Genomic DNA, 576716 nt, shown 5'->3' on the forward strand with positions numbered 1-576716 from the left:
AGAGGATAGGAGATGAGGGATAAATTGACAAGCTGGGAGGTGATAGATGGAAAAGGTAATGGGCTGAAGAAGAAGGAACCTCCCTCCGGTTCACCTCCCTTTCTCTCATGATCCACTCTCCTCTACTATCAGATTCTATCTTTTTCGGTGCTTTACCTTTTCCACTAATCACATTCCAGCTTCGCACTTCACTCTCCCCTCCCCGTCACCTGGTTTCCCCTTCCCACTCCATCCCACCTTCCTATTCTGGCTTCTGTCCCCTTCCTTTCCAGTCCTGATGAAGGGTCTCGGCTCGAAACATCAACTTTTTACCCCTTCCTCCCCGCCCCCATAGAAGCTGCCTGACCTGCTGAGTTTTGTGTGTGTTCTGGATTTTCAGCATCTGCAGAATCTCTTGTATTTATGATTTTTGAACAACAGAACAAGTTCGAGGATCCAAACAGCTTCTTTCTTGTGGCCTTTTGTTCCACCACTTTCATATGTAAAATACAGTCGGTTTCTCTCAGCAGTAGAAATGGCTTTATTCTTTGAACTGCGTGGAATATAATCTAATACAATACAAGGGACCTACAAATCAAAATCAAAATCAATCACGCTTTCAGTGGTTATCTGCTAAAAGAACCAGAGAACAACCTGTGTTTATACAACCTCTACAGCATATTTGGGCATTTGGAAACTCACTCAGTACAAATATTGACTGGAGCTGAGGGCAACACGTTCATTGGATCAAGGAAGGAACTTCAAATGCAACTTTTTTTTTGTTGTTTTTCATCTGAACTTATAAAAGAACAGTCAGATCCAAACCTAGTCTCACTGTTCGCAGAGTGAGAGCCTCAGTGCACTATGAAACACCTTATCCTTTTCGCTTGGCTCTTGTTCACCTCTGAAGTACAAAGTCTTGAAATAATCGCAGGAGACTTTGCAGAACTGAATGTAAGTGTTAAAATGTTCAGATCTGATAACTAACACTGCTTGTCTACTTAAACTATGTACAAGCATGAGAGAAATGCATTGAAGTTTTGAACCGTTAGATCAAAGTTTGGTGACAGAGAAGAGGATTTTAATTCATGGGGAACACACACAAAATAACAGGTCAGGTAGCATGTAAGGAGAGGAATAAACAGGTGATGTTTCGAACTGAGACATTTCATCGGGCTCATGGCGAAGTGTCTTGGCCCAAAATGTCTACCACCTATTCTTCTCTGTAGATACTGCCTCACCTGCTGAGCTCCGACAGCAATTTGTGTGTCGCTATGAATTTCCAGCATCTGCAGAATCTCTTCTGTTTTTAATTCGTGGGGAGCAGACACAGTACTGGGAAAACAGGGATGGCCTTTATGTGTTTCAGAATGGGACCTTTATTGGTTCATATTGCTAGGACTGTATATACAGTTTTAAAATGTAGAATTTTGTAGTATTCAGATGAAGGGGACAGTTAGAAAATTAATAAGGCGATGAAAGTTAACAAGGTTAGAAAATAATGAGGCAATGTGTAAATCAAAAAGATGCTACAAGTCTGAAAGAAAACCTGAAAAATCTCTGGAGACAGCAGGTCGGGAAGCATATGAGAAAAGAGCTTCTGGTCTGAAATGTTAACACTTTGTGGTTCCATCGATGCTGACTGACCTGTGAGTGTTTCCAGCAGTTCGCAGAATGAGTAGATTAAGTGCAGAGTAGTGACATCGGTGACATCACGAAAACGTGTCAGGAAGGGACAGAACAAACTAACATGATAGTGATGGATTAGGCTTTAAATTCTTATTTTTTTTGTAATTTAACTTTCTTTACGCTTGCTTATACGTTTGAACAATTACTTGTTTTTCTGTTAATGTTCAGTGGATTTTCAGTAATTTGTAGTATAGTTGGCTTTGTTTTTTTTTAGTTTCTTTGGATAGATAGATAGATAGATACATTATTGATCCCAAGCAAAATTATAGTGTCACAGTAGCATTGCAAGGGCACAAATATACAAATATTAGAAGAGAAGTAATAAAGGATAAAAAATAAGTTACCTCAAACAGGCTAACAGGGGGGCGGGGGTGGTTGTCACTTCCCCGGCCATAGATTGACTCATTATAGAGCCTAATAGTCGAGGGTAAGAATGACTTCATATTGCGCTCTTTGGAACAGCACTGTTGTCTTAGTCTATTACTAAAAGTGCTCCTCTGTTCAGCCAAGGTGGCATGCAAAGGGTGAGAAACATTTTCCAGAATTGCCAGGATTTTCCTTAGGGTCCTTTTTTCTACCAGAGCCTCTAGTGTGACCATTTTGACTCCTATAACAGAGCCAGCCTTTTTAATCAGTTTATTGAGCCTGTTGGCATCACTCGTGTTGATGCCATTGCCCCAGTACACCACCACATAGGAGATTGTCTTGGCAACAACGGACAGTAGAGGCGATTCTGGCCCTTCTTATACACAGCCTCTGTGTTGGTGCTCCACTTAAGTCTGTCATCCAGGTGCACCCCCAGGTACTTGCGGCCTGTGTCACGCAAGCATAAATCAAATTGCTTCATAGGCTGTTCTCAACAAAAGTATTTTCTTATCTGTCTAGTCTGAACTAGTTTTCTGTATAAAGACACTCACAAGGCAAAAATATTTTTCTTCCTTTAGTTTTTTACTTGATCTTTCTTACTGATTGATTACTGTTATGTCTTTGTTATAAACACTTAAAATGGCTGTAGCCACAAGATTTATTTCTTGTTCCTGACTTCCAAAGAACCTCTAAACTGTATCATCTGCAGATCCAACAACAAAAGTACACAATACATTTAATCATAATCAGTGTGGGGAAAGATTATGGAAAGACAGTACTGAAGGATCAGATACTTTTCTTCTTCAGCATGGAAATGTCAAAACCAATAGGTATACGTTTAAGGTGAGAAGGGGGATGTTTAAAGGAGAAGTGTAGGACAAGCTTTTTTAGGCAAAGAATGCCAGGGAAAATAGTAAATGCAGATACAATAGTAATGTTTGAGCCATTTTGAAAAGCAGTTCAACAGGCAATCAGTGAAGATATAGACCATGTGCAGGCAAATGGGATCAGCTTAAACTAACATCATAGCACAGGCATGGCAGATTAGGGGGCCTACACCTATGCTGTACTGTTCCATGTTCTATATTATTTAAAGTTCGATAGCATAATTGAAATCAGAATCAGGTCTATTATCACTGTTTTATATAATGTGACATTTGCTGATTTGCAGCAGCAATATCGTGCAAAGACGTGAAGTTACTATAAATTGCAAAATAAATATAGTGAAAAAATAGGAACAACGAGATCATGTTCATGGGCTTATGAGCCATTCATAAATCTAATGGTGGAGGGGAAGAAGTTGTTCTTATGGGTCTTCAGGTTCCTGTACCTTCTCTCTTCTTCAATGAGGGTAACAAGAAGAGGGCTTGTCTTGGGTGGGCAAGGGTCCTTCATGAAGCAAATGGAAACAATCTATTAACCATTATGGATGTTAGTATTTCTCACCACTACAGTGAATGCTATAGAGAAAGTGCAGAGGAGATTTACAAGGATGTTGCCTGGACTGGAGGGCATACCTTATGAGAGTGTGGGTGTGTGGCCGGCAGCAGTGGTAGAAGTGGATACAATAGGGTCTTTTAAAAGCCTCTTAGACAGGTACATGGAGCTTAGAAAAATAGAGGGCTATGCACAAGGGAAATTCGGCAGTCTCTAGAGTAGGTTACATGATCAGCATAAAATTTTGGGCTGAAGGGCCTGTAATGTGCTGTAAGTTTCTATGTTCTATGTTCCATGTAGGGTTATAAGTGACCAATATCTACAGTTAATGTGGTGCTGAAGGAAACTAACATCAGTCTTGAAGAAGATCTCACCCCGAAGTGTCAACTGTTTACCCTTTTCCGTAGACCCTCCCTGACCTGTTGAGTTCTTCCAGCATTTTATGTGTGTTACATTAGTTAAAAATAGAATTGGAGAAAGTAATAGGACTGAAATTCAGTAAGTCATCTCCAGGTGACGCAACCTTTGAAAGAGACGTCTATGGAGTTACAAATAAACTAGGTGTCATCTCCCAAACTTTGATAGATTTTAGAACCTTTTCACGAACTGGAAGGTTGCAAATGCAACCACTGTGAGAAGAGCTAGGGTAATGTATCCAAGACTGCTGATGCTACATGGAGGGTAACTTGCATGAAGTATGCAAGAGCAGTACAGAGCAGTGCAGACCCTTCAGCCCACAATGTTGTACACTACTTTTACACTACCCAGTGTTCAATCTAACCCTTCCCTCCTACACAACACATAACCCTCCATTTTTCTTTCATTCATGTGCCTCTCTAAGAGTTGCTTAAATGTCCCTAATGTATTTGCCTGTACACTACCCCGGCAGTGCGTTCCATATGCACACCCACTATCTCTGTCATCTCCTGTAAACTTTTCTCCAATCACCTTTGCGACACAGACAAAATTCTGGTGGAATTCAGCAGGTCAGGCAGCATCTCTGGAGGGAAAAGTAACAGGCAGCGTTTCAGGCCAAGACCCTTCATCAGGGTGTTATTCCCCTCTGTAGATGTTGCCTGACCTGTTGAGTTCCTCCAGCACTTTGTGTGTGTTGCTCTGGATTTCCAAAATCTGCAGAATCTCTTGTGTTTATAATTTGCTCCTATCACCTTAAAACAAAATGTCCTGGGGTATTAGCCCTCGCTGCCCTGGAATAAAGGCGCTGGCTACTCATTTTATCTATGCCTATCACTTTGGTTGAAAAAGTAAAAGAGTAGAATTTATTTGATATATGTAGAAAGATCGAAACTTGTTATGTTCACAGGGGTCTGAGTGTCTTGGTATATGAATCAATGAAAGGTAATGTGCCAATACAGCAAATGATTAAAAGGGCGAATGGTATGTTTGTTTATTGCAAGAGGTTTTACATTCAAGAGTAATCTACGTTTAAATCTGACCCTAGTGAGACTGGATTGTGTACAAGTCTGGTCTCCACTTAAGGCTGCATGTATTTGCAATAGACAAAAGTACACACATTGGATTCTTGGACAGGTGGGGCTGGCTTGGGATTATCCTTTGAGAAGGCAAGTGCAACGTTAGCATTCGTTTTAAGAGGACTAGAATATAAAAGCAACGACATAATGCTGAGGGTTTATAAGGCATCGGTCTGACTGCACTTGGAGTATCATGAGTAGGATGTGCTGGCACTGGAGAGTATCCAGGGGAGGTTTACGAGAATTATCACAGGAATGAAAGGGTTAATGTATGAGGTGTGTTTGATGGCTCTGGGCCTGTACTCGCTGGAGTTTAGAAGAAAGGGGGGGAGGGGTGATGGAGAGGATGTTTCCGATAGCTAGGCTGTTATGCCCAGAGGGCACCGCCCCAGAATAGAAAGACAGCCCTTTCGATTAAAAGATAAGGAGGAACTTCTTTGGCCAGAGAGTGGTAAATATGTGGCTTTCATTGCTACAGGTGGCTGTGGAAGCCAAATCATTGGACATATTTAAAGTGGGGGTTGATAGTTGCTTAACTAGTAAGGGTGTCAAGGTTACAGACAGAAGACAGGAGAATGCAGTTGAGAGGGAAAATAAATCGGCCATGATCGAATGGCAGAGCAGACTCAATAGGACGAACGGTCTAATGCTGTTCCTGTATCTTATCGTTTAAAAGGTTAAGTAGACTGGACCAAGACTCCCTAATTTTTGAAATAATGGGAGGTGATCTGCTGAAGCATGCAATGTTTTGGACAGGTTGTTTATTTGAGGACAATATTTCCCATTGCTGGGGTGGCTAGAACCAAAGTTTAGTATCAAAATAAGAGATGGCCAAATTCCTGACAGATAAGAAGAAGTGTCTTACCTTTGGGGAGTGCATCTTTGGAATTCAGGGCTGTGGAGCATACATCTAAGAGTGTATTCCATCACTTGTGATGGGTACAGAAAAGTGGAGCTAAGGTAAATATCGACTGTGGTTATTTGAAATGAGGAGGAGCAAGGAGCAAAATGATCTCCCCCTGTTTTTATTTGTGATGTCCTTAAATGAACAAAGCAGATTTAACCCTTCAGAATTCCATGATCATTCAATAACACAGAATCTAGAATATAATCTGAAATTCATCTGGAATAAGATGCAATTAGTTTATCGTCATATACACTGCTGCGTTGAAGTTCCTTCCTTGTACGAAGCTCACAGAATAAACAGTAAGCATGTTAATAATAAATAGGACAGTGAGCACAAACAGCAGAATAGTGTGGAGGTTGTACTGCAGTCTGAAGTGGTATAAAAGGAATATGGAATAACAAAGAGCAGTGCAACTAAAAGTCCAAATATGTGTCAGCACCGCTGGGGATGCGAATGAGCTGATTGGTTCAGGAGTCTGATGGCAGTGGGAAAGGAATTTCTCTTAAGTCTGGTAATACTGAACCAATTTTGTAAAATTCCATTGACTTTGCTGAGATCTTCAAAGGAAGGAAATTTGACATTGTCACCTTATCAAGCCTGTATGTGTCTCCTGGCCCACTGCCACGTGGTCTGAAATGGCCCCACAGTTCTCTCAGGTGTCAAGAAGGCTCATTGTCATAACTTGCATGGCAATTGGTGACGTTGCCCACTCCACCTAAGGCTCTGAAGAGAGGAGCCAAGAGGAGGCAGCCGGGAATGACTCGATGTGTCACAATCTCAGCTCAGTAGAAGAAATCGCCTTGGAAACTGCTTAATCATCAGAAATGTTGGTCCAGTAACATAGTCAGATTAACTCCATACATGTAATGCCTGGAACTTTTCCAACAGACTCAATGAGCTGAATGGCCTAATTCTGCTCCTATGTCTTATGGTCTTATGACTTACGGAGATTCAATAGAAGCTTTCAAAAAGGAATTAGCCGATTATTTGAAGACAAAATAAATATGTTGGACCAGATCACGGGTGCAAAGTGTTGAAATTTGGGATGTCAAACTAGGGTAGGTTCATTGGTAAGCCGGCACGGTAGTTGGAATAACACTATTACAGTGGCAGTGACACAGGTTGAGCTCTGCTGCTGTCTGTAAGGAGTTTATATGTTCTCCCTGCGACTGTATGGGTTTCCTCTGAGTCCAAAGGTGTACGGGTTAGTAGGTTAATTGGTCCAGTGGATGGCATGATCTCATTGGGCTAGAAGAGCCTGTTAACATGCTGTATCTCTAAATAAATAAAAAGATTAGAATCATAGAGTAATACTGTATGGAAAAAGGCCCTTCAGATCAACTCATCCATGACAATCATGGTGCTAGCTTCTGTCTCGTCACATTTCCCTGCAATTTGCCCATATCCCTCTAAACCCCTCCTGCCCATGTACCTACCAAACTGACTTTTAAATATTGTTTTTGTACCTGCCTCAATCATTTTCCCTGCCAGCTCGTTCAGATTCATTTATTTGTCGCATGTACATCAAACCATCAAACGCGCAGTTGGCACTAACAATCCGAGGGTACGCTGGGGGCCAGCCTGCTAGTGATGCCACACATTCCAACGCCAACGTAGCAAGCTGACAGTGCTCGGCAGAATAACGCAGAACACAACAGCAACAAAAGAACAACAGCAAGACAAACCCCTTTCCTCCCAACTCCTGCCGCCCCCCCCCACACCTACCCACCCACATAAATACGTAGTTCTCTGTGTTCCATGTAAACATCGCCCTCCATATGAAGCCCTTGCCCCTCAGGTCTGTTTTACATCTTTCACCTTTCACATTAGACCTCTTATTTTTTATTCCCCATCCCTTAGCAAAAGGCTCTGGGCGTTCACCCTATCTATGCCCTTCATGACTTTAAACACCTCTGTAAGGTCATGCGCTATTCTCCTATGTTCTAAGAAATAAAGTCCTAGCCTCCCCACAAAGCTCAGATCCTCGAATTCTGGTAGTTCTCCATGCACCTTCTCTGCCCTCTTTCCAGTTTGATGTCTTTCCTATGACAGGGCCACCAAAACTGTATCCAATATTCCAAGTGCTGTACAACTGCAATGTAACATCCCAACTCCCACACTCAGGAGCCTGACTGATAAAGACCAGCATACTAAGAGCCTTCTTCACTACCCTGTCTGCCTGTAACACCACTTTCAGCAAACTCCTAGGTCCCTCTTATACTCCTAGGTACCTCTGATACACCGCCCCCCAGGGCCCAACCATTCACTCTTTAAATTCTACCCTAGTTTGACTTCCCAAATTTCAATACTTTGCACTTGTAGGATTGCTTATCAAAAAGTTAGAATGGACTCTATAGACTGTATGGACCCCTTCCACACTATGACCTGTGATTCCACATGCAGCAATTTAGCATTTAGTATTATATTTCCATTCAGTCACTGAAGTGCATGAAAACTCCTCCAAATATGAGTTTCCTTCTGTAGTAACCATCTTTATAGCCAGGGTTTCATTTCTATTTCCATTAAATGATGCTCAGGAGGTTTACAACAGGTTCAGTGAATTCAAAGGGTTAAGACCATAAGACGTGGGAGCAGAATTAAGCCATTCAATCCCATCGGGTCTGCTCCCCCATTCCTTCATGGCTGATTTATTAATCTTCTTAACCTTATACTCCTGCCTCCCTACAAGCTTTGATATCCTTACAAATTAAGAACCCATCAACCACCATCTTAAATATACCCAATAATTTGGCCTCCACAGCCATCTGTGGCAATGAATTCCATATATTCGTCACCCTCTGGCTAAAGAAATTCCTCCTCATTTCTGTTCTAAAGGGATGACCTTGTATTATGTGGCTGTGCCCTCTGGTGCTAGACTCACCCAATAGAGGAAACGTCCTCTCCAAATCCAATGTGCTCCCAAGATGAGGTTTTCGGTTCCAGGACATCTCAGATGTCCTCTTTCTTTAAGGATCGTGGTTTCCCTTCTGCTGTCATCAATGATGCCCCCACCCGCATCTCCTTCATTTCCCGCACTTCGGCCCTCACCCCATCCTCCCACCACCACAACAGGGACAGAGTTCCCCTTGTCATCACCTACCACCCCACCAGCCTCCGGATCCAGCACATTATCCTCCGCAACTTCCGCCACCTTCAACAGGACCCCACCACTAAGTACATCTTTCCCTCTCCACCCCTCTCCGCTTTCTGCAGGGATCGGTCCCTCCACGACTCCCTGATCCACACGTCCATCCCCACGGATCTCCCACTCGGCACTTATCCCTGTAAGCGCAAGTGCTACACCTGTCCCTACACCTCCTCTCTTGCCACCATTCAGGGCCTCAAACAGTCCTTCCAGGTGAGGCAACACTTCACTTCTGAGTCTGTTTGGGTCATCTATTGCATCCAGTGCTCCCGGTGCGGCCTCCTCTACATCGGTGAAACCCAACGCAGATTGGGGGACCGCTTCGTCGAGCACCTCTGCTCCATCCGCCACAACAGACAGGATCTCCCGGTAGCCACCCACATTCAGATATGTCCATACATGGCCTCCTCTACTGCCATGATGAGGCTAAAGTCAGATTGGAGGAGCAACACCTCATATACCGTCTAGGTAGTCTCCAGCCCCTTGGTATGAACATAGAATTCTCCAACTTCCGGTAATTCCCTCCCCCTCCCTTCCTCTATCCCTATGTCACCCTGCCCCCTCCCCCAGCTGCCTATCACCTCCCTCATGGTTCCGCCTCCTTCTACTACCCATTGTGTCTTCCCCTATTCCTTCTTCGTCTTTCCTGCCTATCACTTTCCTGCTTCCCCTCCCCCACCCCTTTATCTTTCCCCTTACTGGTTTTTCACCCGGAACCTACCAGCATTCTCCTTCCCACCCTCCCCCCACCTTCTTTATAGGGCCTCTGCCCCTTCCCTCTACAGTCCTGATGAAGGGTTCTGGCCCGAAACGTCGACTCATCATTTCCAGGGATGCTGCCCGACCTGCTGAGTTCCTGTGTGTTGCTTTGACCCCAGCATCTGCAGGGTATTTTGTGTTTACTCTCCAAATCCACTCTATCTAGGCCTTTCAATATTTGATAAGTTTCAATGAGAGCCTACGTCATTCTTCAAAACTCGAGGAAGTACAGGCCCAGAGCGCCTCATACATTAACTCTTTCATTCCTGAGACCATTCTCATAAACATTCTCTGTACCCCTTCCAATGCCAGTGTGTCCTTTCTTAGGTAAGGGGCCCAAAACTGCTCGCAATACTCCAAGTGCCATCTGATCAACATCTGATAAGGCTCAACATCCTCACTATTATATTCTAGTCCTCTTGAAATGAATGCGAATATTGCCATTTGGAGGAAGCTATTTGGCCCATGGTGTCTGTGCTGTTCAAAAAAATGTTCTCCAGAAGGCCTGGTGATCACATCAGATCTCAAGAGTTGCAAATTTAGCTTGCAGATTTTGGCAGAAGAGGTTGGTATTTCCTCATCATAGGCAAGAGAGGTCCTCATATACATGGCAAAGTCTGGATCAGTGTGCTGATGAGGTATCGTGGAAATATATCCTAGTGTCAGTTGAAGTCCATCCACCCTGTATTTTCCTGTGCTGTTGAGTTAATATAACTTCTTAATAACTAAAAACACATCTGTGTTGTTGCTTCATTTCAATAATAAATTTATTCTTTGCCAGGGCGTTGAAGTTCCCAGAGCTCAAAAGCATGAAGATGGCCCTCGTGTAAACAGAAACACATATGAAAAACGCCAGAAGGTACATCTAAATCTCATTAATCTTGTATCAGTACTCTGTGATAATGCTTTGTCCTCTTATTTACCTGGTGGAATGTAATCTGGTATCATTGAAACCAATCTATTCTCTGGAAGGATATTTTTAATATTTTTATTTTTTAAGTCTTTCAAAAAATGTTAAAATTGTGCTGTTGCTTCGCACATATACTAAAGCTCATTCCCGTCAAATATTGACTCATAATATTATAAGCAACATTACATTTCTTTCCATAACTTGTTATTAAATTGTCTGCAATGGATGTCTAGTTTTAACCTTCCTAACATTTCTCCGTGTACTTTTCAAGGCATGCACTCATTAAGATGTTTTTAAAAGTTGCATTGATAAAGACCTTTCAATGACTCTTGAGATATCCCAAAGCATTTCACAGCCACTGATATGGAAATGAAGTTAACTCACTGGTATGTTGGAGGTTAAGTTTCATTTGGCAAGTTCCCATCAGCATGAGTTAATGATCATCTTATTAGTGAAGCAGTCGGGCAACAAATAATTGGCCAGGGCTTTAAGGAGATCTCCCTTGCTCTTTTTTTTGGACTATTAACAAATATATATTTTATCTATTCTGTCATAAATTCATAGAGTACTACAGCACAGAAAGTGACCCTTCAGCCCATCTAGTGTGTGCCAGTTATTCCGCCTAGGCCCATCAATCCACACCTGGACAAAGGCCCTCCACAACCCTCCCATCCATGCATCCAAACTTCTCTTAAATACTGCCATTGAACCCGGATTCACATTTCTGCTGGCCCCCCATTCCACACTCCCCCCACCCTCTGAGTGAAGAAATTCCCTCTCAGGTTCCTTTAAAATATTTCACCCCTCATCCTTAACCCATAACCTCTAGTTCCAGACTTACCCAACCTCAGTGGAAGAAGCCTGCTTGTGGTTATACTATCTCTACCCCTCATAATTTCATGTACCTCTAAGATCTTACCTAATTCTCCAACACTTAAGGAAATGAAGTCCTTGTTTTGTTTTGCAACTCCAAAATGTAAAACTATTTCAAAGGAAAACAAAAGAGCCGAAAGATGCAAGTCTTAGTTCATTTTTTACTTCAAGTGAGGCGCGCACATATCATGTGGTGATGTGATAACAGATGCCATTTACGTACTTTTACACATAACCTGCAATGCATTATTTAAATGAACAAGAATGCTTAATCAAACTAAATATTTGCAACATTATTTAAATTTTACTGAAGTATTATTTACACAACACTTCTCCATGTTTAGCTATAAACTATAAGCTTAGCCATAAGCTCTAACTCAATATAAAATGCATCCCAACTATATACACAGTATACTGTGTAATACAACTACTCTACAGACATCCACAGCATAGTAAAATTTTTAATAGTCCCAATCAGGCGTAAAGATTTAATCACTGTGAAGGTCTTCTCACTCTTGTGGGATAACGTCTTTCCAGGAAAGGCGAGGGGGTGGGGGGGGGGGCTAACTGTGCTTGGCATGTGAGACTTGTGGCTGTGAAACAATCTCAGGTTCTGGAGCTGCCTCCATGGTGGTTGTAGAAGTTAACTCTGTGACTGCAAGAACTAGTTCTGACAGCTCTGGCCACCTTTCTTCTCTAACAATTACCTCTGCTTTCCTCAACTGATCGATGTGTCGTCTCCAGATGATATCAGACACAATCTTCACTGTGTAGGAGAGTTCTATCTTTAATCACGCCAATTACCCATTTTAGATCACCCCTGTAGTCCCTCACCAGAACTGCTTGTCCAGAAGTGAAACATTGAACCTCCTTGTTTGAGGAAACCTCAAAATGTGTCACCTGTTTGTCCTGCATACTCCTTCTAAGATTGGTTTGAAGAGATCCATGCATGAACCCAAGGGATGACTCAGGAACAGCATAGCTGATGAGTTGTTTGTTGTGGAGTGTGCTGAATTGCAATATGCATGGAGGAAATTGGCAAACTTCTGATTCAGTGTTAGTTTAGTGTGTTCTGCTGACATTGCTTGTAGTGCATTCTTCAGACTCTGGACAAACCTTTTCACCAGAGCATCCATAACTGGGTGGTACTATGCAGAGGTAATATGATTTACTCCATTCATTTTCATGAATGGCTGAAATTGTTCCATCACAAACTGCGGTCCATTGTCACTAACTAACTGTTCTGGAGCACCAGTCCTTGCAAAGAGGCTTCTCAACACGTCAACAATGTGTGAGTCTTTAGCGGAGGCAATTGGGAACACTTCTGGCCATTTTGTAGCTGCATCCATTACTATCAAAAAATTTGAGCCCATGAGTAGTCTGGCAAAATCCACATGAATCCTCTGCCAAGGTAATGCAGACCATTCCCAGGGATGGAAAAGCACTGCTGTTGGCATCTTGCATAGTGCATGGCAAGCTGCTCGGTCTGCCGATCTATCCCAAGCCATCTAACAAAGCTTCAAGCCAATGTTTCATTTTAACCATGCCAAGATGACCAGCATGTAGCTGCTCCAACACTGGCTCTCACCTTGGATGATACAACTTCCAATCCCCACATAAGGAAGCCTCCAACAAGGGCAAGTTCATCTCGGCCCTGGTAAAAATGGGTGAACTGGCGTTTCTGCTGCACATTCCAGTCACTTTGGGTGGGCATGTAGACCTGGGACAGTATGGGGCATTCTGTGGTTTCCCTTTGGATCACCTCTGCTGTGATAGGAAGATGTATGATTTGCATCGGGGTGAATATGTCAAGAGGAGTGTCCTCTTTTGTAAATTTTTCATGTATTTCCTTTTCCAAAGGTAAACAAGGCAATGCATCCACATTTCCATGCTTAGTCATCTTCTTTAATTCGATCTTGTAATTGTGTCCTCCAAGGAACAGAGCCCATCTCTGCACTTATGCTGCTGCTGTTAAGGACTAGCCTTAAGCTGATTGAAAATGGACACTAGTGGCTGATAATCCATAACAAGGATAAACTCCCTTCCATATAATTACAGGTTAAAGCATTTTAAACCCCAAACCAGACTCAAGGCCTGTCTGTCAATCTGTGCATAATCTTTCTCTGCAGCAGAAAGGAAACATGATGCAAAGGCTATAGAACATTCATTTCCATCGGTCATAATATGTGACAGGAAGCCGACAAGTTTCACTGGATGATGTGGATCATTATGTGTCAGTACAGTGTCTGACGTCACCATTTCTTTTAACTGTTAGAAAGCCATCTCACACTGCTTTGTCTATTGCCATTGATTCCCAATCGTAGTAATGTGTTCACAGTAATCATGTTTGGCGAGAACCTGTTATAATAATTGAAAAATCCAAAAAAGGACTGCGACTATGACATGTCCTTTGGCCTTAGGGCATCCACCACCACTTGAATTTTCTCAGGACACTTACGTAATACTTGTACGTCAATGGTGTGACCACAGTAAGTGATGCTTGTTCAACAAATTCATACTTGTGCCATACTCTGAGCCCATCACCTTCTGATCTGTTTAACACTGTCTTCAGATTTTGGAGATGTTCCTTGTCATCCTTATCAGTAACAATGATGCCATCCAGGCAACACTGAGCGCTCGGACAGCCTTACAGCACCTAGTCCATAGATTACTGCCAGAGTGCAAGTCCAGATGCTATTCCCCAAAAAAATCCTATTTTAGCGATAAAGCCCTTTGTGAGTGTTTATGGTGAGAAACACTCTGGACACTTCTTCCATTTCCACCTGTAGGTAGGCCTCAGTTAAGTCTAGTTTGCTGAAGTGTCTTCCTCCAGAAAGGATCTTAAAGATATCCTCCATCGTGGGCAGAGTTTATTGATCTACTTTCACCGCTGGGTTGATGGTGACCTTAAAATCACCACAGATCCTGACAGGTCCATTCTTCTTGGCTACTGAGGCCACGGGTGTTACCCATGGGCTGTACTCACCTTGAAAAGAATTCATTCAGCCTCCTTGGGATCTTGCTTACTGGGTAATTTATCACAGATGGTACAAGGAACTGGAGGGGCTTTGCAAAATCTGGGTGTGCCATTCTCATTTAGCACTATTTTACCTTTGATATATTTGAGTTTTCCTAAGCCATCCTTGAGCACTGCTGTGGCAATCATCCGGTACGTTTAAATTCGCTTTCAGTTGCCTTTATTGCAAGCCATGTGGAAAATGGTGGATGGATCTCCAGTCGGGTTGTCCCTGACTCTGCCAACACACCCCCACAATGCTGCCCTCCTATTTTTACCACGTACAAGCCCAGAGTGACTTATTAGTTGTTGTATTTCACTATTACAAAAGTCATTCCAACAGGAGTTATCTTTTCTTCAGTGTGTAAGTTCTTAATTGAATATCTGCAGGCTTCATTTTAGTATCTTTGAAATGCCATTCATTTTGTGGAATGACTGAACAGCCAAGCTATTGTGCAATTCCATTTTAATTAATTTGCCATTCACTTTTGGTGTAAGCCACATTCTTATCTATTATTAGTTTTCACATTATAAATCTCAAGGCTACCCATTCCCGTGTCACTTCCATCATTATCAATTTTTTTATCAACAGTATGCAGATTATTGCTCTTTGTGAAGCTATGACTTTTTTCTTTTTCTTTTCCCTCTGCAGTCTATTTGTTTTTGTCTGCTCAACATGCGCTTTGTATCCTACTGTGTTGCATTTTCTCACAAACAAGAGAAAATCTGCAGATGCTGGAAATTCAAGCAACACACGCAAAGTCCTGCTGAAGGGCTTTGGCCTGAAACATCGACTGTACTCTTTTCCATAGGTGCTGCCTGGCCTGCTGAGTTCCTCCATCATTTAGTGTGTGTTATATTTTCTGCAAGTTTCACCTTTAAATCTGCATTAGTCTGATGCATGTGAGCCCCTGCCACAATGGTAACGCAAGTTGTATGGCCAGGCAGATTGCTGTTTAGATGTTGAAATTTTGTTCACACTCACTTTCATTCCTGACTGCAACTCAATTGCATCTCAATCTGCTGTTTATTGACACAGCTATTTCAACTGCTGTTTTAAATGTAAGTTGTACTTCAGTGAGGAGCCTTTGTTAAATGTTTTCTTGTAAGATTCCACAAACTAAACAATCTGTTAGTGCATCACCTAACCCATCACTGAATTAATAATGCTCGGGCAATCTCTTCAGTTCAGCCATGTATGCTGAAATGGACTCCCCACCTTTTTGATTCCACTTATGAAACCTAAAGCAATCTGCAATCAACAATGGTTTCAATTCTAAATGTTCCTGCATTACTTTCACAATATCAGCAAAGCTCATTTCAGCCGGTTTGATTGGAGCAGTCAAACTTCTAAGCAAACTGTGTGCCCTTAAACCCAATGCACTCAGTAAAATTGGCTCTTGATTCTCATTGGCTATTTCATTTGCTTTAAAATACTGCTCAATCCATTCAGTCTAAAAAATTCGAGTTTTCTTTTGTGTAATGGAACGTGTCTATATTTCCAATGTAGCCAGCCATTTTTGTTTTTGATTAATGAATATTATCACCCAGTACTCTGTTTCTGAACCCATGAATTTGCCCATTTTCTGCCTTTTTAAACTCAACCATGTCTGTACTTTCTGAAGGACGTGTGCTGTGCTATGTTACTTTCCTTGATCATTTCTTGCTGTGCTTTTTTTTATAAGTTCAAATGTCTCGCTGCTCTTCAACAGGTAGGTAGTCATCATAGGTTCATTTTAAAAATACCTCATCACCACTGTTATGTTTTGTACTCCAAAATATTAAACTAATTCAAGAGGAAACGGGAGTACTGAGAGACGTGAGTCTTAGTTAATTTTTTTACTTTAAGTGAGTGCACACATATCATGTGGTGGTGTGTTGACGTATGCCATTAATGTGATTTTACAGATAACCCACAATACATTATTTAAAGAAACAAAAGTTCTTCGTCAAACAATATATTTACAATATTACTGAAATACTAAATACACAACAGTCCTAACCTACTCAGCCTTTCCCTCAAACACAGGTCCTTAAGTCCTAGTGACATCCTTGTAATTTGTGAGCATCAATGGCAAAGTTACCATTTGTTGTTCTCTCCTAACTGATCCTGAACTGATTGGTTCTTTGTCCTGTTTTAAAGAGAGTTAGGAGCAGGACTGATAATGAACTATTGCTTGTAAGTGCAAACAAATTAGTTTCCCTGGTGCTATCGTGGCGGCTATCTCAACTGTCATGTGACCGGCAACAATGAATATAGAATTGAAAATGAGTCAGGTTTTATAAAAACAATCCAACATTTATTAAACTCTGCTCAATATAAAAAAAATAAAGAAATGAAAATCTTAACCGGAAGTAAACTGTTATACGGCCATTTAACAAACTGTCACTCAGTACTAGTTCCTAAAGCGGTAAATGCGAAAACAGTTCTTAAAGCGGTAAATTTAAACACAGTTCTTAGAATGCTAAATTCGAAAGTCCAAGAGATTTATACAGTAAATTAGGAGAGACGTTCCTGAAGTAAAGAATTCCTCAAAGACACGACGTCATGCTAATCCCAGCCGGATCCTGCCTTGTCCGCAGGATTCACAACAACGGAAATAAAACGGTTTAAAGGCACTGACCTTTCCCTCTGGATACTAGCTACTGCACAGCCTTTTCTGCCACTTTTAGCAGAGGCTATCTCATGCAGATCACTCTTTCTTGAACTAATTCAATAATGGTCGATCCTTTCAATCGTCGAATGACTCCTTCAGGTTCCCGTCTTCACTCTCCAATACTACTGAAAAGGTACATCAACAAACCTGGCAGAAATTGGTTAAACTGCCGGTCCAGCACTTTTGTACGTTACAATAGAACATAAAACGCCGTTTTAAATCGAAACTGCGTCATAAGGCAAATATGCAGCAGAGCGGAGTCTCCGTCTAATGTCCTAACTGGAAAGCTAACTGCGTCACCCCAGGGGTCTCCTTTTAAACCTGTGGTGAACATGTCATCATGTGATCTCATACCAGCCGGAAAATTACATCTTGTGACCTCCGCAAGCCCATTACATCATCCTCATAAGACAGTCGCAAGATATCCATGAGGTATGTAACACAACACTTCACAGCAGTCAGTTGTAAAATCGGAGCTCAACTCCCACTGCTGTCTGAAAGGAGTTTGTACGTTTGTTTGTACGGCCACCTATGTTTCTTCTGAGTGTTCCCATTTCCTCCACATGCCAAAGACATACAGTTTTGTTACCTTGTTTATTATTAAACCCGCCGATAAGGGGGGTGCTGTTGTAGTCTGGCGTACTGACCTCTACCTTGCCGAGGCACAGCGACAACTCGCAGATACCTCCTCTTATTTACCCCTCGATCGTGACCCCACTAAGGAGCACCAGGCCATTGTCTCCCACACCAGCACCGACTTTATCCGCTCAGGGGATCTCCCATCCACTGCTACCAACCTTATAGTTCCCACACCCCGCACTTCCCATTTCTACCTCCTACCCAAGATCCACAAACCTGCCTGTCCTGACCGACCTATTGTCTCAGCTTGCTCCTGCCCCACCGAACTCATTTCTGCATACCTCGACACTGTTTTATCACCCCTTGTTCAATCCCTTCCGACCTATGTTCGTGACACTTCTCATGCTCTTAAACTTTTGGATGATTTTAAGTTCCCTGGCCCCCACCGCTTTATTTTCACCATGGATGTCCAGTCCTTATATACTTCCATCCCCCATTAGGAAGGTCTCAAAGCTCTACGCTTCTTTTTGGATTCCAGACCTAATCAGTTCCCCTCTACCACCACCCTGCTCCGTCTAGCGGAATTAGTCCTCACTCTTAATAATTTCTCCTTTGGCTCCTCCCACTTCCTCCAAACTAAAGGTGTAGCTATGGGCAACCGTATGGGTCCTAGCTATGCCTGCCTTTTTGTTGGGTTTGTGGAACAATCTATGTTCCATGCCTATTCTGGTATCTGTCCCCCACATTTCCTTCGCTACATCGACGACTACATTGGCGCTGCTTCCTGCACGCATGCAGAACTCGTTGACTTTATTAACTTTGCCTCCAACTTTCACCCTGCCCTCAAGTTTACCTGGTCCATTTACGACACCTCCCTCCCCTTTCTAGATCTTTCTGTCTCTGTCTCTGGAGACAGCTTATCCACTAATGTCTACTATAAGCCTACTGACTCTCACAGCTATCTGGACTATTCCTCTTCTCACCCTGTCTCTTGCAAAAACGCCATCCCCTTCTCGCAATTCCTCCGTCTCCGCCGCATCTGCTCTCAGGATGAGGCTTTTCATTCTAGGACGAGGGAGATGTCTTCCTTTTTTAAAGAAAGGGGCTTCCCTTCCTCCACTATCAACTCAGCTCTTAAACGCATCTCCCCATTTCACGTACATCTGCTCTCACTCCATCCTCCCGCCACCCCACTAGGAATAGCGTTCCCCTGGTCCTCACCTACCACCCCACCAGCCTCCGGGTCCAACATATTATTCTCCATAACTTCCGCCACCTCCAACGGGATCCCACCACTAAGCACATCTTTCCCTCCCCCCCTCTCTCCGCATTCCGCAGGGATCGCTCCCTACACAACTCCCTTGTCCATTTGTCCCCCCCATCCCTCCCCACTGATCTCCCTCCTGGCACTTATCCGTGTAAGCGGAACAAGTGCTACACATGCCCTTACACTTCCTCCCTTACCACCATTCAGGGCCCCAAACAGTCCTTCCAGGTGAGGTGACACTTCACCTGTGAGTCGGCTGGGGTGATATACTGCGTCCGGTGCTCCCGATGTGGCCTTTTATATATTGGCGAGACCCGACGCAGACTGGGAGACCGCTTTGCTGAACATCTACGCTCTGTCCGCCAGAGAAAGCAGGATCTTCCAGTGGCCACACATTTTAATTCCACATCCCATTCCCATTCTGACATGTCTATCCACGGCCTCCTCTACTGTAAAGATGAAACCACACTCAGGTTGGAGGAACAACACCTTATATTCCGTCTGGGTAGCCTCCAACCTTATGGCATGAACATCGACTTCTCTAACTTAAGCTAAGGCCCCACCTCCCCCTCGTACCCCATCTGTTACTTATTTTTATGCATACATTCTTTCTCTCACTCTCCTTTTTCTCCCTCTGTCCCTCTGAATATACCTCTTGCCCATCCTCTGGGTTCCCCCCCCTCCTTGTCTTTCTTCCCGGACCTCCTGTCCCATGATCCTCTCGTATCCCCTTTTGCCTATCACCTGTCCAGCTCTTGGCTCTATCCGTCCCCCTCCTGTCTTCTCCTATCATTTTGGATCTCCCCCTCCCCCTCCAACTTTCAAATCCCTTACTCACTCTTCCTTCAGTTAATCCTGACGAAGGGTCTCGGCCTGAAACGTCGACTGCACCTCTTCCTACAGTTGCTGCTTGGCCTGCTGCGTTCACCAGCAACTTTGATGTGTGTTGCAGTTTTGTTACCATGTTGCTACTGGAAGTGTGGCAACGCTGGCAGGCTGCCCAGCACAATCCTTGCTGATTTGATTTGACACAAAATGATTAATTTCACTGTATGTTTCAATGTACATGTGACAAATAGAGCTAATCTTTATTGTCTTTATAACAAGCTTCAATAGGTTATTCAATTGTATCCAAATGGATCCTATCCTCGCCGTATATGGAGAAGTTATTGGACGAGAAGAGGTTCACAAACTCAGGGGTCCAGCCACCAGATGACAACTTCCAGACTTCGGATCGACCCCTAAGCCTTGATTATTAGCGTCGATCCCAGGACCCACCAATCACCGAGCACTCAGTCCTGAGCTCCGGACTCACCAACGATGCCGAGTCGGACAAGAGTTAGGAAGAGTCGTTTCTCCTTGAAGAGAAAATGCCAGCTTTTATTCTCATCTTCCATCAGCATTTAGTTCTGATAAGGTCAGAGAGAGGACACAAATCTTTGGTGCCTTCGTGAAGAAGGAAAAGGATTGGTTTATGATTCAGTGGCTTTTTCCCTTGCACTGATATCCTGTACAATTCAGACTTTATGATGACACTAACTGCTGGTTGCCTTATTGAATGTGGAAAATGGCTTGGTGATGGACAGATAAAGAAAACAAAATCCAGTCAATGCCTACCAGAAATTTGACAGCTCTGAGCTGAAATAGAATATATCTCAGAGATAAAAACTTGAATATGAACTGAAATAATTTGAACAAAACTCTGTCAATAGCTCTGAGTGAATTAAATTGGATAATTTCTGACAGATGTCATTTCGCTGGTCTTAAATCATCCTCTCTGCAAACAAAATAGGCCAAACTTCACTGGAATGGAGACTCCCTAAGGCACCCATGGGTTAGAACGTTTTCTGAGCATTTTGGTTTTAATATAATTTTTTCCATAATTTGCTGGGACTTGAGTTGAGAGCAGAAGTTTAAGTGTTTCTGAGCATAGAGTGAGTGACAGGATCAGGGGTTTATCCTCTCAGCCAGAGGAGAGAGCGTCAATGGCAATCGAGAATGAATTTGAATCAAATATGCTCTAGAAAAATAGAGAAGAAAATAGCAAAGGTTTTAAATTTTTAAGGCTAGAGATTCTGCAGATGCTGGAAATCCAGAGCAACACATACAAAATGCTGAAGGAACTCAGCAGGTCGAGCAGCATTGATGGAGAGGTTTTGAGTGAGACCCTTCATTAGGACGGGAAGGGAAAGGGAAAGAAGTCAGAGTAAGGAGGTGGGGAGAGAGGAGGGAGAACAAGCTAGAGTGTAATGGGTGAAGCCAGGTGAGCGGAGGAGGGGGATGAAGTAAGAAGTTGGGAGGTGGGACGTGGGAAAGGTAAAGGGCTGGAGAAGTAGGAAGCTGATAGGAGTGGAGAGAGGACATGGGAGAAGGTGAAGGAAGAGGGGCACCAGGGGAGATGATAGACAGGTGAGGTGAAGAAGTAAGGGGGAGGTGTGAGAATGGGTATTGGAATAAGAGGGAAAGAGAGGAGTAAAAATTACTAGGTTGAAGTAATCAATGTTCATGTCATCAGGCTGGATACTACCCAGATGAAATATGAGGTTTTAGTTTGTAGCACTTCAAGTCTTTAGGAAGGTATAATGGCATCCGTTAGTCTCGCGAGGCCATGGATCTGCGCCTGGAAAGTCTTGCTTCAGTCCCTCCAGGGCGCAGGCCTGGGCAAGGTTGTATGGAAGACCGGCAGTTGCCCAAGCAGCAAGTCTCCCCTCTCCACACCATCGATGTTGTCCAAGGGAAGGGCAAGGGCCGATACAGCTTGGCACCAGTGTCGTCGCAGGAGTTGTCAGAGCAAGGTTGAAAGCAATGTCAGACTGCCTTAGGGACTCCAGCTCCGGATTTGTCCTCAGGGTTTACTCCCGAAGCCTTTCCCATGGGTGGGTATGACTGCAAGGCAGCGAAGGTTTGAAATCGGAGTTTTCCCTCTGTTAGATGGGCTGCCTTCCCAGGCTGATGAGCTCCATCTACCCAAAGCACTGGTTTTAAGGCGCCAGGACCCGCCTTCACCCCTTCTCCTGTCAGTAGAAACAGTTCCGCCGGGCTTAGAGGCTAAGCCACACAAGAAGGCCAGGAGTTGGACTTGGTTGTCAGAGGCTATTTGAGGCGCATGCCATGAGGAGCACTTTTAGGTAGTGGGAGTCTGTCCCCACTACCACTCCTCGGCTTGACAACCTTGGAACCAGAAGGTATAATATTGTTTGCTGAGAAGAGAATTGGCAACCTTCTCAACTTACACAAAACATCTCTAACTTTTGGTAGCCACTTGCCTCTTTTCCCCTTCCCCTCCTAATTTATTAATCTCTCCCATCTGGTAGCCCTCTTACTCCTTCTTTTCTCCTTGCCTGCCCTCATGATCTGCCCATCGCCACCCTCTGGTTCCCCACCCCATTCTCTTACTCAATTGTCCTCTCCTATCAGACTCCTTCCTCAGCCCTCTGTCTTACCAATCACCTTCCAGCTTCTCACATTAACCCCTCGCCCCACACTCACCAACCTTCCCTCTCACCTGATCTCACCTGTCACCTGCCAACTTATATACCTTCCCACCCTTCTCCTCCCTCCCCACCTTCTTATTCTGGCTTCTGCTCCCTTACTTTCCAGTCCTGATGAAGGGTCTCAGCCCAAAATGTTGACTATTTATTCCCCTCCGTAGATTCTGCCTGGCTTGCTGAGTTCCTGCAGCATTTTGTGTCTGTTACTCAAGATTTCCTGCATCTGCAGAATTCTTTGTGTTTAAGAATCTTCTGATTGAGATTGAAATGGCAACTGCTAAAAGGCTACTTACACTGTTAATTGGGTACTTATCATTTTTTGGCAAGTTTAACGGTCAATTAATGTGCCAATCCAGAAAATTTCTCAAAGCAACAGGGAATCTCAAGCCAAGGTGCTGCTGTGTGAATCAGTGTGACTTGAAATTGTTACAGATCTTCACATTGCACCATATAGCGATTGAATTTACTGATAGATCTGTTCATTTATTGAACACAAAGCAGGAGCAGCTGAATTTCACCTCGGGCCCACGCTGCAAATGGCTTGTGCAGTAAACTGATTTTATTTTTTCCAGGGATTAACTCAACACTGTCGCAGAATAAGATGGTGCTGCATTTTCCTTCTTGTAAACTGACTGAGGAATAAAACAGCTCAGTTTCATTCCAGTATATTACCAATGCTATGGTCTGGTAAGCAAGCCAAGGAATATACTTGAATACTTCAGGAACAGAATTCACTGATGGTAAAATGTGTGGCCAAGACCACTAAAACTCACCTTTTAGGTGTGCTTGCATGCAAATAATGTCTTCATTCATCGAATTAAATGAATCATAGCTTCCAAGAAGTCGCATTAAAAATCTCCCAGATATACATTATTCGTGAAAAACAAATCATAAAGTGCCATTTTTATATTTTCCAGTATTTATTCTTCACCAATTTATCATCCATGGTGGATTGTTTACCTTAGTTAAAGAGTGCTTGCATACAAATAATATCTTCATTTGCAGAATCAAATTTAAAGATTAGTTTTATTTGTTATACATATGTTCATTGAAACATACAATGAAATGCGTTGTTTACGTCAATGACCAACACTGCCTGGGGATATGCTGGGGGCAGCCCACAATCGTAGCCATGCTTCCAGTGGCAATAAAGCATGCCCACAACTTACTCACCTTAACCAGGCTGAGGGAGGAAACCCACTCGGTCACAGGGAGAACATACAAACTCCTTACAGACAGTAGGAATTGAACCTTGGTGCCTGGCACTGTAAAGTGTTATGTTAAACACTACACCATCGTACAGACCTTAATGTATCACAGAATCCACAAAGAATTATTTAATATCTCCTATACATACTGTACATTATTCATGAAGAACAAATTTAAAAAGTGTTATTTTTGATGTCTTTCATTATTTATTCTTCAACAATTTATCCTCCATGATGGATCATTTACCATAATTCAAATAAGTTCCAAGTGCTGAGGAGTGAAAATCACCCATCATCAGTCCTGGTTAATCCTATAGATGCTACCACCAAGAAAACTCATCAGCACTTTTACTTCCTCGGGAAGCTAAAGAAATTTGGCATGTCCCTTGTGATCCTCAACAATTTTTATCAATGCGCCATAGAAGACATACTATCTGGAAGCATCACTGTTTAGCGTGGCAACTGCTCTGTCATGACGACAAGAAACTGTAGAGAGTTGTGGACACAGCTCAGCACATCACAGGAACCAGCCTCCTCTCCATGGATTCTGTCTACACTTCTCAGTGCCTCATTAAAGCAGCCGACATAATCAAAGACTTCATCCACCCTGATCATTCTCTCTTCTTCCCTTTTCACATTAGGCAGAAGATTCTAAAGTCTGAAAGCACGTACCAACAGGCTTAAGAACAGCTTCTAGCCTGCTGTTGTATCTATTGAAGGATCTCCTAATATAATAAGATAGAATCTTGACCTCACAATCTGCCATGTTATAACCTTGCACCTTATTGCCTGCCTGCACTGCACTTTCTCTGTAATTGTTACACCCTCTTATTGTTTTCCCTTGTGCTATCTTGATGCACTGCTGTACTGAAATGACCTGTATGGGAGGCATGTAGGACAAGTTTTTCGCTGTATCTCAGTACGTGAGACAATAATAAGCCTATTCACCAAGTTAAAAATATTTTCTATTGTTCTCAGATTCCCTGAACATAAAGAAAATTTGTTTTGCTAATATTTCATCCTTGTATTTGGCAGAGAAGTGAAGATGGAGAAGATGAAGAGGAGGAGGTGAGATTTTTCTTCTCTCTTTTCCTATAGTGTTTTAAATTCCTGCTTGGTTTAACCATTACCTATCTACTGATTGTTGTGTTTACACGACCAGAGGGTTATTGACATCTGTGCTCTTACTAATGTTTTGCTTTTGTAAATAATTTATATGAATGAGTGTCACAAGTTTGCTGCTTTTTGGTGTATTGCTAAGTTGAAAGGTTGGTCAGGTTGTTTAGTGAAACTGCCTTGGTTTTCTCCCTGAAGATGGAAGTACAATTAATTATTTTCAACTTCAGTTTCTATCTTTTTGGGATCCTACTTTAACGGTGGAATTGCTGAAAGGATGAATGAATTTATGAATGGGAGAAATGAATCGGAATCAGGTTTATTATCAATAACATATGATGTGAAATTTGTTTTTTTGCAGCAGTACAGTACAATACATAAAAATACTATAAGTTACAATAAGAATAAAGGAAAAAAGGAAATAAAAAATGCCAAAAGTGAACATAATAGTGAGCTCATGGGCTCATTCAGAAGTCTAATGGCAAAAGGGGAAAGAAGCTGTTCATAAAACACTGATATGCTTCCTCAGGTTCCTGTAGCTCCTCTCTGATGGTAGTGACAAGAAAGGGGCCTGTCCGGGATGGTGAGGCCCTGAATGATTGACGCTATCTTCCTGAGGCATCGCCTTTTGAAGATGCCCCCAATGATGGGGAGGCTAGAGCCGACGATGAGGCTGGATAAGTTTGCAACCCTCAGCAACATTTTCCGATCCCGTGTATTTGCACCTCCAGACCAGACGGTGATGCAGCCAATCAGATTGTTCTCCATGGGTTACAGGAAGAAAGAATGTGTTACTGAAATGACATGGTGGATGAATGGATGAATGAAGTTGGAACCAAGCAGTGTAGGCAGTTAAGATTGGCGGATTATTTCCCCATTCTGGTTGTGTTAGATTGTTATTCTAATCTGAACTTCAGAGCAGGTTGTGAGACATCTTCACAAAGCATGTATCATCAACAAACTGCACTCTTTAATCCCTGACCTGAGTCATTTTCCCACAAATCCCAACGAACCAGGACAATTGAGAATATCCAATGGTACTTATTTGTCCAATTGTTTAAGTTTTTTTCCATGGGATCACGAGGGAATCAATAGAAATATATCAACTTGTCTCCTGTGGCCCAACCCCACCAACTCTCCATCCCCACTTACAAACTCCAGATGAATCTCCACTGCTTCCCAGCAACTTCCCTTCTGGAATGTTGGATTTGTGAGGTTCATGGGGTCTTGTTTTCCAAGTTGTCTAGTTTGTGTCTGCTGCAGAGAGGAAACTAAGTGGCTTTTGGGGTTTTCTGTGTGGTGATCCACAGATACATAAAGTCCAGGCCTCCCTCTCCTGTATCTCCAGTTGTACCGACTTGCTTAGTATGAAAAATGACACAGGTCATGAAATATTGAGAGTAGTTAGTGGTCAATGACGTTGGGTTATACAGATATCTACACCATCAGCTATGCAGAACAAGTTCAAATACCATTTCACTAACCTGTGATAATCACTCTCCTTTTCCCCTCCCCCCTTTTTAATTTCCACATTCTAGTGGCTCTTTCACAGCCTCTATTCTCCTCCCCCACCCTCATGACCTCCCTCTGGTTCCCCACCTCCTCCCATTTACTCCCTTGTCCTTTCCTATCAGATTTCTTCTTCCACAGCGCTTTACCTCTTCCACCTATCCCCTCCCAGCTTCTCCCATCATCCCCACCTCCCCCCCAGCCCCACACTCAGTTTCCTTGTCACCTGGTTTCACCTATTGCTTGCTAAGTTGTACTCCTCCCTACCTGCCTCATCTTCTTACTCTGGCCTCTGCCCCATTCCTTTCCAGTCCTGATGAAGGGTTTTGGCCTAAAATGATTATTCCCCTCCAAATGTGCTCCATGACTTGCTGAGCTCCAACAGCATTTTGTGTGTGTTGCTCAAGATTTCCAACGTCTACAGAATCTCTCGTGACAAACACAAACCCATGAGCTACAAAAGTCACAGAGATTTACAACTCAAAGCAGGCCTTTTGGCCCAATTCATCCAGGATGTCTTCCTCAGCTAGCCTGTGTTTGGCCCATATCTGTCTAAACATGTAGCTATCTAAATGTCTTTTAAACATCGCAATTGTACCCACCTCTACAACTTCCACTGGCACTCGTTCCATCTACCCACCACCCTCTGTATGGAAAAGGCTATCCTTCTGGCCCCTTATAAATCTTTCCCCTCTCATCTTAAATCTATGTCCTCTAGTTTCAGACAACCCTGCCCTGGGAAGAGGACTATATCCATTCACCCTAGCAACACACAAAAATTCTGGAGGAACTCAACAAGTCAGGCAGCATCTAAGAAGAGAGAAGGCCATTCCCCTTACCTATGCCCCTCTTGAATTTATAAATCTCTTTAAGGTTTCCCATCAATCTCCTACGCTCCAGTAAAACAAAAGTCTCATTGAAGCTATCCAACCGCTCCTTATAACTCATGTTCCTAAGTCCCAGGATTATCCCCATGAATCTTTTCTGCATCCTTTCCAGCTTGGTAACAGCTTTCCATAACTGGGTGACCAGAGCTACCCACAATACTCCATATAGTCTCATCAGAGATTTGTACAGTTAGCAAACAGGGAAATAACTCGCCAATGTTAATTGCCCACATTCTTGGTTTCTGCCAGATTCACCAATTCATTCATCAGTTGCATCCTGTCAATTATACATTCTCTCATCCATGCTTCTCGTAAACTATTTAACACTCCCATTCGTAAAATTATTCATCTGTTCACCACATCCAATACCTTCTGACCTCTGAGGCCTAAGTTCAACATGAGCTGGAAATCTCTTACCTTTGCTAAAAGAAATAAATTTGTGCCAAATAACTTTGGACTACTTCAACAAAACAAATTGTCTGGAAAGTAATGCAAATTGCCTTTTCCAAAAGTTCAAAGCCAAACGTTGTGGTGCCGCCAACATTGCGGCCTCCCTCCCAGATGAGCTCAATCAATTTTATACTCGGTTCGATGTCACTAACTCTGAGCCTCCGAGGAAAGCCACCGCTACAGCCTGCAACCTGGTCATCTCTGATGCCAAGGTACACAGATGTTTCCAACGAGTGGACAGTCGCAAGGCTGCGGGACCGGACGGCATCCCAGGGCGAGTACTTAGGATGTGAGCAGCACAACTGGTAGGTTTGTTTACTGACATTTTTAATCCCTCCCTCTCCCAGTGTAGAGTGCCTTCCTGCTTCAATTTATCCACCATTGTCCCTGTACCAAAAAAGACCAAGGTAACATGCCTGAAGGACTGGCGTCCTGCTGCACTCACCTCAATAATAAGCAAATGCTTTGAGAGGCTGGACAAGGATTAGATCTGCAGCATGCTACCACCCACACTGGACCCCCTACAACTTGCCTACTGACACAACCGATCGACAGATGAGGCAATGGCCACTGCTCTACATACTGTCCTTACACATCAGGAGAAGAAGGATGCTTATGTGAGAATGCTGTTCTTGGACTACAGTTCAGTATTCAACACCATAGTTCCATCCAGGCTCAACAAGAAGCTCAGAGATCTCGGCCTTGACCCTGCCTTGTGCAGCTGGATCCTGGACTTCCTGTAAGGTGGCCAGCAGGTTGTAAGAGTGGGCTCCCTCACCTCCAATCCTCTGACTCTCAATACAGGAGCCCCTCAGGGCTGCGTACTGAGTCCCCTCCTTTACTCCCTGTATACCCACAGCTCTAATCTGCTAATTAAATTTGCCGACAACACTACAGTGATTGCTTTATCTCAAGCAATAACGAGGTGGCTTACAGGGAAGAAGTCATCTCTCTGACACAGTGGTGTCAAGAAAACAACCTCCCCCTCAATGTTTCAAAAAGAAAAGAGCTGGTTGTGGATTACAGGAGGAATGGAGATGGGCTAACCCCTATTGATATCAATGGATCTGGTGTTGAGAAGGTAAACAGCTTCAAGTTCTTTGGCATCCACATTACCGAGGACCTCACGTGGTCTGTACACACCAGCTGTGTGGTGAAAAAGGCACAACAGCACCTCTTTCACCTCAGACAGTTGAGGAAGTTTGGTATGGGCCCCCAAATCCTAAGAACTTTCTACAGGGGCAAAATTGAGAGCATCCTGACTGGCTGCATCACTGCCTGCTATGGGAACTGTATCTCCCTTAATCGCAGGACTCTGCAGAGGGTGGTGCGGACAGTTTAGCGCATCTGTAGTTGTGAACTTCCCATGATTCAGGACATTTCCAAGGACAGGTGTGTATAAAAGGGCCAGTAGGATCATTGGGGACCCAAGCCATCCCAACCACAATCTATTCCAGCTGCTACCATCTGAGAAGCGGTACTACAGGATAAAACCAGGACCAACAGGCTCCGGGACAGCTTCTTCCACCAGGCCGTCAGACTGATGAACTCACACGGACTTGCGTGTACTCTATATTACATTGACTGTTCTGTTTATTATAAATTATTATAAATTACCATGATTGCTCATTGCACATTTAGATGAGACGTAACGTAAAGATTTTTACTCCTCATGTATGTGAAGGATGTAAGAAATAAAGTCAATTTAATTCTCTTCTGGAAAGTGCTGTAGGGCTATTAAAAACTTCACACCATCTTAAATTTTCTTCCCCCAGGCAGTTAATCTGATCAACCATTCTAGTTAGCCTCCACATCCATTGCCCCATCACTTCACAACACTGTAGTCACTTTAAACCACTTTTTATGCTGCTTACATTGTAAATGTATGCTTGCATTTATGTACAGTATTTGTGCACATTTTATTCATATCCATATTTAACCTCTAATTTTATTTTTATATAATTCTTTATTCTTTATTGGGGCAGCGCGGTAGCATTGTGGTTAGCACAACACTATACAGTACAGATGACCCCGGTTCAATTCCTGACTCCTCCTTTAAGGAGTTTGTACATTCTCCCTGTGACCACGTGCGTTTCCTCTGGGTGCTCCAGTTTCCTCCCATAGTCCAAAGATGTACCGGTTGGTAGGTTAATTGGTCATTGTTAATTGTCCGGTGATTAGGCCAGTGTTAAATTGGTGGGTTGCTGGGCTCAAAGAGCCAGAGGGGTCCGTTCCATGTTGTATCTCAAGAAATAAATAAATGTCGAAAGTTGTGTTTTGTTGCATGTCATCCCCTGACCAACACAAGACAGCAAATTCCTAATACAGTGCATGTAAACCTTTATAAAAGTTCATAATAATTTTATCACTGAGGTTCATCACCATCCAGGACATGTCCTCTTCTTGCTGCTACCTTCAGGTAGGGGGTTAAGGAGTTTAAAGACCCACATTCAGGAACAGCTTCGTCCCCCTCTATCTTCAGAATTCTGAATGGCCCATAAACACAGAAACCTGCCTACTAATCCTTTTTTTTTTCCACTATTTATTTATTTTATAATTTATTGTGATTTTTATGTCTTCGCATTGTGCTGCTGCTCCAAAACAACAAATTTCACATCAGGTAAGTCAGTGGCGTTCAGCTGGGTACTGATCTTGGTTTCCCCTCATTCTCTGCTGCTCCGCAGAAAAAGCAAACTGGGAATTTTATAAAGTATAGTTTAGAATTATTTTAATAGTGGGGTGGCACAGGAGCATAGCGGTTAGCGTAATGCTTTTAAGCTCAAGCAACTCAGGTGCAGATACCGCCTCTGTCTTTAAGGAGTTTGTATGTTCACCCCATGACCACGTGGGTAACCGTCAGATGCAGTGTGTTCCTTCCACATCCCAAAGATGGATTAGTAGGTTAATTGGTGAACGCAGCAGGCCAGGCAACATCTATAGGAAGAGGTACAGTCGACTGTACCTCTTCCTATAAATGCTGCCTGGCCTGCTGCGTTCACCAGCAATTTTTATGTGTGTTGCTTGAAATTCCAGCATCTGCAGATTTCCTCGTGTTTTAGTAGGTTAACTGGTCTTTTGGCTGTAAGTGGGCGGTTTGGGGTCATTGGACCAGATTGGTGGTTTATCCTGTTGTATCTCTAAAATAAATAAAGATAAAACCACACACTGGAAATTCATTCCTTACAGAAATACGACTGTGTTTATTAATCACTTTCATTTATTCAATAGGATCACGCCGATGACCAGGTCATTATTCAAAGCTACAAAGTTAAATCCGTCATCACTTCACGCTTTGCTGAAACAGTCTTTAGTACGAAGGTGCGTAACAAGGAATCGAGTGCACAGAATGTGGAGTTCAACTTAAAGATTCCCAAGGGAGCGTACATCACGAATTTCACAATGTGAGTCCTCAATGTAGAGAAACAGTTTATGGTTTGGATTCCTGGGACGGGAGCATCATTAGGAAGTGAAGAGTGACGTGTGATACACAATGGATATGCCTAATCTATCAGAGGTTATTGTTTCAGAGTAAGATCTCTTCATGATCTCACATGTGTTCATTCAGAGACATAGTGTGGTAACGGGCCCTTCTGGTCGACTAGCCTACACTGCCCAATTGACTAATAACCTACTAACCTGTACTTCTTTGGAATATGGAACAGTTGTTCCAAGTGAGGCAACACTTCACCTGCAAATCTGCTGAGGTCCTCTATAGTGTCCAGTGCTCCCAATATGGCCTCCTGTGCATTGGTGAGACCCGTCCTAAATTAAGGGGCTGCTTCGTTGAGTGCCTCCGCATCATCTGCCACATGGAATTTCCTGGTGGCCAAACATTTTAAAACTCAGAATCACATTCCCATTCCGACATGTCGGTCCATGGTCTCCTTTTGGACCATGATGAGACCACCCTCAAGGTGGTCGAGCAACACCTTATACTGTATTCCGTCTGGGTAGACTCCAACCCAAAGGCATGAATATCAATTTTTTCTTCCAATTTTAAAAAATCCCTCCCCCTTCCCTCTTCTTCTATTCCCTACTTTGGCCTCTTATTTATTCTCACCTGCCTGTTATTTTCCCCTGGGTCCCCTCCTCCTCCTCCTTCTCCTGTGGTCCACTCTCCTCTCCTATCAGATTCCTTTCTCTCTGGCCCTTTACATTTCCCACCCTCCTGGCTTTGCCTATTGCTTTCTAGCTCTCCTCCTTCCCTTCCCCCAACCATCTTATTCTGTCATCTTCCCCATACCTTTCCAGTTCTGAAGAAAGGTCTTGAGCCGAAATGTCGACTGTTTATTCATTTCCATGAATGCTGCCTGACCTACTAAGTTCTTCCAGGCATTTTGTGTGTGCTGTAAAGGATTTCTAGCACCTGCAGAATTTTTCATGTTTATAATCAATTAGGCAAATTGTTTATTTACACTGAAAGTGGTGGATGTCTGGAATGCATTGCCAGGGTGGTGGTAGAGGCAGATACAATAGAAGAGTGTAAGCAGTTGTTAGATGTACATTATATGCAGAAATGCAATGATATGGAGATTGTATGGGCATAAGGGTTGAGTTCAGTTAAGTATTTAATTATTAGTTTAATTAATTCTGCACAACATTATAGAAACCTGTAGAATATTCAACGGCCTAGATACAGTGGACACGGAAAGGATGTTTCCTATAATGATGGACTCTAGGACCAGAGGGCGCAACCTCAGAATGCAAGGACATCCCTTTAGAACAGAGATGAGGAGGAATTTCTATCACCAGAGGGTAGTGAATCTGTGGAATTGGAGGCTGTGGAGGTCAAGTCATTGGGTATATTTAAAGTAGAAGTTGGTAGGTTCTCGATGAGTAAGGGTGTTAAAGGTTATGGGAAGAAGGCCAGTTAATGGAGTAGAGACAGTTAATAATGGCAGAGTAGACTTGAATTGCTGAATGGCCAAATTCTGCTCCTATGCTTTATGGTCTTATGATCTTATGATGAGCCAATGAGCCTGTTCCTGTGTTGTACTGTTTGTTTCCTGCTCTATCTGAAAAAGAAATTAAACAAAAACAAAAGATCAAAGAAGCCATAGATTTGCCCAAGTTTCCCTTACACTACCAGGAAGGATTAATTCTCACTGAGCGTGTGTCTAAAATTAGTGATTAGTTGCCTTGAGACAGAAACCTGAAGATTAAATTGCATATGTAATATTATGTCATGAATCCTTAGAAAAATAACTCATTACTGAGAAAGTACAAAGGTTTCTGTGAAAAAAATTGGACTCTGGAATTTTTTGTTTTATCTGCCTATTTGCTCTTGTAAACATTCTCGCGGTTGTCCTTCAAGTTTGACTGTTCAAAATTTAACATTGTTAAATGCAAGTAGATTAGTAAAAACAAGAGAAAATTTGCAGATGCTGGAAATCTGAACAACACACACAAAATGCTGGAGGAGCTCAGTAGGCCAGGGAAAAGGATAGAGTCAACGTTTCGGACCGAAACCCTTTGACAGGACTAGAGAAAAAAGCTGAGGACTACGTCATTATTCAAAGCTACAAATTTAAATCCATCATCACTTCATGCTTTGCAGAAACAATCTTCTGTGTAGGTGAATAAAAACATACTTTTAAAGTGAAATTACACAATGAAAATTTTCTAGATGGATTCTGGAACAACTGTATTAACCCCATTCCTTCATCTTCTGCCTGGCTTCAAATCCTATTTTAACTGAACCTGCCCAGCGATAGAGAAAGCAGAAATTACAGAGTCCTGCAATTCTCTAACATCTTTAGCAATGTCAGGATGTTCCAGGGCACATTATAACTAACAAATTGCTGTTTGAAACTTTAGTCACCGGTCTAATGTCAGAAACAAGACAGCCACGTTACACACAGAAAGCTCCCACAATCAACAATGTAAAAAGAACATGAGGAAGAGAAACAGGATTCTGATTAGATTAGAGGGCATGTGCTAAACTTCCTCCCCCTCCGCCTGCTTAAGACCCCTCTCCATTCTTCCACTTCCTTTGTCTCTGTTGCATTTGTTCTGATAAAGAGATATTCCCCACAGAAATGTCTTCGTCATTCCTTAATGGGGACTTCCTCTTTATTCAACTGTGTCCTGGGCCACATGTCATCCAATTCCAGAATATCGGTACTCACTCCTTGTCCACCACAATATAGGGTTCCCCTGGTCCTTCCACAACACCAGACTCCATGTTCAATTGATGATCCCGCAAAATGTCTGCTAGCTTCAACAAGATTCCACCACTAGAAACATATTCCCCCCACTCCATATTCCAAAGGGATCAATCCCTTCACAACTCCCTGTCTCTTCCAACCACTCCACATCTTAAGGTATTTTCCGATCATCTGAATGAGATAGCAATACCAAAACCAATCCCAATGCCAAATGCCACACATTTTCCTCTGTTAACTATCACTCATTTCATGTCAGTATTTCATTCCTAATCCAATTTTGTTTGACGCGTTCATGTGGGACACCTTATCAAAGTCTTCCTGAATGGCCAGAAGCATGCTTTTATAGGAATGACATGATTAAACTGGAAAGAATGCAGAAAATAATTATTAAGGTGTTACCAGCACTAGAGGCTTGAGTAATAGGGAGAGGTTGCCCAGGATCAGTCTTTGTTCCTTGGAATAAAAAGAGATTAAATAAATCAGCATTTCAAACATCCATTGTATGAGAAAGTAACACAATCAAAACCCAAAGAACCTGCAAGATCTGATGAGGTATGTGTGATGTGAGCTTGTAGAGATGTTCAAAATTATGAGAGGCATAGATAAGGTGTGCATTAACAGTCCTTTTGCAGGGTAAGAGAGTCCAAAACCAGAGGACACAGAGTGAGAGTGGAAAGATTTAAAATGGACCTGAGGGCAAATTTTTTGTGAAGAAGGTGATGAGTATGTGGAACGAGCTGCCAGAGGAACTGGTTGAGGCAGGTACAATAAAATCATTTAAGAGGCACTTGGATGGGCCCATGGAGTGGTGGGGCTTAGAGGGATATCAGCTAAATGCTGAAAATTGTGACCAGCTGGGTTAGTACTAAGATCCGTATAGACTGATTGGGTCAAAAGGCCTGTATCCATACTGTACTGCTCTATGACACAATGACCACATCTACTTTTTTTCTACTTTTTACTCTGCTGGACAAAAGGTTCATTAAACATGATTTCATATTAATCCATGTTGACTCTGCCCATCCTAGAATTATTTTCTAGTTGTCCTACCATTGTTTCCTTAATAATAAATTGTACGTAATAATACATAACTATACCCTTACTACTAATGTCAGGCTAAAGTACAGGAGCAGGGAGGTACTACTGCAGTTGTACAAGGCCTTGGTGAGACCACACCTGGAGTATTGTGTGCAGTTTTGGTCCCCTAATTTCAGGAAAGACATTCTTGCCATAGAGGGAGTACAAAGAAGGTTCACCAGATTGATTCCTGGGATGGCAGGACTTTCATATGAAGAAAAACTGTATCGACTAGGCTTGTACTTGTTGGAATTTAGAAGATTGAGGGGGGATCTTATTGAAACATATAAAATCCTAAAGGGATTGGACAGGCTAGATGCAGGAAGATTGTTCCCGATGTTGGGGAAGTCCAGAACGAGGGGTCACAGTTTGAGGATAAAGGGGAAGCCTTTTAGGACCGAGATTAGGAAAAACTTCTTCACACAGAGAGTGGTGAATCTGTGGAATTCTCTGCCACAGGAAACAGTTGAGGCCAGCTCATTGGCTATATTTAAGAGGGAGTTAGGTATGGCCCTTGTGGCTAAGGGGATCAGAGGGTATGGGGGGAAGGCTGGTACAGGGTTCTGAGTTGGATGATCAGCCATGATCATACTGAATGGCGGTGCAGGCTCGAAGGGCCGAATGGCCTACTCCTGTACCTATTTTCTGTTTCTATGTTTCTATGTAAATGGTCTGTTGTTTCCTGTTTACTTTCTTCTCCCTTTCTTCAAGAGTCAGATTGCAGTTACTACCTTCCAATTGATAGGAAATATTCCCAATCTGCAGAATTTTGGAAGATAACAAACAGTCCATCTTTTATCTATATAACCAATTCTTTCAAACATTGACCTGCACATCGTCAGATCTTATACATTGCCTTGGTCTTGGGTCTTGCTTCTCTTTCACTCTAGATCATTCTTCTTCACTATTTCCGAGGTTCCGTGACTTATACAAATACGATATGCTTGAGTAATTTATCTGTTTCACTTTTTCACTATTCCCCAATGTAATTTCTCCAGTTTAAGTCTGTGACAGACCCAGATTAATTTATCCTAATTTTTTCCATTTTATGTATCAACAGAGGCCTTTTTGGTCCCTGGTACTGTACTCTAATTATTAGATTATCATTATATTCTAATTTCCTTCACCTTACAATTTTTGGTCCTTTTTTTCTGAAGTTTTCCAATTCTTCCTCTCTTTAGCAATATTATACACCCTTCCTATCATGTTCTGTGATCTCTGCCTTCTGTGGATTGCTACAGTTTGATCACCTTTTCATTTGGGTTTTGAGCCTTAAAGGGATATATATTGGTAAATTAGTTTGTTATTTTTACACCTTCAGCAAAAAACTTCATTTTGTCTGCCATCCATACAGATCAGTGCATTGAGTTAGTACAAGGGAAAACAAGAACAGGATGCAGAATAAAGTGTTGCAGATGCAGAGAAAGTGCAGTGCAGGTAGACAATAAGGTGCAAACTCTTGTCAAGGATGATTATGAGGTCAACGGACCACCTTATTATTCTGGAAACCATACAACAGTGGGATAGAAGCTGTCCTTGATCCTGGTAGTATGTGCTTGCAGAGTTTTATATTTTCTGCCTGATGGGAGTAGGGAGAAGAAAGAACGCCTGGGGTTGGTAGGTTTTTGATTATGTTGGCTACTTTAGCAAAATGCATAAATAAAGAAGTGTATTTGCTGTTACTGATTTTATAATTCAATAGGTTTCAATAGCTATCACTGGGTACACTTAATGTCAGAGAAATGAATACAATATACATCCTGAAATTCTTTTTCTTCACAAACATCCACGGAGACAGAGGAGTGCCCTAAAGAATGAATGGCAGTTAAACATTAGATCCCCAAAGCCCATAGCCCAATATTAGCTATTGTGTTATACATATAAATGCCATTTGCCAATCTGCCCTGACCACTCTACGCCTCATACTCTTGTAGTTTGCTTTGTTTAGATTTAACACTTTCAATCTTTATATAACATTCTATCAAACTATTATCAAATAATCTTACTAGTGATGTTGAATGTGGTGTGATTTGTTGCCATAGCACTAGCAATAACTCTCCATCTTCTTTTCAAAGTCATGTTTTCTCGTGCCATCAATGGTTTTGGTTTAATGCTCCCCTTGCACCTCTGACTTTGGAATTTTCTGCCCTGTATTCCTTCTACCAAATTGTATGACCATGCACTTCCCTGGACTATATTCCATCAGTCACTTCTTTGTCCATTCTCCCAATCTGTCCAAGTCCTTTGCAGACAGCCTGCTTCCTCAACACTAGCTGCCTCTCTACCTATCTTTGTATAATCCGCAAACTTAGCCACAACGCCATCAATATCTTCATCCAAGTAACTGACATATACCATGAAAAGAAGCAGTCCAGCACCAACCACTTAAGAATGTCACTATTCACAGGCAGACAACCAGAATAGTAGACAGCAGTCGATCCCAGGGGATCATGGGTTTGCACCTCTGGTGGACTGTGTCATCTCCAGGGCGCAAGACTGGGCGGGAAGATTTGAAGAACCGGCTGTTGCCCATGCAGCAGGTACCCCCTCTCCATGTCACTGAGGTAGTCCAAGGGAAGGGCAAGCACTAATGCAGCTTGGCACCAGTGTCGTCACAGAGGTTGCCAGAGTGAAGTTGTAAAGTAAATCAAACTGCCTTAGGGACGCTGGCTCCGGATTTCTTCCTTGGGTTTTACTCCTGAAGCCTTTCCCATGGGGGCGGGGTATGGCCTCAAGGCAGTGGAGGTTTAAAATCAGGGTTTTCCTTCTGCCGTCCAAGGATGATGAGCCCCATCTGCCCAAAGCAGCTGGTTTAGAAGGGCCAGTGGTCCACCTTTGCCCTTTCTCTTGTCAGTAGAAACAGTTCCACCAGGCCTAGTAGCTAAGCCACACATGAAGGCCAAGAGTTGGACTTGGTTGTCAGGGGCTGTTGTGTCGCACTTTATAGGTAGCTTATCCACACTACCACCACTGGCTATGACAACCTTATGAAACAGACAACCAGGAAAGGCCCTGTTTATTCGCAAACTTTGCCTCCTGGCAGTCAATCAATACGCTATCCATGCTGGCATCTTTCCTGTAATACCATGGGCTCATATCTTGTTCAGCAGCCTCATGTGTAGCACCTTGACAAAGGCCTTCTGAAAATTCAAATAAGCAACATCCACTGACTGTCCTTTGTCTATACCTGCCTGTTGTTTCCTCAAAGAATTCCAATAATTTGTCAGGCAAAATTTCCCCTTCAGGAAATCATACTGACTTTGGCTTATTTTTTTATGTACCTCCAAGTACCCCCAAACCTCATCCTTATTTATTTATTCATTCATTCATTTATTTATTTGTTTATATATTTATACGCATGGAATAGGCCTTTCTAGCCCTTCGAGCCATGCTGCCCAGCCATCCCCCAATTTAACTTTAGCCTAATCATAGGACAATTTACAATGACCAATTAACCTACCAACCAGTACGTCTTTGGACTGTGGGAGGAAACAGGAGCACCCAGAGGAAATCCACATGGTCACGGGGAGAACATACAAACTCCTAACAGTCAGTGTCAGGAATTGAATCTGGGTCACCAGTGCTGTAAAGCATTGTGCTAACCACAACGCTATAAACTCCAACATCTTTCCAACCACTGAATTCAGGTTAGCTGGCCTATAATTTACTTTCTTCTGCCTCCCTCCCTTCGTAAAGAGCAAAGTGACATTTATAATTTTCCAATCCTCCAGAATCTAGTGATTCTTGAAAGTTCATTACTAATGCCTCCACAGTTTCTTCAACTAACTCTTTTAGGACGCTGATCCAGGTGACCTCACCACCTTCAAACTTTTCAATTTCCCAAGCATCTTCTTAGTAACAGCAATGACACTCACTTCTGGCCCCTGACACTCTCTCATTTCTGACATGCTGTTAGTGTTTTCCACAGTGAAGACTGACACAAAATAATTATTAAGCTCTTTATTCCCCCTTTACCTCTCTAATATCTTTTTCCACGGTCCTACATCCATTCTCATCTTTTTTTTCACTCTTCATATATCTGAAAAAGAAATGTTGTAATCTCTTTTATATTATTGGCTAGCTTACCTTCACATTTCATCTTTTCTCTCTTTATAGCTTTTTAGTTGCCTTTTGTCAGTTTTTAAAACCCTCCCAATCCTCTACCTTCCCACAAAATTTTGCTATATTATATGGCCATCTTTTTTGCTTTTATGCTGTCTTTGACTTTTGTTGTCAGCAGCAGTTGCCTCATCCTCCCTTTAGAATACTTCTTCATCTCTGGGATTTACCTTTTCTGCACCTTCTAAATTGCTCCCAGAAACTCCAGCCATTGCCATTCTGCCGTCATCCCTGCTAGTGTCCTCTTCCAATCGGCTAGCTCCTCTCTCATGCCTCTATAATTCCCTTTACTTCACTAAATGCTGATACATCTGAGCTTAGCTTCTCCTTCTCAAATGGCAGGGTGAATTCTATCATATTATGATCACTACCTCTTATGTTATGTTAGTTCCTTTATGTTAAACTCTCCAGTCAAATCTGGGTCATTACATAACACCCAATCCAGAATTTCCTTTTCCCTAATAGGCTCAACCACAAGCTGCTCTAAAAAGCTATCTCATAGGCATTGTAGAAGTTTCCTCCCTTGGGATCTAGCACCAACCTGATTTTTCCAATGTACCTGCATATTGAAATCTGCTATGACTATCACAAAACTTGCGCTTTTTAAATGAATTTTCTATCCCCTATTGTAATTTGTAGCCAACATCCTGCCTATTGTTCAGAGGCCTTAATATAACTCCCATCAGGGTCTTTTTAATTTACTTGCAATTTCTTAACTCTACCCATAAGGAACCTACATTTTCCAATCCTTTGTCACCTCTTTTTATGGATTTGATTTCATTTTTTACAAACTGAACCACACTGCACTCTCTGCCTACCTGCCTGTCCTTTCAATACAATGTGTAACCTTGGATGTTAAGCTCCAAACTGTAATCTTCTTTCAGCCACAACTCAGCAATGCCCACAACATCATACCTGTCAATCTCTAACTGCACTATAAGATCATCTACCATTGATTGTCTAAAATTATCAAAGTAACGAAATTTACTTTGGTCTTTGAACTTTGAAATACAATGGACAAACTCTTATGAAAGACGTGACTCAACCTACATTTTCCATTGCCTCAGGAAAGCAGCCAGTCAGGCATTCTTCTGCTCCCTCCCATCAAACAAATGATACAAAAGCCTGAAATCACGTACCACCAGGCTAGGCTCAAGGACAGCTTCTATCGCATTGTTATCAGACTCCTAAAGAGATCTCATACTTTGAAAGATGAACTTTTGAATTTTTGATCTCCCAGTCTACCTCGTGGTGGCCCTTTTACTTTATCTGCACAACATTTTCTCTGTAACTTCAGCATCATACATTCTGTTTTCTTTTTATTTCCTCAGTGTGATTACATATGGCATGATCTGTCTGGATGGCATACAAAAAAACACTTTTCCCTGTTTATCAGCACATGTGACAATGATAAACCAATATCAATAAGATATTTAGGAGTAATTCTATGGTCTCAGAATAATGGGTGATTGTCAGAAATTGAGCAAGAGATCGCTGATTAAAGATTAAAGATGGGCTGTATTTGTCACATGTACATCAAAGCATACAGTGAAACACATTGTTTTGTATTAAATCAGACCAGCAAGGATTGTACTGGGCATCCTGCAAGTGTTGCCACACTTCTGGCACTAACATACCGTGCCCACAGCTCACTAACCCTGATCTATTGTCTTTGAAATGTGGAAGGAAACGGAAGACCTGGAGGAAGCCTTCACAGTCATGGGAAAACATACAAACTTCTACATCCAGCAGTGGGAATTGAACACTGAATTACTGCTGGCTCTGTAAAACATCACACTAACTGCCATATGACTGTGTCGTCACATCCACCTGAGATCTGTGGCTGCTCATTCACCGAAGTCATCCAAGGCTGACGTAATTAGATTATTGGATACGCGTTGAGCCAGCATACTTAGGAGTGTGATTTCTCATCCATTCACCTGTTCAAAGCCTTGCCACATTACCATTAATAAGGGGTTAAGCACCTTCTCAAAATGCTGCCATTCATGTACAGGGTATCGTTCTGACAAAGCTGATGCATAGCAGTTTGATACAAGGATCTAGTGCTTTCCTGGCGTATTTGACGAATAAACTTTTCTCAGGCTTCCAGCTGGGTACAGGTATCAACTTTAACCAGTGTTTCGATGACGCACTCTGCCATCTTCATCAGGAATGATGCCTAGGCATATCTAGTCAGGTGGTATACATACACCCGTCGTCCGTCCTTCCTGATTGGTTAGTCCTCGTCCGATCTAGTTTCTACTGTCCCAGTTTGTTTATGATCAAATTCCACATCTTACTTAGAGCGAGACCTTCAGCTTTGTTAAAATTCTTTTCCTCTAGTTTTATTTCAATGGCTTCCTTCACCAGGAAGTCCCAAAAGCCACTAGTGCGGCACAGTAGTTTTATGCCATCGAAGTCAATCCTATAGCCATTGTGGATGCAATGTTCTGCTACCGCTGAGTTCTCCAGGTAACCCAAACAGATACACCTTTTGTGCACTTTGATGCGGGTTTCCACTGTGCGTCCCATCTGGCCGATATACACTGCTCAACATTCACAGGGATCCCGTAAACGCCAGTCATGCTGAGTCCCAGGTCATCTTTGACCTGCATAAGCTGTGCCTTGAGCTTCTCTTTGGGTTTGTGGATGTATTAATCAATTACTTCTTCAGGATCTTGGTGCTCCTTCCAAAAACCATGGAAATATAGGAAAGTCAGGCGGCAGCAACGGATTCCTCCTCGTTGTTAGGTTTCCTGGTTTTTCCGTCAGCCCGTCTAAGGGTCCAATTGATTTCCTTCACCTTGCAGCCATTCTCTAGGAACGTAATGCATAATCATTTTATTTCCTGGTGGAGACTCTCCTGGTCTGAAATACTTTTTGCATGGTTAATCAAAGTGGAAAGAATTGCTGTACATTGGGAGGTGTGAAGGTGGCTGTTATTGTTGAGGTACAGGTCCATGTGAGTGGGTTTATGATAGATGCCATGTGCAAGGCTTCCTTCTGGTTTCTGTCGTATCAGAATGTCCAGGAACAGGAGGCAACTATTCTTCTCCATCTCCATGTTAAATTGAATGACTCAGCATGACTGGCGTTTACAGGATTCCCTGTGAATACGGAGCAGCATATATTGGCCAGATGGGACACATGGTGGAAACCCGCATCAAGGAGCACAGGTGGTGTATCGGTTTGGGTTTCCTGAAGAAATCTGTGGCAGTGGAACATTGCATTCGCAGTGACCATAGGATTGACTTCGATGGCACTAAACTACTGTGCCACGCCAATGAGTTTTGGGATCGCCTGGTGAAGGAAGCCATTGAAATAAAATTAAATATAAAGAATTTTAACAAAGTCAATGGTCTCACTCTAAGTAAGATGTGGAATTCAACTGTAAACAAGATGGGACAGCGGAAACCTGATTGGATAAGGACTAACCAATCCGGAGGGATGGATGACAGGGGTATAAATACCACTGGACTAGACATGCCAAGGCATTATCCCTGATGAAGATGGCAGAGTTTGTCATCAAAACATTGGTTAAAGTTGATACTTGTACCCAGGTGGAAGCCCAAGAAGAGTTTACTCATTTTGATACAACTTTAGAGCTTTGGTAGGCAACCTTTAGACACTAATTAAGAGTCAACCAGCAATATGCGAACCTAAAGTCACATATCGAGCAGACCAGGACATTTACTTCTTTGAGTAAACCAGCTGTGTTCCGCCCTTCAGGCAATCAATTTATGTTTTTTTCCAGGTGATTAAGCACATTTAGTTTTAGTTTGAAATGACCAGTTTCAGATTTATATTAGATCACTTCCTGTGCCATCAGGAAATAGGAAATAGGAAAGCACTTTGGCTGGCAGAAGGCCAGAGGTTTGTGTCAGGAGCTAATGAAGTTTCTGTCTAAGGCCGTCTTGTTGTTTCCCCAGCAGAAGCATTGCTTTTTCTCTCCAGATTCACTATTGAGTCTGCAATAAACTCAAGGAGCTAGGACGCTATATCCTGACTCTCATGTCAGTTTTGAATGGAGTTTGGCAGTTTGGCTGACTGTCTAGTTGATGCACAACACCTCAGCAAGGGCAGTACAGTGAAAAAGCAGAGATCAGGTTTTGCTACAGGTAAAACCTTATTACATCCGAAAGCTGCATTACAGAACAGGAACAAGGCAATAATGCTTCTGGGTGTTACTGAACATCTGCAGCAACAGCTAGTGCGGCAGCAAGAGCTTGCACCGAGGCAGAGGCAGCAAAACCATACACTTCATTTGCTAAGAAGGAGGCGAAGCTTAAGATGGGAAAAGCAGAACTGCAATTAGAAGAGGCAAAATCAGGCCGAACTAAGTGCACTTACCCTTCAACAAGAGGCAGCTGCAGCCACTGCACAGGGTGAGGCCTCAGAGGCAGCTGAAGAAATGGAGGGAGCAAAGAAGTTGGGAAGAGCCAGCAAAGCAGTTTAGAAAAGGACATTGTGGAATGTACAGGTGAATACGTAAAAACACAGCTTGAACTTCACACATCGCAGAACCAAGTAGCTTTTCCTAGCACGTCCCTAACTTCAGCATTTCCTGATGGCAACTTTATTGCATGGAGGTCTCCTTCAGGAGATGGCTAAAATCGACAACCCAACAGAAGCAGCAAGCCACCTGTTGCTGATGATACATTTATCGATATCCTCATACCTCTTCCCAAAAATTCCAATACAAAGGCCCACCACAGGGAGAATGAGCAGCAGACGGACACTAGGACAGATCGCCACTGAACACTACAGCCCAGTCAAATATTCCCCAGAACAAGGCAGCTTCCACCAGCCCGGAACCTGCAACAGAACACCTTGCACGATATCTGGCTCATCTTGACTTAGTGAGCACAAGCATTTACCAGTTTGATGACAAACTTGAGAGCTACAGAGCGTGGCAGCCATCATACAACAATGCCACTAGGGAGCGCAGCCTCACAGCGACAGAAGAGTTGGATCTACTGACAAATTAGCTGGGCAACGAATCCAGTGAGATTACTAGAGGACATGCTCAGTGCATGTAAGTAACCCTGTTGCAGCTCTAGAGAAGGCCTGGGAACGGCTTCAGGAGTGCTACACCACACCAGAAATTATTAAGAAGTCTCTATTACAGGATTTAGTAGATTTTTCTAGAATCTCTGCCAAGGGCCATGTCAAGTTATGGGAACTGGGAGACCTTCTTATGGAACTTCAGTGTGCAAGGATGAGGGGTACTTGCCAGATTTCACTTATCTGGTCACTGCCCATGGTGTTGGCCCATAATGGAGAAACTCCCCCATGGACTTCAGGAAAGCGGATATCCATTAGCTCAAGGTTCAAGGAAGAAAATTGTGGCCATTTTCCTCCATTTGATTACTTCGCCAGGTTCATCTGCCATAAGGCATGCAAAAGAAATAACTTGAGGTACACTGTTCCAAATAGCAGCAGTGCATCTGGGAAATCAGACAGATCTACCTTCAAGAATTGCAGCACAAAGAGCTCCATTTCTGTTATAAACCCAGACCACAATAACTCCCTCCTGGGGGTTTTGTTCTGCTTTTTTGGTCTCCTACGGACATACAACAAATGTTCTATTGTTTTTTCCTCCAAGGTGACCACAGGAATTATCTCACGTTTTTGTGGTACAGGGTCAATGAAATGATCAAGGATGTCATTGGCTATGGAGTGAAAGTCCACATTTCAGACAATTGATATAGGTTTTTTTTCCTGTGTGATTAAGCACATTCATCTTTTATTTTGAAATGAGCAATTTCAGATCTAAATTAAGTCCCTCCCTGCACAGTCAGGAAATATGAAGTAGGAAAGCACTTTGGCTGGCAGAAGGTCAGAAGTATATGTCAGGAGCTAATGAAGTAATGAATTAAATAAGTGGTGGAAAAGAGAACCAAAAAATTGTGAGGTAATGTACTTGGGCACATGGGAAGAAGCTGCTCGTAAAGTGTGGAGTGTGTGTCTTAAGCCTCCTGTACCTCCACCTTGATGGTAGCAATGAGAAAAGGGCAAGTCCTGGGTGATGGAGATACTTAATAATGGACACTGCTTTTTTGAGGAATCAGCTTTGAAGATGCTTGGGTGACTTGTGCCTATGATGGAGCTGGCTGAGTTTACAACTCTTTCCAACACTGTGCAGTAGGCCTTCCATACCAGACGGTGTTGCAACCAGTTAGCGTGCTCTTTATATTACACACCAGACGTGATGAAGAGTTTAGGAACAAAACCCTTTATTCCTTTCCATGAATCTTGCCTGACCTGTTGAGTTCCTCCAGTATTTTGTGTGTTACTCTGAATTATCAGCATCTGCAGAATCTCTTGTGTTTTTGTATTGCAATCATGAGGATTAATCGAAATGTTCTCTTGTCTTAAACAGGACTGTGAATGATATAACATTTGTCGGGTCCGTGCAGGAGAAGAATTTAGCCAGGCGACTTTATGAAGAAGCAAGAACTCAGGGAAAGGCTGCTGGGATTATTAGGTGAAGCTTTTCTCTTTCCCCTTACACACCTTGTTTAAGTCATGGATCAGTTCCTTGGTTAAGTGGTCAATGGGAGATCAAAAGGCTTGTGGTTCACAATTGGATAAGCAGTAGCATCATGCCTGACCGTAAGGCTTCTAAATCATGTTCTCAATATTATTTATTATTTACTTGCTTATTATTGTTTTCACTTATTTGGTTTTGGAATTGTACAGTTTGTCCTCTGATGCGCATTAGTTGTATGTTTGTCTTTGCGTGTGTGTGTGTGTTTAGTTTTTCATAGATTCTATTGAGTTTCTTTGTACCTTTGTACCTTTTGTGAATGCCTGCTAGAAAATCGATCTCAGCTCTCAAACTTTAAACTTTGAACATATATATATATATAAAAAATTGACTGATACACCATTCAACAATTTGTTGATTGTTTATGTGGTCAGGACATATGGCCGTGAGATGGAGCACTTTAAAGCTGATGTGAATGTCCCTGGAGGAAGCAAAATCAGTTTTGAGCTTTACTGCCAAGAGCTGCTACAGCGACGACTGGGATTTTATGAGCAAGTTATTGTTCTTCAACCAGGAAGCTTGGTGAGGCAGTTCCAGGTACATGAGAAAATTCAAGTTCAAATTTATTATCACTCAAACTTGTACCACTATATGAAGCATTGTTCCTCTGGACAAGGTACACAACACAGCACATATAACTCGCACACAATACATAAAGTAATATTACCCACAAATAAATTAACAAATAATAAAATATATTCCAGAAGATTTACATTTAGCATGAGGTGTGTTTAGGACAAAAGTTAAAAAGTAAGCAGTGAAACACTATATAAAAGTTGCTGGTGAATGCAGCAGGCCAGGCAGCATCTCTAGGAAGAGGTGCAGTCGACGTTTCAGGCCGAGACCCTTCGTCAGGAAACACTATGTCGCTTCATAAGTGATGAAACATGGGTGGTTGGTGGCAGGGAGTTCAGTAGACTCATGCCCTGGGATAGAAGCTGTTTCCAACCTTAACAGGTTTTGTCCTACTGAAACAATAGGAGGTCAAAGACGGATGGGAGGAATACTTGACAATGTTAAGGGCCCTGCATACACAGTGTTTCTGATAAATATCTGCTTTGTATATCTTACACTAACAGGGTGAAACCTATTATAGGCATTGTGGAAGTCATTCGATGTAGCTGTGGACAATATATAACCTTTCCTATATACCATAACCTTAGTTAAAAATAACTTAAAGTGATCCATAAACACAAGAGATTGTGCAATTGCTGGAAATCCAGGGACAAACACACAATATGGTGGAGAAACTCAGCAGGTCAGGCAGCATCTATGGGGAAGTCACCAGGACCGGACGGGGTGTACTCCAGGCTACTGTGGGAAGCTGAGCCTCTGGCAATGATCTTTGCTCATCAATGAGGACAGGAGACGTTCCAGAGGATTGGAGGGTGTGCATGTTGTTCCCTTTTTCCAGGAAGGGAGTAGAGATAGCCCAGGAAATTATAGGCCAGTGAGTCTTACTTCAGTGGTTGGTCGATTGATGGAGAAGATACTGAGAGGTAGGATTTTTGAACATTTGGAGAGGCATAATATGATTAGGAATAGTCAGCATGGCTTTGTCAAAGGCTGGTCGTGCCTTACGAGCCTGATTGAATTTTTTGAGGATGTGACTAAACTCACTGATGAAGGTAGAGCAGTAGATGTAGTGTATATGGATTTCAGCAAGGCATTTGACAAGATACCCCATGCAAGGCTTATTAAGAAAGTAAGGAGGCATGGGATCCAAGGAGACATTGCTTTGTGGATCCAGAACTGGCTTACCTACAGAAGGCAAAGAATGGTTGTAGATGGGTCATATTCTGCATGGAGGTCAGTGACCAGTGGTGTGCCTCAGGGATCTGTTCTGGGACCCCTACTCTTCATGATTTTTATAAATGACCTGGATGAGGAAGTGGAGGGATAGGTTAGTAAATTTGCTGATGACACAAAGTTTGGGGCTGTTGTGGATAGTGTAGAGGGCTGTCAGAAGTTATAGCAGGACATTGATAGGATGCAAAACTGGGCTAAAAAGTGGCAAATGGAGTTTAACCCAAATAAGTGTGAAGTGGTTCATTTTGGTAGGTCAAATATGATGGCAGAATATAGGATTAATGGTAAGACTCTTGGCAGTGTGGATAATCAGAGGGATCTTGGGATCCAAGTCCATAGGACGCTCAAAGCAGCTGCGCAGGTTGACTCCGTGGTTAAGAAGGCATACAATGCATTGGCCTTCATCAACCATGGGAATGAGTTTAAGAGCCGAGAGGTAACGTTGCAGCTACATAGGACCCTGGTCAGACCCCACTTGGAGTACTGTGCTCAATTCTGGTCACCTCACTACAGGAAGGACATCGAATCCATAGAAAGGGTGCAGAGGAGATTTACAAGGATGTTTCCTGGATTGGGGAGCATGCCTTATGAGAATAGGTTGAGTGAACTCGGCCTTTTCTCCTTGGAGCGACAGAGGATGAGAGGTGTCCTGATAGAAGTGTACAAGATAATGAGAGGCATTGATCATGTGGATAGTCAGAGGCTTTTTCCCGGGGCTGAAATGGCTAGCACGGGAGGGAAATAGTTTTAAGGTGCTTAGAAGTAGGTACAGAGGAGATGGCAGGGGTAAGTTTTTTACGCAGAGAGTGGTGAGTGCATGGAATGGGCTGCCAGCGGCGGCAGTGGAGGTGGAAATGATAAGGTCTTTTAAGAGACTCCTGGATGGCTACATGGAGCTTAGAGAAATAGAGGGCTATGGGTAAGGCTCGTTAGTTCTAAGGTAAGGACATGTTCGGCACAGCTTTGTGGGCCGAAGGGCCTGTATTGTGCTGTAGGTTTTCTACGTTTCTATGTTTCTATGAGAAGAATAAGCTGTTGACGTTTCATGCAGAGACCCTTCATCAGGATTGGAGGAAGGGAGAAGATGCCAGAATAAGAATCCAGGGTAGGGGGGGACAGGAGAAGGAGAACAAGCTGGAAGGTAATAGATGAAGGCAGGTGTGGGGGAAGGTGGGTGGGTGAGGGAGGGGGGAAAGAGTGAGAAGCTCAGAGGTGATAAGTGGAAAAGGTAATGGGCTGAAGAAGAAGGAATCTGATAGGAGAGGAGAGTGTGTTATGGGAGAAAGGGAAGGAGGGGGGCACCAGAGGGAGTTGATAGACAGGTGAGAAGAAGAGAAGGGTGAGAAGGAAAATGGAAAAAAGGGAAGGGAATAGTGGAGAAATTACCAAAGGTTATCTAAAGTGAACAGTTGACCAAGGTTTGAATATTTTGTGTCGCTTCCCACTACCGTGGGCTGTATGGTAGCATAAAGATTAGCATACCGCTTTACAGCAGCAGCCATCACCAATCGAGGTTCACTTCACATCACTGTCTGTAAGGACTTTGCTGGTTCTTCCCATAACCATGTTGTTTCATCCCACATTCCAAAGATTAGGGTTAGTAAATTGTGGGCATGCTACGTTGGCAACAGAAGCATGGTGACACTTGCGGGCATCTCCCAGCCCATCGTCGGACTGTGTGGGTCGTTGAAACAAAAGATGCATTTCACTCTATATTTCATGTATGTGATGAATCTTTAATCACTTGAATTCCAAAAAGAAGTTCATTCCCAAATCTAGCACCAGCCTCTTTAAAATATCAAGCATTATTCCATTCATATTTACAGATTTGCCCTCTTTAATTCAGCATTAATATCTCTGAATATATCTCCATTAATGTTGCATGATTATTGTACATTTCATCAGGTAATAAGCATAAAAATTATTGCTGTATATTTATACCAGGCCAGGCAGCTTATATGGAGAGAGAAAAAGTGTTAACAGTTCAGATTAAAAGGTAGTACCATAGCAACAGGTTTACTTTGCTTCACTTTTCCTGAGATGTTGACCAATTTTCTCCATAGATCAGTACTTTCAGTTTTATTTCTGATTTTCAATCACGTCTAGATTTTTTATGATCACATTAGGATTGCTGATTGCTGGTGGCAATGGAATGATTGGAATGATTTTTTAAATGCCTTCATTTGTTAAAGTAGTAAAGTGAGACACAGGTAGCTCAAGCTGTAAGGAAAGCACTGCAGACTGGACTTGGTGTCTTGAGCGTTTTTAATCATCCACAGCCCTCTCCTCTGAACTGACTGGGGGTAGAACCTGGTCCTCAAAGTTCTAAGGAATGGCACATCCACAGAAGTTTGGTGTAACCACAAGGCAAGGTTAAGGAAGGAACTAAGCCTAATTGAAGTGTTTCAATCAGGAATGTCCAATCCATTTTGTCCTATGAAGTGCCCACAATTTCTGGGCTAAATTAGTGGGACCAAAGGTCAAATGCACAAGTACATGTCTTTGGGGTGCAATGAAAACTTACTTGCAACAGCATCACAGGCACATAGCATCACATAAGCAGCATTCAAAAGAAAAGCAAAGCATAAACTATACACAATTTTTACAAAAATACACAGTTAGAACCTAAAAAATGTCTATTTGTGTGCAAAGCGATCAGAGTGGTCATAGTGTTACTAAGCTGCGGTGCTGATTAGGGTTTTGCGAGTTGGTTCAGGAACTGAACTACTGAGGGAAGTAACAGTTCTTGAACCTGGTGGTGTGGGACTTTTAGGCTTCTGTACCTCCTTCTCATACTCAAAATGTAGTGTCTAATAATATTTTATAATTTATCTGTCTACATTAAGCTGAAGCACCCTAGTTTTCCTTTAGACACAGGACATGTTCATAGCAAAGCATTTCAACCTCGTACCTGATCTCCGACTATACCCTAGCTTCACAACAGGGGATTCGTTAAGACCAGTAAATGCTAAGTTGACTTGTGCTTACTACCTGTTTGATGTTTGGTGCCTCTCAGAATTTGCAGACCTGTGCGAGTGCGTGTGTGCACACGAACTAACACTTTGTCAAGCAAGTTCGTTTTGATGAAGAAGGCTGCTAAAAAGCAGGGCCTTTGTAGAACACCGTGTGATTTCTTCATTCAATCAGATGATACTATCTCTGTCTTATATGACAGTGTTCCTAGTCTGTGAACCAGAGAGGCAAAAAAGATCTGTAAAGGAGATCTTAACATGTACATTTGACTATGATACTGCCCACATTTGGATTACTTGAGCATCTTTGGAAAAGATTTCATCTTTAAAGAGAGAGTAGAAAAGGATTTGATATCAATCAGTTAATCAATCATAGCTTTAAGGTCTGCAAATTGAAATGTTAGTTTAGCTTCTTTCTTCACAGATGCTGTTTCATCCATTTCATTCCTGTATTTATATCAGATCTCCAGAACTCACAGTACTTTTCTTAAAAACCTCATCTAAATTTCCCTTAGGTTGACGTCTACATTTTTGAGCCACAAGGTATTGCCTTCCTCGAAGCACATCATAAGCTCGGAGCACAGTTTGATGGACTCACCCATATAACGAAAGGAGAGAACAAGGTGAGCAGAGTTACAACTTTGACTGTGGTTTCCTGGGAAAGGAAAGGAAAGGAGAGGAAAGGAGAGGTACGTCGCATCCAGAATTTCTCCAGTTAGCGGACAATTTCCCTCCACGCTTCTCTGACGTAGAGGGGAATCACGTACGAGGCAAGTTACAGCAGTGATTTGCCATTGCCTTCTGCCGGGTGAGTTTCCAAAGAGATCACCAGCTCGTAACCCAGCACAGATGGAAAACGTGCAGGGGAGCCGGCTGGATTCGAACTCGGGACCTTTCGTCCCGAAGTCCAATGCTGATGCCACTACGCCACCAGCTGGGACTTTCCTGGGAGACCTTCAGGAATTTAGAAGGAGGAGAGAGGATTTTATAGAAACATAGCATTTTTAAAGGGATAGAGGCAGGAAACTTGTTTCCATCAGTAAGTAGAGGATATAGCCTCAAGGTTTGGGGGAATAGATTTTTTGGAACAAATTTAGGACAGAGATGATATTCCAAGAGAGTAAAAAAAACAGTGAAATTTGCTGCCCAGGGAAACAATAGAAACTATCTCATTCGATATATTTAAGGCACAATTAGAAAGATTTTTGTATGGCAAGGGAATTGAGTGTTGTGGGAAGAGGAAGATAGGTGGAGCTGAGTGCACAGCCAAATCAGCCATGATCTTATTGAATGGTGGAGCATGCTTGATGAGCCAGATGAACTACTCCTGTTCGTATTTCTTATGATTGTCTGTAGACCATCGCAGTGATTGTGACAGTTAGTAACATTTCATTATTCTGGTTCCTGGGCATCATTATTTCATAGGACCTCACTATAAAATCATATATCCTTCATTAGCAAAAAGGCTCAACAGAGGATGCACTTCTTGCGGCAGTTGGTAAAATTCCATCTTCCCTGGAGCACCCTGCTGCAATTCTACATTGCCATCATAGAGAGCATCCTCACATCAGCCACTACTGGCTGGTTTGGTGCAGCATCCTCTCACAATGTATGAAAATGACAGGAAACCGTCAGGTTATTGGCAGCAGTCTGCCATGACTGTGGGACTTGCAAGTGATCAGATCAAGGAAGTGGGGGTAAATCACCCCGCAAACTCCCTTTCCCAAAAGCTTCCTTCTGGAAAGCGCCACAGAGCTATTGAAACAAAAACCACGCCATCCTAAAAGTTTCTTCCCCCAGGTAGATAATTTGATCAATCATTCTATTTACCCCCCACCCCCCGTTGATCTATTAACCCTGTTACTACACTGCACTTTTTATAATGCTGTTTACACTGTAAATAGCATGGTGCTGCAGTTAGCATGATGTTATTACAGCTCAGGCCATTTTGGAGTCTGAAGTTCAACTCTGGTGCCATCCTGTATGGAGTCTCTGTATGTTCCCCTCATGGTATGCCTAGGTTTTTCCAGGGTGCTGCAGTTTCCTCCCACAGTCCAAAGCTGTACCGGGTACATTAACTGGTCACTGTAAATTGCCTCATGATTAGGCTAGGGTTAGTCGGAGTTGTGGGATTGCTGGGGCGATGTGGCTCGAAGGGCCGGAAGAGGCTTCTCTGTGCAGTATCGCTAATAAAAAAATAATAAAATAAATGATGAATACATGCTGGCATTTATGTACTTATACACATTTTATTCCATATGTGTACTTTAGCCACTAACTCTCAGGGTTCCTCCAGCACTTTGCATGTAAAGTTGGGAAGATGTTTAGCTGGGAGGTTTCGGGCGAAAGGGGTATAATGTAAGATGGGACAGTAGCAGCAGATGTTTTAATGAACTCACACTTGTGGAATCTATTAGCAAATTAGAGTTATTGCTTTATTAATTTTTGAATAACCATTATGTTGGAGGTGACTGTAGTTTAGCTTTCCGATGTTGGCTTATGTTTTTGTATAATCACCTAAATATATATATAATTGTACAGTGAATTTTCCAGTAATTACGGAACACCTGCCTTTGTATTTTTCTGAAAATTTATTTGTTTTAGTAGCAGGTGTCACATTACCTGAATGCAGCTATTTTACTGGTTAGCCGTTATCAATGGAATTTCTGTTAGCTCTTGCCTGGTATTAGAATTCTACAATTACTTTTTAGTCTTCTTTTTTTCTTTGTTCTCTTGGCACTCCTTTGCTCTTGGACCATTAGACCATAAAACATAGGAGCAGCATTAGGCCATTCAGCCTATTGAATCTGCTGTGCTACTCCACCATGGTTGATTTATTATCTATCTTAATCCGGTTCTCCTACCTTTTCTCCATAACCTTCGACACCCTTACGAATCAAGAACTTATCAACCCCCACTTTAAATATACCCATTAACTTGGTCTTCACGGCTGTCTGTGGCAAAGATTTCCACAGATTCACCACCCCCTGGCTGAAGAAATTCTTCCTCATCTCTGTTCTAAATTCACTGGATCAGCAAATTTGCTGATGATACAAAGATTGGTGGTGTAGTGGACAGTGAGGAAGGTTTTCAGAGCCTGCAGAGGGACTTGGACCAGCTGGAAAAATGGGCTGAAAAATGGCAGATGGAGCTTAATACAGACAAGTGTGAGGTATTGCACATTGGAAGGACAAACCAAGGTAGAACATACAGGGTTAATGGTAAGGTACTGAGGAGTGCAGTGGAACAGAGGGATCTGGGAATACAGATACAAAATTCCCTAAAAGTGGCGTCACAAGTAGATAGGGTCGTAAAGAGAGCTTTTGGTACATTGGCCTTTATTAATCAAGGTATTGAGTATAAGAGCTGGAATGTTATGATGAGGTTGTATAAGGCATTGGTGAGGCCGAATCTGGAGTATTGTGTTCAGTTTTGGTCACCAAATTACTGGAAGGATATAAATAAGGTTGAAAGAGTGCAGAGAAGGTTTACAAGGATGTTGCCAGGACTTGAGAAACTCAGTTACAGAGAAAGGTTGAATAGGTTAGGACTTTATTCCCTGGAGCGTAGAAGAATGAGGGGAAATTTGATAGAGGTATATAAAATTATGATGGGTATAGATAGAGTGAATGCAAGCAGGCTTTTTCCACTGAGGCAAGGGGAGAAAAAAAACAGAGGACATGGGTTAAGGGTGAGGGGGGGGAAAGTTTAAAGGGAACATTAGGGGGGGCTTCTTCACACAGAGAGTGGTGGGAGTATGGAATGAGCTGCCAGATGAGGTGGTAAATGTGGGTTCTTTTTTAACATTTAAGAATAAATTGGACAGATACATGGATGGGAGGTGTATGGAGGGATATGGTCCGTGTGCAGGTCAGTGGAACTAGGCAGAAAATGGTTCGGCACAGCCAAGAAGGGCCAAAAGGCCTGTTTCTGTGCTGTAGTTTCTATGGTTTCTATGGTTTCTAAAGGAATGTCCTTGTATTCTGAGGCTGTGCTCTCTAGTCCTAGATTCCCCCACTGCAGGAAACATCCTCTCCATGTCCACTAAAACCACATTGAGGTATTCTGTAAAGTCAGGAGTCCATTTTATCATACATAGTCATAGTCATACTTTATTGATCCCGGGGGAAATTGGTTTTCGTTACAGTTGCACCATAAATAATAAATAGTAATAGAGCTAGTAATAGTAATACTACTATTAGTAAATAGTAAATACTAATAGTCATGGAAATAATAAATAGTAATAGAATAGTAATAGAAAAATAGTAATAAATAGTTAAATAGTAATATGTAAATTATGCCAGTAAATTATGAAATAAGTCCAGGACCAGCCTATTGGCTCAGGGTGTCTGACCCTTCAAGGGAGGAGTTGTAAAGTTTGATGGCCACAGGCAGGAATGACTTCCTATGACACTCTGCGCTGCACCTCGGAGGAACGAGTCTCTGGCTGAATGTACTCCTGTGCCCACCCAGTACATTATGTAGTGGATGGGAGACATTGACCAAGATGGCATGCAACTTCGACAACATCCTCTTTTCAGACACCACCGTCAGAGAGTCCAGTTCCATCCCCACAACATCACTGCCCTTACGAATGAGTTTGTTGATTCTGTTGGTGTCTGCTACCCTCAGCCTGCTGCCCCAGCACACAACAGCAAACATGATAGCACTGGCCACCACAGACTCGTAGAACATCCTCAGCATCGTCCGGCAGATGTTAAAGGACATCAGTCTCCTCAGGAAATAGAGACGGCTCTGACCCTTCTTGTAGACAGCATCAGTGTTCTTAGACCAGTCCAGTTTATTGTCAATTTGTATCCCCAGGTATTTGTAATCCTCCACCATGTCTACACTGACCCCCTGGATGGAAACAGGGGTCACCGGTACCTTAGCTCTCCTCAGGTCTACCACCAGCTCCTTAGTCTTTTTCACATTAAGCTGCAGATAATTCTGCTCACACCATGTGACAAAGTTTCCTACCGTAGCCCTGTACTCAACCTCATCTCCCTTGCTGATGCATCCAACTATGGCAGAGTCATCCGAAAACTTCTGAAGATGACAAGACTCTGTGCAGTAGTTGAAGTCCGAGGTGTAAATGGTGAAGAGAAAGGGAGACAAGACAGTCCCCTGTGGAGCCCCAGTGCTGCTGATCACTCTGTCGGACACACAGTGTTGCAAGCACACGTACTGTGGTCTGCCAGTCAGGTAATGAAGAATCCATGATACCAGGGAAGCATCCACCTGCATCGCTGTCAGCTTCTCCCCCAGCAGAGCAGGGCGGATGGTGTTGAGCGCACTGGAGAAGTCAAAAAACATGACCCTCACAGTGCTTGCTGGCTTGTCCAGGTGGGCGTAGACACGGTTCAGCAGGGAGACGATGGCATCCTCAACTCCTAGTTGGGGCTGGTAGGCAAACTGGAGGGGATCTAAGTGTGGCCTGACAATAGGCCAGAGCAGCTTCAGAACAAGTCTCTCCAGGGTCTTCATGATGTGGGAGGTCAATGCCACCGGTCTGTAGTCATACTAGGGATCTGTACAATAATCTTAAGGTCTCATAGTAGTCTTAGGGTGAAAACCTTGTCTTCCATACTGTTCATGCAGATTAGAAAAGAATCATAAGCAACTGATTTTATGCCTTATTCTCGACTTCCAAAAAAACCTGAGGATTGCAGAAGTATCAGGATCCAACAACTACTTTTCCTTTGACATTTTTACTTTTAAAGGCACCCAGCCTTCCTTGTAAATTAAATGTTTAAAATTTTGTTAAGTTTTTTAATTGAAAATTACAATCTAAATTTGCATCAATCTAGTGCTTCAGAAAATTATTCCTGATTTGTCAATGCCATTGAAAATGGTTTATTTCAGCTTTTTCTCACATGGAACCAGTGCTTGAACTTCAGAAGTTCTTTGAATCATTTGTCCCAAATAGGATGAAAAAGATACTATATAAACACTAGGCATTCTTGTCTTTCTTCTTATAAATTGTCAAATGCCTGGGACCAGCCTGCCAAGAGGTTATCCTTTTGGATAACAGAGGAGAAGCTCCCGTTACAGTATCTGTCAAAGGCAGATAGGATCACAAAGTGATCATTGGCCTCCATAAATCAAAGTATTGAATACAGGATTTGGGATGTTATATTGAAGTTGTATAAGACATTGATGAGACCTAATCTGGAGTACTGTGTGCAGTTTTGATCACCTACCTACAGGAAAGATATCAATAAGATTGAAAGAGTACAGAGAAAATTTACTAGGTCGTTGCTGGGACTTGAGGACCTGAGTTATAGGGAAAGGCTGAATAGGTTAAGATTTTATTCCCAGGAGCATAGATGAGATTTGATTGAGGTATATAAAATTATGAGGGGTACAAATATGGCAAATGCAAGCAGGTTTTCTCCACTGAGCAACACTCACAACACACTGGAGGAACTCAGCAGGTCAGGCAGCATCCGTGGAAACGATCAGTCGACGTTTCGGGCCGGAACCCTTCGTCAGGACTGTAGGGGGAAGGGGCAGAGGCCCTATAAAGAAGGTGGGGGGAGGGTGGGAAGGAGAAGGCTGGTAGGTTCCAGGTGAGGAACCAGTAAGGGGAAAGGTAAAGGGGTGGGGGAGGAGAGGCAGGGAGGAGATAGGCAGGGAAGGTGAAGAAGGAATAGGGGAAAACACAATGGGTAGTAGAAGGAGGTGGAACCATGAGGGAGGTGATAGGCAGCTGGGGGAGGGAGCGGAGTGAAATAGGGATAGGGGAAGGGAGGGGGAGGGAATTACTGGAAGTTGGAGAATTCGATGTTCATACCAAGGGGCTGGAGACTACCTAGATGGTATATGAGGTGTTGCTCCTCCAACCTGAGTTTAGCCTCATCATGGCCGTAGAGGAGGCCATGTATGGACATATCTGAATGGGAGTGTGAAGCAGAGTTGAAGTGGGTGGCAACCGGGAGATCCTGTCTGTTGTGGCGGACGGAGCAGAGGTGCTAGACTTCCATCTGAGGCTAAACTCAGGTTGGAAGAGCAACACCTCATATACCGTCTAGGTAGTCTCCAGCCCCTTGGTATGAACATCGAATTCTCCAACTTCCGGTAATTCCCTCCCTCTCCCTTCCCCTATCCCTATTTCACTCTACCCATTCCCCCAGCTGCCTATTACCTCCCTCATAGTTCCGCATCCTTCTACTACCCATTGTGCTTTCCCCTATTCCTTCTTCACCTTTCCTGCCTATCACCTCCCTGCTTTCCCTGCCCCACCCCTTTATCTTTCCCCTTACTGGTTTTTCACCTGACACCTACCAGCCTTCTCCTTCCCACCCTCCCCCCACCTTCTTTACAGGGCCTCTGCCCCTTCCCTCTTCAGTCCTGACGAAGGGTTCCAGCCCAAAACGTTGACTGATCATTTCCACGGATGCTGCCCGACCTGCTGTGTTCCTCCAGCGTGTTGTGAGTGTTGCTTTGACCCCAGCATCTGCAGAGTATTTTGTGTTTATTTCTCCACTGAGGTTGGGTGAGACTAGAGTTAAAGGTCATAGGTTAAGAGTGAAAGATGAAGTCTTTAAGGGGAACATGAGGGGGAACTTCCTCACCCAGAGGGGGACGTGAGAGCCAGAGAAGTGATGAATGTGGGCTCGATTTCAACATTTAGGAGAAACTTGCATAGGAAATGTAAGGGATGGATATGGAGGGCTATGAGTCAGGTGCGGATGGATGGGACTAGACAAAATAATAGTTTGGCATAGACTAAATGGGCCAAAGTGCCTGTTTATGTGCTGTGGTGCTCTGTGACTCTATGAATCTATGATTCCTGATCTACAACCAAGCAACCAAGCATGCTGTTTTATTACCATTGAACACCAATGTTAGGAGTGGCATTCACAACCCATTTTGTTTCTACAGGCTCATCTGACCTTCAAGCCAACTGTGGACCAGCAGCGGAAATGCCCAGGCTGTCATGACACAGCCATTGATGGCAGCATTGTGGTGAAATACGATGTGAAACGGGAGCTCAATGGAGGAGCCCTTCAGGTTACTCTGTGTTTTGTACCCAACGCCTACAACCTTCTCAGTTAATTCTTCTTCTCTTTGAAGGGTTATTGTCTTTGTGCTAAAACACTGACTGAATTGTCCACTTTGCTCCAGATTTCGGATGGCTATTTTGTTCATTTCTTTGCTCCGGTCAATCTGCCACCTCTTCTGAAAAACATAATCTTTGTCATTGACGTCAGCGGCTCGATGTGGGGAATCAAAATGAAGCAGGTAAGTAACTGGTAAATGGTAATTGGTTTATTATTGTCACTGGTATCTGGACACAGTGAAAGGCTTTTGTTTGCACACCATCCAGACAGATCATTCCATACATAAGTACATCAAACAGTATTCAAGGAAAACAAGAAAGAGGTATTTAATAGGAACTTGAGGGGGACATTTTTTTACTGAAGGAATGTACAAAGCATGGTAATTGTATTAATCAATGTGAATGTAGGAGCTATGACTGACAGGTTTGCAGCTGACATAATAATGGAGAATAAATTAAAACAGAAAATGGAGTTATAGGGCATTACAGCACAGAAACAGGCCTTCAGCCCATCTAGTCCATGCCAGCCTGGTTTTCTGCATAACCCATCTAACTGCATCCAGATCTTAGCTCACTATATCCCTCCATGTACCAATCCAAACTTCTCTTAAATGTTATAATTAAACCCGATCTACCTCTTATACTGGCAGCTCATTCCACACTTGCACCACTCTCCGAATGAAGAAGTTCGCCCTCGAGTCTCCTTAAATATTTCTCCTTTCACCCTAAACGTATGACCTGTAGTTCCAGTCTCGCCCAACCTCAGTGAAAAACGTATTTATCCAATCAATAGCTCTCATAATTTTGTATATCTCCGTTAGGTCTCCCCTCATTCTCCGATACATCAGGGAATAAAATCCTAATGAATTTAACTTTGACCTATAACTCAGGTCCTCAGTCCCAGCAACATCCTTGTAAATGCTGAAACACTCAGCAAACTGCAGCTTTATAAAACTCTAATTAGGCTGTTTCTAGAGTACTGTATTCAGTTCCGGTCGCCCCATTAGAGGAAGGATATAGAGGCTTTGGAGAGGGTGCAGAAAAGGTGTATCAGGATTTTGCCTGGTCATTGGACAAACTTGGGTGGACTTCCCTAGAGCTTCAGAAGCTAAGAGAAGGTCTGATAGAAATTCATGAAATTATGAGAGGCACTGATAAACAGTTGGTATATTTTACCCAGGCTCAAAATGTCTAATGCTAGAGTTGACATTTTTCAGGTGATTGGGGAGGGGGGAGTTCAAAAGGGATGTGGGGCAAGTCGTTTTATGCAAGAGTTAGAAAAGCAGATGAATATACAGAGAATGGATTATATGCAGAGTCAGTTGGTTTAATTAGTATCATTAGCTTATTTAGTTTGGCACAACATCATAAGCCAAAAGATCTGTTGGTGTGCTGCACTCTTCTGTGTTCTAAGTAAGGCAGCATCTGTGAAGAAAGAAACAAGGTACTGTTTCAGATCATAGATGAACCTGTAAATATATTTCTTTTTCCACAGATGCTGCCTGACCTACTGTATTTGCTATAAACCTTTACAATGTTTTCTGTTCATTTTTTTTATTTCAGCATCTCCACTTTTAGAGATAATTTTCATTCAATGATTGGTAGTGCATTTGATAATAGGAAGGGCAGTTTACAGATGAAGACCAATATTGATTTAACGATAAAGATGGAGAGGGAATTGGCAAATGGAATATAACCCTGGAAATTGTGAGGCCTTGTTTTTTTTGGATGACTAATAAGCTGGAAAATATATAATAAATGCCAGAATCTTAAGAAAAATGGAATAACAAAAGGATTTTCATATCGCAGAAAGCTGCAGGTTAAGAACACATGTGGAATACATGTGCAGATCTGGTCACCTATTCTGAGCAAATATAGCAATGAGATTGAAAGAGTACAGAAAAAATTTACAAGGATGTTGCCGTGACTTGAGTTATTAGGGGAAGGTTGAACAGGTTATGAATTTATTCCCTGTAGTGAAGGAGAATGAGGGGAGATTTGATAGAAATACACAGAATTATGAGGGGTAAAGATGGGATTACTACAAACAGGCTTTGTGCCCTCAGAGACTAGAATTAGAGGTCATAGGTTAAGTGTGATAGGAAAAATATTAAAGGGGAGCCTGAAGAGGGACATCTTCACTCAGAGGGTAGTGTGTGTGTAAAATGAGTTGCCAGCAAAAGTGATGGATGTGGGTTTGATTGCAACACTTAAGAGAAGTTTGGACAAGTACATAGATGGGAGGGGTATGGAAGGCTATGGTCCAGGTGTGGGTCAATGTAACTAGGTAGAATAATGGTTCAGCATGGACTAGATGGGCCAAAAGCTCTCCTTCTGTACTGTAGTGCTCTATTATTGTATGACAAAGAATATAAGAGCAGGGAGATGTGGTACAACGATATAAATCATTAGTTAGGCTACAATCGGAGTACCAGTTGTCCCAGGATAATAAACAGGTTCTGTTCTTGTGGTTGTACTGAAATCTATTTTGTCCATGAGTCAGGAAATACACATCACTCAGTATGGGAATGATACCTCTATGTATTGTAATGAACAACATTAAAAGCATATCAGACTGATATGAAAGAACAATTACCAAAAGTAAAGAGAGTGGAGGAAACTAGTTCTGCCATTTGGAGGAACAACTGTCTTTAATAATATCATGGGACCTCATCAGCATATAGGAGTGTCTGCAAGTCAAGTGTTTCTTAAGCCAAGGGCAGCCTGTGCTATGTGCAGTTCTCACCACCACACCATAAGAAGAATACAATGGTATTGGAAAGGATAGAGAGAGGATTCACCTAGAGATATTGGAGAGAGTACAGAGAGGGTTCACTAGGAGGTAGTGGACTGAGTACAGAGAGGATTCATCAGGAGATATTGCAGAGGGTACAGAGAGGATTCACCAGGAGGTATTGGAGAGGGTACAGAGAGGATTCATCAGGACGTTTCCTGAGTCTTCCAGCTATGAGCAGAGACAGGATAGGCTGGTTTGTGTTCTTTGGAATAGAGGAGGCAAAATTATCAGGTAAACACGAGGAAATCTGCAGATGCTGGAAATTCAAGCAACACACATAAAAAATGCTGGTGAACGCAGCAGGCCAGGCAGCATCTATAAGAAGAGGTACAGTCGACATTTCGGGCTGAGACCCTTCATCAGGACTAACTGAAAGAAGAGATAGAAAGAGATTTGAAAGTGGGAGGGGGAGGGGGAGATCTGAAATAATAGGAAAAGTCAGGAGGGGGAGGGATGGAGCTAAGAGCTGGGAAGTTGATTGGCAAAAGGGATACGAGGCTGGAGAAGGGAGAGGATCATGAGATGGAAGGCCTAGGGAGAAAGAAAGGGGAGGGGAGCCCAGAGGATGGGCAAGGAGTTATAGTGAGAGGGACAGAGGGAGAAAAAAAGAGAGAAAAAATAATAATAAATAAGGGATGGGGTATGAACGGAAGTTAGAGAAGTCGATATTCATGCCATCAGGTTGGAGGCTACCCAGACGGAATATAAGGTGTTGTTCCTCCAACCTGAGTGTGGCTTCATCTTGACAGTAGAGGAGGCCGTGGATAGACATATCAGAATGGGAATGGGACGTGGAATTAAAATGTGTGGCCACTGGAAGATCCTGCTTTCTCTGGCAGACAGAGCGTGGGTGTTCAGGTGTACAGTTAGGATAAATAGAGGAAAAACATCCCCTTGGAGGGGTGTCTATGACCCGAAGGCATAGATTTAACAGAAGGGAGAGAAGATATAGAAGGGATTTGAGGAAGAATTATTTACCTTGATGATGTTTGAGGAGGTGGTGGAGGCAGGTAGTCTCACATTGAAAAAACATTTAGATGAGCATTTGACTTTGACTTTGATAGTAAGTTTACTTTGATAATAAATTCATGTTGGCTTTGACTTTGAGACAACGTCATATGCAAAGCTCCAGGCTGAGGGCTTGGAAAAGGAATTGGTATGGATAGGGTACTTGAGGGCCAGCAGTGGTGAAATGCCTTCCTCCATGAGTCTATGAGAACTGTGGGAATCTGAAGCCAATTACAATGCAAACTCTAATGTATTTTTGATGTATTCTTCATTTTTCACAATTAGACTGTTGAAGCCATGGCAACCATCCTGGATGATCTGCGTCCTCAGGACCAATTCACCATCATCGACTTCAACCACAACATCCGGTTTTGGAGTCAATACCTGGTTCCAGCCACACCTGTCCAGATTACAGAGGCCAAAAAATACATTGAGAATATCCAGCCCAATGGTGGTGGGTACCTCGAGGATGTGTACGGAAAGCACGGAGTGACTCACTGCTAGTCTCAGGATTCAACTTCAGCCAAAGGATATAGACCCAATCTGCTCTTAGAAAAGGGAAACTAAACATGCAGCATTTGCAAGATTTAGAAGACTAGAGTTTGAACTTGCTTTCCGTGCCACTAACAGGCATCACTAAAGTGGTCATTTAAAAATCATTGACAAATATGTGTATAATCTCAGGCACTTCGAGCAGTGAGGTTACCAAACTTGATTAACAGGAGAGTTATTTTATAGTCTCTTCTCCGCAATTGTTGCTGCTGGAACTATATACAGTCAATAACTGGACTCTCTGATGGTGGTGTCTGAAAAGAGGATGCTGTCTAAGTTGCATGCCACCTTGGACAATGTCTCCCATCCACTACATAATGTACTGGGTGGGCACAGGAGTACATTCAGCCAGAAACTCATTCCACCGAGATGCAACACAGAGCGTCATAGGAAGTCATTCCTGCCTGTGGCCATCAAACTTTACAACTCCTCCCTTGGAGGGCCAGACACCCTGAGCCAATAGGCTGGTTCTGGACTTATTTCCTGGCATAATTTACATACTACTATTTAATTATTTATGGTTTATTACTATTTAATTATTTATGGTGCAACTGTAACGAAAACCAATTTCCCCTGGGATCAATAAAGTATGATTATGACTAAATAAGCATATCAGAATCAGGTTTTTTATCACTGATAATGCGTATCTTGTGGAATTTGTTGCTTTGTGGCAGCAGTGCAGTGCAAGACATACAATTACCGTGTTACAAAAAATAAATAAATAGTGGAAAAGAGGAATAACAAAGTAGCTTTCATAGAGTCACTTTTTGCACTGTATTTATTTGTGTAACTTATGGTAACTTTTATGTTGCGTATTGTACTGCTGCTGCAAAACAACAAATTTCACTCCATATATCAGAAGTGACATGATGAGTTACAGAAAAAAGCTTGGTGAGCCCCTGACTGTCCACACTCAGAAACATTGGAACCTAATCTGTGAGCAATTCAGAAATGATATTAAGCAACTTAATAAAACGATAGATAGAATCAATTTAATAGTACCCCTACTGAACAGGCAGATGCTGCACTTTAATCTAGATAAGGAGATTGCTGTCATATTGAAAAACTATGATATGTTAACTGAAGCAAACAAAGCCACGTCAGAGATTATTGGAAAATCAACTGAGGAAAATAGTACAAAAAACACCTTATTGAATTGGATCAAACATTTGCTGAAATATAATCAGAGGAAGTAGTGAAAGCCAGTAATTTTAATGACCAGAATGTTAATTTATTCATTTAATTATTTTTTTGCAGCATAGGAGCACATTACTTGGAGAAGGCCGTTCACTCAGATTATGGCATATTTTTAGTTCAATGCCAGTTTATCCACAGCTTCTCCATGTCACATGATGCCTTTACCTGTCTAAGATCTACAAACCGCTGTCAATTTTAATCTTGTTACTTCAAATTATCGTTTTGAGCAGAAAGTGGATCACAGAAAGGTCAGCACAATATTGTGGGCCAAAGGGCCTGTACTGTGCTGTACGGCTCTAGGCTAAATCTATGTCAATGATAATAGACCTGATTCTGATATGTTTATTTATTGGCTGTATATAGATCCAACAGCTACACCGGTAGAGTAGAGATTATAACATATTTCTCCTGCTAACCATGTTTGGTAACCTCACCGTGAGATTAATTTACATGTAACTATTTTCTATCTATTCCCTATTTTAAGAGGAATTGTAAGACCATTAGACATAGGAGCAGAATTAGGCCATTTGGCTAATTGAGTATGCTCCGCCATTCGATCTTGACTGATCATTTTATCCCCTCCTCAGCTCCACTCCCCAGCCTTCTCCCCGTAACCTGTGATGCCGTGTCCAATCAAGAACCTATCAAGCTCTGCCTTAAACTTGCCCATCGACCTGGCCTCCACAGCTGCCTGTGGTAATAAACTCCACAAATTCACCACCCTCTGGCTAAAGAAATTTCTCCATAGCTCTGTTTTAAATGGACACCCCTCTATCCTGAGGCTGTGCCCTCTTGTCCTGGACTCCTCCACCATGGGAAACATCCTATCCACATTTGAAAAGTATGATCCTACTTAAACAGGGAGAACTTTTGAAATGCTGTTGGCCTCACTTTAAATTAGCTCTCCTTTGAAACAATAATCTGCTCTGACTCATATTCCACTACCACTTCCATCTCATTGGCTGAGATGATTTTGTCATTAAATATCAGTGTTTATCTTTCAGCTTTTCTACACCAGAAATCTCTGTCCATTTACATTTCTTTCTTTTTTAAAGATCTACAGATAATGACTCTATTCCAGCCCTTTATTCAAATAGCCATTATTCAATTGGGAACCCTGGAAATGATGATAACTACTCCAATTATGTAGGAACCACAACTGAATCTGCTCCTAAGCTCATCTTGTAGCTATACATACAAACCAATGGGAGCAAAATGCCAATTAATTCAGAAACCTGAGGCTTGTTATTCTTCTTTCAAAGAGCTGAGATCAGCTGATTGGACAGCAACACAGCTGAGCCCAAAATAACTTCTACTTACTGGATAACCCCACTGAATCATTCAGAGAGCATTTCTTGTTTATATTTTCCATATTATTGTCTCTAAAAGTGGTTTCCAATGTTTTTTTAAATAGCCGAATCATCTTTGGTATTGTTCATGGTGATTAGTTTGAAACATTATTCTATATAAGCAGATAGATTAAAAAGATCTCATTGTATTAATCTGCCACGAAGATAGATCTATGCATAATTTACCATGTTATGATGACAAAATCTAATTAATAGATTTAGAGGATTTTTTAACTGTTGACAACATTGCTGAGCACGGTATGTAGATGGCAGAAGATTCAAAGATGGTATTACCTTTGAATATCATAATCATATATTCTCTTGCTAGAGGTGGGGCTTTGTCTAATACATGTGTGGTGTAAATCTATTTGTATCACAGCCAGTGAAAGAAGGGAAAATAGGCTTTCAGACAATTAACTTAAAAGTAAAGAACTAATGCACCAATTAACCTGCAACTTACTCCACTGATAGTCATTTCAAGAGTTTTAAATATATGTTTTCTTTTATTTGAGTTGTTGACTGAGTAGTTGGGCAAATGGAGTTTATATCAGGCCAAAGTATCAAAAGGTAGATAATTAATAAGGTTCCCCATGGAAGGCTCATTTGGAAAATCAGGAGGCATTGTATCGGGAAAACTTGGCTATGTGGTTACAGAATTAGCTAGCCCACAGAAGGCAGAAGGTGGAAGCAGACGGAGTGTTTTCTGTCTGGATGTTGGTGGCCTATGTGAATCTCTTCTGGGATCCATGCTGTTTGTGATTTTGATAACTCGGATGAGGAATTGGAAGGGTGGGTTAGCAAGTTTCCAGATGAAATAAAGGTTGGTGGTGTTGTGTAGATTGTGTAGAAGGTTCTCGTAGCTGGGACATTGACAGAATGCAGAGCTGGACTGAGAAGTTCAATCCAGAAAAATGTGAAGTTAAACTCTTTGGAAAGTTGAACTTCAAGGCAGACTACATGGTTAATGGCAGGAATTCTTAGCAGTGTGAAGGAACAGAGGGAGGGATCTTGGGGCCCACATTCATAGATTCCTCAAAGGCGTAGGTATGTTCAAACATACAAGACCCAAAGGAGCAACACCCACTCAAAGTGCTGGAGGAACTCAGCAGGTCAGGCAGCATCGACAGAGAGGAATAAACAGTCAATGTTTTGGGCTGAGACCCTTCATCAGGGCTAGAAAGGAAAGAGGCAAAAGTCAGAATAAGAAGGTGGAGGGTAGGGAGGGATTACAAGTTGGTAGATGATAGGCAAGAGTAGGTGACAGGGAAGGTAGGTGGATGGGTGGGTGAGTGAGGAAAGGGGGATGATGTAAGCAGCTGGGAGGTGATACATGGAAGAGGTAAAGGGCTGACAAGAAAGAAATCTATTAGGACTGAGTCTAGGTGAGCACATGATTGATGTTTCAGAGAGCAGCAGGAAGTTTGACAGGGTAGACGTTGAGATGTTTCCACCAGTGAAAGAGTCAGGAACAAGGGAGGGAATATGGCCAGAAGATAAGAGACTGGCATTTAAAACTGAAGTATGTAGCAACTTCTTCTCTCGTAGGATGGTAAGTCTCTGGAATTCTCTGCCCCCGAGGGCGGTGGAGACCAGATCATCAGATATACTTAAGGGGAGGGGGGGTAGACAAGTATTAAGTAAATGAGGGTGATGAAAATCTGACAGAGAAGAGTTGTTGAGGCCAGCAGAGATCGTCCATTGAATAGTAGAGCAGGCTTTAGGGTCCAGGTAGCACACACCTGCACTTAGTTTCTTGTGTTCCTATTCACCAAACTTTTTTGTTTTAAATCAGGAACAAACATCAATGAAGCAATCCTCTCGGCCATTCAGATATTAACCCACGCTGATATCCATGGCCTGCTGGATCCGCGATCTGTATCACTCATCATTATGGTTTCAGATGGAGATCCCACTGTGGGTGAGTATACTTATTACACAAAAAATACCTAATAATCAAATTGAAAAGTGTCCAGAACACAGAAGCAAATACTTTGGCCCTAAATTCTTTAGCAGCTTTTATACACCACATCTTGTCTCATCTTATCCATAACAGGGCATGTGACAATAAGATTTAGGAATAGACTTCATCAAGTCTTCTCTGCCATTCAATCATTGTTTTCTTTTTAAACTCTATTCTGCCACTTTATCCCCATAACCTTTAGCCTTTCCAATTAAGAACCTATGAATCTTTGCCTTAAATACACCCAATGATTTGGCCTCCGTAGCCAGATATGGCAATGAATTCCACAGATTTACTACTTTCACTGCTTCCTGGCTAAAGAAATTCTTCCTCGTCTCAGTTTTAAAGGCACATCCCTTTATTCTGAGACTGTGCTCTCAGATCGTAGATTCAAAGGACATTTAGCTATCGAATAATGTATGCAGTATACACCCCTGAGATTTGTCTTCTCTATGGACAGCAGAAAACAAAGAAAACCATGGAACCCATTCAAAGAAAAAGATATCAAAAAAATTGTGCAAATGGCAAAAAGGAGCAAAGAACACAGAAAATAAAACACAAATGGAAACATCCTTTCCACGTCCACTCTATCTAGAACTTGTAGTATCCAGTAGGTTTAAATGACATCCCTCCTCATCCTTTGAATCCATTGAGTACAGAACCAGAGGCATCAAATGCTCCTCCTACATCAAGTGTTTCATTTCTATGAACATCCTCTGGACCCTCTCCAATGCCAGCACATCTTTTTTCAGATAAAAGGCCAAAAACTGCTCACAATACTCTAAATACAGTCTGACCAACGCCTTATAAAGCCTCAGCATTACATCCTTGCTTTTATATGTGGCCTGGGGAAAAGTACACACTCAGGACAACAAATACTTTTTTCAGGTTTTAATTCCTTTATCTATTTTAGAAGCTTAAGTGCCAGAAGAAGGTCGCAAAACAAAGTGAACGAATTTACAACCAGTTCTTGCCATTACTATCTTAGTTTAACTTTCGATCCACACCCTCGCGTATGGACAGAATTGCCTATGCAGTATAAAAATACCAGAACTAATACGGTACTAATACGGTAGTGGCAATTCTGAAGGAACACAATACAAACAATATTAGAATCTCCCCAACCCTGTATCTTATACATAGCAACGAATAATGTAAGCGAATACATCTCATCTAAGATGTCTACTACTTTTTAGTACACACGTGCTGAACTTCTGAACAGAGACTAAACATTCACGCTATGCGGTTATATGCACAATCAGTCCTGATACAATAAAGTTAGACAAAAGGTAGACCTTGGCACAACTTTTACAAGGTATTGCCTGGTAGTTAAATTACAGGAAGACTGACCTACTTGGCTGGTGAGGAACTTTGCATAAGCCACGCAATCCAGCGTCGATGCCTTTATTCGTGAAAATCTAAAGCATCCACATGTAAAGCATGTCAAATTACCGATATTCTCAATTCGCCAACAAGCATAAATGAATTCACATGGATATCGTCAATTAATGCTCACCTTTCCTCACCATGCCCAGACTCAGGGAGGAACTCAATTCCAATGCCCTAACAGCACCTTCAGCAGAAAGAAAATGGTCTCCCCATTATCCCGCACGTGCATAATGACGTCACCGTCTCCATTAAAGGCACAGACAACTATTCTAGCATTACTCGGATGGATGTCTAAGTACACTTTTAACGATACTGAATAAGATCCGACGGTCACCCAGTTACATATATTCTAATCCTTTTGAAACTAATATAACATTTACCTTCCTTACTACCCACTCAGTCTGCAAGTTAACCTTTAGCAACTTCTGAACGAGCAATTCCAAGTACCTTCACATCTCCAATATTTGAATTATCTCCTCCATTTAGAAAACCGTTTACAACTTTATTCTTCCTGCTAAAGCACATAACCTGACACCTCCCTAATTTGTCGCTTCCTTGCCCACCTTCCCAAACAGTACTTCTTGTGCAAGCATATACTTTTTGTTGGATATATGCTGGCGTAATTAATGCAACACTCCAGGAATGTGAGTGGGCCTGTGAAAACGTAAGAGGAGTAGGATGCAGACTCCAATCCTTTGTGCCTGTTCAGCCATTCTTCAAAACTATGCCTGACCTTCAACCTGACTGGCATTTTCCTGCACTCCCCCGAATTTAATGATCCACTTAATGTCCAGAATTTATCAATTTCTTTGTTAAATGGACTCAATGAGCGACCTCACATCATAGCCATCTGAGATAGCAAGTTCCAGTCTGCTGAGGGAAGAGCTTTTTCCTTCTTCTCCTTCTTCTTCAAAATGGCCCATGCTCCTATTCTAAGACTGTCACCCAGTCTCAGAAATATTCTCTCTCTCATTCACTCTCATTCTCTTTCAATCTCTCTCACTATCACTCTTAATCTCACTCTTTCTCTCTGTCTCTGCCTCTTTCTCTCTCTCTTTTCCTTTCTTCCTCTCACTCTTTCTTTCTCTCTCTCACTCCTCTCATTCACTGTCTCTCTCACTCTCTCACTCCCTCTCTCTTTCACCCTCTCTCTCACTCACTATCTCTCTCTCACTCACTCTCATGTTGAATGTCTATCAATAATATCAATCAACACAATAAACAGATTGGGTTTTTGTTGTATGGGCAGGGTTTGTAAATCACTTTCTACATTTGAACAAGAAACACAAAGTCTGGAGGAACTCAGTTACTCAGGCAGCATTTGTGGAGAGGAATAAACAGATGGCTTCAGGCCAAAAACCCTTCATCGGGACTCGATAGGTAGGAGGAAGAAGCCAGAATAAGAAGGTTGGTGGTGGGGAAGGAATACAAGCTGGCAGGTGAGAGGTGAAACCAGGTGAGGGGGAAGATGGATGGAGGAGGGGAGATGAAGTAAGAAGCTGAGATGTGATAGGTAGAAGAGGTAAAGGGCTGAAGAAGAAGGAATCTAATAGGAGGGGAGAGTAGACTGTCAGAGAATGGAAAAGAGGAGGGGAACCAAAAGAGGTGATTGCCAGATGAGGAGAAAAGAAGGGGTAAGGGGGAACCAGAATGGGGAATGGAAAAAGAGAGAATGGGGTGTGGGGGGAAATTACCTGAAAGTAGAGAAATCGTACTCACACTGTCAGGTTGGAGGTTACCCAGATGGAATATGAGGTGTTGCTCCTCCACCCTGAGAGTGGCCTCATTGTGGCAGTAAAGGAGAACATGGACTGAAGAGAAGTAGAATTAAAATGTGTGGCTACTGGGAAAGGCTCCCTTTTGTGATGGATGGAGCGAAAGGGCTTGATAAAGCAGTCCCTCAATCTACATTGGGTCTCACCAGAAGCATCAGATACAGTAAACAACTGCAAACACTGTCCCATTGAATGATATACTATTAAGCTGATGTGCTTGAGAGTCAGCAGGAAGTTTCACAGTGCAGTGCCCAATAGTCAGATTTATAATACATTCACAAAGTACAAAATCAGGCTCATTAAACATCTATCTAACTCTATCTATCATTAAACATCTATCTATTGCCCTCTGTCCCTCTCAGTATAACTCCTTGCCCATCCTCTGGGCTCCCCTCCCCCTTTCTTTCTCCCTAGGCCTCCCATCCCATGATCCTCTCCCCTCTCCAGTCTCCCTCTGTCCCTCCCACTTTCAAAGCTCTTACTAGCTCTTCCTTCAGTTAGTCCTGACAAAGGGTCTCGGCCCGAAACGTCGATTGTACCTCTTCCTATAGATGCTGCCTGGCCTGCTGCGTTCGCCAACATTTTTTATGTGTGTTGCTTATCTAACTTAATCCATTCTATTTTATTATTCTTCCTTCATTCCCATCAATTCCCTCCAGATTCTACCACTCACCTAAACACCAGAGGAAATTTACAGTGGCCAATTTACATATCAACCAACATATCTTAACTGGTGTGCCAGAGCACGTTGCTGAGGCAGTTACAATGACAATGTAAACAAACACTTGTACAGGTCCCTGAATAGGAAGGGTTAGGGGTATATGGGCCAAATGCCATCAGATAGGACTAGGGAGCTGCACCAAAAGGCCTGTTTCCATGCAGTCTTACTCAATGAAACCAGAGCAAGTCACAGGAAGAAAGTACAAACTCCACCCTTGGTCAGGATTGAACCTGAGTCACTGAAGATGTAAGCCTGCAATTGATTAGCTCGGTCCCCCTGTTGCCTCCAGAGATATTTTCCTTTACATTCACTACATAAAAAAATCGTGTGAGGTAGAACTATGTTTCTTTAATGTGAAGGTGAAATTAAACTGAGCACCATCCAGAAGAACGTCAGGAGACACATGCAAGAAAATTTCTCCCTCTTCTGCCTCGGAATTGGCTTTGACGTGGACTATGACTTCTTGGAGAGGATTGCCCTCGAAAACCGAGGGGAAGCTCGGCGCATCCAGGCAAATGTCAATGCATCCAGCCAACTGAAGGTAATAATCCTACTAATAACACTTCAGCTTTCTCTTCAGCTTCTCCGTTCCCTGTTGTGAGCCCAGTTAGAAAAATTACCTTGACTCTCACCCCTCTCCCTTCATGGACAGATGGTGAGAGGGGTGTGCATATTGCTTACTTTCTTGTGGGCAGTTCCATCCCTGATTGACCTCAAAATGAGATGCCCACTAGCCCACTTCAGAAAACAATTAAAAGTCAACCACTTTGAACGTGGACGCACTTATACACATACACTCAGTGGCCATTTTATTAAGTGCTTTCCTGTCAACTTAAACTGTCTGGCCATTCTCCTCTGACCTCTCTCATTAACAAGGCATTTTCACCCACAGATCTGCTGCTCACTGAACGTTGTTTTTGTTCAGTTTTTTGCACCAGTATCTATAATCTTTAGAGATTGTTCTGCCTGAAAAATCCCAGGAGATTAGCAGTTTCTGAGTTACTCAAACCATCCCGTCTGGCTCTAACAGTCATGCCATGGTCAAAGTCACTTGGATCACATTTCTTCCCAACTCTGATATCTGTTATGAACAACACTGAACCTCTTAACCATGTCTGCATGTTTTTAAGCATTGAGTTACTACCGCACAATTGGCTGATTAGATATTTGCATTAATGAGCAGGTGTACAGGTGTACCCAATAAAAAGGCCACTGAGAGTATTCCCCATTCCTGACAGACCTCGAACTGAACTGAGTTGCCTACTGGTCTGCTTCAGAAAACAAAAGTCAACCACTTTGTATGTAGACATATATTTATGCATAGGTTAAGGATGGCAAATAACCTTCTGTGAAAGCATTCAGGAGACCTGTGAGTTTACATGAATATCTATGGCTTCATAGTGACCATATCAGATTAAGGTTTTCTTTCCAGATTTGCTTAGTCAGCAATGGGATTCAAAATGTTTCAGATCAATGGTCCAGATCTTTGCTTATTAGTCCAATAACTGAATCACTCTGCTAACATAGTCCTCTTTAATGTAATAAATTATAAATTATATTCATTCCCCCTAATTAGATTCATAATATACAGCAGCACATGTTTTATTAATATAATTTTATTGGAGAAATTGATGAAAGGATTCATAAGTTTAACTCTCAAGATTTTGAGAAGAGGTGTGCACAAAATGCTTCAGGAAATCTGCAGGTCAGACAGCATCTATGGAGGGGAATAAACAGACTGATGAGTCCTGATGAAGGGTCTCAGCCTGAACCATCAACTGTTTATTCCCATCCATAGATGCTGCCTGACCTGCGGAGTTCCTGAAGCATTTTGTGTATTGCTCTGGATTTCCAACGTCTACAGAATCCTGTATGATTTTGAAGAGGGATGCAGGCAAGAATTGGGTTATTCGGACTTGCATGGACAAGAATTGGGTTATTTGGACTTGATTTCCATTGTTTCATTGGGGCAGAATGCCACACTCTACCATCTCCCCCTCGACAGTCAAAAGGCCAAACCCATTTATACCTGAACAGGTCTTATTGAGTCATGGAGTCATAGAGCACTATGGCACAGAAACAGGTCCTTTGGCCCATCTAGTCCATGCTAAACATTATTCTGCCTAGTCCTAATGACCTGCACCTGGACCATAGCTCTCCATTCCCTTCCCATCCATGTACTTATCCAAATTTCACTTAATTTTTGAAATCCAACCTGCATCTACCATTTCCACTGGCAGCTGGTTCCACACTCTCACCACCGTTTGCATGAAGAAATTCCCCTTCATATTCCCCTTAAACATAAGGGACCATTCAGTGGTATTATAAAAGTGGGATAGAGACTGTCCTTGAGCCTGATGATGTGTGCTTTTGTATCTTCTGCTTGGTGGGAGAGGGAGTGGGTGAGATCTTTGATGTTGACTGCCTCCATGGAGAGGAGGCTGGTTTTTGTGATGTACTGAGCAGCATCCACAACCCGCTGCAGTTTTTTTTACAGTCTCGGGTTGTGGATGGTTCCAAGGGGCACTCAGTAATCCACTTTTCCAATGGAAATATCACCTTGAAATCAGTGCTTCCAAAAAGCTGCCATTTGTCACAGAGTAATGAATTAACACCGCACGATAATACTGCACTCCAGTTTAGGTGCAAGTTATCTGGCTGTGATTCTCATTGTCAATGACAGGATTTCTATGAGGAGGTCGCCACTCCACTGTTGAGGCAGATTGAGATGCACTACGGTGGTGAAAACGTAACCGATGTGACACAAAAGACCTTTGACAAATACTTCAGTGGCTCTGAACTAATTATCGCAGGAAGACTGACAAACAAGGATCCTTCAATCTTACAAAGCCTGGTGACAGCAAACTCAGTAAGTATATTAAACAGTGTGTTGATCTTAATACAATGTCCGGTTGTTTGTGAAAAAAGATACACTTAATGAAACGAGTAATAATGTTGTATATGTTATAATAATTACTCATCAGTTCTTAAGTTCAAAACTCTTCCGTACCATTTAGCTGCAGTTACAATCAACCAGCACTAGGATCCTCTGACTGACGGACCACTGCTGTTTCTCTGGTAATTTCAAATACTCCCTTGTGTGGATGCATTAACTCGATAAAGGGGTCTGGATCAGGTATCTTCTAATCCATTTTACTAATCCGTCCACTGGGGCAAAATTTTACATACTCAGCCATTAGATTGCAAGCCATTACTTCCTACAAGGCAAAGCCCAATAGTATGAATGGCAGTGATGCTTCACGACCAGGAGAACTCAATGGCTTCTGTGCCCACTTTGAAAGGGTGAACACAAACACGGCTGTGAAGATCCCTGCTGCACCTGATGACCCTGTGATCTGTCTCAGAAGCTGATGTTAGGATGTATTTAAAGAGAGTGAACCCTCACAAGGCGGAAAGCCCCGACGGAATACCTGGTAAGGCTCTGGAAACCTGTGCCAGCCAACTGGCGGGAGTATTCAAGGGCATTTTCAACATCTCACTGCTACGAGCGGAAGTTCCCATTTACTTCAAAATGGCAACAATTATACCAGTGCCTAAGAAAAATAATGTGAGCTGCCTTAATGACTATCGCCCAGTGGCACTCACATCTGCAGTGATGAAATGCTTTGAGAGGTTGGTCATGACTAGACTGAACTTCTGCCTCAGCAAGGAGCTGGACCCATTGCAAGTTGCCTATCACCACAATAGGTCAACGGCAGATGCAATCTCAATTGCTCTCCACACGGCTTTAGACCACCTGGACAACACAAGCACATATGTCAGGATGCTGTTCATCGACTATAACTCAGCATTTAATACCATCATTCCCACGATCCTGATTGAGAAGTTACAGAACTCAGACATCTGTACCTCCTTCTGCAATTGGATCCTTGACTTCCTAACCGGAAGACCACAATCTGTGCAGATTGGTGATAGTATCTCCTCCTTGCTGACGATCAACACTGGTGCCCCTTAGGGGTGTGTGCTTAGCCCACTGCTCTACTCTCTCTATATTCATGACTGTGTGGCTAAGCATAGCCCAAATACCATCTATAAATTTGCTGATGATACAGCCATTGATGGTAGAATCTCAGGTGGTAACAAGAGGGCATAAAGGAGCAAGATATGCCAACTAGTGGAATGGTGTCGCAGGAGCAGTCTTGCACTCAATGTCAGTAAGATGAAAGAGCTGATTGTGCACTATAGGAAGGGCAAGACGAGGGAACATATACCAATCCTCATAGAGGGATCAGAAGTGGAGAGAGTGAGCAGTTTCAAGCTCCTGGGTGTCAAGATCTCTGAGGACCTAACCTGGTCCCAACATATCGATGCAGCTATAAAGAAGGCAAGACAGCGACTATACTTCATTAGGAGTTTGAAGAGAATTGGTATGTCAACAAAAACACTCAAAAACTTCTATAGATGTGCTGTGGAGAGCATTCTGACAGGCTGCATTACTTTCTGGCATGGGGTGGGGGGCTACTGCACAGGACCAAAAGAAGCTGCAGAGGGTCATAAATTTAGTGGGCTCTATCTTGGGTACAAAGTACGCAGGACATCTTCAAGGAGCAGAGTCTCAGAAAGGGAGCATCCATTATTAAGGACCTCCAGCACCCAGGCATGCCCTTTTCTTGCTGTTACCATCAGGTAGGAGGTACAGAAGCCTGAAGGCACACACTCAGCGATTCAGGAACAGCTTCTTCCCCTCTGCTATCTGATTCCTAAACAGACATTGAACTTGTGAACACTACCTCACTTTTTAAATATATATTATTTCTATTTTTGCATGATTTTTAATCTATTCAACATATGTATACTGTAATTGATTTACTTATTTTTTTTCTTCTATACCATGTATTGTGTTGAACTGCTGCTGCTAAGTTAACAAATTTCACAACACATGTTGGTGATAATAAACCTGATTCTGATTCTGACTGGACATGAATCGTAATCAGATCTGTTTCTATCATCTGCCTGTAGTTAGTGGAAGATGAAACTAAGTTCAGTAAGCGGGGCTCAATTGTCTTCATGATTATTTAATAGGAAAGGGGACAATGCTTGAGTATGCTCTCCATCGATCTTGAATTTGCCTTTGAATGGAGTTCATAATTCAAGAGTTTTGAGTGAATATAAGTTAAGACAACATGATCCAATCACTCCACTTAGCTGGTCAAGATAAAGGTTTAAAGATTCCTTTGTGTGGAGTTCCATGAAGATGTTTGTATTGCAGACATGTAAACCCACAAATAACAAATCAGTTTTGATTAAGGAAATATAGAATGAGAGGGGTTCACTAATTCTGAGTGCACTATAAACATAACCTATGGACTCACTTTCAAGGACTCTACAACTTGTTCTCAGTATTTATTGGCTGATTATTTATTTATTATTATGAAGATTTGTTTTTATTTGTATTTACATGGATTGTCTTCTTTTTCTCATTGGTTGCTTGCCAGTTCCTGTGTGCAGATTTTCACTGATTCTATTGTGTTTCATTGTTCTACTGTGAATGCCAGCAAGAAGATGAATCTCAGGCTTGTGTGTGCTAACGATGTACATACACTGATAATTTGAACTTTGAACTTTAAATGCATTGTGTGTTTCTAGTGGAATCCTGTTCCCCATCACTGACAATTTCCTTATCGCAAAGCAACTTCAGATGGATTTATGTGAAAACTAATTCATGGAAATTGGTAATTGAGATATAAATGTAAAAGATGATAAGAGGCATAAATAGCGTCGGTAGCCAGTGCCTTTTTCCCAGGGCAGAAATGGCTAATATAAGAGGACATTCTTCTAATTGGAGGAAAGTATAGGGGGACGTCAGAGGTAGGTTTTGTTAACACAGTGTGGTGGGTGCATTGAACACACTATCAGTGGTAGTAGTGGAGGCAGATACATTTGGGATATTTAAGAGACTCTTAGGTACTTGGCTGAAGAAAATTGGGGGGCTATGGGGAGAGAAGCGTTAAGTTGATTGTGGAATAAGTTAAAACATCAGCACAACATTGTGAGCTGAAGGGTTTGTACTGCGCCGTACTGTCCTATGAAATTGAAAGCAAATATTTAGACTTAGCAGTGTGCTGTCAGCTTGCTAGATCTGCTATTTGGAGTGCTTGCCTCTATTAGTCGAGGCGCTGAGTTCCAAAGTCCGGAAATTATGTTACAGCTTTATTATCTCTATCTGGGTGCATTTCAGTTCCAGTCTCTCCAATATAGGAAGGATGTCAAGGTTGTGGAGAGGGTGCAGAAGAGGTTTACTAGGATGCTGCCTGAATTAGGGGGCATATGCTATAATGAGAGGTTGCGTTCATGGAAGGGAATAAATAGTAGATGTTTCTGGCTGAGAGCTTTCATCAGGACTGGAATGGAAGGAGAATAAGAAGGTGAGGGGAGGGGAAGGAGTATAAACTGGCAGGTGATAAGTGAAGCCAGGCAAGAGGGAAGGTGTATGGGCGGGTTGGGGTTAATTTTGCAGGTCAGGCAGCATCTGTGGAGGGAAATGGATAGTCAATGTTTTAGGTCAAGACCCTTCATCAAGTTAACTGTCTATTTCCCTCCACAGATGCAACTTAATCAGCCGAGTTCCTCCAGATTGTTGTGTGCTTCTCCAGATTCACGCATATGCACTTTCTCCGATGTCTCCATGAGAATTTTATTTCAATCAGTGAAATTGCCTCTCATTATCCTAAACTTGAGTGGATCAGCCGGGTCTGCTTACTCTCAGGACAATTTTCGCACCAGTCAGTCTGGTGAACCTTTATTGCATGCTCTCTAACACAATGTCCCAGGTGAAACCTTACCAGAGCCCCACAGAATTCCAATTACCTTTAATCCCTTTAATCTTGAACTAAAATCCTCTTCAATAAACTGTTTGCCATCTATATTACATGCTGTAAAACATGTAGCTTCTGGTAATGAGTCTGGTAATACCCAGGTCTCTCTGAACAGCAACATGTTTCAGTTTCACATCATACAAAAAAAAGCCTCCAGGTTTATATTTTCTCTACTAAAGTTAACATAAATCAAAGTCAATGTAAATTTATTAACGAAGTACATATGTGTCATCATATACTAACTTGAGATTAACTACTAAAGTGATGACTTCACAAATATTTCTCAATGTATTCCACCAGCAACGCCCTGGCAACTTTACACAGCCAGTCTAAATCTCTCTGCGTCCTCCTGAGAACTCACACTTCCATCCAGTTTCATATAATCAGCACTGTTAGATCCAATACCCTCGTCTAAAGACATAGTTCACGAACGTCTGGGGTCCCAAAGCCTATCCCTATGGTACCACATCAGTCACAGCCTCTCGGAGCGAAAGAGATTCAATTATTCCTACTTCTTGATGTACAGAGGGATCTTGGGGTGCAAGTCCGTCGTTCCCTGAAAGTGGCATCCCAAGGGTAGAGGCTGGTAAAGAAGACGTCCAGCATCTTTGTCTTCAGCAGTTGGGGTGATGAATATAAAGATCAGGGAGTCATGAATAATACTTAGGTTAGGTCAAATTTGTAGTATTGCATGAAGTTCAGGCTGCCACATGGCAGGAAGGATGTTGGTGGTCTGGAGAAGGTGCAGAAGAGATCCACCAGGACATTGCCTGGACTAGAAAGGATTCACCATAAGGAGAGGTTAGACAAACCTGGGTTGTGTCTCTGGGGCATCAGAGGCTGAGAGCTGATCTGATACAAGTACTGCATGTAAGAGGAACACACACAAGGTGCTGGAGGAACTTACCAGCTCAGGCAGCGTCTATGAATAGAAACAAACTGTCCACATTTCAGGCCGAGACCCTTCATCAGAACTTTGAGACTTTCAGATCTTGACCCAAAACATAGACAGTTTATTCCTCTGCATAGATGCTGCCTGACCTGCTGAGTTGCTCCAGCATTTTCTATGTGTTCTTCAAGATTTACGGTATCTTCAAAATCTTTTGTGTTTACTTCAAGTTCAAGTTTATTGTTATTTAACATACACATGTATACAGCTACATAAGACATTCCTCCAGGTCTAAGGTGCAAAATACAGTATATACAGTACAGTAACACACAGCACATATAGTCACAAAACAATATTAGCACAAATCCCTGAGTGACATGGCCTGATTGATAATGCATGGGATGTTGTCCTCAGCCGCATTTTCACAAGAACAAGAACAATTTAAGAGGCATTTCGGCAGATGGTTGAACAGGCAGGTAATGGACGGATATAAACGGTGTACAGACAGACGTGCAGTTTAAAACAGCATCATGTTCGGCACAGACATGAAGAGCTGAAGGTCCTGTTCTTATGCTGTATTGTTGAGTGTTCTATTCTTGTTTTCTGCCCATCACCCATTCAATATGTTACCTCCAACCCAAAGCGACAAAAGGCCCAACCATTAGCCAGAACCGCCACTTACAGTATTCGTGCCCACACTGCTCCAGCATACATAGATCCCGGATTGGCCTCCAGAGCCATTTGAGGATGCACCAGTTGACAACGTTTAGGAGAACAACATACTCGACTCGAGTAATCGCGCTACTATCTATAATCCTAGGTGCCCTCATTTTATTGAATGACACTTTCCATGGCGCCTTATCAAATGCTTCCTATATTTCCATTGGTTTACCTTATCTATTCACAAAAAAAGTGGGGAATGAGATTGTTCAGGGAGTCAGCATAGGTTCGATGGGCTGAATAGCCTCCTTCACTGACGTGAGGACATATGGATCTTAACAGTCTAACCAAACAGGTTTCAATAGAAGGTTTCAGTGAAATTCAGAGAAAAAAAGACAGGAATTGAAATACTAGTAAGTCTAATAATAGGAAACAAAGGGTTAAGAAATACAATTAATCCTAATGGGATGAATGAGAGGTGGGTCTTAACAGCAGTGATCAGTCAACCCTACGGGGTGAATTCAATTTATAAATGCTTAATTGTGAATTGGAAGAGGATGCCAAGTTGATGATGAACAGCAGAATATTACTCTGAGACTGACTACAATCACTCAGTGTCCACCTTATTGGTACAGGTGTGGAAGCTGCCGTGGTCTTCTGCTGCTGTAGCCCATCCTCATCAAGGTTTGATGTGTTGTGTGGTCAGAGGTGTTCTTCTGTACACAGCTGTTGTAACACATAGTTATTAGTGCTGCTGTTACTTTCCATTCAGCTTGAACCAGTCTGTCCATTCTCCTCCGACTTCTCTTGTTAACAAGGTGTTTTTGCCCACAGAACTGCTGCTCACTGGGTGTCTTTTTTTTTGTTTTTAACACCATTCTCTGTAAACATTAAAAACTGCTGTGCATGAAAATCCCAGATGATCAGCAGTTTCTGAAATACTCAAACCACCCTGTCTGGCACCAATAATCATTCCATGGTCAAGGTCACTTAGATCACATTTCTTCCCCATTGTGATGTTTAGTCTGAACAACAACTGAACCTTTTGAACATGCCTGCATGCATTTATGTCCCTGCCCCGTGATTGGCTGATTAGATTTTGCATTAACAAGCAGCTGTACCCTCATAAAGAGGCCACTGAGTGTATTTGTCGCTGTTAAACTTACACCTAACAGAATGCCTGGGATCAACTTTTACCTCCACACCAATGGTGAGACTCTGTGTGTTGGCAGACTGCTGCACACTTAAGTATGGTTTTGCGTGGCGAGGAGGGAGTCCAGGTCCATGAAACAGCATGGCTCTTATCAATATCATTCAATATCACAAAGCGCATCCTCTTATCTAGAACAGAAAGGGCTGTGGGTGACCAAGAGTTCACAAGTTATTAAGGAAGAATAAACACAAGAAAAAAAATCAGAGATAAGTAACTACAGATACTAATAGATGCAAGTAAATTTGAAATAACATATGAGAATTAGGGAATACTCAGCAAATCAGGCAGCATCCATGGAGGGAGCTAATGAAAGCTGAACTGAAAATTTTAAAGCTGTAATGGATTTTAAGCCAATTATGTGGCAGGTAAAGAGGGGAGGAATGAGCAAAAGGTGTGAAAGGTGGAAACTAGAAGATCTGTGAAGGTGGAGACGGTAAAAGGCAACAAATGCAAAGAAAAGTGATAAGTAAAGGCACAGGTAGACAACAATAAGAAAGTTAACTGGTTTTGATAAGAAGCTCCTGCAGCTGACTGCTTACTTTTTAATTTCAGATTTATAGCCCTCACAATATTTAGCTTTAATCAAGAAGTTGGAAACAATAATCCCCAGCACAAAACACTAGTGGTCTTGTGCTTGATGTTCTTCCCGGGAAGCTGTAACACACCTGAGAATCGCTGCACAGTGTGTCACAGATTGTATGGAAATATCTTCATCTTGCTCCACGCCTAGTAATCACATGCTAAATGTCTAAATTCAAGCTATTTCTGTGTTTATGAAATTTCTTTTAATGGAGCTTCTTTCCAATTTAAAACAAATTAGTTTAATTTTTATCATTAGCTTTCCATTGTGTTGAAATAGAGGATTTCAGAGAATGAATACAGTGAACTGAATACATATTAAACGCAAAAATTACTTATTTTTATGCACACATTCTTTCTCTCACTCTCTTTTTTCTCCCTCTGTCCCTCTGAATATACCCCTTGCCCATCCTCTGGGTCCCCTCCCCCTTGTCTTTCTTCCCGGACCTCCTGTCCCATGATCCTCTCATATCCCCTTTTGCCAATCAACTGTCCAGCTCTTGGCTCCATCTCTCCCCCTCCTGCCCTCTCCTATCATTTTGGATCTCCCCCTCCCCCTCCAACTTTCAAATCCCTTACTCACTCTTCCTTCAGTTAGTCCTGACGAAGGGTCTCGGCCTGAAACGTCGACTGTACCTCTTCCTAGAGATGCTGCTTGGCCTGCTGCGTTCACCAGCAACTTTGATGTGTGTTGCTTGAATACATATTAAAGTGGGAATAGTCGAACTGACTGACATTCAATTCTAGATGCCTCTCTTCTGTCCCTTTTGCATGAAGCAAAGCTATAAATAAGTAGAATGGGCTCTTTCAGAGGATGGTTCACTTAGCAGTTAACTATTCAATGTAGCAGAGAAGAAGGAAATACCTCAGAATTTGTGCTCTGTGCCCACTAATAGGATGAACTAATAAACAAGGTTTTGGGCCTGCTCCAGGATTCAGATCTGAGGACTCAATTTTGGTTCAGAATGTTGTCGTTTGCTTCAATTATTTGCATGATTTGTGTTTTTTTTCTCTTTCTCTTGCACATTGGGTGTTGGTCTTCTATTTTTGTTTTCTTTAATTGGGTTTTTTTGGGTTTCTTGCTTTGTGGCTACCTGTGAGTAAGTAAGTCTAAACGTATCATTTATGCATTCTTTGATAATAAATGTGCTTTGAATCATAGAATCTTTGATATTCCACCCTCCCTCAGCTTGTCTAATTATATTAATAATTACCTTAACTGAAGTACAACTGATTCATTGAAATAAATCCAACACAGAACTGTACAGGCCCTTTGACCCACGATGTTGTGTCAATCTTTTATCTACTCTCAGATCGATCTGTCTCTTCCCTCCCACATAGTCCTTCCTCTCTTTTTCTATTACGCATGTGCCTTTCTAAGAGCTTCTTAAATGTCCCTAATATATCTGCCTCTAGCACCATCCCTGGAAGTGTATTCCACACACCCACTGCTCTCTGTGTAAAACAACATAGTGCTGACGTTCTCCCTGTGCATTCCTCCAAGCACCTTAAAACTTTGCTCCTTGCCTTAGCCATTTCTGCCCTTAGAAAAAGTCTCTGGCTGTCCACTTGATCAAATCCTCTTATCATCTTGTGCACCTCTAGCAGTTACCTCTGATCCTCCTCCGCTCCAAAGAGAAAAGCCCTGGCTTGCTCAACCTACCCTCACAAGAAATGCTCTGTAATCCAGGCAGCATCCTGGTACGTGTTCTCTGCACCCTTTCTAAAACTTCCACGTCCTTCCTGTACTGAAGGATATTCCAAGTGTGGCCTAACCAAGGTTTTATAGAGATGCAGCTCTTGAACTCAATCCCTCAAGCAAATGTTTGGTTTAATATTTGATTATAGACTTGATTAAATTAACTTAATCTGGGCAAGGGGCCCCAGAATGAAGTAAGATTCTTCAAATTTTCAGTGGTTTTAAAAGCATAATGAGACAACCTCTAAAACATCAGGAATGATTCAGTAACATGCTCTTGTGACCTCTTGTGGAATGGGATGGGAGCAGGACATGGGCCAATTCTGGAGAATAAGCCAAAGACAAGATTAACACACAATTCTATATTTTATGTATTCTCTTCTTTTTCAGGCAAACAGTGACCTACGTTTGGAGGTGGAGTCCCCAACAGATGAGCTTGACAAAATCCTGGCTAAACACCAATATGTTCTTCCTCATTTTACAAAGCAACTTTGGGCCTTCCTTACTATTCAACAGCTGCTTGCTGACAGGTTATCTCATAATTTTGGTTTCTACTTTTTGCTTCATTCTTCTCTCTGTCCATCTACTTCCTCTTCTCTTCTGAAACCATTTGTTATGCTGGGGCCCTGGCAGTGATGGTGGCAGGTTGGGACCTTGTCTTAGTACAATGCTGGGTTAGATGGGGGAAGGGGAAGACCATAGACATGGCCAATTTTGATTTGTCAGACATTCTGTGGAAAACAGTACCTGGATCAAGATGATAACAGGAGTGAGAAATTCCAACTAATTTATCTCACACAGAGTCAAAGTTGAGTTCATTGTCATATGTACAAGTACACGTATAACCAGGTGCAATGAAATAATTATTTGCAGCAGTATCGCAGGCACATAGAATCAGATAAGCAAATCACAAGGAAAACATACAATTTCATTTATTTTTAAACTTTATTTGGAGATACAGTTGGAACAGGCCTACAGGCCAAACAAACCACATGGTCAAGTTACCCACATATTTAAACCTATCCTAATCATAGGACAATTTACACTGACTAATTAACCTACTAATCCGTAGCTAGTCTTTGGGATGTGGGAGGAAACCAGAGCACCCTGAGGAAACCCATGCACTCACAGGAAGGCTATACAAACTCTTACAGAGGACGATAGAATTGAACTCTGAACTTCAGTTTGCGAAGAAAAAACATTTCAGAATGTATATTGTATACGTTTCTCTGACATTAAATTTGACCTTTGAACCTTTGAACCAATAACCCAAATTGCAATATTGTCACACTAACTGCTGTACTACAGTGATGCACCAATTAAACATAAATTATATACTTTTTTTTAACATGAAAGATCGTAATTAGAACAAAAACAACACCAAGTCTATTTTAGTGCAAAGAGATCACAGTGATGGTATAAGACCATAAGATCACACGACATTCAAGCAGAATTAGGCCATTTGGTCCATCAAGTCTATATAAACACAAGAGATTCTGCCGATGCTGGAAATCCTGAGCGATACACACAAATACTGGAGGTACTCAGCAGGTCAGGCAGCATCTACAGAGGGGAATAAACAAATTGATGTTTCAGGCTGAGACCCTTCATCAGGACAAAGCAACTTTTGGCCTACCTTACTGTTCACTGTTATCAGTATCTAACAATGTTAGTTTCTATAAACTGCGGTGATTAGGGTAGTTGAAGATAAGTAGACATTCTTGGATCTAGTGGTGTAGGACTTCAGACTTCTGTACCTCCTGCCCAACAGTAGGTATGAGCAGGTGGCACGACCCAAATGGTGGGGGTCTTTGATGATGGATATTGCCTTCTTGAGGCAGCATCTTCTGTAGATCATAACCAGTGATGTGGAGGGATGTCCCATGATGTGTTGTGATGAGTCCTCTACTATCTACAGCTTCTTACATAAGAGCATAAGAAATAGGAAAAGGTGTAGGCCATCTGGCCGATCAAGCCTGACCCACAACTCAATAATTGGTTTGGCCGTGGACTCATCTCCACCTACCTGCCTTTTCCCCATAACACTTAATACCCCTGCCATGCAAAAATCTATCTAATTGTGTCTTAAGTATGTGGTAGCCCCTACTGCTTCCCTGGGCTGAGGTGATTCTGGGCAGTACCAATTCACTACTCTCTGGGAAACCTCCAACTCTCTCACATCCTCGTCAACTCCCTTTTAGTTCTTTGTCACTTATCTGTGCTAAGGGGTACGTTACGGCAGCCAGTTATTCTACCAGCACATCAGGGAGAGAACATGCAAACTCCCCACAGTCAGCACCTGAAGTCAGGATCAAGCCCAGGTCCCAGAGGTGTGAGGTTGCAATACTGAACACCATCAGTCTCCTCTGCATTGGTGAGATGTGATGGAAATTGGGAGACCGCTTTGTCAAGCACCTTTGTTCTCTCTGTAACAAGCAGGCCACCATTTTATTTCCACTCCCCAGTTTCATTCCGACAAGTTGGTCTATGGCCCCCTCTACTGCCACTGTTAGGCCACTCTATGGTTGGAGGAGCAACACTTCATATTCCATCTGGGTAGCCTGATGGTATGAACATCGATTTCACTGATTTCTCCTCCCTCCCCATTCTCTCCATTTCCATTCCCCCATCTTGCCCCTTCTCTTTTCCTGACTTACCTATCACCTCCCTCTGGCTCTCCTCCTCTTTCCCTTCCTCCCCACTCTCCTCTTCTGTCAGATTCTTTCTTCTTCAGACCTTTATCTTTTCTATCTATCACCCAGTTTCTCACTTCATCACCCTCCCCACCCATGCACCTTCCCCCTCACCTAGTCTCACTTATCACCTTCCAGCTTATACTCCTTCCCACCTTCTTTTTTTGGCTTCTTCCCCCTTCCTTTCCAATTCTGATGAAGAGTCTCGGCCTGAAGCGTCAACCATAGATGCTGCCTGGTCTGCTGAGTTCCTCCTGTATTTTATCTGTGTTAGTCTGGATTTCCAGCATCTTTAGAATCTCTTGAATTTATCGTAGAGAGATAGATACTTTATTGATCCAAAAGGAAATTACAGTGTCACAGTAGCATTACAGGTACACAGATTTACTAATATACAGATGTTAGAAGAGAAGTAAGAAAGAGTAAAGAATAAGTTACCTCAGTCTAACGGGGGTGGGGGGGGGGGTCATCACTTCCCTGGCTATAGGTTGACTCATTATAGAGTCTAATGGCTGAAGGTAAGAATGACCTCATATGGCGCCCCTCGGAGCAGCACAATTGTCTTAGTCTAATTCTAAAAGTGCTCCTCTGTTCAGCCAAAGTGGCATGCAGAGGGTAAGGAACATTGAATTTTCCATAGGGTCCTCTATTCTATGGCATCACCCATGTTGATGCCATTGTCCTAGTACACCACTGCATAGAAGATTGTACTGGCAACAACAGACTGGTAGAACATGTGAAGGAACAGCCTGCAAACTCCAAAGGACCTCAGTCTCCTCAAGAAGTAAAGGCGACTCTGGCCCTCCTTTGTTGAAGCTCCACTCAAGTCTGTCATCCAGGTGCAGCCCCAGGTACTTGTAGGTCCTCACTGCATCCTCATCCTCGCCATCACTAGTAACAGGGAGTGATGCCGGCTTAGATGTCCTAAAGCCCTTCACTATCTCCTTTGTCTTACTGATGCTGAGCTGCAGATGATTCAGCTTGCACCATTTGACAAAGTCCTCCACCAGGGCTCTGTATTCATCCTCCCATCCTCCCCTCACACACCCAACTATTGCTGAGTCATCAGAGAGTTTCTGCAGATGACATGACTCAGTGTTGTATCTAAAGCCTGAGGTATACAGGGTAAACAGGAAGGGAACCAATACAGTCCCCTGTGGGGCCCCAGTGCTGCTCATAGCCATGTCTGACACACAGCTCTGAAGCCGCACAAACTGTGGTCTGCGAGTCAGGTAGTCCATTATCCAGAATACAATGGAGGTGTGAACCTGCATTGAGCGAAGCTTTTACCCCAGCAGTGTGGGCTGTATGGTATTGAAGGCACATGAGAAATCAAAAAACATGATCCTCACAGTGCTGTCCTGCTTATCCAAATAGGAGTAGGCTCAGTTCAGCAGGTAGATGACAGCATCGTCGACTCCAGTGTGCTCCTGGGAGTCAAACTGCAGTGGATCAAGTGCTAGCCTGACCAGGGGTCGAAGATGAGCCAGGCCCAGTCTCTCTACGGTCTTCATGATGTGTGAGGTCAGGGCCACTGGACGGCAGTCATTGAAACTTTTGGTTGGCCCTCCTTGGGTACTGCGACTACACATGATGTTTTCCACATGATAGGGACCCTTTCCTGGCTGAGATTCAGATTGAAAATGCACTGGAGAACTACGCACAGCCATTCAGAACACTTCTTCAGGGCCTTGCGGTTCACACCATCCAGTCCCAATGCTTTGCTATGTGTGAGTTTCCCCAGAGCCCTTCTCACCTGCTCAGTCATGATGAGCCAAAGATCGGTCCGGCAAGTTTTAAACAGATTGACTACTTAGTGACAATGCTGTGGTTAGTCAGTGGGAATCAGAATCGGAATCAGGTTTATTATCACTGATGCAGGACATGAAATTTGTTGTTTTGTGGCAGCAAGGTATAAAAATTATTATTATAAATTAAAATAAAAGAATAAATGAATAGTTCAAAAGGGGAATACAAAGTAATGTTTAGAAACCTGATAGCCAAGGAGAAGAAGCTGTTCCTAAAAAGTTGAGCATGTACTTTCAAGCTCCTGTACCTTAATGATGGATTCCGCCTTTATAAGGCACTACCTTTTGAAGATCTCCTCAATGGTGGGAAGGGTTGTGCCCATGATGGAACTGAATGAGCCCACCAATCTCTGCAGCCTCTTTACCGGGCTCTAATGCAACCAGTCAGAATGCTCTCCACCATACACCTCCAGAAATTAGCATGTCTTTAATGGATTGGGAATGTATTTTACAGCAAAGTTAATTAACGTGTGAGAAAAATGCGACATTTGTAGCATAGAAGGAACAAACTTCCATGAAATGCAGAATAACTCTTCTAGCCAGTAAGCAAAGCATAGTCATGATGTAATTATGTATATAAAAGCAACCTCAATCACATTCCTGTAATCTCTGAACTTGATTGACAGAGAGATTGCCCAATCATCTTCAGTGTGGCAGGATCTAGTGTTGTCTCTGTACATGCTCAATGCAAAATTCCTTGGCAGGCTTCTGATAGGTTAGTCAGCTTCAGTGGAGGAAGAAACAAAGTTTACACTAGGAACCCCAAAAGGAGCTCTTAACAGTACAAAATGATAAGAGGCATAGATAGAGTGGATAGCCAGAGACTTTTTCCCAGGATGGAAATTACTAATACAAGGGGGCACATTTTAAGGTGTTTGGAGGGAAGTATAGGGGGCCATGTCAGGGGCAGACCTTTTACACAGAGAGTAGTGGGTGCATGAAACACTCTGTTAGGCATGGTGGTAGAGACTGGTACATTAGGGGCATTTAAGAAACTCTTAGATATGCAGATGGATGATAGGAAAATGGACAGCTATGTAGGTGGGAAGATCTAGATTGATCTTAGAGTAGGTTCACAGGTTAGTGCAACATCATGAGCCAGCAGTTCTCAGCTGGAATTACTGCTCAAAGTTGCTTTCAAATGGTGGGTAGAGCATTAGGGGCTGGGGGAGACCTGAAAGAAGTTTATAAAATTATGAGAGGCATCGATAGGGTTGACAGTCAGAATCTCTTTCCCTTGGAGGAAATTTCAAGTACTAGAAGATATCCATTTAAGGTGAGGGGGCAAGTTTAAAAGAGATGTGGGATAGAGTATTTTTACAGAGAGTAGTGGGTGCCTGGAATGGGCTTCCAGGGGTAGAGGGGCTCCTGCACAGAATGAGAAAAGGCTGCAGAAGGTTGGAAACTGAACTTGCTCCATCAAGAGGTGCCTCAAAAAGGCAGTATCCATCACAAAGGAACCGCACCCCCCCCCCCCGGCCACCCAAGACGTTCCCTCTTTTCAATGCTACCACCAAGGAGGAGGTATGGGAGTCTGTAGACACACACTCAATGTTTCAGGAACTTATTCCCCTCCACTATCGGTTTTCTGAATGGAAAATGAACCAACCCATGAAAACTGCCTCACTTTTTTTTTGCTTTCTTTTTGCATTACTTATTTACATATATTTCATATTGTAATTTATAGTTTTCTTATGTATTGCTCCATACTGCTGCCACAAAACAACAAATTTCATGACATATGCTAGTGATATTAAAACTGATTTTGATTCAGACTGTCAGATAGACACATGAATATGTAGCAAATGTAAGATATGGATCATGTACAGGCAGAAGTTTAGTTTAAATTGGCATCACGGTTGGCACGTACATTGTGGGCTGAAGTGTCTGTTCCTTTGCTATACTGTTGTTCTATGTTCTATTTTTGTTTCTTGTTTTCTCTCCATTCCTGGATGGAAGTTTGTTATCCACAATCGCAGATGCTTTAGTTTTATTTAATAATGTTTTGCCTGACATTTTCTCAAATGTTTCCTGGCACCAAGTGCACCACATCCACTGCTTTCCCTTAGGTTCTATGATGGGACAGGATAGCAAAGTCTCTCTGATGGGGTAAGACATTACAGGGAGAGCCGGTGCAAGAATGGTTGTGGTCGGGGCCTTTCAAAGGATAAAACAAATGCCATATCCCTAGAGTCCTAGGGAAGAGGATCATTAGTGAGAGATGTAGCTTGCTTTAGTAGCCCCAGCAGCAGTTCAGATAAAGATGGACAGTGAACAAACTTCCAGTGAAGACTGGAAGTCCATAAAGTTTGATATGGTTCCACAATAAGTGCTAAATACAGATGTACACCAAAGTGTTGCAGATGTGATCATGGCAGGGAAGCCAAAAGTTTGGTTGCAGAATGTATGATGACGCTAGCGGGCTAACCCAGGCACACCATCCGGTGTGTTGGTTGCTAACACAAATGACGCATTTCACTGTATGTTTTGATGTACATGTGATAAAAATACTTGAATCTTAAATCAACATTACTACTGAATGCCCAATACTATCCATGCACGAGTGGACTATCATCAGGTAGACCGCCATTGATTTTTAACAATTAATTTTGAACATCAGATCTCCTGTATAAGACATTAAAATGATGCACAATGCAATCAGTTTTTCATACAATTATTTTTACAATAATGCCTCAGTCCCACATACACCACACCAGACTCTGTTGGCCGCAGCACTGGCCACGTCTGTGAATGTACTGTCCCCTTCCCAAGTGCCTTCCCCAAGCAGCATAGTCCAATACTGAACACAGATCATCTGTAATGAAAACTATTCCCTTCTTTTTCTTACCACACAGGGAATGTTGTCTGTACCCTTCTTTCTCTTTGTATTTCAGTCATTATTTCAGATTTTAAAGTTTTTATTGCGGTACCATTTATAATAACATATAACTAATATTATTTAGTACAAAAGTTCAAAGTTTTAGTTTGAAATAATACATTTGATATCAGAAACAAATATAACAAATGTACCAAGACTGGATTGTGCATTGCTAAATATCGTCGCAGTTTTTCATTTAGTTGGCCAGCTCTTCACTCCCAAGAAGATTAACTGAGCTCAAATTCTTCTTCATGATAGGGCACTGGCTCAATCCGGCATTCAGAAGAGGAACATTACAAGCAGAATTTTAGCCCTCGCTCTGATTCACCAATTTGTGACCCCAGTAACTTCAATGTTGGTGGAAAGCAAGGAGACTGGGCAAAGACTGTTGGCAGATTCTCCTAGGGACACCAGGAATGGATGCTGTACAGGTTGGTTAATTTTTACGGTTTAGTTAAAAAATACAATGCATTCATATGTTTAAGAAAGACCTTGCAAAAGAATAAAGCCTTATATTTTTATAACAACACACATAAAAGAGATTTCAAATCTCTTACTAGCTCTTCTTTCGGTTAGTCCTGACGAAGGGTCTCGGCCTGAAACATCGACTGTACCTCTTCCTAGAGATGCTGTCTGGCCTACTGCGTCCACCAGCAACTTTTTTGTGTGTTGCTTGAAATTCCAGCATCTGCAGATTTCCTAGTGTTTACTTTTTTTATAACATCTCTGATCATCTCTATGCAGCTAAAGAGGTACAAGCAAAGTTGTGGATAAACCCAGCAGATCGGGCAGCATCTGAGGAGGGAAATGGACTTTTTGGTCAAGATTCTTGGTCTGACCTGGCAGGAGAGCGGTGGAAATCATAGAGGGGATCCAGATGAAGAACTTCGGCCCAAGTCATCGTTTTCCCTACAACGATGCTGCGTGACCTGCTGAGTGCAATACTTTGTTTATCACTCCATATCCCAGCATCTACAGGCTCTTATGTCTCCAGTGATGGATTAGGGTATAGAACTACATTCTTTCATGTATTTTCTTGTAGGTTAACTTTGCTATGCTTGTTTGTATTTTTATGCAATCGCCCATATATTTGTAATTGTTCAACAATTACAGTACAGTTACTTCTGTACTTTTCTAGAAACTTCCTAGCTTTCAGTAGCAGATGTCTCACCACATGAATCTGGCTATCTTATAAGTTAATTATTACCAAAGGAATTTACTTTATCTACTTTACCTTATTATTGCCAAACAATTGATACTAGAGCATACAATCATCACAGCGATATTTCATTCTGCGCTTTGCGCTCCCTGGAGTACAAATCGATAGTAAATATTAAAAATTTAAATTATAAATCATAAATAGAAAATAGAAAAAGGAAGGTAAGGTAGTACAAAAAAACCGAGAGGCAGGTCCGGATATTTGGAGGGTACGGCCCAGATCTGGATCAGGATTCGTTCAGCAGTCTTATCACAGTTGGAAAGAAGCTGCTCCCAAATCTGGCTGTATGAGTCTTCAAGCTCCTGAGCCTTCTCCCGAGGGATGAAAAGTGTGTTGGCTGGGTGGGTCGTGTCCTTGATTATCCTGGCAGCACTGCTCCGACAACGTGTGGTGTAAAGTGAGTCCAAGAACGGAAGATTGGTTTGTGTGATGTGCTGGGCTGTATTCACGATCTTCTGCAGCTTCTTCCGGTCTTGGACAGGACAACTTACATACCAGGTCGTGATGCACCCTAGAAGAATGCTTTCTACAGTGCATCTATAAAAATTAGTGAGGGTTTTAGAGGACAGGCTAAATTTCTTTAGTTTTCTCAGGAAGTAAAGGTGCTGGTGGGCCTTCTTGGCAGTGAACTCTGCTTGGTTGGACCAAGTCAGGTCATTTGTGATATTGACCCTGAGGAACATAAAGCTTTTGACCTGTTCCACTTGCACACCACCAATGTAAATTGGGTCATGTGGTCAGTAATCCTTCTGAAGTCAACAACCAATTCCTTCGTCTTGCTGATGTTGAGGGATAGGTTATTGCTTTTGCACCATGCCACCAGGTTCTTAATTTCCTCTCTGTACTCAAACTCATCATTATCCAAGATAACGGCCTACAATAATGGTGTCATCAGCAAACCTATATATTGAGTTTGATGGAAACTTGGCTACACAATCATGGGTGTACAGTGAGTACAGCAGGGGGCTGAGTACACAGCCTTGTGGGGCACCAGTGCTCAGAGTGATTGTAGAGGAGAGCTTGTCCCCTATTTTTACAGCCTGGCTCCTGTCTGTGAGGAAGTTGAAGATCCAGCTGCAGATCTGAGTGCTAAGGCCCAGGTTCCGGATTTGCTGTTTTCTCTAGATTGTTATGAGACAACCATGAATAAGAGAAAATCTGCAGCTGCTGGAAATCCAAGCAACACACACACAAAATGCCGGAGGCACTCATCAAGCTAGGCAGCATCCATGGAAAAGAATACAGTTCACGTTCTGGGCTGGGATCCTTCATCAGGATGACAAGTCCTGCTGAAGAGTCTTGGCCAGAAATGTTGACCGTACTCTTTTCCACAGATGCTCCCTGGCCAGCTGAGTTCCTCCAGCATTTTGTTTGTGTTGCGTTGATGAGACAACCATGACTACTTTTTAATCTTGTCTTTCCTTCATTCTCTCAGCACTTCTTCTTGTTCTTATTTGCTCTTGTAACATGTAATAAAACGGCCATAAATAACAAGTTTTATTCCTCACTCTTAACTTCCAAAGAACCTTTGGATCGCAAAAGCATCAAGATACAACACCAACCATTAGAGTAATATTATTGTAGTGATGCAGTAAACACAACAGTCAATTAAAAATGCCAGACTAATTTCTTATACATAAACAATTACACAATCAATAACAAGTTATAAAATCACTCAGCAGTGGAACAGGATCTGGTCTCCATCCTGTGCGTGCTTATTATCAAGTACCCTTCTACAGTTTACTATCCCCATTTACCAACACTCAGCCTATGGTATTTTATGCTTTGTCAATTCTAATGCTCATCAGGATATTTCTTAAATATTGTGAGAATGTCTGGTTCAACCAACTTTTCAGGCACAGCATTCCAAATTCCAATCACCCTCTAGGTGAAAAATTCTTCCTCGTATCCTCCCTAAACTGGTTACTTCCTGCCTTAAATCTATGACCTCTAGTTATGGATAACTATGCTGTGGGGGAAAGTTTGCCCTGTCTGTCTCATTTATGCCTCTCTTAACTTTGTACACCTCAGTGAGCCTCTTCTCCAAGGAAAGCAAAACCATCTGAGAAACTCCCTGTGGGCAGCCTCTCGGTGAATCTCCTCTGCACGTTCTCCAAACCAATCGAGTTAGATGTCAACTTTAATTTTTGAAAAATCAAAGAAATTGATAGAGTGAATCCACTTACTCTTTTGTGCAGGGTTGGGGAATCAAAAACTAGGAGTTTAAGATGAGAGTGGAGATATTTAATTGGAACCTGAGGGGAAACTTCTTTCACTCAGAGAGTGGTCAGTATATGGAATGAGCTGCCAGGGGAGGTTTTGGAAGCAGATAATACGGTAAAATTTCAGAAGCATTTTGACTGACACATGGACAGGCAGGGAATGAAAGGAGACAGATCGTGTATACACAGGTGGAAATTTTAATTTAGCATCACGGTCGGCACAGACATTGTGGGCTTGTTCACGTGCCTTGCATTTCTCTGTGCAATTATATTGCATATTTCTCATAAGTGAACTTGGAGTTAATAAATGGTAACTGGGTAACTATCATAATGATTCACAGTTTCATGTAACAATGGAAAATTATAGGTGATTATCTCATGTCCTCATTTTCTTAATTATGTGATATTGAAAACTTTTAATTTTAACAATATGTTATATCCAGATACAGTTAAAGTATCATTATGTTATTTAGTAATGAACTACAAACTGAAAATTACTAATGTAGACAATTATATTAATTGGAACAGGTACTTTTCTCGAGAAATAATATTGTTCATGTTATTACAGAGAGAAAGAGCTTCCACCGTCACACTTAAGTGGAATTACAATGACTGATAATGCCCTGACTTGATATTCTCATTGTTGTAGGAACACCCATCATTGGGAAGAAGATACCATCCATTTCAATTCCAAAACCAAATGGTGTAATTCCTACAGCTGCCGCTCAAAAAGCACCTGAATTAATGATGTTGGACAGGACACCAGTGACCTCAGGTAGTACTCTTTCATGTTAAAAGAATCAGTCTTAATATCACTGGCATATGTCATGAAATCTGTTGTTTTGTGGTAGCAATACATTGCAATACATAATTTTAAAAATTAAAATGTATAAATTACAGTAAGTATATATATTTTTTAAAAATTAAATAAGTGGTGCAAAAAGAGGGAAAAAATAGTGAGGTAGTATTCCTGGGTTCAGCATCCATTCAAAAATCTCATGGTGGAGGTGCAGAAACTGTTCCTGAAATGTTGAGTGTTTTTTGGGGCTCCTGTACCTCCTCCATCATGGTACAATGAGAAGTAGGCTTGCACTGGGTGATGGGGGTCCTTAATGATGGATGCCACCTTTTCGAGGCATCACCTTTTGAAGACGTCCTTTATGCTGGGGAGGCTAGTGTCCATGATGGAGCTGGCTGAGTTTACAACTTTCATACCAGATGATGATGCAACCAGATAGAATACTCTTCAGTGAGGAGAAGATATTCTGTGTGATCTGCGAAGTCGCTGGTCTCCTGGTGAAGAAGTCAAGTATCCAGTTGCAGAGGGAGGGACAGAGGCCCAGGTTCTGGAGTGTGTTGATTAGAACTGAGTGTATGATTGTGTTGAACGCTGATCTGTAATCAATATCTTGTAGCCTGATATAGGTATTACTATTGTGCAGGTGATACAATGCTGAGTGAAATAATGTTACTTATTGTTGTCATTATCACATTGTTTCTTTGAAAACCAGAACTTAAAATGAGATGTTATTGTAGTGGATCGATCACAATGGTAGCATTCTACACCAAGGATCAACCAGGAAAATACACACTCAGTGGCCACTTTATTAGGTACACCTGTACATCTGCTCATTAATCCAAATATCTAATTAGCCAATCTTATGGCAGCAGCTCAATGCATAAAATCATGCTGACATGGTCAACAGGTTCGGTTGTTGTTCAGACCAAGCATTAGAATGGGGAAGAAAGGTGATCAAAGTGATTTTGATTGTGGAATGGTTGTTGGTGCCAGATGGGGTGGTTTGAATATCTCAGGAACTGCTAACCTCCTGGGATTTTCACACACATAAGTCTCCAGAGTTTACAGAGAATGGTGAGGAGAACAAAAAGATCCAGTGAGCAAAAATTCCTTGTTAGTGAGAGAGGTTAATGAAACTGGGTCAAGCTGATAGGAAGGTGGCAGTAACTCGAATAATCATGCATTACTAAAGTGGCCTGCAGAAGAGCATCTCTGAACACACAACACATCAAACCTTGGGTGGGCTACAACAGCAGAAGACCACGAGCATACACTCAGTGGCCACTTTACTAGGTACAGGAGACACCTAATAAAGAGGCCATTGCGTGTAAGATGCATAGCAGGTTCATTCAAACTCCAATGTGGCCACTAAGGGTATATTGGTAAAGTGGTTTATTATTGTCACATGAACTGAGATACAGTGGAAAACATTGTTTTGAATCAGAATCGTGTTTAATATCACTGGCATATCATGAAATCTGTTATTTTGAGGCAGCAGTGCATTTTAATAAATAATAATTAAAAACTATAAATTACAATAAGGAACACATATAAAAATTAAATTAAGTGGTGCAATAAGAGAGTAAAAATAGTGAGGTAGTTTAATGTCCATTCAGAAATCTGATGGTGGAGGGGAAGAAGCTGTCCCTAAAATATTGAGAGTGTTTCTTCAGCCTCCTGTACCTCTTCCTTGATGGTAGGAATGAGAAGAGGGCATGTCTTGGGTGATGGGGGTACTTAATAGTGGATGCCACCTGTTTGAGGCATCACCAGTTGAAGGTGCCCTAGACTATTGCTCATGATGCAGTCAGCTGATCTTACAACTTTTGACAGCGTTTTCTGATCCTTACCTTTCCACTGTTGATCCCTTGATGAGGACTGGTGTGTGTTCCCTTGACTCCCGCTTCCTTAAGTCCACAATCAAATTTTTGGACTTACCGATGTTGAGAGCAATGTTGTTGTTGTGACACCTCTCAACTAGCTGGTCTATTTCACTCCTCCACGCCACTTCATCACCATCTGAAACTCTGCCAACAAAAGCTGTGTCATCGGCAAACTCTTAGCTGCCATTTGAACTGTGCCTAGTCACACGGTCGTGGGTGCAGAGGGTGTAGAACAGTGGGCTAAGCTTCTTTGAGGGGCATCAATGCTGATTGTCAGCGAGGAGGAGATAATATTTCCAACTTGCATTGACCGTGGTCTCCCGATGAGGAAGTGATGGATCCAGTTGCAGAGGGAGGTAAGGAGCCCATATTTTGGAGCTTATTGATTAGTACTAAGGGTATGAAGGTGTTGAACACTGACCTGTAATCAATAAACAACAGCAGCCTGAAATAGATACTGCTATTGTCCATCATTGCATGCCATCGGTTATTATAATTACAGCACCAGCTCCGAGATTAGGGTTCAATTCCTGCCAGTGTCTGTAAGGAATTTGTATCTTCTCCCCATGGGTCTCCTCTGAGTGCTGCTGTTTCCTCCCACGTTCCAAAGATGCAGAGGTTAGGGTTAGTAAGTTGCGGGCATGCAATGTTACCACTAGAAGCATGCTGCCACTCGAAGGCTGCTTCCAGCACGTCCTCAGATGGTGTTGGTCTTTGACGCAAATGACACATTTCGCTGTATGTTTCAAATAAGGCTTTGTATGTTTATCTTTATCCATACAGATCATGAGGTAGTACAAGGGAAAATAATGCACTGTGCAGTGATTAATGGCTGGCTAGTTACCAGAATGCAGAATAATGTGTTATAGATTCAAAAGAATGTATGCACCTTTCCTGCTGATATTGGTACTGGTTTATTATTGTCACATGTACCAAGGTACAATGAAAAGCTTGTCTTGCATACTGTTCATACGGATCAGCTGATTACACAGTGTGTTGAGGTAGAACAATGCAATTACACCATTGTTGGCACTGTGGCAGTGTTGTAATTGATATGACGCTATTACGTCTCAGGGCTTCGGAATTCAGAGTTCATTTCCGGCATCTCCTTTAAGCAAATTTGTATGTTCTCCCTCCGAGCATGTGGGTTTCCTCCAGGTGCTCCAGTTTCCTCCCACACTCCAAAGGCGTACCGGTTTGTAGGTTAATTGGTCATTGCAAACTGTCCTGTGATTAGGCGAGGGTTAAGTTGGTGGGTTACTGGGCGGCGCAGCTCGTTGGGCAGAACGGCCTGTTCTGCGTGGTGTCTCTAAATAAAATAAATAAAGAATGCAGCATACAGGGGAAGTGCAGTGAGATAGACAAAAAGCTGAAGGGTAGATTGCGAGGTCAAGACTCCATCTTATCATACGGGGTAACTGTTTGATCAGTGCACAGTGCATTGAGGTGATGATGACTTGCGAAGGTCAGGAGGGGAAACTCCATCACTGTAGGACTTCTCTTCCCAGCTGTGCTGTGTAGGTTTATAGTGAGGATCGGTGCGCGTGGACCAACTCCACTCTTTAGGCCGGGGGACGTCCCCCAATACAGCGAGCCGCGATGACTGTGGCAACCACAAGGCTGTAGGTTGAGCATCAGAAATTCCCTTCTCCTAGACAGACTGCCTGGCAAAGCTAACGAGTCCTATCTATCCTTGTTTGGAATCGGAGTTTTCCTTCTCCTAGGCTGACTGCCAACCAAGGCTAATGAGCCCAGCCTGCCTACCCAGTCATACCGCTGGGCACTCAGTCACGCCATGACATAGCAAACTTAGTAAGAATAGGGATGCCACGTGAAGGCATTGCTATGGGTACAGTACTGTAGGAGAGGCCATATTCCTGTGACCTCCTGCATGGCAAGCCAAACAGTGATCACTACAGCTGGAAAGGAGAGGATATGGAAGACACTTCACCTTCCCTAACTGAGCAGGACGTCCAGCACAGGACTCAACCATCTCTGCATTGAGGTAGGACAAGGTAAAACTACAATGCAGAATAAAAGGCCCCAGTTACAGAGAAAGTGCAGTGCAGGTAGACAATAAGATGCAAGGTCATAATGAAGTAGAACTTAAGCTCAAAGCCATCTTTTCATATTAGAGGACCATTCAAAGGGCTTATAACAGTGGGATAGAAGCTGTCCCTAGCCTGGTGGTAAGTGCCTTCAGGTTTTCTTTTATCTTCTGTTCATAGCGAGAGGGGAGAAGAGAGAATGTCTGTGACGAGAATTGTCAGGAGAGTCCACGGAGGGGAGGGTGGTCTCTGTCCTGTAGGAGAGTCCAATTAATACTTAGAATTTATCCAAGGATTGGGATGTTTAACTGTATCTTAGGGGGAAATCTGTTCAATAATCATGACCATATTTTTCTCATTTAGTTGATAATGATCCTCACTTCATCATTCATCTGCCGAAAAGTAAACAAGTTGTTTGCTTCAATATCGATCCGCAGCCTGGAAAAATCCTGAGCCTGGTGTCAGATCCAATCAAAGGTAACAGAAAAACCACTCGACTTCTCTTCCAAAGCACTTATTATGTCAAAGTAATTATGTGCATTTGGTAATTATCTGTCCTCTGTATAAACTGTGTTTGATTATCCTGATTGAACTCTTTGATAAGACAACAACATTGATGAAGGAAATGCAGTGTCATCTTGCTAGTCCCATTCTCACAAGCAAGTGAGCAAAATTGATGCTTAGGGAGCTACAGGATCAGTAGCAGAATAGACAGAATACTAACTTAAATGAAGACACGTGAGAATTGTATAAGACTCTGGTGAGGCTTAATTTGGAATATTGTGTGCAGTTCTGGTTATCTACAAACGTTTGTACTTACAGGAAAGATATCAATAAGCTTGAAAGAATACAGAGGAAATTTACAAGTTGTATGGGACTTGAGGACCTGAGTTATAGGGAAAGTTTGAATAGGTTCGGACTTCATTCCCTGGAGTGTAGCAGAATGAGGGGATATTTGATAGAGCTACACAAAATTATGAGAGGTATAGACAGGGTAAATGCAAGCAGACCTTTTCTTCTGAGGTTCGGTGTGACTAGAACTAGAGGTCATGGGTTAAAGGTGAAAGGTGAAATATTTAAGGGAAACTGAGGGGTCCAGATGAGATGAAAGGTCTGTTTCTGTGCTCAACAACTGCTGGAATCTGGATCACGCACAAAAATCTGGAGGAGTTCAGAAGGTCAAGCAGCGTCTATGGAGGGAAGTGGACAGATGATGTTTCAGGATGAGACCCTTCAGTGCTGAAAGATAGAGGGGAGATAAGCCAATATTAAACAGTGGAGGGAAAGAGCTGAGCAAGACCGAGCATGCAATAGGTGGATATAGGTGAGGAAGGGGCTAGGTGGAATATGATAGGTAACTGAGAGAGAGGAGAGTGGGAGATGATCCAGAAGCTCGAAGGTGATAGGTGGAACTAACAACAGGCTGAAGATGAGAGAATCTACATGAAGTAGGGATTAACACACACTGGAGGGCCTCAACCGGTCAGGCATCATTTATGGAGGGAAATGAGCAGTCGGCGTTTCAGGATGAGACCCTTCAGCAGGACATGAAGAAAGAATCAGTAGTGATACTCTGGTGACTGGTAATTTCAAGGACTTTCTTTGTGCCGAACTGGTCAGTTTACCAGACTACTGGATAATACTCCTGTTGGTACCCCATCACACTTCTAATTCACATTTTCTAAGATGTTACACAGCCGCATTACAAACTTTCCAATGAACCAGCTGAGTTTAAAAGGAGTGTGGAGATTAAGGCCCCAGTGTATGAAGGAAATCCAGCAAATAGGCCTTTGGTGAGTTGAAAGGGAAACCTGGTGAGCCAGTTGGTAAATCATCAGGATTTCTGAATTATCTGAGCTCAGATGAAATGCCTCGACCCAAAATGTCAATAGGCCATTATATGGTGTAGGTTTGTGTTTGGGTTTTTGCCTGTGGGATGGTGTAAGTTTGTGTGTGGGTTTCTGCCTATGAGACAGTGCAAGATAGTGTGGTGGGTTTTTGCCTGTGAGATGGTGTGAGTTTGTGTGTAATTTTCTGCTTGTGACTCAGTGTAAGATTTTGTGTGCAGTTCAGCCTATAAGCCAGTGTAAGTTCATGTGTATCTATCAAACTAGGAAAAACTCACACACAGAGCTAAGACCTTTCGAAGTGTCTGTTAGGCAAGAGATAGGGGACAACCTCAAATTGCAGTTGCAAATTTCTGTGTTTAACAGTGAAAGTACAACCTCCAAAAATTCCTGCCTCATTTACTCCTCAATAAATGTGTGGTAATTTAATGGAAAATCTACAAAAATGTAAATAATTTAGATAGGAGTACTTAAAATGTGTAAAAAAAAGAGAAATGAGGCAAAGCAATATTGGAATGTGTCAACAGAACTAAATGATTATAGATGGTTCAATATCACCATCTACTGTTTGAGCAATGACATTACAACAAGAAAGTAGCTCTCCCCTCTTAAGGGATAATCCATCCATCCTGTTAAACAGATTATAGATCCACCATCACAGCCTCCAATCAAGATATTTACACAAAAACACTTTATTGATTTTGTTCCTTTTAACACACTCACGTTTTTTTTTGCACAGGCATTGCAATCAATGGTAAAGTCATCAGTGGAAAGAAAGCCAAAAATGGGAAGTTAAACACCTATTTTGGAATAATCAGGCTCCATTTTACCAAACTGGATCTAAGCTTTGAGATCAGCACAGAGAAGATTCTCCTGAAGGATGGGATTCAGAAAACTCTCCTTCGGTGGTCTGAGAATGCTATGTTGACTCATGCTAAGTAAGTCGTCTGGGAAGAGAAACTGAATTAATGTGTTTGTGTCATGTCCACATTGAAGACTTGAGATAATGGTTTTGTAAAAGGAAGGAAAGAATCAGAATCAGTTTTGTTATCACTCACATATGTCATGTAATGGGTTGTTCTACGGCAGCAGTTCGGTGCAATACATAAAATATGCAATAAATTCTAATAAGGAATAAATATTTATTTAACAAAGCTACATCAGTAGTGCAAAAAAAAGCAAAAATGGTGAGGTAATGTTCATGGACCATTCAGAAATCTGATGTTGGAGGGGAAGAAGCTGTTCCTAAAACTTTGAATGTGTGTATTCAGACTCCTGTACCTGCTCCCTGATGGCAGTAGTGGGTGGTGGGGGTTCTTGATGATGAATAAACCTTTTAGAGGCATCTCCTTTTGAAGATATCATTGACGGTGGGGGGATGTTAGTGCCCATGACGGAACTGGTTGAATTTTTATAATCCTCTGCAGCTTTTTCCGAATCAGTTCCATCATGCTTCCATATCAGACAGTGATGAAATTCTGGTAAAGACGGAGACAGTGGTAGAGATTCAGGTGAAGTTGTTCCAGAGAACCCCATCAGGAGAAGGAAAAATGTGCTGATCGCTGATGCTTCCTACAAATGATGACATGCTACATATCACTAAGCACTCCTATTAATAAGATGCATCATAATTACTCCCCTATGCTGTTCCAACAGTAACTCCCAATCCAATGCCAAGAACAAAATGTGGGTGGAGTGGAGAAAGAGAAATGAAGTACAGTAGATTGGACTGCAAGCTATCATCGTGGTTGGTGTAATGCTATTACAGCACCGGCAACTTGCTTCAATTCCTGCCAATGTCTGCAAGGAATTTGCACATTCTGCCAGCGACCATGTGTGTTTCCTCTGGGTGCCCGTTTCCTCCCACACTCCACTTGTGCAGCGCGAGACAAAAAAAATAAAGGACGAGACTAGCAGGCATAGGTGAACAACGGCAGTGTAGGATCCCGTCCAAGTCACATAATCATTCTGAGTTTGAAATATTGTATATCGCTGGCCTGTCATCTTCGATGACCTGGAACTCTCTTGTGCACCATGAGGGCACCTTCACAAGAAGGACAGCAACGGCTCAGCACCATCTTCTCAAGTGCAGAGATGGGTAATAAATGCCAGAATTGTCAGAGACATTTCCAGCTGAAAAATGAATGAAGATTAACAATTTTAAAAAGTCATAAAAATTATTCTGGGATTCTGGATTCTGCTATAAGAACAGACTCATAAACTCGATTTTCATAGAGAAAAAATAATCTGGAAGTGAGTAATAATCATATTAGGTACCTATTTTACCTAATAAAATGGCCACTGGGTGTACATTCATGGTTTTCTGCTGCTGTAGCCCATCCACTTCAAGGTTTGACATGTTCATTCAGAGATGCTCTTCTACACACCACTGTTGTAATGCATGGTTATTTGAGTTGCCATAGCCTTCCTGTCAGCTTGAACCAGCCTGGTCATTCTCCTCTGACATCTCTCATTGACAAAGTGTTTTCATCCACAGAACTGCCACTCACTGGATTTTTTTTTGTTTTCTGCACCATTCTCTGTAAACTCTAGAGACTGTTGTGTGTGAAAATCCCATCAGCGGTTTCTGAAATATTCAAACCACCCTGTCTAATATCAACAATTATTCCACTGTCAACAGCACTTAGAAAATATTTCTTCCCAATTTTGATATTTGGTCTGATCAACAACTGAACCTCTTAGATATGTTTGTTTGTTTTTATGCATTGAGTTGTTGTTACGATTGGGTGATGAGATATTTGCTTTTACGACCAGGTGTATCTACTAAACTGGCCTTGGAGAGTATAATTACTTTTATTTTTAAGAGGTTTCTATTCATAATTCAATTATATACTTAGAGTTGACTCGCATGAGAAATTCCATGCGCTAGAAATAACACGATCTTGTTCAATGTCCTATGACTCATTGTATTATAGGGATAGCTTTCAGAGGTTTGGCTGGAAATTAAAATCTTGTCTCTAATCCTAACCCAGGGCCTTAGTGAGGTTAAAAATGCAAACACGAGGAAATCAGCAGACGCTGGAATTTCAAGCAACACAAATAAAAGTTACTGCTGAGATGCTGCCTGACATGCTACGTTCACCAGCAACTTTTATGTGTGTTGCCTTAGTGAGGTATTGCTCCATCAGTCTCCTTGACAATTAACCAGAGAGGGATTTATTCTTACATCAAGCCAAGTGTGAATGTTCTGAAAAATTATTCAAACTAATTCAGAGAAGCTAGTGAAACATATTCAGTTTGCTTGTCTTGTTTTCCTGTTCTAGTTTTGTTATCAAGGTGAAAAGAAATACTAACGTCACAATCACCATGGACAGAGATATGGTTTTCTTGATTTTACTTCACCGTGTCTGGAAAAATCATCCAACCAACGTGGACTTCCTTGGATTTTACACTCCTCCCACAAACACATTCTCCACCAGTGTCCATGGACTGATTGGTAATCAATTCTCAGGAATTGCCTTTTTTATGTAACTCTTTCCGTCAGTAATCGTGGTGGTGATGCGGTATTTGAGGCAGCCAATTTCTAGAACATAAGGGACCAGGAATAGGAATATGCCACTCAGTTCCTCAAGCCTACCCCTGGACTCAATTCCTCTTCTGTACCCTGTTACCACAGTCCTCAATCACCAATCTTCTTTTTATCGACCTTCAATTTATGTAGTTCTTATGACTCCCTCTGAGAGAATTTCATAGATTCATCATCCAATGGGAAGAGGAACTTCTGCATGTTGAGTACAAATGGTCAGCCCCTTATCTTAAAATTATGTCCCTTCATTTGTGACTCTCCCTCTTGTGAATAAATGCCTTGCCCCTTAGAATCTCATACAGGTTTGTCTCAATGTTCACCTCTCTTTTCTCTAAATTCCAAAGAATGCAGATTCAATGAAGAGAAGAACCACTAGAGTAGTACCTGGGGAGGCACAGTAGCGCAGTGGTTAGCACAATACTTTACGGTACCAGCGACCCAGGTTCACTTCCCGCCGCTGCTTGTAAAGAGTTTGTACATTCTCCCCATGCCCATGTGGGTTTTCTCTCAGTCCAAAGATGTACCGTTTGGTAGGCTAATTGGTTATTGTAAATTCTCTTCTGATTAGGCTCAGAATAAATTAGGGGATTGCTGGATGGCGGGGCTCGAAGGGCCAATTCCAAGCTGTATCTCAGTAAATAATAAAAAAAAGTTAAAGCCTATAAAAGGGACGAGATGCAAATTAATCTTCAGGTTAAGAAGGTTCAATGACAAAGGGAATTCTCTTCATTGCAGGTCAATTCACCCATGAACCAGAAGTAAACGTGTACAATGTGTACGCCAGCTCGGACTCAAATAATCCACAAGCTACCATGGAAGTGAAAGGTCACAAAATTACCGTAACCAGGTATGTAAATAAAAGTGTCATTACTGAGCAATAATTACCAATTACAGAAACACACCATATCTTTTATTTCCTTCTTTGATCTTTCCACATTGCAGATTGTACTCTGGTGTGTTCTCAAAGATATGTGTAACCTGAGAGGTTGGAATTAATAGCTTGGGGTTAATCACTAAGCCATGGCTAAGGCTTGAAACATCAACTGGTTATTACTGTCTATAGATCCTGCCTGACCTACTGAGTTCCAGCTTTTTTTGTGTGTTATCATGGCTGAGGAAAGGGAGAATGCTAATTCTCTACTTCACACATACAGTATATAGGACAAATTAGAAAATAGTGGGAACACTTAGAGAAGGAAAGAGAAAGTGCTTAAAGTTTTACATTTTCTTCATGATTTTTATAGATGAGCTGGATGAGGAAGTGGAGGGATGGGTTAGTAAATTTGCTGATGACACAAAGGTTGGGGGTGTTGTGGATAGTGTGGAGGGCTGTCAGAGGTTACAGCAGGACATTGATAGGATGCAAAACTGGGCTGAGAAGTGGCAGATGGAGTTCAACCCAGATAAGTGTGAGGTGGTTCATTTTGGTAGGTCAAATATGATGGCAGAATATAGCATTAATGATAAGACTCTTGGTAGTGTGGAGGATCAAAGGGATCTTGGGGTCCAAGTCCATAGGACACTCACAGCTGCTGTGCAGGTTGACTCTGTGGTTAAGAAGGCGTATGGTGCATTGGCCATCATCAGGAGCTGAAAGGTAACATTGCAGCACTATCGGACCCTGGTCAGACCCCACTTGGAGTAATGTGCTCAGTTCTGGTCGCCTCACTACAGGAAGGATGTGGAAACCATAGAAAGGGTGCAGAGGAGTTCTTCAAGGATGCTGCCTGGATGGGGAGCATATCTTATGAGAATAGGTTGAGTGAACTCGGCCTTTTCTCCTTGGAGCGACAGAGGATGAGAGGTGACCTGATAGAGGTGTATAAGATGATGAGAGGCATTGTGTGGATAGTCAGAGGCTTTTTTCCAGGGCTGAAACGGCTAGCACGAGAGAGCAGTTTTAAGGTGCTTGGAAGTTGGTACAGAGGAGATGTCAGGAGTAGGTTTTTTTTTTAAAAACACAGAGTGGTGAATGCGTGGAATGGGCTGCCGGCGACAGTGGTGGAGGGTCTTTTAAGATTCTCTTGGATAGGTACATGGAGCTTAGAAAAATAGAGGGCTATGAGTAACCCTAGTTAATTTCTAAGTTAAGGACATGTTCAGCACAGCTTTGTGGGCTGAAGGGCCTGTGTTGTGCTGCAGGTTTTCTATGTTTTTATTTTATTTTATTTTTGTATATTGATATTTTGACCATTATTACAGGATTACTGAACAAAATACAAACCTATAAACAATATCAGCAACCAGTAAATTTTAGACTTCAAATTTTTAAAGTTCATTTTTTAGGTGTGATATTTCTTGCTATTGTAGGTTGTTTTTGGAAATTGCTTTCCTGTGTTTGACAAAATCAGGAAACAACAATTACAATTGTATCATCATTTTAATTGAAAATACTTCTTTTGTGTTCACATATTTCCCACTTTCATCTTTCTTCAAAACCATCATGTCACTAACCAACCCACCACACAGATAAAGGACCATGATCATTGTGAGCATTCAGAAGGCAAAGTGAATGAAAGCATCATTTCTAAAATGCTACAATTTTTGCTAGTGGGGAGTTCTATTGGCAGAATATGAATCATGTGTAGGTTTGGTTTATCTTTGCATCATAGTTGGCACACACATTGAGGGCTGAAGGGCCTGTTCATGTACTGTACTTCTTTACGGAAGTGCATGAACTCACACTTTCTGCACATTAAACTCCATTTTCCCAGCTTAACCCACAATATACACAGTAGCGCCATCGCTTTACAGCAGCAGTGACTACTGATTGGGGTTTAATTCCCACTACTGTCTGTAACAAGTTTGTACATTATCTGCGTGATCACTCTGGTTTCTTCCCACATTCCAAAGATGTACAATTACAGTTAGTGAGCTGTAGGCATGCTTTATTGGCTTCTGAAAAATGACAACATTTGCAGGCTGCTCAACACAACCTTGCTGATTTAATTTGCCACAAATGACACATTTTACTGTTTCAATGTACATGTGACAAATAAAGCTAATCGTATCATCCCATCAGAGAATCACAATATCCTTAGATCTTTATACCCTCAAGTTTGTAACACCATGGAAATCATGTGAAATGTCAGAACACAAATTCAGCCATTGTCTTTTTGAGTAAGGAAACGTGTGTCACCTCCCAGAGTAGTGTTTGCTTTAAAATTAAGGAGTCATTTAAAGTTGGGAACAATAAACATGGGATCAAGTGAACAGAAAAGTGCCATTTAAGACAGAAAACCGTTGGCCTTGGTCATCCTCATCAGCAGAATGGGTAATTATAATTGAAATAAAGATATGTTACTCAGATACAGGATTAAGTAGGACGAAACGCAGTCCCAATCAGAAGGTTGTTCAGATTCTGATTTAGCTTTATATATCACTCGTACATCAAAACATTCAGTAAAATGTGTCATTTGCATTAAGACCATAAGATATAGGGGCAGAATTAGGCCATTTCACCATGGCTGATCCAATTTTCCTCTCAGCCCCAATCTCCTGCCTTCCCAGTATCTATTCATTCTGTGACCAAGCAAGGATCTATCAACCTCTGCCTTAAATATACATAAAGACTTGATCCCCACAGCTGCCTGTGGCAAAGAATTCCACACATTCAGCACTCTCTGGCTAAAGAAATTCCTCATCTCCGTTCTAAAAGGACGCCCCTCTATTCTGAGGCGGTCTCCTCTAGTTTTAGGCTTTCCCACCGTAGGGAACATCCTCTCCACATCCACTCCATCAAGGCCTTTCACCTTTCGATAGATTTCAATGAGGTCACCCCTCATTCTTCTGTATTCTGGTGAATACAGGCCCAGAACCATCAAATGCTCTTCATTTGACAAGCCATTCAATCCTGGAATCATTTTTGAAAACCTCTTTTGAACCCTTTCCAGTTTCAGTAAATCCTTTCAAAGATAAAGGGGCCAAAACTGCTCACAATACTCCAAGTGAGGCCTCCCAGTGCTTTATAAAGTCTCAACATTACATCCTTGCTTTTATATTCTATTCCCCTTGAACTAAATGCTAACAATGCATTTCCCTTCCTCACCAGACTCAACCTGTAAATTAACCTTTTAGGGAATCCTGCACAAGCACTCCCAAGTCCCTTTGCGCCTCAGATTTTTGTATTTTCTCTCCATTTAGAAAATAGTCAACTCCTTCATTTCTTCAACCAAAGTGCATGACCATACACTTCCAGACACACTATTCTATCTGCCATTTACAACCAACCCACCCAAGGATGTGCTGACCACAGCTCACAAGTGCCACTACACATGCCGGTGTCAATACAGCATGCCCACCATGATTAACAGAGAAAACACAGACCATACGACAAAGCATCAGCAGTGAAACCAGCCTCATTGCTCTCAACCAGCATCTGAAGGACATAGAGTTAAAGTGAAACATAAAAGACTAAAGAATTGCAAAGCATTAAGAAAAATCAGAGGTGAAACATATGCCTGCAAAAGGTGGTGGGAGACGTACACAATCAGACCTTTCAACAGTGAATGAGATAAGCGCTTGTATGCTTATGGTCTAACATAACCAAGTGTGCATTGTCTTGTAGGGGGGTGCAGAAAGACTACAGGACAGACACCGTAAATGGAACAAATATCCACTGCTGGTTTATCCATAACAGCGGGAAAGGATTTATCGATGGACACTTTAAAGACTACCTCGTTCCACACCTTCACAGTTTCTTGAAACGTCCATGAGGTTTTTAAACATGACAAAGGGTAGATTATACAGTATAGGATATTGGTATAGAAAAATGCAAACTAATTTTGTGTAAATCAGCATAGTTTGATTGAAGGCTAACCATGCAAATTGAGGTTAATGTTGGGAAAGTATGAGGTCATGCACTTTGGTAGAACATACATAATGAACACTTCATTGACCTGGGAATTCCATGAAGACTTTTCCAAATGCTTGAGATTGTTAATTTTTTTATGCAGCACGTACTGAATAAAGATATGATGCCAAACTAACTGTTTGCCGTTATCTCATTAATACCGATAGTAAAGTGTGGCATTTGGAATGAAGAACTTCTGCTCATACACAGGACAAATAATCCAATGGAAAAACATTTGCCTTGCAGGTACTGTGCATATACATTCCAAGGTGCTGACTAGCACAATCATTGCAACAATCTTTTCTTTATTTTCTTTTTAAATCTTTTTATTAATTTTTCAAAATTATAAACTCAATAACAAAGTTGGTACAAAGAGATTGGAAAAATGTTCATCAGCATATATAAAATGAATTTTAAGTAACATAGATATAAAAGACTTCCAAACTCATAAAAAGATTAAATATTAAAAAAATTTAAAAAAAACCCAAAAGAGAAAAAAAAACCCAAGGAAAAAAAACAAAACAGGGCTAGACCAACAGCTTGTATTGGACACGTTCAATAATGCCATTAACTCTGCTCCTCTCATCATATAATTTAAGTTTAGAAAATAGATTTGGAAGGGCAACAATCTAATTTAGGAGACAGCACCATCTCCAGGGGTATGTTAGAAGCAGATACATTTAGGGGCATTTAAGAAATGAGCTGTGTTGGAGGAAAGGGTTAGATTGACCTTAGAATAATAGGTTAAAAGGTCAGCACAACACAGTGGGCCAAGTGGCCTGTACTGTAATGTTCTATGTTCTCTTACTTTCACAAAATGAAAGAAGAATATTGATGAATAGGAATAAATTTAACATTTTCTTGGTCTTTTCAGATTGGTCATATTCAATTCACTGTATATTCAACAAACTTTAGATCCTTTAATGAGCTGGCAGCTGTTTGGCAAGAACCCACACAGGTCCAGGAGGCTGAAGTTAAAGACAACATACACCAGGCAAATGTATGGAAGCACATCATAACGTGTATAAGGTTATGCAAGATAAATCAGCAATTTCCAGGGGGGCATAATTTTAAAGTACAGGGAGAGGCATTTTTAGAAGTGATTTAAAACATTCCACAGTACTAGCCTGGCGTATCTCAGTTGAGTATTTCAGACTTTTGATGCATAAGAGCAAAAGGTTATATCACTAGTTCTTGTATGCTTGCCTCTAGGAAGACTAAACAAATCAGTATTCATGGATCTAAGATTACAATTAGGGAAGTAATGGGACAGACACACTAAAATACATGGAGGAGCTATATTATTCTGAGACTTGTATGCAATTAAGACTACTTTAAAATTGATCCTAAAGGACACAAGCAGCCAGTATGTTGCCAAAACTGGTGAAATGTGCTCAGATTTTTTTTTGGTTAACATTCTTGGCGCTGCATTTTGAACAAGCTGCCCTGATTTATATCTTTCTCGGGCAGTCCTGAAAAAAGAGCATTACAGTAGTTTAATTGGCTAAAAACAAAAGCATGTATCAATTCTGCTGCATCTTGAGATGTTGTAAGAAATCAAACTCTTGCAATGTTCCCAATGAAAGAATGCAGTCTTAATAATCTGATTAATATGGTAATTTGACGTTTAGTTCAGCGTCAATAATAACACCTAAATTCTTTACTCCTGGCTTGATTTGTAAGGCCAGATGATCAAGTTTATTTCTAAGATTTGCAATTTTTAAAAATTGCTACAAATACAACCAAAATTTCAATTTGTTCCTTACTTAGTTTAAGAAAAATGAATGCTGTAATACTAGTTAAGAGACTGGTCCAGCGGGTTTAGAGCCTCAGGGTCATCTGGGGTAATAGACAAATACAGTTATGTGTTGACTGCATAGCTGTGATAATTCACCTTGTGTTTTCAAATAATCTGACCTAATGGAAGCATGTAGATTAAAAACAAACCAAGAATTGATCCTTGTGGCCCACCAAACACAATAACATGGATTTTAAGCACGCAATCACCACAGGTTACAAAGAATTTTCATCCTGTTATCCAAGACTGAAATCAGCTTAAGGCAGGACCAGAAAGACCCAGCCATTGACTAAGGTGGTTTATGAGAATGTTGTGATCTACAGTATCAAATGCTGTGCTCAAATCCAAGAGAACAAGAACTGGTATGTTACCTGTATTGACATTAAGCTGTAAGTTATTAACTACTTAAAGCAATGCAGTTTCTGTACTATGATTTGATCTAAAACCTGACTGATATTTGTCAAGAGTAGAATGTTTATTCAAATAATCACTTAAATGACAAAAAACTACTGTTTCCTAACATTTTTACTTAGGAAAAGGAAGGCTGGAAATAAGTCTAAAATTGTCCAAAACAGAGCAGTCTAGATTAATTTTTCTTAAGCAGGGGTTTAAAAACTGTGGTTTGTAAAGAATCTGGAAAACTGCCAGAATCTGAGCAATTAATTGTGTTGAGTACACTGTCAATTAACGCTTCAGAAACGTCTTTTAAAAAGCTTGTGTGAATAGAATCAAAAACTAAGTGGATGGTTTTAGCTGAGTAATTATTTCTCAAAGTTCAGGTAAACTTCATTTAGTAAAGGAATTTAGTTCACAGTGATGAGTTCGAAGAGGTTCAGTAAGGTTTATTCTTGAGGTCTGTTTTATATTACATCTTGTATTTTTTTTTCTATTTAAAAAAAATGAAGCTTTCCACAACCATTTCATCAATGGATCAATTTAATCAAATTCAACCTCAGTTGCTTTCACCAATTATTTCACCAGAAAAAATATCCTCTGGGTTTCATTTTATAACCATAAGGAAAACAATCATTTATTTGAGAATAATGTTTTATTTTTATTCTGATTCAAATATAAATTAATGCATTTTGACTGACATCGAGTCTAAAACACTTAAATAGCTAACTCTATTTGTTAATTATATTAAACAAAGTATTTGCAACAGCTCCCTTAACAGAGGAAATAATGAAATGCATTATATTAGAGTGAAGCAGAGATAAAAAAAAATCCAAAGTGGTACATGAATGATGAATATGTTCTAGAACTCTGACACAGTAGAGTCTGCACTAGAGAGAAAAAAAATCATTGGACATCAACATGATGCTTTGAACTGTCAAAATATCAAACCCAGTTTTGAAGAAAGTTTAAGCCAATTTTGAAATATCTTCATACTGTACACCTTCAACCTTCCGTCCCTGCAGCGGTCCCTATAAGAAAATAATGGTCAAATTCAGGTTAAATCCAACACAATCTGGAGAATTCATCCATCATTCCAACAAGAACTTTCCAGAACCATAGTGTAGACAATTTCAGGATTTTCTATCCTTTCAGCATAATTTGCCGACTATTATTTATTTAGAGATACAGCTTAGAACAGGCCTTCATATTGACAGTGATGAAATGCTTTGAGAGGTTGGTTATGACTAGACTGAATTCCTGCCACAGCAAGGACCTGGGCCCATTGCAATTTGCCTATGTCACAATAGGTCAATGGCAGACGCAATCTCAGTGGCTCTCCACACAGCTTTAGACCACCTAGACAGCACAAACACCTACATCAGGATGCTGTTCCTTGACTATAGCTCAGCATTTAATACCATCATTGCCACAATCCTGATTGAGAAGTTGCAGAACCTAGGCCTCTGTACCTCCCTCTGCAATTGGATCCCTGACTTCCTAACAGGAAGACCACAGTCTGTGGGGATTGGTGATAACGTAACCTCCTCACTGACTATCAACACTGGTGCACCTCAGGGGTGTGTGCTTAGCCCACTGCTCTGCTCTCTGTATACACATGACTGTGTGGCTAGGCATAGCTCAAATACCATCTACAAATTTGCCCTGCTCTCTGTATACACATGACTGTGTGGCTAGGCATAGCTCAAATACCATCTACAAATTTGCCGACGATACAACCATTGTTGGTAGAATCTCAGGTGGTGACGAGAGGGCGTACAGGAGTGAGATACGCCAATTACTGGAATGGTGCCGCAGCAACAACCTGGCACCCAACGTCAGTATGACAAAGAACTGATTGTGGACTTCATGAAGGGGGAAGAAAGGAACACATACCAATCCTCAGAGGGGTCAGAAGTGGAGCGAGTGAGAAGCTTCAAGTTCCTGGGCATCAAGATCTCTGAGGATCTAACCTGGTCCCAACATATTGATGTAGTCATAAAGAAGGCAAGACAGCGGTTATACTTTATTAGGAGTTTAAAGAGATTTGGCATGTCAACACATACACGCAAAACCTTCTATAGTTGTATCGTGGCTGACAGGTATGGAGGGGCTACTGCACAGGACCAAAAGAAGCTGCAGAAGGTTGTAAATCTAGTCAGCTCCATCTTGGGCACTAGCCTACAAAGTACCCAGTACACCTTTAGGGAGCGGTGTCTCAGAAGGCAGTGTCCATTACTAAGGACCTCCAGCACGCAGGGCATGCCCTTTTCTCACTGTTACCATCAGGTAGGAGATACAGAAGCCCGGAGGCACACACTCAGCGATTCAGAAACAGCTTCTTCCCCTCTGCTATCCGATTCCTAAATAGACATTGAAGCTTTGGACACTACCTCACTTTTTTTTTAAAATATACAGCATTTCTGTTTTCGCACATTTTTAAAAAATGTATTCAATATATGTAATTGATTTACTTATTTATTACGTTTTATTTTATTCATTATTATTTTCTCTCTCTGCTAGATTATGTATTGCATTGAACTGCTGCTACTAAGTCAACAAATTTCACGTCACATGCTGGTGAGAATAAACCTGATTCTGGTGCAGTGAGCCACCCCGCCCAACAACCCACCTATTTAACGTTAGCCTAAACAAAGGACAATTTACAATGACCAATTAAACTATTAACTGGCACATCTTTGGGGACCGTGGGAGGAAACTGGAGGGCCTGGAGAAAATCCACAGGTTCACAGGGAGAACGTGCAAACTTCTTACAGAATCCACTGAAACTGAACTCTGAACTCCATCGCCCTAAGCTATAATAGCATCATGCTAACCACTTCGCTACCATGGCGCCCATTGTAGAAAATCCCATAGTAAAATTTTACAAGGAGTTTTAGAAGATGCGGTTACATGTGAGCAGCTGTTCGTCATAATGATTCAGTAACAACTGACATTTTTAACAGTATTAAAAATGGTGGCATGGTAGACTAGCAGTTAGTGCAATGCTTTACAGCAGGCAGCTGTAAAATTGGGGTTCGATTCCTACTGCTTCTAGTAAGGAGTTTGTATGTTCACCCCATAACTACGTGGGTTTCTCCTGGCTGCTCTGGTTTCCTCCCACATTCCCAAAACGTACCGTTAGGGTTAGTGAGTTGTGGGCATGCTACGTTTGCACCAGAAGTGTGGCAACACTCGCAGGCTGCCCAGAACAATCCTCACTGATGTGATTTGACAAAAACAACACATTTCAGTATATGTTTTGATGTACATGTGACAAATAAAAGCTAATCTTTAAAATAGATCTTTATCTAATATTTCAATCCAATTGTTAACCCTTTACATAGGGATCCGTTAGTCTCATGAGACCATGGATTTGCACCTTGAAAGGTTTCCAGGGCACAGGCCTGGGCAAGGTTGTATGGAAGACCAGCAGTTGTCCACGCTGCAAATCTCCCTTCTCCATGCCACCGATGTTGTCCAAGGGAAGGGCATTAGGACCCATACAGCTTGGCACTGGTGTCGTCGCACAGCAATGTGTGGTTAAGTGCCTTGCTCAAGGACATGCACGCTGCTTCAGCCAAGGCTCAAACTAGCGACCTTCAAATCACTAGACCACTTGGTCACACGCCAACATTGTTAAAACTGGTTTAAAACAACAATTTTTTACAACTCGTCTACAATGTTTATTAGTTGTGAGAAGCCAATACATTAGTGTAATTTCATAAATTATTCAACAGGACAAAAGAGGTAAAATTAATCTTTTCCATTCAAAGGAAAACGTTAACTTACAGAATCTATGATTATTGTAGCACTGAAGCTTTGTTCGTGTATTGAGTCCAGAATAGCCTCATTCCCTCGATAACCACCGTTCACAACAAGCAGTTTCTTACCTAAGAAAGCAGGAATGAATAGACACTTCCAGTAATGTCATTACAGAGAATCACACACGAACAACAATAACGCTCAGTGAGTTTAGCTTTACCAGGGGCTGGGATGACCGTCTCCAAATGAGTCTGATCAACTTTTAGTTTATCTCCAGAATCAATCATTTTGATAATTGCTGTGTACTTTTCTTGAACTTCCTGAAAAATGAATCATACTCCATTAACAAAATGTTTCCATTTCACTCAACTCACAAACAATTGCTCTTCATAGGGGACTTCATGACATTCCAGAGTATAGTCACTCTTAAAATATTTACTATCTAGAAGCCACCATCCACCCAGCTAGTACTACTTATGGGAACTTAAGAATCCTACAGCACTACAACACAGAATCAGGCCATTCAGCCCATCTAGTCAACGCTGAACTATTACTCTGCCTAGTTCCATCGACCCACACTTGGTTCATAGCCCCCCATACCTCTCCCATTCAGGTACATCCACTTTTTTTAAATGGTGAAATCGAATCTGGATCCACTACTTCCTCTGGCAGCTCATTCTCCACACGCGCACCAACTTCTGAGTGAAGAAGTTCCCTCATCTTAACCTATGACTCCAACAGTGAAAAATGCCTACTTGCATTTACCCTATTGATACCCCTCAATTTTTTATGTCTCTATCAAATCTCCTGTCATTATCCTACACTCCAGGAAATAAAGTCTTAACCTGTTCAATCTTTTCCTATAACTCAGGTCCTCAAGTCCTGGCGTCATCCTTGTAAATTTTCTCCGTACACTTTCAATCTTATTGTACCTTTCCTTGTAGGTAGCTGACCAGAACTTGTTTTAGATAAAAGTCAACTAAAAATATGGCCTAGGCCACCAAGAGAAAGCCCTGTTCATCTCTGAAAACTGCCACAGGATCTTTACAGCCATTTGAAACAGCAGACAGGCCTTCATTTAATATCCAATTACATAGGGAGAACTTCTGAAAGCATAGTGCTCCCAGTACCATTTTCGAATGTCAGTGAAGAGACTGTACCCTCAACTTTGAACCATAACTTTTGGGTACTGAGTCGGGATGCATTCAACTTCAAACAAGCACTTTAAAAAGTAATAATTTCAGGCCTTTATCAATATGATACTTTTGTAGATGAATGGAAATATTTTATTGGAGCCAGTTTAAATCTTGCTTATTAAAAGGCAGCAGTGGGTCAGTACAGCGAAAAAGTGCTTTGACCGGCAACCAATCAGCGTTTGGGACTTACTAGTCAGAGCAAAGGGAAGGAAGACAAGGGCAAGTGCAATGGCCATCATTGCAGTGGTTGTCATCTGAGTGGACATACAGTGATGAATTTGAGGCCTTAGCTCTTCAAGGCTTCTGGGAAGTGAGACTTCATCCAGAGAAGGCAAAGGAAAGAAAAGCTTAAGTTTTCTTGTTCTCTTCTTTGTATCTGCTCAGCTAGAACAGTAGGGATGACAGGCAAGATAATGAAATGTTCCTCTTGCGGGCTCTGGGGAGGCATGGAGACTTCCAGTGTCCCTGACAACTACAATTTCAAGAAGTACATCCAGCTGCAGCTTCCAACAAATCGTGTTAAGGAGCTGGAGCTGGAACTGGGTGAACTCCAGATCATTCAGGAAGCGAAGAGGTTGACAGATAGGACATATAGCGAGGTAGTGACACCCAAGATGCAGGTCACAGGAAACCGAGTAGCTTTCAGGAAGGGGAAAGGGGTTAAGGAGCCAGTGCAGAATACCCTTGTGGCCATCCCCTCAACAGCAGGTATATCACTTTGGATGCTGTCAGGTGGGGTGGTGGTGGTGGGGGGTGGGGGAATGACCTAACAGAGGAAAGCCAAAGTTGGGAAAAGAGGCACACTGTGCTGATAGGGCAATCATTAGTTAGGGGACCGAACAGGAGGTTCTGTGGGCGAGAATGAGATTCCCAGATGCTTTGTTGCTTCACTGTTTTGGGATATCTCAGATCGAGTCCTCAGCAGTCTTAAGTCGGAGGGTAAACAGCCAAAAGGTGTGGTCCACGTAGCTAACATGGGTAGGATGAGTGACAAGTTTCTGCATAGAGAGTTCAGGGAGTTAGATGCCAAGTTAAAGGGCAAGATACTTAATGTGGAAAAAAAAAGTTACCTTTATCACTGCTTTCTTCTTATAATATTTTTCCCCAAGTTTCTTAGTTATTAATTTAACGACAATTCCCTAATAAAACAGAAAAGGAAACTATCATTTATCAAATTAAATAGCCAGACCACCTGCTGCTTGGTCACATAACAATTTCCCTATATAATTAAACCATATACATAACACATACTTCTTTTTGGAAAAGATCAAACACACATTTAATTCTAATTTCCCAAACACGAATGATTTAATACATCATTTTCTCAATATTTTATACCGTAGATGCTGGAAACCTTTAATTCTACCTCTTTTATTAAAGAGATATTAGATTTATTTGTCACATGTACATCAGAACATAAGAGTAAAATGCATTAAATCAAATCAGGAAGATTGTGCTGGGCAACTTGCATGTGTCGCCATGATTCTGGTGCCACCATAGCATGCCCACAACTTACTAACCCTAATGGCATTTCTTTTCAAACCACTTCAGATTACACTACATCTTGTTTTTTTCATCTCTGTATTCATCATTACCTTATGTAATGCTTATTGTGAGTTTCAACACAAGCAAGAATTTCATTGCACCCTGCTGTATATGTCAATAAGTTAATTGGAATATAAACAGAAAATGATGTGAAATGATGGTCACAAACAACAGGAATTCTGCAGATGCTGGAAATTCAAGCAACACACATCAAAGTTGCTGGTGAACGCAGCAGGCCTGCTGCGTTCACCAGCAACTTTGATGTGTGTTGCTTGAAATGATGGTCACATAGTTTGGAGAACAGTTTTGTTGAAAAATCATTTACATGTCTCACCACAGCTGCTGCCTGCAGACTTATCATTATTTCCTTATTTTTCTGACAGACCATAAGATTAATGATATTTGCTTTCTCCAGAAAGCACTTCTCCAATTAGGTTTAGTTTTATTATTTTACAGCGTTACTCAGCACGTTTGAGTTAAAGGCCTTAATCTTGACTGGTCATCATAAATCAGCTCTCACTTATATGCGTGTGGTACAAACCAGGTTTGGAAAGGTGTGGTAATTGATGGGAATGTGAGGTACCGATGACATAGGTAGGAAAAGGAAAGAGGTCCTGGAAGGAGAATATAGGGAGCTAGGAAGGGAGTTGAGAAAAAGGACCACAAAGGTATTAATCTCGGGATTACTGCCTGTGCCACGCAACAGTGAGAGTAGGAATGCAATGAGGTGGAGGATAAACGCATGGCTGAGGGATTGGAGCAGGGGGCAGGGATTCAAGTTTTTGGATCATTGGGACCTCTTCTGGCGCAGGTATGACCATAGCATTGCTGGTTAGAGAGGAGATTAACGCAATAGAAAGGAAAGACATTAGCCGGGAGGATGTGGAATCGATATGGGTAGAGCTGCATAACACTAAGGGGCAGAAAACGCTGGTGGGAGTTGTGTACAGGCCACCTAACAGTAGTAGTGAGGTTGGGGATGGTATTAAACAGGAAATTAGAAATGTGTGCAATAAAGGAACAGCAGTTATAATGGGTGACTTCAATCTACATATAGATTGGATGAACCAAATTGGTAAGGGTGCTGAGGAAGAGGATTTCTTGGAATGTATGCGGGATGGTTTTTTGAACCAACATGTCGAGGAACCAACTAGAGAGCAGGCTATTCTAGACTGGGTATTGAGCAATGAGGAAGGGTTAATTAGCAATCTTGTCGTGAGAGGCCCCTTGGGTAAGAGTGACCATAATATGGTGGAATTCTTTATTAGGATGGAGAGTGACATAGTTAATTCAGAAACAAAGGTTCTGAACTTAAAGAAGGGTAATTTTGAAGGTATGCAACGTGAATTAGCTAAGATAGACTGGCAAATGACACTTAAAGGATTGACGGTGGATATGCAATGGCAAGCATTAAAAGATCGCATGGATGAACTACAACAATTGTTCATCCCAGTTGGCAAAAGAATAAATCAAGGAAGGTAGTGCACCCGTGGCTGACAAGGGAAATTAGGGATAGTATCAATTCCAAAGAAGAAGCATACAAATTAGCCAGAAGAAGTGGCTCACCTGAGGACTGGGAGAAATTCAGAGTCCAGCAGAGGAGGCCAAAGGGCTTAATTAGGAAGGGGAAAAAAGATTATGAGAGAAAACTGGCAGGGAACATAAAAACTGACTGTAAAAGCTTTTATAGATATGTGAAAAGAAAAAAGATTGGTTAAGACAAATGTAGGTCCCCTACAGACAGAAAAAGGTGAATTGATTATGGGGAGCAAGGACATGGCAGACCAACTGAATAACTACTTTGGTTCTGTCTTCACTAAGGAGGATATAAATAATCTTCCGAAATAGTAGGGGACAGAGGGTCCAGTGAGATGGAGGAACTGAGGGAAATACATGTTAGAAGGGAAGTGGTGTTAGGTAAATTGAAGGGATTAAAGGCAGATAAATCCCCAGGGCCAGATGGTCTGCATTCCAGAGTGCTTAAGGAAGTAGCCCAAGAAATAGTGGATGCATTAGTGATAATTTTTCAAAACTCTTTAGATTCTGGACTAGCTCCTGAGGATTGGAGGGTGGCTAATGTAACCCCACTTTTTAAAAAAGGAGGAAGAGAGAAACCGGGGAATTATAGACCGGTTAGCCTGACATCGGTGGTGGGGAAAATGCTAGAGTCAGTTATCAAAGGTGTGAAAACAGCACATTTGGAAAGCAGTGAAATCATCGGACAAAGTCAGCATGGATTTGTGAAAGGAAAATCATGTCCGACAAATCTCATTGAATTTTTTGAGGATGTAACTAGTAGAGTAGATAGGGGAGAACCAGTGGATGTGGTATATTTGGATTTTCAAAAGGCTTTTGACAAGGTCCCACACAGGAGATTAGTGTGCAAACTTAAAGCACACGGTATTGGGGGTAAGGTATTGATGTGGATAGAGAATTGGTTGGCAGACAGGAAGCAAAGAGTGGAATAAACGGGACCTTTTCAGAATGGCAGGCAGTGACTAGTGGGGTACCGCAAGGCTCAGTGCTGGGACCCCAGTTGTTTACAATATATATTAATGACTTAGATGAGGGAATTAAATGCAGCATCTCCAAGTTTGCAGATGACATGAAGCTGGGCGGCAGTGTTTGCTGTGAGGAGGATGCTAAGAGGATGCAGGGTGACTTGGATAGGTTAGGTGAATGGGCAAATTCATGGCAGATGCAATTTAATGTGGATAAATATGAGGTTATCCACTTTGGTGACAAAAACAGGAAAACAGATTATTATCTGAATGGTGGCCGATTAGGAAAAGGGGAGGTGCAACGAGACCTGGGTGTCATTATACACCAGTCATTGGAAGTGGGCATGCAGGTACAGCAGGCAGTGAAAAAGGCGAATGGTATGCTGGCATTCATAGCAAGAGGATTCAAGTACAGGAGCAGGGAGGTACTATTACAGTTGTACAAGGCCTTCGTGAGACCACACCTGGAGTATTGTGTGCAGTTTTGGTCCCGTAATCTGAGGAAAGACATCCTTGCCATAGAAGGAGTACAAAGAAGGTTCACCAGATTGATTCCTGGGATGGCAGGACTTTCATATGATGAAAGACTGGATCGACCAGGCTTATACACATTGGAATTTAGAAGATTGAGGGGGGATCTATTGAAACATATAAAATCCTAAAGGGATTGGGCAGGTTAGATGCAGGAAGATTGTTCCTGATGTTGGGGAAGTCCAGAACGAGGGGTCACAGTTTGAGGATAAAGGGGAAGCCTTTTAGGACCGAGATTAGGAAAAACTTCTTCACACAGAGAGTGGTGAATCTGTGGAATTCTCTGCCACAGGAAACAGTTGAGGCCAGTTCATTGGCTATACTTAAGAGGGAGTTAGATATGGCCCTTGTGGCTAAAGGGATCAGGGAGTATGGGAGGGAAGGCTGGTACAGGGTTCTGAGTTGGATGATTAGCCATGATCATACTGAATGGCGGTGCAGGCTCGAAGGGCCGAATGGCCTACTCCTGCGCACCTATTTTCTATGTTTCTATGTAAAACAGTGTGATTAGTGCAAGATTAGTATAAATGGGTACTCAATGCTCAACACAGACTTAGTGGGCTGAACGGTCTTTTTCTGTGCTGCTGCTCAAGGGTCATTCTCAACCCATGTGAAGAGATGATCAATGATTTCCGATAGCGATTAAAATTCAGGCAAAAACCTACCGATGAATGACCACACGTTTCCCCACAGAAGATAAAGCACCTCCAGTAATAGTTCTGTGAAATACAAGTTACTTATTGCTGCATGGAGCTTGGGGGTAAGCTTCAACCAGTTAGATGAGCAAGTCAAGGAAAAAAAATGAATTCTGCCTTAGGCAACTTTCAGTAGCAAATGGAAGAACATTCATTAGTGATTCAACTGGGGGCTACTTTTTTTTTATTGTGACTGTGTTAAATTCAATTTTTAAACATGCTCTCTTGATTTTTTTGTTGCTGACAATGAACATCCCAATCTTTGCATTCCAGGTAGTCACTCTCATCTCTCCCGACTCTGAACTTGCTGCACTCTATTCTTCGAGGACTAACTCCAACACTGACTTCAAACCTATGCAAGCTCTCTAACAGATTTGCATTCCTCCCTCTGGACAAGGACTCCATCACATAATAGGCCATTCATCTTCCAGGAAATCACTGGCATTAATTTATAAAACGTCCAATCTCAGTCCCCCCTATCATATACAGCTTACTTTAACCCTTCCTCAAGTTGTATAACTAGCATGTTAACTACTCTCTCCATAGCCTGTTGAGTATTTTTAATAATTTCTGTTGTCTTCTCCCCCACCCCATTTTAACAGTTGCTGGATTAATCCTAGCTAGGAGGACAAAATTTCACAGCTTTATTCCACCCATCCAGAAAATTCATTGGGCCATAAAAGAAACCAAACTGTTTTACAAGCAATAATACCACACACCAGCCATGGCAAAATAATTATATTATTAGGTGAGAAAGCAAATCTGTAGCCAGACAGCAAAGAAATTTTTGAACTTACAGTGTGAAGCCAATGATCTCTCCTCAGACTTCGCTTTTTCTGCTCTTCAAACTAAAACACAGATATTCAAAATTAAGACTGCTAATTCAAGGTAAGCATATTATGTAGAAATCACAATATAATAACTAGTACCATAAACCAGTAAGATACTCTTCTTCAGCAGAATCTAACATTAGCATTATAGACAGACAAACAGCATAGACACTGGCCTTTCAAGTACACACTGAACTTTACAGACATTTACACTCATCCAAGATTTATCTCTTTTTTTCTTAAAAGAATCGTTCCTGATTCATCAATTTCCCTATCATTCACTGATACACCTGAAGCAATTTAGTGGTGAATTAAAGGTTTAAGAGTTAAATATTAGCTATGTTGCATGTATACTTAAACGTGCATTGAAATGTGTTGTGTTGGTCACTGACGCAAACAGTCTGAGGATATGCTGGGAACAGCCATGCTTCTAGTGCTAATGTAGTAGCATGTCCATAACTTACTCACCCTTACATCTTTGGAAAGTGGGGGGGAAAAAAAGGAGCACTAGAGGGAATTCACATGGTCATGAGGAGAATTTACAAACTCCTTACAGTCAGCAGTGGGAAATGAACCCCAATCACTGGTGCTGTAAAGCGCTACATTAGCCAATATGCTCCCATGCCACCCCATAAGTAACCCAGCAACCTGCATTTCTCTGGGATGCAAGAGGAAATTGGAGCAAAGGAGGAAATGCATCTAGACACATGGAGAACACGCTAACTCCACACAGCTGCACCATCCTCCCTCACACTTAACCCCACGTTCAAGTTTGATATCATTTCCAAATAAGAAATGTCATCCTGCACGCCCATAAGCTAAATGTTAATACCTCAAATAAAGCAGAACTCCTGGTGCTCACTCCAGTGTCATTTCACCTGCACTTTATAATTCTATCCTGATCCATAATCTTCAGAAATATTCAAGCCACCGTTCTCTGCATTTGCATCTGATAATGATGTGTAACAGAGCTACACACTTTTATTCTTTGCGACTACAAAAAAATAGGAGGGATAAAGTTAAACTGACTGCAATAGTCTACCTCCATTATTTCATCCAATGCAGATTTTTTCTTCTTGTCTTTTGTTTCTGAAGAAGTGGGACCCGATTCCTTTCGTTTTACTGATGCTATTGTTTGCAATGGATTTGGCGTCAAAATACTGAAAAACATGCAATGCGTGGCTTGGTTATTTTTGTTTCCATTCAGTTAGCTCCACCATAACCCCCTTGCTCAGCTGTGGTCTGGTAATTTGTTTGTAGGCTGCTGAAACTTTTGTGCAGCATAATGGTAAGAGATCACTCAACTAATGTTTTCTTAACAGACTGGATTGAACCTTCTGAATAGAGAACATGCAGGTAATGAGAACACAGCCATGCCACTCAGCCTGTACAGTCAAATCCACCCCGAGAAACAGGGAGAGGCATACATTGTCAGTGACAGACAGCAGTCAATACTTACTTTAAAAGAGCTCTTCAACCACAACTCCATTCTGATGGGAGCACCATTGGATCCAACAGTTTAATTCTTAGATTAGACTGTTTAATTGCTATTTTCTCTGCAGTTTGACAATTAAGCATGTGTTTATATAAGTAATTCTTCTAGGTATTACAGTTTAATATGCCTCCAGTGGCTGTACAAAGTATAATTCTGGAAAGCTCTGGAAGCTTCTTTGTTGAATAAATACTTCCTCATTGATTAATTTGGTACAGCAGTACTGAATAAGTGATTTCTAATTGATTGATTCTTCTCTATAGATATGACTGGAATTCTTTTCTTATCTCTGTGATATAAAAATAGCTGTTCTATACAAGGCACTATCTTTGTTCCTTTGTCTCTCTCAACTAGTAGACTATCGCTGAATATTTCAATTTCTCTTTCTTCTATCAATTCTAAACAAAATGACTGTGAAGCAACATGTTTTGTGCCTCGTTCCTAACTTGTGAAAAAAAACATTGGATTAAAATACCAGAATCCAACAGACTGCATTCCACAACAACTTAGTTGGTCCAGTCTTGTCATCTACCTTGTTTGACAAGTTGGAAAGTCCATATCCCTACTAAAAACAATAATGAATCCAGGTAAATACAATGCATCCCTGTGCAAGTTGTAAACATTTTTATGATAGGAAGCTTCAGTCACAAATTGAAAACCTTACCATCCAAATCTGGGGAGAGAAGAATAAACTAGAGAACTTCAGAGATGTTATAAGCATGAACACCTTTAAGGCTATAATTAAAACTGGTAACTACAGAGATACTTCCTCAACCTGTCTCCCTTCAATAGAAGAAGTACTTCTGAATCCACCCATCTGAAGGTATAGCAGTTATGATCTTCACCACATGATAACCAAGAAAACTGTAAACAGCAGCAAACCACAATACATAGGAGCAGAATTAGGAATTTGGACCAGAGTATGCTCTGCTGTTCAATCAGGGCTGATTTATTTTCCCTCTTACTAATCAAGAACCTATCAACCCCTACTTTAAATATACCCAAAGACATGGACTCCACAGCTGTATGTGGCAATGAATTCCACAGATTCACCACCCTCTGACTAAAGAAATTCCTCCTCATCTCTATTCTAGTGATGTCCTTCTATTCTGAGTCTATGTTCTCTGGTCCTTAACTCTTCCATTATTGGAAATATACTCGCGAAGTTGACTCTATTTGGGCCTTTCAGTATTCCGTAGGTAGTACAATACATAGTACATATTTTTTTCAATTTCACTAGTCTCGAATTCTATTAATTAGGAAGGACTATGGAAACAACCTCTTCTAGTTCAGCAGCCCATAGAAGTTCAACTCCATTTCATATTTGCTTCATTGAAATCTGATGTCAAACAGAGCTGCAACTGCCTTTACTTTTCACCACCGTGCCATAATGTTGCACCATTACAGCCTACATTAATTACACTCCAAAACTAGAGCAACTGTATGCAAATAATGCTTATGCTTACATGCTTGGACACAGGCCTAAGCCATTGATGACCTATCCATAGAAGTGTATGCATGGAAAGGCTTACAATTAATGTGTGCAGGCCAAAACCCTCCACCAAGTTGTGGACCATGATATCTTCTAACAATTAGGATTTACCGTCAGACCATGAAAGGATAAGCAAAGCAAGTGTTCTTTCACAAGCCAAAAACCCTAACATGAGGTCAAACCACAATGGATAGGCCATGTTATCTAAATGCCCAATAACTGACTTCTGAAGCAGTTATAGTATTCTAGAATTTACAAGCAGATAAGAGGAAGAGATTCAATAACACACCTCCTTGAAGAAGGTTGAGTGAACTCGGTCTTTTTTTCCTTGGAGCAACGGGGGATGAGAGGTGACCTGATAGAGGTGTATAAGATGATGAGAGGCATTGATCGTGTGGATAGTCAGAGGCTTTTTCCCAGGGCTGAAATGGCTAGCATGAGACGGCACCATTTTAAGGTGCTTGGAAGTAGGTACAGAGGAGATATCAGGGGTAAGTTGTTGTTGTTGTGGTGTGTTGTTTTTTTTTAAACGCAGAGAGAGGTGAGTGCGTGGAATGGGCTGCCGGTGACGGTGGTGGAGGCGGATACGATAGGGTCTCTTAAGAGACTCCTGGACAGGTATAGGGAGCTCAGAAAAATAGAGGGCTATGGGTAACCCTAGGTAATTTCTCGGGCAAGGACATGTTCGGGACAACTGTGGGCCGAAGGGCCTGTATTGTGCTGTAGGTTTTCTATGTTTCTATTCTAACTACCCTGACGACAATGATTGTCTCATTTCACAACCACTTAAAGTAGAGAAGTAAGTGTGTGCTGTCAATAAATAGAACTTCCACCTGTGTAGTGATAGAAGGCATCACACCTCAAATGACCCACACTCCTGTTTCATCGGGCATCTCCTGTCCCCACCATAGAGGAATCAATGGTTCCTGAAATAGCTGCATCAGTCACCAGGGAACCCAGAAAACTGGAGGGGACAGCAGGTTACCCTTGACCGTAAGAAAATGCCCAAAAGAAAATTATGTGCATTAATAGTGCAAAGCAGCACATCAGTGCATATTAAAATGCAAAGAGGAGAGCTAATTATGGGAGAAAAGAATGGTGTTTTAACAACAGAAGAGTACAGAGTAAGGTGAATTTAAAACAAGTAACTCTACATACCGAACCTTTGAAAGTTACCTTTCCTTTTTCAAATGATTTCTATTTTCAGTAACAATGAACTGTCAGCAGCTTACTCACACTCAGCATAGAATTTCATAAAGTTAATCAGAAAAACTGCACGGTTTCCTGCCATATTAAAAGATGCATACATAAACATTCAAGTAATTCATTATTAACAAAGAAGGTTCCTTACCTAGATTTAGAAGCTGCTGTTGAAGCACTTTGTCCTTTGTTTAAATTAAAGGCAACTGATCAAAATAGAAAAAATTGCATTTATATCCATGATTTTAAAATGCTCATACATTAAATTGTTTTGAGTTTGCTATGGCATATCCACTGTACTGAATAAAGGCAACTTCCATGATCAATTCCACCCATCAAATCACTATCCACATAAAAGGCAAATAATTATCCAAAAATGATCAACTCTCCTGAAGAGAATAGCAACTCTGCTGACAGACTTCAGGCAAGCAGGACCTTCAAAGCCAAATCCTAATAGTTCAAAATTCCCACTTAAACATGCAAACATAAACTGGGTGGGAATGAAACAACTGATTTACAGCATATCAATTGAAAATAAATGACTAAACTTCAGGGAGTTAAAATATATTTCAGTCCAGGAATAAAGAGAGTTATCGCTCAAACAAAATAAATTTTCTGTAACTTAATTGTATGACAAATAGATAATGAGTAAAAGGGAAAAAAATTACTAAGCAGAAGCTATAATTTCTACTTTATAATCTCAAATTTGACACAAAACTAGCCCTTTTAGAATGCATTTCAACATAAAACATTTATGGATAGATCCCATACCATGACCTTTAATTCCTAACAAGCTAGTCACACAAGAGCACTTTTAACACAGCAACATGTCCTCAAGTGCTGGAGAGTACTGTCATCAAACAAAACATAACTAGCAAGTCTCTGCTGAGTTGAAATGCTTTTTTGAAAAACATCAGATAATAAAGTACCAGCTTGGTTAACTTCAGCCTCAACTCTTTGATACAAAGATAGGAAAAGAACAAATTTAATTCAATTATGGAATTTTCAAACTGACCAAATTTCAGAAATAACATTAGGCCACACAAGGAGTTAAGTCAGGTGACCAAAAGGTTGATCACCAATCCAAAAGAACAACTTAAAACAAAAACAGGCAAGAGAATTCCAAAGTTTATAGAATATAAAATGCCTTGCTTGAAATGCATACTGCAGAGGATGAGAGGAACTAACTTAGAAATGAAGAGATGAGGAGGTATTTCTTTAGGCAGAGGGTGGTGAATCCGTGGTATTCACTGCCACAGACAGCTGTGGAGGCCAAGCCATTCAGTATAATTAAAGCAGGGGTTGATAGGTTCTGGATTAGTAAAAGTGTCAAAGGTTATAGGGTGAAGAGGTTTGAGAGGGATAATAAATCAGCCGTGATGGAATGGCAGAGCAGACCTAGTGGGGCAAATGGCCGAATTCTGCTACTAGGTCTTATCGAAATTCAGTGACTTTTTCAATGGTATGATTAGAGAAATCACATGTAATTGCTAACATGTTTATGAAAGTTTCAGATGCAACTTTCACTTCACTAAAACAAAAAGAGGAAGTGTGAAGAATTCAGAAATGCATTACTAAATCAAAACGCCCCCATGTTTGGATCATGCAATCAATATCATCTCAATTGCCAAAAAAAACCCCAATGAATACCAATGCTGGGTCACACTGATTCAAATGGCTTGGGTTCTTACTTACATGAATTTGCATTTGAAAGAGTATGCCTGGTAGAATACAAGCCGAAAACAAAGTTGTCACAAAACTCTTCCCACTCACAGTAATAACAGGATTTTAAAAGACAAATGGTAAAAATCCAGAATTAGAAAGATAAGCAGTGATGCCTTAGAGAAGTTACGAAGTTACAAATATCATTACAGTACATTCCTCAAAGCATACCTTTCTCTTCCTCGTTTTCTCTCTTCAGTTCTGTAAAAACTGGGACATCCTAAACAATTAAAAGAAAATAGATATTTTTAACAAAAATAGCACACTGACCATGACCAAGACAGTTCGCAGGAGTGAGGAAGTCAGGAAGGTGTATGAATTGTCATTCAGAGACAATCAAACTCCATTTGGGTCATAGACAATGGTTCGTTTTCACATTATAAACACAGATACTTCACAACATAGGCCGGTGATAATAAACCTGATTCTGATTCTATTCTGCAGATCATTGAAATCAAGAGCAACACACAGAAAATGCTGGAGGAATCGTTGATGTTTCCAGTGGAGACTCTTTGTCGTTGAGATTATATCGAACATCCCATTATAAGTAGGCTGCATCTTAAAATATACAGAAACCCAGCATGTGTTCTTGTATTGTTATAAATGGTTGAGGAATGAGATGGAGGGGATCATGGGACACTGTTGAGATCATCATACTGGGTCAAATGAAGGAATTACAGATAATGTACAGGGAACTTAGGCACTTATAAAATGAGATGGATCACCAACATAAAAGTAAATACAGAAGAATGTAATAACTACTCTTGCATGCCATAATCTAAGGAGACAAGGAGTAAAAGAAAACCACTGTCATGCTCTCTTGTGACATTGACCAAATTGGGTAGGGTGGACAGCAATCGGAAAGGTTCCAATGGAGAATGGGTGACATAATTACAAGAGTTTATAACAGTACCAAAAATGGTCTTTTTGTGCAAATTATTAACTTTTTCACCTCTTCTTTTCCTTCCTTTCCTCTTCTAACTAGCTCTTCAATAAACTTGGCATTTCTTTCCTCATCATCCAGCTCTTGCTTCTTCTTTTTCTCCAATTCCTGTTGTCTGCAGATGGTTTCTGGATCACGATCAATGTATTGAATGTACCAACCCTTTGGTGTTTCATCCACTTTGCAGTAACCTGAATGAAAGGGTACACTATGAGTTTCAATTGGTGTATTATTGTCATATGTACCAAAATACAATGAAGATCTTGTCTTGCAGTCTCTTCATACAGAGGAAGTCATTACACAGTGTGCTGGACAATTTGTGAAGGTTCATGAAAATGGAAGAAAACAAGAGGAGTAGACCACTCAGCCTGTCGCAGCATTTATGGCAGATCTGTCCTAGGCCTCCTTTCCACTGTGTCAGTTTTCCATAGGCCTCAATTCGTAGATCTTTCAAAAAACTTACTTACATTTTCTTTAAATACTGCCAATGATCTAGCCTCCATAACCTTTGAGGGCAGAGAATTCCAGAGATTCTCCACGCTCTGAAAAATTCATACACACCTCAGTTTTATGTGACTGCTCCTTAGTCTTGTAACTATGTCCCCTCGTTCCCACCAATGAACACATCACAACATCTACCCGGTCAAGCCTCATCAGGACCCTATGTTTCAATAAGATCACCCCTCATTCTTCCTAACTCCAAAGAATATCATTCTAATTCCTTTAGTCACTCATGATCATACAAACCTCTCATCCTAGGATTTGGCTCAGCAAATTTTCAGACAGCCTACAATGCTAATATATTAACAAATAAGAGAAAATCTGCAGAGGCTGGAAATCCAAGCAAAACAAACAAACAAACAAACACACACACATTCCCACACACAAAATGCTGGAGGAACTCAGGTCAGACAGCATCTACCGAATGGAGTATAGTCGACATTTCAGGTCCAAAGTGTCAAATATACTCTTTTCCATACATACTGTCTGGCCTGCTGAGTTCCTCCAGCACTTTGTGTGTGAATACTAATATATTGCTTCTTTAACACAGCTACTAAAATTGGTACTCTAGGTGTGGTCTCACCAATACCCTGTATAAAAATGACAATTTTTAAACTTCAACCTCTTACAAAAGAGGCCAGTATGTCATTCGCCTTCTCAATCATGTGCTGTACTTGCCTGTCAAACCTTTGCAATTCCTGCACAACATCCAGACACCCCCCACACAAAGGGTATCGGCCCGAAACATCAACTGTACCTCTTCCTAGAGATGCTGTCTGGCCTGCTGCGTTCACCAGCAACTTTGATGTGTGTTACCCCCCCCCCAATACCTTCCTCACTTCCTTTTCTTCTCCACTTCGATAATAGTCTGCTTTTTCAGTGCATGTCTTCACACTTTCCCACAGTAAACTCTTATTGCCAAGCTGTCACTCGTTCAGTCAACCTGCCTTTATGCAGCAGCAGAGTCCTAATACAGCGTCATTCCCTTCCATCTATTTTTGTATGATCAGCAAACTTGGATACCTTGAACTCTGCCCCCTCCTCCAGGTCATTTATATTGTAAATATTTGAGTGACAAGAACTGATCCTTGGTCCACTTAACTAGTTACAAGCTTCCAGCCTACAAAAGAGTGCTTATTCCAACTCTTGTCTTCGATATGATAACCACTCTTCAATCCAAACCAACGCACTAAAGTGTTTGAATTTCAAAATGCTGACCTGATCTTAAGTTTGATGTGAAAATTATAATGTGATAATGACTCATTTTTTACTAAATGCTCAAAAGAATGAACCTGCAAGAAAATATTTTAGACCAGTTTAAATATGTAGCTGTTTGGTGATATTCGAGCTTGGCAACTTTTTATGTCAATGTGGGGGGGAAGGAATACCTTAAAATTTCTTCTTTGTTAATCAAAACTAATAGAGTGAACTATTTAAAAGAGGAAGATTAAAGAGATAAAACTAATAACAATAATTGTGCAATAGTTACTCACCTTCTCTGCCAAGCCACTTGGTGAAGTCAGTCAACGTTTCCCACATTGTTGCATTCATGTGAACATGTTCTCGGTGGCTGATGTATTCATTGTAGATAACGTTGTTATGAACGCGCTTTGTTCCTGTTTTTAAAAAAGCATATGATGGCATATTGCAATATTAAATTATTTTGAATACTGCTGCTAACATATGTAATAAAAATATAGCAAGCACATTTACATGCTGTGTCCCACATGATGTCACAGCAGTGGATATTGGATTCCCCAGCTTCCCCAGTTATTCATAAAATGTAAAGAACGCAAACAAACTTGAGCTGATAGAGGCAGAAGCCAATGGCACCAGCCTTCACCAGAGGAAATCAATTCAGATCATTGTTGATTTTTTATGGTCAACCCAACAATATAATGTGGTGCAATCTAGGAACACTCAAGACATCAAAAATATTATATAGTTGCTTGCATTGTTCTCCAAAGAATTGTACTTCGAAGAATAAAGCATACAATCTGTCACAGATACAATCTTTTACTGAGTATGCTTTTTATGTATTAGTTGGCACCACAGAATCTCATTCCATAATGATAACAGATTCCTTTCCCTCTAGACTGTTAACTGAGAAAGAAGGCCATCAGAAATGCAAAGTGAATATTGCAGTGTTTCAGTTCAATGTTCCTGTGACTTTATTTGAACTGAAACACTACAACATTCACTTAGAATTTCCGATTGCCATATTTCTCAGTAAACAGCCTAAAGGGAAAATAAGGGAAAGAAATCTGCTCTCATTGCGGAATGAGGACCAATGGTGCCAATACATAAAAAGCATGCTAAATAAAGGGATGCATTTGTAACAGATTGTACGCTTTACTCTTGGAAGTGCAATACTTCGAAGAGTAATGCAAGTAACAATATTTCAAAAGAGTTGAGCCAACGGCAAATTGTTTTATACATCAGTAGCTTACATTTTTTTTAAATTGCAGTTGCATTGTTCAGCTAGATCTAATGACATTGTGCATTATTAAAGAAAATATACGACAACTCACCAAAACGTCTTCTAAGCAGCTCAAGAAATTCATTGCGAAACTCTCTGAAGAGGGAGACAAAAACAAAATTAAATTGAGCACTTCACAGAAATGTAACATTTTAGAATATCACCACGGTACCATAAAAAGATCAGTCATTTAAAACAAAAGCCATTAGGGGCATATTGTAAAAAATTGTTAAACAACTTATTAAAAAAATCTCAAGTTTTTCTGTATTTAATGCTCAGTTACTTTCTTTCCACTTTCCCATCCTCCATTGGAGTTGCCACACTATATAACAAGCACTCTTTCAAAGAAACATTCCAGATGTGGCTTATCAGCACAAACTGATCACACTCACCATTGACACAAGATTTTTCTGTAATCTTGTGCAATTTCGTTAGGCAGGAATTTGCTGAATTTTTTTAAAATCCTGAGTGGTGAGATTATGTGCATCAAATGGGTCCTCCACAATACAAAGGAATAACATGATGACCTGTTAATGGCAATTCCAGTAAACAGGAAAGCAACAGGCTGCAGAGAATAGTGGAGTCAGGTCCACACAGGCACAGCCACAGCCATTCATTTGAAACCATTCATTTTTGTCTCAAGAAGGCAGCATCTTTCATCAAGGATTCGCACATTCCAGGTCATGTCCTCTTCCTGCTGCTACCATTGGGCAGGAGATACAGGAGCCTGAAGTGCCACACTAACAGCTTCAGGATCAACTACTTTCCTACAACCGTCAGGCACTTGAACTGACCTGCACAACCCTAAACCCACCTCAGTAATAGAAAGCTATAAGTCACTTCTTACACTACCATGGACATTCTACTGATTTGTTCTGTTGCTTACATGTTTTTTTTCTTCACTGCCTTGCATATGTACAACTAACGTACAACTTACGTGCTGTGTTTTATCGTCTCAACCTACGTGCCTGTATGCTGCTGCAAAGATGTTTTTTTAATAGTACTTTTACCTCACCATACTTGCTCATGTGACAAATAAACTCGACATGAGATGGAAGGACAAGGAAAAATGTGCTTATCCGTCTCCATAGATGCTGCCTGACCTGATTGGGTTCCACCAGCATTTTGTGCATATCCTGTTCATAAAACTGCTGAGAAAATACTTCTGAAAGCTGGTTTAGATGTAGGAGATTCAGCACCTGGGGTCAAAGGTTTAGTCTTAGAAGCCAGTAGAAACATTTTTACCCAGAGGGTGGTGAGTCTTGGTAATACTCTACCCAAGGGTTGTGAAAACTCCCCCTGCAGAAGTTATTCAGGGAAGAGACTGATAGATTTTTGGATATTAAGGGAGTCAAGGAAATGGGATAAATGCAGGAAGGTGGCATTGAAGTAAAAGATGAAGCAGGATCTCAGCATGGTTGAGGGTCAGTATGCCAATGTTTCACAATGGGATTAAGTGAAGGCATGGTGGGCTAGTTAGCCTCTAATGTAATATTCCTCTAGAATAATAAACACAAATGTAAAAAACACATTATTAACCCAAGTGGTCCTTGCTCCTGTCATGGTTCCATAAGATCATACGATATAAGAGCAGAATTAGGCCATTTGGCCCCAAGTCTGCTCTGCCATTTCATCATGGCTAATCCAATTTTCCTCTCAGCCCCAATTTCCTGCCTTCTCCCTATACCCCTTCATGCCCTGACCAATCAAGATTCTATCAACTTCTACCTTAGATGTACATAATGACTCGGCCTCCACCGCTGCCTGTGGCAAAGGATTCCACAGATTCACCACTCTCTGGCTAAAGAAATTCTTCGTCATCTCCGTTCTAAAAGGTCACCCCTCAATTCTGAGACCGTGCCCTCTGGTCTTAGACTCTCCCACCATAGGAAACATCTTCTCCACATCCACGCTATCAAGACCTTTCACCATTTGATAAGCTTCAACAAGGTCAAACCTCATTCGTCTGAATTCCAGTAAATACGGGCCCAGAGCCATCAAACGCTCTTCATATGACAAGCCATTCGATCCTGGAATCATTTTCGTGATGCTCCTTAAAACCCTTTCCAGTTTCAACACATCCTTTTTAAGGGGCACAAAACTGCTCACAATACTCCAAGCGAGGCCTCACCAAAGCTTTATAAAGTCTCAACATTACATCCTTGCTTTTATATTCTATTCCCCTTGAAATGAATGCTAACATTGCATTTGCCTTCCTCACCACAGACTCACTGCCAATTAACCTTTAGGGAATCCTGCACAAGGACTCCCAAGTCTCTTTGCATCTCAGATTTTTGTATTTTCACTCCATTTTGAAAATAGTCAACCCTTTCATTTCTTCTACAAAAGTGCATGACCATACACTTCCTGACACTGTATTCCATCTGCCATTTCTTTGCCCAATCTCCTACTCTAAGTCCTTCTGCAGCCTCTCTACTTCCTCAAAACTACCTGCCCCTACACCTATCTTCATAGGGTCTGAAAACTTTGCAACAAAACCATCAATTCCATCATCCAAATCATTGATATATAACGTAACAACAATTAGTCCCAAAACAGACCCCTTTGGAACACGACTAATCGCCGGCAGCTAACCACAAAAGGCTCCTGTTATCCCACTCTTTGCCTCCTGCCAATCAGCCACTGTTTTATCCATGCTAGATTTTTTCCTGCAATACCATGCTTGTTAAACAGCCTCATATATGGCACTTTGTCAAAGGCCTTCTGAAAATCCAAGTACACAACATTAACTGATCCTCCTTTGTCTATCCAGTTTGTTACTTCTTCAAAGAATTCCAGCAGATTTGTCAGGCAAGGTTTTCCCTTGAGGAAACTATGCTGACTGTGGCCTATTTTATCATGTGCCTCCAAGTACCCTGAGACCTTATCCTTATTAACCAACTCAAACAACTTCCCAACTACTGAGCTCAGACTAACTGGCCTATAGTTTCCTTTCTTCCGCCTCTTTCCCTTCTTGAAGAGTGGAATAACATTTGCAATTTTCCAGTCTTCTGGAACCATTCCAGCATCTAGTGATTCTTGAAAGATCATTACTAATGCCTCCATACTCTCTTCAGCCACCTTTCAGAACTCAGGGGTATACACCATCTGGTCCTGGTGACTTATCGACCTTCAGCCCTTTCAGTTTCCCAACAGCCTTCTCCCCAGTAATGGTAACCTCACACACTTCATGCCACCGACACCTGGAACTTCCACCATACTGCTAGTGTCTTCCACAATGAAGATTGATGGAAAATACTTATTCAGTTCATCCGTTATTTCATTGCCCCCAATTACTACCTCTCCAGAATTGTTTTCCAGTGATCCAATATCCACTCTTGCCTCTTTTACACTTTATGCATCTGAGGAAACTTCTGGTATCCTCTTTAATATTATTGGCTAGCCTACTTTCATATTCCATCTTTACCTTCTTAATGACTTTTTTAGTTGCCTTCTAGTGGTTTTTAAAAGCTGTCCAATCCTCTAACCCCACAAATCTTTGCTCTGTTATATGCCCTCTCTTCAACTTTTATGTTGGCATTGACTTCTCATTAGCCACGATTGGGTCATCTTTCTTTTAGAATACTTCTTCCTCTTTGACATATCCGCTGCCCTCCAAATTGCTTCCAGGAATTACTGCTAGTGTTCTTTTCCAATCAATTCTGGCCAACTCTTCTTTCATGGTTCCATAATTCCCTTTACTCCACTGTAATACTAATATATCAGACTTTAGCTTCTCTTTCTCAAATTTCAGGATGAATTCAATCATATTATGACCACTTGCTCCCCAGGGTTCTTTTACCTTAAGGTCTCTAATCAATTCTGGCTCACTGACAACACCCAATCCAGAATAGCTAATCCTCTGGTGGGCTCAACCACAAACTGTTCTAAAAAGCCATTTTGTTGGCATTCTAGAAATTTCCCCTCCTGGAATCCAGCACAAACCTGATTTTCCCAATCTATGTGTATATTGACATCTCTCATGACTTGTATCATTGTCCTTTTGGCATGTGTTTTCTATCTCCCATTGTAATTTGTTGGCAACATACTACTGTTTGGGGGTCTGTATACAACTTGCACTTCCTTAGTTCTAGCAATGTTTCAACACTTTCTGACCCTATGTCACCTCTTCCTAATGATTCGACTTCATTTTTTGCCAACGGAAAAACGATGGCCCCTCTGGCTTCTTGCCTATCCTTTCGATACATGTTCAATACATGGACATTAAGCTCCCAGCTATAATTTTTCAGCCATGATTCAATGATGCCTACAACATCACATCTGCCAATCTGCAATTGTGCTGTAAGTTCAAGTTTTGCAAGAGCTTTCACAACGCTTCTTCTTTCAACCCTGCCATGTGTTGCTAGTTCCTACAAATAGCTGTTTAGCTTTACTTCAAATACAGCAACGCAAGTTGCTTGGATGAAAGTTTCTCAGAATTAAGCAACAGCTATTCTAAACATAAGGCCACAGGTTCAAAAAAAAACCCACAAACTAACAAAATTAAAATAAAATCAGGTAATTTACTGCTAAATAAAATGTATGCTCGCTTCCAAATAATCCTGATAATGTCAGAAAAATCCAATTGATTCCTTTGTTAGATCAACTATTCAGGAAAAATTTGAACACGCAAGAGATTCTGCAGATCCTGGAAATCTTGAGCAACATGCATAAAACGTTAGAGGAACTCAGCAAGTCTAGTGCTGATGAAGGGTCTTGGTCCCAAAACTTCCAACTGCTTATTCCTTTCTATAGATGCTACCTGACTTGCTGAGTTTCTCCAGCATTGTGTATGTTACACACAATTAATGTTGTTTTCCTTAAAAAAAAATTGTAACTTGATAAACCATTAAACCTTTGAAGACAGCTAATTACTAAAAATTACAAAGGACAAAAAAAAGTAATTTTCAGTTGTCCTTTTTAAGAAATATTAAAGCTTATAGAAAACTGTATGCTTCATCGAAACAAGGGGAATTAGACACTTGTGAAAAGGAAATATAGAAACTGGCCTGAAAAGGATAAAGGTTGATACTCATAATGCTGAATTTTATCAGCTACATTTTATTTAAAGGGAAGGGCAAAGGAACAAGACAAGAGCTACTTATGGAGCAGATAGCAAGTGACAGAAAGTTATTTTGATATGCTGGAGTTTCCTGGCATTTTTTACTCAAACTGGAGATTAGTGGAAACTGACTTCTTTGGAGCAGCTACATCAGCACAAGGCCAAATATTGCATAATTAATATTACTCATTAATTTATCGGTTGTGTTTTTTTTAAACTTTTTAAAAATTTTTTACACACATAAAAAATCTATCAGATAATTAATTCTGAATTAACTATACACATTTTGTAAGCAACTTAGGTTTTAAAATTTTATAGATTGTTAAAAACTTAACACAGCTTTCAATCTTCGTTAGCAATGTTTACATAGCATTGAAACAGTGTACATACTCTGAAAAATAATCCATAAATTGCTGTGGGTTCTCAGATGCCAGCAGAAGCTGTCGTTGGTGGGATTCCGATATGCAGTGACATTTAAAACCATTCTGAAATTCAACACAAATTATATCAGTGCACACAATATATTTTTGAAATATCACTAGCCATCTAACTTAACCCTCATTCTGATGAAATTTCAGAGCAAAACATTAAAATAGATCACGTGACTCCCAAGTTGAAATATCTTCAGCCATCTGTTACCTTATAAAATGACAATCAAACCCTGTCAATTGAGATGTGCAACCTATGTGAGATGTTCATATCATTCTTGATTTATGCTGCACTTTATTTGGATATGTGTGGCAGTAGGTTTACAGTGATAAAAATTTACCTAACAATATTCTGCGATTATTTTCTTATGTGGAAAGATCCATTAATTAATCCCTATTGAATCAGTGTTTCATGTCACTGAGCTTTAATGTGGCACTTTACGTTTATGCAGGTAGGTACTTGTCTATTCCTGCATTTGCACTTACAATTTGCCACAACATTCAAAGTGGATTTTTGATTTAACAAAAATCAAAACTGACTCCAGTTTTCAATGCATCACTAATTAAAATGCTGCCTGATCTTCTGAATATTTCTAGAATCCGTGGAAAGAAAAACAGTTAAGGCTCCAATTCGAAGTTCCTTTGTCAGAACTGGATAACAAAGAAAACAAGACAGTTTATGTTACACAAAAGGTGAAAGAAGGATGAAAAAGACAAAAAGAAATCTCTCTAAAGACAAGATGGAAAAGAGAAACCACTGCCTGTGTAAAAGGCAAAAAAGATAGAGACGGAAATCTCGTCAAAAAAAAAGAGAAATTCACAAGTCAGTATTCCTGGAAGTGACTGTGAATTGAACAGTAAATGAAAATCAAAGGAATCGGCAAATGCTGGAAGTGTAGTAAATGTTTGAAAAACTTAACAAATCAGCCTATGTGGGAAGGAATATAAATTAATATTTGTCAAGGATCTTTATTAGAACTCAAAAGTGGCGGAAAAGCTTAGCCTAGTGAAAATCAAAAGTGAGTTACTTTCCATAAAACAGCTAGACATCTGCAGTTTTTTGTCATTTTCTGGGTGTTAACATCTCCGAGGACTTGTCCTGGCCACAATAGATTGATGCAATCATGAAGAAGGTTCTACTTTGTTCAAAAATTCCGTAAAACACTTGCAAATTTCTATAGGTGTATGGTGGAGAGCGTTTCAATTGGTTGCATCACTGCCTGGGATGGAGGCTCCAATGCACAGGGCAACAAGAAGCTGCAAAGGCTTGTAGGCTCAGCCAGTTCCTTCACAGGCACACCCACCCCACCATCGAGGGCACCTTCAAAACGCAGCGACTCAAGGCACTAACAACCCTCAAAACCAGGATATGTTCGCTTCTCATCACCAACAGATTTCTGAACACTCCATGAATGCCACTTCGCCCTATATACTTCATAATTTATAATAGTTTCTAACATTTTCGCATTGTACTGCTGCTCCAAAACAGCAAATGTCACATATAATCCCGAGTTTGATTCAATTAAGGTTCTGCTCAGTGATAAACTATGAACCCCCCCCCCCACACCCCAATATGTAAATGGGAATTTTGTGATAGAAATTATTTCGATTATCAAGGAAAGTGGTTGGTCTCTTGTAACATTGGTATTGGTTTATGATTGTCATATAGGTACTCAGGTACAATGAAAAGTTTGTTTTGCATATTGCTCCTAAAAATCAGTTCAGATAGTCCTACTTGGCTCATGTGGCATGAGCATTAGTTGCCACTTATCAGACCATGCCCAAGTATTACTCCGATCTTGTTGCATAGACAGCTTCAAATACCAGTCTCCTCAAAACAAGTTAAAATTGCACTTGCAAAATAGAAAACAACATTCAAGCATTAATAGGTGAGTGCTGGGCTGGATGAACAGCTCACTTAAAGAAAGTGAAGCATCTTAAATAACCTCACCTTTCCAGGGTAGCGATCGCCGCAGGGCCATTTTTTGGCTTGCCATGCAGGAGGAGACTTGCATATGGCCTCTCCTACACTACTGTGCCCGTAACAATGCCTTCACGTGGCATCCCTGTTTTCACTAAGGATGCGACCGAGTGTCCAGCAGTACCACTGGGTGGGTAGGCTGGGCTTATCAGCCTTGGCTGGCAGCCAGCCCAGAAGAAGGACAACTTAGATTCCAAACCCAAGTAGAAGGGACTCATTAGCCTTGCCAGGCAGTCTATCTAGGAGAAAGAAAACCCGGATTCTCAATCTACTGCCTTCCGGCCGCCGCAATCATCGCAGCTCACTGTGCCATTGTGGAACTTTCCCTGGCCTGAAGAGTAGAATCAGTCCGCGCGCACCAATCCTCATTATAAACCTATGCAGTGCAGGCAGGAAGAAAAGTCCTACAGTGATGGAGTTTTCCCACCTGATCTTCACAAGCAAAGAACCAGCCATCAATTTGAAGTTACTGGGAAGAAATTTGTTTTCATGCAGATGTGAAATGCACAATATTAAATAAATACACCCAGAATTCCACTACTCAAATTTTGCTCCAATACAGAAGAATTTCATAAGCACAGTTCTGCATCTATTTAACAAGCTGCAAAAATTATACAAAATGTCCCATTACGCTAGAGATACTTTTCAACTCTACCAAATGAAATTCCCCTTACTTAATTCAAGCAACAGAACTCTTAACAGGATTTGTTTCCAATATTAAAACTCGCTTCATTATTATTTTCTTCTTTTCTAGTATTTCCTTTTCTGTTCAAGAAAGCTTTGACTCTTGCTGATGTTGGTTGCCCTCCAGTACACCAGAGAGAAAGTTTCTTCTGAGCTGGCAAATTTAGGATGAACAAAGAAGAACAAACCAGCTCATAGGATTTACAACCAAAGTCTGTGATAACCTTTCCAAACTCACAATATTTATCAAAATAATTAAAACAACAAAAAGCTGTTTTCTTGCGAAAGGATGCAGAGTAATTGTACTATTCTTTCATATTAGTCAGGAATGAAAAAAAGCATCCTGGCCTTTTTGGGCTTAAAGTGAAAGGAGATAACAAACGAGCTTGCAGCAGCATTCCAATTACAGCACATGACCGCTTATGTTTATCTCTGAAGTTAGCAGATACTCAATGTTAATTAAAACGCACAATAGCTAAAATAAATATGAAAAATATCAGAAGGATTTTTTTCTCATTAAAGAGGTGAACAAAAAAATGCACAAATCAATAAAAAAAAACTGCATCTGGACTAATCACATCATGTGTTTCCCCAGTTAAGTCCGAAATCCTGCAGCAAAATAACAGAGATGCAAGAGGATTAAAATAAAACAAAGCTCTGGAAATGCTCAGGCCAGGTGGCATCTTTGGAAGAAGGAGCTGATATTTCATGGCAATCACTGACGTACATATTAAAGGAGATGAAACTGAAACTTTGAATCTTTTCTGCGTTATCAATTCTTTTCAGCCTGACACCTCTTCCGGAACTTTGTGTGCTGCACTAAATTCCAGCATCTACAGCTCTCACATCTCACTTTAATACTTCATTCAACACACATAAAAGTTGCTGGTGAATGCAGCAGGCCAAGCAGCATCTATTGGAAGAGGTACAGTCAATATTTCAGGCCGAGACCCTTCTTCAAGACTGACTGAAAGAAGAGCTAGTAAGAGATTTGAAAGTGGGAGGGGGAGGGGGAGATCCAAAATGATAGGAGAAGACAGGAGGGGGACAGATGGAGCCAAGAGCAGGACAGTTGATTGACAAAAAGGATATGAGAGGATCATGGGACTGGAGGCCTAGGGAGAAAGAAAAGGGGGGAGGGGGGGAGCCCAGAGGATGGGCAAGGGGTATAGTGAGAGGGACAGAGGGAGAAAAAGCATGTGTGTATATAAATAAATAACGGATGGGGTATGAGGTAGAGGTGGGGCATTAGCGGAAGTTTGAGAAGTCAGTGTTCATGCCATCAGGTTGGAGGCTACCCAGACGGAATATAAGGTGTTGTTCCTCCAACCTGAGCGTGGCTTCATCTTGACAGTAGAGGAGGCCGTGGATAGACATATCAGAATGGGAATGGGATGTGGAATTAAAATGTGTGGCCACTGGGAAATCCTGCTTTCTCTGGCAGACAAAGCGTAGGTGTTCAGCGAAACGATCTCCCAGTCTGCGTCGGGACTCGCCAATATATAGAAGGCCGCATCGGGAGCACCAGCACAGTATATCACCCCAGACGACTCACAGGTGAAGTGTCACCTCACCTGGAAGGACTGTTTGGGGCCCTGAATGGTGGTAAGGGAGGAAGTGTAAGGGCATGTGTAGCACTTGTTCCGCTTACAAGGATAAGTGCCAGGAGGGAGATCGGTGGGGAGGGAACGAATGGACAAGAGAGTCGCGTAGGGAGCGATCCCTGCGGAAAGCGGGGGGGGGGGAGGAGGGAAAGATGTGCTTAGTGGTGGGATCCCGTTGGAGGTGGCGGAAGTTACGGAGAATTATATGTTGGACCCGGAGGCTGATGGGGTGGTAGGTGAGGACAAGGGGAACCCTATTTCTAGTGGGGTGGCGGGAGGATGGAGTGAGAGCAGATATGCGTGAAATGGGGGAGATGCATTTGAGAGCAGAGTTGATGGTGAAGGAAGGGAAGCCCCTTTCTTTAAAAAAGGAGGACATCTCCTTTGTCCTGGAATGAAAAGCCTCATCCTGAGAGCAGATGCGGTGGAAATGGAGGAATTGCGAGAAGGGGATGGCATTTTTGCAAGAGACAGGGTGAGAAGAGGAATAGTCCAGATAGCTGTGAGAGTCAGTAGGCTTATAGTAGACATCAGTAGATAAGCTGTCTCCAGAAACAGAGACAGAAAGATCTAGAAAGGGGAGGGAGGTGTTGGAAATGGACCAGGTAAACTTGAGGGCAGGGGGAAAGCTGGAGGCAAAGTCAATGAGCTCATCATGCATGCAGGAAGCAGCGCCAACACAGTCGTCGATGTAGCAAAGGAAAAGTGGGGGACAGATACCAGAATAGGTTTGGAACATAGATTGTTCCACAAAGCCAACAAAAAGGCAGGCATAGCTGGGACCCATACAGGTGCCCATAGCTACACCTTTAGTTTGGAGGAAGTGGGAGGAGCCAAAGAAATAATTATTAAGAGTAAAAGTATTATTAAGAGACAGCTTATCTACTGATGCGCACTATAAGCCTACTGACTCTCACAGCTATCTGGACTATTCCTCTTCTCACCATGTCTCTTGCAAAAGAGCTGTGTTGCTTGAAATTCCAGCATCTGCAGATCTCCTCGTGTTTGCGTTTTTAATACTTCACTGCAAAGTTTCGCCACAGTATGCTCACTTTGAAGAAAACTTTTCCCTCCTCTCTTCAATGCAGACAAAGGATGTCGATTCCAAACATCAACTGCTCATGCAGGGGTTCCCAACCTGGGATTCAAGGACCCTCCAGTTAATGGTAATGCTCCATGGCATATAAAAGGTTGGGAACCCCTGGTCTGCAGTTACTGCCTGAATGAGTTCCTCCAAGTTAGTTTTTTTTTCGTTCCAGTATTTCTGAACAATAGTGATCCACAGTAAAATGCAACATGCACCCACCGCCTCAGCTAAAGGTTAATAGTAAAACTTTTTGATGAAAGTAAACTAAAAATATGAATTCACAGGCGCAGGGCAGACTGTAGATGCTGGAATTCTGCAGCAATGCATGTAATATGCTGGAGGAAGTCAGCGGATCAAGCAGCATCTGTGGAGGAAAATAAACGGTTAAAATTTTGGGCCAAGACCTTTCTTCAGGACTGGAAAGAGGACGCAAGTCAGAATAAAGGGTGGGGAGAGGGGAGGAGTATGAGCTGGCAGGTGATAGGTGAATCCAGAAGGATGAAGGCAAGAAAGTGGGAGACGAGAGAAAAAGGGAATGAAGTTGGGAAGTGATTGGTGGAAGAGGCAAAGGGCTGCAGAAGGAACCCGAGTAGATGACTGACATAATCAAATACTGCACCCACTCCAGACATTCTGTCTTCTAACCTCCTCCCATTGGGCAGAAGATACAAAAGCCTAAAAGCACGCACCACCAGATTCAAGGATGGCTTTTATCCCACTGTTACAAGACTATTGAACAGTTCGATTAGTTGGACTCTTGACCTACGATCTACCTCGGTAAGACCTTGCACTTTATTGTCCACTGCACTTTAACTATAGCTGTAACACTTTATTATGTTATTATTTTACCTTGCACTATCTCAATGCACTGATGGAATAAATTGATCTGACAATTGAGATGATTAAAAAAAATGTCAATCCAATAATGAGTGGGGATACCATGCAAATGATAGGAGTGACATCCAGTGTAATCTCGTTTTAGTAATACTGGAGTTTAGGAAAATCTGTGAGCTCCTGGGGCATCAAAGGGCAAGACAAGATCACAAGGCTTTGTGGAATCAGAGTTGGTGGTATCCGGCTGTTCTGCAGTCTATTACTCTTTTCCATTGTACTACTTCAATACACTGTTGTAAAGAAATTATCCATATAGTTCGAACGTAAATCAAAGATTTTAATTGTACCTCATACAAAAAGGTGGAGAAACTCAGCAAACCAGCTGCATTTTGAAGCCCTCCAATGGTCGAGGTCAACCATGGATGTTGCGTCCTAGCGATCTATGAGATTCGCAAGCCAGGGCAGTAGGAAATGGAGAGCAAGCTGTTGCCCATACAGCAGGCTCTCCCTCTCCATGCAGCTGATGAATCCAAAGGAACATCAAAGACTGATTGTTTATTCCTGCCCCCCCCCAAAAAACTGTCAACATTTTGGGCTGAAACCCTTCGTCAAGCCCAACTTGTAGAGCTCCACCAGCATTTTGAGTGAGCTGCTCAAGCTTTCCAGCTTCTACAGAATCTCTTGAGTCACTGTACCTCAGTACGTGACAATATAAACCAATTCCAATGTGAAATAATTACCACCCTGTGTGTAAAACACTGGATGGACAGGCTGCTACAGATCCCAAATGTCAATGTCAAAGTAAACTTACAAAGTACATACAGTATAAAAATTATACATAAACAATGACTGACAAACAACTAATGAGCAAACAGACAAATTGTGCAAGTAAAATAAATGTGACAACAATAAACCAAATCCAATTCCTCATAATTACCATATCCTGCATAATACAGTGGACAGATTGGCTGCCACTGATCCCCTATCTGACAATAGTAAACCAACTCTAATTACTTATTACATCTATAAATTTGCCAACGATCCAACCACTGTTGGCAAAATCTGAGATGGTGACGAGAGAGCATACAAGAGTGAGATATACCAGCTAATTGAGTGGTGTCACAGCAACAACCTTGCAATCAATGTCAGTAAGACCAAAGAACTGATTGTGGATCTCAGAAAGAGTAAGATGAGGGATTAGAAGTGGGGAGAGTGAGCAATTTTAAGTTCCTGGGTGTTAATATCTCTGAGGACCTAACCTGGTCCCAACATATTGATGCAGCTATAAAGAAGGCAAGACAACGACTATATTTCATCAGGAGTTTGAAGAGCTTTGGTACGTCACAAAAAAATACACAAATTTCTGCACATGTGCCATGGAGAGCATTCTATCTGGCTGCACCACCATATGGCATGGGGTGGGGCAACTGCACAGGATCAAAGCAAGCTGTAGAGTTGTGAATTTAGCCTATTCCATCATGGGCACCAGCCTCCGACATCTTCAAGAAGCAATGCCTCAAAAAGGCAATGTCCATAATTAAGGACCCCCATCACCCACGGCATGCCCTCTTCTCATGGTTACCGTTGGGAAGGAGATACACAGCGAATTAGGAACAGCTTCTTCCCCTCTGCCATCCGATTTCTAAATGGACATGTAACCCAGGAACACTACCTCACCTCGACCTGATGAACGATCTCTGCCCCAAACGTCGACTGTACCTCTTCCTAGAGATGCTGCCTGGCCTGCTGCGTTCACCAGCAACTTTTATGTGTGTTGCTTGAATTTCTAGCATCTGCAGATTTCCTCGTGTTAACACTACCTCACCACTTTTTTTTGCGCGTGGATTATATATGACAGTAATTCACAATTTTTCTATTATTATGTATAACATTGTACCACTGACGCAAAGTTAACAAATTTCAAGACATTGCCGGTGATATTAAAACATATTCGAATTTAAATAACACTGGAGAAATTAAAAACTCGAGATTTTGCAGATGCTGGAAATGCAGAGTAACACAAATGCTGGAGGATCTCAGCAGGTCAGGCAGCTTCTATGGAAAGGAATAAAGAACCAACTTTTCAGGCAGAGATCCTTAATCAGGACTGGAGGGATTGACCGCCTCTGATCCCACACAGTGCTTCCGTGAGAGCCGCTTCTCCTTCTACAGGAGACCTGGAACCGTCTGGCCGCCTGGCCTTACACCGACTCACCTCGTCCCGGCACTGCTTTTGACACATTTGGCAATACCAGCGCAGCTTTTGCAGCCCCTTGGATTTGATGCGGTTGGCGATTGCCTTGGGGGTGAGGAACTCGGCCTTGCCCATCCTGCCCGCTTCGATGAAACCAGCGACTCGAACACACACAAGAGCTACGTCACCGCACAGGTTCCTAACGACGCAAAAACCGGTGACGCCAGCTATTCGTGTGAACGAATGTGTTTACGTCACCACGTTTCTCCTCCTAATGTCTCAGAGACAGACACCTTTACAAACTTTTGCAGAGGACACACATTCAGAAATCGCTTTTGCCCTCCCAATACTATATCTTCACATCAAGAAAAAACCCTAACAAGTTAACCTTTTCGGTGAGAGAAGGAACATTGTTGAGCGGGGATAAAGCTGTTTGATCGCGTTTCTGGGAGTTGTAGTTGATGGCTAATTCCATTGAAGAGCAACGGAATATTTTGACAATACAATTCCCGGAGGACATTGCGGCGAGGACGGGTGCCGGGACGTGGGAACGATGTACGACGCAGGCGCGTTTGCTGCGGGCTGACCTTCAGCGGTGGCGGATTCACCATGTTCACTAGAACAGGCGTCCTGGTTTTTGTGCCCCAATGGTAAATTACAAAAAGCTAACTCGGTTTGTCCGTGCAAATCGTCGCGTTTTCCATCTCTCTCTTTGCTTCTAAATGGTGTGCTGCTGTGTGTTTGTTTTAATTGTGAAGTGAGCTGACCCCAGGTGGGGTGGATCGGGTAACTAGGCCTGTGAGGAAGCTTGGTGGAATGGGAGGTCTGCTTGCTGCCTAAGCTCGTTTACTTCAACTTTCCACTCAGATTTTGTTTGCTACAATCCCCCTTTCCAGTCTGGACAGGGAAGGTCTTCCTTACGATGTATCTGGTTTCCAAAAAAAAAGTAAATAAATATGAAAAGCATCAAAATTAAGTAGTGCTCATCAAATCTGTCGGTGTCTGAAGGAAGAAAGACCTTTTATGTGGGACTGTTATCAATTTATTGTGTATTAAGGGAGGGAAAACCCGATAAAGCATCTAAAACTATGATGGGCATAGGCACAGTAGATAGTTTTTATTCCTGAAGATGGAAATGGTCAAATATTAGAGGGCGTAGGTTTAAGGTGAAAGGAGGGAAGTATATTTCCAAGGTGTTATTTTTTACAAAGTGGTAGGTGACTGGAACCTGCTGCCAGGGTAAGTGGTGGGAGATAGGTACGTAGATAAATGGGGGTTGAAGGGATGTAGCTCACGTGCAGGCACGGGGTGAGTCTAAATTGGTCAGCTCAGACATATCAGAAAGGCAGTGTCCATTATTAAGGACCTCCAGCACCCAGGCATGCCCTTTTCTCACGGTTACCATCAGGTCAGAGGTACAGAAGCCTGAAGGCACACACTCAATGATTCATGAGCAGCTTCTTCCCCTCTGTCATCCGATTCCTAAATGGATATTGAAGCTTTGGACACTACCTCACTTTTTTTAACGTATGGTATTTGTTTTTGCACTTTATTTTAATCTATTCAATATATGTAATTGATTTACTTGTTTATTTTTTTTCTCTCTGCTAGATTATGTACTGCATTGAACTATTGCTGCTAAGTTCACAAATTTCACATCACATGTTACTGATAATAAACCTGATTCTGATTCTTAATCTGATTCTGATATGGGCCAAAGGGTTTGTTCCTGTCTTATAATATTCTATATTCTGTTCTCAGAATTAAGTAAAGTAATATGGGGGTTAAGTTGCAAGAACAATCAATGCCCAAAATTCTAACCAATCAATCAGTGGGCATGAATTCAGATCCAACCATGAAAGTAGGGGCATTTTAAATTCAAGTAATTCAATAAAAATAGAACTAAAAGTGTGTATCAATAATGGTGACTACAAAGCTGCTGAATTGCTCTTCAGAGAAAGCAACCTGTTGCCCATACCTGGTGTGGGAATGACACAAGTGGTTGAATCATAATTGTCTTCTCAAATGGCCAGGAAGCATCTACGTGCAGGGCAATTAGGGAGAGTGAAGAAAGCTTGATTGGATAAATAAAATGAACATCAGTATATACTATTAGTTAGACTGCATGTGTCTTCATATTAAAGCCGTTCTACAGAGATCTTTGCCTCATTTGGGCTGCAGTTGCAAACTCTCAAAGAAATTTTTTAAAATCCACTAATTGATACAAAATATAAGTGCATTTATAGATAAAACTAACAGTGTCATTTTGCAATTATACTAGTAAATAATTAGCCAAAATATAACTTTGAAATTGTGTAACATAAATCATTTACATTTTTTTGGAAAAAAATCAGACCAGCAGAACAGGCTACTTGAGTGATGCTTATTGCTTAGAGTTTCCAGGTTTAATTTTATATTATCTGTTGGAAAGCTATCTCATTGAGACTACAGCATTTAATGTTCTGTAAAACATTATCTTTCTGTTGAAAGACCAGGAGCTTGGATCAGGTGGAATGCTTTCTCTATCAGATGGTATAAACCACAATGATCTTCCATGCTGTAAATTTTTGTGCATGGTGCATGTAAAAGTAGGTCATTGATGGATCCTTTGTTGCATTTGTTATCTGTTTAACAAAAAAAATCATTCAATATCATTGCAAAAATTGAAAATGTGTGAGAGGTCTGCTTTAAAATTGGATAATAGATGACCAACAGTAATTGTTCTCAACAATAACATTTTCACTTTGAAGATCAGTAATATTGGAGAGAGAGAGATCTGGTTTACATACTTTTTCTGTTGAGGCTAAAGATTGCAGTTGAAAGTTACTGCAAATATGTTTGGTTGGAAATATCTCGTATTTTAATGTTTTGTGCAGATACTTTGGTCTGATTTAAAATATCCAAAGAAACAGCTGTATACCTTGTCAATTTCATATGTAGATGATGGATTTTCAGTAGCCTGGGCTGCTCACCATGGACTCTCAATCCCTTTATATTTCCACCACCATCAGGAAGGTTTGCGAGGGGGGACTTCATTTCTTTCTTGAACAGAGACCTAACTGCTTCCCTTACTTCTGAACACTCATTTGATTATCAAATTCATCCTCATACTTCGCTACTTCTCCTTTGACGTAACACTCACTTTCTTTAGGTGAAAAGTTGCTACAGAACTCCCTTGGATCCTGGCTATGCCTGCTGTCTTACTGGAGTCCTTGCTCCAGACTTTTTTGGGCCCACTGTTTCAATTCCTTCTCCAATACACTGGCATTTGCATTGATGCTATATCCTACACCCAGAAAGAACACTAAAAAGTGATCATCTTTGCTGCCAATTTCCATCCTGTTCTCATGTTTCTGTTATCCATCTCTGACGCTTTCCTTTCTGGTTTTATGTCTTCGTCTCAGGAAATAGACTGGATACAAACCTATTTCACAGGCCCATAAACTTACCCAACTAGCTAGACTGAACGTCTTCTCAACAATGCTTCTGTAAGTTTTTTAGTCACTTCTTCTCTGTCACAATTGTTCCATTGAGGCACTTCACAACTTTCTGGCATGAACATCGAATATATCTACTAGACTTGAGCTGCTCACTCATCATTGCCCGTTATCCTGCTGATATCCATTTATTGCCCCCATTTGTAATGCTGTGCTAATAGTCAGTATTCATGCTCCTTACCAAGCTCTGTATGAACTGTTGTCTTGCACCTCAACACCATTGCAAACCCACCCCCAGCCAGCTCTGCCCTGAAATCTGACATCCTTCCAGCTTTCCCAGTATTCTTCCTTAGTTCTGAGAGAAAATTCCTGACTCAAAGCATTAACTGTTTTCTCTTTCCACAAATGCTACTTGACAGGATGAATTCTTCCAGCACAGGTGTCCCCTCATATAACTTGCTGGTGTATTTTATACAAAATATGCCTGTGTCATAATCAATACATTACAACACCATTAAACACTCTTATTTTAAGCCTCTTATTTTACATGGAACCCAACTTTTTCATTGCATCGTCAGAGTCAGGATTGCCAGCAGATAAGTTGCTTTCTGTTGGTCTTTTGCTAGATTTTTCAGGTATAAAAATGGATCTTAAAATCTCAAAAATCTCAAAATGATCCCCATGAGCACAAGACCAGTTAATCTTATTGCACAATTACCCTTTTCATTATTGTGACAGAATGACTGAAATCTATGTTATTGTTTTCTTTTATCTTACTACATATACCCAAAAAACTCCAGACTTGCCTGTTTTATTTTAAATTTTATGCTAATATCTATTCTGTTGGTGTTACAGGGGTCAGGTCCGAAACATGGCAACTCTGAAGGATAGTAAGTATCATATTTTCATAATGACAGAATATTGCTTTACTAATGATTTGCAAGATGCAGATATACATCGGAATAATACACTGTAGCTTTCAAAGATTTTAAGACTCCTGAAATGTAATACTTAAAGGTTTCTGCATTGACATCTTGCTTGAGGAGCAATGTAACTGGTAAAATTGGGTGTCAGTTTGGAATTTCATACGGAGCGAGATCGTGTTGTTGAAAAAGCAAATTTTGTTAAGTAAAGAAAAACTGAAGTACTTAGGTCAGGTAAAAACATTGGTGATAGAATCAGTTAATATTTCAAAAGAGGGCGAATCATTTGATACTTCAGGTTGCTGATCTTCCTTCTGAACTGAAGGTACTAGGTTGCTTTCCCTATTTTTCACCATTTTCTGTCACCTTTTATATCTCCAGCATCCAATGTCATCTTGGTTCTAAAATAATATAAGCATTTCTCATGAATCTTGGACATGTACATTGTGGCTTTAATGTATCTCACTGGGTGACATGGTAGCATAGGATTAGCGTAAAGCTTTATAGTGCCAGCGATCCTGATTGGGGTTCAATTCCCACCGCAGTCTGTCAGGTGTTTGTACATTCTCCCCATGACCACGTGGGTTTCCTTTCAGTGCTCAGTCTTCCTCCCACGTTCCAAAGATACACAGGTTAGGGTTATTAAATTGTGGCCATGCTATGTTGGCGCTGGAAGCATGGCGACACTTGAGGGCTGTGCCCAGCAAAATCCTTGGACTATCGTTCTGAGGATTGTGCTGGAGGCAGCCCACACGTGTTGTCATTTGTTCGTCATTGATGCAAACAGTGCACTTCACTGTATATATTTTGATCTACATGTGACAAATACGTTAATCTTTCTCTTTATCTTTATCTGCAATCTTTTAGCTTTACAATAAGCTTAGAGGTATTAATGGCATGGTTGGCTCTCTTCTAATTAATTTTACCAAAATAAATGAACATAACTTAATACATTCAAAACAAATATTTTGTATTGTGACATGATCGAGGTTATTTTCTATTTTTAAAAAGAATGTAGGAGTCTGGTATAACATTGGTGTACTGCATACTTTTTTTTACAAAAGCATAATCTGATTGCAAATCTCAAATTTGCTCAGTTTAAATACATTTTCACTGAGGGATAATTGTGTAGTTTTGTGAGTCACACAAAAGAAATTACTACAAAATTTCATTAAAAAAGCTATTACAGTTAATATTGCATTGTAGTGTCAATATAAAAACTATCTGATATTATATTTGTCTGTTTTCAGTTACCAGGCGCTTGAAGTCTATCAAAAATATCCAAAAGATCACCCAGTCCATGAAAATGGTGGCTGCAGCAAAATATGCAAGAGCTGAGAGAGAACTGAAGCCAGCAAGAGTTTATGGAACAGGAGCTCTTGGTACGATAACTGCGGCATGCAATTTCACTTTAGAGTTGTGGAAGAGATTGTCTTCCAAGTCATGGATTTAACCTTTGTGGCAGCTAATGTTCAGCTGAGTGTTTTTTGCAGGATTGCCAAGTACGTAGTATTTTGAGGGGCAGGGGACAAGGACAAATCTGTGGTTTTATTCACTGCAGGCTTTTCCCACTGAGGTTGAGTGAGACTAGAACTGAACGCCATAGGTTTGGGGTGAAAGGTGAAATATTGAAGGGGAGCCTGAGGACGAAGTCCTTTACTCAGGGTGGTACAAGTGTGGAACGAGCTGCAAGCAGAAGTGGTGGGTATGGGTTGGATTGCAATATTTAAGAGAATTTTGGATTAGTACATGGATGGGAGTGGTATGGGCTGCTATGTCCAGGTGCAGGTCAATAGGACTAGTCAGAATAACAATTCGGCATGGACTAGATGAGCTAAAAGGCCCCTTTCTGTGCTGCTGTGCTTCTTGATTAAGCAGTAAACCCAAAACGCTGGTGGAACTCAGCAAGTTGACAACATCTATGGAGATGAACAAATGGTCAACTTTTTCAGGCTGGGACTCTTCATCAGAACTGGAAAGGAAGGGGGAAGAAGCCAGATTCTATTATGCCTTTTTGCTGTCAGAGCTAAAATAAATTGGTTTGCTAATGTAACATCTTAAATAATTTCATTAATTTGAAAGCGACTATTAATTTCTCGTTAGTCCAATAGGGAAGGGGTAGATTATATAAGCGGTTAATTATAGGCCATTCTTTGTCATAGCAGGTTTTCTTTACTGAGAACTGTTCACAACTCAGACGGTTCACATTGGAAATCCAGTTGCCTGGCAATATATTTAAACAAAAACATGGACAAGCCAAGGCCAAAATGTAGTTAAACTGGGGTGTCTAGCTCAACTATTCAGACATTGCCGCAAATTGAATTTCCACATGACAGAAGATACCTGCAGCAGCTGGCAAATCCATCCCCCAAGTCTCCCAAACAGGTGATTATAACTTGGGCAGCTCCTATAAACAGTGACTTGTAACACAAATGAAGTTCTTTTGCTACACAATCCAGTCTGCATCATTTGAGACATTCTCACTCCCTTTTTTGTGATTTCTAGCACATTTCATGCTCCAAGTATGTTGCTTTATTTTAATATTATATAACAGATCTGAATAAAGCAGAGATATCAAGCATGCTGGCACAATCAGGAAACTAGCAGTCAAATGGGCAAAGATGTTTTGGATAATAGTCCTATTCATTTAAAACATTCTCCCAAACCTACTCACATTAAGTGCAGTCAAAAGTGTTGTTGCTCTCCATGCCTTTGTGGCAAATCAGGCAGCAAACTTAGCATTTGACTGTTTTTTTCGAGGCCATTGCTTGCTCAACGCTTAACCCAGCACGGATGGAAAGCTTGCAAGGAGCCGGCCAGATTTGAACCCGGGACCACTCATCTCAAAGTACGGCATGAATGTAGGTGGGATCCATGTCACAGAAAGCAAGCAGGAAAAGATTCTGCTACTAAGAGTGAACAAAGCACTAGGGTAGCAATGTGAGACGAACATGTGATTGAATGGATTGTTATCTAGTAGGATGTGGCTATTACATAGGCAGTGCTTGGTGTTCATCCTTAATTGCCCTTGAGAAGGATGTGGTGACAGCTGAATGGGTTGCTCAGCCATTTCAGAGGGCAACTAAATGTCAACCAGGTAAAGGCTGGGCAGAAAAGCTAACAGATTTCCACCTCTAAGAGCATCATTGAGAAGTGTAGTATTCCAGATGCCATTCCATTGGGACTAGTGTCATTGTAAGTGGTTTGGGAGTTATTGAAGGACGTTCAGAGCATTGAAACTGATGATCAAACAAAGTTAAAGATAGTAATTTATATTCATCCTGGCTGGATTTTTTTTTATTTAAGTATGCGTCTCAGTCTTGGTAAGCTAATCACCTTGGAGCATTGAGAGATTTGTTTTGTGGCATGTATATGCATCTTGAGAAATACCTTGTAGCTGTGCGTGCTTGCTGTTTCTCTTACTACAGGTCTTGAAACTGGAGTCTACGGCTGGCATTTCCTCAGCTTTCCCAATGTCTGATTTTTTTCCATTATAGAGCAATTTATAGGATCTTATTGGCTTGCAAGCTTGGTGTTTTAAATAATTGATGTTATCACCAAAAACAATTTACAACTGTTTTTATACAGCACTGCATAGATGCAACCTTTTAATGTTTGCTCTGTTTCTCCCAAGCTCTGTATGAGAAAGCAGAAATTCAACCCCCTGAAAACCAAGCTAGACACCTGATTATTGGAGTATCCTCTGACCGTGGTCTATGTGGTGGGATCCACAGTAACATTGCTAAAAACATAAGGAATCAAATACAGGAATTGACTTCTGCAGGTAAAGAGATCAAGGTCGCTACTATTGGAGAAAAGCTAAGAGCACTGCTGTATAGGTAAGTATATCGTGGCTTTCTGAAAATACATCCTTGAAAAATATGAAGTTCATAGTGTTTTAGCCAAAAGCACATTATGCTGGTCTTTTGGTATAAATGTTTATTAAATTTGATTTCCTGGTGATGTTCCGTGCTTTGTAGAACAATCTATGTTCCGTGCCTATTCTGGTATCTGTCCCCCACTTTTCCTTCGCTACATCGACGACTGCATTGGCGCTGCTTCCTGCACGCATGCAGAGCTCGTTGACTTTATTAACTTTGCCTCCAACTTTCACCCTGCCCTCAAGTTTACCTGGTCCATTTCCGACACCTCCTTCCCCTTTCTAGATCTTTCTGTCTCTGTCTCTGGAGACAGCTTATCCACTGATGTCTACTATAAGCCTACTGATTCTCACAGCTATCTGGACTATTCCTCTTCTCACCCTGTCTCTTGCAAAAACGCCATCCCCTTCTCGCAATTCCTCCGTCTCCGCCGCATCTGCTCTCAGGATGAGGCTTTTCATTCTAGGACAAGGGAGATGCCTTCCTTTTTTAAAGAAAGGCGCTTCCCTTCCTCCACTATCAACTCAGCTCTTAAACGCATCTCCCCCATTTCACGTACATCTGCTCTCACTCCATCCTCCTGCCACCCCACTAGGAATAGGGTTCCCCTGGTCCTCACTTACCACCCCACCAGCCTCCGGGTCCAACATATTATTCTCCGTAACTTCCGCCACCTCCAACGGGATCCCACCACTAAGCACATCTTTCCCTCCCCCCTCCCCCCTGCATTCCGCAGGGATAGCTCCCTACGCAACTCCCTTGTCCATTTGTCCCCCCCGGTCCCTCCCCACTGATCTCCCTCCTGGCACTTATCCGTGTAAGCGGAACAAGTGCTACACATGCCCTTACACTTCCTCCCTTACCACCATTCAGGGCCCCAAACAGTCCTTCTAGGTGAGGCAACGCTTCACCTGTGAGTCAGCTGGGGTGATATACTGCGTCTGGTGCTCCCGATGTGGCCTTTTATATATTGGCGAGACCCGACGCAGACTGGGAGACCGCTTTGCTGAACACCTATGCTCTGTCCGCCAGAGAAAGCAGGATCTCCCAGTGGCCACACATTTTAATTCCACATCCCATTCCCATTCTGACATGTCTATCTACGGCCTCCTCTACTGTAAAGATGAAGCCACACTCAGGTTGGAGGAACAACACCTTATATTCCGTCTGGGTAGCCTCCAACCTGATGGCATGAACATTGACTTCTCTAACTTCTGCTAATGCCCCACCTCCCCCCCCGTACCCCATCTGTTACTTATTTTTATGCACACATTCTTTCTCTCACTCTCCTTTTTCTCCCTCTGTCCCTCTGAATATACCCCTTGCCCATCCTCTGGGCCCCCCCCCCGTCTTTTTTCCCGGACCTCCTGTCCCATGATCCTCTCGTATCCCTTTTGCCTATCACCTGTCCAGCTCTTGGCTCCATCCCTCCCCCTCCTGTCTTCTCCCATCATTTTGGATCTCCCCCTCCCCCTCCAACTTTCAAATCCCTTACTCACTCTTCCTTCAGTTAGTCCTGATGAAGGGTCTCAGCCTGAAACGACGACTGTACCTACAGATGCTGCCTGACCTGCTGCGTTCACCAGCAACTTTTATGTGTGTTGTTTTAGTAGAGGTGTTAGTTTATCATCTTAAGTGCTTTACTGCACTCTTTAACAAAGTAACAAAATGTGAATAATTTAAATAATTATTTTCCAGAGTATCACTTTAAGACCTGTGTAACATTTCTTTGACTTTGCCCTGATATGCAGTGCAGAAACAGGATCTTCAGCCCAACTGATTGATGTCAATCAAGGTGCCAACCTGAGCTAGACCCATTTGTCTGCATTTGGCTCATGCAAATTCCTGTGCTGGACGGATATTACTTGTTGGATGAATATTCAGTACATTACACTCCCCAAATTTAAACTGAAAATTGAGTATTCATATTTTCAGAGTGAAGAATTGGGACGATCCTTAAGATTTCTTACAAAACATTAATTATATATTTGAATTGGCATTGTTGTTATTGAAACAAACAACTATCTGCAAAATAATTTTGAGTTCATTCACTCTTATTTTTAAGGTACAGTTCCACTGATTTATAGCAGTAACAATCTTCAATTACAATAGGCTAAAGGTTTATGGAAGTTGTAAAACCAAATTCAAAAAGTACTGAGAAGTTAGCATATAATTGTACGATAAATACAAGATGCCAGACTTTTAACCTTTTGCGTCCACCTGGCTTCACCTATTACCTTCCAGCTCATCCTCCTTTCTCGCCCCCCCCACCTTTTCATTCTGCTGCCTGCTTCCTTCCTTTCCAGTTCTGAAGAAAGGTCTTGGCCCAAAACATTGACTGTTTATTAATTTCCATCGATACTGTCTGACCTGCTGAGTTCTGTGTGTGTGACCTGGATTTTGTTTTAAATTGCAGAAATTATGGAGGTAATATCCTGTTGATGTTTAAGGAGGTGGGCCGGAAACCACCGACATTTGGTGATGCTTCATTCATTGCCACTGAGCTCCTCAACTCGGGCTTTGAGTTTGATAAAGGTTCTATTATCTTCAACAGATTTAAGTAAGTTTGTCAGAATGAACGTATTAATGCTGTTTTAAAATTTCTGCGTCAAAACCTGTACCTTGCTTGTCCCCATCCAACACAGTTACCATGCCTCATGGCATTGTTGAAGTGTTGTTATTATCCAAAACTGTCTCCTTTATTAAACTTGCCATTGCCATCACTCCTGTTTACCTACTCCAATTGCTGCTGTAAATTTTGTGTGGTACTAGTTCTTATGGTCCATATCTTATAAGACATAGGAGCAGAAGTAGGCCATCGAGCCCATCCAGTCTGCTCCACCATTATGTCCTTACTTTCATTTTCATTTCCTCCATACGGACTTTTGCCTTGATTATCATTACAAAATAAATTTCTATTTTAACAGTAACAGTATAGTGCCCTAATTCCATTGACTGAACGTAGAACAATACAGAACAGAGGCAGGCTATTTGGCCTGCAATGTTTTGCCAAACTAGATAAAAAGCAAATCAGAAACAACCAGACAGTAATCCCTCCTACCTACACCATGTCCATATCCCTCCATCTTCCTCACATCCATGCCTATCTAAACGTCTGTTAAGCCTCTAATATATTTGCCTCTACCTCCATACCAGGCAGCGCATTCCAGGCATCTATGACACAGAGTAAAAAAACTTGTCTCTCACATCCCCCTTGAACCTATTCCCTTTCACCTTCAATGCATGCCCTCTGGTATTAGGTATTTCAATCCTGGGAAACAGCTCCTCTCTGTCCACTCTATCTATGCCTTTCATAATCTTGTAGACCTCTAGCAGTAGTAGCACTGCCTCAACATCTATCATCAAAGATCCCCACCTCTCTAGACATTCAAGGTACTCTCATCTTTCCATCCCCATTCTTCCTTCTAACAGGAACATGCCTTTCCTATACTCTGTGCCATTGATCTTTAAACACCCTCTACACGTCTGATGTGGACTTACCAGAGTAAAGTTGTTCCCAATTAAAACTTCATTGTTCCTACCTAATGCCTGCGTAATTTGGCCTACTCCAATTTAAAACTCTTCCTACGAGGATCATACCTGCCCTTGTCTCTAGCTATCCTGAAAGTTAAGGAGTTGTGGTCATTGTCGCATAACTGTTTATCCACTGAAAAGTCAGTCATCTGGCCAGGCTCATTACCCAACACCAGGTCCAGTATGACTCCTCCTCGCACTAGGCTGTCCATATATTGATTTAAGAAATGCTATAACCTTATAACAATTACAGCACGGAAACAGGCCATCTCGGCCCTTCTAGTCCGTGCCGAACGCTTACTCTCACCTAGTCCCACCGGCCTGCACTCAGCCCATAACCCTCCATTCCTTTCCTGTCCATATACCTATCCAATTTTTCTTTAAATGATGATATCGAACCTGCCTCTACCACTTCTACTGGAAGCTTGTTCCACACAGCCACAGCTCTCTGAGTAAAGAAGTTCCCCCTCGTGTTATCCCTAAACTTTTGCCCCCTAGCTCTCAACTCATGTCTTCTTGTTTGAATCTCCCCTACTCTCAATGGAAAAATGCCTATCCACGTCAACTCTATCTATCCCCCTCATAATTTTAAATACCTCTATCAAGTCCCCCTTCAACCTTCTACGCTCCAAAGAATAAAGACGTAACTTGGTCAACCTTTCTTTGTAACTAAGTTGCTGAAACCCAGGTAACATTCTAGTAAATCTTCTCTGTACTGTCTCTATATTATTGACATCTTTCCTATAATTCGGTGACCAGAACTGTACACAATACTCCAGATTGGGCCTTACCAATGCCTTGTACAATTTTAACATTACATCCCAACTCCTATACTCAATGCTCTGATTTATAAAGGCCAGTATACCAAAAGCTTTCTTCACCACCCTATCCACATGAGATTCCGCCTTCAGGGAACTATGCACCATTATTCCTAGATCACTCTGTTCTACTGCATTCTTCAATGCCCAACCAGTTACCATGTACGTCCTATTTTGATTAGTCCTACCAAAATGTAGCACCTCACCTTAGCATTAAACTCCTTCTGCCATCTTTCAGCCCACTCTTCTAACTGGTCTAAATCTCTCTGCAAGCTTTGAAAACCTGCTTCATTATCCACAATGCCACCTATCTTAGTATCATCTGCATACTTACTAATCCAATTTACCACCCCATCATCCAGATCATTAATGTCTAGGACAAACAACGTTGGACCCAGTACAGATCCCTAAGGCACACCGCTAGTCACCGGCCTCCAACCTGACAAACAGTTATCCACCACTACTGTCTGGTATCTCCCATCCAGCCACTGTTGAATCCATTTTACTACTTCGATATTAATACCTAACGATTGAACCTTCCTAAATAACCTTCCATGTGGAACCTTGTCAAAGGCCTTACTGAAGTCCATATAGACAACATCCACTGCTTTACCCTTGTCAACTTTCCTAGTAACCTCTTCAAAAAATTCAATAAGATTTGTCAAACATGACCTTCCACGCACACATCCATGTTGACTGTTCCTAATCAGACCCTGTCTATCCAGATAATTATATATACCATCTCTAAGAATACTTTCCATTAACTTACCCACCACTGATGTCAAACTTACAGGCCGATAATTGCTAGGTTTACTCTTAGAACCCTTTTTAAACAACAGAACAACATGAGCAATACGCCAGTCCTCCGGCACCTTTTCTAAAGACATTTGAAATATTTCTGTCAGAGCCCGACTTCCCTCAGGGTCCTAGGGAATATCCTGTCAGGACCCGGAGACTTATCCACTTTTATGTTCCTTAAAAGCGCCAGTACTTCCTCTTCTTTAATCATCATAGTTTCCATAACTTCCCTACTTGTTTCCCTTACCTTACACAATTCAATATCCTTCTCCTTAGTGAATATCGAAGTATTGTTCAAAATCTCCCCCATCTCCTTTGGCTCCACACATAGCTGTCCACTCTGATTCTCTAAGGGACCAATTTTATCCCTTACTATCCTTTTGCTAATAATATAACTGTAGAAACCCTTTTAATTTATTTTCACCTTACTTGCCAAAGCAACTTCGTATCTTCTTTTAGCTTTTCTAATTTCTTTCTTAAGATTCTTTTTACATTCTTTATATTCCTCGAGCACCTCATTTACTCCATGCTGCCTATATTTATTGTTGATATCTCTCTTTTTCCGAACCAAGTTTTCAATATCCCTTGAAAACCATGGCTCTCTCAAACTCCAGAGTTACAGAATACACTTAACAAAATCATGTTTTTATTTTTAATTCTCCTTGCATTCTCATTAAAGGTCCCAGTTTATGTTAGGGAAGTTGAAATACCCCCATGACAACAGCCCTATTATTTTTGCACATTTCCTTAATCTGATTACATATCTGTTTCTCAAATGTCCCCGTGGCTCTGTAGTACAATCCCCTCTGTGTGTTTGCACCTTTCCTGTTCCTGAGTTCCATCCAAATGGATTCCGACCCCTTTATTATGTCTCTCCTAAGTGCAGCTGTGATATTATATCTGATTATGATTACTAGTAACCTCTTCCCACCCCCACTACCATCTCCTATCTTTTCTAAAACTTCTAAGATCAGAGGACACAGCCTTTTGGAATGTTAGAATGGAGATGAGAAGGAATTTCTTTAGCCAGAGAGTAGTGACTCTGTAGAATTCATTGCCACAGGCATCTGTGGAGGCCAAGTCTTTATGTATACTTAAGGCAGAGGCTGATAGATTCTTGATTGATCAGGGCAAGAAGGGATACGGGGAGTGGCGGGGGGAAAGCCTGGAGATTGGGGCTGAGACAAAAAATGGATCAGCCATGATGAAATGGCAGTAGAGACTCAATCGGTCAAATGGCCTAATTCTGCTCCTGTATCATATGGTCTAATCGAAAACCTGGTGCATTCCTGCCCCTCTCTCAACCAAGTTTCAGACTGCTTTTGTGAAATTTTACTTTATTGTAACTCAATGCAGGTATCCAATTAGCTTCATAATCACTATTATAACTCTCCAAGGACTTGCCTTACTGATAACATTTGCAGGCACATGGCTTGCTTCAAGTGTATTCAAGAAAAATTCTAACTCACTGTCACCTTCAGCATCTGAGCAATGTGATAATTGGTTTACAGCTACCGAGTTACAGTGAAAATCATTTGTTTTTGCATGCTGGCCATTCAGATCATTTCACTAGTAGAAGGGTAAAGCAGTAACAGAAACTAGTACATTCCAGTCTTGATGAAAGGTCTTGGCCCGAAACGTGGACTGCTTACCCTTCCGTAGAAGCTGCCTGGTCTGCTGAGTTCCTTCAGCATTTTGTGTGTGTCATTTTGGATTTCCAGCATCCACAGAATTTCTCATGTTTGTGGAACAGAAACTGATGTTACAGCTACAGAGAAAGTGCAGTGCAGGCTTGACAAAGTAGGTTGTGAGGTCAAGAATCAATCTTATCATATATGGGGTCCATCATATTGTACAAGATGTCTGAATGTAAAACAAAAACATTCAGCTTTAACAAGAGAAAGCATTAACATGAAAACAACATGAGGTTACTCATTCTTACCTAATGTACTATTCAAAACTGACTCGTAAGACAAACTATTGTGTTGACATTGGCCATTGAACTTTTACTTGCTTTCAGGAACAGGCAATGTCAATGCGCTTAGCTAAGCAATCCTCTAAAGATTGCCCATGATCCTTACCTTGAATACTGTCACAATTGAATTATATTTATTTTTAGATCTGTGATTGCATACAAGACTGAGGAACAACCAGTGTTTTCCTTCGATGCCCTGACAGGTTCTGGTGAGTAAATATGCTGCCTGCAAGATAATTAAATGAATTTACTGTTACAAGTTTATAAAAATAATTGAGGAGAGAAAAAGCATGATATCTCAATTTGTACTGAATAAAAAGTCATAGAGTACAGAACATTACTGCACGGAACAGTCGCCACAGTGTAGGATCTTTTACCCTACTTTAAGCTCAATCTAACCGTTCTCTCCATTTTTCTATCATCATGTGCCTTTCTAATAGTTTTTTAAGTAATACTCATGTGGTATTTGGGTTGGCTGGTGGCGTAGTGAGATCAGCGCCGGGCTCGAGAATGGAGGTTTCCGAGTTTGATCTAGTGACAGACCGCCCCCGTGCGCACTCGCCATCCGCGCCGAGTTGACGTCAAGCTCGCAACTCGGCCTTGTAAAATAGCACTGCAAAATGTCTGTGCGAGGAGTGGCGCTCCATACAGCCTTTAGAACTGCGCCTTGCAAGGCATGAAAATGCCCGACGCTGGCCTCTCAGGTCTGAGTCGACGTCATTGTCATCATCATGATGTGTATTTGCCTCTTTTACTTCCCCTGGCAGGGCATTCCACACACCCATCCCTCTGTGTAATGAACTTAACCATGAAATCCCCCATACCTTAAGAAATTATTTCCCCTTGTATGAGACATTTTCAACCTGGCAAAAAGTCTCTAGCTATCCACTTGATCTATACCTAGCCATTTGAGTTTCATATTTATTACTTTTGTGCAAATTTGTGGGTAGATTCTGTTGACAAAGCATGTACCACTCTTCCTATTTAAATTTCAAACTGTTCAGGTCCTGTGTCTCCCATTCTGAATCTGATTTGTGCTGTGTGACTCAGCTTACAGCGAGTAGGTGCACATTTATTCCTTTGATTGGTGGAGGCTGACAGGGTGACACCCGTAACAAGTGGTCTGTTCATAGGAATTCTAGAATTGTCGAGTATTAGAAGAATCGGTAAATATCTATTAGGCTCCTCATTGGGTGATTGATAATATGTTGGAAATCATAATCTTTTCTGATCCTGTGTACTAAGTTGAGATCCCATTAAAAATTGTTGAAATACTGGGTTATCATCGAGGCCCAAGGAAGCACAGGCTATACGCTATTAAGAGAGCTAGTCACTCTTTCATGAATCTTCCATGCACCAAGTTTCTTGATGCCGAATGCAAGATGCAATTCTTTTGAATGTCTTTCACAATTTGGAGAAAGTTTACTTTTTATGATAAATAATGAGCAGTTCATTTGGTAATTATTTCCTTTAAATTTATTAATTATGAATTATGTATGTTTATGCATAGTGGAATTGATTTCTGAATTTCATAATAAAAAGTATTTACAATAATTAACCATATAATGCCTTTTTATTCTTGCATTTATAGCAGTGCATTTCATGTTAAATTACATTATTTAAATCAATAACAATGTGTCCCCCTGAGGTGGTACATTACTACAACAAATGAGGGGCGTCCTCACCCAGCCATGACAAACACATGATCATAAAGCCTAAATGTGTTTAATTATACTTACATTTTGTGTGTTGGGATATATATATAACGCAAAATGTGGAATATGGTGCAATTTTTTTCGGATGATCAAGTTATTTTACTTGTACACAGCGGAAGTAATCTGGCTATTAACCATATGTTAATTTTATTTCTAGAGAACATGAGCGTTTATGATGACATTGATGCTGACGTTCTGCGGAACTACCAAGAGTTCTCTCTGGTGAACATCATCTACTTTGGGTTAAAGGAGTCTACTACAAGTGAGCAGAGTGCCAGGATGACTGCCATGGATAGTGCCAGCAAGAATGCCGGTAAGGAACTTGCATCAATTTAGATGATCGTTTAGTTTAACATATTTATCTACTGAAAAGATGAGGTGTTATGGTAAATGAAGATTCATTTTCCGGGTACCCCGTGCGCAACAAATTAACCGTTCTGGACAGGTGACATAAGGAGCATTACAATTCATCCTGAGGTTCCTGGATTTAAAAAGAAACAAGTTGTCCTTTTTGATTCAATAATTTGTGAACATTCAGAGAGGTCATGGGTTAGGGTGGGACACGATTGAATAGTGATTTGTGCTCTCTGAATGCCTGCATGACCTGCGTATGACACAATAAAGCAGGCAGTGCCAAAACGTACATATCCAAGAAAAAAAGAATCTGTACCTTCAGAAGCATTGAAAGTTACTTTTGATGAGGAGAGAGATTATCTTTCTGACCTTGCCATGTTCATACTGTTTCGTGACAAGAAAAACTTGGGATATCCCTCAGTAGATTGGAGTTTCTGAAGAAGCAAGTTGGAGGGAGGATGCATCTAGTCTTTCATCTCATGGTTGTTTGGATTGCTTTTCTTTTGTTCCAGATGTTGACTGTATTGTGTTAAGGTAGATATTCATTTTGTTTCTAAACTTTTCTAAATTGTGCATTTAAATTTGAGAAGCCCCTGTCAGGGTAATATCATCAGTCCAAAATATTCCTGTACTACTTATTCTCATTGGGCATCTCTAACTGCTTCCAAGCATTGTTGTCCAATGCAATCCTGCATCTATGTTCAGCATTGTATTCACTCTTTAATACCAGAGTGCCATGGTAGTGTAGCGGTTAGTGCAACGCAATTACAGCTCAGGACATCGGAATTTCAAGTTCAGTCCCAGCATTCTTGGTAAGGAGTCTGTATATCCTCTCCATGGAATGCATGGGTTTTCTCTGGAAGCTCCGGTTTCCTCCCACAGTCCAAAGATGTACCGGTTAGTAGGTTAATTGGTCATTGTAAATTGTTCTGTGATTAGGTTGGATTTAATGGGGGGGGGGAGGGTTGTTGGGCGTCACGATTCGAAGGGCCTATTCAATGTTGTAGCTCTAAATAAATAAATAAATATGCATGATGTTATATTTCAAAATAGGCTGGTTCAGCTGTAAAAACTCTGGTACCCTGGGTTATATTGTTCTCTCTTGACCCCACCTTACTATACAATTATTCTCCTCCACATGCCTTGCCTCTAATTCTGAGTAGAGAAGAGGTACTTGCCACCAGGATGGGAAACTTGGAGGAGTGAAAAGCCATCTATTCAACTCTTAGAACCCTTGCACTTTTAATCTGCCTCACCGCATTTACGCAGCAGTTTAATCTGGCATTTTATGTATCTCCTTGTCCTGCAGTTTGGATAAGATGTGTTTGCAATTGACCATTTATCTCAAATGTTGACTTTCCAGATGGGAGCAATGTTTGAACAGATTTAATGTGAAAGCAAATAGTTTCAGGTAACTTGGCGCTGTTGGTTGATAAGTGTTTTTTTAATATAAAATGCAGAATATAAGGCAGCATGTAGCAGATGGTACATTGCTTTTCAGTGCCAGCAATCACCAATCAGGGTTCAAATTCATGCTAATGCTTGTAAGGCGTTTGTACGGTCAGCCCATGATCCCATGAAACACATTCTAAAGTGTACACTTAGGGTTAGTAAGTTGTGGGCATGCTATGTTGTCACTGGAAGTATGACAACACTTGTAGGCTATCTGCACAATCCTCCCCGATTTGACTTGACGTCAATGATACATTTCACTGTATGTTTCAATGTACATGTGACAAAGCTAATCTTTTAATTTTATCTTTGAATACTATTTACTGTAAGAAAGCAGAGTTCCAAATGTTGGACAAAGAAATGATAAAGGTATAAAGGAAATAATGTGACCTGTTGTTGAATTTAGCTGAAATCATTGACAAGCTGACGTTGACGTACAACCGCACTCGCCAGGCTGTCATTACCAAGGAACTTATTGAGATTATCTCTGGTGCTGCTGCTCTGTAAGTATTATGCTGAACATGGTTGTGAATTAATGTATAGTGGAAAAAAATAACAGTCAAACTAAAGAACCAAGAAGAAATATATACTGCAAAATCAAATTGAGGCTTTAGGTCAAATCTAGATCCTAGAATGTAAAGGTTTTATTTCAGAATAATTAAGCCAGAATTTAATTTTATGCCATGAACTTTGTTAGACCTTGATTGTCTTGAATACCTCAGACCTTGCAAAATAATTATTGGTTTATAAGTCAGATAGTCTTGGCCATTTCATTAACCAGTTAGGTCATTAAAAAAATATTAAACTTATGTTGCATTACAGTAAATGGTGACTATTTTTGATCCAAAACGAGTGTAATTTGACTGTTCCATAAGATTCCAGAAACTTACAATAAAAATGTACAACCAGAAATTTCATTAATGAAACTTACATTTTTCTTGCAAGAACCAAGAACCACCATTGTGCTACTTCCTGGAGAAAGTCAGCAGGTCAGGCAGCACCAATGGAAAAGAATAACCAGTTGACGATTCGGGCCAAGACCCTTGGTCAGGACTGGAAAGGAAGAGGGAATACGTCAGAATAAAAAGCTCTTCTTCCCCTCCTCCACCTTTTTATTCTGGCATCTTCTCCCTTCCTTTCCAGTCTTGGCAAAGGATCTCGACCAGAATCATCGACTGTTCATTCATTTTCATAGATGTTGCCTGATCTGCTGAATTCCTCCAGCATTTTGTGTGTATTGCTCTGGATTTTCAGCATCTGTAGAATCTCTTGTGTTTATATTTAATACTGCTCCTTTCCAAATACCTATTTTCTTTGAAACACGAATTTGCAGCTTAAATTTTTTCGGGCCTGGGATTCCATGCACAGAATAATTTCTGCAATGTTCTTTTTGTGGCTAATTTCTCTCCCCCTCCCCCTCCCCCTCCCCCTCCCCCTCCCCCCCTCCCCCTCCCCCTCCCCCTCCCTCTCCCCCCTCCCTCTCCCCCCTCCCTCTCCCCCCTCCCTCTCCCCCCTCCCTCTCCCCCCTCTCCCTCTCCCTCCACATTATCTTGTGTTCTTTGGAAGAAATGTTCTTAGAACACTTTTCATAATCTTGAATGTTTTGATCATATAGGAATTCTGCTTCTCACTCTATTTATATTTTACCAATTAAGTTGCTTTCCCTTTCCTCATCTCAGATATGTATCTGTTCGCATTTATACAACTAATTGAATCTGGCATCTAATTTTCTATTTTACATAGTTTTTAGTAGTTCACCTTGTTGTGTGTCTACTTATTATGTGCCCCTGTCTGGTTATGTTAACTCTGTTAACTCATTGCTTGAGATTTGTGTGGCATTAAATTACATTCAGTTAGAGGTTATTTGTACCTTATTATTAGTTATACTGAATGAATGCTGCTGCGATTAAACTACACACCTACATTTCTAGATATAAGGCCCTAATTAAATTGCTTATCATGGATCTTGCATTGTCTGTCTTCTGTTGCAATGGACTGGTTCATTTGAAGACAGTGTGTTTTAAGAGAGCACCCTCACTCCTGGGCTCTGGTGCCTGTTGCTAGACCCTCAACCACCCTATTTCAGATCTGTTTCTGCAGCAGACCCCACAAACCAAACTAATCAATTCCTATTGAAATTGGAAAAACCAGTTGCAGTGCACCAAGAAATGCACTGAAGAAAGGGTAGTTATTGTGAGTAATGGAATGTAAATATTATTTTTCAGCTGTTTTGTCTACATCTGCAATTTTCGTAGAGCTTTGCACACAGCTTTTAGGATCTGGTTTCCTGTTTCTGTTTGCTGTTTTGAGCTTAATTTAGCTATTGTCACAACTGCATTGCATGTATAACTTCATGAATCATTACTCTGCTTTTTGTTTCTATGATTGCAAGGAGTTTTTAAACTTGCAGCAACATGTAATCCATAGAGGTAATAGTTTATTCTTGCTAATTGCTATTTTTAGTACACATGGAAAAAAGAAAAAAATCTGCTGTGTTAATCATACAACAATTGGTAGTAATGTGTGTGATAGTTTTGCTTCTAGGAATTCAAGCTATTGTAGATAGAAAAAGAATAATCAAGCTTTATTCCAATTGTAGTTGCAAATTTAATTAGCAATGCAATTAGAAGTGCTAAGGCACAAAAGGCAGATCACATTTTGGATGTGTAAAATAAATATTTATTTTAAATGGTATTGAAGTGATTAAATTTTTGATCTGCCTAGACTATGGGGGGGGGGGGGGAGAAAAGCTAAAAGGTTTGAAAACACATTTTGTCTTCAGATAGGAAATAATCTTAAGAGGTTTGCATGTGTTGAATTTGCAGGTAACAATGATGATCCAGGAAGACCTAAATGAAAAAGAATGAAATCCTCCCTGTTCGAAGATTATGATATGAAATTTCTACTGAATTTGTGGAAATCTAAAGTTTGTAAATTATCATACAATAAAACCTGACAGTGAATGACTCATTTTTGTGTTATATCTCTTTCATTGCTAACAGTTAGGTACAGTTTTCTTTGAGAGTAGCATTACATAAATCATTTCCAAGATCTTACTGAGATTAGCCCACTGATTTTTCATGAAACATAATTGTTGATATCTCAATAAACTGCATTTTTCTTAACACTCATGGTCCACTTACTCAGTGAATCCGTATTTTAGAAGTATGTGCTCAGGGAATACTTGCTTCAAGGACACTCAAAAGGAAGGATCATTTACCCACCTGGTACTCAGGTTGTATGATACCGGTAGAGGGTTCGAAAGAAGTTCTACACTGGTTCTTGGACTCAGTTGTTTAATTATTTTCACCCGTGCTGGAGTTAGTTACAGTAAATCCTTTTGGTTAAAACTGATCTTTTCAAGGACTATTTGTGGCACACATATGGGTGCTCCACAGAGAGGGAGTAAAGAAAAAGGGAAACTGGGAGTATGCAATAAGCCGCAGGGAATCAACTGGAGGAAGTCTAATGTGGGCAGTGAAGTGTGACAGTGGAATCTAGAGGAGTCTGCAGCCAATCAGAAGTAGTTTTATTATCACTGATACATTGTGAAATTTCTTTTACAGCAGTAGTACAGTGCAATACATTAAAAATGTATTAGCCACATAAATATTTTTTTTAATTACCATAGATGTTGCATAATCAGATTGAATTAATTCAGAATTTGTCGATTGAAACGTCAGATTCCTAGTTTCCTGGTAATAGCAAAATACTGAAATGTAGTGAACCCAGGCAAGGAATAATACTGTCTGCTTAAGCCACCTTGATGAGCAAAGGACCTTTCAGTTGGCACTGTTGCTTTACTACCAAGGATTTGGAAACAATATGTACTTAAAAAAACAGCTTACTGAGCCATCAGTATTTTTAATCAGATGTTTCCTTTCTATTCATCTGCTTCAGAATTGGGTTTATTATCACTGGCATATGTCATGAAATTTGTTGGTTTGTGGCAGTGCAATACATAAAATATACTATAAGTTACAGTAAAAAATATTTTAAAATTAGTGCAAAAAGAGAGCAAAATTATGAACTTGGACTGTTCCAAAATCTGATGGCAGAGGGGAAGACACTGTTTTTAAAATGTTAAGTGTGTGTCTTCAGACTCCTGTACCTCCACCCCATTGGTAGTAATGAAAAGAGGGCATGACCTGGATGGTGAGGCTTTAGACCACCTGGACAACACAAACTGATGGACAACATCAACTATAGATCAGCATTTAATACCAACATTCCCATAATCCTGACTGAGAAGTTGCAGAACCTGGGCCTCTGTACCTCGCTCTGCAATTGGATCCTTGACTTAATAACTGGAAGACCATAATCTGTGGAATGGTGATAATATCTCCTCGCCGACAATCAACACTGGTGCACCACGGGTGTTTGCTTAGCCCACTGCTCTACTCTATATACACGTGACTGTATGGCTAGGCGTAGCTAAAATACCATCTATAAATTTGCTGATGATACAACCATTGTTGGTAGAATCTCAGGTGTTGACAATAGGGCGTACAGTAGTGAGATATGCCAACTACTGGAGTGGTGCCGCAGCAACAACCTGGCACTCAACGTTAGTAAGTCGAAAGAGTTAATTGTGGACTTCAGGAAGGGTAAGACAAAGGAACACATACCAATCCTCATAGAGGGATCAGAAGTGGAGAGAGTGAGCAGTTTCAAGCTTCTGGGTGTCAAGATCTCTGAGAATCTAACCTGGTCCCAACATATTGATGCAATTGTAAAGAAGGCAAGACAGCGTCTGTACTTTATTATTAAAGTTTGAAGAGATCTGGCATGTCAGCAAATACACTCAAAACTTCTATAGAGGTACCTTGGAGAGCATTCTGACAGGCTGTATCACCATCTGGTAAGGGGGGGGGGGGGCTACTGCACACGCCGAAAGAAGCTGCAGAGGGTTGTAAATCTAGTCAGCTTCATCTTTGGTACTAGCCTACAAAGTACCCAGGACATCTTCAGGGAACAGTGTCTCAGAAAGGTAGCATCCATTATTAAGGACGTCCAGCACCCAGGGCATGTCCTTTTCTCACTGTTACCATCAGGTAAGAGGTACAGAAGTCTGAAGGCACACATTCAGCAATTCAGGAACAGCTTCTTCCCCTCTGCCATCCAATTCCTAAGTGGATATTTAATCCTTGAACCACTACCTCACTTTTTTTAAAAATACAGTATATAGTATTTCTGTTTTTTGCATTATTTTTAATCTATTTGGTATATGTATACTGTATAAGATTTATTTATTATTTTTTTCTTCCATATTATGTATGGCATTGAACTGCTGCTACTAAGCTAACAAATTTCACGTCACATGCCGGTGATAATAAACCTGATTCTGACGGATGTCACTTTTTTGGAAGCATTGCCTTTTGAAGATCCCCTCAATGGTGGGGAGGCTAGTGCCTATGAAGGAGCTGGCTGAGTTTGCAACCGTCTGCAGCTTTTTCTGATCCTGTGCATTGAACCTCCATACCAGATGGTGATGCAACCATTTAGAATGCTCTACATGGTACATCTGTAGAAATTTGCTGGAGTCTGGTGACATACCAATTCGTCTCAAACTAATGAATTATAGCTGATGGTGTGCCTTCTTCATAATGGCATCAATATGTTGGATCCCGGATAGACCATAAGAGATGTTGATACCTAGAATTTGAAACTGCTCACCCTTTCCACTCTGGCCCCTTGCTGAGGACTAGTGTGAGTTCTCCCAACTTCTCTTCATTATGGGTGAGTCTTATCTGGATTGCTATTCTCAGTTTCCTAATGATGACATTCAAAGGTTTAGGAGAAGGGACAGAAATGAATTTGGCAGTAAAGATTATAAATCCTCAAGGGTAGTGAATATAGGCAAAGAATAATAATAATGTCTGCTTAACCCATCTCGACCACCAGCAGAACCTTCAGGCAGCACTGCTGCTTTGTTAATGTATACAATTGAATTAACCTGCTCTTTGTACATAAATACAATGCCAGTAGCTCAGAAAACTGTTGTTAAGCAACAGTTAATCAAGATAATATTTTCCATTAAATTCTTGGCTAATTAAACTGATTGTTCCTGTTTTTTAATTATAACAGTACTCTTTTTCTTTTAATTCTAACAAAGAGTACCTGCAACATTTATACTTTTAGTGTTACAATTTAAGAAAATGAGCATAATTACCAGTAATTTCAACTAATCTTCATTTTCTCCTCTTTTATATAAAAAAAAGTTGTACTTCTTTAGCAACACACAGGCAATTCATTCAGAAATCAGCCATCTTCATGACTTTGGCACTCTAGTTAAGAACCAAGACCAAGAGTGATTTCAAAGGCCTTTCAAGTCTGCCCACCATTTTAGACCATAAGATATAGGAGCAGAATTAGTCCATTTAACTTATCAAGTTTGCTTGCTCTGCCATTTCATCATGGCTGATCCATTTTTTTTTCTTAGCCCCAAACTCCTGCATTTCACCTGTATCCTTTCATGCCTTGACCCATCAAGAAACTAGCAAACTATATCCGACACCTCCCTCCCCTTTCTAGATCTTTCTGTCTCTGTCTCTGGAGACAGCTTATCCACTGACTCTCACCTACTGACTCTCACAGCTATCTGGACTATTCCTCTTCTCACCCTGTCTCTTGCAAAAACGCCATCCCCTTCTCACAATTCCTCCGTCTCTGCCGCATCTGCTCTCAGGATGAGGCTTTTCATTCTAGGATGAGGGAGATGTCTTCCTTTTTTAAAGAAAGGGACTTCCCTTCCTCCACTATCAACTCTGCTCTTAAACGCATCTCCCCCATTTCACGTACATCTGCTCTCACTCCATCCTCTCGCCACCCCACTAGGAATAGGGTTCCCCTGGTCCTCACCTACCACCCCACCAGCCTCCGGGTCCAACATATTATTCTCCGTAACTTCCGCCACCTCCAACGGAATCCCACCACTAAGCACATCTTTCCTTCCCTCCCCCCTGCATTCCGCAGGGATCGCTCCCTACACAACTCCCTTGTCCATTTGTCCCCCCCATCCCTCCCCACTGATCTCCCTCCTGGCACTTATCCGTGTAAGCGGAACAAGTGCTACACATGCCCTTACACTTCCTCCCTTACCACCATTCAGGGCCCCAAACAGTCCTTCCAGGTGAGGCAACACTTCACCTGTGAGTCGACTGGGGTGATATACTGCGTCTGGTGCTCCCGATGTGGCCTTTTATATATTGGCGAGACCCGATGCAGACTGGGAGACCGCTTTGCTGAACATCTACGCTCTGTCCGCCAGAGAAAGCAGGATCTCCCAGTGGCCACATATTTTAATTCCACATCCCATTCCCATTCTGACATGTCCATCCACGGCCTCCTCTACTGTAAGGATGAAGCCACACTCAGGTTGGAGGAACAACACCTTATATTCCGTCTGAGTAGCCTCCAACCTGATGGCATGAACATCAACTTCTCTAACTTCCGCTAAGGCCCCACCTCCCCCTCGTATCCCATCTGTTATTCATTTTTATGCACACATTCTTTCTCTCACTCTCCTTTTTCTCCCTCTGTCCCTCTGAATATACCTCTTGCCCATCCTCTGGGTCCCCCCCCCCTTGTCTTTCTTCCCGGACCTCTTGTCCCATGATCCTCTCGTATCCCCTTTTGCCTATCACCTGTCCAGCTCTTGGCTCTATCCCTCCCCATCCTGTCTTCTCCTATCATTTTGGATCTCCCCCTCCCCCTCCAACTTTCAAATCCCTTACTCACTCTTCCTTCAGTTAGTCCTGACGAAGGGTCACGGCCTGAAACGTCGACTGCACCTCTTCCTACAGATGCTGCCTGGCCTGCTGTGTTCACCAGCAAATTTGATGTGTGTTGGTAAATATACATAAAGATTAAGCTTCCACAACTGCTGACAGTGGCAAAGAATTCCACAGATTTGCCACTCTGGCTAAAGAAATCCCTCCTCATCTCTGTTCTAAAAGGACACCCTTCTATCCTGAGGCTGTGTCCTCTGGTCTTAGGCTCTCCCACCTTTGGAAACATCCTCTACACATCCAATCAAGGCCTTTCACCATTCGATAGGTTTCAATTAGGTCACCCCTCATTCCTCTGAATTCTAGTGAATACAGGCCTAAATGCTATTCAAATGGCAAGCCGTTCAATCCTGGAATCATTTTTGTGAACCTCCTTTGAACCCTCTCCAGTTTTAGCACATCCTTTCTAAGATAAGGGGCCCAAAACTGCTCACAATACTCCAAGTGAGGCCTTGCCAGTGCTTTATAAGGTCTCAACGTTAGATCCTTGCTTTTATATTCTAGTCCTCTTAAAATGAATGCTGATATTGCATTTGCCATCCTCACTACAGACTCAACCTGCAAATTAACCTTTAGGGAATCCTGCACAAAAACTCCCAAGTCCCTTTGTGTCTCCGATTTTTGTATTATTTCTCCATTTAGAAAATAGTCAACCCTTTAATTTCTTCCACCAAAGTGCATGACCATATATTTCCCAATGCTGTATTCCATCTGCCACTTCTTTGCCAATTCTCCTAATCTAAGAACTTCTGTAGCCTCTCTGCATCCTCAAAACTACCTGCCCCTCCACTTAAATTCGTATTATCTGCAAACTTTGCAACAAAGCCATCAATACCATCATCCAAATTATTGACATACAACATAAAAATAACTTGTCCCAATACAGACCTCTGCCGCTGCTTTATCCATGTTGGAATCTTTCCTGTAATACCATGGGCTTGTTGCTTGTTAAGCAACCTCATAGGTGGCACCTTGTCAAAGGCCTTCTGAAAATCCAAGTACACAACATCAACCAATTCTCCCTTGTCTATCCTGCTTGTTATTTCTTCAAAGAATTCCAACAGATTTGTCAGGCTGGAATTTCCCTTGAAGAAACCATGCTGACTATGACCTATTCTGTCATGTACCTCCAAGTACCCTGAAACCACATCCTTAACAATCAACTACTGGCTAACTTACTTTCATATTCCATCTTTACCTTTTTAATGACTTTTTTAGTTACTTTCTGTCAGTTTTTAAAAGCTTCCCAATCCTCTAACTTCCCACTAATTTTGCTCTATTATATGCCCTCTCTTTGATTTTTATGTTGGCTTTGACTTGTATTGTTAGGCACGCACATCTTGCCTTTAGAATACTTCTTCCTCTTTGGGATGTATATATCCTGTGTCTTCCATATTGCTTCCAGAAATTCCAGTCATTGATGTTCTCCGTCCTCCCTGCCAGTGTTCTTTTCCAATCAATTCCGGCCAACTCGTCTCTCTTCCCTTTACTCCACCGTAATACTGATACATCTGACTTTAGCTTCTCCTTCTCAAATTTCATTGTAAATTCATTCATATTATGATCTCTCTCCCCTTAGGTTTCTTTTTAGATCCAGATCCCGAATCTGGGCCGTACCCTCCAAATATCCAGACCTGCCTCTCGTTTTTTTTTGCACTACCTTACTTCCCATTTTTCTATTTTCTATTTATGATTTATAATTTAAATTTTTAATATTTACTATCGATTTGTAATTCAGGGAGCGGGAAGGGCAGAATCAAATATCGCTGTGATGATTGTATGTTCTAGTATCAATTGTTTGGCGACAATAAAGTATAAAGTAGATTAGATTAGATTCAACTTTATTGTCATTGTGCCGAGTACAGATACAAAGCCAATGAAATGCAGTTAGCATCTAACCAGAAATGCAAAGAATAGTGTTATTTACAAAATAACTGCAAATAAAAAGTAAGTGCTACAGCACACAAATATAAAAGTACAGAGACGTACAATATGGGTGCAATACTGCTTAGCACTGTGATGTGAGATTCAGCAGGGTCACAGCCTCAGGGGAGAAGCTCTTCCTGTGCCTACTGGTGTGGGAGCGGAGGCTCCTGAAGCGCCTACCGGATGGGAGGAGAGTAAAAAGTCCATGGTTAAGGTGAGATGCTTCCTTGATAATGCTTTTCGCCCTGCCCAGGCAGCGTTTATGGTAGATGTTCTCAATGGTGGGCAATTGGGTGCCGATAATCCGCTGGGCAGTTTTCACCACACGCTGGAGTGCTTTGTGGTCTAATATGGGACAATTGCCATACCACACTGAGATGCAGTTGGTGAGTATGCTGTCACTGGTACAGCAGTAAAAGTCAGTCAGTATCCTGGGACAGAGGTGAGCTTTCTTGATACTCCGCAGGAAATAAAGGCGCTGTTGCACCTTTTTGATCAGGACGGAGGAGTTCAGGGACCAGGTGAGATCCTCGGAAATGGGGACACCAAGGAATTTGAAGCTTGATACATGCTTCACTACAGCTCCGTTGATGTAGATGGGGACCTCAGTGTGGCTCCTAGCATGCCTGATGTCCACAATGATCTCCTTGGTCCTCTGGGTGTTAAGGGCTGGACCTCGTCCCTGTAGGCTGTCTCATCATGCCCTCTGATCAGGCCAACCACCATGGTGTCTGCGAACTTGATTATGGAGTTAGAGCCATGTACAGGAACGCAGTCATAGGTGAAAAGGGAGTACAGAAGAGGGCTCAGCACACAGCCTTGAGGCACAGGGTGAGAGTGGAGGAGGAGAGGTTGTCTAACTTAACTGATTGGGGTCTGTTAGTCAGAAAGCCCAAGGTCCAATTGCAGAGGAATGAGCTGATACCAAGCTGGCGAAGTTTGGCAATCAGCTTGGAGGGGATCACAGTATTGAATGCCAAACTAAAGTCAATGAACAGCATTCTGACGTAAGAGTTAGGACTGTCCCAGGTGGGTCAGGGCAGAGTGAAGTACCTTAAGCTCTCTAATCAATTCTGGTTCATTGCATAACACCCAATCCAGAATACATGATCCTCTAGTGGTCTCAACTATGATTTGCTCTAAAAAGCCATCTTGGGCAGTCTAGAAATTTCCCCTCTTGGAATCCAGCACCAAACTGAGTTTCCCTACTACCTGCATGTTGAAACCCCATATGACTATTTTAACATTGCCTTTTTGGCATGCATTTTCTATCTTCCATTGTAATTTGTGGACCACATCCTTTCAACTGTTTGAGGGGTCCGCACATAACTCCCATCAGGGTCTTTTCACCCTCGCAGTTCCTTAGCTCTATCCACAATGGATTAACATCTTCTCACCCTATGCCACCTCTTTTTAATGATTTGATGTCATTTTTTACCCACAGAGCAACACTAACCCTCTGCCTTATTTTCGATACAATGTGTATCCTTGAACATTAAGCTCCCAGCTATAATCTTGTTTCATCCATGATTCAGTGATGCCTACATCATACATTCTCAATCTGTAACTGTGTTACAAGTTAACCTAACTTCTTCTGTAAACTGCACATTCAAATATAACACCTTAAGTCCCGTATTCGCCCTTTTCGAATTTGTCCGCTTTTTGCATTGCGACTCATCCTTTTGACTGCAATTTTGCCCTATCATCAGCCTGTCATTGCTAGGAGTCTCACTACACATTACCTCTGTTTTTAAAATTAACCCACACAACTCTAGCCAACCTGCCCACAAGGATATTGGACCCCCTTGGTACAGGTCATACCTTCCCCAGAAGAGATCCCAATGATCCGTAAACCTGCCCCCCGCCCCAGTTCCTCAGCCACGCATCCAACTGACAAATCGTCCTATTCATACTTTCACTGCCATGTGGCACAGACAGCAAGCCAGGGATTACTACCCTGGAAGTCTTGTTTCTCAACGTTCTACCTAGCTCCCTAAAATCTCTCTTCAGGACCCACTCACCTTGTCTAACTGTGTCGTTGGTGCCAATATGTACCAAGACTTCTGGCTGCTCACCCTCACCCTTGAGAATGCCATGGACCTGAAATGAGACATCCCTGATCCTGGCACCAGGGAGGCAGCTTACCATCTGTGTGTCTCTATCAAGCCTACAGAACCTCATCTCTATTCTTCTGACTAAGGAATCTCCAATCAACACTGTACTCTTCTTCACCTCCCTGTTCTTCTGAGCCACAGCACCAAACTCAGAGACCCAGTCACTGTGGCTCCCCCCGCCCCCCGGTAGGTTGTCCCTCTCAATAGTATTTGAAGTTGTATAATTATGCTTGAGGGGAACACCCATAGATGTACTCTACAATGGCTATGCATTTCCCTTTCTTCTGACAGTCACCCAGTTACCTCTGACAGTCACCCAGTTACCTGTCTCTTGCAGGGGTGACTACCTCCTTGTAGCTCCTATCTATCACCTCCTCATTCTCCCATATGAGTCAAAGATCATCGACCTGCAGCTCCGGTTCCTTAATACATTCTCTGAGGAGCTGCAACTTGGTGCACTTTGTGCAGGTGTGTTTATCTGGGAGACCAGAGGTCCCCCAGACTTCCCACATCCCACAAAGAGTGCAAAAAAAAAAAAATGCTCTGGAGCCATTCTCACTAAACTACTATGCCCTATCAGATGAGGAATGAGCAAATAAGAACAGAGAGAGAGTAACTTTCATAATACTTTACCTCATCCAAACCTGATGAGCCAAAGCCGCTCAAATGACTGGCATACACAAAAGAATGGCTGCACCGCTTGCGCTTGAGTTAATTTTATTGGCCCTTTCTAGCGAATCACTTGCTGATTGGTTGCTCCCGAACTCAGAGAAAATATCTTTGAACTCAGCAAAACTCTGCCTTAAAAATCTCAGTTGCTGTCCTGATTGAAAAGTAGCTCCTCTTACACAGCCCTGACATTGATTTTGTATGTTAGTGGCTGATCTGCCCCAGGCATCAACTCCTGTGCCAATTTCACATTGCCCTCAGTTCCCCAGTCTTTCAAACACAAAATATCTACCTCCTTATTCAATACCTCCAGTGACTCTCCAGCAGGAAGTTCCATGGACCACAACACTTTGCATGAAGAAATTCCCACCTACCTAAGTTTTAAATGTCTACTCACTTAAGTGTATGTCCCCCTTATTTGAGGAGTGGAAACATCTCAACATTATCATGTGCCTCTAGAATTTTTTTGTTTCAATAACTCTTAGTTCTTCTAAACTCTTAACATTTTTTTTTACTGTTTATGATGGGTCATTCCAAGAATTGGTGAGCCTTCTCTAGACAGCCTCCAAAGTTCATATGTGGGTGTTTATTTTTTTTAATTAGGGGCCAAAACTGTACACTGCCCCAGATGCAGCCACATCAAAACCCTGCAGAATTGGAAAAGTACTGGCCTATGCATATCAATATTCATGACCTTCTACAGCAGTGCAGCTGAGAGCATCCTAACATGCTGCATCACTGTGTGGTACAGAAATTGCTCTGCGCTGGACAGGAGGGCTCTGCATCAGGTAGCTAAAATTACCAATACATCGCTGGCACCAGCCTATTTGCCATTCAGGACATACAAACAAAAGTTGCCGATAAAAGGCTAGGGATAGATGGAGTTCAACCCAGATAAGTGTGAGGTAGTTCATTTTGGTAGGTCAAATATGATGGCAGAATATAGCATTAATGGCAAGGCTCTTGGCAGTGTGGAGGATCAGAGGGATCTTGGGATCGGAGTCCATAGGACATTCAAAGCTGCTATGTAGGTTGACTCTGTGGTTAAGAGGGCATACGGTGCATTGGCCTTCATCAATCGTGGGATTGAGTTTAAGAGCTGAGAGGTAATGTTGCAGCTATATAGGACCCTGGTCAGACCCCACTTGGAGTACTGTGCTCAATTCTGGTCGCCTCACTACAGGAAGGACGTGGAAACCATAGAAAGGGTGCAGAGGAGAATTACAAGGATGTTGCTTGGATTGGGGAGCATGCCTTTATGAGAATGGGTTGATTGAACTCAGCCTTTTCTCCTTGGAGCGACGGAGGATGAGAGGTGACCTGATAGAGGTGAGCAAGATAATGAGAGGCATTCATCGTTTGGATAGTCAGAGGCTTTTCCCCAGGGCTGAAATGGCTAGCACGAGAGGGCATAGTTTTAAGGTGCTTGGAAGTAGGTACAGAGGAGATGTCAGGGGTAAGTTTTTTACGCAGAGAGTGGTGAGTGCGTGGAATGGGCTGCTGGCGGTGGTGGTGGAGGTGGAAACGATAGGGTCTTTTAAGAGACTCCTGGATGGATACATGGAGCTTAGAAAAATAGAGGGCTATGGGTAAGCCTAGGTAGTTCTAAAGCAGGGATATGTTCAGCACAGCTTTGTGGGCCGAAGGGCCTGTATCGTGCTGTAGGTTTTCTATGTTTCTATGTCATGAAACATTCCACCCATCTTGCTCATGGACTGTTTACCCCCCCTTCCATCAGGGAAGAGGCTACATAGCATCCATACCCGACCACTAGACTCAAAAACACTTACTTCCCCCAAGCTACCAAGCTGAATCCCACCACCACTACTTTATCATTTCCTGTCAGTCACCTTATGTACAGATACCACTGTACGTAGTATCACTTTACATACATTCAGTCAGTCTATATATGAGCTAATCTTATATATTTATATTTATTGTGTTTTATTGTACTCTTTAAACTCATTGTGATTTTTAACGCTGCATTAGATCTGGAGTAACAATCATTTTGTTCTCTATTACACCTGTGTACTGCCAAATGACAATAAACTACCTTGAATCTTGAATAAATCTATTTCTAGTGTCTAATCACTCCCTCAGTTATGGAGGGGCAATGCACCATTGCTTTAATTACTTGCTGTAGCTGCAACAAATCTCTTTATGTTTCATGAAGAAATGCACCTAGATCCTTCTGTATTCCACATGTCTCTCTCCACATTCCAAAGACATACAGTTTAGGATTAGTAAGTTGTGGGCATGCTATGTTGGTGCCAGAAGCATGGCAACACTTGTGGGGTTCCCCCAGCACATTTCGGACAGTGTTGGTCATTGAACACAGCACATTTCTCTGCATGATTCAATGTATGTATGACAAATAAAGTTAATCTTCATCTTAAATAATAGTGTTCATTTTGATTTCTCCTACGGTTTTCTACTTTTCTACATTAAATTCTGTTTCCAAGTTTTTGCTCATTTACTCTGTCCTTTCATAACTGATTGCATAATCAAAATAGGCCACCATCCATTCCAATGTCCATAGTAGACTCGGATAGCTTAGACTCTGCTCCTTCCTCTAAGACTTAGTGAATATAGTTTGTAAATAACTGAGGATCAGGTGCTGACCCTTGGGATACTGCACTTGTTACATCCTTCTCATGCATCTGTGGAAAGAGAAACAGGAGGCACTGCCTCAACATCTATTATCAAAGATCTCCACCATCTGGGCCTTACCATCATCTCACAACTACCATTGCGCAGGAGATACAGAAGCAAGAAGTCCCACACAAATTCAAGAAAATCCACTTCCCTTCACCAATTGGTCCTTGAACCCACCATCCCAACCCCATCACTGCAGTTTAACAATCATTTTGCTTATTTTATTCTAACTGTCTTTTTTATTGTGGAAAATATGTATAATTTCATTTAATTTCAGTTTTTCTTGTGACTGCTTCTTATGTGATACAATTTGCCTGTAATGCTACTGCAAGTAAGTTTTAAATTATAAACATACTTGTGCATATGACAATAAACTTGACTTTAACTTTAGCATTAAACTTGACTTTAACTTTAACATTAGTAATATTGTATTTGTTCATGACAATAAATCTGACTTCAGTTTAGATTCACTGACTGTTAAAAGGCAAATACTAACAAATCCCCCCTCCCCCACCCATCTGGCTTCACCTATCACCTAGCTTGTACTCTTTCCCCTCCCCCACCTTCTTATTCTGGCTTCTTCTCCCTTCTTTTCCAGTCCTGATAAAGGGCCTTGGCCTGAAACATAAAATGTTTATACATCTCCATAGATGCTGCCTGACCTGCTCAGTTCCTCCAACATTTTGTGTATGTTGCTCCAGATACAAAGTGGCATGCTTTTAAGGGAAAGCTTAAAGGAGACATGCAAGATGAGGATTGTTGTTAACATGGAGAATGGTGGGTACCTGGAACACGATGCCAGAGGTGGTGGTGGAAGCAGATAGAAAAGTGGCATTAAAAACTGGCCGTTGGACATATGGATATGCAGAGAATGGAGGATATTGATCATATGCAGGCAAAAAGGATTTAGCATGGCTTAGTATGGCATAGTTTAGTATAGCATAGTATGGTTTAGTTTCCCTTAGTTTAGTTTAATTGGGCACCTTGGACAGGAAGACATGATGAGCTGAAGGGCCTGTTCCCATGTTGTTCTGGATTTCCATCACCTACAGATTCTTAAGAGATTGAAGATGAGCTTGATTTGTCACATGTACAGCGAAACACACGGTGATAATTCATTGTTTGTGTCAAATCAAACCCAATCGTTATGAAAGGTTTGATAGTTCAAAAGTTTCATTTATTAACAATGCATATATCCATATTCAACTCTGGAATTTGTTGTCTCCAGATCATTCTGATGCAAAGAAGGAACCTGAAAGTCGTTCTGAGAGAAACATCAAACCCATCCACCCCCGCACAAAAAAGGTTATCTCAATCATAAATCCCCAAAATACCCCTCCCCACATGAAATGGAACAGGTTATTAAGGGTCTCAGCCCGAAGCATCAACTGTTTATTACTTTCCATAGATCTTCCCGACTTGCCGAGTTCTTCCTGCATTTTGTGTTACTCTGGATTTCTAGCATCTGCAGAATCAGTTGTGTTCAAATCAAATCAGCAATGATTGTGCTGGGCAGCCTTCAATCTTGCCACACTTCCGGCACCAACAAAGCATGCCCACAACTCACTAACCCTAACCAGTCTTTGGACTGTGGGAGAGAACGTACAAACTCCTTACAGACCCGATCAGTCCCATTCGAATTGAACCCAATCACTGGTGCTATAAAGCATTACGTTAACTGCTACACTACCTCTCTCATCAACCACCCCCCCCCCGCCCCATCAACCTGTCCTGCCCTCTAACCCAGGGCCGGACTTTAGGCAGGGCTAGGCTGGGCTACAGCCCAGGGGCCAGAGCTGCAGAGGGCCCAAAATAGGTAGCTATCATCATGGCGGACAAAAAAGTACGAGAGTGGAGCACAGAAAAGAAAAAGAGGACCGTGAGAAAGAAGGATTAAAAAAGACAGTAAAATTGACAGAATTTTTTAAACCTGTTCTCGATGATGCAACAGTACATCGCTCTTGTCACAGTCTGAGACCGGTGGACAAATGGAGACTTGTTCAACAGCTAGCGCCACCACAGGACCATCGTCCTTGCCACAGTCAGCAGCTGATGTTGAAGAGGCAGCGAGCATGACTTTGGGATTCCTGACCACAGAGGCCTCTGAACAACCAAGCTGGTCTGCCATTAATGTTAAAGTTACCGCTACTGAGGATCCTTACAGCACTGATCCTGCTCACTGGGGAAAGGAAACGTTAGATGATTCAGTCAGAGCATACTGGGCTAAGAAAGGGCCGGAGTCCTGCCAGAATAAGGATGTGGATATCAAAGCTTCGGAACGAGTATACAAACAGCAGAGATGTTTTTTCTCCAAATTTCACTTCAAACACAAGCTTGTAAATGGTGAGTACATATCAAGGCAATGGCTCTTATATTCCCCTTCCACCGGCCGTGTGTTTTGTTTTGTGCAGGAGATTGTCCATTTCAGGGAATTTGTAAGTGGCAAAGATATTTCATCCGCAACAGAGCTTTTATGCTTCCTCCGAGAAAAAAAAACTTGCAGGTCATCTTCCCAAATGTAAGCATTACTTTGAGGCTTTACCTGTCTCTCCCTGTCACAAATGCAAGTGGTGAGTGATCTTTCTCCAAGCTCAAGCTAGTAAAGAACAGGCTCAGATCCACAATGGGACAGGACAGGCTGAATCATCTTACTCTGATGTCACTTGAAAGTGATCTTGTTCGGAAACTGGATTTTAGTGATCTGATCAAGGACTTTGCTGCAAAGAAATCCAGAAGAACTAGGCTTTAATTTTTAAAAAACAAGCATCTGACTTTGTAAATATCTAGGCTTGTGTGTCAGTGCTGTTCCTGTTTTTGTGGCAATAGGCTAATAGTTGACTGTTTACAAACCTAGTAAGTAATAAGTGGTCTTTACTCTGCAAGCCACACAGCACAGTAATAGGTTAGTATTTGCTAGATCTCATTTTTCAAAAAGATTGTTGGAATATTGTCAAGTTTCCTAGTTTGCCATAGTGCCATCTCTCTTGGCCTTTTTGTCTCTCATTTCCATTTTACTTTCTCAGAACACACGGTTGAGAATAATACCTAGACAGAAATGCTTTGGCATTGTTTGAGAAATAAGGCCTATGGTATTTGCAGCAATAGCGAAATAAAGATTTAAGATTGGGTACATGATACTTCGTCTCCCTTATATCTTTAATAAACCAGCCACGCCTAGGTCAATTTCTGAGTGCTTTAGATGCTGTCCTTCAAACGAAGAATCTGCATTACTTTCTGTCCTCCCTCTTAAGGCCTGTAAGTTTATAGCCTACGTATTGTACTAAACCAATGTCTTGGTCCACAGATTTGGTATTTAGACCAGTACGACCTTTGCTTTTGTTCTTGCCTTTTTTTGCTTGGTACAGCAGCATTTTACGGTGTCGGCGAGCCCATCAGGGCCTCCAGCCCAGGGGCCCGGCCGCGCTAAATCCGGCCCTGCTCTAACCTGACACTAACTAACCTCTGCCCCCACTAACCTGACCCTCACTTTACCTCTCCCTCAACAAACTGGCTCCCATCGACTTCTCCCCATCCACCTGACCCCCAACAATGTCATCATCCCTTATCGACAACCACACATCTCCTATCAACAATCCACATCCCTTAATGTTAGTGCCTTATAAACAATTGTCCCTTGTAAATATAATCAGCCTCATCTCCATCATCCTTCAGTAATTCCCCCAACACTTGTGAGCAACCTGTCCATTCCTTGTGAATCGTTTTCCTTAACTACACTGTCCCTTAGCAGCCAATCACGCCATCCCTTGTGAACCATCCTTTCTTCCATTGCCTTTGCCTCCCATGACTCGGTCGTCGCTCTTCTTCGGATCCCAGCTCCAGGGGAAGACGCCGCTCGATCGGACCTCTTCGCCTTCCCTCTGCTGGGCCCGTCTCCCCGCAACCACACAGGCCCGCTCAGTCGATACGGAAACAATCGATAGCGATCCGTCACCAGTCACTGGTGGAACTCGATTGGTGGCGCCTGGCGGAGCCCGGCGGCACAACATGGCGGCAGCGGCGGTGGCGCGGGCCGGGCGGTTGCATGGGCGGCGGATCCCGGTGAGCCGGTGCCATTGACGGCGGCGGGACAGGGGGCGGGTGACTCGTCCCGGGTTGGCCAGCCGCGATGTGTGAAAGTTACGGTCGGGCGCTGCTGCGGGTGGCGGTGGCGCAGATCTGCCAGGCGCTGGGCTGGGACTCGGTGCAGCTCACGGCCTGCGACATCCTCACCGACGTGCTCAACAGGTACATGGAGCAGCTGAGCCACGGCTGCCACCGCTACAGCGAGCTGTGTGAGTACCGACGCCGCCGCAGCGCGCACCGGGCACATGGGTAGAGGGAGGATTGTGTGCGGCGGGCATCCCGGAGCAACCTGATCCCACTACAGTCTCTTCCCCCTTCAACCTCAACTCCACCAACATCTGTTTCCCCATCAGCCTGTGTTCCCTTCGAAACTGACCTTTATTAACTTCTACCCACACCAACCTGACGCCTTCCCCGTCAACATCTATCTCTCATCAAACTCTGTCAAGCATCAACATCACTTCCCTTATCAATCTCCTCACATCAACCTGCCTTTCCTTATAACCTGAATCTTATCAACTTCAACCCCCCCATCAACCTGTCCTGTCTTCTAACCTGACTCTTAATTTCTACCCCACTAACCTATCTCCATCACCTTCCTCCCCAACCAACCAGGCCCTCACCTGAATTCTCTCCATCCACCTGACACCGCCCCCAAACAATCTCAATATCCCTTACAACAGTTTCTCTACTCCTTCTCAATAACCCCATATCCGTAATCAACAATCCATATCCCTTAATGTTAGTGTCCCATACCTTATCAACAATTACCCTTGTCCATAATCAGCCAACCTTCAGTAATTGCCCCACATTCTTATGAGCAACTTGTCCATTCCTTATTCTTTCTCTCAACTTACCCGTTCCTTGTCAGCCAATCACCATACATTGTGAACATCTGCCCTTCCAAATCAACGATCTCCTCTGTCCCTCATCAACTGCCTTTGCTGGATCTTGTTTGTTGTTAACCACCCTGGCCTTGATGGTCCTTGTCCCCTCCCCTGATCTCTGTTGGCCCTTCTGCTCTTTTGGTCACCATCTCTGTTGGCCACCTGTGAACCCCCATTCTCTTCCCCCTCAAGCCCCCGTGACCCTGTCAGCTCTTTCCTTGCATCTATTATCAACAGCCTCTCATACCAGCAAGCCCACACTCTCTGTAATCTTGCCCTCCCCATTCCTGTTACCCCTGCCAAAGTCCCTCAATTCCCTGTATTTATCAGTAACTGGTATTCTATTGACTACTTTCTCTGCTACCGACCCAACACTCACTTTGCTCTGTCCTCTGTTCAGGACATTGAGAGGTCAGTGATTAACCACTAACTAGCCACATAACCATGCTGCACAGCACACGTGAGCAGGGAGCAGAACCTCTCCCAATTCTCGCCTGTCCCCGTTAACTCAGTTATCTCTATTAACTCGTGCCACGGTTGGCATGATGCTGTTACAGCTCGAGGTGTTCTGGGGTTTGGAGTTCAATTCCGGGACTGTTATATAAGAAGTCTCTTTACGTCTTCCCTGTGGAATGTGTGGATTTCTTTCCACAGTCCAGGGATGTACTGGGTAGGTTAATTGGTTATGGAAGTTGTCCCGTGATTAGGTTAGGTTAGTCTTGGTTGTGAAATTGCTGAGACATCGTGGCTGGAAAGGCCAGAAGGGCCTACTATATAGTGTATCATTAATTAAAAATAAAATAAAACTCCCATTTACTGTGACCACCATGTCAGTCTACTAATTGCCATATGCTCCCAATATCAGTTTACTCATCACGAATTACTGGTTTACTCCCTCCATTGACCTCTGCACTCACTGTCCTGTGCCAGCAGCCCTCTTGATGTTTCTTCCCTCCCTACACTTCTCACAGAGGCACGCTGCCAACAGCCCACAGATTGGAGGCATACTCCTCCAACATTTGTGTTCTGCATTTCATGAAATAGGGCTAGAAATAGAATGGGTTGCTTGTGCTGGAGGAATGGGTATGATAGATAATTGGGTAATAGAATATTTAGACCTATTTATTGCCACAGATAGCTGTGGAGGATAAATCATTGGATATATTCAAATCAGTCATAATTGAATGGCAGAGCAGACGATGGGCCGAATGGCCTAATTCTGGTCCTGTGTCTTATGGTCTTATTCTGTGACTTAACTCCAATATGTTCGATTAACAAATATCTCGATCTGTTTGTGAAAGAGAATTCAAAATTTTCTACCACTTACTAATGCTTTCCTTATTCCATTCCTGAAAGCCCTGGCTCTAATTTTTGGACCATGCCCTCTGGTTCTGGACTTTTCAACAGGAGAAAATAGTTTCTTGTTATCTGTTGTAACACATTACATTTCAAGATATTTATGATAGCTGAGCTTTCATTTTGTATGTTTATAGAGTTAGATCTATCTTAATTGTAAACACACCTCCATGTGTTTGTGATTTCACATGAAAGTTCGTATCTAATGTGATTTTCCAATATTGATAGCTGGCAGTCACTGTAAAGCAACACTAATGAATGGAAACTATTATGAATTCCCTCTTTTTCTCTTTCATACCCACTGTAACGACTATTCAAGTGCTGCAGAAGCAGTTAAAAAGCAATCTTTATTTGCTTGTTATCTGCACATTTCACAAAACAAGTAAAAAGTAACACACATTCAAAATGCTGGAAGAACTCGGCAGGTCATGCAGCATCCAGTCAGTCAGTGGGTGCCGTTCCAAATCCAGGGTTGGCGGCTATGCATCTCCATCTTGCGACAGCACTGAGTACTGCCTCTCCTCCAGTTTGTTCTCGCTGACCGCCTTGGCACCGTCGCCCCGCCGAACTTGAGCCCGAGGCCGTATCGGCCTCCAGCCACGGCCGCTTCTTCGAGCTCGGCCCTTCCTTAGGCGGAGGCAGCGCCCAAGTTCATCATGTCTCTTCTAACTAGGTGCATCGCATACAATTCGTAGATACGTGGTGAGGCTTTAATCTCTTTCACGCAAGATGGCCGTTGGCTGACAAGGAGCTCATCCGCCCTTTGTCAGGTCTTGTTTTTTTCAGTCCTGCTGGATGTCCTCACACCCTCCTCACCAGACTAAGTCCGGTGGGGGAGCCAGCCCAAGTCACCAACCACTAGACCACGGCCCCCCAAGGAGAGGAATAAACAGTCAATGTTTTAGATGGTGTAGCAGTTAGCGTGACACTATTACAGCGCCAGCAACCCAGGTTCAATTTGTATGTTCTTCCCATGACTGCAGGTTTCCCCTAAAAGCTCTAGTTTCCTCTCACATTCCACAGCTAAACTTTTCTCTTGCTAGTGCATTAGCTTTAGAAATACTACTTTTCTACATTATAAACATAATCATCTGTAAGAGTATTTCATAATTAGATTTACAGCAGTATGTTATTTTTGAAGTGTGTCTTGAGAAGTTCTCAATTAAGTACTAAGTAATGCAACTGTCAGTGTTATCACCAGGTATAAATTGAGCTAGTGGATATATATGGTATGCTTAACCTCTCAAAGCATTTCATCACTGTCGATGTGAGTGCTACCGGGGGATAGTCATTAAGGCAGTCCACATTATTCTTCTTTAGCACTGATACAAAGAAAACTTATATTACAAAGAAAAAGCATTTAAAGTGCCACGCAGTTTTCAGGCGGCGTAAAAATTTCTTACACAGCTGTTAAAAAAATTAGAACGTTGCTTAAGACAGTCACCTCCTACTTTTAATTTTTTTAACTATTTTGAAATCAGTGTAACCTATGCAGCAGAAGTGTAGATATTTAAATAATTTCCACTAACTGATTTCAAATTATTTAATTAAATCCTTCTTTAGTTAGTGAAGTTGACATTAAAATGAGACTTAAAAGTAACCACTTTCATGTTGTGGATATTTGACAGCTTTAAAGTGTTTGGCTGGAATAACCAATTCTTTTCCAGTAGTGTGGAAGTTAAAAGAATGATTGCCATTGCATTGTGTCATTAGCCCACCTTTGTGCTATGGCTCAGCAGTTTCCAGCATTTTGGCTTAAAATATGTCAGTGACTTTAGAATGCCTCCAGCTCCAATCATCCCAGCCTATTTGTAGGTCCTTGCTCCAGCATCAGACAGCAGACTTTGAAGCTCCATGGTAGGGCAGCCTCACTGTAGAGAAACAATTCACATGTGTTATGCCATTGTATCGTCCTACTAAAACCATTGATTTAAACGTGGTCATTGTATATTTTGAAATTCTGATGCCTTTAGTGGGTTATTATTGAAAAATGCTTATGAAGCGGACCAACAGTATGCTCATTAATTTCACTGAGAAAAGCTACTAACCAAGTGAGTTTTTATATCTATATTTATTGCTTGAACATTTGTTTTTATATTTTATTTGATTTTATTTGGGATGTGGGCGAGTTCAAAATTAATTTGTCCACCCCTAATTGCTTTCTAGAAGGTGATGGAAAACTAATTACTGAATAACTGTAGTCCTTATGTTGAGTTCAGGCTGATCAACACCTCCACCCATTAACCTGTCCCACCACCAGTACATACACATCACCTAGCGTCACTTTATGCACATACAATCAGTCCATGTATATGACAGTTACTTGTGTACATTGTGTTTGATAGGATTGCTTTTTTTATGCTGCATCATATGCAGAGTAGCAATCATTTTATTCTCCTTTACACTTTTTTTTAAACTGAAGAATGACAATAAACAATATTGAATCAATGCTGTTGAGTTCCAGGATTTAAATACGACAACCTTGAAGAAGTGGTGATGCATTTTCAAGTCAGATTGTGACTTAGACAACATGCACCTGAAGCTTTGCCCTGATTAATGATGGACAGTATCGGAACGTACTGTCACGATAGTCATTGAGTTACTGCAGTGTATTTTGGCGATGACACACTGCAGGTACATTGTGATGTAATTGAATGTTTTGGGGAAGATGAGGAGCCAGTCAGGTGGCTGCATTGTCCTGGGTCATGCTGAAGTTTGGGCTGGGGAGAATTTTAATTTGGATCTATCCAGTCAAAATGATTAATAGATACAATTTAAATGCTTACAAAATAGAATGCTCTTTTATTCTGTATATTTTTTCATCATTTTATTAGTCACATAGATCAATCTAAAATCTTGTGGAACTCACCAAACTCAGCTAGACTTCTACTGGAAATGTTAGAATTTTGCTTGGTGTCTGTGTATTGAGGTAACGAAAATCAGCTCAACTTCTCATCCTTGCTTTGATCTTTGGTGCTTTGACAGGTTGATGTGCAGCTTTGAGTGAAAACACATGAAAGCTCACTGTCTGGTTACACAAAATACATAGCAACGAAACAAGTTATTGGAGGAACTTGCGGGTCAGACAGGATCTGTAGAGGAAGTAGATACTCTGTGTTTTAGGTTGAGATCCTTCATCTAATCTCCCCTGCACAACAGCCTCCAACCTGATAGTTATCCAACCCTATACTGTGTTTCTATCTCCTACCCAAGAATCATAAACAGTACTCCCCTGGTAGGTGCATTGTTTCTGTCTGCCTTTACCGCACTACAGTTATCTCCTCAAACCTTAATGTTCCCTTCTCTTCCCACCTATATCCAGGACACTTTGTATGCTTCCAACCATTTTAACAGCTTCTAATAGCTTGACCTTCAAGGTGCATTCCACACCCCTCCCATCCCCATCTTCATTATGGATGTTCAGTCCCTATATAACCCTACTCCCATCAGAAAGGCTTTTAAACTCCATTCCTTTCTAGAACATAGATCCAATCAGTTCCTCTCTGTCACCTGCCAGAATTTCTGCTTATCCTGAAAAATTCCTCCCTTGAGTTCTCTCGCTTTCAACAAATCAAAGGTGTAACTGTGGGCACTTGCATTGACCGTAGCAATGTCTGCCTTCTCTTTGTCTTACACGGCACAGTCTTTGATCCAAACATACCCTGGCATCACTCGCTAGCTCTTGACAACATCAACTTCACTACCGGCTTCCACCCTGCCTTCATTACAGATAAAGGTTCCCAATCCAAAATGTCGGCTGTCCATTTCCCTCGACGAGTACTACTTGACCTGCTGAGTTCCTCCAGCAGCTCATTTATTTTATGTTTTTATTTAGAGATACAGCACAGTAATACGCTCTTCCAGCCCAATAAACCCATGCTGCCCAATTACACCCATGTGTTCAATTTACATACATCTTTGGAATGTGAGAGGAAACTAGAGCTCCCAGAGTAAACCCACACGGTCACAGGGAAAACGTACGAACTCCTTACAGAGATTCGTGGGAATTGAACTGAGGTTGCTGGTGCTGAAAGGTTATTATGCTAATTGCTTTGCTACCGTGCCACCAAAGTTTGCGCTGTAGATTCCAACATCTGCACCTTGTGTCTGCACATAATACATTGCCTTAAGAAACAATGGAACAAGTTGAAGAAATGGGTGGTCTACACTATTTCTATCTTTGCACCGGAGACACTTGAGCAAGTTACTAAATAACTTCGACAATAGCAGTGCAAGTTTTTAATACGTTTGGAAGAGTGGTAGAAAAATGAAATGTGCCAAGTTATTTATATAGATGTTAATGCATAGTAATGCAGAAGATTGATTTTCCTGTTTATATACCTTGTAACCACAGTTAATCAGTCAGTTCCGTGTGCACCTTAAATGCTGTATTATACTAGCAGAGAGATCGCAGACTGTTGCAAGAAATATAAAGTTGATATAGAAGGTGAATTTAACTTTCCACCTATTGATTGGGGCTCCCATTCTGTAAAAGGACTCGATGTGTTCAGGGAAGTTTTCTGAATCAGTACGTAGAAGTCCCAATGAAGGTCTGCGATACTTGATCTGCTATTAGGGAATGAGACATCGCAGGTGACAGAAGTTTATGTAGGGGAACATTTTGCATCTGGTGATCATAATGCATTTTAGTTTCAAAGTAATTACGGAAAAGATAGATCTGGTCTGTGGGTTGAGATTCTAAATTAGAGAAAAGCCAATTATGATGGTATCAGAAAGAATCTGGCAAGTGTGGATTGGGACAGGCTGTTTTCTGGCAGAAGATATAATTGGTAAATGGGAGGCTTTCAAAAGTGAAATTTTGAGAGCATAAAGCCTGTCAGAATTAAAGGTAAAGATCACAGGTTTAGGGAACCTTGGTTTTCAAGAGATATTGAGGCTCTGGTTAAGAAAAAAAAGGTGTACAGTGGGTGTAGGCAGCTAAGAACAAATGAGTTGCTTATGGAGTATAAGAAATGCAAGAAAACACCTTTAGAAAGAAATCAGGGCAGCTAAAAGAAGGCATGAGGTTGCCCAAGCGGACAAGATAAAAGAGAATCCTAGGGATTCTACAGATACGTTAAGAGCAAAAGGATTGCAAGGGACAAAATTGGTCCTGTAGAAGATCAGAATGGTAATCTATGTGTGAAGCCAAAAGAGATAGGGGAGATCGTAAAAGGATCTTTTGCATCTGTATTTACTTAGGAGATGGAAACTGAGTCTATAGAACAACACACATCAAAGTTGCTGGTGAACGCAGCAGGCCAGGCAGGGTCTTGGCCTGAAACGTCGACTGTACCTCTTCCTAGAGATGCTGCCTGGCCTGCTGCGTTCACTAGCAACTTTGATGTGTGTTGCTTGAATTTCCAGCATCTGCAGTATTCCTGTTGTTTGAGTGTATAGAAGTTAGGTACCAGAGGATTGGAGGGTAGCTAATGTTGTTCCACTGCTGAAGAAAGCCTCTAAAAATAAACCAGGAAATCTGCAGTAAGAAGGTATTCTAAGGGACCGGACATATGAGTATTTGGATAGACATGGACTGTTTAGGGATAGTCAGCTTGACTTTGCGCATGGTAGATCATGTATAACCAATCTTAGAGTTTTTTTTTTGAGGAAGTAACCAGGAAAGTTGATGAAGGTAAAGCAGTGGATATCGTCTGCATGGACCTTAGCAAGACACTGAACAAGATCTCGCATGTGAGGTTAGTCAGGAAGGTTCAGTCCATTGGCATTCAAGATGCGGTAGTAAACAGGATTAGACATAGGCTTTGTGGGAGAAGCTATAGAGTGGCAGTAGATGCTTGCTTCTCTGACTGGAGGTCTGTGACTTGTGGAGTGTCGCAGGGAGTAGGCGCTTTCCACTTAGATTAGGAGAGATAAATACGAGAGGACATGGCTTTAGGGCGAAGCTATAAGATTATTAAGGGATTGGACACGCTAGAGGCAGGAAACATGTTCCCGATGTTGGAGGAGTCCAGAACCAGAGGCCACAATTTGAGAATAAGGGGTAGGCCATTTAGAACGGAGTTGAGGAAAAACCTTTTCACCCAGAGAGTTGTGGATCTGTGGAATGCTCTGCCTCAGAAGGCAGTGGAGGCTAATTCTCTGGATGCTTTCAAGAAAGAATTAGATAGAGCTCTTAATGATAGCGGAGTCAAGGGATATGGGGAGAAGGCAGGAACGGGGTACTGATTGTGGATGATCAGCCATGATCACAGTGAATGGTGGTGCTGGCTCGAAGGACCGAATGGCCTACTCCTGCATCTGTTGTCTATTGTGAAAGGGGAGAGGTTTAGGGGGAACATCAGGGGGAACTTCTTCACTCAGAGAGTGGTGGCAGTGTGGAACGAGCTGCCATCTGATGTGGTAAATGTGGGCTCACTCTTAAGTTTTAAGAATAAATTGGATAGATACATGGATAGGAGAGGACTGGAGGGTTATAGACTGGGTGCAGATCAATCGAACTAGCAGAATAAAGTTTTGGCACAGGCTAGAGGGACCGAATAGCCTGTTTTCTGTGCTGCAGTGTTCTATGGTTCTATGAGTTAGTGCTGGGTCCATTGTTATTTGTATCAATGATTTGAATGATGATGTGGTTAAATGGATCAGCAAATTTGTGGATGACACCAAGATTGGGAATGTAGTGGGATGGCACCAAGATTGTGAGTGTAGTAGGAGGGCACCAAGATTGCAGCGAGATCTGCACCAGCTGGAAAAATGGGCTGAAAATGGGAGATGGAAGCTAATGCAGACAAATGCTGTAGAAGAAAAGGGATCTGGGAATACAGATTCATAATTTATTGAAAGCAGCGCCATAGGTAGATAGCGTCGTAAAGAAAGCTTTTGACGCATCGGCCTTCGTAAATCAAAGTTTAGAGTACAGGAGATGAGATATTATGTGTTATGTTAAAGTTGTATAAGATGATGATGAGATCTAATTTGGAGTATTATGTGCAGTTTTGGTCACCTACCTGCAGGAAAGATGTAAATAAGATTGAATGAGTACAGAGAAAATTTATAAGGATGTTGCTGGGACTGAAGAACCTGAGTTATAAGGAAAGATTGAATAGGTTAGAACTTTATTCCTTGGATCATTGAAGAAGATTGAGGGATTTGGTAGAGGTATACAAAATTATCGAGGATGTAGATAGGGTAAATGCAAGCAGGCTTTTTCCACTGAAGTTGGGTGAGACTACTAGAGGTCATGGATTGTGAAAAGTTTAAGTGGAACTTAAGGGGAAACTTTACTCAGAGGGTGGGAGAGTGTGGAATGAGCTGTCAATGCAAGTGGCGCTTGCGAGCTCAACTTCAACGTTTAGGAGAAGTTTGTATAGGTACATGGATGGTTGGAGTATGGAGGGCTGTGGTCCAGGTGCAGCTTGATGGGAGTAGGCAGTTTAAATGATTCGGTATGGGCTAGAAGGGCCTGTTTCTGTGTTGTATTTTTCTATGACTATGACTCTTAAGTTACATGAGTTAATTTTAAAGAAAGGTACTGGAAATCTAAAATAATAAGAGTTCAGGCAGCACCTTTGGAGGGAGAAACAGTGAATATTTCAGTTGATACTGTTCATCAGAACAGCATTGCTAACTGTTTCTTTCTCCACTAATGCTAACTTGATCTGCTGAGTATTTTTACATCTTCTGTTCCAATTTCTAGACATTGCATTTTATTGCTTTTTGATTACTTCTGAATTCACTGTCACTTTTGTTCAAGAAATGCTTACTTTGAAGAAGCTTTGTTTCTCTCTCCATACTTCCATTTGTCTCTTTTACCTTGTTCACTCTCAAAGTTTCTGCTAAGGTCAAAATGAGGTGTTTGATTAAACTTGCACCCATAGTTCTGATGAAAGACTATTCATTGCTATACAGATGCTGTTTGACTGGCTGAATGTTTCCAGAATTTTTTGGGTTTTTTTGTTAAAAATATTCTGTTTATTATTTTAAGGTACCAAGTTTGGTGGAAAAGTTCTGGCAGCTTGCAGAGTTAAAGCATTGGTCTGATTAAAGAGATGATTAAGCTTCAAAGTGGTATAATTAAGTTAACCTTTTCCTGGATTATTGTTTTGGCCTGAGGTTTAGGTTAATCAGCTAAATTAGATTTGGAATTAAGTACATGGGTATTTGTTTTAGTTTTAAAATGGATGCACTGGGTTAGTAATATTCAGTAATGTGGCTAAGAACACTTATTTATATATAAAAAAAAGGTGCTAGTTGAGCTCGTGAGTAAATGTATTTAAAGAACTTGTCCAGAAACCTTCACAACATTTTGCCTCACTATTTGAACAAAGTCTATTTTTATATTAGCTCTTCTGTGTTGGAGACTTAATCATAACTTGGTAAAGATAACTATTTTCATAATATTGTAGTTGTTGTAATTTGGAATTTCTACTTATGTCAAATATGCAATAAATCTTCCCATGGTTCAGTCTCAGTAAAATAAATGTTGAATTTATGTACCATGTTTTATTTAATGCCGTTGAAGACTGATTTAGTACAGATAAACACTGAAATTTAAGAAGCACTGTCTTTTAATAATAGCACATCTTCAACCCCGCTTCTGTTGCATTTTACTTTATTGAGATCATTACTCTTCTTGACCGGACCCATTTCTTTGCTATGACCCCTCATCTCTCTTTCTATAAACCCCACAGTAAGTAGACTTAAGCAGACATAATAGACAACTGTCTAGCCGATCAGTTAAATCTGGCCTTCTGGGGTCCTTCTATTGTTTGCCCAAATTGTTCACCATTTTAGGGTGTGTCACATTATAAAACTAGACCTTTCTACATCTTTTTTTTTCCCTACCATAAACCTTCTTAGAATCTTTCCTTATGTCTTCTTTACTCTCACCGTGGAATTCATTGTCACTAAGATTGAAGGTATTTTCCTTCCACTGATCATGGGGTCAGTCTTCATTTTGAAGACCTCACTAGCCCTACATTCACTTTCTTTCCAATCTCGGTCTGGTTTTTTTCCTATTTCATATCAGGGGAGATTGAATGTCAAAAGGGCTGATAGAGTAGGATTAAAGAGATTAATAAAGGGATTAACAAATAACAAAAAAAAATACTTGCACATGTTTAGAAGCTCCTGGTTTCCTCTAGATATTATTAGCATTGTCTGAAATTTTCCTTGAAAACGTATATTGTAGAGTGGTTTATGCAGGATTAAACATTGTGCTGCTTTCTTGAATTAAATCAAAATACAACATTAGGTAGTTTGGGATGCTGAACAGGGATGTTTTGGTCTTAATATTAATGCATTTTACTCAATTAAAATGAAGCAAAAGGCAGCAATGTTTCCATCATCTGGTAGTTTGGTATAGTGATGTTGATGGAGACAATTTGGATAGAATTGAACCTTGTGTGTGTTGGTTGTTAGCACAAACAGCTCATTTCACTGTATGTTGCGATGTACATGTGATAAACCTGAATCTGAATATGCAATGGGGTGCTATGGTAGCATAGTAGTTAGCACGGCCGTTGTTACAGCTTGGGGCATCAGAGTTCAGAGTTCAATTTCGATGCCGTCTGTAAGAAGTTTGTACATTCTTCCCATGAGCTCGTGGGTTTCTTCTGGGTGTTCCAAATTCCTCCCACGTTCCAAAGATTTCTGGTTGGTAGGTTAATTGGTCATTGTAAACTGTCTTTGTGATTTGGGCTGGGGATAAATAGGTTGTTGCTGGGCGGTGCATCTCGTTGCGCTGGAATGGCCTGTTTTGCACTGTATCTCTGAATAAAGAAATAATGTTCAAGATACACTTACACCACAAAAGAACAAATTTGGAAAAAAAAGGGAGTTTAAATATGAAAAATTGAATAATGATCTGAAAAACCATTTGGGAAAAAATAGAGTGCTGGAAAGTAGAAACGTAAGAGGCAGGTATTGGTGACTATCTGCTGCTTTTCAGATTGCACTGAATTTCATTGGAACAGTAAAGAAAGCGAGGACAGAAGAAGTAAAGTATACAATTAAAGTGAGAGCAACCAGAAGCTCCAGATCAAATTGCATGGCTCAGGGTGGTACAGCAGTATAACTCATAGTTGCTACTTCACAGTGCCAGAGACCTGGGTTCAATTCTGCCTTTGTGCTGCCTGTTGAACACTCCCTGTGCTAGAACCCTATACCACTCAAAACTTAAAGTCAGGTTACCAGTTCAGAAAAGTTTGGTAACTGTAATGAATGTCCTTAAAGTGATGTGAAAGGCACTGTATAACTTAGATTGTGATATTTGGCGACAGTAAGTAGGTCAAGAACTGTAACAGAATAAAAGTAGAGGTTCTGAAAGGTTTTTGTTGCGATTTGTTGAAATGGTTGGCAGCATAGATAAGTCCCCAATATAAATTACTGCAGGGAGTATGGTTAGAAGCTATAGGGTCTTGTGTGACTTAATTTTACAGTCGTCCTTAGAGCAGGAAATGATGCCAGAAGAACACTGGATTGCACACGTTCCTCCATGTTCGAAACTCAACAGCTGCAGGTTTGTCTAGCTAAACCATGCCAGAGAACTTTTTAATGAAGTACTTAAGTGGCCCTTGCAAAAGTAGGAGCTAATTAATCATTGTCGACACCCTATTAAAGGCTTTCACAATCTTAGAAGTTGGGAATATAACTGAAAGTTTAAAATAGCCAAAGTACCTTCAGTACTTGTATTATTGTAAAGCTGTTAATAAAGTTTAGACTTGTGAAAGTTTGCTTTATCAGAAACAAGCTGCACAGTTATTTTAAAATCCATCAGGCATTTTCAGTCAGTGTCAGCAATGACAAAATATTGTCTCAGGAAGCATTGGCTGTGCATTGTGTTCTGTTTCAAGGAATAAGTTTTTGACAAAGGGTGGAAAAGGGATGCAGTAGGTGATTTGTAGGAAATAGAAAATGTAAAATTAAAAATGGCTGCACAGTCATTCAGAGGTTATATACAGAACGCTGAATAATAGCCAGGTTGTCAGGTACAAATTACAACAGGAGATAGTAAAGGCGTATTAGAAAGGGAAATGTTACAGTGGCTATGGGGGACTTCAGTATGTTGGCAGTCTAGGAAAAACAGGTTGGCATTGGATCCCAAGAGAAGGAATTTGTAGAATGCCTAGGAGATGGATTTTCAGAGCAGCTTGTGGTTGAGCCCGAGAGGGAAAAGGCAATTCTAGTTTTAGTGTGGTGCAATGAACTAGATTTGATTAGGGAGCTTAAAGAAAAAGAACCTTCAGGAGACAGTGATCGTAATTTGTAGAACTCACCCTACATTTTGAGAGGGAGAAGCTAAAATAAGATATATTAGTATTACAGTTGATTAAAAGGAACTACAGAGGAATGAGCGAGGAGCTGACCAAAGTTGATTGGATGACAGGGGTGGCAGTAGGGCAGCAATGGCAGGTGTTTCTGGGAGTAATTTGGAAAGTGCAGGATCATTTGATCCAAAAGAAGAAGAAACATTGTAAAGGGAGGATGAGGCACTTATACCTGACAAGGAAAGTCAATGACAGCATAAAAGCAAAAGAGAGAACATTTTATATTGCAAAAAATAGTGGAAAGTTAGAGGATTGGGAAGCTTCTAAAGAGCAACAGAGGCAACTAAAAAAACAATAAGGGGAGAAAAGATGAAATATGAAGGTAAGCCAGCTAATAAAATGAAGATACCAGAAGTTTTTTTTCAGATGGCAAGATAGTGATGCGTCGGATCCCCCCCCCACCATATTCTTCTAAATTCCAGTGAGTACAGGCCCAACACTGGCAAACGCTCCTCATATGTTAATCCCTTCATTCCCGGAATCACCCTTGTGAACCTCCTCTGGACAACACATCCTTTCTGAGATATGGGGCCCAAACTGTTGATAATACTCCGTGCGACCTGACTAGAGTCTTGTAAAGACTTAGCATTATCTCCTTGCTTTTGTTTTCTATTCCCCTTGAAATAAATGCCAACATTGCATTTGCCTACTTTACCACAGATTCAACCTGTGAATTAACCTTCTGGGCGTCTTGCATGAGAACTCTTAAGTCCCTCTGCCCCTTCTCCCCATTTATATAAAAGTTCGCACTTTTGTTCCTTTTACCAAAATGCATTATCATACGTTTCCCAACACTACATCAGCCACTTTTTGGCCCATTCTTCCAATTTGTCTAAGTCCTGCTGCAATCACATTGCTTCCTTAGCACTACCTACCCCTCCACCCACCTATCTTTGTATCATCTGCTAACTGCCACAAAGCCATCAATTCCATTATCCAAATCACTGACAAACAATGTGAAAAGTAGTGGTCCCAATACTGACCCCTGAGGAACACCTTTGGTCACTGGCAGCTAACCAGAAAAGGCCCTCTTTATTCCCACTTGCTGCCTCTTGCCTGTCAGCCATTCCTCTATCCATGCCAGTATCTTTCCTGTAAAGCCACAGGATCTTATCTTGTTAAGCAGCCTCATGTGTGGAAAGTGATGGTGTAGCAGCTACTTGAAAAACAAACCAAAGCTGCTGAGAGACTGAGTGAGGGAATTCTAAATTACTGAGTTCCTAGTCGAGAAAAAATGTTTCATTTGTTATTATGAAACGAGCAAAGATGAGCAATCAAAATTAGTGATATTAAATTAGCATAATAAGCACATTTAATGAAAAGCAAAATGACAACATTAGCAATCTTAGTGAAGTTTGCAGAATTAGCAGTTGTCACCCTCAGGTTCAGCCAGCGGCGTTAAGGCTAGGGGAAGACAGTCTCTGGCCCCGCCAAACCTGTGCGATCTCGTTTGTAAGGATGCTGCGTGATGTTTTCCCCTGTTACAAATCCGTACCATGAAATAATAAACAGTACACCATTTGCAATTAAATGATTGAGCTTTATAAGTCTTAATTGACTATAGGGTTAGTAAAGAAAACCAAAAGAAAAAGGACCCATTTTAATGAAAACAGTCTAATGTGCATGTTGGAGCTCACAATTTTCCTGTCCATTCGTTCTCCATCGATTTTCCCCGGGCGTCATCGACGCCTAAACCCATTCCATCTCCACTCCGTCCTGCAGTCTGTGGCCTTTCTGTTCTGGCATCTTCTCTCTCCATCTTCTGCTGAACAAAAACCCTCAAATACCTCGAGCTCAGGCATACAAAAAAGAAAAACACTCCCCTCACTGGATGCCGCACATTTCAAAGTCCCCGTTATCTCTAATCATAACCCAAACACTGCTGCTACAGAGAAACCATTACATTAGCAGTGAAACCTTTCCCAGGGCGTTACATGGTCAACAAAAAATATTCATTCCTTGACTCACACCCTCTCTAACTAAACTAAACTAATGGCACAAACTAACATGACAACTCATTTACTTTTACCACACCCCAACCCACGTGACAGATTACCGTAACCCATGATAAAATGTGCAACATTGAAATACAATACAGACAGACAGAAAATAGATAAATGGCTCCTGCGTCCCAGTCCCTAATTATTACACTATAATAATTACAACTCCATACTAATAAAATATGAGACAGGATAATTCTTACAGCTGTACTAGCACTGGGAATCCAATATTTTTGGGGCACCCTGGATAACAGGTGATTATAACCACCATGTCCCACCTCTTGATGTACATGCCTCAGAATGAGGTCTGAAATATGAAGATCCTTTGCCAGTATAACAGGATGTTTAGACTCTTCGGGCATGACTGCCCTACTAAGCCAACCACCAACTCTTAAGACACCATCTTCAAGTACTGGATTGAGCCTGAAAATATATCTGTTCCTTTTCACACTTTCTTCCCTTGACAAGCTTGAGAATTCATCTGGAAGACTCTTTCTTTGGCAAAACCCAATGATCTCCATTTCAGCCTTTCTGAGCTCCTCCACTGAGAGACAACACTGGCTGATCTGACCTTTGGCCTTTCCAATCTCTGTCTCCAAAGAATACCCAGTTGTTCTTCATTCAAGTAAGGCTGAGCAAGAGTGATGTTCAGCTTCTTCCTCTTCTGACTAAGAAACATGAGCAGATTCTTAAATCTAAGAATCCAGGCCACTCCCTTCCTCAAATGGGTCCAAGATAAGAAGTGATAGATTATATGTGTTACTGCGTCTACCTCCTCTTCAATCTGCATGGCATTCATTGTAACACTCCTCTTGACTTCCAGATCATACAGCAGGAGTTCTCCAGAACAATTGGGATTCAGAGGGTATTCCTTTTCAGGCTGAAGAAGATATTGAAGCCCTGACACCCATATTTCATTCGTCAAGAATGCTTCCACCTTCAGCCCTGTAGAGGCCACATCCGCCAGGTTGCTTGAAGTGTTTACGTGCCTCCATTGAGATGCCTTTGAGACCTTAAGAATTTCTGAAACTCTTGATTGCAATGCAGATTTGGTACCTCGAAGTTTCATTCTTAATATGCTTCAGTACTATCAGTCCAAAAAACTGAGTTGTGCAACTCCTTCCTTCACAATGTGTCCATACGGCTTGCCATCATAGCAACAGTGAGCTCCATACAAGGGATGGAAACTGACTTCAATGGAGCTACCCTAGATTTTCTGGTGATAAAAACACTGTGCATCTAAGAGCGTGTGTTGTGCAACAATTGATAGATCACTGCTCTATAGCTATCTTCGCTAGCATCTGTAAAGTGGTGTAGCTGTGCAGCAATAACGTCTCCAAAATCCAGAGGTTTCAAACATCTCACAATATTGAAGTCTTCCAACTGCCAGAGTTCTTCCAGCTAGCTTGTCCACTCATGAACAACTGATATAGGTAGGTGTAGTGTCATCCCAGCCCAGCTCTTTCTGCATAGATCTTGTAGGATCTTCTTAGCTCTTAGCAGCACTGGACTCAAGATTCCTAAAGGATCGTAGATGGAACTAACTGTGGAGAGGATCCCTTTTTGGCAAGTCTTCTATCTTGAATGGTGGCCTTAAATTTGAAAGTATCAGAATGCACCATTGCACACCTAGTATCTGGAGGGGAGGAGAAGATGGTGCGACGCAGCGCGCGTGGCCGCTCCGAAACGATAGTGGTATTTGTTAAGTAGGTACTGTGCACAATCCTGATTTGATGGAGACAGACGTGAGAAGCACAGAGGAACATCTGGAGGAATTTCTGAAATGCTTGCTTGCTGCCACTGCTACTGTGCGATCGAGAATCTCCGGAGGAGAAGGCCCCAAATCCTCGGCTTTGCCTGTTGCTGGGGCTGGGGTCGAAGCGCTCGGCAGAGGTGGTGCTCGGTGTCGGAGGGCTGGTCCGAGGCTCAGAGTTTTCAGATGGACTTGAGTCAGCTGTGGTCGGGTGCTTCCAAGGTGCTGCATCAGCAAGTTTGCGGCGCTGGAGGTTCATGGCAGGGAGAGTTTTTCTTCCTTCTACCATCTGTGTGAGATGGTGGGACTTCCGAGAGACTTTGAGACTTCTTTTTCCGTGCCTGTGGTCTGTTTATCAAATTACGGTATTGCTTTGCACTGTTGTAACTATATGTTATAATTATGTGGTTTTTGTCAGTTTTTCAGTCTTGGTTTGGCCTGTGTTTCTGTGATATCATACTGGAGGAATGTTGTATCATTTCTTAATGCATGCATTACTAAATGACAATAAAAGAGGACTGCATGTCCTCATAATCTAAATCTAGTACTCTCTCCACCAAAGGTATATCTTGATCCACATCCAAATCCTTCATGTTTTTTGCTCTTTGGTCCTCTGGTATCACAGCTAGCACACTATGTCTGTTGTTTATCTACTTTGCGAGTCAAAAGCCACCTTTAGCACAAATGGATACAAGGTCATTATAGAAACATAGAAACAGAAAACCTACAGCACAATACAGGCCCTTCGGCCCACAAAGTTGTGCCGAACATGTATGTCCCTATCTTAGAAATTACTAGGCTTACTTATAGCCCTCTATTTTTCTAAGCTCCATGTACCTATCCCAAAGTCTCTTAAAAGACCCTATTGTATCCGTCTCTACCACCGTTGCTGGCAGCTCATTCCACGCACTCACCACTCTGAGTGAAAAACCTTACCTCTAACATCTCTGTACCTACTCCCCAGCACCTTAAACCAGTGTCCTCTTGTGGCAACCATTTCAGCCCTGGGAAAAAGCCTCTGACTATCCACATGATCAATGCCTCTCATCATCTTATACACCTCTATCAGGTCACCTCTCATCCTCCGTCGCTCCAAGGAGAAAAGGCCGAGTTCACTCAGCCTATTCTCATAAGGCATGCTCCCCAATCCAGGCAACATCCTTGTAAATCTCCTCTGCAGGCTTTCTATAGCTTTCACATCCTTCCTGTAACGAGGCGACCAGAACTGAGCACAGTACTCAAAGTAATATAGAGAAACAGCTTCTTCCTCAGAGGGCACTGACACAAGGCAGTTATCAGCATAGAAGCAATGCGAAACCTTATCCACCGTCTCACAGCTAAACTGTTCTTCATTGTCTTCTGCCATTTCCTAAGGGCAAAGATGGCACAGCTTGGTGCTGAAGTTGCTCCAGAGAAATATGATACCATTCTAAAGTACACCATGTCTTGGCTAAGGTCACCTTCAGGCCATCAGAGAAACCTCAATAGGCCTACATCTTCTGCTGGTACTTTAACCTGGTGAAACATTGATTCAGTTCTGCCGTGATCACCACTGGTTCTTTCCTGAGTCTGGTTCTGACTCCTGTTGGTGAGCTAGTGAGATCTCTGTAAGAGCTGAGCATGAAGAGATGTTCCCTGAAAAGGCACTCCACAGTTAAACAACATGACGTTTCCCTTTTCTGGGGTGATAAACACCATGATGAGGAATATGCTAGACTTTCCCATCACTGTGTTCCAGATTCTCTGCTGGCACTCTTTTGGCATAACCTTTTGAGATGATATGCTTCATGAAAGCTGTGTAGTCAGTGTGAAATGACAAATCCCTCTTCAACCTCTTCCGTAGATTTAGAGCACGCTGTTCTTCATTCTTCCTTTTATTTGGTATGTTAACCTCCTTCTTTCTCAAAAGTAAACTAATCTGGTAGTGGCCATTCACCAGTTTTGCCGAATTTGTAACCAGCTCTGTGAACTTGTGTCTTCTTTTGACAAACCAGCTTGGTCATCCTGACTTCATTCAAGGTAGTCGGCCTTAAATTGCTGCTGCCAAAGATCATCCAAGTTCAAAACTGAGATCCTGTTAACTGTGAGCTCTGGCTGTACACAGTCTCTCCCATCACCATTGTCTCCTTTCAGTGGTCCATTCACAGTCCAACCCAACATTGTTCTAATTGCATAAGGTCCATTATTAACAGTGCAAATTATTTGCAACAGCTTCAATCCTTTAGTCACATTTGTCCCTATCAGCAGCTCAATTTCCAAATCAATCTCTGGCAAATGGACATATTTCAGGTGAGACTATTCCTGGGGATCCCTCTATCGTGGAATATTCCCTCTGTGTACAAGCATACCATACCTCCCTGTGTATAGATGTTATTTAGTTTACAATAGTTTTCACCATCTAAGCCAGCCACTTCCAATCTTGAAACAGTGTAGTTCCTCTTGATCTTCTCTTGACCCATCATGCATAAGAGAATGCCTGTGAGTTTGAACTTGTTCATTAGGCCTACTGTACAGAACACTATTATACTCCATTGATCTAGAAAACTGTCAGTAACCACTGTCATGTTAACCTTCTTAGGCTACACTTGTATTGGAATTATGGGAAGTTTACAATCATGATTGCCAACCCTTGTAAAGCCGTTGGATACCAGGGCACTGCTGTATTCTATTCTTTCACGGCTTGTTTTGATTCTGCACGCTTTTCATTAGAGTGAATATGGAGTATGCTGAGATGTTTAAAACTGTATACCTTGCATAAAAGATGCTTCCTGCAATCCTTGCTGATGTGTCCTGTACATAAACAGCCAAAGCAGACATGATTTTCCTTTAAGAAGGCAATCTTCTCACTATGAGCCCCTTTCTCTAGATGATGGCACAAATCCATTGTGTGTTCACCCTTGCAGAACAGACAATCTCCTTTGGCTGATGAGATCATTTCCCTTCCATTAGTTCCACGTTCAGTTTTAGCTTTACTTCTCACAGTGGCCATTGTAGTGTCAAATCTGCTTTCTGTGGTCTTAGAACAAAGTTGTGAGTAGTTTTATTCATACATTTGCTTTGCAATATGTTGATAGAGTATCCTGTATATTACCAAAGACAATCTTTACTTGCCTTTCAATAAAATCAATAATGTCAGCAAAAGTGGTCTGACGGTTGTGCCTTTCTTGCAGTTCACAGACCACTATTCTTCATTTATCCCTAAGCATGTAGGGCTGTTTCTTTACAACAATCAGCATGTTTCATGTCCAGCTCATGCATGTACTGCATTGCAATAGCCTCTAAGAAGAAGACTGTAGTCTTGAAGGGCTTTCATGTCTTCAGACTTGATAGGTACTCAAGAAAGACCCTTTTGTATTTGGCTGATGCAATTTTTTGTTCATTATCCAAATGTTCCTGCAGTAAAGCCCTAGCCTTGATATATCCTTTCTTAGGGTCGAAATGCTGGCAACTTCTGACAAGTTCTCTAGAGCAGCCCCTCGTGTACCATATCGCCATCAAATTAAAGTTTTTCTTTGTGCGTTTTCAAGATAGGAACTCACACCATAGGACAGTCTTGCTGGAGTACTTTGAGCACTAACCACCTTTGAAGCCCTAAGCACATTAACTTTGGCCATATGCACGGCAATTTCTTCCTCCACCTTCTTCCTTTTCCATAGCTGTTCAAAGAGGAACAGCTTTTGCTCTTCCAGCACATGTTTGTCCTTCAGTAATCATTGATGTGCCATTAATGCAGCTAAATCAACGTCAGCAAGATGAAGGAATTGGTTGTCGACTTCAGAAGGAGTAGCGGACCGCATAACCCCACTTACATCGGTGGTGCGCAAGTAGAACAGGTCAAAAGCTTTAAGTTCCTCGGGGTCAATATCACAAATGACCTGACTTGGTCCAACCAAGCAGAGTCCATTGCCAAGAAGGCCCACCAGCACTTCCTGAGAAAGCTAAAGAAATTTGGCCTGTCCCCTAAAACCCTCACTAATTTATATAGATGCACCATAGAAAGCATTCTTCTAGGGTGGCATCACAACCTGGTATGGAAGTTGTCCTGTCCAAGACCGGAAGAAGCTGCAGAAGATCGTGAACACGGCGCAGCACATCACACAAACCAATCTTCCGTCCTTGGACTCACTTTACACTGCACGCTGTCGGAGCAGTGCTGCCAGTATAATCAAGGACGTGACCCACCCAGCCAACACACTTCTCCCTCTGGGAGAAGGCTCAGGAGCTTGAAGACTCATACGGGCAGAATTGGGAACAGCTTCTTTCCAACTGTGATGAGACTGCTGAACGGATCCTGACCCGGATCTGGGCCGTACCCTCCAAATATCTGGACCTGCCTCTCGGTTTTTTTGTACTACCTTACCTTCCTTTTTCTATTTTCTATTTATGATTTATAATTTAAATTTTTAATATTTACTATCGATTTGTACTCCAGGGAGCGCGAAGCGCAGAATCAAGTATCGCTGTGATGATTGTACGTTCTAGTATCAATTGTTTGGCGACAATAAGGTATAAAGTATATAAAGTATAAATCAGCTCTATTCCAGAGGAGATAATAGATAGAGAGGATTTTCTTCCAGTAGCAGAGCTTCAAGTACTGGCATTTGACGTACTGTCATTCGGTTTCACATCATCTTGTGGGTCATCTGCTATATGCATAGTCAAAACATGCCTAAATTTGAGGAACATTGTTGGAAGGTGAGGTGCATATTCACTTATTGCAGCAACATGACCTTCAATTTTCTCTTGTTCAATGTAACATGTTTGGGTCAACCATTGTTTCATATTGTTTTTCAAGCATTGATAGCTATAGCAGTGTATTCAAAGACTTTCATTCCGTTTTTTTTCCTGTTCATCCTTGGGAGGTAATGAAATCAGTATTTGAGCAACACACACAAAATGCTGGAGGAGCTCGGCAGGCGAGGCAGCATTCTGGGAAAACGTACAGTTGATGTTTCCGGCCGAAACCTTTCAACAGGACTGGAGGAAAAAAAGCTGAGGGGTAGATTTAAAAGGTGGCGGGAAGGGAGAGAGAGCCACCAGGTGATTGTTGGAGCTGGGAAGTTGATTGGCGAAAGTGATACAGGGCTGAAAAGTGGGATCTCTCAGTGGCCACCCATTTTAATCCCTGTGGCCATTCTTTTAATTACACTTCCCATTCCCATTTCAATAGGTCCATCCATGACCTCCTCCACTGTCATGATGAGGCCACACTAAGGTTGGAAGAACAACACCTTATATTCTGTTTGGGTAGCCTCCAACCTGATGGCATCAATGTCGATTTCTCAAATTTCCGATAATGCCCCCAAACCCACCCCACCTTCTCCATTACCCATACCCTTTTCCCTCTCTCACTCTCATGTCACTAACAACACAAAGGGTGAATACGTGACAACTCATTTACTGTATTTCTACCACACCTCAACCCACATGACAAATTACTGTAACCCAAAATAAAATGATCAACATGAAATACAATACAGACAGGCAGAAAATAGATACATGGCTCCTACAGATGGTCTGCCTGGTCATGATGGGCTGAAAGACCATTTTCTGTGCTTTATAATCCCATGACTCTGTGATTCTATGACTTCACAGCCTTATGTTCTAACTGTTAGAATTAAAGTTGTTTTACATCTGAAAGCAATTTCTCTGTTTAAAATAACATTGATGTGGTATATTATGTAAAATGTCATAATACAAAACTTAATGATTTTGTCATATATATGGATTCCATGCATTGGTGTACCTTGCTCTTAGACCAGAATAAAGCACATAACCTTGCTTAGTTGCACTGGGTATCCTGTACAGATTCCACTGCTATTATTAGGCATTCCTTTAGGATGAAGAACAACTTCTTGTACACCAGTTCTATGGGTGTTTGAGGTTGTTGACAGGGCTGTCAGATGGGTATGTGTGTGTTCCTCCTGCCTTATAATCTGGGCTTCTGTGTGTTCTTTACAAGTGAACATGAAGTTTTTTAATGCTCTCTTCAATACTCCTTTGTTGGTTTGAGTGGTTGCGTTTTGGGGATTTGGTAGGGAACGTGTCAATTTTACAAGGTGGCTTTGAGTGCATCGTTGTGTTATTTCATCTATCCACATGGTGATCTCTTGCTTTGACAGAACTCCATTGGTTTCGGCAGTCAGTTGTTCAGCATGTGGGCAACTTGACTATGAGCTGTCTGATCTAGTTAGGGTTCTGATGCTGTGGATGTTGGTCTGGGAGAGATGTTACATTGTGCTGTTTAACCTGCCAGCAGGTTTGGAAGATATTGCAAAGACACCTATCAAGCAAGGACACCTAGCCAGGTAGCATTGTAGCATAGCAGTTAGTATAAAGCTTATTAGCACCAGATCAGTGTTCAATTCCTGTCCCTTCTATAAGGAGTTTGTACGTTCTTCTTGTGACTGCGTGGAGTTTCTACTGCGTGCTCACTGGGTGTACTGTGGAGTTTCCACAGCAGACCCTGAGCTTTGTTTCATATTGCGGGGGGGGGGGGGGGAGGCGTGCACAGTATTATAATGATTGTCTCTTTCAATATTTTTATTAGTTTCTACATAGAAGAATACAGGGTACAAGAAAATATATATAATGGTTAAAAAAAAACTACCAGTTACATTATATCTATTCATAATAACAATCTCATTACCCCGTATTCATGTAGGTTAGTCAAAGGTCAAAGTATATTGAAATATACTAATTTATTACAAAAAAGGAATCTAACCCCTACCAAGACCGAAGCTGTTTAATAAGGAGAAAAAAGGGTAAAATACCTTCTCGTATAATAAAAATTAATAATAGCCAACATCTAAATTTAAACAACGAATTGAGGGTTTTGAAAGTTTTGAAAATAATTCAGAAAGGATCCCCACAATGTTTGAAAGTCTTGACGAGATCTGGAAATTGAACAACGAATCTTCTCTAAATCTAAGCATGACATAACGTCGCATAACCATTGAACATGAGTAGGAGGAGAAACATCTTTCCATTTAAACCAAAGCGCCCTCCTAGCTATAAGAGAGCTATAGGCCAAAGTGTGTAAATCAGATATCTTGTCCTGCAACAATACCGAATAGGGCCGTCAGAGGATTAGGCTTAAAATTGACTTTGAAAAATAAAGAAAAAGTTTGAAAAACTTCCTTCCAATATTTTTCAAGTCATGGACAAGTCCAAAACATATAAATTAATGAAGCTTCTCCATTATTACATCTGTTACAGTAGGGAGATATATCCGAATAAAAACAAGATTGGTCACCTCTTTCAATATCGTTGAATGGATGAATTAATTCTATTAAAATGAATATCCTATCTAAATTTCTATATCTTTTTCAGGCTTTACCTGTTTTTATTCCTAAATCCTTTTTTGATTCTCTTGAATCTATTTTATCCTCCTGTATATGGAAAAATAAATGTCCTCTTTTAAATAAAGTTCATCTTCAAAAACCTAAAAGGTCTGGAGGTTTAGCCTTACCTAATTTTAGGTTTTATTACTGGGCAGTTAATATATGATATCTTACATTTTGGCTATATTATATTAATCATGTAGACTGTCTGGTATGGGTTTCTTTAGAAGCTAACTCTGTTAATAAATGTTCTATTATTTCTCTTCTTGGATCCTCACTTCCTTTATTTGTAAGTAAGCTAACTGAAAATTTAATAGTTAAATATACTCTGAGGATGTGGATACAATTTAGAAAACATTTTGGTTTATTGAGATTTTCCCTTTCTAGTCCCATTTATTCTAATTTTTTTAAACCCTCCATGACTGATTTAGTTTTTAAAGAATGGGACAGGTTGGGTATTAAATGTTTTTGGGATCTGTTTTTTGGAGGAAATCTTTTTTCATTTGAGCAATTGTCAGCTAAATATAGCTTACCCAAAACTCACTTTTTTAGATATCTACAAATCAGAGACTTTCTAAGATCTCAATTATGCACATTTCCTATAAGCTCAGGTAAGAACTTACTAGACGTAATTTTTAATTTGACAGCTTTTCATAATGGTTCAATATCTAATATTTATGGTATGTTACTGGAGACGAGGAATGTTCCTTTAGACAAAATTAAGAGTCTCTGGGAACAAGATTTACAGACATCAATATCTGAGGAAACTTGGAATTAAATTTTTAAACTGGTTAATACTTCATCGCTATGTGCTTGCCATTCCCTCATACAATTTAAGGTGGTACATAGAGCTCATATGACTAAGGATAAGCTATCTCGTTTTTATTCGGATATATCTCCCTACTGTGACAGATGTAATAATGGAGAAGCTTCATTAATTCATATGTTTTGGACTTGTCCATGTCTTGAAAAATATTGGCAGGAAATAATGATTGTAATGGTTACCATAACGTTATTACAGTGCCAGTGAAAGAGTTTCAATTCCCGGCACTGCCTTTAAGGAGTTTGTATGTTCTTTCCATGACGCGAGGTTTCCTCTCACATTCCAAAGACATGCTGGTTAGTCGGTTAATTGGTCACATAGATGGAGTCTATGGCAGCGTGGGATTGTTGAGCTGGGAGCGCAAGTTACCATGCTGTATCTTTAAATAAAGATTAGCTAAATAATTTTTTTGAGAAGTCAGAGGATCTAATCTGTGGACACACTATTGAATAGAACTTTACATCATTCCCAGCAATTATCCAAAATCCTCTCCAGATTACATTATAGTAGGTGACAAAGATAGTCTTTTGTTCTATGGAGTGCTACCAGCTCTCATCAAGGGACTCTGAGTGACTCTGGGGGCTCTGGAGGCCAAAGTGGCAGTAAGAATCAGTTAGTGCATTTGTGGGGCATTCAGCCTGAGAGAGTTTGGAGCTACATGTAGCAACTTCCTTAAGAGTCTTTGCTTCTCTGCTAAAACTACACCAACAGATTCTTAAAGTAAGCATTAAAACAAGATGGACTGTGTCAGTAGAAATGAATCATTCTGGATGTACTATGAAATCTTAGAGACATGAGTGTTTTGAAATCTTTTTATTGGGGAAAAAAGAAAATGGGCACAAGCATCGATAGGTATCATGGACAACCAGTGATGTATAAAGACAAAGAAGAGGATGAAGATTAGCTTTATTTGTCACATGTACATTGAAGCGCTGAAACATACAGTGAAATCTGTCGCTTATGTCAATGACCAACTCTCATCAAAGGATGCGCTGAAGGTAGCTTGCATGTGTCGCCATGCTTCCATTGTTAACATAGCATGAATCAAGATGTGTGAAGCATTCAATCGTTTGTGAAGAAGGCAGGATTGCTTTTCATGGCCAGTAATATTCTTGAGGTGGAAGACTGTCTGTGGACATTTTGAGGGAGGGAAAATGATTTGACTGATGGAGAACAGCAGCAAAGTATATTGTGTGTTCACTAACAGTAGCTCTGCAGAAAGTTCAAGATATTTCATTTGCAGAGGTAGCTCGGAAATGGAAAGAGTGCTTCAGCTTCCAGCCATTTAAAATGGTTAACCAGAGAGCCATAAATTTGACACACAAAATCAGAAAATGGGAGTAAGTGTGAAAAATTACACTGTCACAGTGAAAAACGATCAAGGCATTGCAGCTTTGCAGTTTTTTTTAAGATTGTATTTTGAGAGACAGATTTGTGTGAGGCTTCCAGGGTGGTCAATTTGCCATAGGTGTAATTGAATGCTGATCATCAAAATAGAATATAATTAAAAATGTGCTGTCCAGATTAATGTATGAATAGCACAGAGGTTCCCAATCTTTTTTTTTAATATGTCATGGACCCCAACCATTAACTGAGGGGTCCGTGGACCCCAGGTTGGGAACCCCTAGCATGGCATAAGTATGATTTTCACACACATTGTAGAGAAAGATTTCACTGTTACAGGCATGGAAATTGCTAAGGTGATTCAGAAAGGTGTGTTGTTGAAGTGAGTATGTGAATGAATTCTGTGAGAATTGTCTAGCTTGGACAAGTGTCCAAAGAAATTCTTATAGTCTAACATAGAAGGAAGAATGAAATGATGGCAACTGAAACAATAGCAATAACTAGAGGCAAAGAAAAGTAGTTTCAATTAAAAACAAACTGAGAGTCTCCAGACCAGTAAGCAAATATAAAAATCAACATTGGGGCCTCCGCAACAGACACAAAATGCTGGATGAACTCAGCAGGCCAGGTAGCATCTATGGAAAAAAGTACAGTCAACATTTCAGGCCAAGAGCTTTATATCGGCTGTACTTTTCGCCACAGATGCTGCCTGGCCTGCTGAGTTCCTCCAGCATTTTGTGTGTGTTGCTTGGATCTCCAGCATCTGCAGATTTTCTCTTGTTTGTAATGGGACCTCAGTGAAGTATTCTGAAATGTGTCACCTGAAAAGGAATTGAGTATATATTGGAAATATGATTAGAATTATCCATGTTTGATCAAATCATCAGAGCCAGAATCAGAATAACAATCATGTTTAATATCACTGGCATATGTCATGAAATTGGTTGTTTTGATGCAACAGTACATTGCAACATATAATAATACCGGACAGCAAATTTTTTTCAAAAGTATTGCTTCCTTAGATATTTTTTGTGGTTATGATAGACTACTTGAAGCTGAACACTAATATAATTCCAGACTGCTCGTATCACACAGGAATTTGGATAAACAAGAAATTAATTGTTATTGAATATAATATGTTTATTTGCATAGCAGTGCTGACACTTTGCTATAGTTCAACTAAGGTAAAAATGTTTTTTTGATTACTTTTGTTTGCACTCAACATCTGAGGCATCTCACTAAATGTCCAACAAAAATTAGATTAGATTAGATAAGATTCAACTTTATTGTCATTGTGCCAAGTACAGATACAAAGCCAATGAAATGCAGTTAGCATCTAACCAGAAATGCAAAGAATAGTGTTATTTACAAAATAACTGCGAATAAAAAGTAAGTGCTAAATCAGCATGGATTGATAGATTCCAGTTGCCCTGATACCGTTTCTCCATGGCTGAAATATCTTTCACCATGCTCGTCAAAGACAGCACCAAGATTTGCAGGGAAGAAGTCTAAATTGGAATACAAAAAATGAATCTTTAGTGACATGTTGCACTTCCATGATTTTGTATGCTTGAATCATGTTGTTAACCAGCTACATGTAGCTTGGTGCTCTGGAGTTGCCAAGAAAATTTTCAACAATGTCCTTGAATGCCTTCCACGCACTTTACTCTGGTCCCACTAAAAGTTCTTTGAATTTCCTGTCATTGATGATCTGTTTGATTTGTGGACCAACAATAATACCTTCCTTAATCTTGACACCAGTTATTCTGGGAAACATCTGTTCAAATATCAAAATTATTCACAGAAATTTTTATGCCTGGTGACAGCAGATTCCATCCTTACAGTCTTGAACCCAGTAATTTTGCTTTTGCCTTTGACCAAAATCCCTGACCAGGCCATTTAAGTCAGTTTGAGTTATCAGTTGAGGCCCACTTGACATAAAGAGTTCAATATCTGTATCAGTATCTGTCTTTTTCCATTCCTGGCTTGTGCATCACGGCATCTTCATTTGCTTCCTCTAGAATCCGTGTCCCTGGTGGCTTTGGTACTGGAAGACTATGGTCATGTAGCACAGGTCTCATGGCTGAAGGGAGATTGGGATATTCAATGGATTTATTGTTTTTAGCAGAGAAACCAGACGCACTGGTCAGACAGAAGTAGCAGTCTGTCACATGATTCTTCTACTGAGGGGGGCTTAATAACGGATGCCACCATGTCTTTAGTAGTGGGGAGGCCAGTGCTCATGATGGATCTGGCTAAGATTACAACTTTCTGTAGCATTTTCTGATCCTGTACAGTGGCCTCTCCATGCCAGGCAATGATGGAACCAGTTAGAATGCTCTCCATGGTACTTTGTAGACATTTGCAAGAGTCTTTGGTGACATTCCAGATCTCCTCAAACTCCTAATGAAATATAGCCACTATCCATGCCTTCTTTATAATTGTATCAATATGCTGGACCCAGGATAGATTTTCAGAGACGTTGATACCCAGGAACTTGAAACTGCTCACCCTTTCTACTGCTTATCCACCGATGAGGACTTGTATGTGTTCCCTTGACTTACCCTTCCTGAAGTCTACAATTCAACTCCTTGGTCTTACTGACTTTGAGTGCAAAGTTGTTGTTGCGACGCCACTCAACCAGCTGATCTGTCTGGCTCCTGAATGCCTGCTTGTCACCATGTGAAATTCTACCAACAATAGTTGTGTCATCTTCAAGTTTATAGATGGCGTTTGAGCTGTCCCTAGCCACACAGTCATGGGTGTAGAACGAGTAGAGAGGTGAGCTAAGCACACATCCTTGGGTTGCGCCAGTGTTGATTGTCAGCGAGGAGGAGATGTTATTTCCAATCCACACTGACTGTGGTCTCCCGGTGAGGAAGTCAAGGATCCAGTTGCAGAGGGGGGTACGGAAGTCCAGGTTTTGGAGCTTGTTGTTAGATCTGTTGGACGCTAATATATAATCAATGAACAGCAGCTTGATGTACAGTAGGTATTGCTATTGTCCAAGTGATCCAAGGCCGAGTGGAGAGTTGGTGAAATTATATCCACTGGTGACCTATTGTGGTGATAGGAAAATGCAGCGTGTCCAGATCCTTGCTCAGGCAGGAATTGATTCTAGCCATGACCAACCTCTCAAAGCACTTAATCACTATAGATGTTAGTACAACTGGGCAATAATTGTTGAGGTAGCTCATCCTGTTCTTCTTGGACACTGGTATGATTGTTGCTCTTTTAAAGCAGGTGGGAACCTCTGACTGCAGCAGTGAGAGATTGAAGATGTCCTTGAACACACTCGCCAGCTGTTTGGTACAGTTTTACAATCCCCTAGCATCAGGGCCTGATGCCTCTTGAAAGATATTCTGCCATTGCCCTCCAAGACAGAGATCACATAGTTACTAGATGCTGCAGGGATTCACAGAGGTGTAGTTTTATTCTCCCTTTCAAAGCTGACATAAAAGGGCATTGAGCTCATCTGAGAATGAAGCATCATGGCCATTCATGATGTTAAGTTTCGCTTTATAGGAAATAATGGCCTGCAAACCCTGCTTGAGTCGATGTGCATTCAATTCCATCTCTAACTTCAATCGGAATAGTCTTTTTTTTTCTCTCTCTCTTAAAATAGCCTTCTATAGGTCATAACTGAACTTGTATTGTTCTGGATCACCAGTCTTGAATGCCACAAATCTAGCTGTTAGAAGACCATGAACCTCCTCATTCATCCACAGCTTTTGGTTTGGGTGTGCCCAATACATTCTTGAAGGTGTACACTCACCCACATAGGTCTTGATGAAGTCGGTGACAACTGTAGTGTATTCATTCAGATTTGAAGATGAGTCCCTGAATATTGTCCCTGAACGTTGACTCAGGCTCCTCGGCTTCCCTTGACTAGTATCTTCTTTGTCCTCACCACTGGTGCTGCAGTCTTTAGACTCTGCCTAAACACTGGAAATAGAAGGACTTCCAGGTGATCAGACATGTAAATGTTGGATGGTACAGTAAGTGTTCTTGATGGTGGCATAACAGTGTTCAAGTGTGTTGGCTTCTCTGGTTCCACGGCTCATATACTGGGGACAGTTGTTCAGAGACTTATTCAAGCTTGCCTGGTTGAAATCCCCCACAACAATACGGAATGCATATGAGTGCGCTGTTTTATAACTGCTGATCATGGTACTCAGCTCCTCCAATCCATGCCTGATGTTGGCCTTAGGTGGAATGTTCACCACTGCCAGATTGATGGCAGAAAACTCCCTCGACAGATTAAAATGGACAACATTTGACTGCTAGCTGTTTCAGGTATGGTGAGCAGGACTGAGGTAAAACTGCCTTGTCTGTGCACTATGATGAGTTAATCATAAAGCATACTTCATCTCTTCTATCCTTATAAGACTGATCTGTCTTGTCTTTGCGGAGAATAGTGAAGCCATCGTGCTGTATCCAAAATGGCAGAGGTGAGCCATGTTTCCATGAACCAAAGTACACAGCAGTTCCTGATGTCCCTCTAGTACTGCCGTCTTCCTCTGAGGTCTTCAATTTTATTTCCAGAGACTGTACATTCACCAGCAGGAAAGTCGGGAGTGGGGGGGTCTAAGGCATCTGCGTTTCAGTCATACCTGCAGACCGGCTCATCTTCCATACATCCATTTTTTTTTAAGGGGGAACTGGACTCACAACCTGAGTCTGCAGTCCAAGATCAGCTGATATCGCTAGATTTGATTAACGATATGTTTTTTAAATGTCTTAAAATGAAGTTGCTTACTGAAGTACCAATGTCTATGATTGGATTTCAGTTGTAGTCCTAAACAGGAATATTTTATGAATCTAATTGGAGCTACACGCAAGATATTGCCATTTATCGCTGCCATCATACCACTAGTTTCGCATTTTCAAGTATATTTGATGATGAAACTGTTGTTGGTGTCAATATGGATGGCACTTATGATATGCGGCAATGTTTTGTGGGTAGCTTATAATAGTACTAGATGTACTTTTTCTGAACTATGATCACTGCAATCTGCAGCCTGTAACTTCCCTGTAAGGAATGTACTTTTGAAACATCTAAATGAACTATTGATTTTACGATCTCCTGAAGGACTTGGTGAACTTGACTTTCAGGAATGCAGGTACAGCACCTTGAAGTGCATGAAGGTTGGTCCTTGCCGAAGAGAAGTTGGAAGAGATGGCCACGTTAAATATCAAGCCGGTGCCAAGGCTCGAGGGAAGAAAACGAACCGGTTTTCAGCCAAACTACTCTGTGCCAGCCAAGATCCCCCACCTGAGCTAGTCATGCATGTCTGCATTTGACCTGTCTTCCTGGCTTTTCGATAGTACCACCTGGCAGAACATGCAGGAGTCTTGGATACCACACCTTCAGCTTCATGAACAGTTGTTGCCTACAACCATTTGGTTCCTGGACTGGCGTAGATGGCTTCACTTGCATCAGCTCTGAACTGACTACACAGCCTGTTGACTCACTTTCAGGGATTTTGCTTTAGTTATATATGGTGTTTCATGGATTCTGAAAATCTATGGGTGCCTGCAAGAAAGTTAATCTTAAGGTTGTATATGGTATACATGCTTTGATAATGAAGTTACTTTGACTATGAACTTTAGAAGGGTTCCAGTGAGTCAAACCAAATGTTTGCAGGTTCAACAATTCAGGGAACTTTTACAACATTGGAGACAAGTGCATAGCTGATTTGGATGAACCAAGAGAGGGAAGCTAGATACAGGAGACTGCAGATGCTGAATCTAGAGCAAAAACAAAACCTTTCTGGACAAAATGATCAGTAAGCTTCAAGACTTTGGTCTCAATACCTCATTGTGCAATTCAATCCTCGATTTCTTGCTGTTAGGATTGGCAACAACTTCTCCACAATTGCCATCAGCTCAAGTGCTTAGCTCCCTGCTCTTACACTTCTGACTGTGTGGCTAAGCACAGATCCAATGCCATATTCAAGTTTGCTGACAACACCACTGTTGCTGGCCAATTCAAATCAACATATAAGAGGGAGGTTGAAAATCTGGCTGAGTGGTGCAACAACAACATCCTCTCACAGTGCTAGGAAAACCAAGGCGCTGCTTATTGACTTCAGGAAGAGGAAATCAGAGATGCTTGCACTAGTCCTCATCAGAGCATCAGAGGTAGAGAGGATCAGTGACTTTAAATTCCTCGGTGTTAGCATTTTGGAGGACCTGTCCTGAGCGTAATACATAAGTGCAATTGCAAAGAAAGCATGGCAGCACCTGTACTTCCTTAGGAGTTTGTGAAGATTCTGCATGAAATTTAAAACCTTGATGAACTTCTATGGATGTCTAATGGAGAATATATTGACCGACTACATCACAGCCTACTATGGAAGCTCCAATGCTCTTGAATGGAAAATCCTACAAAGAGTGTGAATAAGACCCAGTCCATCACGGGTAAAGCCCTCCCCACCATTGAGCACATTTACACAAAGCGTTGTTACAGGAAAGCAGTATCCATCATTAGGGACCCCCACCACCCAGGTTGTGCTCTCCTTTCGCTGCTGCCATCAGTTATTACCCCTCAACCATCAGGCTTTTAAACCAAAGGTGATAACTTCACTTAGCTTTACTTGTCCATCATTGAAGTGTTCCCTCAACCTATGGACTCACTTTCAAGGACTCTTCATCTCATGTTCTCAATTTATTGCTTATTTATATGTTATTGTTATTTCTTTTGTATTTGTAATTTGTTGCCTTTTGCACACTGGCTGATCACCCAAATGGGTGCGGTCTTTCATTGATTCTGTTATGGTTATTATTCTGTAATGGATTTATTGAGTATGTCTGCAGGAAAATGAATCACAGGGTTGTATTTGGTGACATATATGGACTTTGATAGTACATTTACTTTGAACTTCTGAATTTTGGAGGAACTGGGAGTCAAGGCAACATCTGTTAGGGAAAAAGGACAATTGAGGTTTTGGACTGTGACTCTTCATCGGACTGAAAGAGTAGAGAAGAGAGAACCAACATAAAGAGGTGAGATGGAGGGGTAAGAGCTGGCAAGTGATAGGTGGATCCAGATGAACGTTGATTGGCTGATGGCAGAGGAGGGCAAGGTGAAGAGGGCAGCAGAGTCTGGGAAGTGATAAGTGGAGACAACAAAGGACTGCAGAGTAAAGAATCTACAAAGAAGGGCAGGTACTGTTCTATATTCTATATACAACTACTATAGTAACACACACTAAGTGCTGCAGGAACTCAGCAGGCCAGGCAGCATTGATGGAAAAGAGTACATTTGACATCTTGTGCAGAGATCCTTCATCAGGATTCAGGAAAAAAAAGATGAGGAGTCAAAGTAAGAATGTGAGGGGAGGGGAGCCTATTATATCTACAACTACTGGTGAAATTGGTTAATAGACTGAATCTGTAATAGTTGTATATAGAATATGGAACAGTTCTGCACAGTACAAACCAACCAAACTTTTAGCTTATTCCAAGATCAATCTATCCCTTCCCTCCTACATAATCCTCCTTTCTCTTTCATCCATGTGCCCACATAAGAATCTCTTAAATGTCCCTAATGTGTCTGCCTTTACCACCACCCTGACAGTGCATTCCATGCACTTACCACTCTGTAAAAAAAACTTCCTCTGACATTCCCCCTCCCCCCGATACTTTCCTCCAATCATCTTAAAATGATGCCCTCTTGTATTAACCATTTTCACCCTGGGAAAAAGTCTCTGGCTGTCCACTCTATCTATCTATGCCTCTTATATCATCACACACACCTCTATCAAGTCACCTCTCATCTTCTGCTCCAAAAAGCTCACTCAGCCTTTCCTCATATGACATGTCCTCTCATCCAGCATTCTGCACGAAGAGTGTTCACAAACTTATTTTCAAAGAAAGAAAGCAGTGTTTATGTGTATTATGTAAGTACGTTATGTAATGGCCTGAGCACAATGTCTTGACCTTGCTTTTGGATCAGAATTAAGTACCTACACATGCTTAGAAGCTTCTCATGCCCTTGAGACATTATTTACATTGTGTGAAGTCCACCTTATAGTTGAAACCATAGATTTTGGAGTTTTTTATGCAGGATAAAACATTGTGCTGCTTTCTTGCATTAAATCAAAATACAACCAGTCAGTTTGGTCTGTTGAACGGGGAAGATATAGTGTTATCATTGATGCAATTTTAATCAATTAAAATGCAGCAAAAGATAGCCATGTTGCTGTCATCTTGTAGTTGAGTGTAATGATGTTGATGGGGACAGGTTGATTTAGAATTGAATATGGAATAGATATCAAACTGTGTTTATGCCACAAGATAACAAATTTCATGACATATGCAAGTGATAATAAACTTAATTCTGACCAAAATAGTCCAAGTCTTGATATGTATGGGATGAACCAGGAACCTGGGTCTTTTTCTAGTTGGCAAGATGTTAAGAGTGGTGTAGTACAGGAATCTGGGTTGAGGTCAGAATTCATGTAAATAACTTGATTGAAGACACTGAAGGTATGGTTGCTAAAAATGCAAATGACACATACCTAGGAAAGTAAATTGTGAAGAGGACATATGCAGAGACATATATGGTGCTCTGACTTAAGTCATTGGAGAAACTGGTGGGTGTGCAAGGTCTATGGTCATCAGGACAAGCAGACATTCTCTTGCAGAGCCTATCAATGGAGTCAGTATAGTTTGCTCACATGGAATCACAGAGCGATACAAACACTTTGGCTCAATGAGTCCCTGCCAACCAGAGTGCCCAACCAACTAGTCCCAATTTCCTGTGATCAGCCTATATCCCTGCAAGCCTCTCCTCTCCATGTACCGATCCAAGTCTTCTTAAATGATACTACAGTATCGGCCTCAACTGGGACTCACGACCCTCCGTGTTGAAAAAGAGCAGATGACTGTCTTTCTAATTTCAAAACTGATTACTGGTTGTACTTTACATTTCAAGAGGGTTTTTGAAGATTGGTTCTCATTTCTATTAAGGCCTGCTACCCATATTCTGTAACATCTGAAATATGCCCTGTGTCTGATATTTCCCTAACAGGTAAAGACCTGCAAGTAGAGTGGAAAAATGTGAAATTGGTCATTCTGAAAGGTGAAAAAAGTGTTTATAAAAATGAGGAGGGGTTACAGATCTCTAAGATTTAGAAGCAATTAGGATGTCCTAGTGACAATTCACAAAAGTAATTCTGAAAACTAGCAACGTTGTTTCTTGATGGAGAAATCAAATACAAAAATAGAGAATTTAGGCTTCAGTCATTGAAAACACTGATAAGAGTAATGCCTGGAATGGATATTATAACAAAAGGTTGGACGGGCTAGGCTTGTATTTGCTGGAGTACAAAGAGGGAAAGGTGGACTTGATTGAAAATATAAAATTCTGAAATATTTTGATAGTGTGGATATGGAGAGAATCTTTCCTTTCATGGGATCTAAAAAATATGGGTGACGGCTTTAAAATAATGGATTATTATACAAGACAGAGAAAGGACCATGAGTCTTTGGAGCTCTCTTACTCAAAGAAACCTTATAGAAATATCTTTCATCAAGGATCAACTTTAGTCACCATGTACATTTACAAATATTAGGAATTTGCTGGAACATGCAATAAAAATTAATAATAATCAACAATGATTAAAAATAGAGATATAAAAAATAAAGTTGGTTGAAGTACAAATATGGAATTAAATGTATCTATATACTCCTAAAACTCTCATGCTCTGTCTGTCTGTTTGTGACCTCCAATTAGCACAAACGGTGCATTACAGCGGCACTTTTTTTGGCTAAATTGAATTAAAATGTGCTAACTTACAGAATGCAGGCAAAGTTCAGGGTTATATATTCATATAAAATTGCTCATTCGCCAGAAATCAACCGGCTGCCTTTCACCTGAGACCCGATTGGCCATCATGGAAATCAGGACGTCACAGCCCGACACATGCGCATGGCCAGCCTCAGCAGCTTGGAGGCTTTGGTGTTACTGCTTCCTATCTTCTATCAAGCATTAGGGTAAAAATATATTGATAGCCTAATTATGCAGCGTGGAAAGAGAAGGGGGACATTATGGTCAAGAGATGACGTCAAACGTCGTCGGGAAGCGGCAAGGAGAGGGAGAGAACAACAATCGGTTGAGGCCAGGGCCGCACGACTCCAGGATCAAAGAGTCAGGACAAAAAAGGATGAGAGAAGATGAGACAGAGGAGGACAGGCATGCACGTCTCCAAAATGACAACTATAGGCACAGATGGAGGAGAGAACAAAAATCCGATCAGGCCAGGGCTGCACGACTCCAGGATCAGAGAGAAAGAACAAATGGTAGAAGAGATGAAGGATGAAAGGGCTGCGCATCTCCAGAATGACAAAAACAGGCAGAGGAGGAGGAAGAGACAGAGGAGAAAAGGAAAGATCAATTCGAGAATATGTGGCACAGTAATTTTTGCAAGAGTTGCTGAAGATGACAATGGCCGCGTTCGACGACAATATCTCGACAGAGAAGGAGAAAGGCAAAATGCAAGACTCACATGCCGTCACATTTCTGCTGATGTTGGTTCGATGACGAGAGTATGCCCTCACTGTCGTTCACTGGAGAAACCGCACATTTCTGCAGTATGAAGGGACAGGTCAGGATAGGCAATTTGCAGCCTCTACCTAATGAACTCCTCAATTTGTACAGCAATGATGAACCTATTGCAAACGAGTTCAGGAAGAACATCAGACAATACAATTGCCTCTTCCAAATGACATCCTTTGGTGCCAAAGAAGTCATTCCAACTAGGAATCGATGGAATCCTTCTGTGATTATTCAAGGCCAAATCCATCATTTAATTCCAGACCTGACACAGCAAGCCCGATTCCTTTAAATTTACTTCATGGATACTTAATGTTCATTCTGGTCACATATTTGTCTTACTATGCGTCTTTCTTCTTTAATAAGCTGAGTTTTTCTTCTTTAATTTCCAAATCAAAGAGATAGCAATAGCATTCAGGAAAATTTAATGTTCATTCTCGTCACATCAGACTGCACTACCCTTCTCTCAAAGGGTGCCCCAATGGGTCACCCTGTTCTCTAGTTTTTTTCTATAATTACACTCGGTGGCCACTTTATTAAGAACCTCCTGTACCTAATAAAGTGGTCACTGAGCGTATGTTTATTGTCTTCTGCTAGCGTAGCCCACACGTTTGATGTGTGTTCAGAAATGCTCTTTTGCACACCGCTGTTGTAAAGCGTGGTTATTTGAGTTACCGTCGCCTTCCTGTCAGCTTGAGCTAGTTTGCCCATTCTCCTCTGACCTTTCTCATTAACAAGGCATTTTCACCCACAGAACTACTGCTCACTGATTTTCTTTTTGCTTTTCACACTAATTTCTGTACATTCTTCAGACTGTTGTTTGTGAAAGTCCCAGGAGATCCCAGGCTATTTGGCCCATAATGTTATGCCAAGCTAGCTAAAAAGCAAATCAAAAGCTCCCAAACATTAATCCCTCCTACTTACACCATATCCATATCCCTCCATCTTCCTTGCATCCATGAGCTCATCCAAACATCTCGAGAGCCTCTAATGTATTTGCTTCTACCACCATTCCAGGTATCTACCACTCTGAGTGAAAAAACTTACCCCTCACATCCCCCTTGAATCTACCCCCTCTCATTTTTAATGCATGGCTTCTGGTTTTAGACATTTCAATCCTGGGAAACAGATACTCTCTGTCTACTGTCCACTCTATCTATGCCTCTTATAATCTTATAAACGTCTATTGGATCTCCCCTCAGCCTCTGCCACTCCAGAGAAAATAATCCAAGTTTATCCACCCTCTCAAGATAGCACATGCCCCCTAAGCCAGGCAACATCCTGATAAACGTCTTCTGCACCCTTTCCAAAGCTTCAACATCCTTCCTATAGTGGGGCAACCAGAACTATATACTCCAGATATGGCCGAATCAGAGTTTTAGTAGTTGCAACATAACCACTTGACTTTTGAACTCAACGCCTCGACTAATAAAAGCAAGCATTCCATAAGCCTTCTTAGCTACATAACTGACCTGTGTAACCACTTTCATGAAGCTACGAGCTTGGATCCCAAGATCTCTCTGCTCAGCAACATTGTTAAGGATCTTGCCCTTAACAGTGTGCTGTCTCCTTGCATTTGCAAGGTGTAACCTCTCACATTTATTGGGGTTAAACTCCATCTACCATTTCTCAGCCTATATCTGCAAATGATCTATATTGCACTGTATTCTTTGCCAATCTTCTACACAATCCACAACTCCACCAATCTTGGTATTATCCACAAACTTACTAACCCACTCATCTACATTTACATCTAAGTAATGTATGTGCATCACAAACAGCAGAGGTCCCAGCACAGATTCCTGTGGAACACAATTAATTACAGACCTCCAGCTCAAATATGTTCCTTCAAGCACTACCCTCTGTCTTCTATGGGCAAGCCAATTCTGAATCAAAACAGCCAATTCACCATGGACCCCATGCATCTTAATCTTCTGGATTAGCCTCCAGGAGGGACTTTGTCAAACGCCTTACTAAAATCCATGTAGACAGCATAGGTTTCCAAATGCTCATGTATCCCATCCCTAAGAATTTTCACCAGCAATTTCCCTACAACTGATGCGAGATTCACCGATCTATAGTTTCCAGGATTTCCCTTTATTCCCTTCTTAAACAGAGGTACAACATTAGCCACTTGCCAGTCCCCTGGGACCTCACCTGTGGCTGGAGAAGACACGAAGATACTGGTCAAGGCCCCAGCAATCTTGTCTCTTGCCTCCTTCAAAAACATGGAGTAAATCCCATCGGCCCCGGGGACTTATCCACCTTAATACTCCTTTGACCTCTAAACACCCTAATGTATTTTTACACTAAGTAGTGATCTCCTGGTCCTCCATATCCTTTTCCTTGGTAAATACTGAAGGAAAGTACTTATTAAGTACCTCTCTCACATTCTCCACATCCAAGCAAATGTTCCCTTCTTTATCCTTGAGTAGTCCCACCCTCTCCCTAGTTATCCTCTTGCTCTTAATATATGTGTAAAATGACATGAGATTTGCCTTGATCCTCCCTGCCAAGGACTTTTTATGGCCCTTCCTGGCTTTCCTAATTCCCTTCTTTGTTTCTTTTTTGGCTTTTTTCCACTCGTGCTTTGTTTGATCCTAACTACCAAAGCTTTACATATTTTTCCTTTTCCTTTTTGATTAAATTTATCACCTGTCTGGATATCCAAGGTTCTCTTATTTTTCCAACCCCATCCTTTCTTCTAACAGGAACATACCTTTACTGTACTCTTCTTCTTCATTCTGATGTTTGGTTTGAATAACAACTGAACCTCTTGAACATGTCTGCATGCTTCTATGCATTGAGTTGCTGCCACATGATTGGCTGATTGGATATTTACATTAACCAGCAGGTGTGCCTAATAAAGTGGCCACTGAGTGTACATCCTAATTGAAATGATATAGGTCTTCAAATTACATACTGTCCTTATTAAATTCTGTTAATGAATATACTTAAACCTTTTGTTATTAAAATATATTTCATTGGGTGTTGCAGGTAAACAATGACTGTCAGTGACTGGTAGAAATGTTTTCTTGGAAAAAAGCAAATCACGAGAAGAAAATGGCACATTTTATTGGTATACTAGCACCTTGAGTAAGAGGAGAAAACTACATTTGTAGCCATAGTCATGGGCAGAAACTTGAGCTGATGTATCCTGTAGCATAAGCAACCTAGCATACAAATCTAAGGAATTTATCAAAGTTATATGAATATTGCATTTGAAAACTGCTATATTTCTTGTAAGAATGCTGCACTTAGCCATTAACCTTTCTTACTCTTTATCAGATGGTCGTACGGATCCTGTTTTGGACGATCTAGGTCAGGCCTTTAAACTAATGGGAATCAGCCTTTCAGAACTCGAAGACTATATTCACAACCTTGAGCCTATTGGGTTTGCACATCAAATCCCAACATTTCCAGTCAGCAAAAACAATGTGCTTCAGTTCCCACAGCCTGGAGCCAAGAGGCTTGGGGAGGAGAAGGAGTATATTCCAGAATACATGCCTCCTCTCATCTCATCACAAGAAGGTGAGCCCTGTATTACATCAGACTTCACTCGTTAAGAGAAATACTTGAACATGTCTAAGCAATTAAAAACAGCTACTTCTTCTATAATGTCTTTAACATAGCTAGCTGACTGATAACATCTTGCAAGAACGTTAGCAAACACAGTTCACCAATTAGGCTGGCCACACGAGTGGGTACAAGGAGAGATGACTAAAGACAATGGAAGAAGCACATCCCTTAAGGGTAAAAAGTGAAGTATGGACGCAGATAGTTTAATGGAAGGAATTCCAAAGTTAAGAGCCTTTATATCTGAAGGCACATTGCCAATATTGGAGAAGCTAAATTGAGGGATAATCAAGAGTCTGGACAGTGGAAGACAGATAACTTGATGGGTTGTAGGTCTGCTGTTTTCAGAGAAGGGGGAGATGCCTCAAGGTGCAGTGTAGCTGGACATCTTTAAGATGTTATGGACCTTTTTTTTAAACCAACATCACATATTTTTGACTGCAAGGGGAGCAATAAATAACTATACATGACCCTGCACCACCATTCAATGAGACCAGTGATTGTGTTTCATCTTTGCTTAAAATGCATTCCCCTTGAAGCCTTTTAATTTTGAAACTGGTGTAAAAAGCATTTAAATAGTTCACATCACATTCTCAAAATGTGCAATAAATAAGCAATTTAAATGTGTAATGCTGTTGTTTTGTTGAGACAGCCATGGCAACCAGCTTTCACACAAGGCATCATGAACAAATAAGATGTATAGCTGGTGTATTTATTTTTGACAGAGTTTCAGACAAGTACAGGGAAACCCCCCTCCACTTTGTAGCTGTTTGGGTCCAGAAATTTTCCCTTATAAACTTCACAAATCACTTCCCAAAAATTTGGAATGCAGAATATAAGTATATAAGTGCCTCTCATTGAAATTATATAATCTTGTTGTATGCATAGATGTTGTGGCTTTGCATTGTGGAAAATCGCAATATAGACCACTTTCTAGGAACACAATCCCCTCCCATAACACAGGTACCAGATGCAAAGCAACACTTTGGCCTTTCACACTCAAACACCCACCTTTTATGGTAAGATGGGGCTTTTAAGTATAATGTCATTTGATGACTTCTCCAACAATGGAGTGTTCCTCCAGTAATTAACTAAAGCATCAAAGCTAATAATATGCTTAAAATTCTGTTTAAAAAAATTAGATCAAACTTAAGGAATAAGGATTATCTATTGTGATTAAATACATCTAAACTTGTATCAGTGGTTGGTTTGCTTTCTTTTTAACATTGTGTTGCTGCATATCTCACCACATTGGAAAAGATCCTATATTGGGATGCTGCTTAAAACATTAATTGATGCTGGTATGTGCTATGTTGCAGAAAAATATCAAACTGACACATTTTTGAAAAATTAAGCCTAGGATTTTCAACATGCTTTTTAAAAGTATAACTTTAAGATTACAAGTTGTCTAGTGTATTATCATGCAGCATCTATGGAAAGGAATAAAGAGTCAATGCTTCAGGCTTAGACCCTTCATGAGTCCTTGTGAAGGACTTCAGTCTGAAACATCGATTCTTTATCCTTTCCTTAGATGCTGCCTGACCTGCTGAGTTCCTCAGCATTTTGTGTGTGTTATTCTGGATTTCCAGCATCTGCAGAATCTCTTGGGTATATAATCATCTTCTGTACTGTTTGACATATGTAAACTCAGTAATGTTATATTAACTTGCTTCATTTGGGAGCGTTCCTACTTCCTGACTCAGGAGATTGTGGCTTTTAAGATGCATTCCACAAATTGAGTACGCAGTCTTGGTTCATTCTCCTGTATAATACAGAGGAAACACCTCCTTGAAAGAAGTGCCAATCTTCTGATGAGACCTTAAGTAGAAAACCATTCTTACCAGGTAGACGTTAAATATCCTATGGCTCTTAATGTGTGTCACATTGGTTGACCTACCTGCCATAATAACAGTCATGTACTTCAAAGTAATTCATTTTTGTATTTTATTTACTCTTGGGATATGGTGTCACTGACAAGGGAAGATTTATTGTCAATCCTTGAAGGGATTAAGAGTCAATTTGTAGTGTGGGACTGGATTCATTTATAGACTAGTTAGGTATGAATGAGTGGCAGTTTCTGTTCTTTAAAGGATATTAGTGAACCAGCTGTGTTTTTACAATACTCTGACAGCTTTCATGGGCATTTTTCTTGTGGGTGCCATGGCACTAATCACCAGATTTATTGAATTTAATGCCACAGTTTGTCATAATGGGGTTTGAACTCACGACCTTTAGATTCAATGCTGTCTGTCCAGTAAACTCTGTGCCTCCTGTACATGAGCTCCTTGAAATTTTCTGATGGCACGAAAATTTGCTATAAAACTGGAAATGGTGAATAAGTTGCCTGTAAACTTGATTCTTATATTTAAAGATTTAAGCATATCTTAGAATTTGCAATTCAAAGTTTCATTGTGATAACTGACTTGACATTACTCAGCAGTGTTCCGGTTGACTACTTCAGTGACAGGCAATTTCTAGCAAACTTTATAACTGTTGTTAACACTTATTAGTATAACCCTATTTGCTCTGACAGTTTTATGTAAAATTACCTTACTTTTTGCAATTTTACATAAATTTGGCCTCTCTTTGTTGCACATTTTCCCTTGGAGGGGTGTTCTACTGTGTTTTTTTTCTGTCTCTGTAAAATTTGACCCCTCATTTGGGAATTGCTGCCAGAAGCCAAAGTCTCTTTTGACTCTTTCTTCTGTATATTGTTTCCCCTTAGCACCAGGGGTTCCTAACCTGGGGTCCATGGTCAATTGTAAGGCTCCATGACATAAAAAAGGTTCGGAACCCCTGCCTTAGCTGGATAACTGAGTCATTGAGTAACTCCATAATTCATTGTCAGTCCGACCACAGGGCTATCTTAAAAAATGATACTCTGGCATGTGTTATAGACTAGCTGGATCCAAGTTTTGTTTGTGTGAATCATTGGAGTATTGAGAGACACATAAAATTTTAAATCAGTGTTCCCATTATTTCATGCATAAATGAACTTGAACAAGTTGTGGTGAACTAATTTAAAGATTAAAGCTTAGCTTTATTTATCATTTTGTATGTTGAAACATACAGTAAAATGCAGCATTTGAGTCAATGACCAGCACGGTCTGGGGATGTGCTGGGGGCAGTGTGCAACTTTCGACATGACTCTGGCGTCAACATAGCATACCCACAAATTACTAACCTTAACCTTTTCATCTTTGGAATGTGGGAGAAAATCAGGCCACTTGGAGGAAACCCACGTGGTCACAGGGAAAACATAAAAACTCCTTACAGACAGTAGTGGGTATTGAACCCGGGTCACTAGCACTGTAAAGCATTACACTAACTGCTAGGCTACAGTGCAGCCCCACAATTTGGGATTCAATCAAAAAATACAGACTTAGATTTGTGTAATACCTTTTGCAACTTCAAAAATTTCCATGGTCCTTTGATTTACTGACATTGAAGTTTGTTTAAAATGTCATTATGTTGTAATGCAGGAGGGACACAGACACTTTGTACAGCATTTGTGGTGGGTATTCAATGGAATTTTGTGTGAATGGTTAAGTGAAGGAATTAGATTTCTCAGTGAGCAGATGTACCACATCTCATCTTCTTTTGAGCACATTGCTGCCTTGACACTGAATTCTCCAACTTTAGATTACCCTTTATTTTTGTTGGTATTAGGCCATTTCTCCCTGTCATCATTTTGGCTTTTTCTGGTGCTGTTGGTAAAGTTTGGTCTGCTGGGCACATTGCTATGAGCATTACATGACACAGGCAGAGATAACACTAAATGCAAGTTCTCCATTAACTAATTTGATCTTGCTCTGTCAGAGATGTTTCATCTGTTCTACCTATTCCTCTCCTACCATCTCAGTTACTGAAAACTAACATTTCAGAAAGGTAACTTGATAGAGGTGTCTATGATGATAAAGAGACATTGATCGATTGGCTAGCCATTGCCTTTTTTCCAGGGTGAAAATAACCAATATAAGAGGTCATAATTTTAAGGTGATTGGAGGAAAGTACAAGGGGATGTCAAAGGTAGTTTTTTTTTAATACAGCGAGGTGGGTGCATGGAATGCACTGCCAAGGGTGGTGATAGAAGCAGACAAATTAGAGACATTTAAACGACTCAGATAGACACATGGAGGGCTACGTGGAGGGAAGGGTTAGATTGATTTTGGTTAAAAGGTTAGCACAACATCATGGGTCAAAGGGCCTGTACTGTTGTTGTTTGATGTTCTATATTCTCTCTCTCTTCCACTTCTGATGAAAAGTCTCAAACCTGAGGCATTCACTGTTTCTCTTCCTTTCAGGTGCTGGCAGACCCACTGGGCATTTCCAGCATTTTCTACTTTTTTACCCAGATTTCCAGCATCTACATTTATTTTTGATTGCATGTTGTCAGAATGAGAATCAGGTTTATTATTACTGACATGTTGTGAAAATTGGTATTTTGTGGCAGCACAGCTTTCAACACAGACACGGAGAGCACTTATGGTCATCACTTGCCAAAAGTAGCAAATGAATTCCCAATTTTACCAGAAAAAAAACTTTTAACAATTTGTGATCAGCTAAAACTTTTCCAACTCATTTGATTCCTACATCTGAACTACCACATTAAAAATCACTGTCTAGTACCCATTATTCTATTCTGGTGTGCTTTCCTGTGTTCGGCACCCAGTAATTTAATACTAGCAAAGGGACTCAGCAAAAGAAAGTAGAGTGAGAAAGCCACACATAATGAACAACCTTTTTCAAAAAAATTGGCTTAGATATCCTTGAGGTGGTGAGACCTGATGTGGATTGGGGAGTTTACTTTGTCAGGCACCTTCGCTCTGTCCACAACAAGCAGGATTTCCTAGTGGCCAACCATTTTAATTCCAACTCCCATTCGCATTCTGACTTGTCGTTTATGGCCCTTCTCTATTGCCACATTGACACCACTCTCAGGTTGGAGGAACAACACCTCATGTTCCATTTGGGGAGCATCCAACCTGACGGCATGAACATTCACTTCTCTAACATCCAGTAATTTCTCTCCCCACATCCCTTCTCTGGCTCCTCTCTTACACCTTCTCTTCTTTTTACCTACTCATCACCTCCCTCTGATGGGTCTCCTCCTTCCCTTCCTCCTATGGTCCACTCTCCTCTCCTATCAGATTCCTTCTTCTTCCACCCTTTACCTTTTCCACCTATCACCTCCCAGCTTCTCACTTCATTATCCATCTCCGATCCACCTACTTTCCCCCTCAGTTGGCTTCATCTATCATCTGCTAGCTTGTACTCCTTCCCCTCTCTCACCTGACTTTCTACCTCCTTCCTTTCCAGTCCTGATGAAGGGTCTCAGCCCGAAATGTTACTGTTTATTTCCTTCCATATGCTGTCTGACCTATGGAGTTCCTCCGGCATCTTGTGAGTGTTACTCCAGATATCCTTGGAGCAACTTAGCTCCTTGGGATGTCAGCCCGTTTCTTGTTGAATCTTCTCTTAACTTTGTGCAGACTCCCCAGTGCGAAAATCCCCAACAAAACTATCTCTGCCTTGATCAGTGAAAAATCATACCATTAAAATGTTAAGTTTTATAATTTTTAGAAAATAGAAATAAATGAATCAAAAGAAAAGTGTGAAGTTACCTGTCACCAATGCCTCCTCGTCAAAATCAGTACAATGGGTGCACAGATACAGTGAGATTTTCCTGTGTAATTGCTGGAAAACTGCAGGAATTACGATTTTGCCACTGCATTGGCAAGGGAGTAAGTCAAGAGTACAATCGGGATTTGTTGTCAGATGCTGGATTTTTTTAGAGATACAGAACAGTAACAGGCCCTTCCAGCCCGACAAACCCGCAACGTGCAACTTTGGAATGTGGGAGAACATGGACCCTACTGCAGTCACGGGGAGAACACACAAATTCCTTACAGAAAGTGGTGGAATTGAACCCAGGTTGCTGGCGCTGTAATTGTGTACGTTACCATGCCGCCCCAAAGATATGACCGATAGAAAGTGATTGGGTAACCGTCTGTTCAAGGACAAGCTGAAGGTTTTTGAAATAAGGGAGGAAGTCAGAGCTCCTGGATGAAACCCACACGGCTGCAGGGAGATCAGACAAACCCCTTAGAGAAAGCGGCCAGAACCAAACCTTGATTGGAGATCACTGGCATTGTAAAGCGATTGTGCTAACGGCTATGCTGCTGTGCCACTCTTTTAAAAGGCTGCTTTGAAGGGACTTACGTTGCTGTTATTACTGGGAAGTTCAAAGCCTAGAGCAGGGATAATTAATAATTAAATTGCAAATTATTTATTGCAGAAGTATAGTCAGATAGTTTTACAGAAGACTGACCAGTAGTTCAGGCTTAATCCCTTCAACAAACTTTATTTTTTATACATTAAAAGGAGATAACATGAAGTTTGTGAAATCTGTTTTACGTTACTGTAAGTTCAGGAGTGAGACACTTATTTGCATGTGCAAAGTCAACATTTTTAAATCAAAGAACTAAATTATTCTAGTGTATGATTAGAATGGGATGATTATTCTTTCAGTTGGGATACTGTGTTTATTGTGACAACTCAGCGTACCATTTTCTTAATAATTTCTCCAGGAATTCAAATAATCTGTGGCCTGTAACATCTTTCCTTTGCCAGTTCCCCATAATCCTCTATCACCCAAACTTTTTGGTTAATTGAGCCATCGGTTAATCAGGCAGCCACTTATTTGAGACACTATGCCACTTAATTGGGACAGGAGACTGTCAGACAATTTCTACAAGCGTCAGTTGCTTGCACTTGCATAGCTGTTAAACACGACTCCGTGCTTAGAGCAAACTGTATTTAAATAGCATCAGTTGAATGTGTTTGCATTCAAAAAGCCGCAATGTTTGTCACTGATATTAACAAGAAATACACAGTAAGACAATTCAAAATTGTTTTGCTCACAGCGGTTTCAAGCATTCAGAATTGAAGATGCCAGAAACAGCTGAGAGTGAAAATGAAACAATTCATGACTTTAACAAGTTAGGAACTATGAAAAATTTGAAGGTATTGACAGTTATCTTGAATGTTATGATGAAAATGAAGATTTAGAGGATGTAGCCATTGAAGCATTGTATCTGTTTGCACTAGGTGTCTATGCTGATTTTGTTGATTTACTGTCAGAAGAACACGTTAGCATACACTGGATAAATTCCTCCAATAAATATTCAGAACTAATATACAGTTTTATAGTACTGTGATCATATTGGTAGTGTTCTAGTTCTGTAGTTCATTTAAATACATAATCTGTTACTCAGTTTGACTTTTTTATAACTTTTTCACTATTTCCATGAAACTTCTGTTCAATTGAGGCAGCCACTATTTTGGGCCAAAATGTACTGGTCCTGATGAGTTCCAATTAACTGGATTCTACTATATTTATCTACCTTCACCTTCAATTATATCTAATGATCTGGAATCCACCACCCTTGGGGCAAGGAATTCTTGAGAATACTCACTACTGTGAAAGAACAAATTTCTTCACACCCTAGTTTTAAATGCCTGAAACCTTATCTTTATAGTCTTGTTGCCATGTTTGTGGCTCTCTCACTGGTGGAAGCATTGTGGCATCTACCCTACCAAGCCTCCTTAGGATCTTCCATTTTGGAATAAGATTGCTTTTCATTCTTCTAAGACACAGCTGCCAAGTTAACACTGATCAGGTCAACTGCTGGAGGACCCCAGTTCTAGGTGCTCTCATATCTCTTATTTAAAATCAGTTTACATCCCTTTTTGTGCAAATCACCAGGAAACTCATGTACTGAAGAATGACAATAAACAATCTTGAATCTGATATGGCAAGGATTTTAGGTAAAAGAATATTGTGAAATATGTATTTTGAGCAAAGATGATGGGTGCAGTCATTTAATTGAATTACAGAATCTGACTATCCTCAGATTTCCAGATAAATTCACACTGTACATTTGCTGGAAAGACTCTAGAGACCATTTAAATGGACACGAGAGGGTGAAAGTGAAGAAAGGCCAGAAATATTGTCTTCACTCCTGCCATTAAACACAGCAGATGGTATTGTGAGAGTTAACAGTAACAGCGGATGGGGTTGTCTTAAGTTCCAATATCATTGTGTTTCTTCATTTAACCTAATATCTGATCTTGCATCTGAGTACTGTGGCTGCATTCATCGGCGTATAATGCATTTTTAATTCCAGGGCCACGTTCATTAGTAACTATGGGGATGGGGATTCATCCTTTGTCACTTACACAAGATGGACAGTTTACTTAAGGCTAGAGATTGTATGAGCTGGAGGGGAGACAGGAATAAAATAGTTCTGTTATCCTAGCAGAGAATAAATTAAATGGAGGACACCAGCATTTATCTTGAGGATGGAGGGAACATGATCAACATAGAGTCCATTATTTTTGCAGCTTATGGGACTTACTAGGGTAAGAGAAATCATTATAACAGTCTAAAAGTTCTACTTACAGGAGTATAATTGGATAATCCTGTTATCTTTTTGAATTGTGTGAATGACTGTGATTGTAGATGGCTGTGACCTTTGGTTCCAGATTCAGATTAATTTATTTATTGCATGTCCATCGAAACATATGGTGAAATATACCGTTTCTTAAAAATGTGCTGAGACCAGCCTCACCACATTCTGATGCCAAATTAGTATGCACACAATGTTCAGCAGAGTAACTCACAGCAACAGAACAACAGGAAAATAAGCCCTGATCTTCACACCCTACCACCCACCCATGCACACACATTTTTATATACTGAAATGAGTTTTCCATTAGTCTTCCATTGCCAGATAAACTTAAGAAATTGCTGCATTTATATGTAATTATAGGAGAATTTTTGAAATTGAAGGATTGACCAAGAAGGAGCTAAGAAAGTTAAAGCAAGAAAAACTAATGGCATGGGCTTTACATTGAATATATATCGGAATATATTGATTTTTCTTGAATAAAAATAAAATAATTATTGGAAGGAGCCCACAGGAAGTAACATTGGGCATAAAGTTGGCAGCAGAAAGGAAACCAACAATAGTTTTATTTCTGGCTTCTTCCCCCTTCCATTCCAGTTCTGATGAAGAGTCTCAGTACAAAACATCAACTGCATAATCCCCTCCCATAGATGCTGTCTGACCTGCTGAGTTCCTCCAGCATTTTGTACATGTCTTTCTTGATTTTCAGCATCATGTAGAATCCTTTGTGTTTATACTTTTATAGTGTTATCAGTTTGATCTGCAATTTACATTCAATGGCCACCTTATTAAGTACAGGTCGACCTTCACTAATCCGGCACCATTGGGACCTGAGGAGTGCCGGATTAGTGAAAGTGCTGAATTACAGAAGGATCACATTAAGCATAATCAGTGTCGGATTATCGAAGGAACCGGATTACAGGTAGTCGGATTAGTGAAGGTGGACCTGTACAGGTTTGGAATACAACGTGGTCCCCTGTTGCTGTAGTTCAGCGTGGGATGTGTTTAGAGATGCTCTTCTATACACCACTGTTGTAAAGTGTGATTACTTGAGTTACTGTTACCTTCCTATCTGCTTGAACCAGTTTGGCCATTCTCTTCTGACTGCTGTCATTAACAAGGCATTTACGCCTACAGAACTGCCACTCACTGATTGCTTTTAGATTTTTGCCCCATTCTCTTAAACTGTAGAGACTGTTGTACATGAAAATCTCAGGAGATCAACAGTTTCTGAGTTACTCAAACTGTCCCATCTGGCACCAACAATCATTCCGCAGTCAAAGTCACTGAGATCACATATCTTGACCATGTCTGCATGATTTTATGCATTGAGTTGCTGCCACGTGATTAGATATTTGCATAAACCAGCATTTGTACAGCTGTACCTAATAAAATGGCCACTGAGTGTAGATGCCATGAAAATTAACATCAAAGTTGCTGGTGATCACAGCAGGCCAGGCAGCATCTATAGGAAGAGGTACAGTCGACGTTTCGGGCGGAGACCCTTCGTCAGGACTAACTGAAGAAAGAGCTAGTAAGAGATTTAAGAGGGGGAGGGGAGATCCAAAATGATAGGAGAAGACAGGAGGGGGAGGGATGGAGCCAAGAGCTGGACAGTTGATTGGCAAAAGGGATATGAGAGGATCATGGGACAGGAGGCCTAGGGAGAAAGAAAAGTGGGGGGAACCCAGAGGATGGGCAAGGGGTACAGTGAGAGGGACAGAGGGAGAAAAAGGAGAGAGAGAAAAAGAAAAAGAATGTGTGTATATAAATAACTAATGGATGGGGTACGAGGGGGAGGTGGGGCATTAGTGGAAGTTTGAGAAGTCAATGTTCATGCCATCAGGTTGGTGCTACCCAGACGGAATATAAGGTGTTGTTCCTCCAGCCTGAGTGGCTTCATCTTTACAGTAGAGGAGGCCGTAGATAGACATATCAGAATGATTATATTTTGAATTGCTGCTATTTAATGTAAATGTTATTAATTTTGGTGGGTGCTCTGTCATAGACCATTCCCCTCCAGTAACTTTACATATTTATTTCCTTACCTTCCTAGTTCTGATGAAGGGTCTTTGAACAGAAATTTTAACTTAGCAAGTCGTTAGTAGGAAGAGAAACTAAGTTTCTTCCAGTATTTTCTGAATTTGGAATATTCGACTTTTTTTTCTCAATTGTTACAATTCAACCCTTGCTGGTTTATGTGGAAAACATGTGTTTGGTGTTGCAGACAAACAGTGTTGGAATCTCTTTTCTCCCAACTTTTTAACATCATTTCTAAATATATTATTGTCCAGTTCATTTGGTTGTCAATGCAAACGATGCATTTGTTTCAAAGTACATGTGATAAATGAATCAGAGAATACTAGGAATACTCAGCATGATAGGCAGCATCTGTAGAGAGAGAAGTAAAATGAATGTTTCCACTCATTGACCTTTCATCAAGAATCTCTTCTGATTCAGCAATTTCTGTTCCTATTTCAAACTTACTTCTGATTTTCAAATAATTGATTGATACAGCATTAAGTATTTAATTTGGGAATTTATTTTTGATCATCATCATCAGATACAATCAGTCTATGTATATAACAGTTGCATGTACATTGTGTTTTATCAGACTGCTTTTATTTATATGTATTGTGTTTTTTGTTTTTTTATTGTGTTCTCTATGCTTATTGTGATTTTTATGGACTTTATCAGATATGGAGTAACAATCATTTTGTTCTTCTTTACACTCGTGTGCTGAAGAATGACAATAAACAGTTTTGAATCATGAATCTTGGGACTTGTTCCTTTTCATCTTGAGTCTCACCTTGGACTTGCTGAATTCTAACCATGCCCTGAGTGTTACGGACCAACACTTTACTTTTATCTGTTTCCCTACATTTTGCATAGTCATTATTTTGTACACTTAAAAGAATATTACATCTGTCTCTGTTTTTTCAAAAAAATGATTTTTTCTGCTGGGAGGATGGATTTAAATAATAATAAGATGAGACAGGTAAGATGAAGTGTAAGTTTCAGAATGTCAAAAATCAAGATGTTGAGCCTTGTTAGCAAGCAGGAAATAAAGTTGAAAAGGGAATAAAGTAGATCATAAAGTTGTCCAGCATCCTTTCCAGAGAAATAGCAGTCCACATAAGTAAGCCAAGTGCAAGAGAGGGAATTAATTAGCCTGTTCAGAATTTGGCTTTAATAATTTACATTGTGATTAATACTCCTACAAAATTAAACAGTGTAAAAAACACACTTAGCTCATTTTATGGAATGAATTTGACATAATAGTAATTACTTTTGCCATCTATTTTGATCAAGCAAACTGTTTTCAAACATCTGTTTTAGGACACTTGCATAAGGCAGTCTTCAGCCAATAAATTATTTATGTGGTGTTACAATAATATTTTCATTAGTCTATGTTACTGCCCAAAACTTAGTAAGATACCATGCTATGAAAGACTTAATAGATGTGTTGATTTACAGTGTGAGGTAGTTTTTAGTAAATATTAGCTTTTCATTGTTCACAAAATGGATTTGCTAATGTTCATAGAGCTCTAAGTTAATAAGGACTTTGATGCTGTGTAAATTCTATAATTCATTTTGATATTTTATTATGTAAACTAATTAATTTCTAAATATAGTCATTTAGAGTCAGTCTTGCAGTGTGCTTCAACTCCTCAAGGTGGCAATCTTGGTTCAAATTTAGTTATATTTCTGAGCTTTCTCATTAAAACAGAGTGATGCAAGAAACATAAGAAATAAAAAGCATGATTATGGCTGTGCTTTTATCTTGGACTCCCTTTCCTGTACTTGCTCCATATACTTCTATTTCAATTATATCCAAAGATCAAGTTGAGGCACTGAAAAACCCAATAAACCTCAGTTAGAATGTCTGGATTGGATGCAGTATCAAAGTTCAGGCACTTTATATATACATATATTGTAGAAAAGTATGAATTATTTGCTTAAGTGAAGCATTCACACCAGTCATCAAGTTCAATGTTTGCCACTTTCTGCTATAGGATTTGCTGAGTATGATTTTGTTGAATAAGGTAGCATGGCAGTGAAGCAGTACAGTGCCAGCAATCCTGGTTCAATTCCCACCACTCTGTAAGGAGTTTGTACATTCTCCCCGGTAACCAAGTGGGTTTCCTGCGGGTGCTCTGCTTTCCTCTCACATTCAAAAGACATATGGGTTAGTGTTAGTAAGCTGTGCACATACTGTGTTGGCACCAGAAGTATGACGACACCTGTGGGTTACCCCAGCTTGCCCTTACCCTTGGGACTGTGTTGGTTATTGACACAAATTATGCATGTGATAAATAAAGGCAATCTTTTTTTCTGTTTTTGAATATTGAATATTTGACTCAGTCAAATGAAAATCATTTATTATTAATATTCTGCCTCATATTGTGGCCATCCCCAATATTACAAATAAGATAATTCTCTAATAGCATCCGGTCTTAATGCAATTATCCTATTAAGACAATGCTGAATGGTCTAAATGTTAATAAAACAATGTACTATGCTAATTGCACTTAATTAGGTGTAATCACAATGACTTGATTCATTTTTAAAAGTGGAAAATTTACCTTGTTTGCATGGGAGGTCTTGAAGGGGAGGACTCCTGACGGTCCTGGGGGAATGACTCTGAAATAGAGACCTGTGACCTCTGTGCAGTGCTGTCTGCTCTTTGGCTTTCTTACTGCTCCTACCCTAAATCAAGATTCATTAGAGTCTGCAGAACCAGTAAATGAAATCTTCCTTTGGATATTTTGCGGATCTTGGGAGACCCAGCATGGACTCATAGAGCCCATGACAGCATGGGGGTCTCATGCTACTGGGACCACAGAGAGTACAGTGCTCTCCAGTCAGCAGGAGTCCACTGTCTGCCTGTCCCTGATAGTATTCCTTTTAAGTAAAACTGCCTACATTTAGTGAGTGAGGGTCACAGGCTCAGACATTTTTGAATTAGTTAAGAATTCTACAGGTCTCGTTCCATTCCTTTTGTAGAACACTAATTATCCCTGTCACACACTATTAAGAAAGAGTTGACAGGAAATAATAGTTCAGGACCAACCGGCAATTGAGTGAGACATGCAGGAACCTCTAGTGCCACATGAACTCAGGAAGGATCGCTTTTCATTTCCTCCTGGCTCCAGCGTGTTTAGGGAGAAGAATGCCTGGCTTGAATTTAAAAGTGCAGGCTTAGATTCTTTTAGGGTTTCTCTACCCTCTGACAGCACAGTAAATAATGTTGGTTTCCTGATAGGTGACTCATCTCAGCTGGACTCCTTCAGTTCAACATGAACTACTTCTGACCACTGAAAAACGCTAACCATTGGCGAGTACTGCTTGCAGAATTTTAGAATCCCTCGGTCTCGGCCTCAACTGCTGTAACTAAGCTTTTAGATGATAGTCGTGTGCAACCTATTCTGCTTTAATAAGGTTACTGTGAATTTAGACGTACTGTAGTCCTTCTTTCCCCATCATAACCTGCCACAGATTTACAAGCATAAATTGAGAAAACTGCAACAATAGAGGCATTATGCAACATACACTGTCAGTGATAACAAATTGTATTTGTATTTAGATGGATAAAACATTTTTTGCTCAGATTCTAACATATTGAAACAAAATAGTTTCTTTTCATTTTAAATGTCATGAATATAATGACAGCCTTTTTGCTGTTCTTAAAAAGAATGCTTCTGTAAAAGGAAAAAACGTTTGACGCTCTACCAACTGAGTATAGATCCAGTGGATAGCCAGAGACATTTTCGCAGGGCAGAAGTGGTAAATACAAGGGGACATAACTTGAAGGTGATGGGAGGATAGTATGGGGGGGGTGGTGTCAGATGTAGCTTTTTTTTACACGGAGAGAGATGTGGGTGTTTGGAACGTGCTGTGAGGGGTGGTGGTAGAGGCAGTTGCATTTAGGAAACACTTAGATAGACACTTGGATGATAGAAAAATGGAGGACTATGTAGAAGGGAAGGATTAGATTGATCTCAGAGGTTGACACAACATCACGGGCTGGAGGGTTTGGACTGTGTTGTAATGTTCTATGTATGAATGTTTAAGGGTGGAAACTGGAACATCGCAATGTGGCTGAAGTCAGTTTGTCACATGGAACTAGGACATTAATTAAAAAAAGGAAGACTGTTTTGGAAAATGGAAAGCACTACTTTTTCCCTGAATTAAGAAGCCACTGTTGTGCAAATACATACCCCTGGTAATTGTCCCAGATGTTGCTTGTCTCTTCAATTGTATGTGTGTATCAATGGAATTTCTTTATCAGGTGTACAAAAGGAACGATAACTTCTGGTTTTCAACATAATAGGTTTTAGTAATTTTGTTGCTGATTGTGTATTTTATTAACTAGTTTCTTTCTTAGAAAACATGAAGTGCCAATGTTATAAAAGCGTTTTGGACTTTTGCTGACCAATTGTATTCATTATCCATTCCCTGGTTTCTGTTAAGAAAATTATATCCATGATTTCAAATTGCATAAGAAAGGACAATTTCCCTGTGAATCTCCTGTCACGTGACTTCTTCAATAGCCAATCTTTTTTTACCCATTCCACCTAATTATGCTTCAGGAACTCAGCAGGTCTTGCAGCATATATGGAGAGGAATAAGCAGTTGATTTTTTGGGCCGCGACTTTTCATCAGGACATTCTTCTCCATAGCTACTGCCTAACCTGCTGATTTCCACCAGCATATTGTGTGTTCCTTTGGATTTCCATCATCAGCAGAACCTTCTGTGTTTATAACTGTTCTCCAACAGGATTCAATTGTCAGCATCTCTGTGCTTCATTCCCCTTAACCCAAACTGTGTTAGGTTTATTGCTATCATTGCAGATCGCAGTTTACTTCCAAGATGCCCTTTAACTTCATATATTTTACCTTGCACGTCATGAATATGGGGAATAAACCATACTGATTCTGAAGTGGAAGTCATTTAGGTTTTCTTTTGATACTGTGAATGAAATCAGATTTATTTTACTGTGCTGCCTATGGACAGACAACAAAAGCTCTTGAATCTCAACCCGGAATTACATTAATCGATAGATGAATCTTCAACAGATTTTTTTGTGCGTTGGTGTTTTACTTGCCCTGCCCTCAATTCAGCACATTCCACATTCTCAGGCTGACAGTTTTGTAGTTTTTTTTAAACTTTGTGTAGAACCATGATATTCTTCTGACAAACTTCTCTCTCCCATACAAATAAAGTTTTCCTGTTTTGATCACCAAATGGCTTTATAAAACACTGCTCATATTACAAATAAACTCTTCTTGGGCTTTCACCTGGATACTGTACCCGGCTGGAAGCTCAAGAAAGTTTATTCTTCTTGTACGCCGGGTAGCACTAGATCTGTTAGTGTTTTTTAAAAGTCGGAATGAAATTTATTTCATGAATAAATATAAGAGGCAGATTATTTCTTTGTTCTCAGAAAGAGAGCTGCAATTATAACCAACCTAGACTAATATAAAAATTTGCAGTGTGTTAACACCTTTCTTTTTATAAATATAGAGTCAAAAACATATGTGACAAATCATTTCCTGCAAATCTGTACTTCCTTATCTTTCCACTGGGTGGTGATGTTAAACCAAGTTTCTCATGGTCAATTGCTTAGTCAACTAGATGTCTACACCAGATGTCTTTATCCTTCATGACTACATTTTTAAGTTCACTTGGAAGCAATGTGTAAATTCAAAATAATGCTAAATCTTTTTATTATTGATATGTGAATAAAAGCAGTTTGGCTAAGTATTAAATCTATTCAAAACAAAGTAGCAAATAGAGATTTGATACATAGTCTTTATATGAATTATGTCAACTCCATCCTCGAACACGTATTATAAGAATATGTCCCTCAGAGAAGTTTTGAAGGAAATACTGTATTTGGATTGATTGTCTTACTGACATTAAATTTATTAGAACATCAGTTCATGAATTAAAATCTTATGGATTGACTAAGATGTATTTTGCTTCTAAAACTTACAGCACTTTTTAATGTAAATTTTATGGTTGTTTTCCTTGCAGTCAGTAGTTTCTTTCTTCATTGTGTGCCTTGCAGGCTGTATCAAGTCTGCATATAGATCTAAATTGTACAAGACTTTGGGTAATTAATTTACTTGTGACGTGTCTGTACTTATCTTTTAGAAAATGCTGTTTGAGAAGGAATTTTTGCAGGTGATATTTGGACTAGTATCCAATGGCTATTTCTGAGCCACTGCTTCTAATGATTGGCTATTCCCAGCAAGGGGTCATTTGTCTTGTGTTTTTGGAAACTAAACACTAGCTTGACTATAAGTGCATTTTAAAGATCAGTTATTCAAGTTGAATTTTTTTTTAAAAAGGAACATTTATCTGAGTTAATATTCCAGTCCTTGTCCAAAGATACAGAATAGAAGGGGGGTTTGAAGATGAAAATATTATGCCATTGGCTTAGAAGCTGCATTTACACAACAGTCTTCAAAGATGGACCCTGATCTCCAGTGTTGATTTTGATCATCAGTTAAGGGTATTTATATTTTCGTAGATTTATTTAGGAGCTAAAACCTGTAAATGTTGACATTCTTAAAATTCCTCATCAGTGCTAGATATTTTGCTGCTTTCTTTGGGCAGTTTGATTACAGGATTTTAGAGTCTTATTACTATTTATACGTATATTACAAATCCATTAAAAGGAAACTGACTTTATGTACGCATACACAAGTTATTTATAATATGTTCCGTAGATTGCTGCAACAGCTATTTGGGAATCTTTAATTTGATAGTTAGAAATATGCATAGTAAATTGGTAAAAGAAGGTAAGGTATTTTGTCATAATTAATTAAAAAAACTAATGGTTTTAGCATGACGTTTAGTGAGAATCTGCACGTGATTAGTACCGATTGTGGGTGATAGTCATATAAATATCTTAAATGTTATGTCCTTTCATATGAATTTAGATTTTAATGTCATTGTGAAGGACTTTGTTAATCTTTTTAAAATTCAGCCTTATTTCTTGCTGCATTTTTCTTAACCAACTGGTTGAATGAAACTGCTTAGCTTTGTCTCTGATTTTATGGCATGTATCCAAGTGTGTTTGCAAATGTATGCTTACAAGGAAAAATTATTTGAAACATTGTTGACACTTAAATGCACCACAGTCTTAGGCTTCTAAGCATCTCTGAAAAACAACCTCATCACCCAGCAGAGACTAACAAAGAAATGCTGCTGGGCTTCTTTGCTAACACTTCATCGGCTGAGGTATCTGGGGAATGGAATGAGTTAAAAATTAAACTTGCAAAGTGCTGAGAAAGAATGTTTGCTAGGAGTAGTTCATTAAAGTCTCACTGACTAAGAGCTGCATCCAGAGGTTAAAATCCAAATTCTCTAGACCAACAAAAATGTACCAGGACAAAACCATACAGTCCAGTATTACTTTATTTAGGATTCAAACATCAAATAACTTATATCAAGGTTTTTCTGGTGGAGGTCAGCTGTTTCAATTGCATTGGGTAAGTAAAATGGAGTTGAATGGGAGAGAAACAATCATTTTATAAAGCATACTTTTCTGCTTCTGATCTGTTTCTACACAGGCACCATCAGGTTAATCAGATTTTAATCTTTAAAGAAAAAACAATCTTAATGAAATGGATCTGTCTTTATTTTACTGCAAATGAAGAGGATATGTTGCTCTTGTAAATTATCTGAGGGCTGTAGTGAATAAAATCCAGATCTCAGGAGACTAATATGCAGATTCATCTTATTCCTGTCCCTGCAATTGTTTTTCAAAAGAGTTAGATCAATTTCACAATAGTTTTCCTTCTACCAACTGATTTTGCTGCTGATATACCCTTCCAATATTATCTCTACAGCTCTTATCTCTCTACGTTTCACTCACTGGAGGCTATCAGTTTTTGTAGTCTTCAATATTTCTTCAGTACCAAGTCCACATAATTTAAAGAGACCGTTTCATTTGCACAGATAAGAGGGTTGGGATCAATGCGGTCAGAATTTATTTTGCTTTGTATCAAGTTTGTTTGCTGATTTTGGTCAGGATTAGTTCTGATATTTTAAATGCTCCCTTTGACTTGCCATTGGCACAAGAAGTCCAGACTTCAAAACAAAATTATGTTCCATGTAATGACTTGTATATATCATAATGACTTTTATTCCCTTTAACCTTCAGTCTGGCATATATTTGAACAAGAGAAATAAATTTGGGGGTGGTACGATAACGTAGCAGTTAGGGTAATGCTATTACACAGTCAGCAACCCAGGTTCCATTCTTGCTGCAGTCTGTAAAAAGTCAGTAAGGTTACCCCATGACCATGTTGGTTTCCTCCAACATCCCAAAGATATGCGGTTAGTAGGTTAATTGAAAGATACACGGTTAGTAGGTTAATTGGTCATGTGAGTATAATTGACTGGCATTGGCTTGTTGGGCCGTAAGGGCCGGTTGCCATAATGTATCTCTAAATTTTTTTAAAAATGTGCAGAAAATTCATTAATGTTCTAGTCAGATTCTATATATTTTAGAAACTTTATGTAGAGCGTTTGAGGGTCATTCTGTACATAACTGCTGTAAAATCAGAACAGTCATACATGCAAGTGGAAGATATTTGCAGAATTAATGTTATTGGTTTAAAGCTAAGTGCTGCTAAAGCTAAGTCCATAATATTAGAATAGAGGCAATGTTCATTTTAGTTGTAAAATAGAGTAACCCAACAGTGTCTCATCCAGCTTGCAGATGATCGGAGTGATGGTCAGGGGCTAGGGAAGTATGATTTGTTCATGCAGAAGCAAGGAGATGTGTGTACTAATGCATCATGCATCACTTTTCTATTCCAATGACCTGTCCCAAATCATCATAAGGGACTTTCCGACTAAATGCCTTAGAAATGGACTTCAAGATTGTTTTGTTATCATTCTTCAGTAAATGAATGTAAAGGAGAATGAAATGATTGTTACTCCGGATCCGTTGCAAAATAAAGAACACACAAAAAAAAACAATAAGTATTATTATAAAAGATGGGTGGAGGAGGAAGTAAGAAGTAGGGAGTTGATAGATCGAAAAGGTAAAGGGCTGCAGAAGAAGAAACTTGATAGTGGACCATGGAAGAAAAGGAAAGAGAAGGGGCATGGGGGGTGGGGGAAGGTGATAGGCAGGTGAGGAGTAGAGGAGAGGTGAGGGGGATGCAAAATGGGGAATGAAAGAAGAAGGTGGGTTGAAGGGGTAAGATTAGCAAAGGTTAGAGAAACCAAAGAAAACCTACCGCACATAGAATATAGTCAGCATAGAAACAGGCCCTTTGGCCCATCTGGTCATGCCGAACTATTAATCTGCCTAGTCCCATCAACCTGCACCTGGACCATAGCCCACCATACCCCTCCCATCCATGTACTTATCCAAATTTTTCTTAAATGTTGCAATTGAACTCTCATCCACCACTTCCACTGGCAGCTCGTTCCACTCTCTCAGCACCCTCAGAGTGAAGAAGTTTCACCCATGTTCCATTTTAACATTCCACCTTTCAACCTTAAGCCATGACCTCTAGGTTTAGTCTCATCCTACCTCAGTGAAAAAAGCCTGCTTGCACTTACCCTGTCTTTACTGCTCATAATTTTGTATACCTCGATCAAATTTCCACTCATTCTTTTAGGGAATAAACTTTTCAACCTTTCCCTGTAATTCAGGTTTTAAAGCTTTGTCAATATCTTTGTAAATTTTCTCTGTACTCTTTCAATCTTATTGACATTTTTCCTGTAGGTAGGTTATCAAAGCTGCACACAGTACTCCAAATCAGGCCTTATACAATGTCAACATAACATCCTAACTCCTGTACTCAATGCTTTGATTTACAGAAGTCAATGTGGACAAATTTTCCTTGCTACCCTATCTACCTGTGATGGCACTTTCGCATGTTTCCAGATGCCTATGTTCTACTGCACTCCTCAGTTACCTACTGCTCACTGTGTAAATCATACTCTGGTTTGTCCTCCCAAAATGCATCACCTCACACTTGTCTAAATTAAATTCCATCTGCTATTTTTCAGCCAATTTTTCCAGCTGGTCCAAATTCCACTCCAAGTTTTGATAGTCTTCCTCGCTGTCCACTCCACCCTCAATTTTGTTCTCATCTGCAGATTTACTGATCCAGATAACCACATTATTATCCAGATCGTACATCCCATCACATGATCAGCTATCTTCTCCTCCCTTCCCCTGCAACTCTTGATTCTGTGCAAGTGATCTTCAAATAGTGCTATTTTAATAATAAACTGAGTGGGATGTTTTGCTGTGGGCTCTTCAGCACATGGAGAAGGCATCAAGCACGACGCATCTTTATGCAATTATATGTTTACAGGCAACAGCCAATTCATTCCCTATAGCTTCCACAGTATTTACTTGGTGGAACTAATTGGATATAGTGGGTTTGCTTTCTTTAAGAGACTCCTGCCATGTTTTGTCATTCCAGCCATCTGCCGAATTGAAACCTATCAAATATTGAAAGGTGTAGATGGAGTGGATGTGGAGAGGATGTTTCCTAGAGTGGAGGAGGCTAGGGCCAGAGGACACAGCCTTGGAATGGAGGGATGTCCCTTTAGAACAGAGATGAAGAGGAATTTCTTTAACCATATGGTGGTGAAGCTGTGGAATTCATTTGTCACAGGTGGCTGTGGAGGCTATCATTGGGTGTATTTAAAGCAGAAGTTGATAGGTCTTTGAATAATAATGGTGTCAAAGGTTATGGGGAGAAGGAAGGAGAATTGGATTGAGAAGGATAATGAAGTCAGCCATGATGGAATGATGGAGCACTCTCAAAGGGCCAAAAGGCCTGATTCTGCTCCTATGTCTTATGGCCTCAATAAACCCATTCAGTTATTGTTCTGGGATAATCTTGCTGTTCCTTGACGAAGTAAATTTCTAAAACTAGGCTTATCAAAGCAGTCTTTACTGGGCTAAGTTTATTGCAGCGGCAAGATATTTCATTTTTGAAAGTTGATTGGAAGTCGAGGCCTGATGGCTGGAGCTCCAAATCTGTGAATCTGTTAGTCAGATTCATGTGGCTGGGATTTCACGATTACGTTGGAGGCTGGAGTCTGAAGACAGCCTGCACTGGGTTTAGGGAACTGTGCATGTGCGTGGATAGAAAGGAGGGAGGTGTGGGGCTTGATTCGCTTTTGTTGCTTGGTATGTTCTGTTTTTTGTGTTCTGTGCATTGTGAGCATGCTATGTTGGCAATGGAATATGTGGCAACACATGCAGGCTTCCCCCAGCACATCCTTGAGTGGGTTGGTTGTTAAAGCAAATTACACATTTTGCTATACAGTATGTTATAACTAAATCGGAATTTGAATCTCCGGTGTTGTCTCTATGTCAATGGTTTTATATGGCAGAAGAATGGGATTGAGAGGGATAATAAAATCAGCCTTGATGAAATCACAGAGCAGACGTAGTGGGCTGATTGGCCTAATTCTGCTCCTATATCTTATGGTTATTGGCCTAATTCTGCTCCTATATCTTATAGTATTCTATGATGTTAAACAGTTATTGGCTATGGTAGGATTCACTAATGAAGCTTGCATTCCAATGATAAATTTTAGAGGCTATTTCGGTAAATATACTTTAACCAAAAGCTGCAACCCAGGCAAATGATCAGCTCCTATATTGCTGGAATATCTGGCAACTGTTTTTTTGTTCGAAGACTTAATACTCTGCTTCAGTACAAGGCCTCTGCAGAACAATAGGTTATTTGTGAGTGGTAACTTAAAAGGGTCAGCCTAATCGGTACTACAATAGCAACTTCATACAGTGCTAAGGTGCTGCTCAATAGCATGGGGAAAACGGATGTTCAACCAAGGAAAGAGAGATCTGGTGATGACTGATAACTAATTAGTGTAGTGCCAGTGCTGGAGACTGAAGAATCAGTTACTAAATGGAATGAGGAAAAATATTATCTGCTTAAGGGATTTACCTTCCTCTGGTAACACGTTGGTTAACATGATCTCCATTAAAAAAATTCTGTGCCATTTCAACACTATCCAGTAAAAAGGTTAAAGTATATTTAAGAAAAATTAAATCTACATTAGTGTGTTAGTTAATTTACATCTGTAGTATTAAATCATTATTGTGACTTTTGCTTAGGAGCAGAAAACAGGAAAATACTTTTGTGTGCTGTGGACACTTGGGAAGTACATGAGTGAAAAATGAATAAGATCTGTAGGAAAGTATTAATTTAACAAGTGTTAGACTAATAGCAGAAAGTTTCTTATATAGTCATAGAGCACTATAGCACAGAAGCAGACTCTTTGGTCCATCTAATCCATGCCAAATTATTATCCCATCATAATTGCCCTCCATACCCCTCCCTTCAGCTATCCAACTTTTTCTTGAATATTGAAATCGAACCCACAACCACCACTTCCCCTGGCTGCTTGGTCCACACTGTCATCATCCTTTGAATGAAGAAGTCCACCCTCATTTTTTCCCCTTAAGTATTTCACCTTTCACCCTTAACCCATGACCTTTAGTTTGTAGTCTCGCCCAACCTCAATGGAAAAAAATCTGTTTGCATTTACCCTATTTATATGCCTCATCATTTTGCATGCTTATTATAATTTGTAAAAAGAACAGAAATAATCTCCATTATCGAAGAACTGAAGAACATTTTGAAAGACATGACACTTTAGACCTCAGTACTCATTCGTTGAGGTCACAGGATTATCAACTCATAACTTCATTTAAATCATTGAGATCCGAAGTTCAAAAGCTGAATACTGGAAGCAGGAAGTGTTGCAAACACTCAGCAATCAGCCAGCTTTCTTTGGAGGGAGAAACAGAGTTAATGTCTCAGATCCACAACTGTTCTCAGGACTGTGAGAAATCTACACGTTTTCTAATTTCCTTGTGCTGTGCAGATTCTATTTCTGTAGTGAAGTCCTTAAAATTTTTTTGAGTCAAAAAAAGGTCTGAAATTACTTTCAATCTGAAAGATAATAAAATGCATTCTTCATGAAGACGCTTATTGATTAAAAAATACCAGTGCCCACAGAAATCCAATTCCTTCCTTCCTATTCCAGTAGTTTTCTATTAACAATTTAGGGTTTATCCTAACTATCTATACTCAACCTGAAATGAGCAGGGAATTTAGAAGCTAAAAGCAGATTCAGATTCAAATTCAGATTTACTTATCACATATATGTGAAAACATGCAGTGAAATTCTGGGACTAAGCAGAATAATAGTTCAACACAAACTAGATGGGCCAAAGGGCCTGTTGCTGTGATGGAGTGTTTAATAACTATATCACTTTAAATTTGTCATTTGCGTTAACAATCAACACACCTAAAGATTTACTGGGGACAATGCACAGTGTGCCACGCATTCTGGCACCAGCATAGCATGCCCACCATGTTCAGCAGAGCATCACAGAACACAACAAGCATCAAAACAACAATAGCAAACAAACCCCTTTCCTCCTTCCCACCCATTCACATGGTCCTTCATCTCCAGGCCTCCAGTCTCCAGGCTTCGATCTAAAGTATCAACCTCTGGACTAGTTGATGATGGGATCCCAAACTCCAGGCTTGAACTCTGAATTGGGTGGCCATTTTGCAGAACACATATAATCCCAATTTCCAGATGCCTGTCACTTCAGTCCCACTCCACCACCACTTTGAACACTGCTTTGGGCCTCGTACAATGCACCACTGATGCATCATTTTAAGCTCAACCTTCTGCTGGATAAATTGTGGTGTCTCAGGACTTAATAGTTAGTGTATTGTTTCACTAATTACTTCCATTCTCTCCCCTCAATTTATTACTTGTATTGTTGTTCAAGGAAATTTCTCCACAACTTGAGACACGCTTATTCTCACATTTCCAGTTTGGATGAAGGGTCCTTGGCCCAAAATTTCATCTCTACACTGATGCTGCTTTACCCAGTGGGTATTGAAATATTTACTACTAGTTTTTTTAAAATACTGACTCTTATTTTAAGCTCCTTCATTATAACGTCCATCACAGCTGTAGGGATTATTAATAGATCAGTGCCGAATGCAGATCGTTTGTGATTCTAAGAATGTATAGCATTGGTTCAGACAATCAACCAGAAAGCACTTGGTTTCTCTAAATTTTAATTTCTGATGTGCCTTCCAGCACAACTGAACAGCTTGTCTGCACCTTCCTCCCCCCATGTGTACCTGTAAATGAAAAGTAGTCATTTGGTTTAGAAGTTAATCGACTGTCTATGCCTCAGCATTGGTTATTGACCAAACATGAAAACAAATGCTTGTTTGACATTCTTCAAACTATTATTTCTGAACTTGCATAGAATCTTACAACAGATAAGATGGCCGCTTTAGATCATAAGACATAGGAGCAGGTATAGGCCATTTGGCCAATCAAGTCTCCTCCACCATTCTATCATGGCTGATTTATTATAACTTCTCAGCCCCATTCTCCTGCTCTTTCCTTGTAACCTTTGATTTCCTTACTAATCAAGAACCTATCAAGCTCTGCTTCAAATATATCCATTGACTTGGCCTCCATGGCTGTCTGTGACAATGAATTCCACAGATTCACCACCTTCTTGCTGAAGGAATTTCCCCTCATCTCTGTTCTAAAAGGAGGTCCTAATTCTGAGAGTGTGCCCTCTGGTCCTAGACTGCCCCATTACAGGAAGCATCCTCTCCACGTCCATCTAAGCATTTCAATATCTGATACTTGTCCAATATTATATTGGTTCTACCCAAGATCTTGCACCATCACTTAGTTTCACCTCGGTCAGATTTATTTATCAAGTGCATAAAAACACATAGTGAGAAATGTGTAATTTCTGTTACAACCAACATACTCAAGGATGTGCTTGGGACAACCCGCAAGTGTTGCCACAGATTCCAATGCCAACGTAGCACATGCCCACAACGTTCAGCAAAACAAGCCCCTTTGACAGTCTCCCACCCACTCGCACATACACAGACATGTTACCAACCCAGAGACACACATTCTTCAATTCATTTCTCCTCCTACTTAGCCAGTTAAAACACAGTGAAAATTTACACAAAACCAACCCGGTACAAGTACAATCACAAAGAGAAAATCTGCAGATTCTGGAAATCCAAGCAATATAGGTGCTATCTGGCCTGCTGAGTTCCTCCAGCATTTTGTGTGTGCTGCCAGGACAAGTACAAATGGGAGAAAGGAATTGAAGAATGCAAGTACTTACCTAGTTAAAACACAATGAAATTTTACTCTAAGTCCAGCCTGCTATATCTCTTTGTTGCAGGTGTCCCAGACTTTTCATACATTTGAACACTCAGTTCTAGTAATCATCTGTGTAAATCCTCTCATTTTCATAAGCGCTTCTGTACCAATTTTGTGATAGGAATATCAAACTATGCATAATATTCTCTAATTTAACCAAGTTTCTACACAAGTTTGTCTTAACTTGTCTGCTACAAATTGATCCTTGTTTGTACTCTATTGCTTTGATTTAAGTTTCTCTACCCCTAATTTCCTTGAGTCATTCACCTCATTTGATATCATTTTCCATGAAGCAGATTGTTTCCTCACTCTTCTTAGCAAAACGCACCACCTCTCTCTAAACTAACATGGAATTTATTTGCCAACCATAGACATTATTGTTTTTTGACAAAAAAAAATTAGCCTGGAATGTTAATTCTAGCTCTTCATATGTGCCTGTCCAGTTGAGTATTGTTCACCAATTTTCCAAGATTTTGTTTTACTTATTTCAAATTTCCAGTTTATATCTTGTGTTTTGCAAGGAAACAGGAGCAAGTGTAGGCTGTTTGGCCCCCTGAGGCTAGTCCCATCACTCATGACTGGTCTGCTCCAGGCCTCATTATGTGCCATAAAACCATAAGACCATAAAATATAGGAGCAGAATTAGGCCATTCGGTTCATCGAGTCTGCTCTGCTATTCCACCATGGCTGATTTATTTTCCGTCTCAACCCCATTCTCCTGCCTTCGCCCATGACCTTTGTCACCAGTACTAATCAAGAATCTACAAACTTTAAATATACCCAATGAATTGGTGTCCACAGCTGTCTGTGGCAGTGAATTCCACAGATTCACCATCCTTTGGCAAAATAAGCTCCAATCCATCTTTGTTTGTACGCATCTATGTCCATCTATTCGAAGTCTGTACCCTCTAGTCCTAGACTCCTCCACTGGAGGAAACATCCTCTCTACATCCACTCCATCTAGACGTTTCAGTATTCAATAGATTTCAATGAGATCCCGCCCTCCCAATTCTCCTGAACTCCAGTGAGTACTGCTTAGCCCTCAATTCTTTGATCTCTCAAAATACTTAAATAGCCCCAGTAGTCTAGCCTGTGCAATCCTTTCATGCAGAAAACTACAGAAAATCATCATTCTTCTTTTCTTCATATTATGAATACTGTCTTGATGTACATTGATTGCATTTGTGTGGTCCAGAATGTGTACTATGTTTCTGTAACCTTAGAAGTACTTATATTTTGGCTCACTAAGTAAAAGAATATTTGAACAAGTTGTCTGAAGCTATCGCTGATCCCTTCCTGGTACCAAATAAGGCAATGTGCTGCCAAAATTTTTCTTGCTTGTAGAGTGCAAAACAGCAATTTCTATTTAAAGAACATACTCAATGTGATAAGATGAGCCAAGCTACTTAATATGAAGAATCTCAAATAAAATATTGACAGAGAGTTGTATAAGATATGTGAGACCGAACGCTTGCTCACAGAGAAAGATTTAAATGAGTCTTAAAGGAAGAGAGAAGAGGAACAGTGTCAGGAAGTTTCGGGAGAGTTTAGCATCTGGGGCAGTGGAGCAATTAAACTCTGAAGTGAGCAAGAAGCCAGAATGGAAGGAATGTAGATGTAGAGTAACACATACAAAGTGCTGTTGGAACTCAGCACGACAGGCAGCATCTGTGGAAAGGAATAAGCAGTTGATGTTTTTGGCTGAGCCCCTTCATCAGGGCTGGAAAGGAAGGGAGAAGAAGCGAGAGTCTTCCCTTCCTTTTCCATCCTGATGAAGGGTCTTGGACCGAAACATTGACTATTTTTTACTTTCCATAGATCCTGCCTGATCTGTTGAGTCCTTCCAGCATTTTGTATATGTTACTTTGGATTTCCAACATCTGCAAAATCTCTTGTTTGTGTGTAGACATAGAGCTGAAGGAGATTACAGAGAAAGCAGAAGGCAAAGTCCTAGAGCAATTTAAAAAGCATGCAATGAATATGATTTTTCCTGAGTAATTTTATACATTTATTGTTCAGTGCTTTTATTTGATGTAAGTTTTAGCTTGAATGAAACACAACTTGTATTTATGGTTTGATTAAAAAGCCCAGGCAGTTCTTAAGGAGAGGCTCATATCAATGCAATACTTTTCATAACTTCAAAATATGCACTCAATGCCCACGTTATTTTGTACACCTATACATCTGCTTGTTAATACAAATATCTAATCAGCCAATCATGTGGCAACAAGTCAATGTATAAAAGCATGCAGATATTGTCAAGAGCTTCAATTGTTGTTCAGACCAAACATCAGGAAAAATAGGGAAAAAGTGTAATCTAACCGAATTTGACTGTGGATTGATTGTTGGTGCCAGACATGGTGATTTCAGTATCTTAGAAACAGCTGATCCTTGGGATGTTCATGCACAAGTCCCTAGAACAGGGGTTCCCAACCTGGGGTCCATAGACCCCTTGTTAAATGGTAAGGCTCCATGGCATAAAAAAGGTTGGGAACCACTGCTCTAGAATTTAGAGAGAGGATGGTGTGAAAAACGAAAGAAAATTATCCAGTGAAATTCTGTACACCTTGTTAATGAGAGAAGTTATTCTGTACACCTTGTTAATGAGAGAAGTCAGAGGAGAATGGCCAGACAGCAGCAGAAGATCACATGGAGTTCCTCTCCTATACCTCATAAAGGGGTCATTGAGTGTATAGGGTCATTTAGAATAGCACTGTTCATTAGTGGATAAATTATAAATATCATAAAGTTTGACTGGCTGACTATTAGCTAATTAGTTCCTGAAGTGCTTAAAGTTTACCTTTTGTGTAGGTTTAAAAAATTCAAAAAGATTACTGGATTGCTTCAACAAGGATACCTGTTTAAGGAATTTACTGCCTTGATTGGCAGAAGTTACTAACGTCGTTACTTTAGTAATGGAGCAGAATATTAGAATTAGAGTAATAGAGCAGAAACTCTGATCCATTTTCCAGAAAATATCTTGATCTTTGCAGTTTAGCTGAAGGATTGCAGGTGAAGTTAATGTGGATGTTTTGGAAGCTAACAAGTAAAAGGTTCCAATGTCATGCAACAATAAATAATTGAAAAAGCTGATAATACGTTCTGTATTTTATTCATTGCATACAAAGACTGAGATAGGCAGATTAAGAAGATCGAAAGTACAGAACATGGAACAGATTATTGTTTCTAGTGCAACCTGGATCACTGGTTTAAAACAATCTATTATGCATAAAACTGCTGGACCAGTCATGAGATTAGAGAACAGAAAGTTGCTGGTGGTTTCTAAGCAACAGACAGATACTGTAAAATTACAAATCTTCATTGGGGCAAACTCAGCTAATCTCATAAAAATGCAGATAGTTTTTTCAAGTGAGAAAGTTTAGATCCACTTTTACGTGTGCAGATGGTTTTTGGCAGCCAAGCTTCCATTCTTTTCCAGTTGCTTGGTTAGGACAGTTTATCTTTGTTGCAAAGAATAGTTCTGAATTTTATAGCCTACATTAAATGTCATTCATACAGGCCTTGATGAAGGCCCATTTTGTATATGGCAGATTCAAGTGCAAATTAATATTTAGTACATTGCACCCTCACTGTTGACAGTGACCTTTCAATGAGAATACTTTAATCTCACAAAATTCTCTTTTGTGGAAGCTTACCACAATTGTTTCTTTTTTTAAAGTTCTCCTAATCAGTGATTGGTATTGGATGTCTAATTGGATGATCTTGATCACAGATTACTTAAAACATGCAGTATTAAGTGGAGGGCATATGTGAAATATTACCTGTGAATATTTGAATACACATCAGCTTAAAATATTATTATAATTTATGTGGGAAAGCTAGATTTCTTTACACAATGAATTATACTGATTGGCTTGCAAATGTTATTTGTCCTTCTACTCTTTTTAAAATCCAAAGACTATAGTCTAAAGTAGCCCTTTTTGGGATTGCAAAACGTGAGATTCTTGAGTGGTTTTTTAATTGCTTGTGATCATTGAACAAATTGTAGTTTTCAATGATTGGAGCATCTAGCTATTTACTTATATGAGAATACCACTTTACATTTGACTTGCAGGGACGGCTGTTATACACATGCTGCACTAGATTGGGTCGCATGATACATTGTTCTCCCACATATTAGTGAAAGCCAAGTAGATATGTGCTCAGAGTTCTTTATTCCTTTGTTTTATCAGCAATGACTTTAAAATTTGAAGAAAAGAAAACGCTTGTGCTAACAGTGCTCCATACTGTACTTACCATATTTTTAATTATTCCAAGAAAGTTTTGAAGAAAAAAATGACTTGCTGCCACAATAGCAGTGGTTTCACTAAGTCAAGTCCACAATGTAAATCACTTCTCATATTCATCATGGTGTGCATATTGCATTTTTCTTGACCACCATACCTCGGTTTTTAAAGTACAATATGCACAAAATCTAAACTGTTGTCCATTTACCATTTTCCATTGTTTTAAGTCTTCCTCATTTACGACAATTAAGTTTTTATGTTCAGTATTTCTGGCTATTCAATTCAACATTGTTAGACTAATTGGAGCAATATTAGTGGAAAATTGTCCAGATGATAATTGAACTAAAACAATGTTGACTTCAGTTTTAACAGCATTATCAAAAAGAGAATCTGGCCTTTGTATGCACTAAATAAGGTACAAAAAATGTGGAGCTGTTGCTTCTCCAAAATGGATTAATGCAAAAGAAAATACATTTGTTGGTGCTAGTCAAGCTTTCCTTCCTGCTAGGCATTTGAGCTCTTGGATGGGTTGAAAGTTAATGATTAGCATCAATTTGGATTATAACTAAATAATAGATATCCGTTTCACTATTTCTTTTGGGGAAGAATATAATTGATAGCTGGTGGTGTTTGAGACCACAGATCTCCCTGTCAGGTAGTACTGTGTCTCTTTCAGATTTGTGCTTGCAAAAGCAGCTGAACTGTGTGCAACTCGTATGTAAGTACTGAACCAGGTGACCCATCAAAAAGGATTAGGAACTGAGGAATAAAATTGGTTACCTGATCATTTAAATTGCTTAATAATCCCAGTCAGGCTTCACTTTGACGTCCCCAGTGTTGGTGATCTGATTGTTTTGATAAGAAGCAAGTAGATTAGTTTGGTTGGTATATGTGCAAACCTCCACATTCTTTTCAATTGAATTCCTTTCATTATTTTAGCCTATCTTTGGTATTAGAACCTGTTAAGTTATATTATGTAAAAATCAGTTGAATGATCCAGAAGTAATTTCATTATTGAAATAATTGAAAATTGGAATTTTTTAAGAGTGCTGCAAGAAGGAAAAAAGGAATGTTATAAATAGCCAGAACTTATAGTTAACCATTATATTGAATGAACTTGAAGGCATTTATTTTGTGTTATCATTAATTTAGTTTTCCAACATCAGGTAAATATACAAGAAATTCATTAATTTCCAGAGGATTATATTGATATGGTTAGATGAGCAGAACAAGGAGGAGGCTTGTGTGGTGTTTAAGTACCTGTTGGGCCTGTTTCTCAGCGATACATTTTTGGTAGATTCCCAATGATGGTACATATCTGTCATGACGGCATGCAAATATTCCCACAGTTGCAACATTCCTGCATTTGTCAACGCTGTGTTGAAGATGGTCTTCAGTTTACCTTGTTATTTCTACACTAATTAATACACTTTGATCTTCTCTGAAGTGTCCATATTCCTTCTTTGCCCTCCGTGACTACCACATACCTTACATTGTGTGAATGGATTTTAACATCCACTCAGCCTAAAGTAAATGTATCCCTGTTTAGTAACCACTTGCCTTAAGTGTTCACTTTCATCAGTCCCACAAAGACCACTTAATGACACTTAAGTGTGGAAGTAATATCCACCACATGTTTGTGTCAGATGGTGTTTTTCCAATCGGTAATACGTGACACAGGTATTGTTTTCAATATTTTCTTTTGACAGCATGACATCACCACGCATTGTACATTGTTTCATTGCAATTAGTTATGCATTATTGTGAATTAAAAGAAGAAATGTCTCATTGCAAGTTATTTGCCTTGCCTGAATGCTTAATCAAGTTATGATTGTTGCATATGAAACTTCTTCAGTTGCAGGATTGAATTGGAGTTGGAATACTGCTGCCAGTGATTATAAATCTCCACCTTAAGTAGCATTAGATGTTCTGAAACAACCACCTGTCTGCTGGAAGGTTTGAAGGCAAATCCCTTTAGCTGCTGTAACTAATAAAGGGTTCAAAATGTGCATACGCATGAATGGTTCATGCTGATTAATCTTTGTGCTTTCAAGTCTATTTTCCCAAACAGGTACTCAATTCATGTCATTGTTTAACTCAACATTTTTAATGGCCAGCAGCAGCTAAAATCAGAAATTTACAGCTCTCAATGGACCATATCCTTTTTGAAGATTATTTTTATGTATACAAGACAATATGAAAACTGCGTAATAAACATTCTAGCCAAAGGGCTTGATTTTTTGCCATGTTATTTTAAAAACGTTGTATTTTTGAAGATAATGGCCAGTGAAACTTGACATTAATTATTTTTTCCATGTAAACTATGCTTTGATGATATGTTTGGAAAGATCTGTTTCTTTTCTGAGACTGGTGTGTTTATAATGTGCAACTACATTGAATGTGCAGTTCAACACCACTAATGTATGCCTTTAAGCTTCATGTGAGCCCTACTCTGACTTTTACTTCATGTAAAACAGCTTGCCCATGCTGGTTTCTGGACACTAACCTTCCTTGTAGTTTGCTATTATGTCTTCTCAGTCTCCCTTGCACCTGCAACATCAGCTATGTGTGTACTCTGTCCACCGACGATAAACAATAAAAGTACAGAGAAGATCCCATGATCAGTATGGGAGATCTAGTTGCCAGAGTTCGTGTTCAAATTAGATAGGTTAGTGACAACCTCTAGGGAGAAGGGATGTTTCTGTTGGGAAACACGCTCAAAATGCTAGAGGAACTCAGCAAGTCAGGCAGCAACAATTTGGGGGGGGGGGAAATGCAGAATAAATATTGATATTTTGGGCTGAGACCCTTCATCAGGACTCCAAGACATTAATATAAACATGAAATTTGGAACAACACAAAAAGCTAGTTGAATTCAGTGAGTGAGGCAACATCTTTGCAGGGGAATAAACAGTCAATGTTTCGGACTGAGAACCTTCACCAGGACTGGAAAGGAAGTGTGCAGAAGCCAGAATAAGAAGATTAAGGGAAGGGGGAGGAGTGCAAGCTGGCAGGTAATAGCTGAGATCAGGTGAGGGGGAAGGTGGATGGGTGGGGGAGTTGGGTTGGGTAGTTTCTGTTGACTTGTACACTCTGGAATTTTTTTTTCTGAAGTACTTAGCAACAAGAAATGAAGAGAAACTTGTTTGGCACCACTGAAAACAGTAAAGTAGATTTCCTTCCTTTGTCACAGCTCAGTAAGAGATAAAGGAAAGAACAGAAAGTCAGATAAATCATTGGTTTTATTTTGGAGAACACTGCCCCTATTACAGTGATTCTCCCTTGAGTTTTATGTGCACATTAGCACTTGTAGCCTTTTATCTAGTTCACTGTTTTTGGGCAGGTGCAGTAAAAAATATCCAGCAATAGAATTAAAGGTCAATTACTGTTGTCAGTAATGCTTCAGAGTTCGTGAGATTTTGGCTGTATGGTCAGTGTTTATGTGATTGTGCTCTTTGGTTTGACTGCACTTGATATACTAAATGGCAGTGGGATATAATGTGATGGTAACAAAAATACTCTTTTCTGGCCAAGCATTTTATTGAATATACAGAGTTATGGGTTTTCTTTGTCTTAGAACCAAAATGATAGAATAGCCTGATGAGTGTTACCTATTTTATATAATTCTTTGTAATTGCTGATTTTTTTTTTGTAATTTGCACCAACACACCACAGCAAATTCCTAATTCATGTAAATGTATGTGGCATATAAAGTTGATCCTTAATTAAAAAGAATTGGGTTAAATATGCTTCAGAATCAGAATCAGGTTTAATTTCACTGTTACACAAGAGACTCTGCAGTTGCTGGAAATCCAGAGCAACATGCACAAAATGCTAGAGAAGCTCAGTAGGTCAGGCAGCATTGAAATGAATAAACAGTTGGTGTTTCAGGCCAAGACCCTTCTTTGGGACTGGAAGGGAAGATTCCAGAATAAAAGGTGGGGGGAGGGGAAAGAGGACTAAGTAGAAAGTGATGGGTGAAGCCAGGTGGGTGGGAAAGATAAAAGGCTGGATAAAAGGAATCTAATAGGAGAGGAGAGTGATAGGAGAGAAAGGGGAGAAGGAGGCACACCAGGGGGAGGTGATAGGCGGATGAGGAGAAGAGGTAAGAGGCCAGAGTGGGGAATAAAAGAAGTGGGAAGGGGGGAGGGGAGAAGTTACCAGAAGGGGAAATCAATATTCATACCATCAGGTTCCAGGCTACCGAGACAGAATATGAGACGTTGTTCTTCCACTTTGAGAGTAATCTCATCATGGCAAAAATAGAGACCATGGGCTGATATGTTGGAACGGGAATGTGTATAGGAATTAAAATGATCAGCCACCAAGAAATTCTGCTTTAGGCAGAGGGAGCAGAGGTGCTTGACAAAGCGATCCCCCAATTTATGTTTGTTCTCACCAATGTAGAGGCCACATTAGCTACACTGGATACAACAGACAACCCCAACAGATTTTGCAGGTGGAGTTTTGCCTCACCTGGAAGGACTGTTTGGAACTGTGAATGAATGTAAGGGAGGAAGTGAATAGGCTGGTGTAACATTTCTGTTCCTTGCAGGAATATGTGTCAGGAGGGACATTAGCGGGGAAGGATGAATAGTCAAGGGAATCATGGGGGGAGCAATCTCTGTGGAAAGCAGAGACCGGTGGGGGAGTTAAAGATGTGTTTGGTGGTAGGATCCTGTTAATGATGGCAGAAGTTGAAGAGAACGATGGCAACATACACAAAATGCTGGTGGAACGCAGCAGGCCAGACAGCATCTATAGGAAGAAGCACAATTTCAGGCCGAGACCCTTCGTCAGAACTAACTGAAAGAAGAGATAGTAAGAGATTTGAAGATGGGAGGGGGAGGGGGAGGGAGAGATCTGAAATGATAAGAGAAGACAGGAAGGGGAGGGATAAAGCTAAGAGCTGGAAAGTTGATTGGCAAAAGAGATACCAGGCTGGAGAAGGGAGAGGATCATGGCACGGGAGGCTTAAGGAGAAAGAAAGGGGGAGGGGAGCAGCAGAGGAAGATGGAGAGCAGGCAAGGAGTTATTGTAAGAGGGACAGAGAGAGAGAGAGAGAGAGAGAAAAAGAAAGGAAATAAATAAATAAATAAATAAGGGATGGGGTAAGAAGGGGAGGAGGGGCATTAACAGAAGTTAGGGAAGTCAGTGTTCATGCCAACAGGTTGGAGGCTACCCAGACGGAATAAAAGGTGATGTTCCTCCAACCTGAGTGTGGCCTCATCTTGATAGTACAGGAGGCCATGGATAGACATATCAGAATGGGAATGGGACGTGGAATTAAAATCCATTATTTATTTGTTTGTTTGTTTATTATTTTTTCCTTTTTTTCCCTCTCTTTGTCCCTCTCACAGTAACTCCTTGCCTGCTCTCCATCTTCCTCTGGTGCTCCCCCCCCCCCTTTCTCCCTAGGCCTCCCGTGCCATGATCCTCTCCCTTCTCCAGCCTTGTATCCCTTTTGCCAATCAACTTCCCAGCTCTTAGCTTTATCCCTGCTCCTCCTGTCTTCTCCTATCATTTCAGATCTCCTCCTCCCCCTTCCACTTTCAAATCTCTTCTTTCAGTTAGTCCTGACGAAGGGTCTCAACTGGAAACGTCGACTGTGCTTCTTCCTATGGATGCTGTCTGGCCTGCTGCATTCCACCAGCATTTTATGTGTGTTGCTTGGATTTCCAGCATCTGCAGATTTCCTCATGTTGCAGAGAATGATGTGTTGGATGCAGAGACTCATGGGATAGTAGGTGAAGATCAGATGTCTGGGAAAAGGAGAATGCAGGTGAGGGCAGCATCAATGGTGGGCGAAGGGAAAGCCCATTATTTGAAGAAGTGAATAACACTGATATATATTGTGAAATTTGTTGTTTTGCGGCAGCAGTACAGTGCAGTACATAAAAAAGCTATAAATTACAATAAGAAATATAGTGCAAAAATAGTGAGGCACTGTTCATTGGTTGATTCATTGTTTGGAAATCTGAGGATGGAGGGGAAGAAGCTCTTCCTGAAACATTGAGTGTGTGTCTTCCTCTCTGATGGTAGCAATAAGAAGAGAGCATGTCCTGGCTGTGGTGCCCAAGATTGTCACTGATGTAATGATTAGGACATCTGAGGATCTTAATGAAAACTGCTTTTTGTATAACGGTTGATATTTGACCATTCTAATAAGAAAAAAGGAATAGCAGCATTCAATCAGGTCACAAGCGAAATGTATAAATTAGGCAATTTAGTTTTAAGGTAAAACACTTCATTTTGCCTTTCAATCAAATATTTTCAAAATTGTAAAGTTAAATTATAAAATAAGGAATGAAATGATACTCCAGTGTAAAATTACATGGATCTATTAAACAGGCAATTTGTCAAGGAACATTTTTAAACTTTGTGGCCACCTGGTTACTTAAGGGATTATTATGGAATTTGTTGGCAAATTGGTTTCCAAAATGTGACATGTATTAAAATAATTTCCATTTTTTGAATGAAACCAAAGATGAATAAGTGAGTGCTATAACTGCTTTAGGCTCAGTTAACTTTGCAGCTGGCAGTCTGTCACTTGGCAATTTGCCAGGAGTGTCATGTACAGTCACTGATTTGGCAAAGTGCCAAGGGATCTGGTCTGAGGTTGTTCCCAGTACTAGGGTTAGATTTTAGGTTAGGAAACATAATATGGTATATGTTACTTTACTGGTGCTGATATTCAGTCTAACAATCGCCAAGAGTTAGCACTTTACCTTGGATTTTGTCTGCGTATTCTTAAGCTCAAAAGTAGCGACAGTGCTTATTTGAAACTTGGAAGTGCAAGAGAAATGAATATCAATGTTCTGATTTATTCTATTTTTACTTATTTAAAGAGAATGAATTTTGTTGTGGAGAAATCGAGTTGAACTTAAAATACCTGATAAGTGCAGTTGTTCCCAACAGAATTTGGAAAGTGATAAGTTGCCAGGGATAATAAACATTCGAAGACAGTACAGACATTTCTGCTAAAATGCGCCTTAGGCTTTATCATTTGTTTGGTTTTAACCATCAATTCTGTAACAGTATTTGCATGAGGAATGCTCCTTCGGCAGTATTCAACAGTGACTCTTAAGACTCTCAAACTAATTTCAGAATCTGCAAAATAAAATACCATATTATAGAGTTTTCAAACCTCAGTCCAACCCTGGTGTTGAGAACGGATCTGATCTCTTGATTTTTTCCTCAAGAAGTCCATTGGATTTGAAGGCTCAAAGCAACTATACTTATCAATTGTATTGCAAAGAGTAGCAGTCCGTTTATCTGCAACATCTAAAGCAGGAGGTTGTAGAGAAATAAATTCATGTTGGTTATGTGGATTTGGCAAAAGTTTCAATTTATGCTGCATTGGAAGCTTGGTCATAAACTATAAGAGACAAGTTTTAAACACCTATCAGGAAGTGCTTTACCCATTTTTGGGGCTAAACTAATAGATTAGCTGAAGAGCAAAATGGATGCTCCAATAGAAAGAGTTGGATCACAATTTTGAATGATTGAGAAAAGGTGTGAATCACTTTCACTGAATCTATAACACTTTACATGCAAAAGCATAAGTTCCTCATGTGGGATTGTTGGGTAGAGAGGAAGAGCAGAACTTCCCAATAGAAATATGCTTCAGAATAAAGGTAAGTGCTGAAAGCAAATAGAGTCAGTGAGGTTTCAAAGATGTCCAAATCAACAATACAGACTGTTGGGAAATAATAGGTCACACATCAAAGGAATCAATCACATACCCGTTTAGTTGGTTATGAACTCATTGCTGATTTTATTGATGTTTTGGTAAGTCTTTGAACAGTTTTTAGTATGTGTGGTTTTATACCAGCTACTGAGCTAGTACACACCACAGTTAGCCCATTGTTTACTGTAGAATAGTTATCTTGCCATTAGTATGTTCTGACCTCAGTATTCATCCATGTGAGCTCTACTCAAATGATAAGGCTTGCTTTTTCAGAAGTTAGAATTTTAAAACTTCAGAGCATCTTGGGCAGAATGTAGGCAGAACCAAATTACAAACATCATAACCCAAGCATATTCTGTGGGTAGTCTCTGTGTGTCGCTGCACATTCTGGCACCAACATAGCATGCTCACAATGTTCAGCAGAACAATACAACAACAGCAAAACAAGCCCCTTTTCTCCCTCCCACCCACTCGTATGAGTCCTGAGTGGAAGCCTGGAGGCAGCCGGTTTTGGGGTTGGAGATCCAGTCCTCCAGCCGTAGGACTGGCTGCCTTTGGGTCTACAGTGGAATTGCAGAGTCACAGACATCAAACCTCTGACTTTCCCACTGGACTCGCTGATTCACCAACATCAGACCTTCGAATTTTGAACGCACTGACCCAGGGCTTCAACCATCAGGCCTTGAGTTCTGGACCTGCTGACCAGTCTTCGATCTTCAGAATCGACCGCAGTACTCACCAGTGACTGCACCCCGAAAACTTCAGACCTCAAACTCGGACATGCACGGTCCTCCGATACTGGAACTCATCGACCTGAGGCTGTGTCCAGCCCTCATGCCTGCTGCACACATGGACCTTCGATCCTGAGACTGCTAACCCGGGGGTACTCACCATCCTGGGGTTGGGGTTGATCCCCAGCCCTTGTGTACGAGGCTCACTGGCCTCACTCATTGACATTAAAGTTTACCTATTAATTCCAATTGAATAACTGTCTTAACTTAGGAATTAATTATATTTCTTGGAAATTTGCATAAACATTTTGATGATCAGTGATCACACACATCTTTATCTCAGATCTCACTTGAAGGAGTTCAGGCATCTAATTTCAGCTTTGTGGATCTCTTTTTCTTTCCTTATGTAATTTGCACTCTTGAGTTTCACATCAGACTGAAGTGATTTTTGCCAGCAGCAAATCTGCATTGTAAATCCAGAGTAGTAGCACAGCCTGATGGTATAGGAAGCCCAGCAGTTGTAAGCTTGCACATTTTTTTTAGATATTGCAGAGGCGATAAATCCACCGCTCATAAATCCAGGCACTCCAATGCATTTAGGATCTTGTTATCATTTGTTAAGTATTCAGAGACAAGGGTTCTCCAACAGAAAGTGGTGGATAGCCCTCTTCACCATTGATACATCATCAAAGACCCCCACTATTCAGGCCTGCCCTCTTCTTGCTCCTACCATTGAGCATGAAGTACAGGAGCTTTAGGTCGCATATCACCAGATTCAGTAACAGTTATTGCCCTACAACCATCCGGCTCCTCAACCAGCATGGATAACTTCACTCACCCCACTCTGAGCTAATTTTTTGACCTACTGGCTCACTTTCAAGGACTCCACAACTGATGTTCTCAGTAACTTTTTTATTTGCATAGTTTTTTAAATGGACCATGGACCCATGAATGCTACCTCACTTTTCTCTCTCTTTTTGCACTACTTATTAACTTTTTTGTATTTCTTATTGTGACTTTTTATTTTTATTTTCATAATGAGTTTTATGTCTTGCACAGTACTGCCACAAAACAACAAATTTCATGATATGTGTCAGTGATAATAAAGCTGACTTTGATCCTGGTTCTTTTGCACATTGATTGTTTGTCAGTCTTCCTTTATGTATGGTTTTTCGTAAATTCTATTGTTCTTTTTAACCCTTTTTGTAAGTACCTGCGAGAAAATGAATTTCAAGGTAGTTTATGGTAAAATATGCATACTTTGGTAATAAATTTACTTCGAGCTTTGATTCTTATTTATCATTATATTTTCAACCATGTGTGGAGTTGCATCTGGAGCCTAGGAGCGACTCTGGTTCAGACCTCTCCACGTCTGGAACCTGAACTCCGGGTATTAGTGTCCAAGTACATCAAACTCTTTAGGTGGTCCATTATGCTGTTGAGTGGTTTTTTTCTTGATAAGCTTGAATCCATCCAGAGTTTTACTTTAATTGAAGCCAAGAAACAGAGTTGGTTCTTGACATTTGAATGAAACCCAATACCAGATGACAGTTTATGAAATGTTACAGCTTTCAGCCGCCAACTGATTTGTGTTAACTTAAAAGAACATATACACACAAAATGAAAATGGTTTGATCTTGGACTTTTAGAGGATTAGAAAGTTCTTTACAAATTATGATCTATTTATGAGATTTAATCATTATTTCTCTCAAAATAAACTAAGTTTAGTGATTTTCATTGATAAGTATAACATATCCAGAGAATAATTAATTTGATATCAACTGGTCTGTGACTGAACAGGAAAACATCCTTGGGTGAACTGTATGTGTCTTAAAAAGCACAGAACACCATTGGCAATGTATAGTGAGAGCACTCATACTAACAGACTGCAGTTGTTCAAGAAAATTTCAGATTCAGATTCTTTCAAATTCAGTTTCTTTATTCTTTTAATTATATAGAGATACACCCACTGTAACAGGCCCTTCTGGCCCAATGAGCCAGTGCTACCCAGTTATAGCCATGTGACCAATTAACCTACTAACCTATATGTCTTTACAATGTGGGAGGAAACCAGATGCAGCGGCAGTAAATGAACCTGAGTAGATGGTGCTTGTAAACGCTACGGTACCACCCCACTCTGCTATTCATTTATTTATTCATTCGTCATATGTAACACACAGTGAAATGTGAAATTAGTGTCAACAACCAACGTAATATAAATATGTGCTAGGGGCAGCCCGCAAATGTCACCACATATTCTGGCCTCAACCTAGTACGTCTGCTATGTTCGGTGGAACAACACATCCAACAGAACAACAGTAACAAAAGAACATCATAAAAACAAGGCCTGTTTCATCTCCCACCCACACATTCCACCAACCGCATCACCACCAACTTCGAGCAGTTAGAGCTGCACCATTAATACTGGTCTTGCTAGTCACAGGCAGATAAGAATAACGTTTAAACATCAGGCAGGTAAAATGCAAAGGTCACCAAGGCATAAAAGAGCTTGGGAGAATGATGCAGCACTGGATCCCAATTTGATAGATGGGAAAATTGGCATACTATTACTTGAAGAAATTTTGTCACCCTGCTTGTGCTCTCCTTACAACTCAGTACAGTACTAGATGGCTTAATGATGGATACACTTCTGGGGTCATGGAATTTGATTCAAGTGGATGACCTTGTTTAGTACTTAGCAAAGCAACTTTATCTTGTGATTCATTTTCTTGCAGGCATTTATAGGACAATAAAGAAATACAATAGAATTTACAAAAAACTGTACCTAAAGACTGACAAACAACAAATGTGTAAAAGAAGACAAATTTTACAAGTAAAAAATAGTACTGAGTATATGAGTTATAATTAGTACTTGAAAGTGAAACTGTAGGTTGTAGAATCAGTTCAGAGTTGAGGTGAGTGAAATTATCCATGCTGGTTCCAGAGCCTGATGGTTGTTGGGTGATAACTGTTCTTGAACCTGGTGGTGTGGTACCTAAGGCTCCTGTACCTCCTGAACGATGGTGGTAGGGAGAAGAGAGCATGGCCTGGATGGTGGGGTGTCTTTGTTTCAATATGCATGTGATAAATCTGAAATCTCTTATTGATGCTTATAAAATAAAAGTAACTTTGAGGATAACTGACAGATTGAATTTGGAACTTGAACACTCTTTAACTCACTCATTTACTGAACACATTTAATTATGGGCCACCTCAGCTGAGCACTTCATGGTGAAAGTTTTGAGCATAGAAAGTTTCAATGTGATAATGTATTACAACTAATTCATAAGATTGCTATATTACAGCAGACTAGTTATTTGATATGAATTACTTTGCACTCTGCATTTAGATAGATATTTAAACAAATATGCTGAGAGCAGTAGAGAGGTCCAGCATGTAACAGGGCCTTCAGCCTTCTCAGTCTGTGCTGACCATCAAATCTCACCAATCCCCACACTCATCCTGCATTAATCTTTTCTGGAGAGGAATAAACAGTCAACATTTTGGGCTGAGATTCTTCATCAGGACTCAGCTTGAATGATCTCAGCCTGAAACATTGACTGTTATTCCTCTCCATAAGCACTGCCAAATCTTCTGAGTTCCTCCAGCATTTTGTGTGTGTTGCTCTGGATTTCCAGCATCTGCATAATCTCTTGTGTTTAATCTTATTTTTGTTGTCCCCTAAAGAGGAAATTTCCAAAAACAGTCAAAGGGAACTATCCTTCATCTGATGTAGATCCATTCCATCCTTATTATTAAAAACTTGCTCAGATTATTTTTTAGTCTGCATTGGGCCTTACATGTTGGATCAGGTGTTAAAGTAGCATCAGATTCTGATTCAGAATCATTTATTTATGAATGCGTCATTACTTTAACAACCAACACAGACTACGGATGTGCTGGGAGCAGCCCATAAATATCGTAACAGAGCAGGACACACTTGGAACAGGATTTTACTTATTCCACACTGTTTTCTATTATTGCACAAAAATCTGATCACTGTGGTCCTCTATTTCTGAGTGAACAGGAGAAACATTTAGCAAATCCATACTATTGTGGGTTCTATGGAACTAAGGGATTAGGCAAATTGATCTCAAATCTGAGGGTGACAGGGAGGAAGTCATTAAGGAAAATTATGGCTATTCAGGGGCTTTAGTTCTATTATAGAATAACTGGATTGATGTGCTGAAGAGGATTCGACAAAGGATGTTTCTGGGAATAAGACTCATAATTTGTCCAATCCTATGATTTTTAACCTATCCTAACTTACAGTATTTTTTTTTCAAATTTCCTTTATTTCCATTAGCTTTAGTTGCATGGAAAAACTTGGAAAACTGGCAACTTTTTTCCGTTAAAAAATATGATCCCAGGCTTTCAGAAATGCTGAAAGCATCAGTACTGTGCAGATAAGGAAGTTATTTAATTTTGGACACGCGTTTAGACCCAGAGCGCGAGCACAAAATTAGCAAAGCGCAAATAAAATTAGTTAGGAGAGATCCACCTCCCCTCAGAGCAGCAGAGAAGAGGGTAAGCCTTCAAGCAAGAACTTAAGTGAACATCATGCTTTTCTTTGAAAGAACCAAATTAATAATCATTTAAGACCAACATTGAAGGTTCGTGTTCAGTACCCCTTATCCAAAGTGCTTGAGGACTGAAGTGTTTTGGATTTGGGATTTTAGAATACATGATGAGATAGCTTAGGAACACCATAATTTCCAACTCTGAATTTATGTGCTATCAGTAAGCAGTCTTTGTCTTACACTTGTCCATCACATATAAGTATGTACTTAACAGTAAAAATTATTACATGCCATTAATATTATGAAAATATGTGTGCAGGGTAACAAAAGCAGTACGGCAGCTTTTGAATAACAAAAAAAATGGCAGGCTTTCAGTCTACACCTACAATGCTATGTTTTGATTAAAAGGTTTCAGTACAGTGTATTTGTATTTTACTTTTAGGTTTTGTGTAAGGTATAAAAAGAATCAGCATCGTAGACTTGTTCTGGTGCTAAATTTTCATGATCAACCAATGCTATAAAATTTTAAAGCCATGCCTTTTCTTACATTTCTGCAACCAGCCTACTGAATAATCACAATTAACTTCAATTTTCAGTTTGTCATGATAGATCTTTGCTTGTTTCATAATCAGCATTCAGTTAAGCAGCATATACTGTATTTGCTGACAATACACAATCGAGATCTCCGTGTTTTGATTTGCAGTATTTTTCTATTTTTCATGAACTTCCGTTCATTTTGTATGTGAGGTCATTTCTCAGAACTTTCTGTGGGTGCACAGAGTGCGCATTGTCTGGGAACCTTCCCTGCATCATGTGTAATTTTCCATTTGTGATATTATGTCAGCGTTCAAAAACAAAAATTGAATTTCAGAGGCTTTCAGAATTTTGGATAAGGGGTACTCAACCTGTACTAAGGTAACTAAATTCTCATGGGAAAATGGTGAGTCCTGAGCTGCTGGGAACTTCAGAGTGTTAAAAAGAAACAATTTACGAATAAAAGAATGCTCTACTTCCTTGAAAGAAGCTCCCTTATGTCAGCACTATTTAGTAATTATACCAGTATTGTACATGTGCATTTCTCACTCATCCTAAGGTACTCCCATACCTACCAGTCTAACTGATGAAATCTACAAATGAACTGCTGACTGATTTTCATAGTTCCAGTGAACACTTCACAAGGCAACCAACGCGGTTGAATACAGAAATCTCAAGGAAATGCCGTATATTGTAAAGTGGTAAAATTAAATAATTGCAATCACTTTTAAATGTACCAGATTGGTATGCTTAGTGCACATGACAGTACAGTTTGATAGCAGGGAGTTTTGGGAAGGGGGCAATTAAAAAAATTATTAAGTGCATGAGTTTGTTGTAAATAAGACCATAAGACATAGGACCAGAATTAAGTCATTCGGCCCATTGAAGTAGCTCCACAATTCTATCGTGGTTGAATACCAGAAATTCAAGTGTCGTGGGGGGTGGGGGGTGGGGGACAAAAAAATAGCAATTGCATTCACAAGCAGAAGGTGCTTGGGAAACTGAAAGATCTGAGGGTTGGTAAGTCACCTGGACCAAATGGAGTACTCCCCAGGGTTCTGAGAGAGGTAGCTGAAGAGACTGTGGAGGCTTCCACAATGGTTGTGAAAGGAGGAGGTGTGGGGGCAGGTGTAGCACTTCCTCTTTCCTCACTACTATTCAGAGCCCAAACAGTCCTTCCAGGTGAGGTGACACTTCACCTGTAAGTATGTTGGCATCACATACTGTGTCTGGTGCTCCCAGTATGGCCTCCTGTATATCAGTGAGATCTAACGTAGTTTAGGAGACCGCTTTACTGAGCACCTATGGTCCGTCTGCCAGAAGAAGCGGGATCTCTCAGTGGCCACCCATTTTAATACCACTTCCCATTTCTATTCTAATATGTCAATCCATGGCCTCCACAGTTGAGTTAAGGCCACACTTAGATTGGAGGAACAACACCTTATATTTGATATGGGTAGCCTCCAACGCTGGGATGAACATCAATTTCTCAAATTTCCGGTAATATCCCCCCACCCCTTCACCATTCCCCATCCCCTTCTCCCTTTCTCAACTTTTCTCCTTGCCTGCCATCGCCTCCCTCTGGTGGTGCTCCTTCCCTTTTCTTTCCTTCATGGCCTTCTGTCCTCTCCTATTAGGTTCTCCCCTCACCAGTCCTGTATCTCTTTCACCAATCAACTTTCCAGATTTAACTTCACCCCGCCCCCTCCCCCCCACCGGTTTCACCTATCACCTTGTGTTTCTCCCTCCCCTCCCCCCCATCTTTTAACTCTACTCCTCATCTTTTTTCTCTAGTCCTGCTGAAGGGTCTCAGCCTGAAACGTTGACTGTTTACTCTTTTCCATAGATGCTGCCTGGCCTGCTGAGTTCCTCCAGCATTTTGTGTGTGTTGTGCAGAATGAAAGTGTTGTGTATTTAATATTTCAATAATATTTGAGTAATCTTGTATGTATATTGGTTGATTAAGCGTTCTTGTTTGTTTCAATAATTAATTACGGGTTATATGAAAAAAATATATTAATTGCGTATGTCATCACATTACCATGTGATACGTGTGCGCTTTGCTTTAAAACAAATTTCAAGTTAGACTCACATTCATGGACTCCATGTTTTCCTTTCAATTTGATTAATATTTTGAAGTTCCAAAACATAACATTGCCAACAAGGTATTTTTAAACGAACCCAGGATAGCTACCAACCCATTCAAACACAGTGAGACATTTGAACTAAAAAAAAACCACAGCGAGAGCAATGGCGAGTAAAAAAACGCAAGGCAACCTAGCATGTGCAGAGAGTTGAATTAAAAAAAAACAGAGCAACACATGTCCTTTGGAAGGAAAGATACAATAGCATTCAAAAAAGAAGTCGGAAAACAGAAGAATTGACAAATTCGTAGAGTGAGTACTGGGTGATAATAATTTAAAAAAAGAATCAGAAATGCCAGGCAACGTCAGGAAGATTAATGCATTGGATTAAACAACAGGCTACTGGTTCATGTATACTGAGCTATTGGAACTGTATCTTGAAGCAAATGAAACAGCCAATGAGAAGAGGTGCCAATTTTTTTGAAAGTACATTGGGTTTAAAGGCATACAGTTTGCTTCGAAGTTTGACTGCTCCAGCTGGAGAAAAGGTAACTCCTGTGGGAGTTATCTGTAACAATGAAATACAAAAACCAACAAGCCACATTGAGCTCATATGTGTTAAAAACAGAAGGACCAGGATTGCAGAGATGTGATTGGCTGAGATAACTACAACTTGATTGAAGATCCATCCACAATTTGCAAGTTACATTGCCTATAAAAAAGTCAACTGGACATGAATTAAAAAGGTACTGAATTATGCCAAAGCTGTCTCCATGTTGTACATGATGAATTGCTGCCCAATATAGGACAAACAGATATTGGTGCCAACCTCTGTGCCTCTGGTTGGAAAGCATATTGGACCAAGGAAGGACCATGCTGCTCAGAGGAATCGTGGAGTAACGAAAACAGTGGTCGGACCACAACAGTGTTATTGGTAACATTTCGGAGAAAGCTTCTGATATGTAAATCAAGCAGTTATTTGTGAAATGTGGCTTGGTTTTAAGCTGGAAGAGAGTTCAAGGAGCTTCAGGAAAGTTGCAAGCATTCAGCTTTTGTGCGTACAGAAAAGTTATTGCATGAACTTCAAGTGGGAGACAAAAAGCTGGTTGTAAAAGTAGATGCAAATACCAAAGCCCAGCTGGATGAATGGAAAGCCTAAAACAAAGGAGTCAATGGAGATATGAAAACAGGATTCAAAAGAGGATGTTGTGGATGAGAAAACCAAGAGGAGGGATCAGATCGTAAAAGGAACAATAGGATTAATAAGAGAATATTCCAGTGAACTGAATGCATCTTCATTCAGTTTGTGCAAAAAGAAAAAGGAAGGAAGAGATGGAGAGAAAGAAAGTGAATGAGAAAGAGAAAGGTATGACAGAGAGTGTGTGGACCATGGCAGTCAAAGCTCAAACTGGGCATGGCACCTGATGATGATGATGATGATGACGATGACAGAGAGAATAAAATGTAAGAAAGAAAAAGAAAGGGATCAATGTAGATCCATAGAGATAAAAAGAGAAGAAAGGTGTCCAAAGCTGTCAGAACTAATTCCTGCAGTCTCAAGGGTCATCTCTACAACCACCACAGGGAATGTCCCAGAACTGAGATTGTTTCACAACTACAAGTCTCACCTGCTTGTCAGGAAAGATGTTATCCCACAAGAGTAAGAAATCCTCCACAACAATTAAATCTTTCAGCCTGAATGGGACAATTTTAAATTTACTATGCTCTGGATGATGGTACTGCTAACCTGTAACACAACCTTTTAGTGATCGGTGTACTTGTATTCTGGATATTCCTTGCACACTTTGACTTGTGTCTTTCAAGTAATGTGAAATCTGTTCTTCCTACCAAAATGTGCTGTCTTCTGTTTATCTGTGTTGAGCTTCTGCCAAGCATCGGCTCTTTCTCTAAGTTTATTAATATCTTCCTGTAATTTGTAGCACCAATGGCTATCTTCTCTCTTTCACACTTCCACAAACAAGGAAGCAAAGGTTTTGGTTCCTCCAACAACCAGCCTCACAATCCCTGCTCCCAGTACCTGAAAATATTGGGGAATTCTTGGTGTTAGGATTTCTGTCTCCAGTCTTTGGGGATTGGGCCCGTACCTTAGCTGGAACTCTGTCACCAGTATCAGAGAGAAAATGTGTGTTCCTGGGGCTTCTTCTTAAGGATGAAAGATGAATTTAAGGGGAACCTATGCAGGAACTTCTTCACTCAGAGGGAGATGCAAGTGTGGAACAAGTTGCTAAAGGAAGTGGTAGATGCGGGTTTAATTTCAACAATTAAGAGAAGTTTGGATAAGTATATGGACAGGAGGGGTATCGAGGTGTGGGTCGATGGTACTGGGCAAAATAGTAGTTCACCATGGACTAGATGGGTGGAAGGGCTTGTTTCTGTGCTGTTAGTGCTCTAGCACTCTAATAACAAAGAAAGTGCAACTGCAGTGCAGGCAGACAGCAAGGTGCAAGGCCATAATACGGTAGATGTCAAGAGTCCCATCTTATCATACGTGTATGAGACCATCAACACGCTGGAGGCTGCCTTCATCATTGCCGGTGACTTTAATTGAGCGTTGCTGATGAAAGTCTCTCTGAAGTTTTGTCAGCACTTCCAGGTGAGCACTCGAGGAGTTGTACTTGACCACTGTTACACTCACTTCCGCTACGCTTACAAAGCTCTCCTTCACCCAGCGTTTGGAAAATCAGATCACTTTTCGATCCTCCTTTTGCTGATGTACAGGCAGAAGCTGAAACAAGAGGCGGCTTTAGTTAAAACCATCCACTGTTGGTCCGACCAATCAGTCTCCATGCTGCAGGACTGCTTCGATGACGTCGACTGGAATGTCTTCCATGATGAAGATGTCTCCGAGTTCACTGATGGAGTCATGTGCTTCATCCAGAATTGCATCGGTGTCCCCCAGAAGTCGGTCAGGGTCTTCCGGAACCAGAAACCCTGGATTAGTAGTTCCGCGGGAGCAGCACTTATAGCGCGACATGGAACTTACATCTCTGGTAATCAGCTAGAGCTCAAGAAAAACTATCAAGGCTGCGAAACAATATAGGGACAAGATTGAGTCAAGATTCACAATGAATAGCACATGTGACTTGTAGCAAGGGCTGCATACCATCGCATACTTCAAAGCCAAATGTGGTGTTGCCGCCAGGATCGCTGCCTCTCTCCCAGATGAGCTCAATCGTTTTTATGCTCGTTTCGATGTTGCTAACTCTGAGCGTCTGAGGAAAGCCACCGCTACAGCCTGCAACTTGGTCATCTCTGAGGCTGAGGTACGCAGATGTTTCCAACAAGTGGACAGTCGCAAGGCTGTAGAACTGGACGGCATCCCAGGGCAACTGGCAGGTGTGTTTACTGACCTGTTTAATCTCTCCCTCTCCCAGTGTAGAGTGCCCTCCTGCTTCAAATTATCCACCATTGTCTGGGGACCAAAAAAGACCAAGGTAACATGCCTGAATGACTTGCACCCTGTCACACTCACCTCAATAATAAACAAATGCTTTGAGAAACTGGTCAAGGATTACATCTGCAGCTTGCTACCACCCAAACTGGACCTCCTACAGTTTGCCTACTGACACAACCGATCGACAGACGATGCAATAGCCACTGCTGTACATACCGACCTTATACATCTGGAGAAGAAGGATGCTTATGTGAGAATGCTCTTCTTGGACTACAGTTCAGCATTCCGCACCATAATTCCATCCAGGCTCGACAAGAAGCTCAGAGACCTCGGCCTTGACCCTGCCTTGTGCAGATGGATCCTGGACTTCCTGTCAGATCACCAGCAGGTGGTAAGAGTGGGCTCTCTCACCTCCACCCCTCTGACTCTCAATACAGGAGACCCTTAGAGCTTTGTACTGAGTATACCCATGTCTGTGTCACCACCCACAGCTCTAATCTGCTAATTAAGACTGGCCTTATCTCAAACAATAACGAGATGGCCTACAGAGAAGAAATCATCTTTCTGACACAATGGTGTCAAGAAAACAACCTCTTCCTCATTGTCGCTGGTTGTGAATTACAGGAGGAATGGAGATGGGCTATCGCCTATTGACCAGTGGATCTGGGGTTGAGAGGGTAAACAGAATCAGAATCAGGTTTATTATCACTGGCATGTGACGTGAAATTTGTTAACTTGGTAGCAGCAGTTCAATGCAATACATAATCTAGCAGAGAGAAAAAAATAATAAATAAACAAGTGAGTCAATTATGTAAACACGATGAAATCTGCAGGTGCTGGGATTTCAAGCAACACAAATAAAAATTGCTGGTGAATGCAGCAGGCCAGGCAGCATCTATAGGAAGAGGTACAGTCAACGTTTCGGGCCGAGACCCTTCGTCAGGACTAACTGAAAGAAGAGATAGTAAGAGATTTGAGAGGGGGAGGGGGAGATCTGAAATAAATTACGTATATTGAATAGATTTTTTAAAAAGTGCTAAAACAGAAATACTGTATATTGAAAAAAAAGTGAGGTAGTGTCCAAAGATTCAATGTCCATTTAGGAATCAGATGGCAGAGGGGAAGAAGCTGTTCCTGAATTGCTGAGTGTGTGCCTTCAGGCTTCTGTACCTCCTACCTGATGGTAACAGTGAGAAAAAGGCATGCCCTGGGTGCTGGAGGTACTTAATAATGGATGCTCCATTTCTGAGACACCGCTCTCTAAAGGTGTCCTGGGTACTTCGTAGGTTAGTACCCAACATGGAACTGACTAGATGTACAACCTTCTGCAGCTTCTTTTGGTGTGCAGTAGCCCCTCCATACCAGACAGTAAGGCAGCCTGTCAGAATGTTCTCCACGGTACAACGATAGAAGTTTTTGAGTGTATTTGTTGACATGTCAAATCTCTTCAAACTCCTAATAAAGTATAGCCGCTGTCTTGCCTTCTTTATAACTTCATCGATATGTTGGCACCAGGTTAGACCCAAGAACTTGAAGCTGCTCACTCTCTCTGCTTATGATCTCTCTATGAGGATTGGTATTTATTCCTTCATCTTGCCCTTCCTGAAGTCCACAGTCAGCTCTTCCACCTTACGCTGAGTGCCAGGTTGTTGCTGCGGCACCACTCCACTAGTTGGCATATCTCACTCCTGTACGCCCTCTTGTCACCACCTGAGATTCTACTAACAATGATTGTATCATCAGCAAATTTATAGATAGTATTTGAACTATGCCTAGCCACATAGTCATGTGTATATAGAGAGTGGAGCAGTTGTCTAAGCACACACCCCTGAGGTGCACCAGTGTTGATCGTCAGCGAGAAGGCTATGTTATTACCAGTCCGCACATATTGTGGTATTCTGGTTAGGAAGTCGGGGATCCAATTGCAGAAGGAGGTACAGAGGCCCAGGTTCTACAACTTCTCAGTTAGGATTGTGGGAATGATGGTATTAAATGCTGAGCTATAGTCGATGAACAGCATCCTGATGTAGGTGTTTGTGTTGTCCAGGTGGTCTGAAGCTGTCTGGAGAGCCATTGAGATTGCGTCTGCCGTTAGCCTATTGTGGCAATAGGCAAATTGCAATGGGTCCAGGTCCTTGCTGAAGCAGGAGATCAGTCTAGTCATGACCAACTTCTCAAAGCATTTCATCACTGTCAAAATGTGAGTTTTACTGGGCGATAACCATTAAGGCAGTCCATATTATTCTTCTTAGGCACTGGTATAATTGTTGCCTTTTTGAAGCAAGTGGGAACTTCCTCCCGTAGCAACAAGAAGTTGAAAATGTCCTTGAATACTCCCACTAATTGGTTGGCACAGGTTTTCAGAGTCTTACCAGGTACTCCATCGGGACCTTCTGCCTTGTGAGGGTTCAGTCTCTTTAAAGACAGCCTAACATCGACCTCTGAAATAGAGATCACAGGATCATCAGGTGCCGCAAGGATCTTCACAGCTGTAGTTGTGTTCTCCCTTTCAAAGCATGCATAGAAGGCATTGAGTTCATCTAGTAGTGAAGCATCACTGCCATTCATGCTGTTGGATTTCGTTTTGTAGGAAGTAATGTCTTGCAGACCCTGCCAGAGTTGCCATGCATCCAATGTCACCTCCAACCTCGTTTGAAACAGCTTTAAGTTCCTCAGCATTCACATCACCGAGGACCTCACATGGTCTGTACACTCCAGCTGTGTGATGAAAAAGACACAAAAGCGCCTCTTTCACCTCAGACGGCTGAGGAAGTTTGGTATGGGCCCCGAAATCCTAAGAACTTTCTAAAGGGACACAATTGAGAGCATCCTGACTGGCTGCATCACTGCCTGGTATGGGAACTGTATCTCCCTTAATCGCAGGACTCTGCAGAGAGTGGTGCAGATAGCCCAGTGCATCTGTAGTTGTGAACTTCCCATGATTCAGGACAATTACAAGGACAGGTGTGTAAAATGGACCCGTAGGATCATTGAGATCCAAGTCACCCCAACCACAATCTATTCCAGCTTCTACCATCCAGGAAATGGTACTGCAGCATAAATGCCAGGACCAACAGGCTCCGGGACAGCTTATTCCACCAGGCCATCAGACTGATTAACTCACACTGATTTGAGTGTATTTCTATGTTACTTGACTGTTCTATTTATTATAAATTATTATAAATTACTGTGATTGCACATTGCACATTTAGACGGAGACGTAACGTAAAGATTTTTACTCCTCATGTATGTGAAGGATGTAAGAAATACATTCAATTCAATTCAATGAGGAATTTTCAGTAATCAAACACAATTTCAATTGATGCTGCAATTATTACTTCGTAGTTGGGTCTGACTGGTCACATGCCTTTAATTTGTGCTTGATAAATACAAAGCGAATTGTGAACATCCCATGTAATTTTTGACTGGAGGTATTTTCTTAATCAAACAGAGCAATGATGACAGTTTGAATTTCACTAGTAATCATTCCTACAGATAGTTGACAGATAATTTATAGGAAATGTCTTGATAGGTCATGATGGCAATTTTAAGTGCCGTTGGATGTAGTATTGACTTGTGCCACACTAAGCTACCTTAGGTATTATTGCTCTTTTCTCTTTTCCACAGATATAATTTTGATTAGACTGTGGCACTATAGCATACTACAATAACTGCATGGTAACGTCAAGGTTAATGAAATGCTGTTACATCAACAGCGACCTGGGTTCAGTTCCACTCTGAGGGTCAGGAGTTGGTATGTTCTTCCTGTGAGTGCATGGGTTTCTTCTGGATGCTCCGGTTGTCTCTCACATCCCAAAGGCATGTGGGATGGTAGGTTAATTGGTCACATGGGTATAATTGGGCAGCATCAAAATAAAATAAATTGAATCTATGTCATTATAATAAGTTGAATCTGAAGAGTTTATGCTACATCTCCAAGCTACTGTCCCTGTTTATTCTAACTTACCTGAAAGCCATTTATGATTAAAGAAGCTTTTGATTATCTATTTTACTGAGGAAAAATTATCACTGAAATATGCATTGAGTTGAATGGGTGGCCACTAAGTTTTCTAAGGAATGGATAGATGTTGCTTTCTTTTTATCTTAAAACTCCAAAAGCAGAACAATGTTAGCTCATTTTCCTGACTAAGTTATAGTGGAGATCAATAAATAGGCAGCTGGAGCCACTGGTCAGTGTTAGATCCTGACGTTTTTGATCTGGGGTTCTTTAGAAGTCAAGAGTGAGGCATAAAACTTGTTGCTTATCATAAGACATAAGAGTAGAATTAGGCCTTTCGGCCCATTGATCTGCTTCACCATTCCATCATGGCTGATTTATTATCCCTCTCAACCCCATTCTCATGTTTTCTCCCCATAACCTGATGCCTGGACTAATTAAGAACCTATCAACCGCCTCTTTAAATATACCCGTGACCTGGCCTCCACAGCCATCTGTAGCAATCAATTCCACAGATTCACCACCCTCTGTCTAAAGAAATTCATTCTCATCTCCGTTTTAAATGGACATCCCTCTATTCTGAGGCTGTGCTCTCTGGTCCTAGACTCTTTCACTATAGGAAACATCTCCACATCCTCTGTCTAGGCATTTCAATATTCAGTAGATTTCAATGAGATCCCTCGTCATTCTTCTAAATTCCAGCGAGTTCAGGCCCAGAGCCATCAAACACTCCTCACACAATAACCCTTTCATTCCTGGGATCATTCTTGTGAACCTCTTCTGGAGCTTCTCCAATGCTAGCATGTCTTTTCTTAGATAAGACACCCAGAATGGCTCACAATATTCCAAGTGCAGTGTGACCAATGACATATAAAGCCTCAGCATTACTTGCTTGTTTTTATATTCTAGTCCTCTCAAAATGATCGATTATTAAGCATTACAAGAATGAAACAAGGGTGTAAGTTGAAGTGACGGGGAGAGAGAGAGAAAGAGAGAGACAGAGACAAAGACAAAGAGACCAAAGCAGCATGATTGGTCCTCTTAATCCATTTTGCAGATAACACATTCTATTCTAATTCCATTGTTTAAGTTAACACTCATTCAATTAATGTGATATCTGCCAATAAGATCAAGAAGTTACAAGGCAATTGCAACCGCTATAAAACACACTGAACAATTACATGTATATAGGTAATTTAATAAATATACAAGCAAGCCTAAGAAAATTAAACTACAAGGAAAATAACAGTTGTACAGTCCAATACAACATTAGCTTAGACTTGCAATTGGGAAAAGTAACACGCTTAATAAAAGTCCACTGATCCTCTAGGATTGGAATGTTATTCCACAATGTGCGCGTGTATTTATTCAAAATACATGCACCCAGGGCATGCCCTTTTCTCACTGTTACCATCAGGTAGAAGATAGAGAAGCCTGAAGGCACACACTCAGCGATTCAGGAACAGCTTCTTCCCCTCTGCCATCCATTTCCTAAATGGACTTTGAAGCTTTGGACACTACCTCACTTTTTTAAAAAAATATACAGTATTTCTGTTTTTTGCACATTTAAAAATAGCTATTCAATATTCATAATTGATTAACTTGTTTATTATTATGTTTTATTTTTTCTCTCTGCTAGATTATGTATTGCATTGAACTGCTGTTGCTAAGTTAACAAATTTCACGTCACATGCCGGTGATAATAAACCTGATTCTGATTCTGGATTATAAAATTTACTTTCACTTCATGTGACTATTATGGGAATGTTTACATTTATGTAATATACATGTTTAAAATATTTTTTTTAATTCCCTGAGGTAATGCAAGCATGTAATTTTGTAAAACTACATCATATTTCAGCATGTCTGTAATGTTTCAATTCATTATTGCTCAGTGAGGGACTTTTAGTTTTGGAATGTATTCGATTGCGTGGTTTAAAAAGGTAAACAGTTTGAACAGTATCACAAAATGCTGGGGTAATTCAGCAAGTCGAGAGCATCTATGGAGGGGAATAAACAAGTCAACATTTCAACATCAATGGTTTATTCCCCTCCATAGATGCTCTCTCACCTGCTAAGTTCCTCCAGCATTTTGTATGTGTTGCTCAAGATTTCCAGCGTCTGCAAAGCCTCTTGTGTTTTGAGCAGTATCAATGTGATGCTAATGAAAGTATATTCTTAATGTAAAGTACCACATTATTTCACTTATTATGTCACACATTATTAAACTTCAACACTGTTGTCTGATGGAAAACACCTTACTCCTCCAAAAAGTGAGAGCCATGTGTTACCACACCCTCGCTTTATTACTTTGAATTAATTCTGTACCCTCTGGTTTATTGAGCATATCCACTGGTTGCTTTGGTATAATGGATTTGTTTGCAATTGCTAATTAATTATTTACAAAAATTGTGTTCTTAGCATTTAATTGTAGGAAGGATGTGTAATAATCATTTACAAATAGATTCCTAACCTGTGTAATTCCTCAGGTTTTTCACCACATACTCGACTTACTTTAATTATCCCATTGTTCAAAATGCAGTTCTCTCGAGCCTGTGATTTCACCTCTAGCCAATTGGCTGATGTTTGAGCCATCCTCAGTGAATAGTGCACCACCATTTTTCTGGATTCAAACCTGGAAGACTGCCAAAAATAATGCAATTTGATTTAATTCTATTGGCTGCATGTAGTCTAATGTCATTAACAATAGCACAGCTTTGGTGTTCTTAGAACTAAATCCTGAACAGAAAGACAGGTTTCATACCCTTTAATCATGTATCGCCATTTCCGTTGCCAGCTTCAGGATTCAAATTGTAGTCCACTTAGATATAAGATTAAGTTGAATGCTGTAATTCTTGAACAATTTTTTTAAAAAATGTCTTTAGATACTATCTAATTAAAGCTATCCTATTTATTTTTGTACCAATCAGTTGTGAGAATTCAAATCTATTTTTATTTGATTAAGTATTTAATCATAATTTCTGTATGCTCTATGCAGAAGGAAGAGGTTCTAAATTACTGTATAACCTTATTGTATTTTGGCAGAAATCAACTTGAAGATTCACGATTTTTAATTGTTAATTCCAGTACACAAGTGTAAAGGAGAACAGATTAATTGTTATTCCGGACCCGATGCAGCACAAAAAAGCACAATAAGTTAAAGAACACAATAATAAATAAACACAATAAATATAAATACATCAGATAGCTTAAATACGTAGAAAGATTGTATATCCACAAAGTGACACTAGGCGCGGGGGTATCTGTATATAAGGTGACTGACAGGAAATAATGATATCGTGGTGGTTGGAGGTGTGGAGGGGTAGTTTAGTGAGTGGAGCTGTTGATCAGCCTTGGGGAAAGTACCTGTTTCTGAGTCAGATAGTCCTACGTTGATGCTACGTAGCCTCCTCCCCTGATGGGTGTGGGACAAACAGTCCATGAGCAGGGTGGGTGGGATCCTTCATGATGTTACTGACTCTCTTCAGAATTCAAATCAGGTTTAATATCACTGGCATATGTTGTGAAATTTGTTAACTTTGCAGCAGCAGTACAATGCAATACATGATAAATATAGAAATGAACTGAATTACAGTAACTATAAAATAATTAAATTAAAATAAGTGGTGCAAAAACAGAAATTAAAAATAGTAGTGAGAGAGTGTTTATGGGTTCAGTGTTCATTTAGAAGTCAGATGGCAGAGGGGAAGAAGCTGTTCCTGAATCACTGAGTATATGCCTTCAGGCTTCTATACCTCCTTCCTGATGATAACAATGAGAAGGGGGCATGTCCTGGGTGGTGGGGGTCCTTAATGATGGAGACCGCCTTTCTGAGGCACCACTCCTTGAAGATGTCTTGGATACTACGGAGGCTAATACTCTTGATGGAGCTAATTAATTTTTCACCTTTCTGAAGCTTACTTTGATCCTGTGCAGTAGCCCCTCCCCCCATACTAGACAGTGATGCAGCCAGTCGGAATGCTCTCTACAGTTGACAAACCAAACCTCCTCAAATTTCTAATGAAATATAGCCGTTGTCTTGCTTTCTTTATAGCTGCAACAAAATGTTGCGTCCAGGTTAAGTCCTCATAGATATTGACACCCAGGAACGAACTTGTTCACTCTCCACCTGATCCATCTTTGAGGATTGTTTTCTGTTCCTGCTTCCTTTCTGAAGTCCATAATCAGAGCTTTGGTCCTACTAAAATTGAGTACAAGATAATTGCTACCACACCACTCAATTAGCTGCTATATCTCGCTCTTATCTGAGATTCTGCCAACGGTGGTTGTATCATCAGCAAATTTATAGGTGGCATTTGAGCTATACCTAGCCACACAGTCATGGGTGTAGAGAGAGTAGAGCACTGGGCTAAGCACACATCCCTGAGGTGCACACATATTGATTGTCAGCGAGGTGAAGATGTTATTACCAATCCACACAAACTGTGGTCTTTTGGCAACATTATATATATATATATATGCAGTGATGCAGCTTTTTAGGATGCTCTCTACTGCATATCTGTAAAAGACGGGAGAATACATGTGCATCGTCCAGCTTGCCGTAGATTTAGTTTGCTGTTAATACAGTTGTGATTGTGGTGTTTATGTTTTTACCTGCCTTACGCCACCTCAGATCTTTGGAACACCCTTCAAAATTACAGCACGTTGATAGGGTGGATAAGAAGGCATATGGTGTGTTGTAAACACAAGAGATTCTGCAGATGCTGGAAATCCAGAGTAACACACACAAAATTCTGGAGGGTCATAGCAGGTCAGGCAGCGTCTATGATAATGAATAAACAGTTAATGTTTCAGGCCGAGATCCTTCTTCCAGACTGGAAACTGCCAGAATAAAAAGGTGGGGGGAGGGGAAGAAGGAATGAGCTAGAAGATGATAGGTGAAGCCAGATGGGTGGGAAAGGTAAAGGTCTGGAGAGGAAAGAATTTGATAGGAGAGGAGAGTTGACCATGGGAGAATGGGAAGAAGGAGGAGCACCAGACAGAGGTGATGGACAGGTGAGGAGTAGAGGTAAGAAGCCAGAATGGGGAATAGAAGAGATGGGAAGGGGAGGGGGAAATTACTGGAAGAAAAAAATTGAAGTTTATGCCATCAAGTTGGAGACTACCTCAACAGAGTATCAGGTGTTGCTCCTCCGTCATAAGAGTGGCTTCATTGTAGCAAAGGAGAGGGCCATGGACCGACATGTTGGAACAGGGATGGGTATTGGAATTACATTGGTAAGCCACAGGAAAAGCCGCTTTTGGAGAATGGAGTTGAGGTGCTCCACAAGCTGTCCCCCAACTTACATCGGATCTCACCATTGTAGAGGAGGCCACATCGGGAGCACCTGACACGATAGACAACCTTAACAGATTTACAGTTGAAGTATTGCCTCCACTGGAAGGAACTGTTTGAATGGAGGTGAATGGACTGGTGTAGCTTTTCTGTCACTTGCAGGATTATGTGCCAGGAGGGAAATTAGTGGAGAGGGACAAATGGGCAAGGGAATCACGGAGGGAACAAACCCTGCAGAAAGCAGAGAGTGGTGGGGGAGGTAAAGATGTGTTTGGTGGTAGGATCCTGTTGAAGATGGCAGAAATTGCAGAGAATAATGTGTTGGATGCAGAGGCTCCTGGGATGGTAGTCCCCTGTTAAGGCAGCAGAAAGATGAGGGGAGCATGGATGCTTAGAAATGGAGGAGGAGATGTGGGTAAGGACACAAAATACTGTTCTTTGAAGAAGGAGGACATGTCCTGGGAACAGTGGTGGCAGAGATGAAGGAACTCCAAAAAGGGAGCAGCGTTTTTACATGAGACAGGGTGGAAAGAGGTATAGTCAAGATAGCTGTGGGATTCAGTAGGTTTGTAACAGATGTCAGTAGACAATTTGTCTCCAGAGAAAGACAGAGAGATCAAGAAAGGGGAGAGAGGTCAGAAATGGACCAAGTGAATTGAAGGATGAGGTGGAAGTTGGAGGCAAAGTTGATGAAATTGACGAGCTCAGCATGTGTATGAGGCAGCACTGATGCATTCGTCAGTGTAGTGCAGGAAGAGTTGGAGAGCATTACCAGGGAAGGCTTGGAACATGGACTGTTCTACATAGCAGGTAGTATTGAGGAAACAGATACGCTGCAGAAGGACTTAGACAGATTAGGAAAATGGATAAGAAAGTGGCAAATGAAATGCAATGTTGGAAAATACATGGTCATGCACTTTGGTAATGGAAATAAATGTGCAGACTATTTCCTAAATGGGAAAAAATTCAAAACTCTTGAGATACAGAGGGATGTGGGAGTCCCTTGTGCAGAACACCCTAAAGGTTAACTTGCAGATTGAGTCAGTGGTGAGAAAGTCAAATGCAATGTTAGAGGCCTAGAATACAAGAGCAAGGATGTGATGCTGAGGCTTTATAAGGTACTGGTGAAGCCTCACCTTGAGTATCTGGAACAGTTTTGCGCTCTTCATCTAAGGAAAGATGTGCTAGCATTGGAGAGGGTTCAGAGGAGGTTCAAAGGATGATTCCAGGAATGAAAGGGCTAATGTATGAGGAGCGTTTGATTGCTCGGGGTCTGTACTCGCTGGAATTTAGAAGGATGAGCGAGGATCTCATTGAAGCCTTTCAAATGTTGAAAGGCCTAGACAGAGTAGATGTTTCCTATCATGAGGGCACAACCTCAGGATAAAGGAGTGACCATTTAAAACAGAGATGCAGAGAAATTTCTTTAGTTTAGCCAGAGGGTGGTGAATTTGTGGAATTTGTTACCACAGACAGCTGTGGAGGCCAGGTCGTTGGGTGTATTTAAGGCAGAGCTTGATAGTTGTTGATTGGACATGGCATCAGAGGTTACAGAGAGAAGGCCGGGGAGTTGGGTTGAGGAGGGGTAAAAAAGGATCAGCCATGACTGAATGGATGAGCAGACTCGATGGGCCAAATGGCCTATTTCTGCTCCTATGTCTTATGGTCTTATGGCAGCTAATGAAAAGGCAAGCATAGCTGGGGCCCATGCGGGTGCCCTTGGCTCCTCTTGAGTTGGAGAAAGTGGGAGGAGCCAATGGAGAAATTGTTGAGGATGAGGACCAATTCTGCCTGACGGAAGGGAGTGGTGGTGGATGGGAACTTGTTGGATCTTTTGTCAAGGAGAAAAGGCGGAGAGATTTAAGACATTCCTGATGGGAGCTAGGAGTTTATAGAGACTGGACCTCCATGATGAAAATAACGCAGTCAGGGCCAGGAAGTTATACGTTGTTGAGATGGAGAGTGTGTGAAGTATCGCAGATGCAGGTGGGAAAGGACTAAACAAGGGGGATAGAATGGAATCGAGGTATGTGGACACGAGTTCAGTAGGGAAGGAGCAAACACAGACAATGGGCTTATCCAGACAATAAGGTTTGTGGATCTTGTGTAGGAGTGAGAAACAGGCAGTGCGGTGTAAGGGAATTACTGAGCTTTTTGGCAGTGGATGAAAGTTCTCCAGAGTTGATGAGACAATTTTCTGATGGTTTGGAGTGGGGTCCTTTTCAAGGGGTAAATAAGAAGAGGTGACTCAGAGTTGCTGCCTGGCCTCAGCAAGGTAGAGGTCATGTCATATATTGGCCTTTATTAATCAGAGGATTGAGTTCAGGAGCCACAAGGTAGTGTTGCAACCCTATAAAACTCTGTCTAGACCACTCTTGGAATATGGTGTCTAGTTCTGGTCACCTTTTTATAGGAAGGTTATGGAGGCTTTAGCAAGAGCACAGGGGGGTTTACCAGGCTGGTGCTTGGATTAGAGAGCATGTTTTATGAGGAAAGGTTGAGCAAGCTACTGCCTTTTTTCTTTGGAGTGAAGGCGGATGAGAGGTGACTTGATAGAGGTGTACAAAGTAATGTGAGGCATAGATAGAGTGGACAGCCAGAGACTTTTTCCCAAGGTGGAAATGGCTAACACGAGAAGACATAATTTTAAGGTGATTTTAAGGGAGGAAAGTATAGGAATGATGTCAGTTAGGTTTTTTCACACAGAGAGTAGTAGGATCATGGAACATGCTGTGAAAGGGTTCTGGAAGAGGCAGATACATTAGGCTTATTCAGATAGCCATATGGATGAAAGAAAATTGGAAGGCTATGTAGGAGAGAAGAGTTAGATTGATCTTGGAATAGGTAAAAAGGTCAGTACAACTTTGTGGGCTAAAAGGCCTGTACTGCACTGTAATGTTCCATGTTTAAGTAAAACATGCTGTCTACTGAGACGCACAAATACAGCCCATAAACATTGTCACACTTCCTGTGTCAGCATAGCATGCCCACAACTCACTAATGCTAACCCTTTGGAATTTGGGAGGAAACCCACGTGGTCACGGGGAGAATGTACAAACTCCTTGCAGACAGCAGTGGGGGTTGAACCCTGATTGTTGATTGCTGGCTGGTGCTGTAAAGGAATGCCATAACCACTACACTGTCATGCCGCCCTATCCGCCTAACTATCAATGGATGAGATAGATAGAATCAGTGAATCACAGTTTTAAAACAACTGACCATCCTTTGCACTCTGGGACAGAAAATTTCAAAAATTCACATTCTGGTCTAATTCTCCAATCTTTTATTTATTACTTGGACTGCACCCCAATTCATAATTTACTGTCCACTGTTTAAAGCCTTTTGAGCACTTGTATATTTCAATCTCTTTCTTGTAATCTCCAGAATGTATCCACCTCTTCTACAGTATTTAGTTTTCCCACTTAGTACAGCTGTCAGCTTGCAAAAAAGAATGTGTATGATCTTTGCTAGAAATATATATAAGTATATTAATATGTGACTCCTCCTTGCCCAGTTTTTTAAAAATCTGTCAACATGTGTTTAGCGTGATCTTTGCTAGAAATATATATAAGTATATTAATATGTGACTCCTCCTTGCCCAGTTTTTTAAAAATCTGTCAACATGTGTTTAGCGTGGATACTTAATAATATAACTAAAGAAAAACCACTAGTTATGAACAGACTTGCTTTGTTTTCATGATCTGAGTTTTTGGCTGTTGGGTTGAGGTATCAACTGACTGACGAAGCAGAGGGACAGGGATAGGTGAGCAAGGTCTGTGGCTGTTGTTCTTTAACAACCTGCCAGCTTGTACTCCTTCCACCCACCCCACCAGCCTTCTTATTTTAGCTTTTGCCTCCATTTCTTCCAGTACTGATGAAGTGATCTGATCAAAACATTGACTGTTTATTCCTCTCCATCAATGCTACCTGACTTGCCAGTTTCCTCCAGCACTTTCTTTGTGTGGCTTTTGTTTTTCTGTATGTGATATGATTGCAATTTTGAATAGGTTGATTCAGTTATGAAATATTAATGTGTGATGTGAAATTATAACTGTTAGAGAATATCACACCCAATATTAACAAAGATTTATATTAAAAATCAAATTCTATTTGTTAATTATATGTTATCATGCTTTTACTCAGCAATAAAGTCATTGTTCATCAGTAAGATGATTTCTTGAAATTTTGATTGCAGTGATGTAGCTGTTTAGCCATCTCTGCATCGCTGGGCAACATAAGTGAATGCGAAATTGCAATCCTATTGATTCCCAATAGAACACAGAATTAGTAAGGTCACGCAAATTGGTTTAGCTTTTTTCTCTCTCGGTTAAACTGATAATAGAACCTATCCACATAATTCACATACCTTTTCAATATAACCATTGTGATCAAGCTGTGCACAGTTATTATTGTATTCCCTTCCGGACATTTTATTTGCCACCAAGAATTTTATGAACTTCCAGTTGTTACTCCCAGTAATACACATGAAATACCGCAGGAACTCAGCAAGTCAGGCAGCATCTATGGAGGAAACTAAACAGTTGACGTTTGAGGCCAAGATCCTTCATCAGAATTGGAAAGGAACCTGATGAAGGGCCTCAGTCAGAAACTTTGACTGTTTAGTCCCCTCCATAGATGCTGTCTTGCTGAGTTATCTGCAGAATCTCTTGTGTGAATGAATCAGAATCAGGTTTATTATGACCAGCACGTGATGTGATTTAGCAGCAGCAGTTCAATGCAATACATAATCTAGCAGAGAAAAAATAAAATAAAAATAATAATAATAATAATAAATAAACAAGTAAATCAATTACATATATTGAATAGATTTTTTAAAACGTGCAAAAACAGAAATACTCTATATTAAAAAAAAGTGAGGTAGTGTCCAAAGATTCAATCTTCATTTAGGAATCGAATGGCGGAGAGGAAGGCGCTGTTCCTGAAACACTGAGTGTGTGCCTTCGGGCTTCTGTACCTCCTACCTGATGGAAACAGTGAGGAAAGGACATACCCTGGGTGCTGGAGGTTCTTAATAATGGACGCTGATTTCTGAGACAGTGCTCCTTAAGGATGTCCTGGGTACTTTGTAGGCTAGTACCCAAGATGGAACTGACTGGATGTACAATCTTCTGCAGCTTCTTTCAGTTCTGTGCAGTAGCCCCACCATACCGGACAGTAATACAGCCTGTCAGCATGCTCTCCATGGTACAACTATAGAAGTTTTTGAGTGTATTTGTTGACATGCCAAATCTCTTTAAACTCCTAATAAAGTATAGCCGCTGTCTTGCCTTCATTATAACTACATCGATATGTTGGGACCAGGTTAGATCCTCAGGGATCTTGAGACCCAGGAACTTGAAGCTGCTCACTCTCTCCACTTCTGATCCCTCTATGAGGATTGGTATTTGTTCCCTCATCTTACCCTTCCTGAAGTCCACAATCAGCTCTTTCATCTTACTGATGTTGAGTGCCAGGTTGTTGCTGCGGCACTACTCCACTAGTTCGCATATCTCACTCCTGTATGCACTCTGGTTGCCACCTGAGATTTTATAAACAATGGTTTGTTACACCCAGTAATATTATTCACTCTTGTAGTTATTAGATGCCAACCAAAGTTATTTTTTTACTTTCTTCCCTTGGTACTTATCAGTGCAATTGTAACATGTGGAAACAAAACAGAAAATGCTGCAAATTCCCATCTGGTCAGGCAGTATTTACTAAGACGAAGAGCAGCATTTTTCAAGAGACAGTTAAAGCTGCTTTACCATAAGTAGAGGAAGTTAGAAATCGTATAGAAAAGTGGAATGAATATCTCTGGAAAGGAGGAAACCAAGAGAATCTAAATGGCACAGAAGGTGGTGGTATCAGCTGAATGGGGCTGTTAAAACCCCAATTTTATCAATGTTAACAATTACTGTATGCCATTATTGAGGTAATATTTCAACAAACCTTGACCTCAGTTCTCAACTGGTGCCACCACTACTGGTGTCACACCGTCTGTCCACAGACACTCCCACTGTTCTTCCGATTCCTCTCCTTACTCTGCAGTTAGAAACATGTTTGGTTTTTGAGTTTTCCTGGTTCTTAATGAAAGTTCATTGATCTGAAACAATATCAGATCTATGAACAGACAACGAACCAACCCATGAACACTGCCTCACTATTTTTGCTCTCTTTTTACACTACTTATTTAATCTGAATTTTAATATATGTTTATTATTGTAACTTACAGTTTTTGTATGTATTGCATTGTATTATTGCACAAATCAACAAATTTCACATGTCAGTGAAAATAAACCTGATTCTAATTTGACATTAACTCATTTTTCTTCATAGATGCTGTCTGAGCTGATGATTATTTACAACAGTTTGTTTTTCGCAGCATCTGCAGATTTATTTAGCCTTTGTGTACTTTGGTACTCTGTTTAAATTAGAGCTCTATGATCATTGTATGATTATTCAACAATATATTCCCTCTGGAGTTACATGCCCCATCCTTAAGAAGTCTTTACATTTTGTACTTTCAGAGGAAATGTCCCAACAAGGAAGCTGGCAGCCAGCAATGTTGAGTCCTAAAGTTGCCATTTTAGGGTGGAAAGTCAATCTCAAGCTTAGGCATCCAGTGTGATACCCAGTCAGTCTTGCATGAATACTCACAAGGGGTCTTGCACAGTCAGGAAAGCTAAGTTGCCACTGTGACTTAGATACAGCTATATACTCTAAATATATGTGTAGAATAATTCCACAGTTGTTCCAAACATGCTAAAAAGGTGACCAGGAAATTATTAGCTCCATTGTATTGCAGAAGTCTTCCTGTGGGAGGAGGTTCAGCAATAAAGTGGAATGTCATGTGTTACCCTAAATAGTATTGTCAATTTCAGTTGCAGTGGGGTAGAAATTTATGCTCTGTTGTTTGCACTAAATGTGCAATGAGGTTATGTATGATTATTGGATTTGGCTTCAAATTGTCTTCCATTGACATTGTATAGATGTATTTAGTAGGAGGATTGAGAACAAATGATGGAGAAAGGGATAGATTGCACTGACAGATTACACGAGGTTAAACAGAAGACTGAAATGGAGTAGAGGAGTTAGCCTGGGCTGGTTGGCCAAAATGGCCTCATTCTATACTGCAATCCTCAAGTCAAACAGCATTCCTGATACATTGACTTATTAACACTATTGCTATGTTCACAAAATGCCATATGACTAGCTGAAAAATTTATTTATTTAGGGATAGATTACTGCCGAACCTGGGACTTTGGCAGTGTAATTGCGTTATGCAAACTGCTACGCCACCATGACACCCACATCACACCAACAGATCAGCAGAGGACGCCATCTCCACGGCACTTCACTCTGCCCTGACCCACCTGGACAGCCCCAACTCTTACATCAGAATGCTGTTTATTGACTTTAGTTTGGCATTTAATACTGTGATCCCCTCCAAGCTGATCACCAAACTTCACCAGCTTGTTATCAGCTCATCCCTCTGCAATTGGACCTTGGACTTTCTGACTAACAGACCCCAATCAGTTAAGTTAGACAACCTCTCCTCCTCCACTCTCACCCTGAACACCAGCGTGCCTCAAGGCTGTGTGCTGAGCCCTCTTCTGTACTCCCTTTTCACCTATGACTACGTTCCTGTACGTGGTTCTAACTCCATAATCAAGTTCGCAGATGACACCCCGGTGGTTGGCCTGATCAGAGGGGATGATGAGATGGCCTACAGGGATGAGGTCCAGCACCTGGCCGTGTGGTGTGCCGAAAACAACCTCGCCCTTAACGCCCAGAAGACCAAGGAGATCATTGTGGACTTCAGGCATGCTAGGAGCCACACTCACGTCCCCATCTACATCAATGGAGCTGTAGTGGAGCATATATCAAGCTTCAAATTCCTTGGTGTCCACATTTCCGAGGATCTCACCTGGTCCCTGAACTCCCCCATCCTGATCAAAAAGGTGCAACAGCGCCTTTATTTCCTGCGGAGCATCAAGAAAGCTCACCTCTGTCCCAGGATACTGACGGACTTTTACCGCTGTACCACTGAGAGTATACTCACCAACTGCATCTCAGTATGGTATGACAATTGTCCCGTATCAGACCGCAAAGCACTCCAGCGTGTGGTGAAAACTGCCCAGAGGATTATCGGCATCCAATTGCCCACCATTGAGAACATCTACCATAAGCACTGCCTGGGCAGGTGAAAAGCATTATCAGGGATGCATCTCACCCTAACCATGGAGTTTTTACTCTCCTCCCATCTGGTAGGCGCTACAGGAGCCTCCGCTCCCGCACCAGCAGGCACAGGAACAGCTTCTTCCCTGAGGCTGTGACCCTGCTGAACCTCACATCACAGCGCTAAGCAGTATTGCACCCATTTTGTACTGTCTCAGTACTTTCATATTTGTGTGCTGTAGCACTTACTTTTTATTCACAGTTATTTTGTAAATAACACTATTCTTTGCATTTCTGGTCAGATGCTAACAGCATTTCATTGGCTTTGTGTCTGTACTCGGCACAATGACAATAAAATTAAATCTAATCTAATCTAGTCTGTAGTGAGTGATGGAATCTGGGGAGTACTGATGAGAATGTAAGGTGAATAAAAACAATGAGATTAGTGTCCATTGGTTGATAGTACAGACTTGATGGGCTGAAGGTCCCATTTTACTCTCTCTCTGAGTAAATGCTGGTGTCCAGTGAAATCTTGGTGTGCTTGATCACAGAAGTTAAAATGCAGGTTCAAAAGCAATTAGGAATTCAAATATTGTGGGTGCTTATTCCAAGCATCTTGGCGATTATTTCAAGTATTTTGGAATACATAAATAAGGAAGGTTTGCCGAGACTGAGCAGGGCTTGAAAGCCGAAGTAAATTTATTATCAAAGTATGTGTATGTCACCATATGCTACCTTGAGATTCTTTGGACTTTGATTAGACTTAATTTGAAGTTCATCATTTTTTTCAACTTGGCCAGTCGCAACCTAGTGAGCAATTGTTTATGTTTTTTTAAAATATTATCTATTGGAGATACAGTGTAGAATAGGGCTTTCTGGACCATTGAGCTGTACCGGCAGTATCCCACTGGTTTAACCCCAGTCTAATGAAAGGACAACTTACAAAGACCAGTTAACTTAATAACCAGTACAAGTTTGGATTGTGGGAGGAAACCAGAGCACCCAGGGGTAACCCCCACGGATCCCACAGATTGGACATACAAAATCATTACATAGTACATTGGGATTGAACTCTGATCTCCGACGCAGCAAGCAATAATAGCGTCATGCTAACAGCTATGCTGTGTGCAAAGTTTGCAGCTTAGATGATGTCTTCGGACTTAACAACATCTGGCAAGTTTGGCATTTTGCAAGGACAAAACTATGCATTTAGTTTTCATGCCATATGTTACACTGTAAATCCCATCTTTGTTTTAGACATCCTTCGCACTTTGACCATCTTCTTTTAACCTGTACCCCAATTAATCTACAGCAGCAAATCTCCTTATTTAACCTTTGCCAGTAATCCTGTGAGCTACTACAAAGCCAACACCTGGAGATGGACTCCATTAAGCTACAAAAGGGCGAAATTGATGCCACTTGAACTATGGTACCTACAGCTAATTTGGAGCAGAAAGCAGTTCACAGAAGACGCAACAGGACACAGTTACATATGTATTCATGGCAAATGTGAAGTAGAACTATTCAGAGCAGGAATATCTTATTGGAAAGAAATTAAATATGTTTTAGTTAGGATTTCAATCACATCTGAGTACCATTACCTGCATTAATAAGAAACAAAAATTGGAAATGCTGAAAGTGCCCAGCAGGTCAGGCATCGTTCATGGAGAGATAACAATGTCAACATTTTAGGTCAGTGATCCTTTGAAGAAGTGAAAAATAAGCATGTTTTAAGATACAGAGAGTGGAAGAGAGGTGGGAGATGCAAATGAGCACTTGAGATTACAATTAAACTTTTATTAAATAGTGAGCGGGCTTGAGGGGCTGAGAAGCCCACTGTTGCTATTATTTTATAAATTGGTGGAGAAGATGGAATGCCAGTTATACGGTGCTAACCAGATGGGAAATAAGAAGCTAGTTTGGATTGCCCCTAATGGTTTGATATTGAAGATGACAATTTCATATCTTTTTTTGCTAGATATTTCACTTTCAATTTGTTTCTTTTGTTTTGTTTTCTTTGTTTAACTGCCAACATTATAAAGTAATGATGGACCCTTGACTCAGTATGATCTTGGACCTCATTGTCTACTTGCACTACACTTTCTCTGTAGTTGTTGCAATTTATTATGTATTCTGTTGTTGCTTGCCTTGTACCACATCAATGATTTGACCTGCACAAGTAGTATACAGGACAAGCTTTTCACTGTGCCTCGATACGTGTGAGAATAATAAACCAATTCCAATTTCAAATGTGAAAATAAATGAGAGGTTGAATGGGCCTTGGGATAATGCAGTTGGTATGAAATAAGAGAATATTTTGAAGAGAATCTGTTGGTTTTTACCATGTTTATTTTCATGTTTGTAGGCTAATTTTTAGTGGTTTATGGACAAAAATGAAGATGTAAAGGAAAATGTTGAAATTACTGACTTCAGTGATTGTTCAGCAACAAGAAGAACCTTTACCTCCCAGTTTGCAGGATTTCAGCCATTTCAGTTCAAAAACATGCTAGGCTTCATGGAATTAAGCACTGATCAATAAGTTTTTAAATGATCTGTGAGCTATATCGGATGGATCGATCGCCCAATTGTGCCTGCACGTAGGAGGCACTATTTGGCATGGGTTTTCGAGTGCACGTTTTTCGTCTCAATGGGCCCAGTTCATAGATCCCACACTGGAAGTTGCTCAGCATGTACTATTACTAACATGACCCAGTAAAACTGTTTAATCATACTACTATGTTGTCATCTTTGCTTCACGTACATGTAACAACTTGGAGATGATGAACGATAGAAAATTGAGTACTAATTATGCTCTGCTCTCTCCTCATCCCTATAATGCTGTTTCACCACAAGAGGCCCGAAAATAACTGTTGTTCACTATTGAACTCAGAATAGTTGCAACAGACCTATTCCTGTGTGGTTTTACAAGCAGTTTGAGATATGACCTGGTAGGCCTCCAAAAGACAGATAGGATTGATAACAAAAGTTGAATTTCTTCCTGAATATGGGCCCCTAATGAGAGAGGACTGCCAATCTGCTCATAACAGTTAATGTTGGAATCTATTTTTGATCTATATCAATTGCTATAGATGTATTTGCTCAGTCGAATCCATTCATTTCAGACAAAGAGGGTAATATTCAACATATGGAGGTAAGTTAAGTTAGAAGCCCATGTAGGATCACTATCCCACTTACCCTTGTTGTGGATATTATTGTAATTCAAGGAGATAATCAAGTGGCTTTCACATTTTTTCAGTAGTGGATATTAACTCAAATTTTCAAACTTGCAGTTTGTTAGTATTATCAAGCTAAAAATGATAGAGATATCTCGATTGTCTTTTGCCTCTTTGAAAAATATATTCAGCATAATCTAAATTTATTCCCTAAACAGCATCTTTTCACAAATGGAAAGCACCAACCTTTTCTAAGATTTGTTAAAACTAAACATTTAGTTTAACGAGTGAAATAGTGAATTGCTATCTTATAAGCTGTCATTCTTTATAAATAACACACATCAAAGTTGCTGGCCAGCAGGCCAGGCAGCATCTCTAGGAAGAGGTACAGTCGACGTTTCGGGCCGAGACCCTTCGTCAGGACAAATAACATCTTGTGAGCTGCAGTTCTGTAGGCGAAAACATCTTGTTAATTAGAGAGGTCAGAGGAGAATGCCAGATTGGGTCAAGCTGACAGGATTCGACAGTAACTCAAATAACCACACATTACAATAGTGGTGTTATGACGAGCATCTCTGAATGCAAACACGTCGAACCATGAAGTGGATGGGCTACAACATTAGCTGCAGCAACAGCAGAAGACCACATTGGGCTCCAAGGTGTACCTAATATAACAGCCGCTGTCTTATATTGCCTGTGCTTCACTCATTATGACTAGAGGTCTTGTATTTTAGCTTTTATCTATCTCAGCATTCTGCAGTACATGTATTTTTATTAATACTGTTAAAATAATGCACTTTTATTTGAATAATATTTCAGGGCACAGCCACCAACTATAAGACTCCAAACTTTACAGTACATTAACTTTGCTGACGCTAGGATATTAATTTGCTTGGGAGACTTTTGAAATGCTATCTGCACTTGATTTTCCACTCTTTGATTTCTGTCTTAGATCCAAAGATTGTGCTAATCATTTTGGTAGCTAAGAACGAAAACTGGTGGAACCTTGGGGACCAGTCAAACTACTGTCTAAGATGTCAGGCAAGCTGTTTTGAGTCAGAAACTACAGTGGTATTGGAGAGAAAGTACTTGCAAGTTTCACTATGGACAATATCATAGTGAATATAGTGACTATGGACAATATCAGACATCTGCTTGATATTGAGGAGAAAAATAGTGGTTAATTCCACACACTACAATGCTAGATATTTCTATGTTTGAAGAAATTTGATTTTGCACAGAGTGGAAATGAGATCAAACCTTCAGTGAGTGTCAGTGTTCATGTAGCTAAACTTCCAAAGTGAAGCCAGATGAGTATCACCACTTGTCGGGTAGTAATCCTGATACGACAATGAAAGCATAGAGATCTTATTATATTTAATTGGCTAGTTAATCTAAGAAACACTCGTATTTGGTAAGGGAAAGGAAAATAAATTCACAGGTGATTTAATACATTGAGTGCTTCAAAGGGGATGCATTGATTGTAATCTTTCAAAATTTCCTAGATTTTGGAGAGATCCCAAGAGATTGTAAAACTGCAAATGTAATGCTCTATTCAAGAAACTACAGACCAGCTAGTATGATAGTTTTCATTGGGAAATTTCAGGAAATAGTAGTGGGGTACTTATAATCAGTCCCATAATATAGACTTTCTAAGAAACAAAATGCTGTTGTAACAAATTGTTTGAAGTTCTGTGAGTGTATAGCAAGCAGGCTAGATAAAAGGGAATCAGTAGATGCAATATATTTATATTTTCAGAAGACATTCAATCGAATGTCACTTAACGGGGTAATGCATGGGCTAACTAACAGAAAACAGAGTTGGGATGAATAGATAATCTTCAAGTTAGCATGCTGCACATTGGAATTTATAAGAATAAGAGACAATGTCAATGAAATATATTTTGGACTTAAGAGGAGTTGATAAGGTGGATGCTAAGAGGCTATTTTCCCTTGTGAGGAATTCTAGAACTTGTAAAGTACATGGCTGCATATAGCTGGTTGAAACAGCATTTACCAAAAAAGTATTTCCTGATTCCTGGTTCATTGGTTATTAATAGTTTTTATTAAAGTATTCTTTTCAGAAGAGAAAACAATGCTATGTAATTCTACTGAAACATCCCAGTTTGTTGATAGTTTGACTGCTGCTGATAAGCAGCATTTTACTTCCACTTCTGGTTTGTATATTGAGGTGCCATAAGACTATATTTATAGTTTAAATGTAAATCCTAATCCTTGATATAGCAAAGCAAAAATATAATTGCATTGGACTTTTGTCATATTGCTTTTCTGAACCAAGTCTACAATACACAGATAATACAGGATGGCATGGTAGATTAGCAGTTAGCACAGTGCTTTACAGTCACTGATCAGGGTTTATTTCCTGCCACTGTCTGTAACGAGTTTGTACAATCTCGCCATGACCATGAGGGTTTTCTCTGAGTGCAGTGGTTTCCTCCCAGGTTCTAAAGATGTATGGCTTAGTGCTAATAAATTCTCAGCATGCTATGTTGGCACCGGATGTGTAGCAGCACTAATGGACTGCCCCGGCACAATCCTCGGACTGTGTTGTTTGTCGATGCAAAACGATGTATTTCTTTGTATGTTTTGATATACATGTGACAAATACAGTTAATCTGTAATCTTTAGAATTTTAGATAGAGCATACTGGTGCCTAAAAAAATAATTTTTGCTTGAAGATTTTGTTTGATGTGAACTGTAAAAGCAAAAGTAAAAGTGGTTAAAATACATAATAACCTTGAAATTGTGGTTTGAAACATCTGACTGGTATCAGTTGTTTCAGTTCTAAATTATTTTATGAAGGTGTTTTAATGTGTTTTTAGTCAATTTGACTCTAGGCAAGAGGCTATGATGTGTACTGTATAACCATGATATGTGATAATGTTCACACAAGAGGTTTAATCAGTAATCTGTGATTGATCATAGAGAAATTCAATTTCCACAATATGAGGTATTATATCTATAACTAGGGGATATCATGATAGACCACCTGTCTCTAACTGTGTCATCATGTTGTCACTCGAACAGCTGAATTGCATAGTTAATAATGCAGCTAAGGATTTTGTAGGTTTTAACCAAAGACCATGCACAAAAATTGAAATATAACATTACATTCCTAAAGGAGGTAAATAGACTAGAACTACTGGTCATAATGAAAAGATACAGTACTGCATTTTCCTGTTACTGGGGATAAAAGATAGGATTTAACCGTAGTATGAAATGTAGGGGAAAGATTGCATTTCAGAGCAACCACGAGTTCATTTAGTTACATAAAAAAGTACCTCTAATAGCATTGAATGCAAAGACTAGACTGCTGAATACAAACAATGTATTGAGAATGATGTTATGCCTCATAGAGTTGGCTCTGAGAGAAATGCACTGATAAATGTGCTGATAAATTAACAAAACAGGGGCTGCTGCCACAAAGCCTGTTGTGGACTGAAGAAGTGTCCAGTTAGAGTAAATTTCATTGCATGGCCAAACGATGAAATTAAGTATAATTTGCTGAATGGAAGTGGCAGTGAGATGGTTTGAAAATGCTCCTGGGAGCAGCAAACAATCAATTTGCTGAAGTGAAGTAAACTCGGTCAGTAGATGGAGATGTGTGTGCTGCAGGAAACTTGCATTTCAGCAGATTATTATTACAGCACCAGTTATGGTATGCCAAGAAATGCTTTACAGCATAAAACAGACGACCGGTTTCTAGATACATGAGCGATGTAATAAAGGAAAGGAAACTTCCCATATTCAGATAAAAATAGTAACATTGCAATTATTTCTCTCTAAAATAAAGATCAAATATTATACAAATAACAAGATTATTCCGTACATTCCAGGTTTAAAGTTTTCTACATTGTATTTATTATAAAGTGACCACTACACTGCAACAGTATAGTATTTCGTACCTCTTATATTGAGCATAGCTCAATAAAGGACTGCAATCCTAATAATGTACGATTACCAAGGTCCATTAAATCAGGTTTCATACCATAAAATTGTTAATGCTGCTTTGTCCTCGATCACAAGATATTCTTTTCAAATTCAAATGACTTTGGTAACACTCCATGTCAAAATGGACTGCTACACAGTTTAAAAATATAAAAAAAATGAAATGCCACTATCTTCTCTGACAGCTTGATGTTATCTGAAATCCTCAGTTGGATTTCTGGTTTGTAATTCACTTACAGCTATCCATTATCCTTCGATTAAAAACTGAGTTCAGTTGCTTATCTGTGAATTTGGAATAGTAAATAGAAAGACTACTAATGCTGGATTGTAAAGTTAAAACAGAAAATGCTAAAAATGTAGTTTGGGTTAATTGGCATCCGAAAGCACAACGGATTATGAAAGAACTCTTCAAAATTAGGGAAACAGTGCATTCATAATAATCTTTCAACTTCAGATATTAATCAATCTTTTATGAATTTAAGGCTTCCAAATTCACATTTGGATTTTTGCAGCAATTGAGCCCTTTTAAATTACAAATAAAAAATATGTAATTATTTACCCCCATTACTCGTCGTCGTCGTGGCTATCCCTCGAGGTCGAGGATGATGGTCTTCGTTCTGTTGATCTACTTATGGGCTCTCAAGTGGCTTATGAGTCCAATCTTATGAGCCCATTACTATCCATTGTCCAAGCCTCTAAATTCCCATTCTGCTCTTACTAGAAAGTCTCATAAGCATCAAAAATGAGTTCCCCTTTTCCTAAAGATTCCACTCTGTTACCACATAGACCAAATTTGGCATATGGATAATCCATATACTCATATCACTACAAATAATAATTATTGCTTGTTACGAGTTCATTAGATTTAACTTAAAACCAGAGTTAAAACCCCTATGATCTTGCATAGAGCAGGACTAAAGTTTTTTTTTAATGTATTGGGGTATGGTCATTACTGGCAAAACCAGCAGTAGTTATCCAACTCTGATTCCCCAAATATATTTCAATAGGAGTTGGAAGATTTCACACGTCACCTTAACTGTTGCAAATTTCTACAGATGTAATGTAGAGAGCATTCTAACTGGTTGCATCACTGTCTAATATAGAGGGGCTACTGCACAGGATCAGCAAAAGCTGCCGAGGGTTGTAAACTGAGCCAGCTCCATCATGGGCTCTAGCCTTCCTAGCGTCAAGGATATCTTCAAAAGGCAATATCTCAAAAACGCTGCAAAAATAATTCAAGGACCTTCACCATTCAGGACCTGCCCTCTTCACATTATATCATCACAGAGCAGGTACAGGAGCTTGAAGACACCCACTCAACATTTTAGGAACAGTGTCTTATCCTTGGCCATCAGATTTCTGAATGGTCCATGAACACTTCCTCAATATTTTGCTCTCTTCTTTTGTCCATTTCTTGTCCATCCTTTCTGATCCATATACCGATAAAAGTAGCCTTTAAATGTTGTTAATGTACCCTCTTCAGTCACTTCCCCAAAAGCTCATTCCCTCTGGGTGAAAAAGTTGCCCCTCAGGTTCCTATTAAATCTTTTCCCTCACACCTTAAGCCTATGCCCTCTAGTTTTCAATTACTCAGCCCTGGAAATATGAGCGGGATCTTCTTTACTCAGAGGATGGTGGGAGTATGGAATGAGCTGCCAACAGAAGTAGTGGATGCGGGTTCAGCTGCAACATTTAAGATAAGATTGGATAAGTAAATCGATGAGGGTGGTGTAGAGGGCTATGCTCCAGGTATGGTAGATGAGACTATGCATTGAAACGGGTCAGCATGGACTAGATGGGCTGAAGAGCTTGTTTCTGTGCTGTTGTATTCTATGATTCTATGATAGTGCATATCAGTTGCAACAGCACCCCGGACAATATTCAAACATGGGGTTGTAGTAACTTCTGTACTACACATACTAAGCAACGACCATCTCCAACAAGAGAATGTCTAAATGTCTGAATGAATTAAATTTCTACTTTCATCGGTGGGGCTACAGCAAAAAGGCCAATAAAATCGTATGTAAGAGAAATTGACAACTGAATGAAGATCTTGAAGGTGCACACTGTCACCTCGCTGTTAGAATAGATAGTGTTTTTTCTTGAAGACCTTATTAAGTTTTCCCGTATTTATTCTTTCATATTTGCATTTGTATTTCGTGTTACTTGCATTTACTTCCCTGCAGTTATTGTCTGACGAGTGAAAGGCAGAGTGAGCAGGCAGCAAAATCTAGTGGATAGTTCTGCATTTTGTCCAGCAGAACATCTTTTCCAGCTAAATCCACTTGCTTGCTTTTGAATTTGTTAGCCTGTTGCAAAGCCCTCAGGTCTCTGACTATGGATGAAGCGTTTACAGAGTGCAATTAATACACGCTCAGATCTGTCTGTATGAAGGAGCAACACAAGGGAGGAGAAAGCAACATCTGGGCATTCAATGGGTAAAATCCAGGGAATATTTAGAGCTAGCAGAATAAAATCATAAAACAAAACAATGCAAAGGAGTAGAAGAGGAAGAGTAAGAGGAGTAAAAAGAAGGGAGTTTATGAAATTCACAACATAAATACAATTACGTACCAGCAACACAAATTCATTTTCACTGCTGTCTGTAAGGAGTTTTACGTTCTCGCCGTGACCATATGGGTTTCCTCCCACATTCCATCGACATTCAAGGTTAGTAGGTTACTTGGTCATATTTGTGTAATTGGGCATCACGGGCTCACTGGCCAGAAGGGCCTGTTACCATGCTGTATCTTGAAATAAAAGATAAAAATAAAAAAAACTATTTTTGTAATTGGGAAGTGGCAGGATCAGTTTTATTACCTCTGACATATGTCATGAGATTTGTTGTTTTGCAGCAGTAGTATAGTGCAACACAAAAATTTGCCACAGCACACTCAGCCATCTGTAATGTGTCTCTCAATTGTATTTTCCTTAATTTGTAAGCATGAAAGAAATAAAATTGGTACTGCCATCTAATAGCATCACACACAAAATGCTGAAGGAACTCAATAAGTCAGGCAGCATCAATGGACGAGAATACATAGTCAATGTTTTGGTCCAAGACCTTTCATCAGAACTGTAAAGGAAGGGGAAAGAAGCTGCAACAAGAAGGAGGGGGAGGGAAGGAGTACAAGTTGGCAGGTGATAAGTGAAACCAGCTGAGAGGGAAGGTTGGATGGGTGGAGGAAGGGGGTTGAAGTTAGAAATTGTGAGATGATAGGTGGAAAAGGTAAAGGGCTGAAGAAGAAAGAGAGTGGACCATGGGAGGAAGGAAAGGAGGAGGGCCATCAGTGGGAGGTGATGGGGCAGGTAAGAAGAAGGGGAGTTGTAAGAGGGGAGCCAGAATGGGGAATGGAATAAGGGGGGGAGAGAAATTACCAGAAATTAGTGAAACTGAGATTCTTGCCATCAAGTTGCAGGCTACCCAGATGGAGTAGGAGGTGTTGCTCCTCCAGTCTGAATTTGGTGTCATCATTGCAGTAGAGGAGCCCATGTACAGAAATGTCAGAATGATAATGGAAAGTTGAATTGAAATGGGTGGCCACCAGGAGATCCTGCCTTTTTTGGCAAATGGAGTGAAGGTGCTCGAGAAAGATGTCCCTCAACCTGTGTTGGATCTCACCAATGTAGAGGAGGCCGCACTGGGAACACTGTAGACACTTGATGACCCTGACAAGCTCATGTCATTTCGTCAAGAAGGACTGTTTGTGACTCTGAATGGTGGTGAGGGAGAAGGTGTAGGTGCAGGTGTCGTACTTGTCACATTTGCAGAGATAAGTGCCAGAAGGGAGATCAGTGGGGAGGGACAAGTGGACAAGGAAGTCAAGTAGAGAGTGATCCCTACGAAAAGCAGAGTAGAGGGGAGATGTAATTAGTGGTCGGACCCTGTTGGAGATGGCGGTATTTATGGAGAATGAAATGCTGAATACAGAGACGTGGGATGGTCTGATGGCATGAACATCAATTGAGAATCAGGTTTAATATCACTGGTATATGTCATTTGTTGTTTTGAAGCAGCGGTACATTGCTATACATAATACAAAAAAAAATCAAATAAGAAGTATATGTGTGTGTGGATGCTGGGGAAGCTAGCACCCATGATGGAATTGGCTGAGTTCACAAGTTTCTGCAGCCTTTTCCGATCCTGTGCATTGGCTCCTTCAAACTGGGTGGTGATGCAACTAGTTATAGTGCTCTAACTTCTGGTGATTTCTTCCCCCCTTCCTCCTTGTTTTCCATTCCCAATTCTGGTTACCCCTTCTCTTCCCTTCTATAAATGCGCTTGGCTTGCTGAATTTCTCAAGCATTTTTTGTGTGCTGCTCTAGGTTTCCAGCACCTGTGTAAACATTTGTGTTTGTAACTACAATCTCATAGTTCTGAAAATTATACTGAAGAATCAGCATTATAATTATTATCATTATTTTATATGGCATGAAATCTTGTTTTGCGATGCATAAAATTACCATGCAGATACATAGAATTACTATAAATTACAAAAATAAACAGATAATGCAAACAAAGGTATAGCAAGTTAGTGTTCAGGGCCTGTCAGAAATCTGATGTTGAAGGGCAAGGAGCTGTTTTTGAATCGAGTCCCAATGTCATAAATAATGCATCTATGTTCCAATCATGGTTAATTTTCTGTCACCTTTTAGATGATCTTTGTGGTGGTAAGTCATATACATTTGGTTCTGAATCTTAATTTTTCCTTCTTTTCCTAAATTGCTATTATTTTAATAGACTTTTTCCATTAAAGCTAGTTCAGCAGCTCAGCTTCTAGGGACATTCAGAGCAGAAGGCATGAGAACTAATTCCTTACCCATTATGAGGTAGTTGAGCCTAACTATATAATACCTGTTCATTGTCTTGCACCTCCTTTTGTTCAGGATACTTGAGAAGGAAACGTTGGTTGCTCTCAGGAAGCTCAGATTCATCTTTGGGAAAATAATATTTACTCCCTCCATAACCAGTGCACTGTGGCTGTGGTGTACATTATCTGCAACATGCACTCCAGCAAGTGACAAGGCTTCTGTAACAGAAGCTCCAACACCCTTAATCAAGACCCAAAGATTCAATCCAACATCAACATCCTTGGGTGGTCTGAAGTTGGAGGTTTGATGTCTGCAAGTCTGAGAATCTGGGGACAAGGACTAAAGCCCGTTGTTACGTGTCTGGGTGTGTGAGTGGGTGGGCAAGATATGAAAGTGGCTTGTTTTGCCTTTGTTTTGTTGTTCCTGCTTCTGTTTTTCTGTGGAATATTGTGGGCACGCTATGTTGGCATCGGAATACGTTGCGACACTTGTGGGCTGCCCATAGGACATCATTGAGTGTGCTGGTTATTAACCCAAATGATGCATTTCACTGTATGTTTAATTATATATGTGATAAATAAATTTGAAATGGTAGAGAGTTGCATAGGAAAACATTCACTTATGACAAGCCACACAACATCCTGCTTTGAAATCATACATCAAGTTTTTTGATTATTGTTGATAAATGTATGCTTCATGTAGAGGCAAACTTTAAGCCTTTGTTTTACAGATTCAAAGCTATATTTATTTTATTATTATTGCTATTAAACATTTATTCTTAACTGTCCAACGCATTGCTGGCATTAAGGACAGAAAGGTGTCAGAGAAAGTCCAGCAATACCATGAACGATCCCACCCACCCTGCTTACAGATTGTTCGTACCACTCCCATCAGGGAAGAAGCTATGCAGTATCTAGGTCAGAACAACTGGACTCAAAAACAGTTACTTCTCCCAAGCCATCCGCTGATCAACACCTACACCCGTTAACCCACCCCACCAACCTCATCGAATGCTACTTTATAATTTCCTGTCAGTCGCCTTCTGTACAGATGCTCCTGTACCTTGCAACGCTATGTATTTACAATCAGTGATAAGCTAACCTTATGTATTTATATTTACTGTGTTCTTTGTGCTTATTGCGTTTCTTTAATGCTGCATTAGATCTGGAGTAGCAATCATTTCGTTCTCCTTTGCACTTTTGTACCAGAGAATGACAATCAACAGTCTTGAATCTTGATCTTGAATACAGTGGCAATTATAAACACTATTAAGTAAATATCATGCAAGCTGCTATCACTGCACACGGTCTAGCCTATAAAATAACCCAGGACCAATGCACACACTTTATTTCAGTGTGGTAATTGATTAACACACCTTTTTTGGCCAGTTTATTCAGTTGGAAATCTGTATTTCTGTGCGACAAACAACTTCACTCACAACGCTTGTACAAAATACTTGGGCTCAATGTAAACTGACTGAGCCTCTCATGTTTAGAGATGCTACAAGTATTTATTCACGACTGGGTCTTTCATTCTCTTTCAAGCTGCCTTTAAGCAATTCTTTACTAAAACGCTGTGTTTCTGTGTCATGTTACAGCTGTAATTATATTGGACAGCTCGATGTATTGCTCTACCTGGTGAAAGAAACTAATTTGACTTGTGACAGTGATTCTTCCACACAGCTCCAAATATACCCACATCCCTTCCTCTGTGAGTAAATGAATTAAGCATGCGTGCCACCACTCAATGGCCACAAAGGAACTGCCAGTGCTTGCTGTACGTAGTATATATAATGAATGTCAATGTGATTCATGCAATAAGTTACTTTTAACTGTTCTGATGCTCAGTCATGCAACATTTGACTATGAGTTTATTGAGACCCTGCAAATCCCTCCTTCCAGGAAGCAGAATTGTTATGTTAACTACCTTTCCTTTTAGATATATATATTTAGTCTTTGTGAACTCAGCTGCTTTACAGACATTTCTTATAACTGGTTTTATTCTGAACAGACAGTGAAGGCAAAAGTTCTATTATTCTTTAAACAGGGCAATGAGAATGTGAACTGCCTACATCGTCCACTTCCTAATAGAATCAAAAATCTGATTTTGATTATACTGGTTGATAAACAAACTATAAATTGCCATAAGAAATTGTTCTATAGAGATATAGATGTACGTATTTATATAAATTTAAATTAAATAAGTAGTGCAATAGAGAGCAAAAAATAGTAAGGTAGTGTTCATATGCTGCTTATGGGATCATAGGGGTAAAAATAAGTAATTCTTCTCAGAAACAAAATAGGTCAGTACAGTTTCCAAAGAAGTATGCAGAATTAGTATTTTCTTTTTGGTGTTGCACAGCCAAACGGAGGTCATTTTTTCCCATACATTTACCCATTGGGTTTCATAATTCATTTTGCAACGTGCACAGTTGTAACTGATTTTATCTCTTCCAGATTCAAAGGCTGCATTTCATTTGCAATTCTAAACAGGAGTTGCTGCTTTACATTGCAGGTCACTGAAGGTGACAGCTATTTCAGTATTTTTTTCCTGAAGGGTAGTACTAGTTTTTTTAAATAGCTATGGTTCACTTCATTGCCCTGCAGTATTCAATAAAGGAAGGATCTTACATTCAGCAATGTGGTCCAGCACAGTAGTAGCTCACAGCTAAATGTTAATCACTGAAGAATTGTCTCTTGCATGCTCAGCAACTGCTGGTTTTTCACCTATAGATTTTGTGTGAATTGACTTTGCTGTCACCAGAATAGCACAGGCTGAGATGTGGCATTTCGGCTAGGTATCCCAGTCAGGTTAGCTTGGACAAGCAACATCTCACAGTTGTTTTCCTAAGGCGACTTTAAAGTATAACAGAGCACCAGTTAACAACATATATGTCAAGTTTTGTAATGAATCTACTGAAAGAATTAGCTGATAAAATGCCTCACACATGCATATAACTGAACTTCGTAGTTGCTAGCTAGCCCTGTTTTTATGTACAGTACTTGATTAAAGTGAGACTGATTTTTTTTGGATGCGAAAGTTAAAACTAACACCAAGAGTCGTATGATCAGCGGATGGAATATTTAAGCAGAAGCACTTGAAAGGCATAATGAAAGTTCGTTAAACAATGTTCTGAGTGAGTATACTGGGGTATTGCAATCACAATATTATTGTCTAAGCTTTAAAGGAACAAACTAATATGTATTAGTTTATCTTTTATTGCTAATTGTATATTATTGTTTCTTAACTGTTTTGAGGTGTGAGTGTTTTTTGACATTTTCATCTTCCTTCATACCAATCAATAAAGAAAATACATACAGATAATGGCTGTATGTAAGATTTTAAGGAAATTACCCCATTGTTTGACTTTCACCTCAATCTGCCAACCTGGAACTTGGCAGGTATCAGTTTTTTTTCTTGTGTTTTACACTAAAACGCATTGAAGCATTGAATAATTAAATACAAATGTTTTTAGTGAGAACATTCACAAGGGCTTCATAGCTTTGAAGCTGAAAGGTCGAAAACGTCTGACTCAAGCTTCTTTTGTGGTAAACTTGCTTTCCAGTATGTAGCATAGTCAGTGATTTTGCAATTTTAAAAACTCAGAGGACATAATAGCTGTAAACTATTATTGCTGACCTTAAGCTAAAATCCTTTATTATGTGTGCACTATACGTTTCTGACATTGTTGTGATGTTTGCCATAGTTAAACTCCTCCTCAAAAATTATGGATGTTGGAATGTCATACAACTACATTAATGTCACAAACCAGGTTGGTCTATTTTCAACATACCCATTATAAGAGAAAGTTCCTGTCCGTTTTATGGCTATCATGGCTTTTCATGACTTCAACTTTGAAACAGCCTGTCTCTTTAAAATGTGTCCCTTTTTCTGTGTATAATATTCACAAAAATAAGTAAATGCCATTTATTTATTAGAATATCATTGTTAAAATTAGATTAAAGCTGTTGTCAATTTGGAAATACACATTATTTATTAGGCTGTATTGAGCAATTTCTGTAAGATGGAAGTTTATACATTTTGTCTATTCCAAGTCACTATTCCATTTGAACGTCTGCAGTTAAACATGAATGAATACAGCATATTCTGTTGTTGAAAAATCACAGGCTCTGGAAGGCAAATCTTCTCTTCCTCTCTCCCTCATCACTCTCTCCTCTCCTCTCAGCCCTCACCCCACTCTCAACCCTCTCCTCCATCTCCCCCTCTTAAAATTTCTTGAGTTTTCTTGCAGGCACAATTAAGATATTGTAGAGGAGGACCAGATTACTTAAAATATCCATGAACTTCAAGTAATGGATTAAATGTAGCTGTAGTAATAATAGAGTACAATCGTGAATTGACCATTGTAACAGAGTGTGCAAGTGATAAATGATGTAAATTCATTATTGGTCAATCACTTAGCAAGAGTGCAGATAAAAACTTGTTTGAATTTTTTTCATTATTTGCTTATGAGTTCATTTAAGTGGAATTGAATGTAGACAGTGTGTCTCGGCAAAGTAATTGCTGTCTTTGCTTTCATTTTTTCTTTAATCATGACAGTCTGTATGGGTTTTACCTGTTTGGCAATCTCTCCATCTTATCTTTTTCGGTATATACCATTCTTTTCATTCTTGCATACCTATTCCATTTTTCACTCTTTCAGGGTTCTATTCCTTGTATTACTTTTGTAATGAGGTCTGGAGTGACTTGTTAGGTTTGCAACTACGGCCTGTTGTTCATACCACTAATGGAGGTTGAGTCGCCAGATTGTTTAGAAATTTGTGTGATCTCTGTTTGACCCTTACGATTTGAAGAGTGAGTTTTCATACCAAGATTCATGTTGCACAAAGCAAACGGTCTTAAACAATAAAAAAAAAGGTGGTCAACCACCTTAATCAGTTTCTGATCCGAAATGAAGGTTTGGCTAAACAAAACCATGATACCTTCAGAAATTTCATTGTAAACCTAAGAACACCATTTGTCTTTATACAAGATACCTTAGGTCGTGTAGTGGTTAGCATGATGTTGTTATAGTTCGGGGTGTTCGGGAGTTCAGAGGTCAATTCCGGTACTCTCTTTAAGGAATTTGTACATTCTCCCTGTGAACTGTGTGGGTTTCCTTCCAGTGTTCTGGTTTCCTCCCACAGTCCAAAGACTTACCAATCAGTAGGTTAATTCATCATTAGTTGAAAGGATATTTCCTATGGTGGGGATGTCCAGAACAAGAAGGCCTGGCCTTAAAATTGAGGGGCGACCCTTTAGAACAGAGTTAGAAGGAATTTTTTATGCGGAGAGTAGTGAATCTGTGGAATGCTCTACCACAGACAGCTGTGGAGGACAGGACCGTGAAAATTGATAGTTTCCTGATTGATCAGAACATCAAAGGTTATGGTGAGAAGGCAGGTGTATGGGGTTGAGTGAGATCCAGGATCAGCCATGATGGAATGGTGGAGTGGACTCGATGGGCTGAGTGGCCTAATTCTGCTTCTATGTGTTTTGGTCTTATAGTCATTGTAAATTATCCTGTGATTAGTTTAGTGTTACACAGATGGGTTGCTGGGTGGTGCAGCTTACTGGGCCAGAAGGGCCTGTTCCATGCTGTACCTCTAAATGAATAAACGATGAGCTTCATTTGGACCATTGTCTAATTTCAATCTCTTTGTATACTTGTGGTTATTGGGATTTTGGTAAAATGCAGAAGAGCACAAGTTTCAAGTATCTCATATGCCCAGGTAATATGAAAGAACTTGGTCTGGGGATTGGAGAAAACTTCAGGACTCCAGGAAAAATAAATAATTATTGTACCCTCTCACTGGGCATAGGGACCCAAATGACATGAGTTTATTAGTTTCTTTAGCCACACAGGGTGATGAATCTGTGGAATTTGTCACCACAGACAACTATGGAGGCCAAGTCATTGGGTATGTTTAAAGCGGAGGTTGATAGGTTCTTCATTAGTAAGGGCTTCAAAGGTTATTGGGAGCAGATAGGAGAATGAGGTTGAGAGGGGTAATAAATCAGCCATGATGGAATGGTCGAGCAGGCTCGATGGGCTGAATAGCCTAATTCAGCTCCTATGTTTTATGCTCTAAGAATAGTCTGTAAATTAGCTGGATATTCACAGATACTGACTGCACCCAAAATGTACCACACTTGACTATTTCATGGGCAAGACACTGGCTATTTTCATACAAAATAATGAAGGGACTTTATGAAATAAAAAAACTAATGAAGTAGACTAAATACATTAATAGGTTAGGGAGAAATGATATCAATTTCAAAACAAGGGAAGATTGTATGTTAATCAATTTTCTTAGTGAAGAGAACTGTGGGAAGAAGCTGGTGACACATGCAATGTAAGCAACATTTCTATACTTTTCCAGAAAAGAACTGGGTGTGTTCCCAGCTGAACCATAATTCTGATTTCCTTCACTGATGATGGGTGAAAGAGATATTTTGTAGATGTTTCTTTTGCATGCCCAAATTGTCCACAGCTTTTACTTTGTTTTGCTTCTCACATGGCTTTGCTCGCTCAAGAGTCTGCGTCATGAACTATAGAGGACAGTGTACCATTGTATACCATTTTTGAACATACGGTATTATATCATACCTCATTAAGTCTTCATTATTTGCAAGGGACAAGGGCATGGACTTCCCATAACAACAAAGGAATGAGCTGAAAAGTGGAAGCACACAGGAGCTCAACTCCATTGGGAAACCCATGGACATCTTCCTGACCCTGGTGCACCCACCCCAACCAGCACCCTGGTTCCAACCGTTCACCCTGCCTGCACTTCAGACTTCAATTCTAGGCATACCCTGGCATTGAATTCCTCCTTCTCATGGCAAAGAGGATTCACCAGACACCATAGGAGCACACAGTTCTACCAATATTGCCAATAGCTGACTTCACTAGCATGTAGATCTGTGGATAGGTAGGAAAATGGGAATCTTGGTCAGCAAAGCCTATTTCCGGTTGAAGGAACACGGCCCGAAACGTCGGCTCATTATTTCTCTCTATAGATGCTGCCTGACCTGCTAAGTTCCTATATGGAATATGTTGCTAAGTTTGTCAGAAAATATAGTAGTAACAAAATTATTTTGTGGTCAAACTAATAAACAAAAAATGTTTGAAACACTTAGCAAGGCAAGCAGCATCTGTGGATGGAAAATGAGTTAAGGTTTCAGCCTTGTAATCTGAAGTTTTAATCCTAACCATGCACTGACAATACCATCTTTTTCAACTATCCAAGGTAGGAAATATTTTCACCAACATTGCTTAGATTTGTGATATTAATGTGTACTTGAATCATTACTTCTGAAAAAATGGTAATAGGAGACATAGCAATAGAGACGAAATTATCAGCAAAGAAACTGCCTGTAGATACGCTGTAGTTGTAAAGGGCTAAGCTTCTTTTGGAGGAATGAAGATGTGTACTTTCTGGTGACAAGCTGAGGTACAGATTTGACAATAGGTTCCCTCCTTCCATTTACAGTCAAATAAAGGCAAAAAAAAAATGCTCCTACCAAAAAACTGAGAAGTTCACAATTGGTAAAGATTGTCTTCAACAAGAAAGGTGACAGTTTTTAAGAATATAAAAATACCTCCTCTCTCTATTGTGCTTTATATTGCAGAGGACCACGCTCTACAGTGTAGGAATTGGTTGGGTTTCAGGAGTAGGAGTTGAGGCTACAGAGGCAACTGCATGGAATAGCAGTTTGATCCCAGGTTATTCATTATTCATTCTTACAACCCATACAACACAAAAATTGGCCTGTGATCAAGATTACTTAATAATTGTATGGATCTTTTCATTTTTCTTGCATAAAGTCAGGCCTTTCTTGGCAATATTCTGCAGATGATCATCTTATTCTCCATTCATTCCTTAAATAGTCATTGCTGTAAAGCCATTACCAACCATTGATTAATATAAAAGATAACTACAGCTTATGTGTACATTATGAAACAAGCAACACAAACTCATCTCTTTTATATGCTGCTTTTATGTTTTAATCAGTGTATAAAAAGTAAGTTTGATGCATTCTTGTAAATATTTAAGCTTTACATTTAGGAATAAATATTACAGCTTCAATATATTTTCATTTAGTGGCCCTCGTGTCTTCTCTTTAATGTAAACCTTTATATTAATGATCTTGATCCTTTGTTGTAAAGTAAAATATTTGTGCTCAGCTGTTCTTGTATAAATAATAGAAGAATTATTTTATTGAGTGCATTTGTCCACATAAGTAGACAGGTTTTAACTCCTTCTCTGTCACATTTGGTCCGCGGTGAATGAGTGCTGCTGTAGGTGCCACTTTTTGAGTAAATAACATTTTGATTTTTTTTATTATTTTTCTGTGCACAGTAAATATTAATCAAATATTGGAGGCAAAAAGCAGAATTTCTGAGCTTGACAATGGCTGAGAATGTGAAATATATTGTGTTAGTAGTGCTGGATATAATAATTGAACGTGTTTACTTCAGTGGATATGTCTTTTCAACTAGCAGGAAGTATGGGAGCCTTAGGTCCTACACCACCAGATTCAGGAACATTTATTGTCCTATAACCATCAGGCTCCTGAACCAGCATGGATAACTTCAGTCACAACTCTAAACAGATTTCTCAACCTATAGACCAGGGGTAGGCAACCTTAAGCACAAATGATTTTCTAGCATGCGTTATTCATTAATTTGAGGCAAAACGTAACTAGATGTATTTAAGTGGATAATTTCCATATTTCAAGTTTTTTATGGCATTTATCTGGCCCACCATCCGCTCATTAATACGTGATCCATCCCACAGAGGCAAAAAGGTTGCCGACCCCTGCTGTAGACTCACTTTCAATATCTCTACAACTCATATTCTCCACATTATTTATTTTTATTTGTATGTTTGTCTTTTGGATATTAATTGTCAGTCTATATTTAATATAGCTTTTCATGTTCTATTGTATTACTTTATTTTCCTGTATATGCTTGCAAGAAAATGAATCTCAAGGTAGTATGTGGTGACATATATGTACTTTGATACTAAATTTACTTTGACCATAGATATTAACTTGGTTTTCATGGTGTCGGACCAAATAAATGATCAGAAATCTGCTCCTTTTGCCGTAGTAGTTATTGTTTTAAAAACAATCAATAAAGCATGTAATGTTGAGCATAAGCTCAACATTGTTTTATTGCAATTTTTTTCAGAGAAATGCCAGTTTTTCCTTAACTCATATATCAGGAAAAACAATCCTTAATTTTATTTCTAGATCTCAGGCATAGATCTAAACCAGAAAATGCTGGAGGAGTCTACCATCTGCACGAGAATGGATACCATCACTGCCTCGATAACTTCCCTTTTCCTGTGCTTTCCACGAAAGAAATTTAATCACAACCATAACTACAGTTATAAAAAAAAACCTTAACTGCTAAACTAATACATGCTGGAACTATATAATTCCAGCATTTCCAATCATCATTTGTACCATGTGAACAATAAAATGCTAGTGAAAGGAGGATTACAGTATTTAGTTATATTGATGCCAATCACATTTCTCATTTTGTTCTCCTTTCTGTCTGTGCCAGCCTTAACGGACTTTTCCTGACATCATTTTGTGTATTACTCTTCTGCACGATCTTTTACTTGTGCATTCTTTACAATTTCTCATACATCAAACCTCAGATAGATCAGTGTTTTAAAGTATTGCATTCCAAATAACCTGGAACATTGATGTAAAATGCATTCCAATAAATATCCTGACTTTAATCATTGCAAATTACACAATATATAATAGGATATTTAAATAATCCCATAAATCAATATTAAATGACAGCCATAAAACAGCACTTTGAACTTTGTGTCTTTGGGATCTGGTTCGTAGTTATCAATGCCTAGACCTTGCCATATGTTGCAGGGTAGCATCAGATTTGCAGAGTTGAATAAGATAAAGGAAAATCATATGAGGTGATGCCACATTTTGATTTATCATCTTGATAATTGTTGGAACATGAAGTTGACAACAAGTCAGAGAAATAGCCCATTACTCCAAAAAATAATTTCTTTATGATTAATATATGCTTCAGTACATAGTTATTTTCCAAGAAGTGAGCATTGAAATTTATTCCAATATTTTAATACATACAAATTCTGTGAGTGCATTGGGTGTAGTTATCTTCAGAGAAACAGAAAGCAAAACAATTTGATTTAGATGATGGTGCGTTGATATTAAAGTGAAGAATTATTTATTTGGGTGATTATCATTTTCAAACTCTCCAACTCATAACTTTATTTGTTAAATTGCACACCAGCAGTTTATACAGTGCTGAAAGAAGCCGTTCTCTGGGGTTCAGAGTGCCTTCATGGAATCCATTCTGAAGCTCTGAAACACCATCTTCAGGTGCCTCATTCGATCTGTGCCAGTTGTGTTTCCCTTTTTTGGCTTTCGCATTCCAGTTATACTTCCTCTTTCCCTTGGCAGGATAGGTACATTTACCATAGATATCTTTCTGCAGGTGAAATGCCTTAACCCCATACTGTTGGCAAAGAATGTGAGTCTTGTTCTGCCTCTTACAAAATATTGTCCCTGCGCATTTACAAGTTCAAACTTGTGGCTTATCCCTGTCCATTTTGTAGTTGATTGTGACAGCTGTGAAAAATCTGAAATCAGCATTCTACTGTAAAATAATGACCAGGATGAACAGAAATTACACTAATCATCAAAATAAGAATTTTCTAAAACACCACAATCTGTTGATGACTTCATGTATTGTTAAATGACAAGATTTGCAATGAGGTGTTAAGTGGCAATTTTTATTTCTTGTCAATAAACAAAGATTTATTGGCATCCATGGGTGGTCATTTTCTTTGATAAAGCTGCCTCTCAATCATGAAATTAAAAAAGATCTTTAAAAATACTTGTTAGGATTTATTTATTTCTCTTTGTAGTTCATAATATATATTTATATTTTGGCAGTGATGAAGAAATCAGTGAAGGTGTAGAATGTAGTAAATTGTAAGTAGTTTTCTATTTGTCAACGTACCGGCATAAGTAATCTTCTGCAACTTTGTTATTCTGCACAAACATAGAACTCCCAAAATTTGCACTAACTGTTTACAGCAGCGTCTTCAGCTGTGCTGCAGTGTTGGACAACTCTTGGTGTCCAATTCAATACTTAAATTTGAGGCAATTCTCCAGCATTTTTGGTGAAGAATCTGCATGAACAAGTGGACGTAACACAGAGACAGCTTGTCTATTCCTTGTAGTTGTAGGAAAGGCAAGTGACAGAATATTCAGATTTTTAATTGGTTGAGCTTATTTGTGTTTAAAGTTTGTATTTTTACTTTTCATACTAGTTTCGATAATTTTAATGTTTTCCAGTGTCAAATATATTCCAAGTTTTTGAGTTTTAAACCAGAGTTATGGCTTACCCAGCAATCACAATACAGTATCTTTCAGCTGTTTTGTGGATGGATGGGATTCATTGTAGCAATGTCCACCCAGTAATATAGCTCACTGCCTACTGGGTCAGTGGAAACTTGGTTCTTTCTGTTTCACTCCCCACAGATGCTGCCTGACCTGTAAATGTTACCAGCATTTTCCCTTTTTCCAATATGTGCAATTTTTCATTTTGCTTTTCGATAGTAAGTAAGTAGGCTGACGCCAAATTCTGGACCAATAACTTCACATATTTTACCTGACTACCAACACAATTTTCATCATTTTAAAGCCTGTGATTGTTTAACTTGTACTGCTCAAATCATTGTAATATTTTCCAAACCAAATGCATTAATTATTAGTTAAAACCAAGAATTCATATAATCTTATTAAAGAGAGATTATCTTTCTTCGTCACATATATATCGAAACATACAGTATAATATGTTGTTTGTATCATCAACCTACACAGTACAGGGATGTACTAAGGCAGCCTGCAAGAGTTGCCATGATTACACACCAACATAGCATGCCCATAACCTAATAACTCTTAACTTGTATATCTTTGGAATGTGGGAGGAAACCAGAATACCCAGAGAAAATCTATATGGTCACGTGGAAAACATACAAGCTCCTTAAAGACAGCGGAAGAAATAGAACCCCAATCTTACAGCTGGCACTGTAAAGCATTATGCTACCATATCTCCCCATTCTAGTGTTTAAACTATTACTGCTTGTTTAGATGCCAATTGGAAAATAGTTTTGTAGGCAGAGTATTATGCACCAGGTATTGAATGTTAACGTCTGGAACAGTTTGCTGTGTTTATTGTTTGTTGGGTTGTTTTTTTCTGTATATCTGTTGAGCGATTGCTTCTATATTGGAAGTGTAAGCACCAGCTGCATCATGGGCACCAGCTTTCCCACCATCGAGGACATCTTCAAAAGGCAATGCCTCAAAAAAAACAGCATCCAGTTTTAAGAATCCCCCATCACCCAGGACATTCCCTCTTTGCATTACTACTATTAGAAGGGGGCGGGGGAGCATGTGAAGCCATATACCAACATTTTAGGAACAGCTTCTTCTCCTCTGTCATCAGATTTCCTCACTATTTTTTACTAAGTTAATTTTATATATAAATATATATATACACTCTTTATATTTATATACTTTATTGTATATGTTATGTATTGCACTATATTGCTGGTGCAAAACAACTAATTACACAACATAGACATGAGATTCTGAAGATACTGGAAATCCAGAGCAACACACAAAATGCTGGAGGAACTCAGCAGGTCAGGCAACGTCTATGGAGAGGAATAAACAGTTGATGTTAAGGCCGAGACCCTTCTTCAGGACTGGTCATGACATATGTCAATGATAATAAACTGATTCTGAACCTTCAACATGAATACATGGTCTGGGCTTGCTTTCCAGAGCTGTACTGAGACATATGTGCAGTTAATATACCACACACCTACTTATTATTCTGGCAACTCAGAGAATGTTATAAAGTTCCTGTGGCACTACTTAAAAGAAGAACCAATGTATCTTAGCCAACATTCCATACTCAAGCAGCACTCTAACCTCAGTCAATATCAGCAGCACAAGGTCAAACATGCTTATGTCGGGGGAATATTGGTACAGAATGGTGGCCATGTTTGCCATGTATGACTGTATTTATGCTAATTTTGTTTTTTTTTAATAAGAAGCCTGGATTTAAAGTTAAATGTCCTGAATATTTGGGCTTAAATTCATTTAAATTCAAATATTTGTTAATTAGTGGAAGAGAGGTTACCCCTTGGGAATATTAAGCCAGGCAGAACTGAATTAGCAGTTTACCATCAGAGCTCAAGTATCCCATGGGTTAATAATTGTTAGTAATTCTGTTCCCATGAATAGTCAGATGCAGTAACTCCTGCAAACTAGTTATTCCTTAGTGTCATCAGCATTTGCTTAAACAAAAAGGTCCATTTTAGAAGATAACAAAAAATAAAAGGAACCTGACAATTCTTTGTTGCAGTCCTATATTTTATTTTAAATTGACTAATGGGATTATGATGGTGACATTCTTTGAGAAACAGATATTTCTTCTGCCAGGACTATGCCAGGTGTCATTTGTAAAGGTCATGAAATGAGTCTCTTTGAAATCTAATGTAAGGTATTGTGTCAGTTTATTAAGTTTTATTTTGTAGAGCGGTTATGATGTTGAAACAGTGACAATAATGGCAACATCAGCCGTTCTAGATTGAAATGCTAGGCAAATCACTCGGTGAACTTTATGTATTCTCTGTGAAGTGACCTTCAACTATTCTTTGGCAACTATTTGAAATACATTTTATCAAATCTTCAGATAATGTGTAATTAGATTCCAGAACTACTGTACGTGATTTTGATTTGTAATGTAATGTCTGACTCAAACGCAGCAGGCAATTAAAAATGGAGAAAAGTTATATTGGCTGTTATAACCTGCGGTTCATTTTTTCCCTCACTTTTATTTTGTCTTTCATATTCATCACCATTTCTTTCAAAGTGTTTTTATGTTAAAATATTTCTGAAACATGAGCTTTTGTTTTTAGTGGTTGATATTAAAAAGTAATTACATTTTAAGCATAAATTTTAACATGTAAAATCTAGGAGACAGGACAATTATTGTGTTTATTTGAAAATAATTTCGGCCTCTTAAATAAATTGGCACTTGGAAAAATAATCCACCCATCTTAGTTGTACTTTTGACAACACATTTGTCTGGGATTCAGAGGATATTATAAGGGTGACTCATCCAGACGTTGACTTTGCTTAGCAATGTCATAGTCTCTTTTTATTTATGAGAATATTGTTCATATCTGGCTCAAAGTGTTTAGATCAATATATTAGACCAGAGTGAGCTCACAACTATTTCAGTGAATCCGTTAAAATATTTGTAATTATTTTTCGAAGTACTTTATAAAATGAGAAGGAAGATACATATGTTTAAATGTATTGTTGCAAGTTAAACAGGGGGTTAGTCTATTTCATTCATAGGAAGAAACTTAGCCTTGCAGTGAATCTTGTTTGAATCAAATCAAAATACATGTATTGGCCATAAAATATTGTGTACAGTTTTTGAGTTCTGATTTGGAAAAGCACATAGCATTTTTGTTTCCATTTATGGTCCTGATTTCTGTTATCATGCTTATAATTGGAACCTGCTTTTGTTTAAATTCTAGTCACACAAAAAGTTTTGGTTTCCAACTGACCATGCCATAAGCTATGACAGAAGCATTTGAAGTTTGAATAAGGGCAGTCTCTAATCATTGTTTTAAAACAGCAAACCTCCGTGAGCAACTGTTAGAAGATCTGTATTGGTATGGCTCATTGCTTTAATAATGTATTCCACTTCATCAGCATCTACAATTATTTTTAAAACTGTAAAACTGTACTGCAGTGTGATTTTTAAAAGATTGCCTGACAACAATATGTGTCTTCTGTGTATATAATTCTAGAGATACTCATTTTAGAAATATCCTCTAGTAGATTTTATTTTAACAATGTACAAATTTTCAATTTGTATATATCTTGTTTTTTAAATCTTCAATTACTGTAACTTGGAAGTGTGCACTTCTCAAAAAAATCCTCCTTAAATACCTTAAGTGAAAAATGAAACTCATCTGAGTTATTTATTTTTTACCTCCACTTCACATTTCTTGGGGAAAAAAATATATTTTTAAAATTCTTAAGTTCTGGGTCTTTATCAAGTTAAAAAATATTGTAAGTATTGCCATCTTTTATAAATGTGTTGATGTCTGTAGAGAGATCGACAATAGTTTACTGGAGCACAGACCTGGAGTGTCAGCAATACTTGCAGTAATAGTCCAAAATAAATATGACAAAATTAAAATGGAGTTTCAAGTCCATTCTATTGGGAATCCTTATTAATTGATTCATCATGGCACTTGAGAAAGGTTATGTCGATATATCTAACTGAAACTAAGCAAAATGTTGCATATTCTCAGAATGTGAACAAAAATTAAATACTGCAGACTGGTTTTGGTATAGCTCAAAATGACATTCAGAAACGGGCATAATTTATAAATACTTAACAAAAAGTACTTGTATTAATTTGATAATTTAGATTATTTTACTGTAGGTTTTAATACATATTAGGGTTTAGTTTGAAAAGAAGGTGTTATGTATGTTTATCAATTTTAAAGAAATTAATGTTTTAGTGTTCAGATAAGCAAAATTGTTTACCAGGAAATTATATAAAAGTGTTGAATTTATCAAAAAATGAATAAGATAAATGAGACAAGATAAAAATAAAAATGATGAATAAAGATTAGTGATGGATGTTTTTGAATAAGTTTTAAATTTAAAGTTTAGAGAGAAGAAAGTCAGGAAATCAAACTTATTCCACATTTATGAGTTACAGATCAAGGAAGCTTTTCCATCCTTCTCCGCCTAAAATAAGCAGGGGTTATATTTGGCAGTCTAAGTGTTGTCAGTGTAATGATAACAGGATCCGGATTCTTTCACCTTTCCATTTTATTTATATCTGGAGTCACTTTTTTAAAAAACATCTTCTAATTTTACTACATTCAGGTAGATTTTGGTGCACTCACTGCAACTCCAGAAGTATATTTTCCCCCAATGTTCTAAATGAAACTTGGAAAGAGGCAAAGGTTTATTGTTCTGGGAAATGCTGGGACTGTAGGTATCCAAGCTTGGTGATCTAAGGACAAAAGAGCCATCTTAATTTTACCTTGAAGCATGTGTTGTGAAATTTACCTGTTGTAATCGCGGTAACTTGGAGTGGACTTTTGCTAGGTGGTGAGTGGGACAGAACAGTGTTGTACAGTTTCACATGCCAGTGCATGTTGCTGCATGCCGTAAGTCTGGATGACATCCATTGTCATTCAGCCGTTTCTTTCTCATGGAGATGCCAGACATCAGGCGCCAGTCTGTTTGGTCTTTTCACCGTGATTGCTGCAAGAATGCCAGCCCACTATATGGATGGCACGTAACCAGCAGATAAGTGGGAGCATGTAGTACAAATTAGGCACATTGTCATATCTTTAACAAGAATGCTGTTACCATGCAGTGGTATGTACGTGCTGCATGGGGGTCTAATAGATTTTTGTAAAAGGCTTTTTACACCAATCACTTAAAAACTGCAGGTGTGTGAAGCAATTCTTTCAGTTTTAACTACTGATTTTTTGGGGGATATGTGGGATTCTATTTAAAATGAAAATACATTAATAGTCAGAAATATTATCTCATTTTAATCTCTTTCTGTAAACTTGGCCTTGTATTTCTGATGCAGTTTTTCCCCCTCTTTAATTATTCTCGTTAGTGTTTTGAACAACATACTTATCCTTTAAACTGACCCTATGCAACATTTTACCTTATTTTTATGTCGGTACGCAATGATTCCATGCATTATAAGTCTGATCCAGCATTTCTATCCACTTAGAAATTCTGTCCAAAATTTGTTTATGTCAAATTTTTTAATATTTAGCTAGTTTCTTCATGTGTTTTGCTTATTTGTTAAAGATTAAAATTTTTGCAAAATACTGTCTACACAGGATCCTCCCAATGGTTTGAATATATAAGTTCAAAATTTCCTCAAAGTTTGCTTAGAATTTTGCTCAAAGAAAGAATTTGCCAACTTCAAAACCTTTACGTTTCCTTGTATCATTTTGTTACTTGTTGAACATTTTAACCATGAGCAAGAATAGGCTTCTTGGTATAATAAAGGAAGTTGCCATCGTATTGAGATATCCAGCTGTCATATACACACTGGTTTCTTTAGAGTTTTATTTGTAAAGAAAATTTGGAAGATTGGATTGGTGTACATTAGAAATAGTCCAGAAAATATTTTACTTTTGCTTTACAGTGAATATATTTGTTTAAAGCAGGACTAAAATAAGGTATTGTTTTAATAAAATGGTGTGGGGCTTGTGAATATAAAAGAGAAGGCATTTCTGTTCTCAATAAGGTTCTTCATAGTGAAAAAATCTGATGAAGTGGTCCAGCTGACCATTTAAACAGCATGATTTGTTTGAACTATATCTTATTTGAGACACAACTCTTTAAGTCCCTCCATTCTGTGCTATGGCTTTGACTTTTTAATGTCTTGTTTACTTCAGTTTTGTACATGTATTTTGGATTAGTGGCCAAATGTCCGTTAGATGAAATCACAAATAATTACTCCAGATAGTCCCCATTATTTTAATCAAGGTTTTAAATGCATTGTAAGCACGTAAGCATGCTTTTTTCTTCAAACTGTATAAGCCTTTGAAGTGCAGATGAAACATGGTTCTTTTGCCACAGTGATGGTGATTTTATAAAATTACAAGCTGGTAGCAATTGAAATGCAGTGGAAATAATGTTTCCATTGATCTTAGCAAGTAAATGATTTTTAAATTATTTTTTTCTTCCTCCCCTTTCGAGGGAGAAGTTTTAGTGCTATTGTCGTTGGATCTCAAGACTCTAAATTTCTTTGACCTTTCAGATGAACCCATCCTGAACGTAAACATTTTCTTGACACAGTTAGAAAAGGGGCCAGCAGATCTGGAGAGTATTAGTGGCGCTATATTTTGAGAGAAGTGAGGTCCCCAGGTAATTCTGTAGAGTTCCTTTCCAAGCCACAGTAAGTTTAGGCTACATTTTTTAAAAGTAGCATAAAGGGTTCACTGCCAATGCCTCTTCAGCTTTTTGAACTGTGATTAGTTGAAAACTTAATTATGCTTTGCCTCTGCCATGAACCTAGAACTATACAGTGTAACTTCAATACAGTCTTTGTATATTTGATTTCTAGCAAAAAAACTTGGCTGCTAATTTTTTGCAGCCTAAATGATACCAAAATATAAATTGAAAACAATGCAGTGCAGGGAATCTGCATTACTCTTTAGGAACTGTATAGTTTGCTTTTTTAATTTACTGCAAAGTTCATTTTTAAAAATCTGCTTTCATTTAAATACAGACTTTCATAATGTCTGTTGTGATTATTGCACAGTTATGCATTATAAAATTAATCCACACTTGTTCAATTATAGTTTTTTTCCAGTTACCCTATCCTCGGCCAAATCACACGGTTTAGAATTGTGAAAGGAAAAAATGAATAATGTCATTATGTAATGAGAACTATTTAAAATCATAGTTGTTTGTTCTTTATTTCACATACTGCATTAGTTTAAAGCAATTTATATTGTTGAAAAAATAAACTTTTTGAGGATCTTTTTGATTTCAAAACAAAAAGGTATTATCTTAGGAGTCCCGAGATTTTCAATTAGTTGTGTGCTCTTGAGAATATGTTTAGTTAATATGAATAGATGCACCCAAGAAACAATGGGAAAAGGAACTTACCTTTTTTTTAAATGAGATGCCTAATATGTTTCTATAGAAGCAATAAGTTTTCTCAATGTACGGAAGAGGACTGTGACATTAATCATTGAAGGTCCAAATCTGTCCATTGATGTTATCTGTACAGTTGTGCACATAGCTTTATCTAAATCAATTTGGTAATTTTAAGGACAGTACCTGGTTTATGAATTGAATATTTTCCTTTTGTGGTTTAACAGGCTTAATATCTTAATTTACACATCAGGTAGCTTTTTACTAAAGGTTAAAAAATGAATTGTAAAGCATTGTGCAAGAATTCTTATTTTAAGTAAACAGCTGAAGACTAATTTATCGATAACCCAGTCAATCCTGTGGTACATCCTTGCCTGAGCTGCCAAGTAGATCAGAGAAGTAGAGAAGGGCATGAAAGGAAAGAATACTCTTTTAAAATAATCGGTTAAACAGTACTGTACAAAAGTATTCGATACAAATACATAGCTGGGGTGCCTAAGACTCTTGCATTGTGCTGTAGTAATTTTATGTATTGCACTGTATTGCTGCTGCAATAAAAAAACAAATTTCATGACATGTGAGTGATGATAAATTTGATTCCAGTGTGGGTCTCTATTGTGGACTGAGAGTGGGAAGGGGACAGGGAGACAGGAATCATGGTTGGGAAAAGGGGAAAGCAGAGGAGAGGGAGCGGGAAGCACCAGAGAGACATTCTGTAATGATCAATAAACCAATTGTTTGGAATCAAATGACCTTGCCTGGTGTCTCAGGTCTAGGAGTGAATGCAGCCACGCCACAACCCACCCCTGGCAGCCCTTCTCTGTCACCTGTCCCACACCCTTCCCGCGGTGCCCCACCCTCACCATTCCTAACGTCCTTTGCTCCTGTCAAATTTACAAACTCAGTCTCCGCTCCACATTGACAAATATAGTGCTATGCAAAAGTTTTTATTTATATATATATATATATATATATATATATATATATAAAATGTCTAAAAGTTTGCACAGTACTGTACGTATAAAAGAAAAAGTGAAGAAAAAAAGCAAAATGAGGGGGAAAAGATCAAAATTTAAGATTAAGTATTGTAGTTTAAGTTTATTTAACTTGATTTCATCTTGCAGCTAATCAGCCCTGACAACCTTTATATTGTGTTTCCTTTTAAAAGTTTTGTTTGACACAAAAGGGAAAAACAATAGAAGTCATCTAAGGGAGTTTCATTGTTTGTACTTGATAAATCCATAATTTAATCATCTTTAGTACTCATTTCCATGGAAAATATAAAGCTGCTTAATGTCCACTCGAGGAGTATTGTGACATGCTGTAAGAGTTCTTCAGTGTTTTGTTGTAATCATTTGAAATCAGTACAATATTTGATACTCATAGATTGATTTGCCACAGGTGGAAGCCATTCAGCCCATTGTGACATCTTTCATAGAACTATCCTACTAATCCCAGTCCCAGAGAGCCCAGTTTTTGATAGCCTTAAAGTTATCCACCCTGTTTTTAGAATATTCCTATTACATTCACCCCATTTACATGCAATGCGTCCCAGATCACGGCAACTTACTGTAGGGAAATATACACTTAGTGGCCACTTTGTGACCTACCTCCTGTGCCCAATAAAGTGGCCACTGAGTGTATGTTTATGGTCTCCTGCTGTTGTAACCCATCCACTTCAAGGTTTTACATGTTGTGCATTCAGAGCTGCTCTTCTGTGCACCACTATTGCAATACGTGGTTATTTGAGTTACTGTCGCCTTCCTGTTAACTTGAACCAGTGTGGCCATTCTTCTCTGACCTCTTTCATTGACGAGGCATTTTTCCCCACAGAACTGCCACTCACTGGATGTTATTTTGTTTCTCGCACCATTCTCTGTAAACTCTAGAGACTTGTTCATGAAAATCACAGAAAATCAGCAGTTTCTGAGATGCTCAAACCACCCCATCTGCCAGCAACAGTCATTCCTTGGTCAAAGTCACTTAGATCATATTTCTTCCCCACCCTGTTGTTTGGTCTGAACAACAACTGAACCTCTTGACCATGTCTGCATGCTTTTATGCATTGAGTTGCTGCCACATGATTGATTTGATATTTGCATTGACAAGCAGGTGTATCTAATGAAGTTGCTACTGAATGTATTTCCTCATTATTCCTCCTTTTTTTAGTATCAGAATCAGGTTCAGTATCACTGGCATATGTCGTGACCTTTGTTGTCTTGTGGCAGCAGTACATTACAATACATAATTTTTAAAATGATAAATTACAATAGGAAATGTATCAAAAAATCAAATTTGCACTACTTAATTTATATATATTTTATATATATATATATATATATATAATCAGATCTTGCTGCTTCGACCCTTCATTTAAAATGGTATCTTCTTGCTCATATCATTCATCCTTCCAAAATGTATCACCTGTTGATATTTACAATGTAATAATGTTAGTGTGTCATGGTTTTTTGAGTCATTTAATCTTCTGAAGTATTTTGTTATTATCATTTGAGTTTCATAACACATCGTCCTCACCAACATAGCTTTTATATATAAGATCAGATTGAGCACATGAGGATTCTAAGTCTGAGCCCTAGCCTTAATATAGGAGATATTATCCCCAATCCTGAGCTATCTTGTGTAAGAGTGGACAAGCTGACAGGAAAAGTGAATGACCCCAACAATAATATTACACCAAACAAAGGATCTTGGCGCAAAATATCAACTGTTTATTCCCCTCTGTTGATGCTGCTTGACTTGCTGAATTCTTCCAGCATTTTGTGTGTTTTGCTCCAGATCTTCAGTATCTGCAGAATTTCTTGTGTTCACAGATCACTTAGTTACTCTATACTAACCCAAGGTATGAAATGTTTCAAGTGTGGTAACAGTTACCTGTTGGGAGCTAGGAAGAAAGTGTGTGTCTTAGCATCTTTAAAGAACATCCCAAGATCATAGTACCAGTGATAGCTGCTCTGTTCTTTGGGCACTGCTGCTACGCGATGGGGGGAGAGCTCAGCTTAACAGTTCAGCCAAGGGTTTCTGCGATCTTTTCTCATAGGGCAACAGAGTGATGTGAATACAGAATTTCTCTAAAACTGGGTAGCAGCATCCAAAGGCTTGACTGTACCCCAGCATCAAGGTAAAAACATACTGAAATACTTGTATTACAGACATGCTCACTGTCTGTAAACCATCTTCTCTTCGAGGTTGAACTTACTGTATATGCCAGCCAAGTCCATGTCATAAGGATGAAGCACCAAAGAGGTTGGATATTCCCAGGAGATTTCCAGTTTCATTGTCCTAGGTGTGGCAATGCTTTTACATGTGAATGGGGTTTCAAAAGCTGGACTGGGTTTTAGAACCTAGGTGTGATCACCATGTGCAGTTCTGAAAGGAACTGCCCCACTAAGAGAGCAGCAAAAGAGATTTACTGGAATAATTCCTGGAAGAAAGAAAATAAATAGGTTGGAGAGGTTGGATGGTTCTCCTTGAAAAAGTAGAGGTTGACTACATACTGTATAAAGTATACAGAATAAGATTATTTATTATTTTTTTTTCTTCTATATTATGTATTGCATTGAACTGCTGCTACTAAGTTAACAAATTTCACGTCACATGCCGGTGATAGTAAACCTGATTCTGAAAGGAGATCTGAGAGAAATATATAAAATCATGAAGGATGTGAATTGTTTCTATAATCTACATACTCACTTCCAAGGGCTCTTTACAACCCATGTTCTCGATATTATTTTTTATTTGCAGTTTACCCTCTTTTGCACCTAGATTGTTTGTCAGTTTTTGTTTATATGTAGTTTTTTGTAAAGTTCTGTTGTATTTTTTCCTTGTAAATGCCTGCAAGTAAATGAATCTCAAGGTAGTATATGGTAACATATACGTACTTTGATAATAAATTTACTTTGAACTTTGAGAACATGAAGGAAAATGGCAAAATTATCAAGAATCATAGAACTGAATCATTTGATGAAAAGTCCAAAAGGCAACACAAGTAAATGGTTGCCTTGTACTGTAGCAAGTGGTTCAAGTTCGGAATATGTTGTTAGCTTTGAAACCATTCAAACTAAAGCTGAATATTTAACTGAAAGGCCAGAATTAGCAAGGAAGAGGAATAAGATCAGTTAGATTGTTCCTACCCGAAGCAAGTATTGAACTCAATGGGATGAACAGCCACCTTAATGTTGTAATTATTATGTGATATGGTGAAAAGAGAACATTCAACCTGTTAAGTTCATACCAGCGCTAGGTAAAAAGCAACACAGATAATTTCTCTAACCCTGCCCAAAGTGTAAAATGTTTGGTACATAGTAGACTCAAGAGAGCACAGATTCTGGAAATCTGGATCAACATATGCACAGAATGCTCCAGCATTTTATGTATGTTGATCCAAGAAGGTACATACTCTATTGTGTCTTTGGTACATGCAGGGGCAGCATAATCAAGTAGCAGTTGCCTTAATGCTAGTATGCCGGTGATCACCGGTCAGTACTCAATTCCCACTGGTGCATATAAGGAATTTGTATGTTCTCCCTGTGACCATGTGGGTTTCCTCTGGGTGCTCCGGTTTCCTCCCTCACTCCAAAGACGTATGGGTTAGTGTTAGTTACTTGTGAACGTGTTATGTTGGCACTGGAAGCATCGTGGCACTTGTGGGCTGCCCAGCACAATCCTGGCTGATTTGATGTGGCGTAAACATCACATTTCACTGTATATTTCGATGCACATATGACTAATAAATGTAATCTTTCTTTCATTCTCTCTTCTTCCTATTGTAAAAAGAGCACTTTAAACAAACTTTAAAGCCAATGGTTCTATTTTAGACAGTTTCATTATTTTGATCAAAAAATTTCAGATAATTTAAATCAAATCAGTCAAGATTCCATCCCCAGATCAATGGAACAGAAGAAAGCTCATATCCTGATGTGTGGTTTTGAGGTGAATAAACACTGTATTTTAATTAAAATGGAAATTACATTAAAAGAAAATCTAAGGTTTTTACATATATGTTAAGAAGTACATCCATAATTCAGTTACTTATTTCCATTGTAAAGCAGTGACCTGGTCTGGAAAATATTGTGGGTTATTTAATTTAATTGGTTTGGCACAACATTGTGGGTGAAAGGACCTGTTCTTGTGCTGTTCAGTTCTATGTTCTATAACCCTAATAAGGACTATAATGACTGAGTAAAGCAAATTCTGTATTTTGTGCAAGGAATTTTGGTCCCATAACTCCTTCTGATTTGTTGTGAAAATGTTTTTAAATTAAAGGAGCTATATCAAACATTTAAACGCACTTCTGGAGAATGTCAGTCATGCAGTCTACCAGGAAGGGTTAATAGAGGAAAAAAATAATTTTGCATTCCAAAAAGAAAAACAATGTCCTAACTCTAATTGTCAGTAGGAAATTGTAGCATACATTAAATGTTTCACCTGAGTGAGAGTCAAATTCCTTGCTGCAAAAATGGATCATGTACTGTACTGTGTCATCACTTGTTCAGCTATAAAAAGCAATTTGTCATTCCTCACCCTATGTTTATTGTTTACTTTTCTCAGCTTGGCGCCAAGCATTGCAAAAGCTAGGAGTTGAAAACATTTTGTTTTGGGGACGAGCACAGCCTGCGGTTTTGCCAACGCTCTGATCAAAAGGAATCTATTGTATAAACAATATGTAGTTGGTTGTGTTTCCTTGCTGAGGCTTATGCATTACAAGCCAACCAGAGTAAGATGTGGGTTTGGATGTCCCTTTTGGGTTTCGGTCTGTTGCAGCACTTTTTTCTGCTGTACATACCATAGTCTTACATTGGTGCCACTGTGACCTAGGGTAAGTATGCATGTGGTTCCATAATCATTTGCAGTGGTCCAAATCATTTAGCTTTCTCTCCTGTGATGTCATGCCGATCAAATGATTTAGCTGTACATTTTAAGTGCAGCTACTGAGCAAGCCTTCAAACAGTCACCTTAATGATCATCCTTTACACAATTGAAAAATATTAACCCTTTAAAGACCTGGGAGTATTTTTAAATAAAATGCATTAAATCATATTTTTCTACTTTCCAGTGATAACATAATTTCCTGTTGTTGTAGCTATTTTGAAACTATTCGAAAGTTCAAAGCAGGTTTCTTATCAAAGTGGGTACAGTGGATTCCAGCTAATTGGGCCATTGGTTATTCAAGGCAGCTGCTTATTTGGGACAAGTGTTAAAGAACAAAAACTAATCAAGAAAATATCCGTGATTTCCTTCGTTCATTTGGGACACTATACAGCTTAACTGTTGCCGAACAGTTTCTAACAGTCAATTGTGTGCACTTGTATAGTTGTTAGAGACAACACCATATTTCAAGTGAACAGTTTTTAATTAAGGTCAGTTGTATGTGTTTGTGTTTAAAAGCAGTGATTTTTGTCAGCAAGAAAGAAGCAAGAAGACAATTTGGAACGTTCAAGCATTCAGGCTTGAGCGAAAAACAAAACAATTTTAGTACTTCAACAAGTTAGAAACTGAATAATTTGAAGGAATTGACAATCATCTTGAATGTTACAATGCAAATGAAGATTTGGAGGATGATAGCATGGTATAAAGGTAATCAATTTCTGCAGTAGGTGTCTGTGCTGTTTTCGTTCATTTACAGCAAAAAACAGAATGTGGATGAATTCCTCCTTCAATAAGTATTGGAATACACAATTTTCTAGTTCAGTAGTAGTATTAGTAGTGTTCTAATGTGTTCTATATTTCATTTAAATACACAATTTGTTACTCAGTTTGTCTTTTTATACCTTAACTATTTCCATGAAACTTCGGCTAATTGGGGTAGCTGTTTAATTTGGGCCAAAATGTACTGGTGTCAATGTGCCCCTATTAACTGGAATACACTGTATATGTCATCATATAAGTACCTTGAAATTCATTTTCTTGCAAGCATTTACAGGAAAATAAAGAAATACAACAGAATTTATGAAAAACTATACATAACAAAGATTGACAAATGTCCACCATTACCTTCAATCAGCAAAATTTTTCATGCATGATGACTTAAAATCCAAAATGTCTTTCATACTTTTCCACCAGTAATACTACTTAACAGAAAGGATCTGTGTTTGATACACAAGATTCTATTTCAGTGGTAGTTCAATTTATTTCCAGTTATCTTTCATTTATAGTTTTGAAGTCAGGGTTGATCATATGTGACCCGCAGTCAAAACCTGTAACACTTGGTTTGCCTATTTACAAGGCAAAGGAAGGAATAGTTTCTTCCCCCACCACCCCTTTTATTCCTGCTGTAGTTTATACCTGCTGTTGTGAAAACAATTAACAATGCTGGATATGTGGAAAATACTTGTACGCAGAGAGTTGACAGTAATGAGTGGAAGAAGCCGACTAAAGCAAATTCCCATTTCACTTCATCAATTGTTGTACTTGGTCATAACTGAGAATGATTAACGAAGCATGGATGCATTCCCTAAAAATCTTAACCAGAACAATATAATTAGATTATACAGATTGCTGTATGGATCCTTATAAACAGTCCAGATCTAATCCAGTTTCGGGTTGTGGATATCTAACAACATATTTAAGGAAACCGGGATAAGTACCGTTTCAGTTGACTCAGTTTTATTTGAGTTCCAAATTGTTTTTATTCTAAGGCAGTTCCACGACACTTGATTGCTTTACTTGTATCTAAAGATGACATGAATTTGAGTTTTTGAATGCAGGTCTTTCTTTCAGCAGCTGTTTAGTTTCTCATAGTCAGGCCACAACCCTCATCATTCTTGAAGTTACATCTTGGGTGGTGTGGCCTGGGATTAACTATCACCCAGTTTTACATTAACTGAGCTTATACATGATGGTAGTACATAGGGAAGGAGGGAAACAAGGCTGAGAGGATTGGGATGAGGGATGACTAAATAAGTAGTGTGTATGCGTGTTGATGGTTCAGTTGCTCCTTTGTGTGCCCAGACGTGTGTAATATGCTTATACAGCAGAGCCAAGTTTCTAATAGTCATGAACCTCCTTGTCATAGGAGCAAAAACTCGTTCTGCCAAATCCCATTTTTTTAGCTGGTGTGCCACCAGCCATCTCACACTAAAAGAATTTGTGCATAGTCATTATCCACACCTAGAGCTGGAATGAAAGCAAATCATCCTCTACCCCAAGGGACCACCAAAGGAAATTCAAAAGTTCCACAATATTCCATTCTGGAAATTAATGCTTTAATGACTACAAATTTTGGGAGATACATAGATGTAAAGCTACAAAAATATTGTAACACATACTGCAAATCTGAGCTTATCTGAGCAGATAAGTTCTTAAAATGCTGCTAATTGAATCAAAAGCCAGAGATTCTTAAATGTATAGTCAAACTCTACAGCCATAATAACCAAAATACTGTGCTTATGTCACTGCAGACAATATGAACAATCTATTATGAATGATTTCATTTAGCAAAAGTTTTAGGTCAGTACTTGTTTGAAATTTAGCCATTTAAAATGCACTTTCTTTCTAACCATAGTAAAACACTAGATGGCATTGCTGATGAGCGTTTCCTATGAAGATATCCAGGAGCTTCTACAAGAATGGTCAAGAGTTGTTAATAACCTGACCAGAGTACTTCAGAACTCATGAGAGAAATGCCCATCAACTGAATAATGTCACGGACTTTCAATTAACTCTTCAACTAAAGCCGTTACAACACCTTGACTTATCAGCCAGTTTCTCATTGAAACATAAAATTCTGAGGCAATTTATCATTGTGGAATCAGAATCAGGTTTAATATCAGTGGCATATGTCGTGAAATTTGTTGTTTTGCGGCAGCAGTACCATGGCTGTGACTGTGGATTTCAACTGTAGTAGTCCTGAACAGAGAATATTTGATGATCCCCTTCAGAGATCTGGTGCCAGATCTGTCGAGCTGTGGGGATGTTCTCCCTGGTAAGGAAATTCTTGAGCAAGGATATAAAATCTCAGGATTAGGCATCATTCGTTTAAGACTAGGATAAGAAAGAATGTTGTCATTAAGTGGAACCAAGGCTGAGGTGGACTATAGGGGAATAAGAATTACAGAACTAGGCCAAGAAAGTGAAGTTGACACCAAAGATCAGATCAACTACGATCTTATTGAATGGCACCCCAGGCTCAAGGGGCCATAAGGACTACTCCTGTTTCTTATGTAAACTCTTCAAAGGCCATCATGCATTCCTTCATGGAATATTAGGTGCTAAGAAAATATACACTTGCCTAATAGGGAAATTAAGCTATTAAGAAAATAGATGCATTTGTTGCATTGACTTTGAGAATCTTCTTGCTATTTTTTAATACTGAAAATTGCATTAGTACCTGGCAAAAGAAATCAAAAATCAGATTAAATCTTTATTGTAGTACTTACTGTAAATCAAATAACTGACTTTAAGTTAACTATGCACAGGGGAGATCTGTGTGCCGACTCAACTGTTTATTGTTTAATTGAAAGCATATGCAGTTTGCAAAGTGATTCCTCTCTGGATAATTCAACAGCTTAGTCTTTAATTGAGAGTCACAAAGTTTTCAGGTGACTCCTCTTTGCAATGAGGTTCAATGATTCACTTAAATTATCCTCATCCTCCCTGGTTAGAGGATTCCAAGCTAATCTAACTAAGAGCTAGGTAGAATTTATTTTTTAAAAAAATTAGAATCATATGGGTCCAATTCTACCACCAACTGCTCTGGCTATGTTGAATGGTAGGCCATCAGCCTGAATAATGTTGAATGTTTTCTTTTCAGTGAATTTGATCTCTCTGTTTAGAAGCATTAAATGGCAACCACCAAATGACTATTCAGATGTGCCATACCAAAAACATGACAGGAAATGAGCCACAACAAATTGTAATTTTTTAATGTAAGGATGATTGTGATTGTTAAATACTTTAAGAATTGGTTAATGTGAGAACGTAAACTATCCAGCACAATAACATATCACAACCATCCCTTTCATGTTTAAAGTCTGGTATGTCATAGCTTGTTTATTCCAAATGTTTGTTGTTTATTGCTTATGGTAACTACCATGTCCACCACATAACTGCTGTTTTATAGGATGATTCAAAATGTACCTTTACAGTAGACTTTGACAATGTAACTTATGCTTGTCTGTGCACAGCTGCTTATCAATTTTTACCCTGTTAAAACATTGCAAGAGATTAATTAAACTCCAAAATTATTTTTCTATACTCTAGTCAGTTCAGATACTGCTGATAACTGTATTTCCAATTTCCACTCATGCTTGCCAATTTTTCACCCATATTATAGAGACAGGATACTAAATTTTGAATATTATTTTCCAAACAGCAGAAGTTATGAACTAACCTTGGTTAACTAACCTGTCGAATAATTCAAATTACAAAATTGCAAAAACCTATTATATTTCTTTTCTGGTACCTAAAGAGATTGTTACAGGCCACTTTAGGAAAGGTTGTTAGATATACCTGGTTCCATAAGTGCATAGATATTTGTGAATATCTAAAAAAACTTAGATTTCTTGTTCTGTCCGTTTTAACTGAGAAGCAGCATGATTTAATGATAAATGACGTGGAATTTAATAAATCTTCTACACTTTCTCCCTTCATATACCCACTCCCAACCCAGGAAATTTTGTAAATCAGGATTTCACAGTTCACTGAATTTACCTTTCATTAAAAATCAGAACTGTTGGGAGGCAGCTGAGCATCGATGCACAGTGAAAAGTTTTCTGTACTAGTGTTAACCCTACATTGTAAAAGCGTATTCAAAATGTTGGAGGAACTCAGCAGGTCAGGCAGCATCCATGGAAATGAATAAACAGTCAACATTTCAGGCCGGGGACTCAAAAAGAAGGGATAAGAAGGTGGGCAGATTTTTCACTTGTCATCTGTTGTGAAATTCCAAACTGATTGAAGTTTGGCTTGGGTTATACAGTGTACAATTAAATTTGTGGATGTGGTATCTTCAATTGCTAAAAGACTGAAACTACTTTGTAGGAACAGGAAGTATGCTGAGTTATTGCCTGAATTTGATTTTGATTTCAAGTAACTTTTTCAAGGGAATCTTTATCTTTACCATAATCTTTTACTTTAGATTTTTTACTTTATCTTCACCCCACCCCTTCTTTTCTAGCTTTTAGTCCAATTGAAGGGCCTCAACCTGAAATGTTGACTGTCCATTATGCTCCATAGATGTTGGCTGATCCACTGCATTTCTCCAGTATCTTGTGTTAAATCAATTTTATTCTCCCTATAAATGTGTTTGCTCTTAAAAATTATGCAGGAGCCTTTGCCTATTTCTAGATTCTCATAAAGATGGCAGTGAGACTCTTGAACTGTGGCAATTCTTGTACAGATTAAACTTTGCTACACATGGCTACCCAAGTTAAAGTTCAAAGTAAATTTATTATCAAAGTGCATATATGTCGCCGTATACAACCCTGAGATTCATTTCCTTGTGGCCATTAACAGTGGATACAAAAAAACACATTAGAGTCAATGAAAAGCTACACACAAAGACAGGAAAATGAGCAATGTGCAAAAGACAGCAAGCTGTGCAAATACAAAAAGAGAAATAATAATATTGATGGTTAGTTTAGATGATACAAATGTACATTTCTTAAAAGAAAATGGTAGGCTGCAGATTGCAGTGAAGTAGTTCAGAAGAAATGCATCTAGAAGTTTTGTGAGCTGACCGCAAAATGTCACCAAGCATCACTAGCACCATTGTAAATGGATAATTCCTGGTGGTTAAAATTGTAACAACTTACTTGTTGACGTGATTCATACCAAATTAGATGTGATTTTGTTGTGGATTATGATTATCAATCAGTTTGAGTGAGGTTATCTTGAGCAATTTAAAATTTCAGTCATCTTGATTGCCTTGATACCCTTTTACTGTCCCCATTGATTTGAAGAAATGAATTTTGGTTTTCACTGCAGACCATTAGATGATGCTGCTTCAGATTTAAATTTCTGTAATTTATGATGTGTAGGAAGCTGGTGAATGGACTTGAGATATTATAGTTCTTGTGCAGGGTCAGTAGAAAAATTGTGCATCTTTAGCCTAGACTTACTGTGTAGAAGGTCATCTAATCGTTCTCTGTAAAGCTCAGTTTGTAACAGTAAATAACATCCTATGTCACTTATCTATAAACAAAATCACTTCACCTTTCTTCTGAACTTGTCATAGAGCCTGCAATTACCTTGTCTACTTTAGCAAAAAGAGGGCTGTGTTTACAATAATTCTACCCAGAGGGCATTCAAATCTGGTAGGGCATATGTATGAGGACCCTGTGCAGATAGCAAGCCTTTTCTCAGAACAATGTTACCGAACTAATCCTTAGCCCATGTGATGAGTTGGCAAAGATATCCCTTGCATCTGTTGAAATGGGGGAGAATCAGGTTTAATATCACTGACATATGTCATGAAATTTGTTGTTTTGTGACAGCAGTACAGTCCAAGGCATAAAACATACTATAAATGAAAATAAGAAATATATATTAAAATATTAACTTAATTATTGCAAAAAGAGAGCAAAAATAGTGAGATAGTGTTCATGGGTTGGCTCATTGTCCTTTCAGAACTATGATGGCGGAGGAGAAGAAGCTGTTTATAGCAGCTGACTGAACTGTCAGAGAGGGACAGAAATGAGTAATACACATTTTAAAATACACTCAACATTATTAGGTACATCCTGTATACCTGCTTGTTACTGCAAATATCTAATCAGCCAATCATGTGGTAGCATCTCAATGCATAAAAGCATGCAGAGATGGTCAAGATGTTGAAATGTTATTCAAACCAAACATCAGAATGGGGAAGAAATGTGATCTAAGTGACTTTGACCGTTAGCGCCAAACAGGGTGGTTTGAGTAACTCAGAAACTGCTAATCTCTTGGGATTTTTATACTAGAGTTTACCAGGAATGGTGCGAAAAACAAATAAACATCCAGTGAGTGGCAGTTCTGTGGGCGAAAGTGGCTTGTTATTGAGAGAAATCAGAGGAGAATGGACAGACTGGTTCAAGTTAACAGGAAGGCTACAGTAGCTGAAATAACCATGCATTACAACAGTGCTATGCAGAGGAGCATCTCTGAATACACAACACGTCAGACCTTGCTTTACTCCGTTGCCTATGGGAAGGGTTCTGAGAGGTCATTGTTGTGTCTGACTTCGTCACGCTGATCTTCATGTAGCTGGATGACCATGCTGAGGAACTCTGGGGGGCATCCCGGTCATTCCATGATTTGCTACAGACCTTCCCTGCTCACAGTGTCGAATGCTTTGGTAAGATCAACAGACGTCACATATAATCCCTTGTTCTGTTCCCTACATTTCTCTTGGAGCTGCCTGAGAACAAATACCATGTCGGTGGTGCTCCTGTTGGCTCTGAAGTCACACTGGCTCTCTGGGAGGTGTTCTTCTGCAATGATGGGCACCAATCTGTTCAGGAGTACTCTTGCGAGGATTTTTCCTGTGATAGAAAGCAGAGTTATCCCCTGGTAGTTGGAGCATTTGGACTTGTCTCCCTTGTTCTTATACAGGGCGATGATGACTGCATCACGGAGGTCCTGTGGTCGTTTACCTTGTTCCCAGCAGCAGACAAAGAACTCATGGAGTTTGGTCTGTAATGCTGGGCCCCCATGCTTCCAAATCTCAAGTGGGATTCCATCAACTCCCACTGCCTAGCCACTTTTCAGCTGCTCTATGGCCTTGACTGTCTCTTCTAGGGTTGGAATCTTGTCCAGTTCTGTTTTCTCTGGCGGTTGCGGGATGCGATGAATTGCTGTCTTGGACCATGCGGTTGGCACTGAAGAGCGTCTGGAAATGTTCCAACCACCGGTTCGGGATGGATGCCTTGTCTGTGAAGAGCGCCTGACCATCTGCACTGCGCAGGGGACTCTGGACTTGATGAGAAGAGCCATACATCGGTCTCTGGGCTTCATAAAACCCTGTGTAGTCACCGGTGTCTGCGCAAGGCTGAGTTCTCCTTGTGATGTTGGTCCATCACACATCCTGAATTTCTTGAAACTTGCGCTGGAGGTTGCTGCATACAAGGCTGAAGGCTGCTTTCTTATCAGGTCAAGACGGCTGAGCAAGGTGCACCTAGTGGGCGGATCTCTTCTTCAGCAATTCTTGGATCTCCTGGTTGTTTTCATCGAACCAGTCCTTGTTCTTCTTTGTGGAAAACCCTAGGACTTCTTCAGAGGTTTGCAATTTTACCACTGATTCATATGCTTTATACATGGGTAATTAGTGTACAACTGATCAGGTATCTTACAGCCTACTATTGATGTTTCCAAGTTTTGGTGTACATCATTTGATCTATCCAATAAGTAATCTAAATTTGCAAACCCTTCTATAATCAAAGTCAAAGTAAAAAAACTATCAAAGCTTGTATATGTTCGTGGGATTAATTTCTTGCAGGCATTTGCAGGGAAAAGGAAATACAATGGAATTTACAAAAAGCTATACATAAAAAGACAAAGACTGACAAAACAACCAATGTTCAAAAGAAGACAAACTGTGCAAGGCAAATGGGCACCACGGTAGCATAGCAGTTAGCGTGACACTATTTCAGCGTGGGGCATCAGAGTTTGGAGTTCAATCCCTGAGTCCTCGGAAAGAAGTTTGTACATCCTCCCGGTGGAATGCTTGGTTTTCCTCCGAGTGCTTCAGTTTCCACCCACATTCCAAAGATGTACCGGCCAGTGGGTTAATTGGTCACTGTAAATTGTCCCGTGATTATGTTAAGGTTTAAATTGGTGCAGCTAGAAGGGCTGGAAAGATCTGTTCCACGCGGTATCAAGCAAATAATAAATAAATAAATAAATAAACAAACAAACAAACACTGATAGCACGAGTTGTAAAGAGTTCTTGAAAGTGAATCTGTAGGTTGTGGAATCAGATCAGACTTAAAGTGAGTGAAGTTTTCCACATCGATTCAGAAACCTGATGGTTCCTTGACACTTCAGCTACAGTTCCCAGTTGAGAATAAAGAAATACAATAGAACTTATGAAAAATGATACATAAATAAAAACTGGCCAACAGCCAATGTGCAAAAGAAGACTAATTGTGCAAATAAAGAAATAGATAAATAATAGTGAGAACATGAGTTGTAGAGTCCTTGAAAATGAGTCCATAGGATGTGGAATCAGTTCAGATTTGGCGAGTGAAGTTATCCATGCTAGTTCAGGAGCCCAATGGTTGTCAGATAATAACTGTTCCTGAACCTTAAAACTTGAAAAAAAAACTATAGAGTGACAAAAGTTAATGGTTCAAGAAATCAGCAAAATACATTATTTGTTATAGGGGAACACACTAAATTCCTTCTTTTGATGTCAGAAACAATGAAAAGGAGTTGTTTTGTTCTAATAATGTATGTTGAATTAAAAATTTCCAATTTTACTGCATTTGAATGGGGTTCTAACATTGTTTTGGAAGAAGCTTTGATGGTTGAACATTAGGAACATAAGCAAGTAGTGAAAGAGGCAAGTGAAAGGAAAGGCAAGTTTGGAATCAGTTTATAAAGCTAAATCAAAACCACAAAACTGCTTTTATTTTTACATTATAAGGTAGACAGTAAAGATTAATTTTTATATTACAGGCATACTGTTTAAAAGAAGAAGAAAGGATCATGAATAAGGATTTCACTAAATTTGCCAACAACGGTATTTGTTGTCCTAATTGTACAAATGTCTGTGACTCAATAAAAGTCAAATGGATTTAGAAGAATAATCTTAGAACAATTTAAAATGAACGACGGAGAGGAAGAAATAGATTAAAAGGAAAAGATCTTGTGAAAGTTAAAATGAAAGTAGCAAAAGGCAAAAAGAAATAGGTAATGGGTTAAGTGGAATTAAATGAAGGGACCAAATAATGGGAGAAATGTTTTGAATGGAATCTTTTCTATTTTTGAAGGTTGAACAATGCAGCACAGTACAGGCTCTTCAGCCCACAATATTGTGCAAACCTTTTAAGCCACTCTAAAATCAATCTACCCCTTCGCTCCTACATAGCTGTCCATTTTTTCTATCATCTATGTTTGTATCTAATTGTATCCAGGCACCCACCACTCTGTGTAAAAAAAAAGACCTACCTCTGACATCCCCCTATACTTTCCTCCAATTACCTTAAAATTATGCCCCCTTGTATTAGCCATTTCTTCCCTGAGAAAAAGACTCTGCCTATCCACTTGATCATGCCTCTTATGATCTTGATCAAATATTACATATAATGAAAAGTTTATAATTTCAATTACGCTGGTTGTATTGAGGCAAAACAGCCCAGTCTATACTTTTGAAAGTGCATTGACATTACATACCTGCATTTCATATATGTTGCAAAAACTTTTACTTTTATTGAGTGTACAGCTTATTTGCGAGTTTAAATAAATAACTTAAACTTCAAAGAGGTATTGACAGTAGGTTTGAGACAATTGCATGCATTTGCATTTGAGTAATTCAAACTATTGTGGTATGTTTTTTGAATAACATCAGACAATAAGATATAGGAGCAGAATTAGGCCATGTGGCCCATCGGGTCTGCTCCACCATTCCATCATGGCTGATTTATTATCCCTCTCAACTCCATTCTCCTGTCTTCAACCCATAACCTTTGACTAATCAAGAACCTATTGATTTACGCTTTAAAAATACACAGTGCCTTGGCTTCCAACGCCATCTATGGCAATGAATTCCACAGATTCACCATTCTCTGGCTAAAGAAATACCTCTTTATCTCTATTCTAAGTATGTAAAAGGAAATGCACAGAGTGAATAAGGCTGCCATGTGTTCTGTTAAAATATTGCTGATCACTCAGTGACCTTTTAGCATGTAGCTAAATAATTACCTGTTATTAGTGTTAATGGCATTGGAAGAGTTAATCCTTTTTTGTCATTGTCTGTTAGTTAATCCTTCTATAATACATTTTCCCTTCTTTGGCATCTGTGAGTTTCCTTCTCTGTACGTCCCTCTGTGATTGCAAACTAGAAAAAAAAAGTGATTGTGGGAAGTGAGGGAATCACTGGAGGCCAATGAGGAAAGTAGGCCTTATCTCAAGCAATTAATCAAGAAACTCATATTGTGTGACAATTATTCAAAGCCAGTTCAAAAATAGCTCAGAGCTGGAGGTGCAGAGATTATTTTTCCAGAATTTTGTCAAGGTCATTATAAGCATTGAACAAGTCTGTAGCACTGTAGAAAATGCATGGTTGACAGGAGATGGTGAGGCATGTTTAAGAATGTCTTATGCAGTTTACAGTAATGGAACATACTGCAACATAACCTAATGGACATGTCAGGTAACTTATAAATTAATGCCACATAAACCCTAAAGCAATTCTGGAACATGCCCATTAAAAAATAATAGAGCTGAGGGAAATGTTCGTTGAAAGTGTTATAACCCTTTTCAGAGGGGAAACCTTATACAATAGATTCAAGTTGAAATACAAATCCTTGCAGTGAGAGCGAGTCACTGCATGCTTTCGGAACCTAACTGATTAATGTTAGAATGGATGCAGATGTAACCTTTATGTTCAGTACCAGCAAATATTTATGTTGGGTCTCCCAAAGCATTACATGCAGGAGTGTCTGGTGTTCTTTGTGTGTGATCCTGCCTGTGAACATTGCTTCCTCTTCATCCCTTCCCACATAATAAAATAAAATCCCTTGCATCAAGTAGAAACTGCTTATTTCTTCTGAAGCAGCATGGTAGCATAGTGGTTAACAGAACACTTTGCAGTACCAGCGATCAGAAGATTGGGGTTCAATTTCTGCAGCTGTCTGTAAGGAGTTTGAACCCCATGACAGCATGGGTTTCCTCCAGGTGTTCCATATTCCTCCTACATTCCAAAGCTGTATAGTACAATTTAGGGTTAGTTGTGGGCAGGCGATGTTGGCACCAGAAGAATGGCAAGACTTGCGAGCTGCCCCCAGCACATGCTCAGACTGCGTTGGTCATTGATGCAAAATGACATATTTCACTGTATTTTGATGTACATGTGACAAATAAAGCTAATCTTTAAGTCTTTTTTTTTAAGCAAGCATCCTCTCGGTGTATCCCCATTACCTTAAGCAGTGTTTCTAGTTGAGGTTTGTTCCCATAATTTATATTATTCGAATGTAACTTCAACTAGAATGCTTAAAACACTGGTAATCCAGTTAAATTGTCAACAAAAGTTTAAAATTTAGGCTGTTATGAACAAACCGATAAGTAGCTTAATTATTAATATTTAAGAATACAGGTGTCCCCCCGCTTTTCGAACATTCGCTTTACGAAACCTCACTATTACGAAAGACCTACATTAGTACCCTGTTTTCGCTTTCAGAAGATGTTTTCACTGTAACGAAGAAAGGCAGAGCGTGATAAAAAAATCAGCCCGCGATAAAAGGCAGCGCGCGCCCCAAGCAGCCGCTCTGCCCTGGATTTGGAACGGCATTGCTTTAACACGTTGCACTGAGCAGCCATTAGCAAGTTGAGTTCTAAGGTGTCAGAAAAGCCTGAAAGAGTAAGGGTGTTACACTTAGCATAAAACTAGACATAATTAAGCGTTTCGATCGTGGTGAACGAAGCAAGGACAGAGTTTGGCTTGTGGAAGTTGACGAAGATGATGTTGAAGAGGTTTTGGCATCCCATGACCAGAACTGATAGGTGAAGAGCTGATGCAATTGGAAGAGGAAAGGACAACAATCGAAACCGAATGCAGAAAGTGAAGCAACTGCGTGAGATTTTTCGCTGCAATGATGAAGTACGACTTTAATTTTCAAAGGGTACGTAGGTTTAGGGGATATTTGCAGGATGGTTTGAGTGCTTACAAACAACTGTATGATAGAAAAATGCGCGAGGCTCAGCAGTCAAGCAAGCCTTCCACATCAGCCACAGCAGACGACGAACCTCCACCTTCGACATCGAGGCTGGCAGTTATAGGAGAAGATGAGCTGCCTGCCCTGATCAACGATGAGATGACACCCCCGTGTCCCATCAGCCCAACCCCTGGGCCCCGGACAGATACAGTACCGATTTGCGAAGAACGCAGCGGTAGCCGGGAGGCACACAGCACATCTTTAAGAAAAAAGCCAAAATAAACATGTTAGTTAATTAGGTGCCGCCCAGCACGTAATTGTCGGCCCAGATCAGAGGTGATGCAATCGGCAATTGCTACCTGACCCTGCTGAGTTCCTCTAGCATTTTGTGTGTGCTGCTCTGAATTTCCAGCATCTACAAAGCATTTGTGGTTATGTGCTTTTGTTTGCCCCTATGATAGTATAATACGAATATGCATCATACAGTCGTGGTGTCACTTTTTTGATGGTTTATTACATGAAACAATCTGGTCCATTTCTGTTGAGAACAAAAATTATTGATGTGTTGCTTGAAACTTCAGTATCATTAAATGAAACTTCGGTATCGTTAAATGCAGTGTCAGCTGGCAATGTTCCCCACTGCCTACTTGTAATATTACCCCTAATGTGCTACATTGTTGGACAAATAGAGAATTGTTCTTTTGAGATTGTAGTGTGAAGGAACATTACAATCCTTCAACAAGTTATCAATCTATTCAAGTTACCTGTTCAAGTTACCAATCCACGATTTCTGTATTCGAGTAATTTTCTGTATGAGACCTGTGGATCTGTAACTATTTATGGTTCTATTACTATTTATTATTTATGTGCAACTGTAACGAAAACCAATTTCGCCCGGGATCAATAAAGTATGACTATGACTACTATGGATGCAGATAGTTTTAGTTGTAAATTGCAGTTTAAATGTGTGCATGCAGTCATAGAGATGGAAAGGTGTTTGAAGTCTAGAGCAGAATGATTTTCGTGGCTTGTTACCAAAAACTTTGACCAATTTCTATAAATGCACAGTGGAAATTATCATAACTGGTTGTATCGTGATCAGATATGGAAACACGAATGCCCAAGAACTGAAAAGGCTACAGAAAGTGGTGAATACAACCAGACCATCACAGGTAATGCCCTCCCCACCATAGGGTTAAATCAGAGATTGCTGACGGTGTGTCTCAAAGGACTGGAAGAGCCTACTCCACACTGGATCTCTAAATAAATAAAATTTACGTTGAGCACTTCCACAGGAAAGGAGTATCCATCATCAAAGACTACCCCCCCCCCCGCCCCCACCACCATCCAGGCCATGCGCTCTTCTCCCTACCACCATCGTTCAGAAGGTACAGGAGCCTTAGGTACCACACCACCAGGTTCAAGAATAGTTATCACCCAACAACCATCAGGCTATGGAACCAGCGTGGATAATTTCACTCACCTCAACTCTGAACTGATTCTACAACCTACAGTTTCACTTTCAAATACTAATTATAACTCATGTACTCAGTGCTATTTTTTATTTGTAAACTTTGTCTTCTTTTACACATTTGTTGTTTGTCAGTCTTTAGGTACAGTTTTTTGTAAATTCTATTGTATTTCTTTATTGTCCTATAAATGACTGCAAGAAAATGAATCACAAGATAAAGTTGCTTTGCTAAGTACTAAACAAGGTCATCCACTTGAATCAAATTCCATGACCCCAGAAGTGTATTTGTCATTAAGCCATCTAGTACTGAGTTGTAAGGAGAGCACAAGCATAGTGACAAAATTTCTTCAAGTAATAGTATGCCCATTTTCCCATCTATCAAATTGGGATCCAGTGCTGCATCATTCTCCCAAGCTCTTTTATGCCTTGGTGACCTTTGCATTTTACCTACCTGATGTTTAAACGTTATTCTTATCTGCCTGTGACTAGCAAGACCAGCAGTAATGGTGCAGCTCTAACTGCTCTTGAAGTTGGTGGTGATGCGGTTGGTGGAATGTGTGGGTGGGAGGTGAAACAGGCCTTGTTTTTATGATGTTCTTTTGTTACTGTTGTTCTGTTGGATGTGTTGTTCCACTGAACATAGTAGATGTAGTATGTTGAGGCCAGAATATGTGGTGACATTTGCGGGCTGCCCCTAGCACATATTTACATTACGTTGGTTGTTGACACTAATGACACATTTCACTGTGTGTTACATGTGACGAATGAATAAATAAATGAATAGCAGAGTGGGATGGCACCGTAGTGTTTACAAGCACCATTTACCCAGGTTCATTTACTGCCGTTGCATCTGGTTTCCTCCCACATTGTAAAGACATGGGTTGGTAGGTTAATTGGTCACATGGCTATAATTGGGTAGCACTGGCTCGTTGGGCCAGAAGGGCCTGTTACAGTGCTGTATCTCTATATAATTAAAAGAATAATAAATAAACTAAATTTGAAAGAATCTGAATGAAATTTTCTTGAACCACTGCAGTCTGTACATTGCCAATGGTGTTCTGTGCTTTTAAAACACTTCAGAGAAATGCTGTAAGAAGGCCTATTCCACCTTCTGCTTTAATCACTCTTGAAGGTTAAAAACTACTGGTCTGATGGATGTTGTTAAGGAAGCCTTAGAAAGTTATTTCAGACCATCCAGGACTTGAGGATTTGAGTTATTCGGAAAGGTTGAATAGATTTGGACTTTTTACCCTAGAGTGTAGCAGAACAAGGGCAGATTTACATAGAAACATAGAAAACCTACAGCACAATACAGGCCCTCCGGCCCACAAAGCTCTGCTGAACATGTCCTTACCTTAGAACTACCTAGGCTTACCCACTGCCCTTTATTTTTCAAAGCTCCATGTACCTGATAGAGGTTTTCAAAAGTATGAGGTGTATAGATAGGGTAAGTGCAAGCAGGCTTTTTCCACTGAAGCTGGGTGAGACTAAAACTAGAGGTCATGGGTTAGATTGAAAGCTGAAATATTCAAGAGGAACATGAGGGGGAACTTCTTCACTCAGGGGATGGTATACAGGTGGAATGAGCTGTCAGTGAAAAGTGTGGATGTGGGTTCAATTTAATATTTAAGAGTACATGGATAGGAGGGCTATGGAGGTCAGTGGTCCTGGGTGCAGGTTGATGGGACTAATTAATAACATGGACTGAATGGGCTGAAGGCCCTGTTCTGTGCTATAGTGTTCTATGATTCTATGGCTCTATCGGTACACTGCAGCAGCCATGAAAGGATTCAAAGTACATCTATTATCAAGGTATGTATGCAGCATACAACCCTGAGATGATTCTTCTTTACATACAAAACAAAACAAAGAACCATGGAACCCATTCAAAGAGAAAAAGATCAACCACTCCCCCCCATGTGCAAAAAAAATTGCACAAATGGCAACAAAAAAGAGCAAAAAACACAGAATATAAAACACTAAATCAAAAAGACACATTTCAGTTCAGCACAGTTATTTGTAGGCCGTCCGATTCAAAATCGCCCAACTATCAACTAAAAAGAGCAACCAGAAAAACTAGGAGCACATCATAACGTGAATTAGAACCCAATCCACAAACTATGTCAATTAAACCTTGCTCTGGCACCATCTTCCAACAGCATCAAGGGAGAGGGAGAGAAAGTTTAGAGTTTATTGAAACACAAGGAGCTTCCCTCAGGAGCAGCGAGCGAGAAGGAGAGAAAGAGATTGTCACACACAGACACCTTCCAACCGTAGCAGCAAGCAAGAGACAGGTAGACAACGTTGAATGCTCATTCACCCTCCGCAACTGCCTCGACGATTTCAGTCTACCTCGGCATTTAAATCAGCAAGATCAGTGAGAAATGGAGCCAATCATAGGCCTGCGTCATGTCTTCAGATTTCCATGCCTCCATGCTGCTTGCTTTGCTCGCAGCCTCATGGAACCCTCTCGGAGACAACAAAGCACCAGATAGCTCGATCGGCCTGAAAACACAGCACCAGAATGTAGATCACAGGCTCCAACAGTAGCAGAACCACATTTAAAATAAAAGGAAGACACAAAAAAGTGAAAGGAGTAGCTTCGTAAACCGTCTTGAGGATTTCGCCCTTCATACTGTTGTTTGCTGGCACCTTCTTCAGCAACCATTAGCTGATATTGGGCGTGAAGATTAATGTGGTGGCTGGGCTGCCATTCAAATGGATTGCTTTATTGGGATAGTAATGTACTACTTGTATGTTGCTGTATTTCATCTATCCATCAATTCCTAATTAAAAATTTTTTAAAATTATTTTCAACTAATAGAACAACTCCAATTTCTTTTATTTCATGTGCACTGTTGCCTTTAAACAATCTACAAAGAAGACCTGAAGAGCCCAGATAAAATAGCTAAACTATAGCTTTGTCTGTAATTAACGATTTCAATATTTCTCGCATTACTATCACAATCATGTCTATGTGATTACATTAGCCCATTACTAGGAGAGTGCTGCACTGCCAGGTGTAGTAATCTCAATGAGGTATTAAAAGTCTACCAATACAGGTGAATACTAGCCGTGTCTTGACTTTTTGATTAACATGAAGTCCTACTAGTTCCCGACCAATGTTTCCTTTAAACAGCCACCATGAAAATCTGATTAGAATAGTTACTCATCTTACTCTCTGTGTGATTTTGTCTGTCAAATGTAAAATGGCTGATGCATTTGGTTGTGAAATAAGCCATTGTGAAAGCACCTCCTCAGAAATGGTAAATATTTCCACATAAACAATTAAAATCAGCTTTATTTGTCACATGTACAGCAAAATATTGAAACATGCAGTAATATGCATTGCAATACAACTAACTGCTGGAGGAACAGCAGTTCAGGCGGCATCTATGGAAAGGAATAGAGTTGATATTTCAGGTCAAGACCCTTCATCAGGACATCATTGAAATATATTGCTTTGCAACAACGTCCAATGCTGTCCAAAGATGTTCTGGGCACAGCCCGCAGGTGTCACCATGCTTCCGGCGCTAAATAGCATGTCTACAACTCGCTAGCCCTAACTTATACGTCTTTCAAATGTGGAAGGAACCGGAGCACTCGGAGGAAACCCACGGTCACAGGTGAATGTACAAACTCCTTACAGGCATCTGTAGGAACTGAATCTCAATCTGGCACTGTAAAGCATTACACTAACTGCTATGCTGTTGTAAATAGTAAATACTATTTACTTTTGTAAATATTAAAAATTACTATTTACAATTATGTAGACTGAACAGTGGAAGATTGCATAAATTTATCTTTGGAAATTAGATAAACAGATATTTTTCACATCTTTAAATCTCAATGTTACTAAGTCTAAAAAGCTATTCATCAAAGACTCTTATCAAGTAAATAATAAAGTTTAACCTGTTACACCTCACGTGGATTATGAAACTTTGTTTTAAAAAGTGCCATTCTATAATACAAGTTTCATGCAAAAGGTGCTCATTTTCTGATTGCTGTGTTTACATGGAGATTTGCAAATTACAGAGTTATTCCGATTCTTAAGCTTATGCTTATCAAGAAAAAGTTGGAAGAGTGGAGAAGTTAATTTTGCAACAAATATTTTGATAAGGTATTGACTATTAAAGTTTGCTTCCTTAATTTAAAAAAATGTCAGTTTAAAAATAAATTAAAGTAAAACTTGAACTGTGTTGTTCAGCATTCTGAAATGCATTTGATATGAAACTGAAACCTAACGCTAGTAGCTATTTGCTGAGGAAATCTGTGCCTGCAGAGCATTTTTAGATTTGTAAATATTTTGTACACAGTTTTTATTAAAATAAGACAGATCAATTAAGAATATCAACAGAGTATTTCAGTTTATAGAATCATATTCATCATACATTACCTAACTCAAAACTTAATGCTATAATAACAGTACAGATGTACGCATTTGCAATAACCATTTATACTTATTACGTTGCACAATGAATCACAAATGAATTATTTTCACACCTACTTATTGTAAAAACATTTACTTGTACCTATTTTAAAAATCAATTCTAGTTACTTTTTTCTACCAGGTAGTGTGAAATCTCATTTGCCATTATAGTTATTAAATGTAACTGACATCATATAGTTACCATCTGTTGTAACAGATGGGTTACTTAATCCTTGACCTTGCCTTTTTGATAAAATCCAACACATTTCTGTATTAGTGTAGAGTTTACAATGTTGTGGCTATTTCTGAATGATTTGTACTTGAGTAGTTCCAGAGATGGGGGATTTTAGTCCAAGGTTAGGCTATTGTTGGTCCCTTCTCAGCAAAAAATTGAGATGAGATTTGATAAAAACCTACAAGGTCCTGCTGGATTTTGATTGGTAAGTAGAGAGAAGCTGTTGCCATTTGCACATGGTTCAAGGATGTAATGACATAGATTCAGAGTGATGGGGAAAAGACACAAAGGGCACGTGAGGAAAATGCTATTTACGGAGCTGTCCTGATCTGGAACACTATGTAAACAGTCAATAGAAGCTTTCAATAGAAAATTAAGTAGCCATAAGGGGGAATAAAATGCAGACCTACGGGGAACAAGCAAGTGCAAAAGACCAAATGGGGGTTCAATTCCTGCCACTACTTGTAAGGAGTTTGTATGTTCTTCCCCCGACCCTGTAGTTTCCTCCCACAGTCCAAAGACGTATGGGTTAGGGTAGTGAGTTGTGGGCATGCTATGCTGGTGCTGAAACTGTGCCCACCACTTTCCTCGCTGATTTGATTTCATGCAAAACAAAGTATTTCACCGTATGTTTCGATGTGCATGTGACAAATAAAGCTAATCTTTACATCTGATTGTCTATATGTGGTTAGGGTAAAAATCAAGTAGGCTTTGAACAAGTAAACCAAGGGCAACCAAATGTCCTTTTTTTTTAAACCTTACCCTGAACATTTCTAGTACTTTAAGATACTTTTATTTAGCATGGCGACATTTGCGGTCTGCTTCCAACACACATTCAGACTGTGTTGGTTGTTGATGCAAATGATGCATTACACTTTTTTAATGTACATGTGACAAATAAAGCTAATCTTTAATGCAAAATGCTTGCAAGCAAGTTTAATTGAATACAGAATTAGGTTTGCTGTTTCAATTAATATATCTCTATTAAGATTAAAATTAAAGAAGATAACATGACTCTGTTCTGCCTCACATCGATTTTTGTAACAGTCAGTTTGTAAGTTGTTTTTAATACCTCTTGCCTCTTTGGCCCTTTTGTTTGGTAAAGAAATGAGTTGCTTGCCCTAAGAAAACACTGAAGTAAATGCAGAAGATGTCACAGGCCAACTCATTAAACAACTTTTATTTGTTTTATGAAATATTGTTTTCCATCTTTTCTTTCAGAGGAGATGTACCTCCATCCTGTGTTTAAGTGTTTGCAGATCTGATGCACACCAATAGAGCTTTAAGTTTATATTAACTGGTGACTGAATAATAGTGAGTGATGAACAAAGGTGATTTAAAATATCTGAAGGAGGTAAAAAATGTAAGAGAAACTGCTGTTATCATAGCTTCATATCGTAAGCAACTGCTGGGCACCAATTGAGCAGCATGTGCTTGTCAGTCAAGCAACCTTTCAGAACAGTTGTCATTGGTGGTAACTATAGAAACCCTCCAACTATGCCCCTATCTTATTCAAGCAGGAGTTATATGATCCAGTGGTATTAACATATAGATTAGGCCATTCATAATACTGTAAATTGTTTCACCTTTCTATGCTTACAGAGTCCAGTAGCTGCTTTACTCTGCATCATAGAATTGTGCATTTGGATGTCACAGTGATTTTTAACTTTCTTAAAATGTAATATCTGTTCAGCTATTAAAGAAGAATCCTATTAATTCATTTTATTCCTCTTCTGAACACCTTTGTGGTTTACTACAATCTGAATAATCGTGCTTACAATTGTAATAATAGGAGGGGAAGACAGCTATGTGAATATTGTGTGTTTTATATATTCTCACTCAGTATCTGTATTAATATTTGCTATGGGTCATGGCTTGCTACCTTGCTGTTTACTAAGAATTCTGAAGCTGACTGCATTTCTTTACAAATTATAGTTTAAGGGCAGTCCTGGTGGGCTTTTAGTTGTGAATAATAATTTACTGTTTTCCTTTGAACTGACCAAATTTAGTGTCCAAAAGTGATTTTGCTGTTTGTAGTACTTGTATATATAAAATTACTCTTTGAATAATTTTTAATAGAATCACTTTGATAGGTCAAGTGCAGTTGTACTTTATGGCCATTGTATCTCATTGACTTACCAAGCACCTTTCCATCATGGATTTAGTTATTGGCAACATTTTCATGACAGCTCTTTATTAGTTCCACTTAGATTCAGATTTTTTTATTACATGTATGTTGAAGTATACAGTGAAATGTTTTGTTTGTGTTAACACCCAAGGATGTGCTGAGGGAAGCCCACAAGTGTGACCACACATTCCAGCACTAACACAGCTTGCCCTCCATAGAACATAGAACATAGAATAGTACAACACAGTACCGGCCCTTCGGCCCACAATGTTGTGCTGACCCTCAAACCCTGCCTTCCATATAAATTCCTCCATATACCTGTCCAGTAGTCTCTTAAACTTCACTAGTGTATCTGCCTCCACCACTGACTCAGGCAGTGCATTCCACGCACCAACCACTCTCTGAGTAAAAAGCTTCCTCTAATATCCCCCTTGAACTTCCCACCCCTTACCTTAAAACCATGTCCTCTTGTATTGAGTAGTGGTGCCCTGGGGAAGAGGCACTGGCTATCCACTCTATCTATTCCTCTTATTATCTTGTACATCACTATCATGTCTCCTCTCATCCTCCTTCTCTCCAAAGAGTAAAGCCCTAGCTCCCTTAATCTCTGATCATTATGCGTACTTTCTAAACCAGGCAGCATCCTGGTAAATCTCCTCTGTACCCTTTCCAATGCTTCCACATCCTTCCTATAGTGAGGTGACCAGAACTGGACACAGTACTCCAAGTGTGGCCTAACCAGTGTTTTATAGAGCTGCATCATTACATCGCGACTCTTAAACTCTATCCCTCGACTTATGAAAGCTAACACCCCATAAGCTTTCTTAACTACCCTATCCATCTGTGAGGCAACTTTCAGGGATCTGTGCACATGTACCCCGAGATCCCTCTGCTCCTCCACACTACCAAGTATCCTGCCTTTTACTTTGTATTCTGCCTTGGAGTTTGTCCTTCCAAAGTGTACCACCTCACACTTCTCTGGGTTGAACTCCATCTGCCACTTCTCAGCCCACTTCTGCATCCTATCAATATCTCTCTGCAATCTTTGACAATCCTCTACACTATCTACAACACCACAAACCTTTGTGTCGTCTGCAAACTTGCCAACCCACCCTTCTGCCCCCACATCCAGGTCGTTAATAAAAATCACGAAAAGTAGAGGTCCCAGAACAGATCCGAATGGTATGCTGGCATTTATAGCAAGAGGATTCGAGTACAGGAGCAGGGAGGTACTACTGCAGTTGTACAAGGCCTTGGTGAGATCACACCTGGAGTATTGTGTGCAGTTTTGGTCCCCTAATCTGAGGAAAGACATCCTTGCCATAGAGGGAGTACAAAGAAGGTTCACCAGATTGATTCCTGGGATGGCAGGATTTTCATATGAAGAAAGACTGGATGAACTAGGCTTGTACTGGTTGGAATTTAGAAGATTGAGGGGGGATCTGATTGAAACGTATAAAATCCTAAAGGGATTGGACAGGCTAGATGCAGGAAGATTGTTCCCGCTGTTGGGGAAGTCCAAAACGAGGGGTCACGGTTTGAGGATAAAGGCGAAGCCTTTTAGGACTGAGATTAGGAAAAACTTCTTCACACAGAGAGTGGTGAATCTGTGGAATTGTCTGCCACAGGAAACAGTTGAGGCCAGTTCATTGGCTATATTTAAGAGGGAGTTAGATATGGCCCTTGTGGCTAGGGGGATCAGAGGGTATGGAGGGAAGGCTGGTGCAGGGTTCTGAGTTGGATGATCAGCCATGATCATAATAAATGGTGGTGCAGACTCGAAGGGCCGAATGGCCTACTCCTGCACCTATTTTCTATGTTTCTATGACACCACTAGTCACAATCCTCCAATCTGAATGTACTCCCTCCACCACCACCCTCTGCCTTCTGCAGGCAAGCCAATTCTGAATCCACCTGGCCAAACTTCCCTGGATCCCATGCCTTCTGACTTGCTGAATAAGCCTACCGTGTGGAACCTTGTCAAGCAGTACAACACAGGACACAAGTGACAAGACAAGACCTGTTCCTCCCTCTCAAATACCCACCCACCCACACACAAACACAGTCCTCCAACCCCAGCACAGCCTGTCTTTAGCAGACTCATGGATTCACAGAAACTGGGCCGTCAACTACCCCAGCAGACTCAAAGGGATTCACAGACACAAGGTTCTGGCCATTAAACCTCAACTTCTCAACTTTCCAATCGATCTTCAGGCTTTGATGTAGGACTCGCTGATGATGACGGATGAGGATCTGAACTCCAGGCCTCGAAGGCCAGACACACCAATGACGGGACCTCAATATTCGGCCTCGAATGCTGGTCTCGCCGATTGGTGTACCTAAGTGACCTGGCCCTCATGACTCCTGTCTACATGGAACTCCAATCGCCGAACATGCCAGTGACTTGCTGGCCTGGGGAAGGTGAGGGTGGGGGCAATCAGCTCCATGAATGGCCGGCATGACATCTGACCATGCCCACATCGCTGGCCTTCAAACGCACAGTGCAGACTTGTCCTCTAACTCCCCCACGTCCCTGTCCCTAAACCCTAACCTGACCTCTAACTCCTCTCTCTGCCCCCAAAACCATCCCTATGAAGCCAAAAATACAGCTAAGGCTCAGCCTCGACAGAAACCGCAGCTCAGTGTCATCGTGACTGGAACTCATTCATGTCAAAAGATTCAAAGATTAGATTTATTTGTCACACATCGAAACATCAAGACATACAGTGAAATGCGCCTTTGCCATCAACAGACAATACAGTCCGAGGATGTGCTGACATAAGGGCCACAAGGGCCGCCATACTTCCAACGCCAACATAAAATGCTCACAATTTGTTAACCCTAGCTCATATGTCTTTGAAATGTGGAAGGAAGCCAGAGCACGCGGAGGAGAACCACACGATCATGAGAAGAACACACTGACTCCTTACAGACAACAGCAAGAATTGAATCCCGATTGGTAATCCTTGGAGCTGTAAAGTGCTGGGCTAACCTCTACTCTGCCATGCCGCCCATCTTTGGGATTGTAGCTGATGTCATTATTAATTAGTTCCTGTTTAGCAAAATATTAATACTGAAATGTTCTTCAGTTTTGGAATGCTGATAACACAATCAGCCTGTTTGATTATAAATACCGTGTCCTTGTTTATAACTCTATTTCTCCTTTGTTGATCTTTCATTTCAGAGTTTCATGAATTGTTCAGGCTATTTAATTGAATTTCACCATTTTATAAGGAGTGCTAATTTCATTGAGTTCCCAAAAAGGCCACTCCAGGCTGTATACTGAATGTCCACTTTATTAGATACACCTGTACACCTGCTCGTTATCACAAATATCTAATCAGCCAATCATGTGACAGCAACTCAATGAATAAAAGCATGCAGACATGGTCAAGAGGTTTGGTTGTTGTTCAGACCAGATATCAATCTGTGGAATAAATGTGATTTAAGTGACTTTGACTATGGAATGATTGTTGGTGCCATATGGGTGGTTTGAGTATCTCAGAAACTGTTGATGTCCTGGAATTTTCATGCACAATGGTCTCTAGAGTTTACAGAGAATGGTGCAAAAAAAATTCTAGTGAGCTGCAGTTCTATGGGCGAAAGCGCCTTGTTATTGAGAGAGGTGAGAGGAGAATGGCCAGACTGATTCAAGCTGACAGGCAGGTGACAGTAACTCAAATAACCACACGTCACATAAGTAGTGTGCAGAAGACCTTGAAGTGATGGCCTACAGCAGCAGAAGACCACGAACATACACAAAGTGGCCACTGAGTGTACATTGCTTAGTTAATAATTATTAACAACCTATTTTCCTGGCATGTATACATAACAGGTGCTATATTGACAGTAGCAGACTGTATTTCCATCTGGGTACGCTGACATTTGTAGGCTACTTATGTTGCAATCTGTCTTCATCAGAACCCTTCGGAAAAATGTTATTGTCCTCACCATGATATCTTTTAAGAGAAACCATTTTGTTTTATAAAATCAGAATTATTTATTTTGTAAGTGAGTCGAATAAGCAGTGCAAGTCACTGCAATGCACAAGTGTCACAAAACAATCCAGCTCAACTTTATTTGCACTTTTTGGATAGGGAAATGTCCCAAGAAATGAAGTAAAACTATGTACTGGGTCAAAGATATTAGGAAAGGGATATTCATACTAGGATATTGAATGGTTTTGAAGAAAGATTATAAAATAGTAGAGAGTGCAGGGTATTCAACTTTGTATTTCCAGCCAGCATTGGTGGGATTAAAGGGAGAGAGTTGTGCAAGAGGTTTGGCTTTGAATAGAGTGCATTGATTGTGAGGCAAGAGACTGTAGATGCTGGAATCTGGAGAGACAAACCATCTGCTGGAGGAACTCTGCAGGTCAAGCAGCATCTGTGAAGGGGTCATCCAGCCCTGGTACAGACCCGAAAAGTTAACAATTCCTTTCCCTCTAGAGATGCTGCTCAGCCGCTGGGTTCCTCCAGCAGACTGTCTGTTCACAGAGGCTGAGAGTTGTCTAATTCAGCCAAAGTCAGTGGTCAGATAGGGAGATGAGAGTTCATGATAAAGTTACAGAGTTTATAAAAGGAAAAAGTAGCATTTGTCTGTCCAGTTTTTAGCAGAAGGAAATTGTAATTCATTCGAAGAGTGGAGGGACAATAAAGTGATGGTAACATGAATTAAAAGTTTTAGGTTTTATATTCCTCAGTGTATGTTGGATCACTGCATCAGTTCAGTACATTTCTGGTGAACTGCCGGATCTCTTCTGACTCACTTCAGCGCCTGAGAGAATGGTCTACTTTGCATGGTGCTCAGCAAGCTGGGCATCAGAATTTTTCCCAGCCATGTTGTTCTCTCTTTCCTTTCTCCCCCACTTCTCTTCCTCCTCAATCAAATCTTAACTCCTTCTGTGAATGGTGGCAGACTATTAAGCAGCTAACTGGAGCACAAGGTTCCAAGAACATCCACATCCTCTGTGAGGGTAGAGCCCAACATTGAGTGCTAAGGAATGGGTTGAAACATCAGCTACATTGTCTAATCAAAAGTAATGATGTAGATGGCAAATCTCAGCTTCTTCCTGAGATCTCCAGTGTCACAAATACCAGTCTCCAACCAGTTCAGTTCACTCCACGTTCTTTCAAGAAATAGCTCAAAGCCCAGCTGCAGTACTAAAGGAACAAACCATGCCTCCAGTTCAGATGCAACCCTGACAATATGGAAAATTTCTTAGGTATATTCTGTTCATTAAAAACAAGACAAATCTAGTCTATCTAATTATAACTCAATTAATCTGATCTCAAACATCACCTGTAAGGTGTTTCTACACTCTCTCTTTGATCAAGTGGATTTTCCTATGGATGCTCTGGTTTCCTCCCACACTCCAAGCATGTATGGGTTTGGGTTAGGTTTAACTTACTATAATGATGTAATAATCTCTGTATAACCAAAGTATGCATATTAGAGTCTCAAGTGACTACAGATGCGAGAATGTGGAGCCAAACAGAACAAACTTCCTGGAGAACTCAATGGGTCAGACAGTGGAAACAGAAGGATGATCAACGTTTCAGGTTGAGACTCTGTTTCGGGGCCATTATATGTTGCCTTTGAAATGAGAGATTAGAGTGCCACTTGCACTTGGTGATACAAAAAACTGCATTGCCGTAAATTAAGAATTAGGTACCTGTTCCCTTCGTTTGAATGAACAATGTGTACACTCACGCATTCTGGCCAGAGTTCTTCATTTAAACAATGAAAATGAAATCACTTTTTCTTTTAGTTCATCTATTATTCCTGAAGTATGTTATGAAGATATTTCTCTGAGAATGCCTCCATAACAAGTAACTGCCATTGATTGTAGTGACAGATTGAAGTAACAAATAGTGATTATTGGCTGTAATACCATGAAAATGATAATTCTATGTAAATTGCAAGTTGCATCTTGTTTATGTGTTGCATTTTGTTCAACAGAGGAAGAAGAAGAGCAGGTCCCCACTGATGGAGGTACATCAGCGGAAGCAATGCAGGTCCCTCTTGAAGAGGAAGAGGAGGAAATGGAGGAGGAAGAAGCAGTTAATGATGAGAACATTTTGGGCAAAAGACCACTGGAAAGCCCAGACTCGGTCGATTTACCCGTTGCAAAGCGAGCCCGAACAGCTGGATGTAAAACAGAAAGCCCTGAAGGTGTTTTGGAACCCAGAGAACCTTTAAGTATGATCAACTCTCAAAGGGTGCCTCCTGTTTTGTCTCCAGTTCCACCACCAGATCATTCTGACTCACTGCCACTTTCCCCTGAACCTCCAATGCTTGCACCAATACCCAAACCATCACAACTTTCTACCCCCAAAACTTCAGATTCTAAAGCATTTACATCTAAAGTCAAATCTAAGATCTTGTCTTCATCAACTCAAAAACCTAAATCCCCAAAAGGAGCTCATTTGGCGCTTCTGGGAAGCCCCATTCGTTCTCCAAAAGCTTCCTTAAAAACGGACAAAAAATCACCAATGCGCACAAAAAGTCCCAAAAGCCCTAAAAGTCCTAAAGTACCACCAAATGTTTCTCATTCTATAGCCAAGAACGAAATGCCAAACAGAACACCTTTGTCTGTCTGTAATTCTGGGCTTGAAAAGCTTGGTAAAGAAAACATTCAAACAAAACAGCAGTCACATACATCGATTGAAGTGGAGAAACCAACTCTTTCAGATACATCGCCAAAAAAATTGCCAGTGCCTGATAAGAGTATTGATGACTCTATCGATGCTGTTATCGCTCGTGCTTGTGCTGAGCGTGAGCCCGACCCCTTTGAATTTTCCTCAGGCTCAGAATCCGAAGGGGAAATCTTCACCAGCCCCAGGAGACTTACTATTTCAGAGTCTTCAACCCCACGGATGTTTTCCCTGTCCAGCAGCTTTAGTAGGGGGAGTGCAACCCCTGTGTCATCATCTGCCCCAACAACTAGCACAAATGTGTCATGGACGTTAGACGATTCCATCAATGAAGTTGTTAGGAAGGCAAGCATGGGTACACCCCCTTCTGTTCCTGCATCAGTTCCTTACCTGTCTTCCCCATCTGCTTCGCCACCTACTCCAGAACCTCTCCTCAAACTCTACGAAGAGCGTACAAAGCACACGTCTTCATCTGATGTGAAGAAAAAGCTGAAGAAAGAAATTAAAATGAAAATTAAGAAAAAGGAAAAAGAAAAGCTGAAAGAGAAGGATAAAGAGAAAAAGGAAAAGGGTAAAGACAAGGAGAAAAACAAGGAGAAGGAAAAGGAGGCCAACAAAGAGTCTAAAGTTTTTAAGGAACTTCCTAAAGACCATGAGGCAGATCCATTTAAATTTAGACTGAAAGATGACATAAAGGCAAAACATAAAGATGGGAACACTAAAAAAGACAAAGAAAAACACAAGGAAAAGAAGAAAGAAAAAGAAAAGGGTAAGAAGGATAAAGAAAAGAATAAAGATAAAGATAAACATAAAGTTAAGAATGCTTTAGCACCAATCCCATTTGTTCCAAAAGAACCCCTGTTCAGTACCCCAAGCAGCGTTAGGAGTCCGTCTGTTTTGCCTACAGTGCCTCCTATGGCTCCAGAAAGACTATTTGAAGAGAAATCTAAAGAGAAAGACAAGAAGAAAGACAAAAAGGAGAAAAAGAAAAAGAAAGATAAGGACAAGGACAGGATGAAAGAAAAGGAGAAAAAGGAGAAGGAAAAGAAGGAGAAGGAAAAGGAAAAAGAGAAAGAAAAGGATAAGCATAAACATGAAAAGGTATGTAATACTATAGTAAAATGCTTTAAAAGTGAGTCTTTAACAACACACACAAATAGTTGGAGGAACTTAACAGGTCAGGCAGCATCTGTGGAGAAAGCAGTCAATGTTTCTTCTTCAGCCCTTTACCTCTTCTACCTGTCACCTCCTTGCTTCTCACTTCATCCCTCCTCCCCCACCCACTCCCATCCCTACTAACCTATGACTTTCCTCTCTGGCTTTTTCATCTTTCCTTCCCAGTTTTGAAGAAGGGTCTTGGCCTGAAATGTTGACTTATTTATTCCTCCCCCCCCACCACCTTGTAGATGCTGCTGGCTGCTGTCCTGGTGAGTTCCTCCAGCATTTTGTGTGCGTTGCTCTGGATTTCCAGCATCTGAAGAATTTCTTGTGTTTAGTGAGTCTTTAATATTTAAGTATATTCATTGCAAAATTGAACTACTATCTAAAATATTAATTATTCATCACAAATTACACTGGACAACAAATTTTTTTCAGAAGTGTTGCTTCTTCAGTTTTTTGTGGTTATGTTAGACCACTTGAAGCTGAACACAAACATAATTTCAGGCCACTTATATTACATAGGAACTTGGAGAAAGGAATTATTCTTTTATTGAATATAATGCAGTTAATTGCATAAAGGTGCTGAGGCTTCTTGCTTCAGTGTCCAACCAGCCAGCATTGATGATTTCTAGTTGCCCTGATAATGTTTCTGCATTACTGCAATGTCCTGGTGAGACCTTTCACCATGCACGTCACTAACAGCGCCAAGATCTGCAGGAAAGAAGTCTAAATGGCAATGCAGAAAATGAATCTTCAATACCATGTTGCACTTCATGGTTTTGTCTGCTTGAAGCATGATGTCAGCCAGCTGCATATAGTTTGTTGCTCTGCAGCTGCCAAGAAAATTTTCAACAACATCCTTGAATGCTTTCCATGCAATTTCCTCTGGTCCCACTAGAAGTTCTTCGAATTGTCAGTCATTGATGACCTGTTTGACTTGTTGACCAACAAAAATGCCTTTCGTAATCTTGCCATCGATAATTCTGGGAAACATCTGTCCCAGATTTCGAAATCCTTCATGCTAATTTTTGTGCCTGGTGACAACAGTTTCCATCTTTGCATTCTTGAACCCAATAATTCTGCCTTTGACAAACCTAAGTCTTTGACCAGGTCATTTAACTAAAAGTGAGTTATCGGATGAGGCTCACTGGGCATAACGGGTTCAAAATTAGTATCTGTATCAGAGTCGATTTCCATTTCTGGCTTTTGTATCGTGGCATATGATCATAAGACATAGGAGCAGAATTATGCTATTTGCCCCATCAAGTCTGCTCCACCATTCAATCATGGTTGATCCTTTTTTTCCCTTCCTCAGCCCCACTCTTGGCCTTCTCCCCATAACCTTTGATGCCATGGCCAATCAAGAACCTATCAATCTCCACCTTAAATACACCCAGTGACCTTGCCTCCACAGCTGCCCATGGTAACAAATTCCAGAAATTCATCACCCTCTGGCTAAAGAAATTTCTCGACATCTCTGTTTTAAATGGACGCCCCTCTAAATGACAATAAAAGAGGACTGTGTGTCCTCATAATCTAATCTAATCTAATCTATCCTAAGACTGTGCCCTCTTTTCCTAGACTACCCCACTGTGAAAAACATCCTTTTCACATCTACTCTATCTAGGCCTTTCAACATTCGAGTAGGTTCAATGAGAACCCCTCTCATCCTTCTAAATTCCAGCGAGTACAGATTGTTTGCCTCCTCTAGACTCCAAGTCTCTGGTGGCTTCTGTACAGGAAGACTATCATAATGTGGCACGGGTCTCATAGCTGAGGGGAGATTGAGGGATTCATTGGATTTCTTGTTTTTAGCAGAGAAACCAGACACACTGGTTAGACAGAAGTAGAAGTCTGTCACGTGACCCTTCTGCGCTTGCCATACCATCAAGACAGCAAATGGCATTGACTTCCGAGTACCTCTGAGGCAAGCTCTAAGATCGATAGCACATGTTATGCAACGTATGTGAGGAACCCAGGCTTTATCTTGGTCACCAATTTTACATACAAAGTAGAACTCATAGGCTTTCATATTCCATCTTTGAGATTTAAGCATACACTCGCCAAAAATAAACAGGAAGCATCAAGGCTGTTGCAACATTGGCAAGACATCTTGCTTTCACAAATACTCCTGAAAATGCAATTACTTCATTATAATGTGTACACACAAATACGTGCGTAGAGCATGCGCAGCAGCGTGATTGCAAACATATATACAGTATATGTAAATACAATGCAATGAACAGTGTGTGCATGATATTTCATTAGCCTTTCTGAAACCTGTCCTGCCACGTAGTATCCGCCCTGCCTAAGCATGCCCAGGTATGCCTGTTCAAGATAAGAAAACTTTTCAGCTTACGTTGTGGGCAACATTTTAATTACTTGAATCATGAATTGAAATAACGAATATAGGCCATTAAAAAATGGTGTGTGATGGGAAACTTCATGGTGCTTTCATGATCAGCAGCTCAAAATCTGTAAGATACACCCAAAAGTATTCAGGAAGCAAAATCTTTGTTGTTCAGTGTTATTTATGTAGGAATATTGATTTTATTTCTTTTAAAGGCCCATTTTGGGCAGGTGACAAGCTACAATACTACCCAGCAGCAAAACTTTAAAAAGCCCACATCCATCCCTTTTTAAACTGAATCATTGGGTTATTTATTTAATTGTTTATTCAATGCTATGGAACTTTCTTTTCTCATTTAACTATTTCCAATTGCATAAACACTAGCCATTTGAGTTGGTTTGCAATAGAACAGTTTGATAAAATAGTAGTTCAAAATATTGATTAAACCTGTGTTGTTTTGCCGAGCATTGTGGACTTGCTATGTTGGTGCCGGAGTCTCTGGTGACACTTGCAGGCTGCCACCAGCACACACTCTCAGGTGTGTTGGTTGTTAACACAGATGACGCATGTCACTGTGTGTTTTGATGTTCATGTGATAAATAAACTTGAATCTTGCATCTTGATTTCATAAAATATAAAGTGCTCTGATTGACTGGTTCTCAATCTTCTCAAGTTTGTGGTCTGAATGATGTCTTTACTGAACTTCATGTTCAGCTCTGAGGTCTTTTCTCTTGCTGCATATTATTTGTTGTAAAGAAAATCACGGAGCCAGAAGACACCAGATGTTCCAAGATACTATTGTAATTTAGATTAATCTGCTTAGATAAACTTCGAAGTTGGGGTTTTTGTTGCTGCAAGAGAGGATATTTTTAAAAATTCGGAGATCAGCCTTAACGCTTTCACTTTGTGATGGCGCTTCACGGGTGCCATAGAAGAAATGTAAAGCAGCAGAGCATTATCAGTGTGTGCCTTGAGGTATGCAATAAAAAGAACCTAAATCACAGAAGATTAAGGGAAAAATGCAACACACTGCAAAAGCGGGCTTATGTGACTGGTATTATTTATCCAGGTGAAAAGAATGATGCTCATATATAAGACTGTGAACAAATCCACTGGCAATGTATTTCTAGCACTCCACAAAGGAGTCTTATGTTGGTGGCCCTTCGCTATCTTGCTTTGAATCCTGTCTCGAGCCTCCGCTAGTCCTCTTACTAAATTCAGCTTCTGTTACTGTTGTCTTTTCCTTTCAACTTTACAAACTCATATTCGTTCCCAACCATTTCAAGTCCACACAGCCTTGCAAAGCATGGGTTGTATGAGAAATTTCTTAACTGTATCAACTAGTGATAATTGATGTGCCATCTTCACCAGACTGCAGCTTAATTCGTCACAAAGAATTCATTTAAAATTTTAAAACACGGGTATAATTATAATATTTAAAGATTACTGTGTTCCTCAAAATTATAAGTTTACATCAGTGAGAAGTGGAATCAGTCAAATATATTTTAAGTAAATTTTGTCCAACAAAATTTATTAAATCACACTTAAAAAGCGTGACTTATTAAAACACAAATTCGACCTTAATTCATTCAAGTTAGAGTCATAGAGCACCACACAACAGAAACAGGCCCTTCAGCCCACCTAGACTGTGCTGAACTATTATTCTTCCCAATCCCATTGACCTGTACCTGGACCATAGCCCTCCATACCCCTCCTGTTCATGTACCTATCCAAACTTCTCTTAAATGTTGAAATTGAACCCATATCCATCACTTCTTTTGGCAGCTCGTTCCACACTTTCACCACTGTCCGAGTGAAAAAGTTCCACTTAAACATTTCACCTTTTCACCCTTAACCCATGACCTCTAGTTCTAGTTTCATTCAAAATTCTTCAAAAATAAATTACAATAGAAGACAGGCTAAACCATGAAGTGGAAGGCTTCATAAAAAGCACATGACGGTCTTTAAGCCAAGATAGCCTGATGGAAAAAAGAAAATTGAAGATTTATGAGAATACTAAATTGTACAGTTTACTCAGAAATAAAAAAGGAGGAAGCGTCCCGCTAAAAAGTGATCGATCCCAGAGAACTCCAGTGGCTATGTCTTTACTGAAGTGATTTGCTCAATTTTACTCAATTGAGAGACAATCTGTAGGCCAGTTGATGATAAATGGAAACAGATGGAACCCAATTAATTTTAAACAAAAAACTAAAATAAGGAGCACATGTTGAATTAAGTACACAGCACAGTAAGACCCATCGGCCCATGATTTTGTGCCAACCTTTTAGTCTACTTCAAGGTCGGTCTAACCCTTCCCTCCCACATAGCATCAATTTTGCTTTCATCCATGTGCCTGTTTAAGTATCTCTTAAATGTCCCTAATATATCTGCCTCTACCAACATCTCTGACAGCACAAACTAAGTACTTATCACTCTCTGTGCAATAAAACCAATTTCAGACATCCTTACCCCCCCCACCCCCACCCCCATAGCTTCCTCCAATCACCTTAAAATTATGCCCTCTGTATTAGACTTTCTAACTTTCTATCCTGGGAAAAAATGGCTGGCTGTCTACTCTATCATCTTATCATCTTATACACCTCTATCAAGTCATCTCTTATCCTCCTTTGCCCTAAAGAGAAAAGCCCTAGTTTGCTCAACCTACCCTTATAAGACATGCTTTCTAATCTGGGCAGCATCCTGGTAAATCTCCACTGCATCCCCTCTGACGGTTAGACATCTTTCCTATAATGCAGTGAGCAGAATTGAACCCAGTATTCCAAGTGTGGTCTAACCAGTGTTTTATAGAATTGCAACATCACTTTGAGAGGCTCTTGAACTCAGTCCCCTAACTAACAAGGCCAACATAACATACACCTTCTTAACCATCCCTTGGTCTTGTGTGGCAATTTTGAGGGATCCATAGACATTAACCCCAATATCCCTCTCTTTCTCCACACTACTAAGAATCCTGCCATTAATCCTGTACTCTGCCGTCAAGTTTGACCTTCCAAAGATGACTAAATAGTCATCTAATACACTGAGATTTGCATACAGAACATATAATCATAATAAGAGGTTCATACAAGGCCATGTTAGCAGAGGGAGACAGAGAAAATGCAATTTTGAAATGTACTTAATCCCTGACATTTGTTAGATCCAATGTGAAATATTGGTTGTAATAATAAGTCATAGGAGCAGAATTAGTTAGGCCATTCAGCCCATCGAATCTGTTCTGCGTTCCATCATGGCTGATTTATGCCCTTAAATGCCCATACTAATCAAGAACCGAACAACCTCGGCTTTAAATATACCCTATGACTTGGCCTCACAGCCATCTGTAGCAATGACTCCCACAGATACACCTGGCTGAAGAAATTCCTTTTTAGTTTATTCTGAAGGGACATGCTTGTATTGTGAGGCTGTGCCCTCTGGTCCTGGACTCCCCCACTATTGGAAATGTTCTCTCCATGCCCATCCTATCCAAGCCTTTCAATATTCAATAGGTTTCAATAAGATCCCTCCCTCATTCTTTCAAACTCCAGAATCTTACTATGGGGGAGAGTGTAGTATCAAGGAATCAAATGATTCCCATTTGGAATCTTGAGTTGTGAGCAAGGATGAAGAAGTTATCATTTTCCAGTATCCATCATCAAATGGAGTGCCTTCACTTCCTCTTGTAGTCTGACAAGGAGAATGCAAAGGTGGTGCACTATGAGAGATACCACACCTTCCTTGCATTTATTTGTTTTCACCTTCATAAATTTAGATTCAGATTAGCTTATTGTCATATACACCACTGCGCAGTGAAATTCTTTGCCCATGTGAAGCTCACAGAGCAAATGGTATACATGGTAATAATAAAAAACGTCAGTGATGAGCACAAAACAACCAAATGATACAAACATAATAGTGCAAAAAGAAATGCTGAAGTGACAATAATGTAATAACTGAGAGGTAAAATTCAGAATTAAGGTTGTCAGTCTAATGGTCTTCTTCAGGATAAGAAAAAAAATCTTTTTTTTTTACTTATACAGTCTATCCTCAGAATAGGCTCTTTGTCCCACAATGTCTGTAACAATCATGCTAAATTAAACTAAACCTATCTGTCTACATGTAATTCATATCCCGCCATTACATGCAGGTTTGTATGCCTGTCTAACTGCCTCTGATACACCACTATCGTGTCAGCTTACACCACCAGCCCTGACAGTGTGCTCCAGGTGCCTACCACTCTGTGTGGGGGAAAAACATACCCCACATATCTCCTTTAAACTTTTCCCTCCTCCCTTTAATCCTCTAGTATTTGACATTTCTACCCTGAAAAAAAAAGGACTGACTATGTACCCTATCTATACCTCTCATAATTTTATCAACTTCTATCTGGTCTCCCTGTAGCCTCTGATATTCCAGAGAAAACAACCCAAACTTGCCCAACCTCTCCTTACAGCTAATATTCTGTAATCCAGACAGCACTCTGGTGAACCTCTTCTGCACCATGTCTGAAACCTCCACTTCCTTCCTGTAATGGGGGCAACCCCAGATGCTCCATATACAGCCTAACCCTTACTGAAAAGTTTGCTTTTTCCTCTACCAATAAGTAACACATCAACCCGCTTCTCTCTGAGGCCTGCTTTTCAAATCTGAATAAAGTACCTTGATTATTAGGTTTTGAGGATATCTGTATGCTTAGTTTAATATCCATGCAAGATACAAGGTACTTCTTTGGCACTTAGTACATTAATTACCACAAATTTGATGTTCTTCCATAAAAAAAAATACTTAATAAGAACTGTAATGGATCATATTGTTCTATGATTTTACCCTACGCCTTTTTCAAATTTGAGTAATGACTAGTCAAATTAGGGCGGCATCAAGGCAGAGCAGTTAGCGGAAAGCTTTACAGTGCCAGCAACCTGTGTTCAGTTGAATGCCATTGTCTGTAAGGAATTTGTATGTTCTCACCATGGCCATGTGGGTTTCCTCTGGGTGCTTGGGTTTCCTTCCACATTCCAAAGATATGCGGATTAGAAGGTTCATTGGTCATATGGGTATAATGGGCATCACGGGCTCGTTGGGCCAGAAGAGCCTGTTACCATGCTGTATATAAATCAAATAAATACAAATATCCCTTTATCAGTAACTGCAACTGCAAAAGAAGCAACAGGTTCAAAAGAGGTCCAGTTTCTTTCCTTCTGGTTGGACAGTGATTTGCTGAATGATTGTAGATCTGTAAGTAACCAGTCTCACACAGACTAAAAAACAAGCTTAATCGTTTCCATCCACTGAAAGGTAAATTTATTTACAATTCTCAGAACAAACTAGTGCAGTGTAACAGCCTTTATCTACTTACTGATGTTGTCGCTACCTTTGCCTTGCCCTCTCTGATTAATTGCAGTCTTACCATTACACATAAGAGTATCCTGCTATGCTCTTTATGGCCATATCATTACAGGGCACCTAACCTTTACTTTCCTTATCTGCTTCCCTGAAAATAATGCTGTGATATGAATTCACAGGTAATGGCAGCCAGTAGTGGCATGCATAAGTAGCCATTTGTCAAGTGAGAGCCAAGGCGTGATTGCTCGCAAAATGTTCAGCCATGAGGAGAGAAAAGCACATTGTAGCTGAATCGATTTGCACCTAAATTTCACATGCATTAACCTCCCAACAAAACTGACTAAATGGAGCTCAGAGCTAATAGCTATTCCCTGCCCGGAGAAATTCTCTACAAACCAGAACAGCTTCTTGTCCTTTTGATTCAGTAAAGTGCCAGAACAAATCCACGAAAGAAAGATTAAAGATTAACTTTATTTGATGTTGAAACGCGTCATTGACCAACACAGTCCAATGATGTGCTGGGGGCAGCCCGCACGTGTTGCCACACTCCGGCACCAACATAGCATGCCCACAACTTACTAACCCTAACTATAAACATATATCTTTGGAATGTGGAAGGAAACCAGAGTGTCTGGAGGAAACCCACACAGTCACAGGGAAAATCTATAAATTCCTGGCAGACAGCAGCAGGAATTGAACCCTGATTGCTGGCGCTATAAACCACTAAACCAAGTGATCGCTATGCTGATTGGATGATGCCACATTCTTGTGATTCTGCTGCAAATAAGTTTTTCATTGTGCCTTTGCATGCGTAAACAGTGCCGATGAGAAAATGCTTGATTTTGACTGTGGCTGAGCTGGCTTCATTTCCTATTTGGGGAAGATTTTCTTGCAGATTGGCATTTTTTTTTCAAGTTTCGTTAAAGAGGTCCTTTTATTCACTTTAATCCTTTTGATATGTAGCTCTGACTAATCTCAGATAGGGAAAGTTAAATCCATTCTAGAATTAAAATAAGTGAACCTGATTAGATAAAGGCTTCTTTTTTAAAAATCATGTTTTAACAATAATCTTTGTGAATCTATAAAAAAATGGCCTTCCTCTTCATTCTATAATCTAGATCTAGACGATCAAATTGATAAGATTTTTAGATGAACTGCACAGGTCTGCTAATAGTCTTTCTTACAAATTCTCTATTGGCAGAAACGGCAGGTTTTGATCACTTGACTATTCTTCATTTGAAATAAGGGTAATAGCATTTTAATTTCTGCTATTCCAATGTTTCTGATTTTACACAGCCAGTAATTTCTGCACATTCTCTCTGTTCCTTCTGAGTGACAAATAATCTAGTTCATAAAACTTTCCTTCCCTACATCATGCAGTTTTTAAATCAAGGTGCCGGTTTAAAGTGGACCAAACATTAATCATCAAACTACCATTGATCTGTCACCCCCTCTTACTCTACTGTTAAGATTTTTGAATCTCATGTTCAGCTATTGTGTCATTTGCTTTACTAAACTCTTAAGTTATTTTTAATCTTCATAAAATCCTTCCTACTTGGAACTGCTTTCACTTTTAATATTTCTGTTAAAATGATCCTCGTATGATTATATCCAAATTCCCTGCCAAGATTATTGCAGTTTATCATTCTGTAGAATTTTGCTTTTTTTAATTGCATATTTTTTCTTCACTCCATGACTCCATTATTACAGAGTGTTGATGTAAACTAAACGTTTTCTATCTCTACAGGAGGGGTCTAAACTTCATAATATGATGATTAACATTGCTACTGACAATTCCATCTCCAGTTGGGCTTAGAAAAGAGCAAATGGATGTGTTTTACATTGATATTCTTTGGCAAGAAAGAAACAGTCAAAGGAACTGTGAAATCGTTTCTAACTAGCTCTTGCACAAACCATAAATAGGTCACTTTAGACTCCCTGTATAGACTCCACATTCACAGTTGCTGCAAAGGGCATTTTAATAATCAGTGCAAAAATATTCGTCCCTCAGAGCTTCTGAACGTAGCCTCATGCTTATTCTCTCAATTGTCTAAATTGATAGATAGATACTTTATTGATCCCAAAGGAAATTACAGTGTCACAGTAGCATTACAAGTGCAAAATATCGATACTAGACTTGGTCTGTGTTGTGTTACAAGGATTATTCTATAGTTCATTTAACTTTAAGAGCCGCACAAACAACTGTCTTAGAAAGCAATGGTTAATCTCATACTGGTGTTCAAGTAAAGAGCAAGATACTTGAACTTCTATTTTGCTATGTTATCTAAATTGTTACTGCATTCTAATTAAGGACACAGAAATGCACTGTAAACACAAAATAATCTGCTGATGCTGGGGTCACAACACGCTGGAGGAACTCAGCAGGTTAGGCAGCATCCGTGGAAAAGATTGGTCGACGTTTCGGGCCGGAAACTGTAGGGGGAAGGGGCAGAGGCCCTATAAAGAAGGTGGGGGGAGGGTGGGAAGGAGAAGGCTGGTAGGTTCCAGGTGAAAAACCAGTAAGGGGAAAGTTAAAGGGGTGGGGCAAGGGAAGCAGGAAGGTGATAGGCAGGAAAGGTGAAGAAAGAATAGGGGAAAAACACAATGGGTAGTAGAAGGAGGCGGAACCAAGAGGGAGGTGGTAGGCAGTTGGGGGAGGGGGCAGAGTGACATAGGGATAGGGGAAGGGAGAGGGAGGGAATTACCAGAAGTTGGAGAATTCTATGTTCATACCAAGGGGCTGGAGACTACCTAGACGATATATGAGGTGTTGCTCCTCCAACCTGTGTTTAGCCTCATCATGGCAGTAGAGGAGGCCATGTATGGACATATCTGAATGGGAGTGCACTGTCCTTTTTATTATCCATACTTGCTTTTGAGTTCTTGCTTAAATTTGTGGTGTAAGTCCGTTAATCCTCCATTGTGCATCACTTCACACATCAAAGCAGCTTCATAACTACCTAGATTTTCTGCCAATTTACCTTAAACAGGAGGAAAATCCTGTCTGGGGAGAAGGGGTTATAATTGTATTGCATGACACCTGCCGATAGCAAAAAAAAAAGACGGAAATATTATTATGTTGCTGTCACAACCTCCACAGTAGTTTGGCGTTCAACTTTCTGAATTATTCACCTCATACTTACGTGTTACTTCATCAGTGAAATTCCTCCATGAGATTAGTGACAAGGATTAGTCCCTACTAGGACTATTTTAAAAGACAAAACCCTCCCCACCATTGAGCAATTTACAAGGAGCGCTGCCTCAAGAAAGCAGTGTCCATCATCCCTGTCATCCAGACCATGCTGTCTTCTCACTGCTACCATCCGGCAGGAGGTACAGGAATCTTTGGCCCTACACCATCAGATTCGGGGACATTTATTACCCTTCAACCATCAGGCTCCTGAAACATGGATAGCTTCACTCACCTCAATGCTAAACTGACTCCAAAACCTATAAACTCACTGTCAAGGACTGTACAACTCATGTTCTCACATGTTCTCGTCATTCATTTTTTATATATTATTTGCATGATTTGACCTTCTTTGCACATTGGAAGTTTGTCAGTCTTTGTTATGTATAGTTTTTCGTAAACTATTGTATTTCTTTATTTTCCTATAAATGCCTGCAAGGAAATTAATCTACATACTTTGATAATAAATTTACTGTGAACTTTGAACCTTGACTTGGAGAGGTCGTATATAGCAGAACCTCTGCAGTTCAAGAGGAGACTCACCGCCATCTTTATGAGAGTCTAAAAATAGGCAAAGGCTCCTGTCTTGTTGGCAGTTCTCCCATTTTTTTTTCGAACAAATATATGAAAAGGAGGAATAAAATTGATGTACCACACAAGATGCTGGAGGAATTCAGCAAGTCAGGCAGCATCTATGAAGGGAAACGAACAGTCAACATTTAGGGTTGAGGCCCTTCACTTGGACTGAAAGTTAGAGAGGAGTTAGCTGGTATAAAGAGGTGAGGGAAGAAATGGAGCAAGAGCTGGTGTCTGATAAGTGAATCCATGGAAGAAGGGGTGATAGGAAGATGGGGGAGGTGAGAGAGTGGGAATGGCACCAGAAGCTGGGAGATGAGAAATGTAAATGACAAAAGTTTGAAGTTGGTGGAATCTGATAGGACAAGAAGGTGGAGCATGGAATAAACTATGGAAGATGGTGAAGGCAGCTGGGAACAGCATGTCTTGATGAGGTCATTATTCATTCTCATGCAGAGTGATTGATAAAATTGGTTTGTATTCTCTTGAGTTTTGAAGAACAAGTAATGACCTCATCAAAACACATTGGATTCTAAAGGGTTAATCTGGTTGGTGCTGAAAATCCAGAGTTACGGAGCTTCATCTCATATAAAGAATATTCTTCTTAGGACTGAACAGAAGAACTTTCAGATGTTAAACAATCTCCTCCAATTATATCTTCCATTTCATGCACATCTGCTTTTGTCCTCCAGCCTCTGCATCCAGCACATAATTCTTCAAAACTTCCACTATCTCCCACCACCAAACACATCTTACCCTCCACATTGCTTTTGGCAGGGATCGCTCCCTATGCGACTCCCTTGTCCATTCGTCTCTCCCCACTGATCTCCCTCCTGGCACTTATCCTTGCAAGCGGAACAAATGCTACACCTGCCCCTACACCTCCTCCCTCACTACCATTCAGGGCCCCAACCAGTCCTTCCAGGTGAGGCGACACTTCACCTGTGAGTCTGTTGGGGTCACATACTACGTTCACTGCTCCCAGTGTGGCCTCTTGTATATTGGTGAGACCTGACATAGAGTGGGAGACCATTTCGCCAAACATCTACGCTCCGTCCGCCAAAACAAACGGGATCTACCAGTTGCCATCCATTTTAATTCCACTTCCCATTCCCATTCTGGTATGTCCGTCCATGGCCTGCTCCACTATTGGGGTAAGGCCACACTTAGGTTGGAGGAACAACACCTTATATTCCATTTGGGTAGCCTCCAACCTGATGGCATGAACATCAATTTCTCAAACTTCCAGTAGTGCCGCCCCCAACTTCACCATTTCCCATCCCCTTGTCCCTCTCTTATGTTATCACCTTCCCCGCCCATCGCCTCCCTCTGGTGCTCCCATTCTCCCCCCCCCCACCTTTCTTCCATGGCCTTCTGTCTCTTTCGCCAATCAATTTCGTAGCCCCTTGCTTCATCCCTCTTCCTCCAAGTTTCACCTATCGCCTGGTGTTTCTCTCTCTCCCTCCCCCCACCTTTTAAACCTACTCCTCAGCCTTTTTTCTCCAGTCCTGCCAAAGGTTTACAGCCCAAAACGTCGACTGTACTTTTTTCCATTGATGCTGCCTGGCCTGCTGAGTTCCTCCAGCATTTAGTGTGTGGCACTTGGATTTCCAGCATCTATAGATTTTCTCTTGCTTATGATCCAATTGTATTTTATTCGTTTAATACGTGTTGTTCTGCTGAATATTGTGGGCATGTTATACTGGTGCCAGAATATGTGGCAACACTTGTGGGCAACCCCCATCACATCTTCAGATTGTGTTGCATAACAAACGATGCATTTCACTGTATGTTTCAATGTACGTGTGATTAATAAATAAAGCTAATCTAATTATACATTATTTTATCATTATTATAATGCACCATGCTTAGGTGAGGTAATGATTAACATCAGGACTACAAATTACGATCGTCCAGTCTCAATTCAGCTATCAGGGTAGGAGAGCCCTCTGAGATCTCACTCCAGGGACAAGTTATTTTCTACTTTTTCTTATAACTTCAGGATGTTTGATAATTGGGCCCTAAAAGATGAGAAAGATATTTTTTACATTAGAGTTGTAGAGTCATAGAACACTTCAGCACTGGAATAGCCCCTTCGACCTATCCAATCCATTCCGAACTGTTATTCTGCCTTGCCCCAAACCTAGACCATGGCACTCCCATCCATGTACTTATATAAACTTCTCTTAAAAGTTGCAGTCGAACCTACATTCTTTACTTCCACTGGCAGTTTGTTCCACATCACCACCCTCTGAGTGAAGAAGATTCCCCTCAGGTTCCCTTTCAATATTTCACCTTTCACTCTCAACCAACCTCAGTGAAAAAACGGCTGATTACATTTCGCCTATTCCATACCCTTCATAATTCTGTAGACCTCTATCAAATCTCCCCTCATTCTCATACATTTCAGGGAATAAAGTTCTAACCTATTCAATCTTTTCCTACATTCAGGTCTTCAAGTTCCGGCAACATGGTTGTAAATTTTCTGTATGCTCTTTCAATCTTATTGCTACCAATCAAGTATAATGATATTTAAAGGTGCCTCATCATTTATTTTGAAGGCCTTCCTTTTCAGTTTCCTACTTTTTGAACATTCAAGAATCTATTTTTAGTTTGCAGGAAGGCTTCTTGCCACAAATGTAATCCCATAATAGTATGTTTGATGCAGGATAGGAATTGCAATGTACTTTACTCAGCCATATCTGGTTTTATGTAAACATAATATATCTCATTTTTTCAGCATGAAGTAATTTGACCAGCTTAATGTCAAAATGACTTTATATAGACTTTGAGTGTAGCACCAACATGGAAGCCAGTTTATTGTATAATAATTCTTACTGTATTTCTGTGGCAGGCAAAACCTGAAACAAATATACCAGCTCCCTCTCCTGTTATTCCAAGGCTTACGCTGAGAGTTGGTGCTGGTCAGGATAAAATGTGAGTATTGTATTTTATTTTAATTATTTTGGGTAATTGTATTAACTCCAAAGGAATTTATTTTCATTGGAGTAAAATTTGCAGTTTAGTACTCTAATTTCCTTCCTGAAGCTGTTTGGCACTGATCAGGATATGATGTAAGTATTATATTTTGTAAAATTTAGAGTAATTGTTCTTTGCATATGAACTCCAATGGCATTTATTTTCTATGGAGTAAAATTTATAGTTTACAACTCTAATTTTCTCCCTGAAGCTATAATGCAGAACACAGATATCTATTTCTGATATAATTGATTTGGGGCTAGAATTGTTGGGCTACATGGCACTGTATTAAGTGAATAAACTGTAAACTTATTGAGAAACGAGTATTGATTAGATTAAATAAACGTTTGAACTCACTTTAGTGAACTCCTTTTATACATGTGCAATATATTACTACTTCAATCCTAAGTTTTTTATTGAAAGAAGTACTCCAGTTCTCTTCAGCCAAGTCAGATGTACCAGCTTCAGTGGTAAAGGTGGAGTGGTTTGGAAAGGCAGACTGTTGTATGGATAGACATCAGAAGTTAAAGAACAAATTTTTAATGTACTTCCAATATTAAAACAAATGCATGCAAAGTTGAAGTAAGTAAGAGGATTGGAACCGCATGTGATAATTTGTTATGTTATTTAGCCAAAGTTTGTTTTTTTTTTATCACCGTCTTTGCGATTTGTACTCTGCAATATAAATTGGGACCAAACCATTTATTGGAATCCATTTTCTATTTCATTGACTCCTTGACTGAAGATGCAGGAACATTCAACAACTTCAGCATCTCATGGGTCACGAAGTCTGTCTCTGAATACTTAATTTGTTGTTTGAAAATTTAATCACTTGGGGAAAAGGATGACTTTTTCATCTTTCAGGTTAGGATTCGTAAGTTGTGGAGATGTTACGGTGGCACTGGAAGTACAGTGACTCTCAAGAGCTGCCCCTAGCACAAATGTGTTGGTCATTGACCCATTTCACATTGTGTTTCCACATACATTACTGTGCAAAAGCCTTAGGCACATACAATTAATATAGTTAGGGTGCCTAAGATTTTTAGTAATTGTAGTAATGTTATGTATTTCACTGTACTGCTGTCACAAAAAAGAAACAAATTTCATGACATACGTGAGTGATGATAAACCTGATTCTGATGTAGCTCTCTATTATGGGAAGGGGACAGTGAGAGGGGAATCATGGTTGAGATAAGAGGAAGGGAGAGGGGAGAGAGCAGGAAGCACCAGAAAGACATTCTGTAATGATCAATAAACCAATTGCTTAGAATCAAATGACCTTGCCTGGTGTCTGAGGGCTGGATGTGTCTGCACATGCACCACCCCCCCCACTCTTGGCATTCCTTCTCTGCCACCTGTCCCATACCTTTTCCACAGTGTGCCACTCTCGCCATTCCCAATGTCCTTTGCTCCCGCCAGATCTACAGACTTGCTGTCCATCCACATTGACAAATACAATACTGTGCAAAAGTCTTTGGCACCCTAGCTGTATAGATGCACCTAAGAATTTTGCATAGTGCTGTAGAAGTGACAAATTAAGCTAATCCTTAATCTCTATTTTTAATTTAAAGCCATGCTACTTTGAAATGGGAATTCATTAACTAATTTCTTCTTTTTGCAGTAGTATCAAATGAGTAATTCTCATTAGTTTCCAGTGATTAATAAAATCAGGGGAAAGTAGTGAGATGGAACAAAACGAAAGAGCATCGTAAATGGAAGCTGGAAATATTAGTAATTAACACAAAAAAATGAGGAATTGCAAATGCTGGAAACTGTAAATAGAGCATGAATAAGCTGGAAATATCTGTCTAATTCTTTAGCCCTGTTGTAATGCTCTTTCCATCTCAATAAATTAATGGTGCTCAGTTATATTGTAGCCTGTTTCAGCAAAACTAAACTCATGCCCATGTATTAATAGAGGTAATTGATGCTCTGATGGGAATACTGAGCAGTTAAATTCCAACCCCTTCTTTGTAGGAAAAATCATACAGTTACTGGAAACTCTGTGTCACGACAGTGTTCTGTGCAGTTCTACATCTGACTGACAAAGATATTACAACTACTAAAGCTTAGCCTAACTCCCACAGAAACATTCTTTCTGATAGAGAGGGGAGAGTAAAGCACACAGAAAAACTGAGAATATCTTTATTTTGTGCTTTTAACTGTTCATAACACATAGGAACAGTACAGCACTGGACAGGCTATTCGGCCCATGAGGGTCTTGATCTTGATGCCAGTTTGCATGAGTGAAAATCTCTCTTCCTGTGTATTTAAAGATAAAGATCAAAGATTTGCTTTATTTGTCATACGTACATCAAAACATACAGTGAAAGGTGTCATTTAAGTCAATGACCAACACAGTCCGAAGATGTGTTAGGGCAACCTGTAAGTGTCGCCATGCTTCTGTCACCAACGTAGTATGCCCACAACTTGCTGTCATTGGAATGTGGGACAAAAGCAGAGCACTTGAAAGAAACCCATGTGGTCACGGTGAGAATGTACAAACTTACAGGCAGCGCAAGGAATTAAACCAGAGTTACTGGCACTGTAAAGCATTGCTCTAACCCTTATGCCACAGTGCTACTCACCATATCCCATCATTCCTTTCATATTTAATGTATATATCTAAAAGCTTCTTAAACTTCGCCAAACTGCCTGCTTCCACTGCTAGCCCTGGGTAACCCATTCAGGCATCTTCCACTCTGAATGAAAAAAACTTGCTCCTCACTTCACCTTTAAACCTCTCCCCGCTAACGTTAAAAGCATGTCCTCAGGTGTTTGCACCCTAGGGAAAAGATTAGGACTGGGATTCTGAAAAGATCCTTGTGTGGAAAGACTGGTAGAGATAGTGGAAAGGAATTCTCATAGTGTAGATATCTGCAACTATTGTTTTTTTCTAAAATAGTTTTTGACAATAGTTCCAGCTAACAGCTGATAAAAATTAGATTTTTTTGGCACGGCACAGTAAAGAAACAGTTAGCGTAATGCTATTACAGTGCAAGCAAACCGGTTAATTCTGTTGCTATCTGTAAGGAGTGTGTATGTTCTGCACAAGACCACGTAGGTTCCGGTAGGTGCTCAGGTTTCCTCCCACATTCCGAAGATATGTGGGTTATTAAATTAATAAGTCCTATGAATGTCATTGGGTGGCATGGGCTCATTGGGTCAGAAGGGCCTGTTGCGGTGTTATATCTCTAAATAAAAATAAAATAAAACATAGTCATTTTGAAATAATTATAATTGGAATTAATTACTAATAGTGATTGATATTGCTTCAAAATTTGAATAACAGTGGATTCTGGAAAATTAGGACACATCGGGACCAGTATATTTTGGTTCAATTAAGTGGCTGCCCCAATTAGTTAAAAGGGTATGAAAAAGAAAAACTACTATTTAACTGAGTAACAAATTATGTATTTAAATGAAATACAGAAAAAAATGAAAATACTGACAAAATGACTCCAGTACTGTAAAACTGTGTATTAGTTCCTAAAATTTATTGACAAAGGAATTCATACCGTGTACGCTGCCACGTTCTTTTGCTCAACACCTTCTATGCTCCCTTTGAAAGGGAGAATATAACTACTTCTGTGAAGATCCCTGCTGCACCCGGTGACTCTGTGATCTCTGTCTCAGAGGCTGATGTTAGGCTGGCTTTAAGGAGGGTGAACCCTCGCAAGGCTGCCTGGTAAGGTACCTGGTAAGGTTCTGAAAGCTTGTGCTAACCAATTGGTGGAAGTATTCAAGAACATTTTCAATATCTCACTACTATGGTGGGAAGTTCCCACCTGCTTCAAAAAGGCAACATTAATACCAGTGCCTAAGCAAAATAATGTGAGCTGCCTTAATGACTCGCCCAGTAGCACTCATGTCCACGGTGATGAAATGCTTTGAGATGTGGTCATGACTAGAATGAACTCCTGCCTCAGCAAGGACCTAGACCCACTTCAATTTGCCTATCACCACAGTAGGTCTACAGCAGTTGCAATCTCAATGGCTCTTCACACGGTCTTAGATCACCTGGACACCTATGTTAGGATGCTGCTCAGCATTTAACACCATCATTTCCAAAATCCTTATTGATAAGTTATAGAACCCAGGCCTCTGTACCTCCCTCTGCAATTGGATCCTTGACTTCCTAACTGGAAGACCACAATCTGTGTGGGTTGGTATAATATCTCATCCTCACTGGCGCATCTCGGGTTTGTGCTTAGCCCACGATGCTACTCTGTCTATACCCATGACTGTGTGGCTAGATATAGCTCAATTACTATCTATAAATTTGCTGATGACACAACCATTGATGGTAGAATCTCAAATGGAGATGAGAGGGCCTACAGGAGCGAGATATACCAGTTAGTTGAGTGGTGTTACAACAACAACCTTGCACTCAATGTCAGTAAGACGAAATTGCTGATTGTGGACCTCAGGAAGGGTAAGACAAGGGAATACAAACCAATCCTCATGGGTGGATCCGAAGTGGAGAGAGTGTGCAATTTCAAGTTCCTGGATGTCAAGACCTCTAAGGGTATAACTTGGTCTCAACATATTTATGCAGCTATAAAGAAGACAAGACAGCAGCTATATTTCATTAGGTGTTTGAAGAGTTTGGTTTCTCAACTAAAACACTTGAAAACTTCTACAGATGTACCATGGACAACACTTTGACAGGCTGCATCACTGTCTGTTATGGGGGGGAGGGGATGGTGGTTACTGCACAGGACTGAAAGAAGCTGCAGAAAGTCAGCTCCATCTTGGACACTAGCCTCCGTAGTACCCAAGACATCTTCAAGGAGTGGTGCCTCAGAAAGGCAACATCTATTATTAAGGGCCCCTATCACCCAGGGCATGCCCTCTTCTCATTGTTACCATCAGGAAGGAGGTACAGAAGCCTGACGTACACAGCTTCTTCCCCTCTGCCATATGACTCCAAAATGAACATTGAATCCATGAACACTACCTCACTTTAAAATAATATATATTATTGATATTCTTGCACAATTTTTAGTCTTTTCAATATACATACATATACTCTCTGTAATTGGTTTAATTACTTTTTCTAAATTATCAAGTATTACATTGAATTGCTGCTACTAATTTAACAAATTTCACAACATATGCCGGTGGAAATGAACCTGATTCTGATTCTGATTCTTTTGAGTGACTGAATTAACAAAAGCAGCAGCACAGACAGCTAGTGTAAGATAATCGATCCATTATGCGATCCATTGCTTTCTTTGAACCTGTTTCATTGGCACTGTGGAAGGAGTCCTTCTCCTGCTTGCATATAGGCAGAGGCTAAAGAGCAAAGCTCCAGAGGCTCGGAAAACAAAGAGGCAGTCACGGAAGGCAGAGAAGCAGATACACGATTGCTTTGACTGGGCCATGTTCAAGGCTCATCTGTGGATCTGAATGAACACACCATGGTTGCCACTAGCTTTATTAAAACAGTTGTAGATGAGCATGTCCCCACAAAATCATTCTGAGTCTTCTCCAACCAGAAGACCTGGATGAACCATGAGATCTGCAGTCCGCTGAGGGCCAGGTCAGAGGCATTCAGGTCCGGTGACCAAGAAAGTTACAAGAAGTCCAGGTACGGTTTCCAAAAAACCATCTCACAGGTGAAGTGGCAATTCTGGACCAAACTTAACTTAATGAGGGATGCTCAACAGTTGTGGCAGGGCTTGAATGCTATCACCTCTCATGGAGTAAAATCAAGTGACATTGGCCACAGGACTTCACTTACAGATAAGCTCAATTTCTTCTGTGCTCACTTTGACCGTCAAAGCATGGAGGAACCATCATGAACTCCCGCAGCCCCTGATGATCCTGTGATTTCAGTCTCTGAGGCCAATGTACGAGGAACCTTCATGAGGGTGAACCCACGAAAAGCATCCTACCTGGTCATGTGCTAAAGACCTGTGCTGATCAACCAGCTAGAATGTTCACTGAGATCTTTAACTTCTCGTTTCAGCAATCTAAGGTACCCACCTCCCTCAAGCACTTCAGGCACTGGTATAAGGCTGCATTTATACCGGTGCCTAAGAAAAACGTGGTAATCTGCCTCAATGACGATCATCTAGTAACATTCTCCGGGCATAGCGGCAGCCTCTCCCCTCCCCAATAGGAGAGTGATTCCTCCAGTAATGAAAAGGCAGGTAGCTGGCTCTCACCTTCTGCATTCTGCCTCTGCTTCCTGAAATTCTCTTCCTGCTCAGCATTCAATACCATCATCCACTCAAAATTAATCAAAAAGCTTCAAGACCTTGTGCAATTGGGTCCTCGATTTCCTCACTTGCAGACCCCAGTCATTTCAGATTGGCAACAGCTCCTGCACAATCTCCATCAACACAGGTGCACCACAAGGCTGCGTGCTTAGCCCTCTGCTCTACTAGCTTTACACTTATGACTGTGTGGTCATGCACAGCTCCAACGCTATATATAAGTTTGTTGCCAACACTGTTGTAGGCTAAACCAAAGATAGTGACAAATGAACATATAGGAGGAAGACTGAAAATATGGCTGAGTGGTGCCAAAACAACAACTACTTATTGAATGTCAGCAAGACCAAGGAGCTGATTATTGACTTCAGGAGGAGGAAACCAGAGGTCCATGAGCCAGTCATCATTGGAGGATCAGAGATGAAGAGGGTCAGTACCTTTAAATTTCTCAGTGTTATCATTTCAGAGGATCTGCCCTGGGCCTAACACATAAGTGCCATTATGAAGAAAGCACAGCAGCGCATCTAGTTCCTTAGGAGCATGTGAAGATTCGGCATAGCATCCGAAACTTTGGCAAACCTTCATTGATATGTGGTGGAGAGTAAATTGACTAGCTGCATCACAGCCTGGTATGGAAGTGCCAATGTCCTTGAACAAAAAGTCCTACAAAAAGTAGTGGATAAGGCCCAGTCCATCACGGGTAAAGCCCTCCCCACCATTGAGCCCATCTACACAAAGCATTGTCACAGGAAAGTTGCATCCATCATCAAGGGACCTCCAGCACCCAGACCATGCTCTCTTCTCACTGCTGACATCAGGAAGAAGGTACAGGAGCCTCAGAACTCACACCACCAGATTCAAGAACAGTTATTACCCCTCAACGGTCAAGCTCTTGAACCAAAGGGGATAACTTCACTTTGCCCCGTCATCGAAGTGTTCCCACAAGGTCTCTTCATCTCATGCTCTCGGTATTTATTGCCTGTTTATTTATTTTTATTATTTCTTTCTTTTTGCAATTGCACAGTTTGTTGTCTTTTGCACACTGTTGACTGCCCAAGTTGGTGTGGTCTTTCATTGATTCTATTATGATTATTCTATTTTGGATTTATTGAGTATGCCTGCAAGATGCTGGAAATCCAGAGTAACATGTACAAAATGCTGGAGGAACTCAGCAGGTTAGACAGCCTCTGTAGAAAGGAATAAAGAGTTGACGTTTTGGACCAAGACCCTTCATCCCAAAATGCAGACTCTTTATTCCTCTCCATAGATGCTGCTTGACCTGCTGAGCTCGTCCAGCAATTTGTGTGTGTTAGTCTTCTTTCCAACGGAAATGCTTTAAGTAAGGTGCATGTATCAGGTTTTTGCCTTATCTATTGCTTTTATCCCAATACACCACTGAAACAGGTCATGCAACTGATAAAGCAGGCATTGATCAAATCAACTAAATAGACTGCATCTAAGTGGAATTTGGCAAACAGCATTTGTCTTTCATGATTGTTGCGCACTAACTGCTCCACGTTAATCAAATCAGACATGTTATTGTAGGTATAGGAGCTGTCATTATAAGACAGTGCAACAAAACAAAAAAATGTAAAAGCAACTGTGATTTCAGGAATTACCGTATACTTTGACTGAAAGCATGAGTACTGTCTTCATGAATCTTTTCAACAGTGACTGATTTTAGGATTATTTATTGGTTTAAGATGGACATTTAGCAGCATGCTTGAAGTTTGCACAGTTTTTTTGTGGCATATGTAAATTGTGCAATAAAACCTTCAAAGGTATCACTTATTGTGCAAGGAGCAAGAAACCCATCTCAGATAGTAGATTACCTGTCTCAGATTCTTTTGTGAGGAAAGAAATAGGTGACTGATCCCCACAAATGGCTTTTAAACAATAGATTCATCTAATCCTGGCTAGTTTTCAGTGATCAACATAATCATGTATCTATATGAATGGAATGGAAAAGATGTTGTAGAGGTAATAGTGAGTGGGAACTAAACCAAAATGGGAAGCTAGAGATGTCAGTACTTAACAAATGGAATCATTGAGCAGTATATCATGGATACAAGCCTCTTGGCCAAACCAGTCCATGCCAACCACATCCACCTAGCTAGTCCCAATTTCTTGCATTCAGCACATATCCCTCCAAGCCCCACCCTTTTATGTGCTTCCTAAATGACATTATTGTACCTGCTTCAACCACTTCCTCTGGCAGCTCATTCCATATAATCGCTATCAAATAGTTGCCCCTCGGGTCCCTTTCAAATCTTTCCCCTCTCTCCTTAGATTAATGGTCACCAACCTTTTTGATCCCAAGATTCGATTCGTGAAAATCATGACATAAATGCAAGTCATTGTTGAATTTTTTTTTTAAGTATCTGTTAGCTTTTGCAATGGGAAGAGCTAACAAATGATTTGCAAAGTGTGCAAGTTTATCGATGCAAGAATATCATTGCACATATAAGAAATACTAAGTGGGGAGAAAGTAATAGTGGAAATACTGATGTGGATTGAACACAAAATTCTGGGGGTCAAATAAACCCAAATGAGGCTTGATTCACTAGCACACTGAATCCAGTGCTTTGGTGTAAAGAGTCTATCTGTAGATACGATCAACACAAAAAAAAATCATTGCTTTCCTTAATCACTTTAGAAGATCTTATCTTCAATGGCTCCAAATTTTAATTGACTCATGGTGGTTTTAAGCATTTATTTGGTCTGTTCAGGTACCACTTTAAAAAATTAATTCAGCTAATGATTTTTTTAAATCATCCTGCCTTCAATAAGAACTCATCCTAGTAATCACTCAATGCTAATGTAATTGACTGAGTCATATTTATTGTTTTGAACTAAAGTTAGTAGTAAATTTCTTCACCCCTGTTGATGTCATTGTGTGAGCAATTTGTCATTTCTCTTCTGCGACTCTGATGTGGCATTTTCTAAGGACTGCATCTTTAATGTGAATCTAGATCCTTTTGCAGAGAGCTACAAATTTATTTCATCAATCTTCTAAAATAATAATTCCAGAGTAATGTGTTAAAGGCTGGTGTTTAAATTATATATAATATTTTACTGCTTTAAGCATAGTCATTTAAGGTAAGTTGATCTGAATTCAATATCCAGAGAGGGAAGTATTTTACTCATCCCAATATTCTCATATTCTTTATAAATAGCTATGTATCATTTTTTAATTCTGCATCAAGTTTGTCTCTGAATGAGACACCAGACCATCAGACGTAGGAACAGAATTAGGCTATTCCTCCAGCCCTGTAACGCTTTAGCCAGTGACCATCCAGTCTGCTCCACAAACAATGATGCAAATAGAATTTCTTGACTTTCAAAAATGAGCAATATTGTACTCCTGGTTTTACCTGCCTCAGGTACTGCAGTAACAAGTGTTTATGGTACATGTTCACTTATGAAGAGCAGTCACATCTTTTACTCTGAATGTCAAAGTGTATCTGTGCATTTCTGACTTGAGGTTCTTCTGCAGAGTCCAGCACAGCAGAAGAACATCTGCAACTTGATATTTTATGTCATCAAACAGTACAGAAGTGAGATATGTGAAGATGCATGTCTATGCATTATATTATCATTCAATGAAAAATTCTCATATCTGCATTTGATAGATGTCTGTAGGAGTACGTCAGCTTTAAAGACCATAATTTTTTGGTCCGCTTCTTCTGACATCATCATCAGTTGATCAATTTTGATTTAAAATGCAAATCTATATGCAATTTAGAATAAAATGAACATGCATGCAGTTGAGTGAACTAGAGTAAATTCTTGAGTATTTGGTACATCTACCAGAATATTAGTATCATCTGCTTTCTGGGCAATTCTTTTTTTATCAACCCTTTAAAAAAAAGTAAGCTTCACTTTAATCAGCATCACTTCCAAAGAATCACATCCTTAGCACAAAATATTTATTTAAAGCAACAAACTAGCAATAGTTTTAAACACAGTAATTGTTTGGTATTAAATCAGCACCAGTTAAAGCGAGAACAGGTCATTAGTAGTTTAGCTGAATCACCTGAGTAGCAACTTCAGACTCAAAATCAGGTGTATTATCACTAACATGTTTTGTAAAATTTGTTGCTTTGCAGCAGCAATACAAAGTAATATGCAAAAAAAAAGTATGTTATAGTAAGAAATAAGTAAGTAGTGCAAAAAGAGAGCAAAATAATGAGGTATTCATTAAGGATCAAAGATCAACTTTATTCACCATATGCATTTAGATCTATTAGGAATTTGCTGTGGTCTTTCGATCAGGGTATCTCAGGTTCCTGTACCTCCTTCCCAATGGTAGTAATGGAAAGAGGGCAATTCCTGGATTGTGAGGTTCCTTATTGGTGAACACCGCTTTCTTGAGGCACTGTCTTTTGAAGAACTTTAGAAAATGGTAATCTGAGTCATGTGTAAGCTACTGGAATTTTGTTTGGCATAGGAGTGAAGGAATTCCTCAGATATGTGACGGTAGTGTAGCGGTTAGCATGACGCTATTACAGCTCAGGCATCAGAGTTTGGAGTTCATTTATGGTAGTGTTTGTAAGGAGTTTGTACGTTCTCCCCAATACTGCACTGGTTTCCTGCCACAGTCTGTACCAGTTAGTAGATTAATTGGTCATTGTAAATTGTCCTGTGATTAGGCTATGGTTAAATAGGTGGATTGCTGAGTGGTGCAGCTCATTGGGCCAGAAAAGTCTGTTCTGGACTGTATTTCTGATAGATAAATAAGATAGAACTAGATGAGGAGGCCAAGTGGAATATGCTGAGGGAGGAGGAGATTTCAGGTTGGGAAGACAGTGGATGGTGGGTGATGGCTAGAAACAAATAAGCTGAGAGATAAAAACACGCAGGTGGCATTTCAGATTGAGGCTCTTCATCTGGACTGAAAGAGTGGAGGAGTCTATGTTTCACCATGTTCTCCCACCATCTTTCAGTCCAGATGATAGATTACAGAGGCTGCCATTTACCTCCATTAAGATGGAGCTGGTGTTACCGTTGACTACAAAACAGTGGCAAAAATACAAAATGAAGAAAACTACTAAATACCTTATTAATAACACTTTATTAATAATGATCAATGCTAGCAATGGAGATGTGGGCATTGGCAGAGGTGCAGGGGAGGCATGGTCTGGGAAAGCAAAGTAGAGTCAGGGTCAAAGCAGAGCTGTGGCATTCCCGGCAGCAAGGAAAGTCCCAATGTCTGATCGATTTAAGTGCTGGGCTGAATCGTGGCAGTGGGGTTCAGGCCCCAGAGTGGTCCAACAGCAAGGAATGACTTGCTGTTCGGACAATTTTAAGCACCAGACCAGATTGAAAATGTCACAGTAATATCTGGCTTTGCTTCTGTGATCTTGCAACGTTTACTCAGCTTTGCAGTGAACTGAAGTTGGGGCTTGCTCCAGCTGCAGTAAAGCCTGACTTCATGTCTTTTTTAAAGCTTCAGTTCTGAAGCTATTTGCTTACTGTTATTGTTTGCATGATTTGTTTCTCTCTCTCTCTCTCTCTCTCTCTCTCTCTCTCTCTCTCTGTCTCTCTCCCCCCCCCCACCACCCTCCCCTCCCTCCCTCCCTCCCTCCCTCCCTCCACGTTGGGTGCTTGTTGGGTTTTTTTTAATGCGGTGTTTTGAGATTTCTTTGTTTTGTGGCTACCTGTAAGGAGGCGTATCTCAAGGTTGAATGATGTATACGTACTTTGTACTTTCAGCTTTGAACTTAGATGTTGCCTGACCCAGCGTCTAGTATGTTGCTTCAAATTACAGGATCTGCAGTCTCTTGTATCTACATCAAATCCATGGCTCCTAATTCAACTGAAAACAGCTGATTATTTCTTTAAAAGGTTAAACGTTCTTTCACATGGGTGTAAGATCTATCTTGTCTCTTAAAGCTAAAATTACACATTCTATAATTTTTCCTCATGTTTGGAACCCTTATTTTTAATTGAGATGAAGTAATCTGTGGAACGTTAAAGCAGTCCGTACACTTATGTCAGCTATGGTCTCTTGAGATTACTGTGCTAATTAAGTGTATCTTCCTTGTTGGTACAATAGAAAGAAAATGTTTTGTTTTGTGGTGACTGACTCTCTTATATGAGTCTTAAGAAATCTGGTGAATGAACAGTTGTCTAAAAGTTACAGAATTATTTGTGAGACCTAAGTGAGCGAAGCACTTTCAGTATTAGGTAATTTACATGGCAGGCAGTATAATGTTTGTATACAATAGCTACATAATAGGATTATTAATCTCCTGGCATTGCTTTCTGCATTGAATGCATGTGTATAACCTTCCATCAAAATATATGTTCAAGGTCAGGTTGGATTGACTCAGTGGTAAGTTGTCAAACATTGGGCTTACATTTCAGCTTGTCTCACTGTGTGTGTTAAGACCATAAGAACACAGGAGCAGAATTAGGCCATTCAGCCTGTTGAGTCTGCTCTGCTATTCCACCATGGCTGATTTATTTTCTCTCTCAACCTCATTCTTTTGCCTTCCCCCTTTAATCTTTGACGCCCTTACTTATCAAGTACTTATCAACCTCTGGTTTAAATATATCCAATGACTTTGCTCCACACATTCACCACCCTCTGGCTAAAGAAATCTATCCTCATCTCTGTTCTAAAGGGACATCCTTGTATTCTGAGGCTGCGCCCTCTGGTCCTAGACTTTCCCCACTATAGGAAACGTCCTCTCCACATCCACTTTCAATACTCAGTAGGTTTCAATAAGATCCCCCGTTATTCTTTTAAACTCCAGTGAGTATAGATCCAGAGGACAACAAATGCTATCCATACACTTTTTTTTGTGATAGGGAATTGGGTAAAGAGACACTCATGAAAGCCCTTCCTGTAACATATTTTCATGAATGCAGCCAGTGTTTTCCGTAGTTAGCCCACTGTGACAGAAATGCAACATAGGGCCATTATTAACCTCAGATGTGGGCAGTGTTTGTTTCCTCATATCTGTTCAATTGGCCTGCTGTAGGAACTGTTACTTATGAACTGTGTGCAAGCAAACGTGATAGCTTAGAAAGAGAAAATGGATGGATAATTGTATTGTGCAAGGCAAACTCTACAAAAAGCAGAAATGGGCTCCCGGCAAAGCTTTGCCTCAATTTTCAACTTCAAACGGTGATGTGGGCTAATATTAGTCAAGTAAGTAATTATTAATGAAATTTACAATTGCAGCAGTAAAATCAGAGAGAATAGGATTAAGATGAGAGGGGCAAGATTAAGACGATGGGCAACTGTGGTGACACTTGTGGGCTGCCCTCAGCACGATCCTTGCTGAGTTGATTTGATACAAATGGTGTATTTCACTGTAGGTTTCAATATACATATGGCAAATAAAGCTGATATTTATCTCTTTAAAGTCTGTTTATGCTGAAAGTTCAGCCCAAGATGGCATGTTGGTTATAGAGTATTCATTATTACAAAGAATTTAACCACAGGGTCTCTGTAGGTTAAGTGATTTGTAAACAGCATGTCACTTCGGTCAGTTTGTACAAGGCTTCACTGAAAACTAGAGGCAAATGATATTACAAGGATATTGCTGGGACTTGAGGACCTGAGTTATAGGGAAAGGTTCAATAAGTTAGGACTTTATTCCCTGGAGTATAAGAGAATGAAGGGAAATTTGTTAAAGGTATACAAAATTATGAAGAGTATAGATAGGATTAATGCAAGCAGGCTTTTTCCATGGAGATTAGGTAAAACTAGAACTAGAGATCATAAGTTAGGGGTGAAAGGTAAAATATTTAAGGGGAACCTGAAGAGGTACTTCTTCACTCAGAGAGTATTGTGAGTGTGGAACAAGCTGCTAGAAAAAGTGCTGAATGTGGCTTTGATTGCAACAGTTAAGTACATGGATGGGAAGGATATGGAGGGCTATGGTCCAGGTACTGGTCGATGGGACTAAGCAAAATAAAAGTTTGGCATGGGTTAGATAGGCCAAAGGGCCTGTCTCCGTGCTGTAGTGCTCTATGACTCTATGAAAAACAAATACGAGGGGTGATTGATAAGTTTGTGGCCTAAGGTAGAAGGAGTCAATTTTAGAAAACCTGGCACATGTATTTTTCAACATAGTCCCCTCTTACATGTACACACCTAGTCCAGCGGTCATGGAGCATACGGTTCCCTTCTTTGTAGAAGTGGTCCACAGCCGGGGTGATTGATAAGTTTGTGGCCTAAGGTAGAAGGAGATGAGTTATTAACTTCAAACTTTCTGCATTATCACTCAAAGAGTTGAACTGCACGTGCGTGTAAGAAGAGTGTCTTGGACCTCCAGGTGGTCCACAGCAGGAGGTGATTGATAAGTTTGTGGCCTAAGGTAGAAGGAGATGAGTTTATACAGCTCTCGTTACATGCACGTGCAGTTCAACTCAAAGTTTGCAGTTAATAATTCATCTCCTTCTACCTTAGGCCACAAACTTATCAATCACCCTTCATAATGTTAAAAGTAGCCAGAGATCAGACAATGCTCTGTAACAATGAGGTTAGTGAGAAAGGTGGTAGTAGTTTGATAACATGCACCTATGATCCTAACCAATATAGCCTAAGTTAGTGGACATCAATGTCAAACAGGGCAAAGTCATTGCCCCAAAGCTTCTTTTTCAATATTTCTTACTTCCATCCAACTTCTTGTGGAAGGTGGAGCTCGTCTTTAAAACTACTGGGAAACTCCTTAGCCTACAGCCACTGTACTCCAGAACCCAAGTCACCCCAACATCAATAGTCAAGCATTAGTATGCAGACAACACATGAAAGCAGCCATGTTGAGATGAAATGCAAACTGCAGGGAAGCCACCTCATATTCCATCTGGGCAGCCTACAAACTGCCAGTATGAATATTGAATTCGCAAACTTCCAGTAGCTGTTCCCCACACCCCCAACCCATTCTTTTTTTAATCTACTTGGGTCCCCATCACAGTGCCTCTTTCGCCTCCACCCCATTTACATCATCTGCCCATCATCCAAGTGCTCCCTCCTCCCCCCCCACCCCATAAAGGTGGATTATTTATTCCATAATCCACCTTCAACTCCTGAAAGATTGCATCAACTTCAGCTTTTTGTCACTTCCACTAATCATCTCCCAGCTTCCGGTGCTACTCCCTCTCTCCCACTCTCCTCTCCAAGTTCAAGTTTATTGTCATCTGATTGTACACATATACAACCAAATGAAATAATGTTCCTCCGGACCACAGTGCACCCACGCAACATATATCACACACAACACATAAACCAAAATATTATACTATAAATAAGTTAATCAAATGGGTGTAGTAAAGCACAGCACAGGCAAACAGTACAGTAAACAGCTTGCTGTCCTAGAGACAAGACCTCAGCAGTGTCAGGGTATTCATTAGTCTCACAGCCTGAGGGAAGAAGCTGTTTCCCAGTCTAGCAGTCCTAGTCCTGATGCTTCTGTACCTCCTTCCTGGCGATAGTTGGTCAAGGAGATTATGGAATGGGTGGTGGAGATCCTCAACAGTGCTTTGGGTCCTTCATTTTCAGTGCTCCCGATAAATGTCAAAAATAGAGGGCAGGAGACCCCAGTGATCCTCTGAGCAGTTTTTACTATCTTTCAGACTGATATTTTTGTAGCTTCCGTACCACACAATGATGCAGCCAGACAGGACACTGTCAATGGTGCTCCTGTTGAAAGTTGTTAGAAAGGGGCAGGGAGTCTTGCATGCCTCAGACTCCTCAGAAAATGTAGACACTGCTGCACCTTCTTGACTAGTGAGGAGGTGGTGTCGGTCCAAGTTAGGTCATCCATAATGTGCACACCAAGGAACTTTGTGCTCTTCACTCTCTCCACGGCAGAGCCATTGATATATAATGATGAGTGTTCGATCTGTGCCTTCCTGAAGTTCACAATCATCTCTTTTGTCTCGTCCAAGATGAGACTCAGGCCGTTGTTCTCTCACCAGTTGACAAGCCTCTCTACCTCCTTTCTGTATGCCGACTCATCATTGTTGTTGATAAGCCAACCACTGTTGTATCATCAGTGGACTTGTGACTTGACTCAGTCTGGCAGTGCAGTCATAAGTCAGCAGTGTGAACAGCAACAGACTGAGCACACAACTGTCGGGGCCACCAGTGCTCAGCATGATGGAGCTTGAGATGTTGCTGCCAACTCAGACTGACTGGGGTCTTTCCATCAAGAAGTCCACAATGCAGTTACAGATAGGGCTGTTGAGTCCCAACGAGGGCAGTTTACCCACCAACCTTTGGGTGATGATCATGTTATGTGGCGAGATGAAGTTGAACAATCTGGCATACAACACATTATTTTCTAGGTAGAATAGGACAGAGTGGAGGGCCGAGTCTGTGGCATCATCAGTGGATTGATTTGTGCAGTTGGCAAACTGGAAATGGTCCGTTGTAACTAGAAGGTGGGTTTCTATATGATCCATTATCAGCCGCTCAAGGCACTTCATGATTGTTGAAGTCAGTGCCACTGGGCGGTAATCATTTAGGCCAGTTACTGTTGCTCTCTTGGGCACCAGAATATTGGTACCTGCCTTGAAACCTGCAGAGACAGTGCACTGTTTCAGAGAGATATTAAAGATGTCTGTTAAGACCTCTGTTAACTGGGCCACACTGTCCCGCAGCACCTGACCAGGTATATTGTCCAGGCATGCAGCTTTGTGTGGGTTTACCCTGGCTAGGTTCCTTCTCATCTCGCCTACAACCAGGCAGGGTGCCTGTTCCTCACATCATTCAATTGGTCAAGTTGTGCATAGAAAGCATGCACCCTACCAAGAAGGGAGGCATCGCTGTTGACATGTAGGGTTGACTGGTGATTGGTTATGGTTTGTATATCTTGCTGCATGCGCCGCATGTCCCTGGTGTCACAAAGGTGTCTATGGATTTTCTGTGTATACTCATGCTTTGTCTTCCTGATGGCACAGGAGATTATGGCTCTTGCTGACTGCGTAATCGTCCTGCCTAAAGGCAGCATCCCGATCCCTAAACAGTGCACGAACCTCTGCAGTCAGCTATGGTTTCTGGTTTGCCCTGGCAGTGTAGTGTTTAATCACTGTAACGTCCTCAATGCACTTTCCTGTGTAACCATATTCATCAAAGTTGAAGTGATGATCGTTGATAGCTGCCTTCCTTGAATGGGCTGCGGTCTGTGCTTTCGAAGCAGTCCTGCAGTGCTGAGATTGCACCTTCTGGCAAAGTCCTGATCTCCCTGTGAACTGGTTTGATTCATTTAACTAGTGGTCTGTATGCAGGGATTAGCAAAATGGATACATGGTCTGAGTATCCAAGGTGAGGGCATGATACAGCCTTATAGGCTGCACGAACACTGGTATGAACCAGGTCTAATATTTTCTCTTCTCTGGCTGTGAAGTTGGCGTGCTGGTAGAACTTTGGCAGGACTGTTTTTAAGTTGGCATGATTGAAGTCACTAGCAACAATGAAGTCACCATGGGGTGAGTGGTTTCGGGGTTACAGATTGCACCATAGAGCTCATGCAGTTCTTCCTCAGTAGTAGCACAGTGGGGGGGGGGGAATGCAAACAGCAATAATCACAATGTCAGTGGTAATTAGAAGAGTCTATATGTCACCATTAAAAACTCATCTGCAATGAGTAGGGGGCCATTACTACTGAGGGATTCACACACCAGTGCACACACAGACCTCCTCCATGGGTCTTGCCAGAAGTCACAGCATTTCTGTCCACCCAAAAAGAGATTACACCTTCTAGTTGGATTGGTGAGTCTGGAATGGTGTCTTGAAACCACCATCTGCCAATGAACCCACAACCTCCTTTTACTTGCCAACTCTTGCCCCACCCCTTCCTTCCATCTTTTTATACTGGCTTTCTCCCCATAATTGCTGCCAGACCTGCTGAGTTCCTTCAACATTTTGTGTGTGTGACACCATGGTGATTTTCTTTTGCGTTCTTTCCAGCATAACGTCTCTTTTATTGTGTGATGAGGAGAAATAAGCACGTAAGTGCCATTACAAAGAAAGCACAACATGCTTCTACTTTCGTAGGAGTTTGCGAAGATTCAGTATGTCATCTAAAATATTGACAAACTTTTTTAGATGTGTGGTAGAGAGTATATTGACCAGTTTCATAAGATCATAAGAAATAGGAGCAGGAGTAGGCCATTGGCCCGTCGAGCCTGCTCTGCCATTCAATAAGATCATGGCTGATCTGGCCGTGGACTCATCTCCACCTACCTGCCTTTTTCCCATAACCCTTAATTCTCCAACTATGCAAGAATCTATCCAACCTTGTCTTAAATATACTTACTGAGGTAACCTCCACTGCCTAACCTATGTCTTGTACTTAATTTGCACAGAGTCGATAAACACAGATTTTTTGTGTAATAACAGATATAATATGAAGAAGCTGAAAATCATAGCCGACAAACCAGGGAGGTTTCCTAGTTTCACAAAAACATAACTGTATGTCATTATAAATGGTTAGAAGTTTCCTTTTAAGTATTAAGATCCTTAGAAGTATTCCAGGTGGAAGTAGATATTTTTTGAAAGATCAGGGACCTGAGGGCTGTGAGGAACCAGAACAGAAGTCTGGGCAGACCAGTCATGATCATGTTCAATGGTGGGACAGGCCTGAGAGGCACAGTGGTTGCCTTCTGCTCCTAGTCTCTTGTGTTTTGTTCCCTGCCCCAATAAATTTTGTTCTTAATTTCAAACATTTTCAAAAAGGAGAAAGAAAATAAATACAGCCGTGAACTCACCTTGTGGTTGAGCGTTGTTTCAGTTGAATGCAGAAATGCCGATTGCAGCCTTAAGCATTTATGTACACCATTAAGGGTAAGTAAGAAAACAAGTTATAGAAGCCCATGCCTGTTTTAGCCCTGATACATTAGAAATCTTTACTTGCACACTAATCACTTCCTTGCTCAGCTATTGTAATCTATTCTTTGCAATTTACCTATCCTGTACCTTCAGAAACACTAAGGTCCAAACTTCTGGTGTGTCCATCCAGTCTGATATTTGGTCTTGCCTGATCATCATCCTTGATGTACATAGGCTCCCCATTCTGAAATGAAATTGGTTCACCCTTCTTGTCCACTTTATAAATCCCCTGCTGTTGTTATCCCAATTTATTTCTGTACAATTCCCCACCTCCCCATCAGATTTTGAAGTTATATCTCCCTCCATCTCTGGTCTTTCTGTACTTTCCCCATGGCAGTGTAGTTCCACAACACTGACTGGATTCTGAGGACATCGCTGGGGCACACAGTAGCTCTACCAGAGTAGCCGCTGTCTGGCATTGTCAGAGACCTTCTGCACTATCTGTGTGGAATCTGCATATTCTCTCTGTAAATGCCTGGGTTTCCTCCCACATCCTAAGAAGCCGTCAGTTGACCATGTAAACTGCTGCTTGCAAATTGTGGATAGGTGGGGGGAGCGGAAAAGTATGAGGGGATAATAAAAATTGAAATGTATGATTAGAAACAAATGGGTGTTTAATTGGAGTGGACTCATGGGCTGGAAAGCTTATTTCTGTTTTGTTTCTCTCTCTGGCTGTAGAGCCACTCCCAAAGGCCTTTCTTCATGTGTGAACCAGATGGTAAATAAACAGATTAGGCACAGAGAATATTAGAGCCAAGCTGATTCTATCCTCCATTGACAAAATGAGAAGTATAACTATATTTCTGTACCTGTTTTAGACCATAGGAGCAGATTTAGGCCATTCAACCTGTCAAGTCTGTATCACCATTCGATTATGGCTGATTTATTTTCCTTCTCAACCCCAATCTCCTTCCTTCTCCCAGTAACCTTTGATGTCTTTAGTAATCTAGAACCTACCAACCTCCACTTTAAATATACCCAATGACTTGGCCTCCGTAGCTGATTGTGGCAATGAATTCCACAGGCTCACCACCTTCTGTTTAAAGAAATTCCCCTTAATCTCTATTCTAAAGGGAGATTCTTCAATGTTCAGCTGATGGTAACTGATGCAAACTGCTCCTTTACTGGATCCCTTGTTAAAATGTAATGTAAATGTGTAAAAATTCTGAATGTAGTGTATCAACACACAGAATGCTAGAGGGACTCAGCAAGTCCAGCAGCATCTACGGAGAGAAATGAAAAGTTAACAATGTTCAAAGTACATTTATTATCAAAGTATGTATACCATATACAACCTTGAGATTTGTCTCCTTACAGACAGACAAAACTAAGAAACCCAATAGAACCCATTTTTTAAAAAGGCAGTCAAACATCCGATGTGCAGAAAAAAACAAATTGTGCAAACAATAAAAGTAAGCAAATAACATTCAGAACTGAAGTTCACAAAAGTGACTTCACAGCCACGAAGCCGGTCATCACTGCAATTTGGGTCATCAGGACTATCGGGATCTTGTGAAGATAAGGCTAGTGAGATGCAGTGAAGCTTTGTAGGCAGCAAACAAAGCTACTAACATTCTACTAAATATACTTCTTCGGGACTAGTCTCACTACAATCCACTGCCTGTAATTTGCTGCTGGGAGGTGTGCTTTTGAGTTGTCTGTACCACCTGGCATTTTTGTGGTGTCCTGAAATATTTGGCAAACTGGACTCTGGAGAATGCAGATATGGCCACGGTGGCCTTTGCTGGAGCGGACTTGGGACCGGGCTGAAGTGCCAGGGCCCGGGCCTGAGAGTGGATAACAAACCAATATTTGGCCAGTTTAAATGCTGAACCAGATTAAAAAGATTAAGCCATCGAGGCCCAGGGCAGAGGATGAACTCTACTGTTCAGCTCTGTACTCTGGGAATCTTTACTCACCTCAGAGCTGAACTCGCTCTACAGCTGCAACCTGCAGCCATCAGCACTCACCTCAGAGCTGAACCTGGTTCTGCACTGACCGGCTGCAGCACTGAGCTGGTTACATGACTGTGGACTTACATTCCGGGACTCTGCAATTCATGTTCTGTTGGTAGTTTTTTAAAAGATTTTTGCACAATATATTCTTCCTTTTTCACACATTGGGTGCATGACTGTCTTTGTGGAATTTTGTGAATTGTATTGTGTTTCTTGTTTTGTGGGTGCCTGCAAGAAAATTAATCCCATGGTTGTATATGGTATACATACTTTGATGATAAATGTACTTTGAACTTTGAACCAGCGTTTTATGTGTTCCTCCAGATTTGCAGCATCTGTTGTCTCTCTTGTATATCCAGTGTAGTCTATCAGTTACATCACTAAGTACTTGCTTATTCTCTGTGTTCCCAATTGATATGGATCTTGTTGGGACAGAGCATTATCCATAGCCTGTGCACCCTGTTCTACGTTTCATGTGTGGACACATTTTCTGCAATAATGTGGATTGAATGTGTGGCATTTAAAAACACTATAGTTTACTGAGTGGCCATTGTCACATCTGAAACCTTAGTTTTGCAACTCAGATATTATGTGTTTTGAAGCTCCTCCTCAAGTAATCTGTCATTTCAAATGCCAGAATTCTGTGTAAGGATTGTGTGATAACAAATAATCATACTAGAATGTGGATATTAGCGTCAGTTATGTGATAAAAAGATATGATGCACTGGAGTCACAGAACCATTATGGGCTAGACAGGAGACACTCTGCCTGATGGTCATTTTTATTGGTCACTGCAGTTCTTCTGATATTTTTCCCCAGAAACACATTTTCAAATGCAGTATTATATTTGGATATTTAAATTTAATTGATTGCAGCAATAAATTTTTGTAGGGGTTGGAGACATTTCCCAAGCTGTAGCTTTGAGTTCACTGGGCATCTGTGACTGTCCCATGTGCCTTTCCTCGCTATTACTTTAGGAAGGAAATTCTGCAGTAGATAATGATTTCAGAATCCCTTTTAAGTGCAAGCCTAATAACGTCCTGTCTTTGTGCATGTCCCATTTTGCACTGATTAGACTGTTCAGTAGCCTTTTGAACTAATTTTAGCAGGGGACACAAGCCTTATTTTAAACTTTACTTTCCCACATACAAGTGAGACGAAAAATATTCTCCTTCTGTCTGGTAATTGGTTATTTGAGAGGGTCATAAGTGGGTTAGCCCTCGTCCGTCACCCATGTTGAGTTCATGATCAGTTCAACTTAGTAATTATTAAATGGTTAGGTCAGGGCACAAATCATTTCTGCTTTCCTTGGGAATTAGAATTTTCCAACCAAACATCCTTTTGTTTGACCAAATTCATTTCATAGTTTTTTTGTGACAGCTTAATTCAAAGTATCTGAATGAAAGATTCAGGAGCACTCTGTACCATTTTCCTATTAGAAAAGCAAGAAGATTAAGCTTCCATGTTCTGTGTCCTGTAGTATACTTCCATTGTATCAGTCTTCCTGTCCCATTCTATTCATTTCCAAATCGGCCCTTTAATTTTGTTTGTTTCCTAACCACATAGTTAAGTTGTTGGTTATTGCTAAATTCGGAATAGCTTTAAGTTGAGTCAGGGTCAATATAATTTACATTGCCTACAAAGATTTCCATTCAGACATTTGAATGGAACTTCATATATTAATGTTGAATAAATTGTGCTGATATTGTGGTGTATAATTTGTTCTATATCCATCATATGACTAATTCCTACTCTTTAGGGCAGCACAGTAGTGTCACAGTTAGCATAATGGTATTACAGTGCCAATGATCTGGGTTCAATTCCTGCCACTGTTTGTAAAGAATTTGTACCTTCTCTGCATGACTCCACGGGCTTCCTCAGGTGCTCCGCTTTTCTCCCACATTATCAAAAACATACAAGCCAGTAGGTTAATTGGTCACGTGGGAGTAATTGAGTGGCATCAGTTCGTTGAGCCTGAAGCGCCTGTTACCATGCAACACTCACAACACGCTGGAGGAACTCAGCAGGTCGGGCAGCATCCGTGGAAAAGATCAGTCGACGTTTCGGGCCGGAACCCTTCGTCAGGACTGTAGAGGGATGGGGCAGAGGCCCTATAAAGAATGTGGGGGGAGGGTGGGAAGGAGAAGGCTGGAAGGTTCCAGGTGAAAAACGAGTAAGGGAAAATATAAAGGGGTGGGGGAGGGGAGGCAAGGAGGTGATAGGCAGGAAAGGTGAAGAAAGAATAGGGGAAAACACAATGGGTAGTAGAAGGAGGCGGAACCAGGCCATGGCCTCCTCTACTGCCATGATGAGGCTAAACTCAGGTTGGAGGAGCAACACCTCATATACCATCTAGGTAGTCTCCAGCCCCTTGGTATGAACATCGAATTCTCCAACTTCCGATAATTCCCTCCCTATCCCTATGTCACTCTGCCCCCTCCCCCAGCTGCCTATCACCTCCCTCATGGTTCCACCCCCTTTTACTACCCATTGTGTTTTCCCCTATTCTTTCTTCACCTTTCCTGCCTATCACCTCCCTGCCTCCCCTCCCCCACCCCTTTATCTTTCCTCTTACTGGTTTTTCACCTGATACCTACCAGCCTTCTCCTTCCCACCCTCCCCCCACCTTCTTTACAGGGCCTCTTCCCCTTCCCTCTTCAGTCCTGACGAAGGGTTCCGGCCTGAAGCGTTGACTGATCATTTCCACGGATGCTGCCCAACCTGCTGAGTTCCTCCAGCGTGTTGTGAGTGTTGCTTTGACCCAGCATCTGCAGAGTATTTTGTCTTTACGCCTGTTACCATGCTGTACCTCTAAAATAAAAATAAAATTTTGTACTTCTTTAAAAAACTTGTGCAATACCCACTCTTTAAGATAATGATTGAGTCAAAATGATTTTTTAGGCTACAGCTGCACCACCAGTCTGCTTCAACAGTGGGTTGTAAGTAAACATTCAGTGGCCAGTTTATTAGGTACAGGTGTGGAATCCAGTGTAGACTTCAGCTGTTGTAGTCCATCCACTTCAAGACTTGACATGTGTGTTCAGAAATGCTCTTTAACACACTGTTGTATTGTGTGGTTGTTTGAGTTACTGTCGCTTTCCTGTCAGCTGAACCAGTCTGGCTGTTTTCCTCTGACCTCTCTCATTAACAAGGCGTTTTCACCCATAGAACTGTCGCTCACTGGATGTTTTTTGTTTTTTGCACCACTCTCTGTAAACTCTAAAGACTGTTGTGCATGAAAATCCCAGGAGATCAGCAGTTTCTGAGATACTCAAGCTACCCCGTCCAGCTCCAACAACCATTCCATAGTCAAAGTCACTTAGATCACGTTTCCTCCCTATTCTGATGTTTGGTCTAAACAACAGCAAAACCTCTTGACCATGTCTGCATATGCCTTTATGCATTGAGTTGTTAGAAACCATAGAAAAACTACAGCACAGAAACAGGCCCTTTGGCCCTTCTTGGCTGTGCCGAACTACTTTCTGCCTAGTCCCACTGACCTGCACACGGACCATATCCCTCCATACACCTCTCATCCATGTATCTTTCCAATTTATTCTTAAATGTTACCACCTCGTCTGGCAGCTCATTCCATACTCCCACCACTCTCTGCGTGAAGAAGCCCCCTCAAATGTTTCCTTTAAACTTTTCCCCCCTCACCCTTAACCCATGTCCTCTGGTTTTTTTCTCCCCTTGCCTCAGTGGAAAAAGCCTGCTTGCATTCGCTCTATCTATACCCATCATAATTTTATATACCTCTATCAAATCTCCCCTCATTCTTCTATTCTCCAGGGAATGAAGTCCTAACCTATTCAACCTTCTTCTGTAACTGAGTTTCTCAAGTCCTGGCAACATCCTTGTAAACCTTCTCTGCACTCTTTCAACCTTATTAATATCCTTCCTGTAATTTGGTGACCAAAACTGAACACAATACTCCAGATTCGGCCTCACCAATGCCTTATACAACCTTATCATAACATTCCAGCTCTTACACTCAATACTTTGATTAATAAAGGCCAATGTACCAAAAGCTCTCTTTATAACCCTATCTACCTGTGACACCACTTTTAGAGAATTTTGTATCTATATTCCCAGATCCCTCTGTTCTACTGCACTCCTCAGTGCCTTACCATTTACCCTGTATGTTCTACCTTGGTTTGTCCTCCCAAAGTGCAATACCTCACACTTGTCTGTATTAAACTCCATCTGCTATTTTTCAGCCCATTTTTCCAGCTGATCCAAGTCCCTCTGCAGGCTCTGAAAACCTTCCTCTCTGTCCACTACACCTCCAGTCTTTGTATCATCAGCAAATTGTGCTGATCCAATTTACCACATTATCATCCAGATCATTGATATAGGTGACAAATAAGAATGGATCCAGCACTGATCCCTGTGGCACACCACTAGTCATAGGCCTCCACTCTTAGAAGCAATTCTCTACTACCACTCTTTGGCTTCTTCCATTGAGCCAATGTCTAATCCAATTTACCACCTCTCCATGTATACCTAGCAACTGAATTTTCCTAACTAACCTCCCATGCGGGACCTTGTCAAAGGCCTTACTGAAGTCCATGTAAACAACATCCACTGCCTTCCCTTCATCCACTTTCCTGGTAACCTCCTCAAAAAACTCCAATAGGTTGGTCAAACATGACCTACCACGCACAAAGCCATGTTGACTCTCCCTAATAAGTCCCTGTCTATCCAAATGCTTGTAGATTCTGTCTCTTAGTACTCCCTCCAATAACTTACCCACTACCGACGTCAAACTTACCGGCCTATAGTTTCCCGGATTACTTTTCGATCCTTTTTTAAACAACGGAACAACATGAGCTACTCTCCAATCCTCTGGCACCTCACCCGTAGACACCGACATTTTAAATATATCTGCCAGGACCCCTGCAATTTCAACACTAGTCTCCTTCAAGGTCCGAGGGAATACTCTGTCAGGTCCTGGGGATTTATCCACTTTAATTTGCCTCAAGGTAGCGTCATCTCCTCCTTTTCAATCTGTACAGTTTCCATGATCTCACTACTTGTTTCCCTTAATTCTGTAGACTTCATGCCAGTTTCCTTAGTAAATACAGACGCAAAAAACCCATTTAAGGTCTCCCCCATTTCTTTTGGTTCTGCACATAGCCAACCACTCTGATCTTCAAGAGGACCAATTTTATCCCTTACAATCCTTTTACTCTTAATATACCTGTAAAAGCTCTTTGGATTATCCTTCTCTTTGACTGCCAAGGCAACCTCATGTCTTCTTTTAGCCCTCCTGATTTCTTTCTTAAGTATTTTCTTGCACTTCTTATACCCCTCAAGCACCTGATTTACTCCCTGTTTCTTGCACATTTCATACAACTCCCTCTTCTTCTTTATCAGGGTTGCAATATCCCTTGAGAACCAAGGTTCCTTATTCCTATTCAATTTGCCTTTAATCCTGACAGGAACATACAAACTCTGCACTCTCAAAATTTCCCCTTTGAAGGCTTCCCACCTACCAATCACATCCTTGCCAGAGAACAACCTGTCCCAATCCACGCTTTTTAGATCCTTTCTCATTTCTTCAGATTTGGCCGCCTTCCAGTTCAGAACCTCAACCCTAGGACCAGATCTATCCTTGTCCATGATCAAGTTGAAACTAGTGGTGGTATGATCACTGGAACCAAAGTGCTCCCCTACACACACTTCCGTCACTTGTCCTAACCGGGTTCCTAACAGGAGATCCAATATTGCATCCCCTCTAGTGGTACCTCTATATATTGATTTAGAAAACTTTCCTGAACACATTTTACAAACTTTAAACCATCTAGACTCTAAAGTATGGGAGTCCCAATCTATATATGGAAAATTAAAATCCCCTACCACCACAACTTTATGTTTCCTACAGTTGCCTGCTATCTCTCTGCAGATTTGCTCCTCCAATTCTCGCTGACTATTGGGTGGTCTATAATACAATCCCACTAAAGTGGCCATACCTTTCCTGTTTCTCAGCTCCACCCATAAGGACCAGATGATTAGCTGATTATTGAGCAGGTGTACAGATGTACCTAGTAAAATGGTCACTGAGTATAGATTCTAATATCAGCATTTGTGAACAGAAGTCTAACCTTGAAGGATTCAAAATACAGGTTGAGTACCCCTCATCCGAAACGGTTGGATTGTTTCAGATTTCAGATTTTTTCATATTTTAGAATATTTGCATCTATGTAATGAGACAGTTTGGGGATAGGACCCAAGTCTAAACACAAAATCCATTAACAATACGAATACAGCTTATAGATATATCTTGAAGTTAGCTTTATATAAGTTTTTAATAGTTTTGTGCATGAAACTATAATGTGTACATTGAGCCATCAGAAAGGTAAACTATCACTATCTTGGCCACCCAAGTGGACAATCAGTGGCTGTTTGATATCAGCATCGTTCCTGAGTCTGAATTTATGTGCTACTGGTAAGCAGTCTTTGTCGTACATTTGTTCATTTCACATATGTACTGATGAAGCCCTTCAGCGTATTAGATTTTCATCAGCGATGACCCGAGCAAACTCATCAATGAATTTCTCTGCTAATTCGTGATTAGTAAATGATTTGTCACCACAAATCTTTAAAATTGTACTGTCATGTCTTTCCTTAGATTTCTGGAACCAGACTGCTGAATCTTCACAATTACCTTAAATTTTCAGTTCACCGTGATAGATCTTTGTTTGTTTCATGATGGGCATACCGTTAAGCAGCTTATGTTCACTCCACTGCTGATGAATCTACTCTTTCAATACACAATCGAGATCTTCATTTTTTGCTTTTTGCAGTGTTTCTCAATTTTCACCATACTCCTCTGCCAGATTCTTCACAGTTACACGGCTGTCAAGTTTTTCCCAACAATTCTGTGTTATAGATAAACATAAATGCTTCCTCTTTTTCTTTTCACTATTACACATAGGGGTAACAGCAGTCTTTTTTGACATTTTCAACAATATCTTCACAGCTTAGAGAAGAGAACAGAATAAGCGTAAAACACATGGTAGTCATGGTGAGTAACGCATGAAGGTCTGGCTATGATGACTGTTGAAATCAAACTGGCACGAACAAGACCCACCGAGGGTACGTGAGGTCACTTCTCAGAACTGTCTGTGGAGCGCAGAGACCTGTGCATTGCCTGAGAACCTTCCCAGCACCTTGTGGAATTTTCCATTTGTTGCATCATGTCAGTGCTCAAAAAAAGTTTGGATTTCAGAGATTTTCATATAAGTGGTGCTCAAACTGTATAAACAGTTTTGAAATGAACAATGCTGAAAGGTATAGGTGTTGGGTAGATGCAAAGAGAGGAACAAACTAATGTTCTGTGCCAGAGATGCTGCTGCAGTAAGTTTTTAATTGTATCTGTGCATTCGTATACTTGTGCATATGATAATAAACTTTGACAGTAAATTTGATTTTGACCTTGACCGAGCATTGTCGAAGAAAGAGCATTTGCCGGTAGGTGTTCCAAATCGAAGCATTTTATTAAAACTTAAAATTGTGTTCTAGAAGATTATAGATCAATTACTTTAACCTTTACTTATCTATATAAGGAGGTATCATATTCTTCCTTTGTATCATTACCATTTTCATCTTGACCACCATGTTCTCTTGTGCTATGTACAATTTTCCTCTCCAAGAAGTAACCTCCCTGTTTTAGATCCACAGGCACAGTCTACCATGGTTCAAAAATTGAACCTTTCTATCATTGGGGAGGTGCCCAACAGACACCAAGCCACTTCATTATCTTTCCATAATCCTGTGACTAATTTTAGTCTCAGTAATGTGGAATTAAAGAAAGTTAGAAATTGGAGCAAGAATTGTATAGCTGCTCCTTTGGCCCCACCATAGTTGTGTAATTAATGCTTTACAGCACAGGTGACTTGGATTCAATCCCATCACGGCCTGTATGACTGTGTAGATTTCCTCCGGGTTTTCTGGTTTCCTCCCACATTGCAGAAACATAGGGGCTAGGGTTAGTAAATTGTGGGCATGCTGTGTTGGCACCAGAAACATAGCGACACTTGTCAGCTGCCTCCCAGCACATCTCAAACTACATTGGTCATTTGCACAAACAACGCATTTCACTGTATGTTTTGATATACATCTGACAGATAAAGCTCATCTTTATCTTTTTTGTTTGTATCACCTAATTAGTGGGATTATGTATAACTCTTTACCTGTCCACTATCCAACCAGTCCCCATTTTCTTTCAGCCCAGAAATTCAGAATCTTCCTTTATGCCTAGTGACGCAGGTGAGTCTACAGTTAGAGGCTCTGTGTACTCAAAAGTCTATGTACAACCCTCCTAGTGAGGAAATTTCTCTTCATCACAAGCCCCTGATATTGAAACTTTGGGTGAGATTGATGTTCCCATGTTGTTAACACTTCTGCCAAAAGACATGATTTCAGCTCAGATTAGTCCTGAAGCAGGCTCTCAGCCAGAAACATCAACTATCCTATTGCCACCACATTTGCTGCTTGACCTGCTAAGTTTCTGCAGCAGTTTTTTTTTGCTCCAGGTTCCATCATCTGCAGTCTCTTGTAAAGATAAAGATTAGCTTTATATGTCACATGTACATTGAAACATACAATGAGGATTAAGCTGGAGCAACTCAACTCACTAACCTAACCCATACATTTTTGGAACGTGGGAGAAAATGGGAGCCTCAGGAGGAAGCCTACATGGTCATTTGAAGAATGTACATACTCCTTACAGACAGCGACTGGCATTGTCACAGCATTATGCTAACCGTTACGCTTAAGCCAGCGGGTGGTGTAGTGGACTTCGAAGCAAATGGTCTCGAGGGTCGAATCTGGCTGGCTCCTTGGACACTTTCCATCCTTGCTGGGTTGAGCATTGAGCATGCAACCCACCCTCTTTAAATAAAAACAAAATGCAAATGTTAAGGAAACAGCAAAAAAACACCATAAGGTGAAATAAAGTAACTACATACGGCAACTTTTACACTACCATGTCTCAGCTATAATTATCCTAGTAAGCACATGTTACACCATTTCCAAGACAAGGGTATACAGTATTTCCTCGCTATAAAGACCAAGTATGACAAAGAACAAGTGTGGTCCTGCTCAAGGCCTCCTTTGTTGCAGTAAGATTTCCTTTATTTCTTGTACTGCCATGTAACCTGAAATGTTAACTATTTCCCTCTCCGCAGATGCTGCCTGATCTGTTGAGTATTTCCAACTTTTGCTGTTTTTGTTTCTGTTTACCTTTCCACTCACTCTCTGCACCTTGAGGTTTGTAAACTTTCATTCTCCTGACAGTTTTAATCTTTCCTCCTGTGCAGCCGTACTCTGGATGTGCCCAAACCCGATCAAATAACTAATGTGAATGAAATTAGCTCTAGATTATTTTGATTTTCATGAATTATTTTATTTCATTTGTTTGTAGTTAATACTGCCATGAAGTTCCAGCTAAGATGTAGGAGACTAAATTTAGGTATAAAGATCAGTCCAATTTTTGTGATTGTAGATCTTTGGATCTAATACCATAAACATTAAGACCTGAGATAAAGCACTTCAGCTCTAAAAACATTTTGCGATTTGCTTCCACTCGTATCAATCTTAATTTTGTCTTATTTCCTGTGTGCCCTTTTCTGAAGTCAGAGTGACATGTTCTGGAAAGGTCACGTTGTTCGTTCCTTTCTTGAATAATTGCTATGTCTATATGTAATATATCCTTCAAGGTTAATCTAACAAATTTCATTGTGTAATTTCACAATCACTAAGATGTGGATGTTACTGGTCACATTTATTTCCAGAATGGTTCCTGTATAACAGAATGCCTTTAACAGATTAATTGTCCCAAACAGCTCACACAATTACAATAGAGGCAAAATAAAACACATTTTTCAACTGCAACATCTCACAATATGACCTATAAGCACTTAAACATACACTCTGTGGCCACTTTATTAGGTACACCAGTACACCTGTAGTAATGCAAATATCTGAACGGCCAGTCATATGACAGCAACTCAGTGCATTACAGCATTCAGACATGGTCAAGAGGTTCAGTTGTTGTTCAGACCAAACATCAGAATGGAGAAGGAATGTGATCTAAATGACTTTGACCGTGGAACGATTTTGGTGCCAAACAGAGTGGTTTGAGTATCTCAGAAACTGCTGATCTCCTGGGATTTTCACGCACAGCAGACTCTAGAGTTTACAGAGAATAGTGTGAAAAAAGTATTCTATGAGCAGCAGTTGTGTGGGCAAAAATACCTTGCTAATGAGAGATGTGGGAGAATGGTCAAACTGGTTCAACCTGACAAGAAGGTGACAGTAACTCAAATTACAACAGCAATGTGTAGAAGAGCATTTCTAAACATACTACATGTAGAACCTTGAATTGGGTGGGCTACAGCAACAGAAGATCATGAACATTAATTCACTGGCCACTTTATTAGGTACAGGAGGTACCTAAGAAAATGGCCATTGAGTATTTATATCAAATGCAAAAGAATTGGAACTTTGAACAATATTTCAGCCTTGATTACATGTTGCTAAATTTTATCATGGTGAACATGATACAAGTAAATTTCTACCAATCTAGAAGAAATTCTTTAAATCTTTCAACTTAGACTATATTTAGTGTATAGGTGGAAGCTTTGAATAAGGATGTGCTAACCATATTTAGTTTCTTGTAATCCTTGAATAATTACTTTAATTACTTTTTGATTGCATTTAAGTGGTGGTTGACATGACCTTTCATACTGAAATATCCCTGGAGACATTCTTGTCTTCTAAAGATAGTTTGGCAATGTGTGATACAAAGGACATTATGTACTGTACTTTCGAATGCAACAAAAAATACAGTGATCTCAGAATGGAATTTGAAAAAAAAATTGCATTAAATAATGAATGTGCACATTTGTAATCGTTTTCTTAATCAGATGCAGGTACAGCCCTACCCTATTATCCTTCTCAGAATGAAAAGTTTAAAGGTTAGCTTTGCAGGTTGTATCAGCAGTAAGGAAGGCAAATGCAATGTTAGATTTGTTTGAAGAGAACTAGAATATAAAAATAAGTATATAATGCTGAGGCTTTATAAGGCATTGTACAGACCACACTTGGAGTATTGTGAACAACAGGAATTCTGCAGATGCTGGAAATTCAAGCAACACACATCAAAGTTGCTGGTGAACGCAGCAGGCCAGGTAGCATCTCTAGGAAGAGGTGCAGTCGACATTTCAGGCCGAGACCGGCCCCATATCTGAGAAAGGACGTGTTGAGGAGGTTTACAACAATGATCCAGAAATGAAAGGGTTAACATATTAGGAGAATTTTATGGTTTTGGGTCTGTACTCACTGGAGTTCAGAAGAACAACAGGGTAGGCAGAGAGTCTCATTAATTGAAAGGTCTATAACAGCCTCAAAATACAGGAAGGTTCCTTCAGAACAGAGTTGAGGAGGAATTTCTTTAGCCAGAGGGTGATTTGTCTTTCAATTGAGCTAGTTTTAGTATAAGACAACCACAATTTTGTTGTTTCTTTGTTTTTTCTCTCTCTCTCCTCTCTCTCTCTCTCCTCTCTCTCTCTCTCTCTCTCTCTCTCTCTTCTCTCTCCCTCTCTCTCTCTTCTCTCTCCCTCTCTCTCTCTTCTCTCTCCCTCTCTGTCTCATTTCTCTCTCCCTGCTCCCAGTCAAGTTAGTTGGTTACGATTATCTTTCAATGTCATGCACCCCTAATAAAACATCTATAATTACAAGATTTACTTCCATTCTTGACTTCCAAAAAAAACCTCTCTGCTAATATCCAGATCCAACACCAGTCATATACAGAACAGTTCTACACTAATTGTTCTAGTCTTCCCTTCTAGGTAATTCAGGTAATTATATATTAAGTATACATCATTTACATTAGATATATATCAGTTGTGATCTCACTGTGTGGTGAAGCAGGCTTGGGATCAAATATTCAGCTGTTGTCGCTCATGTATTCCTATCTGGACCTTATTTTTAATATTTGATCTTGCAAAACCCTCACATCTTTCTTTTTCCTTTGTAACAACAGTCACCGCACTTCAAAGCACATGGCGTGCTTTATGATATTTCACAAAGGCTTTCTTAAAGATTGTTCTAGGCTTGACCATACTCTGAATGGGTGTGTGAATGCACAAACCAAACTGGCAAAAGTATCAAAGAAGAATTTATGGGAGTGCATCAGGTATTGCTTCTTAGAACAGTACATTATGGAAACTGCCTAGTCATGGGCTATTTTTGCATTTGATCATGAATCGTGAGGAATGGTTCATAAGCAATTTTGTGGTTAAAATTCCCCTGAGAGGTGGAGACCACAGTACGATAGTATTCCAGATACAGCATGAGGGTGGACACAACGGCACCAAAATTACTGCCTTAATTTAAATAAGGGCATTTATAACGATATGAAGATGGAGTTGTCCAAGCTGAACTGTGAAAATAGGTTTTTAGAGCATGGAAACAGGAGCTTCAGCCGAACTCGTCCATGTTACCCAGTGAGCGAGTCCCATCCACCTGCATTTGGCAGAAGGCTTTTATATGTTGCTAATGTGTCTGCCTGAACCACTATTTCCGGCAGCTCATTCCAAATACACACCACTCTTTGCGTGAAAAAGCTGCCCCTACTGTCTCTTTCAAATCTCTCACCTTTAATCTTAAACTTAAACTCTTTTGTTTTTTGCCCCTTCCCTTTGAAAAAGACCACATGGTTTCACCCTGTCTATGCCTGTCATGATCTTATATACCTCTGTCAGCCATCCCTCAATCTCCTGCATTTCAGGGAATAAAGGACAGGTAAATAAACTAAAAGCTGTGTAAGTAAATGAACTATTGCTGTGTAAGTAAACTAACAGCTATTGTTTCTCAGCAAGAAATTATCCCATTTAGAAGAGAGATTCCGTGAGAAAGAGGCACAACCTGCGGTTAACAAAGGAAATCAAGGATAATGTTAAATTGGAAAGAGCAAGGGTGATGGTATGTCAGGGGACTGGGAGGATTTCGAGCCCCAGCAGTGAAAAATTAAATGGCGAATGAAAAAGCAGAAAGTTGATTTGACTAAGAACTTTTGCGTAATATCAGATTAAATAGTGTAGTGGTTAGTACAACACTTTACAGTACAGACGACCCAGGTTCATTGCACACCTGTAAGGAGTTTGTGCATTCTCCCCATGACTGCATGGGTTTCCTCTGGGTGCTCCGATTTCCTCCCACAGTCCGAAGATGTACTGGCTGGTAGATTAATTGGTCATTGTAAATTGTCGTATGATTAAGCCTGGATTAAATCAGGGGATTGCTCTGCAGCGTGAAGGGCCGGAAAGACCTTTTCCGTGCTGTGTCTCAGTAAATTAAATTAAATAAATAAATATTAAGTGTTTCTATAGATATATATAAATAGAAAGAAGGTGGCTTTAGTAGGTGTGGGACCTCTAGAGAATTAATAACAGGAAGCAAAGAACTGGCAGGTATGTTAAATCAATATTTTACATCAGTCTTTGTCTTGGAGGACACTGTAAATATACCTAAGATAACAGATGGACTCAACAGGGAGGAACTCGTAAAAATCTCAGTCACAGTCCCTAGCTTGATGTCTGCAAATCCAGGTCAGAGGCTGAAGGTTGGAGGGCTAGAGGCAGCCTATCCTCAGGCCGGAGGCCTGTCTGTGTTTGTGTGTGTGTGTTTGGGTGGCAGGGAGGGAAAGGGCTTGTTTTGCTGTGGTTGTTTTGTTTCGTCATTGTTGTTGTTGCTTGTGTTGTTCTGAATATCATGGGCATGCTCTCTTGGCACCAGAATGTGTGGCGACACTTGCATATCCTTAGGTTGCGTTGGTTGTTAATGCAAACAATGCATTTCACTGTATGTTACAATATACATGTAATAAATACTCTCAGTGACTACTTTATTTGGTACAGTGTACACCTCACTTAATTCCATTGGAAACAAAACTATTTGATTATGAAACCTGAGTATTTCAATTTATCACTATTTATGAGACAGTTGTGCTTACACTCAGTGGTCACTTTGTTAGATACAGGAGTAGAACTCAGTGTTGTCTTCTCCTGCTGTTGTCCATCCAAGGTTTGGCATGTTGTGTGTTCAGCGCTGCTCTTCCTCATACCACTGTTGTAAGGTGTGGTTTTTCAATTTACTGGCACCTTCCTGTCATTCTCCTCTGGGCTTTCCCATTAACAAGGCAATTTCAGTCACAGAATTTCAACTCACTGGATGTTTTCTTTTTGTCTTTTTGCACCATTCGGACTACAGCATGGTGGTGAGCATGATGGTTTACAGTACCAGCGACCCAAATTCAATTCCTACTGCCGCCTGTAAGGAACTTGTACACTCCCCCTGTGACTGAGTCGTTTTCCTCTGGGTGCTCCGGTTTCCTCCTGTAATCTAAAGACCTACTAGTTGATAGGTTAATCAGTCATTGTAAATTGTCCTATGATTAGGCCTGGATTAAATCAGGGGATTGCTGTGCAACAGGGGTTGAAAGGCCTATTCTGTGCTGTATCTCAAAAAATAAACAAACAAACAAATAAATAAATAAACCATTCTCGGTAAACTCCAGAGACTGTTGTGTATGAAAATACCAGGAGATCATCAGTTTTTGAGATATTCAAACCACCACATCTGGCACAACAATCATTCCACAGTCAAAGTCACTTAGATCAAATTTCTTACCCATTCCAATGTTTGGTCTGAACACAACTGAACCTTTTGACCATATAACCATATAACAATTACAGCACGGAAACAGGCCATCTCAGCCCTTCTAGTCTGTGCTGAACTCTTACTCTCACCTAGTCCCACCGACCTGCACTCAGCCCATAACCCTCCATTCCTCTCCTGTCCATATACCTATCCAATTTAACTTTAACTGACAACATAGTATGTTTTAATGCACTGAGTTCCTGCCACATGATTGGCTGTTTAGATATTTGCATTAACAAGCAGGTGTACTGGTGGTCACCGAGTGTAAATGAATCTGAGTCACAAGGAACAAAGTATTTGAGAGAAAATGACAAGGCTAAAGGTGGGTAAATTACCAGGATTATCCCCGTGGGCTTTAAAGGAAGTAGCTGCAGAGCTGGTGGACCCATTGGTTGATGTTCCTCAAAACTCTAAATTCTGGGAACGTACCAGAAGAATAAACAGAAAAATAGGGATTAAGAGATAATGAGAGGGATTATAAACTACTTAGTTTAACATCTATTGTTGGCAAGATGCTAATGTTGATGATGAAAGTAAAATAATTTTTTAGGAAAACTAACTAAAACTTAATCACTGTTGTATTATGAAAGGCAAATCATGTTTGATAAATTTGCTCAAATGCTTTAAGATTGCAATGGAGAAAGCTGATAGAGGATAACCTGTAGTTGTGGTATATTTAGATTTCCAGAAGGCTTTTGATAAGGTGCTACACAAACAGCTGGTGCAAAAATTACAAGCTGAAGGTATTGGAAGAAGTTAATACAGATTGAAAGCAGGGATGGAATAAATGGCAAACAAGAGAAAGTCTGCAAATGCTGGAAATCCAAGAAACATGCACAAAATGCTGGAGGAACTCAGCAGGCCAGACAGCATCTATGGAAAAAAGTACAGTTGACATTTTGGGCCGAAACCCTTTGGCAGGACTGGAGAGAAAAAGCTGAGGGGGTTATTTTGAAAGGTGGGAGCAAGGGAGAGAGAAACATCAAGTGATAGGTGAAATTTGGAGCGGGAGGGATGAAGCAAAGAGCTAGGAAGTTGATTGGTGAAAAAGACAGAAGGCCATGGAAGAAAGAAGAAAGGAGGGAGGGAGGAACACCAGAGGGAGGTAATGGGAGGACAAGGAGATAACATAAGAGAGGGGCAAGGGGATAGGAAATGTTGAAGGGGAGGTGGTAGAGGCATTACTGGAAGTTTGAGAAATTGATGTTATAAAATCAATGGAATAGATGGTCGTCTTTCAGACTGGAAGGGTGTAACTCGTGGAGAATTCCCAAATTGGTTCTTGGCCCTCATTGTTAACTATTAACATTAATGACTTGGAAGAGGGAACAAAATGCAAGGTTTACAAGTTTCCCATGATGCAAGTGAAAGGTTATGTTGTGATGATGATATTGTGATTCTACATTGGGATATAAATACACTGAGTGATTGTGCAAAAAACTGGCAAGTGTCAGTTTAAGGTGACAAAGTGTGAGGCCATGCACTTCAGTGAGAGGAATTAAAAGGTGGATTGTAATCAAAATGGAGAAAACTTGAATGTCAGTGAAGCATAGAGGAATCTAGGTATTCCAGTGCATGAATCATAAAAGTAGTTTGACAGGTGCAACAAGTAGTTCAGAAGGAAAACAGCCTTATTGCAAAAGGATTGGAGTTTAAAAACAGAGATGTTTCTTTACAGTTGTACAGGGTATCGGTGGGGTCACATCTGGAATGCTGCACACAGTTCTGGTCCCTTACCTAAAGAAGGCTATTAGAGTCAATTGAAAAGAGATTCACAAGAGATAGGAGCGGATTTTAGCCAGTTGACTCATCAAGTCTGCTCCCTGTAACCTTTGATGCCCTGACAAACCAAAGACCTATCAACCTCCACTTTAAATATACTCAATGACTTGGCCTCCGCAGCCATCTGTGGCAATTAATTCTGCAGATTCACCACCCTCTAACTAAAGAAATTTCTTCTTATCTTTGTTCTAAGTGGATGTCCCTTTTTTCTAAGGTTGTGCCCTCTAGTCCTAGAGTCCCATTATAGGAAACGTCCCCACCACATCCACTGTATCTAGACTTCTCAGTATTCAGTAGGTTTCAGTGAGATTCCCCTCATTCTTCTAAGCTCCACCGAATACAGGCCCAGAGCCATCAAATGCTCTTCATATGTTAATCCCTTTATTCCCGGAATCATTCTCATGAACCACCTCTGGACCCTCTCCAATGCCAGACCAATTCTTGGGATCAGAGGATTGTTTTGACAAGAGAAGCCAGACAGTTTGGGAATATATTTCTTGGAGCTTAAAAGAATGAAGGTTGACTTTATTTAAACATGTCCGATCCTTCAGTGGCTTGACAGGGTAGGTGTTTAGATATTTCTAGTAGTGGGAGAGTCATGAGCAAGGGGACATATCTTGATAAAGGACCAGTTATTTGGAACTTGAGGTGTGTACAAGTTTCTTCTCTCAGAGGGAAGTAAAACTTCGCAATTCTCTGTCCCCTAGGGTGGTGTAGGTCAGATTATTAGGTGTATTTAAGGTAAAGATAGATAAATACTTAAAAGATGGAGGAATTGGGAAATTGGGCACAGAAGAGGAGTTAAGGTCAGCCTAGATCAGCCGTGATCGTATTGAATGGTGGAGCTGCCATGAAGGGTCTGGTGGCTTACACCTGCTCTTTTTCCTAGTATTTACTTTTAGCAAATGCTGAGTTGCCATGTAACCTTGTATGTATTGATGCAAAAACAAAATTGTTGTGAGCACAGTCACATGTCACACTGAAAGTAAACCTCCTGCATTTCTGTTGAGTTGCAACGAGGAAAAAATATTCAAACTGCTCAACTGAAATGAAATCTAACCTTGATGAAACCACATCAAGGTTATATTTCATTATGAGAGGTAATGCAAATAGTCTCTTTCCATTGAGGTTGGGTGAGTCTAGAACTAGAGGTCATAGGTTAAGGGTGAAAGGTGAAATATTTAATGGACACCTTGGGGGGGAGATCTTCTTCATTCAGAGGACGGTGCAAGTGTGGAACGAGCTACCAGAGGAAGTGGTGGATGCAAATGGGGGAGGGAGGAGAAGATGGCGGCGCGACGCAGCACGCGCAGCCATTCCGAATGAATATTGATTAATGTGTAACTAGGGGGCCGTGCACAATCCAGATTTGATGGAGACAGCCGTGAGAAGCGCAGAGGAACATCTGGAGTAACTTCTGAAATGCCTGCTTTGCTGCCGCTGCTACTGTGCTACTGTGCTATCGCCTGTTGCCAGGGCCGGGGTCGAAGCACTTGGCAGAGATGGTACTCAGTGCTCGGTGTCGAAGAGGTGGTTGGAGGCTCGGAGTTTTCGGACGGACTCGGAGTCGGACTGTGGTCGGATGCTTCCAGGATGCTGCATCGGCAAGTTGGCAGCGCTGGAGATTTACCGTCTGCGTGAGATGATGGGACTTTCAAGAGACTTTGAGACTTTTACTGTGCCATGGTCTGGTCTTATCAAATTATGGTATTGCTTTGCACTGTTGTAACTATATGTTATAATTATGTGGTTTTTGTTAGTTTTTAAGTCAGTTTGTCATGTGTTTTTGTGATATCATTCTGGAAAAACATTGTATCATTTCTTAATGCATGCATACTAAATGACAATAAAAGGGGACTGTGTGTCCTCATAATCATAATCATAAATTCAATTACAACATTTTAGAAAAGTTTGGAAGTACATGGACAGAGGGAGGGAGATTGAAAATCTGGCTGAGTGGTATAATAACAACAACCTCTCACTCAATGCTAATAAGACTAAGGAATTAATTGTAAACTTCAGGAGAAGGGTTATCATCAGAGGATCGGATGCAGAGAGGATCGGTAGCTAAATTCCTGGGTGCCACTATCTCAGAGGACCTGTCCTGTACCTATCATATAAATATAATTTCAAAGAAAGCACAACAGTGCCTCTATTTCCTCAGGAGTCTGTGAAGATTCAGCAAGTTATCAAAATCCTTGGCAAACCTCTATAGATGTGTGGTGGAAAGTGTGCTGACTGGCTGTATTACAGTCTTCTGTGGGAACACCGATGCCTTTGAGTGAAAAATCTTAGAAAAGGTAGTGGATTTGGCCCAGTACATCACAGGTAAAGCTCTCCCAACCATTGAGCACATCTACATGAAAAGTTGCCATAGATAAGCAGCATCCATCATCAAAGATCCTCACCACCCAGGTCATGCTCTTTTCCCATTGCTGCCATCAGGTAGAAGGTACAAGTGCCTCAGGATTCATACCACCAGGTTCAAGAACAGTTACCACCTCCAACCATAAGGTTCTTGAACAAAAGAAGATATTTACATTCTATTTCTGTTCCCACAATCAATGATCTCACTTTTAGGACTCTTTATCTTGTTATTTCATGCTCTCGTTATTTATTGCTATTTATTTATATTTGCATTTGCATAGTTTGTTGTTCACTGATCCTGTTTACAGTTACTGCTCTATGGATTTGCTAAGTATTCCCACAGGAAAACAAATCTCAGGGTTGTATGTGGTGACATGTATGTACTTTGATAATAAATTTTACTTTGAGCTATGAACAGAGGGTTATGGAGGGCTATCATCCACATGCAAGTCAATAGTATGAGGCAGAATTACAGTTCAGCATGGACTAGATGGGCCGATGGGCTAGTTTCTGTTCTGTAGTGCTCTATGACTCTGACACATTTACTGGCCCATTCTCAAGGATAACAATTGCAAGGGTTCAATCCTTCAGAATAGATCCAAATTAAATAAATGACCATCTCCCCTTTCCACATGCAGGGTTTCAACCTGAAACATTGACAATTTCTATCCTCATACAGATGCTGCTTAACCTGCTGAGTTCCTCCAGTAGGTAGTTTGTTGTTGCAGATACCAACGATTGTAGTCTCCTGTGTCTCAGTTTTAATACATTGATTAATATTTAGTGGCCAGCAAAACTAAATTATATTTTCTGTTTCTTTTTTTTCTCAGTGTCATCAGCAAGGTCGTCCCCGTCTCAGAGGCTAAGCCCTCACCTCCAGCAGGGCACCCAAAGACTCCACCTCCTCCATCCCCAGCACCTCTATCAGCTCACATGGCTCCAGCTCTGACACCAGCTCCCCTGCCTCCACCCACAGCGGTTCCATCTCCTGTTCCTGCGCTTCCTATCGCATCTCCTGCAGCCACTTGCTCTGCTGCAGGAGCTTCTAAGACGCCAGTCAGAAGTGTGGTCACAGAGACTGTCAGTACTTATGTGGTGAGTAATGTTTCTCATGTTCATATTTGGTACTGTTTCTCATTTCTATATACAAATTCAAAATAAATTTGAAACTTCCAAAACAAAGAAGCAATTGTTTATAAAACATGCATCAAACCTTCATTTTCTTCACCCTACTGTGTTTTCTTGGTTTTGAGCTAAAGGGAAATATTAGCAAGAGCTTCTTAACATAAGCTGCATTGCAAAGTTTGTTTCCTGCCTCACAACTCCAATTTCCCCAGCTCTCCCACAAGATACTGTGGGTCAGTTCCATGAAACCGTAAGTAACTCATCTTTTTTTAAATGTGACACTTGGTATGGTTTACATGTGAAAAGCTTTTGATTTGCGTGCCATGCAGAATTACGCTAAGGTAGAAGAAAGGCTTTCTTTCTACTAGCTCAGTGTAATTGAAGGCATGATACACTGTTTTAGTGACAGAAAAACTGCAGGGCGGTAGACAAATAAAGTTCATGGGCCACAATGGGGTAGATTGGAAGATCAAGATTTCATCTTTTAGTCTATGAAAGGTCCATTCAAAAATCTGATAACAGCAGGACAGAAGCTGTCCTCGAGCTTGGGGGCTATGAATTCTCTGGCTTTTGTATCTTCTGCCCATTGTGAGAGAGGAGAAGAGAGAATGTCCTGAGGGGAAGAAACTGTTCTTAAAATACTGAGTGTATGTCTTTGGACTCCTGTACTTCATCCCTGATGGGAGTAATGAGAAGAGGGTATGTCCTTGGTGGTGAGGGTCCTTAAGAATAGATACCACCTTCTTGAGGCATTGCCTTTCGAAGATGTCCTCAATGCTGGGGGAGCTAATGGGACTAGGGTGGGAAGGGTCCTTAATTATATTGTGCTTCCCCAAGGCAGTGGATCATGGCAAACATTAGTTACTGCACTGCACCACAAGCAAACTTCATTGTACACTACACTCATTTCTTGTAAAAGCTTTCAAAATTACTTTACAGTAATTTTAAATGGATTTAGAGACCGGTAAATGAAGAATTGAGGGCTGTGACAAAAAGCAAGACACAGTGATAGATTGTAAGGTGGTTTTTGGAGGAAAGGAAAGAAATTAATAAGACATGAAATTTCAGGGTTAAAGTTATGGAGTTCAGGGCTACAGCAGTGTAAGCCATGTAACACAAATTAAGCAGGAAAAATGCAGATTCAGATTTATTTATCATATTTACATGGAAAAATACAGTGAAATGCCTCGTTTGCATTACCAACCGATGCAGACCAAGGGATGTGCTGGAAGCAGCCTGCAAATGACGCCACACATCCCAATGCCTAACATAGCATGCCCTCGATTCTCAGCAGAATAACACAGAAGACAACCAGCAACAAAACAATAGCAAAACAAGCCCCTTTTCCCCTCACAGAAAATGACTTAAATCTACCCAATACTAACATATACAGCACAGAAACAGGTTCTTTACCCTAGTTTATGCATGCCTTTGTAAGTCAATCCCATTTGCTTGCATTTGGCCCATATTCCTCTAAATCTTTCCTCAGCATGTACTCATCTAAATGTTTTTTTTGAACCTCATAAGACTGTGCAGAACTTCTGAGTAACTTTCCATGAAAGCAATCCAGACTGAAGCTTCTTAGCAGTACATAGCAGTATCTAAAAGGATAAGCTGCTTGTAGTTTTATGGAACTGTAATTATACCCATCTTTACCTACCACCTCTGGCAGCTCATTCCCATGTGCCCAGCACCCTCCTGTCTACAAAGACTCTGCCCTTTTAAGCCAGAAGATGTTGACTTCAAGTTTCTACAAGGTCTAGCCAGTTCTGAAAGTTCAATGCAAATTGAGTACTACTGTTTTGCCCCATTCACTTTCCATTACTGAGTAGTTCATTTGTTTGCTTAGTAAATTGGAATATTCCCCAGTGAATATAAAGCTCATTTCAAGATCTGGTTTTTTTTGACTAATAATTCTGTTGTCTTGTGCCATGCTCCTAAGAGAATTTATCACTGTGGAATGTACAACCAGGGAAGGAAGCTTGCACTGTCCACCCATTTCCTATGTTACAGTTGCTATGTTTGTGTGCTCCGTTCCCCGACTGAACAACTTGAAGTGCTGGAACCTTAAGTGTATCTGCTTCTCGGCAATACCCTTGAGCTTTGCTTCAATACCATTGACCTATACCATTAAGTTTTGCTTCAAGATAGGACTAGTAGGTATAATGTTTGTAACAAACATTTGTGAAATATCCAACTAAACAGATGAGTTTTGTGAATTCTATCTATTAGCAAGCATAGTTTATTTTCTAAAAGTGTTGTTTGTGCTAAACTACTCATACACTTCCCCTAGTATGCCATGGGCCATTCAAGAGCAATGTAAACTGAGGCGTGAGGATTTAACTATTTTTTTAACATGGCAAAAGAAACCAGTGTTATACACCTGACATCATCGCACAGTACTCTAAATACAGTTGGCACCTGTTCTTAGGATTGAATAATATTTGAATCTTGGTAGATTGGTGCATGCACATGTTGCTGTGTAATATGTACTACCCAGCAATACAGAAATAACAATGAAGTAAATTAAATACTTTCAGACGAACAAGCCTCCAGGGAAAGTGCATAGTAGCTTACTTATGGAAAATGCACATCGCTGTCTTCTCCAAAAGCATACTACTTAGTCCAAGCAATCTGATTTTTCCGCCTGCCAGTTTTGAAATCTGTTGTCAGTTTAGTTAATTCAAGATAAATGGTGAATTTTAATAGCTTCTGTTAGGTTCTGTAGACAGCTTTTCACATCTACCTAAGCAGGTAGACCCAGGGTCTTAGATTAATGTCCCTGTTCACTTAGTTATCAGTAAGAAGCTGAAGTAAAAATAAAAACTGTGTCCTCCTGAACTTGATTACTTTAAGGATAAAGGGAGAAATTAAATTATTGTGAAAATATCATTGGCTGAAATTACTAAGCAGTTTTCCTGACTGTATTGCATGTTAAAAAGCTACAAATGTTAATTGTGCTGTAATAGCACCAGACAACAGATGCAGAGATGTGTCCTCTTTGTTTTCAGATAGAACGCTGTGGTATATCAGATGTTTACAAGTGATAATGTACATGATTTACTCCCTAAATGTGAAAAGGCAGCACTGGGGAAGTGTTCTGGTAGTGTGTAAGCCACATTGCACACAACATCTGATCCACTATGCATCTTTGACATGAGCTCCAAATAAGTCTATATAACTGCACCAAATGCATGGACAAATTTTATCCATAAGGAACTCACAATGCCAGGCAGAATGAGAGAACGCAAGTAACCTTTGCTGTATTTAATAGTTTCCATCATAAGACCATAGAATGTAGGCTATTCGGCCCATCAAGTTCTGCATTCAATCATAGCTGATTTATTACCCCTCTCAACTCCATTCTCCTGCCTTCTCCCCGTAACATTTGAAGCCATTACTAGTCATGAACCTAACAGGTGTACAAGTTATGCAGATCTCTGCAGTGACAATAAACTCCTGTGTAAATTTTAAGAATAAATGAATTAATTCCTTTAGCTTGCCTAAATGTTCTGACCCTTGCAATAAAGGTACTTGGGTAGAGCTTCAATCATATTGACCAAGCTCCATATATTTTTCTCAAATGACTGTACCAGATAAATGATTTTAAGCAGTATTAGCGAGCTCTAATCTGACATTTGGGCGTGCTATGTTGGCATTGGAAGCATGGCTGCATTTGTGAGCTGTCCCCAGCACACCTTCAGATTTTGATGGTTGTCAGCGCAAGTGACAAATTTCACTGCATGTTTTGCTGTGCGTGTGTTAGATAAATAAAATCTAAATAAATCTAATCAGCAGTGGGTGGTTGTTTGTTAATGCTCAGTCTTTTATCGGATGTCCATATATATCCTTTAATGAACACAGTTGCTTCCCTCCACTGACATCAGCAACCTACCCCATATTTCCAGTTGCCAAGGTAAGTCATAATTCCTACACCATCGGACTAATGTAACATCACAGCAGACAAAGTCTGTAATTATCTTGGATGAACAGTGCAATGAAGTGTTGATATTTTTTTACATACAGCCCTCTTTCCCCTCAGGATTCCTGTCAAATTCTATGATGACATTCTGAGCTCCTCCTACTTTCCAGCAATGAAATATATTTTGCTGATCCTGAATCAGAAAATTGAAACAAAATGGAGATCTTTGTGGCATGTACTTCTGTTCAATAGGTAGATTATTGTACAGCAAACATTTTTTCACTATTGACCAACTATCTGAAAACTGTTCTCCCTTTCTTCCCCATCGTACATTCAGATTCGTGATGAATGGGGAAATCAGATCTGGATCTGCCCTGGCTGCAACAAGCCAGATGATGGCAGCCCAATGATTGGTTGCGATGACTGTGATGACTGGTACCATTGGTAAGAAACTTCTGAATTTCTTGACTGTACTCTCTAGACTTAAGCTGGCATAGCATGAACAGAAGTAACAAAGTGGCTTTATCCCGATTAGTTACAGTATTTGGTACATTTTACAAATGAAGCAAACAGAAATAGGAGGTACAGCTACAGTTTCTACATCTCCTCACTGTTTCATTTGGGTCTAATGTTTGAGCAGTAATGAAAAGTCCAGTGAGTGGTGTGACTAGAGATTGGGTTTAAGCTTTGCTGATAAAGGTCCCGCTTGCCATTTTCCTTCCTGGCACTATTTTTCTCTATCCCTCTTATTTCTATCCATCTGTCTCTATCCCTCTATCAATATCACTCTATCTCTATTTCTCCCTCTCTCTACTCTACCTCTGTATCTCTATCTCCATCTCCCTCTCTTTCCTATCTGATTCCCATACATCTTACTTCAGCCACCTTTGCTTCATTGAGATTGAACTCAGCCTCTAAAGTGACACATCATAGAAAAGAAGCCCTTTAGTTCACTGACCACCAACCCCCAGTCCTTCCCCCCCCCCCCCCACCACCACACCATTTACACCAATCCTACACTAATCCCATTCTTTCTTCTGCCTCCTTAACCATCGGCTCTGCCCCAGATTCTGTCTCTCACCTCTACACCAGGGACAACTTACAGAGTATATTTAACCTACCAAACCACACAGTTTCAGGCTATGGGATGGATGAAGAAAAGTTGAGCGAGCTAGGAGTTTTCTCTTTGGAGCCGAGGAGGATGGTGAACGGTGACTTGATAGAGGTGCATAAGAAGCATAGAAGAGTGGAAAGCCAGCGCCTTTATTTCCCAGGTGGAAATGACTGGCACGAAGGAGCATAATTTTCAGATAAGTTCTTTACACGGAGAATGGTGGGTGTGTGGAATGCCCTGTGAGGGGTAGAGGAAGAAACAGATACATTGGGGACATTAGAGAAAGTTAGATAGGCACGTAAATAATTTTTTTTTAAATGGACGGCTGTTTAGGAGGGAAGGGTTAGAACAGGGGTCCCCAACCTTTTTTGCACTGCGGACCGGTTTAATACTGGCAGTATTCTTGTGGACTGGCCGACGGGGGGGGTAGGGTTGCCAACAGACAAGAGTAGCAGTCGAATACGTTGTGTTTATCCAGAGAAAGACTACAATAACCATGAAGCCTTACGCGGGCACCATTGTGCATGCGTGTACCTGCCGATTTTTTTTCCTGCAAAACATTTTTGCAATTCTGATCGGGGAGGGACTTTGTTAATCACGACCGGAATATAGGTGATAAGTGGCTAATACACTCAATTTCGTTTCTAAAAGGGTTTATCTAACGAATTTAATATTAAACACACAGCGCATATTTTCCTCGCATGAATATAGTGATAAGTCAATTATCAGAGGAGGACAGGGGAGCTTGAAGTAAGTGTTGAAAGAACTACCAGTAGAAGTGGTAGAGGCAGGTTCGATAAGAAAAATTGGATAGGTATATGGACAGGAAAGGAATGGAGGGTTGTGGGCTGTGTGCAGGTCGGTGGGACTAGGTGAGAGTAGCATTCAGCACGAACTAGAAGGGCAGGGATGGCCTGTTTCCGTGCTGTAATTGTTATATGGTTATATAAGTAAGTCAATAGCATCATAACATTTCAAGTAACGTTTGGATATTAAACACACACCGCATATTTTCCTCGTATGAACATATAAAATCATTGCAACGCACCAATATTGCTGAATCAGTGGGAGCCCTGGGCTTGTTTTCCTGCAACAAGACGGTCCTATTGAGTGGTGACAGGAGACATCGATACTCGAACGGGGTTCCTTATGTCCAGTCTATTCCGCAATTTCGTTTTCATTGCATTCATTGCAGAAAACTCCGCTTCGCAGAAAAATGTTGGAAATGAAAGCAACGTTTTCAGTGCTTTCGTGGCTATCTCAGGATATTTAGCCTTGACTTTGATCCAGAATGCCGGCAGAGATGTTATGTCAAACATACTTTTCAGCCCACCGTAATTTGCAAACTCGAGGAGTTGATCTCCTTCCCGCACTACCATGGATGACGCGCGGGTAATGACCTCGCGTGCATTCAAGCTCAACAGTGCATGACAGGGAATGAGGAAAGGTGCAGTTGACACATATCGACAAATCATATTGTTTCCTTGCGGCCTGGTAGCACATGCTTTGCGGCCCGGTGGTTGGGGACCACTGGGTTAGAACATAGAACAGTACAGAAAAGGAACAGGCCCTTCCAATTAAATTAATAATCAAATCTAATCTCTTCTGCTTCAGAATGTCCATATTCCTCCATTTTTCTCGCATTCATGTGCCTATCTAAACGTCCCTTATGAGCCCCAAATGTATCTGCCTGTACCACCACCCCAGACAGCACATTCCAGACATCCACCACTCGCTGTAAAAAACCTTGACCCTTACATCTCTTTTGAAATTACCCCCTCTCACTGTTAAATACATGCTCTCTGGTATTAGACATTTCAACCCTGGGGGAAAAAATACTGTCTGTCTAATCTATCCATGCTTCTCATAATCTTATAAACCTCTGTCGTCTCCTCTCAACTTCCACTGTTCCAGAGAAAACAACCCAAATTTGTCTAACCTCTTGTTAAAGCATTGAGCATCCAGTTTAGATTGATCTTCAAGTAGTTTAAAAGCTGGGCACAACATCATAGGCTGACAGGCCTGTACTACTCAGAGAAAACCCAGAGAACATGCAAACTCCAATAGACAGCACACGAGTCAGGATTGAACCTGGGTCTCTAACACCATGAGTCAGCAGCTCCACCAGCTGCACCATCATTGAAACCGTTCATTCATGCAACCACTCCTTTCAGCTTTTAAACACTTTTACTAAAAGCATAGCAACCTGCCGAAAGAGAGGCAGGAGAGCTGGCTGCAACACTCCAGGTCACCACAACTTAAAAATTGACTTTATATTTGTACACTGACACACAAAATGCTGGAGGAACTCAGTAGGTCAGGCAGCATCTGTGGAACGGAATTAAGAGTCGACATTTTGGGCCATGACCCTTCATCATGACTGGAAAGGAAGTGGGAGAAAGCCAGAACAAGAAGGTGAGGGTACCGGTGTCAGTACAAGCTGCCAGTGATAGGTGAAGCCAGGTGAGGGGAAAGGTGGGTGGTGGGGGGAGATGAAGTAGAAAGCTGAGAGGCCTTAAGTGGAAAAGATAAAGGGCTGATGAAGAAGGAATCTGGAAGAAGGAGTGGACAATGGGAGAAAGAGGGGCACTAGAGGGACGTGACAGGCAGATCCGGAGAAGAGAAGGATTAAGAGGGGAGGCAGAATGGGGAATGGGAAAAGAAAAAAGGGGCTCAAAATGTCAACTCTCCATAGACACTGCCTAGGCCTGCTGTGTTCCTCCAACATTTTGTGTGTGTTGCTTGTGTTTTGCTAAACTTTAGTGATAAGGCGTACGATAGATGGTTCAATAACCAAGTGGTGTCTGCATTGTTGTTCATTGTTAAGTAACTGGAATTATGACGGTATCTCATTTTCCCAGGCCGTGTGTCGGCATCAGTGCTGCACCCCCTGATGAAGTGCAGTGGTTTTGCCCCAAGTGCATCAACAAGAAGAAGGAGAAAAAACACAAGCGAAAGAAATCTCGAGCCCATTAAGAAGGTTTCCAGACTGCATACCCTTTTTATATTTAGCAGCAGACTCTTCCCATTCAGTTCCATTTGAAAGGACTGTGATGGTGATGAGTTGTGTAAATCCGACACCTGATTAGTGGCTTTGTACAGTGCAGTAAATAAAAAAAAATTAGCTCAAATTCCACCCATTCCCAGAAAAAGGCTGAAGAATGAACCCTTTGTTAGCCTTTTTGTGTAATTAATTGTATACTTTTAAAATGAAAGTTTGTATTATACACCACAATCATTTTGTTTTTGCATTCTGTATGGACTCATCATTCTCTTAGTTCTGCTTGTAATATATTTTATCTTCTCTGCTCAGAACTCTCATTGCTTTAACCAACAGTGGCATTGTGATTGTAACCAAAATAGTGGATTGCTAAGGTTTATTAAGAGAATAAATTACATTTTTTTAAAAAAATGCTGTACTGGGAAGTAATGTATTTGTGATGCTGCTTTCAAAAAATGAATGGATTGCAACACATGCCTTCAGAATTTCAATTGGTACATTGCTTTCAAAGAACTTTATTCTCAGAGCATCAGGATCTTCCAATTACAAAAAAAGAGATAAATAGCTTTAAAATAAATATTCATTCTCAGAAATGTATGTGCTATTTCAGAATTCGGTTATTTTGGACCTTGACGAATTAAATCTTGCAACACACCTTCATTAATACAAGAGATTCTGCAGATGCTAGAAATCCAGAGTGACACACAAAAGTGCTGGGTGAACTCAGCAGGTCAGGTAGCAACTCTAGAAAGGAATAATTGTCCACTATTTATTCCTCTTCATAGATGCTGTCTGGCCTCCTGTGTTTCTCCAGCATTTTTGTATGTTACACACCTTCATTGCCAGAGGACGGTTAAACTAGAATCTGCCGTCTGCAACATTGCTTTCTGCTAACCTCAGGTTTGAATCTCTAGCTTAACCTTCTCCAGTTCTAACCCTGCCCACATTTAGTTTTATAGAGTTATACAGCATGGGAACAGGCCTTTTGGCCCAACTTGTCCATGCTGACCACGCTATCTATCCAAGCAAGCCCCAATTGCCTATATTTGGCCACATCCCTCTAAAATTTTTCTATCCACTTACCTGTCTAAATGTCTTTTAAATGCCTCCACCACATCCTCTAGCAGCTCATTCTATATACCCTCCAGCCAGTGTGTGAGAAAGTTACCCTTGAAGATGGAAACAGCCACAGAGGGTGATGAATGGGAAAACAAAGGCCCAGGTGCTGGAAACCTGATAAAGGAGGAAGGTAATAATGGGAAACGTTGCAGGAGAGGTGAAAGGCAGACAAACAGGACCAGATAGTGGAGAGGGAGAGAGCAGGTGAGGGAAATGTGTGAGTGAATGTAACTGGGGAAGTGAGGGCTAAATTAGTATGAGGTCTTGGATGGTGGGAATGGGATAATAATGGGTGGACCAGAGGACTGGAAGGACAGAGAGCAAGAAAGAGAGAGAGAAAAGGGATTGAGAAAGAGTGGGAGTGAATATGGTTTGGTACAAGTAATAAAGATTTTAGATTTGAGATTCATGTCATGTTTAATTATAGAATTTTGAAGCCATTTGGACTGTCTGTGCTGGTTAAGCCCATTGCCCTGAACTATCCCTGCAGCCTCTCAATTTGTTCACCCTCAAGTGCCTATCCAGTCCCCTGTTCAAAGGCTTTATTGATCCTAGTTCTGCCATTCTTACAGGCAATGTCAAAGTTCAATGTAAATTTATTTTCAAAGTACATGTACAGTATATTACCATTTGTTACCTTGAGATTCATTTTCTTGCAGGAATTTCCAAGAAAAGTGAAGTACAATAGAATTTTACAAAAAACGTACATAAACTGGCAAAGGCTGACAAACAACCAGTGTGCAAAATAAAAATAATACTGAAAACAAGAGTTGTGAAGAGTCCCTTGAAAGTCAGTCTGTAGATCATAGAATCAGTTCAGAATTGTGAGTGTAGCTATTCACTCCATTTCAGAAGACTGATGGTTGTAGGGTAATAACTGATCCTGGCCTGGATGGTGGAGGTCCTTGATGATGGATGATGCTTTCTTGTGGCAGCGCTCCAGGTAATTGTACTCAATAGAGTCACAGAACTTTCAACATGGAAAATAGGCCCTTTGGCTGAATCTATCAACGCTGACCTGGTATGGAAGCACTAATGCCCAGGAATGCAAAAGTCTAATGAAAGTGGTGGGTATAGTGCAGTCTATCACATGCAGAGCCCTCACCACCACTGAGCACATTTACTGCCCTCCACACCTGATCCACCCTTTCTCCCACCAGCTCTTGCTCCATCCTTTCCCCTCACCTCTTTATATTGGCCAACTCCTCTCTACCTTTCAGTCCAGATGAAGGTTCTTGACCCACAATGTCGACTGTTCATTTCCCTCCATCGATGCTGCCTTACCTGTTGAGTTCCTCCCTTATCTTGTGTGTTGCTCCATACTTCAGTATTTGAGTCTCTTGCATCTCCCAAGATTTTCAGATCAGGGAACAAAGCAAAGAGCTAAAGCAGTTTCAGCAAAGACAACTCTAACATTTTTTTTTGTAAGCCAAAGGAATGCAGTTATGATTTTTGAAATGAATGAACATTGAATGAATATCTCAATTAAGGATAGAATGGCACAGGAGATTATATGAGGAATCAGAATCAGGGTTTATATCACTGTCATACTGTATGTTGTGAAATGTGTTGTTTTGTGGTAGCAGTTGCAATACATTAAAAATACTATAAATTCCAAAAAGAAATATACATATATTATTAAATTAAATTAGTGCAAAAATAGTGAGGTAGTGTTCATGGATTGGTTGATTGTCCCCTCAGAGATCTGATGGCAAAAGGGAAGAAGCTGTTCCTAAAACATTGAATGTATGTGTTCTGGCTCCTGTACTTCCTCCCTGATGGTAGCAATGATAAGAAAGCAAGTCTTGTGTGCTGAGGTCCATAATGATGAATGCTGCCTGTTTAGGCATCACCTTTTGAAGGTGTCCTCGATGCTGGTGAGGTTAGTGCCCATGATGGAGCTGGCTGAGTTTGCAGCTGAATAAAGCAACAAATGAAGGAAATTTAACAAAAGACCAAACAAAGAGCTTCAGTGGCATAAGGGGAGTATTTTAGGCATGAGTCATAAGTCGACATTGCAGGAATTAGCATTTTTAAAAGAATTAGTCACTGTAGCCAGAGGCATTGGTTTATATTGATCTTTGAAGCGCGTATAACTGCTCTTTATGAACAAAGAATATGAATGCTTAGTATTATTGTTACCAACATGAAGTAATTACCACGCCATTCACAAAGTAACTCCTACATGCATGGTCCCAAGTCTGGTTTGAATTGAGAAGATTGGGCATGGGGCGATCAACTCCATCCCAGAGCTATAGAAATGCCAGAAGCCTGATCCCTGGGAGAGGAAGGATCTCTGATGAAAGGATACACCTGGGGACAACTTGAAAGACTGTCCCAGGACAGAGGACTCTGGTAAGCTGCTTGTCAGCAGCCTAGGCCCCAGTAGTGATGATGGACTTAAGTAAGTAAGTAAGTAAATATTTACAAAGTGAATGAATCAAAATGATATTTGGCTGTCTGTAAATTCACACCTGGGCCCTGCTGCGTGTGTCAGGATCCATTATAAGCCAGCATCCTCAGTAGAGATGGCCCTGACAATGCTGGTATTTGATGGCTGTTATTAATTAAACACTAAAGTGTGTGGGTGGTTATAACTCAACCACATTGGTGACATTGGAGCCACATGTTGGTCAGAATGGGTGAGAGTGGTAGATTCTCTTCCCTGGCAGGTATTAGCAAACCTGGTAACTTTTTAATGACAATTCTAAGTAAGTCAAAGTAAATTTATTATCAAATTGCACACGCATCACCATGGAGCACACCTACACAGAGTGCTGTTGCTGGAAAGTCAGCATCCATCATCAAGGACCCTCACCACCCAAGACGTGCTTTCTTCTCACTGCTGCCATCAGGAAGGAGGCACAGGAGCCTCAGGACCCACACCACCAGGTTCGGGGACCACTTATTACTCCTCAACTATCAGGCTCTTGAACCCGAGGGGTTAACTTCACATTGCGATATTTGAAACTGGGGGTTCTGATACACAGGGGAACTTGATAACTGTTTTCCCTGTAGGCGAGCTCCCAGTGAAGTGCATATCACTGCAACAGTGTGCATTGTGTTCATCTAGTTGAATTCACTCAAGCACAATTTCACAGTAGCCAAAGTTCACTGTGAAGTTAACTGTGAATAATTGTTACATTCTTGGAGAAACAATGTAGAAAGTAGTATAGAATAAATTGAACTGTGAAAGCATGATAAAAGCCTGAGGCGTCAAAGTCTTAAAGTGGAGTTCATTGCACAGGTGCAATGAAAAACTTAATTGTAGCAGCATCGAAGGCACAGAGCAGCATATCCACAACAGTCACAAGAAAAAAAAAGTTAATCATGAATTATTATACATATAATTTATTTTAAGAAAATACAATTAGAGCAAAAAAAGGTCCATTTTAATTTCAGGTAGTCAAAATGGTCAGAGTGCTGCTATATGATGTTTAGGGTTGTGATGAACTATATGGATGAAGGGAAGTAGCTGTTCTTAAACCTGGGGCAGAACTTGAGGCTCCTGTACCTCCTGCCCGATGGTATATTCGGAAACCTATGAAGCAAGCAGGACAAACTGATAAGGAAATTAAGATAATGTTTGGAAACCGGCATTTATAAATAGAAATGTTATATAGAACCTTTTTTAAAATTTTTGCTAGGGGGTATTTGTGGACACAATTTAGAAATACAATCTGGACCTTGGCTGAATTGGACAGTGTGCATGGACCATGGGAGAGTCAAGGCTAATGGGCAGGGCAGGAAAGTGGGGCTGTGGCCTACTCATTCTCATTACTACCATCATGGAGGAGGTACAGGAGCATGAAGATGCACACTTAATATCTTAGGAACAGTTTCTATCCCTCTGCCATCAGATTTCTGAAAGGTCCATGAACCCATAAGCACTAGCATGCTCTGGCCTTGATCAGTCATAGAAGTTGGAAGGTTATGTTGGAGTTGTATGGAACACAGGTGAGGCTGGACTTGGAGTTTTGTGTTCAGCTTTGGTCACCCTGCTATAGGGAAGATGTTATTAAACTGGGAAGAGGGCAGAAAGACGTTGGCAGGACTCAAGGAACTGAGTAATAAAGTGAAGTTGAACAAAGTAGGAATTTATCCCTTGGAGGCTGAGAGGTGATCTTAGAGATAGATAAAACCATGAGGAGCATAGATAAAATAAATGTTGTCAGTCTTTTTTTTTCAGGGTTAGGGAATCATGAATTAGAGGGCATTTATTTAAGGTGAGAGGGGGAAAATTTAACAGGAACTTGTGGGGGCACAGAGAGTGGTTCATATATGGTATGAGCTGCCAGAGGAAATGGCTGAGGTAGGTACAATAACAAAGTTTAAAAGACAGCTGGACAGAGATGAGGATCAAATACAGGCAAATGGGGGTAGTTCAGATGGGGCGTCTTGGTTGCTGAAGGTCCTGTTTTGTTACTGATGACTCTATGATACGGTTCACTCCCATTACCAACTACAACTGAGGCAAAGTTGAGAGCATATCTCACAGAAACCATCAAGGTCTCTTTTATGTGCATGAATGACTCTATTTACCTGAACACTGTATAAAATCCTCAGTCACTGGGCAACTCCTGAGCTGAGCTTACCTTAAAAATAACCTCTTAACATTTTCTACGGGATCGAAAGATTAGAATTGCTACCACGTGGCGTGACTTGAAATGTAGACTCATGCTGAATGTAAAACTCATTTCATTTGCCAGATGTGACCTTCGCTAATGCTCCCCTTAAACAAATTGGATCTATCTGCACTGTGTGATGTTTTCTTATTCCGGAGAGGAAATATTTGCTCTCTAGCAAAGGCAGAACCGGATTGCACCTTAAATCATCAAGTTTCAGTTTGATGATGAGGTTAGGTTCATTTTGATTGATGTGGAGTAGAATTAGCATATTAGTACATATTAGACTTAATGCTTTGGTGAGTGATGCAAGCAGCTATTCATACATTTGGAATCTCCTTTTAATGAAGGGCCTTAGGCAGTATCACAAGGGTTCAAAAGGCAACAATTTCAGCTCTCTCATTCGGACCACATTTAACGCTACACTGTTCCATAATCCTTGAGTCTTAGAGATAGTACTTGCTTCTGAGCCATTTATTCCATACCAGGGATCTGAAGGAAAAGAACATCTGTTTTCCGAGCAGTTATCATGGCATTTCAGGCCATGGTTCACTCTAGGACATCCTAAATCACGAGAAACCATTGACTCCACAATAAACCACTGTCAATCATCCGTACCAGCAGTATGTGCTGATGTCAGCACTGGCTGAGTTTAGTCAAGGAAAGCTGCTTCTGGTATTAAGACCAGGAGACATAGGAGCAGAATTAGGCCATTTGGCCCATCAAGTCTGTTCTGCCATTCTATCGTGGTTGACTTTTTTTCATTCCCATTCTGCCACCTTCTACCGTTAACGCTTTTTCCAGTCAAGAACCTATGAATCTCTGCCTTAAGTACACCCGATGACTGTGGTTTTATCTTGTTTCTGTGCCCTCTAGATACATGACTATTCACCTTATCCATGCCACTCATGATTTTATATATTTCTAACAGCCCAACATATTCTCCTGCACTCAAGGGAATAAAGATCCAGCATGGCCAACTTTTCCCTTCCACTCCAGGCAGCGTCCTTGCAAATCTCTTCTGCATTCTTTTCAGTTTAACCACATCATTCCTGTTGCAATGTGACCAAAGCTGTACACTGTAATCAGTATGTGGCCTCACTAACAACTTATATAAAAGCAATGAAGTGACCCGATTCCTAAACTCAATGCCCTGCCTGATAAAGGCCATCATGGTAAACCTTTCTTCACCACGCTGTCTACTTGCGGGGCCATTTTCAATGACCTGTGCACTTGTACTCCCAGTTCCTTGTACTTCACAGTGAGACATAGACCAGTTCATTGACAGCTGCCTCTCAGTGAAGTCAGACATCAATGGTAAAATTCACCACTGTTTTCCATGCTTCAAGCATATTTATTTTGGCTGTTGAAGAAATTAGTCCTCAAAGAACAAGGCGTTAGGCCTTGTGCAACTGTACAGCTGTGATGATACCTGTCACCATTTTTGCTCTCCTATCTTCTATTCTGCCTACCAAACCCCTCACTCGGGATCCACCCAGCATTTGCTCCACCCCTTCTCTCCACCTTTTTACCAATAGTCATGTGCTAGTCAGGGCAGGAATAGGATGACAGTACAGATAAATGAATGGCTGAGGAAATGGTGCAGCGGGCAGGGTTTCAGATTTCTGGATCATTGGAATCTCATTTAGGGAAGGTATGACCTGTACAAAAAGGGTCTGTGGTAAGAATTACTTTGTTCTCCTTTACACTTGGGTACTGGAAGTGACATTAAACAATCTTGAAATGATGCAGTTAAGAGGAAGGTATGCTAGTGGTTCTACTTCATTAGGAATTTGAGGAGAGTTGGTATACCACCATATAGACTTCAGCAAATTTCTACAGAAGTTATATGGAGAACATTCTGACTGGTTGCATCACGGTCTGGTATAGAGGGGCCAATACAGAAAATCGGGAAAAGCTGTAGAGGGTTGTAAACTTAGCCAAGTCCATCATGGGTACAACCCTCCCTGCCGTTGAGGACATCTTCAAAAAGTGATGCCTCAATAAGGTGGCATCTGTCAATAAAGACCATCACCATAAAGGACATGGCAAAGAATTCCACAGATTCTCCACTCTCTGGTTAAAGAAGTGCCTCCTCAACTACATTCTAAAAGGACTCTTCTCTATTCTGAGGCTGTGTCCTCTGGGCTTAGGCTCCCCACTATCAGAAACATACACTCTGTTGAGGGATTTCAACATTTGATAGGTTTCAGTGAGGCCTCGCCTCATTCTTCTGAATTTCAATGAGTAGAGGCCCAGAGCCATCAAATGCTCTTCATACGACAAACCTTTCAATCATGGAATCATTTTTGTGAATCTCCTTTAAACCCTCTCCAATGTCAGCACATCCTTTCTTAGATATGGAGCCCAAAACTGCTACCAATACCCCAAGTGAGGTCTCTCTAGTGCTTTATAAAGCCTCAAGATTACATCCTTGCTTTTATATTCTAGTTATCTTGAAATGAATGCCAACATCACATTTGCCTTCCTCACCACAGACTCAACATGCATAAGGACTCCCAAGTCCCTTTGCATCTCAGATTTTTGTATCTTCTCTCCATTTAAAAAATAATCAACCTTTTAATTTCTTCTGTCAAAGTGCATGACCATACACTTCCCAACACTGTATTCCATCTGCCCATTCTCCTAAATTGTCTGTCCTTCTGTAGATTCTACTTCCTCAAGTTACTTCCCCCTCCACCTATTTTCATATCATCTGCAAACTTTGCAACAAAGCCATCATTCAAATCAATGATATATAATGTAAAAAGAACTGGTCCAACACAGACCCCTGTGGAACACAACTAGACACCAGCAGCCAGCCAGCAAAGACTCCCTTTATTCCCACTCTTTCCCTCCTGCCAATCCGCCACCACTTTAACCATGCTAGAATCTTTCCTGTAACACCATGGGTCCATAGCTTGTTAAGCAGCCTCACATGTGGTACCTTGTCAAAGGCTTTCTGAAAATTCAAGTACACAACATCAACCAATTTGTCTATCCTGTGTGTTATTTCTTCAAAGAATTCCAACAGATTTGTAAGGCAAGACTTTTCCTTGAGGAAACCATGCTGACTACAGCTTACTTGGAGGTGCCTCCAAGTACCCTGAGACCTCGGCCTTAATAATCGACTCCAATATCTTCCCAGTCACTGAGGTCAGGCTAACTTGCCTGTAGTTCTTCTGCCTCTCTCCCTTCTTCAAGGTTTCAAAGATACATTTAATGTCAGAGAAACGTATACAGCATACATCCTGAAATGCTTTTTCTTCACAACCATCCATGAAAACAGAGAACTGCCCCCAAAGAATGAATGACAGTTAAATGTTAGAACTCCAAAGTCCTCCCCCAGCCGCCCACCCCCTATGTGTAAACAGCAGCAAGCAACGATCCCCCCTAACCCCACCAGCATAAAATAGCATCAGCACCTGCCATCGAGCACTCAAGCGTGCAGCAAAGACACAGACTTGCAGTACCCCAAAGACTACTCGTCACCCGGTATTCGACATATCACAGGTTCTCCCACTGCCTAATAAGGGAGAAAGAAATGTCTCCATTTCACAGTGAGAGGGAAGACATAAAAAACAGCTCGCTGATTTACGATGTTAAAAGTCCATTGTGTCGCTTTTTCTGAAATCTGTGCTCAAAGATCACAGATCTCTGGGCACACAGCCAGAGATCTTCCGTCTTCTATGACACACCAATTTCCTACTGGGTCACCAACCTTCAGTCTGCCCATCTCCAGAGGCACGAGATCCCGGAACTCCGAAGGCGAGCTAATCTCTTAGGCCACGTACTTGGCATATTGAATAACGGCCAGTTGTAAAACCCCAAGAGCATGTACATTCCCGCAAAGAACCAGGTCAGGCTCTGTCTTCAAAAGAACCCTGATATTAAAGATGGAAATAGAGCTGTTTCTGAAGATGCGAGCAAAGGAGTCGCCATTAGGTGCCATTGTCTCCTCCTAAGCAAAGAGTGACATTTGCAATTTTCCAGTCTTCCGGAACCATTCCAGAATGTAGTGATTCTGGAAAGATCATTACTAATGCCTCAATGATCACTTTAGCCACCTCTTTCAAACTCTAGAGTGTACACCATCTGGTCCAGGAGACTTATCTACCTTCAGACCTTTCAGTTTCCAAGGAGCCTTCCCTCTAGTTATGGAAGCTTCACACTCTTCATGATCCCTGACACCTGGAATTTCTGGAGTGTCTTCCTCATACCTCTGTAATTCCCTTTACTCCACTGTAATACTGATACATCTGACTTCAGCTTCTCCTTCTCATAATGCAGGATGAATTCTATGATATTATGATCATTGGCACCTAAGTGTTCCTTTACCTTAAGCTTGTTAATCAATTCTGGTTCAACACCCAGTCCAGAATAGTCTATCCCCTCGTCGACTCATGCACGAGCTGCTCTAGAAAGCCATAGTGCATGCATTCTAGAAACTCCTCTCACCACCACCCCCCAGGGATCCAGCACCAACCTGGTTTTCCCAGTCTACCTGCATATTAAAATTCCCAATGACTATCCTAACATCATCCTTTTGACATGCATTTTCTATCTCCCATTTTAACTTGCAGACCACATCTTTACTACAGTTTGGAGTTCTGTAGATAACTTCCATCAGGGTCTATTTAGCCTTGCTGTTTCGTAACCCAACCCACAACGATTCTACATCTTCCAATCCTATGTCACCCCTTTCTAAGGATTTGAATTCACTTTTTAATTAACAGATGCATCCCACCCCCTCTGCCTATCTATCTGGTCCTTTGATACAAGGTGTATCTTGGATGCTTTGCTCCCAACTATGACCTTCTTTCAATCATGACTCAGTGATGCCCACAAAGTCATACCTGCTAATCTTTTACCACGCTATAAGATCATCCTACCTTATTCCTCATACTGCATGCATTCCTGTCCTGTATTCATCACCCTTTTTGACTTTGCCCCAATATCATCCTGACTGAAATTTTGCCCCATTATCTCCCTCTCCTTCCTCACAGTGTCACTACACACTACCTTAACTTGTAAACCAACTGCTTCATTCTCAGCCCTATCATTCTAGTTTCCATCCCCAACGCAAACTTAGTTTTAACCCTCCCCAACTTCTCTAGCAAACCTGCCCTCAAGGATATTAGTCTTCCTCGGGTTTAGGTGTAACCCATCCTTTTTGTACAGGTCATACTTTCCCCAGAAAAGATCCCAATGATCCATAAATCTGAAACCCTGCTGCCTGCTCCAGTTCCTCAGCCATGCATTCATCTGCCAGATCCACCTATTCCTATCCTCACTTATGCATGGCATGGGCAGGCAATTCAGAGCAGTCCAATATTTCTTATTGTAACTTATAGTAATTTTCTTAATGTGTTGCACTGTACTGTTGCCTAAAAACAACAAATTTCATGACATACAGTCTTATGAGACCATGTATTTGAGCCTTGGAAGGGTTCCAGGGTGCAGGCCTGGGCAAAGTTGTATGGAAGTTGCCCATACTGCAAGTCTCCCCTCTCCATGCCACCGATGTTTTCCAAGGGAAGGGCACTAGGGCCGATACAGCTTGGCACCGGTGTCGTTGCAGAGCAATGTGTGGTTAAGTGCCTTGCTCAAGGACACAACATGCTGCCACAGCTGAGGCTCAAACTAGAGACCTTCAGATCACTAGACTGACACCTTAACCACGTGGCCACGTACCAACCTTAGTGATTTATACATACAGATACCCTTGCATCTTGAGGTTCAAGAGATTGATTCTGGGAATGAAGGGGTTAACATATGAAGTGCTTTTGGCAGCTTTGGGCCTGTAATCACTGGAATCTAGAAGATTACGGGTGGCTGGGGATCTCATTGAAACCTACCTGATGTTGAAAGGACTAGATAGGGTGGATGTGAAGAGGACTTTTCCTATGGTGGGGGTGTCCAGAACTAGAGAGCACAGCATCAAAACTGAGGGGTGACTTTTTAGAACAGAAGAAAGGAGGAATTGTTTTTAGCCAGAGTACTGAATCTGTGAAGGCCAAGTTTGTGGGTATGCTTAAGGTGGAAGCTGATAGTTTCCCGATTGGTCAGGGCATCAAAGGACATGGCAAGAAGGCAGGTGGATGGGGTTGAGTGGGATCTGGGATCAGCCATGATGGGATGGCAGAACAGACTCGATGGGCTGAATGGAGTAATTCTGCTCCTATGTCTTATGTTTTATTGTCTTATCTCCTGAACAAAACTGCATTAATAAGCTACATCTCTCTGCTCCAATTAGGGACCAGGGTCAGGAGGAACTTCTTCACCAAGAGTGAATTCTTGAGCCAAGATGGTTGTCCAGGGTCTGTCACTGAGTGCATTCCAGACAAAGATAGATTGATACACTAAGGAGTGCAGATACCGGAAGGTGAAGCAGCAAACAATCTTCTGGAAGGAGTCAGCAGATCGAACAGCATCTGTGAGAGAGGAATTAGTACTGGTATCGGTATTGGCTTATTATTATCACAAGTACCAAGGTACATTGAAAGTCCTGGCTTGCATACTGTTCACACAGATCAAATCATTATGTAGTGCATTGAGCTAGGATAAGTTAGAACAATAACAATGGAGGATAAAGTGTAAAAGGAACTGAAAAAGTGCAGTGCAAGTAAATGATAAAATACAAGATCATGATGAGGTAGATTGTGAGGTCAAGAGTCCAACTTATTATATGAGGTCCATTTAAACGTCTGATAGGCCTGGGATAGAATTGTCAACATTTTGGGTTGAAACCTCTGCATCAAAACACTCAGTAGAGGATTTGTCTTCTAAGTCGGAGACAGAATGATCTAGAAAGGGAGATAAGTGTCTAAAATGGTCCACGTCAATCTGAGAGCAGGGTGAAGGTCAGGTGGTGAATGTGATAAAATTGACGAAATCCGCACAGATGCAGGAGGCTGCCCCGAAGCCACCGTCAGACTAATAGGAAAGAGTTAGGGATCATACTGGCCAAGGTTCGGAACGGAGAACAAAAGGACAGGAACAGCTATGGCCCATGTGGGGGCCTTCGGTTACACTTTTGATTTGTAGGAGGTGAGAGGGGTCAAAAGCGAAGTTGTTCCAGGTAAGAACAACTTCAGTTGATCGCTAGATCGGGCTGGATAGATTGGGGTAGGACGGTGGCACAGCTTTACTGTGCACAGGATGTAAAATCATGGTTCAATTTCCAACACTGCCTGTAAGGAGTTTGCTCATTCTCAATGAGACCGCATGGGTTTCCTCCCACATTACAAAAACATACACATTAAGGCTAGTGAGTTGTGGGCATACACAGGAAAAACAAGCCACAGCTCACCAACCTTCACCTCTGGTGACAGATGCAGGCTGCCCAGCACAGTCCTTGCTAGTTCACACGAAGTGACACATTCGACAGTACTCATATGAGTATTGAGGCGTATGAGCACAGCAACAAGGAACACTGCCACAAGAAAGCAGCTTGCATCATCAGCGGCCCCCGTCACTCAGGGCATGCTCTCTTCTCAATATTTCAATCAGGCAGTAGGTAGAGGGGCCTGAGGTCCCACACCACTGGCGTCAGTTATTACCCGATCACCATCAGGCTCCGGAACCATTGTGGATAACTTCACACTGAACTTCAATCTATGGACTCACTTTCAAAGACTCTACGATTCATGTTCCCATATCACTTAATCAATTTGTTTATTTTTGTCTGTGCGTCTACCTATCCATCTGTCTGTCTATTTATTTATTTTCACACAAATTGTCTCCTTTTGCACATTGGCTGTTGTCAGTCTTTTTCTGTGTGCATTTCTTCGTTGATTCTATTGTATTTATTTGTTCTACCGTGAATGCCTGCAAGAAAATGAATCTCGAGGTAATACATGGTAACATATGCATACTTTGATAATAAATTTACTTTGAACTTTGAACTTTGAAATAAAGCCAATCTTATTTAAAAATCTTTTCCTTAAGAGATCTTTAGTCTTTAGATCGAAGGAAATCAAGGTATTTGGAGATATCAAGGAAGGTGTAATTGAAGAAGAAAATCAGCCAGAATCTTATTGAGAAACAGGGGCCAAATACTTCTATTTCTTGCATTCTTGCATGAAATTACATGCAACTATGCACATTTTTTTTCCAATGACATATTTCACCTGGAACGTGCAGCTAAGAAGACTGACTTTCTTGCTGGGAACTGTCAGCCCACTGTCTATCCTGTGGAACTAACCTCTCTGTTGAATCTTTCAGCACATCTACCGAAGGAAAAGATATTGTTGATGACTGACAACATTGAAAGAGCTCATTTGTAAATGAAAGGATGGTTAATCTTGCAAAATATGTTATTTTAAATCATTTATATTTCCAGTGGCAATATCTTATTTAAATAACAACGCCTAGCAGTGATGTGCCAAGATGTTAAAGTATCTCCCTATCTGAGACTTCAGCACTGGTCGTATTGTGTTGGCTGGCTGACTTTCCAGACATCCAGTGTGACATTATTTGTTACTGCTGGTGGGAAATAGTAGATTTATTATCTGTAGCTCCAGAGAATCCACCCTGTCTGTGACAAGGAAGGAACTTTAAACTCCTGGTTAAAGCAGATCTCGGTCATAAACCTGGAGTGTTATGGAGGCTAGATCAAAGCTCAAAGATCAGGGTAAATTTACTATCAAAATGCATATATGTCACTGTATACAAACCTGAAATTCATTTTCTTGTGGGTATTCACAGTAGATACAAGAAACACATTGGAGTCAGTGAAAGACAACAGCCAAAAGGACAATCAATGTGCAAAGGAGAGAGGAGAAGATGGCGGCGCGATGCAGCGTGTGCAGCTCTCCGGTGAAATGATATTGTATTGTTAAATAGGGTACCGTGCATAATTCTGATTTGATGGAGACAGATGTGTGAAGGCACAGAGGAACATCTGGAAATTTCTGAAATGCCCGGTTCGCTGCCGCTGCTACTGTGTGATCGAGAATCTCCGGAGGGAAGGCCCCAAAATCCCCGGCTTTGCCTGCTGCTGGCGACCAAGGCTGAGGTCAAACCGTTCGGCAGAGATGGCGCTCGGTACTCAGTGTCGGAGGGCTGAGCAGAGCTTGAAGTTTTCGGACGACTCAGAGTCGGACTGTGGTCGGGCATGGCAGGGAGAGTTTTCTTCCTTCTCCCATTTGCATGAGATGTGGGACTTTCGAGAGACTTTGAACTTTTTTACTGTGCCATGGCCTGTTCTTCATCAAACTATGGTATTGTTGCACTGTTGTAACTATATGTTATAAATTATGTGGATTTTGTTAGTTTTTCAGTCTTGGTCTGTCCTGTGTTTCTGTGATATCATACTGGAGGAATATTGTATCATTTCTTAATGCATACATTACTAAATGACAATAAAAGAGGACTGCATGTCCTCATAATCTAGAAAAAAGACAAAAAGCTGTGGATATACAAAAAGAAGCAAAAAAATCAGCAATAGATAATGAGAACATGAGATGTAGAGTCCTTGAGAGTCCACAGTTCAGTGAGAGGGCGAGTGAAGTTATCTCCTCTGGTACAAAAGTCTGACGGTTGAGGAGTAGTAATTGTTCCTAAACCTGGTGGTGTGGGTCCTGAGGCTACTCAGGACAGGAAATGTAGAGAGGCAGTTTACACCCAAGGTGCAGGAGACAGAAAACTGGGAGACAGTCAGGAGGGTGAAAGGCGTTAAACAGCTAGTGCAGAGTACCACCGTGGCCATCACCGTCAACACTTTGGATACTGTTGGGGCGGTGGGGGGGGGTGGGTGAGCTTGCAGAAGAAAGTCACAGTGCTCAGGTCTCTGGCACCGAGTGTGGCTCTGTGGCTCTGTGGCTCAGAAGGGAAGGGAAAGAAGAGGGGAGCTGTGGTTATAGGGGATTCATTAGTTATGGGAACAGAAAGGAGCTTCTGTGGACGAGAATGAGATTCCTGGATGGTATGTTGCCTCCCGGTTGCCAGGATCCAGGAAGTCCCAGATCAAGTGGGAGGGTGAGCAGCCAGAGGTTGTGGCCCAGATAGATATCAATGACATAGGTAGGAAGAGGGACGAGGCTGAGGGAGTTCAGGGAGTTAAGTGCTAAGTTAAAGGACAGGATCTCCAGGGTTGTGATCTCAGGATTGCTACCCTTGTCATGTGCTAGTGAGGCCAGAAATAGTAAGATCATACAGTTTAACACATGGCTAAGGAGTTGGTGTAGGGGAGGGCTTCAGATTTTTGGATCATTGGTCTCTCTCCAGAGAAGGTGAGACCTGTACAGAAGAGATGGTTTGCACATGAACTGGAGGGGACTAATATCCTCGTGGGAAGGTGTACCAGAACAGATAGTGGAGATCTTGTGGAGACAGATGTTGCTAAGACCTCAATATCAGGAATCAAAAGGTTGAGCATGGAGGGACTAATGTTCTGAGTTACTTCTATTTCAATGCAAGAAGTATTGTAGGAAAGGCAAATGAGCTCAGGGCATGGATCAACACCTGGAATTGTGATATTGTAGCCGTGAGTGAGACTTGGTTACAGGAGGGACATGACTGGCACCTCAATGTTCCCAGGTTCCATTGTTTCAGAAGTGACAGAGTGGGAAGGGTTAAAGGGGGAGGGGTGGTGTTACTAGTCAGGGAAAATGTCACAGCAGTGCTTAGTCAGGACAGACTGGAGCATTTATATAGTGAGGCTTTAAGGGTGGAACATGAGGAATAAGAAAGGTATGACCATGTTAACAGGGCTAGATTATAGACCACCCAATAGTCTGCAGGAATTTGAGGACCGAATTTGTGGAGAGATCACAGACTGTTGCAAGATACAAAAGGTTCTGATAGTAGGTGGTTCTGACTTACCATGTATTGACTGGGACTCCCATACTGTAAAAGGACTAGATGGGATAAAGTTTGTCAAATTAGTTCAGGAAAGCTTCCTTAATCAATACATAGGTAAAAGATATGTTTTACCTTCTGTCAAAAATTCAGGCACTTTTTTCAGGATTTTTAAGAAAATTGTTGATATGCATTAATAGGTGTGGATGAAGGCAAGTGAACTTCTTATACCAATAATTATGAATATTATCACTTCCAGTACTTCTCCAGTTGTGAGTATTTTTATAACCTCTTTCAGCATATCCATTGTAACTTCAGGTATTTGCATTTCTTCAGTCGTCTGTGTGCTTTCTTTTTTCTCCTAATCCAGTTTGCTTCCTGATTGTGCGTCACCCTGTTTGAGAAGATATTAGACCAAATGTTCACTATCTTTGTATTTGTTGGTAATTCTGTGCTGGGGTTGGTGACATTTTGGTGCATTGAATTTAGTTTCAATGGCCTATATAAACCTTTTTCATTGTTTCTAAGCTGATAATTCTGGTTTCTTCTTTCATGTATCTATTTAGTCTGGATTTGTATGCACCAAGCTTTTGTTTTCGTGTATTTATAAACTCTACAGTGCTTTTGCTAGGCTGATCATATCTTGTATGGACCTTATAAATAGCTTTTCTCTTAACTTTCTTGCTCAGGTTATCCTTTTTAAACTCCATTATGCAAGCTATTTCTGCTCTCAAGGTTTCAATTGTGTTTTTTAATCTCTTCTGCCATTTTGGTGTTCTCATTTCATTACTCAGTTTAGGGTTTCTATTGATGAGTGCCTCTGTTTTGAAGCCATTACACTACACTGTGGTTAGTGCTGCACCCTATGTTATTGTGTGTAGTTCTTCAAATGTTTCAAGTTTTAAAAATGCTCTTCTGCAAGTATATTGTGGTTATTTAAGTGAGTAGTGATTAGTTTTGAGATGCATAATGTTACAATTTTTTTTATTGTTTGTAAACAAGTAATAGGACAATATTTTGATGGATCTTTTGTGATTTCCCCTTTAAGTAAAAGATACGTTTTACCTTCTGCCAAAAATACAAGCACTTTTTCAAGATTTTAAGGAAATTATTGATATGTATTAATAGGTATGGGTGAAGAGGACTAAACTTCTTATACCAATAATTATGAATATTATCACTTCCAGTACTTCTCCAGTTGTGAGTATTTTTATAAACTCTTTCAGCATATCCATTGTAACTTCAGTTATTTGCATTTCTTCAATCATGTGTGTGCATTCTTTTTCCTTTAATCATTATTAATAATAATAATAACATTGTTTGTCAGTCTTTATGTTGAAGTTTTCATTGATTCTTTGTATTTCTTTATTCTTTTTTGAATGCCTGCAAGAAAACAAATCTCATGGTAGTATATGATGACATATACATACTTCGATAATAAGTTTACTTGAACTTTGAACTTTGCATTTTATGGGACAGTGTTGAGGGACCTAGTTGCCTTCTCATGTTCCTATAAGACCATAAGATGCCAGTGCAATCATGTTTGCTGTTGTGGGCTGGGGCAGCAGGCTGAGGGTGGCAGACACCAACAGAATCAACAAACTCATTCGTAAGGCCAGTGAGGTTGTGGGGATGGAACTGGACTCTCTGACGGTGGTGTCTGAAAAGAGGATGCTGTCCAAGTTGCATGCCATCTTGGACAATGTCTCCCATCCACTACATAATGTACTGATTGGGCACAGGAGTACATTCAGCCAGCGACTCATTCCACCGAGATGCAACACAGAGCATCATAGGAAGTCATTCCTGCCTGTGGCCATCAAACTTTACAACTCCTCCCTTGGAGGGTCAGACACCCTGAGCCAATAGGCTGGTCCTGGACTTATTTCCTGGCATAATTTACATATTACTATTTAATTATTTATGGTTTTATTACTATTTAATTATTTATGGTGCAACTGTAATGAAAACCACAGGATTAATAAAGTATGACTATGACTATGACTACTATGTCTATGACTATTGGCTATTCAGTTCATTGAGTCTACTCTACCATTGCTGTTTTTTTTTCATTTCTCAATCCCATTTTCCTGCCTTCTTCCCCTAAACCTGAACAGCCTTATCAATCTCTGCCTTAATTACATTCAATGACTTGGCCTCTACTGCTCTGTGTAGCAATGAATTCCACAGATTCAACATTCTCTCACCTAATGTCAGTTCTAAAGTTTATTCTGAGGCTGTGCACTCAGATCCTAGACTCTCCCATTGACAGAAACATCCTCTCCACATCCACTCCATTTGGGCCTTTTAGTATGTGGGAGCTTTCAATTAGATCCCCCCTCATCATGATCTTATGTCAATGCTGTCTTCCACAAGATGTCAATGGCACTGTCAACGCATTTGAGTTCTAGAGGTATGAGAGGGCAAGAGGGCTGTTCTACCAAGAAAGACTAAACAGTTTGGTTTCTGTATTTATTGGAGTTCAGAAGAATGAGGGGTGACTGTATTCAAACATATCAGATCCTTGATAGGCTTGACAGAATAGATGCTGGGGGTTTGCAACAGATCTCTGTGGTAACAAATTCGGCAGATTCACCACCCTCTGACTGAAGAAATTCCTGCTCATCTCCCTATTTCCATATGTTCTTGTGTACTTTTATTTTCACTCCCAGTCCACATCTTCAAAAATTCCTTTAACACACTGGAGTCTCCCCATTATGAATGAGAGAGATATGGAGAGCAGTGGTCTGTGTGCAGAAGCAAAATTAGGTTTATTATATGACACAGCTCCAACGCCATATTCAAGTTTGTTGATGACACCACTGTCGTGGGCTGAATCAAATTTGGTGATGAATTAGCATAGAGGAGGGAAATTGAAAATCTGGCTGAGTGGTGTCATAACTACAACTTGTTGCCAAATGTCAGCAAGACCAAGGAACTGATTATAGACTTCTGGAGAGGGAAACCAGAGGTCCATGAGCCAGTTTTTATCAGAAGATTAGAGGTGGAGAGGGTTAGCAACTTTAAATTCTTGAGTGTTACTATTTTGGAGGACCTGGCCTGGACCCAGCACTCAAGTGCAATTGCGAAGAAAGTATGGCAGCATCTCTACTTCCTTAGGAGTTTGTGCAGATTCAGCATCACATCTAAAACTTTGGCAAACTTCTATAGATGTGTAGTGGAAAGTATATTGACTGGCTGCATCACAGTCTGGTATGGAAACAGCAATGCCTTTGAGTGTTAATTCCTACAAAAAGTAGTGCATTTGGCCCAGTACATCTTGGTAAAGCCCTCCCAACCACTGAGCGCATCTACATGAGATAGTAGTCATAATCATAGTCATACTTTATTGATCCCAGGGGGAAATTGGTTTTTGTTACAGTTGCACCATAAATAATAAATAGTCATAGAGCCATAAATAGTTAAATAGACATTGACCAAGATGGCATGCAACTTAGACAGCATCCTCTTTTCAGACATCACCATAAGAGAGTTCAGTTCCATCCCCACAACATCACTGGCCTTACGAATAAGTTATCGTAGGAAAGCAGCATCCATCATCAAAGATCCTCACCACCCAGGTCATGCTCTCTTCTCACTGCTGCCATCAGGTAGAAGGTACAAGAGCCTCAGAACTCTAACCACCAGCTTCAAGAGCAGATACAATCCCTCAACCATCAGGCTGTTGAATAAAAGGAAATAACTACACTCAACTTTACCTGTCCATCATTGAAATGTTTCTACAATCAAAGATCTCACTTTCAAGACTCTTTATCTCATTATCTCATGTTATTGTTATTTATTGCTATTTATTTATATTTCCATTTACACAGTTTGTTGTCCTCTGCACTCTGGCGTATCTTTCATTGATCCTGTTATAGTTACTATTCTATAGATTTGCTGAGAATGCCCACAAGAAAATGAATCTCAGGGTTGTACATGGTGACATATATGTAGTTTGATAATAAAATTTACTTTAAACTTCGAACTTTGATATTTGTTGTTTTGAGCAGCGGTAGAGTACAATACATTAGAATTACTATAAATAAAAAAAGAACATATAAAGATAACTAAATAAAGTTCGCGAAAAGAGTAAAATAGTGAGGTAATGTTCATGGGATCATGCACCTTACAGAGGGGAAGAAGCTGGTCCTAAAATGTCGAGTGTGCATCTTCAGGCTCCTGTACCTCCTCCCTGATGGCAGTATTGAAAAGAGGGGATGCCTTGAGTGGAACCTGGTGTGATCTTCTGCTGCTGTAGCCCTTCCACTTCAAGTTTCGATGAGTAGAGCATTCAAGGATGCTCTCCGCACACTGATATAATGCATGGTTATTTGTGTAATTGTCACATTCCCATCAGCCCGAACCCGCCTGGCCACTCTCCTCTGATCTGTCTCATTAACAAGGCATTTTGACCCACAGAACTGCCCCTCTCTGGATGTTGTTTCGTTTCTCACACCGTTCTCTATAAACTCTAGAGATTGTTGTGTGTGAAACCCCCACGTGATCAGCAGTTTCTGAGATACTCAAACCACCCCGAATGGCACCAACAATCATTCCACAGTCAAAGTTACTTAGATCGTATTTCTTCCCCTTTCTGATGTTTGGTCTGAACAACAAATGAACCTGTTGACCGCGTCTGCGTGCTTTTAGGTATTGAGTTGCTGCCACACGATTGGGTGATTAGATGTTTGCATTACTGAGCAGGTGTATAGGTCTACCTAATAAAGTGCCCACTGAGTATAAATTTGAGGATCACAGGGGGCTATAGAACTGAAAAAGATTACAGAATTAGGGAGGGGTAAGACCTTGGAGGGATTTGATGTCGCACATGGTGCATTGCTCTAAGTTGTAGCATTTGTGATGGAGGTATCCAGGGATAATAAAAGATGGCAGACCTGCCTCTCGGTTCATCAGAATTACTTAATGATCTTGAGTGTCCTTTCTTTTGGTTATGATCCATACCAGTCAGAACATCCACTGTGACAGCTCTACAAAGAGCCCACATCTGTACAGGGATTGGACATTCTAGATTAAGTAAGTATTCCACTTAATCTAACCCTTGAACCCTTGAACGCTACCTCTCTTTTTAATATATATTATTTCTGGTAATATATGTAGAGGGGAGTAGTTATTTGGAGTTTGAGAAATCGATGTTCATGCTGTCAGACTGGATTTATTTTCTACCATAGATGCTGCCTGATATGCTGGATTCCTCCAGCATTTTGTGTGTGTTGCTCTGGGTTTCCAGCATCTGCAGAATCTCTTGTGTTTGGAATATGAGGCGATGTCCCTCTAAGCTGTGTCTAGCCTCAAGCTGATGGTAGAGAAGTCCATGCACAGACAGGTTGGTGTGGAATGGGGGAGTGGAATTAAAATGACTGGCCACATCCTGACTGGTAGGTTGGGCCACGATGTTCCATCACACTCCTTAGTCCAGCCCACACTGAATCCTGCTCAAGGCAGTCAATTCAATCCATTATCTTCCCGGTCCGGATAGACCATAGGACAATAAGACATATGAGCAGATTTAGGCCATTCAGTCCATTGAGTCTGCACCATCATTCCATCATGGCTGATTTATAACCCCTCTCAACTCCATTCTCCTGTCTTCTTCCTGTAACATTTGATACCCTTAGTAATCAAGAACCTACCGATCTGCACTTTACAGGCTCACCTCTATCCCTTATATGTAGAATAGTTACCAACACAGCCATCATGAAACTTCATGTAATTCTTCTCAAGATACAATTGAAGTCCAGCATGGATTGCAAAAGAAGAAAGCCATTCGCTCAACCATTGGGCCATGCTATCCCTGATTTTTGAATAAATACTAATGGATACCTCGCCTTCACCAAGGTCTCCTCACCAGGATGGCGAGCTGTTTACTGTTGACCTGTGCTGCACACTAGGTGCATTTTGAGTTATATTTTATTAACTTATCTGTGATAATATTTTGTTTTATGTCTGTGTGTGGTATGTTTTGTGGGTGCACCGCGGTTTGGAGGAGCCTTGTTTCGTTTGGTTGTATATAGGTGCAGTCTGATCACAATAAACTTGAACTTGGCTTGACTTGATTTTTTTTTTCCTCATATCCTCAAACTATCTTCCCTTGAAGTATTTATCCACTTCCCTTTCCGAATACCTCCTCGGCAGGAAGTACATTCCTAAGCCAACTAATTTGCCATGTCCGACATAAGTGCTTCTCTTCAGTACTCTGCCAAGTGCCATAAATTTTTGTTCTCTGGCAAAAGACTTGCACATGGAAACAGTTTATTCTTCCTCACTCTGTCTAGTAAACTTAATGGTATCAAAACATCCTGCTCCACTATGCCAGTTTATTGTTTATGCTTCACTTTGTTTGAGGAACACAATTACCATGACCCCCAAAAGTGCACACCATATTGACTGAAACGATAAACATCAGCAGAGAACATCGCTTCATTTGGTAATGCATCTATCTTATTTTATCAATAGCCCTTGGTGTGTGTTTATTATAGATCAATGTTCTGGTGCAACCCATTAAGTGCTTATTTGCTTGTACTTTGACAAATCTCATTCTGATAATGAAATGTTATGACACTTCAGGAATTTAAGACGTGATGTGATTACTTTGCTGTGGAGACTGGTTCCTCCCACATGCCTGGGGCTAGACTTTAATTTCCTGGCATGCAGGGAGCGGGTGGGTCCCGCAATGTTTGGGAATCCTGGAAAGTGAGTGCAGAGCAGCTAATTGCAGTGCTTTTCATCCAGACTTATTTCCAAGTTTCCTGGTCAATTACAATGAGTGGGAATGGTCACGACATATGTGAGTAATTTCAAATGCAGTATTCAAAGGGACTCTCTAAAAAATGCAGATTATTTGGTGATGAATCAGCGTATATGAGAGAGAATGAAAATTTGGTTGAAGTTGTCACAACAGCAGCCTCTCACTTGACATCAGCGAAACCAAAGATCTGTTTATTGAACGCAGGAGGATGAAGCTGGACGTCCATGAGCCATTCTCATTAGAGGAACAGAAGTGCCGAGGGATAGTAACTTTAAAAACATATCAGAGGATCTGTCCTGGGACCAGCACTTAAGTGGCAGCACAAAGAAGGCACAGTAGCACATCCACTTTCTTAGAAGTTTGTGTAGATTCAGCATGTCACCAAAAACTTTGACGAACTTCTAAGGATGCACAACGGAGAGTATCCTAACTGGTTGCATCATGGCCAAGTATGAAAATGCCTGTACTCAGGAATGGAAAAGGCTGCAGAGTGCTGGATACAGCACAGTCCATCACAGGCAAAGCCCTCCCCTCCATTGAGGTCATCTACATGAAGTGTTGCCCACAAGAAAGCAACATCCATCATTAGGGCTCCACCATCCAGGCCATGCCCTCTTTTCACTACTACTATAGGGCGGGAGGTACAGGAGCCCTAGGTCCCACTCCACCAAGTTCAGGAACAGTTATTACCCTACAACCATCAGGCCCCTGAAGCAGTGTGGATAGCTTGACTCACCTCAACACTGAACTGATTCTGTAACCTCCGGACTCACTTCCAAGGACTCTTAACAACTCATGATCTCAGTACTTTTTTAGTATTTGCACAATCTTTCTTTTGCACATTGGTTGTCAGTCTTTGTTTGTATGTAATTTTTTGTAAGTTCTACATAATTTATTTCTTTACTTTCCCATAAATGCCTGCAAGAAAATGAATCTCAAGGTAGTGTCTGGTAACACATATGTATTTTGATGATAAATTTTACTTTGAATCATAATTGATTCTGGATTTGGACCAGTAGGAATTGGTAGATTGAAGTCCTTCATGTCAATTGCGCACTTGGTTCCTGTACGATATGACCCTAAGACAGGAAGGGGTGGCAGGGATATTCATTTCTGCTGAATCAGAGGAAGAAGCCTACTGATAAAACTAAGATTGGTCTGAATATGACTTAGTGAGATGGGAGGACAAGGTTTGATGCTGTTCTTATCGATTCAGTGCTGAACGTGGTTTAATGACATCAACAGAGCAGGATAGGTGAGCACATGGGCACATTCACCAACATCCTGGTGGTGGTACCACTCCAAGGCCTTTTCAAGTCTACCCAGCACATCACTCCTGGGACGCCCATTTACATTAGCACAATCACTTTACAGCACCATCGATCACCGATAAGTGAAGAATATGTTATCTCCACAATAGACTGAGATTACTTACAACTGATGTGCCAAGACGAAACTAGAAAGAATGATTGAAAGAAACCCTATTCTGCTTTACTTCATAGACCAATTTTGTTCACTGTCCAACTTCTCCACTATCTCCAAGCACAGGCCAGGGGTGTGGAGGAAAATTCCTCACTTGTCTGAATGTTTGCGAATCCAGTGATCACTATGACGCTCACTCTAATCCCCAACAACAAATTACAAAGTAAATTTATTATCTGAGTACATATATGTCACCATATACAATCCTAAGATTCATTTTCTTGCAGGCATTCATGGTAGAACAAAGAAATACAATAGAATCAATGAAAAACTACACATAAAGACTGACAAACAACCAATGTGCAAAAAATGGCAAACTGTACAAATATTAAATAATAAGTAAATAAATAAATAATACTGAGAACATGAGTTGTAGAGTCCTTGTAAGTTAATCCATGGATGAATTGTCTAAAGCTTGATTGGCAACCCAGACATCACCCTATTCATTCATTCCCTTTACCACTGGTGCACTATTGAGGCAGTAGGTACCATATGCAAAATGCATTGTAAATATTCACCAAAGCTTCTTTGACAATAACTCCAAAACTCAGGTAGTTAAATTGGTAAATCAGTTTGTTATTGTCACATGTACTGAGGTACAACAGGAAACTTAAACATAAGTGATTCTGCAGATGCTGAAAATTCACAGCAACACACACAAAATGCCAGAAGAGCTCAGCAGGTCTGGTGACATCTATGGAGGGGAATAAGCAGTCAATCTTTTGGGCCAATATCCTTCATCAGTGAAAAACTTGATTTGTATACCATTCCTATAAATCAATTCATTACAAACCTGTTCAAACATTAGAGGTGCAGAGGGACTTAGGAGTCCTCGTGCAAGACTCCAGAAGGTTAATTTACAGGTTGAGTCTGTGGTAAAGAAGGCAAATGCAATGTTGGCATTTATTTCAAGGGGAATAGAATATAAAAACAAGGAGGTAATGCTGAGTCTTTCTAAGACACTAGTCAGGCTGCACTTGGAGTATCGTCAACAGTTTTGGGCCCCTTATCTCAGAAAGGATGTGTTGTCATTGGAGACAGTCCAGAGGAGGTTCACAAGGATGATTCTGGGAATGAAGGGGTTAACATATGCGGAGCATTTGGCAGCTTTGGGCCTGTACTCACTGGAACTTAGAAGAATGCGGGGGGATCTCATTGAAACCTACCGAATGTCGAAAGGACTACCCAGGGTGGATGCGGAGAGGATGTTTTCTATGATGGGGTATCCAGAACTAGAGGGCGCAGCCTCAGAACTGAGGGGCGACCTTTTAGAACAGGGGTAAAGAGGACTTTTTTTAGCCAGAGCGTAGTAAATCTGTGGAATGCTCTGCCACAGATTGTGGCAGAGGCTAAGTCCATGCATATATTTAAGGCAGAAGTTGATCATCTCCTGATTGGTCAGGGCATCAAAGGATATGGCGAGAAGGGAGGTGTACGGGGTTGAGTGGGACCCGGGATCAGCCATGATGGAATGGCGGAGCAGATTTGATGGACCGAATGCCCTAATTCTGCTCCTATGTCTAATGGTCTTATGCATTGAGGCAGTACAAGGTAAAGCAAAAACAGAATGTTACCCGTACAGAGAAGGTTCAGTGCAGGCAGACAATAAGGTTGTAGCAAGGTCGATTGCGAGGTCAAGTGTCCATCTTATACCATTCAATAGTCTTATAAGAATTGGACAGAAACTGTCCTTGCACCTGGCTTGACATGCTTTCAGGCTTTTGTATCTTCTACCTGATGGGAGGGGCAGAAAATACCCAGGGTGGGTGGAGCCTTTGACTATGTTGGGTGCTTTACGGAGGCAGGGAGAATTGTAGCAGAGTCCTAGTACCCAGTGCACAGAAGGTAGTTGTCTGTAGTTCTCTTCTAAGTAGCACAGCTTCCTGACTAGGAAACGTATCACCATTACTGATGCTGAGTCTACATCTTCAAACCTCTATTCTATGTTATTCTGAGGAGCGCCTTTACCATTTTGCAACGGTTCTCGATTAACGATTCAAATTTATTTATCACATGTACTTCGATACACGCAGTGAAATGTGTCATTTGTGTTAACAACCAACACACACAAGGATGTGCTGGAAGCAGCCCACAGTGTTACCACACGTTCCAGCCCCAACACAGCATGCCCACAATGCTTAGCAGAGGAGAACAGAACACATCAAACAACAAAACAACAAGAGCAAAACAAGCTCCATTCCTCTCTCCTAACCACCCACATATATACATAGTCATTGAAACCTTGCACAAGCCGTTCTCAGCCTGCAGCCTCTAGTGGAATTGGACTCAGACTGGCTTTCACTTCCCTAGCAGACTCATTGAGACTCGCAGAGATTTGCAAATTCAGGGCTCCATTCAAGGCGACAGCTCACCACCCCATCCCAAAAGGATGATTAGAAACGTTGAGCTTACAATCAAGGCAACACATTGAAAGTTGACACAAAAAAAAAATCAAATCTTGGCCGACAAAATATCCAGAAACCACCTGCATCAAATTTACCTTTAAACTTCAAACTTCATCTTCCCAAATTTTTATCCAATTCCTCATTCAAGAGTTAATGGAAAGCATTTAAAAACTTTAATAGCTTCTATTTTAATCTTTACTCAATTGCCAAATTGCATTTGCCCTTGCTTTGTGTGATCATGTTTTAACTTAAAAAAATTGTGTGCATTATTTATGCTGCTCAGAATTTAAAGATCTAGATCAGGAGTTCACAACTTCTTTTAAGCCATAGACCAATATCATTAAGCAAGGGGTCCACGGCCCCGAGGTTGGGAATGCCTGATTTAGATCAAGTTTCTGCTCAGTTTTTGTCCATTAAAAGGAAATTATTTTCTGATGCTGTTACCTTCTGACTCAACTTTTAGTTCTAGAATTAACATTCTACTCAGATTACTCACTAATGTGCCATCATTTTTCTAAGGCAACCTGCCCAAAAATTGCAGTTGAATTCTAACTTCTTACTACATAATGAAGGATGTGGAAGCTTTGCAGAGGCTGCAGAGGAGATTCACCAGGGTGCTGCTTGAATGAGAGAGCATGTCTCACGAGGAAAGGTTAAACAAGCTAGGGATTTTCTCTGTGGGGCGAAGGAAGATGAGGGGCTGCTTGATTGAGTTGTATAAGATGATAAGAAGCATAGATCGAGTGGCTAGCCAGAGACTTTTTCCCAGGGCAGAAATAGCTAATACAAAGGGTCATAATTTTAAGGTGATTTGAGGAAAGTATGGGGGGGAATGTCCTTGCTCCCAGAGTGATGGGTGTGTGGTATGCCCTGCCAGGGGTGATAGTAGAGGCAGATACATTAGGGATATTAAATAAACTCTTAGATAGGCACATGGGTGATAGAAAAATGAATGGCTGTGTAGGAGGGAAGGTTTAGATTGATTTTTGAGCAGGTTAAAAAGTTGGCACACATCTGAAGGACCTGTACTGTGCTGTACTGTTCTATGTTCCATGTGATAATATCAAAACGAATAGAAAAAGCCAAACTGATACACTTTCCTAAATTACTCTGTTGATTGGCTTTACGCACAGTAATTTTACAGAGAGGTACTTTCAGAGAGCAGAGCAATACCTAGAATTTGTTTTCCTTGGGAGATTACATGCTTCTCTGAGTTTCTTCATGATATCTCCAACCACAGACTACATCTACCACTAACACTTGCCCACACTGCACCAGAATACGTGGATCCTGGATCAAACTCTACGGCCACCAGAGGACCCACCAATAGACAACCCCTCAGGAGAACATCACATTCAACTCGAGTAGTTGGAATACTGCTACCGCGGTAATACTATTGCAGTACTTTACCAGAAGCCATGAGGAAATTTGAGCGTTGTACCTTCTGCTGCGAATAGGCTCGACAGGGCAGGTGCGGAGTTAGTGTTTCCCTTGTCTTAAAAGGGTATACAACCAAGAGACTTACAGTGAGATAGAGAATAGAAGAATAGATGTCTTTTCCTTGTGGATAATCAATCTTTGGAGACACAGGAGACTGTAGATGCTGGAAGGAGACTGAAAGGGTACAGAGAAAAGGATGTTGATGGGACATGAGGACCTGAATGATAGGGAGAAGTTGAAAAGGTTTGGAATTTTATTCCCTGGAGCAGAGGAAAATTAGAGCAGATTTGATAGAGGCCTTCAACATTATTAGGGGTAAATATAGGGTAAATACAAGCAAGAAACATAAGAGATTCTACAGATGCTGGAAGTTCTGAGCAACAAAAACACAATGCTGGAGGAACTAAGCAGGTCGTGCAACATCTATGGAGGAGAAAAGAAACATGTTGATGTTTTGGGCCGAGGCCCTTCACTGGGACTCAGTACAATCAGGTTTTTCCCACTGAGCTTGGGTGAGACTAGAACTAGAGGTCACAGGTTAGGGGTGAAAGGTGAAATATTTAAGGGGAATCTGAGGGGGAACTTCTTCACTCAGAGGGTGGTGTGAGTGTGGAATGAGTTGCCAATCGAAGTGGTGAGTGTGGGTTCAATTGCAAAATTAAGGGAAGTTTGGATAGGTACGTGGATGGGAGGGCTATGGAGGGATATGATACAGGTGCAGGTTTATGGGACTAGGCAGAATAATAGTTCAGCATTGACTAGATAGGTCAAAGGGCTTGTTTCCATATCGTAGTGCTCTATGACGATTAATGTGAAGCATCAAACATTATGCTTACGAAAATGACTGGAAATAAATTATTTATACTTTATACGGTTCTCTTGCCTCCTGCAGAAACCACAAGTTACATCTCTCTACCCCAATTCAGGATTGGATTCAGAAGGAATTTCTTCACCCAGAAGGGATTCCTGAGGCAAGAGAGCTGTCCAGGCTCTTTCACTGAGCATATTCCTGACATTGATACACTAGGGAGCTCACTTGCTGGAATCTGGAGCTACAAAACAATCGGATTGAGTGACTCCGGGTGTCGAGCAGCACCTGTGGAGGGGGTTCAAAGCCCTGCATCAAGACTGAGGGTGAAAAGTGAGGGATAGCCTGTATAGAGTGAAGAGAGAGATTGGTGAGATAGGGAGCAGAATCAGAATCAGAATCAGGTTTATTATCATCAGCATATTACGTGAAACTTGTTAACTGAGCAGCAGCAGTTCAATGCAATACGTAATATAAAAGAAAAAGAATAAAAATAATAATAATTCATAAATAAGTAAATTGATTACAGTATACATATATAGAATAGATTTTAAAACGTGCAAAAATCAGAAATACTGTATATTTTTAAAAAGTGAGGTAGTGTCCAAGGATTCAATGTCCATCTAGGAATCGGATGGCAGAGGGGAAGAAGCTGTTCCTGAATCAGTGAGTGTGCGCCTTCAGGCTTCTGTACCTCCTACCTGATGGTAACAGTGAGAAAAGGGCATGCCCTGGGTGCTGGAGGTCTTTAATAATGGACACTGCCTTTCTGAGACATCACTCCCTGAAGATGTCCTGGATACTTTGTAGGCTAGTACCCAAGATGGAGCTGACTAAATTTACAACCCTCTGCAGCTTCTTTCGGTCCTGTGCAGTAGCCCCTCCATACCAGACAGTGATGCAGCCTGTCAGAATGTTCTCCACAGTACAATTATAGAAGTTTTTTGGTGTATTTGTTGACATGTCAAATCTCTTCAAACTCCTAATAAAGTATAGCCACTGTCTTCCTTTCTTTTATAACTACATCGATATGTTGGGACCAGGTTAGATCCTCTGAGATCTTGATACCCAAAAACTTGAAACTGCTCACTCTCTCCACTTCTGATTCCTCTAAGAGGATTGGTATGTGTTCTTTCGTCTTACCCTTCCTGAAGTCTACAGTCAGCTCTTTCATCTTACTGACATTCAGTGCCAGGTTGTTGCAGCGGCACCATTCCACTAGTTGGCATATCTCACTCCTGTACGCCCTCTCATCACCACCTGAAATTCTACCAACAATGGTTGTATCGTCAACAAATTTATAGATGATATTTGAACTGTGCCTAGCCATACAGTCATGTGTATATAGAGAGTAGAGCAGTGGGCTAAGCACACACCCCTGAGGTGTGCCAGTGTTGATCGTCAGTGAGCAGGATATGTTATCATCAATTCATACAGATTGTGGTCTTCCGGTTAGGAAGTCGAGGATCCAATTGCAGAGAGAGGTACAGGGGTCCAGGTTCTGAAACTTCTCAATCAGGATTGTGGAAATGATGGTATTAGCTGCTGAGCTATAGTCAATGAACAGCATCCTGACATAAGTGTTTGTCTTGTCCAGTTGGTCTAAAACCGTGTGGAGAGCCATTGAGATTATGTCTGCCGTTGACCTATTGTGGCGAAAGGCAAATTGCAATGTGTCCAGGTCCTTGCTGAGGCAGGAGTTCAGTCTAGTCATGACCAACCTCTCAAAGCATTTCATCACTGTCCATGTGAGTGTTACTGGGCAATAATCATTAAGGCAGCCCACGTTATTCTTCTTAAGCACTGGTATAAGTGTGGCCTTTTTGAAGCATGTGGGAACTTCCACCTGTAGCAGTGAGAGGTTGAAAATGTCTTTGAATACTCCTGCTAGTTAGTTGGCACAGGTTTTCAGAGCCTTATCAGGTACTCTATTGGGACCTTCTGCCTTGCAAGGGTTCACTCTCTTCAAAGGCAGCCTAACATTGGCCTCTGAGACAGAGATCACAGAGTCATCAGGTGCTGCAGAGATCTTCACAGCTGTAGTTGTGTTCTCCTTTTCAAAGTGTGCATAGAGGGCTTTTAGTTCATCTGGTAGTGAAACATCACTGCCACTCATGCTATTGGGTTTCACTTTGTAGGAAGTAATGTCTTGCAAAACCTGCCAGAGTTGTTGTGCATCTGATGTCGTCTCTAACCTCATTCAAAATTGTCTCTTTGCCCTTGAAATAGCCCTCCACAAATCATACCACGTTTTCTGTTACAGGCCTGGGATGCCAGACTTGAATGCAACAAATCTAGCCTTCAGCAGACGACGTACCTCCTGGTTCATCCATAGCTTTTGGTTTGGGAATGTACAGTAAGTCTTTGTGGGCACACACTCATCCACACAGGTTTTAATGAAGTCAGTAACAATTGCAGCATACTCATCCAGGTTCAAAGATGAATCCCTGAACACAGTCCAGTCCACCAATTCAAAGCAGTCCTGTAGGCGCTCCTGTGCTTCCCTTGTCCATACCTTCTTGGTCCTCACTGCTGGTGCTGCAGTCTTCAGTCTCTGCCTATACTCAGGGAGTAGAAGCACAGCCAGGTGATCAGGCCTCCCAAAGTGAGGGCGTGGAATAGCATGGCAGGCATTCCTGATGGTGGTGTAGCAATGGTCCAGTGTGTTGTTTCCTCTGGTATTGCAAGTGATCTGTTGATGGTAATTGCTTAGTGATTTTTTTCAGACTAGCCTGGTTAAAATCTCCCAAAACGATGGTAAAGGCATTAGGGTTTGCTGTTTGGTGCAGAGGTCATAGGTGGCCCTAGAGAGTGGCCACAGGGTGATGACCATATAGTGGAGGGGGAGGGTTAAAGTTGGGAGGTAGACAGAGGGATGACAAATGGTGGTAGACAAAAGAAAGAGGAAGGTGGAGCCAAGTGTGAAGGTTGGAGGCAGCTGCTGGAGGGCAATGATCTGGAACACGGTACCAGCAGTACTGGATTTTGATAAGTAAGCAAGGTGATATTGGAAACCATTTGGAGAGAGGTGGAAAGCAGATGGAATGGGAAATGCAATCATAATTGGCTTACTATTGTCATGTGTACCGAGATATAGAGAAAAACTTGCATTGCATACTGCTCCTACAGATCAATTCATTAAACAATGCATCGAGGCAGAACAAAGTAGAACAACAACGATGCAAAATAAAGTGTAAAAGCTACAGAGAAAGTCTGGTGCAGGCAAACGGGAGCTAAGAGCAGATGGGAGAGGGTGGGTGTTCAGCTGATGGAACCGAGAGCAGGGGATGAAAATGGAATCAGCGCTCAAGAAGTCTGTCCTGAGTATCAGGAAGACAGGAATTAACAGACTGTTATTTATGAACAAATCTGAGTTAAGTTCAGAGATGTGACAAAACTATTTTACTGAACGGCAGAGCAGGTATGAATATATTATTCCCTCCTTCTCATATTGTGTCTGAGCAAAGGGGACTGCTATAGTCTCATCCTTGTGTGAAGATAACAGTCTTTGTGAAGGTGTCCATATCTCTTGCCTTGTCAATCAAAGGAAATTTGTGACAGCAGCTTCTAACACTTGCTCTCTTCCACATTCTGATGCAGCGATATGAACTTGACGGAGTCTCTCAGCATCGTTCTGGTTTGATTCATTTGTGGCTGCTCAGTATTGTCTCATAAGAACACAATAGGGGTAGGAGTGGGCCACTCGGTCCCTCTAGCCAACCCCTCGATTCAATACAATCATGGCTGATCTGCACTCAGCGGCAACTTTATTAGCTATATCTGCACACCAGCTCATTCATGCAACTATCAAATCAGCCAATCATATGGCTGGAATTCAATGTGTAAAATCAGGCAGATATGGTAAGAGGTTCAGTTGTTCAGAGCAAACAGCAGAATGGGGAAGAAATGTGATCTAAGTGATTTTTGGCTGCAGAACGATTGTTGGTGCCAGACTGTGCGGTTTGAATATCTCAGAAACTGCTTATCCCCTGGGATTTTCATGCACAGCAATCTCTAGAGTTTAGAGAAACCGGTGCAAAAACAAAAAAAAAAATCCAGAGAGCAGCAATTCTGTAGGCAAAAATGCCTGAACAGAGGTCTGAACAGAATGGCCAGACTGGTTCAAGTTGACAGGAAGATGACAGTAACTCAAATGATCACGCAGTGGTGTGCAAGAGAGCATCAAAATGTCGAATTTTGAGGTGGATGGGCTACAGCCGAAGACCACAAACACACACTTGTTATGTACGTTATAAAGTGGCCAATGAATATATACTGGTCCCAATCCTTCTTCTGTGCCTCTTCTAAAACTGATTTGTTTTCTCTTGCTCTGAGTCCTGGCAATGGGACTTCGACCAAAAATACAGACTTTATTTCTCCTTCCACAAGCATTGCCTGATTGAGCATTATTATCAGTAGCCAGTTTACTGGCGGATTTTTGCTCCAGATTTGTTGGCTCTCTACCCTGGGTTCCTTCCCAGCCTTGTTGAAGAATGTGATTTTCCAACCGGGACAATTGTTTCCATCACTTTGGTCTAGCTACGTACACTGTCAGTAGCTCAGCACCACAAAAGGGTTTGACAGCCCAGTGGAACCCCACCACAAACTCAATGAGCAACAAAGCTACCTTTAATGTTCATAAACACAAGCAATTCACCAAATGCTGGAATTTCTGAAATTTCTACTAATTGCTCCCCCATCTCCCCTTCTCTTTTTTTTCCCAATTTGGCTGCCCTCTTACCGCTTTTCTTCTCCTTCCATGTCCGTCAATTCCCTCCTCCTTCCCTTTCTTCCATGATGCACTCTCGTCTCCATTCAGATTACTTCTTCTTCAGCCCTTTACTATTCCACTCAACACCCCACAGTTCTTCACATCATCCCTTCCTCTCCCACCCATCCGCCTTGCCCTCACCTATCACCTGCCGGCTTGTGCACCATCCCCTCCCCTTCCCCCTCCCACCTTCTTATTCCAGCCTCTTCCCCCTTCCTTTTTGGTCCTGATGAAGGATCGCGGCCCAAAACGTCAACAGTGTATTCCACTCCATAGATGCTGCCTGATATGCTGAGTCCCTCCAACATGTGTGTGTTGCTTTGATGTTATAAGTCATTCAGTAACATTCTCCTCTGACCTTTTTCATTAACAAGGTGTTTTCGCCCACGGAACTGCCACTCATTGGATGTTTCCTTTTGTTTTCCAAAACACTCTGCGTGTTTTTATGCATTGAGTTGCTGCCACATGATTGGCTGATCAGATATTTGCATCAAGGAGCAGGTGTGCAGGTGTACCTGAGCACGTTTCCCTGCGCCTTATAAAGTGCACGGCTCCTTTCTTTAATAGCAGCCGTATTGGCTAATATTGCAATGAAAACAACTGACACGGTAGATTTGAAATTGAGTTGTGTTGCTGCCTTGCAGTGTGCCTTGTGTCGTTAGACGGAAGAAAGATCATCAAATGCTCCCAGCTTCACTTCTGCGCGGGTTCAAACCTGGTTTTGTATTTATCCTCTGCTAATCATATGAGAATAATTACTGGACGCTAAAATAAAACCATAAAACACAGACAGAATTAGGCCATCGAGTCTGCTCTGCCATTCCATTGCGGCTGATTTACTATCCCTCTCAACCCCTATTCTCCTGCCTTCTCCCCGAAATCTGTGACACCCTATCTAATCAAGATCCTGTCAACCACCACTTTAAATATACCCAATGACTTGGCCTCCACAGTTGTCTGTGGCAATGAATTCCACGGATTCACCACCCTCTGGCTAAAGAAATTCCTCCTCATCTCTGTTCTAAAGGGATGCCGTTCTTGTCTTAGACTGTTCTCTCCGGTGCTGGACTCCCCCCACGTTAGGAAACATCCTCTCCACACTCACGTCTCTGTAATGAAGCGAAGAGTCGGAAATTCATTACCAACCTCATTATTTATCCGTTGACAGCACCTCTGTGCAATTAGACATGCCACAAAAAATTAATAAACACTGTACTTTGTAAACATTTGGGTTATCGTTATTTTTTTAACATAACCTACGTCGTTATGGCAAGTTGATCTATTTTCCTAACGTGCTTAATAGCTTCATTTGAGTAGTTTGGTACACGTTTATAATCCCGATAACGTCCGACCTCGCGTTTCATTTCCTACACAAATATTGATCTGCAGAGGGTTTGTATTCTTATCTGGGATAGTCATTACATTGGCTTCATTGTACCGAGTCTTTTAGGAAACAGCTTCAAATAGGCTGCAGAAGGAATAATGTTACTCCGTCCAAATTCTACGTGACAATGTACTTCAGAATAAATAAATCGCTTTTGCTCAATTACATTGATGTTTCTCCGAGCTCACAGCGAAGAAAGAAACTGTTTTTTTCAGGGGAGAAGGGGAAAGTGGACAAATGTGCAGCGGGAACAGTTTTAATGTGTTTAAGGGTTACAGTGATAGGTTGAACACGGGAGGAATAGAGCCCCCTGCTGTCGTTCGCTTCAACTACATTTGCTGAAACGAACTGTCAACCTAAGTTTGGGCGTTTATAAACCGGGGAACATTAGGTATTATATTTTTTAAAAGTGGGCTGGATTTGCAACCGAAAAACTGAAAATCATTCGAATCACAGGTAGTTAATATGTCTAGTTGCTTGGTTCCATTGAATGAAATCAGAACTATCAATAAAATAAATCAAACACACAAGAGATTCTGCAGATGCTGGTAATCCAAAGCAACACACACACAAAATGCTGGAGGAACTCAGCAGGTCAGGCAGCATCTGTGTAGACTCTACATTGTAGAGAGGAATATAACAGTCGACGTTTCATCAAGACTGGAAAGGAAGGGGGAAGAAGTCAGATTAAAATTGGAAGGAATTAAGACGTCAGAATAAAATAAATTTGAGTTTTGCAACATGGAACTTATTAATTAATTAAAAGTTAAAACAGTTAAAGATGATTAAAAAGAAAAATAAACAATATGATTTAGTTGTTTGTTTTCAACATACTTGGAACTTCTTCGCGGTCATCATGGAAAATTGAAATATATTTGGAAATAAAATTCACCATTCTGTAGGTGAATACCATGTTAAGTACATAGCTGCTTGAAGTATTTTTCATTTTTTTAAAAAAATCTATTTGTCAACAATCATCCAAACTCGATTTGTTCCCAAATTCTGCTTGAGTTAATCGTTACAGATGTTATTTTAGATCTTCATTCTTAAAGACATTATTGTGCGTAATTGGTTAATGTGGATACCTTTTCTAACAGTGTTTAATATTCAGATAACCAGTCATTAATTCACGCGGTATCGATAAAGTCGGTCCTCCTGGAGCATTCTTTTATAAGCCCAGCTAGAAGGAAGGTACTTCACTTTCAACATCGTAAACTGCTATAATGGAGCCTCTTTACTACGCTTTCCTTATGATACAGTTTCATGACAAATCGAATACGGGATTGTCTGCTTCTCCATTTGCAATCATTTACAAAAAAAACTTATCATTAAACCAGGCAGCTGGTTATCTAAAAACAGCTAAACAAACATATCTTGCTATTCTGTTATCTACTTGTTAACAAAATGTTATCAGACTCTGCTAAACATCAGCATTACTCCAAGAGTCTTTATCAGTAATGAAGTATTGGGAGCCCATCAATTAGTCCAGGGGCGTTTATTACATAAAATAGACAATCACCCGCATTTCTATATCGCCTTGACAAAAAAATAAGTGAAAAAAAACAAGGAGAGACGAGGTTGCAATCTCTCTGAATTCTGACAGAGATGGAATTTTACTATCCGATAATAGGGAGTAGCTTGTCACTCCAGTGAGCGGAATCACTTGTAAGATGTCCAACATAGAAAGCCAAAGCATGAATTGTTCCAAATATTATTATAATGTTATATCCATATGTGGAATAATTTCAGCATCTTACATTGACAGTATCGATTCTGCAGCAATTAGTCCTCTATTGACAGTCACACCATTGTACATTATTAATGAACGTCGGCTCTTTGGTAAATATACTGCTGGGCTAGATTTGTATACTTGTATTTCAAACTCCACCCGCCACGGTGCAATGTAATTATATTGTGATATTACAGGCGCGTGCAACAGGTAATGAAATTAATCAAGTTTAATCCCAAATTTCATTTTAACACTATTTCCATATTGTAACTCATTATTTCTTAATATAAAAAAGATGCAAAATTCATCCTTGTTCCCCCCCCCCTTTCAACGGGCTGTCGCGCGTGTTTATAGGAAAGGTGCAAAGGCATTTATATTTAAAGGGAAGGTGTAAGGTTGAGTGGCAGCGAGGGGGGAAATAAAATCCGGAGTGTAAACCTGTTCAGCGGCCGATGACTTTGTGACGACCTTTTTGAAAATGGCCTATGCATGCGGAATAATGGTCTTCTTACAGACATGGAAATGGCTTTAGTCCTATCGTTTTCTCCATGGCAACGATCAAAGTCATAATCTAAGAGGGATAAATGAGTTATGAAAACGCAGAAGTGAAGACGGGATTAACCCGATCCGAGGAGCAGCGTGTCAATCACAGCGACTTGCAAGATGACATACAACATTGCGTTCGCTTTGCCTTAAATCGTATTATTTAAGTTAGTTATTTCAGGGAAACCCTCTTACCGCCCCAAAGGTACAACTTTTGCACTTACATCTATTTTCAATACACTGTTTCAAAGCTAATGCTGCCTCTCCTTCCACTGCGCAAAACCCCTGAAAATGTCTCTTGAAAGTCCCTGAACGACATTAATTTAGTATGCCTGCAGATTCACCGCTTACTTATTTATTTAAGATTATTTCGATCATTTGATGCTGGCGGCGTTTAAATCCTGCGGCGCTTGGAGACCAACACACTCCCAGACTGAGAGAAATACACCCCTTAACCCTTTGAGCCCTAGAGTCTCAAGTTTGTTCTAATATGTTGGGAGATGGAATATAGACAGTTCCAATCTTGAATTCAGTAACAGGGTCGTTGCGTAAACAATAACTTCAAAGAGCAACATCTTCCATTCTCTCAGTTTACTTAATCCTAGATTATGATGTGTTGTTATATGCTGAGCTGTATAAGAGTGACGGATAGGAGATAGTGTGCATTATTCGAGAGATGACTGGGAGATGAATTAACAGATCAGCACATACACACACGCACAATGCTGGAGGAACTCAGCAGGTCAGGCAGCATATATGGAAATGGCAGACCATTACTTCCCCGCTCTCCGGGCACCATTTGTCCCAACCACCATATACAGTTCACTCACGTGCACTGATTTCATACGGAAAGTTCGCACGCCAGAAAAGTTGCAAGTTTCCTCCTACAGTTATAGGTCCCTATCAATTTCGTTAACCACCTTGCTCCCCAGTGCTGTTCTGGAGTAGTTAATCCTGGGGTTACTGCTCAAGTAACATGTATTAAACACCCCGCGTTATAATGAAAGGCTATCGTGTTCGCGCGCATTTTCATTCATTCGTGGTAACATATGGTCCCCCCTGGCAAAATGACGAACGCACCATAAAATTAGACAATATATTTAAACATTGTTCTAAAGCAAAAAGTTAGCAATGGGGGGGTGAGAGAATCTTCGGCTGAAAGACTTTATTTGTATCTTCTTTTATTTCCTCATGAAGGGTCTCTGCCTGAAACGTTGACCGTTTATTCCTCTCCATAGATGCTGAGTTCCTCCAGCGTTTTGTATGTGTCGCTCTGGATTCCCAGCATCTGCAGAATCTCTTGTGCCTGTATCATCTTCCTAGGTGGTCTATCGGGATCGGGGGTGGTTTGGATGCTTTGAGGTGACTGATGAGGCCATCCACGAAACAATATATTGGGCGGGTGAACCAGGTGGGCAGTTAGCAAGGTGATACAACTGTTTCTCCTTTACCTTGGGTTTCTGTGTGCATCACCTGAGGATCTTAATACCATCGCCAATGCTCTTTATATATACTTATGTCCGAAGCCTTGCCGGTTCGTAGGTTAATTGTTCATTCTAAATTGTCCTCTGATTAGGCTAGTGTTAAATAGATGAGTTGCCGGATAGTGCGGCTTGTTAGGCCAGAGGAGCCTATTCTGAACTGTATCTCAGAAATAATAAAAACTATATGAAGTAAGTATACATATAAGTACATGCATAATCGTAATTAACAATTATCATATGTATTAATTTATCATATTTGTGATTCTCTATGATCATGCTTTATGTGTGTGTAATGTGTATATGCATATGATGTTAAAAATGTATACACTATAATTTGTTTAAATATATTACTGCAACTAATGTAGACATTTAGTTGCTTGTCAGCTACAAAAAGATCCACTTCCTTTGTCACGAACCAGATCACATACCTCCAACGAACAGTACAATAGGATTACTCTTGGGCCAATATTTAAACTTTCGTTCCCCAGAGCTACTTAAGACGGTCATTTATCAGTGCTTTTTTGCGAGCATTTTGTTTCCTTTGACAACACCACTTATAGTTTCTGTCTAATAAATTTGCACGGGGAAAATGCTTCGTTTATATAAAGCGGGGGCGGGGGGAACTAATTGGCACAAATACACGCAGAGCAAAACATTAACGAAATGCGGTGACCCCTGCCATTTGATATTGGGATGTCTGACTCTCATTGGGGACCCCGTAGCAGTTAAGTAAATTTCGGACAACTCATTCCTGTAACCAAAGCCTTATGAAATGAGGGCGATCAGTAGAACCTGATAGCTTCGAAGTTGGGCTCTGTAAAGAGTTGAGGACATTTTAGCCGTGTGGAAAGAGAGGTCGCCAGATAGCCACCGACAAGACGTCGCCAAGCGGAGTGTAAACGCTAAACGGCATTTATTTGTTCCAGCGATTGTAGTGAAACCGAGTCCTTTTTACTGGATCCCCCGAATCTCCACAAACAGCCATTCACTAAGCCGCTTAAAGACTCTCTTAATAATACCATAATGAATTCCCGAATGGAGCAAAAGTGAATGCAGCCTAGATAGTGCAGACAGTAGAAAAAGTAAAAATCGCAGCATTGTTAGCCCTGCACCAACCATAGATTTTTTTTGTAACTTGTTAGAACTTATTTCTTCAACCGTTTATTCAAAATCTAATGACTACGTGATGACTGGATTCAATGCGTCCTATTATTAAAGCTATGCAAAATTCTTACTGTAAAAAACAATATATTTTCATTTCATTTATATAAAGGCATTTAAAAATGTACAAGAAAAGTTCGTTAAATAATAGTGAAAGATCTTTACTTGATAGGTGTGCTGTATACCGTCACCATACCTCCTCGTTCATATAGAAATCCGCTTTCTAGACGTGCTTTGAACAGTATATTTAGGTGTTCATTTGGAAGTAAACCTGTCTCCTTGTGTGCGATATAAACTTTAGCTAAGATTCATAATATGTAATAACTGGAACCAGTAATGTGCATTTTTATTTTGGTATTTATCGTCGCTCCAAAGACCACATCCCCGGGAGAGGAAGGATGCACGAAAAAGATGGGCTACACTTAGGGACAACTTGAAAGTCATGCTTTTTTGCGGCCTCTGCTCCAGGAGGGTGTGATGGGCTTAAAAATGTATCGTCATGGTCAATAGTACATCGATTTATCGTGGCAGCGGCAAACATTGTTAATCAAATAGAGCCCTTATTCTAATTCATTAACCTATCCAAGTTCCACTGACCACTCGGTTTGCGTTAGGTGTCGTTCTACTGATAATTTCCTAAAGATAGAACGGTCTAACCAAAGACCTCGTTGGAATCTGTGGGATTTGGGATCCAAATGAGATCTATCTTCTAAAAACATGGGAAAGGAGAAATATGTGTACAAGAACGGGAGCTCGTTATCCATTTATTTCCAACGGGCACATTCCCAATTTTGAACCTCAATTCATTCCCCACCCTTAATCCCAATTCCGCGATTTTTACACAACTATATTTAATATCAACCCACATGAAGTGCCTTACGTCGCGCTGTCGTCTCTATGCATCAGTGGGTATCCTACACTGCCAAAATTGTGGGGTTGACTTTCTGGTGCTCAAAACTGGTTGAAAGTCCTTTGTGCTTTCACCAAAGACTTTATCAAAAATCATTTGTTTAGAGATTATTCTCGCAGCCGGTTGTCTTTGTTTTAAGTATAGAAGGCAGAGGAAGGGTGGGTTTTGGCGTTTGTGTTGGGATGAGTTGGGGAGGGGGAGAAGGGGCTGGGATTACAGCGGAGGAGAGAGAAACAGGGATTTAGAAGAAGATGCGAATCCACTAATTAAAGTTGCAAATATTATGCAAATTTATTACTGGCAGGGGATTGAAAATGCGGGTTAAATCGTGGAGCTAATTTTAAAAATTGCAATGATTATGTGGGTGTTGATATGAATAAATACCTTCCCGAGTGTCATATTTAACGTGTGGGTGAATGTTATTTTATTATTTGCGATGTTAGTGTGATGCTGCATAATCCCGCCAAATTGACGCTGAGGCAATCGAAATGGACAAGATCTTCTGACGATTTAAACTGCAAAGCTATGCCCGATAAAGGCACACCTGATGTTGGCGACCAGAGCAATACCTGCAAGATGTTAGGGTCCTCGGGTGTCCGTGTGACCTGTACAGAGCCACGCAATCGTCATGCAAACACAGGGTTTAAATTTGCGTTGAAACAGCCTAAATAAACCTCTAATTGTGCAGAGTATGTTCTCCACTCGCCTTCCGTTGTTCTAGATTACCTCACTCTTCAGTATGCGTGCAGAGCGACCCGCGGCTTTTGTCTAACAAAACCAGTCATTCAGCGGAGAAATTAAGAACACGAGGTTTAAAGAAAGTGTTTATGGATGAAAGCCTTGTATAAATATATATACATAAAACGAGATTTTCTATAGGCGTCAATGCAAGGGACTTCTTAATGGAATCAATATATTAAAAACAACGAAATGAGCATGTTTCTTTTTCAATAAGTATCTGCCAATAATGCGACTGTGTTCTTATTGTCAAAACCTATCTTGGGATATTGCATGTATTTTGACAGGCAGTGCTATAATACCATTATATGCTTCACAATGGTCCTCGATGTCATCTAAGATATGTGTAAAATAATATTCCAATAGAATATATTTTAATTTCGCCCCTGTTGTAGAGCCCAGCGATTTTATTTTATAACATTAAATGTAATATTCGCAGAAGCGAAGCAATGCATATTCAAAATTTGCCCTCAAAAATGCCCGCTAAACATTTTCCGATATAAACAAACATCCTAGAAAAAACGAAACGCACAGTGGATTGACCAATCCGGTTTTCGAGTATGCAAAATAATGCCGCACGGTCTAAAAGATACGGCGTCTCTAATGTTTATGATAATTATCATTGTTTTTTTTAATGCAACTATTCTAGACATGCATTCTGTTGAAAATATCTTGAGGTGCTTTAGAAAGGGAGAAGCGCGCAATTTCAGGTCGATCTTGTTAATTTCAGGCAAGAAATTGACACACTAATTAAACAGCACTAGAGCACTCAAAGGCAGATTATTGCCCTTATCAGATCCACTATATTTTCCCAATTAAAATCGTAAGGCATTTCACTACCCCCTGGATGAAAAATAGGGGGCTTTACAACGGTGACCATCGCATTTTTACATCAGATTCATTGTGATGTATTAGATGCAATAAATTACCCAATGTAACAAAACACTGGGAGTTGAAAGGCTGATTATCTGCAGTGCAGAGATAAGGGTGCATTATTCGAAATCATTATGAATCCGACGTTGGCTCTGACTTCTTTCTTAATCAGGCGTTCTTATCCCGGCTCCATGAGCAGCACAGATAAGAAGCAAGTAATTTATAATTCGCCACCTTCACTAATATTTAAAAAGTCAGCCCCAGCTCGCCGTAAAAAAACACTAACGGAGCACAGATGAAAAATTGTTGGTATTAGTACAATTTAATTAAATTTTTCATCCCAAAGAGAAAGGGGGGGAGAGAAAGAAAATTGACATAATTTTGTGTGCGTGTGTGAGAGAGAGAACCAGAAAGAGAGACTATTAACAGTTTCACTGATGTTTGGAAGGATATTCATATGGTATTAAGACCTATCATAAATCAGATGTTGTGGGATGATTACATCATTTGCCCGAAGATGACCGTGAAATTCGATGTCAGATCGAGATAAAAATATTACAAAGCAGATCATTTCCGAGGAGAGATATAAGAATTTATTCGTATACTCCTCGACTCTGGTTTATCGCTTTTACAAACACAGTGCTTTCGAGGACTAAACATGCAAATAAAATTATAAAGGCATTTCTATGTTGGTGGGTAATAACAAAAGATCATCAAATATATTCTCCTTATATCAGAAAAGGTTTCAATTGTTTCGTGGTAGCGCACATTTAGCAGGTGAAAATTCGATTTTAATTTGCCACCTTTCATAGATTTAACAAGAGAATTGTTGATGTTAATTATCTCTGTGAAGAAACTTCCTCCCAATCCTGTTTCTCGGGATTCTCCCTGAATGAAATAACTACCATGACCTAATATGCATGATAATATACTCCAAGATTTTGGAGTGGTGATTGTTTTTAAAATGAAGACAGAATTACACATTGAATTACATCTCATAAATAGTTGCAGGTTGTAATCTTTATCCATCCTGTACGAAAATGAATTACTACCATGATTCAGTCAAGGTATTTTTTTCGTTATTGTGCTCCTGGAAAAACTATTAATCGGCATTAAACTATCCGGATATAGGGGGGAAAAGTGAATGTCCGATTTCTCTCTCTCTCTCTCTCTCTCACACACACACACACACACACACACACACAGAACATGCAATTGCCATTGAAAAGAAGCAAAATGTTTTAAAAGCACATGAAAAGCAAACAAGACTGACGGATTAGTGGGCGGTTGCCACAACACAAAGGAGCAGCGCCTAATGTATTGGTGCACAGTAACTAAAATCTTACTCATATTAATATATGTCAACTACTATCAGTCTGATCGCCCAAATTGGCTTTCTTCCGTTCTCCGTGTGGCAAAATAAAGCCCTTTACTGCCTCCAGTTCCATCTGCATCACGAAAACCCTCCTGTACTACTTCAAGCGCGCACATGCACACGATTGGACTGAGTGGAAAGATGCTGCCGACCGTTATGGTGACAGTAATATCTCGCCAAACAATTAAAATAAAAAGCGAAAACGGTGGCCAATTGCAATCAGCTTCATTGGAGCAAGTCATTTGTTTGTTAAAAAAAACATTACGTTTAATATCTTTTCCGTTCTTTTGACCTCTCGGGTTTTGACGTTAATCTGGCAAAGACATAACAAAGTCGTTTTATTAAAACAAATAATTATACAGCAGATATTCCTGCAGTCTGCAAACAATAGATACTGGAAACGCGTTATTGTGTTATCGTCTAACGGAATCCGTCACTCCTGTGCGTCACCGTTAATTGTTCTTTGTATTGAATGAGTGTGGAGAATAAAGACGTTTGCTACATTGTAATAGATTCCGCAATAAATGTTAAGTCGGTTTCTTCCAAGTCCGCTCTGAGCATTGTAGAAATTATTCCTTGTTTTTTTTAAAGTCTGCATTGTTTCTGAATTTTTATCAGTCTCGTGTTGCCACTTAATTATCTTTAACTTATTAGCCTGATTGAATTCGTTTACTGATGATAGAAATTACAGCGATCAGTTTACGTTTAGCATACAAGAAGATACAATGAACGATACCAACACTTCTTTCATCAGCTCAGCAGGGATGTAATCAGTTTTCACTAGATTTATTAGATCCTGTAATAAAATAACACATATCAGAAACTCACAATGATTAATAAATGGATTAACATTAGTCAGAGATGGCAATGGGCTGACGTGGGGAGAGGGTAAGATATTACAAGTCCCCCCCGTAACATTCTGCCTTAATACAAAAGAAAACCGCAGGTTAAAAGGAGGCACGGCACTTTTCTCAGAAACACAAGAGATTCTGCAGATGCTGGAAATCCCGAGCAACACACACAAAATGCTGGAGGAACTCAGCAGGTCAGGAAGCATCAATGGAAATGAATAAACAGTCGACGTTTCGGGCCGAAACCCTACATCAAGACACTCTTTTCTCAGAATCAGCTTTAATTCGTGCTCAGGAAATTCCTCTCAATTGTAACAAAATCTTCACGATTTTTTTTTTCCGTGATACTATCTGTCCAGAACACTCACGAAAGATTATCTTTACATTAAAGATATTGTTTCAACTGATGTGCATTAAAGAGGATCCCCTGACTTATCTTTTTGTGTCGAATATTTAAATTGTAGATTATTACAATTGTGATCACCTTTCCGTTGTAAATAAGAATTTACGAAACTGTTGAAAATGTTGCAAAGAAAAACTGAATCCATTCTATTAATTAACCCTACATACAAAATTAATTTAAGATAAGTCTATATAAAATAGGTAGAGATATGGGGATTGCAGTAATGGTGTATTAGATTCTGTAAAACGATAGGTTTCCAAAATAGGACGGGGCAGTGTATAGCTGAGACATTTCTACATTTTTACATCGATGATATAAACAACAGAAAGTTAATTACAACCAGGGAGATATTACACTTCCAGTACATCAGAGCCACGCTTATAAAACGCGGCGGTTGTTTGTTTGTTGCTGTCCAAACCGTTTAAAAGAAGATTTAATCGCGTTGCGTCTCTCTGGTCATTCCCCGCTTTGACCTGAGTACCTGAACAACCCGGAAGAGAACTGGAGAGGCTGGCTTTCCGTGGGCAGATATGGTTGAATGAGAGTTTTCGCTGGCTGAAATAGGGCTCTGCGTTAATTGCCCGTCGCTTCTCTATAACCGTGCAATACTTTTGGGGAAGAGATCGAAAAAAACTGAGCTTCAAGCACCAGGCTCCACACAGGAGCTCAAGAGGTCAGTAAATATTTATATTTTCACTACATCTCATGCACGTGTAACGCCGCTAGCCCCGAAGGCACTCACTCGGGCTAAATTAATAATAGTTTCCTTTTCTCCCATGTTAACGCTGGAAAATATATAGGATTAACAAACGTGGCGGAATTGACAAGCTGTTGAGCCCTGTCGAAGTGAGCTGTATTATTTCTGAATGTCAACCAGTAATTTACGATGAAATTATGTTGTGAAGCCAATTGTCAGTCGGACGAGAAAATCCAACATAACAATGTGGTCGGGGATATCATGAAATCAATTACTCTGGTAGTCAGGCGAGCCATTGGGGTTTCGGGTATACTGGTCGATAGAAAAAAAGAGCAGAAATAAATTTCGGCTGCATGACAATCTCCCTTCGGTACCGTATAAAATAAAGAACGGTCTGACTAAACAGGCATGACGTGAAACTGCGATAAATGTTGATTTCGACCTTCAAATTAAATATAGTCGGAATTTTATTTAAAATGGACTCCAAGGATTGTCCCTGTATATCACGATTTCAATATCAACAGAGCATACGCAGTGTACATTCCGCTGTGTGAAAGTAATCCAGATTTATTCTTTTTTTTTACGGGCAACTCGGATTTCTGCAAGAGAATGAAGCGGTCGGCTCGAGTAGGGATTCGCTTAAAACTGCTGGATTGAAAATAGGTTCACAGTTCCCCGAGGCGTGAGGTTAATCAGGTTGTTTGATTGTACCTGGGGTGGGGGCCACTATCTGTCATGTCTAAGTAAGACCCGAGTGGGATATCTCGGGACGCGGGTGCCAAATTCTCGGTTTCCGCCGCACCAAATATGAAACTAAAGCAGATCTAACCCGGTCTCGGGTGTTAAAGTGTGCGGATCTCCCTGCATTTTTTTTATATTAAATAAACTGAATATTAGTTCTAAGATACGGTTAATATTGTCAAATCTATTGCAATTTAAATGCTATTATTTATAATTCTGCAGACTGCTGGGTTAGAATCTGATACTGACTCAATAAAGGACATCTTGTACAAGTTGTTAACTGACCATAGTCTCTTTGTGAGGAGGTATCAGTCAGGTGTCATTTGGTCGTCATATGGCAATTTCATGCCGTTAATTTTTTTAAATCTTCGGCATTCTGTTGGGAATAAAACATTTATTCTAAACTTCTTTAAGAATTTTCGCTTGTCTGCGGAACACAGGAACAGAAACAGCGGGGAAAGGTCGTGATTTCACAGTCACGGTTGTCTCGTGTCAAACAAAGTGCTGATCAATTTCATGTCAATTTCACTTTTTTTCAGAAAGGCGTTCTTGTCTTGGCAGATCCTTCAGCGGCGCCTTCAGTAAGTGGCGTGTTTATATTTAAACACACGGATGTACAAAGATGCGCAATATGTCTCTGTATTTGTTGATGTAGATGAAAGCATGCATATGAAGATAATTAAATCTTACGCGTGTACATGTATGTACTTACGTACGTGTACCTATTCATAACCACCAATGTGTGTTTACCTAAGAATGTATTAGACAGTATGTGAGTATATTTGAAACTTTTACATTTTGGGTGATAAACATCTGATATACTTTGTTCCTCGATTCGAATGAATGTTCTATTTAAGACGACAATGTCAGGTCAAATGTACTATAATGTCGCGCATCTATCTAGCTACTCAGTAGCGTAAAACTTGTGACCATTGAGTTGGAAGGCAGTAAATCACTTTTTTTTCCGTGGGCCCGTCTCCGACTACTCTCTCGACGAGTCCCGCCGTTTCCCCTCTTCGTCTGGTCTTTTCACAAAAGGACATCATGGTGGCAATGTAAACCCGTCGTTTGACATTGTCGCGTGTTGTGTGTGGGACTCGATACTTGAGAGATCTGCTGAGTAAGACGAGGAATGTATGAACACACATCGGCCGTGTTCCCTTCCATATCCAACCCAGCAAAGCTGGCGCTCAGTCCGCCGTGTGCTCCCTGTAGCTGATTAAAACATAAACACAAGAGATTCAGCAGATGCTGGAAATCCAGAATAACACACACAAAGTACTGGAGGAACCCAGGAAGTCCTGATGAAGGGTCTCGGCCTGAGAAGTCGACTCTTTACTCCTGTCCATAGATGCTGCCTGGCCTGAGCTCCTCTAGCATTTTGTGTGTGTTACTCTGGTAATTAGAACGCTTGTTTTGCGTTTAAAAAATGAACGTGTTGTGGTTGAGGCGTGGAGTTTTGTCTCAAGTACTAAGACGTCTAGAAAGCAATAAGGATATCTTAGATAGTTCCGCGGCCCAGAGCGGTCTTGCAGAACTTGACAGAGACGGGCAGAGATAAGGCACCATCTCATTAACCGGTTAAACTTAGTGTTGAAATACGTAATATCATCCGAACAATGTTTGCGTTCTTTATTCCTTGTCATTCAGTAGAACCATCGGTTATTAAGGAAAGAAAGTACAGTGTCGGAGAGAAGGGATGTTCTTTTGATGGTTGTCGCGCTTTTATTAAACTGTTCTGTATTAACCATACACCATGTCACCTCTGAGAGGCGGTAGATAGGTCCTTTCTGATACTCAAAGGGGGGAAACACTTGAATTCTGAATCGACTGCCGCAGTTATCTCCGCACAGTCATTGGCTACTATCTCAGTACATGCCAGGTCGAATATTCTTAGCTGACAAAGGCAGAGATATGTCAATAGCTCAGACTAACACCCCATCCCTCACTCTGTCAGACTTCTGCCTTAATGGGTTTGGTATCCGTTGCGGTCAGTTGGACGAAAAGGGCTGAGAGAAGTATCAAATTCTTAACGGGACTGAGACACGGCTTTAGTGTGTTAAGAGTGCGAAAGTTAGTATAAATTACCTGGCCTCGCTATTTAAGAATCTCAAGAGCCTTTCTGCTCTCCGAAAGGCTCTCCCAGTTAGGGACAGAACAATTGTTTCCTCGACAAGAAAAATCATAGGGCAATTGTTTCCGTCCGGTAATATATTCCTGATTTAAATTCAATGAACACACCCACATGCATGACAATTATGTTAAATAATGAATGGAATCGTGGCCTATATTGCTCAATATATCCCAGAGTTTCTCTCCTCGGTTTGACGTGCCTAGAATGAAGATAGATAGATAGATAGATAGATAGATACTCTATTGAAGTTAGAACTTTTTCAAGTTGTTTAATCAGGGGTAAACTTAGTCGCCGAACTTGCACATATTTTCCTGAAGTCCTGGTCAGTATTCTCTTTATCAAGTGTTGAGAATGGATTATCAATAGAAAAAATGGTGCAGTGGAGATGGCAGTGACTCAGTCATTTATTGCATTATAATGTGCAACTGTCTAGTCAAGAATATGAAGCAAGGGAGCAAGAATCTGGCCCATTAAGTTTGGACTGGTCTTTAATACGATCCTAGCCCTCCCACTCGAACTCCACGTCCATTGATCCCCGTACAGTGCAAATAAAACTATCATTAGCATGTCTTGGATATGCTCCAGTAGCAAGCATTCACGGCCCTCAGGGGTGGAGGGAATTGTAAGACATTTCTCCGCATCTCAGTCGAAACGGCATATCCTACAGTTCCGGACGTCCGGATCAGAGGATTTCTCTCTACCAACCGCGCGCGGCTCAGTCCAAAATGGAAATGGATAACTTTTGAACTTCTGAAGATTATTTCCTCCTTTCCTGGCGGCACAGATGTGTCAGGGTAATAAACGCTGAAAGAAACATAGACCATTACAGCACAGAAACAGGCCCTTCAGCCCACAATGTTGTGCGAACCAATTAAATTCGTAATCAAATGGCTTCTACCTACACAATGTTCATATTTTCCTATTTAAACGGCTCTTGTGTTTAAAACACTCGTGGAAGCCGTAGTAAAAGAACGAGAAGACTCACTTGAAAGTCTGCACGGCGGAGAACCCTGTATCTTTCGGTTAAAGCAAACCCAAAGTTAATCACGGAGTGAAACTCACTGGAACTTGGACCTGAAATTGACATACCATTGTTCAGCGTGTTCACAGACGTATGCAAAGAACTACACACACACACCCCGACACTCACACACCGGTCAAATAAGTATGCCGCATTCTAAACTAGCAAACTTCTACAGGGAGGGCCGAGGGTAACCATGAAATCTTTTTTTTTGCATCAACATTATCGCTGATTACTCATTTAACGCTGTTTTTTTAAAAAATATATTTCGGTTGAACATTTTATCAATTTTCTGAAGAAAACCCATTCCTCCTCTATGTGTCACTATTTAACTATAAATATATCAGCGCGCTAACACCTTTACCCGTTCTGTAAGTAATAAATCTGATAAGAATCGAATTAGCACTTAAATAAGATTGTCCTCGGGAAGGTAGGAGGAGCAATAAATAAACCAGGCTGTCTTTTATACTACAGATGTCTGATATCTTTTATCCGAAAAAGCTCGCTTGTGAAGTGTCTGATTCGGCGTTCATAAATCTAGAAATCTCTGCATTATATTGGTTTATTTAGAAAGAGCTACACCAGTATACCGTCTGTAGTTTAAGTAGGATATATCGCGCATACTTTATTTTTCTTACCCACTTCCTTAAAGGATTTATAAAAGGCTATTTGTGTTTTTTTCCCTCTCTCTAAAGGAGGGAAGTGACTACTTTAATCCATTAGTACGATAAAACACTGCTTAAAGTATTTCCTGCGTGAAATATCCTGCCCGTTAATTACCAACCAGTCCCGTCCGCACGCAAATTACAAGATAGTTGTTATATTTCAAGATTTTTATTACAATATCTTCATTTAACATTAAGGGAGTTGTGCGCCTCGAGGCTGCGTGTCCTCACCGTAACCTCCCTGCCTTGGCCAAGGACTATTTATACAGCTTTACCTGCGCAGGGGAGCGGTGATTTAAACCAAATATTACATGCAGGGGGAGAGAGAGACAGACGGGCAAGAGATCATCGCGGCACCACTGTTACCCGATTAATTAAACTGTAATTGCAGGCTAGTTGGGATCTGTTCTCTTACACGTGGTTTATAGCAGCGAATGTATTCTTGCCTTTAGGAAGTAATCGATGCGGATCAATGGCTAATATTCCCCAGGCATTATATATATACATATATATATTCCCCTACCACATCCCCAACCCCACCTCTCCTCCTCTCCTCACTCTTATTTGATCTCACATCTAGAGAGAGAGAGAGAGAGAGAGAGAGAGAGAGAGGGAGAGAGAGGGAGAGAGAGGGAGAGAGAGAGAGAGAGAGAGAGAGAGAGAGAGAGAGAGAGAGAGAGAGAGAGAGAGAGAGAGAGAGAGAGAGAGAGAGAGACAGCCCACGTAAATCCCGGTGATGCACCTTTCAAACTTCAAATCCACAACTGGGTTTTTTTTTGCGCTAATTATGGAAACAAATGCGCCCATTAGTGAGGCTCTGTCAATCGGCACGTAAACATGTGGTATCGCAAGTGATCCTTAACCTGCGAAGAGGTTGCCTTCGTACGTTCTTAGAGTTCCTCCGGTGCCGTGTTCAGCTAAGGGCCCCAACCTTCACACCTTAAACCCCATAATTTGGCAAATCGAATACCCACCCACCCCCCTGCCTCCTTCAGCCACAACGAATTGTGTGTGTGTGGCCCGTCTCAATAAATTATGGTCCACAGATTGTAATTATAGCTCCGAGTCTCTCTGTATCATTAATCACCAAAGACCTCTACTGTATTTGGATTTATTAAGCTTATTTAGATTCCACGTTACATCTTTGGACGAGTTAGGTGACTTGTTCATTGTACAGTCAAAGTGTCCGACAGCCGAGCAGTGGTGAAGGTTCACCGATCTGGTCGATGCCCCGTTACAGTGGCTGATGTCAAATGTCCTCAAAATGTGACAGCTGATACGCGCTAACGTCGTTTCACTCTTTTCACTTTAAAATCCCGCCCGTTTGGCCTGTTCAAGGGCATAACCGGCCTGTTGATTAGATTATCTATTTTCGCTGTGTTGAGAAAGCAAATTTATAAAATGTACCATCAACACAAGAGATTCTGTAGATGTTGGCAATCTTGAGCAACTCGCACAGACACATGCAAACTACTAGAGGGATTCAGCAAGTTAGTCAGCATCTATGGAAGGAAAGAAAGTGGCTGAGATCCTCCAGAATTATGTGTGTGTGTTATGAAATGGACTACCAACACAAGAGATGTTGTAAATCTTGAGCAGCATAAGCCCAAAATGCTGAATGAAGGGGAATGTGGATGATGCCTGACTTGCTGAGTTCCTCCAGCATTTTGGATGTGTTATAAAATGGACGGAAGATGGTTGATCTGAAAAAGGAGGATTGGGCAAAGCAAGTCAGTGATACGATTCCGCTGGGTTTTAATCGGAAACTATCCCATGGAGACACCTTTCGGGCCATTTATAAAGGGCGGTGACCATGATCATACTGACGAAGAATAAGTTTAGAAAGGTTACACAGTAAAATCCGTATGGCTCGCCTTGTTACTATCGCCAGGCAGGGAGCTATTGACAACCCTGTCCGATTGGAAACCATCGCCAATTTCACTATTGTATAATTCTAAGCAAGATTTTTAAATTTATTTCTGGGAGGGGTGAAAATAAAGATGTAGGGAAAGTTGAAAGGTATATCGTATAGATTGTTCCTGTGCTCGGATTGTGAAAATTGATCCGGAATATACATTAAAGAACAACGACTTCGCGAAGTCATCTGGAGAACCAGGATGCCAAGAGTAGCTAAAACATCAAGCGGACTCAAGACCATGTGTGAAATTAGAATACGTTGTTGTTTAATATTGCAGTAGAGATCTGAAATGCAGGACCCTTAATGCCAGATTATATTCAGTGACTCTCCCCTTCGTCAAATGTTTCGTGTAACAACTAACAGCGGGCGCAAGCCTGTAGAGGCGAATGAGCAGATTAAAAAGTTTAGGAGAAAAACTTTTTGCTCAGAATCACCGGTACTTATTTCCTTATGACTAAATGACATAGAAAAAAACAGCATTTAGTTCTCCCTCTCGTGTTGAATATTAGTCTTTTAAAATAAAATTTTCTATTTTTCTCCCTCATTGTGTTCCACTCATTTCCTCCCTGTTTATTCAGCTAATGACGTCACGCCAAGTGGCGTCGGCATGGCGGGGTATTTTAGTAAAATGCGTAGCATCAAAAGAGCAACCTCCCATTCCCCCAATTACATACTGTCAATCTGTTGGCCAGAACCCGCCAAACGGGGAATTAAGACACTAAATACCAGCCCGCGGCCCTCCTATTGCGATGCAGTGGAGTGGAATGATTATCGAAGTCAGATCACTGTGCCTACCTGTCGCGGGTGCATCCAGAATCAGAGGATCACCTGTTGCAACCTTTCGCTTTGAAAGCAGGTACATGAACTCGTTTCCTAAAAGGAAACGTGGGCAAGTGATAATCTAACAGTATCTGGTCCTCATTTCCCAATTGCTAGTGTGCTTCTTGGATGGTAATTATTTTTGCTCGTTAAAAACGATCCTCTTTTCTCAATCACCATTCGTCTCTTGTTATAATTACCGAGGCATTCGAGATCAGTTTTAACGTGAAGGCTTCAATTCTTTTGCTGTTAATTGCAGGTGCACTACAACTGCTGGGAGTTTGACACAAAACCACTCCAAGTTTGGATAGAATAAAGAAAAAGTGATATTTTTACTTTTTGCGTTTATTGACATTATTTTGAAAACCTCGATCGAGTTTAATTGCGGAAGGAATGTGTTCACTGCAAGCCAATGGTCAGATGATCATTCTCCCAGGTCCAACCAACCATGACCCAGTAGGAGGAGACTTCCTCACATTATTCTCAGCGGACTCCTCCTCATTCTAACTGCGGAATGACGATGCCCTCCAATCAGCCAATGGAATGGCGGTAGGCTGGTTTCTCCCCCGAGCTCCTAGCCCAGTCAATGGGCAAGGCAGGGGAGGGGCGGAACGCTGTGGGTGGCTGGACCAATGAGGGCAAGCTCAGGGGCAGAGCCTGCAGAGGTCGGGAGCAGAGGAGGTTCTGATTGGCCGCGAGGGGGTGGGTTGTTTTTTAAGTTCCGACCCGCCGTGCTGTAGCCGACTGGCGCCATCAGCCAGTTCAGAGAGAATGCCTTCACTGTAAAAAAAACCTGGGACATAAACACAATCTGATCAGTCAGCTCTGGAGCCACGGCTAGTGTGCGCCGCTGATAAAACCCTCTCAGCCAGCAACAAGGTTTGTCTTGCATTCTTCTGCAAAATAATAACAAATTAATCTCACCCCAAGATTTCCTTTGAAGGAGAACCTTGCTGTAACACTGTTTATTTTATGTTATGAAATGTCAACAGTATAAGATGCAATGTCCTTGGAGCCGCATTTATTGGGAATGAAGTATGACAGTTCTTAGAATTATTGAACAGTTTTTATTTGATGAGCGAGACAATCAAGAATTCGATTCATGCGAAATATCAGTACGATATTTAAACGCTGATCTTTACTGTTAAGAATGTAATTTTCACCCTGTGTTCCGTGGCAGATCCCGTCCTTTTGCATTACTTTCGATTTTAGATGCATTTGCTTCTCTCCCTCTTCGATTTTGCGCCTGTTTTCAAAAGTCAGGTGTTAATTGCTTCTAATTATTTTATTTCCCTTCTCTGCCGTACAGGTGTATGAGGAATCAGACGGCAAAGATCACTGTGTGGATTCTTTAATCTAAAGAGACCAAATATTGGACTTCTTTTAAATATATATACAGACACAAACTTCCTGTAAAAAAAAGCATCCAGGCTTGTTCCGAAGTTTGATCGCGATGGAAGTCGATCAGCCTCGCTGGATGAGTCACCATCATCCCGCGGTGTTAAATGGACAACATCCCGATTCTCACCACCCGGGTCTTGGCCATGGCTATGTTGACTCTGCGCCGTACCTCCCGTCCGAAGAAGTGGATGTACTCTTCAATATCGACGGCCAAGCCAACCACGTTGCCTCGTACTATGGAAACTCGGTCAGGGCAGCCGTGCAAAGATACCCCGCTCCCCACCACGGTAAGACTTGCGTCCAGGTCGCTTTTAAATTCTTCATCCAGTGGCTCTAATTCGTGTTATCAATCCACGCTTATTTCAGGGGTTCGCACACGACTAGGGAATGATGAAGTTCACTATTAGTGAGATTTTGTTTTTTTTTAATTACGAAAGGCCTGGATTAACATGTTACATAGAGCAATTGGGGAGAAGAGGCAAGTTTATCACTACGGAACATTAACAAAATGCCTTCAAGTATCCCATTGGGAACGTGTTGCTTGCCAAACGGGCCTCAAACCCCGGAGGTCAACGTTGTTTTTTTAAAATAAATCTTAAATTGACCTAATGTTCGAAATCTACACACAAAAAAATAGAGGGGCTCTTGGGCCATTTTTTTTCTCTGCGAGCACTTCCCGGATGTAATTGAGAGGTGCTGTTCTCTACGTCTTGAAACTGCAAGTTATTTTTAAAAGGGCAGTAAATTCTGATGCCATTTGGAACGAATATTTCTAATACGTTAGGGATTGTTACATTTAATTTAGCTTACTGCAGAGTTTAATATGTTAAAGGTGAACTGATGGACCCCTAGTACAAAATGCTCATTTTTTTTTCTTTGGCTATTAAGCCGCGTGGGCGTTTATTTGTGACCTGTTGATCGCGTTTAAAATCTGTCACCTCCAGTGGTCGATGCTGACAGTGATGGAGAAAACGAAATACTTTATAAATTGAAAACACTTCTTGTGGACTATGTTACTGCTCTTTGCCGTTCAGCATATCAATTTGCACATTCAAAAAATAATCTTTTTTAACACAAGAAAGCACGCTCCAATGTGTGTCTAAAAGGTCTCTTTTAGCACAGCCATTGTCTAAGACATCTTGTCGAGGCATTAATATTACAGTATATATATTATGCTGAGGGAATTGAAAGTACAGAACGCCTAGGAGGCAGGAAACTAAACAATTTCGTAGTGTCAGCAAACTATCTTGCACGCTATAAGAACGAATCTAAAGAATTAAGGGAAAGTAAACTAACATTAGTTATGGATAGGGCAATTTTAACGTAGCAATCAATGTGGATCTATATGAGTATAGAGCTTTAACTAAAAAAAAACTAGTTCCATTGAGACAATGTTTCATGGGGGCAACACACACAAAAATCTCACAAAATGCTGGAGGAACTCAGCAGGCCAGGCAGCATCTATGGAAAAGAATAAACAGTCGACCTTTCCGGTTGTGATCCTTCATCAGGACTGGAAAGGAAGGGGGAGAAGCCTAAACAATGATTCTTAAATAACATTGAGGTTGGAATTGTGACAGCTGAAACAAATATAAGTTTTAGTAGGTTTTCTGTTTAAAATGTGTTATACTGATCCATATTTCTGTTTTGACATTACAGGGGGTCAGGTTTGCCGCCCTCCTCTGCTCCATAGCTCTCTGTCCTGGCTCGATGGAGGAAAAGCCCTTGCATCTCATCACAATGCTTCTCCTTGGAATCTGAGTGCTTTCAGCAAGGCCCCTCTCCACCACAGCTCCCCAGGAGCACTTTCCGTTTACCCTCCGTCCTCATCAGCATCCCTCTCGGCAGGACACTCCAGCCCTCATCTCTTCACCTTCCCCCCCACCCCGCCCAAGGATGTCTCCCCGGACCCCACTATCTCCACCCCCGGGTCCACCAGCAGCAGCCGCCAGGAGGACAAGGAGTGCATCAAGTACCAGGTGTCCCTGGCAGAGGGCATGAAGTTGGAGACGGGATCCTCTCACCCTAGAAGCAGCATGGCATTAGGAGGGTGCTCAACTGCTGCCCACCACCCTCTGACTACTTACCCATCTTACGTCCCTGAATACGGCACCAGCCTCTTCCCATCTGGCAGCCTGCTCGGAACGTCTCCCCCAAGTTTCTCATCCAAAGCAAGACCCAAAGCACGCTCTAGCACAGGTAAGCATGCCTCCTTCCTTGTTCAACATAGCATCAGCCCTACACTAAATGTGACCAAACACTTGGAGGCACTATGAAATCAACATTGCCCTATGAAATTGACAACCATTCTTGTGTCATCAATATGTACAAAGGTAATAGGAATTATGCAGGATAATAATTGAATGAACAAGCATACACCAGTGTACTAATAAACACAAGCAAACCAATATTTTTCAGAGAAAAAAATATTTACTTTAAATAATGAAGATAATCTCACAGAATAAATACCTGTTTGCAGAATATATTATAGGCATGTAGGCAAGTTATGCAATAGAACTTTGATTTGCCCGTTGAGAATAATTTTTAAATCCAAATTCATAAGGTAAAACTCTCCCTATAGGAGCTAATATTAGTTTACGATCAGTGCACTTCAGATAAGACATGTATCCTGTAATTATAGCAGTATTAGCAATAGTGCCTGGCCATAAATACCTTGAAAATGACTAAGAGTCCAGTCTTGACCCATAACTTGTCCAAACACATACCCTGTAATTATAGCATTATTAGCAATAATGCTGGGAACATATATGCCTTGAAAATGACTTCCAGTGTTGACCCTTAACTCCAACAAACACATTTGTAGACCTTAACCAGTGTGTATGAACGATACAGGAAGATAGCAGATGCAAACATTCCAAACTAAACTTAACGAAGGAGTGCAATGATATCAAATTTATGCGAATCTCTATTGCCTACTATGTTGACAGACTTCAAAACCAAACACTGGAAATATATCTGTATTAATATCAAACCACTCCTCCCATTTCCTCGCTGAGTAGCGCAGGTATTGTAATTCACAAGTCGTTATCAACTGTGATAATTCTCTACCTCCAATTCGAAGGCTCTTAACGGGTTGGGGGGGGGGGATGGGGAAGCCAGACTGTTTGTCCCATTAAATGTTGTACCTCGCGATGCATGATTTGTAATGTGTGATTTGTACTCGCTTTTATCATTGAAGGAGTCGTTTTTAATCTAGAGTAGCCCCCCCCCCCGGCGTGTGGCAGCTCCCGCGACCAGATTTTGGGGGCTGTCTCGCCGATGTAACACATGGACTGGCCCTTTTTTTTCGGGTCTCGGTATTTCTAGTTAATCCAATTATTTTCAAACTGATGCACGCGACAGTTACATTGTTTACCCAGCGTCGGGAACTTTAATAGATTCCGGATGCGGCAATGGAACAGGCCAAACCAGAGCAGCGGACAGAGAAGGGTGGGCTATAGGGAACCGACAGATTCTTACCAATGGAACGCTAAACTGTGCTCCCCGGTGCCAGAGTGACCCAGGAAGATGAGGCGGGCGGAAATTTAGCCGTACAATTGAACATCACTCATTAACGCAACAGATGCATTGATAATGAAAGGAAGTGTATACTGTGTATATATTTATTAGCAGATCAGACTCTACCAATAAATATACCATTGAGGCAATGGACAAAGAAACTACAGAGTATTCTATAACAGTTTCTTCCACCGAACAATATTTTTATAATGTTATTTCTCTAAAAATGTTTATAATTCTGAAGTATATAATATACTTAAATAAGCGTATGCTATATTTCATTGCAGCAAATTATTGAATGAGCGGCATTTCCAAGATACTCTTCCGTGGTTATATTCTGTACATTGGTGGGATTACTGTGAGATTAATAGCTATTTGTATGGCAGAGTAAAGTCCTAGGGCTAATTTATTGAAAATGACTTGCATCAGCTAGATTTCGACAAAGCTGTTCTTGTAGTGTTGTACACAGCAGCAGACTAGGCGTAAGTTGATATAGGTTAGGAAAAAATGTTTTAAAATAGGTCACTTTTGACGCGCAGCGTGATGTATTTTTTTTAACATACTATTTATGAGAGACCTTTTTAATGCATAAGAAAGGTATTTGCGGTTTGGAGAAGCCAAACCAGGAAAATGTGTTATAATTAATATCACTTTTTTGACAATTAAAAAAGGTAAAACTGGATTATAAACATTTAAAGGCACAAAAAATGCGGGAACGCAAATGGATTAAGAGGGCCTTGCTCTCAATTGTATTAATTTCTATAGAGAACATGTAAAGCTGCAACTTTCTGGAAAAACGGTTACAGTTTGTGGTTAGGGTGCGGATGCCTCTTCTTAACGTATTTATTCAATACCTCCTTTGCATGCGGTGTAAAAGTTCACCTCTAACACTCAAGAACGGCCAGGCTAGCAAAGAAACAACTAGGAATACAGAACATGAGAACCGTCGGGGAGCAACAGAAAGTATATAGCGACTTAGAACATAATGACGGCAACGTTGGGAAATGATAGGATGTTATGTGTAGTCGTGATGATGCTACCAACTAACTTTTTTTAACTATTGCGGTTGTCACCACGTACACGCGCCGCTGAAAATACAAAGGTTACTTCTGAGGCATTGGGACGTGTCAGTTTCAGCAGCCGCCAACCGCCCCCCCTCCCCACCCCCACCACCCCCCCTTTCGAGAAAACACTCAGCTCTCCATATTGTCCCTTACAATTCATTTATGAACTGACTTTGTTTTCATTTTTCATTGCTTAATGCTAGAGTGCCCCCCCACCCCAAAAAAAAACAGGGCTTTATTAGCTAACACACAAAATGCTGGAGGAACTCAGCCGGCCAGACACCATCTATGGAAAGGAATAAAGAAGTCGACGTTTCGTGCCGAGATCTTTCATCAGGATTTCCTGAGCTCTTCCAGCATTTCATGTGTGTTACTCTGGGGTTCCAGCATCTGAAGAATCTCTTGTGTTTAAGACTCTTGACTAGTTCGATTTAACGCTTAGCCTAGCCCAGTCAGGTTCCGTGACAGAGGCGGAATTTCGATCTGTAGGATTAATATCTTGGATTAAAAAGAACAGATTAATCACGATAACCCTCGCCCTCTTTTTTGAATGTTTATTAAAAAATCTAATGCACAAAATTCCCTTTTGATGTGTCCGAGTGTTCCTCGGACTGACATAAAGAATACAGTACCAATGCATTGACCGTTCCCCTTCTGTTTTTTCAGGGGATCGCGAAAAAATACTTCGTGACTGTAAATTGCACCATTTGGAAGTTGACCGAGCAAGCTGTAGTGATCTGGGGATATGTGCATTCGACATTTTAATAGGTGTGCAACTTTATGTAGGTCAGGACATTGTCCAGTATATGGCATATTCTTGTCAAAAAAGATGTCAACTGTGGACAGCTAGGAACGGTCACGTAGCCATTATCAATAGATGATATACACTTTTGCTGATGGCGACAGCCTGCGTAATACAGTTGACACTTTTGTTTCTAGATTAAGATTATTTTTGTAGTGTCCGTGGCATTTTTGTTGACTTGCATTTTATTGAAAACTGTAAAAAATGTTCAATTTTCCATTGTTTTAATTTTTGTGTGTATGTACAGTCATTTTGACGTTATTTATTAATATGTTTACGCTTCTAGTGCACAGGAGCGCTATAAACGGATTAATGAATAACTAGATACAAAAATCGAGAAATATAGAAATATTTTCCCATTCTGTCATTAAAATGTAAATGATTAGTTATCTATTGATCCTCAATAAACACTGGTCATTAAAAAAATTGCAAATAGCTTTAAGATATTCTGACCTACAAGTTAAAGACTGCACTCAGCCTAATGTAATTGTCTTCCTAGTACATTGCAAATATTTGCCTAAAAATGTGAGTTAAAACACACGTCACTGTAGCTTGATGTCCTCTGTGGCGCCAGGCGCATTATGAAGAAATTAAATAAAGAATCGTTTTAAAGGAGTTTTGAAAAGCATTAACGACCATAAATAACGTTAAAATATTTCACAAGGATAACATGATGTACCGAAAAGTAAACGAAAACTAAAGGGAGCGTGTGACTAGGGTAGTGGCCGAGTGTCAGATTCAGCGAATAAATTGCACCGAAACAATTTACTTCAGAGATAACTTGGGACTAACATCGCTCTTTGATTGCACTTAAAGATTGTTTATTTAGCTAAACATCCAGCCCCTGCCATTCAGTAACTAAGGAAATGGAAACCTCAGGACGGCAAAAAATAAAGATAATTCAAAGCATTTGCTTCCAGTTCTCCCGCAAAATAAACGCTTAATGTATGAAAAGCCCAAGTGAATATTGGGGTCACGTGGTCCAAGAACGGTGTGCTGGTCATATTTACTCAACTGAAAGGCAATTATCCACATCTGGATTTCCAATTAGCCACATGTGGCTAGTGGTTAATATATTGGGCCACTCTGCCACGTAAAGAGACACATGTATCCAAAACTGTATCCACGTCACCTGAGGCAACTCATCTGATCATCTGTGGCGAGTTGTCTGCGACTGGAAGTGACGGTCTTGTGATTTTGTTTCAGAAGGTCGAGAATGTGTGAACTGCGGAGCCACTTCGACCCCCCTGTGGAGGAGGGACGGGACTGGGCACTATCTGTGCAATGCTTGCGGTCTCTACCACAAGATGAACGGGCAGAACCGACCTCTTATCAAACCTAAGCGGAGACTGGTAAGTAGCAGGGGATTAAATGATCTAACAGCAGCTTTTCATTTCCTGATCTGAGTAACTTTATTTTAGGGGGTGTTTGGAGGGGGAGGGTGGGGGCGCGGGGTGGGTGTGATATGTGGTAATTGACACCACACCTCTAGTATTTCACCCAGTTCTTAGAATGTCCTGGAAGGCACAGCGGCAGTGGTCCACACAGCTATTCTAGTACCACACATTAAAGAGAAACGACATCTCACTTCTCCTGCGTTTGCTTTGAAAGCTTTATCTTGTTCATTGACAGAAACTTTAAACCAGTCATCTCAAGTACAAATTAAAATTTAAATTGGAAATTGAACAATGTATATTTTGAAGGCTGTCTGCCCAAACTCTTAATATTTGTGATGTTTTTAAACATCATATGGACTTCCTGAAAAGATCACAGCAATACTTACTGGCTTTCCGATGCCACTCCTGCAGACACTTGCAAACATTGTATCCATCTCTTTTCATCAGACTTGCCAACCACCACTTCCCCCAGGATACATTCAGAAACACAATCTCCTTTTTCAATTTAAAATATAGATAATAAAAGTTCAAAGTAAATGTATTATCAGCGTACATACATGTCACCGTATGCTATACTGAGATTCAGTTTCTTGCAGGCATTCACAGTAGGACAAAGAAATACAATAGAATCGATGAAAAACTGCACAAACAGACTTGACAAACAACTGATGTGCAAAAGAAGACAAACTCTGCAAATACAAAAAAAACTTTGAAAATGAGCACGATAATAACATATAATCCAGTGTATCTAAATGACAGGCTCCTGCAAGTAGTGACAAACCATTCCTAATGATCTCATTGAAATGTATCAGATGTTGGAAGTCCTGGATAAAATGGATGTGGAGAGGATGTACCCTATAGTGGGGGGAAGTCTAGGACCAGAGGACACAGCCTCAGAATACAAGGACGTTGTTTAAGAACGGAGATGAGGAGGAATTTCGTTAGTCAGAGGGTGGTGAATCTGTGGAATTCAGTGCCAGATACGGCCATGGAGAGCAAGTCATTGGGTATATTTAAAGTGGAGATTCTTGAAATGTATCAGATATTGGAAGGCCTGGATAAAGTGGATGTGGAGAGCATGTACCCTATAGTGTGTGTCAAAAGTTACGAGGAGAAGGCAGGAGAATGGGGTTGAGGTGGAAAATAAATCAGCCATGATGGAATGGCGGAGCAGACTTGATGAGTTGAATGTCTTATGGTCTAAACCAATTGACAGGCCTATTGAAATGCCAATTACTCTGGTACCCAGGTCATCAGTGATGTTTCAGAGTGAACTGTTGTCTCATTGCAACAGACTTTATTGGAATCTGGCTTGTTCTTGAGGAAATTTGTCATTTTGCCAGACCTGCTTTTTAAGACCACATTGTCCCCCAACCTCCTCACTGCCCCCACCCTCACCCCCCCAAGCTCCTCACTGCCCCCACCCTCACCCCTCCAACCTCCTCACTGCCCCCACCCTCACCCCTCCAACCTCTTCACTGCCCCCACCGTCACCCCCCAACCTCCTCACTGCCTCCACCCTCACCTCCCCAAGCTCCTCACTGCCCCCACCCTCACCCCTCCAACCTCTTCACTGCCCCCACCGTCACCCCCCAACCTCCTCACTGCCCCCACCCTCACCCCCCCAACCTCCTCACTGCCCCCACCCTCACCCCTCCCAACCTTCTCACTGCCCCCACCCTCACCCCCCAACCTCCTCACTGCCCCCACCCTCACCCCTCCCAACCTCCTCACTGCCCCCACCCTCACCCCCCAACCTCAGCCTTCCACCAAAGAGACAAGCAAAAATTTCAAAGTTAAAGGTAAACCTATTAAGAAAGTACATTTATGTCACCATATACTATCCGGAGACTCATTTTATTTTATCTATTATTTATTTAGAGAGCAAGCGCAGAATACACCCTTCTGGCCCTACAAGCAACCAAACTATTTAACACTGGCCTAATCACAGGACAATTTACAATGACCAATTAACCGACTAACGAGTACGTCTTTGGACTGTGGGAGGAAACCGGAGCACCCGGAGGAAATCTACGCGGTCATAGGGAGAACATACAAACTCCTTACAGACAGCGCCGGAATTGAACTCCAAACTCCGACACCGCGAGTTGTAATAGCGTTGTGTTAACCGGTGCCGTTTTTTTCTGCGGCATCATAGTAGATACAAAGCAATACAATACAATCAGTGAAAAAAATACACACAAGCAAAGACGGACAAACAAACAATGTGCAAAAGAAGCCAAACTGTGCAAGTAGGGGAAAAAAAACACAACCAATAATTTGCCCCCAAATTGATCTACATGAATTTAATGTCCCAACAGCACTGGCGTGACCAAACCATCCCACTCCCTCTGTGCCTTTGTGAAAATGTTGATTTTAATGATTGACCCCTTAATGGAATTCCAATCTTTCACAGCCTCATTAAGATAGGAAAACCTTCGAGGGAGGGAAATGTTTACAGTGCATTTACTTGGCAGCAGGTCTCTCCTTTTAGTACTGTCTGTCCCCACCCCCACCTCCCCTGCTCTCTAATGTAAAAAGCTGACTTCCTATGGAAGGGTTGCCGGATATCTGCCTGGCCGAGATAACTGCTTTCTACAACAATATCACTTCCCGACCTCAAAACACAAAGGTGTTTGAACAAGAAATCAGGAGGGGGGGTGGGGGGAAGAATGGAAGGACTAAAGTTTGGTGAAGTAGTTTCGGGTGACAGTCCAAACAGGATCAGCTCAAAGTCTATGTCATCAGCAGAAAAATATGTGGCACCTTATTAGCCCTGCCTGCTCTGATTACTCAGTACAATAACATGTATTAAGAAGTATTCCAGTCAGGCATCCTTTGAATTGTGTCCATTGCTTTTGTTATTTTTAAAAGGCCAGTAAATGTTCTTTTAAAAAAAGATGTTTTCACATTCTGTTGCTGGTAATGTGGAACAGATCAGCAGGGCCAAGAATTAAGTGGACTGTGCAGATGGAAATTTCTAGAACGTAGAAGAGTATAGCATAGTACAGGCCCTTCAGCCCAGGATGTTGTGCGAAACTTTTAATCTAATCTAGGATCAATCTAACCCTTCCCTTCCACATAGCCTCCATTTTTCTTTCATCCATTTGCCAGTCTAAGGGTTTCTTAGATGTCTATAATGTGTTTGCCTCAACTACCGTCCCTGCTAACTCATTTCACATACCCATCACTCTCTGTTTTTAGAAAAAGCTACCTCTGACATCCTCCCTATACTTTTCTCTAATTAGTCATTTCTGCCATAGGAAAAAGTTTCTAGCTGACCGCTCTATCTATGCCTCTTTTCATTCTGAACACATCTTATCATGTCACGTCTCATCACCCTTCTCTCCGAAGAGAAAGTTCCTAGCTCACGCAACCTATCCTCATAAAACGTGCTCTCTAGTCCAGGTGGTATCCTGGCAAATCTCCTCTGCACCATCTCTAAAGCTTCCGCACCCTTCCTGTAATGAGGTGACCAGAAATGAACACAATATATTGTAGATGGAGCTGTGAAAATTGGAAAGACACAATTTTTTTTTCTTCCCCTCTCCCTCTCCATCTCATCCAAACATCAGAGTCGTTCCGTACCTGCCATTGGCATTGCCTTGTCTAATACCACCACACTACAAACTACGTCATTTTCTCTCTTGATAGCATTGCTTCCCTTTTACGGAGTATTTCTGTAAAATATTGTAAAAATGCTTTACTTGGTAAGGAATTGTTAGGCAGCTGCTATCTGGCTATCCGTAAGGAGTTTGTCTGTTCTCCCTGTGACTGTATGGATTTACTTCCATGTTCTGCTCATAGCATATAGGATAGGGTTAGTAAATTGCTGGCATTCTGTTTTGGTGCTGGAAGCATGAGACACTTGTGGGCACATCCTTAGACTGTGTTGGTCATTGACACACACGGTGCATTTCACTGCGTGTTTTAATGTACATGTGACAGAACTAATTTTAAAAAATCTTTAAACATGGTTAAGGCCAACAAAAACATATAAGCTCTATATTATATCATGACAGCTTAAAAGTCCTCTTTGTGAAGCAATGGTTTAATGTATAGGACATTTGACGGGTCCAATTTAATATGTTTCTGATCACATGCCTGGATGTTATCCATCCATCTAGGGATTTGCAAGAGCATCAGATTCTTGCGGAGAAGTATTTTTACAGATTCAGCTTTTCATGGGCTTTGGCTTCATGAAGCAGACCCTTTCCAGCAGTTTATTGTGTAAAGTTTACATACAGTTCTCCAAGGCAGTGCCAGTCCTGAGGAAGGGTCTCAGCCCAAAACTTCAACTGTTTATCTGTTTATTCCTCTCCATAGCTGCTGTCTGATCTGCTGATTTCCTTAAGCATTTTGTGTTTGTTATTCAAGAATTTTGTGTGTTTTTTTAAGGTTTCCAAATGACACAGATATAAAGGCAATCTAGTTTGCTTGTGAAGCAACTTGCTCCATTATAATGAAAACAGGAAAGGAAGTTATGCTCTTTGGTGATATTATTTAGGGCAAGGACAATACAGAAAATAAAACAGACACAAAATGCTGGAGGAACTCAGCAGGTCAGGCAGCATCAACGGGAGAATAAACAGTCGATGTTTTGGGCCAAGACCCTTTGTCATCAAAGTTCAATGAATGTTGAGTATTTATTCCTCTCCATAGATGCCTGACCTACCGAGTTCATTCAATATTTTGTGTGCGTTGCTCCGGATTTCTAGCATCTGCAGAATCTCTTGCATTGCGGAAAGTGAAACACTATGTTCACAGAAAGTAGGGCATTGGTTGACGGAGTTCATGTGTGTGCGTGTATGCTAATTTTTTTAAAAAAAACATTTTTGTTGTGTTCTTCCAGTCTGCTGCCAGGCGGGCGGGCACATCCTGTGCAAACTGTCAGACCACTACCACCACTCTGTGGAGACGGAACGCCAATGGAGACCCTGTGTGCAATGCTTGTGGGCTCTACTACAAACTCCACAATGTGAGTACAACCCTCAACTCTTGCTCAGCAGCCCTGTCGTGCTCGCTCTCACAGCCCCGCTTAGCAGTGCCTTTGGATTGTATTCCCTTGGGGAGAGGAGGGAGAGAATTTCAATGATCCAGTGTTTCGGGAGAATGGATTAAGCTATTTGTGTTACCAATCACTGCAAAGAGAAGGCGTCAGAATCAGAATCAGGTTTAATATCACTGGCATATGTTGTGGGTGTGTTGTTTTGTGACAGCAGTACATTGCAATACATAATAAAAATAAATTACGATAAGAAAATGCATATATATTGTAATTTATGTTTTTATTATGTATTTCAATGTACTGCTGCTGCATATGTATAAATAATGTTAAATAAATAGTGCAAAAAGAGAGCATAAAAAGGAAAAAAAATAGTGAGAAGGGTTCATTGTCCATTCAGAAATCTGATGGCAGTGGGAAAGAAGCAGTTTAATTGTCAGCAAAATCTTGCACACCTAATGGCTTTCACAACCTTTTCAGAAGCACTTTACATATAATCAAATGAAGTAACAGTCACAAAATGCTGGAGGAACTCAGCAGCTCAGGCAGCTCTGTGGAGGGGAATAAAGAGTCGATGCTTCAGGCCAAGAGTCTTCATCGGGACCCTGGACCCCAGGAAGGATCAGGACATCCTGATGGAGGGGTCTCGGCCTGAAACATCGGCTCTTTATTCCTGTCCATAGATGCTGTCTGACCTGCTGAGTTTTGTGTCTGTTTTACTCTGTATTTTCAGCATCTGCAGAATCTCTTGTGTTTATGAAAGTGATTTGGATGTGATCGTTGTAGGAAGATGGGAAGCTCTTGTACCTCAATGGTGCATAGTAAGATCTCATAAAAAGCACTGCTCCTGGATTAAGATGTTTCTGAGAAAAAGCAAGTAAGATGAGTAAGAGACCTCTTGCACGGTTTTGACCCAAAAAGTCGACAATTCCTTTCCCACCCCCACAGATGCTGCTCGAACTGCTGAGCTCTTGCAACATCTAGTTAGCTGCTTCAGCATCCCTAGCTCCAGATCACTAAACCTACACAGCACTCCTTCAATGGCAAGTAAAGATTAAAGGTTGGCTTTATTTGTCACATGCACATCAAAAAATACAGTGAAATGCATCATTTATCTTAATGACCAATACAGTCCAAGGATTGTGCTGGGGGAAGCCCACAAGTGTCAGCATGCTTTTGACACCAACGTAGCATGCCCACAATTTACGAACCCTAACCCACATGTCTTTGGAATGTGGGAGGAAACCGGAACACCAGGAGGAAACCCACATGATCATGGGGAAAACGTACAAACTCGCTACTGACAGTGACGGGAATTGACATTCTTTGATAAGCAAGGATACCAGCATTATGAACTATATTACAAACCCATAAAATAAAAATTAATATTTTTTTTACTCCTGTATTTAATTCTTTGTGTTATAACAAGGACCATATCAATTGCCCTCCTAGTAGACTGATACATCTGTATGTTATCCTTTCAGAGAAATGTGTGGAAGCATACCCAGGTTCATTTGAACATCAGCACTACATGATCTACCATTGTTTAACAAATACTTCCAATTATGTGCAACAATATAGATGGCTTTTCGGTTTTCCACATCAGATTCCATCTGTTGTGTCCTCATCCACTCAGTCAGCTATGTCCACTTCCCAATGAAGCCTCTTGATATTCTTCTTGCACTCACAATTCCACCCTCAGAATGGTCCTTGAATGTGTGTGAGTGAAGACTATGTGAAGGTGATTCTTATGAGAGTGAGACTAGCTTGAATGGGTATCTTGGTTGGGATGGACCACATGGGTCAAAGGGCCTGTTCCCCCTGTTGAATGGCACTATATAATGAGAGTTATAGTGGGATAGAAAATATGAGCTTAAGTGTGTTCCAAAGAGGAGTTACTTGATCAACAAACTCAAAATGCTGAAGGAACTCAGTCCGTCTGGCAGCGTCAATGAAGGGAAATAATTGGTCAACATTTTGGGCTGAGTCTTAGCCCGAAACATAGAATGCTTATTCCCCTCCATGGATGCTACCTGACCTGGTGAGTTCCTCTGACACGTTGTGTGTGTTGCTCTGGATTTCCAGCATCTGCAGAATCTCTTTGTGTTACTGTGGACTCACTTGGTGCAAGTTCTCACTGCTTACGAATGTCTAATTTATCCACTGCCTTCACGAGCATTTGGAAGACCGGTGGGATGGATATACGGGCTGTTGTGGGACTGCCGGCATTGGGAAGTTGTCTCATGGCCACATTTCTGACTTGCGGACTGTTTTGGGTTCCGAACAATTCATATGAAAATGGAACCATGCTGTAAACTGGGGACAGTCTGTCTAACCCTTTCCCTGGAAAAGGCCAGGAATATTTGGGAAGGAATTAACTCCTTTGCCTCAGACAGCTGGAGTTGAGGTTTATGATGCACATAAAAATATCACTTGAATTTTACAAATCACAATGGAGACAATGCTAAGGCAAGGGAATATAAACAGGAACATACCTAATAGACAACAGTATTCTTGTAAACTTAAAGGGCTTTCTGGAATGGGAAGGCTTGAGCTATGGGCTCAAGGTGATAGAGTAACTAGGTAAAAAGTGAAGTAGATGTCAAAGCAAGTTAAATAACAGTCCGAGCTTTGTTACGATATCACCGATTCACTGAAAGATGTGAGGATGACTAGAAAATAAAACATAATAAAAACATCATATTTAAGTCTATTAATATGTAAATTAATCCACACAGAAGAAATGTATTTGGTCAGAATTTGCGCCTTATGATTGGAGGAACAGTGCACGTTACTGTTGTGAAATAAATTCAGCAAGTCAAAGTAGGCAACTGATAATAAAAATGAAATTGAGGGCAATTCAGTTGTAAATGAGTTGGAATTGAAGTGCAGAGCAAGTGTAATTGACTTGAATTGGTTGATGTGTTCATATGAGCAGCATGCAACTTTAATCAAATTCTTCGGAATGGTGGTTGACAAAAGGATGGAATCGTGAATGCGAGATTTTAAAAAAATTGGAAATGATACCTTCTGGTTGTGTTCCCATGAAATGAGACCAGGGTTGTATTGTTGGGGACAGTGTGGGAGAGACCACCTCTGTTGTCAGTTTATTGGGACGGATTTAAGGTCTGTGTTAATTGTCACGTGAATGGCGCCAGTCTAATTCAATCAATTAATCTTTATGGTGCAGTGGTGTGAACAGACTTCATCTGGTGTGCATTTCACTGGAGCTGCCAATAAACTTTAGCCCACAGGCTTTTGAATAATGTTTGCTGATTTGGTGTTTGCCTATCTCTGTTCTGGCTTATTAGTTTTGAGGCCGATTCAAAAGTGTTCCATTAAAGTAGACAATGATTAGCCTCCAGAATTTACTTATTAAAGTTCAGATGCTTTGGGGGTTGCCCCTTCTGTGGGTTTGATTTAATTTTAAACAGGTATGACAGGCATTTTCAAACTGATCATTTGCACACACAGCAGTCTCTGTTTAAGCAAACATTTTATTTCCATGCCTAGGAATATACCATGACACTGCATTTGAAGGGTAGTGATGGCGTGTTCATCAGTCATACCAGTTAGCAAATTATTTGATGTTATTTTCCTCTTATTTATCTATTTTTGTTTGACAAAGGAGTCTAGACAATTCCTCGTTAAATCTTACCTTCCCTTGTATCTATGTCTAATTGGTTAGTGTAAGTGCATTGTAGCATAGCTGTCAGCTCAACGCTTTCCAGCGCCAGCAATCAGCTTTTTGAGGTTCAATTGCTGCTGCTGTTTGTATGGAGTTCATACGTTCTCCTTATGACTGTGTGGGTTTCCTCTGGGTACGCAGGCTTCCTCCCATATTCCAAAAAGGTGTTTGGGTTAGGGTTAGTGAGTTGTGGGCATGCTATGTTGGCATTGGAAGTGTGATGACACTTGCAGACTGCTCCCAATACAATATTCGGAAGATGTTTGTCATTAACATGAACCGTGCATTTCACTGTGTGTTTCGATGTACATGTGACAAAGTTCATCTTTAATCTTTCTTTAAAGACAAACTACTCTGGGCTGAGCTTAGGCCCAAATTATGATACTTTATATTAAGCTGTCATTATGCGTTGATGCTAAAACAAGAAAATGCAGTTTATTATGATTTTCATGGTAAAAGATAGTGTTACATCAATTGAAACATTTAAGGGAAGTTTGGATAGGTACATGGATGAGAGAAGTATGAAGGTCTGGGAAGGTAGATAGGACTAGTGGGATGACCAGGTAGTGTAGACAAGATGGGCCAAAGGGCATCTTTCTGTGCTATACTGCTCTATGATTCTAATAGTTGTTTAGTCAAGTTATTTAGCTGTTGAATGTGCTATGATTTTCATGGTAATTGATTTGAATAGGTACTGTAATAAATATCCATTAGTAATCATCTAGATATAGTAAATGTTAATTGTCACCACATTTGTAACATTGTTTAAATGACACATTTGCTCAGTTTTCAGATTAAGTCAAAATGGAAAGTGTTTTGATCATAAATACATCGGAAGGCAGGTTTGCACTAGGTACAGATTCATTACCATGTTTGCGAGGTGTTGACCTTCTCTGAGGATCATCACTCTGGTGTGGTGGAGAAGTTTGAGAACCTGAGAGCGACGCTGTCTAGAGCTTAACTCCTGGTAGGGTCACCCATGCCAGTAAGGTCAAGGGGGAGGTTCCAGGCAAAGAACAATCTGACCAGGACCTCCTTGGTGGAGCTGGCAGGAAATGATGACACTGGTGAAGACCCGTGGAAGGCTGCGGCAGTGAAAGGTCCCTGTTTGTCTTGCATTCCATGTCACGTGACTCTGACCTTGACCTGCCAACGACCACGTGCTGGCTGCCTGTGCGTCAGCCTCTCCGTGTTAAACAACGTCACCATGAGGGTTCTCCGTTAAGGGATTAGCCCCTTGGGAGACATCACACTCGACTTGAGTGATCACACTCCAGATTTCTCATGCAGAGTTGCAGCGGGCAATGGATGGTAGTGCTGGATGATAATCTGTGTACATGAAAGCCAACATGCACTTTGTATAAGGAAGAGGGAAAGGGGAAACAAAGTCAACATTTTAACAATGGGACATATAAAACTACGTGCATTAATCAGATTTAAATACAGCCGCGTGTATTGGTGTGGTGTGCTCCACGTACAACTTGAGAAAACTGTAACTTCAGCATAAATGTCTAGATTTGAGATGCTTCAGAATACTTGTGTATTTACTTTCTTTGGAGAGTAGTAACTGTGTTCCATGGCACATGTTCAATTGGCGTATTAGAACTTTCTGCTGTGTGTCCTTTGCTCTTAGACTGACTCCCTTACTAAGTTAAGTGTTGGAGCAAATTTATAACTACAGGGGACATTTTTTTTGTTGGAAAATACCTCTATTTTGGGGACAGTCTTCAGAAAAGCTTTAATTAGTATTTCCCAGACTAGTCTGAAGGATTATATGCTACTTGTCATGTATATGGGATGAACATTTCAATCCGATTATCATGGCTGAGAGAGGGAGCTTTCGGGAGGTACAATAGCTTTGCAGATTGGTGTTCAATTCCCGCTACCGTCTGCGAAAGTTTGTACGTTCTTCCTTTGACCGCGTGGGTTTCCTCTGGGTGCTCGGATTTCCTCCCACATGCCAAGGTTAGGATTAGTAAGGTGTGAGCATGCTATGTTGGCACCGGAAGCATGACAACACTTGCGGGGCTGGCGCTAGCACATCCTTGGATTGTATTGGTTATTGGCACAAATGATGCACATCACTGTGTGTTTTGAGGGTTACGTGACAAGTAAAGCTAATCTTTAATCTGACTTTCAAAAGAAGAGAATGACTGACTTCTTGAGTCAGCTGCTTAGATCAAACCATCAGCAACTCCTGTGCTTGGAGGTCTGTGTAGGGGAAAATAGCTCCCAGCTCTTGATTTGGACTGTTTAGAAAAGTGAACATTTTTTTAAAATTGAGGTTGCAAACTGGAGTTTAGAAAGTAGAGCAGCTGCTTATCCTTAATCCACAAAGGTGGAGCGGAAGCACTGGATGTAACGTGACTACATAAACTGGTGTTGAAGAAGGCCACTGGAGGGGATGGAAGTTGAGGAGATAAGAAAAGCATGCGTTAAGGGTAGAAAGAACATAGATCATCTTTTCTGAAGTGGTTAGGCAGCCAGTCAGAACCCCAACATGCTAAGAAGTTCACAACAGCCGTTCACCAATTAACTGGCCAGTAGAGACTTGAGATGACTTTGGGATGAAAGTGATGTGCTACAGATCAAGTGTTAGTTGACCGAAACTGATCTTTGGTGGGAAGGAATAGATTAACATATAATCTCCTCTTCTTGGGCAGTCCCTTAGGATTGAGGTTCACTTGCTTTCAGTTCTGTGGGTTGACTCGTGAAGTCAATGCAATACCTGCATTGATTGGCCCAGGTGAGATAGGAGCAATTTGTTGGGACCTGTACGTGGGTCACTTTGGAGGTGGAGCACCCCTTTGACCACTGACGCTGGATTTCAGTGTGTTCTCAATGCACAATCTTGAGGTTTGGAATATTGTTGCATTTGCTCCCTCAGCACTTTGAATACTCATAGGAGGAATGTTCCATTAATTCGAGGAGCTTTTCTGTCTTTCCAGCTTGTGGGGATGGAGGTGGGGGAAGGGACTGTTAGTTTAGTGAGCCTTGTGCTCAGTGATCAAACAATGTGACTTGCCCAACAGAACTGTGTGAGTGTACTTAGGGCTTCTCTAACGGGGACATTGGCCTTGGAGAGCAAACCGATGCTGGTTTCTGTGCCTTACCAATGAATGTGCTATTGATGATATCTCACCAGTTTATTGTAAATGGTTCACATCTCAGGAGTATACAGGGGGATAGAAAATACTGCGGACTAGCTAAGTGCCAGGTTTATGGTTTTGATTTTTCAAACAATCTTTTTTGGTGCTAATGTTCTTACAGCCAGGGTGAATTTGATTATCAATAACTTCCTTTGTTAAGACGCGCCTTCCAAGACTTGAACGTGGAACATACAACATTACAGTGCTGCGCAGGTCCTTCAGTTCAAGTTGTAGTGTTGACCATTTACCCTACTCCAAAATCAATTGAATGTCTTTCCTCCCACAAAGCCCCCTATTTTTCCTTTATCCATGTACCTATCTAAGAATTTCTTAAATATCCCTAATGTATTTAAAAAAAAACTACCACTGATGTCCCCCAATCACATTAAAATTATGTCCTTACATATTAGCCACTTCTGCCCTGGAAAAAAGTCACTGGTTCCACTTTACCTTTGCTGCTTATACTCACCTCTATCATATCACCTCTCATCATCCTATGTTCTAAAGAGAAAAGCCCAACTTATTCTCATAAGGCTCGCTCTCTAATCCAGGCAGCATCCTGTTAAATCTCCTCCGAACCCTCACTAAAGCTTCCACATCCTTTCTAAACTGAAAATAATACTACAAATGTAGTCAAACCAGAATTTATAGATCTTTTGGTAAGTGATCCATCTTTTACAGGGACTTAATTTGGACTTTTATTGTCAGAGCACAGTGTTAAGCATCAACAGGCTATAGTGAATTTCTTATCCATATATTTTTCCCAGGGAGTGGGTGCTTTCCTTGCCCTGTTAGCAGTTTAGTGGGCTGTGGTTGGAACTGAGCAATCCTTGCGTGTTTTCAGTGTGTGATATACACCTCCGCTCCACTCTCTCAATGGAAAGTCCCTCAGAGTGGCTCTGGGCAAGCCCAAGATTGGGTTTGAATGTGATGCTCTTAATAGTAGAATAAGTAGATAGAGTATCAGGTCCAACAGAGGAACATTTTGAGCCAAGGGTCGGCTAATTCTCAATACGAGCTCTCTCTGTTCTGCAAGAACATAATGTTGCATATAGCAGCAGAAGCAATATATACTCAGTGGCCATCTTATCACTTATTTCCTGTACCTAATAAAGTGGACACCGAGTGTATGTTTGTGGTATTCTGTTGTAGCTCATCCACTTCAAGGTTCAACATGTTGTCCATTGAAGATGCTCTTCTGCAAATCACTGTTGCAATGTGTGGTTATTTGAGTGACTGTCGCTTTCCTGGCAGCTTGAAACAATCTGGCCACTCTCCTCTGCCCTCTCTCATTAGCAAGGCATTTTTACTCAGAGCTACCACTCACTGGATACTTTTTGTTTTTCACACCATTTTCTGTAAACTCTCAAGTCGGTTGTGCATGAAAATCTCAAGAGATCAGCAGTTTCTAAGATACTCAACCCACCCCATCCACCCCATCTGGCACCAACAATTATTCCATGGTCAAAGTCACTTAGATCACATTTCTCCCCCATTCTGATATTGAACCTCTTGACTATGGCTGCATGCTTTGAGTTGCAGCCACATGATTGATTGGATATTTGTTTTAATGAGCAGGTGTACTTAATAAAGTGGCCACTGAGTGCATTTTAAGAACTCGTTTTTTTCTCCCAGGAGAAAGAATGGAAGAGAAAATTGGTTTTATTGGAAATAAAGAAACCCTCCCTACCTACCCCCATCTCTCCAAAAGCGGTTTGCTTTAATGGATTTGATTTGGTACATTCATTGCTTAACTAAAATTTTCTCTCAGGAATGTTCTTAACACAACCACATTGCTTAAGCACTTAGTTGGTTAAAGCGAAAGAGCTAAAAGCAGTTTATTTGAAGGAAGAACTATAAATTTAACAGTTCAGGCTGTTTTAGCCATTAAATATTCATCTACTGGGGAGTAAATAGGATGTTTCCCATCGGTGCTGTATAGACTGCAAACAATTTGCAGACATTGGTGTAGAAGTGTGAAACAGCAAAGTGTTGGATGCCTTCAGCACTGTTGCAAAGTCAATGTGCAGATCAGCACTTCAGCCTGCTCTTATAGGTAAAACTTGGGCTGCGATCACAGCCAATGTGCATGTAATTCTGAGTCAGCAATTTATTATTTCGAAATTCTGCTTCCAATGATGAATAACATCAAGTCCTTTTACAAGCTGACTGTAAAGCTAAAATACAATCTGAAAATATTGAAAATACTCAGCAGGTCAGACAGCATCCATGTAGACAGGACAGAGATGAAAATATTAAAGGGATTAGCTTTATTTGTCGCATGGCCATTAAATCGTCCCGTGAAATGCGTTGCTTGTGTCAGATCAAATCAAGGAGGTTGGTATTAGGCAGCCCGCAAGAGTCACCATGCTTTCAGCACGGGCATCGCATGCCCATAACTCGCTAACCCTAATTGAGTCATTGCAATGTGGGAGGATACCAGAACACCCAGAGAAAACTTGCACAGTCATGGTGAGAATGTAAAAACTGCTTACAGGCAATGACGCGGTCTGAACCCCGATTGGTGATCGCTGGCTGATGCTGTAAAGTGGTGCATTAACCACTGTGATACCATTCCATTGAAAATTTAAGGTCAAAGACCCTTTGTTAGAAAGGTGTTCCACCTGATACGGTTCTGATGAGGTAGTATTACCTGCCTGTGCATTGTGCACAACACACTAGCTCATGCAAAGAAATGGGTGGTTATAATCTCGAACATCGGTGATTATAGTCTCAATCCATTGCACAGAATGTGTATACTGTAGCTGTGGTTCAGCTTCAAGATGATCCCATGCCTGGGATTTAAGTGCAGAAATTTAGACTGACGCTCCCATGAAAAAAAGGAAGTTTCTTTTTTGGTATCATGCCCATTGTTTGCTTCCACAATTTTTGTTATCAGAACCTTGTTTATTGTCACTGACTTGTATGATTATCACCTCAGCAAGGTTGCTGAGAGCCAGTGTGTAAAATGGTGACTGCAGATCAGAAAGAAGCATAGTGTAAGTACCTTGGCAAAGATCTGAAAGAGATATAAATATGTCTTCTCAGCCCTTTCAAGGATATACAGTATATTGTTGGTGGTTAAGGAAACAAATGTGTCTGCTAAGTTTGTATGCTGGTGTTATGGATGGCTAAATTCAGTTTTGAGAAGTGTAAGAAAGGTGGAGGCAGCTATTGGTGAAGTTGGTTAAAACCCCCTCTGTTTCATGTGCTTTCTGTTGGTTCCTCGCCATTGTTATTGAGGGAAGTGTTTCAAATGTGCGATCACTTCCTGACATTTACCACACGAACTATTATTGTTTTAGATTTGTGATATATTTTTTTATGATGGGGCTCTGTCTGATGGTGCACATAGGCTCTTCCAGTTGGGCTAAACCTTGCTGTGTGATATTTTGAAGGTGTTAGTATTTCACTTAAAACCTGATTGACAGCTGTCAAAGCTATGTAAGAGTCCATTTGAAGATGGGAATTGAATGACAGGATTGTAAATGAAGATGAGTTAGACAGTACTTGGAGAAACCTGAGAACACTTGTTGCTTTGGTAAATAATACTTCGGTATATAAAGAAACAGGCAAACAAATATAAGTATCATCTTGGGTTTTGATAGTAAATGTTTCTGTTTTGATTTTAGATGGTGGAGAACCCTCATTTCAAACCACTTGTTCGTATTTATAGTACACAGGAAGTATTATTAAAAAAATATGACCAGCATCAAAACTCAACAAACTGAATTTAGTAAACTGAAAAATTTGGAAATGTAATATTTTTTAAAACCTGTTCAGCTCTCAATTTGAGCTGGTTCATTCAGTGAAATTGGGTGTTTTGTTTAGTTTTCATGATCTAGTGTAAGAAAAAATAGAAGCTTTTTGTTTCTGATTCTGATTATAATTTCAGTGAGTGTAGATGCCTGTATTTGTATTTGCCTGTGAGCACACCGTTTAAGCTCGGGATTCAATTCAACCATCTGGAATTGATTAGCCTGCCAGTCCAAACTTACACAGGCTGACAATCACGTAAACTTTCTAGAAATAGCTGCATTTTTGGAGGGGCTAACTTTTCACACCACTTACTGACTGAGGCACCATTGCTCAGATCAGTGGAAATAAAAGGACCCAGTGGCACTATTTTGTTTAAAGAGTCCCCTCATCTGCTGCTCTGGCCAATACTTAATCTCTTGATCAACCTTTTCAAAGCAAATTACCACGCCCTATGTGGGATCTTCCTGTACAGGAAATCAACTGTTGCGTTCTCTGTGTAGTGAAAAGTGCACTGGGGTATCCGAAGATTGTTTTGGTGCTAAATCTTCCTTTATTCATCACTTAAGTTTAATACAAAGGGGCATAATTTTAGGGTGATTGGGGAACATATGGAAGGGGGATATCAGAAGGAGGTGTTTTACACAGAGAGCGAGGGGTGTGTGGAATGCCCTCTGCTGGGGTGGTGGTAGAGGCAGATACATCAGTGACAATTAAATAAACTCTTAGGAAGGCACATGGATGATAGAAACACAGAGGGTTATGTAAGGGATGAAGGATGAGATTGATCTTAGAGGAGGTTAAATGGTTGCTGTAACATCGTTGGCCAAAGGGCCTGTGCTGTAGCGTTCTGCGCTCGATGTTAAGATAATTTGTTCAATTTGCGAGATAGGAAAGTCCACAGTATGTTGTATTATTTGTCAGTAGTAACCAGAACTTGAAAAAGATTAATCTATAGACCTGGGGTTGGAGGGAATAATCGATATAAAATGCCTTCCTTTCTTTCACCTGTAGATTAATCGACCTCTGACCATGAAGAAAGAAGGAATTCAGACTCGGAACCGGAAGATGTCTAGCAAGTCCAAGAAGAGCAAAAAGACCCACGATGGTCTGGATGAGTTTTCAAAGAGCCTCATGGACAAGGCCAGTTCGTTCAGCCCCACTGCTCTGACGAGACACATGTCGCCGATTCACCACATCCCACCATTCAGCCACTCGGGCCATGTGCTGACGACACCAACCCCGGTTCATCCATCCTCTGGCCTGTCGTTTGGACCTCACCACCCCTCTAGTATGGTCACTGCGATGGGGTAGACGTCTCCAGTGGGAAGCTGCAGAGCATGCCTGCTTTGCATTAACATTGTCCACACATGGGATTAAATCAAAATGCGTCTCTTTTCAGATGATAGGAAATCTCTGAGAGTGAGCAACCATAAACTCTCCTTCAATTAGCAAGCTTTGCCTCAGATACAGAGTTTCCCTAGACATCACCTATAAGTCGCTCGGTATGCTGTGTGTGTATACTGAGTCATCAACCGTCATTTGTGAATACACCACCGTAGTCTTGTCACCTGTTTATTTGTGAGACAGGATCTTGTGCTGTGAAATACCATTTTAAACAAGATACCACCAACCCTTCCTTCTTTGTATCCGCCTTCGGCCAAATCCCAGCCGTCTGCCCCCACCCAAATCCTGAAAATACCTGTAAAAAATATACGAGGAAGAGTGGTCAACCACGAGACTGTGTGGGACTTCTTCTGTGCAATGTGAGCAGTCGTGGATAAGTGGACTCTTGCACCAAGAGAGGGAAAGAGAGAGGCACACAGATTCTGCAGGAGGAGACAACAAACTCACCAAAGAGAGCCAGACTATCCTCTCTGCTCGTAAAACTGCCGAAAGCTAACTCCCAGATCTACTGTCTCACACCAGCGGAAGTTATTTGATGCATTGCCTTGTAGACAGACCATTTATCTGGCCTTCAGCCTCCACATAGGAAGTACTATCAGTTGCAAGCAATCAGATATTACCAATGAAGAATCTGGACGTCTATTGTCCCTGGATGAAATGCATTGTGAACAAGTTCCTGTAACTGTTGTTTGTAAGTAATTCAGACTACCAGAAGAAGATGTAGAAGAATTATTTCATTACACGCTGTACAAGCTGGATGGTTGTATACATTTAACAATTATAATTGCTAGTGGATTAAAAGAAAAGACTGCTACAGTTTTGTTGGATAATTTTTTAAAGAAAAAATAAACTAGACTTAATTTTGTTGATCTATCGCGATTTCTGCTTGAGAGGGTTTTTAAAATTTTGTTTTGGTTTGCTGATGTTTGGATGGTTTCCTGGCACCACAGTGTCTCTTTTTGCTTGTCCGTCTCACCACAAAATTTCTGCATTGTGGTTGTACAGGAAATATAAAAATTGCATGTTAGCACTATTGGTCTCGAAGCCTAAGGCCTGGTGACAAAATACTGTGGTTCTGGTAATGTGTACCTCCTGTAAGGTCCAGGTTTTGGTCTAAGACTTTCTGTAGCCTTGAGAGTTAAGTACTGTAAATGTCGTCTCCTTCTCTAAAAACATTAAAAAAATTAAAAAAAAGATCTTAGCTCCTCTTGCCACTTTTAACTGCTACGGTCTATTTAAATAAAATGTGAATAAAACATTTATTTACAAGCCCTTAAAAGAAATCTTTTTTTTTTGCTTTAAATGTCCAATCTTTTCTACCTCAACCACATAGAAGTTAATCAAGGACTAAATAACTGTAAAAACTCATTAAATTCAGCACATCTGGGAGTTAACAAGCAAATTATTTGGCGGAACTTTTAATAGTGCAGTGCCAGTAAACCACCCAACAACACTTGATGGTGCTGTGCACTGTTGCCCACGGTGTAGAGCAGACGCATTCTATAATAACCCTTGTGCATCTTTTTAGTGGCTGTATTTTTTTACACACATCGCCCCATCACACCTCTTTTATTTTTGTTGTAAAATAATTCCGGTCTTGTTCTCGTTGTTTTCGAGGTACTGACAAAGCCAAACCGAAAGGTGTGCAATATGACATAGAGAACTGGCAGCAAAGGCGAATATAACAGGTTCTAAGTTATTTGTACAATTACGCAGTACCTTTCAGATGTGGAGCTTTGAGGATACAGTATTTCTCTTTTTTTTCTAGTAAAGTAAGTTATTGGTGAATAGATATTACCTTACCTGTTCCTATCCTTGTAAAGAATGAAATACTATGCTACTTGCATTAATAAATGAACAGAAGAGTGTAAATGCTTGTATCTGTTGTCTTATGTAATGATCCATCCCTTACAGGTCTACATTGGCGTTTGAATGAATCTGCTGTGCATTTAGTGGCCTCTTTACTAGGTACCTCCTCCAACTAATTCAGTGGTCACTGAATGTATGTTTGTAGACTTGTACTGCTGTAGCTCACCCACTTCAAAGTTTGACGTGTTGTGCGTTCAGAGATGCTCTTGCGCACACCACTGTTGTAACGTGCATGTATTTGAGTTACTGTCACCTTCCAGTCTGACCTCTCTCATTTACAAGGCATTTTTGCCCACAGAACTGCCATGCATTGGATGTTTTGTTTTTGTTTCTTGCACCATTGTCTATAAACGCTAGAGATCGTTGCACGTGAAAATCCCTGGAAACTCTCAGTTTCAGAGGTAAACCACCCTGTCTGTCGTTATTCCACAGTCGAAGCCATTTAGATCACAGTTCTTCTCTATTCTGATGTTTGGTCTGAACAACCGAACCTCGTGACCATGTCTGCATGCTTTGATGCATTGAGTTGCTCCCACATGATCGGCTGAGTGGATATTTGCATGAACGAGCAGGTGTACAGGTGTGCCTAACAAAGTAGCCTCTGAGCATATTAAATGTGGGCAGATCAGAAATTTGAGTTAGAGTTGCATGGTTTTCTTCAGTTGGCAATTTGTTTGCATGTAGGACTTTGTTTCCTTCCATACGTCTGTGCTTATTCAGATATGTGCAAGTAAGTGTATTGGCTGCGAAATGGAGTTAAAGACTCACATCAATAATACCTCAGTTGATGTCCTGTTTGGGGTGCTCCTGGAAATTGCATGCAAATACTGACACATCCCCAGGCTCCAGAAGATCAAAACTTCGAAGTAAATTTATTATCACAGTCTGCTGACCATACACAACTTTTGAGATTCATTTTCTTGCAGGCACCCATAGGAAAAATGCAGAAACACAATAGAATTTATGAAAAAAAACTTGCATAACAAAGGCAGAGTCCCTGTAATTGAGTCTATAGGCTTTGGAGTTGGTCGGCGCTGCGGCGAGTGAAATCATCCAGATTGGTCCTTGTAGGGCAACAACTGTTATTGATCTGGTGGTTTGGGACCCAAGACTCCTGCATCACGGTCCCGATGGCAGTCACCAGAGGAGAGGGGAGGGGTCAAAAGCAGGCAGGTGGGAGATCTTGACTGTCACAGAGTAGTAAGGCTGAGCACTGGTTCACTTACTGCTCTGTGGCCTCAACACTTCAATCTGGCTTGTGGTCCTTCCCTAGTGCTCCCTCTTGGTCAAACTTCGTCCACTTTATGTGCTGTGCCTGCCTTCCCCTGGGTCAGGTTCTTAAAAGCTTTCAGGAGATTGTAAAACGCTGGTTCATTTCAGTTCTGAAGTTCACTTTTTAAAGGGAAGTTATAGGCTGAGAATTACAGTGATCGCAGTTCAGAAGAAGTATATCGAGTAGTTTTGTGAACTTTCCACAAAATATTGCCATATGGTGCCAGTGCCATCTTAGTTTTAGATGGTGGCAAGGTTGCTCAGAATGAAAATGATGTTATTGTTGCAGGAAATAGCGGGGTGTGAGTAAATCAAGAGACAGGTAATTCCCATGCAAAGGTATCACCCATTTGGAGGTCTACATGGATAAAACATAAGGTTTGCATTTCTACTGAACTAGTCTATCTTGTCCCAAATCATCCAGTTATATAGTTTGGAGGAAACAAGGCAATTAATATTGACACAACTAGCTTCTAGAAGGAACAGTCAGATTTTTTTCCCCTCAAACTGTTGAGTGGAAATATGGATGCTAAGGATGTCTGATCTTCAAAACAGTACCCACAGGATATTCCACATCCACCTGAGAGAGCAGATTAGTTTTTTCTCAGGAACCCCAGCATCTCTCACAATGCCACAATTCATATGGGTTTGTGTGATGAAATTTCTGAAGTGGGTCTGGAATTCAAAAGCCTCTCAGAGGGTTAACTAAGTTATTAAACCATAAGACATAGGAACAGAATTAGGCCATTTGGCCCATCGAACCTGCTCCACCATCCCATCATGCCTGATTAAGTTCAACTGTTATGGGAAGGATATCAATTTTACGAGAATGTTGCTAGGGTGATTACCTGAGTTATAGGGAGAGGTTGGGTGGGGATTTTATTATCTCTCTCAGCCCCTTTCTCCTGCTTTCTCACTGTAACCTTGGATGCCCTTACCAATCAAGAACCTAACAAGCTCCACTTTAAAAGTAACCCATTGACAGCCATCTGTGGCAATGATCTCCACAGATTTGCCACCCTCTTGACTGCAGGGTCTTCCCACCTAGGGTGCGTGGACCCATTCTTTAATGGTATTGTTCCATGGCATAAAAAAGGTTGGGAACCCCTGCTTTAGAGAAGTTCCTCCTCATCTCTGTTCTAAAGGGATTTCCTTGTATCCTGAGGCTGTGCTCCCTGGCCTGAGACTCCCCCAATATAGGAAACATTGTCTCTACATCCACTCAATGTAGGCCTTTCAATATTTGATAGGTTTCAGAAAGCTCCCCCTTTATTCTTCTAAACCCCATCAAATTCTTCTCATATGTTAACCCTTTCATTCCTGGGATCGTTCTTGTGAACCTCCTTCTCCAATGTCAGCATATCCTTTCGTAGATTAGGGGTTCACGACTGCTCATAGTACTCCCAAGTGCAGTCTGATCAATGCCTTGCAAGGCCTCAGCATCTCATCCTTCCTTCTATATTCTCTGTAGTTGATACCTGAATCTGGTTCTTTGGCACAATTAGTTTCATTTGGTGTCATTATATATTAGATTAAGTTCAACTGTTATGGGAAGGATATCAATTTTACGAGAACAATCAATTTTACCTGATTTATAGGGAGAGGTTGGGTGGGGATTTTATTCAAAGGGTGCAGGAGATTGAGGGTTGACATTATGGAGGTATATAAAATCATGAGGGTTATAAACAAGGTGAATACCTTCGTCATTTTTTCCCAGGTAAGTCATTGCTAGTGGTTTATTATTGTCATATTTACCAAGATACAGTGAAAAGCTTGTCTAGTGTCGATAGTGTCAATGCACAGTGCATTGGTCTAGATTTAATAAATATTTCAAGATAGGTAAAATGTTAAAGAAAATATTGAGGAAAAAGAAAAATAGTATATGTTAAAACAGCAATGATGCACAGTAAACTGTGAAGGTTACCGAAAAACAATAATGTAAGCGATAAAGTGCAAGATTCTAACCAGGTAGATGTGTGAGGCTAAGAGTCCATTTTATCGCCTGAGGTCTGATAACAATGGCATAGGAACTGTTCTTGGGCCTGCGGGTACATGCTTTCAGGCTTTTGTATCCTGTGCCTGATGGGAGAGAGGGGAGAAAAGAGAAAATCTGGGGTGGGTGGGGTCTTTGAGCACACTGGCTGCTTTACTGTGGCAGCAAGAGGTAATGACAAGAGTCCGTATCGGGGAGGCTGGTTTCTGTGATGTGCTGAGCGGTGTCCACAACTTTCTGCAGTTCCTTGTCACAGGCAGAGCAGTTGCCATACCAAACTATTATGAAAGGGAATCAAAATCAGACAGCATAGGTTTAGGGCGAGAGGGGAAAGATGTGAAAGAGACCTGAGGGTTAACCTCTTCATGCAGGCAGTCTTTCATATGTGGAACGAGCTGCCAGAGGAAGTAGTTGAAACTCTTGAACATTTACATGGAAAGGAAAGGCTTAGAAGGACACGGGCCAAGCATGGGCAAATTGAGCCAATTTATCTTCTTCATCGATGCTGCCTGACCTGCTGAGTTCCTCCAGCATTTTGTTTTGTTACTCTGGATTTTCAGCACCCGCAGAATCTCTTGTGTTTATGATTGGGCCAACGGGCCTGTTTCCTTGCCCTATGACTATGAGATTATGTTCTTTGGATGTAAGGAACTCTGGGCTATCCAAGCATCTGAAAAGGTGAGGTAAAAGTACAAGGTCTTTCTTTAACCAAGATGAATATGGGAGACTTGAACTTCCAAAGTGAAGCAACACTCATATTTGCTGCCTTACAGCTGTTGAGTCAGCAGAAAATCACTGTTGATCTTAGCAGCTATAAATGAACATGTAGTATATTATCAACTGAAAAACAGGGGAGTTGCTCACTACTATCTCAGCAATGGAATGGACTTTCACCGGAGTAACTCTGTTTAATTTTGACAGATATTAAAGTGAGAGTTTCATGAGAAGTTGGGAAGAACATACATACTCACTGGGTTTACCTCTGCCAAACTCTAATAGCTGAAGTCTATTGGTGAAGTTGCCAAGACTCTCCTTCCTCAGGGTAGTCTCTTGTTAATTTGGGCCAGGGATCTGTAGAACAACTGATGTCACACCCACAGAACCAGTCTCTACTATTCTAAAACAAGTCGGTACTGACAACCCTTTTAAAATGGTTGGCTCTGTTTACGGCCATTGCACAATGTGCTGTGCATGGAAACAGATCACTACAATATTCTGATCTTTTCATTTGACAGCCACATTCGTCACATCTGCAGTTCTCCTTAATTGATGGTTTAGCCTTCTGTGCCTGGAAATTTTGATTACGTGCACTGTGTTGGTGGGATTGAAGGCACACACCATTGTGTAGCATCTGAGACTGCATTGCAATGTAAGTATTGACTGAAATTTAGAATGAGAAGGGATCTTATTGAAACCCACCAAATATTGAAAGGTCATGATGGAGCAGATATGCTGAGAATGTTTCCAATAGTGGGTGAGTCTAGGAACAGAGGGCACAGACTCAAATTACAGGGATGTCCCTTTAAAATAGACATGAGGAGGAATTTCTTTTACTAGAGGGTAGTGAATCTGTGGAATTCCTTGCCACAGATGGCTGTGGAGACCAAGTCACTGGGTAGATTTAAAGCAGAGGTTCCCTTGATTAGTAAGGGTGTCAAAGGTTATGGGGAGAAGGCAGGTGAATAGGGTGGAGAGAGAAAATAAATCAGCTGTAATGGAACGGCGGAGGAAACTCAGTGGGCCAAATGTCTGATGGACTTATGGTCAACGCTCAGAGGCCACTTTATTAGGTACGTCCTGTAGTGGTCTTCTGCTGTTGCAGCCCATCGCCTTCAAGATTCGATATGTTATGCATTCGATATGATCTTATGCACACCACTGTTGTAACGTGTGGTTATTTAGGTTACTGTTGCCTTCCTGTCAGCTTGAACCAGTTTGATCATGCTCCCCTGACCTCTCTCATTAGCAAGGAATTTTCACTCACAGAACTGGATCTTTTTCGTTTCTTGCACTATTCTCTGTAAACTCCAGAGACTGTTGTGTGTGAAACCCCCAGGAGATCAGCAAACTCAAACCACCCCATGGAAGAAAGAAAAGGGGGGAGGAGCACCAAGGGGAGCTGATGGGCAGGTAAGGAGACAGGTGAGGTGACACTTCACCTGTGAGTCTGTTGGAACCATCTACTGTACCTGGTGCTCCCAGTGTGGCCTCCTGTATACTGGTGAGATCTGACGTAGATTGGGAGACTGCTTCACTGAGCACCGTCTGCCAGAAAAAGCAGGATCTGCCGGTGGCCACCCATTTTAATTCCACTTCCCATTCCTATTCTGACATGTCAATCCATGGCCTCCTCCAACTGTCAGCATGAGGCCACACCCAGGATGGAGGAGCAACACCTTGTGTTCCACATGGGCAGCCTCCAAACATGGAGTTCTTGATTTTCTGGTAATCCACCCCCCCCCCCCCCTTATCATTCCCCATTCCCTCTCTTACCTCATCTCCTTATATGCCCATCATCTCCCTTGTCTTTCTTCCATGGCCTTCTGTCCTCTCCTATCAGGTACCCCCTTCTCCAGCCCTGTATTTCTTTCACCAATCAACTTCAGAGCTCTTTACTTCTCCCCTCCCCCACCCCCCTGACTCTGGGTTTCACCTCTCACCTTGTGTTTCTTCCTCTCCTCCCCCCACTTTCTGACTCTGATTCCTCATCCTTTTTTGCTCCAGTTCTGATGAAAGGTCTCAGTTCGAAATGTCAACTGTATTCTATTCCGTAGATGCTTCCTGGCCTGCTGGGTTCCTCCAGCATTCTGAGTGTGTTGCTTGATTTCCAGCGCTTGCTGATTTTATCTTTGTTTGTCATAAGATGTAGGTGCCGAATTAAACCATTTGGCCCATTGAATCTACTCCACCACTCGATCATGGCTGATTTATTTCCCCCCTTAGCGCCATTCTCCTGCCTTCTCCCTGTAACCTTGGCACCCTTACTAATCAAGAACCTACCAAACTTCACTTTAAAAATACCCAATGACTTAACCTCCACAGCCGTCAGTGGCAATGAATTCCACAGTTTTGCCACCCTCTGGTTAAAGAAATTCCTCATCATCTCTGTTCTAAAGGGACGTCCTTCTATTCTGAGTCTGTGCCATCTGATCTTTGACTGGAAATATCCTTTGCATGTCAGATCTTTAAACCCTGCCTCCCATATAACCCCCCACCTTAAATTCCTCCATATACCTGTCTAGCAGTCTCTTAAGTTTCACTAGTGTATCTGCCTCCACCACTGACTCAGGCAGTGCATTCCACGCACCAACCACGCTCTGAGTAAAAAACCTTCCTCTAATATCTCCCTTGAACTTCCCACCCCTTACCTTAAAACCATGTCCTCTTGTATTGAGCAGTGGTGCCCTGGGGAAGAGGTGCTGGCTGTCCACTCTGTCTATTCCTCTTAATATCTTGTATACCTCTATCATGTCTCCTCTCATCCTCTTTCTCTCCAAAGAATAAAGCCCTAGCTCCCTTAATCTCTGATCATAATGCATACTCTCTAAACCAGGCAGCATCCTGGTAAACCTCCTCTGTACCCTTTCCAATACTTCCACATCCTTCCTATAGTGAGGCAACCAGATCTGGACACAGTACTCCAAGTGTGGCCCATCCAGAGTTTTATAGAGCTGCATCATTTTGCATGTGTTGCTCTGGATTTCCAATGCCTGCAACATCTCTTCTGTCTATGATTTAACATATAGTGTATCTCTTACATTTGACTTTCCAAAGTGGAACAAATCACACTCGTCCAGATTAAACTTCATCTGCTATACTTTCCTCCCCGTACTATTCCCTAATCACTTTAAAATTATGCATCTGTCCATGTAAGGCTACTATCCAATGTAAAATTAATCAGATGTGATTTTCATATTCACAGATTTATATTTATCATTTGAAACAACCTCAGAATCCAGATCACTGTGAGGTTCATCATCACTGTCTTATATGATGTAAAAGTATTTGTTTTGCAGCAGCAGTATGGTGCAAGGACATAAAATTACAATAAATTACCAAATAGTGTTTAAAAAAAAGGCTGAGGACCACGAGTTTGCAAACCATTCAGAAATCTACTGACAGGGGAAGAAGCTCTTTCTTAACTGTCGAGTGTGGGTCTTCAGGCTCTTGTACCTCATCCCTGATGGTAGAGGTGAGAAGAGGGCATGTCCCTGAAGCGGAGGGTCCTTTTTTTGAGGCATAGCATCTTGACAATATCCTTGATGGTGAAGAGGTGACATTAGTGAGCCAGCTGTTGTGAATTATCAGAAGTGTACTGTTATAGTTTCAATTGACACCTGCATTTATTAAAGTGTGAGCATTCGGGGGAGTGACATGGGCTTCATTGTAATGTTCACCTCATTGTGAAAACGTCATTGTGTGGTTTCTGATGTTCGGTGACATACGGCTCCTGTTTCCTTCTAAGCACATTTTGCATTCCATAAAAGTCATTGTTGCAAAGGGTCAGATTTTCCATGTGGAGTGCTTGTATGAGTCAACATGAATAATAACTTCCAATGTTGTCCGAAACTACTCACTTTGGATATTTTAGGAAGAAATGGTGTCATCGAACTCAGAAGGCAATATGCATCTGGGCTGGCTTCTTGCAGAGCCATTGTGTTAATCCCATATCCTCTCTTTCCCCATGGCACCGAATTGAACGGAATTGGTTTGTTATTGTCACATGTACCAAGGTACAGTAAAAAAAACCTGTTTTACATTACATTTATATAGATCATGTCATTACAACAGAGCACTGAGGTCACAGTTCATACAAGGGAAAGCGAAAACAGAATGCAGAATAAAGTGTTACAGTTATAGAAAAAGTGCAGTGCAGGCAGACCGCAAGGTGCCAGGCCATAACAAGGTAGATTTTGGGGTCAAGTATTCTATCTTATCGTATCAGTCTTTTAACAGCGGGATAGAAGCTGTCCTTAAACCTGGTTGTACATGTAGGCAATTATTCCTCAATGGTCCTATCAAGATCCCTTTGGAATGCAAGAATCCATCCAGCTTTCACCATCCCCAGTGCATTGAATTCTGGAAATGGTACGCTGGGGTACATGACGGCCCAACATCTGCACATACAAATCTTAATCTGAGTCTGATGGAGGCTGAATGCTGAAGAAAGTGATCCGTCTTGAGCTTAGAGGCTGTGTACATGTGGGGGAGGAAGTGAGGAATGGGGCTTGTTTTGCTGTTTTTGTCTTTTTGCTTTTTGTGTGCCATTTAGTTGCTGACCACTGTGGGCATTCTGTGTTGGCACCAGAATGTGTGGCTCTACTTGTGGGCTGCCCCCCCAAACACGTCTTTAGGTGTGTTGGTTGTTAACACAAAAGATGCCTTTCGCAGTTTGTTTTGATGTTATTGAAACAGTCATAAAACACCACAGCACTGAAACAGACCCTTCTGCCCATCTATTCCATGCCAGCTAATTAATCTGATGAGTCCTGTCAACCTGCAGCCACACCGTGGCCCCCTCCCATACCCTTGCCATCCATACACACATCCAAATTTCTCTGAAATGTAGAAATTGAACATCCACCACTTCTGCTGGCAGCTTGTTCCACAATCTCACCACTCTCTGAGTGAAGAAGCTCCTCCTCATGGTCCCCTTAAATATTTCACCTTTCACCCTTAACCTGTGACCTCTAGTTCTAGTCTCACCCAACCTCTTGAAAAGCCTGCTTGCATTTACCCTATCTACCCTTTATAATTATGTATACCTCTATCAAATCTCCCCCCACTCTCCTACGCTCGAGGAAAGAATGTCCTCATCTATTCCACTTTTGCCTATAACCCAGGTCCTCAAATCCTGGCAACATCCTCAAAGTAAATAAATCTGGATCTGAGTCTGAGTATCTTGCAATTGAAAACTGTGACCTTTTAAAAACTATGTTATGTTAAAGGAATTTCCAAGCCCTGTATGTATAAAAGCTCTCCTCATACACCCAGTGGCCATTTTATAGGTACACTAGTACAGCTGATCGTTAATACCAATCTAATCAGCCAATCATGTGGTAGCAACTCAATGCCTGCAGGCTTGTCAAGAGGTTCAGTTGTTGCTCAGAACAAATATCAGAATGGGGAAGAAATGCGATCTAAGTGACTTTGACCATGGAATGATTGCTGGTGCCAGACGGGGTGTTTTGAGTATTCAGAAACTGCTGCTCTCCTGGGATTTTCACATAGAACACCTCTAGAGTTTACAAAGAATGGTGCGATAAAATAACCATCCAATAAGTGGCAGTTCAGTTGGCAAAAATGCCTTGTTAATGAAAGAGGTCAGAGGAGAATGGCCAGACTGGTTCAAGCTGTCAAGAAAGCGACGGCAACTCAAAATAACTGTTGTGTTACAACAGTGGTGTGCAAAAGAGCATCTCAGAATGCACAACATGTTGGACCTGGAAGTCGATGGTCTACAACAGCAGAAGACCACAAACATATACTCAGTGGCACTCTATTAGGTACAGGAGGTACTTAATAAAGTGGCCACTAAATGTGTTCGTGTGAAATGTTGTAGAGGATGATTTTGCCATTTTTAGGTTTGAGTGCAAACACAAAGCTTTCTCAATGCCAGCAATTTGATTTTGACCTCAAGTCCTGTTCCTAGATATTTAGGTCAACAATTCCTTTCTCGGCTATCACAAGTATATTTATGAGTAGGAAAAAAACATTCAGCCTCTCAGCAAATTATTCACATAATAAGTCAGTTTTTAATCATCTTCCTAATTTGCATTTTTCTTTTAGAGTCATGTCTAATGTTTTCAATTTCTTTCGCGCCAGTGCAAATTTTCTAAACATTTCCAAACAGATTGCATTCAAAAGTTTGGAAATGAAATTGGAATTGGTTTATTATTGTCAAGTACCAAAATACAGTGGGAACCTTGTCTTGCTTCAGAATAGAGGAATCAACTTTATTCGTCATATGCATTTATTGTATTAGGAATTTGTTGTGATGTGTTGGTGTGACATGCAACAAAGACAACATTCAACAATTCTAATAAATAATTATATAAAATAAGTTACAGGCTAACGTAGAGATATGGAGTAAAATGTGCATAAATACATGAATACAAGCAGACTGTATATTTACAATGTTACCAGCATTGGTCCAAAGTCTTTATGGTGCAGTGGATTGACAGAGGTAATAGATAGAGGAGGGGGGTGCTGGGCTAACTAGATTGATCACATTACCTGCTTGGGGGTAGAAACTTTTAAGATGGCATGAAGATTTTGTTTTAATAACCTTGTAGCACTTTCCAGAAGGGAGATTTTGGAAAAGGCATTTTGCAGGGTGGATGCTTGCTTTTCTGTCCTGGACACATACAAGTCTTGCAGTGATGGTCCCCTTAGAACAAGGATGAGGAGGAATTTCTGCAGCTAGAGGGTGGTGAATGTGTGGAATTCATTGCCCCAGACAGTTGTTGGAGGCAAGGTCATTGGATATTTAAAGTGGAGGTTGACGGGTACTTGATCAATAAGGGCGTTAAAGTTTTGGGGAGAAGGCAGGAAAAGGGGGTTGGAAAAGATGATGGAATGATGGACCAGACTCAGTGGGCCAACTGGCTTAATTCTTCTTCTATGTCTTATGGTCTTGCTTACTGTTCCAATCAGTGAATCTGTTGTGAAGAGGTTTTTCAGGACGAGGGCAGGGGGCAGTGCTTGTTGCCAACTGCCTGAGGCTTTCTAAGTCATTGAGAGAAAATCACATTATTATCTGACTGGAGTAAACCAGTAGTTTTGTGGACACTGCTACTGATTACTCGGTTTTACTTTCAAAATACTGCACTTTCTCCATAACTGCTACACTTTATTCTGCATTCTGTTATCGTTTTTAACCTTGTTCTACCTCAACACTTCTGTAATTTGATCTTTATGGACGGATGCAGGACTGGTTTTTCACTGTACATCAGTGGCTCGGGCTACAGATCTAGCATTGAGAGTTCAAATCCCGCTACAGCAGTGAAGAGATTTAAATGTAGATTACTAAAATAAATTTGGTAAATTGGTAATTTGGTTTATTATGGTCACATATTATTTTAAAATCTGAATCTAATTTATTTTCGCAGATACATATTGTGAAATTTGTTTTGCGGTAGCAGTACAGTGCGCGGCATAAAAATATGTTACAAAAAAACTAAGTTTAAATAATGTTACAATAATAAACCAATTTACCAATTTATCAAATTGAAGAGAGCAAAACTGTGCACATCAATACTCACGTCATTCGACAGATGTGCGGTAGAGAGCATCCTAACAAGCTGCATCACTGCGTGATACGGAAACTGCATTGTGGCGTACAGGAAGGCTCGACAACAGGTAGTCAAAACTGGCCAACGCAGCACTGGCACCAGCCCATCTGCCATCAACGACGTATATATAGAAAAGCAAAAGGGCCAGTAACATCATGAGGGATCCCTCCCATTCTGCTCATGGACTGTTTGTCCCACTCCCATCAGGGAGGAGGCTACGTAGATCCACGTCAGGAGCACCAGACTCAAAAACAATTACTTTCCCCAAGCAGTAAGGCTGATCAACTCCTCCACCCACTAATTCACCCCTCCACATCCCCCAACCACCACTACTTTATCATTTCTTGCCAGTCACCTTATGTACAGACACTCCTGTGCCTAGTGTCACTTTATGGACATTCAATCATCTATGTATATAAGCTATCTTATGTATTTATCATTATTGTGTTCTTTGTCTTATTGTGTTTCTGTTTTGTGCTGCTTTGGATCCCAAGTACTGTAACAATTATTTTGTTCTCCTTTACACTTGTGTAATGGAAATGACATTAAACAATCCTGAATCTTACCTACATTTAAATCTCTTGGTTGCAGTGGTGGAAGTTGAACTCATGTTTCTAGATCAGTAGCACAAGCTTCTGGCTAACTCCAACCTCATAAAGCAATGCCACAGCCCACTTCAGAATTTCTGGTTGGCATAGAAGTAGATCCTTTGATCGTGCCAAGTGAGTATTTTGGAGACCTTCAAGATGAACCACGACATGACTGCTGAGTCAGTCAGTGCACTTTTATAGCTCAGAGAAAATGTGTTTCCTTCATGCAGCCAGCTTAGCGGTTACTCTGGGGCCACTTGTGTGCACTCTCTGGCCTGACTTCATTCCAGCTTTGTCTGTACTGGGCATTGTGGGCAGCGTATGCTGAGAGAACTTTCAGAGTTCGTGGTGTTATGTGGTTCAGCTGTCTTCCTACAAGTGAAACCATTTCCTGACATCAGACACCCAGTAGTAGGGAGCCTCTTGGATTGAGCATCTCATTGAAATACTAGCCGGGCAGCTGGGGAAAGAAGCACACGCTGAACCTGTGCAAGCCGGGATCTCTTTATTTCAACACCCTGTTGGCACCGTGGTACAATGACCTCACAAGTTAGAAGAATGCAAACTGGGAGGAAATAAAGAAATATTTCTGAGCCTTAAGGAGGTGAAGCGGAAAGAAGCTGCTCCTAATGATTTTATTTGTTAACTTTGTACATTACAGTAAAGTACAGGCCCTTTGGCCCACAATGTTGTGCCGACCTTTTAACCTACTCCAAGATCAATCTAACCCTTCCCTCCTACAATGCCACTGATCTACCTGCTTCTAACACCACCCCTGACAGGTTGTTCCACACATGCACCATTCTCTGAGTGAAAACTTACCTCTGAGATCCCCTCATGTGCTTTCCTCCAGTCACCTCAAAAATTATGCCCCTTGTATAGTGCTTGGCTAGAATCCCAAACCACGAACCCAAGGGATGCGCCAGTGCACTCAGTGTCAGCAAGGCAAAAGGATCGATTGTGGACTTTGGGAAGGGGAAGGTGGGAGAACACTTACCAGTCCTCATTGAGGGGTCAGTGGTGGAAAGGGTGAGAAGCTTCAAGTTCTCGGGAGTCAGCCTCAAGGGACGATTCTGTCCCTGGGCCCAACACTCCGAAGCACTCATGTAAAAGGCAGGCCAGCAGCGCTACTTTGTTTGGGCTTTGGAAGGGATTTGAAATGTCACCAAAGACATGTACCAATTTTGATAGATGTACAGCGGAGGTCACTCTGACTGGTTGTGTCACAGCCTGGCTTAGAGGCCCTGAGGCACAGGACCACAAGATGCATCAGGGTGACGCAGATCCAGCAAGCTCTGTCACGGGCACAACCCTCCCCACCATTGAGGACATCTTCACGAGGCAGTGCCTCTAGAAGGCAGCATTATCTTGCCCTGCAGTGGGGGTGCTAGAGGCTTTTAGGGACTTTTAGGACACATGGATGATAGAAAAATGGAGGGCCACGTAGGAAGGAAAGGTTTGATTGATCTTCGAGTAGGTTAAACGGTCAGCGCAACACTGTGGTGTTGTGTTCTACATTCAAGGCTGTGATAGAAGGAATGCAGAATAAATTCACAGACTAATTCCTTGGCTGGCAGTTTCATCTTGTGAGCAGATATTAATTACACTATCCCTATACACTCTTGTGTTTAAAAGGGTGACAGGTAACCTCGTTGGAATGCACCTATTTCTTAACCAGGTGGAAGTGAGGTGAATGCTTCTCCAGGCTGCACCGGCCACAGCAGGGGTTCCCTACCTTTTTAAAGCCATGCACCCATTCCATTAACTGAGGTGCCCCAGGTCGGGATCCCCCGGGCCTAGAGCCGGGAGCCTCAGTCGGAAACTAAGCGGTCAACTATTCAGGACCAGAGTTGAGAAGAAGTTCCTTGACTCATGAAGGTCATGAAGTTTTTTGATTGTCTACTTAACAGAGCCATGGATGCGTAGCTGCTTGGTAAATTCACGGCAGAAATGGTTATCTTTATGGATATCAAGGCAATCAAGGTGATGCTTCAAGAAGATGAGATCTTCACTGAGGAACCACACCTTTCAGGACACCTGCTCTTCTCATTGCCACCATCAGAGAGGAGGCACAGAAGCCTGAAGACACGCATTCAACACCCTAGCAACAGCTTCTTCCCCTCCGCCATCCGATTTCTGAATGGTTCATGAACCCATAAACACTATTTCACTCTTTTTTTACTACTTATAGATATGTTTTTAAAATTTTATTGTATCTTACAGTATTCTTTTATGTATTACACCATAAGACCATGAGATATAGGCGCAGAGTTAGGCCATTTGGGCCTTTGAGTCTGCTCTGGTATTTCATCATGGCTGATCCAATTTTCTTCTCAGCCCCAGTCTTCTGCCTTTACCCCATATCCCTTCATACCCTGACCAATCAACCTCTGCCTTAAATATATATAAACACTTGGCCTCCACAGCTGCCTGTGGCAAAGAATTCCACAAATTCACCGCCACTGTCTGGCTAAAGAAATTCTTCTTCATCTCTGTTCTAAAAAGATACCCCTCTGTTCTGAGGCTGTATCCTCTGGTTTTAGTCTCCACATCCACTCTATCAAGGCCTTTCACCAATCAATAGGTTTCAATGAGGTCACCCCTCATTCTTCTGAATTGTAGTGAATAGAGGCCCAGAGATTGGTTGCTTAAGGTTGTTATAGCTGGGGGTGGTAATGGCAACTAGCTTCCACTACTTATTAAATACTCCCAATGGCGTGCGCTTCAAATAGCCTCTGACAACAAATTCCAGCTCCCGGCCTTCATGTGTGGTTTAGGTACTAAGCCTGACAGGACTGTTTCTACTGACAGGAGGAGGGGCAAAGGCAGGTTACTGGTGCCTTAAAACCAGTCGCTTCGGGCAGATGGGGCTTGCTAGCCGTGGTAGGCAGCTCCTCTAGGAGAAGGAAAAATCTGACCTCAAACCTCCACTGTCTCACATTTATATCCACCCATGAGTGAGGAAGGCTTCAGGAGTAAACCCTGAGGGAGAAATCCAGAGCAGGAATACCTAAGGCAGACCTACATTGAGTTCAATGTTGACTGGCAACTCCTGTGACGCTGCTGACCAAACTGTATCAGTGTCTGCTGTTCCTTTGGGTTCATCAGATGTGTGGAGAAGAGGAGCTTGCTACACGGGTAACAGCTTGCTTTCCATATTGTACCGAGCTTGCATATCGAGACAGCTAGGACACAATATCCATGGTGAACTCTGTCCGACAGTTGAGCCTGACGGATGCCCCCACCTCACAAGCCCAGAGCTGTAAAGCGTTCTTCATATGACAGGCCTGCTTTGAATCTTCTCCAGTTTTGGCACATCCTTTCTAAGAAAAGGGGCCAGACTTGTTCACAATATTCCAAGTGAGGCCTCACCAGGGCTTTATATAATTTCAACATTGCATCCTTGCTTTTATATTCTAATCCTCTTGAAATGAATGCTAACATTGCATTTGCCATCCTCACTACAGACTCAACCTGCAAATTAACCTTTAGGGAATCCTGCACAAGGACTCCCAAGTCCCTTTGTACCTCAGTTTTTTTGTATTTTCTCTCCATTTAGAAAATAGTCAACCCTTACATTTCTTCTACCACCATGCATGACCATACACTTCCTGACACTTTCCGTCTGTCAGTTCTTTGCCCATTCTCCTAATCTGACTAAGTCCTTCTATAGCCTCTTTATTCCCTGAAAACTATCTGCCCCTACACCTATTTTCATATCGTCTGCAAACCTTTCAACAATGCCATCAATTCCTTCATCCAAATCATTGATATATGATGGAAAAAGAATGGTTCCAATGCAGACCCCTGTGGAACACCACTAGTCACCGGCAGCCAGTCAGAAAAGGCTTCCTTTATTCCCATTCTTTCCCTCCTGGCAATCAGCCACTGCTTTATCTATGCTAGAATCTTTTCTGTAATACCCTGGGCTTGTAGCTTGTTAAAGCAGCCTCATGTGTGGCACCTTGTTTATTCTGCTTGTTACTTTTTCAAAGAATTCCAATAGGGATGTTCTGATGTTGGAGAGAGTCCAGAGAAGATTTACGAGGATGATTCCTGGAATGCCTTGGCTAACATATGAGGAGTGTTTGTCGGCTCTTGGCCTGTATTCATTAGAGTATAGAAGGATGAGAGGGGATCTCATAGAAACATTTCGAACGTTGAAAGGGTTGGATAGAGTAGATGTGGAAAGGCTGTTTCCCTTGGTGGGTGAGTCCAGGACAAGAGGCACGGTCTTAGAATTAGAGGGTACCCATTTAAAACAGAGATGAGGAGAAATTTTTTTAGCCAAAGGGTCATGGATTTATGGAATTTGTTGCCACATACAGCCGTGGAGGCCCGATCATTGACGGTGTTTAAGGACGAGATTGATAGGTATCCAATTAGTCAGGGTATCAAGGGATATGGGGAAAAAGCCAGAAATTGGAACTAGATGGGAGAATAGTTTAGCTCATGGTGGAGAGGCGGAGCAGACTTGATGGGCCGAATGGCCTACTTCTGCTCCTTTGTCTTGTGATCTTGTGGTATTAAACCTGATTCTGATTGAGTTCAAGGGGATTTAGGGATGCAGTATTAATGCTACTCATTCCTTTATTTGATGTTAAATGATGTTAGAGTCAGAACCAGGTTTAATATCACTGGCATATGAATTAAAAATTGTTGCTTTGTGGCAGTAGTACAATGCAATACATAATAAAAACAACTATACATTGCAATAATGCAAGAAATATATATGCAGTGTATATTACATTAAATAAGTAATGCAAAAAGAGAGAAAACAAAAAATATGGAGGCACTGAACGTAGGTTCTTTGTCCGTTCAGAAATCTGGTGGCAGAGGGGAAGAAACTGTTACTAAAATGTTAGGTGGGGGGGGGGTCATCAATGTTGGCGCCACCTTCTTTGAGGCATTGCCTTTTGAAGATGTCCTCGATGCTGGAGAAGCTAGTGCCCATGATGGAGCAGAATGAGTTTGCAACTTTTTGCTGCTTTTTCTGATCCTGTGCAGTGGCCCCTTCATACCAGATGGTGATGCAACCAGTTAGATTGCTGTCTATGGTATATCTGCAGAAACTTGTGAGTGTCTTTGGTGACATACCAGATCTCCTTCAATTCCAAATGAAACTCCTAATGAGATCCAAATCCTGAAAGTGAGTTTGGGGACTAATTCCTGTCAACCTGCAAAGTTCTGCCTTGTCCAATTTTTTTTTGATATAAATTATCCAAGGCTTTACACAATTTTGAAGAGTTCCCTGTCAGTTGTATATCATGGTTGCCAAACTGCTCATGTCCTTTCCTCTCCATTCTCAAGTAGTCTTTTTCTGCTCTCTAACCACTCCATTTTCCCCAACCCACTGCTCCCTCCATATTACTTTCTTCCCGGTTTGGCTAAGCTGTGGTCTTACTGTTAAAATGGGGTCTGATGTTTACACTTTCTCCTGACCTCAACGTGCCATCCTGTTGTTTATTTAACACCTCCTCAGGCCCCGATCCTACGCAGAGATAAAAATTAGGTCATAACCAGGCAAGTTTCCAATACAACACCAAGCAAACCAGGCCAAGCCACTGCCTGCAAGACATTCGCTGGAACCTGTCCCATTGTTCAGTCACAATAGACTGAATTTCCATGGAATTGCTGAGAGACTCTGGCATAGAAAATGTTCATTTAGCCATTGGTGGTGTTAACCTGACTCAAGTTGTATAGAATTCCATACTTTTACAATACGATGTGTCAATAGAATACCTATTAAATAATTTAATCACTTATATGTATTTTAAATTGTGTATTTATAGATAGATACTTTATAGATCCCAAAGGAAATTACAGTGTTAAAGTAGCATTAAATGTACACAGATATAAGTATTAGAAGAAAAGTAGAAAGAATAAAAATAAGTTACCTCAAACAGACCAACAGGAGGGGGTCATCACTTCCCTGGCTATAGGTTGACTCATTATAGAGCCTCATGGCTGAAGGTAAGAATGACCTCATTTTGGGCTCTCTGAAACAGTGCACTTGTCCTAGTCTGTTACTAATAGTGCTCCTCTGTTCAGCCAAGGTGGCGTGCAGAGGGAGAGAAACATGGTCCAGAATTGACAGGATTTTCCATAGGGTCCTTTGTTCTACCACAGCCTCCAGTGTGTCCAGTTTGACTCCTATAATAGAGCCAGCCTTTCTAATCAGTTTATTGAGCCTGTTGGCATCACCTGGATTGATGCCATTGCCCCAGCACACCACCACATAGAAGACTGGCAACAATAGACAGGTAGAACGCATTTCATTTGGAATCTTCCACCATTTGAATCAACATATTCATATCCATTCTACCATTTAATAATTTAAAAATAGAAATTAATATCCCTACAAAAAGGTTTCAGAAACTTTGCAGATATTAAGAAACTGTATCGGGCAGCACAGTAGATTGGAGTTCAATTCCTGCCGTTGTCTGTGAGGAGTTAATGTTCTCCTCGTAACCATATAATTTCTTCCCACATTCCAAAAGTTCAAAGTAAATTTATCAAAGTCCATATATGTCACCATATACAACCCTGAGATCCATGTTCTTGTGGGCAGTCATAGTGAATACAAGATACACAATAGAATCAATGAAAGACCACACCCAACAGGATAGACAACAATCAATGTGCAAAAAAAACCACAACAAACTGTGCACATACACAAAGAAAGAGAAAAATAATAATGGTGAATAAACAAGGAATAAATATCAAGAACATGAGATGAAAAGACTTTGAAGTGAGTCCAGAAGTTGTGGGAACATTTCAGTGAGGGGCAAATGAAGTTGAGTGAAGTTACCCCCTGTGATAAACCATATATATGTTGTAACTGGGTTAACTGTCTGGACACGCCCCTCTGCTGACTGCCCCTGTGGCTCCTCACACAGACTCCTGTATAAAGGTGATTTCGCCTTGCCCCCCCTCAGTCCAGGGGCAGACTCTCAGCATGGAGGTGATATTGTACAGCGAATAAAAGACTTTCAGTATTTACCCTACTTCAGTCTTTTGGAGTTATTGAAGGTGCTTCACCCCCTCTGGTTCAAGATCCTGTGGTTTGAAGAGCAATAACTGTTCCTGTGCCTGGTGATGTGCATCCTGAGGTTCCTGATGGCGGCAGTGAGAAGAGAGAATGGATGGCGGGAGTCCTTGATGATGGGTTTTGCTTTCCTGTGATGTGCCCAATGGTGGGGAGGGCTTTACCCATAATGGACTGAGCTGTATCCAGTTAATATACTCTCCACCATCAGGAATGGAGGTTTATCAAAGTTTTAGATAACATGCCGAATCTTAGCAAACTTCTAAGAAAGTAGAGGTGCTGCCATGCTTTCTTCTTAATGGAACTTACATTCTTGACCCAGGACAGATACTCTGAGAGGCTAGCACTGAGGAATTTGTAGTTGCTGACCCTTTCCAGCTCTGATTCCCCAATGAAAATTGGCTCATGGACTTTCGGTTTCCTCCTCCTGAAGTCAATAATCATCTCCTTGGTTTTGTTGACATTGAGTAAGAGGTTGTTGTTATGGCACAGCTCAGCCAGATTTTCATTCTCCCTCCTATATGCTGATTGGTTACACCCTTGATTTAGCTAATGACTGTGATGTTATCAGCAAACTTAAATGTGGCTTTGGATCCGTATTTAGCCTCACAGTCATGTGTAAAGTGAGAGGAGGATGGGCTAAACACACAGTCTTGTGGTGCACCTGTGCTGATGGAGATTGGACAGGAGAGGTTATTGCCAATCTGAACTGACTGGGGTCTGCAAGAGAGGAAATCGAGGATCCAGTTACAGAAGGAGGTATTGAAGCCCAGGATTTGAATCTGATTGATTAGTTTTGAGGGGATGATAATATTGAATGCTGAGCTGTGATCAATGAAGAGCATCCTGATGTATGCGTCTTCATTGCCCAGATGTTCCAGGATTGAGTGAAGAGCCATTGACGTAGCATCTGTTGTGACTGTAGGCAAGTTGGAGTGGATCCAAATCAGGTTTCAGGCAGGAGTTGATATGTTTAATCACCAACCTCTCAAAACACTTCATCACAGTGGATGTAAATGCTGCTGGATGATAATCGTGTTCTTCCTAGGAAATGATGTAATTGAAGCCTGTTTGAAGCAGTTGGGTACCTTAGACTGCAGAAGCAAGAGGTTAAATTTATCAGTGAACACTCCAGCACAGGCCTTTACTACTTTGCCTGCTACTCTGTCTGGGCCTGATGCTTTCCGTGGGTTCACCTCCTGAAAGATGCTCTCCTGTCATTCTCTGAGGCAGAAATCACAGGGTCATTGTTTGCTGTTGCTGTGGGAGTCCGGAAAGGTGCCTCCATGACTTAATGGTCAAAGTAAGCACAAAAGACGCATGGGTTAGGGTAGGTAAATTGTGGGCATGGTTTGTTGCAGTCAGAAGCGTGGTGACATTTGCAAGCTTCCCCCAGCACATCCTTGGACTATGTTGGTTGTTGAAGCAAATGGCACATTTCACTGTATGCTTCGATGTTTCAATGTCCATGTGACATATAAAGCTGATCTTTATATTTATCTTTGTGAAGTGAAAACAGAAAGCACTGGAGACCTGTCGTGAGTCTCAGACTTGAAATGTTAAGCATGTTTCTTCCATCGGATACCGGCCGACCCGCTGAGATTTTCCAGCATTTTTCTACTTTTAAGTTTCCCGTATCTGCAGTATTTTAGAATCACACAGTCATGCAGTTATGAAATAGACTCCTCAGCCCAATTTGCCTTTGTTGACCAAGTTGCCTGCCTGAGCTAATCCCACTTCCTGTGCTTGACCCACATTCTTCGTAACCTTTCCTATCAATGTACCATTCAAATGGCTTTTAAACATTCTAACAGTACCCACCTCTACCACTTCCTTACTCCATTTCATGTGCCCACTACCATCTGAATAAAAAACTTGCCCTTCAGGTACTCTTTAAGTCTTTCCCCTCTCACCTTAATCCTCAAGTTTTAGACATCCTTACGCTGAAAAAAATCCAGCTCTGGCCATTCAGATTATTTGTGTTCCTCTTAGTTTTATAAACCTCTATAAAGTTCTCTCTACCTCCTATATTCCACAAAAAAAAAATTCCCAGTTTATCCAGTTTATCCAGTGTCTCACAAAACTGAAGCCCTTCAGTCCCAGCAATGTCTTTGTGAATCCTTTCTGGACTGTTTCCAGCTTAACGGCAACCTTCCTATAGCTTGGAGACCAGGACTGCACACAGTAATCCAAGTGCACTCTCACCAACATCTTGTATAGTTGTAACATCACATCCCAACTCTTGCACTCAGTGCCCTGATCAATGAAGGCAAGCATGCCGGACACATTCTTCACCACCCTATCTACCTGTGTCTTTACTTTCAGTGCCTTTATACCAACGTCTCTGTTCTACAGCATCCTTCAGAGCCTTGACATAGTTTGATTTTTATTTACTGGATATGTTAAACAGGTCATACAGAATTATACTAATGGTGCACTTCAAGTGGAAAATGTCCGAGACAGGCAACTTTAAGTCTTTTTATTTATTCATTTTTTTCAGAGTAAGGCCACATTTAATTGCCCTGATGAGGTGAAGGAGAATCACTTATTTGAACCACTGCAGTTCTCTGGTTAGAGTGCTCCCACAGTGATGTTGGGGAGGAAGTTCCAAGATTTAGACCTAATGGGGTTAAAGGAATGGTGATATGCTGTCAGGTTAGGATGGAATGGAACTTAAAGAGGGGAATCTGCTGGTCGTGGCATTCCCACACTTCTGCTGCCCACATCGTCCTTGCTGGAGGAACTTGAGGATTGGCGAGCTGTTGTCATCATCCTACAGAAGTGCATTTTGTTGACGCCACATGCTGCAACCACGTTGCCCCCATAGCGAGAGGGAACTACCTTTCCTGTGGTGAATGGTGTGCTTATGAGGTGGGCTGGTTCTTTGCAGAGAAATTTGGTGGGCGACAGGGACAAGGTTGGGGGAGAGAACAGAGTTTGCAAGTAGGCTGCTTCCTCAGTGTGTAGAATTGAGAATGACAGGAGATCAGCTGATAACAAGGGGTTGACCTTTGTGGGATCAGATGAGTAGTAATCCTTTTACTCCATGATGAGTAAATTGTGGATGGTCAGTTGTACATTTCTGATCAACAGGTCTTTTGACGTTATGGGATCAAGGGACATGAATTGGGAAAATTGACTTGGGTAGAGGATTAGGTGTGTTTGTATTTATACAAATTGGTAAATTGATTTTATTGTTGAGGTACACAAAAAATTTGTTTTGCATGCCATCCATGAAGATCACGTCATTCGTCGTCGTGGCTATCCCTAGAGGTCAAGGATGATGGTCTTCGTTCTGAAGAAGTGACCCACAGAGCGAAGATGCCTGTGCGCGTATTTGTTTAATGTGTACTTAATGTTGCACTCCAAGAAGCACACGATACTTTACAAATCGACCAACTGATTCCAATGGCATAGAAACCATGATAATGCACTGAGGCAGTATCAGGAAAATGATAACATTATGCAGGGTAAAGTGTCACAGTTACAGAGAAAGTACAGTGCAGGTGGACAATAAGGTATGTCTATAATAAGGTAGAGTCCATCATATTGCACTCGGGGACTGTTCACTAGTCTTATAACTACTGGATAGAAGCTGTCTTTGAGCCTGGTGGGACGTGCTTTCAGACTTTTGTATCTTCTGCCCGATGGGAGAGGGGAGAAGAGAGAATGTTCATGGTGGAGAGCTCTTTGATTACGTAGGCTGCTTTATTGAAGTAGAGGGAAATGCAGCCAGGGTCCATGGAGGGGAGGTTATTTTCTGTGATGCGCTGAGCTGTGTCCACAACTCTCTGCAGTTTCTTACAGTCACGAGCGGAGCAGTTGCCATATCAAGCATTGGATAGGATGTTTCCATGGTATATTGATAAAAATAGGTGAGGGTCAAAGGGGACTGAGCAGGTGTTGCTGTGCTCTGTTCCCCCTTTTACTTCTGTTGGTGTTTGTTCTATTTTTATATACAAGGCCCTTTGTTTCTACTTTACTAATATCGCCCATTGGAAAATCTTTCAACGAAAGTAAACAATGAGAATTTCAATGGCCACTCTCTGGTTGGAAGAGCAACACCTCATACTCTGTCTGGGTAGAATATTCCTCATATTCAGCCTCCAACTTGATGGCATGAATATTGATTTTCCTAATTTCTGATCATTTCTTCCCCCTCCCGAGGGCGGGGCTTAGTCAAGATGGCATTAAACGGCAACTCCTTTGCTTGCATCTTGGGAAACAGCTCTATTTCCATCGCTAATATCTCTATTTTTCCTTTTCAGGGTTCTTTTGAAGACCCTGACATGGAGTTACATGCTGACTTTGGTTCTTTGCGGGAATGGGACCAGCTCTCGAGTTTCACAACTGGCCGTTATCCGACATGCCAAGGGCGCGGCCTAAGAGTTTGACCTGCCCTTGGAGGCCTAGGATCTCGGGCTCTGGAGATGGGCGGATTGAAGGTCAGTGTCCCGGACCGGTGTGTCATGGGAGCCGGAAGATCTTTGGCTGTGTGCCCAGAGACCCGAGATCTTTGGGCACGGAGCTTGGAAAAAGCGACACAATGGACTTTTAACATCGTAAACCAGTGAGTTGTTTGTTATGTCTCCCATCTCGCTGTGAAACGGAGTCATCTCTTTCTCTCTCATTAGGGAGAGAGAGAACCTGCGGTATGTCAAATTCCAGGTGAATGCAAACAACAGGAATTCTGCAGATGCTGGAAATTCAAGCAACACACATAAAAGTTGCTGGTGAACACAGCAGGCCAGGCAGCATCTCTAGGAAGAGGTGCAGTTGATGTTTCAGGCGGAGACCCTTCATCAGGACTAACGTTAGTCCTGAAATGTCGACTGCACCTCTTCCTAGAGATGCTGCCTGGTCTGCTGCGTTCACCAGCAACTTTTATGTGTATTGCTCTGGGTGAATGCATAGTCTTTGGAGTACTGCAAGTCTGTGTCTTTGCTGTTGCTTTTGCTGCATGCTTGAGTGCTTGGTGGCGGGTGCCAATGCTTTTTTTTGCTGGTGGGGGGAAGGGATGATCATTGCTTGCTGCTGCTTACACGAGGGAGAAAGAGGAGTGAGGGGGCTTTGGGGTTCTAGCATTTAACTGTCATTCAATCTTTGGGGCACTCCTCTGTTTTCGTGGATGGTTGTGAAGAAAAAGCATTTCAGGATGTATATTGTATACATTTCTCTGACATTAAATGTACCTAATGAAACCTCTCCTTTTCTTCTTTTACATTCCCCATTCTGGCTCTTCAGTCACTCCTTCTCCTTGCCTCCCCTCGTCTCCCTCAAGTGCCCCTCTCCTTCCCTTTCTCTCATGTCCACTCTCCCCTCTTCAACCTACCACTTCCCATTTCTTACTTCATCCCCCTTCTCCCACTGACCCATCTTCCCTCTCATCATGTCTCATCTACCACCTCCCAGTTAGTAGTCCTCCCCCCTCCCCATACCTTCTTATTCTGGCTTCTTCCCCCTAGCTTTCCAGTTCTGATGAAGGGTCTCAGCTTGAAACGTCCTATCCCTAGATGATTCCTGAACTGCTGAGTCAAGATTCAAGATTCAAGCTTATTTATATCAAAACGCGCAGTGAAATGTATTGAGTGTGGTAACAACAAACACACTCAAAGGTGTGCTTGGGGCAACCCGCAAGGGTCGCCACACATTCCACTGCCAACATAGCTTGGCCACAATGCTCAGAAAAGCAACACAGAACACAACAAGGAACTAAACCACAACAGCACCAAAAGCCCTATTCCTCCCTCCTACCCATCCACAAACACAGGCCTCCAACTCCAAAGCAGCCCATTTTCTTTGACCTCCAGCCTCCTGAGGGCTTGAATCTGGACTCGGACATGCAGACATTGGGCTTTCAACTACCACAGCAGACTTGCAGAGATTTGCAGACCTGGGACTCAGGCCAATGGGCCTCGACTTCCGGACTTCTGTTTTCAAAGGATTGTTAAAGAAATATGTATCTATTCCCAAATGGCTGGGAAATAAAAAAAAAATAACTTGAATGTTTCCATCGCAGGCGTTCAAGACATTGATTCTGTTCTACAATCCAACCCATATGCTTCAGCAGGAAATAAAAAAGGGGGACTCCGTAAAGGTCTTTAGAGCACAGATATATAAAAAGGACTGGAAAGTAAGCAGTATTATTGCTCAATAATTGAAGCAGAGCTTTGGAATTTTGTTTCCTGCCCTTCCGTAGGCTGCAAATTCCTGAGTTCTCTGATTGCTGCAATTATATAGGGGGAAGCGTCTAGAATTGTAAGCAGTCTTCGAAAGACTTCTTTACCTCTGTGTGACCTTTCTTGGCACAGATTGCTGATCATCAGGGCTGGGAGGCAGGTAGGTGCCTTGGTTTGGTTTGTTGACAGATGGGGTGATAAATAGTTGCAGACTATATTTTTCTTTGCCTTTGGAGACACTGGAGTCATGCGCCCCAGGTAAGATGACTGCAGAGAAGATGATTCATGCAGCTTTGGGTTATTTCTATATCAGATACTGTAAAGCTTTGCAGGGGGTGGGATATAAGGACAGGTGCAGAGTGAAAAATGAAATGACTCAAGTATAGCCTCCAGACAGCAACAGTTTCAAATGACATGTTTTCAGTGGTTTGGGTACCCGGGTGCTGTGTCTTTATTTCTTGGCATACTTGAGCTGCATCGTATCAAAAAAAGATCTCAGGTAGCGTTACTTATAATGTACGCTTTCTTTGCAATTGGCACATGTAGAAAAAAGGCTCATTTCTTTCATCTGACAACACCAGACTTGTGACCCTTTAGTGAAGTTCACCCATTTGATAAGTCATTGTATGTGACTGGACAGATGATAACTGTTTTGCAACCCAACCCATCACCTTAGGCTTGCCAAGACAGGGAAATTATCAGATATTTAATGAAGAGCCAGAGGAGTCCAGTTTTTGTATCCAATCTGCAGTTATTAATCTTCAACCATCATGCTCCCAAACTTTGCTCACCTCAACCCTGAACTGATTACACAACTTACTTTCAAGGACTCTACAGCTCACGTTTTCAATATCATTATTAATAAATTTAGTTATTTACTTAATTTTTTTTGCATTTGCACAGCTTGTCTGCTTCAGCACATTGGACATTTGTCAGTTTTTGTGTATGGTCTTTCATTGACTATTGTATTTCTTTGTCCTATTGTGAATGCCTGCAAGAAAATGAATCTCAGGGCTGTAGATAGTGACATATACGTACTTTCAATTACTTTGAACTTCACAGGTCTATAACAGATCCAACCTCTGTGTTGATTGGTGTCTGTTAAGTGTGAGTCATCACACCAGCACTTACCTCATATGGACAGTGTACAACCTTGTGGCTCCATAAATCCAAAACTAAGGACAATGCAACACCACCCAGAATGCAGACGGCACTTCTGCAAGCACATCTTTGGAGGTTAAGCTTCAAGTCTTCTATGCTGCAGTACTACATGACTATAAACTCGAGATTTTTCAGATGCTGGAAACCCAGAGTAACACACACAAAATGCTAGAGGAGCTCAGCAGGTCAGGTAGCACCTATGACGTTTTGGACCAAGCCCCTTCGTCGAGACTGGAGAGGGAGGGGGACGAAGCCCAAATACAAGGGTGGGGGAAGGGGAAGGAGGTCAAACAACATAGATAAGGTGGATGATCATAGTCTTTTTTTCCAGGATAGTGGAGTCTATTAGAGGGCATATCGATTTTGAAGAGAGGGAAAAAGTTTAAAAGGATCCCGAGGGGCAAGTTTTTCACGTAGGGGGTGGAAGGTATATGGAACAAATCGTAAGAAGCTAGAAATGCAGGTACAATTATTGGCATTGCTGTTGGCTTATTATTGTCACATGTACCAATATACAGTGAAAAGCTTGTCTGGCATACTGTTCATAAAGATTAAATCATTACACAATGCATTGAGGTAAAATAAGGTAAACTAATAAGAGTGCAGAATATTGTGTCAAAGCTATCAAACAAATGCAGTGCAGGTAAATGATAAAGTGTCATATTAACATGAGGTGGATTTTAAGGTCAAGAGTCTATCGTATTGTACAAGATGTCCATTCAATATCTGATAATAGCAGGACGGAAGCTGCTCTTGAGACTGGTGGTTCGTGCTTTCAGGCTTGAATATCCTCTACCTGATGGAAGATGTGAGAATAGAGAATGTCTGGGGTGGGTTATGCTGATTGCTTTACTGAGGCAGTGAGAAGTATAGACAGTCCATAAAGGGGAAGCGGGTTATGTTTAAAAAAAAATAGTTGGACAGCTACCAGGATAGAAAGAGCTTAGAAGGATATGGGCCAGACACAGACAAGTGGAACAACTTAGGTAGACAAATTGATAAGCAAGTCTGGATGAGTTGGGCTGAAGGGCTTGCTTCCATGCAATATAACTGAGTCCATCCTTGATCCCGATGGACCAGACAAGCAGAGTGTGAGGTTCAAAGCAATGTGATGACCTGAGCAACATTGACTTAATTCGAGGAAAAACAGTAACAGTCTGCAGAATAAAGCGTTACAGTTACAGAGAAAGCGCGGAGCAGGCAGACAAGAAGGCGTAAAGCTATGATGAGATAGATATTGAAGTCCACAGTCCGTCTTATTGTACAGAAGCGAGGCACTCGGAAGATACCCACACGGTCACAGCGAGAAAGTGCAAACTCCACCTGGGGTCAGCGCTGCTGGTTCTGTGAGCCAGAGGCGCTACGGGCTGCTCTGCTCTATCTCAGATTGTTTCCTCAGTCCTCACAGGACTCGGAATGTGTTTGCTTTTGGAGTTACGTGGCTGGTGTATGAACAGTGCGGCCTGCCCGAAGGAATTGAGTGTAAATCATTGAGTGCAGTTTATCCCTCAGTGCCAGGGATGTTCGTCTGGCAGAGGACGCCGGCGCTAGTTCGGTTACCCTGCTAGCTGGACTTGGCAGGGTAAATCAACCAAAAGCACAGAGAAGCGGAAGTTTAGCATGAACAACACGATGTTCTATTGGTTTGATCGATAAGAGGTTCTAACTTTCACACTGTTTCTCCATTTTTGAAATCAAGTAAGGGTAGGAAAGAGAGGGTGCAGCAGAAATCGGGCTCCGTGTGGACATGTACCAGAAAATTACTGTGGTTTTACTTGCAAGATGAAGAGTGAAGATAATGTACTGTTGATTTTTCATGAAGAAGGTCAGCAGGACGAGTTCATGGTGTTCGAAGTGTAGAGCATTCTGACTGGCTGCATCACCACCTAATATAGAGGCACCAATGCACAGGGTCAGAAAAAGCTGAGGAGGGTTGCAATCTCCTCACCATCAAGGATGTTTTCAATCATGAAGGATCTTCACCCTCCAGGACATCCTTATTTATATACGCATATATAATTATTTTAACATATAGTGCATTTTATGCATTGCCCTGTACTTCTACCACAAAACAAAATATTTCACGACATATGTTAGTGATAATAAACCTGATTCTGATGCCCTCTTCTCGTTACTATCATCAGGGAGGAGGTACAGGAGCCTGAAGACACACAGTCAACATTTTAGGAATAGCTTCTTCCCCTCTGCCATTAGATTTCTGAACGGTCCATGAATGGATGAATACTACCTCACTATTTTGCTTTCTTTTCACATTTTTATATATTCTTATTATAATATATAGTAATTTTATGTATTGCACTGTATTGTCGCCGCAAAACAACAGATTTCCTGACATACGTCAGTGATCATAAGCCTGATTCTAAGTCATACAGCTCTGGAAAAGGCACTTCGGCCCATTGTGTCTATGCTAGCCAACAAACAACCATTTCTACTAATCCTTCACCAATCCCATTGTATTCTCCGCACAATACCTCTCAACTCCCTCCCCACAGATTCTACCACTCACCTACACACAGAGCACAATTTACAATAGCCAGTTTTCCTACTAATCTGGATGCCAGTGGGACTCAGAGGAAGCTGGAGTACATGTGGTCACAGGGGGAACATGAAATCTTCACACAAACCCAGGTCACCAAAGCTGTGATTTCCAAAAGACTATACAAGACTAGGCCTTTTGTTTTGAAGTGTAGGAGGGTTAGAGGGTGAACTTGTAGAAATTTATAAAATCATTAAGGTCATAGATAAAGTGAATGGCCACAGTTTTTTTGCTTCCCTGGGATAATGGATAGATGGCCTTGGTTTAAAAGAAGAGAAACTGCAGATACTGGAAATTTGGAGCAACATGCCCAAAATGGTGGAAAAACCCAGCAGGTCAGGTGGCATCTATGGAGGAGAATAAACAGTTGATACTTCAGGCCAAGACCATTCATCAGCACTGGAAAGGAATGGAGCACAACCACTCCCCCCCATCGTTCATTTTCCATTCCTAATTCTGTTTACTTTCTCACCCTTTCATTATCCTCACCTGCCCACCACCACCTTTTGGTTCCCATCCTCTTTCCCTTTATTCCCTAGTGCATTGTCCTCTCCTTTCAGATTCCTTCTTCTTCAGCCCTTTAACTCTTCCACCTATCCCACCCCCCTCATCTCCCTCCTCCCACACCCCCCCCCCACTTACCTTTCTGAAGATAAAGGGTCACATCAGTGACCTTTCATCTGAACAAGAGGAGGGATCTTACATTACAATTGTACAGGACGTTGGCAAGAAACCACTTGGAATATTTTATGTAATTCTGGTCACCAAGCAAGAGGAAGCTTGTCATTAAGGATGCTAACAGGACTGGAAAGTTAAGTTATAAGGAGACATTGGATAGGCTGGGGCAGTTTTTCCCCTGGAGCATAGGAGACTGAGGGCTGACCTTATAGAGGTTTATAAAATGATGTAGAGCATAGATAAAGTGAATGGTGGCAGTCTTTTCCCAGGTTTCTATCACTTCTGGCCCTTTTGCCTCCTTCTTCTCCCTCTTCCCACCATATCTCAAATTGAGAAAAATGCCGTTTCTATTTAATAAGTATGGTCTTATCGCAAAATACACCAGCATAGTGTCAATTTCAATTTTTAACACGTTATAAATACGTATAACAAGTCACATTAACAGTGAAATATGATAAATATCTCAATTGTTGAGGTTAACCACAGCTTTCGTTTTCCAGAGATGCCCAAAGGTATTGACAAATAGACATGTTTTTCAAATGCCAATATTGAACATGAATTACACAGGAATAATCTTATTCCTGATAATTACTTTGAGTGGAGTAGGATATTAGATCCTTAGATAGTTCGAAATTGCCTGAACATTTAATTACATTCTTATCCCATTCTAAAAGAGTTGATAGATGCTGGATTATGTTCTATGTATTCTGGGAGTTTAAACATAGCCACACTTTCTTTGCAAGACCGGTTAGCAGGGACATCCATTTCAATGTACCATGGAGGAATGCTCACTTCCCTTCACTTTCAACAACCCACTGAGAAAGCAAAGGAAATAGACTGCTTTGTAAGGTGTTAATTTTGATAATGAGGCTTTGCGTGCAAGTATTTATATTTTTCTTCTAGGGAGTTGCTTTGCCCCTTTCACACATTACCCTGTAGGTTGTTCTAGGAACCACATGATCCACTTCGTGCACGGAGCAGAAATACAGGAAGGCATTTTCCACCCAAAATGCTGGAGGAACTCAGCAGGTCAGAGAGCATCAATGACGAGGAATAAACAGCCGTCCTGATGACGGGTCTTGGACCAAAATGTTGACTGTTCATTCCTCACCATAGATACAATGTAATCTGCTGAGTCCCTCCAGCACTTTGTGTGTGTGCTGCACTGGATTTTCAGCTTCTGCAGAATCTCTTGCGTTGCAGACAATCTCCACTCTCAGCGCAGACAGTGCCTCAGGTGAATTTTTGCATTTGTATTTCTGTCTTCCTAAGGACATCAGTTTACTGTACGCTCTCCTGTCTGAGTCACAGGTGAAGCTTAAATTCCCAAAAGAATACAGTTCAGCTAGTGAGATACCATTGCAATGCCAAGGAAACACTACCTCATTGTAAATGCGACCATTCAAATGGGAAGCTAAACTGAGACACAAACCATGGCTACATCTTGAAAAATGAGGTGATATTTTTATCGACATCCGGTCTATTATATTTATCAATGAATGTATCATTAGGACTAAACTGCTCATCCCCCAGAGCCATGCTCTCCCATTCCATAAGATCAGAAATAATCTTTTAAGTCTATCCCATCTTCTTGACTCAATTCTCATCTAACAATATTTTATCAATTCCACAATTAAAACTATTAACCAAACTGGAGACACAAGAGGTTTTATATGACATTGGCTGGATCTGATTTGGAGTATTGTGAATAGTCTCGGGCCCGTATCTATTAAAGGATTTGCTGGCATTGGAAAGGGTCCAGAGGAGATTTACGGGAATGATCCCTGGGATGAAATGGTTAATGCAATGGTAGTGTTTGACGGCTTTGGTCCTCTACTTATTGGAGTTGAGAGTAATGAGGTGAGGATCTCATTGAAAACTTACTCTGTACTGAAAGGTCTAGATAGAGTGGACATGGAGGGGATGTTTCTGTCATAGAGGACTGTCAGACCAGAGGGCACAGCCTCAGATATACCTTTAGAACAAAGATGAGCAGGAATTTCTATAGTCGGAGGGTGATGAATCTGTGGAATTCATTGCCGGAGGCGGCTTTGCAGGCCAAACCATATTTGAAACGGAGGTTGATAGGTTCGTGATTAGTAAGTGCATCAAAAGTTATCGGGAGAAGGCAGGAGAATGGGGCTGAGAGGGAAAATAAATCAGCCATGATCTACTCCAATTTCTTATCATCTTATGGTCTGCAGAATGAGTTCCTCTGTATTTTGTATGCGTATTAACCAAATTAATCCATATTGCTTATTGCGAAAAGAACACTGTATATTCCTGCCACCACTTTCATGAGAATGTGTTCCCTAATTTCACTTCTCAATTATCTGTCTGATTGGTGCCTCACTTAGTTCTACTCTTTTTCAACTCCAGAAACATGAGTTGAACTTCATAGATGCACAGTAGAGTGATGGTGGAGGGGAAGAAGCTGTTCCTAAAATGTTGAGTGTATGGCTTCGGGTTCCTGTACCTCCTCCCTGATAGTAGTAATGAGAAGAGGGCATGTCCTGGGTGGTGAGGGTCCTTAATGATGTATGCCCTCTTTTTGAGGCACTGCTTTTTGAAGATCTCCTCAGTGGAGTGGAGGCTTGTGCCTGCAATGGATCTGGCTGAACCTACAGCCCTCTGCAGCCTTTTCTGATCCTGTGCATTGGAGCTTCCCTAATAGGCGGTGAAACAACCAATCAGAAACACTCCACGGTACATCTGCAGAATTATGCTAGTCTTTGTAACATTGTAATGGCTATTATGAAGGACTTCGATGTAGAGACATATTACTGGTCATTACCTTTTGGGTTGCCATGGTAGTGTAGCTATTACAGTGTCTGTAACCTGGGTTTAATTCCATTGCTGTCTGTAAGGAGTTTCTAATTTCTCCCTGTCACCACATGAGTTTCTTCTGAGTGATCTGGTTCCTCCCACATCCCAAAGACATATGGGTGGACTAGGAAGTTAATTGGGCATAAGCGTATAATTGGGGTTCGCTGACTTGTTGGGTCAATTTCTGTGCTCTATCTCCAAGTAACTAACCTTGCCACTAGTGGAGGACAATATACGACTGATTGATACTGCCTGTGTTTTTCTTATATTTATTTAATATTTCTACTCCCTCATGAAGATTACAGGCTAGAAGGTGGAAAGAATTTTACCAAGTTTCATGAAGCTGTGAAGGCTAGAAAGTTAGGCTTTAACATAGCAATGAAGAGATGCTGCAGTGTCAGTCAAGGTATCAACCCTTTCCTGAGCAGGTGTCAGGGGGTTTGTCACTGAAGGCAGCAATAGAGTATGGATCAATAGCCCAGACATCTCTCGGGTCAATTTTAAGCCTCCTACTTTCTTTGGGAAGAGGCCATAATTATACTAATGTTTCCCCTGTGTTCCACTTCCACCACAAGGCCTCATTATGCATCATGCACGTGGAGTGCATGCTGCAGTCTCCTAACTGTAACTTCAACTACTACACGAAGCAACAGTTCTTGAAGAACCCAGGGAGAGACTTTAATCATAATTTCGCTCTTAAAGCTGACACTGGGTAGAACACAGAACAGTACAGCACAGTACTGTCCCTTTGGTTCACCATGTTGTGCCAACCTTTTAACCTTCAAAAGGAAACATCCAGGATTAAGGACCCCCATCACCCAGGACATGCCCTCTTCTTATTGCTACCATCAGGGAGGAGGTACAGGAGTCTGAAGACACACACTCAACATTTTAGGAACAGCTTCTTCTCCTCTGCTATCAGATTTCTGAATGGACAATAAACTCATAGAAACATAGAAAACATAGAAAATAGGTGCAGGAGTAGGCCATTCAGCCCTTCGAGCCTGCGCCGTCATTTATTATGATCATGGCTGATCATCCAATGCAGAACCCTGCACCAGCCTTCCCTCCATACCCTCTGATCCCCCTAGCCACAAGAGCCATATCTAACTCCCTCTTAAATATAGCCAATGAACTGGCCTCAACTGTTTCCTGTGGCAGAGAATTCCACAGATTCACCACTCTCTGTGTGAAGAAGCTTTTCCTAATCTCAGTCCTAAAAGGCTTTGCCTTTATCCTCAAACCGTGACCCCTCACTAATGTAGACTACCTCACTAATTTTTCCTTATTTTGCTCTCTTTTTGTATTACTTATTTAATTAATTTTTTAATAAATATTTTTATTATAATTTGTTTGTTATTACGTATTGCATTCTACTGTTGCCGCAAAACAACAAATATCATGACGTTTATGCCAGTGATATTAAACCTGATCTACTCCAAGCTTAATCTAACCATTTCCCCCTGCATAGCCTTTTTTTTCATCCATGTGCCTATCTAAGTGTCCCTTAAATGTCCCTAATGTGACTCTACAACCACCCCTGGCAGTGTGTTCCAGGCACCCACCACCCTAGGTGCAAAAACTGTATCTCTCACATCATCTCTATACTTTCCTCCAATCACCTTAAAATGACGCCACAGGTATTAGCCATTTTTACTCTGGAACATGTCTCTGCTGTCCATTCGATCTACGGCTCTTATCATCCTGTATACTTCAGTCAAGTCATCTCTCATCCTCCTCCACTCCAAAGGGAAAAAGCTCTAGCTTGCTCAACCGAAGTTGAGTGACTAACAAGAGAATGTTGCCAGATGAAACTCTGAATATGGTGCTGCTTAAGTGAAAGGCAGCTTGCATTTTACTTCATTGTGGCCTTGTGCATAGTTGATATTGACCCCAATGTGCAATGCCTCTGTAGTGTGTGTCTACACTCGCTAACAGTTTCTAACCCCACGCGTGTGGTTTGTGTCTCAATAAGTTTGGGCGTTAGCTATAGCACTGTACTTGTTAAAGATCACTTGTGATTTTATTGTCCTGATAACATGCAGTGCACACTCCTACAGAGTGCCTCTTGCATAGGATAATCTCTGGTCATGGACTAAAGATAGTGCATTTAGTAAATTGATAACTAAGCATATTGGTGAGTAGCTTACTTTATGAAGAGTAAAGTGTTTACTGTTACAGAGATATTGCAGTGCAGGCAGACAATAAGCTACAAGGACATGATGGGGTAGATTGTAAGGTCTTATCGAACAAAGGAACTATTATTGGGATAGAAGCTGTCCTTGAGCCTGGTGGCGCTGTTTGTGATTTCAGGTTTTTGTATCTTCTGCCTAATTGGGAGGGGGAGAAGAGAGAACGTTCAGGAGTGGGTGGGGTCATTGATTACTTTTTTTAGATTGGATTATGAGGACACGCAGTCCTCTTTTATTGTCATTTAGTAATGCAATGCATTAAGAAATGATACAATGTTCCTCCAGAATGATATCACAGAAACACAAGACAAACCAAGACTAAAAAAACTGCCAAAAACCACATAATTATAACATATAGTTACAACAGTGCAAAACAATACCGTAATTTGATAAAGAACAGACCATGGGCACGGTAAAAAAAAGTCTCAAAGTCTCTCGAAAATCCCATCACCTCACGCAGACAGTAGAAGGAAGAAAAACTCTCCCTGCCATGAGCTTCCAGCGCTGCAAACTTGCCGATGCAGCACCCTGGAAGCACCCGACCACAGCCAACCCTTGAGTCTGTCCGAAAACTTCGAGCCTCCGACCAGCCCTCCGACACCGAGCACCGAGCACCATCTCTGCCGAGGACTTCGACCCCGGCCCCGGCAATAGGCAATAGGCAATAGGCAAAGCCAAGGATTTGGGGCCTTCCCCTCTGGAGATTCTCGATCACACAGTAGCAGCGGCAGCAAAGCAGGCATTTCAGAAGTTTCTCCAGATGTTTCTCTGTGCTTCCCACGTCTGTCTCCATCAAATCAGGATTGTGCATGGTACCTACTTAACAAATACCAATATCGTTTACTGAAGCAGTGAGAAGTTTAGACAGAGTCCTTAGCTGGTTTTCATGATGTGCTGAGTTGTATTTATTTATGGTCTCAGACAGAGTTGCTCCGGATGGCTCTTGATGTGAATTGGCAACAGCACATGACGAATGTCGAGCTCTATGAGGACCTACCAATGCTCACCACAAAAATCGAGATAAGAAGACTGCAACTAGTGGGGCACTGTCTACACAACCCCGAGCTACCTGCCAGCCTAGTGATCATTTGGGAGCCCAAGCATAGGAGGATGAACCCTGAGCGCCCTCCCAAGACTATGGTCAACACGCTCCTAGAAGACAGTGGCACGGCTAATGTAGATGAACTGAACACACTGATGAGGGAGAGGGAGAAGTGGAGAGCAGGTCATCGTGCCCGACACCGGCCCTCTAGGCCCGTGTCAATGTAGTAGTAGTAGCAGACAGAGTTTTCATATTAAGTTGTATCTGGATAGAATGCTTCCTATGATGCATCTCTAAAAGTTGGTGAGGGTCAAATTCCTTCAGCCTCTTGAGAAAGTAAAGGCACTGTAAATGCAATAACATTTAGTAAATGCAATTAAGATAATCAGAGCGGGCCACAAGGGATCAATATCATTTCATTTATCTCAGGAAAGCACTTTTCTTTATTCTACGCAGTGGGTATAAAGGAAGGTGTGTAAACTCATTAAAATATTTCTAAGCGGGTGTGCAAAGAAAGAGCATGCCAGTGAAAGGCACAATTGACCTTCTGTGGCTGTTGGAGCTGCTGTTCACCTGCCAACTACTAAATCCCTATGGAGTCAGTTAGTAGAAGAAGGCACTGCAGCAGCTATACCTCATTTGGAGTTTGAGGAGATTTGGGATGACACCAAAGACTCCAGCAATTTTCTACAAATGTGCAGTGGAGAACATTCTGACTAGTTGCATTACTGCCTGGTATGGAGGCTCCAATGCACAAGATTGCAAGAGGCTGCAGATAGGTGGAGACAGGTGAAGAGGCAGTTAGTGTTGAGGGGTCAGGCGTCTGCAGTAGGACCTGGACAGGTTGGGAAATGATCAGAAGTTGGCAGATGGAATTCGGTGTGGGGGACTATATGGTCATGCACTTTGGTAGAAGGAATAGAGGCGAAGACTATCTTCTAAGCAGAGAATGAATTTAGACATCGGAGATGCAAAGGGACTTGGAAGTCCCAGTGAAGGATTTCCTAAAGGTTAACTTGCAGGGTGAGTCAGTAATTAGAAAGACAAATTCAATATTAGCATTCATTTTCAGAGGACTAGAATATAAAAGCAATGATGGAATGTTGAAACTTTATAAAGCACTGGCCTGACCTCATTTAGAGTATTGTGAGCAGTTTTATGTCCTATATCTACAAAAAGAAATGTTGGCATTGGAGAGGTATGAAAAAATGATACCAGAAATGAAAGGAGTAATGTATGAGGAGTATTTGATGGCTCTGGGCCTGTACTCACTGGAGTTTAAAAGAATGAGAGGAGATTTCATTGAAACCTACCAAATGTTAAAAGTCCTAGATAGAGTGGAAGTATAGAGGATGTTTCCAGTAGTGGGATAATCTAGGATTAGAGGTCACAGTCTTAGAGTAGAAGAACATCCCTTTAGAACAGAGATGAGGAAGAATTTCTTCAGCCAGAGGGCCTTGAATCTGTGTAATTCATGGCCACAAATATTTGTAGAGGACAAGTTATTTTGTACATTTAAAGTGGTGGTTGATAGGTTCTTGAATAATAAGGGTGTTAAAGGTTATGGCTAAAAGGCAGGAGAATGAGTTTGAGATGGAAAATAAATCAGCCATGTTTGAATGGCGGAATAGACTTAATGGGCAGAATGGCCTAATTCTGTTCCTATGTCTTATGTAGAGGGTTGTAGACTCATCCAGCTCCATCACAGGCACAATGCCCTCCCACCACTGAGGACATCTTCAAAAGGCAGGGCCTTAAAAAGGTAGCATCTATCATTAAGGACCATCACTATCTAGAATGTGCCCACCATCAGGGAGGAGGTACAGCAGTCTGAAGACACACACTCAGTGCTTTAGGAACAGCTTCTTTCCCTCCACCATCAGATTTCTAAACGGTCCATGAACCCATGGACACCACCTCACTCTTCCTCTTTTGCATTCTCTGTTTATTTTTATTGTAACTTACGTAATTCTTTTTATGTCTTGCATTGTATTTCTGCCACAAAACAATAAATTTCATGACTAACATCACTGATCATAAACCTAATTCATAAAAAATGCTCCTTTCTCTTTCAAAGGATCAAAGACTGGAATCTCATCTACTTAAAGTGTTTCTGCTTGAACATGGGCATGGAGAAATTCACTGAAGATCTTCATTCATTAAAGGCATCCACCAGTCTTGCAAGACCATGGATCTGCACCTGGAAAGTCTTCACTCTCCAAGGCGCAGGCCTGGGCAAGGTTGTACGGAAGACCAGTAGTTGCCCATGCTGCAAGTCTCCCCTCTCCGCCACACTGATGTTGTCCAAGGGAAGGGCATTAGGACCCATACAGCATGGCACCAGTGTCGTCGCAGAGCAATGTGTGATTAAGTGCCTTGCTCAAGGACACAACACGTTTCCTCGGCTGGGGCTCGAACTCACGACCTTCAGGTAGCTAGTCCAATGCCTTAACCACTTGGCCACGTGCCCACTTCAGTCATTAGGCTGTAGACTACTACATAAAGTGCTACTGCATAAAGTAATACAGGACTGAAACAGGCTCTTTGGCCCATCGTGCCCACACTATTTCGCCCATCTCCACAGTCCTACTTGCCTGTATTGGGACCATAACCCACTGCCTTTTGGCTTTTTAAGTGCCTGTCAAAATGCCCCTTAAAGGTAGCAGTCATCTGTGGTTCCACCAACTCCTCTGGTAGCATGTGCCAGATATCAACCACTCTCTTGTCTAAGATAATTTCCCCTCAAATCCCCCTTATAACTCCCTTCTCTCTCACTTTAAGCCCTCTTGTTTTTGATACTTCTACCATGGAAAAAGGATTTTCTCTGTCTACCATTTCTAAGGCACTTATAATTTTATCAGATTGACCCTCCGCTTCCCTCACTCCAGGGAAAGCAAGCCTAGCCTGTCCAATCTCTCCCTGTAACTAAGATCCCCCAACCCAGGCAATATCCTCTATATTCTCTCCAGTGCCATCTACTCCGGGCAGGATACACAAAATCAGAGCATAAGAAATAGGAGCAGGAGTAGGCCATCTGGCCCGTCAAGCCTGTTCCACCATTCAATAAGATCATGGCTGATGTGACCATGGACTCATCTCCACCTACCTGTCTTTTTCCTATAAGCTTTAGTTCTCCTACTATGCAAAAATATCTCCAATCTTGTCTTAAATATATTTACTGAGGTAGCCTCCACTGCTTCATTGGGCAGAGAATTCCACAGATTCACCAATCTCTGGGAAAAGCAGTTCCTCCTCATCTCCGTCCTGAATCTACTCCCCTGAATCTTGAGGCGATGTCCTCTAATTCTAGTCTTACCTATCAATGAAAACAAGTTTCCTGCTTCTATCTTAACTATCTCTTTCATAATTTTATGTGTTTCTATAAGATCTCCTCTCATTCTTCTGAATTCCAGCGAGTACAGTCCCAGGCGACTCAATCTCTCCTTATAGTCTAAGCCCCTCATGCCAAAGGAAATCAGCAAGTCAGGCATCATCTACGGAGGGGAATTGATATTGAAGTGTCCCAGCCTGTAATATTGACTGTTTATTTCCCTCCTTAGGTGCTTCCTGACCTGCTGAATTCATTCAGCATTTTGTGTGTGTTGTTCTGCAGAATCTCGTGTATCTCAAGTAGGGTACTGCCTGGATTAGAGGGTATTAGCCATAAAGAAAGGTTGGACAAACATGGGACATTAGCTGTGTACTATCAGAGGCTGAGGGGAGACCTGATAAGGGTTTATAAGATTACGAAAGTCATAGGTGAGCCAGGTAGTGTATTTTTCCCAAGTAGAAATGACAAATATGAGAGGATGTGAGTGTTCAGGTGAGAGGGGTAAGATTGAAGATTTGCGGAATGCGTATTTTACACAGAGGAGATGTCCGTTGCTTGGAATGTGCTGCCAGTGGTGGAAATGGAAGCAGATATGATAATGGTGTTTAGAAGGATGCGAATGTGGTAAGAATGGAGGGAAAAAGATCATGTGCAGACAGATCAGTGCTATCATAGTCAGCAGTAACATGGTGGGCCAAAGGGTGTGGTCCTGTGCTACTACTCAATATTCTATATGCTCTCCGACTTGTTATACTGTGCAAACTGGACTGGAGATACAGTGATTTGTTACAGTGACACTCTATTAGAAGTATGTGTGAAATTGTGACATTCATTTCAGTTCACATGCTTCTTCTCCTGAATTGTGATTGAACGCAGTCTAGAATTTCCATTTTGATGATGTATTTTTGGGCTGACTGAGGGAGCTGGCGCTCTCGATATCTCCTGGGGAACTGGCGAGGTTGAGAGCGGAGTGTGCAGCCATTGTTTCCGAGCAGCAGAACAAGAAACCACGGTCGGCTCCATTACTCCTCGCTGATTAAAATGCAGAGAAAGATTGAAATCGACGAGGACAAGGGCAAAGGAGAGTGTGTGTTCAGCACTGTCGGCCTGTGTTTGCCTGGCCTCTGTCTTGCTACGCTGGGGGAAGGTGCAGGTTTGCTCGCCTCGGTGCGGGGCATGGCCATGGGAGTCTTTCTCAGGGTCTCTGCAGTTTGATGTTTTCTATTCTCAGTGCTGAACGTGCTCCTCGGACTCGCTTTTGGAGAACTCTTGCACGATTTGATCAAGGTGCTTCGGTGTGGGACTGGTTCTGCAGCTGAGGCCTGCAGTCATCGACACAGCACTAAACTGAAGTGACTCAGTGGCGGTCACTCCTGGGCCATTTTCAAGGACAGTGCGGTTTGATGTTTAATATTCTGTGTGCTAATTGCTTGCTCTTCGTTTGCGCAATTCGTTTTTTTCCTACGTGTTGGGTCTTTGATGTTTTCTTTCAATGGATTCCATGGTGTTTTTTTGTTTTGTGGCTGCCTTTGGGAGACTGAATCTCAATGTTGTATACTGTATACATTTTCTGATAATAAATGTACTTTGAATCTTGAATCTTTGAGTACTTTACATGTCTGGCTGCATCTATGGAGAAGAATTAGTAGTTGATGCTTTTGGCCGAGACCATTTGTCAGGATGTAGGCTGAAATATTGACACTTTAAATGCTGCCTGACTTGCTGAGTTCCTCCAGCATTTTGTGTTTGTTGCTCTGGATTTCCAGTGTTTGCAGAATCTCCTGTGTTCTGTATTCTGCTTGTCTCCCTACACTCTGGTAAAGCTAAATGTTTGAAGCAGGGCAAGACATTAAAGCACTCCCATCTCCCCTCTCAGGTGGCTATGTAAGATTGCATAGTATACTTTCAACGCAGAGCAGAAAGCTCTCTCTGAAATCCTGGGCAAAGTTTACCCTGTCAAGAGCTTGCAATGTGGAAGTGGGCTGCCATGTGTCTTAGTTATAACTTGTCTGCACATCAAAGGCAGTTATCTGGTTGTAAATCAGTCTGAAGTATCCTCAGATCATTACAAATATATTTGGTAAGTGCAAGTCCCTGCCTTGTAGAGGATTCACAATATTTTTTTCCATTTCTATAAATAGATAATAATGTGGGAGATGTAGATAATGATTCATAAAGGTAAGGTAAAAATAAGCCTTACTTGTCACATGTGCAGTGAAATGCATTGTTTGTGTCAACGAACAGCACGGTCTGAGGATGTGCTGGAAGAGAAAGGTGTCGCCACGCTTCCCATGCCAATATAGCACGCTCACGACTCACTGACGCTAATCTGTACGTCCTTGGGATGGGGGTGTAAACTGGGGCACCCGGAGGAAACCCGCGTGGTGATGTGGAGAAAGTACAAATTCCTGACAGAACCCTGATCGCTGGCACTGGAAAGTGCTTCGCTAACCGCTGTACCACCTTGCCACCCGTGACAATAAACTCAACTTTGACTTTGAATTTGACCATGGCTGCAGTATGTACTGTACAAAAGGACTTGGTAACTGGCTAAATTGGCTACTGTGACATCACTTCCCAAACCTAGTACAATTTCACTTATTCTCTTTTTTTGGGGATCTGCCCACTGTTGACAAGACCAGAATTTACTGTCTATCCCTAAAGGATGGCGTCGGGCCGCCCCGAATAACAGTTTTGTTTGTCCTACTTACTCTGTTCTTGGATTCTATTTATATCTTTATTGTTTCCCTTACTATTCCCTTGTGCTTTATATACGAGAGGGGGCTGGTTTTTACACAGAAAGTAGTAGGTACCTGGACCAGGCTGCCAGGGTACAACTGAGGCACTTAACAGACTCTTAGGTAGACACGCTGACAAAATGATCTGCACAGATGGCATGCAAAACAAAGTTTTACACTGTAGCTCAGTACATGTGACAATAATAAACCAATTTACTAATTTATTAACTTTTCACCTCACCTACCTATCATCTTCCGTTGGGCCCCTCCTCCTTCCCTTACTCCCATCATCCACTCTCCTCTCCTATTGAATTCCTTTTGCTTCAGCCCTCTACCTCTTCCACCTATCGCCTTCCAACCTCTTGCTTCATACCCCCTCTCCCACCCACTTACCTTCTCCCTCATCTGGTCTCACCTATCCCCGTCTAGCTTGTTCTCATTCCGCTCCCTCCCCTTCTTCCTCACTTCTTTTCAGTCCCGATGAAGGGTCTCAGCCTGAATCACCGACTGTTGATTCCTTTCCACAGATGCTGCCTGACCTGCTGAGTTCCTCCAGCATTTTGTGTTTGTTCTAATTTAATAAACTTTTCTAGCAAAGCGAGCAAAACGCTGAGTGTTAAACTACTCTTAACTTCAGTTAACCTCACAGCTCCTTAGGCTTGAATGATTGAAATAAATAATTTAATCAGCAGTTTTTTTGGTAAGATGGCAGTGTGTTCGTATGCAATGGCCCCTTGGGGGGGGGCCAACCAAAGGTGCTTCTGTCTATTTTAAACGTCTTTTTTTTTATGATTGCAAGACAAAGCTGGACATTAAGAACTTCAGACACTGCAGGTCTGCCCCATTAGCAAACTGCTGTTTGACGGAGGAGCTGGACTTGGTGTGGGCCGTGTTGTTGCCCACCACCGAGAGGCATTGGAGTTGGTGCGCGAAAGACGTGCGCAGCAAGTGATTGTCTTGGACACTTCTCTTATGATTGCACGACCCTGTTGGACATTGGTAATATAAAATACAGCAAGTCCGTTTCCCTTGCTTATTGGCGAGTCAGACGGCAGGGGAGCTACGTGGCGTTGGCTGTAGCGAGGACGAGGCCACAGGCTTGCCTGTTGCAGCAGTCCAGGAGAGGAGAAGCGGAGGGGGTGTAACAAGGTGTCTGTGCTGGGTTGGGGTTGGGCCCATCCCATTGGTGCCACCACCCAGTGTTGGCTCGGTGGAGTGCATACGCTCATCTGCAGATTGCTGAGAAATGCTTGTTCTTGCCAATCACACCCATGCACCATCTCCTTGTCATTATTTGTCAGACATGCCATTCAGTGACTTGGGCTATATTTTTTTTGTATGACTGTAGTGTATGTTTACTTGCTATCATATATGTGCTGTTTGTGCCTTGTGCTGTGTATCACGAAAATAATTCCAGGTTTGAACAACTTGTCATATGAAGAGCGTTTGATGCTCTGGGCCTGTATCTGCTAGAATTCATCAGAATGAGGGGTGACCTCATTGATACCTATTGAATGGTGGAAGGCCTTGATAGAGTGGATGTAGAGAGAATGTTTCCTGTGGTGGGAGAGTCTAAGACTAGAGGACACATCCTCAGAATGGAAGCTGATTGGTCAGGGCAAGAAGGGATATGGGGAGAAGGCAGGAGACTGGGACTGAAAGGAAAAATGGATCAACTGTGATGAAATGGTGGAGTAGACTCAATGGGTCAAATGACTTAATTCGGCTCCTATGTCTTATGGTATTACTGTTAAAACTGTGTTTTGCACCCTGACCCTGGAGGAATAGTTTTTTCAGCTGTACTCACGGGAATTCATGTATAGTTGAACGATAATTAAATTTAAACATGAATTTGAACTTAAGTTTTAAAATGTTTTTTCAACCCTGAAATAGTAGGAATTATTCTTTTTCTCTCCTCATTCTGCCAGAGTGATCAGTATGATGAGTGGAACTTGGATTTGGAGTTTGAATGAGACAGGCCATTATTTCTATTTCTGACTTTGTGAGATTCAGTGACAAAAATATTTTTTACACCTCCTCCTTCCCTGTCACTTCTTTATCTCGTGGAAAAGCCATCTACACTTTCTTCAGAAATGTTGATACCCAGTTCCTGGGTGTCAACATCTTTGATGATCAATCCTGGGGTCAACATATTGACACATTTACAAAGAAGGCATGACAGTGGCCACTGTTCCCTCTAAACTGCGTGGGTGCATGGCTGCCCAGTAACTGAAATGTTTTAGAGCACATAGCCTTTGTTGTTGCACAGTTCGGATCTTCTTTTACGTAATATAAATATAATTTTGTATGCAAATATAATTTTGCAATATATATTAATATAATTGTGGAACTTATAATTATATGAATATAATCCATAAATTACCTAATTAATAAACATACCACAACCTTTACTTTGAAACATTTTAGAGCTACAACATATTTACGTTGCCAGTGTTTCAAGTTACAACACTGTTACAAATTGCAAAAATAAACACAGAATTGAAGTCGGTAGCTCATTGTAAATAAACCACTGGCCTGCAAAATGTAACGTTGCCTAAGTTTAAAAGTTTATGAAATGTGAAAGATTTTCTTTGTTATACTGTACTGTACTACACTGTTCAATTAATGAATAAAATCACAAGTATGTGATTTTTCAATTTTAATTCTAAATATTCGTAATATGCATATTACAAAAAAAACCTAACATGTCACGCAGTTTTCAGACTGTGTAAAAATTTCCTGCTCAGAGCAATGGCTGGTCCGCACAGCTATAAAAAAAGTTAGAGGCAACGTTGACTGTGGCTATATTTCATTTGGAGACTTGGTAAGTCATCAAAGGCTCTCACAAATTTCTACGGATGTACTGTGGAGAGCATTTTAACTGGCCGTATCACTGTCTGGTATGAAGGAGCCACTGCACGGGATCAGAAAGAACTGCAGAAAATTGCAAACTCAGCCAACTTCAGCATGGGCATGAGCCTCCCCAGCATTAAGGACATCTTTAAAAGGGGATGCCTCAAAAAGGTGGCATCTGTCATTAAGGACCCCAAACACCCAGGACGTGCACTCTTCTCATTGCTACCATTACGGCAGAGGTAGAGGAGCTTGAAGACATCCACTCAATAGTTCAAGAACATCTTCTTCCCCACCACCATCCAATTTCTGTATGGACAAAGAACCCATGTAAACAAGCTCAAATAACAGGAATTCTGCAGATGCTGGAAATTCAAGCAACACACATCAAAGTTGCTGATGAAGCCACACTCAGGTTGGAGGAACAACACCTTATATTCCGTCTGGGTAGCCTCCAACCTGATGGCATGAACATCGACTTCTCTAACTTCCGCTAATGCCCCACCTCCCCCTCGTACCCCATCTGTTACTTATTTTTATACACACATTCTTTCTCTCACTCTCCTTTTTCTCCCTCTGTCCCTCTGAATATACCCCTTGCCCATCCTCTGGGTCCCCCCCCCCACCTCCTTGTCTTTCTTCCCGGACCTCCTGTCCCATGATCCTCTCATATCCCTTTTGCCAATCACCTGTCCAGCTCTTGGCTCCATTCCTCCCCCTCCTGTCTTCTCCTATCATTTTGGATCTCTCCCTCCCCCTCCAACTTTCAAATCCCTTACTCACTCTTCCTTCAGTTAGTCCTGACGAAGGGTCTCGGCCTGAAACGTCGACTGCACCTCTTCCTAGAGACGCTGCCTGGCCTGCTGCGTTCACCAGTAACTTTGATGTGTGTTGCATGTAAAAAAGCTCACTATCTTTTGCTCACTTTGTACTATTTATTTTATTTTTATACATATATACTTTATATATATTTCTTATTGTAATCTATAGTTTATTTTATTATGCATTGAAATGTACTGCTGTCACAAAATAACGTATTTCACAACATATGCCAGTGATATTAAACTTGATTCTGATTCTAACTGAGGCAGACACACTCTTATATCATCAGTCGGAATTGCAAGACGTCAGGAATATATTCCTCCTTTAGGGTCCTCTTTAGAAAGCTAGTTATTTGATGAGCTGTACCTTGTGATCTAACAGACACCAGAGTGGCGTGGTTCAATTGGTCAGGCTTCCACATATGGATCGGGGGGCTTGGTTTGTCAACAGGGACCTGAGTATGTCATCTAGGACTGAAGTTCCCAGGATGTCAAATTTATTGTCATCTGCACGAGTACAGTGATGTACAGGTAGAATGAAAAACCTGCATGTGGTAGTATTGCAAGGAATATAAATAATGCATAAAATAAGCAGGACGATGAAGAGAGATTAAAAGGCTGTGCAAACACAGGATCTTAATGCAAAAAGAGGACACAATCTGAAACATGTGCATAGTCGAGCAGGAGGTAGTCCGTAGTGTTCTGTTGCTAGGGTAAGGTTAGGGTTGGCAGGTCTGTTCTAGAGCCTGATGGATACTTAAGAGAGGTGTTATGATGCTCATCAGGAAACACGTTGCATCAGGATCCAGCTTTCGGACTCATGCCTTCATCTGCTAATCTTTTACAACCATCACGTTCCTGAACCAGTGTGGGTAACTTCACTCACCTGAACCCTGAACTGATCCTACAGCACCCAGGCTCCTTTTCAAGTCTCTACAAATTATATTCTGTGAATTTTTTTCCACAATTTGTTTTTTATTTCACATTGGCTGTTTGTCCGTTTGTAGTTACATTCAGTGACCACTTTATGAGATGCACCTGCTCTTTAACACAAAATCTAATCAGCCAATTATGTGGCAGCAACTCAATGCATAAAAGCATGCAGACATGGTCAAAAGTTTCAGGAGTTATTTAGACCAGAATGGGGAAGAAATGTGATTTAAGTGACTTTGAGTGTAGAATGATACAGTAGCTGGTGCCAGATGAGGTGGTTTGAGTACCTCAGAAACTGATGTCACACACAACAGTATCTAGAGTTCATGGAGAATGGGGTGGGAAACAAAAAAAAATCCAGTGAGTGGCAGTTCTGTGGAGGAAAATGCCCTGTTAATGACAGAGGTCAGAGGAGAATTGGCACACTGGTTCAAGCTGACAGGAAGGTGACAGGAACTCAAATGACTATATGCTACATCTGTGGTGTGCAGAAGAGCATCTCTGAATACATTACACACAAAACCTTGAATTGAATTGAATTGACCTTATTACTTGCATCCTTCACATACATGAGGAGTAAAAATCTTTACGTTACGTCTCTGTTTAAATGTGCAATGTACAATTATAGTAATTTATAATAAATATTATGTACAACAGGATAGTCAATATAACATAGAAATACAGTTGTGTTAGCATGAATTAAGCAGTCTGATGACCTAGTGGATGAAGATGTTCTGGAGTCTGTTTGTCCTGACTTCTATGCTGTGGTACCACTTCCTAGATGGTAGCAGCAGGAACAGTTATGGTTGGGGTGACTCAGGTCTCCAATGATCCTTCGGGCCCTTTTTACACACCTGTCTTTGTAAAAGTCCTGAATAGTGGCAAGTTCGCATCTATAAATGCGCTGGGCCGTCCGCACCACTCTCTGCAGAGTCCTGCGATTGAGGGAAGTACAGTTCCCACAGCAGACAGTGATGCAGCCAGTCAGGATGCTCTCAATCATGCCCCTATAGAAAGTTCTTAGAACTTGGGGAGCCATACCAAACCTCTTCAACCGTCTGAGGTGAAAGAGGCGCTGTTGTGTCTTTTTCACCACACAGCTAGTATGTACAGACCATGTGAGATCCCCGGTGATGTTTATGCCAAGGAACTTAAAGCTGTTTACCCTCTCAACCCCAGATCCATTGATGTCTATAGGGGTTAGCCTGTCTCCATTCCTCCTGTAGTCCACAACCAGCTCCTTTGTTTTTGTGGCACTGAGGGAGGGGTTGAGGTATACGGTAGAAGCAACTGCAGCAGAAGACCACGAACGTACACTCAGTGGTCACTCTATTAGATTAATAAAGTGGCCACTGAGCGTATGCATATTTTTTTATAAATATTATTGTATTTCTTTATAAATATAAATGCCTGCAAGAAAATGAATCTCAGGGTAGTATATGGTGACTATACATACTTTGATAAAAAATTTACTTGGATCTTGAACTTGACTTGAACACCCATAGTCTTTACAACCAAATGAAGCAAACACAGGTATTGACAGAAAGCCCTGCATTTCTGTTGAGCTTTTGAGAAGATTGCAGAGAGGGTTGCTGCCTGTGTAGTTCTTATGAAGTGTGGTCACAGTCTTATGTAGGTTTCTGAGAGATCACAAATATAACTGGGAGCACTGCTTATGAAGACTGCAGCTGAGACAATCCTATTATATGCTATTCTCGTGCCTTTTTGTGTGTCTTTTTTAACCTAATCTTTCAGCTCACTGCTTTTGTTAAAAATAACACTGAATGATGGAAGGATTGATCCTATCTCTCTGTGTGTTTCTCAGTGCCAATGGCTTATAATTGACTTTTAATGTGAACCCTCCCTCTCCTCTTGCTTGAGATTATTTTTGTCTTAATCAAAGAATTTACGAAGATGATAGATAGCACAGTAAAACATTTGAGTCTTAGTAAAAAAGATACCATTACATAGTGGAGACATGAGAAAGACTGCAGGAAATCTGGAACAACACACACAAAATGCTGGAGGAACTCAAAGGGTCAGGAAGCGTCTATGGAGAAGAGGCCAGAATGAAAGTGTGGGGCATGAACTGGTGGGTGATAGTTGAAACCAGGTGAAAGGGGGAAGGTAGGGAGATGGGGGGACAGGGGGGAGGGGAAGTGGGAATGATATTCTGGTTTCTGTCCTCTCTCTTTCCAAACCTGATGGAAAGGTCCTAGCCCGAAATATTGACTATTCATTTCCCTTCTTAGAAGCTGTCTGACCTGCTGGGTTGCTCCAACATTTTGTATGCGTTGATACAATTTCGTAAAAGGAGAAGGATGATGGAAAACACTTGATAAGACTGCCTGTTCACAGAAAGGTTAGAGGTGAAATAATACAAGCACTGTAAAAAGCACTCATGAATGTGGTCAATGATGGGCCATCTTGAATACATCAGAGATGGCAAGAGAGCAAGAGTCACAGAGTCATACAGCATAGAAACAGGCCTTTCAACCCAACTCACCTGTGCTGACCAAGATGTCTATTTCAGTTAGTCCCATTTGGCACATATCCTTTACCTGGACTACATGTCTTTTAAATGTTTAAATGTCAAAACTGTACCTACCTCTACAGTTTCCTCTGCCATTTCATTCCATATCCTCACATCTTCTGGGTGAAAAATTTCTCTTTGGGTTCCTTTCAATTCATTCCCCCTCTCATCTTAAGGCTATGTCCTAGGGGTTCAGATGCCCCTAACCAGTGACTTTCCACCTTACCGACAGTCTTCATGATTTTTTAAGGCACCTCATTACATGAGGTTACTCAGCCTCCCACACTCCAGCTGACCCAACCTCTCCTTTTGAACTAAGCCCTCCAGATTGGATGATGTCCCCTAGATTTTATCAAGTAAAGCAATTCCCAGATTACAGAGCAGTTTGCACAGATTTGGCCTGCCATCTAAAACAATGACAAACTTCTATAGATGCACGGTGGAGGGTATCCTGACTGGTTGCAGCACAGACTGGTATGGAAACTCCAGTGCTCAAGAATGGAAAACTCCACAAAAAGTAGTGGGTATGGCCTGGCCCGTCACAGGAAAAACCCTAATAAAAAATAATTCCTCCCCCTCCCCTCTTCTAGTCCACATTCTGGCCTCTTACCACTTCTCACCTGCTTTTTACCTCCCCCCGGTGCCCCTCCTCCTTCCCTTTCTCCTAAGATCAGCTGTCCTGTACTATCAGGTTCCTTCCTTTCCAGCCCTTTACCTTTTCCACCCTCCGGGCTTCACCTATCACCTTCTAGCTATCCTCCTTCCCCTCTCCCCACCTTTTTATTCTGTTGTCTTCCCCCTTCCTTTGCAGTCCTGACAAAGGGTTTTGGCCTGAAACGTTTGTTCATTTCCATTCCTATTTCCTCCTGTTCGTTCCTTCTCCTTCCTTCCTCTATACCTCACTCATTTTCCTGTCTCCCTCACTGCTTTCCTTCCTCCCTCCTCATTTCCTCCTTTCCTCATTTTCCTCCTCCCTGCTTGCCTCCCTCACTCTTCTTCCCTTGCACCCCTCAATCCTTTTCCTTCTCCCCTACCTTCCTCACTCCTTTCCCTAATCCCTCCCTGTCTCCTTCACTCATTCCCTTCCTCCTCCCTGCCACCCTTCTTTCTTCCCTTCCATCTTTCCTCCTTTTCTCATGCTCTCGCTCCCTCCCTCTTCCCCACCCGTCATGCAGGAATCCTACTAAACACCACATAAGTAATATTAAACTACTGACTGTCCCATAGAATTGGTGTCTACAGACAGTAGCAATGCATGAGTGCCAAGGATGAAATCCAGGTTGGCAAGATCAGTGTAAAAGTCTGGCATGCAGTGATTTTCATCAGCAGTACAATTTTGACAGAATATAGAACAGTATTGAACAGATCAGTGCAGAACAGGATCAGACCCTTTGGCCCACAACATCTGTGCCAACCATGACGCCAAGTTAAACTAAACCTATTTACCTGCACATTTTTTTCTTTTTTAAAGATTCGCTTTAATTGTCACATGTACATTGAAACATCGAAACATACAGTAAAATGCGTCGTTGGCCTTGAGGATGTGCTGGGGGCAGCCCACAAGTGTTGCCATGGTTCTGGCGTCAATATGTCGTGCCCACAGCTGACTAATCCTAACTTGTGTATCTTTGGAATATGGGAGGAGACTGGAGCACTCTGTCTAAAAGAATGTAAGTTTCTTTCCTTGTGGTTCTGCTGCAGAGTCAGCTGCGCTTTACACAGAAACAGAAAAGTTTATGTGAGATGCAATATTGGTGTTCCGTTGCCTGCATGATCCTTGTGATCCACAGGTACTACGCACATGAATATTGTCTCCTTATGCTTGTTAGCCAGCAGTTTCAAAATGATGGGTATTGGTTTATCATTACAGACATCCCACCTCTCCTGGAAGTTCAGCAAGTCTCCCGCGTATTGATAGCGACTCCCTGATGTCCACAAATTATATACAATATCCTGGAAACTGAGTTTTTTGAGAGTGAGCGAGAGAGAGAGCGCGAGAGCGAGAGAGAGAGAGCAAGAGAAAGTGTGAGAGAACGAGAGAGAGCGAGTGAGAGAGAGAGCAAGAGAGGATGAGAGAAAGAGAGAACGCAAGAGCGAGAGAGAGCGAGAGAGAGAAAGTGTTAGAGAGAGAGCGAGAGAGAGTGTGTGAGAGAGAGAGAGAGAGAGAGAGCGCTATGGCAGGGTGTTGCAAAAAAAGAAAATATAAAACGTACTTCACCTCAGACTACACTAAAGTGTACCACTGCCTAATAGGGGCCAAAAATAATGACAGTGTTGCTCGCTGCACTGTTTGCAACAGTGACTTTTCTATTGTCCATGGTGGGTTAAGAATGTAAAAGACATGCTGTGGTGAGTTTAACAGGTGTCATTTGTTCATTAGCATAGCTAACATTATTTAAACTAGCTGGCTAGCTGCTAAGGAGCTACTCTATTACAGACATCCCACCTCTCCCGCAAGTTCCGGGATTCTCCCGAAAATTGATGGTGCTACCTCCCTGAAATGAGTTTTTGCAGGGTGGGATGTCTGTTATTACCATGTACTAAGTACAGTGTAAAGCTTGTCTTGCATACTATTTATACAGATCAAATCATTACATAGTGCATTGAGGCACAATAGAGTATAAAACCTACTGAAAAAATGCAGAACAGATAAACAATAAAGTACAAGTTTCTAACGAGGTAGATTGTAAGGCCAAGAGTCCATCTTATTGTAGAAGAGGTCAGTTGAAGAGTTTGATACCAATGGGGCAGAAGCTGTTCTTGAGCCTGCTAGTACACAGTTCAGGTTTTGTATCTTCTGCCCGATGGGAGAGCGAGAATGTTTGGGGTTTGTGGGGTCTTTGATCATGCTGGCTGCTTTACTGAGGCAGCAAGACGTGTCGTCAGAGCCCATAGAGGACAGGCTGGTTCCTGTGATGTGTTGAGCTGTCGACAAAATATACTGTTGGTATATTAACTCGTGGAACATGTCAAACAAGTAGTGCTTTCCAACCTTATTGGCTCTGAGCTACTGTCAAAGAGTTGATCTTGTACAAAGAATCAGCTCTTGACTCACTGGACATACTGTCACCTCGAAAGCTAAAGATTATTTCCATGCGTCCTGCTCCAGACATTCGTGCAATACTGAGGGACAGCAGCCCTGTTGGCTGTAGCACCCTTGAAGTGAGAAGTTCTGCAGAAAGTTCTGATGCTGAAAATCAAAGTCAAAGTCTGCACAAGTACATGGATAGGGGCATGGATGAAAAGACGATGCAGGGTTCAGTGGGAGGGAAGGATTGACCATAGAGCAGGTTGGCACAGCATCATGGGCCATAGGATGATGTTCTACATACAGTCCATGTGCGCACAGGTGCAGTGAAAAACTTACTTGCAGCAGCATCAGGTAGACAACATCTGCAAGAAAAACGCAACTTAAATGCAAATTATATAATATTATACAAGAAAGAACATAATTAGAACAAAGAAACAGTCCATTGTAGCAAAATGGAATAGATGGCTTTGTGGCTAAGTTTGCTGATGATACAAAGATAGGTGGAGGGGCCGGTAGTGCTGAGGAAACAGAGCATCTGCAGAGAGGCTTGGATAGATTGGAAGAATGGGCAAAGAAGTGGCAAATGAAATATAATGTTGGAAAGTGTATGGTTATGCACTTTGGCAGAAGAAATAAATGGGCAGACTATTATTTAAATGGGGAGAGAATTCAAAGTTCTGAGATGCAACGGGACTTGGGAGTCCTCGTGCAGGATACCCTTAAGGTTAACCTCCAGGTTGAGTCGGTGGTGAAGAAGGCAAATGCAATGTTGGCATTCATTTCTAGAGGAATAGAGTGTAGGAGCAGGGATGTGATTTTGAGGCTCTATAAGGCGCTGGTAAGACCTCACTTGGAGTACTGTGGGCAGTTTTGGGCTCCTTATTTAAGAAAGGATGTGCTGATGTTGGAGAGGGTACAGAGAAGATTCACTAGAATGATTCCGGGAATGAGAGGGTTAACATATGAGGAACGTTTGTCCGCTCTTGGACTGTATTCTTTGGAATTTAGAAGAATGAAGGGACCTCATAGAAACATTTCAAATGTTGAAAGGCATGGACAGAGTGGATGTGGCAAAGTTGTTACCCATGATGGGGGAGTCTAGTACGAGAGGGCATGACTTAAGGATTGAAGGGCGCCCATTCAGAACAGAGATGCAAAGAAATTATTTTAGTCAGAGGGTGGTGAATCTATGGAATTTGTTGCCACGGGCAGCAGTGGAGGCCAGGTCACTGGGTGTATTTAAGGCAGAGATTGATTGGTATCTGAGTAGCCAGGGCATCAAAGGTTATGGTGCGAAGGCAGGGAAGTGGGACTAAATGGGAGAATGGATCAGCTCAAGATAAAATGGCGGAGCAGACTTGATGGGCCGAATGGCCGACTTCTGCTCCTTTGTATTGTGGTCTAAAATCGCCTCTCCTTTAGAGATAATATTCTGGTTGCACTATAAAAAGAACTTCATAAAGCACCTGGAAACTTGCCTCGTGCCATATAAATACAAGTTCTTTGTTGCAAACCCATGCAACTGGTCTAGCCAATAAGAAAGGAATGTTGACTCAGTTATGCTCATTCAGTTTGAATGAACTGATTCAGTGGAAAGCAACTGAACCCACTTTTCTGTCACCTGAGAGCATGAATAATGTCAAGGCTGCAGAAGCACAGGTAAATATTTCTGCAGCCTTCTGTGTCACCCTTTCTGTACTTTAAGACTGAATGAACCTGTTGTATTTTCATACCTTCCAGAGATATGCATGGTAAGGTTATTACACATCAAGGGAATACAGTTTGACAGGAGAAGGCTGAGGAGTGATCTACTCCTTGACATTATGAAGTGATTTCATAGAATCATAGAGCACTACAGCACAGAAATAGGCCCTTCTGTCTTTTCTGTGCCAAATTATTATTCTGCCTAGTCCCATCAACTCGCACTTGGACCATAGCCCTCCATACCTCTCCCATCCATGTATTTATCCAAATTTCTCTTAAATGTTGAAATCGAACCAGCATTCACCACTTCCGCTGGCAGCTCATTTCTCACACTCTCTGAATGAAGAAGTTGTACCTCAGGTTCAACTTAAATATTCACCTGTCACCCTTAACCCGTGAGTTTTTGTTCTATTCTGACCCAACCTCAATGGAAAAAGAGTACATGTATTTACCCTATCCATACCCCTTATAACTTGTACACCTCTATCAAGTCTTTTCTCATTCTGTTGTGCTCCAGGGAATAAAGTCCTAACTTATCGAGCTTTTCGCTATAATCTATTTCATGAACTGGATGGAGAGAAAGGTTGCATCTTTGTATAAAATCGTTCACAGCAGTCAGTATATGATCATCACCCAGAAATTTGAAATGGAATTCAGAACCTCTTTGCCCAGAAAATGTAAAACTCATTAGATTTTCTTCTGATTCGTTTTATTTGTCACATGTGCATGAAAACATTGAAACACATAGTGAAATGTTTCCCCTGCATCAATGATCTGCACAGTCCGAGGATGCGCTGGGGGCAACCTGCAAGTGTCGCTGTGCTTCTGGCACTGACATTGCAAGCCCACAGCTCACTAACCCTAACCAGTATGTCTCTGGAATGTGGGAGGAAACTGGAGCATCCACAGACGAGTGTGCGAACTCCTTACAACAGCGACAGGGGGTTAGACTATGAGGAGAGATTGAGTTGCCTGGAACTGTACTCGTTGGAATTCAGAAGAATGAGAGGAGATCTTATAGAAACATATAAAATTATGAAAGCGATAGATAAGATAGAGGCAGGGAAGTTGTTCCTACTGGTAGGTGAGACTAGAACTAGGGGACATCGCCTCAAGGTTCAGGGGAGTAGATTTAGGATGGAGGTGAGGAGGAACTGCTTTTCCCAGAGAGTGGTGAATCTGTGGAATTCTCTGCCCAATGAAGCAGTGGAGGCTACCTCAATAAATATAGTTAAGACAAGTTTGGAGGGATTTTTGCATAGTAGGGGAACTAAGGGTTATGGGGAAAAAGAAGGTAGGTGGAGATGAGTCCATATCCAGATCAACCATGATCTTATTGAATGGTAGAGCAGGCTCGACGGGCCAGATGGCCTACTCCTGCCCCTATTTCTTATGTTCTTATGTTCCTATGTAACTGAACCCTGAATTCTGGCAGATAAAACATTATTCTGGCCACTATGCTACCATGCCACCCATTAGTACAATTAGTATAAGCAATACTTGGGATAATCGGTATTGATTCACTTAAAAGATGTTTGCTAAGCACATGAGAAAGAAGGGAACAGCAGATTATTCTTATTGTCTTAGATGAAGGGAAGAGGGGAATTGAATGAAGGATAAACTTGGCCAAGGGTGGTTGAATCACATTGCCTATGTAAAACGCACAAGATGCTTGAGGAACTCAGCAGGTCAGGCAGCACCTATGGAGAGGAATAAACAGTCAAAGTTCCATGCCGAGACCTTTCATTAGGGCTTGGAAGGAAGGGGAAAGAAGCCAGAAGAAGAAGATGGGGGAAAGGGAAGGGGCGCAAGTTGGCAGGTGAAACCAGGTGGGTGGATGGGTGAGAATTTGGGAGGAGTTTGTGTTTATGAGTCAGATCTTCTGTTTTGTTCCATACTATTGGAATATTTCTACAATGTATCTTCAATGAATCCACAAGCCTGGAGAAGATCACTATGGCTTAGAGAATTATAAAAGGGGAAAGCTTAACAAATTTATGCCCTCAGGATGACACTCCAGTCCGCTACTGAAGGTATGTCACATTCTCAGAGGTGCCTTCCTTCAGAGTTTAATCTGAGTCTCTGTTAGCTCTCAGATGTGAGTCAGTGAGCTCACAGTCCAGTTCAGGTCTTGACAGGTAAATATCCATACCTCAATCAGCAGCAATGATTGTCTTGTCATTGTCATTCTGCAGCTGGTGGGATCTTGCTCTGCAGGTTTTTTGGCACTTCTGCTCCAAGAACTGTTTCTTGGATATAAGGCGCACCAGTGACGAGGGACACCATAGGAATAAGGGTTCAGATTTCCCAAAGTATCTGCTGTCTTTTTGAATCCCTGAAAACTTTTCTTTGATCTGTTTCCTCTCTGGTTTGTCACAAAGAATCCCACATTCTAACCACTCAGTCAAGACACTTTCTTCTAATCTTTCCTTGAATGCTGGAAAAACAAACTGCAAGAGGATAAAAAGGGATTAGCAAAGAGAGCAATATAAAGCATACTTTTTTTTAAGAACAAGAACTCTAGTTTGATTCTCCCTTCACTTGAAAGCGGTAACGCTTGCTGCAGTAGGGTGTGAGTTTGAACACTGTGAGCCCATCAAGTACAGGAATCAAGAAAGCCTTCTGTGGTTCGGTAACGATGAACTTAGTGATCAGGTATGCACATTAGCAATGGTCAAATGGAGAACGCCAGAGGCATCATCTGCCTTGTAACTGTACCCAACCCTTCAGGGAGGGAATTTAGTGAACAGCAGATGGATTAGTACATTTGGTAGAGGTTTTGAAGGTGGTCAGTCCTCGGCAGACTTTAACAGCTTGAAAATGAAACCAAAGACCTCTTTTCCATAAAATAAATTTGTAAATTGGTATATTATTTACACAGGTCCCATGGCACTAGGTTCAGGATCAGTTATTACCCTACAACCATCAGGCTTCTGAATCAGATAACTTCACTCACCTCAAACCTGAACTGATTCCACAACTTACAGACTCACTTTCAAAGACTCAACAATTCATGTTCTCAGATTTTTTTTTTGTTTGCACAATTGTTGTTTTTCCAGTAGTTAAGTACAGTTTTTCATAAATTCTATTATATTTATTTTAATGTAAATGCCTGCAAGACAATGAACCTCAAGGTAGTATAACATATGTACTTTGACAGTAAATTTACTTTGACCTTGACATGTACACAGGTACAGGAAAACACATCATTTTGCTTGCCATCCATAAAGATCATTTCATCATATCAGTACATCCAGGTAGTACAAGAAAAAAAGCAAAAACAGAATGCAGAATAAAGTGTCGCAGTTGCAGAGAAAGTGCAATGCAGGCAGGCAGTAAAATGCATGACGAGATAGGTTGTGAGGTTGGCACAACACAGCAGCATAGTGATTAATGCGTCACTTTACAGCGTCAGCTGCAAGACCAGGGTTCGATCCTGTAAAGATTTTATATGTTCTCCCCATGACTGCTTGAGTTTCCTGTGGGCACTCCAGCTTTCTCCTACATTCCAAAGACAAGTTTAGTGAGTTGTGGTCGTGCTATCTGCTGCTGATGCTTGACGGCACTTGCATGTTGCCCGGCACAATCATTGTTGATTTGATTTGTTGCAAACAATATATTTCACCGTTCAATGTTTTGATACACATGTGACAAATAAAGCTAATCCTTAATCTTGAAAATTTATAGCAGTTGACATGCTGACAGAATTTTTAAATATCATTTCCAGTACACAGGTGTAAAAGGAGGACAAAATAGTTGTTACTCTGGATCTGAGGCAGCACAAAAAAAGCATAATAGGATAAAGAACACAATAATAAAAAACACAATGAATATAAATACATAAGATAAATACATAGATTGATTTTATGTCTATAAAGTGATGCTCTGCACAGGAGTGTCTGTACATAAAGTGACTGATAGGAAATGATAAAGTCGTGGGGGTGGGTTAGTGGGTATCTTACCATGCAAGAAGCCTATTCAATAGTCTTATAACAACATGATAGGAGCTGTTCTAGATCCTGATGGTATGTTTCTTTAGGCTTTTGGGTCTTCTGTCCAATGGACAGGTGAGCAGACAGGATGCCCAACTAAAGCACAGTGTTTGCAACCAAAGGAAACCGTTTCTTGAACGCCAACAAAAATAACTGGACTTGAATATGTACACGGATAGTAAAGAATTAGAAGGGCATGAGCCACATGTGGGCTAATGGGACTAGCTTAGTTGGGAATCTTTGTTGCCAAGGACGAATTGGGCCAAAGAGTGTTTCCATGGTGAACGATTCCATGATTCCAAGTACGTTATTTAAACCAAAAAGTAGAAACCACCTTTAACCAGTAATTTAATCAGTACAAGGAGTGTTAGACTTAATCCAGGCTTTATCATATTTATGAGTACATTCAACAATAGGAAAAGCTCCTATGATCTATCATTATATTATGCTTCTGACATAGATTGGTTCTAAGATAAAAATGAGTGATCATATTATCTAGATTGCATTGACCATAATGGATATGTTATAAATTAGAACAGCATTCAATCTTCAAAGAGGTGAATATTGCAAAACAGGGCTGTGTAGATAATCTATGTCCAAGATGGATGCATTATAACATGCCACCAGTTATTAGTCAACTAGTAATGAAATATTAATTGCATGTGATAGTTTATGTGCCTTAAGTGTACGGTGAGAAGCCAAAATGATTCCTCACAGACAAACCTTTCAGCCAAAGAAAATGGGTGGGAAGCAAGGTCACAGGGGCAGGTTATTAAGATATTTGACAAAAGAAAAATGTAAACACAGGAGATTCTGCAGATGCTGGCAACCCAGAGCAACACACACAAAATGTGGGAGGAACTCAGCAGGTCAGGCAGCACCTATGGAAAGTGAAATAAACAGTTGAAGTTTCAGTCTGCGACCAGTCATCAGGACTGAAATGGAAAAGGAGGAGAAGGGAGAATTAAAAGGTGGAGGAGGGGAAGGCGTACAAGCTGGGGATGATAGGTGAGGGCAGATGAGAGGGAAGGTGAGTGGTGGGGGAGGAGTAATGAAGTTAGAAGGTGAAAGATGATAGGAGGAAAAGGTAAAGGGTTGAAGAAGGAATCTGGACCATTAGAGAAAGGGAAGAGGGAAGTGATAGACATGTCTCTCTAAGCTGTGGTATATGCGGTTATGCAGTAACTGAAATGCTCCTGTGCACATAGCCTTCATTGCTGCACAGCTGAAATTTTCTTTTATATCATGTTAATATAATTTTGAATTCTCTGTTAATATAATTGTAACATACTCTAATCAATGATGCATTAAGGAATATAATCCATAATTTTTCTAAATAATAAATGTACTACAACCTTTACTTTGAAACATTTTAGAGCTTCAATGTATTTACATTGCTAGTGTTTCAAGTTACAACACTGTTACAAATTGTAACAATATACACAGAATGGAAGTTGGTACCTCAATACTACACCTTTTATTTAATTTATTTAATGTGTGTGTATTCATTTGGATAATGGATTACTTGATGATGAGTCCTGAGGAATGGCAGGCTTTTGACCCTGTTGTTATTGCAAACACAACCAATTTTGAATTTTGAAAAGAGAATGTACGACTGACAAAAAAAATACTCAGCTACTATTACAAATTATGACAAAAGCATTACCTTAAAAATGTCACAGCAATATGATGATTACAAATTTGTCATTTCTGAAAAAGTTAAGATTGGTTCAATTAAGATGGTTGTGATATGTTGAACTATGTGCCTAGACACGAAGAATTTGAAGAACTGTCAATTCATGTTAACATCGCTGGAACATTTCAAGCTTTTAGTGCTAACTGAAAACTTGGATTCAGTCTTAGGAATTCAATCAAATGTAAATCCAGAAACAGGCTAGAAGTGGAACATTTGCATTATCTAATGAGGATTAAGACGTATCTTTCATCTGGATGTGAAATTAATCTGGACAGTGTTTATTGACAATGAATTTGTAATAAAGCCAGATAAGGAAAAAGTTCAAGAAATGTGAAAGATTTTCTTTGTTGTACTGAATTTCAATATACCCTTTAATTAATAAATAAAATCAACAGCATATGAATTTTCAATTTTCATTCCAAATATTCATAGAATGCATATGACAAAAGAAAATCATTTAAAGTGCCGCAGTTTTCAGGCAGTATAAAGATTTCCTGCTCAAAGTAATGGTTAGTTTGTGCAGCTGTAAAAAAAAATTAGAGGGAGAGCAGGGTGATAGGCAGTTGAGGAGACGAGAAGAGAAGAGGTAAGAGGAGAGCCAGAATGGAGAATGAAAAAGGGAGAAAGGGGGTGGAGGAGAAGTTACAGGAAGTTAGAGAAACCGATGTTCATGCCATCAGATTGGAGGCTACCAAGATGTAAGTTAACACATTTGTCTGAAGAGGCATCTTGAACCTGAAACTTTCACTGTTTTTCTCCCTCTGCAGATACTGTCAGATCTGCTGTGTGTTTCAAACATCCTCTGTTTTAATGTCAGGTTTCCCACATTTGCAGTTTTAATTTTGGTCATGCTTATCATTTTGTGGCTTAGTTGAGAGAGTAGTTAGATTTTTAATCATTAAGAATGCACTTGAAATGGCATTCTATGGCTCCATTCTACTGCTGCGGAGTTGCTCTTTCATCTTTACCTGAGCCCTGAATCTTGTCTTATACATCTAGGATGAGACAAGCTACTGGTAGATTGGAGTCAGGAGATTGAGGGTGAGAAAGAATTAGAGAAAGGGTGGCAAGAAAAAGTTACGCACCTTTCCTCTTTTTGTTTTGCTATGGATACCAGCATCTACACTTCCTTCTGGCACCTGGTAGGAAAATCACTAGTTCTGAAAAGTTTTGGAAACTTTTGCTGCCTTCTGTAAACAGTTCAGGAGGAAAATACCAATATCTAAAGGCTGTAGGAGGAGGGAACTCAGTGAAAGGCTGGGGATGATCTGTCCCTTAAGACACAGTGGAGCCCCATTGTAAGTGCACTCACACTTATCAGGCAAAGAATCACATGAGGACACATTTAAATAGATATATAAACCACTCCACTGTGTTCTACAAAGTCTGACTGCTGAAGACGAACAGCCAAAAAAAGACAAATATGATGAATAATTTACATGAAATGGTTAAAGTTATTCCCAGAAATCTGCAAAATGTAGAAAGGCAAAGCACTGAATTTGTTTCAGTTACTGATTGCTACCATAACCCTTTATTTTTTTTTGATGGATCTTTGTGTTGTGCTCTTCATTTACTGATGATTCCCCAATTCACTCTCAGGGCCCCACTTCAGAACGGGATTGCCTGGCAGGGTAATGTGCTCCGTTGCCTCTTCGTGATGTACATAATGAGGTAGATTGTGAGGCAAGGGCTCCACCTTATCATATAATAGGTCCGTTCGAGAATCAGATAACAGTAGAACAGAAGCTGTCCTTGAAGCTGGTGGTATGTCCATTCAGGCTTTTGTATCTCACTGATGAGATGGGGGAAGAGAGAATGTCTGAGTTGGGTTGGGTCTTTGATTATGCTGGCTACTTTACTGCGGCAATGAGAAGTGTAGATAGAGTCCATGGAGGGGAAGCTGGTTCCCATGATGTGCTGAGCTATGTCCACAACTTTTCACAGTTTCTTGCGATCACAGGCCGAGGAATTGCCATATAAACCAATGATGCATCCTGACAAGATGCTTTCTCTCGTACGTCTATAAAAATTGGTAAGGGTCAGTGGAGACATCTGAATTTCTTTTGATTCTTGCAAAAAAGAGACGTGTGTGAGCTTTCTTTGCTGCGACATCAATGTGGTTGGACCATGATATGGTATTAGTGATGTTTGTACCTAGAAACTTGAAGCTGTCAATCTTCTCAACACTATTGATATAGACAGGAGCATGTACAACATCCCCCCAACCCCTCCAAGGTCAATGAAGAGCTCTTTTGTTGATACAGAGAAAAAGGTCGCTGTCATGGTACCATGTCATTAATCGCTCCATCTCCTTCCTCTCTATCTCTTCCAACTCATCATTATTTGAGATGCAACTGCTATGGTGGCATCATCTGCAAATTTGTAGATGGAATTAGAGCAGAATATGGAGTACATGAGAGTACTTGGAGTAGAAAAGCCCTCGCAGTCATGAGAGCACTTGGAGTAGAAAAGCCCTCACAGTCATGAGAGCACTTGGAGTAGAAAAGGCCTTGCAGTCATCAGAGTACTCGGAGTTGAATAGACCTCGCAGTCATGAGAGTACTTGGAGAAGAAAAGTTCTCGCAGTCATGAGAGTACTCAGAGTAGAAAAGGCCTCACAGTCATGAGAGTACTCGGAGTAGAATAGACCTCGCAGTCATCAGAGTACTCGGAGTAGAATGTGGGCTGAGTTCGGTAAATGGAAAGAAGGAAGGGGTGAGGTGTACAGTGCTGTGGTGTTGCGATGAGTAAACATCTTTCCTGATTCTGAGAGTGTTGACCTCACAATCACCAGGTACTGAAGCCTGAGACTCCACACCACCAGGTTGAAGAGCAGCTGCTTCCGTTCGTAAGCATTCGTTTCTTGAACCAACCTGTGCAACTCTTATTACGAACTCAGTACTGCAACACTACGACCATGATCACTTTGCACTATTGTGGACTTCGTTTTTCTTGTTCTAATTGTGTTCTTTCTTGAAAAAGTTGTGCATAATTCATGTTTAATTTATGGTTTTCTTGTAATATTGCTGCAAGTATTTCTTCATTGCATCTGGGTATACATGTGCTTATGCAGATCACAAGGACCAAGTAAATTTGTCCCAGGACCTGGAAAGTTGAGATAAAATCAGAAAATGCTATAAATGCTTATAGGTCAGGCAGCAGCCTTGGAGAGAGAAACAGAGATAACGATAACCTTTCACTGCCCTAACTTGCTGAGTTTTTCTACCATTTTCTGCTGTTAGGACAGCATCGTGGAAGAGGGAATGATTCCCTCCACTCAGGAGAGTTTGTTAAGAAGGGGTATGAGAAAAATCTGGTGAAGAGCATTGAAACGGTTAAAAAGATATATTCATATTTGCCACATGTACAACAAAACATTGAAATGTACAGTGAAATATGTCCTTCGTGCCAAATCAAATCAGCAAAGATTGTGCTGGGCAGCCTGCGAGAGTAGCTTCCATTGCCAACTCATTAACCCTAACCCGTACACTTTTGGAATGTAGGAGGAAATCAGAGCACCCATGGCCATGGGGAGAATGCAAAAGCTTCTTACAGGCAGTGACGGGAATTGAACCACATCCTCTGATCGCTGACACTGTAACAGCATTACGCTCGCTGCTCTTCGGCTGTGCCGTGATCGAGAAAGGTTTCTCACATTTACACCGGCACTCTTTTTCACAATCGCACTTTATTGGCACAATGAATCAAAGGGTTAAATTAAAAAAAAGTTACAGCATCGTGAGAGGCCGTTCCAGTCAACCAAAAGAACCTCATTGAATCCTTCCATCCAACACTTGACTGGCAAACCTGCTGCAACTTTAAATTCCCGAGCATTACCATATCAGAAGACCCGTCCTGGGACCAGCGTGTAAATTTCAAAGCAAGGACGGCAATGCCTCCATTTCCTTAGAGGTTTGCGTAGATTTGGTATGTCACTTAAAAACTTGATAAACTGCTATAGCTGCACTGTGGAGAGTATCCTGACTGGCTGCATTACGGCCTGGTATGGAAACACCAACGCTCAAGAATGAAAAGGCCTACAAAAAGTAATGGGTACAGCCCAGTCCATCAGAGGAAAAGACATCACCCCCGAGCTTCCATCGTCAAGGCCCCCCACCATTGAGGTCATGCTCTCTTCTTGCTGGTGCCATTGGAAAGAAGGTACAGGAGCCTTCGTCCCACACCACGAGACTCAGGAACAATTGTAACCCTTCAACCATCAGGCTCTTGAACCAGTGAGGATAGCTTTACTCACCGCAACATTGGACTGATTCTATGCTCTTTTTTTTTGCACAAAATTCATAATTATGTATTTCTTGTTGTAATTGATAGTATATTTATGTATTGCACTGTACTGATGCAACAGAAACAGCAAATTTCATGACATACTGTATGCCAGTGATTCTGATCCTGTCCCAAAATGTCAACCGTTTTTTTGCCTCCATAGCTGCTGCCTGGCCTGATGGGTTCCTCCAGCATTTTTTATGTGCACCGTTAATTCTTCCCTACCAAGAACTAACCCATTGAATCTTGTCCAATTTATCTTTTCCCGGTAACAATGTACAAGAGTGACGGGGTGCACCTGGTTTGTCAGCTGACCTCTTAAGTGAGGCTGCACTGTAAAACAATTAGCCACATTAGATATCATCTGCCTAGACTCTGCAAAAGATTCTCAGCTCTTCCAATAGGGCTGTTGACCTGAGAAGACGGTCACCCTTAATAGATTTGACCTGCCTGTAACTCTGATACCTTCCAATGAACAAGAAACAGTGAAGGTAAATGTCACACTCCAGTGAATGTTTGGCCTTGAAAAATAATGTGAGACGTTTTGAAGAAGGAGTGGGATTGTGTTGAAGGAAATGGAACTGCATGTTCTTGCACGGTTATAAACATACCTGACCTGGGAGTGCCACAGCTGCTGACACAGGTTGCAAAGTTTTGAAGCACTTTTCATCCTATATTGCTGACACTTCTCACATCAATAAATTTAATAACAAAGTGACTCACCTAAAGAAACAGAGATGATCCATTATTCATATTGAACTTTTACAATTTGGGTGGTTTCTATCTCTATTCCTTAAGATTATAAGAGTAGGATTAGGCTCATCAAGTCTGTTTTGCCATTCAATCATGACTTAATTTTTCTCAACCCCATTCTCCTTCCTCAGCGTAGTAGCTAGTTTAACATTGTTACAATGCCAGCGATCAGTGATAGAGGTTCAATTCTTGCCACTGTTTATAAAGAGTTTGTATCTTCTTGCCATGACCTCATGGGTTTCCACCTGATGCTCTGGCTTCTGCATTCCAAAGACCTATGGTTCGGGGTTAGCAAGTTGTCAGCATACTATGCTGAAGTTGGAGCATCGCGACACTCATGGGCTGCCTCCAGCGTACATTTGGAATGTGTTGGTCGTTGGTGCAAATGATGCATTTCACTGCTTAAATATACATGTGCCAAATAAAGCTAATTTTATCTCTTAATAACCCTTAAATCCCTTATCAATCAAGAACCTATCATTCTCTGCCTTAAATGCACTCAATGACTTGGCCTTTACAGCCTATTCTATCGTATTCCTTTTTTCCTGTAAATGCTTTCAAGAAAATGAGTCTTAAGTAGTACAAGGTAACATTTACATACTTTGATAATAGATTTATGTTGAACTTTGATCTTTATACAATACCTAGGGCTATCAATGTTAGTGGTTGACTTTATTATTCAAAATTACTGATCTTTCAAAAAAAACCATTTTTATTTAACTTAGTCTGCTACTTTCTCTGCCTGTTCTTCAACATTACAATCTTATGGAGCTCATTCCTTTCATGGGAATCCCTTATATCCCTTATTATCACCTTATTGAGGCCATTCCTTTCATGGGAATCCATATTAATTAGATTTGGGATCATTCATTTGCCTTACAGGAGCCTAGGAGGTTTCTAAAAGTCAAAGTTTACCTCTTAGCCGACATCACATGAATAGATTATTTAGTGACGTTTACTGTTGTATGTACAAGTACATTGTATGGACAGATCAATGAAAGCCTTACTTGTGTCAACATCACAGGAATAGAGCAGCAGATATACAAGATTCACAAGAAAAACATAAGTTAAACATATATTATATAAGAAAACACAATTAAACTGTTGTAGTGTAAGTTGGTCAAAGTGCCATGGTATTGCTATACTGAGGTAGTGACTAGGGTTGTGCTGGTTGGTTCAAGAACAGGATGGTTGAAGGGAAGAAGCTGTTTTTGAACTTGGTGGTGTGGGACTTCAGACTTCTGTTCCTCCTGCCTGCTGGTGGCTGTGAGAAGATGGCATGGCCCACACCACCATGATGATAGATATTGCCTTCATAAGACAAAGTCCAAATGGAGGTTATTGTCATATGCACAAGTACACGTGCAATGGAAAAACTTACTTGCTGCAGCATCACAGGCACATAGCATTAGATTCACAACATTTACAAGAAAAACCATAAGACGATAAGACTATGAGTAGAATGAAGCCGTTCAGCCCAGCGAGTCTGTTCTACCTTTTCATCATGGCTGCTTTATTATCCCTCTCAAACCTATTCTCCTACCTTCTCCACGTAACCTTTGATACCCTTACTAATCTAGAATCCATCAGCATAAATATTTGTATTTTGTATTTGTATCTTGGAGCCTACTGTGCTGAAATTAGTTACTCTGTACCCTCATACTTCAAAAGTGCTCCTCTGGCTGAAAGGGACGTGACCACTGCTTTATAAATACACATTCTCCTTCTTGTCAGTCTGAATGACTGATCCTCATTTTTGTGGCCCTTGTCCAACTCCCCCATACAATAGCTATTCATTCACGAGCTGAAAGAGAAAATAGTTTAGTACCTGCAGAACTCAGCATGGAACAGTCTTGACGGGAATCGTTCAGTGGATGCCTGAGGGGAGAATGAGCACACAGAGTCCGGCCTTGTCTAAAATGGCTGTGGCTAAACGGAACTGTCTTTGTGCCAACTCAGCCACTGGAAAGAAAAGCAAGGTGATTTTAAATGTTTTTAAAATCTCTGAGAGTCCATGAGAAACTACTTCCAATGGTGGAAGGGTGGATAACCAAGTGACAAAAGTTTGAGGTTAAAGGACCAAAACAAAGCTGAGGAATAGCTTACACACTGTCTGTAGTTATAATCAAGAAATCATTGCATGAAATAGATTAAATTGTGACTTTTAAGTAACTAGTACTAATTTCAGAACAAATCAATTAAATGTCTTGTAAAGTTCCAAGGTCACGAAAAAAAAAACAAGTCCCTTTCTTCCATAAAAGGACAAATCTGCAGATGAGTGAAATTCTGCAGATGCCAGAAATCTTGAGTACCACACACAAAATTTGCTGGTGGGATTCAGCATGTCTGTGGAGGGGAACAACAGTCAATGTTTTGAGCCGAGATGTTTCATCAGGACTGGAAAGGAAAGAGGCAAAATCCAGAAAAAGAAGGAGGAGAGGCAGCACAAGCTGGTAGGTGATAGACAAGACCAAGTGAGGGGTTCCTTCTTCATCTGCCCTTTACCTCTTCCTACTATCTTCTTTCCAGCTTCTTACTTTATCAATCCTCCCCACCCATACGCCTTCCCCCTCACTTCATTACGGAGGTGTCTGGATGGTGACGGTCCTTAATAAAGGATGCCACCATCTTTTGAAGGTGTCATTGATGGCCGGTAGGGTTGTGCCCATGATGAAGCTGGTTGAGTCTACAAACCTCTGTAACCTTTTTTGATCCTGAGCATTCTCATGGAATTCAATTATTTCAGATCCTCAGTGCATTGCAACATATGACATTCCTCTTGTTCAATGAACAGTGGCCCCTTTAATTTGGATTAGTTCTCTCATCATTGATGCATAGACAGAGGACATTTAGTTCATCATGTTCATTCCCGGCACAGGCTGAGCCAGACTGGGCTGTGGCTCGGAGGAACGTCTTCTTGATCCTGCGACAGAAGCCTGTGTGTTTAAGACCTGCTCCTGAAATTTTAATGTCCAACTCCGCGGGAGTGCCACGCTGCTGATAGTGCTGAGTCATCACACTGTACCCATTTAGTTCTCACTTTTGCACCACTTTGAAGAACAAGAAAGTTTGCAATCAGTAATGTTTAAAAAATCTTAAGCGCTGGCTTTGGGTAGAAATTGTCCTTTTTTGTGTTTCATAAAATGAGTGCATGAGTGTATTGATTCTGGTTTATTATTGTCACATCTACCAAGATACAGTGCAAAGTTTGTCTTGCATACTGTTCATGCAGATCAAATCATTACCGTACATTGAGGTGGAACAAGGTAAAACAATAATAATGCAGAATAAAGGGTAACAGCTACAGAGAAAGTGCAGTTCAGGTAAATGATAAAGTGCAAGATCTTAACGAGGTAGAGTGTGAGATCATACAAGAGGTCCATTTAACTGTCTGGTCGTAATCTGCCTCTGAAGCTCATTCTCAAACTCATAGAGGTCGAGAAAGTTGAAGCCTCACTTTCAACATTTTACGAACAGCTTGAACACCAGCTCATTACTCTTCTCCCCACCACTATTTAGTTATCTATTTTAGTAGCTTACAGCAATCATTTCATATCATGCACTGTACTGCTGCTACAAAGCAACACATTACACAACATATGTTAGCGATATTAAACCTGATTCTGATTCTGAGAGATGTGGTAGTGTACAACTATTGACTTTTGTTTAGCCTTATTCATAGTAAGAGGAAAATGAGTACATTTTAACGAAAAACAAATCCCTAAACGCTATCTTGTGAACACTGTGCTGATATGATGGGGTACGAAATCCCATTTGCACATTTTACTCAGTATGGTCAAGATGTGATGAACTGATGGGCTTTGGGCCAGATCTTCCTTCAAAAATGTTTTATCACCAACATTGCAAAGTGTGGTGTCAGTATTGGAGATGAGCTGTGCTGTCTTTAAAAGTATCGAAATAGCTTCATTTGCTGGTGTCTACTATAATAGAAGAGGGTGATTCCTAATGCATTTGGTGGAATACCAAAGAGAAAAAAAGGGCAGCAAAACTGGTTTGACTTCTTTAGCAACTTAAACGATTCTTCAAACTGGGGAAGGTGAACTTTCCGAAGGGGGATTCTGATAGCAGTGAGGGCTGCTGCCATACAACACTGACGATCTGGGTTCAATCCTGACTGCTGGTGGCATTTTCACCTTCTCCTCGTGACCACATAGGCTTCCTCCGGGAGCTCCCATTTCCTTCCACATCCCAAACACGTAGTGGTAGGCTAATAGCTTCCTGTAAATTCTTCCTGATTTTAGATGCAAGGAACTCTGCAGACACTGAACATCTCGAGGAACACACACAAATTGCCGGAGGTCAGGCCGCATCTATGGACTGTTTATTCCTCCCCACAGATGATGCCTGACCTGCTGAGTTCCTCCAGCTATTTTTTTTTGTGTGGATTCTGATTCTTGTTTCTGGTGGATGGCAGGGAATGGCCATTTGAGAGGGAATAGCTTGCGGGGGAAGGAACAAGATTGATGATTGTACCTAAGAGCTGGCATAGACTCAGTGAGACAAATTGGCTCCGTCTCTGACAAAAAGCAATAAAAAAAATAAAACTTGTGTGGCAAGACTCACAAAAGGCAGGCTGTTTGCTGCAAAGTGGGCTCCAGAAGTCGAGATAAGGTCCTAAAATGGGGAACTAATCTTAACTTTCAACAATGAAGAGTAACTCGATGTACAACCTTCCCATTCTCATAGGACAAAAACAACCGGACGTCCCCATTTGGCAGAATTCTATTGGCTCTCCATTAATTAGTAGTCTATTGGTTGACATTAGACTGTAGCCAGTTCAAAGTTCAAAGTTCAAAGTTTATTATCGAAATATGTATATGTTACCATATACTTCCTTGAGAAACACAATAGAATTTATTAAAAAAACTATACATAAACAGAGACTACAAAAGAAGACAAACTGTGCAAGTGAAAAAATAATACTGAGAACATGAGTTAGAATCTTTCTCCCAGACACGTGTTTATCTAAAAATACAATGAAATTGGTATTGTTTTGTTGTTGTCACATGTACCAATATGCAGTGGAAAAACTTACATAGGTTTTAGATGTGAGGAAAGAATCTTAAGGGGTATCTGAGGAAAAATTAGTTTACAGAATACTTGTAGCATTGCACTAAGTGCAATTGCTTTACAGCGGCAGTGTGCGTTGATAAGGGTTCGGTTCTCGGTGTTGTCTGTAAGGCATTTGTATGTTCTTCCCGTGACTGCATGAACTTCCTCTAGGTGATCTGGATTCCTCCCTCATTCCAAAGATGAACAATCAGGGTGAGTGAGTTGTGGGCGTGATACATTGGCACTGGAAGCATAGTAAAACTTGGGGCCAATTGAGTTGGTCATCGATGCAAAATGGTACATTTCATTGTTTTTTTTCACTGTTTTGCTTTACATGTGACAATTAAAGCTTATCTTTTAACTTTAGTATCTGCCAGAGGGGGTAGTGGAATCAGACGCAGTCACTGTTGGAAAGGCATTTAGACAGAGGCAAGGCATAGAAGGATACAATCTTTATGCAGGCAAATGTTAGTGTAGGTGGGAAAAATGATTGTCATGGAAATGCTGGGCCGAAAGGCCTAATACATTGGTCTATGACTCTTTTAAAAATAATTAAACCCTCATTGTAAACCAGAGACACAAGAGCCTGCAGTTGCTGCATACAGCGTCTTGACATGAAACATTGACAATTGCTTTGCACCTATGGATGCTGCTCAGCAGGTTGAGATCCTGTGGCAGTTTGCTTTTTGCCTCAGCTTAAGCCTTCTGGCCACTGTTCAAAGTTCATCTATATCACCATATACTACCCTTGATTCATTTTCTTGCTGGCATTCACAATAGAAAAATGAAGTAGAATAGAATCAATGAAAAATACAAGATATACAAAAAGTGCTGGAGGAACTCAGCAGGCCAGGCAGCATCTATGGAGAGGAATAAAGAGTTGAGACAGGAGAGAATCAATGAAAACTACACAGAAACAAAGACTGACAAATAAGATCAATGTGCAAAAGAAGACAATCAGTGCAAATACAAAAAAAAATTAATGAATAAATTAGTACATGAATAATACTGTAAACGTGAGCTATAGAGTCCTTGAAAGTTAGTCCATAGGTTGTGAAATTGGTTCAGAGTTGAAGCGAGTGAATTTATCCATGATGGTGATGGCTGTAGTGTAATAACTGGATCTGAACCGGGTGGTGCGGGACCCAAGGCTCCTGTACCTCCTTCCCAATGGTGGCAACAGGAAGAGAACATGGCCTGGCTGGAGGGGGTCCTTGATAATGGTTGCCCCTTTCTTGTGGCAGCACTCCTTGGAACTCAATGGTGGGGCAGACTTTTCCTGTAATGGACTGGTCTGCACCCTCTACTTTTTGTAGGCTTTTCTATTCTTGGGCATGGGTGCTTCCATACAAGGCTGTGATGCAGCTAGACAGGATGCTCTCCACTGTGCACCTAGAGAAGTATGCTGAAGGGTAACAGCCCAAACCATGCAGCAATCCTTCAGAACCACACTGGAGTGCCAATTTAGAGTTTTATGCTCAAGTGTCTGGAGCAAGCTGAGAACCCGCAGGCTTCAGATGCAAAGTTAAGAGTGCTACCCACAGAGCCACAGCTCAACGCACACTTCAGCTGCTATTAATGCGCGTCAACCAGAGTGCTAATCAGAGGAAGTGCCCTGAAATGTAGAAAAGCAGCACCCTTGGATAATACTGAAAATTAAAAAAAAATATAGAAGGTCTCAAGATCTCAGTTTTGTTTTACTTTAGTTATTTATAGATGAAACCGTCCTTCTGATTGTGTGACTAAAAATTATATTGTCCCCGCCCACCTCATTTGCAGCTATCACCAAGGCAACCATGCTAAGCACCTTTTCAACAAGGATGACAGAGTAGTGTAGTGGTTAGTGTAGCACTGTTAGAGTGCTAGTGACCTGGGTTCAATTCCTGCCACTGTCTGTAAGGCATTTATACATTCTCCCCTCTCTGGGTGAAAAGTTACCCTCCTCATGTTCTTACTAAATCTCTCCTCTCTCACCCTAAGCCTATGTCCTTGATTCTTCTACCCTAGGAAAAAGACTATGCATTTACCCTGCCAATACACCCCATTATATTATACACACCTATAAAATCATCCCACAATCTCCTACACTCCAGTAAGAAACGTCCAAACTTGCCCAACCTCTCTCCATAACACAGTCCCTCAATTTCCAGCAACATCCTTGTAAATCTCCTCTGGACTCTTTCCTGTGTATTGGCAGCTTTCCCATAGCAGAATGACCAAAATGGAACATAACATTCCAACTGTGACCTTTCCAACATCTTATGCACAGAACATCGCAACTGGTCTGACTGATGAAGAGCAGCATGCCAAAAACCTTCTTCACTACCCCATCTAGCCATGACACAGCTTTCCGGGATTTGCCTGTATCCTATTCTCACACACATACCCAATAATACCACCCTGACTCTCCCACCAGCCACCTACACTCTAATTAATTTGCAATGCCAATTCACTTACTGAACAGTTCATCAATGGGATGTGGGAGGACACCAAAGCATCCAAAAAGATCCCAAATATTAGACCTCAAGACCGTAAGACATAGAAGCAGAATTAGTCGATTCGGTCCTTTGCATCTTCTTCTCTATTCCATCATGGCTGATTTGTTTTCCCTCTCAGCCCCATTCTCCTGCCTTCTCCCTGAGACCTTTGATGCCCTCACTAATCAAGAACTTATCAATCGCTGCTTTAGGTACGCCCAGCGACTTTAGCCTCCACAGCCGTCTGGGGCAATGAATTCCACAGAATCACCACCTGCTAGCTCTGAGATTTGGCTGACTGCGAGGAAGGCAAATCTTAGGGTTGTATACTACATACACACTTTGATAATAAATGTACTTTAAAGAAATTCCTCCTGATCTCTGTTCTAAAGCGACATTCTCCTATTCTGAAGTTGTGTGCACTGGTCCTAGACTCTCCTCTGAGGGGAAACGTGCTCTCCACATCCACTCTATCTAGGCCTTTCAATATTCACAGGGGAAACTTGCAAATTTCACTAAGCAGGCTTAAGACATCAGAGTAGAGCCTATACAATCTTCACAATTTGGAGCTTATATCAGTCTCACTCTTCTCCACCCATTATCAGTCACATATCCCCTTATTCAAATTCCAATAAAATTTCTGGACAAGATGTTAAGTTTCACAACTCGTTGATTCTACCAAATGCTTCAAGAAGCTTGCTCAGTGCACAGAGTATACCATTACGTTTCACTTCAGGAAGTGAGGGAGCTCACATTATTAACATTATTTCAGCATGATTATCAGTAAGGAAACTGAATTATGGTCACGTGTTTATAATTAGTAAGGTCACACTGCAATAAATAACTAAGTCAAGTTCTAGTGTATGAAAGGGAAGGGAGAAAGTTCATTGGACCATCGAGTTTGACAATCAGTCAGATGAAATCATATTCTGCAGCTCCATCTGCACTTATATAATACAGAATAAGCCAATTTAGTGAGAATTTAGTAAGGGATATCTAAGGCGTTTTTATTTTTTTTGGCAACCTAGTGAGATTGCATTGATAAAACAATAAGGCATAGAAGCAGAATTAGGCCATTTGGCCCATCGTGTCTGCTCTGCTATTCCACAGGTCTGATTTAACATCCCTGTCAACCCCATTCGCCTGCATTCTCCCTGTAACCTTTGACGCCATACTAATTAAGAGCCTATCAACCTCTATTTTAAATATATTCTTTGACTTGGCCTCCACAGCAATCTGTAGCAACAAATTCCGCAGATTCACCATCTGCTGGCTCAAGAAATTACTCCTCATCTCTGTTCTAAAGGGACATTCTTCTTTGCTGAGGCTGTGCATTCTAGTCTCTAGGAAACATCCTCACCACCTCCACAAAACAGAGATCCCTACTCTTCTGGGCATTTAAAGGAAATCAAAGGATATGCTAGTGATGCTGGAAAATGATGCTGGGAAGCAGGTTAGCCACAGTCTTACAGGGTTAAAGGTATGGACACCTGCGCCTGTTTCCTCCAATCTTATATTCAGAGCAGACGAATTGCTGTCATCTAAGCTACAAAAGGCTAAATTATCTGCAGTCTAGCTTATTTGCCTTTTTTCCGGATGTCATTGGGGATATACCCAGCTGTTGGTCAGTAAGCGATCTCCTGAAGAAGCTCTGAGGAGATACATAGAAACATAGAAACATAGAAAATGGATGCAGGAGTAGGCCATTCGGCCCTTTGAGCCTGCACCACCATTCAGTATGATCACGGCTGATCATCCAACTCAGAACCCTGTACCTGCCTTCTCTCCATACCCCCTGATCCCTTTAGCCACAAGGGCCATATCTAACTCCCTCTTAAATATAGCCAATGAACTGGCCTCAACTGTTTCCTGTGGCAGAGAATTCCACAGATTCACCACTCTCTGTGTGAAGAAGTTTTTCCTCATCTCAGTCCTAAAAGGCTTCTGCTTTATCCTTAAAATGTGACCCCTCGTTCTGGACTTCCCCAACATCGGGAACAATCTTCCTGCATCTAGCCTGTCCAATCCCTTTAGAATTTTATACATTTCAATAAGATCCCCCCTCAATCTTCTAAATTCTAGTGAGTATAAGCCTAGTTCATCCAGCCTTTCATCATATGAAAGTCCTGCCATCCCAGGAATCAATCTGGTGAACCTTCTTTGTACTCCCTCTATGGCAAGAATGTCTTTCCTTAGATTAAGGGACCAAAACTGCACACAATACCAAAACTGCATACAAATCATGTAAGTGGAAACCCCTTCTCTGCAAGGATCATCGGCTTCATCAGAGCAAACTGCAACGCAGGCAGAGATATTGGCTTCAGTGAGATGAACAACACAGCTCAGCAGGTGATGATGCGCGAAGTTTGGAGAGGTCTGTAAAATCCTATGGACTTACAGGAAAGATAATGGCATGGATAAAGGAATGGCTGACAGGCAGGAGGCAGGGATGGGAATGCAATAAATGACCCCAGCAGATCCGCAGGTGAATTGTTGCCTCACCTGGAAGGGCTGTCTGGGGCCCTGAGTGGAGGTGAAGGAAGAGGTGAATGGGCAGGTGTAGTAGTTAGGCTGCTTGCAGGGATAAGCACCGAGAGTGAGATTAGTGGTGAAGGACGAATGGACAAGGGAATCACAGGGGGAGTAATCCCTGTAGAAAGTGGAGGGGCAGGGTTAAAGTAAAGATATGTTTGGTGGTAGGATCCCTTTGGAGATGGCAAAAGTAGTGGAGGATGATGCGTTGGATGCAGAGGCTCGTGGGGTGATAGGCCAAGACAGCAGGAACTTTATCACGTTTAAGGTGATGGGAAGATACGGTGAGCATGGATGTTTAGGAAATGGAGGAGACGTGGGTGAGGGCAGCATCCCACTGAATCCTTTCCTCTGTCTCTAATTTTAGTGTCTTCCCATGACAGAACTTGGAATGGAGTGTCTCTTCCACGATCTTGGTGTCAGAAAGACTGATGACATGTCCTGCCCTAAGGATGGTTATGACTGCAATGGTCACGGACCTAACCTCTAGCCGAAACTAGAGGGGACTGCACATACTGGAAATCAGAAAGGAAAGAAGAGAATGATAGAAATACTCAGCCAGTCAGGCAGCATCTGCAGAAAGAGAAACAGAGACACGATTTAGATCAAGGACTCTTCATCAATTACGTTTGGAATTCCTTCCAGTGTCTTCTATTTTAGCTTCTCTACCCTAACCCCACCCCTTCCTCATTTAAGACACCCCATAAAACCTTCCAGAGACACAAGTGGCTACAGATGCTGGAATCTGGAGCAACAAGTAATCTGCTGCAGCAACTCTGCAGCTGAAGCAGCATCTGTGAAGAGAGAGGAATCATCGACATTTTGGTTCTGAGCCCTGTCTCGCTGGAGGTATATCTTTGAAGGATCTATAAATGAAAGGTATACAGTGGGATACAAAAGATTGGGCACCCTGGTCAAAATTTCTGTTACTGTGAATAGCTAAGCGAGTAAAAGATGACCTGATTTCCAAAAGGCACAAAATTAAAGATGA

At 40.9% G+C, this 576716-nt stretch overlaps 5 protein-coding genes across 10 annotated transcripts; 4 read left to right on the forward strand and 1 right to left on the reverse strand.

The window, feature by feature from the left end:
- Window positions 1-826: 826 nt before the first annotated feature.
- itih2 (inter-alpha-trypsin inhibitor heavy chain 2) lies at window positions 827-109053 on the forward strand. The gene is made up of 21 exons (XM_072241813.1): window positions 827-933; window positions 10557-10634; window positions 24812-24844; window positions 30967-31139; window positions 45484-45588; window positions 46026-46188; window positions 50948-51055; window positions 58320-58448; window positions 58563-58679; window positions 62588-62756; window positions 67193-67318; window positions 71605-71786; window positions 73929-74114; window positions 83512-83651; window positions 90759-90931; window positions 94591-94716; window positions 99035-99148; window positions 101258-101456; window positions 103803-103975; window positions 104801-104912; window positions 108633-109053. The coding sequence occupies exons 1-21, from the start codon at window positions 844-846 to the stop codon at window positions 108778-108780; spliced, it is 2844 nt and encodes a 947-aa protein (XP_072097914.1). The 5' UTR covers window positions 827-843; the 3' UTR covers window positions 108781-109053.
- Window positions 109054-109273: 220 nt separating this feature from the next.
- On the reverse strand, window positions 109274-146068 carry kin (Kin17 DNA and RNA binding protein). Its single transcript, XM_072241248.1, has 13 exons — window positions 145896-146068; window positions 137453-137547; window positions 132053-132096; window positions 131015-131137; window positions 129030-129211; window positions 128249-128297; window positions 126507-126561; window positions 123214-123331; window positions 122139-122189; window positions 117140-117208; window positions 115094-115193; window positions 114901-115001; window positions 109274-112139 (listed from the first exon to the last, which is right to left on the reverse strand). The coding sequence occupies exons 1-13, from the start codon at window positions 146007-146009 to the stop codon at window positions 112077-112079; spliced, it is 1164 nt and encodes a 387-aa protein (XP_072097349.1). The 5' UTR covers window positions 146010-146068; the 3' UTR covers window positions 109274-112076.
- Window positions 146069-146419: 351 nt separating this feature from the next.
- atp5f1c (ATP synthase F1 subunit gamma) lies at window positions 146420-167731 on the forward strand. Of its 2 annotated transcripts, XM_072241281.1 has the most exons (9): window positions 146420-146524; window positions 150167-150201; window positions 151485-151616; window positions 153869-154073; window positions 156532-156675; window positions 161385-161449; window positions 163113-163268; window positions 165168-165264; window positions 167587-167731. In XM_072241281.1, exons 1-9 carry the CDS (start codon window positions 146484-146486, stop codon window positions 167588-167590), a joined length of 879 nt encoding a protein of 292 aa, XP_072097382.1. In that variant the 5' UTR covers window positions 146420-146483; the 3' UTR covers window positions 167591-167731. The 2 variants fall into 2 exon arrangements, with proteins under 2 accessions (XP_072097382.1, XP_072097383.1); XM_072241282.1 differs by lacking the exon at window positions 167587-167731 and having other exon boundaries at window positions 165168-165268.
- A 16229-nt stretch (window positions 167732-183960) lies between these two features.
- Window positions 183961-420828, forward strand: taf3 (TAF3 RNA polymerase II, TATA box binding protein (TBP)-associated facto). Its single transcript, XM_072240918.1, has 7 exons — window positions 183961-184207; window positions 224642-224884; window positions 355060-356855; window positions 371226-371308; window positions 412086-412350; window positions 416640-416746; window positions 420278-420828. The coding sequence occupies exons 1-7, from the start codon at window positions 184042-184044 to the stop codon at window positions 420390-420392; spliced, it is 2775 nt and encodes a 924-aa protein (XP_072097019.1). The 5' UTR covers window positions 183961-184041; the 3' UTR covers window positions 420393-420828.
- Window positions 420829-468072: 47244 nt separating this feature from the next.
- On the forward strand, window positions 468073-501136 carry gata3 (GATA binding protein 3). Of its 5 annotated transcripts, none has more exons than XM_072241193.1 (7): window positions 468073-468109; window positions 475395-475773; window positions 477146-477685; window positions 480736-480837; window positions 482078-482223; window positions 487121-487246; window positions 498881-501136. In XM_072241193.1, exons 2-7 carry the CDS (start codon window positions 475539-475541, stop codon window positions 499178-499180), a joined length of 1449 nt encoding a protein of 482 aa, XP_072097294.1. In that variant the 5' UTR covers window positions 468073-468109; window positions 475395-475538; the 3' UTR covers window positions 499181-501136. The 5 variants fall into 5 exon arrangements, with proteins under 5 accessions (XP_072097294.1, XP_072097295.1, XP_072097293.1 ...); XM_072241194.1 differs by lacking the exon at window positions 468073-468109 and adding an exon at window positions 474815-474964 and having other exon boundaries at window positions 482081-482223; XM_072241192.1 differs by lacking the exon at window positions 468073-468109 and adding an exon at window positions 474816-474964.
- Window positions 501137-576716: the final 75580 nt, after the last annotated feature.

Source organism: Mobula birostris, chromosome 23 (assembly GCF_030028105.1).
Source record: "Mobula birostris isolate sMobBir1 chromosome 23, sMobBir1.hap1, whole genome shotgun sequence".
NCBI lineage: Eukaryota > Metazoa > Chordata > Chondrichthyes > Myliobatiformes > Myliobatidae > Mobula > Mobula birostris.

Excerpts from the sequence above, each read along its gene's own strand:
- itih2 (XM_072241813.1), top strand. The coding sequence starts at position 844 with ATGAAACACCTTATCCTTTTCGCTTGGCTCTTGTTCACCTCTGAAGTA. Across the intron at positions 10,635-24,811 it reads CATATGAAAAACGCCAGAAG|AGAAGTGAAGATGGAGAAGA; the intron begins GTACATCTAAAT and ends TGTATTTGGCAG. Across the intron at positions 74,115-83,511 it reads GCCTGGTGACAGCAAACTCA|GCAAACAGTGACCTACGTTT; the intron begins GTAAGTATATTA and ends CTTCTTTTTCAG.
- kin (XM_072241248.1), bottom strand. The coding sequence starts at position 146,009 with ATGGGCAAGGCCGAGTTCCTCACCCCCAAGGCAATCGCCAACCGCATC. Across the intron at positions 131,138-132,052 it reads GCTGCTTAGAAGACGTTTTG|GAACAAAGCGCGTTCATAAC; the intron begins GTGAGTTGTCGT and ends TTTTAAAAACAG. Across the intron at positions 123,332-126,506 it reads ACAGCAGCTTCTAAATCTAG|TATTTTGACGCCAAATCCAT; the intron begins GTAAGGAACCTT and ends CATGTTTTTCAG.
- atp5f1c (XM_072241281.1), top strand. The coding sequence starts at position 146,484 with ATGTTCACTAGAACAGGCGTCCTGGTTTTTGTGCCCCAATG. Across the intron at positions 161,450-163,112 it reads CGATGCCCTGACAGGTTCTG|AGAACATGAGCGTTTATGAT; the intron begins GTGAGTAAATAT and ends TTTTATTTCTAG. Across the intron at positions 163,269-165,167 it reads TAGTGCCAGCAAGAATGCCG|CTGAAATCATTGACAAGCTG; the intron begins GTAAGGAACTTG and ends TGTTGAATTTAG.
- taf3 (XM_072240918.1), top strand. The coding sequence starts at position 184,042 with ATGTGTGAAAGTTACGGTCGGGCGCTGCTGCGGGTGGCGGTGGCGCAG. Across the intron at positions 224,885-355,059 it reads TCTCATCTCATCACAAGAAG|AGGAAGAAGAAGAGCAGGTC; the intron begins GTGAGCCCTGTA and ends TTTGTTCAACAG. Across the intron at positions 356,856-371,225 it reads ATAAGCATAAACATGAAAAG|GCAAAACCTGAAACAAATAT; the intron begins GTATGTAATACT and ends TTTCTGTGGCAG.
- gata3 (XM_072241193.1), top strand. The coding sequence starts at position 475,539 with ATGGAAGTCGATCAGCCTCGCTGGATGAGTCACCATCATCCCGCGGTG. Across the intron at positions 475,774-477,145 it reads ATACCCCGCTCCCCACCACG|GGGGTCAGGTTTGCCGCCCT; the intron begins GTAAGACTTGCG and ends TTGACATTACAG. Across the intron at positions 477,686-480,735 it reads CAAAGCACGCTCTAGCACAG|GGGATCGCGAAAAAATACTT; the intron begins GTAAGCATGCCT and ends CTGTTTTTTCAG.